General features: G+C 43.1%; 12 protein-coding genes, 1 long non-coding RNA gene and 1 pseudogene across 18 annotated transcripts; 7 read left to right on the plus strand and 7 right to left on the minus strand.

Moving 5' to 3' along the window:
* Positions 1 to 6,861: 6,861 nt before the first annotated feature.
* On the minus strand, positions 6,862 to 32,761 carry LOC118840282 (short transient receptor potential channel 2-like). The gene is made up of 13 exons (XM_036747758.1): positions 32,747 to 32,761; positions 30,622 to 31,347; positions 27,802 to 28,008; positions 23,044 to 23,208; positions 20,619 to 20,793; positions 19,240 to 19,440; positions 17,520 to 17,682; positions 16,272 to 16,364; positions 12,739 to 12,931; positions 10,499 to 10,626; positions 10,216 to 10,288; positions 7,851 to 7,980; positions 6,862 to 7,352 (listed from the first exon to the last, which is right to left on the minus strand). Exons 1-13 carry the CDS (start codon positions 32,759 to 32,761, stop codon positions 6,862 to 6,864), a joined length of 2,760 nt encoding a protein of 919 aa, XP_036603653.1.
* Positions 32,762 to 32,961: 200 nt separating this feature from the next.
* Positions 32,962 to 56,942, minus strand: LOC118840283 (short transient receptor potential channel 2). Its single transcript, XM_036747759.1, has 10 exons — positions 56,869 to 56,942; positions 52,245 to 52,393; positions 50,976 to 51,117; positions 49,907 to 50,062; positions 47,730 to 47,896; positions 45,424 to 45,509; positions 44,286 to 44,458; positions 42,718 to 42,802; positions 41,995 to 42,113; positions 32,962 to 34,732 (listed from the first exon to the last, which is right to left on the minus strand). The coding sequence occupies exons 2-10, from the start codon at positions 52,287 to 52,289 to the stop codon at positions 34,455 to 34,457; spliced, it is 1,251 nt and encodes a 416-aa protein (XP_036603654.1). The 5' UTR covers positions 52,290 to 52,393; positions 56,869 to 56,942; the 3' UTR covers positions 32,962 to 34,454.
* Positions 37,125 to 38,026, plus strand: LOC118840285 (annotated as a pseudogene).
* A 510-nt stretch (positions 56,943 to 57,452) lies between the features above and the next one.
* RNF121 (ring finger protein 121) lies at positions 57,453 to 153,268 on the plus strand. The gene is made up of 9 exons (XM_036747366.1): positions 57,453 to 57,581; positions 90,000 to 90,037; positions 100,777 to 100,918; positions 113,174 to 113,328; positions 117,303 to 117,410; positions 125,057 to 125,177; positions 141,595 to 141,728; positions 147,489 to 147,590; positions 152,899 to 153,268. Exons 1-9 carry the CDS (start codon positions 57,522 to 57,524, stop codon positions 153,017 to 153,019), a joined length of 981 nt encoding a protein of 326 aa, XP_036603261.1. The 5' UTR covers positions 57,453 to 57,521; the 3' UTR covers positions 153,020 to 153,268.
* Positions 153,269 to 164,624: 11,356 nt separating this feature from the next.
* On the plus strand, positions 164,625 to 167,247 carry LOC118835285 (interleukin 18 binding protein). Its single transcript, XM_036742472.1, has 6 exons — positions 164,625 to 164,823; positions 165,069 to 165,149; positions 165,363 to 165,422; positions 166,337 to 166,460; positions 166,558 to 166,705; positions 167,062 to 167,247. The coding sequence occupies exons 1-6, from the start codon at positions 164,796 to 164,798 to the stop codon at positions 167,182 to 167,184; spliced, it is 564 nt and encodes a 187-aa protein (XP_036598367.1). The 5' UTR covers positions 164,625 to 164,795; the 3' UTR covers positions 167,185 to 167,247.
* Positions 167,248 to 167,902: 655 nt separating this feature from the next.
* NUMA1 (nuclear mitotic apparatus protein 1) lies at positions 167,903 to 268,656 on the minus strand. 4 transcript variants are annotated; one of them, XM_036743264.1, is made up of 26 exons: positions 268,588 to 268,656; positions 217,420 to 217,500; positions 200,131 to 200,216; positions 194,802 to 194,881; positions 191,702 to 191,784; positions 190,842 to 190,922; positions 189,573 to 189,660; positions 188,954 to 189,080; positions 188,282 to 188,439; positions 187,655 to 187,772; positions 187,422 to 187,539; positions 186,933 to 187,073; positions 186,255 to 186,377; positions 182,103 to 185,327; positions 181,439 to 181,480; positions 179,457 to 179,501; positions 177,655 to 177,765; positions 177,338 to 177,556; positions 175,436 to 175,614; positions 173,597 to 173,846; positions 172,246 to 172,513; positions 171,095 to 171,231; positions 170,337 to 170,534; positions 169,779 to 169,895; positions 169,438 to 169,629; positions 167,903 to 169,009 (listed from the first exon to the last, which is right to left on the minus strand). In XM_036743264.1, the coding sequence occupies exons 2-26, from the start codon at positions 217,459 to 217,461 to the stop codon at positions 168,998 to 169,000; spliced, it is 6,240 nt and encodes a 2,079-aa protein (XP_036599159.1). In that variant the 5' UTR covers positions 217,462 to 217,500; positions 268,588 to 268,656; the 3' UTR covers positions 167,903 to 168,997. The 4 variants fall into 4 exon arrangements, with proteins under 4 accessions (XP_036599159.1, XP_036599160.1, XP_036599158.1 ...); XM_036743265.1 differs by lacking the exon at positions 268,588 to 268,656 and adding an exon at positions 224,831 to 224,878; XM_036743263.1 differs by lacking the exon at positions 268,588 to 268,656 and adding an exon at positions 223,936 to 224,259.
* Positions 268,657 to 269,037: 381 nt separating this feature from the next.
* On the plus strand, positions 269,038 to 303,497 carry LOC118836659. Its single transcript, XM_036743890.1, is given in 11 exon segments — positions 269,038 to 269,354; positions 274,255 to 274,398; positions 277,565 to 277,770; positions 278,902 to 279,050; positions 279,686 to 279,826; positions 293,076 to 293,307; positions 300,860 to 300,916; positions 301,264 to 301,304; positions 301,306 to 301,622; positions 302,067 to 302,263; positions 302,889 to 303,497. Coding segments are annotated over 10 exon segments (1,746 nt in total). The 5' UTR covers positions 269,038 to 269,354; positions 274,255 to 274,313; the 3' UTR covers positions 303,210 to 303,497.
* LAMTOR1 (late endosomal/lysosomal adaptor, MAPK and MTOR activator 1) lies at positions 280,347 to 293,374 on the minus strand. The gene is made up of 5 exons (XM_036742519.1): positions 293,128 to 293,374; positions 283,242 to 283,387; positions 281,920 to 281,997; positions 281,380 to 281,506; positions 280,347 to 280,935 (listed from the first exon to the last, which is right to left on the minus strand). Exons 1-5 carry the CDS (start codon positions 293,167 to 293,169, stop codon positions 280,843 to 280,845), a joined length of 486 nt encoding a protein of 161 aa, XP_036598414.1. The 5' UTR covers positions 293,170 to 293,374; the 3' UTR covers positions 280,347 to 280,842.
* A 1,681-nt stretch (positions 303,498 to 305,178) lies between the features above and the next one.
* Positions 305,179 to 318,372, minus strand: ANAPC15 (anaphase promoting complex subunit 15). Of its 2 annotated transcripts, XM_036742517.1 has the most exons (5): positions 318,202 to 318,372; positions 311,738 to 311,862; positions 306,919 to 306,978; positions 305,762 to 305,899; positions 305,179 to 305,417 (listed from the first exon to the last, which is right to left on the minus strand). In XM_036742517.1, the coding sequence occupies exons 1-5, from the start codon at positions 318,338 to 318,340 to the stop codon at positions 305,370 to 305,372; spliced, it is 510 nt and encodes a 169-aa protein (XP_036598412.1). In that variant the 5' UTR covers positions 318,341 to 318,372; the 3' UTR covers positions 305,179 to 305,369. The 2 variants fall into 2 exon arrangements, with proteins under 2 accessions (XP_036598412.1, XP_036598413.1); XM_036742518.1 differs by lacking the exon at positions 306,919 to 306,978.
* Positions 318,373 to 345,357: 26,985 nt separating this feature from the next.
* Positions 345,358 to 348,671, plus strand: LOC118838557 (folate receptor alpha-like). 2 transcript variants are annotated; one of them, XM_036745901.1, is made up of 4 exons: positions 345,358 to 345,504; positions 346,902 to 347,090; positions 347,257 to 347,392; positions 348,135 to 348,671. In XM_036745901.1, the coding sequence occupies exons 1-4, from the start codon at positions 345,358 to 345,360 to the stop codon at positions 348,419 to 348,421; spliced, it is 759 nt and encodes a 252-aa protein (XP_036601796.1). In that variant the 3' UTR covers positions 348,422 to 348,671. The 2 variants fall into 2 exon arrangements, with proteins under 2 accessions (XP_036601796.1, XP_036601797.1); XM_036745902.1 differs by having other exon boundaries at positions 345,452 to 345,504; positions 346,907 to 347,090.
* A 16,594-nt stretch (positions 348,672 to 365,265) lies between these two features.
* Positions 365,266 to 373,439, minus strand: LOC118839532. Its single transcript, XR_005009626.1, has 2 exons — positions 373,204 to 373,439; positions 365,266 to 365,485 (listed from the first exon to the last, which is right to left on the minus strand). It is a non-coding gene; the product is annotated as an uncharacterized LOC118839532 (long non-coding RNA).
* Positions 373,440 to 411,938: 38,499 nt separating this feature from the next.
* On the plus strand, positions 411,939 to 415,710 carry LOC118838622 (folate receptor alpha-like). The gene is made up of 4 exons (XM_036745968.1): positions 411,939 to 412,085; positions 414,261 to 414,449; positions 414,591 to 414,726; positions 415,424 to 415,710. The coding sequence occupies exons 1-4, from the start codon at positions 411,939 to 411,941 to the stop codon at positions 415,708 to 415,710; spliced, it is 759 nt and encodes a 252-aa protein (XP_036601863.1).
* A 7,316-nt stretch (positions 415,711 to 423,026) lies between these two features.
* On the plus strand, positions 423,027 to 458,651 carry INPPL1 (inositol polyphosphate phosphatase like 1). The gene is made up of 29 exons (XM_036745395.1): positions 423,027 to 423,125; positions 424,068 to 424,461; positions 428,275 to 428,338; positions 428,678 to 428,822; positions 429,007 to 429,145; positions 429,545 to 429,691; positions 432,388 to 432,481; positions 432,658 to 432,747; positions 432,956 to 433,054; positions 433,252 to 433,402; positions 435,271 to 435,377; positions 437,043 to 437,145; positions 437,641 to 437,837; positions 442,244 to 442,361; positions 444,021 to 444,117; positions 444,277 to 444,415; positions 445,227 to 445,326; positions 445,626 to 445,714; positions 447,267 to 447,348; positions 447,476 to 447,565; positions 450,690 to 450,803; positions 450,923 to 451,011; positions 453,477 to 453,564; positions 453,868 to 454,023; positions 454,207 to 454,285; positions 454,393 to 454,536; positions 456,051 to 456,708; positions 457,546 to 457,679; positions 457,831 to 458,651. Exons 2-29 carry the CDS (start codon positions 424,241 to 424,243, stop codon positions 457,919 to 457,921), a joined length of 3,825 nt encoding a protein of 1,274 aa, XP_036601290.1. The 5' UTR covers positions 423,027 to 423,125; positions 424,068 to 424,240; the 3' UTR covers positions 457,922 to 458,651.
* Positions 458,652 to 461,150: 2,499 nt separating this feature from the next.
* On the minus strand, positions 461,151 to 468,587 carry PHOX2A (paired like homeobox 2A). The gene is made up of 3 exons (XM_036747979.1): positions 468,362 to 468,587; positions 463,139 to 463,326; positions 461,151 to 461,621 (listed from the first exon to the last, which is right to left on the minus strand). Exons 1-3 carry the CDS (start codon positions 468,585 to 468,587, stop codon positions 461,151 to 461,153), a joined length of 885 nt encoding a protein of 294 aa, XP_036603874.1.
* Positions 468,588 to 487,503: the final 18,916 nt, after the last annotated feature.

Below are 487,503 nucleotides of genomic sequence, written 5' to 3' on the forward strand. Positions count from 1 at the left end.
TTTGCATCTGACTATTCAATCAGCTCTGAACCCAGCTAACTACCATTATGCAGACCATGCCTCTCCATCCTGTCCCACAAAACATCATGAAAACATTATCAAATGCTTTGCAAACATCTATATAAACTAAAACTACAGCTTTCCACTGTCAGTCTAGTCACACTGTCAAAAAATGAATGAGTGTGGTTGACTGGATTTTAGTCAATAAGCATTTTATTAAGCAACTTCTGTGTGCCACACTAAGTGCTAAAGATGTAAAGAAAGACAAAAAATAGTCCCTGCTCTCAAGGAGCTCATGGTCTGATTGGGAGACAACATGCAAAGAACTATATAAATATAAGAAGATAAAGGGAAGAGAATAGCCATTTATATAGCTCTTGCTGTTGTGGTTTGAGGTGCTGGGAACCCCAAAATGCAAGGGTACAGGGCAGAGATCTGCCTCGAAAGAATTCAGCCACTCAAGCCTTCTTTCAGTCCAAGTATTGAGCTAATTAAGACACTGGTTGGGTGGCCAAGAGTCCCAGTGAGTCTGTGGAATTTGTGATGCCAATATTAGTGGGCCAGATTTTAAGTATCTGAGCGATTTAATGGGGCCAAGATCAACACTTTTATACAGGAAGACTGTGAGAAGATCTGGATGGGCTCTAGGAGGGGCAGGTAGCCTGGAGTGGGCCAGGTGCAAACAATGAGGGCCACAATGAAAGGGCAGTTAAAAGGATTATTGACTGGGATGGGCCTGGTGCCTCAGGCAAAAGCCAGAGATCTGGGTTCAAGGGCTTTGGGGTCCAAGGCCCAAAGACATAGTCTTTTCCTTTTAGGGGTCTGGCATGAATCCCATCTCCCATCACTACTATGTGCTAAGCTCTGTGCTGTGCAAATGTTATCTCATTTGATCCATAGGATATACATATATAACATGATATAATAAATATAATATATATGTAATTGAATCAGCAGAAGGAAGGCATTAGAATTAAGGGAAATTTGGAAAGGCTCCTGTAGAAGTTAAGGGCAGCAAGGTGGCACAGTGGATAGAGTACTGGGCCTAGAATCAAGAAGACTCATCTTCATGAGTTTAAATCCAGTCTCAGGCACTTACTAGCTGTGTGAACCTTTGGCAAGTCACTTAATGCTGTTTGCCTCAGTTTCCTCAACTGTAAAATAAGTTGGAGAAGGAAATGGCAAACCACTCCAGTATCTTTGCCAAGAAAACCCCAAATGGGGTCACAGAGAGTTGGACACAACTAAAATGACCAAACAACAATAACCTGTAAAAGGTGGGATTTTAGCTGGGTCTTGAAGGAGGCCAGAAAAGCCAGGATATGGAGATAAGAAGGGAGAGAATTCCAGGTATGGAGGACAGTCAATAAAAATGCCTTGAAGTTGTGAGATGAGCATCTTGTTCAAGGAATAGGAAGGGGGTCATTGTCACTGAATTACAGAGTATGTGGGGGCAATGCATAAGTATTAAAAGACCAGAAAGGCAGGGTTAGATTATTAAGGGCTTTTAACAACAGAGGATTTCATATCTTATCCTGCAGGTGATAGTGAGCCACTGGAATTTATTGAGTAGGGGGTGACACAATTTGACATGTACTTTAGCAGATTAATTTGGTAGCTGGGTGAAAGATGGACTAGAATGGGGAGAAACTTGTGGCAGGGAGACCATCCAGCAGGCTATTGCTCTTGATAAACCTGTGCTGTTTCTTTGAGATTACCATCAGCTAGGTGGGACAATGCATAGAGTTCTGGATCTGGATTCAGGAAGACCTATGTTCAAAATGCAGCCTCAGACACCAGTAGTGTGATCTTGGGCAAGTCATTTAACCTTTGCCTCAGTTTCCTCAATTGCAAAGCAGAGAGAATAATAGCACTTACCTCATAAGGTTGTTGGGAGGATCAAATGAAATAATATTTGCAAAAAGTGCTTCAGAAACCTTGAAGCACTATATAAATGCTAGACGTTATTTTCTCCTTTTTTCTAATCATCCCTTTACTGATGCCTTTTAGAATGGTACTTGGGGGCAGCTAGGTGGCACAGTGAGTAGAGGACCGGCCCTAGAGTCAGGAGGACCTAAGTTCAAATCCAACCTCAGACACTTGACACACTCACCAGCTGTGTGATCTTGGGCAAGTCACTTAACTCCAATTGCCCTGCCTTCCCCCCTCCAAAAAAAAATTGGAATCAGGTTTTCTAACTTCATTGTTTGCCTTTCTTTGAAAGCTGGTTTTCTCTGTGTAGAACCTATATCAGACTACAGGCTGTCTTGGGGAGGGGAAGGGGGGAGGAGAGGAAGGGGGAGAAAATTTGGAACTCAAAAACTTGTGGAACTTAGTGTTGTAAACTAAAATTAATTAATTAACTAATTTTAAAAACATGAAACCAAAAGAAACAAAAAAAGCTGGTTTTCTCAATCCTCATCCTTCTTGTTACATAATCACTTTTTGCCACTTTTGATCACACTCATCTCCTTGATATTTCTCTTTTTAGTTTTTTAGAACACTACTCTGTTCTGGTTCTCCTATGCGGTGAACCACTCTTCCTTAGTCTCCCTTACCTGATCTTCATCCACATCATAACCACTGACCCTGAAAACTTGGGTGGTGGATGGTAGTGATCTTGATAATAACAGGAAAGTTCAGAAGAGGGAAGGACTTGGACAAGGAAGACGATGAGTTCAATGTTGGAAATGTTGAGTTTGAGATGACTATAGGATGTCCAGTGTGGAAAATAAAAAAAACAGTTTTTGCTTTTTGTTTTGTTTTTTTAGAAGGATATTAAATTTAATGAAAGGATGTGTTACATAGTCCAAGTACCAGGGGCCTTATGACTCAAAACACTGCCATTATCCCAATATCACATCTTATACAATTAATAGGAATACCAATTAATCCCTGGAAATGGCGAATCAGGTGTACTTTTTAGCTTTTCAACAGCTCCATGAACAAGACATGAAAAGAAATTACAAGCAACAGCATAAGGCTATATTGAAATAGAAAATAATCATGGGCATAAAGCATCTTTTCCCCTATTTCATAAAACTAAAACAGTCAAAATTGAAATTTTTATTGAGTTAAAGACTAAATCTTGCTAGTCTGCATTCCAATAACTCTAAGGCTTTTTTGATTGTATAAATCTGGGCTTACAATAAGCAGTTTTTGATGTGACCCTTAGAGTTGGATAAATAGATCTGGAAATCATTTGCATACAGATGATAATTGAACCCATGGGAGCTGATGAGATCACCAAATGAATTAGGATAGAGAAAGAAGAGAAGAGGACCTGGGAAAGAACTTTGGGAGACATCCAAAGTGGTGTGATATTGATGAACATCTGGCAAAAAACAAAACAGTCAGATAGGTAGGAAAATGAAGAGAAAGCTATCATTAAAACCCAGGGAGGAAAGAGTATCCAGGATGAAGAAGGTGGTCACCAGTGTCACATGCTGCAAAAACATCAAGAAGGATGATGATGGAGAAGAGGACAATAGATCTGGCAATTAAGAGATCATTGATGACCTTGGAGAGAACAGTTTTGGTTGAATGAATAGTTGAGAAGCCAGGTTGCACAGGGTTTAAAAGAGAGTAAGTAGAGAAGAAATTAGAGATATTGATTATAGATGGCTTGTATTGCAGTTTGATTGTAGAAGGGGAAGAGAGATATAGGATGACAGCTGGTGGCCATGGTAGGATTTAATGAATGTTTTTTAAAAGGATGATAGAGGCCTGAGTGTTTTGGTAGTGATGAGGGCACAGTCTCTGGGAACCCCTTGAACCCTTGAACTCTCCTTGAATCTTCCCACTCTACCTGGCCTTGGCCTGAGGCTATAACCATTAAGCCCAAATGCCTACCTTGCCCAGTCCTCTATTGTCCAGCTGTTTCCCACCCTTAATCTTGTCTTCCCAATGACCTCCCGCCCTTAATCCTATTTCCCATCCTTAAACCTGATCAAAATATCTATACCCTAGCTCTGCTACCCCAGCCCTTTATGGGTTGTCATTTCCATATAGCCTTCAGCTATTTCCCCCACCCGGGAGTCTGACCTCATCCCAGTCCTTTCAGGCTCCTCCTTAGACTCCTCCTTAAGTCCTTCCCTAGACCCCTCCTCTGGCCACCCCAGACCACCCCTCAATCCCTCCCACAACCTTTGTATATATAATCTCCATCTTGCCTCCATGAAGGTGGTCAGATCCAATCTAGCTCAGATTGGTCTGGCCCGCTTTCCTTACAGGCGTCGCAAGGGGTGGGATGTCTTGGGGCAGGCCTATTTGGCTAACTCTTAATAAACTTTATCTTTTCCCTTGGCTGAGAAAGCTTGAGTCGAATTCTTTCGGCAGGACCTGGTGTGTGGGTACTTTGGGGTGTCGAGCACCTCTCACCCCAAACCCTCATCAGTAGGAACCAGGAGTTAGTAAGTAGAAACCAAAGATTGGGGGGAGAATGAGGATAGTTTGGGGGGAATTCACTAGAAAAAAAAATTGGAAGGGATTGGATCAAGGGGATATACGTAGAAGGACCGACCTTAGCAAGCAGAAGGGTTATCTCCTTTAGAGACTAGAATGAAGAAGATAGTGGGGGACAGTCAAAGGAATGTAAGATGAAGAGGAGAGAAGAAAGAACTCTTGTCTGATGGTTTCATTTTCTTTGGTGCAGTATGAGATGAAGTTCACAGGGGAGAGGGTGGGAAGAGGAAGTGGTGGAGAAAAGAAAAGATTTTGAATAGTTCCTTTGGTGAATGGGATAAAGAATCAGGATGAAATAATGGGATTGCCTTGCTGGAGTGAGGTCCCAGGTGAGATTAGCTTGCATAAATCTGTAGTGGATCCAATCATCTTGGATGACTTGGGTTCAAGCCCCACCTCTGAAACAAAGTAGATGTGTGACTATTGGGAGTTCACTTAAACTTTGAGTGCCTCCAAGAAACTTTGTAAAGCTAGTAATTGCAGAGTAGTTTCCAGTAGAGTTTCTTCACTAGGAGTTCTCTATACCAGACTTTTACCATCTTCTCTTGCTTCCATCTTGTTTAAGAGAAGGAATAAGGACTGAACTTCAAATCTCATTGGTATAGGAAACTCTCATAAAAGGAAACTCGCTTTACCAATGTAGGGTCTCACCTTTTCTGTAACTGGTAGTCTTAGATAATTGCCTAGAGCACCAAAAGGTTAAGTGATTTGTCCAGAATCAGATAGACAAAGTATATCAAGATGGAATTTGAACTCATCTTCCTGGTTGCAGGTCAGCTTTCTATCAACTACACCATGCTACATCTCTCCATTTTCCATACATGTCTTTAAATTCAAATTGGTTGTGCATTTGCTACATTTCCAGATAATTTCTTTAGGCAAACCTACCTCTTATTGAACAGAATTATTTTTTCTTGTGTCTTCAAAATTTCATTCTCAAGAGCTTCCTATCCCTACTGAGCTCACTTCTCCCATACAATTTTAGTCTGTGGCATCTTATTCTTTCTCTGAACCAATCAATTAATCAACAAATATTTATTAATGTCTACTAAGTTCTCTGCTTTGGGCAAAAAGAACTCTAGGAGATGTTTGGAAAATTGAGATCCCTCATCCCTACTTTATCGTAGATCTGTAATAGGCTTCTGATGATTCCCAAGCTCCTTATCTAGTTTCTTTTTGGTCAGGTGATCTGTAGTACACTCCATAAATAATATTGCTTCTTTTCCTGCCCCCATTGATCTTCACCCAAATGCTCTTTGCCATGCTTCTTCCCTACCCTGCTTCCTGGACTTCCTCACATGAGTACATCCTGTTAATTTCCATTTTACCTATTCTATGTCCTATGATCTTTCTTCCAAAACCAGTCTAGTTATGGATCACATCCCAGCAAGTCTCAGTGATACCCACAAGGTCAGGCCTTTTCTCTCACCTCCATCTCGTTAGAAGGCCAAGGAGAAGCTGCCAGAGTCCCTAGCAACACATTCAAAAGAAAAAGGAGTTGGTTCACATTTCATTTTATAATCCAATGAGTGGGCAGTTCTTCCTGTCCTCTGACACAGTCCTTAGTAACAGGAACTAATAAGGGATTGCTTCAACATTATAAAAGCTGTGAGATTCTAAGAGATCATTGTGAATGGCCCCTCACTCTATTACACTAATAATTGCATTTGTTTTATTTGTGGACTTTGTATTCTCATTTTTTACTTTGGTAATTTGATTTTCTACTCTTTTTTGACTAAATTAATGTTTTATGTTTCACTGGTCTTTTGAAAAAAGAACTCAGATATTAGTTTTATCATGCTAATGATACATTTTCCAATTTTTATCTTTTCTTTGATTTTTCAGGATTTTAATTTTTGTGCTTCTTTTGGGGTTAATCTGTGGATTTTCTAAGGTTTTTTTTTAAAAACTTGAATGTCCAATTCACTATTCATTTATTTCTTTTGTTGATATATAGGTTTAGCACCTGCCACAATTTTTGGTAGGTGTCTTTTTATTATTTTCTTTACTCTGATTTGTTCTTTGATTCAATTTTTTTTTTAGGATTATATTATTCAGTCTCTGAATTCTGACTCCTTTGGTCAAATCTTTCTTATCAATTACAATTTTTATTTGTTTTTTGGTCAGTAAATTATGTATTTAATTTCTGTCCTTCTGCATTTATTTATAAGTTCTTTATGTCCTAGCACATGGTCATTTTTGGTAAGGGTGTTGTATAATAATGAAAAATAAATTCTTTAATATTTCCATTCAGTAATCACCAACAGTCAGTAATATCTAATTTTATTAAGGCAGCAAGGTATTTAGGCTGAGGGAGGAAAGGAAGGAGATTTCATCAGCACTTCTTTCTAGAATTGGTTATATAGGTGGCACAGGTCAGATGCTGCACAGGCTATTTTATTCAGCTCCTGAGGCTGGGGGATCGTGCCTGGCCACTAGACCTTCTTCTGGAGGCACATTCACATCCCCCTCTTCCCTAAACCCCCTGTGAATCTCCACCTGGGCAGCAGAAATTTTGTAGGAGCCCCCAAATGCCTGAGTCCTGGCCCTTTCAACTTCCTGAGTTGCATGTTCTTCAGTATCCTGAGTTCCTAACTCTGGGGCTCTAGACTCCTGGCTCCCCTTCTCTTCAGATGTCTGTGTCTCTAGTTCCTCAGGCACTCTATATCCCATTTCCTCCTCTCCTTCTCTCACTTCAGAGGTCTCAGGGATGGTGGGTCCTAAATTTTGGAAGCTATTTCGGATACGAGTTATATAACGGCTCAGGACACTGACGCCATCAGGGAGCCGGGGAGTTCCACCCTCAGCCAGTGTCTTCCTTACTCCAGCCACCTCACTCTGCAGTCTGGACACTGTCTTGGTCAGCTCTGTGAGTCGGTTGCCAAGGTCTGAAGAAATAGAAAAGAGGTGAGGGAATATGGAGGGGATGTGCTTCCCACTTCTGCGGGTACCTCAGGAAGGCCCAAAGCTGAATGAACTTCCCATGAGTCACCAAGCTCAAGAGAACTCAGAATTCTCAGAACGGGCCTTTTGGAAACACTCTGGCCTATGGGCTGGCACCCATTTGCCCTGAGAGAGTTTCGGGGTTGTGAGAGGAGAGGGGAAATTTAGGACCAATTACAGGATCAATAGTATTTAGAGCTAGAAAGGACCCTAGAGATTATTTCATCCAGACACTTGGGTTGGTGGGCATAGGGCCATCAGAGAGGGTGAGGCCTTGTGAAGAAAGGGTGGGCAGACTAAACTCACATAGAAAACCAAGGGGTCCATAGGACCAGGCCTGGGAGTTTGGGAAAAGAAGGACAGGGTCTGGGGAACACAAAGGCAGGGAGCTGGGAATAGGGATAAGTTTTAGGGAATGAAGTCTCTGGGGTCTGAAGACTGACCTTTCCGACGGCTTTCTTCAAACTCACGCCTGGCAGTCTCAATGTAACGTTGCACCAAGGCCTTGATGACTCGGACTCGGTAGGAGCCACCCTCACCTTCCTCTTTCCCGGCCCCCACCCCAGAGTTTGCCTGGAATACATATTTAGAGAGAAGAGAATATGAACTATTCTCCAGGGTCTGTACTTCCTCCAAATCCTTCCTGCTGGTTCATTGCAATAACTTGTTGGTGTGTCTGTCTGTTTTTCATCACTCCAATCCATCCTCCATTCAGTCACTGAAATGATTTTCCTAAAGCCCAGGTCCAACCATGTCACCTCCTCCTGCTCAATAAACTCCATTGGCTCCCTATTACCTCCAGGAGCAAATGAAAAATGCTCTGTTTGGTGTTCAAAGCCATTCATAACCTAGCCCTCTCTGATCTTCAAAGTCTTCTTACACCTCACCCTATGACATGTACTCTTCAATCCAGTGACACTGGCCTCCTGTCCTACAAACAAGACATTATCTCTTGGTTCAGGGCATTTTCTGTGAGCATTCCCTATGCCTGGAACACTGTCCTTCCTCTGCTCTGACTACTAACCATGGGGCTTCCTCTAATAAAACCCCATCTCCTATACAGGAAGCCTTCCCCAGCCCCTCCTAATTCTAATGCCTTCCCTCTGTTAATTATCTCCTATTTATCCTGTATATAGCTTGCTTTGTATATATTTATTTGCCTGTGGTCTCCTCTATTAGATTGTAAGCTCCTTGAGGGCAAAGACTGTCTTTAGACTCTTTTTGTATCACCAGAGTTTAGTACCATGTAGTAGTAGGTGCTTAATAAGTGTTGATTGATTGATAATTCTCTCCACCCTCAAAACCAAAGCCCAGGGAAAAAGAAGATCAATGAGTAAAATCCCCAATGGGGAGCTCCAGATGCCAAGGTCTCATTCCTGTTCAGAGATGTAGGGGAAATTCCTTTCTACATACAGTAAGGAACTAGGGTCCGGAATAGAGGAGAGGGATTTATTAATCCATCAGTTCATAGATTATAGATTGCTGGAGCTAGAACGAATCTGAGAGATCATCTAGTTCAATCTCATTTTACAAAAAGGAAACTGAGGCCCATAGAGGTAACTATGGGGAGTAATTAAGGGTGACTTAGTTCCTCTTAACTAATGAGTGACTAAGAGAAAATGACTTGTGTATGGCTCTTCCATAATGAGCCAGTGACAGAGCTGGGACTGGAATCCAGTTTTCCCAACTTCTAACCCAAGGGCTCTCTAGGGAGAGGACCAGATTGGACAGATCAGGGAGTCCATGCCCTATCTCACCCTAGACTATTGTTGAGGGGATCTTCCCTGACCACAGCCCCCTCTTTCCTGAAACCCCCATGAATCACCACCTGGGTGATAATTCTGACAAGGCTAGCTCTCCTAGACTGTTGGGTAGGAATCTTGCCTGGGGCTTTGCTTCTCCCCATCCTCACCCCTATCCTGGCTTGGTGAGTTGCAGACAAATCCCATCTCCCCTTAGAGAGGCAGCCTTGCATAAGGGAAACAGCATTGGACTTTGAGTAAGGGGATCTGGAATTGAATCTGGTCTCCCATATTTGCTAGCTATGTTACCTTGAGTAAGTTATCTTACTTTTCTGGGCCCTAGTTCCTCTGTAAAAAATAGTATCTGCACTATTTACCTTTCAGAGATATTGTAAAGAAGTTGCTTAGATTCCACAGAAATTAAGCTATTATCATTATCGTCTTAGCCAGGCAGTTGCTAGTCACTAGTGTTTAGAATCACAGAATGATACCATTTCAGAACTAAGAAATATCTGCTCCATCACTCATGGTAGATCTCTGCTTTGGGATCCCAGTTAATTTCCCCCAAGTCACTTGGTAAAGCTTCTTTGAACAAATGCCAGCCTCATCTGGGCAGCCCTGAAGAGAGAGGGGGAATAATTCATCTCCAGCCAAGCTGGAACAACTAAGGGAGAACATGACCCCTGGCAAGATCTTGGCTGAGAGGGACAGAGACAAAGCAGCAGTAAAGTCTTTGGAGCACAGCTAATTGGAGAGGAGTTCCCCACTGGCTGGAGGGGAGATGGAAAGGGTGGCTCTTAGTTTCTGGTCCCTTCCTGTCTGGCATCTCCCTCACAAGGACAAGCCAACTGGAACAGATTAGGACAGACAGACTCTGACGGACATCAGAAAGACACATAGATAGACGGATAGAGATAGAGTTGAACATCTGACAGATAGATTGTGGGACATAGAGACAGAATGGAGTAGAGATGGAATGGATGAACAGAAAAATTGAGATAGATACAGGACAGGGTAGATAGATTGTAAGATAGACATGGAACAAGCAATCACATGGGACACTCACGAAGGTGGGGATGGGGGGATAGGCAGGCTCCTTGTTCTTGCAGCAGCAGCAACAAAAGAATCGGAAGATCCTCCTAAGAGAATTGGGTAAAGAGTCAGAGGGGGTTGGTATGGGGGCCTAGGGTTAGAGGTCATAGGAAATGGGGGCAGGGTGAGAAAAGGAGGTTGAGGGATGGACTGGGACTTGGGAGTACTAGGGGCTGTGGGGAGTTCTTGGAGGAGACATAGAGTAGGGGGATGAGGGATGGGAGGGATGAGGCTGTGGAGGTTCCCTAAGAATTTACCTGAGCAGATAGAAGAAGGCTTTCGGTGAGGGCAAGATATTGAAGGGAACCGGCAGTGTCAAGCCCTCCCGAAAGAAGGACAGGTAGAGCTTGGAACGGGCAAACTTCCATTCCACGTCAGCGTCATCCTGGGGGTCAGAGATGGGGGAGGGGCTCAGGGACCCCAGCCTCCTTTATGCCTACAGATCCCCTTTCATCCTTCATTCTCTATCGTTCACACTCACTCTCCTCCTCCTCCACCATTCCCCATCTCCCCTTCTCCCTCTGTTTCACTTCCCCTCCCTCTCCTCCTTTCTGCCTCACCATATCCCCACCTCCCTCCCTTGGTCCCATTCTTCTCTGATCCTATCTCTATCCCCATTCTCTTCCTTCTTCCTTTCCCTTTCCGTTCTCTACCTACCCTATCTCCTAGTCTCCTTCCATAATATTTCTTTTATTAATATAATATTCCATTTATTCCTCATTCTTGCCCCAGCTCCTTTTTCATCCCACTCTCCAAGGTGGATTCTCCATCTTGCTCAACCCCAATTATCCTTATATCTCTTTCCAGTCCTCTATGTTAGCCTCTGCTTTTCTGTCCTTCCTCCCTTGGTCCTCCCAATCTCCTGTCCCATCCCCTTCTTATTCTTTGGCCCCATCTTTTCACTCCATCCCTTAATTTAATATTTCTTTCCTCCTTTTCTCATCTGGTGCCTCCCTATCTCCTTTAACAGCAGTCTAATAAAAACAAGTATATATTTCTATTTTGTTGTTGTTCAGTCATATCCAACACTTTGTGACCTCATTTGGGTTTTCTTGGCAAAGATACTATAGTGGTTTGCCCTTTCCTTCTCCAGCTAATTTTTTAGATGAGGAAACTGAGGTAAACAGGGTTGAGTGACTTGCCCAGGGTTACACAGCTAGTAAGTGTCTGAGGTTAGATTTGAACTCAGGGAGATGAGTCTTCCTGACTCCAGGCGAGGCTTGTATTCATTTTGCCACCTAACTGTCCATATATTTCTTTAGCTCTTAATAAATCCCTTCCTGACAACAAGCTGTGAGACCAGCTTACATGATCGTAGATTTGGAGCTGAAAGTAATCATAGATGTCATTTAAACCAACTACTTCATTTTACAGATTCATCAATTCATTCAATAAGCACTTATGTAGCACCTGCAGCCTCAGAGAAGTCACTAAGTCACACAGCCTTTAGGTACTCAACAAGTCAATCAACAAGCTTTTATCAAGACTTTAACTAAGGTCTCCATCCAGTCCTATTGTCTTCAAACCACTCTGCTCCTCTTATCGTTTTCTTCACCTTCCTTCCCTAATTCTACCACAGCCCTGACATTTCCCAATCTTCTCTCCTTCCTCCCCACCCCTTCTTCATCCCCATCTCTTCTCCCTCTTGCCTTCTCCAGGAAATCTCTGATCTTCCCTTTTCGCCCAACCCCAAATAAAGTCCTCCCTTACATGGTGTTTGCTTTATATCTCTATCTCTCTCTAACAGGCAATATTGTGTATTCTAGTCATCTAGTGTGTGTATATATATATATATATATATATATATATACACACACATATATACACATATATATACACATACACACACACACACACACACACACACATATATATATATATATATATATATATATATATATATATATATCTTAGCCTTCTATTAAATGGACTATATTTTTCATTATGGCAAGGACTGGGTGTTTCTCTAAATTTTGTAGCTCCTCCAGTGCTGAATTCAGGGATCTGCACAAACCCAGCATCTTAAAAATGTTTGATGAATTGAAAAGAATCTCCCTTTCTCACATTTTCTCTCACTAAAATGTGAGCTCTGTAGGGCAGAGATTAGGTATTTATGTTACCCCATCCCTCCCACCCTTTACTTCCTCCAATCAACTTCTTCCTCTGCAAAACAAGGGTGTTGGACTAGGTGACCTCTAAGGTTGCTTGCAGCTCCAAATCTATAATAATATACTATTCCTTTGGCTCTTTTCCTTCATTGCTCTGTCCTTCCTTTGATCCAACCTGTGTTCCAGATCCCTGGTTCTCCTCCACCCCCCATCATCCCCTTCATTTCCCTACAGGCCCTTGGTCTTCCTCTGCTCCTCCACCCCCCATCATCCCCTTCATCTCCCACAAGTCCTTGGTCCTCTTGTGCTCCTCTATCCTTTTACATTCCCTTCATCTCCCTACACGTCCTTAGTCATCCTCTGCCACTCTATCCCCACTTCTCTCACACCTCAATCTTCTGAAAAGAGTTCGTGATCATAGCAATGAGCATGTTGAGCAGCACGATGACCATGACGATGGTGAAGATGCCATAAAGAGCACGGCCCACAAACTCAGGCACCAGGAACTGGGGCATGTCCACCACACTGTGTTCTTCCATACCGAACATTGTCCAGAAGAGAAACTGGAATGTCTCATTGAAGCTGAAGGAAAAGATGTGTGTTGTGGAGTAGATAGTAGAGCTGAGCCAGGTCCAGCCTCTGCTATTCCCTTTACATCAATGTCATTGTCTACAGAAAGCTGATCATCTCATTCAGTGATAGAACCACATGGGAGACAGGATGTTGGGGGTACTTCCCTATTAGGGTATTCTGGGACCCAGATAGAATTATCTCCTTATACCAGTTGAAAGGCAGAATGGTGTAAGGGATAGAGTATTGGACTTGGAGTCAGAAAGACCTGAGTGCAAATCTTGATTCAGATATTTACTAGCTGGGTACCCTTGGACAAATCACTTAACCTCTCTCAGCCTCAGTTTCTTTATCTGCAAAATGGGGAAACTAAAGGCAACAAAAGTATTTTTAAGATATACAGGGTTTCCTAAAAGTCTTAGATTAAAACTGCACTAAGACTTTCAGGATACTCTGTTTTGGGAGAAGTATAGGAAGAAAGGAGACATATCATGGCATGGTAGACAAAGAGTTGGCTTCAAACCAGGGAGACCTGAGTTTGGGTCTAGTTTCTGACATATACTGGCTATATGACACTGGGCTCTACGCAACTCTTTAAAACTATAAAATGGAAAGAAGGTGCCATCCCACCTTGGTAGAAGGAGTTTCCTCCCCTAAGAGTCCCCTATGTCAATGAAATCACAGGTCTAGTCCCTATCTTATTGGGAGAAAAAGAAGGACCAAAGAAGGGATAGGACCTTTGTTTGGAGTGGATAGGATGCTGAAAATTGGCACAGAGAAGGCACAGCTGCTCAATTTTTATTTTCCTCCTGTTTTCTCTGTCAAGGAGATTGGTCTTTGCTCTGGAAAGGACAAAACACAAGTGGCTAACAGGGAATTTATATCTAAGATAAGTAGGGAGATAATAAGGGAACATCTAGTCGTCCTGGAAGGATTAAAGTCACAAGGCCCAGAACTACATGCCCTGGTTCTCAAAGACCTGGAAGATGTGATTATTGAGTCACTACTGTTAATATCTGAAAGGTTGCAGAAGACTGGCGGACAATGTCCTCATTTTCAAAATACAAATTATAGACCAGTGATCTTGACTTAAATTTCTGAAACAATTCTAGAACAAATCATTACAGAAACAGTTGGTGAACTTCTAGGAAGGCAAGCAGTAATTACAAAGATCCAGCATGGTTTCAGTGATTGGTCATGTCAGATTTAACTTCATTTCTTTTTTTTTGAAAGGGTTACCAACTGGTAGATAAAAGGAATGCTATGGACTCTACCCCTACCTAAACCATCCTGATTGCCTCCTCTGGAAACTTTCCTACTTATGTCCTTCTTAAACTATGGTCCCTAGAACTGAACATAATACCCCAGATGAGGTCTAACAAGGGTAGAATATGATGACATGGTTGCCTCTTTCTTCCCAGGGATCGTGCCTCTCTTAATGTAGTTTTTAGCTGCCATACCTTGATGCTAACTTATACTGAGCTTCCAGTCCACTAAAATCCTGAGGTCTTTCTCAGAACAACTGCTGTCAAACCATGCCTCCCCTATCTTATACTTATGAATGTGATTTTTTTGGACCCAAGTATAAGACTTTACATTTATCCCCAAGTGCATTTCATTATGCTAGACTCAGTCCAATGCTTTCTATCCTGTCAAAATCCTTTTGGATCCTGACTCTCTATGCAGTGGTGTGCTGGTAAATATTTAACAACCAGCTCTCTGGGGGGAGGAAAAAATCCAACCATTTACCATGATTAACATTTTCTCCCTCACTTTCTTAAGTCTGGACAACCAACAAAACAATAAGTCAAGCCCTGATGTGTGAGGCATTTGCTGATTTCCAAAGTACAAATACTCACACCGAAAATTTAAAAATCAAGTCAGGTTCAGCTGGCTCCAGAACACATAGGATACCTTTATACCTATACCTTTATCCAAGTCATTGATAAAAATGTCAAACTGCACAACCAAGCATGGATTCCTGGGGTATCCAATTATTCAATCAACAAGCATTTATCAAGTACCTACTGTGTGCCAGGTTCTGTGCTAGGTACCAGGGTTATTCCAGTGACGAACTCCTGCCACATTGACATTATCATTAGCAACTATTCTTTGAGTCCAACTATCTAACTGTGTTATCATCTAGTCCATAACTGTCTATTTTCTCCACTAGAACAGTAGGAGATACTTTTCCAAAAAGTTTTATTAAAGTTTACAGCTCAGGGGTGGGGGACAAGGGCAGTGGGTCTAAGTTGAAAAAAGGCAAATCTAAGTTTGACGTCAGGAAAAAAAACAACACCCTAATGATTCAAGCTATCCCTAAGTGGAAGAGGTGGTTGAAGGTCTTCAGGAAGAAGCTAGATGGCCACCAGTAGGGTGTTGTAGTGGGATTCCTTTCACATATGCGTTGGACTAGATGCCTGCTAGGCACCTTCCAACTCAGATTCTGTGATCTCCTAATTGTGATTCTGAATAGGCCCTTTAAAAGTGCACTCACTGTTCAGAGTGGATGGAGACAGGGAAAGAGGGGAGTGGGTATTGGGAAAAGGCACCTAGGAAGCAACGGCATCAGCTGGAGAAGCATGAAGGAATCTGAGGTGGAAGATTTGGTGGCCCAAGGAACAATCAGGCTCCAGTGGATCAGATGGAGGTTTGAGGATTAGGGAAAGTTTAGAAAGTAGCAGAAGGTAAAAATCCTGAGGTCCCTAGGATAACAAGAAGAGAAGCTGGTGCTCCCAGGGAAGATGACATCAGGTCAGTGAGGTCTGAGGTTCAGGGTTTGACCTGAGGTCTGTTCTACCTCCCTTGTGCCCAGGATTCTCCTAGGAGGTTCTGAGAGCCATCCTCTCTCTCCCTGAAGGTGAAAGGATGCATAGGTTCGCTCCCTCAGGGTGTTAGTAGAGAACATGACCCTTGGAGAAAGTCAAGTACCAATAAACAGATGAGAGGGGAATTTAGGCTTGAGCTAGGGGGAATGGGAGCTCTAATCACATTTTCCAGGTAGCTACGGACTTTGCCTGGCCATAAATATCACAAAGATTTAGAGATGGAAGGGATCTTTGAGATGAATAAAGTCCCATTTCTTCATTTTACAAATGAAGAAACTGAGGCACAAAGAGATAAAGTGATTTGACCAAGGTCATGAGCCAGGTCTGCTTGTTGAACTGGTCACATAGGTTCCCCAGCCCTTTCTCTACCTCCTACCTGGCACTTCCCCCTCCTTTGTCCCTGACCTTTCTCCTAGCATGACTCTAGGAGGTCAGCTCCCTTTCTGAGGCTATGCCCTCATCTCTGGACATTTCCTACCCCATTCCCAGATCACACCTCCTTCCCCAACCCCCAGACTACATACTTGCCCAGCCTCTCTGTCTCCTGGTAGGGCACATAGATGTTGTTGAGGCCACAAAGAAAGGCCGTCAGGATGATCATAAGGATGAACATGAACCTGTAGGAAGGGTGAGGAAGGATCAGACTCTAAGAGAAATCAGGCTTTGGTCAAGGAGGCCCTTGGCTCCTTTTTCTTGTCCTCTCCCCTTTTCTCCACCCCCATCCCCCAACATCGACCTGAGTCTCTGGACAAGAGGCATGCCACAAGGGACTGGGGTAGGAAGAATGTTGGTTAAGTAAGAATACTCAATTGCAGATTTAGTTTGGTGTCAGGATAAGTGAGGATGGAATTGGGGTGAAGGGCAAAGTCAGGATTAGGTTCAAGATGATGATTACAAGGGTTAAAGGTTGGGGTCAGGACAGAATTAGGATAAGGCTGAAGACAAGCCATAATGAAGTCAAGGCTTAGGAGGAAATTGGGATGAGGACTCAATTGAAGGTCACTTTGAGGAGGATTGGGTAGGAGTGGATGTGGGTTCAGGTAAGAGTTAGCTTCTGGGTAGGGATGAGGATAGAATTGGGATGCCTCAGGGTCAACATTGGGTATCTCACAGGGGAAGGGTTAAGTTAGAATTAGGAGAGGTCTTCTTAATTTTGTTCATGTCAGGGACCCCTTTGGTAGTCTACTGAAGTCTATGGGCTCCTCAGAATAAGACTTTTAAGTAATTGAAGGAAATATTCAATTTCCATGATTGGAAAATAAAGATGTCATTTTTTCCTACCCTATATCATAGACTCCCTGGAATCCATGGACTGCAGGTTAAGAACCTCTAAATTAGGGTGATAGCATAAGGTCAGGATCAGTGTTAAGGTCATGTAAAGGTTAAGATGGCACAGGAAATTCCAAAGTTCATTTTCCTGCTCAGGTAGGGACAGGACTTAATGCCTTCTGAAGTTCCTCCCAACTCAGAGATTTGGGGATTACATTATTTTTAGGATGAAGTCAAGGTCACTGTTAAGGTCAAGAAATGGATTGAGGCCAGGTTGAACCCTATGGGTTTTTTTTCATTGATTATGGTTTGGGTGAGGGTTAAAACCAGGGTTCTGCTCTTCCATGACGGGAAGAGTTGGTGGGGAGGCAGGTCGAGGCAAATGACCAGGTCTTTCCATGACAAGGCAGTTTGGTGGGAGTCACCAGGAAGAGGTTATTCCACCCCACACCCCAAAAGAAGTCCTGAGGAGACCAGGGCACTGAGTGAGAGGCTGCCCTCACCGGATCATATCGTCAATCATCTTGCCAATGGAGATCTGCAGGGTGCCCAGAGACTCATGGGCAGGCAGGATGTAGGCCAGGCGGGTGAAGCTGAGCATGCTGGTGATGGCAAACAGGACTTCAGCCACAAACTGGGGGTCTTCTGTGCGCCACTTGCTGCGCTCTGCTCAAGGGGAGATGTGGGATGGGTAGCAGGTAAGGATTCCCAAACACCACCCTAGAGACTAAAGTGACATTCTCTGGCTCTTTGAGGGGTGATGGATTAACCCACCTGTTTCACAGGTTGTTTGCTAGGGCCTTCCCTGTAGAACTGTCTGGCAAACTACTTAGGGGTGCTTTGAACTCCAGAATGGTTACCCCCTTCCTCCCTTGTCAGCCATATTCAGTTTCCTTTCCCTTCTCTCTCTACACTCCGTACCTTGTCATGACAATTTGTTTTATTGACCTTATCCTATTTTTATTGACTTTATCTTACTGCCCTCATATAGAGCTTTACACATATTATATCATCTTATTCTCACAACAATCCTGGGAGATAGCTACTATTAGTATCCCCGTCTTACACCTGAAGAAAACAAGGCAGTCAGCTGTTGAGTGACTTATCCAAGGTTACACAGTTAATACGTGTCCGAGGCCAGATTTGAACTCAGGTCTTACCAACTCCAGGTCTTGCTCTCTATCCACTGGGTCACCTAGTTGCTAACATGAGATGATCTTTAAGGTCAGCCCATCAAATTCCACCACTGGATTAGAACTCAGAAAGATGTGAATTCAAATCCTGCCTCATTAGCATTTACTAATTGTGTGACCGTGAGCAAGTAACTTATTTTCCCTGAGCTTTCGTCTCCTCATCTGTAAAACTGTGGACAGTAATAATTTCTAACTCCCAGGATCAAATGAAATAATGGATATAAAGTACTTTAGTCTTAAAGCTATAGAAATGTCAGTTATTGTGATTATTATTTTCTGGCTGGGGAGACTTAGACTTGAGAGGGTAGAGGCATGGAGGGCCAAAGAGGTTTTAAGAGGCTTAAGCATCTGGCAGTGGTGGCACATCATACTGTGAAACTGGGCTGGATTTAGGGGGTAGAGATCACAGGGTGGGGTGTCACTAAGCTAGGGAGACCTAGAGATTACTGGTCAAGGGCATCATGGATCTATGGAGACCTTGGAGGTCTAGAGATCCCCGGGTAGGGGCACTGTGGGCCAGGGGAAGAGTCCGAGCACCACTGTCCGTTAAGAAAATAAAATTCTACAAGGAAATCCAGGAACAAGACGGTGGAGAAGCCTAGTGGAAAGCATCTTAGATATCACCATGATACTTGCTTGATTGTGCATATTTGTTACAAGGGTTTTCTCTTTTCTTTTTTTAATGAAGGGGAAGGTGGGAGGGAGAGAAAATAGATTTTGTTCATTGAGAAAATAAGATAAAATTTTAATCCACAAGGTAGGGGCATAGTAAGACTGCAAGCTTTGGAGGGCATAGAGATCACAGGGTGAAGGAATTGGGGGTCTGGGAAATGACAGGGTGGGAAAATTGTGGGATTGGGAGGATGCTGGAGGGCTGAGAGATTGCAGGGTAGAGGCCTTGTGGGACTGGGAAGGCTCCTGCAAGACTTAATAGTTGCCAAGGAGGGAGCATTTGGGAATTGGGGGCCTGGTAGTCAAGAAGTTGGGTCCTGGAACAAAGGGAGTAACAGTTTCAGGGCAAGGCACTCACCAGCTGTGGTGAAGTAGTGACAGGCAGCACCGTCTGGAGCATCCTGGCAGTGCAGCCAGGCTAACACTGCCAGGAGCACTCGGAGGGCAAAGGAAGCCAGGTACAGGGACAGGATGACCACGTCCAGGAAGTTCCACCAGTCCAGGAAGTAGCTTCGCAGGCCCTCAATCCATACCTCCTTACATTCGAACCACAGGAAGCCTACGGCCAGAGGTCAAGGTAGGGAGAGCTTAGCATTGGGCCTGGGTCTTTCCCCAAGGTGAGTTCACCTCCCAGGGCTGGAATCAGAGATTTTCTGATTTGGAAGAGATCTTAGAGAGTCTTTATTCTGCTCCAACCCCATTTACAGAGAGGGGCACCACAAAAGTCCAGAGATAGAAAGGGACTTGCCTACGGTCACAACTAGCATCTCTAGCTTCTGAAAGAGGCTTTTCCCAGCTCGCCACCGCCCCTGCTAAAGCCTTCCTTCCCTGTGAGATTACCTCCAATTTTCTATATAGATATAGGTATGCTTATATAATCTTGCATTCACATAGTTGTTGGCATTAGAATGTGACATCCTTGAGGGAAGGCACTGTGTTTTTGCCTTTCTTTGTATCCTGAGTGCTTAGTACATGCTTGTTTGACCTCCCATACGAGGCCTTTCTTGATCCTATACCTCTGTAGCTTCTAGATACTCTGAGAATAACTTCGAATTTACTATGTAAATATTTTTATTTAATTATAAGTGTACATGTTGCAACCACCCCCAACATCCACCTCCATGAAACCATAAGTTCTTTAATGGCAGGAATTAATTTCAGTTTTATTTTTGCATCCTGATAGGTGTTTAATAATAAATGTTGGTTGTTTAATAGAAATGTCAGAACCAAAACTCAAATTCAGGATGTTCTTTCCATTCATTACAAAATGCTGCCTCACTTCATCTGCTACCATGAAGGGATTGCCTCTGGCACTGAGAAAGGAGAGTTAGTAGATAGAGCACCAGAGTTGGAAGATCCTGATTTGAATGCCAGCTCTGCTGCTTACTACCTGTATGACCTTGGGCAAGTCACTTCACTTTTCTGGGCCTCAGTTTCCACATCTATAAAATGAGGGAGGTGAACTAGATAAGCTAAATTAAAATTTCCAGGTCTAAATCCTATGAAATTCTTTTAAAGGTATAGGGTAAATGAAATGGATCAAGGGATACTGAGGTTCCCAGGTTGAGTATGCTTGGCCTAGAGAAGAAGACTCAGGGAAACCATGATCACTGTCTTCAGTCTCATCAAGGCTGTCTTGGGACAGAATGAGTGACTTTGTTCTGAGTGATCCACATGGGGTGAGGGATCCCCAGCCAGGGAGGTCATCTGCCCCCCACCCCCAACCAAACCCCATACCTGCAACCCAGATCATGTGCAGCGAGGTTTCCCAGACACTCTGGCTGCGACCCTTGAAGGTGCCCAGCTGAGTCTCCATGACCAGTGACTCTCCCAGCAGAAAGATGAGGAACCATAAATAGGAGGCTGAGTGTAGAAGAAATTTGAGCACTGGGATCTTCAGCAGACGACCCAGCTGCAGGGAGAGGGGTAACTGTGAGGGTTTTGAGCCCAGCAATTGATCTCTGTTGTCTCCTCCAGACTTCTTTCTTTAACTGTACCAGCCAACAGTGATCTCCTATAAACTTAAGAATATGTCACAGAAACCAACCCAGCTCAACCCAAATCAACTCAATCTCACCCAACTCAATCCAATCTAACCTAACTCTACCCAAACCAGTCCAATCCAATCCAACTCAACCCAATTCAACCCCTTCCAACCCAACCCAACTCAATCCATCCTAACTCAATTCATTTCAACCCAATTCAACTCCTCACACTGAGGTAGAGATGACTGACAACAGATTTCAATAAGACCCCTGGGGGGAGGGGATTTGCCTTTTAAGGGGTAGAATTTCCTAGCAGAGACCTTCCACAAGCTGGGACCCAAGTAACACATTTCTACTCATCCCATTCCCCAGGCTGGCCCAGATTATCCCCATCATTCATTTCGGGAATATTTGTTGGGCCTCTACCATGTGCTGGGTGCTCTAGGGAAAATAAAAGGAAGGGAAGGCAGTGGTAAGCATGTTGGATCATGAGTCAAATGAAGGGACTGAACTAGATCTTCTCTAAGGTTCCTTCAGACTATAAATCCTGAGATGCGTTTCCTGCCCTCAGGGAGCTCATAGTCTAATTAAGGAGACAGGACTCCAAAAGGTAAATAACTCCAGGCTACTTGTGCTAAGGGCCCCATGAGTGGCATGAACTGTAAGTGCTATGGGGGATAGTTCAAAAGATTTGGGATGTTCAAAAGAGCCCTCTGATCAGAAGCTGAATGTCTGGGTTGAGGCACATTCTTACTAGCCATTTGAACCTGGGTTAATTCCTTTACCTCTTTAATTCTCAGTTTCACCCTTTGTAAAACAGGAATAATAAGAGAAAAGTACCATATCAGAAGCTGCAAAAGCTTCTGGGAAGGTACAGGAGGCAGCATGTACCAGGCAGGCCAAATTACCACTGACATCCCAAGTACCACCTACTCTCATACTCTGGTGGAGAGACAGCTCAGGAACCAGAGCCCAAGAGCCCTGTTAATTGCTGTGTCCTCAGACCACCAATCCTGCTACCAGCCTGGACCCCACAGCTATTCTCCAGGAGAGCAACCTTATGGAGGCAGGGCCTGCCATCCCTGCAACCACCAACACTTACCACCTGCCAATTGCCACACACAGGCAGGTAAGCCCATTGGTTCCAGGAATAGCAGTACGCACAGTCCCTCATGCCATCAAACCTGCCACCAGCCTGGCTTCTGTATCCATTCTCCAGGAGAGGAGCCCTTGTGGAGATAGCCCCTGTAAATTGATTTTGCACGGTCTGCAGCCCTCGCATCTAGCCTCAGCAGCCATAGCTACTAAAGATCAGAAAAGAAAGGTCTCCCCACCAAGATTCTTGGTATGGTGGAAGGGTTCAACTTCAGAAATGGATATGGTTTTATCAGTGGAAACGGCCTTCAAGAAGATGTATTAGTATAAGTTTTCTCATTGAATCTGACTTGTAGCTAAAGCCTTCTATCTATGCTCTCTCCACCAACTGGAGTGTGAGAGTAAGAACAGTTCTGCTTCTCCATTTGTACTCCCCAGTGCCTCTTACAGTGTTTTCTATATAGCAAGAGTTAATCAATGCTTTTTCATTAATTTCATTCATTGAGATAAATGTGAGTTATCATCAATCAATTAATAAGCACTTACTCTGTGCCTGGCATCATGCCAAGCTCTGGGGATGCAAAGAGAGGCAAAAACACAGTCCTTGCTCTCATTACCCTCCTCATGGAAATTGGTTGTTGGCATTCTGAGGAAACTGATTTGTAAACCTTTGAGTGCTGCAGAAGTAGAAGGTTCTATTTTTAGGTTACAAAGGGAGAGACAGAATGGGCCAGGTAATCAGAGACCGCTTTCTGGATGAGGCGAGACCAGGGCAGCATTCTTTAGAGTCAGAGAGATCATAGTGCTTAGTACCAAGCAGGTTCCTAATGGCCAGTGGAAGGAGTTACGGGACCTGAGTTCAAATCCTAGGTCAGTCACTTAGTGTGACCTTGGCCAAATAAATTAGCCTTTTTAGGCCTTGGTTTCCTCATGTGTAAAATGAGGGGGTTTCACCAGATGACTTCTAAGATCGGTTTCTAGCTTTAGGTGACCCCTTGTTAGACTGACTTTCATGGAACAGCTTCTACCCTGAGAGGGGAGAGAAGGAATGGCGGATAAGGGGTGGGGTAAAGGGCACCTACCCTTGACTTGGGTGCCAGCCAGTAGCCCAGGCAGAGGAAAGGCATGGTGAGGAAGATGATGAAGGAGATAAACAGCTTCCAGATCGTGGTACTGCCCCTCCAGCCAGCTAAGTTTCCGCACCAGATGGAGGAAAGGACCTGCTGGCAGATGGGATGGGCTACAAACTGAGCAGAGATAGGAGAATAAGGACATGGCTAGAGTCATCTCCACTATGACCCTACCCTCTCCTCCATCCTGAGGCTGTCCTCTGACTCCAAATCCCAAGTGGTCTGAAGGGGAGGAGGGGAAGAGGCCAGAGAAGCCTAGGGACTATGGCTTAGGGTGGTGTTAATGGGGTAGAAGGACTTGGGGCAGAGGAAGAAGGCCTGAGGCTGATGAGCTGGTGGGGTCCGAACGTAAGTGGGGTCAGTAACAGCAGAAGGGCTAGGCTGAGACTTGAGGTGCTTAATGTCTTTGGAACTCGGGTTCCTCATCTTCAAAAGGAGGGGCTTAAAACTGTGGCAAGATAAATATGAAGAGTTTAGAAAATTTTGAGAAGATTTACGTGAATTAATGCAGAGTGAAATAAGCAGAATCAGGAAAATAATATACACAATGACTATAACAATGCAAACAGAAGGAACAACAAAACTGAATATTATTTGATGACCAGAAGAAACCCTGAGAAGGTGAGAAAATGCTTCTTCCTCCATTCATCACAGAAGTGGGGGGACTATGGATGTTGAATATTATTTTTACCATCAGATAAAACTGAATGAATTGCTTGATTTTGCTGAACCGATTTTTCTTTCTTTCTTATAAGAGTAGGTAAAAATTAAAATTAAACTAAATTGTATCTATTCTAGCTCCAAATTTTATAATCTTGAGCTTTAGTCAATCAACAAGCATTTATTAAGAGCCTACTATGTGTCAGGCATTGTGCTAAGCACTGAGAATACAAAGAAAGGCAAAAGACAGTTCCTTGTGAGTTTAAAGAGCTCACAGTCTAATGGGAGTGGGAGGGGAGAGAAAAATGCAAAGTATGAACCAAACCAACTATATACAGAATTACTGATAAGTCATCAACAAAAGGAGCACCCTACATTAAAGGGGATCAGGAAAGACTTATTGTAGAAGGTGGGATTTTAGTTAGGACTTGAAGGAAGCCTGGAGGTAGAGAGGAAGAGTGAGAGTGTTTCCAAGTATGGGAGACAACCAATGAAAATGCTTGGACTTGAGAGATGGAGTACCTCGTTCAAGATAAAACAAGGAAGCCAATATGACTATATCACAGAGTACCTGGGGTGAATAAGGTATAAAGGGACTGGAAAGGTGGGAGAATGCCAAGTTATAACAGGCTGTGAATGCCAAATAGAGGATTTTATATTTAATCGTGGAGGTAAAAAGAAGATGCTGGAGTTATTGAATAAGGGGTCACATGGTCAGACTTGTTCTTTAGGAAGATCAGTTTGACAACACAGTGAAGGAAGGACTGGAGTGAGGAGACATTTGAGGCAGGGAGATTGTAATAGAGGCAGGCTATCGTAATAGTTCAGGTGTGTGGTGATGAAGGCCTGCACCAGGGTGGTGGCAGTGTTAGAGGAGAGAATGAGATATACCTGACAGATGTGTCAAGGGTAGAAAGGACAAGACCTGGCAACAAAGTGGATATGGGAGGTCCTTAGATGATACTTAGATTATAAGCCTGAGTGACCGGAAGGATGATGGTATCCTCAATAGTAATAGGGAAGTTCAAAAGAGGGGAGGGTTTGGAGGAAAAGATAAATTTAGCTTTGAACATATTGAATTTTTTTTTGGAGGGAGAAAGGCAGGGCAATTGAGGTTAAGTGACTTGCCCAAGGTCACACAGCTAGTAAGTGTGTCAAGTGTCTGAGGCCAGATTTGAATTCAGGTCCTCCTGACTCCAGGGCCAATGCTCTACTCACTGTGTCACCTAGTTGCCCTGTGAACATGTTGAATTTAAGATTTCAATGGAACATCCTCAGTAGAGAGGTTAGGGCTGGGAATTAGATCTGAGAATCATTTGCATGGAGATGAGACTTGAATCCATTAGAGCTGATGAGACGACCAAGATTAATGGTATAGTGGGAGAAGAAGGCCCAGGACAGAGGCTTGGGAAATACCCAAGATTAGTAGGCACGACCTGGACAGAGATCCAGCAAAGGAGACTGAGAAGGAGCAGTCAGGTAAGTAGGAGGAGAACAAGGAGAGAACACTGTCATGAAAATATAAAGGGAAGAATATAAAGGTAATTAAAGAGATGATCATCAGTGTCAAAGACTAGAGAGAAGTCAAGATAGATGGAGACTGAGAAAAGACCACTAGACTTGTCAATTAAGAGATCGTTAGTAACTTTGGAGGAAACAGTTTTGACTGAATGACAAGATCAGAAGCCATACTATGGAGAATTAAGAAGAGAGTGAGGGTAAAAAGTTGAGGCACCTATTGTAGATGGCCCTCTCTAAGAGTTCAGCCACAAAATGGAAGAAAGAAGTGGGATGATAGCTATCAGGGACAAGTGAGGGTCTTTTGAGGATGGGGTGGGTCACGAGCATGTTTGTAAGAATTAAGAAACCAGACAAAAGAAAGGGAAAGATTGGAGATAAGTGAGAGTGGAAATGATAAAGGGGGGAATCTGCTGGAGAGGACAGAATGGAATGGGATGACTTGTAGACGGTTGGCCTTGGCAAGGAAAAGGGTCACCTCTCCATTTGAGACAGGAATGAAGGAGGAGATAACGGCGGAAAGCATCCAGCTCATGTAAGATGAGGGGGGAAGGAAAAGAGAGGGCTCTCAGGAAATGGTTACAATTTTCTCAGTTAAATATGAAGCAAGGTTCTCAGCTGAGAGTGTGGAGGGAGAGGAAGATATGGGAGATTTGGGGAGAGATGGAAAAGTTTGGGAAAAGGGACTGCGATGAGTGGGATAGTGAGTCAAATAGGGAAGTGTGAGAGAAAGGATTGCCATGTGGCAGTGAGGGCCCAGTTAAGATTATGTAACACAGATTTATAGTGGATCCAATACAGCTTCTTTGTTCTTCCGGATGTTAGTAGAAGCAAAGGCAGCAGACAGTGGTAGTAATCCAAAGCTGAGGCTTGGCAAGGCTAGATAGGTGACAGGACAGGGGGACAACGGACTGAAAAGAAGAGAACAGTGTAGAGTTGAACTGATTCATTAAGGGGTCAAGATGGGGAAGGAAGAAGAATGTAGCCAGTATTGGGAAAAAACTGAGGGCTGGAGGAATTGGTGGTCACACTAAGAATGAAGAACAGGGTTAGGGGTTGTAAGGCAGAGAGAGAGGTGGAAGGATAACAGATTGTGATCTGATAAGAGAATCTCAGAGTTTATAATCCTAGAGGTGGAACACTTGTGAGTGATGGCAAAAACAGGTATGTATGACAACAGGTATGCTGAGGCATGGTGGGGGGGTGGATCATGGGAAATAAGTAAGTAGAGGACTGGTTTGAGGAAGTATCAATACATATGTTGATGTCCCCTAGTATGAGGGCAGGAGTTGAGAAGGAGGGATCATCCAGGCACTGAACTCATTGAGGAAAGAAAGGAGTATCTTAGAAGTCAATAGATAATAGCTAACCAGAATTCTGATTGGGTGATAGATACGGATTGAGTGAATCATAAAAGAAGAGAGGTTGCTTAGTGATGGTGGTAGAGAGAGCTTGGAAGTGGCAATGGGGAGCAAGGAATATTCCAACTCCTTTGGGTAAAGGGTGAAAGTGTAGCCTGTGCTGGAAAGGGTGGCCAGGGAAGCTGTGTCATCAGGAGCCAAAGGATGGAAGGAGTGGAAAAGGAAAATGAAAGCAAGTTTGTCACATATGAAGCAGGCATTCCAGAAGAGCAGAGTGGAAAGGGAAGGTGGCCTCAGAGTGGAACATTGGCATATTTGGGTTGAGGGGGATGGGAATAAGGGATCAGACAGCGGGGGTTGAGGGTGGAGAAATGAATTTGAATAATGACAGGGATTCAGAATCACTGGGATGGGGGAGGGATTGGCTGGTGGAAGTTTGTTAATCATTAAGCAATGCAGGGTGGAATTCTCTCAGGGTTTTAGGCAGTTCAGGTGAGGGGACTGACTTGTGAAGGAGCCAATAGAATGGTGTTCCACAGCTGGGACTAGGACTAGAAATCTGGGGAAAGCATCAGCAGTGAGGACTTGGGAAGGGTGTCTGGGTGATTAAGAGACTAGGTGAAAAAGACAAAGGAAAAAGGACAGGAGATATTGGATGTGGAGGAAAGCTAGTAGGCCCAGGCTGGAAATTCTGGGGGTAGCGGATTCATATAGGGGATCAGGGATAGGGAAGAGAGCAGAGGGAAAGCAGCAATTGGTGTTGAGGAAAAGTGAGGGAGATGGGATCTGGGTCTGGGATTTGGAGCAAGGAAGATTGGTATGGGGCAGGGAACAAGCTAAGCTGAACCTAAGTTCAGGTGTCTTGGGCGCAGGGAGAGGGAACTGGGGCTAAGCAGGGTGAGGGGGAACTAGGTACAGGGAGGGTGAAGGGGAGGCCAAGTCTGAAACTAGAGCAGGGGACCAGAACATGGTTGTGGGTGCCTGTGCTAGGATCTAAGAGTCAGACAGGAGGATGCTAGAGGCTGCTGCTAGGAGGAAGGGGTTAGCATCCCGGCTAGGACCCAAGGCAAGTCTCGATGATGTAAGGGCTAGCCCCAGGCTCAGGCCAGGGTCTCAAGGTGGGTAGGGTGAGGGAGACAGAAGAATGGGGGCAGGGGGAACAGAATCTGACCCTCTTTTGGTTGTAGTTGACAGCTAGGCGAAGGCGAGCCAGGTTGGGGATTCCTTCCTCAAAGGCCTGGCCCAGGCCCTCTGCCTCAGTTTCACTGTCTTCACCCAGGTCGTTGAGTACGGCAGTGACCTCACTCTGATTGCGGCACATTCCAAGCAGCTCAAATCCGTAGTCCTGGCTCAGTTGCTCCAGGGCGATGTACTCGGGCTATGAGATGGGAGAGTGGGCACCATTTCCAGCCTGAGTCCCCCAGGACCACATCAGCCTTAAGTCTGTTCAATTGCTGCACAAACCGTGAAGTGTCCCTGCTTTAACCCCAGGTCACCTTTGTCCCAACCCTATGTCTTCTCTGCCTTAGCCCCTTGATCCCTCTGCCTTCAGCCTGGGTCATCTCTACCTGAACTTTGTACTATCAATAGCCTCACTTTTTCACTCAGGCCCCCAGCCAAGGAGGCAAGATATCTGGGGCAACACTTTTCTCCAAGCACTCTGGGGCCCTGGAGATCTTGCCCTTAATGATCTCCATGGGCAGTATTGGGTAGAAGCAATGGGCATGTTTATGTTGATGACTCAAGCACAACACAACTATTTTCAAATGTCTGAAAAGTTGTCAAGTGGAAGAATCAATCAATGAACATTAAGTGCCTACTATGTGCCAGACACTGTGCTAAGCATTGGAAGAATTAGATGTGTCATGCTTAGCCCCCAAGGAACCAGGAACAATGGGGTGATGTCACCCTCTGGAAGAATTAATCGCCATATAAAGAAAAGCTTCCTCAAACCAACCATCCAAAAACACAATGATCAGGAAAAAGTGATGGGGAACATCACTAGATACCTTTAAAAGTTGGATGGCCACTAGTCAACAACACTGTAGAAGACTCTTCTTCAGGTATGGGTCAGTCTAGAAGCCCCCTAAAGGTCCTTCAAATTCAGAAGGGCATGTCTATCATTTTGTGATGTTGATGATGTAGCAGCATATTCAGGGGGCAGAGGGTTGGGCCTTGGTTCCTTCCTAGAAGAAGGTGAAGCTTCTTTGAAGGAAGAAAACCCCTAAAGACAGCCATGGTCTTGTGTAACCCAAGGCCCTTCTTTCAGATGAGGGGCATGGCTGGGGTTAGTGAACGCTGAGAAGCTAAGTACCTCATCATCCCTCTGATCAGTGGAGAAGAACATCCAGGGTAGGGGCACTGGCTCAGGGCCATGTGAGCTGATGGTGTTTGTGGTGTAGCTCAAAGGGTGTGGACTAATTTTTACTCCAGAGGAATGAGGATGATATATACCTCCCTTTTCTCCTTAGAGAGTCAGAATGCCACAGGTGTGGAGTGAGAAACAGACTGCCAGACATGGTTGATGTGTCAGCTTAATTCTACGTCAGTCTTTCAAGGGAGGGTTCTATTGTCAGGATGGGGCTGGTTATCGGGTAGGGATATCAATGTAAAGAGGAGCATTTTATATATAGGTATCTATGTATCTGAAGGGCTGTCAAATGGAAGAATCAATCAGTCAATAAGCACTTATTAAGCACCTACTATATGTACCAGGCACTATGCTAACCACTGGAAGAACTAGACATGTGTGCATACGTGTGTGTGTGTATGTAGATACAAGTACACATGTGTACTCCCCCATCCTGACAACAGAAGCCTCCCTTGTAAGATATGCAATTAATATTTATATAATATACATACATGTATGCATCTATTATTTCAGGTATTATATATTATAGTATATTATATATACAGAGTATTCTAACAGTTTTAATGCAATTTTATGCTTTAATAATTTAATAAGCCTTAATAGCTTAATCGGGACTCCCTATATGCCTATATACATCTAACATACAGTATGTATATGTAATATGTATGTTATGTGTATGTTACAACATAGAGTACTATACCAGGACTTGAATGTCCCATATCTGGGCCTCAATCATCTCCTCTTCAAAATGGGGATTATCCCCCTAGCCTTGCCTACACAGGGCTGTGGTGAAGACCCGATCAGTTCACTGAACTGCAAAATCTCAGAGCTGGGAGAAATCTCAGAATCCATCTAGTCCATTCTCTACCTGAAAAAGATCCTCCTCTATCTTATGCCTAATGTCTTATGCCTAATCTTAATGCCCAACTTCCACTCAAAGCCTTCCAGTGATGGGAAGCCTACTGCCTCCAGAGGCAGCCTACTTTTTGGGCAACTGTTTTCCTTATGTGGAACCCAGTTCTTCCACCATGAAGCTTCTACTCATTGCTTCCCCTGGGCCAAACAAAGGGAACAAGTCTGCTTTCTCTTCCCGACCACATCCCACCCTTCCTAACCTTTCTCCCAGCCAGGACTAGTTTATCAAAATCCTCCCTCCATTACCATCCCCACCCCCCATTCTGTGGACATTTTGATCTCTGTGCTTTTGGCCTAGAATAACTCTTCCCTCTTCTTATTAGCCAAATTAAAGTTCAAATCTCTTCTTCCATGACGTCTTCTCCAATTACTCCATCCTATGTTGCTCTCTCCCTACTATGAACCCTTAGAGCCTATACCCATTTTGGTCCTTAATTGGTGCTTATGTTGTATATTTCATGACTCTCATCTCCCAAATGATATAAGCTCCCTGATTTGCAGGGCCGTCTTCCTACTCAGACCAGGAGCTACCCCAGGGGAAGGGCTGTGTCCACCTACTCCTATTGAAGACCAGAGAATCTGAGAAAGGGACTCTCTTCCCACCTTGGATCAGATGCTCCTTGAAGGCAGGGGCCAATCCTTTCCCTCCCACCTAGAACACCCAGCTTAAGGTTCTGACTATATATCCTAGGGTATGAGACCAACCTTGAACTCCGGTTCCTTGCGGGCCAGACGCCTGAGCTCTCGACTGAGCTGGAAAGCAGCCAGCATGGCATCCTCGCTGGCCAGGGAGAGGTGGGCACGGCTGGCAATGCCCCGATAGGTGTTAATTCGGGAGAGAGAGAACTTGAGCAGGTCATAGCGGCGGGCGTTGCTACACTCCAAACAAGAACAGGAGATGGGATGGGGACGGGCAATAGTGTGGCCCTGACTCATGAGCAGCTGGGCAATCTCATACAGGTCCTTCTGACAGGCCAGTGTGAGTGGTGTAACACCAGGCGCAAACCGGGACCCATCAATGGACGAATCAAAGAAGGCCAGAGAGAAGGACTTGGTGTCCACCTTGCGGCCTTTCTCACGCTCCAGCCTGGCCAGCAGGCGGCGCACCACTGTGGGCTGGTTTGTATCCACTGCCACCAGGAGAGCCTCGTGGATTTGCCGGAAGTCAAACTTGACCTGGGCCAGCAAAACATCAGTGATGGCTTCGTGGCCCAGCCGGATGGCCAGGTTCAGCGCCTCTCTCCAAGAGCGGTCCTCTGCCTCCTCCAGATGACGTTGTGGCCCCCCGCTTCCCCCACCCCCACTTGCCTCCGTCCCTGCGGATTCTAGCAGCTGCTGCACCAAGCCCAGCTGACCCTCCTGGATAGCACCGAGCAGCGGGGGAGGAAAGCGGAGTTTCCGGTTCACGATCTCTTTCCAGTTGGGCTGGGGCTAGAGGGAAGGAGATGCCAAGAATTCTGACCTGATTCTCCTAACCCCTGTAGCAAGGAGTCCTCAGCCAACTCTTTTCCCTACAATCCCTTAACCTTGGATGCTCTTTTCCACACTAATGATTTTTTCTTTCCTGCCCTTAGTGACTACTCCACTTGTCTCCCACTAGCGACTCAAGTCCACTTTCTACCTCGCCCTCCCAAACTCCTGTCTCTCCAATCCTCCCCCCAGCCATCCTTGCCTTTTCCCATTCACCCTCTAAGCAGTAATACAAGGAGCCACAAATAAGATTTCTTAACTTGTTTTATTTTGTAAAGGGTCTGAGGCCAGTCAGGGGTCAGATCTCTCTATGCACCTTTGGTGGTTTAAAAAAAAAAGTATATTATTAAGAACAGGTCTCCTTATCTTAACTAGGCTGGAAGTGCAGGGGCCATACATGAGCCCCTAATCCCATTCTGATCTACACAGTAGTTTTGACTGCTATTTCTGACCTATACTTGTTCCCTTTCCCTTAGATAACTTGGGCACTCACCATATTAATGCCAGACTGGAGTGGGAGCACCCAATCAGCATAGCCCACCGTAACTCAGAACTCCCAAGCTTGAGATCCACCAGCCTCAAGCTCCTTGGTAACACGGATTACAGGTGTGCACCACCATGTCCAACTCTATGCACCTTTGGACCTCACTCAACTTAACCTAGCTTAGGGCTTCATGCACAGAGGAGATAGGCTAAATTGTAGGATTCTGTGAACAAGGACTGGCAAGACTGCCTACTTCTTCCTTCCCTTGATGGCTACTTGATACAATGGGCTGGAAACCCGGACTCCTGGCTTCCAAGGCTCTGATCTCCATGGTCCCTTCCATTGATAAAATTAAAATCCTGGCACCAGCCCCTGAATGAGCCTAGGCTAGACATGATCTCTGTACCCGAGGCAGATCTAGGCGTAAGCAACTACAGGTTGAAACAGTAGGAACTTTACTCCCTGCCCCCACTTGTTGTTTCTTGCCAGCTGCTACCCCCCCACCCCAATGAATCCCGGGAGCCCTCCTGTCTAGGGCCCCCTCCCTGAAGCTGAAATAAACAGGTAGACAGTAGCCCAGAGCTTCTGGAGACTGCTCCCCTAGGGTTTTTCCCAAACCCTCCAGTAGGGTTTCCCCCCCAGACAGGACCCCAACACTTCCTGGGTCTAGATCCCCTCTTGTCCTTAAGTTCTGTTACTGCCTCCAACCCTAAGTTGAAGATGAAGGGGTCTCTAATCTCCCCCAACCAGACAACTCTCAGTGCTGGCCTTGTAGCTGAACTCAGGTTCTTTGGGGGAGAGCAGGTGCCAGGCTGAGATTTAGTGAGACCTTTGGTGAAGGCAGGGGAGGGGGGTGGTGGTGGTGAAGCTGCTTACCGTGAGAGAATCCATGGCTATGCCCTCCTGGTCTTCTTGTTCTGTTTGCTCCCTTTGGGATGCCCAACTCTTTCTTATGCACCCAGACCCCGCCCTAGGCTGGGCCCTGCCCCCTTCCAGGACCAGCTGCTCCCCATCCTCTGTCCCAGCTTTGCCCCTCAGGGGCCTGGAGAGCAAACACATGCATTAGCACGTTTGGGATGGAGTGGGGGGGCAGGCCCTGTCACCCCAACTGTGGAAGAGCAGCACGATGGGAGAAAGCTTAGCTGGGTCCCCTAAGCACACCCTCTTCTTGTATACTCTCCCTGGCTTAGAATCACATAATTTTAGAACTGAAAGGGACCTCAGGGGTTGTTCAGACCAACTTGTACCCAAATAAGAACCCATTCTACTGAATCCCTCAACAAGTGGTCATTAAACTTCTACGTGAAGAGCTCCAATACTGGGCAATGCAACACCTTCAAAAAGTCCACTTCGTTTTCGGAAAACAATGCCATTTTCAGATGTTTTTCCTTTTATTAAACTGAATTCTCTGCACCTTCCTATCACTGGTCCTAGTTCTGCTTTAACCAGTCCCCATACGATATGGTTCCCAGGCCTCTCTCTATCTTGGTCACTCTCTTCTATACTTGCTTCAGCATGTAGCCATTCCTCCAAGAACGTGCCTTCCTCCTCCAGGCCTTCCTGGATGCTTCAGTGCTGCCCGATGCTCCAGCTGGGGGGAGGGAAGGACCTTTCCCAGGGGAGCAGTCACGCCCCTCCATCTGAGCAGTCTCCCCACTGATTTGGCCCTTGATTCTTACCCTTCTCTCTACTTCTCACAGTTCTTTCTGGCCCACCATCCTCTTCAGCCACTTGTCCCCTTAGGCCTTTGGGGGCGACAGAGAAGCTTTCTCCAAGAAGCCTTCCTCCAATACTTCGTGAAGATTACTGTCTCATTGATTACATTTTAGTTTTTAGATTACGGCGAAACTTTCAGGGTACCTGCAAAAACCCTGAAATCCTGAGGTGTGTAGATAATAATCCCTTAGTTATAAATGAGCAAACTGAGACCCAAGAGATTTCATGACTTACTCAGGGTCACAGTTAGACCATTAATTAAGCGGTATCTCGGATTGTTCTGACTTTGAGCTCACCAGAGCACTTGGAGTTAAACATGAGGTTTTTTACATAAAAAGCATCTTCATTGTTTGCCTCCTTCCTTGCAACACAGGGAACACAGGGTTAATATCCTAGAACAGGTTCTACTGGATTGCAAATCATTCCTGGGTTCCACTGGGCCTTAGTTGCTACTTGAATACATTTGGAACAAGGCTGAGGTCTTTTTCTGCCACCAGGAGGGAGGGGTACCAGGCAGAACACCGTAGCCCAGGTCTTTTTATCCATTAGTCTAAATTGGCTTCCCTAGGAGAGGGGCAGGACTGTTGGCAGGGAGCTGAGGGCCCTAGCAACAGCCGTCATGGCAACCTGGAATAGTAATGAAGCTGAGCCCAATGTTATCAGCAATCCCACAGGCCTGAGTTCTGCCATTTCAAGCTCTTTCAAAAACATCAGAGAAATAAAGGTGGGGGTGGGGAGAGGCCTGGGACCACAAGCTCCAAGGGCTACAAGTCCCCTCTGGCCTTATCTCGTAGCTTGTACCTCCACATTCCTGGAATCTAGCAAGATGGCTGTGCGCAGGAAGTCAAAGCATGTGGGGCATGAAGGTCTAGTCCAGGCCCATCCAGGGGTTCTCAGGGGGTTCCCCACACCTGCTGGCATGCCACACCACCTCCCTTTCTGGGAACTGGCACTGGCAGATGGGGCACTGCACCCAGACAGGGAATGGTGTGCTCTCTGGAGAGGACTCAGAGTGTAATGAGGGTGGAGTCCGTGGTGGGGACAATGAGGAGGAGGAAGAGGACGAGGAGGGTGAGGCTGGGTGAGATGGGGTGCTCTCTCCACAGGTGGCAGCATGGAGGGGAAGGACCTCAAAGCTGAAGGACCCTGGAGAAGAGGAAAGAGAGAGATAGAAGGGTGAAGGAATGAACAAAACTGGCCTGAGTCCTTTTCATGAGACCTGCACTAAGCTAAAGTCCACAAAGTGAGGGAGGAAGAGGCTCCTTAGCAAAAATAGCTGCTTCTGGAAAAAGGTAGCTGCTGGGAATCTGAATCGGACATGCACACCCCATCCTGCCTGGCCTTGCCCTCCAGCTAACACAGCTGTATCATCTCCCCAGGCATGAAGATGAAGCAGGAGCTGCCTCTTTTCCTGGTGCTGACTCACACAACCTGGGCCAACACGGAACTTCACTCACATAAACCAAATGCTCATTGATTATATGCTGACCCACTCTCACAGGTCCTGAAATCCCTTCTCCACTAGGAAGCCTTCCAATACTAAGCCTAGACTCAAAGCACCTTTCCTTTCCAGGATGATCTGAACACTATGAATGTGCACCACACCTTCCTGAACTGGACTGGATTATAGCCATTCACTCGGCATTAGTCAGACCTGCCTCTCCCTTCTACATCCCCCAGCAAAGAGCCTCAGCCACAAAGCAAGCAGACAAAACAAACCTGCCCTCCCTCTTCATCTCTGTACCCCCATGCTTCAGGGCCTACCTAGCTCAAATGCCATCTATGCCACAATGATAACAGCCCACACTTAAAAAGCCCTTCAAGGTTTGTGGAGCATTTTCCGTAATTTATCTCATTTCAGCCTGACAACTGTCTTGTGAGAGATGCTATTACTTATTATTCCCATTTCACCATGGAATTCGCCCATGGCCACCTAGCTAGTAGATACCAAGTCGAAAACAAATATACTCCATTACACCATACTGCCGCTGTGAAGCAGAGATCAGTCAACAAACAGAGCCATCTGCTGGAGGACCCGAACAGCAGAGTTCTAATCCTTTGAGGGAGAAAACTCATAAAGAGGAAACTGCAGTTGTCAATCAATAGACAAACATTTATTAGCAGCCTACTACGTGCCAGGCACTGTGCTAAGTGCTGGGGATACAAATACAAAAACTGAAATAAGTGCATCCCTCAAAGACCTTCCCTTTTGTCAGGGGCGACCACAGGTACATGTGTGAGCACTTGCAGAATAAATACAAAATACAAGGTAGTCAAGTGCCAGGTAATTAGGGAAGGAGAGAACCACCACTTGGCCTAGGGAAGGCTTGGGAAGGCCAGTGCAGCTTGGGAAGAGCCTTCAAGGAAAAGAGGGGCTCTGTAAAGCCGAAGTGAAGAGGGCCACGAAGGGGAGAGCCCATGCAAAGATGGGCTCTGAAGTGCTGAGAGAAAAGAACAAAGAGAAGGCCTTTTGGGTGGACGGTGGAGAGTGAGGAGGGGAGGGATGTATGAAGAAGCCAGAGAGATAGCCTAGGGCCAGCTTGTGAAGAACTTTAAAAGCCACAAGAAGGAGCTGATGGTTTATCCCAGAGGGAACAGGAAGCCCCTGGAGTTTACTGAGGAGTGAAAAATCACTTTGGCAGCAGGGTGAGAAATTGGAGTGGGGAGGATTAAACCAGGGAGGCCATTGCAAGATTCTGGACAAAAGGTGATTACCTGAACTGAGGTGGGGGTGGTCTGAGGGTGTAAGCAGAAAGAAGGGACTGAATGAAAGTGATGTAGCAGGGACAGAATGGCAAGACTAGACATTTGTTTGGAAACTTGGGTTGAGAATAATGCTGAGGGTATAAACAGAAGATACTAAAGAGTGGTGCTATTTTCAACAGCAATATTACAACTTTACAAGAGGGGTGGGTTTGGGGGACATGCTGAGTCAATACATGTTAAGTGTATCAGAGAGGTACAAACTGGTACATGAAACCAACTGAAAGGACGAAGGAAAATTTCAGTGACATTTCCCAAAATCTAAAGAGTTGGCGAGCCCCTTGGAGGCCACACAATCCAATACATGCTTGAATTAGATGTCCTACCTGTCTTCCACAGCTAGCCATCCTGGACCTTTTCTTTTGAAGAGGGGAGGGAGTGGTCCTAAATTCCACTTTGAGACAAGTAAAGAATTTCGAGACTTTGTCAGATGCTTCAGTGAAATCTAGGTAAATTCTACCTAGACATTCCCCTGATCTTGGAGTCACCCTGAATTCCTCACTCTCTGTTGTTAAATCTTGTTCATTCTATTTCCATAATCTCTTTCTCTCGAATCTCCTCAGTTCTGTATATTAACACCACAACTACCCTGGTGTAGGCTCTTATCACTTCTCTTCTACATTATATTTATATAATTTATATCCAAAGTGGTATCAATGCTCCAAGTGTCTCCTCTCTTTAATTTATACCCCATACATGCCAAAGTGGCCATTTCCTTCAGGATACAGCTCAAATCTGATCTTATCATCACTCAAAAAGCTGCAATGGCTTTCCCCTCGCTCAAGATGGCGGACAAAAAGCCTCCAAAGGAACCAAAGGAAAAGAAGGTCAAAAAGGAAAAAAAAGAGAACAAAAAGGAAGATGTGGCTGAAAAGGTGGTGAAAAAGCCTCGAAAGCATTGCAGTCGGAACCCAGTCCTGGCCCGAGGATTGGTAGATACTCCAGGTCTGCAATGTATTCCCGGAGAGCCATGTACAAGCGGAAATATGCTGCACCAAAAACCCGGATTGAAAGGAAAAAGAAAGAGAAGGTGCCTGCTACTATCTCAAAGCCAGTTGGTGGTGATAAGAATGAAGAAACTCGTGTGGTAAAGATTCGCAAAATGCCTCGGTATTACCCTACTGAGGATGTGCCTAGAAAGCTGCTAAGTCATGGCAAAAAGCCCTTCAGCCAGCATGTGAGGAGACTTCGAGCTAGCATCAAGCCAGGCACTGTTCTGATCATGCTCACTGGCCGCCACAGGGGCAAGCGAGTGGTTTTCCTGAAGCAGCTGGCTAGTGGCTTGCTACTGGTGACTGGACCTCTGACCATCAACCGTGTTCCTCTGAGAAGGACCCATCAGAAATTTGTCATTGCCACCTCTACCAGGGTTAACCTTTCAGGTGTAAAAATTCCAAATCATCTTACTGATGCTTACTTCAAGAAGAAGAGGCTCCGTAAACCTAGGCACCAAGAAGGAGAGATTTTTGACACAGAAAAAGAGAAATACGAGATTACAGAGCAGCGCAAGGCTGATCAGAAAACAGTGGACTCTCAGATCCTGCCCCAAATCAAGAAAATTCCTCAGCTCCGTGGCTACCTGCGTTCTGTATTCTCTCTCTCCAATGGAGTTTATCCGCACAAACTGGTGTTTTAAATGCCTTCCAGAGAACTCTTATTAAAATATTTGGAATAGTTAAAAAAAAAAAAGCTGCAATGGCTCCCTATTGCCTCCAGAATAAAAAAACCCACTCTTCTGTTTGCTCTCTAAAATCCTTCACAGTCTGGTTCCTGCATTTCTAGATTTACTTTTCTCTACAAGGATTCTATGGGGTAGTCAAATTGACCCACAGACTCTTCCCTACACACCACACCCTGCTTCCCCACCCAGTGCCTACCCTCAACTGAGCCCCAGGTCTGGGATGCACTCCCTCCTCAGCTTTTTAGAAACCTCATCTTTCCAGGCTCATTTCAAGTGCCACCCTCTCCTACAGGACTTTCCTGATTCACTCTCACCTCCAGTTGTAGAGCCTTGTCTTCCAAATTTACTTTGTATACATTTTATATTTATCCAAACGGACACATTATTCTCCTTTATATTCGTTTTATATTTATCCAGACACATTATTTTCCTTTGTATACATTTTATATTTGTCCAAATGGATATATTATTTCCCTGGATAAAACTGGAGCTCCTTGGGGGTGGGGACTTTTTTGTTTTTGTAACCCCAGTACCTAGTTCATAGCAAGGGCTTAGTAATTAATAAATGCTGTTAAAATGGTAATGAGAGGACTAAGGCACGGTGTGTTCTTGAAGTCATGCTGCATCTTTTGGATTACTGCATCCTTTTCTGGAGGTTCCCAACCCACCAACTTAATGTTTTCTAGAATTTTGTGAGGAACTGAAATCAAGCTCGACAATCTATGTAGGTTCTACTCTCTTCCTGATTTTGAGAATCACGATGTTTGTTCCCCTCCAGTTCTGAAGTACTTCTCCTATGCTCCAGGATCTTCAAAGATCACTGGCAGGAGTTCAACAATCCAATCTGCTTACTCTTTCACTACCCTCGGGCACCGTTCACCTGGGTACCATGGCATGAATTCATCAAGGATGGTCAGTGTTCTCTTAGTATCTTGTTCCTTATCCTGGATATCCACTGGATATCCATTAGTCACATGTGTTCTGTCCTCCAACGTACAAAGATCATTCTTGGAAGGGAAAGGGAAGTCAGAAGCAAATGAGAGTTGGAAAGCTCTGCTCACCTGGCCAGTCATTCACCATCTCACCCACCCTATGCCATGGCCCTGTCCCTTCTCTGAGCCTCTGTTTTCACAATGTTGCTAAAAAATCTCAACCACAAGACCCTCTCATTGTCTTTGGCTTTCTCTACTAGGCTTGGCTCACTTGAGTTTTAGTGCCTCTGACGCTGTCCTTATAGTACTGACTCACACTTGTCACTGGTCCTTGCTTCCATTTTTGGTTTTTTAAACCCCAGTTGTATGGGGACCTCCTTGTGCATCCACATCATTCTTTTTAGACAATTCCTCTTTTCCCTCCTCAGAAATATTTTTCTTTGTGCGAGAACAAAAATGAGATATTTGTAAAGCACCTACCATAATACCTGGCACACAGTAGGTGCTACGTTATTATGTACTTATTTTCATGTTGTCTTCCCTCTTAAAATGTATGACCCTTACGCACAGGGTTTTGCCTTTCTTTGTATTTACAGCGCTATACATTACGCCTATTACTTAATACATGTTGGTTGACTTAAAATGGCATGGGATCCTGCCAATCCTTTTTCTGACCCCTTGGATGGCTGCTCTTCAAGAATCTATGGTACATGTTAAGACTCTGATCAACTTTCTTCTTTTCTATCCCAAACTCTAAATGGAGTGGTCACTTCTTCCTAAGGTGCCTATGACTTCCACCTGAGCAATTACTTCCTCCATGTTGGTAAGAATGCAGAAATTATCTATCTGTAAGTTAAGAAATTCTGAGCTAATTTGCTTTAGACAGAGAGTACTCTAGCTGATGTACTGATAATTGAAGTCTCCCATCCCAGTTCTATCATGCCTCCATATTGGATTTGCGATGTTTCTCAAATTCTTCATCTATTCTCTTTCTAGCCAGGGCATCTTGGTATACTCTGATAACAATATTGCTTCTGTTCCTGTTTTTGCTGAGACAAACGTTCCTCACCCCATGCCACTCATTTGGGTTCTAGATTTCCCCAAGTAAGTTTTAATATACAAATGTTATTCTGCCCACCCCACCCCCAACCTATCTAAACTGGGTTTTAAATGGTTATACCCACTGGTATAGCTCAATTAACTATATGTACTTCTGTTGTTGCATGGTAATTATAGGCTTGAGGAAGTGTCAACAAAGGCATGAAGACAGAAAGGTATAGGCTATATCTGGGGACATAGAGTTAAGTCCAATCTGGCTGGAGCTTAGAGAGGAGTAATACGATCTAAAGTTGAAAGGCCAGGGTGATATCAGTGCGGAAGGCCATGAACGCCAGGTGAACTTTACTCAGTGTGCCATAGGGAACCAGTAAAGACTTTTGAGCAAAAGAATGATGTGCTGTGGTATACGGAAAGATGACTGGAAATAGGGAGCATGGAGCGGGGGAGACACGTAAGGAGACTGTTACAATAGTCCAAAGAGGTGGAAATGAAGATCTGCATTAGGGTGGCTACAGTGAAAATGGAGAGAAGGCAGCAGAGACTGAAGAGATGTTTTGAAGGTACCATCAGCATACTTGGTAACTGGCACTGAGGAATGAGGAAATGACACAAGCCCAAAAACCCCATGGTTTCAAACATGGGAGATGATAAACAATGATCTCTCTTCCTCCTCTGCCTCCTCTACCTCCCAAGCAGTTTGTACACTCTGCACTCACGTGCTACATGACCCTTCTCGGTGCTCTTCCATTACTAAACTGCAAACTCCTTGAGGGCAGTTTTGCCTCTTATGTTTGTATCTCTCAAGCTCACAGTGAAGTTCCTTGTATATAGTAGATGTGTGAAAAATATTTGTTGGATGAATGAAGAAACAAACACAAACTCTCGTTTCCTTAGTGCTCCAAGGCTGACCAAGTGCTTTCCTCATACCCACCCTGGGAAAGAGGCAGTGCAGGTATTCTTGCCATCTTACAGATGAAAAAATGAGGCTCAGAGAGCCGAAGGAAGTCATTTGGTTACTCACATGACTAAGAATTGTTGGAGCTGGGATTTGGACCCAGGTCTTTGGACTTCAACATCAGTGTCCTACTGTGGGACAGAGAAGAGGGGGCTGGACTTGGGGGGAAGGGTCACATATCTTCCTCAACCATCCACTCTCCCCTTCCCCTGCTTCCTGGTCTGGAACATGACCCATGGAACTCATTCTTGCCTCACCCCTTTCCTCCACTTTCAGGGATGGGAGAGGAGGGAGGGTTAATCCTTTCAGATTTGGATCTCTGCCCAAGGGCTAACTGTCCTGACTGATGAATGAATACAAACATACCTGCTGCCACTCCTTGCTTCACATCCCAATCAATTCATCTAATCTGGGCATCTTGCCACGCGCTTTGCAACTCTGTTCACTATCACCCCCCTTTGCTGCGGGAATAGTAAACAAATCGATGCCATCATTGCTCTGAGAAAGGGTGTGACAATCAAGTACCTTATGGCTCCATTCATTGTTCCTGTGACTCTCCAAACCAAAAAGCTCTTTCTTGGCTGCCATTCTCTTACGTGTGCTTTTGAGCTCTCTCCTCTCCCTTCTTGAGGGTAGGGACTATCTCACTTTTGAATCTGTATCTTCAGTACCTAGCATAGTGTCTGACATGTAGTAGGTACTTGAAAATACTTTTACAAAAATCTAAATGCATTTTAATTAATGCATCCAACAACAATATTCCTCCTAGGATCCCTCTCCCACTCTACCATAACTGGATTAGGCTAAAAGGCTACTTGAGGAAGGAGGAGGTAAAATGGGGAAGGGCTGGGGAAGAAGGACAGAGGAAGGAGGGGGAAAAGAGGAACCAGACCACCACTGCTCCACCAAACCCCAAGGGAGTGCTAGCAACAGTGACTCAGCCAGGCTTGGCCTGGGACAGTCCAAAGTTCCTCTGTATAAAAGGAAGGGATAGTGTCACTGTCATGCTTCCCCTCACCTGCACAGATAGGGCACTGCCCACTCTCCTGACTATGGTCACTGCTCGTCTGTGGCTGGGGGGGCTGTCGTCTTGGCCTCACCTTCCTGCGTTGCTGTGGACCTGAGTTGGCTGGAGGTCTGTAGGACAAAAAAATGCAGAGTGGCAGTGTCACTAGCCACAAAGGCCTGGCAACGGGACAGTTACTATACCCAGGACTCTATCCCCAGGACACACCATCAATTCAAGACCAGGACTTTTATTAAGCCTACCTCCTCCAGGCAGCTTTCCATGACTGACCCCACCCTGTCCTCTCAACCTTTCCATTGAAATGCCCTTCAGCTGTGTACACTTTGGTAACACTAGAATAACTGTTGTCAACAGATAACTTGCTACTCAGCCAAAAAAATCCCTCGGGGGCGGGGGGGGGGGGGGGGGGAGTGGGCGTTATGAGGGCTTCCACTCACTGGGCAGGGCTATATATCCCTCTACTGACCAGGGGCTCCCAGCAGGTAGAGAATAAGGTGATCCCAAAGTTCTGTGGACACTGCTCCTGTCCATTCAACTCAGCAGCAGCAGCAGCAGCCCACTGAGACCCTAGGATCTGTTTGCCACAAAGCAATCAGCCATCAGAAGGACATTAGGGAGAGGATCATAGAAGCAGGGGAATTCCTTCCAAAGAGGACATGTTGGGGGCTGAGGAGGATAGTTCTGAGGGGAGGTGGTGTGGGGTTTCTCAGTCACCTTCTCCTTAGGTTTCGTAGCTTCTGTTTCTTTGTCCTACTTGACTCATTCTCCTGTGATGCTGGCTCCTCAGCCTCAGGCACATCTGTTAACCCAAGATCATAGTTGTCATCACCATCATCACCAATGACAACATCCTCCAGTACAGTATTTCAAGTTCAGAATCACAGGCTCTCAGAACTGAATCCTGGTACATCAGAGTCACCTTCACATGGTCACAGGCCTTCAAGCTGGAGTTAGCACAATCAATGAAACCATAGGCCTGGTCCAAAAATACAGTACAACTTTAACTAAGTAGAAATACCGTCCATACAACAGTTCTCATAAACACCATCCCAATTCTACCTAAATATTACCGAAGGATTAGAAACTTCCTTTCTGTTGAGGCTCTCAAGACAGTTGGACTGTTCTTGTCAAACTTGTCAAACTCCAGATCAAATGGCATAATGGATGTGATCTGAGTCTCACAACCAAATTGTTTATTGACTCCATTTTGCAGACGAAGAAAGTGAAGCCTCTAATCAGAATATGGGGGATTGTTTAGTGAGTTAGAGTTACGGTAAAAGAAATTGGATGTCACTTAAGGAGAATTTCAACCAAGTAGTGGTAGCCTGCTGAACTGCCATTCCCTGCCCTGTATAACAGGGCTGGTCACCCAGCAAAGAGCCCACAAAGACACAATGACAAATTCTTTAGTCCTCAATTCTGCCTTTTCAATACTCCTGTTATTTTTAAACAAAAGGACCCATCAGTCAAAATACCATTACCTGAAGTCAGAGTTAACATGATGAGGGGATATCCTGAGCTGACTTTCCCAAGGGAATTAAGAAACCAATGAAATGGATAGAAAGCCTGGAGTTTCCTCATCTTGAGACAATGTGATATAAGGGAGAGTGCTGGACTTGGAGTCAGGAAGACCTGGGCTCAGATCCCACCTCTGACACCTACTAGCTTTATGACTGTAAGCAAATATGGAACCTCCCTGAGCCTGGTTTCCTCATCTTGTTGTGAGGGGCAGGCAAGACCAAGTATGGAAAGTCCTAGAAAAATGAACTATAAACTGCTATTAAAAAGACAGTTATTGCTGCGTGAAGCCTCCGGGCACCCAAAGGCTCACCGTAAGTACTTGTTTTCCTAGAGGGGACTGGATGGGAGGCAAGATGTCACAAATACCCACAATGAGACCACGGGGTGAACTCAGGGTATGCAGGGAAACCATAAAGGACATGAGGAATGAATGTGATACCATCCCTTCCTTTACTTTTCCCTCCAGAATGATAATCCCTTTTCATCTGAAAAAAAAAATGATGCACAAACTATTTTCCTTTCTCATTTCTTCTTGATGAATAAGAATTCACCCCCTTTCAATCTTCCTTCAGTGCAAACAAATACAAACTATCCATTTCTGTGCTTTTACTTTTCCCACCTGAAACCTTGTTTGCAGCCCTAAGCATGGGGGGGGGGGAGCGGGGAGAGGAGGGGGAGGGAAATGGTGTACAAGGACAATAAATACCAAAGAGAGTTGGGGGTTGGGAACCAGGGGTAAAATATGTATGAGGTAGCCTAACCTGAGCTGGCTGTGTGGTTGGGGGATGGTTCCCCTTGGTGGCACCCAAGACTGTTTGAGGTAGATGGAAGGGCCCGGCGGGCAGCAGAAAGCACCATGCGGGCTGAGCGACCTAAAGCCCCAGGCTGTAGCTGCTGGAGACGGCTCCTGAGCTCAGTCACCCGTCCAAGGCTCCTGCAGGGACAGAGAGAGAGACCTTGGCAGCGTGCTCAGCTACAAGCACAAGACCAAGGGCCCTTCTACGGTTACAACTATATATTCTTTCCTTGACTGGGCAAGACATCAGAGTAAACAATGTGACCCTGTTTTTGGAGGCCTCTAATCTGACCAAGTCCTGGGTCTGGACTTTGGAGAAGATCCAGCCTAATACAGGCACCCAGATCCCACTCCCATGGATTTTCTACCTGGCGCAGGTACACAGATCCTGGCCTGAAATGCCACCAGTATCACACACTTAAAAAAAGAGCAAGAATCAGCTACTCTGACACTTACTACTTGTGCGACTTTGAAATGCAACAACCTCCTGGGTCTCTATTTGTTCATTTGTAAAATGGGCTTGGATTAGGTAGCCTCCGAGGTCCCTTCTGCTTCTATATCTAAGACATTTTGTGTCTCTTAGACTAGTGACTTTGAAGGTTGAGTCTATTTCAGATGCGGGAGAGGGGCCAGGAGGTGCAGTTCACATATGTCAAATTGAGGGGCTATGAGGGCATGGGGCTAAGTAATTTTGCCAGATGAAACAGTGCCTTCTGATGGACTGGATCTATCGATCTATAAAGATGTTATGAGTATCAGGAGGGTAAGGAGGCAGCAAAGAAACCTGCCCCACAGTACTAAACTGAAGGATGATGGTCCTCTCTTTCTTTATCACTGTTAGGAAAAATGTCTAGGTCAGCTTTAGGGTTAGGAGGAACTTGGGAGGTCAAGGAAGGGGAAAAAGGAATGGGAACAGGTTCAGGCCCCAGTGCTGCTATTCAGATATCTTTGACCAGCACAGTATGGAAGCTGAGACCTCTTTTGCTCTGATAACATACAGGGTGAGAGACTACCGGAGTAGCCAACTCCACTGGAGACACCACAGTGAAGGCGCCTCCTCTGCTTCCCTCAGTGTGTTCTCCCTTGCCTCTGGATCTACGTACGGCTGTGGATCTGGGAAGAAGGTTCTCCGGATGGCAGGGCTGGCAAGCCAAGGGCTGGCTTGAGACGCTTGTACAGAGGACTCCACCTTTGATAAGGGAGATTAGAACACATGAAATACAAATGTTGACCACCAGGGGGCACCATTGGCAAACATCAGCTCACCAGTCCTCTCTCCACTATGCAGGTGTGTATCTTTTCATCAACATTTGTGATCCAGTTTACAAGTGTCTATGTTTATAGCGGATTTATGATCGATACATTATTTTTATGCACATGGTCTGGAACCTCTTCCCCTGCCCATTTCTGCCGACTGAAATCTTTTTCTTCTTTTTACACCCAGCTCAGGGGTCATCACCTCGACTTGCCCTCTTGAATGTCTCCTACCTATCCCCTTTATATGTTTAATTGATGCTCCTTTCTTTTTCTTTTTTTATATTTTGTCACTTCTTTGTATCTCATTTCCCCCTCCATTAAATCTTCTCTTGTAACAAATATGTAGAATCAAGCAGAACAAAATGGTACAGAGGCCGTGTCTGAAAATGTGAGTTCCACACACGGAGGCAGGCTTCTCCAGAGCACTCTGCATTACTGCGACTCTGTTAAAGTCATGCGCTTTAACGTTGTTTTCTTTTACACTAAGGTGTTTGGGTGAATTATCATCCTGCTTCACTTCACAGAGATCTTTCCAAGTTTCCCTGAGTAGTTCATAATTATCATTTCTTCCAATACAATGATATTACATTACATTTATACTCTATAGTTTGCTTATCCATTCCCCAATTAGTGGCACAGTGGAAAGAGTGCTGGACCTGGAGTGAGGAAGACTCATCTTCCTGAGTTCAAATCTGGCCTCAGACACTTACTATAGCTATGTGATCCTGGGCAAGTCACTTAACCCTCTTTGCCTCAGTTTCCTCACCTGTAAAATGAGCTGGAGAAGGAAATAGCAAACCACTCCAGTATCTCTGACAAGAAAACCCCCAAATGGTGTCTTGGAGAGTCAGACACGACTGACAAAAAAGACTAAACACACAATCAGTGGATGTCTACTTTCTCTTTAGTTCTTTGCTATTACAAAAAGTGATGAAATAATCCTAAATTATTATGAGTGGCTGGACCAAATCATAGGTCCAATAACAGTGCGTTAGTGAGGGCCCTCCAACATTTGTTATTTTGGCTGATCTGAGTTGGGTCATCTCCAGTCATCCTGGTGAATATCAGGCCACTGGACCCAGATGGCTCTGGAGGAGAAAGTGAGGCTGGTGACCTTGCACAGCCCACCCTCGCTCAAATCAAAGTCAAGTCCAAATCATGTCATCATTTCCCTGATATCATAGTCCTCCTCGAGAATGAAGGACAAACACAATCTTGGCTGATATGATGAGTTTGAAGTGAAACTTCAGTTATTTTAATCTGCAGTTCTCTTACTCGATCAGAGAGAACCTGCTGCAAATATTTTTTCTCAATTAACTACTTCTCTAACTCTAGTTTCACTGATTTTGTTCATGTAAAAACAATTTTCAATTTCATGGAATCGAAGTAGATAATTTTATCATTCATGATCACCCCCACCCCTTGCTCAGTTAAGGATTATTCCCCAGCCATAGTTTTATTTCCTTCTCCTCCAATTTCTTAATGATGTGACCTTTTATATTTAGGTTACTCATCCACTTGGGACTTCTTGTGGTCTGTGGTTGGCCTAAATCTAATTTCTGCCAAATGACTCTTCAGTTTCCACTGAAATGCCACAATCCTATTTTCTGCCTATGTGTGTTTGTGCAGTGAGAGCACTTACAATTAGTTGATATATAGGAAGCCCAATGTTAAGAATCTGTGGGGGACATGAATATGACACAGTTCCTTAGTTTAGGCACAATGAAAAGACAGACATAGGAAAAATTGTGTAACTGCACACATGTACCATGACATAGAAGAAATAGTGCTGAACTTAGAATCAAGAGAGCTAGGTTCAAATTCCACCTTAGACAATTATCAGATGTGTGAACGTGGCAAAGCATTTGACCTATGATAGCCTCAATTTCCTAATCTCGAAAACGGGTATAGTGTTACAACTTCCTTATAGGATGTCTGTGCAAGCGTCAAGATAATATGTAAGCAGGACAAACTGGATAAAAGTGTGACGACTGATTCTAATGTGGATTTGTACACATGAACATACAAGTTTACGTATGCATGGTTCTGACTCTGCTCATCCTATGATTTCTGATTGGGTCCCAATAGTGGTACAGGAAGAGGAGGAAGCACAGAGGCTGTTCCCCGAGTACTCGTTTAACTTCTGACACACCTGATTGCGGTCAGGCGCTTGAGAGTTCTCAGGGTCTTCTCCGGGCTCCAACAGAGAACGCACACGAAGGAACATGAGACCAAAGGGCTGCCGATGGTTGAAGGGCTGGCTGCAAGTCACTCGAAGCCTATCCCAGCTCTCACTTGCTGCTGGGGCCAGAAAATCCCCTGAAGAATTGGAAGGAGAAGGGATGAATGTTGTTATAAAGGAACAACAAAGGGAGAGGATGAGAAGGTAGAGGAGGAAGTAAATGATATAAAAGAAGAAGACAGAAGGAAAGGGAAGGAGGACAAAATAAGGTAGGAGGTGGGGGATGGGAGGGAGAAAATGAAAGAAGGTGGTAGGAAAAGAAATAAAGAGAGACATGGGAGCATGAGGAGATTGTGGAAGGGAATAAGACAAAGAAAGAGGAGGAAGGAAATATAATGAAAGGGAAGGGAAAGAAGAAGATACATGGATAGAAGGAAAAGAACAGAAAGGAAAGAAAGAGAGGAGGAAGCAAAGAAGAGCTAGCCTTCTCTTATTCTCCCTCAGGCACTGGTGCAAAGGGTCTGACCAGGGGCAGCTGAGCCTTGCTCTTATGCAGCCATAAGAAAGGCCAGGCCTGGCCTAGCCTCCCTTCCTTACTGCATTTCCCACCACGTGCCAGCAGCAGCCACCTTTCCCAGTATCCCAGAGTCACTTCTGTTTGCTGTGGCTAATGTTCAATACTGCACCAACAGGAGCAGAAGGCTTGGTTTATAGGTAGCATGCAGCAGACGCCAGAAACCCTTTACCATCGACCTCCTGAACTACCTCCTAAATGACACGAGTGAGCTGGTCTTCTCCAACTTAGGTTTACATGGACTATTACTACTCAAACCGATCAAGCATCAAGTGCTTATGAAGTGGCTAGGACATGCCAGCTGTTAGGACAAAAAATGATAACAGTCCCTGAGCCCAAGAAGCTGACACGTCTGTCATATCTGTCCTCTCCTGCCATACACATCCCACATCACCTTCATACATTTATATGTGGACCTTAAAGAGGCCCATTGCCGTCACCTGACATAGACACACTCAATATTATACCTTGCACACACAGATCAGACATCATACCTATCCATCCCCTTTCGCCATCATCCCGATACATAGACCCAACACATTCATGACCTCCTACATTCCCAGTGTCATACCCCCTTACAAACAGAACAAACGTCTCACGTACCCATACTGCCCTCCATATCCCTAATATAAAACCCTTTATTTACATGCAGACCTACACATTCACACACCCAAGATCATACCCCTTATACAAAGAAGACCTATTCTCTCACACATCCTGTACACATGAAATATATATACATGCTCTACATCCAATATCATATACTATACACCTCCTCAAAAGATACACATGTATACTTGTGTTGGCAATCAAAATGGGCTCTTAGCACTGAGTTCAATCAAATACCTTTGAAGAGTTTGGCCTTTGTTTCCTTGATTAGATTGGGAGTCCTTAGTGACCTCCTTGCCTCAGGGGAGGGCCTAGTTTACATGGGTTTGTGACGTCAGAGGCTTTTAGACCATGTGGGTTTAAGTCACCTCTGATTTTAGGTCACGTGGGTGAGTCACATGTGTGACTCACCCTTGACCCTGAAAAACATATAAAACCAAGGGTTGGCTTTCTCTTTTTTGGAGCTCTTACCCACAGCCATGGTGGCATGCGTGACTCTGGGCCAGCCCTTGTTATGAGCTCCTGGGCTGAACTTAGATGTTAGTAACTATGAACTGTATTTGGTCTGTCTGTAGATGTTTGTAATTTGTTTATATTTGCTCTGAAGTTCAGGGTGCTGGCTTTTTCCCCTGAACTAAGTGAATGGTATTTGTATGCTGAATTAAAGTAAACTTGTTAACCCCTTAACATTGCTTTCCTTAGTAAAGCAGATCCAAAGAACCTGGGCTTTGGCAGTGTGCTGGTAGCATGCTTGTTGTTGGGCCTGTGTTGGTCTTTAACCCCCACAACAGCTGCTAGCCAGATTGTTGAAACAATACTTCATATACATTAAAAATATACACAGCTACATACATACACGCACCTATCCCATACACTATCCCGTAGAGCATACAGTTCTTCATACTAAATTATATCACACTTTGCACATACCCACATGGTCTCTCTCTTGCCCTCCCCTCTTTACCGTCTTTAAACATGCGGACCCCTGAGCGGTTCTTTCCCAGTTTGGAGTCAGCTGGTGACATCAGTGTGGCCATGGGAAGCAAGGTCAGAAAAGGCCTGCCTGGAGGCCAGGAGGAACGTCCCACATCCACCTGCAAGAGGGCGCAGCCACAGTTCCCTAGAGAAAAAATGGCAGGGGAACAATAAGCACTTTCTTTTACCTGCAGACAATTGGTTGGGGGATGGAATACAAGCCTATTAGCTTTTGCAAAGAGTACTCTCTTCTTTCCAGAACTTAGGGCTAATCTTGGCTCTCCCTAATGACTATTGGTTGATTCAACATGATCCAAGCCACACCCCTTTGCCCATGCAGAAGTCTCTGCTAATTCCTTGCGAAGCCCCTTCGTTTCAAATTATTCTTATAATAGCCTCCTCAATTTATGCAGGCCCATCTCCTCCAAGAAGCCTCAGCCTTCCCCAAACTCTTCAGTAGCTCATGGCTATAATTTGGCATAGGTGACAACTGTGGCCTAGCTCTTGGATCAGATTGGGGAAAGGGGAATTCCTGAGGGCAGAGATCAAGTCTGTGTTCTCCCCTCTCAGACTAGGGGCTTCCTCAAGGCAGATCCCTGAGGATGGGGACCCTGGCTCCTCAGACTTAGGTTTCTTTGTCCTTGTTTTTCCCTGAGTGTGAAATGACTCTACCCAAGGCAGCTGTTCAGTGTTTACAACCCCTTCTTTGTATATGGGTTATGATCTTGGGTGTATGTTACAGTGTTTCAATGGTTGTCAACGGTTGTACCCCTAGAGGTTTCTGAGACCCTTTCAGGGTGTCTGCAAGGTCAAAAGTATTTTCATAATAATGCTGTTATGTTTTAATTTCTAATGTGGTAAATATGGAGAGATACAACCCACATACATGAAAGCTCTTCAAGGCTTCTCAGTAATTTTTAAGTGTAAAGGGGTCCTGAGACTGAGAAGCTTGAGGACCACTAAACCCCTTTTCAAAGTGGGTCTGGAGTGGATCTTATTGTTCTTGCTGTCCCCCTCCCCAACCGTGTACCACAAGGGTCCTAGCTACATTTCCTTACCCACATCGATGTAACTGATGGGCACAGCCCGTTCTAGCTGCAGCTCCACCTTGAGTTGCCCACTGCGGTCCTGAGGGGAGCCAAGCCAAGGCCTCATTGGTTCATTTGGGTCCAGCAGGTTTTCCACGGGGTACCTGGAGTCCTGGGCCAGAGTCCGCAAAAACAGTGGAGGTCATCAAGGGGAGGCCTTGCTGAGCCAGAAGGAAAGGGGCTCCCTAAAGTGGGGGAACACCCTTGAGAATAAGCCCCAACTTCTCGTGCCAAGGAAAGTTAGTGAGGTTGGTTGGCTTTTATTTTACCCAAGGAGATCATCTGAGAAGGAGCAGCACAGTAGGTGACGATGGAAGAACGGATAACACAATGCCATCAGAACAGGAGCTACCACATGGGCTCAGCTCTGTCATTGCCCTGCCTGCTCTGGCATGAGAAGGAGTCCCAGGGCGGTGGCCCAGGGCCACTGTTGCCATTCATTATCTGACCCCAGACTCAGAGGGCAAGGATGTTCCCCCACATTCTGGTCTGACCTCTGATGTCATCAGTGCAGGGAGGTTCCCGGGGGAACATTCTTTACCCCTGAAGACAGACACCTGCTTCGTAATTTATAGTCTTAAAAGTTATCGGGGGTATTGAGAGGTTAAGTGACTTGCTCAGGATCACACAACTAGTATGTGTCAGGTGGGACTTGAACCCAGGTTTCCTGACTCTGAAGAGACTCTCTATCCACTTGATGTAACACTACTAATCTAAGAAAAAAGACCTGTCTTATGATTAAAAATTCTCTTTTGTATAATAGGTTAAGGTTTAAAAAGTGCTTTTCTCATAATAATCCTGTGAGGTAGGTAGTCCAAGGACTATTATTCTCATTTTAGAGATGAAGAGACTGACCCTCAGAGAGGTCAAGTGACTTTCTCCAGGCTACATGTATCAGGAGCTGATTTTATCCAGCTCTCCTGACTCCAAGTTTAGCACTACTTTCTACTACACCACATGGCCAATCACAAATGCCTGGGGAGGGAAGTGTCACAAAAAGCAACCAAATGAGGAATGAGTTGCAGAATGGATCGTTGGTTGGGAACCATATCTCCCCTAGTAAACTGGCTTTCCAAGAGGAAAGCTGTGTCCTTTCTGCCAGATAAAGGGCTACGTCCCCGCCATCAGACCTGGGGCTCCCCAAGGACGGGACCACGTCTCCTCCTCTGACTCAGAGGTTCCCAGGGTTGCATCTGTTACCCTAGGGAGGATCTTACCTGTCTGAATTTTCAATGTTACCTGAGAGGAGAATGATACCACATGGCTGATCTTCACGGGAGCCATGAGGAGTCACAGAAAGAGGGCAGCCACAAGCCCCCTCTCTCAAGATGCATGGACACCCTGTCACGACATTGGCCCTTTTGGCTTCTTCTTGGTCCCTTCAGTCTCTGGGAGAAAAAAGTACATGAGGATTTTGAGGAGAAAGAAATGGGGAGGGAGTGTGGGGCAGGGCGAAGCAAGAAAAGAGAGAAACTGTGTCCAAAGGAACAGTCTATTTATCTATCAGGAAAGAAGCATTTGTCAAGTGGTCAATTTGTATACAGATAGCCCTTGACCAGGTGCAGCGAAAGGGCATCAGGAAGGAAGGCTTGCTCTGGTCTTTGGGAAACATCTAGTCCCTTCTAGCAGAGCAGCACACCCAAGAAACAAACGGAGAATAAATGCAAAATAACATTAACCATCCCCTCTGCCTGCAGAGTGTTTTCCTCTGATTGACCTTCTAATAGACAACAGCCACACAATTTGAGGAAGTCATTCACGCTCTTTGAACCTGTATTTCCTTAACTATAAAACAGGGCTAATGAAGATTTTCCTACCTCCCCCCAGGACTATTGTGAGAAAGGCACTTTGTGAATCATCAGTAACCATATAGATATGAGCTATTCATAGACGATCATGATTGCTGAACCCTCTCTGAGCCTTGGTTTCCTCACAGGGTCAATGTAAGAAAAACAACTTTGTGAAGCCCAAAGCCCCATCAAAATGAGAGTTATGATTCTGTACATGCCGCCAGATTACTCTTCCTAATGCACATTCTTCTGCTGCTCAAAAATAACTGATGGCTCCCCACCACCTACAGGATAAAACCCTGACTCCTCCACCTCCCATTGCAGAGTCTGTGGGTGCTGCCCCTAGCTTTCTTTTCCAATCACATTTCCCACTGGCCCCCTTCTTAAACCCTGTACTTACACACTCCAGCTGGGCCATCTTTTCACTGACCCTGGAACACCCTTGTGCTTTCCCACATTTATGCCTTTGTCCTCTGCCTGGACTGCCCTACTTCAGTTTCTACTGACTGAATTCGAAGCTATAGTTTAAACCCTATTTCAAATTCTCCCTTCCATGAAGCCTTCAATTATGCCATTTAAAGATCTCTTTCCTTTGCACTTAACACTTATAGTCTGTACCATTTCTATAGTATTTATCATATACTGAGAAGCAGTAGTGTACAATGGAAAGAGGTAGGAGTTGTGGGTTCAAATCCTTGCCATTTATTAGCTATTTAGCTATTATTAGCTATTAGCTATTTGGTCATTTTCCTTCTCTAAAGTTCAGTTTTCTCGTTTGCAAAATAACACTTTATATTACCTTTCTCATAAGGTTATTGTGCAAAAAGGTATTGTACGAACTTTAAAGCACAAGAGAGATGGGAACTATATACTGTCTTGTACAATAGTTGTCTATGAGCTCCTGGAAGGCAGGGACCTGTCTTCTTCTATCTACCCCCACAGCAACCAGAACGTGCCCATGAAGGACAAATTCAACCAAAAACATGCTTAATGTATGAATTGCAGAGAGATCTGTCTGTGGTCTGAGTGTGTACGGAGTAGTGGAGTAGTAGGGGTCTGTAGGAGGTATAGTGGGTTTGGCCACTTGGCTTGGTCAATGGAGCCATGAACAAGACAAGGGTGTGTTGGGTAGAGAGCATAGGTAGAGATTAGTGAGACAGGAATTGTGCAGTATAGAGAGAAGTGTGTTAGGCAAGTCAAGGAATGCATATGGGAGGGTGCTGAGAAAAAGCATGTCAGTGAGTGTAGCTACATGAGGGGTGGCATGCCTCTTTTTAGGCTCTGTCAGGGAATGGTATGTGATGGTATTAGGGGGTGAGGTGAGGAATGAAGTAGAGCATTAGGATGGGCCATATAAGTACAATTTGATTAAGAAAAATTCAGTGTAAGGGGACATAAGGGATGGAGTGGGTATGGAGGATAAGGGTATGTGCATGTGGATAGGAAATTCAGTGGCTGAACAGAGTACTGGGAATGAAGCCAAGGGCGTGTAGGTCCAGTCAGTATGTATGAGAATGTGTGCAGTGGGGAGCATCTGGGGGGCAGTGAGGGTATAGGGGAAAGAGATGGGCTGCATGTATATAGTGGAAGTTTCTGTGTGTAATGTGTACCAAAGATAATATAGGGCATGTGGCAGTGTAGGGAAAAGCAGGTCAGCATGTGTGGGGGCATGTGCAATGTGGAAGATACAGGGGATAAACTGGGGTACATGATGGGGAATGGGTAGTATTATGTAGATATAAGGAACTGTGAATGTTAGGTGGGTTGCTGTGTGTGTGTGTGTGTGTGTGTATATATGTGAAGGGACATGCAATCTGAGGTATCTGAGGTACACACACACACATACACACACACACATACATACACACATACATAATATAGGAAGGGGTAGAGGTGGAGTAGATTCTTGGGTATGTATGTGTCTAGAGAGATCCAGTATGTATGCAGGGGATGTGCCTAATGTGTAGGGACCTAGGGAATGGGGCAAGGTGTATAAGGTCCATTTAAAGATTTGTAAGAATATTCAATGAGGAATAAAGAGGATGGGGTAGGGCAGGTGGGGCTGGTCATGTGTAAGGGGGTATACAATGTAAGAGATGTAAGGAGTGGTTGTAGGGCAGGTCAGTGGGGAAGGGGGTGTTGATTTGTAACACAGAACAAGGAGAGAATATGGGAAATGGGCCAGGGTGTATAGGGCTCGCTGGTGGGGAGAGATGGAGAGATTCACAGTGTAAGCTTGAATGTGAGGGATGGGAGCAAATTGGCCCCTTAAATCACTCCCTACCTCTAATCTTCAATCTCTCTCTCTCTTTTTTTTTTTTGCTTTTTGGTAGGGCAGTTGGGGTTAAGTGACTTGCCCAAGATCACACAGCTAGTACATGTGTCAAGTGTCTGAGGCTGAATTTGAACTCAGGTCCTCCTGCCTCCAGGGCTGCTGCTCTGGTGCTCTACTCACTTCACCACCTAGCTGCCCCATCTTCAATCTCTTCTGAAGAGCTAGTTCCATCCGGACAAAATGGCCCAGATCTTCCCAGCCAGGAAAAATCCCTCACTAGACCCTACTATCCCCTCAGGCTAGCATTCTTTATCTTTCTCTTCCCTTCCCAGAAGGGGCGTGTAGTGTATTTTCCTGGACAACCACTTCCTCACTTCCCACTCCCTCAACCCCCGGCAAAGAGGCTCCAGACCTCGACAGGCCTGCACAACAACTCTGGATGGCCAAAGCTTGTGGCACACCAAAGGATTTCCTCTACATACAAAGGATGTTCTTCTCTACATTTTTCATGGGCCCTGGAGGTTGTACAGTAGCTGTGTACTCTACAGTAACTGTGTTCCCCAAACTTCCAAATGATGTCTATAAATTTCCACCTCACACTGCTGGCCATTCTGCTCCTGGATACTCTCCTTCTTTGTTCCCTTCCTTTCTGTCTGATGGCTCTTTCTCAATCTCCTTTGTGGAATCATTCCCCACATCTTACCCCGACTCCCCCGGCCTCCCCTCCCCACAACTGTGTGTGTTCTCCAAAGTTCAAGTCTTGGGCCCTCTACTCTTTTCTTTCTCTCTCTGAGACTTCATTAGCTCCCTCACGTTTAAATATTAGAATCTCCAGGAAGGTGACTCCTAAAATCTACATCCTTCACACCCTCATATCTACCCCCTTTCTCTCTACTCATACTTCAATTCAGTTCAATAAACATTAAGTGCCTATTCACTGTGCTAAATACTGGGGATAAAAGAAAAGAGTAAGTCCCTGCCCTCAAGGAGCTTCCAGTCTAAAGAAGGGGAAGACAAGACACATAGGGAGGCTGAAAAGTGGTGGAGGTGAGGGACATACTTCTCCTGGATCTCTACTCTGGGCTTTTCCCCCTGGCTGTCCTCGAGTCCTGGAATGCTCTCCCTCCTCAATCTCCGACTCCCCTCTACCCTGGCTTCCTTTAAACCCAATGAAAATTCCATCTTCCACAGAAGCCCTTCAACGCGAGGATCTTCCCGCTGTCAATCATTTCCTATTTATGCTGTTTGCACATAGTTTGTTTGCTTGCTGTCTCCCCCATTAGGATGTGAACTGCCTTTCTTTGCGTCCTCAGCACCTGGAACATTGTAGTTATTGGGTCGTTTCAATTGTATCCCACTCTCCGTGACCCCATTTAGGGTTTTCCAGGCAGAGATGCTGGAGTGGTTTACCATTTCCTTCTCCAGCTCATTTTACAGATGAAGAAACTGAGGCAACCAGGGTTAAGTGACTTGCCCAGGGTCACACAATTAGTAGGCTGTCTATGGCCACATGTGAACTTAAGTCTTGCAGACTCCAAGCCCAAAGCTCAATCCACTGCGCCACCTAACTGTCCCTGCCTGGAACCCAGCAGGCGCTTAATAAGTGCTTGTAGATTTGACTCGCGGGCAGCCTCCTCCCCTCCCGCCGGAGTCGTTGTATGCTGGTCTCCCCGCCCCGGGTCTCTCCCCACTCCCGTCCGTTCTCTATTCGGCTGCCACTGGGATCTTCCTGAAGCTCAGGTCCGCAAAGCGTCTACGTCCGATACTTGGAGCCCTTCGCACGCCGGCACCAACCTACCTGCCCAGCCTTGCTGCACATTCCTCCTCTTCTCGCCTCTTTCACCGCATCGCCCAGATTCCCGCCACAACAGCTCTCTGACCTCCAACCTCCAACCTCCAACCCCTGGCCCCGCCCCCGTTTACTCACTTAGGGAGGGAAGGCGCTACTTGCTATTTCCGTACACCCTCTCCAAGGTAACTTTCCACACCACAAGTTTTCGGTGCACTCTGGGACCTGTAGTCCTCAGAGCCAGGTGTTGCGACGTGGGGGAGGGGGGGAGGGGGAGGGAGGGAGGGCGTTGAGCGCGCGCTAAGGGAGCATCACCAAAGTGCGTCTTCTCCTCAGAACCATACCCGGCCTTAGAGGAGTCGGGAAGAGTTTCAGAGAAAGAGATACAAAACTTTCCTCAACAAGACCTACGCTTACATTGTTCATAGGATTCGGGAATGTTTCCAAAGCTTGGCACTTCCCTCGGGGAGTTACGGAGGTAGTCCGAAGGGAGGAATAGGATGACGCTCCCTCGAACACTGACAGCTACTTTAGGTGTCTTCGAGGCCCCGCCCCTCCCGGACAAAGCTGCGGCCGATAATTGGCTAGGAGATACAGGACGGCGGAAGCAGCTGGCGCTGGGCTGAGGGGGCGGACGCAGGCGCAGAGCGAGAGACTGGAAGATGGCGGCGGTGGTGGAGGTGGAGGTTGGAGGTGCCGCCGGCGAACGGGACCTGGAGGAGGTGAGAGGCCTGGGGAGGGGGGACCCTCAGAGAGCCTGAGGAGCGGTCCCTGGGTGAAGGTCCCCGGGCCACGGATGACAGGCATTGGGGAGGGGCGAGGGCCTGGGGGGGTCACGGAGGGGCGGACCCTTGAAGGCTCCCAGGGACCAGCGAAGGAGCTCCGAAGGCGCAGGGCCTGAGGGAGCCCCTGCAGGACGGGAGCCGGTCCCGAAGAGGGGAGACTGTGCTGGGAGTGAGTGCATCCTGAGAAGAGAAAGGAGGGGAGGGTGGGCCAAGGAGGGACACTGAGAGGAAAGCTTGGGGAGGCACTGGAACAGGGTGGAAGTGACAGTGGTGGTTTTGGAGTAGAGAGGACCTGAGTTCGAATCCTACCTTTGCAACCAGGTACCGATGTGACCTTGGGCAGCCAGTCAGTTAGCAAGCACTTATAATGCTCCTGCTGTTTGCCAGGCGCTGTGATAGACGCTGGGTGTGCATATACAAGTATGAGACTGGTTCTGGCTTCAAGGAATTTTCCTTTTCCTGGACACTTCACTGTTTTGGGTCCTTCTTTCCTTCTCTATAAAATGAGGAGGTTTAACCAGACCTGTCAGGCCCCTTCAGTCTCTAAATCTATGATCCTATAGTCGGATAGAGGAGGAAAGGCTTTGAAGGGTCAAGAAGGGAGGGGAGTGGGTCGAGGGAGAGAAAGGTGCCTTTCCAGCAAAGAGAAAGTACTCTACCTCTCAACATCTGCGGAAGCATGTGGTAGAATGGTGGAGATTTGGTGATTGCTAGGCAGTTAATAAGGGCTCTTCCTGGGACCATAAAAGGGGGAAAGGAGCCTCTGAGCCATTGGGAGCCAAGGGTGTCACAAGTAGGGTCTAGAGGGTAGACGAAAAACAGAGTTTGAGAAATTGATAAGGTTTGAGAAACTTATGTTTTTTGTCCTAGCTGTCCCTGGTCCTGGGCTGGGAATCAGAAGACCCAGGTTCCTGTATTTCTCTGCCTGCTAGTTTTCTCCCTATGAGCTTGGGCCAGTCTCTTCCTCTATCTTGGCCTGTCTTCTCATCTAAGGATTATCTGTCTCTGAAGCAGTCCGACAGAGACTGATTGGCCATCTGTAAAGAATATTTCAACTTGGACTGGATGCCTTCAGAGGTCCCTTCCAGCCCTAGGATTCTGAGATACTAATTATATAATGCATATGAAAGCACTTTGAAAATTAATCATTTGTTGACCATTAAATTATAAGCACCCCTTTGAAGTGACTGTTTTTGCCTTTCTTTGTATTCTCACTGCTTGGCCAGTTACTGGCATAGACACTTAATAAATGCATGTTGACTTGCCAGGTTCTGTGCTAAGGTTTGGGGATACAAAGCCAAAAGTGAAACTGGCCTTGTCCTCAAGAAGTTTAGATTCTAACAGGGGAGACAGCATATATGTATGTAAGTATATACATGATATATACAAGACAAATAGATAATTTCAAGAGGAAGTACATTAGCAGTTTGGGGATCTGGAAGGTTTCATATAGAAGGTGGCGGTTGAGCTGGATCTTGAAGGAATACAGGAATTCCTAGAGGCAGAACAGAGGGGGGAGTGAATTCCAAGCATGGAGGACAAATGCAGAATTGTAAAGATGAGGAGATGGAACAAGAATTCTCCTGTGTGCTAAACTGTGACTAGACTAGTATCTTTGGATCATAAAGTGCACGGAGAGGAGTAATGTGTAGGGAACCTAGAAGGGTTGGAAGGAGCCAGGTTATGAAAAGATATAGGTGCCATTATATTTACAGTGAATTGTAATTTGACCTAGAGTTAACAAGAAGCCACTGGATTTGAATAGGAGTGGAGACAGGGAACATGATCAGACCTTCTGATTAGGAAAATTGCTTGGATAGCTGTATGGAAGATGGTTTGGAATGAGGAAAGGCTTGAAGTAGAGAGACCGATTAGTAGCCTGTTCAGGTGAGAAGCGATGAGGGCTTGAAATAGGGTGGTGGTTGTATGAACATAGAAGAGAAGAGAGGGAGACTGTTTAAAAGATAGGAACAAGATTTAGCAACTGACTGAGGATGTGTAGGGCGAGTAAGAGTGATGAGTCAAGGATGACATCAAAGAAGCTGGGAACCTGGGTGTTTGGAAGGATGTTGTTGCCCTTAACGATTATAGGATAGTTCAGAAAAGGAGTGGGTTTGAGGGAAAAGATGAGTTGTGATTTGGACATCCATATCTAAATGTGATCCGGACATCCATATCTAAATGTGATCCAGGCAGTTGGCAATGCTTGTTGGAAGTTTGGAGCTCAGGAGAATGAGAATATGTGGAAAAAAGAGGAGAGGGCCTAACACAACTTTGGGGGTACACTAACATTTGGTGTAACAAGAATGAAGATCCAGCAAAGGGGACTGAAGAGGAAAACCCAGGAGGGGACAATGTCACAAAAACTCAGAAGAAAATGTGTTCAACAGCGTGTAATGCTATAGGGAGGTAAAGAAAGATGAGGTTTGGGAAGAGACCATTAGATTTAGTAATTAAGAGATCATTGTTAACTTTGGAGAGAGCAGTTTCAGCTGAGCAGTGAAGTTGGAAGTCAAATTTCAGGGGGTTGGGAAGAGGAAGGGAAAAGTATAAAGTGTTCTGTACATGGTTATATAATTTAAGTATCATGGCCTACTGTAGCTAAATAGGAAGGAAGTACAAGCTATATGGGGTTTGTACTGCATTTCTTCTCTTCTAATTTCTGAGAAGACATACTTGTTTCTGAATGGTGTTGTTTCATTATAACTTGAGGGAGTAAAACCTAGCACCTAGCTTCTCGTATAACTGTCTGTCTAGTCCCTTGAGAGGGACCCAACTCACTGGTTTTATGTTGGGGGAAATGATCAAGGCATAATGTATATAAATACAATATGAAATTGTGCTTAAAGCACTTTGAAAACCTTAAACATAAACATAAGCTATTATTATTATAAATCAGTATTTGACTAGAAACACTAGATTGGTAGAAACTCCTACCTTTGGTTTAGGAACTAACTTTAGAGTGAGAATGTAGCCAACATACTATGTTGTAAAAGGACCAGGCATTTGTCGCTCCTGTGGCTCTACCTGAATTTCAGAATCCTTCATCCACAGAGGAGAGCATTTAGTACTCTTTGCCTCTGGCACCAGTATCATAGAACTGTAAAAGTTATTAGATTTGTTCATCTTGGACCTAGAGGGCAGATCTAGGAGCAGAGGGAGGAAGTTGCCAAGAGCCAGAGTTAGGTTTAATGTAAGGAAAATTTCCTGACAAGTAAAGCTGTCAAAAAAATGTGGTGGGTTTTCTCATAAGGTAGTGAGTTGCCCTTCACTGAAGGTTTTTAAGAAGAGGTTAGGTGGCTTTAACATTGGGGATGTTTTGGAGAAGATTCCTGCTTAGGTATGGTTTGAACTAAATGTTCCCAAGTTCCTTCCGACTCTTAGAATCTGTGAACTTTTTAGTGTTTGAAGGGACATCGAAGATCATCTCTGGAAGCCCAGAGATGGGATGTGACTTGCTGAAGGCCAGCGGCAGAGCAGAGACAAAAATCCAGGTTCAGTATTCTCTCCCATTACCTTTGTAAATATAAAGTAATGTGCAATTAAAATGTTAGTTATTATCAAAGAGTCTCAGTTATCCAAAGAAAATGAGCCTGAAAGCTCTTTAGATAATGAATAGCTTGGCTGAGTGGTAGGACTGATGCATTTTCATTTCCTTTGGAAAAATGGCTCCTGCCATGTACAAGAATTGTAGAGGCTGTTATGAAGATCACAGGTTTAAGATGATGTTAACACAGTACAAGCTTCCAAGGGGCAGCTGTTAGTCCATCCATTATGTATGTTCCTTCCTAGTAGCATGTATTATTTTCCTCCTTTGCATAATCCTAAAACTTGGGAAATGGGACTTTATCAACTAAGGCCCTATTATATTGGTAATGTGGTTAGAAGAAAGGGCCGAGTTTTTTAGTCCTAATTAATGATGATACTGTGATCTTAGAAGCCTAGAATATCTGAACTAGGAAAGTCCTTATTAGGATAAAGGGCACAGACTGTTAGAGCTGGAAGGGATCTTAAACCATGTGAATAGCTAATGCTTGCAAAGGCTTTTGCTTGTATTATTTCACATTGGATATTGGTATAAAAAAAGAGCGTTAGAATAGAGCATTAGATTGACTAGTACAGATAATGTCAGAGGCCGAAGGGAGAAACCTTACAGACTATTATCTAGTTCAGTGCCCTCATATTGCAGATGGTGAAACCGAGGAAGATATTTTCATAAAGTCATAGGAGGAGTTCTTGGCCAGAGTTAAGAATAGAACTCAGATCTCCTGACTCGAAAGCCAAGTTCTTTCTATTTCATTATAATACCACTTGGGGAATTTACATTTGTATGGATGGTGGTATTGTTTCCTGAGCTGCTGTTTGTATCAGGGTGAATTGTTAAAAATGTAGACTTTTAGACTGTTTAAATTGTAACAAATTTCCCCAGCCATAAAATGTGCAGATCTATCAGAACTGCTGGCAGCTGAGGGATTTTGGATCTTTGATGTAAAGGAATAAAACTATTAAAAATGCTGAAGTAAAGGATAAATTGGTTTGCTGCTCTGATGTGGAGTTAGATTATTGGTTCTGGGTTCCACATAGTGAGAGCCAGGGATCATACTTAGTAGCTCACATAGGCATTCTGGAGAGAAAACAGAAAACATTCACGTCAACAGGCATTTACCTATGTACAACATACTGAGCTAGGTACTAGGAATACAAAGGAGAATAGAAACAGCATCTGCTTACAAGAAGCTTCCATGGGAAGACCATGTAAACAGATAAGTAAATACAAAATGTACAAAGTAATTTTGAGGAGGGAGGGAGAGCACTAAGAACTGGAGGAGTCAGGAAAGCCTTCTTGTAGGAGGTGGCACGTGAGCTATGAAAACATGCAAAGTAATTTTGAGAAGCCTAGGAGAGTACTAAGAATTGGGGTAGTCAGAACAGGTATCTTATAGCAAGTGCACTTGAGCCAAGCATTGAAAGAGCTAGGGAATTGGAAAGATAAGGTGAGGAGGGAGAGCATTCCAAGCATAGATGACAGTCTGAGCAAAGGCATAGAAACCAGAGAAGACATATCTTATTTGAGGAGCAGCAAAAAGGCCAGTTGGCTGGATTGTAAAGTGTGTTAATGGGAGTATTGTATAATACTGGAAAGGGTAGATGCTTAAAAAAAAGTGGATTGGAGCCAGATTGTGAAGGGCTTCAAATGTCAAATGAAGGAGTTTGTGTTTGATTCTAGAAGCAGTATTAAGCCAGAGGTATTTTTTGAGAGAAGGGGATAGATTTGAGAGGTGTTGTGAAGGTAGAAAATTTAGCAATTGCTTAGATATTGGAGAGAACAAGGAGTTCAGGATGACTCTGATGTCGTGAACTTGGGTGACCGGAAAAATAATGGTGACCCTAATAGAAGAAAGTTAGGAAGTTTTGCAAGAAAAAAAAATGAGTTCTGTTTTGGACATGCTAAGTTGGAGATATCTTTGGGAATCCAAAGGGAAATATCAGATAAGTAGCTCGTGATTCAAAACTTGAACTCTGGAGAAAGACTAAGTCTTAGAGTTATCTGCATAAAGATTAATGGATGAAAAAACATTTTTAAGCTCCTTTGTGCCAAGCACTATTGTTGTTCGTCCTTCATTTGCTACGAGAACCAATCCATCAGGATTGACAGGGTGTCTTGACTTACACGTGAATTGGATTTAGGTGAGGCAGAGCTATGCAAAGTCATTAACCCCACTCTCCTCTCCAGAGTCATTGGAATCCAGTGATGCAAGGGATACAACTATAGATGTGGGACTCTTGCCCTCAAGAAGCTTGTGTTCTAATTGATTGAGACACATATGTAGGAAAGTGGTAGCCAGGGAAGGGAGCTTTGATCTGGGGAATCACAGAGATAGTTAGTGGAGTTAGAGGACCATTGATTGTCATGTCCTTTTCAGAAGCAGCAGTGGTAGTATTGATTTGATTACTTTTCCTGGAGCAAGGGTTAGAAAGGACAGGGAGAAGGTTAGGATGTGCACCCTCCCAGGGCAAGGGGCAAGATGTCTGAGGTGTATGTGAAGCTTGTTAAACACAGTGAATTAATGATTGTGCACTCACTCATGAGAGCTGAGGAGGTCATCAAGATAGAGAATAGAAGGTAGCCTAAGTCAAAGAAAGCCCTGGGATATAACTTGAAAAGGAAGCAGGGCTTGAACAATGATCCTATAAAGGATGCTGAGAAGTATTCCTATAGGTGGGAGAACCTAGAGAGAAGAGATGTCAAGGAAATCCAGCATGTACTGTTTGAGATAACAGTACTGGACTAGAAAGTTCTGCATGGTTTTGGTTTTGGTTTTTTGACTGGGCCTGTGGTATTCAGCTTGTTGCCTGCCTGCCCAAATGCCCATCAACGCTTGCTTTAAAACTTAAAAGTGTTATAGTGATGCCTGGGTTAGCAAATGAGTGAATGAAAATACATTAACATTGTACTAAGTTCTGGCATTTTAAGTACTTATTTTGTGCCAGGCTAACTGCTAGGCATGTAATACAAAGACAAAGGTTGATCACAACCATAGCACCTCTCAAAGACCATCTACTAAGTTGGTCAGCAGGGCTTGATAATTGGATATGAATGCTGAGAGAGGAAAGAGTAAAAGGTTTTGAATGTGGGATATGGTGACTCGTGATTCCAAATATTGTGCCTGTTGAACCATCATGATTTGTGTCACAGATATTCAAGTGCAGCTAGCTGTGGAATATCACCTTGCCTCTGCCAGGGGCAATACAAATTTCCTTTTTACCTCCTAGTGAACTGAAAAAAATTGATCAAGGTTTGGAAAGCATTTTGCATTTTTATACTACACAAAAAATAATAGTCCCTATTTCTGTAGTGCTCACAACAGGCCTTTGAGGTTCTAACCTGAGTATTGTCATTCCCATTTGACAGATGTGGAAGGTAAGGTATAAAATGTGGGGGGAACCTATCAAACAATCACATAGTTAATAAGTAGCAGAACCAGAACTTCAACCCATCCAAGTCTTGCAACTCTAAACCAAATGCTTTTATTAAACGAGTACCTTCTGTATTACATCAACGCATAGAGAAAATGTTAGTTTTGTTTTTAACAATTATGTACAGTTTCACCGTTACCATATAAATTCATAGGATTACGGGATCATCGGGAAGAAATTTTCTTTTTTTCTTTTTGAAGTACAGTTCCTGCTTTGGTCCCACAGCACATTCCTGGAAACTGTTACAACTCATATCATTACAGAGCAAAATGGATTTGTACTTTTGTGCTCATCTACTTTAACCCGTCTAGTGCCATTGGTAGAAATTGTTGGCTGAGAAAAGGCAGTTTAACATTTATGCCTTTCTGGCAGCACTCTTTGAAAGGTTCTTGGGAACCTTAACATGTCCAAGATTGTACCATTAAATAAAAAGACTCTAAACTGGCCAAGGAAGTGGCCCTGTGTTCATCATTGCCTTCCTTGCTCTCTGTGAGGATACTTTGTGTGCTCTTGTGAAAAATGCTTATCTCAGTGCCTGGCACATAGTAGGTATTTAATGAACACTTGCTGACTTGACAAGAAAGAGCCTCGATTTGGAGTCAGAAGACCAAGTTTGAAATCCAGTTTTGTTCTTTGTCAGTTTGTGATTTAATGTGTAGGTCCCTTGATCTGAACCTCAATTTTCTCACCTGTAAAATGGAAATTATAATGTTTGCTCTCTTTGACTCTTAGGAGCATTATGGAAATCAAGATGGGTAATATGTGAAATCACTTTGGAAGCTATAAAGCCCTTTCATCATCAGCTTTGATTTGTTCTCTTTTCCCTTCCTGTGAGAGAATTCATCTCTCACTACTTTCAACCTCTTATAATATTTCTATGTAGGAGAAGGGGGAGAAATACTTCCCAGTTTAAAGATGAGAAAGTAAGGCCTATAATCCTTTGCCTAAAGTTGTTCAGATACTATAAATGTCCAAATGAGGTGTCGAGAGAGCAAAGCTATAACTAAGGAATTGGTGGGGCTTCCTGGAGGATGAGAGACTTGAGTTGGACCTTGAAGAATAGATAAGATTGAATAGACAAAATAGAGTTATGGAGAGTCTTATCTTGGAAGCAAAGGAAAGGAAAGGAAAGGATCGGAAGCAAGAATGAACCTGATTCTCTACTGGAAGAGGGGACTCCAGGAGGGAGTGGTTGCAGTGTCTATCAGAGCCTCTCCTACGTGCACTGGGGCCAGGGGTGGGGAACCTGTGGCCTCTAGGTCACATGTAGCTTTCTAGGTCCTTGGGTGCAGCCTTTTGACTTAGTCCAAATTTTATAGAACAAATCCTTTTATTAAGGGGCTTTGTTCTGTGAAGTTTGGATTCAGTCAAAGGGCTGCACTTGACAACCTAAAAGGCCACAGGTTCCCCATCCCTCCTAGGCCCTTCTTAGATAACCCCAGAATTCTAGACCCTTAGGGATGGAAGAGACATAAAAGACCAAGTAATCCAAACCTCCTCACTTTATAAGAAGTAAGACCCAGGAAAAAGATATGGTTTTATCTAAGGTCACGTTGTGAATCAATGAAAGTCAGGACCAAAACTTATTTTCTGACTTCTAGGCCAGAGCATTCTACAACTTTGTGACAGTCCACTGGAAGGAGTGGAGATGATAACATTAGTTAGAGTAACAGTACCAGATAGGACCTTAGAGATGATTTAGTCCAATTCTCATTGTATAGAGAGGAAATGGAAACCTTGAGAAGGAAAGTGACTTGCATAAGGTCATGGAGCAAATTGGTATCTGGTTGGGGGAGGGGGTACTACTGGAAGAGAAGGAAGAGTTTTAAGATACATGTCTTGAACGGTGAGGAAAATGAGCCGGCTTGACATGGGGAAACTCAATCTTCCGGAAGAATGCCCACTATTCTGGCAGGTGTGAAGACACATGGGAGTATGTGTACTCTACTGGAAATAGCCCTATATAGCCAGCATTGGCTGGCCAGCCTGGTTTGGACATTAGAAAGCTTTTTCTCATCATGGGGAAGAGCCATTTCCCAATGGGGGAATTAAATGAGTGCTACTAACCCTGTGCTAAAGGAAAACCTGCCTAATGCATAGACCAGCTTCAATTCTGCCAACATTTATTAAGGACCTCTTGTATGCAAGGTGCTGTGCTAGGTTCTGGCTTACAAAGACAAAGAGTTCCTCCCCTATGGAACCTTAAATTTTTCTAGGAGTGCAGGCAAGGTGGCAGGTACTACAACTCAAGGGACCTGGGAAGACCTTACCTGGGAGGAGTCAGAGAGCTGAGCCTAGAAAGATGATGATGGTAATAGCTAACATTTATGTAGCACTTACTGTGTGCTAGAAACCTAAGTTCTGTACAATTGTTATCTCATTTGATCCTCACAGCAACCCTGGGAAGAAGATGCTGTTATTATTCTGATTTTACAGTTCAGGAAACTGAGGCAAATAGAGGTGAAGTACCTTGCCCAGAGTCACACACTTAGTGCCTGAGGCCGTATTTGAAGTCTTCCTGATACCAGACCTAAAACTCTACCCATTGTACCCCCTTGATGTTCCATGAGGATTCTAGGAGGTCAGAGTACTCTCAAAACTAAACCTCAAATGCCAAAACAAGTCCCACCTCCATTGTGAAACCTTTCTTGATTCCCCTAGTTGATAATGCTCTTCCTTTCTTAAAATTATCTTGCATTTTCTTATGTGTAAAAAGTGTATGGCTTCCTTCTGTGAGGAAGGATTTTGAAGATTTCTTTGTCTAATGTCCTTAGAGCCTAGCACTGGGGCCTTGGAGGCACTCCCCCAGTCTGGGGTGAACTTCTGACACAGAGCTGGGGATACAAAGAGCAAAACAATTCCCACTCCCTATGACTTTAGGTTGGGGTAGGGGGGAGGCAGTTAATAAGCTCATTTGAATATGAGACCGATTCAGGAAGGAATTCACGCCAAACACTGAAGCTGGCCCATACAAAGGTCCTTTATACTTCCTTCTTTCAGGCAGAGCTCTTGGCCTGCAGTAATGAAGACCTGAGTTCAAATTCTGGGCAAATTACTTTACCTGTTTGCCTCAATTTCCTTCCTCTCAGGGTTGCTGGGAGGATTAAATTAGATACCATTTGTAAAGCATAGTGGCATATTGTAGATGTTTAAGAAATGCTTTTTGCCTTCTGTAATATTAAGTTGGGACTTTTTTTTACTGTTTTAGAATGCTAAATTTATTACACGTCTTTGATTGAGCCTGACTAGGTGCAAAGCCCCAGGCCCAAACCCCTAATTACTAGGGGCTAAGCCTATGTGGGCATGAAGCCCTCAGGGTCCTAAGGGGAGTTGCTAAGACCAAAGCCAATAGTATTCCCCTAAATTCTGGTCACTCAGATGAGGAACAGAGCTGTTTTGCTTGAGGCTCTCACTACTGGAGGAGTGTTGGCATGGGACTCTGGGCAGCCACTCTTAAGAGCCTCGTGGCTTGTCAACCCAGGTGTTGATGGTTTCTTGGTTACTATGAATTGTGATCTAGCCTGTTTATATTGTGTATGTTTGTACCTTGTTCGTATTTGCTCTGAAGTTCAGGGTACTGGCTTTTTCTCCTGAACTAAGTGAGTGATATCTATATGTTGGATTGAAGTAAGATTGTTAACCCCTTAATGTTACTTTCCTTAGTAAAGCAGTTGAAAAGAAACTGTGCTGGCAGAGTTCTTGTTGTTGGGCTTGTGTTGGTCTTTTACCTGCACAACAGCTGCTAGTCGAATTGTTGCAACACTTTCCTCCTTTCCTCCTTTTTTTCTGACACTGCCACCACCCTGGTGCAGGCCCACATTACTTCATGCCTGTACTTTTGCAAAAGTCTACTAGTTTGTCTTCTTGCCACTAGTCTCCTCTCTACTCAGGCAGATTGATCTTAAAACACAAGTCTAGCCATGTCACTCCTGTATCCAATAAACTGCAGTAGCTTCCTATCACCTCCAGGATCAAATATAAAATCCTGTTTATCTTTTAAAGCTTTCCATTATCTGGCAATTTCTTACCTTTTAGTCTTCTTACATCTTATATACACATCTCTGCCTGCCTCACGGACACCCACCTCCCCCCGCCCCCCATACTCTTTGATCCAGTGAAACTGGTCTTCTTGCTGGTCCTTGAAGACTCTCTCCCAATTCTAGGCATTTTCCCAGGCAGTCCTTCATGTCTGGAACTCTCTCCCTCCTCAGCTCCACCTCCTTACCTTTTGTAACCTTCAGGTGACAACTAAAATCCCACCTTCTGCAAGGAGCCTTTCCCAGTCTCCCTTAATGCTAGTGCCTTCCCTGTGTGATTACCTTCAACTTATCCTGTACAGTAAATATCTTGCTTGTACATAGTTGTTTGCATGTTGCCTCCCGCCATTAAAAAGTGAGCTCTTTGAGGGCATTTCTTTGTATCCCCAGTGCTTAGCATGTAATGTCTGGCACATAGCAAGTGATTAATAAATGCTTGTTGATTTGACAAGGAAGCTTCCTATTACTTCTATCTAGAATCATTTGTAAACTCCTCTCTTTAGCTTTTAAACCATATACAGTCTGGCCCCAATCTATCTTTACAGCCCTATTAGATATTATTCAGCAACACCACCACCCGTCTTTGATCCAGTCAAACTTGTCTTCTCTCCGTTCCTTATATAAGTATTTGTTTGCATCTCTCTAATGCACTTTTATTATTGTGTATTGCATTTATCTTTGTACCTGTCATTGAGAGTATAGAATGCAATGAGCTCCTTGGGGAGCTTATCTACACCTGTGTTTGTGCACTGAGCACAAAGCTCTGCACAGAGGCATTTAATAAACGGTTGTTGAATTGTACCTTAGCCATTTTAACAGAGTATTATTACTACTTAACTACAGTATTTCTCATAAATTGGTAGAATGAGCCCTGGGTTTCAGGGATCAAAGCCCAAATTCCAGTCCCAGCTCTGCTGCTGATTTTATTTTTTTCTAGTCTAGATTTGTTACTTCATTGGTAGAGAAAATATCTGCTGAGGAAACTTCCTCCACCAATGCAGATTGCCACCTGCTTTGCAATTCATAGTTTTTTAGAGAGTTGCCTGGGACACTGAAGGATTAATTAACTTTTCCAGGGTCACAACACCAGTATGTGTCAGAAGCAAAATCAGGTCTTCCTGACTTAAGGGCCAGCTATGACACATTGCCTTTCATCTTAGAATCACAAATTTAAAAGGGGCCTTATACAGATCAAGTTCAGCCTTTCCTTTTACAGTGGAGGAAACTGACAGCCTCTGGAAGAGAAAGTGACAAAATGACTTTTGAACTGATAAATGCAGCTGAAGTACCCAGTAGGTAGAGCCACTTCTAGAACTCTTGTCTGTATATCTTTTCAAGCCAACCAGATGGTAATTGTTTCCTGGAGAACAATGAAGACAAGCCTTTTATTTCTTTTCTTTGCCCCCATTCAATGGGGTACCCATCTATCAATAAATACTTGTAAGTGACTGAATGAATACATGTATATTCTATTAAGTAAAATTTCATTTTAAATGTAAAAGCCACTCTTAACTCACATTCTTAGTTGTACAAAATTGCCCAGCCCTTGTGTGTAAAGAATGTGTACTTTTATCCAATCATTTACTAGAATTTATGGGGTACTATTAAAATGCTTAGGCATATGCCCCCACTGAATGGGAGCTAGAGGAAAAATAAAAAGCATGTTTTCACTACCCTCCAGGAAATGATTACCATCTAGTTGGGTTGATAAGATAGACTCACATTCTAAAGTTTAGAGTAAGCTTCCTGTATTGTGTTGAGAGAAGTGAGGCCTAACTGCGGAGTGGGGGGAGCCTTCAAAAGACCCACAGGCAGTTTGTTGTAATGGGAAAAGCACTGAATTTGAAAGCTGAGCATCTGGGTTTCAGTTCTAGATCATCTGCCGACTAACTATGTGACTGTAGGCCTCATGGCCATCTGGAAAATGGAGTTAATAATCCCTGTCTGGCCAGCCTTAAGTGATTGTGAGAAAGTGTTTTATGAACTATGAACATGAATCATCATTATTGTTATTAATACTAGAATGTAGTAAGAAATTGGTACTCTTCCCTCCCCGTCTCTGATATTGTTGTATAATAGTTAACAAGGCAATACCTGGGCCCCATGGGTTCTGCTCATAAGTAAACATAGTTGACTAAATTGCAGATGTTAATGTGTATTTACTACTGTTCAGGTTTTTAGGCAGGGCCAAGACCTGACATTTGTTGACTATAAATCACTTGTAGGCTGTCGTTAATCTCACATTGTCTCTAAGCACTGAGTCTCAGATTGTGTATCTTTCTCTCTTCCTAGCCCATAGTACCCTGGATTGGTGCCCAGAGCAGTGAATGGATAGAAAGCAGGAGCTGAGCCTTGAAAGCACAGACATCCCTAGAGAACGGAGTCCCTTAGGAGACCAAGCTCAATCTGCTTCAGGTTGTGATAACTGAAGTCTGTGCTGGCCTATTTGATACTCACAGTTCATCACAGTTTTATTACAGCAGTCAGAAAAATGCAGACTGATAGACACATGAATTCATTCATACCTGGCTCTCTGGGGCTCTCTTGATTAAATTCAGTTTTTGACCAGTTCTTTGTTCTTAAATCAGTTTTTTTCTGCCTCCTTTGAAGAAAAGCCCTATGTAAATTTGGTTCAATTTGACGGGTACTGAAGCACTTTGCATGTGTAAGACTGTCCTTGGCTTAGGGGATAGAAAGATGGAAAGTATTAGTTTCTGCCTTCAAGAAGTTTGCAGTCTGCTAGGGACATATTCACAAATAAACATCATAGGGGATGTAAAAGGGATGAAGGAGGAATCTAAAGAAATTACTCTAGGAAAATTTGGAAAGGGAGGGGTCACTATCAGCAGAGGGGAATTGGGAACCTGAGTTGACTTCCCTGGCCAGATTTCAGTTCGAAGAGATGTTAGAGAAGTATGTCCCACACTTGGGGGATGGCCGCAGGACATTTTAGAAATGTTAGCTGTTTTTCACATTACCCTTCCATACTCTGACCTAGAGCCTTAAACCAGTGCTGGGCATGTAGTAGGCATTCGTATGCTTTGTGAATTGCTTTCAGTTCCTTTGGGGAAAATACTAAAGCTTCCTTTGCTGAGCACAGGTGTTGAACATGGACCTTTCGAACTCTTAATTCTCACCACTGAAGCTTTCCTTGGCACTTGTGCCAGAGAAATGGGTGCTGCCCATTGTGGCATTTAGAATCTGTGTTAGTAGCCTTTGGGTACAGTGACATTAGATCTTCAACTGCTCGGGTAACTAACTCCCAGGAAAGTCTTTCCTGCAGTACTTTAGTGAGGCCAGCCTGACAGGTTTTCTCCTTTTTTTTCTCTCTGGAAGACACATTCAATCTAGAGCCAGAGCTAAGGCCGTTTCTGGAGGGAGAGGAGGAGAGTATTAATGGAAGTTCTGATATAATTGTTTTCTCATTGAATGGCAAGAAGGGAGACTAAGATTGTTTTCTGTTTCAGGGAAGTTAGTTATAAAGAAATCAAGTCAGCTCTTCATCCTCCAGGCTGCTTTTAGGAAGGAAATGTGGTGGATTCTTCCCATGTCTGCTTAGGTCCAGCCTGCAAGTCCTCTTTTACCCTAGTTTCTCTTCATTCAGAACTGATTACACTTCTCCTGCAAGCCATTGTGGGGCTCTTCTCCGCCCAGAGCGTAGGTTGTGATGGTGTGTGCCTGACTAGAACAAGGCAAATTAAATAGGGAGGTGAATAGCAGCTTTGGGAATGTGCCCATTAACTGCTTCTCTTGAAATGGTGTTACTTACTGCTCTTTGGCTTTTTTCTCATTTTCTTTTTCATCTTCCTTTCTGCAATGTTTTTCATTAAAGACTGCCTTCTTTAATCTTCCCATAGCGATTACTGCTAACTCTTTTTGCAATTAATTCTTAGATAATGAGATATTTATAAAGAATTTAGTACAATGCCTGGCACATAGTAGGCACTTAATAAATACTTGTTCCCTTCCTTCCCAATCTCGACAAGATGCCAGTGAACCGTGTGTAATGGGAGCTTTGGAATTGTATTATGAGTTGTAATCCTTGATTTCTGTCTTCCACCATTTCCTATCTACCAATTTCTTCCTTGTTGGCTGTCATTCTGTATCTCTGTTTTCCATCTTAGTTAAACTCTGTGAAAAAGATACTCAGTAACTCCACTTCTCTATCTTCTAACACCTGTGCAATCTAGCTTTTGACCTAATCACTTAACTGAAACTACTTTATCCAAAGGTACCAGTCAGTTCTTAATTGCAAAATGTAATGGCCTTTCCCCCCCCAAAATCCTCATCTTTCTTTACTTCTGAAGCATTTGACACTGTTGACCATCTTCTCCTGAATACTTGTTCCCCTCTAGGTATTTATGACACTGCACCCTTTTAGTTCTCCTACATATATGACACTCCAGTTTCCTTGGCTGGATCTCCATTTATGTCCTACTCATTCTCTTCCCTTCCCCCCCTGCTCTGGACTGTCTTCTCTTTTCTCTCTACACACTCTCATCAACTTCCATGAGTTCAATTATTTTCAGATCTGTGTATCCAGCCCCAGTCTCTCTCCTGAGTTCCAGACCCTCATCACCAGTTGTCCATTGGACATTTCAAATTATATGTCTCATAGGCATCTCATACTCAACATATGCAAAGCAGAACTTGATGTCTTTCTCCCCCAAGCCTCCCCCCCCCCCAACTCCCTCTGTGTCTGTGGGACATCCAATTTGTAATGTCCCTACTACTATCAAGTATGCCACCAGCTTTACAACTTGTGTAACCCTTAACTCTTTAGTTTCACTTACCCCATGTCCGTTGCCAAATCTTTTTGTTTCTTCCTTCACATATCTCATCTACATCACCTTCTTTCTACTTGTACAATTACCACCCTTATTTGGGCTCTCTAAAATGGCCTGTTGACATAGCCTTCTAGTTGGTCTCTTTGCCTCAAATTTCTCCTCACTCCATTCCATCATCCTTTCACTTTTTGAAAAAAAATTTTTTAAGTTAAAATCTCAGCACGTTACTCCCCTATTCAGTAAACTCTCGTTAGCTCCAGGATCAAATATAAAGTCCTTTATTTGGCATTTAAATATCAACACCCTGGCCCCTTCCTATTTTTCTGGTCGTCTTGTCTTTATTTCCCTCCACTTGCTCTGACATTTAGCCATGCTATTCCATTTCCTGTTTCTTCCAGGTGCCTGACATGAACCCTTCTTTGTGTCTTTGAATGTCTCCTGTGTCTAAAATGTTCTCCCTCTTCACTTCTACCTTTTAAAATCCACTGGCTACAAGTAGGGAGCCTTTTCATTTCTTTTCTAGATTTATCCCAATTCTCTAGCCTGTCAAGATCCCTTTGTTTCCTTACTTTTTCATTCAGTGTGTTAACTATCCCTTCCAGCTGTGAGTCATCTGCATCTATGACTTCATCTAAGTTATTCACAAAAATTTTAAATAGTTCTAGAACAACCACAGAGCCCTGGAGCACTTCATTGGAGACATTGATTCATTAAGTCTGGCCCTTGCACCTGGTCCGAATACATCTAATTGTATTACCACTTAGTCCTTAGTCTTCATATTTTTGCATAAGAAGAATATAAGATACTTTATTAATTGCTTTGCTAAAATGTAAGTAAACTATATCTCTGAAATTCCTCTGATCCACTAACTTAGTAACTTTGTTTAAATGGAAAATAAGTATAGTCTGTCATGATGTGACCCTAATGAAGCTGTGCTTTATAAGCTTTATCACTGATTCCTGGGTTCCCTAATCATCTCTTTAATTACCCATTCTAAAAATTTCCCAGGAATTAAAGTAAAGCCTCTAGTCTATAGACTCTTTCTTATACTTTTTTTTTTAAAGTAGGTTACCATTTGTCCTTCAGGCCTATAGTACCTTTTCTGTTTTTCATGCTCTTTCACATATTATTGGCAGAGGCTCAGTAATCACATTTTTACCAGTTCTTTCACTACCCTACAGTGCTATTCATCTTTTCCAGGTGACTTATATTCATCCAGGGCATAAATAAATAAAAGTGTCCTTTTATTACTCACCTTTGGAATCAACACTTGTTAGCTTTTTTGTTCTATCTTTTGCGTTCCAAAAATCATTCTCTTTAGCAGAGAAAATAGAAGCAAAACAAAAACTAAGCATCTCGGCCTTTTCTGTTTTCGGTTATCATCAGATTCACCCTGAACAGTACTCTAATCTGTTTTGGTTAATATAATTTTATTTTTTAATTTAAAAAAATTTTTTTAAAATTTAGTGTTGTAATTTTTATAAGTTGTCTGAGGGGGGCAGAGCCACAATGGCAGCTGGAAAGCAGGGACTTGCATGAGTTCCCTGCTAGGTCCCTCCAAAAACCTATAAAAAATGTCTCTGAATAAATTCTAGAACTGCAGAACCACAAAATAGCAGAGGGAAGCAGGGATCCAGCACAGGACAGCCTGGATGGTCGCTGGATGAGGTCTGTCTCACATGGAGCTTAGGGGAGAGGAGCTCAGCGTGGGCAGCAACAGGACCAAACAGACCAGGAGCCAGGCAGAACAGGCCCTAGTGCCCTGAATCAGTGAGCTGTGGCAGTTACCAGACTTCCCAACCCACAAACACCAAAGACAACAGAGAAGGTTAATGGGAAAAGCTGCAGGGGACAGAGTTTGCGGTTTGGCCACCGCCCCAGGGGCAGCGGAGGTGGTGCAGCTACTGAACTACAGCTGCAGTTGCTTCTGGCCCCAGGCCCAGGGTGGTGGGAGGAATTAAGTAGCGAATCAGAGCAGGAGTACAGAGCTTGCTTAAGATTTGCATCAGGTCTAGGTTGGCGGTTCTTGGGGAAGGAGGAGTGCTGGTGTGGCAGAGCTGGCTGTATAGAAATAGCTCTGAAATCAACAGTGCGCATCCCCTGAAGCTTGGAACAAAGTACTCTGCTCTACAAGCAGTCATACTCCTACGAAAAACTCAAGGGTCAAGTAAGTTGGCTGGGAACATGGCCAGGCAGCAAAAACGCACTCAGATTCAGTCTCAGACTTTGGAATCTTTCTTTGGTGACAAAGAAGACCAAAACATACAGCCAGAAGAAGTCAGCAAAGTCAAAGAGTCTACATCAAAAGCCTCCAGGAAAAACATGAACTGGTCTCAGGCCATGGAAGAGCTCAAAAAGGAGTTGGAAAAGCAAGTTAGAGAAGTAGAGGAAAAATTGGGAAGAGAAATGAGAATGATGCGAGAAAACCGTGAAAAACAAGTCAATGACTGGCTTTTAGAGGAGACCCTAAAAAGTACTGAAGAAAACAACACCTTAAAAACTAGACTAACTCAAATGACGAAAGACCTCCAAAAAGCCAATGAGGAGAAGAATGTCTTGAAAGGCAGAATTACCCAAATGGAAAAGGAGGTCCAAAAGACCACTGAAGAAAATACTACCTTAAAAATTAGATTGGAGCAAGTGGAAGCTAGTGACTTTATGAGAAATCAAGATACTATAAAACAGAACCAAAGGAATGAAAAAATGGAAGAAAATGTGAAATATCTCATTGGAAAAACCACTGACCCAGCAAATAGATCCAGGAGAGATAATTTAAAAATTATTGGACTACCTGAAAGCCATGATCAACAAAAGAGCCTAGATATTATCTTTCAAGAAATTATCAAGGAGAACTGCCCTGATATTCTAGAGCCAGAGGGTAAAATAGAAATTGAAAGAATCCACAGATCACCTCAAAAAGAAAACTCCTAGGAACATTGGCGCCAAATTCCAGAGCTCCCAGGTCAAGGAGAAAATACTGCAAGCAGCCAGAAAGAAACAATTTGAGTATTGTGGAAAAACAATCAGGATAACACAGGATCTAGCAGCTTGCACATTAAGGGCTTGGGATACGATATTCCGGAGGTCAGTGGAGCTAGGATTAAAACCAAGAATCACCTACCCAGCAAAACTGAGTATCATGCTCCAAGGCAAAATATGGATTTTCAATAAAATAGAGGACTTTCAAGCTTTCTCAGTGACAAGACCAGAGCTGAATAGAAAATTTGACTTTCAAACACAAGAATCAAGAGAAGCATGAAAAGGTAAACAGGAAAGAGAAATCATAAGGGACTTACTAAAGTTGAACTGTTTTGTTTACATTCCTACGTGGTAAGATGATGTGTATGATTCATAAGACCTCAGTATTGTAGTAGCTGAAAGGAACGTGCATATATACATATGTGTATGCATATATATACATATGTGTGTGTCTATGTATATATGTTGGTATAGATATGTATATGTATGTGTGTGTATATATACATGTATATATATAGACAGAGGGCACAGGGTGAGTTGAATATGAAGGGATGATATCTAAAAAAATAAAATCAAATTAAGGGATAAGAGAGGAATATATTGAGAGAGGGAGAAAGGGAGAGATAGAATGGGGTCAATTATCTCGCATAAAACTGGCAAGAAAAAGCAGTTCTGTAGGAAGGGAAGAGGGGGCAGGTGAGGGGGAATGAGTGAATCTTGTTCTCATCAGATTTGACCTGAGGAGGGAATAACATATACACTCCATTGGCTATCTTACCCCACAGGAAAGAAGGAGGAAGAAGATAAAAAGGGGGGAAGATAAAAGGGAGGGCAGACAGGAGGAGGAGGTAATCAAAAACAAACGCTTTCAAAAAGGGACAGGGTCAAGGGAGAAAATTCAATAAAGGGGGATAGGTTAGGAAGGAGCAAAACATAGTTAATCTTTCACAACATGAGTATTGTGGAAGGGTTTTACATAATGATACACATGTGGCCTATGTTGAATTACTTGCCTTCTTAGGGAGGGTGGGTGGGGAGGGAAGAGGGGAGAGAATTTGGAACTCAAAGTTTTAAAAACAGACGTTCAAAAACAACAACAAAAAAAAGTTTTCGCATGAGACTAGGACATAAGATACACGGGCAATGGGGCATAGAAATTTATCTTGCCCTACAAGGGAAGAAGGGAAAGGGGGATGGGAGGGGAATGGGGTGATAGAAGGGAGGGCTGACTGGGGAACGGGGCAGCCAGAATATATGTCATCTTGGAGTGGACAGGAGGGTAGAAATGGGGAGAAAATTTGTAATTCAAACTCTTGTGCAAACCAATGCTGAAAACTAAATATATTAAATAAATATAAAAAATTTTTTATAAGTTTTTATTTGATGCCTTTTCTTTTTCATATTATCATAGTTTTCCCTAGTTTCCCTCTTCTTCCCAGAGAGCCATCCCACATAACAAATAGTATTTTTAAAAGCCCCACTCTCAAAAAAAAGAGGAAAAAATCAGCACAATTAAATAATACAGTGGAAAAAGTCTGAAAACATGTGCAGTGTGTGACAACTGTGGACCTCACCTTCTTGAAGAGGTGAATTGAGGTTGTCCTCTCACATCTCTCCTTTCAAGTCATGCTTGATGTTTATAATTTTGTTACATTCACTTTTGATTTTTGTGTGTGTGGTAGTTCTTTTCATTTATGTTGTTGTTTATTGTATATTGTGTATATTGTTTTCTTTTCTCTGCCTACTTTCTCTGCATCAATTCATATGGATCTTTCTGTGTTTCCTTGTAGTCATCACATACATAATTTTTTGTCGTCACAGAAAGTGTTGCTATAAATGTTTTGGTGTATAAGGGATTTTATTCTTATCAATGGCTGGCTTCCTTGGGGTATAAGCTCAAGATGATTCTAACAGTTCACAGCTCTACCAACAGTGCATTAGTGTTTCTATCATCCCACAACCCCCTCCCCAAATATAACTTAAAATTTTTTTAATTGATGTTAGTTTCTTTCTCCAGTTCTAGCTCAGTCTGAGCTTTAGCATTCCTAACACTCTTAAAGAACTGGATCTTGTATATTCATCGTGTTCCCTGCCCTTGCTTCTATTCAGAAGTATGTATCTTTTTTTTTTTTTTTTACCATAATGAACTCTTGAGACAATGCTTTCCTCTGCCTTGCAATTATTTTCCTTTGTATCTTCAGAATTTCATACTGGATAGTATATCATTCCTCCTGAACTGGCTTTCCTTATTGAATTTTAGTTCAAGGGATGCTATGTAGCCTACTTTTGACCCCTCACAAAATTTCCCAAAATATGGGGTTCAAGTCAGACTCTAAAACTTTCCTCTCCTCTTTTACAAACTCCAGGAGTGGTCACTTTTTTCCCAAAGTTACCATCCTTTTCTTTTTTTGCCATGCCAGTCAGTGATTTGCCTGGGGTCACACAGCTAATAAGTGTCAAGTGTCTGAGGTCATCTGTCTCCAGGGCCAGTGCTCTACCTACCTAGCTAGCCCAGTTACCATTTTTTTCCCCCCAGAAATCTGATCATTCCCATTCCTAGGAATAAAGTCCAGAATAGAATTTTCTATTGTTGATTCCTCCACCTTTTAAAGGATTTAATTGTAATTTTCAGAAACCAAAACCTCTCCCTGGCCACTATATTCCTTTATATAGCTCCCACTATTAGAATATAAACTCCCTTAGAGCAAGGACTGTCTTTGCTTTTTTTTTTTTTCTCCTGCACTTTACATAGTACTTAGCACAGAGTAAACCATAAAAGGTATTTTTTTCATTCCCTCCTTCATTCATGTCTACTTAATTGAAATCCCCCATTACTGTCATGTGCCTCTTTTCCAGACTTTTGATCTCTTCTTGTTTTCTCTTTTTCTTTAGGTAGTCTGTAGGATATATTCTTGATGACAAAACCACTTGTTTCTTTCTCCATTGATCTTCACCCAAATTTTGTTCACCATGCTTTCATCCCTGGTTCCTGGATTTCCTCACAGGAATATATCTTCTTTTGTTGTTGTTTTTTTTTTTTTTTTTGAGGGGAGAAGGCAAGGCACTTGGGGTGACTTGCCCAAGGTCACACATCTAGTGTCAAGTGTCTGAGGCAGGATTTGAACTCAAGTCCTCCTGACTTCAGGCCCAGTGCTCTATTCAGAGCACCACCTAGCTGCCCCAGTATATCTTCTTAAAATACGATGCTGTGCCCTTCCCCATCCCTTAGCCCCCTTTTAACTTGTCCTATTTCTTTCAAATAAAATGTATGCACCAAAATCCATTTTTTAATCATGAGTCTAATGCCTTTATCATTAGATATAGTTTGTTACAGTGATCTGTGAGGTCTTCGGTTGTACCACATACCAGTTCCATGAGAGTAGGAACTCTGTCTAATATAAATTGTGTATCTCTCATAGCACTCAGCACTGTTTTCTGCACAAAATTGCTACTTAATAAATATTTGTTGAGTTGTATTGAGGTATTGATTATCCCATATTATAGGAGGCCCTTGAAAGCCAGAATTAGGAATTTAGACAAAGAAATTAATACTTCTTTGTTGGTGGAAAGCTGTTGAAAAGTTTTGAACACAGGAGAGACTTGTGCCAGGCAGAGTTTTAAGATGAACATAGAGTTATTGTGTAAAATGTATTGAAGAGAGGAGGGAGGGGGAGAATGTGAAACCGAATTTGGAGGCCAAATTCAGGCTAGAGGTGGTGAAGATCTGAATCTAGCTTTAGGTAGTATGAATTACAGAGTAAGACATTTAAGAAACATTATTCTAACTTCCTCCCCACCCCCACCCCTAGGTTTTGTGGGTCTATGTAACAAAGGAAGAGTCACTTAAACTATCCGAACCTCAGGTTTTTCATCTGTAAAATGATGATCGTGTTTGCCTGTCTTATTTTGTAGGATAGTTTTGTAAACCTAAATGTTTTTTAAATAGAAGTGCTTTTCCATCATCCCATTCTCCTCCATCATTTCCATTTTCCAGATTTTGAAATTAAAGCTCAGAGGTTCTGACCAACCCATAGCTAATAGTTAAATCTATATATAGCAATTTAATTTTTCTAGGGCATTTCCTCAAGTACCCTCTGAGGTAGGTAGTACAACTGTTATTTCAAGAACCTGTCATTTCAACAGTATAGTTGCTTCCTTCTTCAGTATAGATTGCAACTCCTCCATCAGTGGAAATTGATGTGACCAAAAGAAAAATGCATCACTTGATGGCTTTGCTCTTGGTGTTGAGCCTATTCTATACTTAACTAGACTGGTGCTCAATGATGTTTATTTTGTTCTTGGATATGCAAGGCATCTTTTCAGCTTGGTGGTCTTTCCAGAGTTCATGTTTCACTGGCATAGCTTTTCAGGACCCAGGGTCACTTCTACACTATAAGGCATCAGAGAAAGACTTTACTGGAAGAATGCCAGTATTATTGTCATTCCATTTTATATATGAGGAAGCTAAAGTAAGAAAGATGGAGGCATGCAATTATTATCATCTCTAATTTAAAGATGTGTGGGATGAAAGGCCCTCACCAATTAAAAAAAATAATTTTTAATAAGGAGCCATCTCAGGGCGGGAACAGAAATAAAATTTTATTCAGTTCTCACGAGAATAGGGCTTCCTCTGGCAGAACAGATCTAGCAAGGGAGGCGCAAGCACAAGGAACAAAGCACCAATATTATACCTAATGCAAGAGAATTCCCATCCACCTCTGACCCTTCTCACCATTGGCTAGGAGGCGGGTTTACACTCTGAGCACAAAAAACTAGACAGGGAACCGGGAAATCAAGACAAAGAAATTCCAGTTCCCACTCCCTTAGTTAATGATTACAAGTGAGGTGACATCTATGAATCTAAAGAAGGAGAATAAGATAAGGGGAGGGGGAGACCCTCTGCATTCTTCTACAGTACTTTACAGTAAAGGAAAGCAGGTCACAGTGACCCTATTCTTACTTAGCAAATCTTTAAACCAGAACCAGAAGAAAGAACAGAAAATTTCAGGGTAAAAACAAAAAAAAACTTTCGCAGAGGCTGAGCAGTCAGGCTCTCATGGCCTCAGAATTTTTCTACTTCCCTATTTCTTGATTTTTAAACATTTCTAAGTATAGATATGAATAGATAGATATATATACATATATACATATGTATATATATATTTTTTTTCCCTGCAAAATCTTCACATTTTATCTTCTCACTACCTCACACAAAGATAAGGAAATAAAGTCTCAGGAAGGTGACTTGCCCAAGGATTGAGCTAGAAGGTGATGGGTCCTGGACTTGAACTCCAGTTCTCCTGACTCTAAGGCACCATGCTGCGTCTCTGGGTTTGGTGCCACTTTTATTTATTGGAACAAAAAGACCTCACGCAGAAGATAGTGCTTGAGTTGAGTCTTGAAGAAAACTAAGAGGAGGGAGTACATTTCAAGGTATGGAGAAAGGAGATGGAGTATTATGTATAAGGAACACAAGAAGGCCAGATTGGCTGGTCTTTAGCGTATATGGAAGGGTGTAATGTGGTAATAAGGCAGGAAAAGTGGGATAAGGCAAAATTAGGAAGAGCATTAAATGCCAAAGGTGTTTATATTTGATCCTAGAGGTATTAAGGAACCACTGGAACTCATTAAGAAGGGAATGAAAGGGTCAGACCTTTAGAAAAATCTCCTTAGCAGCTAAATGAGAGGATAGATTACAATGAGGAGAGAGTTGAGCCAGGGAGCTGTTATTGCAGTAGTCCAGGAAGGAGGTAATAAGAGCCTGAACTGGACTTGTGGCTTGATGAGTGGAGAGAAGGGAACTTCAATGAAGATGTTGTAAAGGCAGAAACAATTTTGTTGTTCAGTTGTTTCAGATGTGTCCAACTGTCATGACACCATTTAGGGTTTTCTTGACAAAGAAACTGGAGTAATTTGCCGTGTCCTTCTCCAGCTTATTTTACAGATGAGGAAACTGAAGAAATAGAGTTAAGTGACTTGCCCAGGGTCATACAGCTAGTAAGTGTCTGAGGCCATATTTGAACTCAGGAAGATGTCTTCCTGACTCCAGTCCTGGTGCTCTATCCACTGCGCCATCTAAGAAATTACATGATTTGGGAACTGATTGGCTATATGGGTAAGTTGGAGTAAAGAGTCATGTTTGACACTGACATTGTAAACCTGTGTGGCTGGAAGGATGGGAAGTTAAGAAGCTGGGAGGGCTTGAAGGGAAGAGAGATATTTGTTTTGAACATGTTGATTTTGAGACATTCAGTTTGAGAAGTCTTAAGAGGCAATTGGAGTCGTATGACTAGCTCAGGAGAGAGGCTAGGGCTGGATGTATAGCACTGGGGATTCTCTTTGTAGCAATAATAATTGAATCCATGGGAGCTGATGAGATCACCAAGTGAGACAGTATAGAGAGAAAAGAGAAAGAGGCAGAACATCCATGGTTAGAAGGTGTGATGTATGAAGAACCAGCAGAGGAGACTAAGAAAGAGCAGTTGGACAGACAGGAGACAAAAAAGAGAACAGAGTCATGAGAACTTTGAAAGGTGACTGAATCCACTACAAATTTATGTTATATAACCTTAACTGGGCATCACTGCTTCAAGGTAATCCTTTTACACCTCCCTAATTAACTTATTATCCCACTCCCCAGAATGGCTCTTCCAGACTTTTTCATCTCTGCCCCTACACTCTCACTAAGAACCTTGTCTCATATTTTTACAGAAAAAAATTGAGGTCATTTGCCCTTTTCCTAATCTTATACGACCTGGATGCTTGCTGCCATTATCTCCTTCTTCATCTTTGTCTCATATAATGAGGTGGTCTTTCTTACCATACACAAGTGATCCCACTCCATTCAGTCTTCTCTTGCAGATTTTGCCCTTGTCATTCCTCGTTTATCTTCAATCTCTCTCTGTCTACCTGCTGCTTTCCTACTGCCTACAAACATGCCAATGTCTTCCACATCCTCAAAAAAGCACCACTAAACCTCACTTGATCCATCCATCCCTGCTAGCTGTTATCCCATATCTCTTCTCCCTTTTGAGATTAAACTCCTTGAAGCCGTCAACAATAGGTGCTCCTACTTTCTTTCCTCTAACTCTCATAACTCTCCGCAGTCTGGTTTCTGACCTCATTCAACAGAAACTGTTCTCTCCAGTTGCTAACACTCTCTTGATTGCCAAACCTGATAGCCTTTTCTCAATATTTATCCATCTTGACTTCTCTGTAGCTTTTGACAGTCGATCACCCTCTCTTTAATATGTTCCTCTCTCTAGGTTTTTGTGACACTACTTTCCTCTTGATTTTCTTCTACCTATTTGACTGCTCCTTCTCAGTATCCTTTGCTGGATCTTCATCGAAGTCACAACCACCAACCAAGGGTGCCCCATAAGGCCCTGTCCTTGTCTCCTCTCTTTTCTATCTATACTATTTCACTTGGCAATCTAATCAGCTCCCATGGATTGAACTATGATCTCTGTGCTGATGATTCTCAAACCTTCTTAGCCAGCCCTATTCTCTCTGCTGACTTCAATTCCATCTCCAGCTGCTTAGAACTTGATGTCTTATAGGCATCTTGACCTCAACATGTCTCAAACTGAGTTCATTATCTTTTACCCTAAACCTTCCCCTCTTCCTAACTTCCCTATTACTGTTGAGAGTACCAACTATCCCCCTAGTCACCCAGGTTTTCAACCTAATTGTCATCCTGTACACCACACTCTCTTACCTTCCCCATATCCAGTCTGTTACCAAGGCTTGTGAATTTTACCTTTGTAATATCTCTCTATATGTCCCTTTCTCTCCCCTGACATTGCCACCACCATCTGCCTTCATTATATCACACCTGCACTATTACATTGGCCTTCTGGTTGGTCTCCTGCCTCAAGTCTTTCCCCATTACATTCCATTTTCCACTCAGCTGCCAGAGTGATATTCCTAAAGTGCAGGTCTAATCATGTCATTCCCCTTTCCAGTAAATTCTAGTGGCTCCTTATCACCTCTAGGATAAAATGTAAAATCCTCTATTTGTCATTCAAAGCCCCTTATAACCTCCCTCCCCTACCCCCTTCAGACTTCTTGCAGACACACCTCCCTCTTCTCCCTACCCCTTACCTACTCAAATCAAGTAACATGAGCCCCCTTGCTGTTCCTTGAACAACACACTCTCATCTCCCAACTTTGTGCATTTTCACTGTCATTCCCCCATGCCTGGAAATCTCTCTCCTCATCTTCTGATTTCCCTGGCTTCCTTCAATTCTCAACTAAAATCCCACCTTCTACTAAAAGCCTTACCTTATCCCTCTTAATAATTTCTATGTTTATACATATACGTGTATATATATATATATATGTATACATACACACACATTAGACTGTGAGCTCCTTGAGAGCAGGGACTGTCTTTTCTCTTTCTTTGTATCCCCAGCACTTAGAATAGTGCCTGGCATGTAGTATATGTTTAATAAATGTTTATTGACTGACTGAGGAGACAGAAACAGGTGATAATGGTGTGAAATGATGCAGAGAAACCAAGGACAATGAGGATTGAGAAAAAACCATTGTTTTGGGCATTGAGATCATCGGTAACTTTGAAGAGGGCAACTTCAGGTAAATGATGAAGTCAGAAGCCAGATTGCAGAGGAATTTTGAAGACAGTGAGAAGAAAGGAAGTAGAGACGCTCACTGATTGTAGATGGTTTTCTCCAGTTTAACTGAGAAAGGGAGAGGAGATAATTGGACAGTAGCTAGCAGGGGTGGATGAGTCAAGTGAGGGTTGTTGTTTTTTGGGTTTGTTTTTTTTTTTTTTTTTGAGAATGTGGAATGATTGTAGGCAGCACAGAAGGAGCCAGTGGTTAGGGAGACATTAAAGGTAAGAGAGTTCCCATTTAATGAGGCCAGTTTGTTGGAGAAGTCAGGAGGAGAAGGGATCAAGGACACATGTAGAAAGGTTTACCTTGGCAAGAAGGGCCATCTCTTCATCTGAGGCTTCCTTCACTAGAAGGAAGAAATAGTGGAGGAATATATTGAAATGATATGAGATGAGCAGGAGGGAGAAAGGAGGGGCTCTGGGAGAAATTTTTTTTTTTTTTTTTTTTTTTTTGGTGAAGAGGTAAACTCAGCTGAGTAGCTGAGAGTTGAGGGTGACATAGAAGGCTTGATGAGAGGAAGTTTGGAACAGCAGCTATGGAACTATAAAGTTATGAGCTATTATGATCTAATCCAATATTGTCTCAAGGACCATGACCCCATGCAGTAAAGTCATACAGATACGCTGAAGGCCTGTGTCTTTTTGCAACAAAATACAGGGCATTAAAAGCATTTTGTTTCTTACATGTATAGACATGGCAAACTCTGGAATTTGTATCCTTTTATATTCAATAGGGTTTACTAGAAGATTTATTGAAAGCCTGAGGGTAAGGGGACCCAAAAAGGTTGGGAAACCCTTGCACCTTGCTCTAAGTCTGCAACTTAGAGAACAGTTGTAGATGTGCTTTGACTGCTTGAATCAGTCAACCAGTGCCTATTTGTGACTGGATATTAGGCTTGCAGATACAAAAAATGAAACAGTCTCTATCCTAAAGAAGCTTACATTCTGTCAGGACAGACAGCAAGCACATCTAAGTCTATGCAAAATAAATATTAAAAGATTAATACACATAAATACAGGGTAATTAAATATGAAGCAGTTGGGGGAGAAGGTACTAGTAAATCATTAATCTGGAGGAAAAAATGGAAGTGGTAATGCTTAAACTACTTATCTTATAGAATTGTTGTCAGGGAATCTTTGCCCTTAAAATGTTGTAGATATGTTGTTTATTAATGTTATATCACTGGGGCAGCTAGATGACGCAGTGAGTAGAGCACCGGCCTTGGAGCCAGGAGGACCTGAGTTCAAATCCGGGCTCAGACACTTGACACATGTACTAGCTGTGTGACCTTGGGCAAGTCACTTAACCCCAATTGCCCTGCCTTCCCCCCCCTCAAAAAAAATAATGTTATATCACTGCAGACTGACTGGAGTGTAGTGCGTAACAGTCATCTGAATTGAATGGGGGTTATACAAGGGAATATCATCACAATTGTCTAGGTCCTAAGCTGGACCAGGGCCATCTAGTCCAACTCTTGAATTTTAGAGGAAAAAGCTGATGTGTGAGGAGCTTAAGTGACTTGACCAAGGTTATACAAGTAATGTCAGAGGCAAGATTTGAGCCCAGGTTCTGACTCCAGAACCAGTGAGTGCTTTTTCCACTGGCCTTGGTCCAGGTGAACTTGCCCATGATCTTTAAAGAAGGGAAGAATATGATTGTTATAGAACAGGGAGTGAGCCTGCTGAGTGAAAACTCAAGCAGGTGAGTAAGTAAGAGCAGGCCTCTTTCTTTGAGTGAGTGGAAAGTCTTTGAGTGTGAAGAGTTCAAGGAAGTACAATGACAAGATTGTGTGGTGGTTTTTGTTTGCTTTTAAAAGCCCTCCACAGTCTATCTGCACCCTACATTTCCAGATTTATTCCACATTATTCCCTTTCACATATTCTACATTCTAGCAAAACTACTCTTTACCTTTCTGATATAAAACATTCCTTTTTTCATTTCTGTGGTTTTACACAGACTATCCCTTATACCTGAAATTGCACTCTCTAATCTTTTAGACTCAGTCTTTTGTGAGTCATAACCTGCCTTACAGTGTTTTGAGGGGAAAAGCCTTGTTAATTTTAAAGCATTACAGAAAAGGCAGGGAGCTAGTAATGGTATTGGTAATGTTGCTCACATGCTTCTTAAGGTCACTTGCAAGCAAAAAAGTGGCAGGAAAGATATTAGGAAACACAGCCCAACGCAGGGCCTGAATTCCAGTCTTTGCTCTGCCACATTTTACCACTATGACTTTGGGAAAGTTGTTGTATAACCTCTCTGGACCTCAATTTCCTTATCTATAAAATGAAGAGATTAAACTAGATGACCTCTAATGTTCCTTCCAGCTCTTGATCTTATGTATTTTATGATACCTATGTTTGGTCATTGTGGAAAAAGACAACTGGTCATGTAACAAGAGCAAGGAGATAAGCAGAGTATTCTGATGGTACACATGAAATGTTAAAAGAACCAAGGAAGGCCTCTAATACTTTGGGTAAATATACTTTGGACAGCTTACTAAAGGTTACAGACAAGGATTTTACAGGATGAAAATCCTGGATCTCAATATCTCCTTGCAGCAGAATACATGGCCTTAACAGTATTACTTGCTGGCTTTCTGGGCTCTGGACTGGGTATCTTACACTACCATGTGTTTGGCTCCATGTGAATGAACGTGACTTTCTAGACTCCCCTACAGGTTAGCTCTAAGTGTGTTTTGTGGATTTCCTTGTTCTTACACTGAATGAGTGGCCACTTTACCCAGAGGAATATTTGGATATCATTTAAATAACCCAACTTGCTGGTCGAGAAGTACTATTGCAGTAGCCTTCTGATGCATCCATCAAGTTTCTCCCTGTTCCAGCACATCTTCCATTTAGTCGTCAAATTGATCTATTTAAAGTGCATATCTAACCATGTCACCCACCTTTCCCCACCCCACCAATTCAATAAATTCTTGTGGCTTTGTGTCACTTCCAGAATCAAAGATAAAATCCTTTCTCTGAAATTCAGAGTCCTTCATAACAGTGCTCCCCACTTCTCCCCACCCTTTCCGGTCTTATTACACCTTACTTCCCTCTATATATTCTGTGATACCTTGCTGTTACTTGAATATAACACTCCATCTTCCAGCTCTTATATTTTCACTGACTCACCCAGAAGTCCCAGCTAAAATCCTGTGTTTTACTAGAAGCCTTTCATGATCCCCTTTACTGCTAGTATCTTCCCTCTGTTGATGAGTTCCAAATTTTCCCGTATGTATCTTGTTTTTACATAGTTGTTTGCATGTCTTAGACTGAGCTCTTTGAGAGTAGGGCCTTTTTTTGTATCCCCAGTGCTTAGTGTGGTACCTGGAACATAGGCAATTAATAAGTGCCTAAAAGACTATCAATTTGTGTTTCCAAGTGCTAACCATATTTGAGGTTTATTATCCCAAATCACAGGATCAGCTTTTACAGTCTTTTGCCTTCTATCTTGCCTTTCTCAAAAGCAGTGAAAGCATATGTGTAGGAGACCAACAGTTTTTCCACTTTCTGACTTGTGCCCATGATAATGATAATAGGTCATACCAGTTTACAAAGTACTTTATATTTCATCATTTTATTTACTCACCATAGCAGCATCTCTGGTGTAGTGAAAAAAGCTCTGGTTTTGGATTGTGTATACTTGGATTCACCTCCCAGCTGACATGAATTCCCAGCTGAATTGTAGTAGAGATGTGAAAATAAGTCACTTTATCTGAGCTTCCATTTTCTCATCTGCGAAATAGGGACAGTACCTGCCCTGACTATCTTACAGAATTATTTAAAGTATCAAATGAGATAATTCATATAAACTGCTTTGCTAACTGTAAAATTATACATATGCATGTAATGTATATACATATACACATATGTCAGTTTTTGTTATGGTCATTATTAACATTGCATTAGAAGAGTCAGAACTTGAACCCAGGTGGCCTGACTCCGTATTCAGTTCTTCAGCACTTAAAGAATCTGTGATTTCACTGATGTTGGTCCTCCTTCCACCAGGTTGCATACCTACTCTAGGCCTTAGTCAAAGGACTTCAGGAGTTTCTAGGGTTAAAAAAAAATCATCATCTAGTAACTAGTCTCCTGGTGGCAACCCTTTTCTAGTTTAACTGGTCTAGTATTTGCATAACAGGCACACAAACCATTTCCAAAGTCACATTGGAATCCTTTCCTGCTTGGTAGTACTTGCCAGAACTTATTCCACTGGGCCTTCACCTCTGTGTTGTGGTAGAGGCATTGGGAGTGGGCCTTAGTGAAGGGGATAATATAAGAAGGTCAGTAATTAAGGACCAAAATGAATGGTGGTACAAATATTCATGGGATCATAGATTAAGAGCTGGAAGGGACCTTGTAATTCCACCCTCTCATTTTACAGATAAGAAAACTGAAGCCCAGAAAGGGTGAGGGATTTAACCAGGTACCTATGTTTAGTAAGTGGCAGGGGTAAGATTTGAACTCCACCACTTGTGACTCAGTGCTTATGCTACTTCATCATGGTATCTCTCTGAGAGTTAAATAGTTGTCTCATTATATAATTAAGGACCAAAGTGAGTGATAGTGTGCTATAGGAGGTAGAGGAGAGAGAGCAGTATGAGATAGAGTAATCAGGGAAGGTTCCTTAGTGGCAACTAGCCTTGTGCTTCTCTTTTTTTTTTTTGAGGGGGGAAGGCAGGACAGTTGGGGTTAAGTGACTTGCCCAGGGTCACACAGCTAGTAAGTGTCTGAGGTAGGATTTGAACTCAGGTCCTCCTGACTCCAGGGCTGGTGCTCTACTCACTGCACCACCTAGCTACCCCTCTTGTTCTTCTCTAGGGACCTTGGTGGCCATTGTTGAAGATGCTCATGGCCATGTCAGTAAAGTGTTTAGAAGGGTTTGTCTTATCACAGTCGTAGTAACTGATTTTCTGGTGGTATTTCTCTCCAGGTTGATCTTTCAGACCTGTCCCCTGAGGAACGATGGAGGTAAGTGCTGTTGCTGGGACTCTTCCAGATGAGGGCCTAGCAACTGATGGACCTGCATGGAGCTGAACAAAGTGAACTGATTGTCCATTGACTTCATTGTGTAGTGTGGCACAGTGGGAAGAGCCCTAGATTTGGAGTTGAGGGTTAAGGTTCTGCACCTTGGGCAAGTTCTTCGTCTTTCAGGATCTTAGTTTTCTCACTTATAAAATGAGTTCTTCACCTTTTATGTGTCTTGGGTCCCTTTGGCAGTTTGCTGAAGGCTATGGACTCCTGAAAATCATGTTTTTTAAATGCAAAAAATACATAGGATTACAAAAGAAACCAATTAAATCAAAAAGTTAACAAAATATTTCTAAAATCACTTTATAAACCCCTGTTCTTAAGGGTCCTCTGATGCCTAACATTCTATATGAAGCTAGACAAGCAGCAAGCCAAAGCTAGAAGTCATTCCTGTCTCTAAAGACCTCAAGAATACTAAAAAGTTTAGGTTTCTGCCCAATACTTGGGTCATTTAGTCTGTAGTGGGTTCTTTCCAGCACCTGAAGAATAGTAGATTTTGGCTTGTTATTGCTTTTTAAAATAAATTTTTATATCTTTTGTTTTTACATCATTTACATTGCCTACTGTGTCCCTCCTCCTAGTTCCCAAAGAGCCATTCCTTATAATAAAGAATTTAAAAAGAGGAAGAAAAAAAAATTCTGCTAGACTAACATGTCAAAAAAGTTCGATGTTATTTAATACAGTGTTCCACACCCAAGGTTCGTCACCTTTGCAATGAAGGATAGGGGAGATGGAAAAAGAGCATGTTAATCCTCTTAACAAACTTTGCTAACATCCTATCCTAGCAATAACCCTGGGAGTCAGAAACTTTGAGTTTGGGAGCAGATTCAGGTTAAATAGGTTAACAATCAGAGTTGTCTCACTAGTGAGCAAGTATTAAATGCCTTTATATGCAGGGCATTACATTAGATGCAGAGATAAAAAATGACAGTCCTTGTCCTCTGGGAGGTGATAGTCTACTACGTTGACCTTTGTCTTCTTGAAAAGAATCATGGTTTCCAGCATGTTGGAAGTATTATTATAGTCCATTGCACTTTGCCCTGCTTAGGCCACAACTTGTCCTAACACATTGTGTTAAACTCTGGGCACCATTTTAAGAAAGGCTTTGTTTAGCTGGGGAGCATCTAAAGTAGGGAAGCTAAGTTGGTGGAGAGTCTCAATATCATGCTGTGAGACAGGAACTGGAAATGTGTATAGGGGACATTTAACCTGGAGAAGAGAATACATAGGGAGAGGATAAAGGGAAGGATAAGATAGGACACAATAGCTGACTTCAAATATTTTAATGGTTGTCATACAGAAGAGCAATTCAGCTTGTGTTGCTTGACCTGAGAGTCTACAACAAGAAATACATACTTCCTTTTCACTTCCACCTCTTAGAATTTCTAATATTTATGGCTTAGTTAAAGTGCTACCTCTTATACAAAATTGTTCCTGATTCATTCAGTTGTTAGTGTCCTTCTCCCATTACATGCCTTCAAAATTACTTCATATATTTTTAAATTGATTTGATTTAGGTACACCCTTGTTTCCTTCTCACTAGAATGTAATCATCTTAAGGCTAGAGAGTATTTTCCTTTTGGCATTTGTCTCTCCAGTGACTGGCACTGTGCGTTGCACACAGTAGGTGATTAATAAATGTTTATTGAAAGAATCAAGTTGCAGAGAGGCAGATTGAGAATTGAAGTAAGGAATAAAAAGGCAGTATGAGCTGCCTCTGTAGATAGTGGCTTGCCCCTCAAAGTATTTAGGTGAAGGCTGATCAACCACTTGTTGGGAAATGTTATAGAAGGGACTTTTTGTTAGCTAAGATTAGGATTGGACATTCTCTGGGAGTTTGAAAAACTGAAGGGATATTCAGATAAATACAATACAAAGTAGAATGCAGTCAGGCAAAGAGTTGCAGTTAAAATGTTGTAGGAAAATTTGAGGAGAGAGAGAATACTTTTATCTGGGAACTTACAAAAGACTTCAGAGGGGAGATAAGAGAAGGATTCTAAAGGGCAGAGATAGGAAAACAGTGCATTCAAGGTATGGGGAACAGCCTGAACTTACATGGAGATAGGGTGCTATTCAAAAAACATATTACATTTGGACAGGTCATCTAAGTTCTCTGAGTCTTAGTTTCCGCTTCTATAAAATGGAACTAACACATATTCTTCCTTTTTGACAAGATTTCTGTGAAGCTCAAATTAGATAATTTGTGGGTGATACAGAGCTAAAAGTTACGGCTCCTATGTTGAATGATGAAATAATGATTAAGAATGGGCTGGACAGATATGATGAAATAAACTGAATGGAATTAAATAGGAATAAAGTCCTGCATTTAGATTAAATAGTTCAAATACACAAGTGTAGAGTTGGGGAGGCATGATTCGAAGAACAACCTGAGGAGCTCAGAATGAGCCATTGGTGTGATACAACTTCTAAAAGAAATTAATGCTGTAGTAATAGGATAGTGTCCAGGTCACCGGCGTTAATAATTCTGTACTCCTCTTTAATACTTACAATACATCTGGGAGAATTGTATTGAGTTCTGCCTTAAGAGAGATATTGACACACTGGGAGGGAGCATGATGCAATTGGAGAATCACTGGAACTGTCCTTATTTGCTGACAGTATGATATACTTAGAAAATCCTAGGGAATCAGCAAAGATACTGAGACAATTGCTTTGGCAAAGTTGTAGGCTACAAAATAAATCCGCAAAAATCAACAGTATTTCAGTATAATAACAAAACCTAAGAAGCAAAAGTAGGAAGGGAAATTCCATTCCAAATAACTACAATGTAGTAACAATATCTGGGGATCAACTTATCAAAGCACCCAAAAGACTTGTATAGATTCAGTTACAAAGTGCTCCTTGCAGAAATAAAGAAGTGTGGGGAGTGAAAGTTAAAATGACTGAGGAAACAAAAGTTCAAGCTTCTAAGCATTTTGATTTATTAAGCAATGCATGCCAATTGGCTAACAAATAAGGATCAGTAGCCTTCCTCAACTTTGGCGATGGACCCCAAATATAGGAAGAGACAGATTTTTATACATTAAAAACAATCAAATAAGGCCAGTTAATTAAAAGGAAGCAACCAGGATACAACATTAGGTAATCTGATTTCTAATTAGAGGAAATATTCGGGACTTTCCAAGTTGGGGCAGGGGGAGGGGGGAGAGAGAGAGAGAGCGCGAGCACAAACAGGTGCATTTCCCTGAAATCATAAAAAGAGGTGTCCCACTCACCCAAGTGTCTGTAAACAACCAAAGGAACATGGAAACTATAACTCATGGGGCCAGTTTTCAGATAGGACATATGGGTTGCTTGAGATTATAATTCTGAGAGAACTCTTTGCATCAGTCTTTGGATCTGACCAGATTTCTGGTCCGCATAACCTTAATCAAGGGTCTCTAAGAGGTGATCCAGCTTCCCAGGTATGCAGGTCTAGGTTCAAACAATGCAACAAGGTTTTCTCTCAATTCCCACAGAACAAATTAAATAGGTGGATGAATATTCAGTGTTTGTACCTAGACTGTGCCAAAATAATAAAAATGAGAATAATAACCATATTTATACTTTTGATTCTATACCAATCAAATCACTAAGGAGATACTATATTGAACTTGACAAAATAATAACAAAATTCATTCAGAAAAACAAAAGGTCTAGAATATTAAAGGAAATGATGAAAAGAAATAGAGATGAAGGGAAGAATAGTACTTCTAAATTTCAGACTGTATTATAAAGCAGCAGTCCTCAAAACCGTCTGGTAGTGGTTACAAAATAGGCCAGTGGAACATACTGAACAAGGGAGAATCAGAAACAATGGAACTCAATAACTGTATTTGATTAAGTACAAAATAAAATTATCTAAGAAAAAACACCTTATTTGATTAAAAACTGGGAAAACTGGAAAGCAGACTGGCAGAAGTTAGATTTAGACCAACACCTTACATCATATTCCATGATATGGTCTCAGTGGATACACGACCTTAATATTAAAGTTCATATTATTTTTAAAAGTTAGACAAGTAGATCATGTACCTCTCACAGATATGGGTAGGAGAGGTATTCTGAACCAAACAAGAAATAGAGGCAATTACAAAAAAATGAACTCAATAACTTTGATTTCACGAAACTAAAAAGCTTCTGCACAGCCAAAATTAATGTACCTAGGATAACAGAAGTGATTGAATTGGGGGGAGGGAGAATTACATCAAGTTTTTCTGATGAGAATTTGTTATTCAAGATATATAAACAACTGATGAATATATATAAGACTAATAGCCATTTCTCATAAAGTCACTAGCTTCCACTTGCTCCATTCTAATTTTTAAGGTAGTATTTTCTTCAGTGGTCTTTTGGACCTCCTTTTCCATTTGGGTAATTCTGCCTTTCAAGACATTCTTCTTCTCATTGGCTTTTTGGAGCTCTTTTGTCATTTAAGTTAGTCTAGTTTTTAAGGTGTTGTTTTCTTCAGTATTTTTTAGGGTCTCCTTTAGCTGGTCATTGACTTGTTTTTCATTATTTTCTCGCATCACTCTCATTTCTCTTCCCAATTTTTCCTCTACTTCTCTAACTTGCTTTTCCAACTCCTTTTTGAGCTCTTCTATGGCCTGAGACCACTTTATATTTTTCTTGGAGGCTTTTGATGTAGACTCTTTGACTTTGTTGACTTTTTCTGACTGTATGTTTTGGTCTTCTTTGTCACCAAAGAGATTCCAAAGTCTGAGTCTGAATCTGAGTCTGTTTTCACTACCTGGCCATGTTCCCAGCCAACTTACTTGAACCCTTGAGTTTTTTGTCAGGGTATGACTGCTTGTAGAGTATAGAGTACTTTGTTCCAAGTTTGAGGGACTGTGCTGCTGTTTCCAGAGCTACACAGCAAGCTCTGCCACACCAGCGCTACTCCTCTCCCAAGAACCGGCCAACCCAGACCAGATTCAGATTTAAGCTGGCTCTGCACTCCCGCACTGATCCGCCACTTAATTCCTCCCACCAGGTGGGCCTGGGGCCAGAAGCAACTGCATCTGTAGTTCTGTAGCTGCACCACCTCCGCTGCCCCTGGGGTGGTGGCTGAACCATGAACTCCTTTCACTCTGTTCCAGCAGCTTTTTTCACTAACCTTCTCTGTTGTCTTTGGTGTTTGTGGGTTGAGAAGTCTGATAACTGCCACAGCTCACTGATTCAGGGCTCTAGGGCCTGTTCCACCCGGCTCCCTGTCTGGTTGGTCCGCATGGCCCACATTGGGCTCTGCTCAGCTCTGCGCCCAGGTCCGTGCAATAGACCTTACCCATGACCATCCAGGCTGTTCTGGGCTGAAGCCGTGCTTCCCTCTGCTTTTTCGTGGGTTCTGCAGTTATAGAATTTGTTCAGAGTCATTTTTTATAGGTTTTTGGAGGGATCTGGGTGGGAGCTCATGCAAGTCCCTGCTTTCCAGCCACCATCTTAGCTCCGCCCCAAAAGGCACTAGGATTAAGGAGGACTGAGAAGAGTTGAGACTTGAAGGAAGACAGCGAAGGCAAGAGACTCCCAGAAATGACGAGGGAGAATTCCAGGAACTGGGGACAGTTGTTGAAAGTGTAAAGGTTGAGAAACAGACTGTCACTTTCAAAAAACAGCAAAGAGGTACAGAGTACATAGAGCAGAAGAAAGTGTGGTAAGACTGGAAAAGTAGGAAAGGGCCAGATTATAAAGGACTTTAAAAGCCAAACTGAAGATTTTATATTTGACTTTGGAGGTGATTAGGAGCCACTGGAATCTATTGAAGTGTGTGTGTGTGTCTGTGTGTGTGTTTGACACATGGTTAGACCTTTTAGGAAATTCAATTTGACAGCTAAGTGGAGGATGGTCTGGAGTGGGAGGACATTTGAAGTAAGAAGACCAACCAATAGATCATTGTAATAGCCCAGGCATGAGGTGATGAGGGCCTTCGCTAAGGTAGTGCCAGAGTTAGAGAAAGGAGGCTTGTAGGAGAGATGCTTTGAAGGTAGCATTGAAAAGATACGGCAGCAGATTGGCTGTGGGTATGAGAAACACTTCAATTTTGAGCCTGGGTGACTGGAAGGATTGTGGTAACATCAACAATAATAGAAGAGGGGAGGGTTTGGGTGAAAAGATGGTAAGTTCAGTTTTAGATTGCTGAGTTTAAGATTTATGTAGGACATCCATTTCTAGATGTCTGATTGGCAGGTATTGTCAAGGGAGAAGTTAGCGTTGGACAAATAGACCAGGATATCATCTGCTTAGAGATATTTGAATCAATGAGAGCTGATGAGGTCACTAAATGAAATATTATAAAGAGAGAACAGAAGGGGACCAGGACAGCCTTGGGAGTGCTGAGGATGTCCTTGGCGTAGTCTTGGGAGACATCCTCTAAGATAAAATGCAAACTCCTTTGTTTGGTATTTAAAGCCCTTCACAATCTGGCTTCTGGCTACATTTTCACACTTATTAGAAATTACTGTTCTCTTCTGCAGCCCCTGTCAAAGTTTATGGAGAGGTTAAGAAGGATAGAAGGATTAGATTTGTCAGTAGGTCATTGGTAACTTTGGTGAAGCCAGACTGCGTAGACTTAAGAAGAGAACGAGAGGAAAGGAAGTGGAGGCACTTATTGTAGGTGGTTTTCTCTGGTAGTTTAACCATAAAAGGAAGAAGAGATACAGGCCTGCTAAGTAGCAGAAATGTGTAGATCAAATGAGGCTTTTTTTTTTTGAGGATGGAGGAGACATGGGTATGTTTATGGGCATTGGAAGCAGGTACTATCTAGGAGAGACTGAAGATAAGTGAGGGTGTGGAGATGATAGAGGAATAATGTGTTGGAGAAGATAAGACAGAATGGGATTACTTGTGCATGTAGAGGAGTATACGTTGGCTATTATGAGAAAATGCTATGTAAATATGGGTTATTAGCAATTAATATCATAAAAACCTGGAGTGCATTCAGAGGAGGGTGACAAGGAATCACAGGATTTATAATATACGACAAATATTTATTATGCCCTTTCTATATACAAAAGACTATTCTAGGCCCTAGGTAAGATACCATATTTTATAAGAAACTGTTTTTATCCTCGAAGAGGACAATAATATATACAGTGAGTGCAGTGAAGTAAATGGACAGAATGACAATAGTAAAACAGTTAAAATTGAGTGCTACGAAATTATCATGACCAGGCTTGGCCTCGTAGAAGAGTTATGAGGAGATGCCTTTCCCCTACACCCCTTCTTTGCAAAGGTGTGGAACTGTGGGTGTAGAACATTTTTCAGTGCATTGGTTATTTTTGTTCACTTAGGGGTTTTTTCCTCTTTTTTTATTCTTTGTAGGTAGTACTGGCCCTCTGGAAGGGGGAGACAATATTGGGAAATGTAGGAGTTATAAAAACAAAAGATGGCAATAAAAATTTATTTTTAAAAAATGTTAATGATAACTCTGAGATCATAACTCTCAGGTTACAACCTGATTGATTAGTAGGATGATATTGCCCTCAGAAGAGAAATAGAAAGTTTGGATAAAAGATGGGTTGGGGAGAAATAGTATTGGGTTTTGTTTTGTTTTTTTTGGAGCTGATATCTCCTCTGATAGCTATCCCTCTTCTTAACTTTACTCTTTCTGTTGAAGTTCCCACCTTCCTTCCAGGTACCCAATTTTATAACCTTGTAGTCATTCTTGACTCTTCATTCTTACACCCCTCTTGCCAGTCAATTACCAAGTCTTATCAGTATCCCTCTACATTTCTCATATCCATCTCCTCTCTACCACTGTTGTTCAAACCCTCATCACCTTTCTCCTAAACTATTGAAATAGCCTCCTAATGAATCTTCCTCCCAGTCTCTCCTCCAGTCCATCTTTCATACAGCTTCTGAAGGGCTACTCTTAAAGCACACATCTGACTGCCACTGCCCTGTTCAGGAATCTCCTGTGACTCCCTGTTGCCTCTAGGATAAAATAAAACTCATCTATGTTTGGTTTGTTAAAGCCCTTTGCATTTGGCTTCAGATTGCCTTTTCAGACTTATTGGAACTTATTCCCCTCTGTTTCAGGCAAACTGGCCTGCTTATTTTACCCCACATGTCATTGCTACCTTTGCACATGCTGCTCCCTACTCACCTCGTACTCTTAGAACCTCTTCAGTCTAAGTGTGACTTCCTACATGAAGCCTTTCTTGATCCACTTCCTTCCCACTAGCAGATAATTAGTGCTCCTACCTTATGTTTACTTTGTATCTACACATGTGTGTTATCTTCTTCAGTAAAACAGAAGCAGGGGACAGTTTAGCTTTTTTGTCTTTGTCCCCAGAACCTAAATAACAGTCACTTAACAAATACTTGAAGATGTGAAAAAGAAAGGAAATCACCAAAGGGGCAAACTCTCAGAGGAAACTTGGGAGATAAGTATTAAAAATTACAAGTATTGGTCTTGGCAATAACAATTTCTTGTCAAAGATTGAAACAGAGAGAGAATGGGAGGGTGATGTAAAAGAAATTCTATCAGGAGAGGAAGAGGAAGTTAATGATAAATGGCTAACATTTTTTCCATAAAGAGGCAAGTTCTGTTGAGACAGAGGGGAAAGTAATGATATGGGTGGTAGTGCTTCTTAAACTGTGGGTCAAGACCCCATATGGGGTTGTGAAAAACTTGGCAATAGTAAAAGGTTTCTGAAAGCTAGTGACCAAAAATTAGTTCAAAATCAAATGCATATGGGGGCAGCTAGGTGGTGCAGTGAGTAGAGCACTGGCCCTGGAGTCAGGAGGACCTGAGTTCAAATGTGGCCTCAGATACTCAACACATTTACTAGCTGTGTGACCTTGGGCAAGTCACTTAACCCCAGTTGCCCTGCCAAAAAAAAAAAACCTAAAATCAAATGCATAATGAATCTGAGGTGTTCCTGACAGTGCTTGCCCCTGTTCCGTTAGGCAACTTCACTGCAGCCTTGGTTCTGAACACAAAGCCTGTGCACTTTGCACTGCACATGATCTCAAGCCATGTGATTCCAACTAACACTGCTGAAACCTGAAAAGGGATCCTGAGTGAAAAAAAATTAAGAAGTCCTGATTTAGAGAAGGTTTGAATAGCTGCTGTGGCAAGTGTGACAGCAGGTCACATGTAGCCATGCAAGCCCAATTGAGATTAGATAACAAATATTTAATGAACCGAGTTAACACAGTGATAAGCCTTTTCCCTTAACAACATTTAGCAGCACTAGAGTAACAGTGAAAATAGGTGGTGGGGTAACCCAATTTTGAAGTGTGTCAGGCAATAAGACAAGGGGTAAATGGTTCAATGTTAGAAGATAATGTATAGTTTAATTGCCCAACCATAGAATCAAGATTGAATGAGAAATAGACTGGAATAGTGGACTGGGAGAACAGGAAGAAATGAAAGGTATAGAGATTGTGGTGAAGACAAAGAATAAATTTAAGAAGAGTGAGGCAGAGGGAGAGATAGGATAGGAATTTATATTTAGAGAAGAATTCGGAGTTCTGGACATGGAGATATTTCTAAGTAATAGTAAGATCAAGGATATGAGCTGTCACTTTGGGTGGTTATAGTGGAATGAAGAAGTTGGTGAAGCTAAAATGTTTGAGGGAACATCAGTGGTTATATTAGAATCCTAGGGACGAGGATTTCAGCTGGAGAGGAGGAATGTGAACTGAATATAGAATTTGAGAAAAGCGAAGCAAAGGTGAGTGAGACAAGGACCTTGGCCTAGAAAATATAACCTGAGAGATTCAGAATTCAGGTAAAACACAGTTCCCCTCCTACTTTGAACTTGAAGTCTAGTCAGAAGTATATGACATACATCCAGAAAACTATAATATAATGAGTTGGAGGAGAACACAATACTTTGTGAGATTGAGGTGTGTCTCGGGACTAAAGGATCCTTATCTAATTGAGAGGTCAGAGAAGTTTCAAAAAAGAAGATGAGGTATCATTTGAGTTGGGGTATAGATTCAGCAAGGAAGTTAGGTGGCAAAGTGGATAGAGTGCTGGGCCTGGAGTCAGGGAGACTCATCTTCTTGAGTTTAAAATCTAGCCTTAGACCAGGCCTTCACAACCTGTGTCCTGTGGTCCGTAAGCAGCCCGTAGACCACTTGCAGCACACCAAAGGATTTTGAGCGGCCCACGAAAAATATAGAGGAAAACCGCTGCAGGTTGTGCAGGCCTGCCCTAGACACTTACTGGCTGTGTGACCCTGGGCAAGTCATTTAACCCCGTTTGCCTCAGCTTCCTCATCTGTAAAATGAGCTGGAGAAGGAAATGGCAAGCCAGTATCTTTGCCAAGAAAACTGCAAATGGGGCTACAAAGAGTGGGACAGATACAACTGAAGCAACTGAACAAAGACAACAACATAGATTGGACAGGCAAAAAGGTGAATGGAACGATTGTCTAGATAGAAGTTACAGTTTGGAGGTTGGACAATAAGGGACTTTATTCTAAGCCATCCAGCAACTAGGCTTCCCTTTGCTTTAGATCACCAGTGCCAGGAATATTGTCTCTTCATTAACAGGTTTTCTCTTAGTTAAAATATGCTTGTTTCAGGTTCTTTCCAGTTCCAACATTCTACATTCTGTGTTCTGGGAGCACTTCCAATTATGATGTACTATAATTCTAAATCTGTAGTGGCAGGGGTGGGATGCTTCTAATTCCCCCACTGCCTGTCTAACACATTTGTTTGACTTTCAGGATCGAGCACGCTCGGATGCACGCCAAGCATCGTGGCCACGAAGCCATGCATGCAGAGATGGTCCTCATCCTCATCGCCACCCTGGTGGTGGCACAGCTGCTCTTGGTGCAGTGGAAGCAGAGGCATCCCCGATCCTATAACGTAAGCCATTTTTCCTCCCCTGCCTCTTATTCCTAGAGAATCCTTACACGCACAGAGCACTGGGCAAGTTCTCTTGAGCTAGTGTGAACTGAACAACCCTGATACGGACAAACAGTTCCACAAAATATTGAAGCAATGCATAGATGGGAAGGTATATCCAGTAATACCCCACCCGTTTTGAATTCAACTTATGATAACCATCCCTATATTGTAATAATTTGATGATAAGATAATTATTTCTCTAGCACATTAAGCTTTATGAAATGCTTTCTTTATAAGTCTTGTGAGATAAGTCTGGCACATACTATTTTCCTTGTTTTACAGAAAAGGAAACTAAGGCTCTTGAGCAGTTAAGTGACTTGTCCAAGGTCACACAGCTAAGGGAGTGGAATAGCTGGGACTTGAACCCAGGTCACTTGACTCCAAATACAGGAAAGACTCTGCTGCGCCAGGCTGTCTATGGCTGAGGTAGAACATTTTTTTTAAAAGGTCTCTAAATAGTGAAAGTAGTTAAGGTGGTTAAAAACTTTTTTATGTAGTGATGAGCCTCTCAGTTCCTACTCATACTGTTAGCTATTATTATATGTGAAATCCAAATATGTGTGGATATCTGGTTTCTAAGTCCACAACAAATTAGGAGTAGAAAATTCAGAGTGTGGGCTGAGGCTACAACTTGGCATAGTAGAGAAAACACTGGTAACCGGGGAAAAATAAAATACTAAATAAAAAAAAGAAATGAAAAAACACTGAACCTAGAATGAGAGAACTTAAATTCACATCTTAGATGTTTGTGACTTATTCCTGTGTAACCTTGGATAAGCTATTCTAGGCCTCATTTTCTTGACCTATAAAATGAAGAACTTGGCCTAGATGATCTCTAACTTTGAACTGTAGATCCTGTGATTTACATGCTAGAAAGAGATACGTTAACAGCAGAAAGACATCACTATTAAAAGTTTGATGGTGAGGGAAGAGACAGAAAATGCATTCTAAAAGCTGACGTTAGAGCTAAAGAAACAGCATTGTGTGAGGAAAAGACCACTGGACTTGGAGTCAGAGGGACTGGGTTCAGGGCCTGCTTCTGTCACTTACTTGGTGTGGCATGTCACTATCTGCTTTTAGTATCTTTTTCCTCAGCTGTAAAATGGGCTAAAATCCCTACCAATCTCAACAGGTTGATTGAGGAAAGCATTTTGTATAACTTAAAGAATAGTAGAAAATGGAGCAGCTTTTCTTATTTCAAAAGTAGTAACTAATATAGTCCAAGATTTAAAGCACTATCTGCTAGGGTTTTTTTTTTTAAGAAAGAAAAAGTATTTTTTAGACCATTAAACTTTATTTAAAGTATTGAATTATTATTTTAAAACCCAGTAGTCTTGTGGCCCCTGAGTACTAGAGAAAATAGCCTGACACATCTCAAAATCCCCTGAGGGCACTGCTATTTTGTAAACTAGTGCAATAATTGGTATTCATAATTATAATCCTGAGTTGACAGAAAAAGAGTAAAATTATGACCTATGTGTTCTGCTTGAGAAGGTAGTGTCATTTTAAAAAAAAAAGAAAAGAAAAAGAAAGGTAGTATCTTTCAAAATAAAATAGGTCTTGAGTGCATTGCAAGCTGACCCCTAGCTCCCCAGAAAACTTGGTCATTCCAACTGCCTTATTTCCTAAGGGTTCCAGGAAGCTGAGGTTTGACTGTAGTCTAGATAAGTGGATTTTTCAAAAAGAGAGAAGACTTATGGGGCTCCATTACCAGAGTGGGCCTTCATGAAATCAGTGTTTTCCAGGAACTCTTTAAATGATTGACAGTAGATGGCATGACTGATGTGTCAGGGAGTAGAGTGTATACAGCATAGCCACTAATAATTCTCAGAGCTAAGTGGAGGACAGTGGGGTAAAAGGGCCTTTGAATAGAGGAAAGAAAGGGGTCCAACAGGGATATATACGGATGAGAGGCTTTTTATTTATCCTCTACTAGGTTCCAACTAGCATTCTAATTCAACTAGCCTGAAAACTGTTCACAAGACTATCATGGTGGGTGACATAATCCTATGAATAGAATGATGCCCACAATTCACTTCAGTAGGCTTTCTCTCAAGGCTCCCCAAGCTAGTACTTCCTCTCTCAGCTCCATTCCTGTTGTGACACATAACCATGGAGAAATCCCTTTCTCTCATTGTGGTTTCTTAGTGCCCTCCTTGGCCAAAGGTGATTGAGACCAAAAGGAATGAGCAAGCTCAGAAATACTGAAGAATTAGATTCCCTTCTAAATGAGCTGATCCTTGGCTTTTAGCATTTGAAAGATCAAATAATAATTAGGTTTGAATAATGAAATCAAGTTCCCCTCTGATGCTTCATCAAAGCAGAGAGGCAGACCTGGGATCTGGCAAGTCCTGCCAAGCTGCCAGGGCTCCAAGCATGGGCCCAGCAATGGATAGCACGTATGTCTGCTGTCTGAAGAGCCATCTAGCTAAGTGTGAAGTCACCTTCTGGTAGTTTCTTTCACTACAGCAGCTTACGAAGACCACAAAGGAGTTAGGCCAACTAGATGGCGCAGTAGGAAGAACTCTGGGTTCCATTCTGGAGTCAGGAAGACCTGAGTTCAAATCCAGCCTCAGACCCTTACTGGCTATGTGACTCTAGGCATAAGTCACTTAACCTTTGCTTGCTCAGTTTCCTCATCTGTAAAATGGGGGAAATAATAGCACCTGCCGCCCAGGGTTGTTGTAAGGATCAAAGTAGATAATAATTGTAAAGCTCTCAGCACGGTTCCTGACACAAAGTAAGTGGTATGTAAATGTCGGTTTTTGTTGATATTATTATCACTAATTAGGGACTAGAAGGTAGAAGGTTCATGAGGTAGATTTGGACCCAGTTCAAGAAATAACTGCTCAGCAATCGAAGCTGTCCAACCTTCAAGTAATTGACTTAGGAGGTAGTGAGGCCCCTTTTGCCGGAAGTGTTAATGCTTTGGCTGGATACCTCTGTTGGGGATTGCAGAGAAGATTCTTGCCTGGAGAAACAATGACAATAAAAGCGTTTATGTAACATTCTAAGGTTTACAGAGCACTGCACAGATCTTATCTCATTTTGTCTTTACTACAACTCTAGGAGGGGTAGGTGATGTTATTAAAACCATTTTACAGAGGAGGAAGCTGAGGCCGACAGAGGTTAAGTGTCACACAGGGTCATATAGCTAGGAAATGGCTGAGACTGGATTTGAACTCGGGTCTTTCTGATCTGATTCTAGTGCTCTCTTGATTGTACCACCTAGCTGACTCTAGGTGGGTAGAAAGTTAGACTAGATTACCTATGGTGTCTTGTTTACATTCAGAGACAGTATGGCCTAGTAGAAAGAGCATCGGCCTTGGAATCCCTACTCCAGCTGCGTTACCTTGAGCAGATCACTTCATTTCACTGAGTTTAACTTCCCAGGTCAAGGCTGTAAAATGAGGAACGGTGGAGATCTAGAAAGACCCTTTTAGCTCAATGATTCTGTTTTCCTAGCTTTGGGACCTTGTGCAAATCACTTTAACCTTTCTACAATTCAGTTTCCTCATCTGTAAAATGAGATAGCAATACCTCACAGGATTGTTGTGAAGAAAACCACTTTGTAATACACCTTCAAGTACTGTAGGAATGGGAGCAGGTATTCTGATTTGCTTCTTGTCACACTTGCAAAGTTAGGATATTGCAAGCTTTGGAACCCAACCCCTACAGTTAGCTCACCAGCCTTCTTTTTGGTGGCTCCGACTTGTAGATTGAAGGAAGGTGATTGTTACCATCTTTGTCAAGACCAAAGTGACCTCAGTGTTAAGATTCAACATGGCCCTAGGAGCGAACATAAGGCTATGTGAGGAGATTCTGGCCTTTGCTGGTGGCCTTTTATCTTTAGACTTACTGAGATAGAGCCTCTCTGCTTGGCTCAGTGATGCCCAGCCTAAACAAATAAACTTGTTAGTTTGCTCAAGTTAGAAAAGATCCATGTGGGTACCACTGACAGTTGTAAGTAAGGGAGACAGTGCTTGCCTCCCACATTCATGCACACTATGTCTAAAGAGTCAGCACAAGGCACAATCACACAGAATTATAGGATCCAGGATATGGCAGTGATAGTGTCAGCTATGCATACATCTGTTTGAGGTTTCTGTTGGCTTAAAAGCAAAGTATCTGATAAAATTGTCAGCAAAGCATGTCAAAAAAAATTTTTTTTAACTGTTCCTATGATTTCACTGGTGTAGAAAATTTCTGGTGAGGAAACTCCCTCTATCAATGCAACTTGGCATCTGCTTGGCAATTGTTACGCTTTTTTGATAGTTGCCTGAGAAAATAAGGTTAAGTAACTTGCCCAGGGTCGAAAAAGCAGAATTTATCAGAACTGAGTCTTGAACCCTGTCTTTCTGACTCCAAAGCGAGCTCTTTATCCACTACACCATACTACCTCTAACAAGCTTATCTTTTGAAAAGTTGAGAAAGCTGTAAGGCTATTGCTGTCATGGACATGATTCTTTTAAGGTCAGTGTGGTAGAAGTGATAGCAATAGTAGGAAGCTGTGACTGTGCTGTCCTGGAGTTTCATACTCTAATTTCATCTCTTATTCATGTTTTCACCAAGTGCTCTTACCACCATGGAATGCTTTCCTTAGTTCCTACCCTATATCACCAAATGCTGGTTTCTTTACCTACCAGACAGTGTGTTGATTAGCTCCCTTCCTATCCATTGAGGTGAAAATGTCAGTGCATTCAGCCAAACAGAAGAAACTAGAATTGGGCCAACAGAAGAAGACTCACAGATAACAGAGGGTATTGAATAGTCTGGGATTGCCCGTGGCTCACAGGCGTCTTTTACCCTCCCAAAGGTGGCCTCTATGGCAGGGATGTCATTACCAAGTTTCATAATGATTTGACTGTCTCACTTATAGATAATTTTCCTGAAGTAATAAAATTAACCAATGGTGGTAGAGTAGAAGTATCTATAAAAGTAAAATCCTAAATATTTAAAGTATTAAAGAAAACTAAAACTAATCCTCTGATATAAAATCCTTTATTTCTTTGTGCCCCAAAGGACCTCTGGCCTACCTGTCTGCCCTTAGTAAGACCTATTCCTAACCTATGCTAGGGTAATTAAAAAAATCCTTAGAATTGTCAGGGGCCTTACAGGTCATCATCTAGTTTAGGTATTTAGCCTGTGCACTCCAGAGGAGGTCATAGTCACTTGTTGAACACTTCCAGTGACAAGGAGCTTCCTGTTTTATAAGCCAGCTATTAGATTGTTGTACACTTTAAAAGTTCTTTATATAGAGCCAAAAATTATCCCTAAAGTGTCTTTCTACTGGCCCTAATTCTGCCCTTTGGGACCATAGACTATAAGTTGGCTCCATTTTCCTTATGATAGCCCTTAAGCTATTTTAAGATACTTATTTTGTCCCCCAAGTCTACTCTTTTCCTGGCTAAATATCCTCAGTTCATTCTGTCTCTCTTTAGTTTGACATGGATCCATTAATTACCACTCTTTGGACCACAGTTTGCCATCTTTGCTACAGAATACTTTAAGCTCTCAGGCGTCAGTTTCCACATCAGCCAAACAAGGTTAATGGTATCTCCTCTCTGCTTCATACTTTACGAAGATATAGAAATGATAAAGTAATAGAAAATCCTGATACACTTGGAAGATAAAAAGTATAAAGTGCTGTGAACCTGAGCAGATGTCTGGGTGGCAGTCTTTGGGGGTAAAAACATCATCCTGTTTTTATCTTCGGATCTTATGAGAGAGATGGTTTTCATTTTTTTTTTCCAATCAACTAACAAGCATTTACTAAGTTCAAACTATAGGGCAGACATTGTGCTGTTGGGGATAATGGCACAACAATGAAACAATCCCTGCCCTTAAGGGCCTTACAATCTGTTCAAGATTATCAGTATTAGAGAAAGCCTTTTCAGTTGGATAAAGAGTTTGGAAGCCAGACTACAAAGGTTTGAGAAGTGAGTGAAAGGAGAGGAGATGGAGGCAAGTAAGAGTAGAGAACATTTTCTACAGACTTAGGAAGAAAGATGGTACATTGTTTGGAACACTTGAAGAGGCAATGGTAAAAAGTGGTCTGGATTTGGGGTTAGAAGGCCTGGGCACAAAGCTCAGTTCTGCCATTCGATATTTCTTCTCTCTTCCCCCCCCCCCCCTCCGCCCCATATTATACATGTGGCAAAAACCAAAACAGTAAAAAGCAAAAAACATAAAGAAAGTGAAAAAAGTATAATTTGCACTCAGAGTTTATCAGTTCTCTCTCTGGATGTGGATAGCATTTTTCATTATGGGTCTTGTCTTGGATCATTGTATTGATCCAGTTAGCCAAATCGTTCACAGTTGATCACTGTTACAATATTGCTGTTACTAACTATGCCTGCCCTGCACTGCATCACAGTGGATAGCATCACAACACTCCATCATTGATTATAGGATTTTGAACTATCACCTCCTCAGCCCTTATTGCAACTTTCTGTTGGGAAATCCTACCAGTCCTCAAGATTTGACTTGCTTCTCTCCTCTTCCAGGAAGTCTTCCTTGAACTTTCAAGTGTACTTTGATCTCTCCAACCAGAGAACTCTGGCAGCACATAGTATTTATATCACTCATTTAGGTACTTACTACCTTGTGTAGTTTCCCTGTCTCTCCAGTACCTAGAAGGGAGAAAACACGCTTAGTCATCTTAGTACCACCACATCCAACCCACTTCTCCACATCTTCCTCCTTCCTCCTGGCTTCCTACCAGCTGAGTACGGTGCTTTGTACAGAGTGCTTTGTAAATATGGAAAATTCTAGGTGAGGAAGGAACCTAGACAGCAGACCATCTAGGTAGAATCTCTTCTACAGTACCCCTAACAAGTGACCATCCAGACCTACATCCACTTAGGATCAATTAACAATCATTAAGTGACTACTGTGTGCTAAATTTAGAGAACTGACCTTAGAGGTGATCTAGTTATTTTACATATGAGGAAACCCAAGGCCCAGTGAAGTTAAGTGATTTGTCCATGGTCACAAATGCACTTGAAGACACCTGTCTAGTGGTAGGGAATTCCTTATCTGCAAAAACAATCTATTCTACTCTCGAATTGCTGTCATTGTTTGCAAGCCCTTCTCTATTTCTAACTGAAATTTTCTTCACTCAGACTTTAATCCTTTGGTCCAAGTTCTGCTCCCCGAGACCAAGCAGAACAAATCTAATCCTTCTCCTATGTGCAGTACATTACAGCCTTTTGACCAACATTGTATCTTCTGGTGGTGAGACAGTCAGCAGGGTGTAATGGAAAGCACACTGTATTTGGAATCAGATTCTGGCCCTTCAACCTATTGGCTGTGTGACCTAAAAATAAGTAAATCCTTTCCTCTTGGATCCTGCTTCTTCATCTGTCAAATAAAAAGAATGATTTAATTTCTCTTCATCTCCCTCACAGGATTTTTGTAAGGCTCAAATGAGATATTGATAAGGAATGTGCTTGTAAATTATAAAGCACTTTATAAATCTAAGCTGCCCTATTCTGCACCTGCATATTCATTTGTTACCACCAGATGTCAGGAGAATCTTTTGGGGTTCTGAGTTTGTTACCAACAATGTTAGCTTATAATAATGCTCTCCAGTAAAGCTTCTAAAATGAGATTATTAAATTAAACGGTGATAACACAGAAGTGAAACTTTCAGAGCAAAGAAAATAGAGAAAATACTCAGATGAGAGATTAATGTGCTCACTTTTCATGTTAAAATGATAGAATCTCAGAGCTGGAATCCAATACAGTCTAAATCATGGAATCCTTCTACATCATTCCAGGCAAGGTTTCCACCCCACCCCCCACCCCCAGTATCAACTTGAAGACCTTGAGTGATGAAGAGTTCAGTAACTATCAGCCAATTACAATTTGGGAGCACTCTCTGTAGGAAGTTTTTCTTTCCAGTTAATCTCAGTCTACTGCCCACTAATTCTCTCTTTCACCCCTTTTTTTTCTAGTTCTCTCTTCAGTGGCTAAGCAGGACAGTTCCTCAACTACAATGATTGTTACCCCACTCCCAACCACATACCGTCTCATCTCCAGATTTAAATAGCTCCAGTTCCTTCACCTCATCATCTTATGTTCTTGTGATCTGGGTTTCAGTCCCTTCCCAGTCCCGGTCACTCTCTGCTGGACATTTTCTGGCTTGGCATAGTCTTCCTAAAGCTTAAGTTCTAGAATTGAACACAGTTCTCTAAATGTATGCTGGCCAAATGTATGCCAACTAAAAGTCCCTGGTAATTCTCTTTTGCCTGTATCTCTACCATTTACCTTAGCCATAGGCAGATCTGAAAGTTGAACTCATCTTTGAGTTTAACTTCATCTCAAACCTTGATATCTATTCTTTTTGCCTTTGCTTTATTCTTTCTTTTTCTTTATGTTTTCTCAGTCATTTTGATGAATTTTATTAAACCCTGCCTATTCACCAGGTCAGAGAGTGTTAATGTTTAAGGTGATGTGAGATCATTAGTTCAGTGAGGAGGAAACTGAAGCTCAAAAAGGAGATGGGAATGCTCAGAGGTACAGAGAGTGTAGGTGGCAGAACCATTGCCAGAACATGGATTTTAGGGTCATGGAGAGAGTTGTAAGAGCTCTTAGCGGCCAGTTAATGTAGCCTGGTTTGATGGAGGAGGGAACCGAGGCCTAAAGAGATGAAGTAATTTGCCCAGGGTCACAAAAGTAGTAAGTATCACAATTAGGATTTAGCCCAGTCTTTTCTCTTACTCCAAGTCTAACATTCTTTCTCTCATACTACTGTGCCTCCCATGACTCAGAGCTCTACAACATGTCATCAGGGCATCTCTGAATTTCTTTGAAAGAATATTTAATTTCAACAAATAGAGATAGTCCCTATTTTTAGGGAGCCTATAATTTAATACTTGTATTGATGATGCTAGGGAGTAACTAGAATGGAAGTTTAACAGCTGTGATTCAAGGGAAAATTAACTGCAAATGTGAGGGCTCTATAAGGTTATTAGAGAAGTTTGGGGAGGAAGAGCTCTTTCACAAGAGGAGTGTGTGAGAGAGAGTATCAGAGAAGGCTTCATGGAGAGAATGCATCTGAAATGGTCTCAAAGGAACAGAGGGAGCGAGAGGGAAACACATCAATAGATGTGAGGGGCCTGAAAGAGGGGAACTTAATTTTAGACGTTGAAAGAGGAGAGAATAAGGTAAGACCATAGACTCAGAGTAGAAGAGATCTGAGAGATCTTTGAGTCCAGCCTTCTCATTTTACAAATAAGGAAACAAAGCACTTAGTGTCTGAGGCATGATTTGAATTCAGGTCTTCTTGACCCCAGGGTAACTATTCGCTATGCCATGCTGCCTCTCCATCTGGGGGCATTTTGGCTGGAGTGTCATGTACGTGAATGGTAGTATGAGAAAGCTGGAAAAATAGTGTGCCCCTAGATTCTGGAACCTTGAGGGTTCTAGTATCAGAGAGTTAGACTCTGAGAGACAATGAGGAACCCCGAGGCAGCTAGGTAGTGCAGTGAATAGTATTAGATTTGGAGTCAGGAAGTCCTGAGTTCAAATTTGGCCTCATACTTTACTAGTTTTGTCACCCTGATCAAGTTATTTATTTAACCTTTCTCAGCCTCAGTTTTTCTTTGTCTATAAAACGGGAGTGATAACATCACCTACCTCACAGGATCGTTGTGAGGATCCAACCTCCTAGTGATATATAAAGCTATCAGCATCACTGAAGGTTTTTTGAATGGAGGAGTGATGATCACAACAGCGTTTGCTGTATAAAAATGGGTTGGAGAATTTCTTGCTTAAAACTCTCGAGGGAATTTGGTTGCTTTTTTAACAGCTTTAAAATTTCAGAGTTGAAAGCTATTCACTGAACAAGAGCACTTAGAACTAGGAAAATCCATTACTTTGTTTCACTTATGTTGTAGGAGAGACCTATTCATAATCATGTCATTGATTCTGGTTGTGAATCGAATCTATCTTTAAGGCCACCAGGGCACGCTCATCTTTTTGCTTTGCTCTCCTTCCTCTTGCATCCTGAGTTTCCATCTTGGAAGCATGTGCTGTGAGCTTGTAGCTTTTGTCTTCAGTGCTGTTTCACCTTCAGGTCCTAAGAACAGGGGAGAACACCATGACTTCTCTGTTACTCTGTTAGTTATATTACTTTGAAAAACTGTCCAGAGGCCAGAAGAACAGAAACATCCTCAAGTAGGACATGCTTTGCTTGGCTATGAACAGTTCTCCCACAATCTGTTGTAGTATGTGTCCTGTTTTAAAAATGCTGTAGTGAGCTTTGAGATCAAGAACCCTAAAGAAGCTTTTAGCTTTTCACTCAGTTGAAGGTGGCTTTGGAGCTGAGCTTTGAAAAAGGAAGCTGTTGAATCTCTTTAACTCTAATCTGCCCTTTTCATAACTCCTTCTATTTTATTTGTGGCTGTTACTTCTTTCTCAGAACTGTGCAATGACTCTTTACTGCCCATTAAATTCAATTTAACAGACATTAAGGCACTCTGCTAGGCACTGGTGATACAAAGACAGAAAATGAAACACTCCTGCCCCAGAGAATAAGTATTATACTGCCTACTTAATAAAGTATAAACTCCTTAGGTCAGCATTCTGGGTATCCTCCACAATCTTCCCTCCTATTAATCTTCCTTAAATACATATCTAATGTCACTCCTTTTTTCACAATGCACCTGTCATTCGAGGTCCTGCACAGTCTGGTGCCTCCCTCCTTGTGCAGCCTCATCTCACACTGCATCCAAGAATCATTCAGCCAGACCAGACCTCACCATTTTTGTGCCTTCAGTTCATATCATTCTCTATACTTGGAATGTTGTAAGTTCGCAGATCTAGAGTTGGAATAGATCACAGAGGTCATTTTGTCATAAGATTATAGATATATAGCTGAACAAAACTTCAGAGCCCATCTACTCCAATCTCCTCATTTTTCTGGGTAAAGAACCATAAGCCCAGGGAGTGACCCCAAGGTCACGCAGGCAGCATGTGACAGTGTTGGGATTCAAACCAAAGTCCTCTGACTCCAAAGCCAACTCTCTTTTGTTAAGGGCTGTTAAGGGGTCCCCTGAACTTGTCTTTTTGAGTTGCCATATTTTCCAAAAATACTGGACCCAGAGCATGCAGGAGGAGGACAAAGGCCCCCTACTCCCTAGCTGACATTATTTGTCATTTGCACCCCAAGCTGGATTCCCTGTGTGTCCTTGGGAGGTAAGACAGGCACCAAGCAGTCTGTGCCAGGCTGGGAAAATGCTTGTGTAGCTGGGGTCCTTTGCAGATAAGCAGACCCTCCTATCTTCATAGTCTAGTGGTTACCAAGGGAAAAGAATACCATCACCTTGCTCCTCCTCTTCAGGAGGGGTTTTGTCCCATCCCCCCATGGCACACCCCTTCATGTTTTCTCTTCCTCCTTTTGTTGTACTGTCATAACTACGCAAACTTCTGTAAGGATTGTGAACTCTTTGGGTTCCACGTGCATATTCATTTCTCTTATAATAAACCTGGTTTTCGTATAAGTCTTGTGATGTTGTGATTGTCTGTTGAAATTCTTACTTTCATAATAATAATATTACACTTGAAGGTTTTCAGAATGCTTTACGTTCATTATTAGATCACTAGATCTTTACGGACTAGTGAGGGGGGTACTATAATCAATCTGTCAATGAACAAGCTTTTATTTTTTTTATTTTAGACTTAAATACTAAAATTTAAATATACAACAAGAAAAAGAAACATAAACTTAAATACAAAAGAAAAAAACATTGCTATGTGCATAGCAGAATGTAAAAAAGGATTCAAAATATACAGCAATAAATTTCCATTTCAAGAAAGAGCCTATAACAATTACAACACATTGTGTTCAGAGCTGTCCATCTTTGCTTTCTTGTCCGTTTTCTTTTGTTCTCTGCGCTTTTCACTTTGTTCTTACTTACTTGCTGTCTCATTGTTTCTCACCTAACACTTTGTCTGCCTTTCCCTTATGTACTTAGCCATTTATCTTTCTGTGTTTATGTATTTTTCATATTAACCCTGCCTGCCTATGAGCTCTATATGTTAGTCAAACTGTACAATTCCCCCAGTACCTAACATAGTGAGTGCACTGCACACAGTTGATGCTTAATAAATATCTGTTGAAGAGAGGTGATAAATGAAGAAGGGCTTTCTAACATGAAGACTTTATACATGTAAGCTTTTGTTATCATCATTGTGTTTGTGTTTCAGATGGTGACCCTCTTTCAGATGTGGGTTGTCCCCCTCTATTTCACAGTGAAGCTACACTGGTGGAGGTTCCTAGTGATCTGGGTCCTGTTCTCTACTGTTACCGCCTTTGTTACTTTCCGAGCCACACGCAAACCTTTGGTGCAGACAACCCCAAGGTAAGAATTATGGCAGGGGAGCAGGGCAATGGGGACACATTGGGTGATAGAATCATAGCATAGTGGAGGCAGCCCTATCTAGAATGCCACCCTACTCTTCACCATTTCCCCATCTTTCATTTACAGAAGAATTACCTAAGTATAATTCACTCCTCTGCCTTATAAGGCCTGGTAGGATACTTAGGTCTCTGATTAGTCATTGCAGCCTGGAGCTTTCAGAGATCATGCTGCCCTACTGGGTATTTTACCATTAGAAGTCCATTTCAAGTTTGTAATTCCTGTGGTCAAGCAAAATGTGGCTAAAAATGACTCATCTTCAAAATGAAAGGGTTTGACTGAATGCCCAAACATGGGATTGGGTTTCCTTGAGGCAGGGGCAAAGTGGACAAGTAGTGAGCTCTCCATCACTGTAGAACTGCAAGATGAGTTTGAGTGATTGCTTGTAAAGTTTGTTGTGAAAGGAACACTTTTTCAGATATGAATTGGTCTAGATGGGCTTCAAAATATACAGGAACCAGAAAGAGAATTCTATTTTACATCTGATTTTCACTTATAGGAAAGAACTGGTTTCTGGGGTAGAAATAATGGATACATTTTGACAATAACTACTCCCTCTTAGTTAAGGTTTATGATGAGGAGAGGCAAAAAAAAAAATGAATGTTAAAAAATAATAATAAAAATAAAACCAGAGGGAGAGAGAGAGAAGCCAGGCTTAGTTTGCCATTCCCCTAGATTTTGGGAAAGCAGATTTCAAAGGTTTGAGAGAAAGGAAAAGTGGATCGAAGGGACTAAAATTCTGTAAGGGAGGTCAGTTCAGGAGACACGGAAAGCCCTCAAGAAGGAAGGTCTGAAGCCACAAAGGGAAACAATTCTGATTTGGAGGAAAAATGGAAGTTGTGGATGAGGATTCATAGAGAATTTATAAGACATGTACAGAAAATTAAATGTATGGCAGGTAGCAGGATAAATGTAAAAATCTGACTTAAGTCTGTAAAAATAGCGTCAGGAATACCTGAGTCAAAGCTCAGATTGAATTGAAATGAACAAGAAAATCTAAGAACAACAAATTTTTTTTAAGCTATGTTAGGAGTATAACTAGCAGTGGTTGGAACACTGATAATCGATGACAGAGGGAAGATAATTTTGCCTAATTCTTGTTTTGCTTCTGTTCACTCCGCCAAAGAGAATGTTAGAGTGGAAAAAACAGTGCGGAAGTGGCTAATGGGGAATTGATAGGAATGAGTAAGGAGATTGTAAGAGAGCATCTTTCATGAGTCCACATCATCTGGCCCAGAAGCCCAGTGTCTTCACACAGTGCTTCTCCAAGGGGATGGGCCAGGGGATTTTCACCAAGGGTTTCATGAAATTTTGCTCTCCACATATCTAAAATTTTGTCATTTATAGACTCCTTACTTTGGCCACTACCAGAAATTCAGCTGCTTTTGAGCTTGCAGTTCATGTGAACCATCAAATTCCAAACAAAACAAAATGGCCTCCCAAACTACAAGCGATTACAGATATTTATTGCTCTTAGAATGTTAACTCACTTCACCCCCGGTATTCCTCGCCACACCCCAGGACTCCTCCGTTCCCCAGTCCCCAGCCTCAACTGCAGTTTGTTGTCTGTCTAATCTAATAAAATTAACCGTGGTCTGTTAATTGCTGAATTAGACTATTTTCAGTGCTCATCCTTGACACTGATACTTTTCTACTTGTTAGACACCTTTTCTTCTCTCAGTTTTCTTAATACTGTTCTCTCATGGCTCTCCTCAGGCATGTCATCAACACCACTGTTTGGATTGTTGATGAGAAAAGTTGTCTGAGACAGATCTCGAGAAGCTGCTGCTTGAGACTTCCCTCCAGGCTGACATCAATTACTCTTTAGGTCCAATTTTTCTATCAGTTACAAGTCCCTCTGATTTTACTATCATCCAGCTCAAATCTCCCCATGTTTTTCACAAGGATATTGTGAGCGATATTGGCCCTTTAATCACAAATATAGCTCTAGTCTTGGTGTAATGGAAAAAGCTTTGGTCTGGGAGCCTAAAGGAAGTGGCTTTCAAGTCCTGGCTGTGCCAGTTATTAGATATGTGACCTTGGGCAAGGTATCTGAATTCCTTGAGTTCTCTCCTGTAAAATGTCAGGTTTAGTTCTGTGTCATGATGTCCCCCTGATCTAGCATTCTTACTACCACTTTGTGAAGTAAATGTCAACTCCTAACATACCACACAGCATTTTAGCATAGTGCCTAGCACACAGTAGATGCACAATAAATGCTGGGGGTGGGGCTAGGGGGTTTAATAAATTAGAAGTTAAATGTCTTTCCATGGGTCAGGTAGCTATTTAATAATAGAGAAGCAGTCTGGGCTCTGGCCTGAGGTATCCACCTTGTCTCTGTTCTCTTCTCACACTTAAATAATATGTGATCCCAGATTTGAAGATTTGATTTTGGGGCCCTAGGATCCCCATGTTTCTGATAAGTGAGCATGGCTTGATCCATTGAGATCCCTCACGTAGGGCCTCCATCCTCTGCATTCCTTGCTAACTCCTTCTTTGTGGGAAGTGGTAAGGTCATTCTGTTCTCCTTTTACTTCTGTCTTTTCCTCTGCCAACCCTTTTTAAAAAAAAAAAAAAAGAGTTGGCCAGCCTCCTTCCTGGGCTGTGACCATAGGGTCACAACTCTGCATCATTCACAGTAGCAGCCTTACCCTTAGACCAGCCAGTTAGGGTGCTGTAAAGTATTTTTCTGCTATGGGGTATAGAGGAATAAACATTATCTATGGGTTGGCAAAATTGCCAGTGTACAGCATGAGGTTATCATGAGACAGATCCCTTGGTCTTGTGTCTTTCTATCCAGCCTTTTGAACCCAGCCTTCTCTCATCACATCTACTTCCTACTTGTCTAAGAAGCCTGTTTTCCTCTTCATTGCACCCTGTTTTTGTTTTGTTTTGTTTTTTTACCCTCCACCCACTCCAGTGACTTCTTGGTCACCAGGGCAATGGATAGCTTTTCTCTTTGGTTCTCCAGGCTTTTCCCTTCCTTAGCTAGAGTGTATGTAAAACTTAAGCTTTGGACAATTATGTGGATGAAAGAGCCATAGGAAACCATTAAGGAAAGCTCAGGATATATGAAGGATATTCCATCCCTGCCCCAGGGTGATAGAAATAATAACACATTTTTTTAGTATGTTAAGGTTTATAGTTCACTTCATAGCAAAACATTGAGGAAGGTTATGCAAGTATTTTGAATTCAGTTTTACAGTTGAGGAAACTCCAAGGTATAGGGCAGGTAGGAGTGACTTGCTCATCTAGTAAGAGTCTCATCTGGACCCATACCCAGGTGGTTTTCTGACTCTAAGGCCAGTATTCTTTCTTTTATATCACACTGCTTTGTACCTGAACTCAAAGTCAGGTCCAAGACAAGTAATCTCACCACTGTACCATTCTGTCTTCCAAAAACATCCAGAACAGTTATGATGGAATTTTTCAAAGTATCTTCATTAAGAAACAGCCCTAGGGATAGGGAGACCTTGAAGCTAACCTCAGGACCCCAACAGAGCAGTATGGCATTGAAATGGTTAGGCCTGTTTCACTATCTTACTAAAGTTCCGGAAGAAAAGAGGATGGTCCTGTGGAGAGGATATGCTACATGGATCGGCCTGAGTACCCAGTAGTTCTTGCTGTTCCAGATGTCAGAGACCTGCCCCATGACATTTAAAAGGGGAAATTATCTCCTCCTACCTCTGGTCCTGGCAAGTCTCAACTAACTTAAGGGAAGTAACCTTCTCTAGAATTCACAGTTCTATTTGTTCAGGACTGAGCAGCCTGCCACTGCCTCAGGATAAACAAACCTATCTAAAGCAGTGGGTCACCTTAGGACTTCTTTTAATGGTGTTTGGCTTTGGGAAGAAAATTGGAAGAGATTTTGATAACTTGGCTGTATTGATTCTCCCTTCCCCATGTTTTCTTTCTAGGCTGGTTTATAAGTGGTTCTTGCTAATATACAAAATCAGCTATGCCACTGGAATCGTTGGCTACATGGCTGTGATGTTCACCCTCTTTGGGATTAACTTGTTATTCAGGTAAGTAAATGCCCAGTGTGTGTTGTGCTTTAGTTCCCAGGTGGGGGGAAGGATGGGTTTGGCCTTGTTTTCTAAGGACTGAAACTTCAATGACTTGCCCAAGTTATTGTCCCAGCTTTCCTAGCTTGTTATTCAGTTCAGTTCAGTGCAGGCGAGTGGGCTGTTTATTGGTTTATTCAGTCAGCAAACATTTATTAAGTGCTAACTCTCTTAAGAGCACGGCAATAGGTGCTTAGCCTCAAGTACTACATGTGGGACCAGTGCCAGAGAGCAGGGGAGGGGTTTGCATTTGAGGCCTCAGGTGAGATAGAAAGAAACCTGCACTAAGAGCAAGGAAAACTGACTCTCTGATCTCAGTCAGTTTACATGATGTCCCTGAGCCTTAGTTCTTTCACCTGTAAAACAGAGAGAATGAAGTTTACCTACCAAATGGAACTGTTATGAAGGTCCAATGATATAATGAAGGTAAGGCCTTATCTAAGTGACAGTTGTTACCATTATCAATAGAACCTATTCTCAGTGCTTTATGGTAATGAGCAGGAAGAGTCTAGATAGCTAAAATTGACTACTAGGCCAAAATAATTTGGGAGGGAAGTAATAGATCTATCCAACTTGAATGTCTCCCAGAGGTATTCATAAAGAGCAGTAGCAATGATTGATTGTAGAAGTTTAAGCTAAAAAGATCCTTGGGGATTGTCAGGTTCAACCTTTTCATTTTCCAGGGAAGGAAACTGAGGCCCAAAAGTGGTTTGAGGCAGAAGAAAGGGACTTGCCTGAAATCATATAGCAAGTCAATGACAGAGTTGGGACTAGAACCCAAGTCCTTGCTCTGAGAGCTGCCTCCCTCCTAGGGCTATTGTGAGAAACAGATGAGAAAATGGGCGTGAACAGTCATTGGAAAAGTCTTTCTACTGAGCAGATACGAGTCCAGGCTACCCAGGTCCTGGTTGTTGGCTGCAGCAGAAGTAGAGGACTAGGCTGGAATCCCCAAGGAGGCCAGTTCTAATGCACTTTCCCAAGCTCAGCTGCAGATAAGAACAAGAACAGTAGCCCACTCTTCTGATGGATTTGACTTTCTCGAGGTGCTGACAGACATCCTCATTGAACCTTCATGTAGCCCTTGGAGGTAGGCAATGTAAATATTACCCCCATTCGACAACTGGGGAGTCTGAAACTTTAATGACTTGCCCAAGTTAAGCCATTTGTCCCAGCTTTCCTAGCTTGTCATTCAGTTCAATTCAATGCAGATTTAGGTTTTCTGCCCTAAAGGAGATTGCCTAGAAGGACTAGTGTGGGCACATGTATGCAAATAAAGAGTGGTCCCAGTAGATAAGGGAGGAATAAGAGGTCATTTTGGGTGGGTGGTCAGGGTAGTCTTTATGGATGAAGTAATGCCCAAGCAGTGCCTCTGAGGAATAGATAATTACAGCAGACAGATGACAAGGGGTACATTTGAGGCTTTGACTAATGCATTTAAGTGGGAGGGGCCAGGATTTGATTAAGTGTTAGCAAGTAGGTCCACCTGGCTAAAACAGAGTATGAAGGGAGAGTAATATGAAATTGAAGCTGGAGGAGATAGATTGGAACCATATTATGGAAGGGCTATAATGATCTAAGGAGTTTCTATTTTATCTTGTAAATACAGAGTTGTGAATGGTGTTTTGAGCAGACAATTGTGCATCATTAAATGTCAGAACTGAAGCTCTAGCCTAGGATTTCTGACTGCAGGCTCAGTACTTTTTCAAATACCACACTGTCTCAGGTAGAACTTTGTTGTGGAAAGATCTAGGTCAGAGGTGAGAAACCTGTGGCCTCAAGGCCATATGTGGCCCTCTAGGTCCTCCAGTTCAGCTCTTTGACTGAATCCAAACTTACTATTTATTTGTTTGTTTGCTTGTTTGTTATTTTATTAAGGGGATTTGTTCTGTGAAGTTTGGATTCAGTCAGAGGGCCACACTTGAGGACCAGGGCCACATGTGGCCTCCAGGCCACAGGTTCCTCACCCCTGACCTAGGCTGTAGAGATCTTGATTGTGTAAATTTACAAAGAGAAAGGAGAGGGTATTCTATGAACTTTTCCCTGCCCCCTTTTGAACTTCTGAAACTTGAAGGAAGAGTTTTAGGACAAGTGAAAAGCAAGTTTGCTTTCTGTTCCTGGATGAAGCTTCCATAATGGGCCATTATCAGTAACAACCACTATTGGGCTAGTACCTTCTGTGTGTAAAACACTGTTCTGGGGACTAGAGAAGTACAAGTTTAGATAAGACAGGCCTTACCCTCTTGGAGCTAGTGGAATCTAGTAGAGGATCTAAGCTACAAACATAACTACTGTACACAACACAATACATGGCAAGGACATCAGAGGGTACAGGAGACTGTGGAAAGCATCTTGCGGTGGCCTCTAGGCCTTGCTTACTGCTATGTTCTTAGGGCATCATATCTTCAGCTCTTCTTTACTAAGCACCTACTCCATGTAGAGCGCTGTATTAGTAGCCAAGGTTACAAAGAACACAAAAGAAACCATGCTTATCCTCAAGGAGCTTAACTTCTACTGTCAACTTCCAGGAGCCAGTACAGGAGACCCCTTGCCCTTTGCCTGAGCCTTTCTTCTCTTATTGCTCTATGTACTTCTTGTCAGTAAATCCCATGTCCTGTATTCTGACCTTACTGGTCCCTGAGCTTGCTTGGCTCCCTTAATTTAGAAACTTGCCTCCCAGGTCTCTAATTGCAAGTTACTTCTATCTCTTGTTGCCTCTTGATGCCCAATTCTGATATTCATTCTCTCTCACCTTTCTTATCATCCCTACACAACTGGACCACAAGAGTTCATTTCTAGAGTTTACTCACAAAGGAAAAGAAAATTGTAGGAAGATTAAGAATAGAGTTCCAGGTGAATAATACTTAAGCCTGCCAACATGATCCTTTTCTAAAATTCCCCAAACCTAATTTGATTTTGGCCCAGAGCCCATAGCGCTATTCCATCTCAACCCCAAAACAAAATATATCTTTCCCACTAGAATGTCACTGCCCTGGGCATCTCTCCCTCGTTCACTCAGTCAGTTGAGCAAGAGATAAAAAAAATGCTATTATATACAACTAATTTTTTTCTCTAGATACCCAGAAAGCTGAATAAGTTAGCCCTACTAACTACTAGTCTCTCCTTCTAGATTATGGATTACAGTTGGGGGTTATGTTTCCCCCTCCTATTGGGGAGCTTTCTGACCCCTTCTTCCTTATTCTCTTATGGCATCTGTGGTATAAATCCTGGAAGTTTACTCTTTTGAGCTTATATGTTGTCAAAAAAAGATCAGACCTTAAAGGGACCTATGTAGTCATCTAGTCCAGGGCTGTCCAACCTTAGGTTTTTATTGAAACAATGGACAGTATATTTTGATTTGCCATTTTAGTGAGCGCTCTGCGATAGCTCGACTTTTACTAAAGCATTTATGTAAATTTCTATACTTGTAGGTGGGCCACGTAAATCACACTGTAGGTCGCATGTGGCCCATGGGCTGCATTATGGACAGCCCTGATCTAGACTAATGTATACCTGAACCTTTCTATAAAAAGCTTGTTATAAAGCCATACAGACTCACTTGAAGACCTCCAGTGATGGGAAAATCACCAGCTCCAGAGGCAGCCCATTCCATTTTTGGACAGCTCTTATTTGCTTGTGCTGAGTCTAACCAACACCATAGCAATCACTGGGCTACTTCTTATGAATCTGAGGCAAAAACAGATCCAGGTTCTCAGTTGTTCCTTGCCTATGTTTTTTTCCTCTCTGCCTCCACTTCTCTGGGATCCGAAAATAGACAGGCATAGCCATCATCATGCCTGGCTTTTCCTGGGTGCCCTGATCTATGTTTCTGTTCAGACTAAGGTGTGAACAATTCCCTTTCCTCTAAGTTTAGCTAAGTACAAGATGAAAGCTTGAGATCCCAGGAAAACCGGTGGAAATAGAGCAGTTCTGGAGAAGAACCAAGGAAGGACTCACCTGGCTAGCTGAAAATGCTCTGTGGGCTTGGTAGTCCCAGAACACATGCCCTTAGTGGTCCCTGTCACTCCCTACCTCAGAATGTAATCCCCTCAGATACACATAGGTACATGATAGCACTGTCTTGTTAAGCAAATTCCAATCTAATGTAATTAGATTGTAATTGCATTCCAGTGTAGTAACATACAGTTAAGTACCTACAATATATGGAGCACCTTGCCAGGTGCTGGAGAAAGTTATTACTAAGACATGGTCCTTGCCTTCATGGCATTTGCAGTCTGGTAGGGAAGAATAGAATACTGATAAAAATAAAAATAACTTACATTTATATGATGTCTTCAGGTTTACTAAACACTTTACATACATAGATACATTTAATATTTGATTTCTGCATTCTTGAAAGACGTTGCCCATGCCTCAAATACATTCCCTCCACATCCATTACCAATTGAAGTCTTTCTATTTCTTCAAGGACCGAGAGTACTTTTTCTGACCATTCCCATTCCCTTCTTGCTTTTCTTCCTTGTATAATATTTATCTGTATGCATGTTATATATCCCTTGGGAGATTGCAAGCTCTTTGAGGGCAGGGATTGTGTTGGTTTTCATCATTTCACTAGTACCCAAGGCACAGAACCTTAGAGTAGGTATTTAATAAATGTTTCTTAAATTGAGCTGAGATAGAGAGGTGCCAATAAAGATCTCTGTAGAAGTTGCTAGGATCTTTCCTGCTGTGTGCAGAGTTTATGCTTCCCCAGTGAAACTTATCTCCCAGAATAACTTTGAGCAACTTAGTCCCCTGCTACAAGCAGTCAGAGCTAGCAGCTTGTTTACAGGTTGGCACAGTAGTCCCTGGCTGCCTCCTGCTGTAGGTCTGCTAAGGATGACAACTCTTACGTGCCTTTCTTCCTTCAGTTTCTAGCAATTGCCCAGCCCCACCTATGACTGCAGTAATCAAGTTATAGCTCTTGAAACATGCCCATGGTAAGTTGTGTCAGAAATAATTGAATAGATGTTCTCTTCCCTTTGTCACTTGATATATTAGGGCATCCCCAGTTTTTTAAAAGATGCATCCTAACCTAAGACAGGCACTGTCATCTCTATCACTTTTCATTTGGGCTATTAAATTAGTATCCTAACCTGCCTTCCCACATCTAGCTTCTTCTAATTCACACAACACATTATAGTCACATTAAATTTCTTAAAGCTTGCCTCCAGCTGTGTCCCTCCCCTCCTCAGAACCTTCAGTGGTGATCTTTTGGCCTCCAGTCCTAGAGGAGAAAGTTCATTTAGGATCACAGAATTGTCGACTTTGAAAGAATCTCAGAGGTCATCTAGAGTCTAGTCTTTACCTAGACAGGCATCTATTCCCCCTATGACATCAGCTGGTCATCCCACTTTTGCTAGAAGACTTATAGAGCTATAGTTGATGGAACACTGGGAGTCGGGAAGACCTGGGTTCTTATCTTACCTTAGACACTTAAAATCTGTGTAACCCTCAACAAATCATTTAACCTTTTTGTATCTCAATTTCCTCATCTGTAAAGTGAGGTTGGACCTAATGGAGGCTGGAACTAAAAGAAGCTCACTCCACCTCTAAATCTATGCTTCCATGATTTCCAGTGAGGGGAAACCCATAACTGCCCAAGTTGGCCCATTCACTTGTAGCATTAATTGTTAGGAAATATTTCCATATATCAAGGCCATAGTTATCTTTCTGCAGCTTTTACACATTGCTCCTAGTTTTGCCCTTTGTACCCGAACAGATTAAGTATATGTTTTCCATATGATGACCCTTCAAATACTTGAAGATCCCTCTCATGTTCTTCTTAAGCCTTTAGGGCCTCCCACTTATAGTACAGCAGTTTTTTAGCCTTATCATTTGTAAGCGACACGGTGGATAAAGGGCCAGGCCTGGAATCAAGAAGACCTGAATGCAAATGTTGCCTCAGACACTAGCTGTGTGATCCTGGGCAAATCACTTAGCCTCTGTTTGCCTCAGTTTCCTCATCTATAAAATAGTGATTATAACAGTACCTATTTCCAAGGTTGTCATGAGAATCAAATGAGGTAATATTTGTAAAGCCCCTAGCACCTAGTAGGTGCTTATTCCCTTCCTTCCCCCTTCCATTTCATACTAGTATTTATCATATTACTTTGTGTTTTGACCAAACTGGAGTAGTGGCTAGGCCCCAAACACGTTCTATTATTTACTACACCAGGAATGCCCTCTTTACCACCATCACCCACTTAGCAAACAGATATCAAACACCAATTATATGTCCAGACATTATGTTCAGCACTGGGGATACGAATGGCACATTATATTCTCTCAAGAGTTTCCCTTCTAAAGTGAGGGGGGATGAGGGGTGAGGCACATGTGCAAATAAATATGTTACAGATTCAATCTAATGGGGACAAATGAGAAACCCAGGTAGAGTGCTGAGGAGGAAGAGGGAATACTTTCAGCTTTGGGAAAAATGGAAAACTTTATAAAGAATGGTGGCACCTGAGCTTTACCTTAAAGAAAGAGAAGATTTTCTCTTTCTTTTAACAGGCTAAGATGTGGAAAGAAATGTGTTATTGCCTGTGCATAGAAGCAGGTAGAATGAAACAGAAAAGGTAAGCCGAGATTAGGAAACAGTTAATGTTCATCTTGGTTGAAAAGGAGAATGCATGAAGTGGAAGTATAATGTGAGATAAAGGGTAGTTTGTAGCCACTTTGGGGAAGTCCTTGAATGCTAGGCAAAGTAATTTGTATTTTAATCCTAAAGACAATAGGAAGCCACTGAAGGTTTTTGGCAGGAGAGTTGATAATGACCAACTGACATCCATGCTTTAAGGCACAACTCATTCTCATTCCTTCAACAACTCATTTATTAAACATCTATTATGTACAAAGTACCTCATCTGGGAAGCTTTCCCTCCTCTCTCCTGCCAATCTCAAAGTCATTTCACCCTCATCTGATCTCATAGAACTTTGTATAACCCTTATCTACTTATTTTCTAATTTACATTTATTTGTGTGTGGGTTCTATTTACCCCTACTAAAATCGATCAGTAAACCTTTATTAAGTGCCTGTTGTATACCAGGCACTATGCTAAACCTTAAGGGCAGAGATGATGTCCAGCACTGAGAATTTAACATAGCTTTTTAATAAGATATCTGTTGAGTAAATGAACTAATAAGACTATGTAACTTGAGGTCCTAGGCATGGGGGTGGCCACTAAAAAAGAGAAAACTAAGAGCAGGCTGTTAGAGATACAGGAATTCACAGCAGAGTAATTTGAAACAGTCTCCCAAATTTATTAGCCTTCCAGCCCATTATTAGTGATGCCATGTACACTTAGAGCTGGAAGGAGTGGCTTTGTGTCTAGTGCGGCATGTTGCTGTCATGGAAACCAGAGTCTTCCTGTCCTCATCATCAGAGGTCATCTGTGAGGCAAAGGCAAGCTTTACTTTCAGGTGGATTTTTAAGTATACTGCCATGCCTCCACCCTCCATCCCTAATGCTGCCCCCTAAAGTTTTGTGCTCTTTTTTCAGTTACAACGTTAGGCTTGTGGCAGGCCCAGAAGGATACCCCAGACAGGGACTAGATGTGGCCATGGGTAATCCTATACTTCCCTGAGTGATCCTCCTGCTTCCCTTACAGAGTCAAACCAGAAGATGCAATGGATTTTGGGATCTCCCTCCTGTTTTATGGCCTTTACTATGGAGTCCTTGAGCGGGACTTTGCGGAAATGTGTGCAGACTACATGGCTTCCACAATAGGAGTAAGTTCATCCAAAAAGACAAAGCTCTCTTTGTTGCTGCCACCAGAGAACCATGGATAATATCTCAGGTGTAGATGTATCAGTGTTGGGCTGGGGGAAATGTGATGGAACGGACTTTGGGTTTAGAGTCAGAAGACATGAAACTGAAAATCCTTTGTCACTTTCTAGTTGTATTAACCTTGAACAAGTCACTTCACCAGTCTAAGCTTCAGTTTCCTCATCTGTACACTGGAAATTGTAATGATAACTGAAATTTATATAAAGCTTTAAGGTTTTAAGGTCTATAAAGTACTACATATACATACTTATGTGTGTTTATGTGTATTCTCTGATTTGAGCCTCATGGTAACTTTAAGTTAGTTACTATAGGTATATAGCCATTTTGTAGATGAAGAATAGCTCCTTTTCATATGTTTATTTTCCTCATAATAATCCTGTGAGGCAGGTAGTATAAATGTTCTTTATCCCCCTTTTATAGATAAGAAAGCTGAGGCTCAGAGAGTGACATTTTCATGGTCAAACAGCCAAGAAGTGTCAGAGCTAGGATATTCACCTAAGTCTTTTTATTCCAATTATATCACCATACTTTTCACTCACCCAGGCTGCTATCCAATAATAGTTTATAGACTGCTTTGCAAACTGTAAAGCGTGACATGATGTCAACCATTGTGAGAATAGGCTATCAAGATAAAGGTGGAGGGGGATACATGGTTGAAGTCTCCAAAATCATTAAGGATGAAAATAAAAGTTAACCTGTACTTGTTGACCAAGTCTCAGAACTCTGCTCTCCAAGGGTCTAGTAGGTCAATAAAGGGAAATAACTCTTTTGCCCATTGAGTATTTAACATGTGAAAATTGTGACACAGGTTGAAAATATAGGGTAGATTAAAGAATGGTTTGAATATCGGGTCACACTTTTGTGGCGCTTTCCAGGGGGAAAGTACTTTATTTAGGAGATCTTGTTTAATATAATGTAGAATTCAGGTAACTTTGGATATTCAGCATCCATCTCTCACTTTCAGAATATTATAGAGTACAGTTTAATTGTTCAACTTTGCACTCCATTTTCCCCCCACATAAGGCATAATTCTGGCCTTGAGATGCCATGGGTGTGACCTTGATGAGTATTATCTCTAATATTATTTGTCCTCTTGGTTCACCGTTGTATCCAACAGGCCAGAGAAGCCAGGCTCAGTATCCCAGAGAGAGGTGGTAAAAAGAGCCCCGAACTTGGAATCTGCTGCTACTTAGCCATATGAATGTAGTTAGTCCACTTAAGCTCTGAGCTTTGGCTTCTTCAGTGATATCATTAGTGCTTCCAAACTCAAAGGGTTTTTGTCAAGTAACTCACAGCTTTGTGACCTGTAAAATGATATGACAATCAGGAGCTATTACCATTAATGTACATGTTCTCTTCTGATGCTTCACTATAGCAAAGGAGTTGTTCTAGTTGGCACTTTCTGCCAGTACCTCACCAGTGAGTTTGGGTTGTTCCAGCTATAGACTGTATGTCTGTTATCCAAGATCATCCTAGCTGATTGTGGACAGGGTCATCACCAAAGCATGGCTGTGGTGGGCGAGGCCCAACAGAATGAGTCACTAGTAAGTCATTCAGCAGGTAACAGAAGAGGGTTTACTTGGCCATCGCTGAGGAAAGACATTCAGCAAAGATATTCAATGAGTATACACATTAATTCAGGTGAGTACCAATTCCTAGCGCTACTCTTGCTGTCATTTCATAGTCACAAGCCACAGGGAGAAAGTTGGAGCTCTTCGTGGCCTTTTGTGTTCAGGCAATCAGGAAGTTCCTTCAGCAGTTTCAGCCAGTTTTTCTTAGCCAATCAAGTTTCAAGAAAAGTTTCAATATTAAAATTCTTAAGGAACAGTATTAGCCTAACCTGTATGGGGCAGAGCCCTAGGAAAAACAAGCCCAGTTTACCAGTCCTAGGAAAGAGATACTACTCCTTTCTAAGTAGGCCTCCAGGTAATGATTTTTTTGGGCCACAACAAAACACATGAAGACCTATTTACAGAGGCATCAAGGGTTTGGAATGAGTATTAGTCAGAGAAGAACTCATACCAATGACTCTTGGTAGCTGAAGTATTTATTTTTAATGAAGAAACAAAATGAAACACCAAGAGATTTTTACCCAATTATTGTCATAGAATGGCAGAGCTAGAAGGGCTCTTGAAAAATCATCTGTCAAATCACTGCCTGTCATATACTTAAAGTCTGTATGGGTAGAGATTCCATAGTCCTCTTCAGTAACCTATTCCAGAGTCACTGAGTCGCCCTCTTAGACTTTCCCTTCTCCAGAATAAGCCATTCTTATTCCTTGGGCTTCTCTTCCTAATACCTACCTTCTGTCCCTCTGCCTATTTTACTTACCCTGCTTTGACCCTCTCCAGTGTTTCTGCATTGGTGTTTTTTGTTTTTGTTTTTTGGGGGTTTTTGTCAAGGAAATTGGGGTTAAGTGACTTGCACAGCTACTAAGTCTACTCAGGTATCTGAGGTGGGGTTTGACCTCAGATCCTCCTGACTCCAGGGCTGAGCTCCATCCACTGCACCATCTAGCTGCCCCCACATTGGTTTTTAAGTATGGTGACTCAACCAAGACACAGGCCTCTTTCCTGGGCCTCTAATGCACAGTATTCAGGACTACTTCCTCAGCAGTAGTCTTATATTTGTACCTCCAAGGATCATGTGACTTTTTTCATATTAGTACTTAAGCAGTCACCACAGTGAAGTCATGAGTATTTTGAGATTTTTTTTTAGTTATTAAAGATGAATGATCTCAGGCAAGTCCCTTCTACTTTTTTTCCCTCACTTTCTTCCTCTGTGGACTGGAGTTGAATTAACCTCAAAATCCCACCAAACTTTCACATTCTGTTCTCTGTGATTCTTCCAGAAGGAGAATTTGGAGCTGTTCTGGTGATAGTTCAATTCAGAATTTAATAAACTTTGCGCAAAGCCCTGTACTTCTAGTTAATGTAGAGTGTTACGGGCTGAGTTAGAGCTGAGCCCTGTCCTCCTCGGACCTCCAGGCCCAGGGGCCCGCTGAGATAAACTCAGGGCTTTGGGATGTGGGTGGAGCCAGGAGGAGGGGTCTCGCCTTTGTTGCCTCCCTGGCAATTCCAGGTCGGACCTGCCTGACCACGTGGAACTTCCGGCTCTCTGGCAGAGCATGTGGAACTTGGACCACGTGGAGTTTCTGGTCTTTGCCTGGACTGCCTGCCCGCAGGGAGCTTTGGGTAGTGTGGGAGGAGAGTAGGCGGAGTCAGGGTGGTCCTAGCACCCAGGTGTATTAGCTTTACCTGTCTATCACCCACGTAACCAAAGAGTGTACCTACCTCACTAAAGGTATAAATGTGCTGCTTGCTGAAATAATAAACGGAGTCATTCACCATCTTGTTCGGCTCCCGCCCCGTACATTGTCCGCGAGATCAGGCCCTTTGCTTAGGCAGAGGCCTGGGGCTTGGGGGGAACCCCGAGCGTAGTCACGAGGCTTCGGAAGCCCGTGACAGTAGAGGATACAGTAATTAATCCAGTCTTTGCCCTCAGGGAGCTTAGAGCTAGAAAGCTGATCTTAGAGATTCTCTGGTCCAGTCCCTTTATTTTACAGATGAGGAACAGGACCAAAGTCACATGGGTATTAAGTGGCTGATGTAGAATTTTAACTCAGATCTTGTGACTTCACTACACTACTTCCTATGGTGTGTACATAAACATGTGCATAGCTATACTAAAATAAAATATAATTAAAATGTACATAACTCACTGTAATAAAAGCTGAAGTATGATGAGTGTATAGAATAGATCCAAAGTACTATGAGATATCTGAGAAAGGAGAGATTACTAGATAATTGAAGGAAAGCTTCTTATAGAAAGGGTGGGTAGTACCTGATATAAACTTTGTTGAGAGAGTATAATTTCAACAGATAGGGACAGGGTGAAAGAGGCTTACATTCAGTAGGTAGGGCAGAAGCATAGAATAGATGGGGAACAGTTTGAGGTGGAGTGGAATTTGACTTTGGGTAGCCTTGGATGATGAGTTCAAACTTTATCCATCTTTTTATGCTCAAAAGGATGAGGGAAGGAGAATACTTCCTGTGTATATCCTTCAAGTAGACACCATAGAGAGTAGTCACAAAAAAAGAATAGCTCTGGGATACCCAGAAATTCACAGGAGACAAAATCCAAGAATAAAATTCAGTAGTAAAATCTATAACATTAGGTATCTCTACACAAATGCCTAAAGTTTATGTAACAGATATGAGAAACTAAAGCTTCTAAGGCTAGAGTTCTTAACCTAAAATCTATGAACTTTTAAAAAATGTTTTGATAATTTTAATATAATTGGCTTCCTTTATAATGTATTTTATGCATTTAAAAACATAATTCCAAAAAGGGGTCCATAGGCTTTACTTCATAGGACTACAAAAAAAGTCCATGACACAAATGGTTAAGAACAGAGGTTCTTATGTCTAATGCAGAGACAAGTTGGGCCTCATATTTATCACTGAGACTTTGTGGTATGAAACCTTTGAATAGCCTGTGGCTCTAGATGGATATACTTTTACTTTAAAAAAAAACTGGTGATGGGAAAGGTGGGATTAGATGTTAAGAAGGCATAGTGATGTGAGGAAACCAGAGTGAGGAAGCAAGTATTTATGTGAACATTAAAGAAGAGAGAAACAAGAAGAGCTTCAGTCATTTGGAGTATTGGGGTAGATCACCTAGCCAGAAAGATGAAATATATGAGTTTGGGAAGCAGCTCACAAGGATGGCACAGAGAGAGGCCTGATAGACTAGAAACAGGGCACTTCCGTGATCCAGACATCTGCAGAAAACTGAGTAATCTTAACTTCCAAATCTTGCCTTAGTGATAATTTCTCAGTCTCCTCTGCTCAAAAAGTGTAGGAATCAACAAAGGGAAATTCTCTTCTGGATTTCATTCTCAAGAGAGTAGCTGGTAGCTGTGGTAGAAATGATGGGGATTTTGAAGGGAGTTGGCCACTTCAGCCTCGACTTGATAATGCAGTGTGATGTGATATACATCCTAGACTTTGGAAAAGCAGATTTCAAAGAGTTCAGAAGAAAGATAATCCCATGGAATAAATGCTTCAGGGAACATCAGCCCACGAGGGATAGGAGATGCTGAAGAATAAAATTCCAAGACACAAAGAAAAACAATTCAAACAAGGAGGAAAAATTGGATTTGTTTGAAGAGATAAATGTGGTTATTAATGTACAAGGGAACTGAGTCATTAAGCAGCTTTGGTTTTAAAAAGACATCTACATAAAATGGATGCAAGGCCAAGTAACATAAGACAGTGAAAGAGCATGGTACAGCCCTGTAAAAATAGTGGGAAGAAGGCCAAAATTCAGATGAACTTAGGCTGACAAGGGACACTAAAGATGACAAAAATGAGTTTGTTCATTTTAAACTAAATTGGGATAAAAAAGAGAAGACAGAGTGAGGAGCTGCCCCTATCTAATGTCAAATCTAATCTTACCTCAGTTCTCATCCTTCTTGACTTTTCTGCAACCTTTGACACTTCATCACCCTCTTTTCCTCAATACTGTATTCTCTGTAGGTTCTTGTGACACTGTTCCCCTGGTTCTTTTCTTACCTATCTGATTATTCCTTCTCAGTCTCCTTCATCCAGGTCATGCCTCCGTACAGGGCTCTGTTCTTTTCTCCCTCTAGACTCACTTACTTGAAATAGCTCCTATGGTTTAATTCTCATCTCTATGCTGATGATTCTCAAGTCTGTTTATCCAGCCCTCACCTCTCTCTTGACCTCCCCATCTCACACCTCCCACTGCCTATTAGACATCTAGAACTCCATCCCATAGACATCTTAAATATAAAATGTTCAACCTGAACACTTTCCTCCCAAACTTTCCCTTTTTTTCCCTAACTTCCTTATTACTGTCAAGTAATATTACCACCTCCCAGTCACCCAGGCTCACAACCCAGGTCTTATCCTTAATTCCTCACTCTCTCCTCTGCCTTAATCTAGTACCAAGATCTGTCAATTTTACCTTTGTAACATCTTTGTGTGCACTTGATTCCCTCCTCTTAACACTGCCACCACCCTGGTACAGCCCTGATCACCTCACACCTGGACTATTCCAGTAGCCTACTGGTGGAGCTCCCTGCCACAAGTCTCTTCCCACTCCAGTCCGTCCTAAAGTGCAAGTCTGACCATGTCAGCTTCCCACCCTGCCCCCCCCATAAACTCCATTGTCTTTCTATTACCTTTGGGATCAAAACCTCCATTTGTTATTCATAGTCCTTAATAACATTTCCTCCTCCATCATTTCCAATCTTTTTATACCTTTCTCCCCCTATATACTCTTTAGTCCAGTAACACTGGCTTCCTTGTTCTTTGAATAAGCCATGTCATCCCCTCATTCCAGGAATTTTCACAGACTGTCCCCAATTCTTGGGACTCTCAAAATCTTTTTCTCCAACCCCTGGCTTCTTTCAAGGCCCAGCTAAAATCCCCCCTTCTACAGGAAGCATTCCCCATTCCCCTGATTCTAGTGTCTTCCCTCTGTGGATTATCTCCAGTCTACATATCTTATATACAGTTTATTGGTGCATCATTGTTAGCATGTTGTCTCCCCCATTAGATTGTAAGTTCATTGAAGGCGAGAGCTGTCTTTTGTCTTTCTTTGTATCCCCATTGCTTAACAAAGTGCCTGGCATATAGTAGGTGCTTAATAAATGTTTCTTGACTGACTGGGAAAGTTCTAGAACAGATTGTCAAAGAGAGAGGCTACAAACATCAAGAAAAGGAAGCAAGAATAGGTGAATGTCAGACTAACCTCGCTTCCTTTTTTGATAGGATTGTTCAACTAGTAGAAGAGAAAGTTGGTCAGTAAACATTTATTAGGCATCTGCTGTGTTCTGGGCACTGTGCTAAATGTTGGAAATACAAAGAAAGGTAAGAGATAGTGCCTTTCCTCGGGAAGCTAACAACTGTATATACAAACAAGCTGAAGACAGTATAAATATCTCCAATGTTATAGTCAGATTTAGAACTGATTGGATGACTAGACTGAAAAGAGCTGTTAATGGAGCATGTCAGCTTAGCCAGGTGTGTCTTATGGAGTATCCCTTGGATCTGTGCTTAGGCCTGTGCTGTATAACATTTTTGTTATTGACTTGTTATTGATGGGGCGCTCATTGGACTTGCAAAGGTGGGAGGGATAGCTAACAGTGAATGAGTGAGTCAGAGTCCAAAGGATCTTGACAGGTTGGTGCATTGGATAAATGTACAACAAATCAACTTCACAAAAATAAGATGGGGAGGTATAGTTAGCAGTTCTGAAAAAAATCAGCCTGATGTGGCAGCCATTGTCAGGGAGGACATGCTGTGGGCAAGGGATTAGATTTCTTTTCTTGGAGAGGGAAGTTCCAAAACAGATTTAAGTTTGACATCGGGAAAAACTTACTAATAAGTAGAATCCAGAAGTGCACTGAGCTACTTCAAAAAGTGCCAGATGACCACTTGTCAGGTATAGTAGGGATTCCTTTCATTTATAGGTTGGACTAGATGACCACTGAGGCCCCTTCAAATTCTCAGAAAGTATTCAACGATTCAGTGAGCCATTGAAGTTTTTTGAGGTAGGAAATAATAGGTGATCAGAGCTCTGTTGTTTTTAGTAGTATATGTAAGATTAATAGACAGGTGATTGGAGAGAATATTGTAATAGTCCATGCAAAAAATGAGAATGATCTGAGAGAGGAGAATAGGAAAGGGCAGTGGAAGTGGAGAAAATGGAGACAAATCAGGAAAAAGTTAATTGCAGCATCATCAAAAACTAGAGTTCACTCCTGTGGAAGGCCTGTTTGGGATCATATTTTGGGGTCATACATAGGATCATAGCTTTAGCACAAGAAGGGACATTAGAGTCAGTCTGGCCCAGCCCCCTCATTTTATAAACGTGGAAACTGAAGCAGGTAGAGGTTAAGTGACTTGTCCAAGGTAGTAAGTTGCAGACTTTGCGATATACCTCTGGCAGTCTTTTTATTCATTCAGCAACCATTTATTATGCACTTAGCAAAAGTTCATGAAATGAATGAAGTATTTGGTAGGTCATGAATGTAAAGGAAAGAGCCTTCTTAAGGGCACAGTAAGTAAGGGTGAGACCCCAAGTTTTGGCAAGTACCCAACCTGCTGAGCTTAGTGACTCAGGAAGTCATAGAAAGAGAGAGCTTGGCCAGCTGTGACTATGTGCATAAACATAATTAGCCCATGAGACACCTGACAACCTAGGCAAAGTGAGTAAAATTGTTCTTCCTCTCTCCGGGGATCACCTCCGCCAATACCCCACCCTTGCCTTTTGGTGATTTCTTTCTCCATTCTGTTCCTTACAAACTGGTCTTATCTGGATTGAGAAGCAATATGGTGCAGTGCGCTTGGGTTCACATCCCACTCTAACTCTTAGCTCTGTCTTAACCTCTGAGTTGGTATAATAATAATATCACTTACCTTGAAGAATTATAGTCATGAAAGTATTTTGTGTGAACCTCAAGATAGTTTAGAAACATGAGCTGTTACTAACCATGTTCTGTTGTAGGAAAGCAGGGTGATTTTTTTCCCCCTGCACCCTGCTTCTTCCCCCTACTATACTTCCGTGAATATCTTGAGCCTTGGCAACCTCTGAGAAGCAGTCATATTAAATATAGTGAAGTAGTTACAGAGTCTCCAATGAGTGCCACAAAAATTGAGAGGACAAGGAAGGGTATTATGGGATCAAAGGAACTAGGTGGATTTGAAGGGCATAGATCTGAGCTTTAGGACAAGCAACTAGCTAGTGACAGGCCTGATCCCACCACTATTCGGCACAAGAACTTTGACCTTCTCTGCTTTCAGCTTTGAGTCATTTATTCCTCCTTAAGCAGCCTGGCAGCCACCCTCCCCTCCCTCTCCACTGGCTAACTATATTAATGCCAAACTTAGTGTGGATGCCTGATCAGCAGAGCTCACTACAGCTTAAGACGTAGGCCAGTCTGAATAGCAGCTAGAATGACAGGGTGGGCTGCCATGTCCAATCAGAAGGCTGAGCACTATGTGATGGCGTAGTAGAGTGCTGGGCCTGGATTCAGGAAGACTTGAGTTTGGATGCGGCCTGAGGCACTTACTCTCTGTGTGACCTTGGGCAGATCACTTCACCTCTGTTTGCTTGTTTTTGCCAACTCTAAAATGAGGATAGTAACAGCACTTCCCTTGGAGAGTTGTGAGGATCGAATGAGATAATATTTGTAAAAGCACTTAGCACAGTACCTGATACTCAGTAGGTGCTATATTAAATAGAGGTTTAATGCTTGGCTGGTATTTGATTTCACTCCCATTATCATCCTGCCTGTCTTGCCAGCGTTCTCTGCAAATGTTTAATGAAGAAGTAAAAAAAATATATTTTTTAAGCTTCCATGTGTCAGCCATTGTAGTAAGCACAGGAACTATAAATACAAAAAGTAAGGCAGCTCCTGTCTTCAAGGAGCTTACATTCCAATGAACTCTAATAAACATTTGCAGGGGTTGGGTAGCCAAGGAAGAGCGTTTTGTTCTGAGGAATTATAGGGATGGTAAGATGATGCATGGGGAAGTCAGTTGACAGGCCCTTTCCAAAAACAATGCCTCCGTTGATTTGACTACTATGTCCAGAGAAAGAGTTGGAAAGAGAGAGACAGGGAGTGGAGCCGAGTGCACATGGCAGCAGAGAGATAGCAAGATGGCCTGGGTAGACTACTGAATGGGATAGAAGGTGCAGTCTGGTCTCATCTAACCTCTCAGGTTACCTGTCCTTTCTTTCCCTCCTTGCCCCTACTGTTTTCTGAAACAAATTGAGCCTTTCTAAACAGCATTACTATCGTGCCAGGGATGCAGATAGGGGTTTGGAATAACAAAGGGGTAAAGTTACAAAAAGCTTAAAAATACTACTTAATAATACTTTTAAAAATGGTTAGTAGCCATGGATTATGGTGAAATGTCAGTGGAGTTCAGCCTAATTTTTCTTTACCTCTTCCCTCTATCACTGATTCATTCCTTTAGTTCTTAACTTATTCTAGTCTAAAACTAACACTACTGGAAGTGTAATGTAGACATTGTAGTATAATAGAACACTGAACCTAGGAAAGACCTAAGTTCTGTTCTGCCACTAACACTAATATGTGATCCATGGGCAAGTCACTTAATCTCTCTGACATTAAGCTACCTCATCTCTGTAATGGAGATAATAATTTATAGCACTCTGAGATTTTATTAATAATATTAATGATTTACATTTATACAAAACTTTAAGGTTTACAGAGTGTTCCTACCTATATCTTACTAAGTTTAGCTCAGTCAGTAAAAATTTATTAAGTGCCTACTGTGTGCCAGGCTCTGTGCTAAGCTGTCAGAGAGCTGATAAGAGTTGTAGAAGGATTGTCTAGCAGCAGTGAGGGCCTAGTTGAAGTTATATAACATAAATTTGTGGTGGACCTGCTCAGAGTGGTTTGTGATTTTCTCTACCTTTGTTTGGCATAGAGTTCCCAGTGAAAGCAGTGCATGTTGGGATTGACCCAGTGCTGGGAGTTGACTAGGCACAATCAGTGATACAGGATAAGGACACAAGGGATTTGAGAAGAGGACAGCATTGAATTGAACTGGTTCACCAAGGGTTTAGTATGGGGGAAAGAGGAATAGCTAGTGCAAGTGTGATGGCCTGGGAGAGAACTGAGAGGTCTAGGGATTGGACATCACAGTGTGGACGAAGAGTGAGATTTGGGTATAAGTGAGCAGAATTACTTGGGATCAAATAAGGGAATTTCAGAATTCTTGAATGTGGAGGTTGTGCATTTATGAGTGATGAAAAAAGGGTATCCATCTTTGTGTATAGCTGAGGTGGGTAGAGGAGTAGGTCATCAGAAGTGAGTAGATTAAGGAGCTGGGACGTTAGAATGTTTGAGGGAGTATCGATATATATATATGTTGAAGTCCCTAGTATGAGGACAAGAATGGGAAGGGAGAAAGATTATGAATATCCTAGAAATCTATAGATAAAAGCTGCCAGGATTTTTATTGGGTGGAAGGTTTTGATTGTATGGACTTCAAAAGAGGAGAGGTTACTGAGTGATGGTGGTAGGAGGAGAACCTGGAAGTGGCAATGCTAAGAGGTATTCCAACTCTCCCACCCCAACCAGTGAACCAAAGGGAATTAGTGCAACTAGTGCTGGAAAGGGTGATCAGGGAGACTGTCATTAGGGGTAAGCCAGATCTCAGAGTCAGAAGATGGGAGAAGTGGTAAAGGGAAAGATCTAAGATGAAAGCAAGTTTGTTGTCTGTGTTGTCTAACAGGCATTCCAGAGGGCACAGTGGAAGCATTTGGTTGAGACTTTGGGGTGGGTGAGTTGAAGGGGATGGGAATTGGGTGATAAGAGATGGAGAGTGGGGTTTGGTTGCTGACCTGCAGGGGTTAGGAATCATTGGTGTCACATAGTAAAAGGGGCACTGGATTTCAAGTCAGAAGACTTGCTACTTACCTTCATGAATTTGCAGGTCATCTCACTTCTCTCATCTGTTAACGAAGGCATAAACGAAATATATCTGTTCAGAAATCTTTGAGGTAGATAGATATGGATTTTTTTTCATTACCTTTGTTAGAAGAGGGTTCTATTGAAGGAGTAGTGAAATTAAATGACCTCTCAGATCGCATCTAGCTCTGAGACTCTGTAATTCCATATCCTAATACTGATGCTTACTAGGAGTATGACTCTGAGCAAACCATTCCCCCTCTCTAGGCCTCCATTTTGTCATCTGTAAAATGAGGGCATTTAAGGAGAAGAGCTGTTTTTAATGTCCATCCAGGACTAAAATTCCATGAAAAGAATTAGGTATTAAAATAGTAATTTTGTGAGATAAAATCTAAAAATAAATATTGACAAATATTTGTTAGATTCTTATTTCTGTTATAGTATTTTAATTCCACTTAATGGTATTTTATTTTTTTCCTAATTACATGCAAAGGTAGTTTTTGACATTCATTTTACAAGATTTTGAGTTCCAATTTTTTTTCTCTCTCCCTCCCTCTTCAAGATGGCAATCACTCTGATATAGGCTATACCTGTACAATCATAGTAAACACATTTCCACATTAGTCATGTTATGAAAGAAGAATCAGAACAAAAGGGAAAAACCATGAGAAAGAAAAAAAACAAACCAAATAAAGAGAGAAAATAGTACGCTTTGATCTGCATTCAGACTCCATAGTTCTTTCTCTGAATGTGGACAACATTTCCCGTCATGAGTCCTTTGGAATTGTCTTTGATCATTGCATTGCTGAGAAGAACTGAGTCTATCAAAGCTGGTCATTGCACAGTGTTGCTGTTACTATTTACAGTGTTCTCCTGGTTCTGCTCACTTCGCTCAGTATTAAAATTTATAATATTAAAGGCCATTTGTACTTCTTCATCTGCAAGTTGAGGGGATTGAATTAAGTAGTCTTTAAGGCCCTTCCTGCTCTAAATCTTCTAATGCCATATTTATCCCTAGAGTTCTTGGATTTCCTCCTTCCTTTAGATAAGGAAACAGAAGGAAAATCTGCTCCTTGTTCTGAACTTGTTCCTGAAAGCTCTTTGTAAAAATAGAAAAGATTTATTGCTGTTCTTTTGTCCCATCTAAGGGCTTAGCTAAGATTCATTCATTTTTTTCACATTAAATTCTATTTCTAAAAATTATTTGTTTTCTCTCCCACCTCCGCTCCTCTCCTTTGCTGGGAAAAGAAACATAGTCGAGCAGAACTGATTTCCTCAGGCCAAAAATGTGTGTCTCATTGTGCATATTTAATCCATCACTTCTCTGTCGAGAGATGGACAACATGCTTCATTTGGCCTTTGTAGTCATGTAGTCATCATAGTGTTGATGTGAGTTTCTAAGTCCTTCAGAGTTGAATCATTTACTTCTCAGAGGGAACTCTATTCTGGCATACCTGCCTCCTTCTGGCCGAAGACCAGTTCTTCATAGTCTCTTCTGTCCATCTTGTTCTTGTGATGGTGAAGTATCGCTGGGCTTTAGAGCTTGAAGGCACCTTAAGGGTCATCTTCATTTTACTGTTGAAGCCAAGGCCCAGAGAGACAAGTGTCATATTGCTAGGACTAGAACTCATCTCATTTCAGCTCATCAGGCATTTCAATGCTTGCTACAGATAGTGTACCCCTCACATGGCACTAGGATGAAAAATTTACAAGTAATAGTTTCTGCCTTTGACAAGTTTGCACTTTAATGAGGAAATCTCTTTGTAGAGAGAGAGTGTTAGAGCATTTTTTTTAAGTGCTGTGAGAAATTTGAGGAGGAAGAAATCAATTTTATCTCAAGGAACCTGGAATATGAAGAAGCTGAATTGGACCTTCGGTAAACCTAGCTCCCAGCCTAGTGCACGATCCAGACTAGTTTTAGATTTGGGGCTGGGAAATAGTAAGGGGTTTTCACTTAGACCTATATCAGTGCCATTTCCCTTTATGCTCTCAGATTGTCCTTCTAAGTCAGTTCCCAGGATTAACACTTCAGTGTCCCAAGAAAGTAACCCCTTATACGGCTTCCATTTCAGTAGAAGTCTTCAGTTGGTACTTGAGCAGGACACATTTCCTTTCTGTGGATTCTTCCTTTGGAATGAGCATTAGTGTCTCACAGTACTCTCTTCCCAGTACCCTATAGGGATGGTTCAGGACAAACTAATCTGAAAGAATCTCATATTTGTAAAGCACAATCTAGTCCAATATATACTTTAAAAAGAATTTCCTCCTCAAAATACCTAATAGGTGGTCATCCAGCTGTCCAATATTTGCATATTATATTCTCATCGCCCCACTCCTCCCACTTAGGCTATAAGAACCTTAAGAGCCCAGGGATATGTCTTTCATCTTTATATTACAGAGCCTTGTACACAGTAGGTACTTTAATAATCAACAAATGTTTTTTGAATCCAGAGTGATCCTTTGAACTTTTTCTTTCATCAGTGATTTGTCTACTTGCTTCCCTGTTCTCCCCTTTAGATTGTAAGCTCCTTGAGAGTAAGACCTGTGTGTGTATGTATATGTGTGTGTGTTGTAAAACAAATCACTGCACATCCTTTATGGGCAATTAAACATTTGCTGAATTGAACTGGTGAGGAAAGTTAGGGGATATTGGGTGGGTATCATTCTCTCTCCTTTACAGATGACTGAATGCATGAGTAGTGGCAGAGCCTAGACTCAATACTATCTTAAAGAATCCAGCCTATGACTCTTTCCTCTCTAAGACACTTTAGTTTTACAGACAAGACTCACTTATCAGGTCTTCTCTCCCTATCCCCAAAAAAGATCTTGTCATGATCCAAACAGATCTTGATAGGATAGAACATTGGACTAAACTCAGTAAGGCTCATTATTGGGTTCCAAAAAAATCAATTTCATGAGTACAAAAGCTATGCAAAACAATATTAGAAGTTTGAGGAGTTCACTTTGATTTGGGAGGAGGGGTGGTATCCAAGGAAGGCTTCATACAGTAAATGGCATCTGATCTGAGTTGTGCCTTAAAGTAAGAGAGGTGGGACTTCAACAGACAGATTAGGTAGAGAAGTCATTCTGTGTATACTAGGCATCATGAACAAAGGCAGAGAAATGAGATCTCTCTCATGAGAAGAGGGTATGAAAATAACCCTATTGGACTAGAATTAGAACGGCTAGAGGGGGTATAATATAAGGCTGGAAAAGTCAGTCAGAACCAGATCATAGAGGACCTTGGATAGGAAAGACAGAGCCACTGAGGATTTTCGGGCAGAGGAGCATGGCTACCACAGTGCATTCGGAAAATAACCAGGGTAGCTATGTGAATTCAAGATAGACAGACCAGTTAGGTCTTAGGATAATCCTGGAAAGGTCCAAACTAATGTATGGCAGTGTAAATGGGTGGGAGATGGGGAGGGAGGTGAAGATATGAGAGAGATCGAGGAGATTCTGTATTAACAGGATTTGGTATCTCATTGTCTGTTCCAGGAAGAGGAAGTTAAAGATTCCTTGGGTTTAGTCTAGAGGCCTGAGACTATAGTGATGCCCTTAGTAAAACTAGGGAGTTGGGAGGCAGGGGGCTAAGTTTGAGAAAGAAGGTAATGAGTTCAATTTGGACATGTTCCATTTGTGGTTGCTGACAGGACATTCAGGTGAAACTATCCACATCACAAAGTTATAGCTGGAAGGGACCTTAGAGATCATCTAATCCAATTACCTCATTTTACAGATGGGGAAAGTGAAGCCTAGAATGGGGAAGTGACTTGCCCAAGATCACACAGCTAGCCAGATAATGAATGCGAAAGTACTTTGTAAATGGTAAGGAGTTATACAGATGTAAAGGGTGGTTGCTGTTGCTTTTATCGGTCTCCTCTTTTTTGAACAGGAGCCCTGGGTCCCTCTTCATAGGTCTATATTGCTGTCTCCTTTATTGTTAAAGAAATACCCAGGGACCAGCAAAACCATAGCCAAGCACACTAGGTAATCTTGGCTGTATTTCAGTCATGATTTCCTTATCTGCTTACACCTCGACCTCACATCCTCCCCTCACTGCAGGGATAGACATAAAACGTCTATTCTATAAAATGAGAACATTTAGTACTGATGCTGAGATAGCATTGTTTTTCCAAGGAGTTCCCAACTTTTCACAAAATGTCCTTCTGCCTTCTCATGAACCCCTGGGAATCAGGAAAGGGAGGAATGTTCCACCTGTTTTAAAGGTCATAGAACCATAGAAGTCAGAGCTGGAAAAAACACTTGGAGATAGTCTAATCTACCCTAGTCTAATCTACCCTGCTGTCTTTATGGAAGAGGAGGTTGAGGCCTAAAGGCACTGAACTCTCCAAAGTCCATTGCTAGCAGAGCCAGTCCTTCGCTCTGCTTTCCTCCCTACTGGCAGCCTACTCAGCAGCCATGATCAGCCCATATTATTGTTTAAAATAATAGGAATTGCTCACATTTTTCTCATACTTTAAGGTTTTCTAAAGCATTTATCTCATAATCTCATTGGGCCTTAGTTTAAGTGACGAAAGAAATAGAAGTAAAGGAGGGAGGTGTAGTAAATGTATTATTTTCCTCTCTTTATAGCTGAGGAAACTGAAGTTTTAGACAGGCAAGTGACTTGCCCATAGCCTCACAGCTGGGAAATATTAGGGCTCAGTTTCCTCATAAATAAAATGAGGGTGTTGAACTAGATGACCTCTAAGGCCCCTTCCAGTCCTCAGTCTATGATTCTATGACTCTGAATATGAACTTAGGTCTCCCAATTCCAGCTCCAGAATTCTTTTCACAAGATAATGGTCATGTTTTGTTCTGCCATAAATGATGGGATTTGACTCATTCTTGCCTTTTTTCTCTTTCTTTCTCACCTCCAGTTCTACAGTGCATCAGGGATGCCTACCAAGCATCTTTCAGACAGTGTCTGTGCAGTGTGTGGGCAGCAGATCTTCGTGGATGTCAATGAAGAGGGAATCATTGAGAACACATACAGACTGTCCTGCAACCATGTGTATCCTGCCTAGAGTCCATACTCCTTTCGCTAGGCTGCCCTTTTGGCCATGGAGGAAGGAAAGGGTGGTATCCGTTTTACCAGGCTAATTGGGGCCTGCATCTATGATCCATGCTAGCCACAGATGGGGGATGGGGAGGGCACCAGCAAGCCAATTAAATTCAGCAAGCATTTATTAAGCACTTACAGTATTTAGAGGCTTGTGCTCAGCACTGAGGGAGATTCAGAGTTTAGATAAGACATTGTCTTTCTTCATATAATTCACACTCTAGGAATAAGCTGTTCCATCCAAGAAAGAATGGAAGAAATCCTTTATGGAGGAGACAAATAAGACAGCAAATGTGACAAGATACAAGAGAATTCTAACCTGGTTGTAGAATAGAAAACTGTCACGGGAGAGGAAAAACCACCAAACATTTGGAGCTAAGCACTAGAGTTAAGATTTTTCCAGTCATGGGTAGAAATAAACCATCTGATATGGATCCAGAGGTGCCATTAACTCTGAGATCATCAGAGGCAAAAAGACAAGCTGTGGTGGTTGGTGACTGCTTGCTGAGAAGTACCAAGGGGGCTGTTTATTGACTTGTGGCACACAGTAACATGATCTGCTGTCTTTCCTGGGCATGAACCTGGGAAGTGTCAGAAGGCTTCTAAGACTTGTCAGACTCAGTAATTACTATACATTTCAGATTATTAGTGTGAAGACAAATGATATATCAATATGATGAGAAAAGGCACCAAAAGGAACCTGGGAAATATTGCTAAGAACTATGAAGTTCTGGACAAAAATAAAATAAAAATGAAGACCTTAGGCTCCTCTCATCACTACTATGAATGGAAGGGAGGAGAGTAAGAAGAGAAAGACAGATTTGGGAAATGACTATCTAGCTAAGAAGGTGGTGTCTGAGAGCAAGAGTTGGAATTCTTAACCACAGTTTAAAATAGAAGAATGATGGATTCTTGATCAGGGATGGTAGATACCTAAGAAAAGCTACTTTTTAAACATTTATGCATATTCTTAAAACTGTGATCTATAGAGTTTTAAACTGAAAAGGGTTGAAGAAGGGAAAAAGTTATCCCATATATATGCAGTAATGGGTACCACTGGAAGAAGGATAACAGAAGAAAGGACCAGTAATTCATAGGAGAGAATGTCCAGGAAGAAAGTTCAAGGCCCATGTCCGCAGCTTTTTATACACAAATGTACAAAGTATGGGTACTAAACCAGTTGAACTAGATAATCTAAACCTAAGGAGGTCAATTTGACCATATGGATTTAGATGGGATATGATAGGATGGAACTCATTACTGAGAAGTGGTTCTAGAACTGCATACCTTCTTCAAAAGAAATATAGATAGAAAAGGTGATGTAGTAGCATTATATATTAAAAAGATATACGCGTAGGTTGAAATCTGGATGCTGAGGAATAAAACACGACAGGAAGCATTTGGATGAGAAGAAATAGTGGGAGGAGCCGTTATAAAATGTTACTGTCATGGAAATGTGCTATGGACTACCCAGAAAAAGGAGAGATTTGATGACATGTTCAGGAAATAAATCACAAACAGAAGCGTGACATTACAGTGATGGGGGCCTTGAACTTTCCAGTAATCTACTTGAAGTCCCTTTCTGCCATAATCAGACCATAACTTAATGATAATTTCGTGTTTCAAAAAGGTAGAAGAAGCAACTGCTATTCTGGAGCCCAATTCAAACAACAAATCAGTAGGAACCGATTACCACAGTACAAGAGCTTTAGAGGAAGTGACTGTTCCATTATAGAGTTAATGCTCAGAATGGAGAACTAAGCTGGGCAGAGTATGCCTTATATTCCAGATTTTAGGAGAGTGGATTTCAAAGCGTTCAGGGAAAGGAAAGATAGGATCCCATGACCTAATATTCAGGAGGGGAAGTTGGCTCAAGAGAGACAGGAACATCTCCATAATGTAATTCTGAAGGGACTAGCATAAATTATTTCCACGAAAAAGAAAAAGGGGAGCTGCCTAAAGAAATTAATGTCGCTGGACAGGAAATTCATCTGACCATCTCAGATTTTGTAAAGACGTACAGAAGACACAACGGCACGTAAGGATTAGTGAAGAAGTGTAGCACAGACCTATAAACGTAATATCAGAAGTGCTAACATCTGGATTGACATGAGGCTGCCGATAAATACTAAGGACGACAGAGGGCGTGGGACCTTTACTTGGAATGGATGGCATGATAACAGGATAAATGATTCAGCTTTTATTTTGCTTTTTTTCTTCCAAGGAGAATGGTCTTTGGTATTGGGAAGAACAAAAATGGTTAGCAAGTTAATAAGGAAAAAGTAAAGCAGCATCTAACTTCATGTCACTAGGGCTGACCAAACTATATCCTAACATACGAAAAGAACTGACAGATATCAGTCAGTCAACTAGTATTTATTAAACCCCTGCTACATGGTAGCTGGCTGGGTGGCAAAGCAGATAGAGCATTGGGCCCAGAGTCAGGAGAACCGGAGTTAAACGTGGGCAAATCACGTGCCGTCTGTGATTCAATCTTCTCAACTATAAAATGGAGATAATCATAGCACCTACTTCACACTTAGCATAGTGCCTAGCACATAGTAGGTGCTTAATAAATGCTTATTTCCTTCCTTACTACTTGTCAGGCACTGTGCTAAGTGCTGCGGATACAAAGAAAGTCAGACCATGCTCTTGAGTGCACAGTCTAACGGGGGAGACAGTGTGCAAACAACTATGTATAAACAAGATAGGTTGGAGACAAATCACAGAGGAAAGGCACTAGAATTAGAGAGAATGGGAAAGGCTTCCTGTAGAATATGGGACTTTAGCTAGGACGGAAGAAAACTTGGGAAGCTAGGAGGTAGAAATGAAAAGGACAGAAATGGGAGAATGGGAGGCAGCCAATGAAAATGCCCAGAGTCAGCAGAGTGCCATGTTTGAGGAACAGCAAGAAGCTGATGCCGATGGGTCAGAGAGTACACAGAGGGGAAGAAGGTAGAGGACTAGAAAGGTAGGAAAAGGCCTAGTTACCGAATGCTTTAAAAGCCAAACAGAGGATTTTGTACGAGATCCTGGAGGTGATAGCCACTGAAGTTGAATGGGAGTGGGGAGGGGAGGTGTGGGTGTTTGTGCGTTATGGTACCATCAGATTTGCGCTTTAGGAACATCAGTTTGACAACTGAGTGAAAGATGGACTGGAATGGAGAGGGCCTTTAAGCAAGATCACCTATCAGCAGGCTATTGTAATAGTTCACATATAAAGTGGTATGATTATTGAGATTCCATCAGTGATCTTTGAAAGGTCTTGAGAGTCATAACAGAATTGATAAGAGACAAGTGTCCTGATGTGCCAAAAAGTGGGGCAGGGTAGTATCCATTATTCCAGTATTCCTGGCATAAGTTTAGAAAACATTAAAGGAATGGCTTGTGAGCATTTAGAAATGGAACCTGGGATCACTGATTGTTCTTTGGCGTCATGAAGGACAAGTCTCATGCCAGATTAAACTTCCTCTTTTTTTTTTTTTTGACAGTTACTAAAGCACAGGAATTCTGAAGACTGGTGTCCTTAGATTTAGCAAAGCATCTTACAGAATTTCTCATTCTGTCCTCGTGGACAAGTTGGAGACCTGAACTAGATAAGTAGTATAGTTACATAAACTGGTTGAAAGACCAGACCCAAACAGTAATCATTAATGGGTTGATAATAACTTGGAGGTTAGTCTCTAGTGGACTGCCTCAAGGATCTGTTCTTATCCCTCTGCTTGTCAGCATTTTATTAGTGACTTAGATATGGGGTATGGATGATATGTTTATCAGGTTTATGGATGGCACAGAGTTGGGAGGAATTTGTATCCAAGATGATCTCTGTCTAGAACAGTGGGCTGAATCAAATATCAAATGGAATAAGTTTACGTATAAAATTCTCCATTTGTTTTCAAGGAAATCACCTTCATAAGTACGGAGGGGGGAAAGATGTGGTTAAACAACAGTCATCATGAACATGTGGAATTTTTTGTGTCCTGCAAGTTTAGTGTGTATGACATGGCAACAACAAAAGCTAATTATCTCCTATGTCACATTGAAAGGCTTAGTGTCCAGAGCGAGAAAGGGGATTGTCATACCCTGGTCAGACCACATCAGCAATATCGTGTTCAGATCTGGGTGCCACATTTTAAGAAGGTCATAGACAAGCTGGAAAGCATCCACAAGAGGGTGACCAAGATGGTAAAAGGAACTGGAAAACCTGGTATATGAGAGAATAGAGGAACTAGGGATGTTCACCCTGGAGAAGAGAAGAGTTAGTGGGGACACAGTAGTCTTTAGATATTTGAAGGATTGTCATGGGAAGAAGAATTCAGTGTGCTCAGTTTGGTCCCAATCCTGAGGGTAGAACCAGGATCACTTCAGAGAGAAGATTTAGGCCAAATGTCAGGAAAAACTTCCAAACAATTAGAGCTGTCTAAAAGAGGAATGGCAGTGCAAACAGGAGGGGCAAAACCTGGTGTTATGTGACTTCAGGCATCTGATCTGAAGTTTTGGAGAGGAAAATGCCTTGACTTGTCTTACATTGAGTAGAGTCTGACTGCTCCCTTGGAACATCAGGTCTTCCTGAGATCAAGTATTAAGAAAGGGAGACTAGGGCTTTAGTGGTGTGGGGAGAGGAGGAGGAGGGAAAATTGTCTCCCAGAAAGCACTGGACAAGGTAAAGAGTGGGGGTCAGTGGCTTGGGAAAAGCTGCCAATTGCTGACCTAGCTATTTATTTCCCACCAAGGGGATGACACCAACCTAGATGACAAGGCAGATCTGGGGAGTGTTTAATTTGAGGAATAAAAGATGTTTGGAGTGGGAGCTTCATTTTAACTGACTCCAGATATTAAAGGGCTATCGCATGGAAGGTGGAGCAATTAGACTAGAATTAGGAGCAGTGGTGGTAATGGAGAGAGGGAAGGTTGCAAAGAGACAGATTTAGGCTTGGCATATTGAAAAACATTTTCTAATAGAGCTGTCCAAACATGGAGTATGCTGCCTTGAGAGATAGTGAGCTCCCCAGTACAGAAGGTCTCAAAGTGGAGTCTGAATAATGGCTGCCTTGGGAGACTACGAAGAGGGGATTCATTGTTTTAGTTCATTTCAGTTTAGTTGAACTAGATGCTCTTTTTCAGTTCTGAATCCTTGATTGAGATCAGTGGCTGTTAGCTCCCTTACCTGGGCTCAGTACCTAAAATTGACTCAGCTCCTGTGGTGACTCATGTGCTGTAAAGCTTTTCAGTATGAGTAACATACCAGTTGTAGGGAGAGGGCAATGACAAGAAACACATTTAAATGCAGGAAAAAACCCAACTTCCTTAGGCTGATTGAGAGTGAACTTGTTCTGCTCTAAAGAGAAGAATGAAGTTGACGTTTTGGGACTTCCGGGAGGATCTCAGATGGTCAGGCCCATGAAGAAAAGATAGCATTCTTCGACTTCTAGGGGATGAAGTGGATCCTAGCACATGTTCCCTCTTTAGTCTGAGATAGAGGAAGACATTCCCAACTTTATCCCTTCCCTTAGAGTGGTTACTGTAACTTTCCAGCCATGCTGTAAGGTCAATCTCATGATGGCCCAGAGCCAGAACCATGGTGGGGGAATGGGATGAACAGGGAAGTGTTTAGCATCTGGAGATAAATTGAGCTGGCCCAAGGCAGGTTTTTTGCCATGGTGAATGAGCTCACTCCTCTACTAGTTTCTCTTAACCACCATATGTCCTCAGATTTCATGAGTTCTGCATCCGTGGATGGTGTATCGTGGGAAAGAAGCAGACGTGTCCCTACTGCAAAGAAAAGGTGGATCTCAAGCGGATGTTCAGTAACCCGTATCCTTTTGAGCCTGGTCTGGATTAATGGGTTCCCTCCCAAGGACCCCTTCTGGGCACCATAGGTGTAGGGTGAGCTTAGAAGGAGCACTACAATGGAGTGGCCTGGTCTGAAGTCAAGATAGCTTCTCTCCAGTGTTCTTTGGCTTCTTGCTAGTGAAAACAGAGCAAGGCCTACACACTGGTCCTCAAAATTATTTTCCTCATTCCTCCCCCTCACTGCATCTGCCCCCTTTTCCTTTCTTAACCTCTTACCCAGACTTATTATAGCAAGCCACCCCCAGCCTTTTAACAGTATTGACTCTTAATTCCCAATGACACCTTCTCAGGAATGGATCTCTCAGGTATGCCATTTGAGAGAGTCTCTGCCACTCAGGCTATAAGGTCTCTATAGCAACATAACACTAACTTGGTATGCACTTTCTTATGCTAGTTTATTGAGATTACCATAATTCTTTCACTGTGGACATAAGGATTCGTAGCCCAGCCCTGAAGGAACCTCTCAGGATGCCTCCCTTCAGCCCCTTCCTAGCTGACAGCTAGCTCTGCCTGGCTGTCCTTCACAGTCTCGAATTTTAGCCTCTCTTAGTTTCTTGTCACTGAAGGAATAATAGCAGTCATACCGGCTGGCAGTGTGTTTGCGTTTTGCCCTTTCCAAAGCCACCTCATAAAATCTCATTTGACCCTCATAACAACCTGGTAAAATAGAGCAGGGGTTATTTTATTTTTTTCCTGTCCCCCTTTATTCAGTTTTCTCCCTTGACCCTGTCCCTTTTCAAAAGTGTTTGTTTTTGATTACCTCCTCCCCCTATCTGCCCTCCCTTCTATCATCCCCCATTTTTTATCCCCTTCCCCCTACTTTCCTGTGGGATAAGATTCCCAATTGAGTGTATATGTTATTCCCTCCTCAGGTTAAATCTGATGAACACAAGATTCACTCATTCCCCTTCACCTGCCCCCCTTCCCTTCCAACAGAACTGTTTTTTTCTTGTCACTTTTATGTGAGATAATTTACCCCATTCTATCTTTCCCTTTGTCCCTCTCTCAATATATTCCTCTCTCATCCCTTAATTTTATTTTATTTTTATTTTTAGATATAATCCCTTCATATTCAACTCACCCTGTGCCCTCTGTGTGTGTGTACATATGTGTGTGTGTGTGTGTGTGTTCCCTTCAATTCCCCTAATACTGAGAAAGGTACACATCATCTTTCCATGTAGGAATGTAAACAAAACAGTTCAACTTTAGTAAGTCCCTTATGATTTCTCTTTCTTGTTTACCTTTTAATACTTCTCTTGATTCTTGTGTTTGAATAGGGGTTATTTTATAGATGAGGAAATTGAGGCAGCCTCAGGTGAAGTGGCTTGCCTAGGGATGCAGCTAGTGAACGGCAGAGCCGAAATTGGGGCTTTGAAGTCCAGGGGACAAACCTGGTTTAAACTTCGTTGTCCCCTTTAACCACACTCTAAAGTGCTCCACTGCTCTGATTTCTCTCTGGAGCTGCTGTCAGTAACCCCATATATATCCATCATTTCTATTTCTGTAACATTTTAAGGTTTACAAAACACGTGAGTCCCAATAATCCTGTGAAGGATGGTGGGTAGTGTAAATGTTGTCTGTATTTTACAGATGAGTAAATGGATTCCTGAAGGCTATTTGCCCAGGATCACCCAGAGTTGTAGCCAGGATTCGAGCTGAGGTCTCCCGATTGCAGGAAAATTCCATGTTCTCTTCGCTATACCATGCTGCCTCTTACAGGCAATTTTCAAAGCGCTTTTCCATCCATTGCCCCAGTAGGATGAGAAAGGAGTGGAGAGGTTTAGTAGCGTCCTCTTCCCAAAGCAGTACTTCTTTGTACAATGTAAAAGTGCTACAAAAATGGAGCCATGTTGATTATTGTAGCCCCTGCTAGCTTCTGCTGCCTAACCAGGCCTGTTTGAGGATGGATAATTGCTCTTAATAGTGATATTCATATCTTATTTTCTCACACTTTAAGATTTTCAAAGTGCTTTACAGACATTTTCTCATTTGAACCTCATAATAACCCTGTGAGGGAGGTACTCCAGGTATTGTTGTTCCCACCTTTTACTCGAGGAAACAGGCTCAGAGAAATTCATTGGCTTGCTTGTGGTCACACAGCTAGTTAGTCTCAGAGGCAGGATTTGAACCCAAGTCTTCCTGACTCCAAGTCCAACACTTTACCTATTATGATAATTCTAGGTATTGAGCTGACTCTCTTTTGGTAACACTCCTCACTTCCCCCCCAGTTACTCTTACTTCTGTCATCTGGAGCTGTCAGGGATGTTCTATTCCCTATTTCATATGACTCCTCAGTATTCAAAGAGATAGATCACTTCAGTTTTTATTACCCGAATAGCCCAGCTTCCCATCCCCTGGCTTTAAAACTCTTCTGGTTTCTCCAAATGCCAAGACTGTTGACTCCAGAGGATTTTTCATCCCCCTTAACTCCCTAAGTCTTCATTTGGATAGACCCCCTTCAGTTAACTCAGCCCAGTCAAGATGAGGGGTTTTCAAAAAGAACCTTACTGGAGAAAGTACTTTGTAAACCTCCAAACCACTATGCAAATGAGATGTTGAAGAAATAGGAAATACAAAATCCACAATCAAGTTTCATGTGCGTATCCCTCTGTCCTCAAAGTAACTGCAGTCTAGCCATGTGTGGATTTGGCTTTTTTCAGAGGGAAATGGACTAGAAAGCTCATTCTTATTCCTTGTTTCAACCATAACAAGATTTTATAACAGAGACATTCAACTCCTTTACCTCATGACCTAGGCTAGCTCCCCACTCTAGCCATTAGCACCCTCCAGAGCTGCATTAGAATAGCTCATGTTTCCTCACAACAGCCTTGTGAAGTAGGCAGCACAAACAATTACTTTGATCTTGCAGAGGAAGAAAGTAAACTTTTAAGTGACTTTGCCACTATCACCCATCTAGGGCATGAACTTGTATTTTTTTCCTAAGACCGAGTCTAGTCTCTTCTCACTACCAAAAACAGATGGCTTCATTTCCTTTCACAAAATCTGTACCCCCTTTGGAGCTCTCTAGCTGAGTTTCTTATTACTTATTCGAGGGTCTCCCCTAATCCTTAGTTCACTAACAGCATTGATGTCTTGAGCCTATGAATAATCACAATATAGGTTACCATACCACTTACCAGCTAATTCTTTCCTTAGTTGTTTTCCCAGGGAAGTGGTCTTTTCCAGAACCCAACTACAGGTTTAAACTAGCAAAACACACCTATGTTATCAACAGTAAGGAAAGGTCTGTTCTTTACAGACACTAGCCCCTCTCCCTCCCACCAAAAAACCCCAAAGTGTCACTTTTTTCAGACTAAACTTCTCCAGTTCCTTCAGGTGATTGTGATTTAACATGTTTTCTAGTTCCCTCTCCATCTTTGCCACTCTTCTCAGAATGTGTTCCAGTTGGTCATCGCCGTTCCTAAAATATGGTACTCAGAGGTGTAAACAATATGCAGCATGTCTGACCATAGTAGAGGGTGAGGGGTGCTCTCATTGCCTTCCTCCTGTATGTAGTGCTTCTTTTCATGCAGCATTAGGTTTTTTGCTTGTTAAGTCATCCTTTTTACCATACTGAACACTAAAACCTTTTTTTTTCACTTGAATTGCCTTCTAGCCACTTCCTCCCCTCCTCTCCTTCTGTCTCCTGTCCCCTTCACCTCTTTACCACTCCTCTTTTCTCCCCTTTACTCCCTTCCCTTTTTTTCTCCCCCTTCTCTCTCCTCCTTCCGCTGTCCTCCCTTCCCTTTCTCTTTATCCCTTCTCTATTGTTCATCCATCCTCATCTTTTCATCCATCTATTCTGTGTCTGTACCACTTGTTGGGAATGTTAACGAAGGGATTCTCCCTCAAGAATGATTGGAATTAGATGTCCTCTTAGGTTTCTACCACCTCTGAAATTGTCATTCCAAGATTCCCAGGTGAGTGTCCATGCTGCCCCCACTGCTTGCATCTCTAATTTCTTACAGGCAGTCACATCAGACACTTACAGTTATAACACAAAGAAGAGAGATTATAGCCTCCTTAACCCAAAGCTAGATGCTCTAGCATTTCCCTCCAATTTTCCTCTGAAAATGAGGGAATTTTTCCTTATATAGCTTTAGCCTCTGACCCTCATGCTGTAGTTGAAGTCAGTATGATTGAGGAGCACAACTGCCCTGTGTTCCTTCGTAGGCTTGAAGACCACAACCTTCCTCCCCCTATTCCCACCTCTTGATTTTCTCTTCAGGTTTAACTAAGCCAGTTCCTTTTCCCATCAGCTTTATTTGCCTTTCCCTCAATCATATTCATGCGTCCTAGTTACTCTCCAGCTTCTCCTCAGCCATATCTAATTGGAAGACTCCAGATAGACTTGAGAGCTTTTAAGCGAGGATGGCCCTTCCCCATTCATCCATACTGTGGGAGCCAGTAGGGTGTGGTTCTTTTGCCTGGCCCAGCTGGAGGATACTTATATACCTGGGGAAGAGACAACAGGTCTACAACTAACCCTGGCTGGCAGGCCAGGAAAGAGAAGGGTGGGAGAAACCTAGATCTAAAGCTAGAAGGTAACTGAAAGTCATCTGGTGCAGCCCCTCAGTTTGTAGAGGAGAAAATGGAAGCCTGGAAAGGGTTAAGTGACTTGTGCAAGGTAAAAAGTGCTGCGACTTACTAGGATTTTAAATTCTCTGATCCAAGGAAAGTGGAAAGCATTCTCTTTCCCTGGTAATCAGCAACTTGGGAGCTCCTCTTCAGATCGTAAAAGTCTGGTCCTGTCTGCCTTAACCCAGTGTTTCTGAGATGGTTTTTCTCTCCTCCCCTCCTCTCCTCCTATCTCCTGTCCCCTTCACCTCTTCTCCACTCCTCTTTTCTCCCCTTTACTCCCTTCCCTTTTTTTCTCCGCCTTCTTCCCTTTCCACTCTCCTGTCTTCTTCCTTTTCTTTTTATCCCTTCTCTATTGTGCATCCATCCTCATCTTTTCATCCAGATTGATTTAAGACCCTTCCAGAGCCAGGGATGGGGAGTTGGGGGTGGAGAATGGTGATGAGCAGCCATTGAGTTTCAGTTCCTCTCTCACACAGCTTCTGTTGGGCATCACAAGCCTTCTCCATGGAAGGCGTCTTATTGTGGGGTTGTCAGGGAAGTTAGGAAGCCTAGTCTAGGCATGTCACTGACCAGGAAGGATAAAGTCATGAATCAGGAATGTCCCCTGCGGTCCTGACAGACCACTAGTCTGACCCGCCTTCTGTTCTCCACCTGTGGCCCCTTTTCTTTAACCCGTCATGCACTGAAGATGGGAGCGGCCTCATGTCATGTACGGACAGCTGCTCGACTGGCTCCGCTACCTCGTGGCCTGGCAGCCGGTCATCATCGGGCTGGTACAGGGAATCAACTACACCCTGGGTCTGGAGTAACCATGGAGCAGAAGGGAAGCCGGGGCACAGGGGTCAGTGGCCAGCAGCTCGAGGCCCCTGGGCCAAACCACCCCCCTCCCCTCAGCACGGCTGGCAGAGACCTCGTCATCCTCTACAACCACATCCGAACACTTGCTCCCTCGGCTCCAAGGGAAGACTCTTGTTTCTGGGGGTGTGGCAGTGAACCAGCCCGTGGGGGCTCCCAGACAGGGAGGTTCTTTTTAAAAGAAAATTATTTTAACGACTATATTTAAAACCCTTTTTTATTGCAACAATGTGAGGCAGTGACAACCACTCTCCCTTCCCCTTCCCCCACTTCCCAGTTCTCCTACCCTTCCTCATCCCTGTCTGCTGGCTTGAGAGCCCAAAACTGAAATGGGAAAATACGTGGCAGCCTGGGTCACAGGCAGAACCATTTCCCCCTTGGAGCTCTTTGTAACTCCCAAAAGAGGGTCTCCCCAGCTCTGGAAAGAGCCCTAGCCCTGCATGATGTGCAGACTTGGAAGGTTTCCCTAACAGCGTCTGTGCCTGGAAATCTGGGCCTACGTGAGGAAGTGTGCCCAAATCCCACTCTGTGGCTAAGCAGTGTTGTCAGTCAGGATCCCTGGGTATTAGCATTCCAGAGAGCCAGCCAGACAATGAGGTCTCTCTGCCTAATGCTTTTTTGCAGAGGCTGGGTCTGCCAGAGCATGAGGAGGCCACACCGCCTTTTGTACACTTAGCTGTAGGATCCCATCTCCTCCTGAGGTGGTCACATACCCAGAGGTGACAGTTGTGCACCTGGGTGGTGCTGGTTCTTCTGAGGCTCAGCTGGCCAGTGACAGCTCCTTGGGTGCCTTCCTTTCTGGCCTTCAGCAGCCTCCATCAGGTTGGGTGGGGCCCTCTTCCAGGGTGAACCATCCTTTCCCTCTGGATCCTGCCCTGTCCCACCAGACATACCCACAGGTACACATCTACATCCATCCTACCTCCTCATCCCCACTTCTTGATGTTTTCAAAGTTGGAAACCCAAGACTCTTCATGTTTTGGAGATCTCAATTGAAAATAGTTGCATTCAGTGGTCCTTCTACTGGCCAGGGGAGCAGCATGAAGAGAGCTGGGCCTGCCCCCTCAGGAAGAGCTGTCATGACCTGACCATGTGAAAAGTTACTCCTTTGGGAGTTTCTCATGGGAGGGGTGGGGTAGGGTGGCAGTCTTTATTTTTATCATCTGACTGTGTAAGCACACTGAAAGAGCCATCACTGCCCCTGAGTGGCTGGAAAGTTGTCATCCAAGGTTTGGAACCAGAGAAACCAAGGCATCAGGGAACTGGGGAGTAAGCCCCCATTGGATCTTGGTCACTTATTTGGGTCAGGGCAGAAAAATTTGAAAGCATGTGTGATGAGGCAGGTTTTCAAAGTGAAATTGGAAGTAGTGACTGTGCCAAAGGTGAGAAGGAAATGGGGATCCTGGAGCTGAAGCTGAGTCATATCCTTCCTCTAGTAATGACTTTCCTAGACTCTTGGATCTGTGCGTATGTTGCTGAAAACAGGCCAACTCAGGGAGGGAATTCTCGATGTAAGGGCGGGGTACATTTGCTGCTTGGCCTAGCTCTTTACTGGGACACTGATGGAGGCTGTGAAGGGAGAGGGAAGTTATTTACATGGGATCTTCAGGGCCCAGGGCCCACATACTAGAAAGCTGGCCAATCAGCAGTTCTGCATATCTGGATATCATCAGCGTTAGGGGTAGAGCCCTCAGTAGGAAAAGCGAGCTCGAACCCCACAAGGCTACAAACACTGGAGTGACAGCTTTAGACAGTGCTTCTTGAGGTCAGGAGTCATTGGACCAGTTTAAGGAGAGGATTAGACCAGGGAAGGAGAAGACATAGAGGACAGCCTCTTTATGGGATTTCAGTTGGGGACTTCTCTCTCCTCTACTCCATTTGAATGATCTCCTGGCCTTGAAGGATCTCTAAGATGCCAGAACCCCTCTTTCCCTTTCCCACATTCAGCTCTCAGGCTAGCTGAGACTGCCACTAGTTTAAGGGAGGAAGGAAGAGGGAACACCACAGGTCTGCCTGGGCTTCTACACTAGAGGCCACATCTTAGGCTGACACCCCCCCCCCCTCCATCCTCAACTTCATAGGGAGGAAGGGAGGGAGGGCCATTATTGGTAGGTTTTTCTTGTTGCAGTTATTGTGGGGATAGGGGTGGGATTCATGGGAGGGCAGAGGCCAGACTGGGAAGAGGGGAGCCCTCAGCTTTTGGGGTCAACTCCAGGGCCTGTCCCCTAAGAAGGCGTTGGGCCCAGACTTTCTCACAACTCCAGTTTTAATAAAACCCAGTGAGCTGAGAGAAATTCCTGAGTTCCTTTTCCTTGGCTTTTCCCATGCCCTCTATTCCAGGAAGAAAGATTGAACCTAGCTGGCACCACTTCTGAAGGTTCAGAACCTTCAGCCTCCTTCCATACCGACAAGGCATGGGTTCACTAGTCCCAGGTTACAACATATTGACCAAACACGGGATCACTGTAGCGACAGGGTCAGCCATCAGTCTCTGCACCAGCCTGTGCCTGCCTACCTATGTCTCTCCCTAAACCTCTGTGCTTCAGGCCAAAAAATCCGCTTATCCTCAATGGGTTTTGTCATCTGTAAAATGAGGGCTTTGGACTAGATGATCTTGAAGTCTGTCATCTATATGTATTATTCAAGTGATAATCCTGCCAAACTGTCCACTCAAAGACCTAGCTAGCTACCCTGTCCTGTGGTTACTCATGTTCTCCCGGTCATTGTTCCTGGAGTGGGCTGAGCTAGGCCCCACTCCCCAAGGACCAGGTCTTTCTTGCTGTCCCCAGCTTACCCCTTCCCTGTGACTAGTCATATTTTGGCTAGGGGATTCACTATGTAGTGCAACTTCTACTTGCAGAGCCCTCTTGTAACTTCATCAGAGGTAATGGGAAGAGCTCATTTGGTGTCAAAAACCATTGATGGAGACTGTGGGACCTGCAGCATCATGAGGAAGCCCCTGATTTGTCTTCCCTGAAGCCAGAGAGAATAGGTTTTGCAATGGAAAGCTCAGAATGATGTCCAAGCATTTGAAAGCTAAGTAAAGATCAGTTGGTAAATATGTATATCAAAAGTGGGACATGGAAGGCTTATTGGAAGGGGGAACACAGGAACTGACCTTCAGATGTGGAGGAGCTGGGTGGGAAAGAGAATGGAAGACATTCCAAGTTGCAAGGCGGAGGTGAAGGGGAGGAAGCAAAGACAGAGAAGTGGAACAAGACTGGTGTCTGAGAAGATACTAACCTGAGGAGGATGTGAAGATAAGCCCAAAAAGGGAGACTGAAACTAGAAAGTAGAGGTCCTTGATCCTGGCTCTCTGAACTTTACCAAAATTGGCAGGAGACTTCTTGTATTCTTGAGTTCCATTTCCCCATCTACTGTACTCGGAGTTCCCTGGGATACCTGTTCCAACCAGGCACAAAGGGTGCTGGGGCTCAGTATCTGGGCACTGTAAGTTTGGAAGAAGAAGGAATGCCCTTACAGTATACTTAAGAAAACACAATTCAAGATGGGTTGGGGTTATCTGGGGCCCAAAATGTCTGGGATTGAGGTAGAAGGATATCTGAGGCTTCTCCACACTGACATCTAGAAGGCTGAGGGAGCTGGCCAGACCAATGTGATGTGAGAGTCTCTTCAATCCCTCCCTCAGCGCTCTTTTTTTCCATGTCCATCTTCCCACCACCACCACCACAGTTGTGACAAGGTTGGTAAGGGATTTGAGAAGATTAAGAACCAGAAACATGGAGAGGGGAACTGGAGTGATCTTTTATATGCCTGGTAGTTACAGGGCAAGTGGGCATGGGGTATGAGCCAGCCATCATCAGGAAGCTCCTAGATCCATGAGGGAAGCAGAACAGAGTGAGAGAGCAAACCTTCAATGTGTGATGAGGCAGCAGTAGAGTTCACCTAGTTGCACAGAGAAGCCCTCTTAGAGGGCAAGACAAACATCTCACCCACAGGAAAGGCTGGATACTGACTAGAAACTCATCCCTGAATAAGGAGGCCAAGGGAGGAAAATATTCCCTCCTTGCACTGCAGTGGGAGACTGGCCTCCTGTAGCCATCCCCCTGCATCAGTATTCCAGGGCTGACATCCATCTGGCCAGTGCTCGAGGCTTTCATATGTGAGAGGAAGCCTCCAACCGCTGGCTGATACCCTTGGGGTGACTAATGGACATCCCAGCTAGAAGACACTGGACTCACCTTCAGATTTGGCTAGACTATACAGGCACCCCCTTGGGATAGAATAATGGGTAGTGTTTATGTGTGTGTATGTGGCGAGTGGAGGGGAGTCTGAGAGTGAAGGTGTGTGTCTGTCATATATTTGTGAAACTAAGTCTGACCACAGGGATCATTGTGTGTGTCCTGGATGAGTTCCCTATTGGTCAGAGTGAAAGTGGAGCTTGAGGACAGAGGTTTCTAAATATTTTTAGGGTTCTCTCTGAGTTTGTACTCAAATTTCCCATTGTTGAGGCGGGGGGTGGGGTGCGGAGGCAGCACTTTAGAGGACTCCAGTCACAGTCCTAATACCTGAGCCCCATCCCAACCATTCCCTGGCCCTCCATCCTTGAGAAATTCCTCTAGTCCTTCATTCCCTGTCCTATCCCCCCCAATCCTAAACCCAGTGAAGATGCGAAGTGCCCTGCCCCTCCCCAACAAGCAGAGGATAAAGCCAAAGAGAATCAATATGGAACTGAGTGGACTTGGGAGAGAGAATTGTGCTTTGCTTTCCTGGAGGACAAGGTGAAGAAGCTGAAGGAGTTCAGTGCCTGAGCTAAGGTCATAGAACATCTAGGCTGGAGAGCTGGAAGGGATGCTAGAGACCATCTATAGGAAAGGCAGCATTTCTAGAATGATCTATTTGTAGGCAGCCAGGAAGATCAGTAGATAAAAGTGGAATTTGAAGTCAGGAAAATTCCAGTTTGAATGCTGCCTCAGACTTTAACTAGTTGTATGACTGAGCAAATCACTCACATCTCTCTGTGCTAAAAATGCCACCTTCCAGGTTTATTGTGAGGTTCAATTGACATCATAATGATAGCTGATGTGTTCATGTACCACCTACTATGTGCCAGGCACCATGCTAAGCACTTTAAATACTCGTTCCTCAACAATCCTGCTTACAGGTACATGCTATTATTAGTACCACTGTACAGTTGGGGAAACTGAGGCCAGCAGAGGTTAAGAGATTTGCCCAAGATGACACAGCTAGGAAGTATCTAAGGTCACATTTGAACTCAGGTCTTCCTGACTCCAGGCTTAGCTTTCTGTCTACTGAGTCACCTAGATGTAAAGGGCTTCTTGAACCTTAAAATGCAATATAGATGCTAGTCATTATTATCAGCTGATGATGGAAGAACATTTAGGCAAATGGCCTAAATGGTTCAGTAACATGAAATGTGAAATTTTCAGAAATATGAAACATGGAAGTGACATTTGACGAGAGGAAGCCAACTCCCTCGTTTGACATCATTTCATGGGATGCTTGGTCATCTCAGATTGCAGCACCCATGAAGAGCTGTGGTGAACAAACCACCATGAAGATCACTGCAGTTTTTGCACTGAATCCTGTTGTAGAACAAGATTCAGAGAATCCCCCCTCTCCAAAGAACCTCACAAGCTCCACCAAACCTCCAAGATAACATAGACCTTGCTGTGTGAAGATGTGATCAGGGAGGAGAATAAGAAGCTGGAAAATGTTATGAGGAAGGCGTGCACGAGGCTACGTACTTGTGGAACGATTACTCAGAAGCTTCCTGCCTGTCAGGAGGCATGAGGTGAGCCATGAAACAACATCCCCCCAAAATGAAAGCGGCTTACATTAGAGAGGAAATTACTTGTTACTGACGTGGGAGGCATTTCAGAATCATGTGCAGTCAAATCTTTTGCTAAAGCAAAGGTCAAAATTAGTACTGAGCTGAATGAGTTGATGCTGGAGGTAATCTCAGGTCCAGTGCAGCCTATTTAAACAAGCCATTGAGTCTGGAAAAGTGGGAAATGGAAACTGATCCTGATTCTCGCTGTTTCTCAAGAAGTTCAGAGGAGGTTTTAAAAAGAAAGTCACCATAAAGAGCCCAGAAAGCCCCTCGGTTAGAGTGGAATGGGATATGAGGCCCAGAGAGATCAAGTGATTTGCCCAAGGCCATGGGCTAGTGAATGCAATGGGTTCCTTTACAAACATGGAGATACAGCAGCCCTGGGCTTCATATATTAAAGTACACGCTCATTTGCAAAACACTGTGAAAGAAAATTGCAGGAGGTTATAAGCCTTTAATCACCTCACAAGTACCTGCAGACAGCAGTAGAAAAGCAAACTAGTTGCAGGAAACAGCCACAAGACTCAGCTAAGTCCCAAGAAGCTTTTATAAACAAAATGGGAAAGAAAACAACAGTCGCAAAATGAAACAGATTTGACAACATTTCTTAAAGCAGTTCTCATCAGTGATGACAAGAGAATCTCTACATGTGGACTCCAAACAGCTCTGTGGCTGAAATACTAGATGAGGAAATGGAGGAGACGCTGGAGCAGAGGAAGATGGGATAAAGCAGCTACACCCCATCGAGCACTCCCAGAAGAAAGCCGTGCAATGGTGATGCTCTCAAGTGATGAATTTTAATATAAGTGAAATAGTAAAAGATTCCAAAGGAATGGGAAAGATCACAGAAGCTATGATCATCTCATCAATCAAAGGAAAAAAAATGGGGCGGGGGGCGGGGACTGGAAAGACAGCAGTAACTACTAAGCTTTATAACCTCTTTACAAAGGCTTTATGAGAGTGATCTGTTTGTTAAATTATAACATGCATTTGGACAGTCAACCCACTTGGATTAATCATTAGGACACATATCTTGTCTAGACTCTACACATAGCTAATGAAATGGGCTCAGATTTCAATAGGATGAAAATAGTGGGTTGGATTGAATTTGGGATGTTGTGTAAGGCTTGCATTTGCTCCCTGATGCAAAACCTCATGTCCTATGGCTCCAGGGGTTCCAAATGGCTCCTACTCTGGACTCATCTAGGACTCAGATTCCTCTTGAGGACAGCCTAAGTCCAAAGAGAAGGCATCAGGCTCCTCTCATCATCATTTCCCCACCCTGGAGAAATATGGGAAAAATCTAAAACAAAGCTTAGGTGTGGCTTTATCTTGTCCCTTATTCTCCCAATTTGCACTTGTATTCAAGGGTTGGGCACCCAGAGGGTGGCTGCTACTCCCCTGGTGCTAGAATAACCTGTGGGCCAGACCTCCCAAAACGATGAGCCTTGACTCCCCCTCCCCAACAAGTCACATTCATTTTAACAGCCAGTAGATACAATTAACTCAAAAATAATGACATTTCCTAAAATGGCATAGTAAGAATAGCCACAAAACAGTCCCTCCAAAAACCTGGGGGTTCACTGTCCCACAAATCCATCTATCTGTCTATCCATCCATCTACCCATCCATCCATAGGAAAAGTGAGCTCAGACTTAGTGACCCACATGTAGGGATCACATACAGCCAAGACAACCCATATCTCAGGTCCTGTAGGACTTCCATATCCTGTAGGACTTCTATATATCTTCTTGTGGAATCCTGCTACATTTCTCTGGCCACAGAGTTTCTGCTAGGCAAGTCAATGAGCTGTGCTCCCAGGAGCTGCTTCCCCATGAAGCTCAATTCTCAATTGCTAGGGCTATTACTCTCTCAAGTCCATAGACAGATCTCATTTACTGTAAGAGGACCCACTCCTCGAAGCTGCTTCCTGCCTCAGGTGACTAAACTCGACCCCCCTCTCTGTGCGTCCTGGGTATCTTTCTGAGAGTGAGGAGGTCTCTGCTCCCCACAGGATGTGCTATCCCCTACTCAAGAAGTAGTGCTACTGCCATGGCCAGTGGGTATGAGAATGGAGATCCTATCTACTTTTCTCATGATGCCCTCTGGTATAGGCATAAGGATGGTTCCATAAAGCTACTCTTGGTTTCCTTGACTCCAGAACTTAGCGAGCTAGCTTTTTAAAGGTGGCTGAGGAAGTGGTCATTTCCCCACCAGCCAACAAAGTAAACTGCTTCTCCAATTCCATCGGGGAGAGCTTCACTCTTCTAAAGAGCTAGCAGAGTTGTCTTCCCCGTTGGACTGTGAGCTCCTTGAGGGCAGAGACTGTCTTTTGCCTCTTTTTGTGTCTTTGGTGCTTAGCACAGTGCCTGTCACATAGTAGGTGCTAAATAAATATTCATTAATTGATTGAGAGTGTTGACACATTGCTAAACACTAAAACTAACCTCATCACCTCGGCTGCTCTTTGCTTGCTTTTGTCGTTTAGTTGGTTTTTTTTCAGCATGTCTGACTCTTCATGACCCCATTTGCGGTATTCTTGGCAAAGGTACTAGGGTTGATTGTTTGCCATTTCCTTCTCTAGCTCATTTACAGACGAGGAACAGAGGGTTCCTCTGTTAAATAGGGTTAAGAGACCTGCCCAGTTTCATACAGCTAGTAAGTGTCTAAGGCTGGATTTGAACTCAGGTCTTCCTGACTCCAGGCCCAGCACTCTTATCCACCACACCGCTTAGCTGTCCCTAGTTGTTGAACTGTGTCAACTCTTCGTGACCCATTTGGGGTTTTCCTGGCAAAGACATTGAAGTGGTCTGCCATTTCCTTCTCCAGCTGATTTTACAGATAAGCAACTGAGGCAAACAGGGTCACACAGTAAGTGTCTGAGAACTGACTGGGACTTGGGAAGTCTTTCTGACTTCAGGCCCAGCACTCTATCCATTGTGCCACCTAGCTGCCGTTTTGCTTTGTTTACCATTTCATTATCTGTGATTATATCCAGGGGTGGAGAAAATTAGTTGGTCAAAGACTAACTCCTCCCATTTCATCTGGAGTCTCCCACAAAGAGATTAATAGGATCCCTTGAAAAGGTGCTCAATATACAAATGAGGTATTAGGTATGACAGCTATTTATTTCCTCTACCACAAAAGAAATGTTTAAAACACAAAACTCATAAACATACATTGACAAATCCCTAAGTATGAAACAATAACCCATTGTTTTGGTTCCACCACCAATGAAGGGCAATTGCTCTGCAATGCATCATTTTTGTCACCTGGGCATGAAGAAGTTAACTTGACTTTTCCAGGGTCACCCAACCAGTATATGTCAGAGGCAGGACTGGAACCCAGGGCTTGAAACTTACTGCTTGGCCACCTTTCTATCTCCTCTGCCATGCTGCCTCTCCATCACTATCATTGTCATCACCCCAAAAGATAAAGGTACTTCGTGGGGCTGCTGAACACATTTCACTTTACCACAGACCTGTACTAGCTGAGTAACCCAGGTCCAGGTGTCCTTTCCAGTTGGAAATGGCTCCTTAGTCTTCACAGGTCAGGATGCTCCTACAGGCAGTCATCTCCAAGAAGCATTATTGTTGCAGGAATTACCTCGCATTAGGTAGTTGGTAAGAACCCAGGAACACTCAACCTTATGAAATAGCCTCTATAGCTAGAAATGTCCATTCCATAGTCCATTCCATCGGTTGCTTATACCCAGGGAAGAAACAGAAGCAGAAGGCAATCAAGGACCCAACAAATGTGTATCCTCAATGCTGTGAGCTCAAGATGTGGCCTTATTGCTACTGGGGAGGAAGGAAAATAAGAAAATAAACCCCTTCCTTCTCTCACCTAAAGTCCAAGGGTGAGTTGGCAGAGCCCCAAAGGAAGCTGCTCAAATAGGGCTAGAGCCTTTCTCCTCAATTGTCCTCCAGGTTACTAAATGGACAGGCTCTTCCTGGCCCACTCATCCATCATCTTCCCACAAATCCCAGTCATGGACACTGAAGGACTATTCATTAGTTGCTAAGTAAGACACATCCGAGGGGCCTCAGCACGTGCCTAGCTCTATGGGAAGTACTCTAAATACCAATCTTCTTGTGATGCTCTGGTTCTGGGAATCATGGAACACCCAGATCTTTAAAGAATCACATTTGAAGGTGATCAAAAGAGCAATGGAGAAATACATGTGAATGAAAATGGACTATATTTATTACCAATGCTTTAAAAGGGGAAAATTATCTCCAGTAACTAAAGAATTAATGGACCATCATTGATCACAGTAATATCAGGAAATGCCCTAGAGGGACCCAAAATCCCCGAACTTCTTGGTTTCCCAATTTCAGCTTACAGACATATTTAAATCTCTCTTCCTTTCCAAATCTCACTGATCCTCTAAGCCTGATCTCCATGTCCTCCAAGAAGTCTCTCCAACCCAGCCACTAAGGATGTCTCTCACTTTTCAGAACTCCTCTGGTCCTTAGAGTCTCTTCCCACTCATGTGGCTTATCTCTTTTTTACTGTCATTGAACTCATTGAAGGAAATCTCATCTCCCCAAATAGATTATGAGAATCTTGGTTGTCATGAAGAAAAGGGGTTAGCTATGTTCTGGTTAGTCACAGGGGCAAAACTAGTCATAATTATTGGAAAGTTGCAAAGGAGCTTTTGGCTAAATAGAACGAGAAAATTTCTGATTAGAACAGTCTCAAAGTAGCATGGATGATGACTTGAGTAAGTAGTAAGTTTCCCATTACTGGAGCTATTCAAGGGAAAGACAGATGACTACTTGTTAGGGATATTGTAGAGGGAATTCTCAGTATGAGTCAGCTGAGATGGTCCCTGAGGCTTCTTCCAGCTCTTTGATTCTGTGATCTTAGAGAAATGGTGCCTAACCCAGTCACTCAACAAGCATGTTAGTGCTAGACATTGCTAGGCTTTGGGGGGGTACAAAGAAAGGCAGATACATAGTCCCTGCCCTCAAAGAGCTCACAATCTCCATGAAACATGAAACCAAGCGCACACACAGCATACCAGATCAATAAAGTGTAAATTGGGATTAGTCTCAGAAGGAAGGAATGGAGGGGGTGGTGGTGGCTTGGGGAGAAGAGGATGGGGGAATGGGAAAGGTCTCCTGAAAAAGGTGGGAGAGCATTCCAGGCTGGGAGACAGAGCCAGTGAAAAAGCACATAATCAAGAGATGTCCCTAGAGTCATGTGCTAGTCAAAGGCTCATAAGAGTTTCAGGAGAGTAAAATATAAGAAGGTTGGAAAGGTTAAGAAAAGCATTGTGTTCACAGGCTTGAGTCACGAAAATATCATAGGATTATGAATTTAAAACCAAAAGAAACCTTAGAAATCATCTGGTTCAGCCTCATTTTATGTGTTTGGAAACTGAGTCCTACAGAGACAAAGTGACACCTAAGGACACATAGCTAGTGAAGAGTGGAAGCTGACACTGTATCACTGCCTCCAGTCTTAGCTTCACTCCTAGGTGACTGGGTGATTCTGGGCAAGTGACCTGCCCTCTCTGATCCTGTTTTCTTACCTATAAAATGGAAGGAAACACATACTCTGCCTTTCAGGGTAGTTGTATGGACTCCATGGACAATGGATGTGAAGATGGTTTATGGCGCTACTGAAGCCTCACAATAGGCAGGCTGAGGCTGATCTCTCTGCCCCCAACACACACACACACACACACACACACACACACACACACACACACGTTTCACTTTCATGGGTCACACTGGTGGTCACTGAGTTGACGTCTCTGCCCCTCCCATCCCACACCAGCCAGGGAAGTGGATGAGTAGGGGAAATGGAACCAGTGTGGGAGGGAAGTGGTGACAATATAAAGTCCAGCTTCAGCTGGACCAGTAACATACAGAGGAAGACAGACCTTTGGACCACTGGGAGAGACCATGAACATTAGGAAGCCCAAGACAAGAGGTGGGTGAATGAAATCTGTGATGAACAGGAGTCAGTGTAGTGGGGGGTGGGGAGGGGGTGGTGTTTGTGAAAAGGTGAATGTGATTGTGTGAGGGAGGCAGTGGAGATGGCATTGCTTGACAATTTAGACATGGGCAGGTGCTATAGTACTCAGCACCTGACTTGGCCCTAATCCTCAGGGTCTAAGAATTTCAGACCCCCTCCCCTTCCACAGCCCCAATCACTCACTGCACTCCCTTCTTTAGGCCTAGAGGTCCGGTCTGGTTCACTCATCTTCCCCATGCTGCTGACACTGATACTAGGCTTGGCTCTGGCCCAGGATGCAGGTGAGGAGAGAACAGGGTCCTTGATCAGGGAGAGGGGCTCCCCCATTTACCAAGTGCCTCCTGTGCCCACCTCTCAGGTTATGCTGTGGTGTAGGGAGATGGGTGGATAAAAGCTTCTTCACCTGGGGTATAATAGGAGGCAGAACCCAGAACCCCTCGCCCCAGGGTATAGCAACCTGCATACCCACCATACCATGTAACTCTTGTCCACAGCGCTGCTGTGCCCAGAGAAGACCCTGGATGTGATGGTGACAGAGTCTGAGACGCCAATGAGTAAGGAGAGAGCATGAGAGAGCTGGGAGATCAGCTGAGATAGGCCAGAAGGCAGGGAGGGAGGGTGACTGGGGCCAAGTGAGAGGACAGTGGACAGAGGTTGGAGGCAGGTGGATTAGGGCACCTGCCCCTATAGAGTAATATCCCTTGGTCTGGGAGAAAGCACATGGCCAGAGGCAAGCTAAGTTCTAGCCGTCACTCTTGCCCACGCTACCATGGGGCAAATCATGCCCTCTGACCCTGAGTTTTCCCATCTATAAATTAGGGCATGGATTAGATTGGGGTGGGGAACCTGGGGCCCTCTCAGTCCTCAAGCGCGGCCCTTTGAGTCCAAGTCTTACAATTTTTTTTTTAATTAAGGGGATTTGTTCTGTGAAGTTTGGATTCAAAGTGCTGCACTTGAGGACCTAGAGGGCCACATGTGGCCTCAAGGTCCAAGGTTCCCCACCCCCAAATTAGATCATCTTTAAAGACCTTTTCAGCTGTGATAATTTAAGAACAAATATTTGACCCATCCTTCTCTTACCCTGAGCCACCTCAGACCACCTTCATTTAGCCACTCATACATTCACTCACTTACCCAAGTTCTAAGAGTTGTGGGCACAGAGGAGACATAGCTGAGGGTGAGGGTGGAGGGTAAAGAAAAGGTAACTTGATAGAGCCAGTGTTCATAATCAGGTAACCGGAGCAAATGGATGGGGATAGAGGCAGGAAGAAACACCTCAGACCTTGGGACACAAAGCCCTGCGAGTACAGACCCTGGGAGATCCAAGAGGGAGGAAAGCAGGTAGAGCCAGTCAAGGAGCAGCTTATTTGGGATTCCATCATTGCCTGTGTACGGGTGGCCACTCTGGGAGCCTCGGGGTGGTTAGGTTGGCCCTAGGACCCAGACCACTTTGTCCCTCCCTCCTCAGATGGGACGCTGATCCTGTCCTGTAAAGGCTGTAGTCAGTTTGCTCACTCCAGCTTCCTGTACTGGCTGGGCAACCGTTCCTTCATAGAACACCTTCCGGGCAAACTACGGGAGGAAAACACTCGGTAACTAGGGGAAGGGGTTTGTGAGGGAGGTGGGGAGGAAAGGCCACCTGAGGCCCGGGGTGCTCTGCTCTCCCTCACCTGCCCACACCCTCCACAGGCGGCAGCAACAGAACGGAGTGACCTGGCTACAGCGAGACCTGGTGCTGAAGGAGCCCAGCCCCACTCTGCAGAGGACCAATTTCTCCTGCGTTCTGGTGGACCCGGCCCAGGTCACTCAGCGCCATGTGCTTCTGGCCCAGCTCTGGGTGAGAATGATGGGAGTGGCCAGATGGACCAAGGGAAGGGGCAGAGCAGGCACACGGATTACATGGGGGTGGAGGCTGAGGAAAGATTGACCTGGAGGCCAACAGAAGGAAGCACTGGCTAGCAAAGTCCGGAGATTCAGCTGCACATCTGGGAACAGAGGCCCAGCTAAAGAAAGGGCCTTGCCCAGGCCATCTATCCAGGATGTTCTCTTAGACTCAACGCAGAACCAATTTTCTAGGCACCTACTAGTTCTGCCTTGTCCTGTGAAGAGCTATCACAGGGCTGAGTGGGGTTCCCTCAGAAGCATTCCCAATCCTAGGACTTTCCTTCACCCCTGACACTTATTTCCCATTAGGAGACTGGTACGAGAACATCCCAAACTCCAGACCTCAGCCACCAGCCGACCACTCCAGTCGCATCCCTGACAACTTCCAGGCCTGGGGAAGAATCCCAGTCGGCCACTCCAACATCTGACTAGGCCTGACCAGTTGAGGCAGCAAAGTTGGGACAAGGATGCCTTTCAATAAAGCGTTCATTTCAGGCCTTGTCTGGTTCTCATCCTTGGACCCGGGTAATCGGATTCCTTAAAAGGGCCCCAGCAGGTGTGGCAAGTGGTTTCTGTTTCTCAGGCCTGAGCTTGATTGCCTACCACCCTGACTTGGCTGACCAGGCATGGTGAGGACAGGGTCTGCACACCATCATAGGATTTCAAGCTGCTCCTTAAGGGAGCATCCATCTCATTGTGCACATGGGGAAAAAGGTGCAGAGAGAAGTGATTTCTCCAAAGTCACTGACAAAAAGGAGTAGTCACAGCTGAATCCCAGGAACTCTACTTTAAAATCCAAAAATCTTTCTACTAAACCCTTTAAAAACCACAGGAAAAGAATCCGGTGGAATTGAGAAAAGAGGGGCAAAGGAAGCCAGGGAGTGGGGAACCAGTCCTCAGAAGAGGATGAGCAGGATCTCAGGGACAGGTGTGGGTGACACCGGGCAAAGAATGAACCTGGAGGTCCTCTTTCACAACTCCTCCTCTGAGGGGGGTAGTGTGGTGGCCTTGCCTGGACTTCGCAAATACCAGAGGGCTAAGCAGGGGTTGGGGGGGGCCCAGCTAGCATAGGGCAAAAGAGGCAATATTGGGAATAAGTAGTCTGAACCTTTCCTCCCACCCCTCTCCTCCCTCAAAGCCAGCCCAGCCCTCAGGGAGAAAAATAAGACTTTATTTACAAGTAATAACATTTAAAAAATTCAAACAGATGACCCCTGACCCTACCCCCTCCCTTCTACTCCAGGTTCCACTACACCCTCCCTATTCCTTTTCTCTTCAAAATCTTCAAGGAGCAGGGAAGCAGTTAGTACCCAGAGGAAGTGTCATGATGGGTCCCTCTGATCGCCCCCTGAACCACAAGGGCAGAAGATGGAAAAGGGGACACAGCCATCCAGTCTGTTTCCCCAGGTTCCCCTTAAACAGGTTCTATCAGCTTGGGGGCAGTGTGGGCTGAGGGCCTCAGGGTAGTTTGTCTGCTGGAAAATGCCTCCTCAGGGCAGCTAAGCACTGAGAGGCAGGAAAGAGGCTTTAGAGGTGGCGGGGCTACAGAAGCTTTAGTCATTAGATGAGGATTGTGATGGAGGCTGGAGGGCCACCTTTGGGGAGAAAGGCAGAAGAGCCCAGACAGCTGGGGTGTGGGTAGCAGAGATTCAGACTCTCTTCCCCAACTAATTCTGGGACTTGGTTCTCCAATCTCAGCTCCTGAAGCAACCACAGCCATCAGAGCAGGAACCATCCCTAGGAATAGAGCTAAAGGGAGGCACAGGGGGACCAGAAGGTAGCCCCCCTTCTATGGCCAATGGGACTTTACAAAACTTGTAGCTGAGAGGCTCAGGAAGGAGGAAAGGGAAGCTGGACACTCTGGTCCCTGGCCACCCAGATGGTCTCAGTTTGACTGGGTCTTCCATTCTCTGCTGGAGAGCTAAGAGGGATTACTGTGCTTCAAGGTAAATGGGGGGGACAGGTACAGGATGATCTGGCTAGGAATCAGCCAGGCTCCAGCTCCCAGGAGGCAGCCTCCAGCTCCCCATCTGCCTCTCTGGGAAGGTGTGCTGTGTGGGACTCCAGGCAGGGGAGTAAGAGGCAGGTAACAGCGTCTCTGGGGAGATGAGAAGTCTCCCTACGCTGGGCACTGAAAGAAGGCACTGGAGAACAGTGGGCTTGAGGCCCAGCATGTGGGCCCCTAGAGAGAACAGGGAGCTGTCATAGAAGATACGGGCAGAATGTGCTCACAGATCCTGGTCCCTCAGTGCTTTGCCTGAAAGAGACAACATAGGCAGGGAGGTGAAGTGCGAACAGGGACAGGACCCTTGAGCAAACAACCCATTCCCTAACCTTGGGGATTAGCATTTCTTTGCTCACAATCCTTTGGATACTTAAAATGCCCTTTAAGCTTCCCCCAGAAGGGTAAGTTAGAAGTCCTGAAATAATATTTTCATGTGTGAATATTGTCCCCAAACCAGACCGAGCTCCCCAAGGTTAGGCAAAGGGTCAGAGCACTTCTGTCCTGGGCCAAAGGTGTCCCCAGACCATCATTATTTGCACAGGATCCTGGGAGCATAGAGAGGCAGTTATGCAGCTCCCTGGTCTGAGGAGGATCGCAGGTAGGTCAGCAGATTTGATGGAGGCACACTGCCCTTGGAACCCTCAGGCCTGGGAAGCCCCATCCCCTCCCAGGCTCCCTACCTTGCCCCTGGCCCGGGGAGAGGTGCTACTGCCAGCTGTGGTGGTGGCAATGCGGGGGGAGCGGCGGGTCCCACTTCGAGTGAGGGGGGAGGCCTTGGCTGCAGCTTTCTTAGCAGCCCCCCGAAGCAGGCTGTTCCCCAGTCTCTTGGGTGTGTTCAGAATGTTGAAGGCCAATGACTGGCGTCTGCTGGTCTGAGAAGGAAGAGGAAGATAAAGCTGCCAGCATGTGGGCAGAGCAGTGCCTATTTCCAGCTCTGTACAAAGGTGAGAATATTCCCCCTCCATAGCCTTACCTTTGAGATGGGTTCTTGTACCCCTTCTCAGGGCCCTCCCCCACTAACCTGCTTATTGGAAGCAGGAGCCCCTTTCTTGTGGCCCTCAGCGGCACTCATCTTCCGACCTTCATATCTATCCCGGGGAGTAAGAGGACGAGGGAAGCAGCTGGTTGGCTTCTTAGCCTGTAGGAGAAGAGGGAGTGTGGAGCACCCAAGCTAGGGCCTCCTGGATTCTCCTGAGGGAGCCTGGGAGGTGGCCTAGGGGCTGACTTGAATCCTGCTCTACACTCAGGATCCGCAAGTGAAGGACAGTGTGAAGCTTGGGAGAGGAGAGCAGTCACACCTAAGGAGGCTCAGGATGGGGAACAGTGTGGATGGTCGAAGATGAACACAAAAAGGAGTCTCTCCTCACAATGTGCCCGAGCAGAAAAAGCTCTGAGCTTCAAGTTGAGAGATGGGAGCCTTAAGCTATGTTCTACTGCCAACCTCCTCTGTGAGTTAAAGCCAGTCACATCATCTCTGAGCAACTGCAAAGAAGTGACAGTAATCTCAACCACTGGCCCCCCCACCCCATCCCACTGTGAAGATCTAACAGTGGCAACTGAGGCACAGGGGACCACATACTTCTGGGGTACCAAGGCCTTGGTCAGGCTCAGTGGAGACACGCTTCCGGTGCTGCCGGGTAGTGACACTTGAGGGGATGCGATGGGTAGCACTGTACTCATTGATCTGGGCTGGCTGCATGCTGGCTCGGCGAAGGGTCTCCTGGGGATCTCCAGTCTTCATCTCCTCATCTGTGATGGTGGTCAGGCTCATGGAAGGCTGAGGGAAGCATGGGACAAAGAGAAAGTGGGTATGAGACAGGCAAGTAGCTTGTAATGGGGTGGGCTGGGGCTTTAGGGGTGGCTCCCAGGGCCCACGTATGACGGCCATACTTGACCTGAAGAACTTAAAATCTTTCCACTCAAGGCCTCCTATCCTGCTTGAAAATGACTACCATAAGGTTAGAAAACTGGCCTGAGAAGCCCATGGACAGAGCAAATATGATTAGCTTCTGCCATGGAAATGATTACCTGCAGACTCAATATAAAGGATAGGTGGGGATAGGTACTCAGAGCAAGGATAAGAGAAGTAGATATCCCACATTTAGACTAAAGCACATCCAGGCATGGGATAGGAGGAGGAAGAGAGGGGAGCTTGAGCCTCTGATCTCTGTATCCACCCTGGGGGGCCCAAAGGGCTCAACAGCAGAGCTGACAAAAATGTGCAAAGCTGGGCTTGTTACTCAAGTGTCCAAGGAGAAGGGAGAAAGGCCAGGCTCTAAAGAGTGGGGGAACAGAAGAGGAGAGGGCTAGGGGCCTGACCACTGCTGCTGGCCTCACCCTGGCCTCCAAGGGATAAGAGGTCTTCAGGTGCGGGAGACAGACTCGGTTACGTTGCTGCAATTCCGCAATTCGGTTCCAGTCGTCCAGCTGCTCTGGCTCATCCTGGCAGGTGCCTGTATAGAAGCTGCTGCGACCTGTGATGGACAGGAGTGGAATAGGAAAAAGAGGCAGGGCTCAGGGGAGGGAAGCTAGCTTTTCTGCACTGAACATTCTGTTTCCCTGATGTGCCCTACATCCATTTACCCCTAGACATGATCAAATCTGGTGAGGAGACCAGGGATTCCTTCTATCCCAAATTCCTTCCCATAAATGCTCAATAGATGCCTTCTTCCTTGGGTGTGGGTGAGAGGCCCAGGAAAACACTGGAGCAGCAGCCCCCTAGTGCCTCCCACTGACCTGGTGAGTGTTAAGACTAACAGACAAATGCCTCGAACTCCCTAGGGCCACACACAGGAATGGGCAATCTAACCTTCCATGGGCCTCTGTCAAGTCTGCTTTTGATTACCTCAGGTTAGGTCCTAAGTCAACGCCAGGGAACAATGCAAATTCACAGTGGAAAGAAACTAGATTTGGAGGTAGGAGACCTGGGTTCAAATCATGACTATGCCACACACCGTCAATCGACATTTATAAAACATCTACAGGTCTGCAGGCACTGTGATAGGTGATGAGAATGCCCTATTCTCAAGAACCTTGGATCCCGTAGGAGCCCTACCCCCTGGGCCACTTCATTTCTCTGGGCCTCAGCCTGCTCACCTCTAGAACAAGAGGGTTGGCCTAACTAGACATCTAGGACCCCAGGATCCGCTGATCCCATGGACAGCAAATAGCCCAAGGGACACATGCTTTGGAGCACCAGGCTGCAGAATGATTTTTTTTCAGCATCCCAATTATGAACCCCATAGACTGATTTTAAATTTAGTTTGCAGGCCCCAAGAGCACACAGTGGCTTGGCTTGAGTATGTCAAAAAGTAACACAAGGCAGCTCAGGATTAAAAATATTCCAAAGTGTTGTGAGTAGATAACTCAGCTTCCCAATGCTAGGACTTTGGCAGCCTAATTGGGTCTGTATGCCTGGTGCCCTTGAGAGAACCCGCTGACTTGTGAGCTCCCTCTGTAGACCATCCCTCTCCCTTGGGGACTCTCACCTGAAGGGGCCCCACTAGATGCTCTGGCCTGGGAGTGCCGGGCCGAGCTGCGTGTGGTGGGCCTGTAGCCAGGAAGGCTGAACAGGGTTGAGTTACCATCCTCTAGGGAACCCAGCCTGGTCCGTGACTCCCGGGATGGGCAGTTAGCCAGGGACTGAGCTGAGGATGCAGAGCGAAGGCCACCACGGAGGCCACGCTGTGGGGCAGGGGCTGACTGTGTGCTGTAGAAGGATGAATTCGAGCTGTCAGGTTCATCTGTATCCAGCTTCTGAAAGAAAAGATGGCTGAGTTACAGTTTGGGGCAGAGGTCAGGTCAGCCCAGGTCTCTATAGAGATCATTTAGCTTCATCTTTTTCGCTCCTGAGTCAACTTACCTTGATTTACCCTGCAGACTTAGAACTTATTTACTGTGGGACCCTCTCGTCTAGCCCTTATGTTTATGTTCCTTTGTAAACATTCTTGTTTTTATCAGTCCTTGCAACATCTGCTAATAAAAATAATCCTTTGCATTTGTAGAGTATTTTACATTTATAACTTCACAGGTTTATATCAGAATAGCTGGGAATATAGGTCAGGTCTCGATTCTCAGTTCTATTCTCTTTCTACTAGCCCTAAATGTGCCTAAGATTAAGCTCCCTGAGATCACTATCTCATTTTTAAATTCTGTACTCAAAAGAGAGTTCTGCACCCAGGAGGCCTTCCCATCCTGTTTCCCTATGTAAGCCAGAGAGAGATGAGCCTCCTCAGAGTCATACCAGATGCTGTAAAAATACAGTCAAGGGCTTTAGGGTGTGCAAGCTCAGGCCACAGTCAGGAGTAACAATTTACTCTGGAGGGGCAATGACATCTCAGCCATAAAGGAGAATCTACAAGGAGCCAGAATCCTTTCATTCATCCCATTCCTCATTAGAGACTGAATGAGGTAAACACAGCACGGCATGCAGTAAAGTCAGGAGACTTGAGCTTTGCCAGTTCTACTGCTAACTCACCATGTAACACCCTCTCTGGGCCTCACTTTCATAATATACCAAATGGGGGTAATGAATTAGCTCTGCCATTGTAAAAAGCTGCAAGGATCTTTTACTTCAGGCTAGACACTCAGGATATAAAGGCAAAAGTGAGAGGAATGAAGAAAGGGAAAGAAAGAACTAAGTATTTATAGAACACCTACTAGGTGCCAGGCATGGTGCTATGTGCTATGCAAATATCATCTCATTTGATCCTAAGGAATTAACATTCTAACAGAAATGATGAGGAAGTCTTCAGATGAGCACCCACTCGAGGCACCTGAATTCAGTCTCCTGGGTCCAAAATCATCCTCACTTGCCCTCCTCCCTGACTTCAGCCTTACCCTGGATAGCATCGTGATATCAATGATCTGTGTGGTCCGCCTTCGGGCTGAGCGGGTCTTGGGACCAGAATCCAACATGATGTCACCCAAGGAGTCCAGGCTGCTTTCTAAGGGGGCCTGTCCTCGGTCAGGGATTGGCGTGAAGTACAGGCTCTCCAGGGACTCCACCTTGGTAGGCAGGCGCTGAGAGATGGGGGAGGCTGGCTCCCCAGGGAGGCTGGTGCCATCGGGCTGGGTTCGGGATGACTTTCTGTGGAGGCAAAACCCATTATTAGATCCTTGGGGCTGCAAGGCATTTTGGAGGTTATTGACTCTACTCTTTGTGTCTGGGCAGCACTGTAACCATTTTCATTCCTGCTGGGTCTACCACGTAAGATATGCAGCACAATTCTGCCGATTTTGGCAACTGGTGGATCTGTGCTATCTTTATGGCAAGTAATGACAGATGCAAATGAACTAAAATTGCATTCTGCTCTCTGTAGACCTTGACTCTTGAAATGATAGGATAAGTTCTGTTAAGGGAGGGACCTACTCTTTCCCCACAATAGGTCTTGTTCTCTCCTGCCTTTGCAAACAATTATTGCTTTTTGGAGAATCTTTCCCCAATGAACAGACTATGTGTCAATACTCCATAGATCCTGCTTACATCCCCAACAAACGCCCTTTTGCTTATATGCTATCCTAGGCCTGGAATGTCATTCTCACCTCTGGCATTTTCACTTGCTGAAATTCTACCCATCACTTAAGATTCAGCTTACAGTGCCACCTTTTTTTACACAAATATTCCTACAAGCAATATTTGCAATAACAAATTACAGGAAAGATTGAACAAATTGTGCTATGTGAATGAATGGACTATTAGTAGGTAATAAGTATGATTTCAAAAAATATGGGAAGTCTTCAATGAAGTGATACAGAAGGAAGAAAAGTGCATCCAAAAGAATGACATACTTCATTTTAACAACTATATAAAGACAACGTAAAATGACAAGAAAACTCAAATCAAGGACTTGAGATGATAAAGTCAACAATAAAGCTTGTATGTGTCCTTTTCTTTAAAGAATTGCAGCCTAAGAAAGCTGTGACCCTCAACTGAAAGAACATATGAAAGCATTTAAAAAACTGGAAAGCACTGTATTCATAACAATCAAAACTGAATGTGTGCCAAAAATCTCCTTCCACTTCTCTTCCTGCCCCATCGACTCCAGCAGTGCGGCTGCTACAGGCTCACAACCCTGAAGTCATCTGGCCGCTCCCCTCTCCCTTCACATACCATCAGGTGGCAGGCAAGTCCTGTCAGTTTGAGCGTCAGAACACTTGTGTCTATGCCCTTTCCATACCCACTGTAAGCCCTTCAGCTGAGATCCAATTTTGTCCTGACTGTTCCCCTGCCTCTTGCCTTTCCACCCCCTCCCATTCTCCCCTACTGCTCCACTGGGATCCTGTAGCTCCCTAGTGCCTACTGAAGTGGAAATTCTTTACTTTGTCATTCCAGGTCCTCCACGACAACTCCAACCTGCACTTCTAGCCGCATTTAATTCCCCTTCACAAACTCTTCATTCAAGTCCAGCAGTCTACATTCCATCCTCTCGCTCTCTTCTCTCCCATCTCAAGGGCCCGTTCATGCGCCATGCCTGGAATGGACTCCATTCCAGCCTGTTGAAGGCTATCCCACAGGCATGATACTGACCTCTACACCTGTGTTCTGCCCTTGGAGTATCTCAGGATGGAGGGATAGGATCCAGCCCTTATCAAATCTCAGGATCTAGCCACAGCTGAGATTTCTCATTCAAAGGTTGGATCGAGGCAAAGATGTACCATGTTGCTAAGGTAACAAACCGGGTGCGGTGAGCTGCCGATCTTGTAGAGGTCAGTGGGGTCCCTTCTTCACTGCTCAGTTCAAGGCTGTCAGTGCTTAGGTCCAATTGGGGCTGTGCCCGGGGTTCTCGGCTCTTCAATGCATCTGTTGCCACCTGAAACTTTCCAAGGTCACGGAGCTGCTGGTCTGCATGGGCAACCTGGCAGGGAGGAGAGGAGAGATAGAGAGATGCTTCTGTTGGTCCTTGGTCAGGAAAGTGAAGAGAAGACCTACTTAGAACTTGTAAAAGCTTGCCTGGAGAGGCAGCATGGGGTAGTGAACAAAGTGTTGGACTTGGAGTCAGAAATACTTGGCTTATAGCTATTAAGTGGTCAAAAGGTACGAACAGGTAATTTTCAAAGATATGCCAATTATCAAAAAGCTTATGGAAGAATCAATGAGCGAATTATCAAAAAGCTTATGGAAGAATCAATGAGCGAATCACTAATATGAAAAACGCAAATCAAATCAACTCTGAGGTTTTGCCTTGTGTTCATCAGTGTGGCAAAGATAATAAAAGAGTGAGGGAGTCTATGCTGCAGGTGCTATGGAAAGGCAAAGAAAGCTGCCAATCTGTCCAACTGCTCTAGAAAATAATTTGGAATTAAAAAAAATCACTAAACTATGCCTAGCCTTGAATGAGGCAATATCACTACCAGGCATATAGCCGTAAGTAAGACGAAGACAGAAGGAAAAGTCCCCCGCGCAGAAAAGCCTTCAGAGCAGGGACTGTAAGGAAAGGGGGTGCCCACAGACTGGGGCTTGGCTGGACAAACTACGACGATTGTATATTGATAACGATTGTAATCGTTACTGTGCTATGACAAGCGTAATTCAGAGATGCTTAGGAAGACTTGAATGATGCAGAGCAAAGTCAGAACATTTACATGCTGACTGTGATAACAAAAGAGAACAACCCCCAAAGGCTCCAACTTCAGCTGATTTCCTGGGAGGTGCCTCTCAGCCCTCACTGGAGAGTGGTGCACAAGGCAGACGCTTCTGGATGTTGCCAATGTGTTCAGCTATTTTGCTTGACTGACCTTAATTGTTTCATTAGACTGGCCTGCAGAGAGGACAGGGACTATCTTTCCTAGTTGTATCTCCAAGTGCTCTGGCCAGGGCCTGGCACATAGTAGGTGCTTAATAAATGTTTACTGATGAACTGAACTGTTACAAGGAAGGGTTCTGTTCACTTTGCATTTGCTGCCCTGCCTGGCTTCCCAACAAGATGCCCCTCCCAGGATAAGCTCCTCACTTCTAAACTCACCACCATGCTGCTAACTCAAGCCTTGATTGGCACTACCTCCCTCGGTTCCTCAGCATCTGCTGCCTTGCCCAGTTTCAACTCCACACTTAAAGTATCTCACAAGCAGAGACCCTGCCCCCTGCCTGGGCTGCTCCACATCCTCCCCACCTTCAGGAGAGTGACATCTCAGCCTTCCAAACTGGCTGATGTCCTCCTCCAAACTTGGGACTCCATTTCCTGCCTCCGTGACTTTGGACTGGCTGTTCTCTGTGCCTAGAGCGGCCTCTGGCTCCTGCCTTGCCCCTCTTTGATTCCAGAGCTTCCTTAGGAGTTCATGCGATATCTCCAAGAGAAGGCTTTCCTGATTTTCTAGTTGTTAGTGGCTTGTTTTGTTCTCAATTAAAGTTACTCCTCTTTTCACTGTTTAGCTTATCCTCGCACATCCAGTGCCTGGTAATACGTCTTGCAGACAGCATTTCTCCTCAGAGTTCTAGCCTAGTGAGGCACCAAACCACCAGGAAAACATAAAATTAAGAGAACCTTCCCTTGCTTGACTTCCCCCAGCTTTTCTCAAGGCTAGGATCGTCTCTTCCTTGCTCTCCCCTGCCCCTGGCCCCCAGGGTCTCTCGTTTCTCACCTGGGCCTCGAGCGTCCGAACCTGGGCAGTGAGATGGCGGCAGGCCTGCTCGGCCTCCTTGGCCTTGAGCCCGGCCTGCTGCAGCTCCCAGCCAAGCCTCTCTGACTCAGCCCGAAGCTCAGTGTTCTCCTTCTGAAGATTCTCCATGCTCTGCAGCCGTTCCTGCAGCTCCTGATTCTGCTGCTTCTTGGCATCATAGTGAGCCTTAGCCTTCTCCATCTGCAGGCGAGGGGGAAGATGACAAAGAGCTCAGGGGACTCCTCCCAGAAGTGGGGCCACAAAGGGTACCCTGATTCTAAGGGGCTGGAGCTCCTCACCTGTCCCTTATAGTGCTCAGCAGCCTGCTCCTTCTGGCTCAGCAGGGCCTGCAGCTCACTTAGCTGGGCCTGGTGAAGATGAACTTCCTGCTGGAGTTCACTTTCATGGGGCTGTGGAAGGAGGAAGGAAGAAGTTAACTATGAAGCCAATCTGAACTCTTCTCAACTCAAGCAGCCCCCACAAATGCCTGGGAGCCCCATATTCTGGGTCTTTTCTTCCAAGAGTCCTGTTTCTTAATGTTTTGGGTAAAGATGTGGCATAGCATAAGAGAGCGCTGGATTTAGAGTCAGCCAGCCTCAGTCTGAATCCCAGCTATGCCAACTGCTAGCATATGGCTGGGAGCACGCTACCTCTCTGGGATGCCACTTCCTTATCAGTGAGATGAAGGTGCTGGACTAGGGAGCCTTGAAGGTCCCTTCTAGCTGTGCTATCATGATACCATTGGAGAATAGAGGACATGGCACACCCAGGGAGGACCTGAGTCTGCCAGGAAGAGGTAGCGTGCTCCCAGCCCCTTGGAAGAAAAGATCCAGAATATGGGGCTCCCAGGGGTCTTCCCTTCCCTCATGGAGCATCTAAATGAGGGAGAAGAAAAACTGAGATGTTATCCTCCTGGAAAGGCAGGATCATCTAACCAGCAGCACTTCTGTCCACCTTTCTTAAGCCCCAAGGTTGTCTCAATATTTGCTTTACCTCCCTCCTTATCCCCTCACATCTGACTATACTTTACCAGTTCCCAAAGTGTTTTCATATATTCATCACATTTGGTCCCCCGCAAAAAGCAATCAGAAAACTGAATCTTAGAGGGATTATATGACTTACCCAAGAGCAGCAATACTACATGACAGTCAGGGCTCAAATCTAAGTCTTGTGACCAAATCTAGTATTATTTCCTCAAATACATATTTCATTAAGTATTTATTACCACTAATTCCTTCTCCCCTATAGCACTTGGCATAGGGCCAGACATAAAAGAGTATGAGTAGGTTTGAAGGTTGAAGTATGTTAGACTAGAGATGTCTGCAGCCTTGGTGTCATCCTCTACTTGTCCCATTCCCTCCCTGCCCCCAATCAGCTGCCAAAATCTTGTCAATTCTATACCCATCTCTTACCATGCCCCCCTCTACTTACACAAGCCTAAGATTTGTATAGGACTTCAACCACTTCCTGCCTGGACTCTTGTGAAAGTTTCTTAATTGGTCTCCACTCTCCAACCCACCTTTCCTACAGTAATTAACAAGACAGCTTTCCTAAAGCACAAGCCTGACCAAACTGTATCACTGCCTTATTTAAACTCAAGAGGTTTCCTTGGCTTGTTATTTCAAGGATTAAACCGACCTCAGCCCTGAAAGCCTTTCATGATCTAGCTCTAGTCCACTTTTCCAGATATTTTACACTAACCATTCCTCTTCACGTACTCCACATTCAATCCAAATTGGTTCACCTGCTGCTGCCAAAACTTTGGGCACCTCTTACCAATGGGTGATAGCTTCTTAGCCTGCTTGGTGGCATCTGATTAGGGTTCAGGCTACAAGGAGGGTAGAAGGAGAAAGGAAAACACCAATCTCTTCCTCAGATCAGTTCCTCCTCTGCACTCAATGACCCCTGAACCAGAGCCAGGTGACCTTTGGAGACGCTGCTCCCAGAGGTAAGGGCACCCATAGTGCCATAACCACTTTTTTTAATTCCCCTCTGACCTTGACACACAGAGTTAAAGAGAGAGAACTTAGCACTGGCTGGAGGCACTATCTTTGTTTCTCCTGGTACAGAGGCAGTACCCCTCTCTGTTCCCACAATTTACCTTCAGATTTTGTTGCTGGGCCAGCTTCTTATTCAGTTCCTCGACCTAGAGAGAAGGAAAGGCAGATAGGAGGAAAAAGAAAGTACTTAGATGAGCATTCTCCACTCGGGTACAGGGACCAGGTTTGAAATGCCTATCTAAGCACATAAACAAGGGCTAAAATCCCCAGACCTGGTCTAAGAGTGAGGTGGTGATGCAACCCAATAGCCTGCTCTGTACCAGTAGCTGCAGGCTTCAGTGTGGATACAAAACGGATCATCTATGTTACTACTGTATTCCTCCTGTACCCTCAACGCACTCCTCTGTCCCCAGACAATCAAGACACAGATCTACCCCCACACCAAAGCTTGCAGAATTATCTTCAAGGAACTGATGTGGAACATAGGCAGATGCAGCTGTTGGATGCTTCATCTTTACCTCAGCCACCTATATTCCCAGATTGTGGTAAGGAAATTACCTCCTCCATCTGCTCTCCACCTATCCTAGGTCAATCAATCTCTAGACCCCACCCCCGCGCTAGAAGGTAGCAAAGCCAAAGCTGAGAGAAGCACCAACCAATTTCTAAGCATCTTCTCCTAACCTAGCTGTTCTTTCTTCACTAGCAGCCAGGCAGGTTGTCAAGGGCATTAGCAGCTCAGGGTGCTGCGGTTAGCATTGGAGGTAGGGGTAGAGGGGGTGCTGGATGGAGGGGTGGGTGAGCATGTAGGAAGCACTACAAGTTAGCAGCATACCCAGATCCCATAAAGACACAGGAAGGGGAACAAAATCACCAACTCAAATAGGATATGTGGTGGGGATAGGGAGGTGACACCATTGTCAACTCTTTGCTGTCGAAAGGATCAACTATCTATGGGGTCCATGGCAGGGGAGAGGGGTAGGCATCCCTGCTATTGGCTTGGGAAGGGCACTGATGGGTTACTACTACCTTCAGCAAGGGTGAGTGGGCTCTTCTCTGAACTGTTTCCAACAGGAAGCAGTCATGTCAGCCTGTGATAAAACTATGCTATCTCTGAGAGAGAGAAAGAGGAAGCCCAGACTGGCCTAGTCATGGGGCCTCTCTGGCTGGTGCTTTTATGGACAACTATGGGCCCAAATTTATCCCCTTATATGTATAAAAACAATGCTTTTAAGGGTTTGAGTTTGATCTCTACACTATTTTCCCATTCAAAGTCTTGTCCCAAGTTATTCCTATCACAATACTCTGGAAAAAGTGGCCATACTCAAAGCGTCTGGGAAGGGGGAGGGCTACAAAGGGTGGGAGGTATTCCTGGCTTAAGTCTCTTTCCTGCTCAATTCTGTTCCTTTGATAGAACTTTGGGAAGAGCAAGTTATGAAGACCTCTCCTCTCCTTCCCACTAGAGGGCAAGGCTTGTGCCTGGAGCTTTGTGGATGGTATCATAATTACTGGAAAGATGGTACCTAAAGGCTAAACCCTAGAACTCCAGTTTTCACTTTAGCAATCAGCTGGCTCAGGGAGTAAAGTCAGAAGGGTTGCAGTAGAGGGCAACATGGGCCAGACTTCATTCAGAAACAAAAGACCCAGGCTGCAGAAGGCAGCTTAAAGGAAGTAAAAGGGTTGTCTCCCTGAAGCACAGCTTGGAGAAAGTACAACCAAAAGGGGCAAAATATGAAGCTAGTGCAGGAAGATGTGTCTCATTTCCCCGCCCCACTAGCCTAATGTGACAGAGTACAGCAGGTAAAGGAGGCCCAGTGAGGAAGTTCAAACCTGCAGAAAGGAATGGAGGATGAGGTCAAGGCATTGGCCCTGTCTCTCTGTGGGGAAGGCCCAGCATAATCCACAACAGCCCAGGACCTGGGCCTCGATTCACTTGCACACCCCCGTCCCCCACCCCAGTGGAGAGAGGGGAGGCCCCACCGCAGTAAACAGCTCGTAGCAGGAGATGATGACGGCAAGCTGCAGCCAGGGTCATGCATTGTCACCGCTTAAGCAGCCAGTGTTTAGTGGGTGCCCCGGGCATTACCTGCTTAGTCTGTTCTCTCTGAAATACCTCTAGTTGCTCCACCTGTGTAAGGGGGAGGGAGCAATGGAAACAGCAAGATTAGGAATAGGGACAGAGGGGGAGGCTGGTCCTGCTGCGAGGCTTACCTCAGCTGGGGTTCAAAGCTGGGGATCTGGGGTGGGCACCCAAGGGTTAGGTAAAGGTAAGGATAGGGAGATCTGCTGATCCTAGGGCACTGGCTTCCTGACGGGGGTGGGAGGAATCCATCTCTTAGGCTCAGCCAAGTGTCTCCCCTCATTTGCTCAGCTAGCATCCAGACCATGCTGTTCACTGACTCAGTACACCTAAAACACAAGCTTGCCCCTGTGGAACAGTCCAATGACTTCACCACAAATCTTCCTCATTGGTCTCAGATCCAATACGGGAAAAAAAGGCTGACAACAACTTAAGACTTGTTAGGAGAAAGAAGAGTCCTGGGGCTAGGACATGCTAAGGCCACCTCCAGGTTCTAGCAGCATTTTCTCTGCTATCCAGGGAATGAGGAGGTAGTTGCCAACTTTCTCGACAGCACAAGACAAGAAACAACAGAGTAAAATTGGGCCTGGGGGGGATCTTACACTGTGGACTCTCAGAGGATGTCGTGGGGTAACTAGGTCCCTCCTCCTCTGCCTGTCGGGCACCTTACCTGGGCAGTAAGTTTCTGCCGCTCTTCTTGGAATCTCTGCCTCTCCTCCAGGATCTTGCCCTTGGCACTCTCATACTTAGCCGTCATGGTCTCCAGCTGCCGGGCTGCGTCCGAAGCCTCCTCTCGGCTCCGGGCTGCCTGGGCTTCTGCCTCAGCCCGTACCACCTCGAGCTCTCGGGCTCTCCTGAGTTCGGCCTCCAGCTGCTGTCGCCCGTGGCTGGCCCGCTCTCCCAGGTCCCGGTTCTCTTTCGTGAGCTGGCCGTGGGCCTGCTGTAGTGCACTCAACTGATCAACGTAGCTGGCATTCTCTGCCCGCAGCTGTTGGGCTGCCCGCTCCTGCTCTGCCACCTTCTGTCGCAGTGCGGTGAGCTCTCCGAGCTCACGGCGGGCCCGGAGAAGTTCTGCCTGCAGCGCTGCTGCGGCCTTCTCACCCTGCTCAAGCTCCTCACGGTGACGGCTCTGCAAGGCACTCTGCTCGGCCTCCAGCTGCTGGCAGAGGTGCTTGACAGGCAGCAGCTCCCCAACCAGGGTCTGGGCAGCAGTGAGCTCACGCTGCATCGAAGACAGAGACTGCTCTTTCTGAGACAGCCTTTCGCGCCACACCTTCAGCTCCTGACTGAGGCCCTCAGCCTGCTCAGCCTGGGAGGCCAGCTCCCGCCGGAGACTATCTGCAGCTGCTCGCTGCTTCTCAGCTTCCTCCTGGAGCGTCTGCACCTCGGAACTCAGGGTCGCACTGTGCTCTGCTGCCTGTGCGCTGGCACTGGCTGTCTCTGCCTGCAGCAGGCGCAAGCGCTCTTCCAGCTTCTGGCTCTTCTCTGACTCGGCCAGCACCAGCCTTTTCAGTTCTTTGCTCTCTCCCTCTTTCTCTAGAACCTGGAGGTTCAGGATGGACACCTCCTCCTCTAGGCTGCCAATAAGACTGTTATTCCTCTCCGCCTCCTGCTGGGTGCGGGCCACTTGGGCTTTCCACTCCTCTTCAGCCTTGCTCCGTTCCTCGGCGGCAGCTCGGAGGGCAGCCAGCTCTTGGGCACTCTCCTCCAACTGGGCCTGAAGAGTGGTGGTGGTGCCTTCCTGACTAGCCTGGGACACCCTAGAAGCCTCAAGGCGGTGCATCAGCTCAGAGGTCTTCTCTTCTTGCTCCCGATACTGCTGCTGCAGCTTGCCCAGCTGAGCCCGCAGAGCCTCCAGCTCCTGCGCGCCTGCCTCCGTGGCCCCAGGGGGCCCTGCCTGGGAAGCAGTATCCTCCGCCTTGGCCAGCTGCTCTCTCAACTCCTTGATGGTTGTCTGCAGCTCTGCCTGTTCTGCCTGCAGGACAGCCTCCTGCTTTTGGAGTTCTCTGAGCTGTCGTTCCTTCCCTTCGGCTCCTTCCAAGGCCTGGGCCAAGGCTTCCTGCAGGGCAGCAAACTCTACCTGCTGCTCACTCAGGGAACTCTGCAGCCTCCTTTCCAGCTCCGCCTTGGCTGCTTTCTCGGCAGCCAAGTCCGCCTTGGCCTGGTCACGCTCCTCTCCTATGTGTGCCACTTCACTCTCCCGCCGGGCACGCTCTTCATCCTGGCACCCCCGGCTCTCAGCCAGAGCTCTACGTGCTTGCTCTAGCTCCCTCGCTAGCTGCTCCGCTTCCTGCTCCTTGGCCTGCAAGGCTGCTCCAGTCCTGCTCAGCTCCTGGCTTTGCCGCTCCTCCAGCTTCCGTGCAGCAGCCTCAAGCTCTCCCCCCCGCCGCTGCTCTTCAGCCAGCCTCCGTAAGGAGGCTTCCTTTTCCTCATCAGCCTTTCTGGATGCAGCCTGGAGCTGGGCCACCTCCTCCTGCAGCCTGGCCAAGCTGTCGGCCAGGTTCTTCACCCGCTCTTCCTTCTCCTGCAGTTGCTGGCGAGCGCCTGACAGGTCAGCTTTGAGCTGGGCATGTTCTTCTTGTTGCTGGGTGTCCCGGCGCTCGCTGAGCGCCTCCAGCGCTGTCACTCTCTCCTGGGCCGCCTGCAGCTGCTGCTGCACTTTCTCACACTCTTTGTTCAGAGCCTTTAGCTGCTCCTTGTGCTGGGCACCACGCTGTGCCTCCCCCTTCTGGCTCTCCTCAAAACGAGCGCGCCAGGAGGCTGCCTCTGCAGCCAGCTGCTTGCATTCGTCCTCCGCCTCTTGCTGGCTAGCTGCCACCTTTTCCAGCTCCTGCTGCAAGGCCTCTACTTTGGCCTGGTACCCCTCCCCAAGCTTCTGGAGCTGAGCCTCCAGACCTTGCCTCTCAGCCTTCACTTCCTCCAGATGTCGCCGATCTTCTTCTTGCTGCTGTGTCAGGCTCTGTGTCTCTGCCTCCAGCTCTGAAATGTGCTGTAGATGCCCCTCCAGGGCCTCTGCAGCCTGTCGCTTCTCATCCTCAAGAATGCCCTTAGTGTTCTGCACTGACTCTTCCAAGGAAAGCAGGCGTTCCTGGAGCTGGGCATTCTCCCGAGCTAGCCCTTCTCTCTCTGCCACTTTCTGCTGCTCGGCCTTTAGTTGGCTCTCCAGTTCTTGGACCTGCATTTGAAGATTTTCTGTTGATTTTGCCTCTGCTTTGTGCTCTTCTTGCCAGGCTGTCAGGTCAACTACACGAGCACCAAGTTCCTCCACCTTCTGCCTCATCACAGTCTTCTCCTGCTCCGCCTCCGTGGCACAAGTCTGGGCACTGGTACAGGCCTCCTTGGCAGCTTGGAGCTGCTGCTGCAGAGCTCCCAATTCAATGGCTTTCTCTTTAGCCAGCTCTTCCAGCTGTTTCAGGGCTGCATCCTTTCCCCGCTGGGCCTCCTTGCACTCCTCCATAGCTGCTGCTAGCTGCTGGTCCTTGGTCTGGCTGGTCACCTCCCAATCCTGGACCAATTCCTGTAGCTTCCCCTCTTCCTGTTTCAGCTTGCTGCTCAGCTGCTCCACCTGGTGCTGGAGGCCTTGGGAAGCCAGCTCTTGCTGCTGAAGGGTCTCAGTCAGTCGTGCTTGCTCCTTTTCAGCCTGTTGCTTCAGGTGAGCCAGATCACAATCCTGCTGCTGAAGGGTGGCATGGAGGGTGGCCACTTGGGCAGTCAGTTGGGCTTCCTGGGCCTGAGCCTTCTGCTCCAGTTGCTGCTTCTCCTCCTTGAAGCGGCCCCGCTCAGCTTGTAGCTCTGCCTCCCACTGATTTCGTTCACTCTCCAGCTGTTTCACTGTGCCCTGAAGCTCAGCCTCCTTTGCAGCAAGGTTGGCCACCTCTTGTTTCAGGGCTTCCAGCTAACAAGAAGAAAAGACACACATTAGGTGCTGCCCACTTCCCTGTAGCCCAGAAGAGTGGAAAGGTAGGTGGTATCTCTCAACAGCTTGTGTTTGTTTGAAAACAAACAAATAAAAAAAATCATGATCTCCCAGATCCTCATCTATGCTGGGAAGTTGCACAGACTATTTGTGAGCATGAGCTCACCCAGACTAGCACAAGGAACTTTGACCTGCTCCATCTCCAGCCTGGCCTGGTTTGCCCCTCCTTTATGCAGACTGGTGTGCCACCGCCCCCAATTCCCCAAATTACAGAAGAACTTGGCACAGACATCTCATGCTGCAGCTCAGAGCTCTCGAACTCAAGGGATCCTCCTACCTCAGCAGGGATTATAGGGGGTGGGTCTTTTTTGGGGCAGGGCAATTGGGGTTAAGTGATTTGCCCAAGGTCACACAGCTAATACACATGTCAAGTGTCCTGACTCCAGGGCCGGTGCTCTATTCACTGCACCACCTAGCTGCCCCAGGAGGTGGGTCTTTTAAAGATGAAAAAAGCAGACTAAAAGAAATGAACCAATTCGCCTAAGATTTCACATCAACTAAACTGCAGATCTAGGATTCCCCTTCATGTGAGTTTCCTGAATCCAAACCCAGCGCTTTTTTCTATACCATGCCATCTCTCCATGTGATCTTTTCAGAACTCCTCTTCTTAGAGGTAGTTTATAGGAACATGTAGAGAGGCAGCCATTAACAGAAGTAGTAACTGCGAGCTTTGAGGGTTCTGAGTATCCATCTCTAGGCTCCCTTTCTGGGCACTAGAGAAACAGACAAATGAATTGCCTCCAGTTCAATCCCAACCACACTGCTAAGACCCCAGAGTCGAAGGCATGAGCCTGGAATACAGGGTCTTATCTTGAAGCCTCATCAGCCACGTCACCATCTCTCTACCTGCAAGATGTCGCCCAACACCTCTCCCTTCTCTTGGGATGGATTCTTCCCAACCTGTGCCAGCTGCTCTTCCAACTGTGAGATTTTTCCCTGGAGGATTTCATTCTTCTCTTCTAGGCATTTCTAGGAAAGAAACAAGATACCAAAATGAGCAAAGAAGTAGCATAGTCAGGTGCCACAGAACAGTCCCTTGAGACTCTCAATTCCCTTAGCCTCATACCTGAATAGTCAAAGATCAATCATGTAAACCTGCTTATACGACAGATGTGGTAACAAATTTCAGCTGGTAAACCTGGGAAGAAACATCCTTAGAGAGCTGGAGCTATGATCAGTCCAGCCAACTCCTGCACTAAGGGCTTTGTTACTCTATAACACTCTATAGCAGAAGCCCTGACCATAGCCTACCCACCTCCTCAGACTGCTCTCCTGGCCACCTACCATTACTTCTGCATGAAAAAAATCTCAATAACCTCAGGTCCTTTATTCTTTATGGATCACACAAAGGAATCATTCTCATCCTTGCATAAAACTAAAATAAAAATTAAAGGCTCAGAAGAGGACAACTGGCAAATTCAACTACAGATGTGCTGGCTTCTCATCAGGTGCCTAGGAAAAGATGTTGAACAAAGTCCTTGGTCTGCACTTCTCTGGGAAATGTTGTGATTTTGGTGATACTACCTTGTCTTGCAGGGTTGTGCTGAGTTCTGTCTCCAAGTGAGCTTGTTTCTCCCTCCATTCCTTTGTGGAGCTGTTGTGTTCTTCGGTCTGATCATTGAGAGCTTCCTGTAGCTGCAGCAGATGGCTGGCAAAATCCCGAAGCTAAGACAGACAGATAAAAAGAATTTTCCAAATCTCCTAGGATCTAGACTAGCCATTTTTTATCCTGGTCCAACATCCCCTACTCCCCTACCCCGCCCAGAACAGAACATTTCCACACTCCAATCACAACCCTAATTCAGTTCCTACATATCAGAATTTGATACTTTCTAGAAGCTAAGGAGCAATGAATCATAGGAGACTGGGGAACAGGCAAGGCCAAAGTATCTCACTGGAGAGATACAGGCTATCTTATGACCCATCTATCCTGTTCTAGAAGCATCACAGCTAGCTGCCTCATGGAAAGTCATGGTACCTCACCAACATGGTACAACGCCCAAAGCCACACACCTTGAAAGAAAGGTCCCCATTCTCCTCAGATAGCTGGTCAATCTTGCGTTCCATCTGGCCCTTCTCAGTCTTCAAGTCCTGACACTGTTTCAAGGATTCGTGTAATCGTATGCTCAAACTGGAAGAAGAGGAGAATAGTGAGAGCGAGCTCATTTCCTACCTCTGACCGCCAGACTGTGGCCCAGAGTAAGCTGGATGTGGCAGGAGGAAGGGGGTCAAGGTATGATAAATACCTTTCATTCTTGCCCCGCAATTCTTCTAGCTCTTTCGACTCCATGGATCCTGTGGCCTGCTTCTCATTCAGGAGAGCTAAGCGATCAATACGCTGCTGCATCATGGAGATCTGTGTGTCTGCCAGGATTGGAGGAGGTAAGAAGAGATGCTCAGAGGCAGGATCCCAAATGAGGTGCTTTTTAATGCAGCACGGGAAGGTGTGTGTTAGGGGATGGGTAGCACTGGGAGTGGCAAGGGGGTATTTAGTCTAAGGTCCAACTGAAGACAGGGAAATGACAGATGAGGAGAAAGGGCAGGAAGAGGGGCCCTCCCAGGAAACCAACCTCACCACTCTCTTAACTGGGCTACTTCCCACAATCTGGTAGAGACTAGAAAGCCAAAGTCACAGGACTGACCTCCAAAAAAGTCAAAGCCCCGTGGCTCACCTGCCCTCTTCTCTGCACGAACCCAGAGAGCTGGGGACAGCCGAGGGGAGGAGATGGCCTGATTGTGGGGAGAGATGAAGAGGACGCTGAGGGGACATTTCCCAGGTAAGCCCAGTACTCCCTCGGGGTAGGGACCCAATATAGCAGCCCTCTGTGAGGGGAGGAGATGGCAGCCTTGTATCTGCTGGCCTAGCTACTCACCCTTCTCAGCCAGAAGCTGACAGCTTTTGGCTAACTCCAGCTCCAACTCATCACGGCTGGCCCGTTCGTCTGCCAGCTGTTTCTTCAACCGTCTCATCTGGAACTGGGGGGTCTGAAGGATATCACCCATTGGAGAAGCAGGAGACCCTGACAAGAAGCTGAGGAAGATGTCCCAGGAACCCCAAATCAGAACATCAGATGTCAAGGCTGGAGGAGCCACCCACATCCCAGGAAAGGCAGAGATCAAGTATATCAAACACCAAGACATGATTTTGGGCACCTAGGTTCTATTCTTAGAACGACTCTGAGGCAAATCTCATTTTCTGGCTTTTATTTTCTTTATAGAATGGGAAAAAGACTCCCACATGTTTTATGAGGAAAAAGAAAACTGCCACAAATCAGTTAAATTTCTAGGAAAGAAGGGTTGATTGACAGTCACTCACTCATACATTCATTTATTTCATTCCTTCAACCATTCAGTTTTGGCCCAACATATCCCTGCACTCACTTCCCTGATTGGAATTGAGTAAGGTAAAGTTATGCTGCCCACTGAGCTGCAGGATGTGGAGAACATAGTCAAAAGAAAAGGGTTCTTGGGTCAGTTAATGGCTCAACTTCTGGGATGCAAAGATGCCAGGGTTAGAAGTGAAAAGAACATGCCCTAGGACTCACTTGTTCAGGCCTGATGAGGAGCCAATCTTCTGCAGTTCCAAGAATCGAACTTCCTTCTTGGCTTGTTGGGGAGGCACTGGAGAAAGCTCATCAGAGCTGGTGCTGGGACTACTGGAAGGGAGAGGAGCTGAGTGGGGAGGAAACACACAAAAGTTAATGACAGGTTAGGTTGGTTCAAAGGAACAACCTATTTGTGACCAAGCAAAAGACAACATTAATCAATTCACCAAACACAAAACACAGAACAACTTGGAGTTTTGCCATCAGAGGGAATAGAATGTTTAAGCCAATTCAAGCATGGTGACTGATCTCAGTTTCTTAGCTAAGATGTAAACTGACTGAAAAGGGACATTAGGGTAACTTCTGGGGCAGGACTGATGGAGGCAATGAACTGGCTATCAGGGACATACTTAAATGGATAAAACAACCAGCTGAAAACTAGCTAAACTGCTGCTGATACAAAGAAGCAAAAGAGCCTTAGGGATTGGGGAGCCATGTGAATCGCATGAATCTCTCTCTAATACTCCGAGAACACAGCCGAAACTCAGACTGAAGAGATCCTTGTTTATGCCCTTGGCAAGCTCTGGACTCTGAAGCGTGTAGATCAAAGCCTGCTCACCTTTCTGTAGGAAACTCTTTATGCCGTCATTCAGACTCAGCCCATCTTCATGATCCAGCACAAATTTAAGGATGGCAGCCAACTCCGCCTGGAAGACAGAGATGGAACAGAAAGAGAATGTATACCCAGGTACGGGGAACACAAATAAGGGCTGTAGCTACCCTAATTATTTTCCTCTCCCCATTTCCCAGCTGAAGACAGTAAAAGGTAGCCTGTGACTCAGTTCACTACAAACTTCAGGCAATCTGCCCTTCCTGACTGGATTCCTCTCCTGTACAATGATTCCAGGAAGTTTCACTCTCAAGCTTGTGCTTTATCTTTCTCCTCCATGGGCCTCCTAGCCAACCTCTGATGTTGAGTACATACCTTTTTCTTCTCTCCCTCTACAGGTAAGGAACCATGAAACACTACACTACGTTACTGTTCTTGGATGGGGTGAGTCAGGTGACTCCTCCAGAGTTCCACTCACCATCTCTGTAACTTTCTAGACCAAAGTGCTCCTTTCTGGCTACCATTTGCCTATGTGTGGCAACACCCCTTAGAATTAAAGCTCTTTCAAGGCAAGGACCATCTTGGCTTTTGTATTTGTATCCCTAGTGTTTCAGCACAGTGCTTAACACATAGTAAGCATTTTTTTGTATTTTTTTTTCATTCCTTCAAAGGAATCCAGGAAAAAAAAATTAAAGTTTCTTTGAACTTCTTTTGCTTTTGAAGGAAGGAAGGAAAGAAGTTCTACGTGAGATTCCAGGGGACAGGTAGCTGACAAGTAGGAGGTGGGGGTGAGAATCAGAAAAGACATTTTAATTGGGATATAAAGGACACACAGGCAGGAATTCAACAGGCAGGGCAGAATAGAGGCCATCTCAGGCACAGGAAAAAATATAAACAATGGCACTGGGGACAGGGAGCACTGTGCATTCAGAGAGATAGAAAGTAGACCAATTCAGCTAAGCAGAAGGTTTGTGGGGGAATAATAGAGAAGTAAGACTAGAAGGTTAACGTGGCACCATGACAGGGCATGTCAGAATCCTGTTCTGGGAACCACGTCCATTCACTCCACCATGAAAGGAGGCCAGAGGGCCAACAGCACACAAGAAAGGAATGGCAACAACAGCCCCAGAGCAACAGAATAGTGGAAGAAAGAGGTCATGGTTTTGTCAGCCCATACTTCTGAAGAGAAGATTCAGATTAAAAAATGGGGAGAGCTAACGATGAAGCCGAGGGCTCCAACATCAGGCCAGCATGGGGTGCGGAGAAACAAGGGCTTACCTGGATTTTGTAGTCAAATTGGTTCCAGTCCCTCAGGCTTTTGGAACTCATGGTGGAGTGGTACAAGAGTAACATGATCACCTAGAATCAGTTATGAAGACAAGCTCTTAGTCACCCTTCCCAGTGCTCCCAACTTGGATCTCTATATCCATTTACACACTTTAGCCACACCAACACCCAGCGGCACTACCTGTGTATCTGCCTGCCTTACTGGAACTAAAGTGAGGGGAAGAGTCTTGTTCTACATTCCCCAGCCAATGAGATGGACCAGCAGGGCACTCGTGAGTCAACAAACACTAAGCATCTGTGATTGGGAGGATCCTACGTCAGCATGCATCACATGTCCAGATAATTTCAGGCCAAAGGCTGTGAGAAAGGGGTCTGAGGCATGCTGCATACCACAATTTAATTAAGCATTGCTGTCCCACCTAGAACACATGCTTATCTTCACCTTCCAGAAGAAAAGCAATAGAAGTTAAGAGCCTAGATGGAGATAAATAGACCTAAATTAAAACTGGAAGGTGACACTGCCCTAATTCTCAAATAAGGTCTACCTGCTGGCTCCTTCCTATTTCCTGTTTCTCAGATGCCTGACACAGGGATAAGTTAATACAATCCCTGAGCAGAAAGGAGTCTTCACGGATTGTGTGTAAAAACAAATGAAGCTGCATCTACTCCAAACTTTCTTTTCCCACCTTCTCCGAGCAGGTGAACATCTAAACCAGCCAAAGCAGGTAGACGTTTACACTTCGCTTATTTTTGAGAACAGAGTGTCCACGACATCTCTGTATGTGGGACTAAAGGCCTAAGAGGTCCAGTCTTACTTCACCCCACACACAAATGTATGTACCACTAGTTACCTTGGCCAACTCCAGCTCCTCCCCATCTTCTAGCTTCTGCACAGACACTAGGTTCTCTGAGGAGGACTGATGTTTGCGGTTCTCTATGATGACAAAAAGCAGGAAAAAGGCATGAATGAGTATACCCTAAATCCTGCCTAAGGAAATGCTAGCTAGATTTAAGATAAACTTCTACACCTTTGGGAGACATGAAAATTTTGCCCCCTGTGTGTTTATGACCTGTCAGAAGCTTCAAGTCATTATTGTAATGCATTTGACATTGAAAAAAAAATCAACATCTCCATGTTACAGAAAGTAAAATTAAAAGTACATGCATTTGTAGTAACAGCTTGCTCCCACATCTTTTGACCCCCAGATCACTGTTCTGTTTTATATTTAATAAAAAGTAATATCCCCAAGTGTTCCTCTCTGTCCTACCCCTGTCCAACATGTGAGTATGTTGTATCTCAAGTAACTACCTACTCTGCCTGACCTCTGTTTTTTATTGATTCATTCACCAGCCAATGCTCATTGGCTGGCAGATTGGCAATCACAGCTGCAGTGACAACACTCATCTTCCCTGCTTAATGTTGCAGGGTTAGCTAGGGAAGATAGCTGACCTGGGGAGGGGAGGAAGAGAAAAGGAAGAGCGGGGTGATAGTGTCTATTTTGGCCTGGAACAGTCCTAATTAGTCATTCCTTGTTTCTATAAAAGCAATCTAAGACTTCTATAAAAGACAGATTATAAAGTTATAACAGAACAGGTTATTTATTCTTATCTGCCCAGAATTCTAGAAAGGCCCTGAGACCTAAATCCTTTATACTACCATCCATCTCTTCCTCCTTTTATTCCATATCCGAGGATAGACAGTCTTTCTTTTTGTTGAGGCTGACCTCTTCTCCCATGCCCTTGATTCCATTTCCTTCTACCTCTCTTCCAGGAGCTTGCTCCACCTATTTCCTCTCTCTCTTTTTATTTTGAACCTTTGTCTATCTAATGGCTCTGTTCATGAAACATATAAACATACAGAAGTCAACCATTCTTTAAAAAATCATTTGAGCCTACTCTGCCCTCTAAAGCTCCAATCCTATATCTCCTTCCCCTTTTACTGCTCAAATCCTTGCAATCAATGTCTACACTCCCTGCCTTCATTTCCATTTCCTTATCAACAGCTAGCATTTGTCTCCCATTCAATTCTCAAGTTACTTGCAGTCTGACTTCTAATTGCACAAATGGGACTGCTTTCTCTTCAAGATTACCAAAAAGCTCTTCATTCAAATGGCTTTTTCTCAATCCCTATCCTATTCGTGACCTCTCTGCAGCTTGACACCATCAACTACCCCTCTCTTCTCCTGTATCCTTTCTTCTCTCTGCTTTTTTTGTGGCAATGTTCTCTCCTAGTTTTTCTCCTACCTTTTGGATTGATTTTTCATGCTCTCTTTCACTGGATCATCCATTTCTCATCATTGTAGAGTAGATGCCTCCTAAGGACCTGGGCATTCTTCCCTTCTGTATTCTCTTCCCAGATTATCATGGTTTAATGACATCTCTAAACAAGTGACTTCTCAATCCACATATCCTGTTTTTAATATTTTCTTAACTTTAGTCTTTAATTTTCAACTGCCAGCCACATAACTCCTAATGGAGAATGCATTAATAGCTGAAACATTAATGTGTCCAAAAAAGACTCTTTCATCATTTCCCCAAACCTGCCTTTTTTTAGAAACAACTGCAATCATTTTTCAATTCTACTGCCTCATCTCTCACATCCACTGCCTTTTCCCTACGGCCATGGCCACCACCCTAGCCAAAGCCATTACTCCCTCTCTTCTGGATTACAATAGCAGATTCCTAATTAGTTTTTCTGCTTAGAGCCTTTGTACTCCAAATGATTCTCGCCACGGCTGACAAATCATCTTCTGAAAATAAAAAGTATGGCCGTGTCGCTCCTCTCCTTTTCAAAAAACTTCAGTGGCTTCTCATCATCACTAGGATAAAATAGCAATGCTTTGCCTTGGCACTGAAGCCCCTCCACAGCCAAGCCTTATTCACACTAGCCACATTCCAGACAAGCAAGAACAGGAGGTGCTCCTGGTGTATGACACTACATATCCTATTCCTCTGCCAAGAAAGCCTTTTGCCCTCCACAGCCTCTGCTTCCTTCCAAGCCCTTCTTGAGGGTTACTTTCTCTGATATCTCCCAGTTGCAAGTGATCATCTCCTCTTCAAATGAATATAGGATGTCTCTCTAGTAGACTGTCCTGAGACACGTGTACTCTGAGGGAGTGCAGGGACTGTTGTGTTCTTGTTTTTCTACCTCCTGGACCCAGCACAGCACCTTAAATATAGTAGGCACCTAATAAATACCTACATTTAGTGTATAAATTCAGTTGTTGAACTGAATTGACTTCAATCAGTAGAAACGGTGTGTTGTAATGGAAAGTGCTTTGGCCCTGGAGTCACAGGTCCTGGATTGGAGTCCTGGCTCTGATATTTATTGGCCTGTAACCCCGGGGCAAGTTAGGTAATATCTCTGAACCTCAATTTCTTTGGCTACAAAATTGGAATTACAATACTTGCACTCCCTACTTAACAGAGTGGTTTTGAAGAACATTGTTTGTACCTTAAAGGTATTACAGAAATAGGAGTTATCTTACTGTTTTTACTTTTTCAAAATCTTCACCTATGCCAGTTCACCATCCCCACAACCTTGTAAGGAAAGGAAAGCAGCTATCCCCCACTTTTTACAGGAGAAGAAAGTGAGGTTCAGGAGGCGAAACAGAAGCAATATGCTAAAGCGTCTGTACAATTTTTATATCCAAGGAAGGAAGGAGAGACATGAGTCTTTAATTCCCCCCCCTCCCTCCTCAGGGCTGAGAAAGAAGGAAAGCCATGCATAGTGTGACATGCTGCCTCAGACAGACTCACGAAACACAAGGTTCTCTTTAGCCATGGTGGCTGTGGGATCATAGTTGGCACTGTCTTACTTATTCCCCTTACAAAAAAGGCCAGGCCTTCTTCTTTCTCCAAGGGCCCCTGTGACCTCACCTTCTGGCTCCCTGGTCCCCAAGGGGTAAGAAAATGAAACTCCTTCCCCAGCAAGATGGGAAAGATGCTTACTCTGCAGAAAGTTGGAGATGAAGTTGAATCTGTCCAGCAGAGGCTGCTGCAGGATCTGTTGCCCTTCTTCAGTGCCATGGCTAGAAAGAGAGGATGTATTAAGACGAGACAAGATAACTGCTCCATTCATCCCCAAACATATCCCCCCAAGTTCTGCCCTGCATGAGGCCTAGAGTCCCACAGGTAGGCCAGACCTGTACTTCTTTCTGGGAAACAGAATAAGAAACAAATGTGCCTACTATTCACAGCCTTCTTACTTTCCTTATCTAGTGTTTGCTTCTGTACAAAGAAGGAAGGATGAGGGATGAAGTAATGAGTTCTCCATCACTGGAGTTCTTCAAGGAAAGGCTGGATGGCCACTCTTTAAGGATGTTAGAGTCAAAGTGCTGTTGGAGCTAAGCGAGATACTCTCTAAGGTCCCTTCCAGATAGAAGTCTTTAAGACATTTAATGATCTGGGGAAGGCCGAGGCCAGATGTAGTCTATCTCCCAATATGGGAAAGCTTAGTGGAATATTAGATCTACTCAAGTCATTTCCCTGCTCAAAAGTCTTCAGTGGCTCACTACTGTCTATCGTAAAAATCTTATGCTTGGTTCTCAGAGACCTCTACAATCTGGTACCATCCTACCTTTCCAGTCTTATCTCATATCGGTCGCTCCAAAATCCAGTCAAAATGTGCAATTCTCTACCTTTTCAAATACCTGCACTTTGATGAGTTTGCATATACTATCGCCTATGCTCCAAATGCCCTATGTCTTGCTCTTTACCTACTAAACTTCCTATACATCTTTTAAACTCCAACTCAAATACCACTTATCCCAGGAAGCTTTTGTCACAAACCTTTGGATCTTTGTTTTCTCATGTACTTAGGGTCACTACTCATGTAATATTATATATTATGACTATCTGTAGTGGCACCTTATTCAGCTACTGGACTCTAACCTCCCTGAGGAGACTGTGCTTCATCAAACCTTACATTTCTCCAAATCCTCAACCTAGGGCTCTATAAATAGTACGCATTTAGTGGTCATGGTTTGTTTGCAATTCTCAGGATTCCAGAGAAACAGAAGAAGCAAGAATGGAAAAGGTGAAAACAGATGAGAGGAGGAGGAATGAGTGGAAATCTGGGCCAATGACTCTTGAAGGGCTACAGAAGAAAGGACAAGATGTTAGAAAGTCCTGGACATAGCTAAGGATAACAATGAATGGGGGCTGTGGAGATACTGAGATGTGACCAACAACTGAAAATGACTATACAGAGAAGAGGAGAAAATCTCTGAAAAGACAGAGCAGAGTTCACCACTGAATAAGGCTGAAGGCAAACAGAATCTGTGAAAAGCCCAAGGACTTACATGTTTTACAAGAACTTGGGTATAAGAACAATTAATCTCTCACTGTCTCTGGTATTTGTTTAACAAGCTGCACAAAACAGGAACAAAGCGAACCACGACAGGGAAGTCAGCAGAGGGAGCTCTCAAATCAAAGTAAAAGTCAACAGCTTTGCAGACCACAACAGATAAAAGGAACAAAAGTTTGGCTTTAAAATTCAACAAAATCCTTCCTGCTAGTTCCTGCCTTAATGACTTTTACACGTTTACCTACCCCAACTTAGAAGGCCTCTTTCCTCCCATCTAAATACTAAATAATCCCATCCTTCAAGGCCAAGCTCAAACCCCAGGAAGCCCCTTCTTTTCTTCTATGACGCCTCCAGGATGCCAGCCCCAGTCCTATTTCCTGGGTCTGAATTACTGCATCATAATCAGTCACAAAGTTTAATATTTAAACATTTTCTAACAGTTTAACGCACTTTAGGCTGTCAGCTTCTGGCAGGCACAGATCATATCTTATGTATCTTTGTATTCCCCACCATGTCTAGCACAGTGCTTACGCAGACATACCTACTGGCTGGCAGACCTGCAATAGTCTACACTATGAACAGAGGGGCAAGAAAATGTGACTAGTTAACTGTCACCACTTGGTCCCCTGGCAGAGCTCATCAGTCAATCTTCACTGCCTTGGCCACAATAAACATCTCAAAGCTGTCTAGTTTGTCACCTCACTGTTTTTAAAATAAAGTTTGAACTTGTCATCCCAAGAAGCAGCAAAGACTGGATTTTAGGTAATGCAGACCCATGTTCATTCCTCCTTAGCTTGTGAGCTTTCACATACTGAATAAGCTTTTTACACCCAGAAACAAGCCCTGCTTTATTCCTACAACTCTTTCTCTTATGACATCTTAATATCTCATAGATGGAAGGGATCCCTGAGGTTATGTAGTCCAACCTGTACCTGAAAAGAAATTCCCTTTACAACACCCCGACTCTGCCTGATGACTTCTTGTGCTGGGAACTCACTACTGCCGCTGGTCCCAGGCCAAGCAGAATAAATTTAATCCCTTTTCCACGTGACAGTCTTGGTTAAAAGATGGCGATCGTGTTCCCCCAAGACTTTTCTTCTTTAAAAACAAAAATTATCTTAATTTCCATTGATGTAAACAAGGGCATGACAAAAGAATGATGAGTTTTCAAAATGAAAAACCAAAACAGAAATTATAAATTATATAGTCTGTAAACTTCTATTTACAGATTAGCTCCACCCACCTCACAGAACCTAGAATGCTCTTGTTTTCTGGATCATTTTTTAGCTTCAAACATGGATTTCTGGCTGGTATTGTTGCCCCTATATACACAGGTAGTCAACCTGTACTTGTTCTTTTGGGTCTACTTTTTTCACACTAAGTCTTTGCTATTTCTTTGGAACAGCCACAGTGGGCCTCTCCTCTGTGCCCTTTTCATTCTTCCTCATGTACACTGGTGGAGTTCTCAGCTTCCTATTCTCAAAAGGACACAGTAGGTACTTTATGTTTTCCTTAATTCTTCATAAGGAAGAGGTTAGAGCAGAACATCCCTAATATTTTTCCTTACATTTCAGTCCCTGCGAAAGGGTTTCCAGTGGGATGCTATGTATATATGTATCAACCTATATACATACATATATAAACTACTGGTTAAAAGACTGTGCTCATGTGGACACCACAATCTGTGCCCTAATTATCTGTTATTTAAATCAGTCTTAAATAATTTCTTTCTCTCGCCTGTGTCTTAAGTAAGCCTTGATCTGGACAAAATAGGATTTGGGGATGAAGGGAGGAAAAAGAGCCCTGGGTGGGTTGGGAAAATTTTTCATATGGAAAATAATATGATGCAAGCAGCACTTAGAAAAGAATAGCCTGACATCAATGTATGGACTGTATTAGAAGACAGAGAGAGGTGGTAGGTGAAAAGATTGCTTAGAAGGCTATTGCAGTAAAGGAGAAACAAAGTGGCAATGCCCTGGGCAGGGATTGTGAGCGGGGAAGACAAACAGGAAGGAGCAAATGAAAGACACTCAAAGAAGAATCAATAGGATTTGACCATTGCATGGCTGGGATTAGGGGTGAGGAGAGAGAGGAAGAAGAAAGAATCAAAAGTGACCGAGGTCTTGGGGAGTACACTGAAGTATCTCTGACCACAAGAACAGGGCCCGGGGCTAAGGCCAGTATACCCTGAAGTTTCACACAACTATAGAATCAGCCCTGAAAATCAGACTCTTATGAGAAGGCATGAGTGCTTAGTAGAAGAAGCCCAGGATTTGGAGTCAAGAATGTCTTTTCAAATCCCATCTCTGCATGTTACCTTAAGCAAGTCACTTAGTCTCTATGTACTTGTTTTTTCATTTGTAAAATAAGTTACACTAGATGACCTCTGTGGTTCCTTCCAATTTTAAATTTATGGTCCTATAAGCTCAGAAGGCATCTAGTCAAACTTATTCCTTCCTCGCTCATTTTCCCTCCTTTGCTCCCAATTCTTCTCTCTGAAGCCAAACAAAATAACTCAAATTCCAGTTCCACATATATGCCCTTCAGAATAGCTGTAGCCAGGAATCAGGATCTCTTAAGTTCTCTTTTCTAAGGTAAATATCTCCAGCTCCTTTAACTGATTCTTGCACAACCTAATGTCCTGTTAATTTCATCATCCTGTTCCCTTCTAAAGAATCTTCAGTTTGCCAACATTCTCTCTAAAAATGGCTCCATAACTGTATATGACTCTCTAGAAATGATATAACCAGGACAGAAGACACATGAGGACTTAGTCTAATTCCCAACTGCTCGCAGAATTGTTGGACCAATTCACAGCTCTTTCCATAGTATATTACTGTTCTTGTCTTTCCATAACCCCTCAAATAGTGACTTCCCATCTTCTGACAAACTTGCCAACTTTCTGGGTGTGAGGTGAAACCTAAAGAGTTGTTCTGATGTGCAGTTCTCTTAAAATCATATAGCTGTTTATATTTTGCAATTCTTTTGAAACTGTTTGTTCATCAATTTTGACCACATTCATTTGGGGATGGCTCTTGGTCATATAATGTGTTAGTTCCCTACATACTCTGGAAATCAGACTTCAAAGATATTTGATACAAAGCTTTTGTTCATGCAAAAGATTTTCCATTTTCATGTAAACAAAATTATCTATTACCTCCCTTTAAGTTTTGTTTGGTTAAGAATTCTCCCTCTAACCAAAGCTGTACCTGATCTGAATTTTTCCTGCTTTAAAAAAAAGTAGATACCTTTAATATTGAGGTTCTATATCTACTTTCAGCTTATTTTGTATGTGGCCTAAGATGTTGCTCTGAGCAAGATTTCTGCCAAACTGCTGGGAAAGAGCATTTGCAAAGTGGAAATCATTGCATACATGTCAGAGAAAGAAGATTCCTGGGATAATCAACCCTACACCAACCAGCCTCTTATGGCATCTCAGTCAAAAAGATCCCTAGATTTGGAATTAGAGGGTCTGGGATTGAATTATTGACTTAGAAAAGTTAGTATTATCTACATTTTAGCCTAAGGGCTGTTTGACACCTCTGGACTCTCTCAGGATCTCTACTCACACACCTCCCCCCCTTCCCCGCATCATCCCACTACAACTACCGAGTTGGGGCATCTAGGGAGCTCTGTAATGATCAAGAATTACCATTTGCATACCTACCCTCAAGGGTCAAGCATTTTAATCCCTCTTCCCCAGGTTTAGACTTTTAGAGATTAGTCAGCTAGTGTCTCCCAACCCTCAAATTTTCTTTTTGATGCTCAGCATCTCAAGATTCCTTTACCTGATCCCTGCACGGACCAATTTACTCTCTTCTAGTCACCCACTTATGGTCAACCAATGTTTGTCACATCTATCCCTTTAGGACACAGGCACTAGGGAAAGAGGGTCTCTTGGGCACTGTGTCCCCAATCCAGGAGTCCCTTTCTTCCCTTAAAGGTTACTGGAAGTGGGAGGTTCCTACTTACATGCGATTTATGATCTGGATGAAGATGTTGCAGTCTTGGAGCTCTAGCACTGATGTCACAGGTTCAGCAACCTGGAGGCTGTTCACCTGCAAGAAAGAGGAAAGCCAGATAAAGCAGCAGTCACTGGCACTTAGCAGAGCAGTCTCAAAGGTCAGACCTTACTTAGGCTTAGGGCTATGTGGAATGAGTGAAGACCTCTCATAAAAGGGGACAAATTAAATAAATAGAAATAAGTAGGATAGTGAGTCCCATTTCTCTACTTAGATATTTTCCTTCCTGTAAAGCCATTTCTCCTTTCTATACACCAAGCTAGTGACCAAAAGGCCCCTGAGGATAAGAATAGGACACCGGATATTCCCATCCTGTGTATTTACCTAAGGGCGAGAGGCCCAAAAGAAAGAAGGATAGAGGTGAATAAGTTAGCAACCATAAAATCCTCTGAGAATGAAGATAGGACACAGGATGCTCACCCCCTGTGTATTGACCCCAGGATAAGGGACCCTCGGCTCAGGAGAAGAATGGATGAAAAGCCTGAAAGCCAGGTGCAATGTAGATGTGCAAGACCAGTTAGGTATAAGAATGATGGGAGACAAAATGTAAGGGTGCTGGGGGATATCCGTCACAGATGTAAGGGTGATGGGAGGCATCGTTGCAGAAGCAAGGGTGGTGGGAAAGGCTAGTCTGCCACAGATGTGAAGATGAGGTAACCAACAACTGGCTTCTGCCTGTCACAGATAACCAAACCATTTGTTCATCGTCATTGTCATTAAGATAGATTTATCACTTCAGATTGATGGGAGAATGGGGATAAGAATGGTGGTAACGTTATGTCCGTCACTTGCTTGTCAAAAATAATTAAAACTTTGTTCTTTCCATTATCCCTGGGATAGATTTATCGCATCCAGATTGTACCCTCAAAGCTTACATCTTCAAGCTGAGAGGAAGGAGGTTGGGAGGGGGAATTGCAGTTAGGGACCTATATAAACACCCCAATTCTCTGTGCCCAGTGAGCTCTGACACTGAGAGGTGCCTGGAGTTGCCCTTTCCCATGGGATTGTAATAAATTTTCCTTTCTACTTTCACCTTGAGACACCTCTGTTTTAATTCTTTGATTCATAAATTTGTATCACACATAGGGCTTAGGTCAATGCTTACACCATTCTACTGACTACTGGGGCTGTGTGAACAGAAAGATGAGGACAGATGTGTGATATTGTGAAGGAAGAATCAAAAAGACTTGGCAAAAAACTGGATATGGGGGGGATGCCATATTTGATAGGCAGAAGGAACTGGTGATGTTTAACTTGCAAAATAGAAGACTAAGGGAAGACATGAAAACTCTCTTCAAGTATTTGAAGATCTATTATAGACATTAGATTTCTTCTGTTTGGCTCTATAGGAAGAACTATAGAAGCAAGGGGGAAAACTCACAGGGAAGTAAATTTAGTCTTCATGTAAAAAACAAAACACCTTAACTCCTAAGAGCTATGCAAAAGTGGAATGGGCTGCCTTGGATAGTGAGTTTCCCCTTCATTTGAAGTCTTCAAACAAAGGCTGAACATTTATTGGGGAATGTTATAGAGGAGATTCCTTCAGGAATAGGTAGAATTCCACAATAAGGAATGACAAGTATTTCTGCATATGTTTAATATATTTAAAGCCATTAGAGGTCATCTAGCCCAAACTCTTATTTGCTTTTATTTTTATAAATTTTATTGACACTGTTGCCATTTTAGTAACCTTCATTTCTGATTATTTCTCTCTCCCTTTCCCCACTTAGACATAACTTGTAACAAAGAACAAAGAGGAAAAAAAAAGTGTTCAGCAAAACCAATCAACTTATCAACTGTGTCTTGCAGTCTAACATTTCCACACCTATTGTCCCCACCTCTGCAAAGATGAGAGGGAAGTATATTTTTTCAACTTTTCACTGATCATAATACAAAGAATTCAGAGTTTAGAAGGATTTTTTTTTTCATTTACACTGTAGTCAGAAAGTTCTGAGTTTAATACTAGCTGTGTAACTTCTGCCAACCTCAGTTTCTTCATCTGTAAAACAGGGATAATAATAGCACCTACCTCCTAGAGTTATTGTAAGAATAAAGTAATAATTATAAAGTGCTTTGACAACTTTAAAGCACTGTGTAACTGAGAGGTATTAATATTATTATTAATCATGATGTATACTGTTTTTCTGCTTCTGCTTATTTCATTGTTTATGAGTTCATATTTTTTCCATGTTTCTGAATTCTTCTGAAAACTCGTAAGTCCCAGCCTCAGACACTTACTGGGCAAGTCACTTAACCTCTATTTCAGTTTTCTCAATTGTAAAATTAGGGATGATAAAAGCACTGCCCTCTCAGGGTTGTTGCGAGGATCAAGTAAGATAATACTTGCAAGGCACTTAGCAGAGTGCCTGGCACACAAGACACTAATGCTTATTTCTTTCCTCTTTCTTTCCCCTTCCTCCTCCATTTCATTCATGTAGCACAATCTGTTTAGCTATCCCTAATCAAAGGTGACTTACTTTGTTTCTAGTTGGTTGGGTTTTGTTTTTTTTTTTTTTTAACAATCATATCATTTTAAAGATGAGGAAACTATGGTCTGAAGAGGGGGAGGTTAGTCAGTCAGTAAACATTTATTAAGCATTTATTATTATCTATGTGTCAGGCACTGTGCTAAGCATTTGGGATACTAAGGTAAAAAACACTCCTTGCCCTCAAGAAGCTCACAGTCTAACTGGGGAGATGACAAACAATTACTTACAAACAAAATGTACTGGAAATAATCAACAGAGATAAGACATTAGAATTAAGAAAGATCGGGTAAGGATTCCTACTGAAGGTAGGGTTTTGGATGAAACTTAAAGGAAGCCAAGTAAGCCAGAAAGAGATAAGGGAGAGAATTCTAGGCATGGAGAGACTGCCAGTGGAGAGACTGGCGTTGAAAGACAGAATGCTTGCAAAGGAGGTCAGTCGCTGGATTGAATAGTATGTTGGAATAAGGGAGAAAAAAGAATAGAGGGAATAAGAAGAATGGAAAAGGAGGGGGGAGGTTATAAAGGGCTTTGAATACCACAGGATTTTATATTTGATCCTGGAGCTGATAAGGAGCCACTGGAATTTATTGAGTAAGGGGGTGACATGGTAAGACCTGCACTTTATAGAAAGATCACTTTGACAGTTGAGTAGAGGATGGACTAGAGTGGGGAAAGACTGGAGGCAGGCAGACTTACCCGTAGGCTACTGCAAAAGCCCAGGCATGAGCTGATGAGGGCCTGGACTAAGGTGGTAGCAGTGTCAGAGGTGAGAAGGGGGTATGTTGGAGAGACATGGTAAAGGTCAGAATGACAGGACTCGGTAAGAGACTAGATATGGAGGCAGGATAGGGGTGGGGCAGGGCAGTGCAAGTAATAAGTTGAAGATGACACCTGTTTTCAGCCTAGGTGACTAGGAAGTTGGTGGAACCCTCAAAAGTTATACCGTAAGTTCAGAAGAGAGAAAGATTTGGTGGGAAAAGTGAGTTCTGTTTTCAGATGTGTTGAATTTAAGATGTCCATGGAACATTTAGTTTAAGATGTCTATGGGACATCCAGTTCAAGATGTCTAATAGACAACTGGAGATGTAAAACTGGGGATCAGCAGAGCTATTAGGGCTGGCTAAGCAGATTTGAGAATCATCAACTTAGAGATGATAATTGTATCCAAGGGAGCTGAAGAGATTAGCCAGTGAAACAGTATAGAAGGGGATAAGAAGAGAGTCCAGGACTCTCTTCTTATGTGGCCCTCTAGGTCCTCAAGCGTGGCCCTCTGAATTTGTTCTGTTAAGTTTGGATTTGGTCAAAGGGCTGCACTTATGGACCCAGAGGGCCACATGTGGCCTCAAGGCTGCAGGTTCCCCATCCCTGTCCTATCAGAATGTAAGATCCTGGAGGAAGAGGGACAGGGGCAGTCATTCTTTTTGCTTGTATTTGCATCTAGCATCTAGAACAGTGCAGAGCACATAATGAACCCTTAATAAGCTTTGTCAACCTTAGTAGAATAGCAAAAATAATAATGATACTCAAGTCATTTCAGCCAAAATCATCAAAATCAATGGTCAAGTCTGCCTGCTGTTCAACTTACTGCTATATTTTGCCTTGTGGTGGATGCCCCCAATTGGCATGCTACTTAAGAACAAAAATAAAATACATATCCAGTTTAGAGTTTTCCCCAATATGCTTTCTTCATGTGACAAAGCAGGAACTTAATAATCACTGGCTAAGGATGCTGAAAAGGCTTTGGTATTGTCATATGGCTGCCTCATGGTGTAATGGAAGGTATAGGGGTCAGAGGAGCTGCCTGTATAACCTTAGTAAGTCACTTCTCCCAGATGTTGCACCAGCCCACTGCCATGCCCCTTGCCCTACGCCACGCACCCCACCTCCCCCCCACCACCATGAGGAGTTGGATTAAACTGCTTTCTAAGATTTCTTCTAGCTCTAAGCTCAGTGAAGTAGGGGAAGGAAGCAAGGCTTTCCTTACTGGATTTTCAGAGCTTTAGGATATTGTTTGTCTCAGGGGACAGAATATTATTCCAGACTATTTTGGACTTGTGGTTCATTGCTTTCTCATTTTGAATTTGCATTCATATAATTTTTTTAAAAAGAGTAAGAATGATAGCTCACATTTATGTAATTGTATATTACGCTAACCCTTAGGTTCCCTTAAGTTCTTCTTTGACCTACAGTTTTCTCATCTGTAAATTAGAGATAATACTACTTTTGTTATGTAACTCATGGGGCTTTTTTAAGGACAGTATTTTTTTAAACTCAAATTATATATTATACACACACACACAATCTCTTACATTATATCACTACCTCATTTGATCTTTTAAAAATTTTTTTCAATCAACAAAAAAAATCTCCTCCCACTCACCCACTAATAAAAAAAAAAAAAAGAAAAACCAGTATAACAAATATGCATAGTCAATCTTCACACCAACCCTATGAAGTAGGCAGGACAGAGATTACAATTTCCAGATGAGGAAACTAAGGCCGAAAGAGATTACAGTCATATGGCTAGTATGTAACAGAGCCAAGACTCAAAGAAACTATAACCTAATAGAATTCATCCCACCAAAAAAATTTATTAAGAACCCACACTCTTCCCCAGTACTGTTGAGGAGACAACCATCCTTCCAGAGACTCAGATTTACACCCTTATTGTCTCTTTGAATTTTCTTATACTTCCCATTCCCAATCAGCTGCTCAGTCCTGTTGATCTTACCTCTCCAAGAAGTCTTGCTTTCACCCACTTCTCCCTACTATGATGATGACAATAAAGCTATCACTGACACACTCATATGGCCATATCCTAGAGTTCAGGGTCTTATGACACCTCTTGCCCAGACCATGACAACAAATCTAAAAATTGAACTTCCTTTTACTCAAGTCCCTCCATACTTCATTTAATACTTCAAATCGTGGCCAAAGTTGTTAAGCACTCTCTGATCAAGTCTCTCTCCAACTCAGTAAGCTCTAGCGGCTCCATTAAGGTAAAATATAAACTGCTTGGTACGTAAAACCCTTAATAAGCAGGCCCATTAAATGTTATTTCCCTTTCTATACAGTCTAGCTGACTTTCTTGCTGGTCCTCACACGTAATATTCCTTCCTTCATGTCTTTGTACTGACTGTCCCCCGTATTTTGAGGGCACTCCCTTCTTCACCTCCCTAGCTTAGGATCCTTTTTCCTTCAAATCTCAGCTCAAGCACATCTTCCCTCTAATTACCAATGCTTCCCCTCAAAAAAAAAAATTACCTTGCACTTATTTTCTATTTATGTATACACACGTAAATGCCATTTGCCTAATATAACACTAGCTCTTTTCATCACAGACTATGTTCTTTTTGTCTTTGTACCCTCGGCACATATAAATATAATCAAGCATTAATAAATGCTTGACTGAGACAGTGTACTACACCATTGTGGTCAAAGTCAAAGGCCATTAAGCCATACATAAAGATCTCTGTACATACTGACTTCAAACACCATACCTTAACTTTACCTATGATTTATTGTATTTTTATACTTATTTTGTTGTTTTATTTGTTTTGCAATTGTCCCAATTACATTTTAATCTGGTTTGGGCCACACTCAAGAGTGATGCACGCCACATGCAGTCCCTGAATACATATTTGGCACCTCTGTACTAGGCAATGTGCTGAAAATATTGGGAGAGAGAAAGCTATATTCAATATATTTTTGTAAACTTTTACAAAATGTTTAATAAGTTCTGTGGCAACTAAGTCTCAATAGGCTATGCATAATCATTAAACTCATTTTTAGCAGCAGTAGACTCAAAACTCAATTGTTACATTTGGAATCAAAGGACCTATATTGGAATTCTTGCTCTATCACTTACCATTTGTGGAACATTATATAGCTACTTAAATTTCCCAGGTCCAACTTTTTTCAGCTCTAAAATGAGAGACCTCTATGGTTTCCTCTAGTTCTAAGGCTATGACCTATGAAACTGGGTCAAAATTTAATTGCTGAAAATGAAGAGTCACCAATGATATAGGCACCTAGCAGTGATGCCACCATAATCCATCTATTTTACAGGGATTTGCTAAGGGCTGAGAAATAAAAATTTATTGATGAGACTGAAATAACAATATAAATGGAATAACTCATATAAACATGGACTTATCAATTAAGCAACTTAAGTGATAATTCAGTTTAATAGTTTAATTTTATTATAAACAATATTAATCATCACTGCAGTTACTTCGGCTTCCTTTATACTTAAATAAATTTCAACACAGAAAGCCCTAATTTTTTAGTTGATTCCCTTAAGTCTCTGGTAAAGTCTTTCTTTGTACGTTCTGGTTTACTTTTCTGTTTATATGGTGGTAGTTAAGACTGTACCCCTTCTTTTGGTTCTGCTTTTTCTTCCCCCATTAAGAATTATTTCAAAAAGTTCCTTCCAGATCGCTTCATGATCCCCATACTGGCTGATCTTAACTGTATTCTCATATTCATTAGGAGACAATTTCACTAACCCACAATTCCCTATCATTGGTTCCTTTCAGGTATATTTGGGCATTTTTTGGTACAAATTTTTCTGAATAACTTAGTTAGCCAAACTAATATTCCCAAGGTATATTCCCAACAATGAAATTATTAGCTAAAAAATTTCTGCTAGTTTACAATTTCATTAACAATAAATAAATGTATCTGATTGTTTCTTACCTATCCCAACAGCAGTGTTTCACTGGGTTTTTTTCCTTTGTCAATTTGGTAGGTATGAGGTAATACTTCTGGGTTATGTTAGTTTGTATCTCTTGGATTATTAGTAAGATTGAATATTTTTTCCAAGTGTTTACCAACAATTTCTGTTTGCTCTTCTCCAAAATGATCACATCCCATGACCATTTATCCATTGGGGTAGGAAATTTTCTTGATAAAGTTACGTAAGTTCCTTACACATTTTATATGCCAGGTTTTTACTATATTTTCCCCATGTTTTCTTTTATTTCAGTACACTGTTCCTATGTTATGATAAATTCTCTTAGACTTTATTCTTTATTCTCTTTCTCTAAACAGTTCTACAGTTCTCATCTTACTTAAGCGGACCTAAAGTGATTTTTATTTAAGGTGAATTTTCCCCTACCCACCCATTTCACTTAGTTTATATAACACAGTCTATTAGCTTACACTTATGAGATGGTTCACTTTTCCCCTGAAGAACACGTTTGCTGCCAGGATCACTATTAACACAGGGAAGCAGTATCACTCACTGTCTGCAGACATGTGGGAACTTACTTAAGACATGCTTCTTAGCTCACAACACCATTTATGATGCCCACATAGTACAGCACCTGCTTTGAAGAATTTTCAAAATAAATTTCTGAAATGCAGATTTCTTTCAGAATAGAATTCTTTACACAAAGCCAAATTTGCATTATGGGAATTTATGTAAAACAAGAATATATGTGGATAGCTACAGGGAAATTGTCTATTTCACGTAACCAATAATTCTTTCTATTTAACAGAAACAAAGTTAACTTTTGATTGTTCTGTCTCGCCATTCTTTCTCAGTCTTTTCTGCTGGACCTATGTCCTATTCTCTTAATTGTGGTATATTCCAAAGCTCTATCCTAGGCCCTCTTCTCTTCTATCTCTAAGTGAACTCATCAGCTTCCATGGATTCAATTACCATTTCTATTCAGATGATTTTCAGATCTGTATGTTCACCTCTACTCTCTCTCATGAACTTGTCTCATGTCGCTAATTGCCTATAAAATATATTTCCAACTGGATGTTGCATAAGGAGCTCAACATAATAGATACATAATTTATAATCTTTCCTTCCAGAACCTTCCAAACCCACCCTTTTCCAAAATTTTCCTGTTTGTGGAGGATACTACCATCCTCCCATTCACTTGGGTTCATAACCCTAATGTCATCTTTAGATGACTCCTCAATTCTCCCTCACCCTACACATCCAACCAGTTGCTAAGTCTTTTTGATGCTACCTCTACATCTCCCATGCATCCCCTTCCTTCACTCACACCAACACCACTCATCCTAGTTCAAAGTCCTCATCAGCTCTTGCTTAGAGCTGCTGTATTAGCTTCCAAATTAGTCTAAATATTCTCTCCGCAATACATTGCTATATCACTAAGTGATGTCCCTAAAACACAGGTCTGACTAGGTCATTCCCTTGAGCAAGAAGTGCTCCAGTGGCAACCTACTGCCTTTTGGATCAATTACAATTTCAACTATTTGTTATTTAAAGCCCTTCCCAACCTGGCTCCAACCTACTACCTTCCCAGGTTTATACCCTATGGTCCAAGCAAGCCAGCCTTCTTTGTTGTTCTTCACATGTGATTTTCCATCTCTCATTTTTTTTTCCCTTTTGCACAGACTTTTTCCTATGCCTGAGATGCCCTTCATTATCACCTCAGCTCTTAAGAATGCTGAACAACCGTTAAAAGTTCAAGTCCAGACGATCTATAGGAGGTTCATCCAGACCCTCCCAGGGGGCCACTGTCTTCCTGCCCATTCCTAAAATGATTCTGTATCTATCTTATGTGTGTATAAATTAGTTTCCCATATTTGATAAGTTCCTTGAGGGTAGGTATTTCACCATTTGCTGTCTCTGTCTCTCCAGCATCTGGCACACAATAGGCAGTTTAAAAATGCTTGTTGTTTCAAATCCGGCCTCAGACACTTAACACATTTACTAGCTGTGTGACCTTGGGCAAGTCACTTAACCCCAATTGCCCTGCCTTCCCCCCTCCAAAAAAAAGAAATAATTAATTCAAAAGTAAGGAATCATTTGGGAATTTAGAAAGTCAGAAAGTGCCTTCAGTCAATGAATAGAAAAAGAAAAAGACAAATCATTGCAAAACCTGGTGTTTTAGGTTTCTTGTACTGCCCTAACTCAAAGTCTACTTTTGTTAAACATAATTAAGCTATACATTTAAAAATGAATCCTCCTATTGGCAAAACACATGTTTATTGCTAAAGAAAAATACCCAGAATGAGCTCCTTTTTTAAATTAAGACAATTTAGATATTTATCGTCTTTATTAACAGGGTTTCCCTCCTAAAACAACATAGCAAACAGCTCTCCAAACATCTGTTTAACTCTCTTCCTGGAACTCGCAAAATATCTGATTCATGTAATAACAACAGTAGCTCACGCTTCCATAAGAGGTTATGGTTTGCAAAGTATTCTCCTCACAATAGCCCTTTGAAGTATGTAGGCTAAATACTATCACCCCTATCAAAAAAAAAAAACAAAAAACGAAACTGAGTCTCAGAAAGGTCAAGAAACTATCCTAAGCTACTATATAATGGAGTTAAGGACTTGAACTCAGGTTTTGGCTGTAAGACCAATTTTCTGTCCACTCTACACAACACATTGCTAATTTTGTGAAATAAAATAATACAAATTTTTAATGGAGTTATAAATTTAATTACAAAACATACTCAAATGAACTGCACTGTGGAAAAAGCAAAGTCCTATTCCAAACCCTGAAGGCAATTTTAGTTCTCAAAAAGGACATAAGAGTAGAATAAAAAGTTGAAAATGTTTGAAAGATTTTGAGTACAGCGTCCATGTCTTCTGAGGACCAGCTAAGTAAGTTTGGAGACAAAAAGTGTGTGTGTATATATGCATGTGTACACACACACACACACACACATGCGCTCTCTCTCTCTCTCTCTCTCCCCCCCTCTCCCTCTAATGAAAAGGCTGTAATCTGTATTGTGGGAAGGTATACCCCCCCCAAAATATCAAAAGCTTTTCAAAGAATGAAGTAAGAACTGGAAGGCCTTTTAGACACCATTTGTTTCAGTCTCATTTGTATTACATATGAGGAAACTGAGGCCAAGAGATGGTCTGTGACTTGGCCCAAGGTCACACATTAAAGTGGCAAGCACAGGCCTATAACCCTGATCTCCCATATCACACATCCAAGTCTTACTCTCTCTGCCACATACCATACCCTTCCAAATTCACTGCAACTAAGACTAAAGAATGGCTTTGTTGTTCTCCCAAATCTCAACCCCCTCTAAGACTGATTACTTCCCATGCCAAATACACAGAATTGAGCAACCTCTGAAACAACTCTGAGTATTACATTTCTCTGAGTGCAAGAGAGAGGCACGAGGACAGAAAATATGAACTTTGACCTAAAACTAACCTGATTAATTCTTTCACTCTCTGAAGAATAAATTCTGTTTTCTTGAGACGACTGAATTAGATGATGATTTAAACCATCATCTAAGATAATCTGATTTATGTAAAATTCTACTACTGAAGAGTAATGAATATGCATTTCTTTCAAATCAAAATTGGCACATCACTATTTCCCTAAGGTCCTTCTCCCTCTATTTGCCGGGATTGGTGAGAGCAAAGGAGAGGGTACTGGACTTGAGAGCCTTGGCTGAGTGTTGTTGGGCAAGTTTAATCTCTCTAAGCCTCAATTTCCTCATTTATAAAATGGGAAAAATGACACATGCACTGGCTTCCACAGAGTTGTTGTGAGGAAAAGTATTTCTAAACCCTTAAAGAGACAAGAGCTTTTCAGTAAATGGCAAGCTCCAAGAAGGCAAGAATGATTCAGTGCCAACCACAGTACTATGAACAAAATGGGTAATCAAAAAAAATGGTTGTTTTGAACCAATTTTTACATATAAGGTCATCCGTTCCTAAGAAATTGTCACAGTATTATTAATAAAACCTTAGAGGTTTTATTACATACCAGTCTTATTTTTATCTGCCAAAACAACCAGCCAAAATCTTGTCCTACAAAAGTAGATGACAGAGAATACTAAGAAAAAGTCAATAGAAAAATTTTGAAGAAATGATGACAGGTGGCTAATTAAGATGACTTTGCTAGAGACACTGTCAGCCTATTTGTTTGAGGAAAATGGCCCCATTTCTGCAGGCCTCCAAAGGCAGATATGACCTCTTCTCCTAGCTCATTCTTCTACCTCCTAGAATGGTATGGGGAAATGATGAGCATCTCATTTACATGTAAATACCATATAGGCTTCTCTGCAGCACAGTTAAGGACTACCTGATTTCTACCCTTCCCATATCATTAAGGGACATGTATGTACCTACCTCATAGAACTGTCTTTGTACTGAAGTGGTAAGCCATGATTTACAAGTCTCACACACCATCTTTGGAAACCAATGATGGAAATATTTGGAAAAGACATCATTAACAGCTACAGTTGCAAATATGACTTCAGTAAACCAATCACAAGGTTGGCATAGAAGCCCTATATAGCAATTATGAGGGACTTCAATTATTTTGGTGCCTGTTACAGTCCTCCTTTTACTAAAAACAGAATAACTAATAATTTCATAGTCTGTCTTAATGATAATTTCACCCTTTAAAAGATGGAGGAATCAACAAGGAAAATTATTATTCTAGACCCAATTCTCACCAAGAAGGAAGAATTGATTCCTTGGGGAAAATTATAGGAATACTGATAATTAAGAAATGACTTTCTGATAAAGAAGGAAATCTGGGGATGGTATGATATGTATCCTAGATTTTTGGATAGCTGACTTCAAAGGATTAGAGAAAGGATAGGTAGAATTCCATTGACTAAAATTCTACAGAAGTCAGGAGGAATAGAAAGCTCTCCAAAATAAGACTGTGAAGCTATAAGAAACAGTCCAATGGAGAGGAAAAAGAAAAAATTATTCAAAGAGATCTATACAAATGTAAAGGGAATCCATCAAATCACTTAGATTTTTAAAAGACAGAAGAGGCAAAGGCAGATTTTAGAGGATAAATAGAAAAGTATGTCATCAACCACAATTCCAAAGGATTCATCATGCTATCCACTTTGAGATAGAAAAATGATAGACTCAGAGTACAGACTGAAGCATTGTGGTTTTTTTGGACATCACTAATGTGGGAATCTGTTTTGCTTGATTATATGTATTTGTAACAGGTAATGTTTTTCTTGCTTTCTCAATGGGTGGGGAAGAGGGCAGTGGGAAGGAGGGAATTAAGAATTGAAAATAAAATTGAATACAAAATTTTTAAAAATCATGATTCCATAAGAACTTTGTCAGGAACACCAAAGCTCAGAATGAATTGTGGCTGAGAAAAGATGAAGAACATCAAAAGAAGGGTACCCCCACCCCTAGAAATATCGGGGAAAAGACTACAAGATATAGGGGCAGCAAGATGGCGCAGTGAGTAGAACACCGGCCATGGAGTCAGGAGGACCTGAGTTCAAATCTGACTTCAGACACTTGACACACTAGCTTTGTGACCTTGGTCAAGTCACTGAACCCCAATTGCCTTGCCTTCCCCCTCCAAAAAAAAAGGGAAGATATGTGGATCCACAATAACAGATACAAGGAAGACACCAAGGCTATACATCTCTTATTCTCTTTCTACCATCATGGCCAAGGGGAATGATCTTTGGACTATAAAGGCCAGAGCAAAAATAGCCAATGGAGAGTTGAAACCCAAGATAAGCAGGGAGATGATAGGAAGAATTATAGCTGCCCTTAATGAATTCAAGTCACCAGGTCCAGATGAACTAGATCCTAGGGTTATGAAAGAATGAGAAGACATGACAGCTTTGCCACTATCAATAACCTCCGAAAAAATCAAAGGGACAGAGAACCATTTTCTAAATGCACATGCAAAAAAAAAAAAGAAAGAAGTTCTGAAGGAAGTACTGACAAGCAGGGCAGTTTTGAAAGTAATATGTGTGTGTATATATATATATATATAAAAACCAAGACATATGAAATGAAGATTTCATTTCATAGATCTTTTTGTGTTTTGCTATGTGCACAGAAATGTCCTTTTTTGGGTAATTTAAGTTTAAATTTTTTTTTTCAAAATTATTATTTTTAGCTGTTTTTTCTTTTAAATTTAAGTTCCAAATTCTTTTCCTCCCTTCCACCCCCTTCCCCATCCATTGGGAAGGCAGGCAATATGATATCAAGTAGACATGTAAAATCATGAAAAACATATTTCCCTATTTTCCTCCAAAGGCAAAAAAAATAAAGAAGATGAGGAAATTATACTTCAACTTGCACTCAGAGTTCATCAGTTCTCTCTCTCTAGAGGTGGACAGCATTTTTTCACCTTGAGTCCTTTGGAATTGTCTTGGATCACTGTACTGATTAGAGTAACCAAGTCTTTCACAGTTGATTGTGATTACATTACTGTTACCGTATAAAATGATCCTCCGGTTCTTCTCAATTTCTGTCAGTTGCCATGTTTTTCTGAAAACACCCCCCTTGTCATTTCTTATAGCAAAATAGTACTCTATCACAATTATCTGTCACAACTCATTCAGCCATTCCCTGATTGATGAGCATTCTCTCAATTTCCAATTCTTTGCCACCACAAAAAAACAGATTTTGTGTGTGTGTCTGTGCGTGTGTGTGTATGTATCTATACATACAGGTCCTTTTCTTTTAATCTTTCTGGGGTACAGACCTAGTGGTAGTATTGCTGGGTCAAAGGGTATGTGATTTTATAGCCCTTTGGGCATAGTTCCAAATTGTTTTCCAGAGTGGCTGGACCAACTCACTACACCAGCAGTTCTTGAGTGTACCTATTTTCCCCTCATACCCTCCAGCATTCATCATTTCTGATAGGTGTGAAGTGGTACCTCAGAGTTGTTTTAATTTGCCTTCCTCTAATCAATAGTGTTTTAGAGCACTTTTTCATATGATTGTAGATAGCTTTAATTTCTTCTTCTGAAAATTGCCTGTTTATATCCTTTGATCACTTATCAATTGGAGAATGACTTATTTTTATAAATCTGACTCAATTTTTTACTCAGTATATATTTGAGAAATGAAGTGTTTATCAAAGAAACTTGGCACAAAAATTTTTGGTATTACTCCACTGTCTATGACACCTTTTAGCACAATGTAGCTTCCCTGGTTATCCATTTAAATTAAGTCTAGTTTTGCTTTTACTCTGACGTCATGATTGCTACCCCTGCTTTTTTTTTTTTTTTTTTAGTTTAGCTGAAGCATATTAGAATCTGCTCCAGCCCTTTATTTTAACTGTGTATAGCTTTCTATTTCAAATGCGTCTCTTGTTGGATTCTGGTTTCTAATCCATTCTGGTATTTGCTTTCATTTTATGAGTGAGTTCATCCCATTCACATTCACAGCTATGATTACTGTATATTTCCCTCCATCCCATTTTCTGTTACTTCTTTTCTTTTTATCCTATCCCTCCCCAAGTCTAGTTTGTTTCTAACCACTGCATCCCTTAATAATTAGTGAACAACTAGAAAAGGAAGATCGCCAAGAACAAGGTTTCATAAAGAACAGGTCTCATCCCAGGCAATACTCGGTTATTATTTTTTGGGAGGCAAGGTTAATAGAATGGTAGAATGGATGACTGCTGTGAACAGTTAACCTAAATTTTAGCAAAGCATTTACCAAATCCTCTCGTGTTCTTCTAGTAGACAAGAGAGGTGGGCTCAAAAGTACTGTTAAGGCAGATTAAGAACTGGTTTCAGGACCTGGTTTGATGACAACTTGGAACATTTCTAGGGGAATATTCCAGGGAACTGCCTGGCCCTGTGCAGCTTGACATTTTTATTAACCACTTGGCCAGAGGTGTGGATAACATGAAATTTGCAAATGGCACAAAACTGGGAGATATGGCTGATCAATCAATCATTCGACAAGCATTTAATAAACACCTACTATTAACTAGCAGCTAGATGGTACAGTGGATAGAGTGCCAGGTCTGCAGACAGGAAGACTCTCTTCCTGGGTTCAAATCTGGCCTCCTGGGCAAGACACTGAACCCTGTTTGTTTCAGCTTCTTCATCTGTAAAATAAGCTGGAGAAGGAAATGGCAGACCACTCTAGTATTTTTGCCAAGAAAACCCCAAATGAAGTCACAAAGAATCAAACACAATTGAAAATGACTGAACGACAGCAACATTAACTATTGAGGATAAAAAGACAAAAGTTAAAATCTCTACCCTCAAAGATTCTACTTTCTAGGAAGGAAAAGGCACTTACACACAAAGTACATGCAAAATGTATATTTTAAATTTGGACCTGTGATTTCCCAGGTGGAGGGAATTCCCATCAAGGAAATTCCTTTTTCCATTACTGACCAGCAAGAACTCAGCAATTTATAGTCACAGAGGGTTGCCTTGGGGCACTGAGAACTTAAGTTATTTGCCCAGGTTCAAATAGCAAGTATGTATTAAGAGGTAATACTTTATCAGGTCTTCCAGACTCAGGTCATTATCTCTATTCACTCTGACACCCTATCTCATGAAAAATACAAGGTAGTTTCATCAAGAAGCTGAAAAGATCAAAAAAGGTTTCAAGGCCTCTGTGGGCGTTGGCTGCATTTGAAGGAAATCTGAGATTCTAAAATGCAAAGGTGAGAAAGAGTACATTCCAGGTACAGCATGAGGGGAACTGGGGACAGCTTGTCAAAGGCATGGAGATAGGAGATGGAATGTTCTACGTGAAGAACAGCAAGGAGGCCATTTTTTCTTCACAAAGAAAGAGTGGGGATGATTATATTAAACATTATTTATCTAAATCGGGGTAAGGGCCCTTATATAAAAACTGTTTTCCAGTATTTGAAAGTTTGTCACATAGAAAGATAAAATAAGTTCTGCCTGGCAAGAGAACAGAATTAGGAACAAAGTCAAAGTTACTAGGGCAGATTCCAGTTCAGTACAAGGGAAAAACTCAAAAAATGAGTAACATTCAAAAGAGAAATGGACTGCTTCTTGCAGTAGTGGGTCCTCCCCTTGCTATAGATCTTTGAGCAAAGGTTGGATGGCTACTTGTAAAGTGTACAGATGAGATTCTTGCTGAGGTACTAGAACCAGAGGTCTGCATTGGCAATGAAGATGGGCTCTTAGCACTTATTCAACCAAGTGCCCTTGAAGAGTTTGGCCTTTGTTTCCTTAATTAAATTAGGAGTCCTTGATGATCTCCTTGCCTCACAGGAAAGCCTAGTTTACATGGGTTTGAGTGACATGTTTGTGACATCAGAGGCTTTTAGACCACGTGGGTTTAAGTCCCATTTTTGTGACACTTTTAGGTCACATGGGTGAGTCGCATGTGTGACTCACCTCTGACTGTGAACAAGATATATAAACCCAGAGGTTGGCTTTCTGTTTTGGAGCTCTGAGTTGTAGCAGGAGTGACACGTGACTCTGGGTCAGCCATTGTTATGAGCTCCCCAGGTTTGGAGAAAACTCAGATGTTGATGCTTCTCTGGTAACTGTATGTCGTGATTTTGTCAGATGGAAATCTGTCTGTTGATTCATGTTTATTTGCTCTTTTGGATGTGCTCTGAAGCTCAGGGTGCTGGCTTTTCCCCCTGAGCTGAGTGATATTTGTATGTTGGATTAGAGTAAGATTGTTAACTCCTTAATGCTACTTTCCTTAGTAAAACAGATCAAAAGAACCTGTGCTTGCAGCATTCTTGTTGTTGGGCTTGTGTTGGTTTTTCACCCCCACAGCAGCTGCTAGCCAAATTGTGGCAATAAGGTCTTAAATAATTCTTATCAGGAAAGGTGAAGACAAGTCAATTCAGTAAGGCTGGAGGTGATTTAGGAGATAGTAGTTAAAGTGAGTTCCTGGTTGAAGGCTATGGAAGAAATTAAATGAACTTTCAATAGTGGTTTCAGTCTACAGCAGATTTAGCAGAACTCAAAAGCCAACGGAACAAAGAAAGGAATCCCTTTGCCCACCAAGAAGAAACACCAGGGAGACAATGGCAAGGAATAATCACCTACCCAAGAGAGGAGTGCAGCTGCCCTGGTCGCATGAAGAGTCATACTGGTGATGTCAGATGGTCAACCCACTGTACCTGGAACCTAAAGAGAAGAAGAGCGGCACTTTAGAGTTTAAAAAGTCAGGTCAACTCACTATGTTACAAAAGGAAAGAAATACTGTTTTTGTTTAGGTCCCCAAGCGATCCAAACTGTACTCATGGCTTAGGCCCAATCATGGCAACAATACTAGGTAATAAGACAATTTTTCCAGAGGCTGGAGAAGTTGCTACTGTTAGCCTAAAGCAGATTATCATTGACAACCTTACAGAGAAGACTACTGGACTAAATTCAACATTCATCCCCTATCCAAGTTCTAAAATACTTTGGAAAAGATAACTTTTTGGGCTGGACCATAGTCATATTCTGTGAAGACCTCTCCCTTAAGCAGAAGATGGCAAGATTCCAAGGCTTCCCTGCAAGATCCTAAAATCCTGCCTGATCCACATAAGCAGGTCTTCTGGGAAGGGTTCCCTTTTCCCATCCCGAGGTTTCAATACTATCAGTTGGGGTGGAAGAACTAAAAGGTCTCCTAAAATCTAAGTTACCTAGGATTTAGAGATAGAAGGGGCTTTATAATCCACCTTCTTCATTTTATATAAAAATGAGAAAACTGAGGCCCAGAGAGAAGTGACCTGTCCATGGTAACATAGGTAAAGAGAGCTATATTTCAAACCCAATTTCTGACTCTAAACCTAAGCAGCATCCTTTTCACTATATCAAGATGCCTCACCTTAGAATTGTTATGTCAAAACCAAGACTCTGTAAGTAAGGATAAACCCAGCCCTTCAAGAGAACATGGGATTCCTTAGGACATTTAGAATTTAACAGACACTTATTCAGTACCTATTAGGTATACGGAGTCCTTTGCTAAGGAGGGGTAAATTTAGATAAGGTTCCTGCCTTCTTAGAGTTAGCAGAGAAATAAGATACCAACAGAGATAGCTATAATACATAATCATAATCCAATCGGCATTTATATGCCAATTATGTGCAAGGTATATTAGGTGCTGAATATTCAAAATCAACCACATATAATCTTAGAGTAGGGCTTTGTCCTGGAATTCTTTGCCCCAACTTCCCTTCTCATGGAGGACTTGCAACCCTAGGAAGCAACCAATCCAGATGCTGGCTTGTCTGAAGAACCTTTGCTATGGAAGTTCACGCTACCATTTACTGACAACTAGGAATGATTAAAAGCAGACCTTTCCCCAGAGTTATTCCGACCTTTTGAAGAGTATATAGAGCAGTAAGGTCAATGTTATTGGCACATTACGTCCATGTGCTTAGCATAGTAGTTTGAGGATTTTCTATCATTCTCAAGTTTCAGCGAATAGAAAGGAGAGGCTGCTGTTTGGTCATGTCCGACTCTCTGTGACATGATTTGGAGTTTTCTTGGCAAAGACACTGGAGTAGTTTGCTATTTCCTTCTCCAGCTCATTTTACAGATGAGGAAACAGGCAATCAGGGTTCAGTGACTTGCCCAGGATCATACAGCTAATAAGTATCTGAGACCACATTTGAATTCAGGTCTTCCTGATTCCATGGCTGGAGCTCTATCATCCACTGCACCACCTAGCTGCCCCTTGTGCCACCCAATCCCTAACCCAGGGGAATTTATAATCTAGTTGAAGAAGGAAGACAAACACACCTGAAAAATACTTACTAATATTAGTGATACATATTTGCTATGTATAATCAATGAAGTGCTTCCTGAGGATGATCACATTTATAGTGCTTTAGTTTATGAGGTCACACACAGCTCCAGCACCTGAATTCGGGCCTCTTGAATCTATTGACTGGTCTACAAAATCCCATCCTGATTCCATGTTATGCCATTGTCATAGTCCTAGGGATAACTAGATTGACTTGAGATTTGAGAACAGAGAATGAAGAAATTAAGGGAGAGCCCAACAAACTGATGCCTGCCTACTCTACAGAATTGCTTTGAGAATCACAGATGTGAAATTATTTTATCAATGTAAGCTGCTATTATTTAATAAGTCCTAACCACATAGCAAAATCTACTCATGATTATTAGGCAGTCCTTAAGTGATGGCTAGCCTGCCCCTGGGGTTAGTAAGATTTTGCTGGTTTACAGATAGCCAGAATCCTGAGGGTGAAATACTCTGGTCAGAGGCCAGACAAAAGCACTCTCTTGGCTCAGCTTGGGTCTCTCCTGCTTTTTGGCAAGGGGAACAAGGCTAATTTCCTTCTCTGCTCATTCCCATCCTGGGGCGAGAGTCCAATCTCAATCCTTCTTGTTGAGACCAAACTCATCCTGGGATTATTCCCATCACTGCTTAGGGATGCCCTTACTCTCCCACCAATCATCTGCCTTTCTGCTGATGAGACCAGTAGCTTAGGACAGAAAATACATTTGTAAACAGATTTCATTTCTATCCCTGACCCAGGAGCAAAAGGTAAAAGTTATATGTCATTAGAACTAATAGGAAACTTAAGAGCTCACCTAATATAGCCACTAGTAACCATTTTATAGTATGAGGAGAAAGGTCTAGATGGCAAATTATTGCCACAGGTCACACACTACTCCACTCCCTATAGAACTATTTCCTACACAAATTTGGCCAAACAAAATATTGAAAGAATCTGTAATACCAGTTCACATTTATATCATACTTTAAAGTTTATAAAGCACTTTTCTCAACACAAACTTGTGGGACACAAGTATCACTACTTCTACTTAACAGATGAAAAAACTGATGTTCAAAGCAGCTTGCTCAGGGTTATACCACTATTAGTGCTGAAGCCTAGACTTAAAATCTAAATCTTTTAACTATCAGGTTAAGTGCTTTTTTTATTCCACTCTGTTGCCTCTCCATATATTGGTCTTGGGATCCTGGGATCCAGAATTACCCAGATTAAAGGGGTGAGGTCAAATGGAGAAATTTTGCACCAAAATATGGAAAATCAAGCCAATTTTCCCAAATTGCTATTTTGATGCATGGTTTTATATTAAATATTTGAGAGAAAAGTAATGCTAGTATTAACATGATCTGGCCAAAACTGGTATTTACATTCCATGAAACAAGAGAATCCCAAAGAACCACTGCGCTAGAAAGAGTGGAAAGCTGAGTGGTAAAGACAGAAATTTGATTATATGGAGTTGAAGAATTGGTGTATGGAGTACCTTCCAAGGTTTCGAATTTGATAATATAAATTGTTTTTTTTTAATTCTATCATTTCAAGTAAGATGCAATTTAATATGAATAAGTCTCACACTTTGCTTCCAAGCATCAACCCCACAAGTATAAGATGGAGGAGGTATGTCTAGACAGTAGATTCACCTGAAAAAGATCTGAATGTTTTAAGGGATTCACTATAGGCCATTAAGCTCAAAATGAGTTAAGAACACAACATGGCATCCAAAGAAGCTAATGTAATTTTTTTTAAGCTAATGTAATCTTAAACTGCACTATGAACAGCATGGTATACAGTGGCAGGACTGTGAAAAGACCTATTATAATCTACACTGGCAAGATCAATAGTATTGTGTTCAATTCTAGCCACCACATTTTAGGAAGGACCGGTGGCTCCCCCACCACAAGTGGCCTTCAGAAACAGTTGGTTGATCACTAGATGGGATTCTTGTTCAGATTATAGGCTTGACTAAATGGTTTCTGAGGTCCTTTCTACTCCAAGAATCTGAGACTTCGGAATCAGAGCAGCTGGTTCAAATTTTGGTTCTGTTACTATTACTACTCCTACTCCTACTAGTACTTTATAATCTTGGTCAAGTCACATCTCTCACTAGATAAATTTCTAAAGTCCTTTCCAGTTCTAAATCCTATAATCCGGTAAAAAAGTGGTTCTACCAACTGACAATCTGGGGTTTGTATAGAAAAAAGCCCTTAAGGAATGAGTAGAGCTTCTCCCCCACCCCACCCCTAGATATCATCTAGTAGCCACTCTTTCCCCTTCAGGGCTGCCCTTGCTGGCAAAACTAATAAGGCTTTTTGTTCTATGTACCACTCTCCCCTTGTTCTGTCTTCCCCTTTCCCCCCAACCCCTGTGTGCTTCAGAGGTTCTACCAGCTGACTTCTAGCTACTTTTCAACTCTTGATCTATGATCCATAAATCTAAGGTGCATACAGCGGCATTCCTCATCTCTTAAGAGTCAGCCATTCTACTGCTTCTTTCTAACTAAGACAGGGTTAATGAATTATCCTAGAATGGCATAGCCGGTCGTTCAGCTCAAGGAGGGTACTATGGCTTTAAAAAGGCATTGGCTAGGAACCCAAGGGATTTCAGCCAGAGCTTCATCCTCTCCTCCCTCCCTCTGAAATCTGAGGAAGGCCCCACCCATAAGACACAGCCATGGAGATGGCGACACAGAAAAACAGGGTGATTCTCCTCACTCACAGAACCTGAGGCCATTTTACCAGTCAGGCCAGGTCCCACCCCACAATTCTGAATGACCTTCAGCATTTCCTACAGCTTTTTAATTCTTCAGGTCCTTGATGCCCAAAGAAGCCTACTAGGGCTCCGGCTCTCTTTGGCCTTTTAACTACTAGTAGCCACTTCACATTTCCAAAGTTGTAATAAAGCAACTGGGCTCCTCCCTAGCAGGACCTACTCCCACATTTTTATATTTAACCCTTTCAGTGCTATGAGAGTCAAGCCCCAGGGAGGGAAGAAGGCTTCTCACCCACCAGTCAGCTGGGCTCCCTGGGCTTAAACCTTCTCTGTGGCTCAACAGGTTAACCAAAGTCAGCTCCATGCCTATGGCTGTAGCTAATGGAAACCACATGCTCAGATGGAGGAAAATGAGACATCAGAAGGATTCATGTTGACCATTGGGAGATCAAGGTCTCTCCACCCAGGTAGCTAACAGCTCCCTTGAAGATTGTTATTAATTTCCTTATGCCTGACTTAAACTACAGGCTTACCTTGAGATAACACCTAAAGCAGTAACGTTATCTTTGACACCACAGAGCAGTTGGCCAAGGTTCCCTGTATACACAGGACTTCTCATTCCTTTACATGTTCCTAATATTCTCCTTCCCTCACCAGGACATAGCTGCCCACTCAAAGAGATCACCTTAAGTTGGCTTCACACCCATCAAAGGGCTTGAGGACAAAGAGATTTCCTAGATAAGTCAAATAAATGCCTCCTCTAGGTTCCTGAAAATCAGGACTGTCAATCACATCACTCAGGTGAGTAATATGCTGTCTGTCTTTAGCTACAAGGGTCCCAGATTCCCTATGTCTCCAAATGGAACACTGAGATTGCCTCTGATGCAATTACACACACCTGCAGAATATGTCCCTTGCTCTCTTGTTCCTCCAGCAACCTCAGAGCAATGTATATGAAGGGTCTCACCTTGTCAGAAACTCCATAGGGTCATAGAGGACAAATCTGTCCAGAATACAGAGAGTAATAAGAATTGTGTGCTTACTTGGTATCTCTGCTAAGGGGGAAGAAAGAAGAAAGAAGATAAACCTGTGTCTCTCTACATTGGAGGTTAGAAGTGCATGAAGGGAAGAGAGACCCAAAAAAGGCAAGAGAAGACAAAATGAGATCCTGATTCTTGGATAGCACCAAGCTGATGGCTCTCTAGTCTGTAGGGTCTTGTTGGACTTTTGGGGTCTGGCAGTCAGGCCAGCTGGCTTCTTGGAAGGGCTCCCTTCCATGTAACCTGGCTTTCTGAAAAGAGCAAACCTGGGCTCAGCACCCCACTTTCACACAGAGCCTAACCTTTACTTTGAAGCTTGAAGTTTGGCCCAGAGCCCAAAGGCCCTGAAGAGCAATGGAGAAGGTTGAATCTCAGCTATTTTCTGTGGTTTATCACTCCATTTTAAAGTGTTTTATCGGCCCAGTCAGGCCTGGAGAGAGCCACAAGACTTGGGGGAAGATAGGAGATGGACAGTCAATACACATCCTCCTTGACCTCTTGCTGGTGACGAATCCTTCAGAAACCCTTCTCCAGAGCTCACTCCCACCTGTCTTCTCTCCGCCCCTCGCTCCGACTCGAGCCAGCCTGCTCCCCACCAATGGAGACCATTTGTTTCAACTACCTCCAGGCCTCCCGAGGGAGAAAGAACCGTCTCCTGGCCTGCTTCGGGGGCTCAACGCGCAGGCCGGGGCGCGCGCGCGCGCACACACACACGCGCACACACACACACAAATACACACAAACACACCCTTCCCCTAAACAAAAACCCGCTGACATTACAAGGGGGCGAAGCAAAAATGCCAACCCTCCACCCACCCTTACTCCACAGGGCGCCAAAGTCCCGGATGTGGCCAAGTCAAGCCAAGCCGCGCTCCGGGGCCTGCTTGTTTACTCGCTCGGCTCCGCACGGCCCCATCCCCTCCCCCTCTCTCCCCGCCTCCCCCTCCTCCCCCCGTCAGCCGGATGGCGCAGCAAGCGCAAGGGGCGCAAAATCCACCCCACCCCCTCCTTCCACGTTTGAACAAAAACCCCAGAGACAAAGTCTTCGGGCGAAGGGCCTTACCCGACTTCTAAAGCCGAAGGCGTCTGGGCCTTTTAATCCGCCATTAGCGTTTAAATCTTGGAAGGCAAAGAAGGACCCGAAAATAGGAGGAGGTGGAAGAGGTGGAAGAGGAGAAGGAGGAGGAGGGGAGGGAAGGGAGAAGGGAGGAGGGAGGAGGGAGGAGGGAGGAAGAAAAGTAGCCCCACGCACAAAAGAAAAGTTGTTGGTTTTCTCCTCGGTGAGCCTGGCAGGAGCGAGGGGGCTGGCGGCGGGCCAGGCGTGCGTCACGGCCCGCAGTCTGCGCTCTTTAAAGGCGCAGCGAGCTCGGCTCCTCTCGCCGCCGCCGGGAGAGCCCTCCGCCCAGGCGCGCTCCTCCCAGGCGGGGGTGGGGGGCGCAGCTGGGGGGGGAGCCCGGATTGCGGGGGCTGTGGGGGGGGGGGGTGGCCTGCCTGAAGGGGAGGAGCTGCGGCCACATCCAGCTCTACCCTAGACACATGAAATGCATTTTCTGAGGCCTGGCTGTCAGACCTGTTGTCCGATCCCAGAAATTCCCTCTCCAAATGTTTCAGGGCAATCTCCCAACCCCCCATCAGCGAGAGCTCAGCGGGCTCCCCAGGGCCGACGGGCTCCCCACAAGAATCAGCTGAGCCTTCAGCAAGTCCATGAAGCCTTCAAGGGCTGGATGGTACATCTTTTGTGTAGCAGGGCACAGAGCCAACGCAGGCTAAAAGGTCTTTTAACTGGTCAGGTTCCTGCTGGTACGAGGCTTCTGCAGAGACACACAGACAGACAGACACACACACACACACACACACACACACACACACACACACACAGAGTTGTGCTGGTGCCACCAACTCTAGGACATGGCTGCCATTCAAATCCATTCCCCAAAAGAATTCCCTCTGCTCCATACCTTCAGCTTGGCAAGGCCAAGTTCCAGGCTGTCTGCTCCTCCCCCTCGGCTACCCGGAACAAAAATGGTTCTGGCTCTCGTGTGCAGGCTGCTACTCTCCCGGACTGGCTACTATGGGCTATTGTCCAGTGTGGAATGGCTGACAAAACCCCAGCAGAGCTGCCAGAACCTAATCCCCTGTTCTGCTGTGCATCTGTGGGGAGGGGCAGGAAGAGCCAGGGAACAGAAATAGGGAGTAGGATGAAAGCTCATTGCTCTCCCCCAAGTCCACAGGTCAATGGTCATCTCAGGTATAGCAGAAATAGAAACAGATCAGAAAGTCCTATACAAAATTCTATGGAGAAGGCTTGCCACCCCCACAGCCAATGCAAAAACCATGGACCAGGGAGTCTTTGCAACTACTTCATCTAATTTTATTTCTGAAACATTATCTCGTACAATCAGTTGTAGAATAATCACTAGACTTAGCAATCAGGAAACCTGGATTTAAATCCAATTCCTATACTTCCTAGCTAGCCTCAGTTTCATCATCTATAAAATGGAGATAGTGACACCTGTACCACCCACCTTACAGAACTGTTAGGAACAAAGTTCTTGGTAAATCCTATAGAACTATAAAAATGTAAATCATTATGTGCTATTACAGAAATGCTAAGTACAACAGAGTGCTCCCAAACAAGCTCTCCTTTAGCCATGTTCCAGAACACACTGAGAGCAACTGGACTGGATATCAGCTTAGGCCTGGCATTCAAGATTTTCTGCATTCTGACTATAATTATCTTTCTCGCCTACAAAACACCTCTGGCTCCAGCCAATCCTGTCTATAAACAGTCTACAACAAAAACCTTGGAGATTCCTGTCTCAGCATACCAGTTCATGCCATTATTACAGTAGGAAAAATGAGTTTGCTATCAGAAGCGGTGTTCAAGTAGAGGTGAGGGAGGCTTATCTATGTAGAAGGTGAACTAAATAACCTTTAAATACCCCGTTAACTCTGAGAAATAACTAAAAGAATGTCCTTCTTCCTCTCCTGTCTATTTGAACCTTAAATTCAAATCCCAGGTGTCTGTATAATCTTGAGCAATTCATTTTGCCTCTCTAAGCCTGTTTCCTCTTTTATATTAAGCTTTAAGACCTACACTGGATTCTAAGTGCCAATATTTCTGTGAAGCTGTCTCTCACTATCCCACTCTGCTATGAACTGTTCTTTCTCTTAACAGTTACTATCTGTATCACTTGTCTGACACATCATCTATTTGCCTGATATTGTCAGTTACTGGATTATATGTGTCTGTCTCCCCAGAAGCTCTCTGAGGGTAGAGATGATGCCTCATACAGGCATGACCTCGATGAGGTCAGCCAGAACAAAACTGTTCTGCACTAATGTTAATATAGTATAACCAAGCCCCATCAGTCTTAGATTCTTGGCTTGATCAGGAATGTTATGAAGTTTACAAGTCACCAAGTATTTATTAAACTACTATGTGCCAGGCACTCATTTAATGAGTAATCGGTCCAGTAGCACAGACCTTAGTCCCTTCACAGCCCACTATCTTGTGTAATTCTCAACTATGTCTTTCCATAAACCCTCCACAACAGAAAAAAATGAACTCTAGAAAATGCAAATTCCCTCTACTCTTTGAGTGATGATCCTCTGAGAGTAGTCTAGAAGCCCTTCAAAAAACAGCCCATCAGAAAACAACTGCTGAGCAAGCTCACAGCAGTGCCTATAAATGTTATGAAATATCCACGTTCCATACTACCTTTAAGACCGAGAAGACTGGAATAACCCCCATCAGCCTCCAATTCCCTATATTACCATAAATTCAAAGGTACCTAAGGGATGGAAGGAGGAAGAAATAAGCATTTATATACTGTCTGCTATGGGTCAGGCACTATGCTAAATGAGCACTTTACAAATATCTCATTTGACCCTCATAACAACCTTGGGAGGTAGGTGCTATTATGATGCCCACTTTATAGGTGAGAAAACTGAGGCAAACAGAGGTTAAGTGTCTTGCCCAGGGACATACAGCTAGCAAGTGTCTCAAGTCCAAATTTAAACTCAGCTCTTTCTCACTCCAGGTCCAGTATTCTCCCTAATGGCAGACCTTCACCTACCCTACCCTGGAGCAGGGAAGGAGGAATTGGCATTTCCATTATAAAATTATCATAGAATGAAGGAGCTGAAAGATCTTAAAGGTCATCTAGTCCAATCCCCTCATTTTTGCAGAAAAGGAAACTGGGATCTAGAGAAGAGAGAAGACTCAGTCACCTGCAAGTAAGGGAGGCAGGACCCAAACCCTGGTCTTTTGACTTGAAAGTCCAGTCTGCTTTCCACTATATCCTCCTCCTTCTGAAAGATGTAAAAACAGAATAGCATGAATTTTAGCCTTGCAGTGACCTGGTTCCTAAAATAAAATGCTCCCTGTAATGCTGATTTTCTAAATTCCTAGAACCAGTAACATTACTGATATACTTGAACATCTTTGTGTTCTTGGACATAATTACATGCACAGTATTTGAATGATTAAGAAGGCTCTAATCAGCTACATTTGGCCCTCAAGATTCCAAATTCCAACTTGCCAAATTCAAACTTAACATATTTCTATGCCACCTGAAGCTGCAAAACATTTTGTTTATGGCAATCCTCTTATTGTAGGTACGACAAGTATCACCATTTTACACATGCAGAAATTATAGCTCAGTGACTTGTAAAGTGTCCAAAGCCCCCTGGACACTACTAAATCAGAAATGGGACTTAATCTCAAGGCTCTCTGACTCCAAGTCCAGTACAGGTTTCCTACTACACTAGACAGGGATGGGGGGTGGGTGCTGAGGCTTAGATGCGTAAAAACCAAGCCAAGAGTTGCAGCAGCAGCATCATGTGAGGGGATCAGAGAGGGCAACCCAACTGAGCCTGAAGGAGGGTGCTGGGGAGGGGGGGGGTCACCCTTGATGCCCTTCAGGACTCACCCAGATGATCTAGCTTAACCTAGTGGGAGCCGGGGAGTGGGGGGACGAAGCCCAATATCTTCTACCTTTCTTCTCTCCCTATATAGAACTCTGGGAAGCTAGGAGGATCCCTGATAATTATATGACCTGGGCATGTGTGCATGGATGCAGGCATGTACACAGACATGCACACTCATATATATGGAGGATGAGGAATAAACAAATCCTTGTGTGAAGGTAGGTTTCCTATACTTCCCACAGTATTCATATTATGTCCCTAGTGGTCCCAGAGTCACCCCCATCTCCCATCTACTCATCCGCTTCTATCGCTGTTTTCTCTGACCCCCTAACTCCAAACCATATGCACTGAATTCAGGATAAAGGATAAGTCCCCATCAGGCTCCCTTCTTTGCTACTTTCCTCCATCAACAAGGAAGCTGTTAAAGCCCATGTCAATGGAGGGAAAAAAGAGAAGTGGATGAGTGGAAAATAACTAAGAGACTCTGACAAGCTAGAATAACAAAATCTGGCACTTTTAAGCACTATTTCTCACTACTAGATTAAAAAAAAGGTACTCCATCTCAGTGAAGTATGGCAGCCCTCCACTGTGCTATACTAAAGCTATGTTCCGTGGCCAATGGCTCAGTCCTCCTCAGAAGTCCCTTTCTGGTTACCAGACCATCAAAATGGACCTCCTCATCAGAGTACCCCAAGGACTACAGCCAGTTTCCCCAGTCTATCTTTGGAATCAGAGAATTTGGAGCTGAAGATCATAGAAGAGAGAATCACAAAAGGCACTGTACTGGGAATTCAGAAGACTGGCCTTTTCTGTCAGATTACATGTTACCTCCACCTTTGTGCTTTATGTTCCAGCCAAAATGAGCTAGTCTGTTACTTGTATTCCTTGCCCTTGGCTGCACAATTCCCTGTCCTTTTTCCTCCCCCACCACATCTCTATATGTTGAATTTGACCCCCACGACCCCAATCAAAGGCTGCCTTTTTCACCCAACAGGCTTTCTGTGATTTTCCTGAGCAGATCTGATTTTTGCCATCTTTAAAGGGCACTTTACTGGAACCTTTTAAATCTCTTAAGACATTTCATACCATCCTGGAGTTATGTGTCCCTGTCTTGTAATCCGGCCTACATTGTGAAGGCTGAGACGCTTATTCACTATAACACTGTATTTGTGGCATATTCATTGGACAGAAGTAGAGTTTGAACCTGGAATTTCATTGTTACATAAAACTCTCTAGCAAATAAACTCCTTCTAACAATGCAGGCCAGAACCTTCTCTGAAAACTTAAAAGTCTTACAAGTGATATGCCCAGGGTCATATAGCCAGTGTCCGAGATGAGACTTGGGTAACTAGGTGGTATAATAGACAGAACGCTGGACCTAGAGTAATGCAGACCCAAGTTCAAATCTGACCTCAGCCTGGTAGCTGTGTGATCTGAGCAAGTCACTTAACCTCAGTTTGCCTCAGTTTCTTCAACTGTACATAGGGATAATAGCATGTACCTCACTGGGTTGTTGTAAGGATCAAATGAGATAATAAAGTGCCTGGCACATAGTAAGCCCTATATTTTGTTGTTGCTCGGTCATTTCTGTAATGGCCAACCCTTTATGACTCCATTGGGGTTTTTTTGCAAAGGTACTAGAGTGGTTTGCTCTTTCTTTCTATAGCTCATCTTACAGATGAGAAACCGAGGTAAATAGGGTTAGAGTGACTTGCCCAGGGTCACAGATAGTGTCTGAGGCCAGATTTGAACTCCCGAAGATGAGTCTTCCTGACATCACCCAGCCACCCACTTTTGCATTTCTCCCTAGACTGCACTAAACTGCATTCCTCCAGACTTCTTCTTTATACCCTAGTGCTGAGCACCTGCTTCCCTGCCTATCCTCCCACTCCTTATTAAGAGTGGTCATTGACTGACCACAGTGCCTGTCATCTTTCATATTGCCATGTGTAAGTTATCTAATATTCCTGAGCCTCAGTTTCTTCCTCTTTAAAGCAATAATGATGATATTTATACTTCCTACATCACAGGTCATTGAAAGAAAAATGTTTTACAAACCTCAGAGCAGTAAAAACATATAAACGGTCTAGTCCAAATTCCGTTTTCATGTATAAGAAAAGTGAGGTACATAGATATGTGACATCTCTGATCAAGTGCCTCTTCACAGCTTTACAGCAGGAAAAAGCCCAATTGGCTTATCTTGGTATTTAAAATCTTTTATGAAAAAACATTTTTAATAAAAACGACCTTTAAAAAAATACTATTGTGGGGGCAACTGGGTGGAGCAGTAGAGGACCAGTCCTGGAGTCAGGAGAATCTGAGTTCAAATCCAGCCTCAGACATTTAGTAGCTGTGTGACCCTCAGCAGGTCACTTAAATGCAACTACCTCTTCAAAAAAATACTATTGTACTGTAAAAAGTGATGAAAGGGATAGTTTCAAAAAAAGCAGAGAAGACTTGCATGAACTGATACAGACTGAAGTGAGCAGAACTAGAATAATTAACAACACTGTAAAGTCAAACAACTTTGAAATAGTTTAGAACCCTGATCAATATAACAACCAACAACCATGATTCCAGAGGACTACTGATGAAATATTCTGCCCACTTCTTGACAGAGAGATAATACTTGAGAGGCAAAAAAATTTAAAAAGTGTGCCTAACCAATGCGGGAATCTGTTTTGTTTGATTACGCTTACTTACAATGGTTGCGTTTTAATTTTTTCAATGTAAGGAGATGGAGGCAAGAAGGACAGAAAATAAATGTTTATTGGAAAAAAAATTAAAAGTAAACAAAACCTTCCACAATCTAGCCCCAATATACTTTTCTAGTCTTACTACTTCCAAATCACTACATCTCCATCCTTCTATGTCTACCCTAATGCCACTCAAAATCTGTCTCATCTTATACATTCCCATTGCCACTATCCTGGCCCAGACCCTCATTACCTCTTACTTATAGATTATTGCAATAGTTTCCAAATTAGTCTCCTTTCTAGTCTCCCCTGTCTCTAATTCATTTTACATATTCCTGCCAAAATAAACAATACATAGGTCTCATATAAAAAGGGGACCAAATAATCCCAGAGCCTCTTCCAGGTGTAATAATCTCTTGTGTCATAATTCAGCTATCTTATTAGTCTTCACTGTTTCTACTACAGAATAAAACTCAGTATTTCAATGCCCACAATATAACATGGCACCAACTTACCTTTTCACTCTTATTTCCCACCATTATCCATGCCCTGTATCCCCCACCCCCAGCTACCCTGTATGCAAGCCAAATTAGATGACTCATTTCCTGGACCTGCCTGGAATGTTTCCACCTCTGGTTTTGCTGGGTTTGTTTCCTATTTCTGGCATGCCTTACCCCTACATTGCTACTTGTCAAAATTCTATCCATTCTTCAAGGCCCTGCTTAATAATGGTATATTATATATGACCGCACAGTTTGATAGTCTCAGAATTGGAAGGGACCTTTACAGGAATCTACTATATAACATGCCTGACAAGTTTTGCTTGAAGACCTCTGATGAGGACAAACCCAACCACTTCTCAAAGCAGCCCATTCCACTTTTGGGTAGATACAGCTGTTAGGAATTGTTTTGTTATCTCAAGCCCAAATTTCCATCTTCTTAGTTTTATCCTGTTGGGCTACACAGAACACATCTATTCTCTGTTCCATGTGATCGCTGAAGATAGCTATCATGAACCCTTAAAGGTTTCACTGCTAAACATTCTCAGTTTTTTCAACCCATTTTCAGAAAGCATGATCACAATGACCTCACGATAATACCAGTTACCCTACCGTTGACATTCTTTACTGTATCAGTATTGACCCAAAAATGTGGTGTCTAGAACTGAACACAATACTTTATGTGTAGTATGATCAGGGCATACTATAGCCAGGCTTTAGCTAGCCTTGTCCCAGAAGCTAGACTTCTCTTAATGAGATTGGATTAGTTTTTGTAATTGTCATATCACACTGCTAATTCACTATAAGCTTGCAAACCACTAAAACATCCAGATCTTTCTTTAGATATATTGCTGTATATACTATACAACTCTCTCATCTTGGAGTTATAAAATTGATAATTGTGAATTTACATTTATCCTCATTAAATTTCACCTTAATTAGATTCAGCCCCATTTTATCCTGTTAAGATAATTTCAAATCCTTTCAATTAGTGTGCTACCCCTTTCCAGCTTTATATTACCTACACATCTGATAAGCATTCCATCTCCACCTTTAGGCAAGTCATTCATAGAATGAGAGAACTTGAGGGGTGGAAAAGACCCCAGTGGCCATGAAGTCTAGCCTAATCATACATGAAAGAGATCTCTATTATAACATGCCTGACAAGTAAGTTGTTCAGTGTCTTCTTGAAGACCTCCAAGGAGGGAGAACCTATCATCTCTTAAGGTAACCTAACCTACTTTTGGACAGTTCTAATGATTGGGAAAATTTCCCCAAAATCAGACCTGAATTTGACTCTTTTCAGCTTCTGCCATTGCTTCTGGTTCTAGAGCCTTCTTCTACGTGACAGCCTTTCAAACACTTAAAGACAGCCATCATGTCTCACATGAGTTTTCTCTAGGCCAAACATGCCCAATACGTTCAACTGATTCTCATATGTCATGGAATCAAGGGCCCTTTACAATTATGGTTGTTCTGCTCTGGGCATTCTCAAGCTTACCTAGGTCTTTCTTAAATTGTAGTGCCCAGAAATGTAATATGATATTACAGATGAAGTCTGACAAGGGTAGAGTATGGGCCAACTATGAATTTCCTATTCCTGGATATCATGCTTTTCTTAATGCAGCTGAAACTTGAATTTGCTTTTTTGGTTGCTACACCACATTGCTGACTCATTGACTTAGCATGCAGGCCACTAAAACACTCAGATTTTTTTTCAGAACAATTGCTGTCTAATCATGTCTCCTCCATCTTGTATTTTCGAAGTTGATTTTTAAAACTTAATTGTACTTCATTTATCCCCTATTAAACTTTATCTCATTAGATTGAGCCAGATGTTCTAGCCTATCAAGATCTTTTTGCATCCTTTCCTTCAGTGTTAGCTCTCTTTCCTACCATTATATCATCTGCAAATTTACTAAGTGTGCCATCTATGCCTTTATCCAAGGCATAAATGTTAAAACTGATAAAATGTTAAACAGCAAGGGTAAAGCAAAAAGATTCATGGGGTACTCCACAGGAGACTTCCTATCATGCAGACACTGAGGCATTAGCAACTGCCTTTTGAGTCTGGCTATTTGATCAGTTCTGAAGCCATCTTACCGTGTTATCATCTATTCCAGAGATCTATTTAGATTTCTCTATGTTCTCCACAAGAATAAAATGAGCTACTTCACTCAAAGTTAAATTGTATCTAAGCATCCTTTCTCATCTATTAGTTTAGTAATCCTGTCAAAACAGGAAATGAGGTTAGTCTGGCGTGACCTTGTCTGATGAAGCCATGCTACCTCTTTGTAATCACTGCTTCTTCTTCTAGATTCTTTAATGAACTAATACAGAATTTTCCCAAGAAGAGAAGTCAAGCTCACTGGCTTATAGTTTGCAGGCTCTGTTCTTTCCCTTTTTTGAAAATCCAGACAATGTTTACCCTTCTCCAACTTTGTGGTAGTTCTCATTTTCCATGATCTTTCAAATGTCACTGGCAGGGCCCAGTAATCACACATCTGCCAATTCTTGCACTAACCAAGGATGTAGTTCATCTGGGTCAGGATGACTTAAATTCATCAGGACAACTAGATACTCTCTTAGTATTCTCTTACTTATCTTGGGTATTAACTAGTCATTTTCCCCCTTTCATTTTCATTGGAAACTTCATTGTCTTTGGCAGAGAAAACAGAAGAAAAATTAAAGTTGAGCAGCTTTTCCTTTGCTCTGTTGTCAGTTATCATTGGATCATCCACCCCAAGTAAGATCCTACCCCTTTTCTGATGCTCCCTTTTCTCTCAATGTAGCTTTAAAAAAACAAAAAACAAAAATAACTAACCCTCTTTTTGTTGTCCTCAGTCTTCCACATCAGCCTCAGCTCTTTATGAGCTTGAACATGGCTGACACTATTTTTACTGGGCCAAGTTACGCTCTTAAATTCATCTTGTTACCTATTTGATCTTCCATTTTTTTGTACATTTCTTTTTAAACTCTAAGTTGTTTGGTAAAGTTCCATTTTTAAAAAATGTCTAACATTACATGGCCAAGTATAGATCCCTAGGACACAGAGCTGAACACCTTGACCCATTAAATGGCAATTCTTTGGATGCAGCCAGTCAACCAATTCTCAAGCCACCAAAAAATACTACTGTCTAGCTCAGTGGTTTCCAAAGTGCTGTGGGCAAAACAAAACACTGGTGGGTGGGGGTGGGGGTGGGGGTGAATATTGGAACTTCTATTTCAAATAAGAAATACATTAAGATTTACTAACATTTAATAAAAGGATACTAGTATTCTCTCCTAGTCCATATGTCAGAGAGCTATATGTCACGTATAAGGGAAGAGAAGTTGCACAATATAGAGGGGTTGGCAATGGTACCCTCACTACTTTGCTCACTTTTAGAATATAGTGACTGACATATTGCAGTTTGTGTTTGCCTGTTAAGTGGATTTATGTTAAGTGGACTGCCTAGTTTGAATTAAATGAACCCACACAAAATGAACAAGTAGTTTTAAAAAGCTTTTTTCAAAGTCACTAAAGATTGAAGATAATACTAATAATGTGAGTGGACATGAGCAGCAAGAAAATGGAATAGCTGACTTTCTTTCTTCTGGCATGAGATCACTGTCAGCCATATTATAAGGTTTAAAACAATGACAGCCCCTAAAACCTGAAATTATTAAGATTATCTGAAATATGGATTTGTAATCACTAAAGAACAACATTACCCAAAAGTACATTGTGCTTTGAGATAATAGCTAACGATAGTATAAAACAATAAGGACTAGTAACATATTTAAAAATTAAGCTCTTATTGCTAGAAAAAAAATAAGTCTATTACCTATCAAAACTCTTAAACCTACATAAAACATGGAAACAGAATTTTTAATCTGTTTAAAATTTTCCAGATGAATAGTTTCAGTTGGTTATGGATTCTTTTGTTAACAATATAAAAATGTGACACCTTCCAATTAGTTTACAAGAACATCTTGAATCAAGAAAGATGGAAGTTTACTAGTCAAATTTCAACAAAAGCCTTTGGTCAAGATTGAAAAAGTAGAATCAACAATACGTTTGCCCCATTTGGAGCTAAGTATGACAATCATTAAAACCACAAATTGAAATAAATTTAATTTAGAATCATATTTTTGAATCACTGTATCACAAAGTGCTAGCCAAGATATTAAAAAATGAAACACATTACTCTAAAGAAAATATTAACATTTATATATGTTAATAATTATTATAGTATTTTAATGAGGAAAAATATTTCAAGTTAGTAGTAAATAAAAATTTTAAAGTATAGTTTATTTTATCTTTAGAAAAATATTCATATATTTGGGCTCAAATATATCCATATTAAAAACTCTACTGATAGGATGAATGATCAAAAAGTTTGGAGAGCAAGGTCTAGCCCACATCTCTTTATCTAGTCTTAACAAAATACCATGAGAGACTTTGCCAAATACTTGGCTAATGATGCTATCAAAAAAGTAAATTGGGTTTGTGTGACATGACCTGTTCTTGCTGTTACTGGCTCTCTATAACGATCACTTTCTTTCTAGACATTTGCTAATGATCTATTTATTTATTCTAGAATCCTGTCAGGAATTAACTCCAAACCACACAATCAGCCGCCAAACTGACTTTCCTAAAACCAGATCTGACCATGTCACCACACTAACTCAATAAGCTCCAAGGGCTCTTGATTACCTCTACGATTAAATATAAAATGCTCTGGCAATTAAAACCATTGACAACCTGGCCCTTTCCTACCCTTCTAGTCTTCTTACACCTTAGTCCTATCAAGATATTAGGAGACACCCTGTTTTCCAGAGCTAAAGCCCAGCAAGCAAGCTGTGCCCTGAGCTTGGCATAACAACAATCTGATGGTCCCTGATGGTCAACTGATGGTCCCTGAGCTCCAGTAAGCACCAACAGGACCAGACATGAAGCCCTGCTATGAAATGGATTTTTTGTTCCAAGACAACTTTATCTCACTGTTGCTACACTACACAGTTTGACTCTTTGTCTAGCCACAAATATATAAAACAAGGTTCAGCCACAGCAAGGCAGGTCTCCTAAACTCAAAATGTCTCTTGATTCTTAGACCACAAAGAGTGGGGCCCCAGCACATGTGTCTTATTTCTTCCTTGCTTGTAAGCCATTTCCCTCATTTTGATCCCACTTCACTGGCTTACTTACACACAGGATACACCATCTCCGGATTTTTCCTACCTGCACTGGCATGCCTCTCCTCACCTCTGCCTCCAAGCTTACCTGTTTTTTTTTTCAAGACTCAGTTCACGTCCCATCTTCTGCAGGAGGCATTTCCTAGTACCTGCACACCCCTCTCCCCCACCCCCCTTCACAGCTGGCTAGTATCATCATTGCTCATCCATTTAAGATTTATATATCTTGCATATACATATTTGTTTGCATGTTATCTCCCCCATTTGACAAGAAGGACTATGTTTTTGCCTTTCTTTGTATCCCCAGCACTTAGTTTAGGGGAAGGTCCCTGAACACAATAAACAATAAAAGTTTGTTAATTGACTGATACTAGTCTTTAGTCTGAAGACTCTATTCTTTTTCCCTTTTGGGGTATATGTTTGTGTAGAATAAGGATATTTTCCTTTCTCCTACTAGTACTTCTTCCACGATCTTTCAAAAATCACTGACAGTGGCTCAGTAATCACACTGGCCAATTCTTTTAGTACCATGGGATTAGGTGGTTTAGGCCCAATCATTTAAAATCATTTAGGGTAATTAGGTGTTCTCTTATTTACCTCGGGTTTTAACTCCCTACAAGATACTTCTGTTCCATCCTTTCCAGTCCAAAACCCATTTCCTTTGACAGAAAGAAGTGAAGCCAAAGGAGCTAGGGAGCTATACCTACTATGTTGTCCCTTATCCCTTCTTTGAGCATCCTCTTTTTCCTAATAAATTCAACAAAGGGGGTACCCTATTACCCAGTGTGCTAGAGGCCTTCCTCACTTTCTTCTGATATCTCCAGGGTTCCAGTGAAGCACTCTGGCTGTCTACCTGTCATGTTCATATTCTTAATTTGTTTTTTTTAAATTTCCTTTTAATTTTTAAAACATTTTCAAGTAATAAGTATTTTTAAATTATTCTGTCCCTTTCCCTGCCACCATTAAACACACAGACAAGTCCAAAAGACAAACCCCTTAATATATATCTACATAGTCTGCCAAAACAAATTGCCACATTAGCCACGTTCAAAAATATGTCTCTTTCTGCACTCTAAGTTCATTATCTACTTCTGTCAGGAGGTGAATGGTGAGTATCATCTTCATTCTTTTTTTTTTAATTTAATTTTATTTTTTTGTTTCTTTTTTTTAATTAATTTTTGTCATCTTCATTCTTTTGAATTTGTAGATCATCATGGTACTGGATCAGGGCTCTAAATAGTCTTTCAAAGTTGTTCTTCCCTATGATGTTATCATTGTATAAATTGTCCAATATTTCTACTCACTTCACTCTGCATCAGTTCATAAGTTTTCTGTTTTCTCTGAAATTATCCATTTAATCATTTTTATGATACTATAACATTCTATCACATTCATATACCACAATTTATGTAGCCATTCCAGTAAGACATTCCCTTAATTTCCAATTTTTGGTTACCATGAAAAGAGCTGCTATAAATATTTTGTACACATAGATCCTTTTTCAATTTCTTTGATTTCTTTGGCATACAGGACTAATAGTGGTATAACTGAGTCAAAAGGTATATACAATTTGGCAATTTTCTAAGCATAGCTCCAAGCTGCTTGCCAGAATGGCTAGACCAAGTGGTATGTTTACCTGTTTTCCCATATTCCCTCTAACATTTGTTGTTTTTGTCAATTTGATGGTTATGAAGTTAAAATGTCAAAATTGCTTTAAATTTTCATTTCTCTAACTATTAGTAACTTAGAGAATATTTTCATATGATTGTTGATAGCTTGGATTTCTTTCTTTTTAAAAAAAATTGTTCATATCCTTTGACTAATTTTTTTTTGGGGGGGGGGGTGCCGAGAATGGCTACCTCCTTCATTTTCAGTTTAAAGTCAGTATTCAAACCCAGGCTTTCTGTCTCTACTTTCAGGGTCCTTCCTATTGCTGTTCAATTTCTGCCTCCTTTTTATCAAGGTTACTTATGCCTTTGTTTAATCTTTTAGGATAGGGATTCTAAGTGCCTAATAAAAGGCCTTATGTATATTAAATAGTCAATTCAACACAATTAGCAGACTCTTTTTCTTGGTCACTATTAAACAGCTGATTTCCAGCCTCTAAAGAGCTTTTCAAAAGATGAAAGGGTTTTAGAAATATAAAAGACTCAACACATTTCTACCCTGCCAAACACCTTTGTGAACTTAAATGTTAAAATACCACTTGACAATAATATTCAGGAAAATAGTCTTGATCATATCCTTGAATGGGTAAATTCTGGATCTCAATTTCTTTTATGTATAAATATCACTACACGTAAAACTTATAAAAGCAAATATTTCCATGCCTCAGTTCTTTACAAAACACTACAATATAGGATGGGAAAGCCTGCCTATCAATAAGCTTTTATTAAATGCCTACTGAGTTCCCAGCATTGGGGATAAAAAAAACACATGAAATAATTTTGTATCTCAGAGAACTAATAATCTATTAGGAAAACAAAAATACATAATAATTCAAAGAATATACAATACAAATATAAAGTAACTTTGGGGTCAGGGGAAGGACCAGAAAAGGTTTTATGGAGGAAGGGGCAAGAGGTGAAGAGAGAATGGATGGATGACAATCTGTACAAAGCCGCACAAACAGGAGATAGAATGGCCTGTCTTAACAGCTGTTGTTCAACTGTTTCAGTTGTGTCTGACTCTTCATAACCCCATTTGGGATTTTCTTGGCAAAGATACTGGAGAGGTTTGCCATTTCCTTCTCCAGCTAATTTTACAGATGAGAAAGCTGAGGCAAACAGGGTGAAATGACCACTTGGGGTCCCACAGCTAGTAAGTGTTTGAGGCTACATTTGAACTTAGGTGTTCCTGACTCCAGATGGGTACTGTGTAGTACCCATTGTGTTGCCTAGCTTCCCCTTGCCTAACAGCAAGATCAATTTGGCCGGATGGCAGAATAGGTGAAAGAGTAATAGATAATAAGACTGGAAAGGCAGGTTGGAACTGGGGTGGAATAGGCTTTAAGTGGGAAGAGATTCTTCTGAGACTAGAAGGAAAAGAGAACTATTGGAGTTTTCTGAGCAGGGAAGTGATATGTTAGACTTTAGGCTTTAGGAATATCTCTTTGGTATCTGCATGAAGTATGGGTTGAAAAGAGGGGACTGAAATCAGGGAGATGAGTTAAGAGGTCATTGCAATAGTATAGGCAATGATGTGCTGAACTAGGATGATAGCCAAGCAAAAAATAAAAACGATGAGAGATGTGAAAAATACTGAGGAAGTCAATTTGATCAGACTTACTGTGAGAGTGAATATGGAAGAAGAGTGAAGAGTCAAAGAGAACTCCAACATTAGAAAACTGAGTAACTATAAGGCCACCAAGAAAAAGTTGGGGAAAAATAAGATGCAATGATTTCCAAAAGCCAAATTCTGCTAGTTAATAAGGCACCGAAAAATGTCAGGAAATTAATTCTTCTTCCAGCTGTGCTATTGACCTTCCCAGAGACTTATTGTCTCCATCTGTAAAATCTCTATAATCCAGAAATAAAAGACTATGAAAAAGGATGGCGATACCCTTGACAATAACAGGGAAGTTCGCAAAAGGGATGGGTTATGGGGAAATGATAGTGAGTTTAATTTTTAACATGTTGAATTTGAGATGCCTGTGAAACATCCAATTCAAAATGTCCAATTTTAGGGACAGCTAGGTGGCGCAGTGAGTAGAGCACTGGCCCTGAAGTCAGGAAGACCTGAGTTCAAATCTGATCTCAGACACTTGACGTATTTCCTAGCTGTGTGACCTTGGACAAGTCACTTAACCCCAATTCCCTTGCCTCTCCCCCTCCAAAAAATAAATAAATAAAATGTCCAATTTTGAATGTTCTAAATCACTATTGATTAGAGAAATGCAAATTAAAACAACTCTAACATAACACATCACACCTATCAGACTGGCTACCATGACAAAAAAAAAAGGAAAGTGATAAATGTTGGTGAAGATGTGGGAAAATTGGAACATTAATGTTGGTGGAGTTGTGAACTGATTCAGTCATTCTGGAGAGCAATTTGGAACTATGTCCAAAGGGCTATAAAACTGTGCACACCTTTGACCCAGCAATACCACTTCTTAGTCTGTATCCCAAAGAGATCATAAAAATGGAAAAAGGACCCACACGTACAAAAATATTTATAGCAGCTCTTTTTGTGGTGGCAAAGAATTGGAAATTGTGAAGGGATGCCCATCAATTGGGGAATGGCTAAACAAGTTGTGATATATGAACGGAATGCTTGTTGTTCTATAAGAAATGATGAGCAGGCAGACTTTAGAAAAACCTGGAAAGACTTACATGAACTGATGTTGAGTTGGGGCAGCTAGGTGGCACAGTGAGTAGAGCACTGGCCCTGGAGTCAGGAGGACCTGAATTCAAATCCGGCCTCAGACACTTGACACACTTACTAGCTGTGTGACCTTGGGCAAGTCACTTAACCCCAATTGCCCTGCCTTTCCCCCTCTAAAAAAGATTTAAAAAAAAATTAAAAAGTGAACTGATGCTAAGTAAAGTAAGCAGAATCAGGAGAACATTGTACACAGTAATAGCAACATTACATGAAGAACAACTTTGAGAGCCTTAACTCTTCTCAGCAATACAAGGATCTAAGAAAATTCCAAAAGACTCAAGATAGGAAGTGCTATCCACATCCAGAGAAAGAGCTATGGAGTCTGAACACAGATTGAAGCATACTTTTTTCTCTCTTTTTCTTTGTTTCTTCTTTCTCATGGTTTTTTCCTTTGATTCTAATCCTTCTTTACAATATGACTAATATGGAAATATGTTTGATTGTACATGTATGGCCTATTCAGATTGCATACCATCTTGGGGAGGGGGGAGTGGAAGGAAGGGGAGAAAACTTAGAATTCAAAATCTTATAGAAGTGAATGTGAAAACTAAAAACAAATAAATTTTTAAAAAAATTTTAATGAGAAAAAGACAAAATGTTTTTTAAAAAAATCCAATTTTGAGGGTTTCTAGGGAAATCTGCTATGGGGCTAAAGACCTCCAACATAAGCCTGACACAATGAGATCCAAAGTATGTTGCAAAAGTGGAGCAGTTCCTAACAGATATCATGTGGAACTCCTTCTGTAACTCTGGAAGCTGTATTCATTCTGGGGCCTTTGATAATATAGTATCTTTCATGATGATGATGGTAAAGTTTTGTTGAGGAAACAGCACTGATTTTATTTATTTAATTTCATTTTATACGTAACTGTATTCTAGTCACTTTTAAGTGAAAGATTATAGCGGGGCAGAGCCAAGATGGAGGATTAGAGGAAGCCACCCAGCTGAACTCTCCAAACATTCCCCTCCAACACCCCTCTGGAGTGACAGAGCCAACAAAAAAATTGAGTTGAGACATTTTTATGGCCTAAGAAAACTTAAGGGATCAACAAGAAGTCTGTAACAGAAAAGTGAAGATCTGTCCAAAGAGCACACATGTAGTGGTACCCAGAGATGGTAAATAGGTTGGACAACTAGTAAAAAGAAGATTACAGGGAACCCTTCACTGGCACTGGGTAATGCTAACACCGATTGGCAACTTTACTGACCATATGCAGTCCTGGGTTGCTGATCTAGGATGAATAGGAAGACTGGTGATCAGTCGCAAGAGAGAAGAGGCCCTGGTCACAGTTCCAAGGCAAAGAAAAGTGCTAGTGTGTAAAGCTCCAAAGGATCAGGGGCCCTTCCTGGGTAAAGTTGTCATTATTCAGTTGTTTAAGTCATGTCTGACTTTTCATGACCCCATCTGGGGTTTTCTTAGCAAAGATACTAAAATAGTTTGCCATTTCCTTCTACAGCTCACTTTACAGAGAAAACTGGGGCAAGTGGGGTTCAGTGACTTGTCCAGGGTCACATGGCTAGTGTGGGGGAGGGGGGGCTGGGGGCTGGATTTGAACTCAGGTCTCCCTAACTCCAGGGCCAGCACTCTATCCACTGTGTCACTTAGCTGCCCTCTCTAGACCAGAGAGCAGACCAGGAGAGAATAGACCATACCTGTAGCAGGATCACACCACCATGGAAGCATCAAAATTTTGCTGAAGTCCCAGAACTACCTCTGAAAACAGCAGCATGAAAAAGCATGAAGCTTGGGACAGTGCCTCACCACCCCCAGGTGAACATAGCCCAACTCTACCATAAAGTTCAAAGTCAAGAAATAGACTGGAAGAATGAGCAAACAACAACAAAAAAATTTTGACCATATAAAGATACTACTATGGCAAGAAAGACCAAGACATAAACTCAGAAGAAGACAACAATGTGAAAACAACTACCAAAAAAGCCTCAAAGAAAAATGCTAATCAGACCCAATCCCAACAAGAATTCCTGGAAGAGTTAAAGTAAGAAATGAATGGTCAAAGAGAAAATACTTCAAGCAGCCAGAAACAATTCAAATATTGTGGAACTACCATCAAGATTACACAACAGTTAGCAGCTTCCACATTAAAGGAGTGGAGGGCTTGGAATATGATATGCAAGGAGCTAGGATTTCAACCAAGAATCATCTACCCAGCAAAACTGAGTGTAACCCTTCTGCGGAAAAAATGGATATTTAAGGAAATAGAGGACTTTCAAGCATTCCTGATGAAAAGGCCAGAACTGAATAGAAAATCTGACACAAAATCAAACACAAGACTTAAGAAAAGCATAAAAAGGTAAACATGAACGAGTAATCATAAAGGGCTCAAAAAAGTTTAAACTGTGTACATTCTTATATGGGAAGATGATATATATAACTCCTAATTACACAAGTTATCATTATTAGGGCAATTAAAAGGAGTTTACATAGACAGAGGGCATGGATGTGAGTCAATTATGCTGGAATGATCTCCAAAAAAAAAAAATGAAGGGGTGACAAAGAGGGATGCATTGGGAAAAGAGAAGGAGGGTAGAATGGGGAAAAATTTCTCACATAAAAGAGAGACACAAGGAAGAGCTTTCACAATGGAGGGGGAAATGGAGGATGGCGGGTGGCAGACAATGCTTGAACCTCACTCTCATTGGAATTGGTTCAAAAATCAGTTGTGTATAGAAATGTATCTTACCCAATAAGGAAATAGGAGGGGAAGTAGATAAGAGAAAGAGGGATGGATGATGAAAGGACAGATTAAGGGAGGCAGTGGTCAGAAACAAAATAAGACTTTTGGAGAGAGACATGATTAAAAAGAGAGAAGAAACAGTAGAAAATGGGATTCAGGGAAATACACAATAATCATAATTGAATGTGAACGGGATTAGCTCACCCATAAAATGGAAGCAGATGGTAGAATGGATTAGAAACCAGAATCCAACAATATGCTGCGTACATGAGACACACTTAAAATAGAAATATACACATAGTTAAAATAACGGGCTGGAGCAGAATCTAATATGCTGAACTTAAAAAAAAAAAGCAGGGTTAGCAATCATGATCTCAGGGCAAAAGCAAAAACACAATTAAAAGGGATAATCAGGGAAACTACATTATGCTAAAAAGTGTCAGACAATGGAGTAATATCAAAAAATTTTGCACAAATTTTCTTTGACAAACACTTCATTTCTCAAATATATGCTAAGTATAAAAAACTAAGTCAAATTTATAAAAATAAGAGTCATTCCCCAGTTGATAAATGGTCAACGGATTTTAACAGGCAGTTTTCAGAAGAAGGAATCAAAGCCATCTTATAGTCATATGAAAAAGTGCTCTAAAACACTATTGATTAGAGAAAGGCAAATTGAAACAACTCTGAGGTACCACCTCACACCTATTAGAAATGGTGAATGTTGGAAAGGATGAAGGGAAAATAGGTAGAGTAAGGAAGTGCTGCTGTAGTGAACTGGTCTAACCATTCTGGAGAACAATTTGGAACTACGGCCAAAGGGCTATAAAAGCACATACCTTTGACCCAGCAATACCACTGCTAAGTCCGTACCCCAAGAAGATCAAAGAAAAAGGAAAAAGACCTATATGTACACACACACACACACACACACACACACACACACACAGATACAGAGAGGGCTGTATCTTTTTGTGGTGGCAAATAGGAGGTGCTCATCAATCACGGAACGGCTGAATGAGTTGTGACAGATGATTGTGACAGAGTACTATTTTGCTGTAAGAGATGACAAGGGGGGTGTTTTCAGAAAAAACATGGCAAGACCTAAATGAACTGATGAGAAATTAAGTAAGAAGAACAGGAAAAGCATTGTGTACGCTAATGGCAATGTTATAATGACAATCAGCTGTGAAAAGCTTGGCTACGTGATCAATACACTGATCTAAGACAATTCCAAAGGACTCCGAGTGAAAACATGCTCTCCGCCTCCAGAAACAGAGGTGGTGAATTCTGAGTGCAAACTAAAGTATAATTTTCTCACTTTCTTTATTTTTCTTGTTTTTGGAGGGAAATAATGAAAATGTTTTCCATGATTTCACATGTGTCGTTGATATCATATTGCTTGCCTTGTCAGTGGGCAGGGGAGTGGGTGCGTGGGAGAGAACTTGGAGCTCAGAATTCAAAAAGAAAAGATTAAAAATAAATAATAATTTTTTAAAAGAAAAATTACACAAGGTTTATTTAGATAAAAATTTCAGTCAACTCAAAAATAAAGTCAATGATCAGATATAGAGAACAGAAACTAGGCATCCATAATTTGATTATAGCTATTATACTAGAACCAGCTGTTTATTTCTCAAATCTATTTTTCTCTTCCAAATGCCCCGCTTTCAATTGTCGACAAGTATGAAAGATAGCACCAATATACGTAAGTTCTTCAGTTTCTTCTCCTGAACTTCAAAACCCTAGCAATGTTTTCTTGTTTCCTTCTGATAGTATCAGCTGTTTCCAGATGAATCATTAAAAGTGGTAATCCAGGAATCACTGAACAAACTGGTATATGAATAATGTGGAACATTATTGTGCAGTAAAAAAAAATTACAAGAAAGGAATTCAAGGAAACATGGGAAGATCTGTATGAAATGATACGTGGTGCAACAAAAACCATTAGAATATAAGTTCTTTGCATTTCTTTACATTTGTATCCCAGCACTTAGCACATGGCAGGCTTTGTTGTTGATTGAAGCACCACAAGAACAACATAAACAATGACTTGAGCAACATAACTGAAAAGTTCACTGAAGGCAGCTGAATCCTAACAGGCCACTCTCTTCTCCAGATAGGGTGGTTGAGAAACTTCTGGACAGAACAGTGGATGCATGACCAGGTGTTGGGGCTTGTTTTTCTTTGTTACAAGAGACTGAGCGTGGGGGTGGGAGGAGAGACACCACAAAGTATTTCCAAAAATGACATGCAAAAAAATGTGTAATCATATAAAAGCATTCTTTCTTTTTTAAAGAAAAGAAATGAGAACTATTACGATTAAGTACTCTCAGACTCAGTTTTCCCAAAGGCTGTCTAACCTATCTTGTCTTCCCCAAAAGGAAGCTCTGAAAAACCTGGAAAGACTTACATGAGCTGATGCAATGTGAAATGTACTGTGTACAAAGTGACAGCAATATTGTAAGATGATCATCTGCGAATGACTTAGCTATTCTCAGCCATGACAACTCTGAAGGCCTTATTGAAGCATACTTTTTTAATTTTATTTTTCTTGAGGTTTTTTTTTGTCTGTTTTCTCTCACAACATGACTATTATGGATATGTTTTGCATGATCACACATGTATAACCTATATTGAATCACTTGTCTTCTCAATGGGTAACAAGGAAGGGAGAAAATTTGGAACTCAAAGTTTTAAAAACAAATGTTAAAATTGTTTTTATATGTAACTGGGGAAAAATAAAATACTAAACAAATTTTTCAAAAAAGGAAGACCTGAGTTAAAACATACCTTGATTCTCTGATATGAGGTATATACTTTGGCCCTAGAAAACCAAGTTACTAGCCAGGTACTATCACTCAAGTCCTGGGTGGCCTCTGGCCTTAGAATCTACACCTCTAGTCAGGTAATTGCCAGTGTTTAAGGCCGTAAAAATGCAAGAAAGTCTGTGAAGTACTGGAACCTGTTTAGTCACTATCTGGACTAAAAAATACCCGTAAACATCACAGATAAGTAACACATAGGCAGAAGAAAAAAAAGGGAAAACAAAGGTAATGAAAAGAAAAAGATATATATGTTGGGAGAAAACAAAGTGCATCAATTATTTCAAAAAGTTATATTGTAAGGTTTAGTTCACAGGGCTATGAAAAATGTCAGCAAAAAGGAATTTTACTTCCAGCCCTGCCACTGACAGGGACCTTCCTTCTGCCTGCTTCACTTTCTCCATCTGTAAAATGGAGATAGGCCATCCTTACAATCAGGACATAAAGGGCTACAGACACTCAAAGTAAAAATCACTCTCAAACACAAAGGTTAAGAGGGAAAAAAACAAAACATCCAAAGCTGGAAAGAGGAACCCTGACTAAGGGGAAACATGAAATCTAGCATCCTGGTGAAAACAGACATTGACCAGCTAACTTTGCCCCATTCTGAGGAGGATCACAATGACACAGACACAGATGCACCTGAAGAGATCGATTCAACAAGAACTTAAAAAGGGACGTGCCCAGAGCTGTAACTCAAGAATTTTAATTTGGGTTAGAACTTTTACTAGAGCTAGTTTAATTACAGAATCCTTGGACATATGAGAAAAAAATGACATAGAGTGAAACAAAATACAGAGTGCTGGATTTGGAGTCAGATGAGGACCTCAGTCAAGTCATTTAATTTTCTGGGCCTCGTGTACCTCTTCCATAAAATAAGGGTATTGGTGAAAAATGGCTGAATAAATTGTTGTATAGGAATGTCACGGAATATTATTGCACCATAAGAAATTATAAATAGAAGAATTCAGAAAATCCTTGGAAGACATGTATGAAGTGATGAAAAGTGAGATGAGCAGAACCAGAAGAACAATTTTATTGAGATGACCACATAATGAAGGAAAATACCTTTGAAAGACTTCAGAATTCTGACCAATGGAAATAACCAATGATGACCTCAAAAGGCTCTTAGCACATAATAAAAGTTTAAAACAAAAACAAAAACCTTTTGAACCAAAGAAGCCAATGCTAGGTACCAAAGACAGAAAGAAAGTTTCCCATATCCAATCTTTTGCCACAACTTGTAGATTTCACCCTTGCAAGGTCTCCCCAATACACCCAATTCTGTCCTCTGATACTGCCACCACTCTCATGCAGTCCCTCTTCACCTCATGCCTGGATTATTGCAATAATCTACTGATGGGTCTGTCTGCCTCTTCTCTCCCTACTGCAACCCATCCTCCATTCAGTCACTAAAGTGCCATGTCACCATCATTCCATCCCACCCCTGACACTCAAACTCCAATGATTCCCCAACACCTCCATGATCAAATACAAAATGTTCTATTTAGCATTCAAAGCCCTTCATAAATTAGCCCCCCTTACCTTTCCCTGGCCTCTTACATCTCACTCCCCAACACATACTCTTAGATCCACTGACATTGGTCTCCTGGTTATTTTTTCAAACAAGACACTCCTTCTCTCAGCTTTGGGCATTTAATCTGGCTGTAATGCTCTTCCTACTGGCTTCCCTGGCTTCTTTTAAGTCCCAATTGAAATCCCATCTTCTACAGGAAGCCTTCTCAATCTCTCTGAATTCTAGTGCCTTACCTCTCTTACTCATTATCCATTTATCTTGTATATAGCTTGCTGACTTGTTGTCTCCCTTTTAGACTGTGAGCCACCTGAGGGCAGGGACTATCTTTTGCCTCTTTTTTTGTATTCCCAGACCTTAGAACAGTGCCTGGCACATAAAAGGTACCTAATAAATGTTTTTATTTATTGATTTTGTTTACTAATTATTTATTTACTGATGTTAACTATATAGCAAAATATTTATAGTAGCACTTTTTGTGGTAGCAAAGAATGTGATACTAAGTAGGTGCCCTTGATTGTGGAATGGCTAAACAAATCAGGATTCGTGACAAATAGGAAGGATTCAGAAGAGAGGAAGACTCATATGAACTAATACAGAGTAAAACAAGCAGAATCAGGAAAATAATATATACCACAATGACTATAACAATGTAAACAGAAAGAAAAAACAAAATCGAATGCCGTATAATAGACCAAGTTCAAAGAAAAGTTTTTAAATGTTCCTTCCTCATTGCAAGAAGTGGAGGGGGGGAGGGGAGAAGGAGAAGATTATGGGTGTGGAATACTGTGTCCTGTATACTATCACGTATGGACAATATACTGCTTAGTTTCCTTTAACTGCTTTTTCTCTTTCTTTTTGTAATCTGTATCATAAGGAGATAGTTCCCTGGTTGAGAACCAAGTGGGGGAAGGGGGTAGGGGGAAGAGGGTGTGTTAAATTCAGACATTTTTTTAAAAAGACTCAATAAAGACCTGATTGCTTCCTCACCTGTTAAACAGGGATGACACAAATTTCTGCCTTATGGCTGCCTCTACCTGAGACAATGACAAGGCTTTTTTTAAAATAAAGGGCTCTATAAATGTCAGCTAGTTTTCTGATTATAAAGAGTTAATCAAGGGACTTTGTATTTATATTTGTACACAAATGTTTATCGATTTGAAAAAATTCAAATGCAAGACATTATTACTCTTAGTCCATTGATTATGGCTGCCTTAATAATTTTTACTCTGGTCATCTCTCACCAAATGCCTTTTGTGTCCTCCTCCCTTCCTAATGAGAGGACCATATCCAGAAGGCCTCTGTCCTTTTACTGGACTCCAAATCTGAGCACAGGTTTCCTCCCACCCCCATCATAACTGCTCATGGACTCATGTGGCACACTGTATAGAGGCAGGGTCTAGCCATGCTTCACTTTACTCCCTTGGCCATCTTTTCTCCTTGCTGCTCTGACTCAGTTTTCTAGTTCTAGAAACAATGAAGTCAATACTATCATTGCTACAGGAAAGGGTGAATCAATCTACTCACCGATATCTCCACTCACCATCCCTGTGGCTTTACAAACCCAAATATTCTTCCTGTGGAAAACAAGTACTTTAAAGTACTGCTGATGGTAATGTAAACTGGTCCACCTATCCTAGAAAGCAATTTGGTAACTATGCTCCAAAAGCTAGGTCTATACCTTAAAGAAATCAAACAAAAAGGACCTAGACAAAAAAATATTTATAGCAGATCTTTTTATGGTAGCAAGGAATTGGAAACTAAGGGGGTGGCTCATTAATTGAGGAGTGGCTGAACAAGTTATGGAATTTAAAGGTGATGAATACTATTGTGCTATAAGGAATTACAAAAGGGATGGTTTCAAAAAAACCTGGGAACATATGAATGAACTGATACTAAGTGAATTGAGCAGAACCAGGAGAACAATTTATACAACAAAAATATCGTAAAGATAAATATCTATGAAAGTCTTAGGAACTGTAATTAATATAAGGACGAACCACAATTTCAAAGGACTCAAGATGAAACATGCTAGCCAGAAGTGACGGGCTTAGGAGTATAGATCAAAGCACATTTCCTTTTCCTTCTTTTTTTCGGTTAATGTGGGAATTTTTTTTTTTTTGCATAACTATACATATGTAACAGGCTCAGTCTTTCTTGCCTTCTCAATGGGTGAGGGAATGGTGAAAGGTAGAATTTACTCTTCAAATACAAACTTCTTGAGGACAAGAATTTATTTTACTATTTGTATCCCCCAGTGCTTGGCACATAGTAAGCACTTAATAAATGGTTTTTCACTGATTCATTTAAATTATATTTATCTAGACCTTTACAATTTACAAAATCCTCTATCTGCGTACATTATCTCATTGAGCCTCCCAACAATTCTTTAAAGTACAATAATAGCCAACAGCATTTATAGTGTGCTTTAAAATTCACAAAGTGCTTTACATGGGTTATCTTAACTTGATTCTCACAACGATCCTGTAAAGTAGGTGTTAATATTATCCCCATCTTACAGCTGAGAAAATCGAGGCACAGAGAGGTTAAATAACTGGCCCACAGTCAAGTCTAAGTATTAAGGAATCCACAAAAAGAGCTGCTATAAATATTACTGGGTCAAATTTTTACAGCAGCTCTTTTTGTGGTGGCCAAGAACTGGAAATCAAGGAGATGTCCATCAATTGGAGAATGGCTGAACAAGTTGAGGTATATGAATGTAATGGAATACCATTGTGCTAGAAGAAATGATGAGCAGGTGGACTTTGGGAAAACATGGAAACTTATATGAACTGATGCTGATTGAAGTGAGCAGAACCAGGAGAACACTGTACACAGTAACAGCCACACTGTGCGAGGACCAATTTTGATAGACTTAGCCCTTCTCAGCAATTCAAGGACCTAAAACTTTTCCAAAAGACTCATGATGGAAAATGCCATCCACACCCAGGGAAAGAACTGTGGAGTCAGAATGCAGAGTGAAGCAGACTTTTTTTTTCTGTTTTGTTTTGTTTTCTTTCTCGTGGATTCTCCCATTCATTACAATTCTTCTATGCAACATGACTAATGTGAAAATGTGTTTAATAGGAATGTATGTGTAGAGCACATATCAGATTGCATGTCGTATTGGGGAGGTAGATGGGAGGGAGGGGGAGAAAATTTAAAACATGAAAATGAATGTTGAAAACTGAAAATAAATAAATATATATTTTTAAAAAGTATTAAGGCAATAGTTGAATTCAAGTTTCTTGACTCTAAGTCCTGCTTTATCCACTGTGCCTACCAAACTACTTACAAGTGCTACTAATCTTTATTTTATAGATTAGATGGACAGAAATGAGGATCACACAGAAAGTGGTGGGGATGGCAATCAAATCTAAGCATTCCGATTCCTGGTCTAGTAATCTTTCTTCCATATCACATTTTGTTCATGTTCAGGTAATATTCCAGAGTTGTATGTAATCATACTTAGTTTTGAGTGGAAAAAGAAACCCATTTTCCAAGATGCATCAAAACAAAGCCAATTATATATGTTCAGTCCCTGGAATCACATGCTTAACTTGGCTGTCTAGATAACCACTGTAAATTATTTACAGGCATTTAGGGGAAAGCATTTCAACCCCATTAAGTTCTATGGAGTGAGGACCTTGATTTCAAGCAACTTAAATTTCTACTCAAATGATGCAGATCAATACAAACATTTTGGAAAGCTATATGGCAAAATGCAATAAAAGTCACAAAATTTAAGCATGATTTTTGGGCTTGATTCCATTGTTAGTACTTTATTCTAAAAAAAAAAACATAAAAAGGGAAAGGATCTATTTGTAAAAGGACATGAATAGCTCAGCCTTATGTGTAATGGTTGAGTGCCATACAAATCGAACTACCAAAAAATTATTTTAGAGAGCTGGATAAAACAATAACAAAATTCATCTGGAAGAACAAAAAGTACAGAATATCAAGGGAATTAATGAAAAGAAATGCTAGGGAAGGTGGCCTAGCCATACCAGTTATCAAACTGTACTATAAAGCAGCAGTCATCAAACTACTCGGTACTAAGAAACAGAGAGGTAGATCAGTGGAATAGATTAGGTACACAAGAGGCAGAAGTCAATGACCATAGCAATCTGCTCTTTGATAAACCCAAAGAATCCAGCTTCTGGGCTAAGAATTGACCATTTCACAAAAACTGCTGGGAAGAGATGGCGGCTGGAAAGCAGGGACTAGTGTGAGCTCCCCGCCGAGTACCTCCAAAAACCTATAAAAATGGCTCTGAACCAATTCTAGAACGGCAGAACCCACAAAATAGCAGAGGGAAGCAGGGCTCCAGCCCAGGACAGCCTGGATGGTCTCTGGGTGAGGTCTATCCCACACGGAGCTGGGAGCTGGGAGCAGAGCCCAGCGTGAGCGGCGCGTACCAACCAGACCAGGAGCCAGGCGAAGCGGGCCCTAGCGCCCTGAATCAGTGAGCAGCGGCAGTTACCAGACTTCTCAACCCACAAACACCAAAGACTGCGGAGAAGATTAGTGGGAAAAGCTGCGGGAGTGGAAAAGCTGCGGGAGTGGAAGGAGTTCGCGGTTCGGCCACCGCCCCCAGGGCAGTGGAGGTGGGGCAGCCACAGCTGCAGTTGCTTCTGGCTCCAGGCCCACCTGGTGGGAGGAATTAAGTGGCAGATCAGAGCAGGAGTGCACAGCCTGCTGAAGATCTAAGCCCAGTCCGGGTTGGGGGTTCTTGGGGAAGGAGCAGTGCTGGTGTGACAGAGCCAGCACCTCCCCCCCAAACGTGGAACATAGAACTCTCTAGTCTACAAGCAGTCATACGCCACTGAAAAACTCAAGGGTCAAGTTAGTTGGCTGGGAATATGGCCAGGCAGCAAAAATGCACCCAGAATCAGTCTCAGGCTTTGGATTCTTTCTTTGGTGACAAAGAAGACCAAAACATACAGCCTAAAGAAGTCAACAAAGTGCAAGAGCCTACACCAAAAGCCTCCAAGAAAAACATGAACTGGTCCCATGCCATGGAAGAGCTCAAAAAGGATTTGGAAAAGCAAGTGAGAGAAGTAGAGGAAAAATTGGGAAGAGAAATGAGAAGGATGCGAGAAAACCATGAAAAACAAGTCAATGACTTGCTAAATACTGAAAAATACACTGAAGAAAACAACACCTTAAAAAATAGACTAACTCAAATGGCAAAAGAGCTCCAAAAAGCCAATGAGGAGAAGAATGCCTTGAAAGGCAGAATTAGCCAAATGGAAAAGGAGGTCCAAAAGACCACTGAAGAAAATACTACTTTAAAAATTAGATTGGAGCAAGTGGAAGCTAGTGACTTGATGAGAAATCAAGATCTTATAAAACAGAACCAAAGGAATGAAAAAATGGAAGACAATGTGAAATATCTCATTGGAAAAACCACTGACCTGGAAAATAGATCCAGGAGAGATAATTTAAAAATTATTGGACTACCTAAAAAGCCATGATCAAAAAAAGAGCCTAGATATCATCTTTCAAGAAATTATCAAGGAGAACTGCCCTGATATTCTAGAGCCACAGGGCAAAATAGAAATTGAAAGAATCCATCGATCGCCTCCTCAAATAGATCCCAAAAAGAAATCTCCTAGGAATATTGTCGCCAAATTCCACAGCTCCCAGATCAAGGAGAAAATACTTTAAGCATCCATAAAGACACAATTTGAGTATTGTGGAAACACAATCAGAATAACCCAAGATCTGGCAGCTTCTACATTAAGAGATCGAAGGGCTTGGAATGCGATATTCCGGAGGTCAATGGAGCTAGGATTAAAACCTAGAATCACCTACCCGGCAAAACTGAGCATCATGTTCCAAGGCAAAATATGGACTTTCAATAAAATAGAGGATTTCAAGCTCTCTCAGTGAAAAGACCAGAGCTGAATAGAAAATTTGACTTTCAAACGCAAGAATCAAGAGAAGCATGAAAAGGTAATCAAGAAAAAGAACAAGAAAAAGAAATTGCAAGGGACTTACTAAAGTTGAACTGTTTTGTTTACATTCCTACATGGAAAGATGACATGTATGATTCATGAGACCTCAGTATTAGGGTAGCTGAAGGGAATATGCATATATATATATATATATATATATGTTTATGTATATGTGTGTGTATATATATAAAGTGAATGTGTATGTATGTATATATGTATGTGTGTGTGTATATATATATACACATATACATATATATATATACACACACACACACACACACACAAAGAGAGAGAGAGAGAGAGAGAGCACGGACACAGGGTGAGTTGAAGATGAAGGGAAGATATCCAAAAGAAATAAAATCAAATTAAGGGATGAGAGAGGAATATATTGAGAGAGGGAGATAGGGAGAGATAGAATGGGGTGGATTATCTTGCATAAAGGTGGCAAGAGGAAGCAGTTCTGGGGGAGGAGGGGAGAGGGCAGGTGAGGGGGGAATGAGTAAATCTTGCTCTCATCAAATTTGGCCGGAGGAGGGAATACCATACATACTCAATTGGGTATCTTACCCCACAGGAAAGAAGAGGGAAGAAGATAAAAAAAAAAGGGGGGGATGATGGAGGGGAGGACAGATGGGGGTGGAGGTAATCAAAAACAAACACTTTCAAAAGGGGACAGGGTCAAGGGAGAAAATTCAATAAAGGGGGATGGGTCGGGAAGGAGCAAAATATAGTTAGTCTTACACAACACGAGTATTGTGGAAGGGTTATACATAATGATACACATGTGGCCTATGTTAAATTGCTTGACTTCTTAGGGAGGGTGGGTGGGAAGGGAAGAGGGGAGAGAATTTGGAACTCAAAGTTTTAAAAACAGATGTTCAAAAACAAAAAAAAAAAGCTTTTGCATGCAACTAGAAAATAAGATACACAGGCAATGGGGCGTAGAAATTAATCTTGCCCTACAAGAAAGGAAGGGAAAAGGGGAGGGGAGTGGGATGACAGAAGGGAGGGCTGACTGGGGAACAGGGCAACCAGAATATACACCATCTTGGAGAGGGGGGAGGGTAGAAATGGGGAAAAAATTTGTAATTCAAACTCTTGTGAAAATCAATGCTGAAAACTAAATATGTTAAATAAATAAATTAAAAATTAAAAAAAAAAGAAATGAAAAAAAAAAGAAAGAATGCTAAATAAAGTTGGAAGAATTCTCACAAAAAAAAACCTCCTGGGAAAATTGGAAAATGGTATGGCAGAAACTGGACACAGACCAATATCTTACACCATATACCAAAATAAAGTCAAAAGGGGTTCATGATTTAGTAATAAAGGCTGATACTATAAGCAATTTGGGAGAGCATGAAATAGTTTACCTATCAGATTTATGGGAAAGGGAAGAATTCATGACCCAACAAAAGACAGAGAGCATTACAAAATGCAGGATGGATAATTTTGATCATGTTAAATTGAAAAGCTTTTGTATAAAAAAAGCCAATGCAACAAAGATAGGAGGGAGCAGAAAATTGGGAGAAAATCTTTACAACCAATGTCTCTGATAAAGGCCTCATCTCTAAAATATACAGGTAACTGAGCCAAATTTATAGGAATGAAAGCCATTCCCCAACTGAGAAATGGTCAAAGGATATGAACAGGCAGAGGAAGAAATTAAAGACATCTGTAGGCATATGAAAAAATGATCTAAATCACTATTATTCAGAGAAATGCAAATCAAAACAACTCTTGGGTACCACATCTCTCCTGTCAGATTGGCTAACATGACAAAACAGGAAAATGATAAATGCTGGAGAGGATATGAGAAAATTGGAACAGTTACATTGCTGGTGGAGTTGTGAACTGATCCAGCCATTCTGGAGAGCAATTTGGAACTATGCCCAAAAGGCTATAAAAATGTTCATACCCTTTGACCCAGCAATACCACTTCTAGGGCTTATTCCAAAGTGATCACACAAATGGGAAAGAGACCCGTATGTATAAAAGTATTTATAGCAGCTCTTTTTGTGGTAGCAAAGAATTGGAAATCAAGGAAATGCCCATCAATTGGGGAATGGCTGAACAAGTTGTGGTATGTGAATATAATGGAATACTACTGTGCTATAAGAAATGGGGAAGATTTGGACTTCATAATAACCTGGAAAGACCTACATGATATGATGCTGAGTGAGAGGAGCAGAACCAGGAAAACACAACCACAGACATATTGATTCTGTGATAACTAACTTTCATAGACTTGGCTCTCCTCAGCAATATAAGGCTCAAAGACAGCTCCAAAGGACTCAAGATGGAGAAAGCTAGCTACATTCAAAGAAAGAACTGCTGAATCTAAATGCAGACTGAAGTTAACTATTTGCACTTTTTTTTTTCCTCTTCTTTTTTGGTTTTGTTTCTTTTCTCTCATGATTCATTCCATTGGTCATAATTCTTCTTTACAACTTGACTATTGTGTAAATAAGCTTAATGCGAAGGTTTATGTAGAATCTATATCGAACTGCATGCCGTTTTGGGGGGGAAGGGAAGAAAATTTGAAACTCAAACACATGTAGAACTAAGTGTTGTAAACTAAAAATAAAAAATCTAATTAAAAAAAAGATCTGTCAGCGGACTTGACCTTTAATTGGTTATAACTCGCAAAAAAAAAAGAAACTACCTATCTAAAAACTGAAGAACGGCTGAGCAAATTATGATATGTGAATGTAATAGAATGTTAGGGTGACAAGTGATACAAGTGACAAAGCAGGATCAGCAAAACCCAAACCATATGGATATTAGTTATTTTAAAAAACAAAACCAAACCCAAAGGCAGTAAAAGCAAATATAAAGTTCTCTGGTATTTGTATTTAAAGTTCTTCATAACCTAGCCCTTTCTTCCAGCTTTTCCTGCCTTGTACTACCTTAACTCCCCTCAACATATTACCAAAAAGCTATACTGACCTACTTGGAACCCCTAGCCTCCAGGCCTTTGATTTGGCTTCCCCTTTACAGCCCCTTTTTCCACTTCCCTGGCCTCAGCTCAAATCTCCCTCTGCAGAAAACCTTTGCTACTACTCCCAAGGAGGACAGTCCCTTGCACCCTGATCTATTTTGTATATATATGCACCTAGTTATTTACATGTAGACTTTGCCATTAGAATGTGAGCTCCATAAAGGCAGGGATCATGTTTTTGCCTTTATCAGATCCCCAGTGCACACACAGTGCCTGAAGATACATAGTAAGCAACTGACTAGATAAAAAGACCCAAATCGTTTGGAGATGAAAGCAAAAGTGATTTCTCCAATGCATTACGGGTTTTTTTTAGGACCTGTGATTTCATCTAGTCCTAAAAATACATTATCATGAGTCTTAGATAATTACTTAAACTCATAGAGGTTAAGGTAACTTGCTCAAGGTGACCAACATGGTGTCAAAGGCTGAATTTTAATCAGATCTTCCTAACTTAACCCCATTGCCTCTTTTAAAGTAGTATCTTATGCTCCTCTGGTCACCTTCCCCCCTCCCCCCAAACTGGATTTCTTCCTATCAGTCTTTTATTCATGTCCCTGGCAAGCAACTAATTTGAAAGAGGCAAATAGCTTGGATCCCTTGTCCTGTGTCCTGTATCATTAGACTCTCACTTGCTACAGATACTAACCCTAACCTGACACCACAATGACACACAACATGAAACCAGACCAAGGTTCCTTCATCTGCTGCTTCTCATACTGTCAGGTCAGGTGGGAATCAATGCGACCAGACAGCAGCTGAACATTTTCAAAACAGATGGCCAACTACCAAAAACCAGAGGCATGTTACTTGGGGTGAAGGAGGCCTGATTACAGATTCTAAGTCATTCTCAAATTCCTAACACTTGCTCTTTTGAAAACTCTAGCTAAGGAATTTGGAAGAAGTCTTGCCAACGTGAAGTCTTATTTGGTTCAATAAAGGAAGCTTCCAGAGGTCACTACAATCTACTTGCCAAGGATGCTGTAGAGGTAGAAGCTAAACTAAATATCCTCTAAGGGACATTTCCAAATCTGAGGATCTTTTTTTTTATTCAAAGTATAAGGAGATGACTCCCATTTCACCCAAACAAAAAATTGGAGAGTTTAACCAATAATAGCAAGAGAAACTAACTTAGCTAGATATAACCCTGATTTGATACAGAAAAAGTTCCTTCTGATTTAGCAAAAAGTCCACCCACTTATAGGATTTTTCCCCTCTCTAATAACTTCCTATTCTCAACTATTTTGGAATTAGCAAGTTTTCATAGTGGAAAGAAGAATCATACAGCCATAATGATTACTCCAAAAACCAGGCTTACCCTTCACAAACCCTAAAAGTCAATTCAAACTTAGAAAAAGGGTGAAATGCAGACATTCTGTTCAACTGAAGCCTTTCAGTTATATAGCCAGTGAAGCAAAGTTTTCAAAAAATACAAGTTTCTTACTACTTGAAGTGCTATACCAATTTTTGAGTGGTCACTTTAACAAACTATCAGTGTATGGGCCTGCCCCTTTAAAAAGACAGTAAGTTGGCTTTGTTTATATAACTTTGCATTTATTTACACAATAGTCAAGTTGTAAAGAAGAATTAAAGTGAAGAGGGAGGAAGATAGGGAGATCAGAGGAGTCGGATTCTTAATATGGAGCCTAATAACAAGGGCTCAGGGCACTGAACATCAAACCACTATCACAGAGCCCATTTTCCTTAGACTCTGCCCACCAAAGTATCTAAATAGCAATTAACCGTTAAAGTAGGAAGACCAGTAAAGCACAATCTCAATCCTAAAGAACTGATAATGAAATACACCTCCCTATTCTCAGTGGCAAAAGAGGTATTATACATGCTTTGTATATATACACTGTCAGATATCTCCAGTTAGACATACGTAAATATTTGTTTTTCTTTCTTACAAAGAAAGCCTGGGGTGGGGGAAAGGGAAATGACTATGGTGTAATAACAAAATACAACAATAAAACTTTTTTTTTAATGCAGTGAGCTACAAGTTTTAAAAACATTGTGTCACTGGTTCCTCTAGCAACTGGCCCCTGCTAATAAGCATTTGTTTCACGTATATCTGTGATTATGTCAGGCTTCTTCTATTAACTAACACCACTATACTGCACATTAAGGAAGGGCTTTAAAATAATGAGTAGATCCAGCCGTTCTGGAGAACAATTTGGCACTATGCCAAAAGGGCTCTAAAAATGGGCATACCCTTCGACCCAGCAATACCACTTCTAGGGCTGTATCTCAAAGAGATCACACAAGTGGGAAAAGGACCCGTGTGTACAAAAGTATTTATAGCGGCTCATTTTGTAGTAGCAAAGAACTGGAAATCAAGGGGATGCCCATCAATTGGGGAATGGCTGAACAAGTTGTGGTATATGAAGGTAATGGAATACTATTGTGCTATAAGAAATGGGGAAGATACAGACTTTACAATAACCTGGAAATAACTACACGATATAATGCTGAGTGAGAGGAGCAGAACCAGAACATTATACACAGCCACAGATATATGGATTCTGTGATGACTAACCCTGATAGACTTTGCTCTTCTCAGCAATACACGGTGCAAAGACAACTCCAAAGGACTCATGATGGAGAAAGCTGGCTACATTCAGAGAAAGAACTATGGAGTCTGAATGCAGATTGAGGCACACTGTTTGCTCTCCTTTTTTTTTTCCCCTATATATTTTTTTTCTCTTTTGTTTTGGTTTGTGTTTTTTGGTTTTGTTTCTTCTTTCTCATGATTCATTCCATTGGTCATAATTCTTCTTTACAACTTGACTATTGTGTAATTAAATGCGAAGTTATATGTAGAAGATATATTGGATTCCATAACGTCTTGGGAAGGGAGGGGGGAGGGGAAGGAAGAAAATCTGGAACTCAAAATTATGGGGAACTGAGTGTTGTAAACTAAAAATAAAAAAAAAATCTTAATTATAAAAAAAGATTATAAATTTACAGCAGATCAGAGAATCTCTAAATCCCCTAAATGGTCAGTATCCCATATTGTTCATCTTGATAGAGACCACTCTCCCCCACCCCAAAGCCTTCAAATGACAGACTCTTGCCTGCTAGAGAACAGCTTTTCAAAGCACGAGCAAGTCCTGTGATTGTTTTTCTGGAGAAAGTCTCCCGGGTCTGCTTATTATATGGCTTCAAATTCAGTCACTTAGCAGCTGAAAGCAGGAGGAAGAAGCATAAGCATTCAAATTACAGGGTTCCCAGAGAAGATGGAGTCAGTTGGTCTTGAGACTCACTACAAAGTTATCAGCCCTTATGTCTTCATGTTGTGTAGGTGGGAGCATGAATATTACAGCAGCAATTCATTATATCAATAGGTCTCAAAATCCCTCCAAACCTCCCGTTTTGGGGTTAAAACTGTTATTTCCCATTCATGTGATCCCATGCTCTTAAAGGCTATGCCTGTAGAACTCAAGCTGTAGCAGCTGTTCCTAAGCTAGAAAGGCTTCCCCTCCACCAAAGAGCAGCACAGCTAAACCTGGAGGGGCTTGAGGCCAGGCTGGGTGCAAGGTGGTGATTCTGGAGCCATAACATCTCTCAGAGCCTTTCTCTAGTAGTGGAGTCTGGAAGACCTAAGCTCAAAGCATCATGGAGGGGATTCTATCTGTGGGGTTAGAAAGGTTTACCTCTGCTGATGTTCCATATTCTTATGTATGAATACGGCTTCAGATATATAGGAAGAACTGAATGTAAAGGTCTCATCACTTATCACTACATACACTTTTGCTCTAGTAATATTAAATAGTAATATTCACTTCCTACTGTAGTAGGAAGTGAAAACTCCATAGTATTTCAAAACCTGAATTCAGTACTTTGTAATACAACATTATCCCTGTCAGCATTAGCGTTCTAGCAGTAATCAAAGTCAAACTGCATTGCAAGGCTATGGGCAGAATAAAGCAGGCCAGTAATTGGAATGATTTAGTTAGTGTTAGGATTTCTTTTTAATAGTCCTTAGAAGGTTTTAAACTTAATACAGATTCCATATCTTGCTGTGAGGACATTATTTCAAATCCTACCTCTCAGAGATTACTACCAGTATGGCCTTTGCTAAGTCATTTAACCTCCCTTGGCCTCAGTTTCCTAATCTGTAAAATGAGGTATCAGGACCCTCTGAGGTCCTTCTCAGGTCTAGATCTATGATCATGTGAACTGAAGGACAGAGAGGAGACTCTGGATAGTAGAAGACATCAGTTATAATTTAAATTTAGATGTAATTTTAAGATTTTACCAAGCATTTTCCTCAAAACAACCCTATGAGTCAGATAATCCAAGTATTATGATCTCCACTTTACAGACAAAGAACCGTTTAGGCCAGAGAACCTAATGATTTAGCTAAGATCCAATACACATTTTGTTTGTACACAGTTGTTTACACATTGTCTCCCCCCATTAGATCCTGAGCTCCTTGATGATAAGAGGCCTGTTTTTGCCCTTTTTTGTGGAGGGGGGAGTAGACCCCTTGCTTAGCATAGTGCCTGGCACATAGTAAGCACTTCATGCACATTCTTTTGATTGTTAACTGACTCCAAATCTTATGCTCTCTTTTTTTGAAAGCTGAATCCTGCAAAAAGTATTATTCCATTGAGGACAAAAACTAATAATAAATAAATGAGTATTCTTTACAACAGGCTACAGCAGGTCTTTGGTTAAAGTAGCAATTAAATGGCTGGGAAATTTCTTGCCCTTGTACAATGGGAAGGTTTAGTGAGTGACTCTTGTTTTAAACACCCAAACTGGGTGTTCTGGCAGAGCAGGAGCACTCCAGTGAACAATAAATACAAATAAAAACAATAAATATCATCTCCTACCAGTAGAACTTTCTCCCATTCTCAATACTCCAATCACATTCATAACTTTAGTTTATAAATATATATATTAAATCACAAATCTATTAACTGTAAGAATACACTTCATGAAAAGGATTGGTCATTTGGGGCAGAAATCAAAATTACATATAATCAAAAGATTTACAGGAACTGTTCTCCTCATTTTAACTTCTCTGACCTAATTTTGTTCTGCTTAAAACTTCTTCCCTGAGCAACGAAGTTATTATAAAAATTTTTATATGTGCCAAATGTTAAAATTGCAAGGTATGCACATAATCAATGGATTAGGCAAATAGGCTTAATAGTAGATAGTGTGTTAAAATTGGAGTCTGGAAGACCTAAGTTCAAATCCTGGTTTAGATACTTAGAAGCTGTGTGACACAGGGAAAGTCATTTTACATCTCTCGGCTTGTTTTCTCATCTGTATAATGGGGATAATAATAGTACCTAAATCCCAAGGTTGTGGTGAGTATCAAATAAGATTTTATATATATTTTATATAGTGCTTTTCAACTCTTAAAGCCACATCTAATTATTATCATGGCTCCACTGATAATATTATGCAGCTAGCCATTACTGAGTCATTAAGCACATGAAATCAAAAGTTCTCTTAGAATTGCAAAGGAATTAAAAGGTACGGAGTGCAGATTTTACAGATACACACATATACATATATACATACATGTATACACATGTACCTACAGGCATACACAAATACATCCACCCCTCAAAAGCCATTGCCTAATAGATAAAGTGGGCAAAGAATATGAATAGTTCTTAAAAGAAGTGCAAAGTATTAATAACCTCTTGAAAGAAAGTTCCAAACCATGAAAATCAAACTACCCTAACGCTTCATACCTTTCATACCTGCAAATTGGGGCAATTGGGGCAAAGATGATGAAAGATGCCAACAGTCAATGTTGGAGGGGTTGTGGGAAGATAGGCACACTGGTATATTCTTTGTGGAACTGTCAATCTGTAAAACCAATTTGGAATTATGTAAATAAAGTGACTAAAATGCCCACATCTCTTGACCCAGAGATTCCATTACTTGGGCCTATGGCCCCAAGAGCCATCAGTAAGAAGAAAGTTCAAAATACAACAAAATATTTATAACAGTACTTTTAGTGACAGCAAGAATGGGAACCAAAGTAGATAGCTATTAATTGGAAAAGATTTTCCTGAACTAAAACAGTGACTTAAGCAGAGCAAAAAATACATATATATACACATACACACACAACTAAAACAATGTAAATGGAAACACACACGCACTCTCTCTCTCTCTCATCAAGAGTGAATGTTGCAAAATTAAAAGCACAAGCATGTCTCAAAAGAAGATATTTGAGAACATGCTCCCCTGTGCAGATGTGGGCAGTCCACAAGTGTTGCCTACTGCACAGATTTTCAAATTTTCCTCTTATTTTTTTCTTGTCTTTAAAAAAAAATACTATTTGTTATATGGGATGGATTTCTGTGAGGGAGGGAGAAAGGAATGCTGGAGAAAACTGATGATGTTTTAAAAAAATCAACAGAAACTTTGTTTTTTTGAAAGGTGGTAACACAGATGAGGGGGGAGGGCTGACACTTGTGATCCATAAAAATGAAATGGCCAATTTCTGTTCTATTGCAGGTCTTCTCCTTACCCTGTTCATGCTCCCAAGTTTTTACTGTCTTCTTTTCCTTTTAATCCCCACTTCATATTACTCTCTCCAACATCTGAGTTTGTTTTATGACTATTTCCTTATTTATTCTACTTTCCTTCTTAAGACTCTCTTTTCCCCTTGCTTGTCCCCGTCCTCTCCTAATTCCCTTTTTAGTTTAATCTGTTTCTAGATGAGATCTTTATTTGTGCGAGTGCCTGATTGTGTTCAATCTTCCTTTATCCTGTTCAGATGCGAATGAGGTTCATGGCATGCCTATTCCCCCCTCCTCCCCTTCCTCCATGATTGCCCCCTTGCTTTTCTGAATTCAGCTGAAACATAGGATTTTGCTTCTGCCTCTCACTTGAACTCTATGTGAATTTTTATGTTGCAAGTGTGTTTCTTCCTTCATCGTATCCACCTTTATTATGTTATAGTGATTTCCTACCCCTTCCTCCTCAGGAAGATCTCACCACTTCCCTCCTCCTCCACAGTGAAAAAGGCTTGTTTTAGACCTCTCCTGACCATTTATTAGCAACAACCTGTACCAACTCAAGCACTGCTTGCTACTGCCATGTGTTTTTAATACTAACACATACACACAAATGACTAAAGTAGTAGGGCCAAGGTGCTGTGGAAAATTAAGACATTCTGTTTCCAGAAAATTCAGGTGCTAAACCATACAAAAGTGTCAGGAGTTAGGTCAAGAGACTTCACTTGCCTCTTTGTATACCAGCAAAGATTAAGCAGGTTCATTAATGGAGACTAAAGCTTGGTATGAATAACCCCCAGCTGCCTTGCTTAGCCACTAACATTAAAAAGGGGCTCAAGTACTTATTAATCCGTTCTACTCACTGTCAATCAACTCAACTTCATATATTAAGGCATTGCTGTCCTCCTCCAGTTGAAGAAGGGAAAAGACACAACCCGAGCCTCCTGGTGAACCAAGAGCAGCTGTCACTACTGGATTGACAGGCTATATACCCTTCTGGAACAACACGGAGAAGGCAGTTCATGCCCAAGTAGGAGATCTAGTCATCCCTTATCTATCCACCTTATTTATAGGTGTCTATATTTATATTAGGTAAATTATGACTACAAAATAATGAAGCTATTTTTTAACAAAACATAATTTGTAATCCAGACGAGCACCCTGGGAAGCTTTCCCAAACTCCACAGCACCTAACCCAAGGCTGTTTGTTTACATGCTCACTAAATATATGATTGTTTGAGGAAGAGGGGCTTTGGGGTTCACCATGGCTATGGACAAAGAGGCCACTGCACCAATGGTTGTGAGATAGTACCTATGGGATAGCGAGAAAGTACATAGTCCTTTAATGGCTTTGTTTTAAATCCTAAGGAAAATCTATCACTCTCCCAGGATGTTCTCCACTTCCCTCTCCTACTTTAAACAGTAGAAAACTCAGTAATAGGAAAGCCAGGGTCAACCCATCATCACCCCATTTCCTGAACATGGGCATAGAGGACAACAAGGAGAGATTTCAACAGTCCCTACTGAAGAGAATAAGCATTTATATAGCAGCACCTACTATGTGCCAGACACTGTGCTAAGCACTTTTAAAAATATTATCTCACATAATCCTCACAAAAAACCTGCAAGGCAGGTGTTATTATTATCCCTATCTTACAGTTGAAGAAACTGTGACTTGCCCAGGGTCATACAGATAGTAAGCATCTGAGGCCAAATTTGAATTCAGGTCTTCTTGTGCTTTTTATAGGCCCCACTTTATCCACTATACCACCAGCTGCATAGTCAAGGTGCAGTTGTAGCTGCTGCCCACTCAAGATAATGTGCCTGCAATCACATTTCAACAATCCTTACAAAGCTGTACATAGAACCCATAAGCCTGGCGGAAAATATAGCATTCCTGCCAGTCAAGTGGAGACAAATACATATGGTCAAAATACATAAAATATGCGTTCTTTTCTTCTCACACACTTGATTTGAGGGAAGCAAGATTCTACAAGGTTGAATTTTACTTACTGGGCATTTCCTGCAACAACTTCAAGAAATAAGCACACCAAAAAAGTCATTGTTAATGGACCAATCTCAACTCATAATGGACTATCTAAGGATCTTCCTGCAGTCCTACATTACTTAACATCTTTTTTTTTTAACCAATGACATGGAAAAGGCAGAGACGGCATGTTTATCACATTTGCAGATGTCAGGAAACTGGAGTGGAATGCTACAACGCTGGATGACAGAGTCAGGATCCAAAAACATTTTGACAGGCAAGAGTGATTGGCCAAATCTAGTAAGATGAAATTTACTTTGATGGCTCTCGTTGATATTCCTTTTAACAGGGAAACAAATTGCAACTTCGTCCATATTTTCTCTCTGCTTGTGTGATTCTTATCTGTATCCTTCCATAAATCCTCTGTAGACAATCTACCCAAAGGCGTTCTTAACCTTTTTTGTGTCATGGACCACTATGATTGGATGGTGAAGCCTAGGACTACTTCTCAGATAATATTTTTAAAATGTACAAAATAAAATATATAGGATTGCAAAGGAAACCAAATACATTGAAATATTTATCAAAATATCTATTAAAAAATAAATCAAGTTCACAGGTTGCAAGTGAAGAACCCCTGCTGAGTATTTTAACATTTCATGGATATAAGTATAACTTGAGCTCTCACTACTTACATGCCCTCCTTTTATAGTTATTCATATCTTATATGATTTATTTTTTTGCCATTTGCACCTACGTCACTGTTGATAATATTTTGCAGAGACATGATCCCTCCCCCCTCAACCGCTTTGTAGAGTTAAGGGGTCCATGGGTGTGGGGCATGGCATGTGTCAGTATTTTCTACAAATTTACTAAGAGCAGCATGGAGTAGCTGCTAAAAAATACTTTATACACAATCTTAGGCAAGCATTCAAGGCAAGGAAGTTTATAATCTAACCAACTCAATCCTAATTTGGCCACATTTGAAATATCTTGTTTATTCCTGGGAACCACAATTTAAGAGTGACACTGAGAAACAGGGTGAGAAGCCCAAGAGTTTATCTTTAAATATTAGAAAGCCTGTCCTAGGAAAAAGGCATCATATTTTTTTCTTCCATATGTTAGGGACAAGTGCGGGGCACAGGTGCTAAGAACTGAACTAAATGTTAATATAAATACAAAAGCAAAGGCAATGCCAGCTAGAGTGACAGCATTCCATCATCCAAAGAGAATGGCAGAATTGATTTGATCATGGTTCCAGAACAAGAAGGTAGTAAGGAAGGAAAGGTCTGTTGGCATCTCAAATTCAGCACATGTAAAAAATATATGTGTGTGTGTATAGATATGGATAGATCTATGTCTATAGATCCTTTCCCACAAACCCACACCTCTTCGAAAATCTGCTGTAGTTCTCAAGGGCCCCATCATTAGGCAGTTAGTTACCATCATACTTGACTCCTCATCTCCTTCACCCCATATGTCCAGTGAGTTGCCAAATCTATTTGTTTCTAAGCAGCTAGGTTGCCAGAGGATAGAGCACTGAGCTTGGAATCAGGAAGACTCATCTTCATGAATTCAAATCTGGCCTCCGATGCTTATTAGCTGTGTGAACCTGGGCAAATACTTAACCCCCTTTGCCTAAGTTCCTCATCTATAAAATGAGCTGGAGAAGGAAATGGCAAATCACACCAGTATCTTTGCCAAGAAAAACCCAAAATGGGTTCCTGAAGAGTCTGACAGGGCTGAACAACAACAAAAATTGTTTCTATCTTCACATCTTTCAAAGAAGTCCTCTTTTCTCAACTCCATCAATCAAACATTCATTAAGCACCTGCTATGTGCCAGACATGGCTACAGGCTGGGGTACAAAAAAGAACCAAAAGACAGCCCTCGTTCTCAAGGACCTTACAATCCAACTCACCACAGTCACTCTAGTTCAAGCCTTCACCACCTCTTGATTGAACTATTAGTCTTTTAATTCAATCAACCAATCAATAAACATTTATTAAGTGCCAGCAGATACTGTGCTAAACCCTGGGGATACCAAAAGAGGCAAACGACAAGTCTGTCTTCAATGATTTTAAAATCTTATGGAGGAGACCACATGCAAACAAATAATGTACAAAGCAAGCTACATACAGGATAAATGGAAATAATTAACAGAGGAAAGGCACTAGAATTAAGAGGGGTTGGGAAAGCCTTCCTATAAAAGATGGGATTTTATGTATAACCTATATGAAATTGCTCACTTTCTCAATGGGGGGTGGGAAGGGAGAAGGGGAGAGTTCGGAACTCAAGGTTTTGAAAACAAATGTTAAAAAATGTTCTTTACATGAAACTGGGGAAAAATTGAATGCTAAATAAATCCCCCCCCCCAAAAAAAGATGGGATTTTAGTTGGGACTTGTAGGAAGCCAGGGAATTGTGGGAAAGCATTCCAGGAATGGGAGGACAGCCAGAGAAAATGGGAGTGTCTCCTTGAAGTGTCCAATTCTCTCTACCTCCTTTCTCAACAAACTCTTATGCTTATCATTTAAAGATCTTTATAACCCTACTCCAACCTATCTTCGCAGGGCTTAGGCACATAGTAGGCCCCTAATAAATGTTTCCTATCTTATCCAGTACTGTTCTTCACATACTCTATGGTCAACCTAAACTGGTCTCCTTGCTGTTGTTCCTCACACACAGCACATCTCCTGTCACTGCGGCTGGTACATGTCTTCTCAGTAGCGTCAGATTCTGTGTCACCCCATTTTGGGGTCTTCCTGGCAGAGATGCTGGAGTGGTTTGACATTTCCTTCTCCAGCTCATTTTACAGATGAGAAAACAAACAGGTTAAGTGACTTGGCCCAGGGTCACACTGCCAGTTAACGTCTGAGGACTGCTTTGAACTACTGAAGATGAGTCTTCATGACTCCAGGCCCAGCACGCTATCCTTTTGCCACCTAGCTGCCCATGCCTGGCACACAGCAGGTGCTTAATAAATGCTTGTTGACTTGATCTAGACTCTCCATGCCTGTAACGCCCCCCTTTCTCCCTTCCACCTCGAAGAATTCTTAGCCTTTAAAGTTCAGGTGCCCTTCCCCAGAAAATGGCCCCACCTTTATTTTGAAAAATCAACTTCCCATGTCCTTCGACCTGTACTTGCAGTGGCTCCCCGTAGAATGCCAGTTTCTTAACGGCAGGGATGTGCTTTTTCTCACCGTCCCTATCGCCCACACCAGCACAGAGCACATAGCAGGCCCCACCACTTCACAGACTCTCTTTCCCTCAAAGCCCCTCCCCCTTCTAGAGGCGGCGTCCACAATCCCCCACACCGCCGAGCTGTCTCCGAGCTGGAGTTCTCCCCTCAGTTCCTCTCTCCCTCGCCGCCCCCTCCCCTCTCGTGCTCTTTTCTCCCTGCCCGCCCCTCCCCCTGTTCGCTGTCCTTCTGGAGACCTCTCACATCGTCCTCCCCTCGCTTCCGCGACGCCTCCCTCCTATTTCCTCACTCCGACACTAGGGTGCACCCTTGACTCCTCTCCTGGCCTTACCTGGTCGCGCACGCGCGCTTCCCTCCTAGGGGCTTGAGCTCCCAGGACCGGCTGAGGGTCTCACTTTCAAGACTCACTGCGTTAGCCACTTCCCCACCCCCATCCCCTCGTAGCTGCCACTGCCGCCGCCGCCGCCGCCGCCGCCGCCGCCGCCGCCGCGGCCACCGCCCAAACCCACAGTTTGAACTGCAGCGCCGCCCCCTCGTGCTGAGTCCTCATTGGTCAAACCAAGGAGGCATCATGGTGCACATGCGCACTCTCGCAGCTCCTGGCAGTGCTGGGGGAAGGTGGGAGGTTGCTTGGAAGAAGGGATCTTGGAGCGGGAGAGGGGTGGAGCACTGAGTCTCTACCGACTCCGGCTGGAAGGAGGCTTGAACTACAAATCCCAGTATTCCTCGCGGTTCCACAAGGGATTGGGCAGGGGCCCGGGCCAGAACGGGGAATGGAGAAGGGGTGGTGAAGATAGAGATCGGGGCGAAGAATTTAGGAGCGACGACTGTAGGGACTGAGGAGCTTTAGAAGGCCAGGCGGTGTTGAAGTCTCGGTTTCCGACCTTGGAAACCTTAAACTACAAGTTCCAGGATTCCGTGCAGCTAAGTAAAACTTTCTTCCTGTCGGCCACGGCAAGGGGCGAGTACTGTAGATCCCGGCATGCCCCGGGGCAGGGCGTACAGAGGTTGGGTGGCTATGATGATGATGGTTACCATGGAGTTTCGCTAAGTGTGCCGCCGTCTACGGAAAGGCAAAGGCGGAAGAAAACGGAGCTGGTGAGCTTGGGCAGCAGCTGGGGAGCCCACTGGGCAAGGATTGAGACGGGTACAGGTGTCATGCCAAACATAAGTAGCCCTATTACAAGGGCAGTGGCAGCTAAGTAAGCTATAAGAACCTGAGACAGTCCGGAAGAAAGTAACATAGGTTGAGAGCCTGAGATAATATGCGCCAGGCACAAGGGTCGGGGGAACCCCATTTATTATTCATTCAGCAAGAATGAAGTGCCTACTGTATTCCAGGCACTGGGCTAAGCAGTTTGTTCAAAGACAAAACGAAAAAGTTCTAGCACTCAGGGAGAATACGTTCTTTTTCGGAGAAACTACAGTAACAGATAAGTAAAATGCAAAATAACTGGGGTGGGGGTATGGCAAGTCAGGAGCAGTAATGTCTACTTGGGAGTGCTCAAGATTGGCCTAGTGAAGAGGTACTTGAATTTTATTTTATATTTTATATTTTGTTTTTTAGGAGGAAAGACTGGGCAATTGGGGTTAAATGGTTTGCCCAAGGTCACACAGCTAGTGTGTAAAGTGTCTGAGGCCGGATTTGAACTCAGGTCCTCCTGACTCCAGGACCGGTGCTCTACTCACTGCGCCACCTAGCTACCCCTTGAATTTTAACCTTGAACTAAGAGATTCTAAAAAGTAAAGGTGAGAACAAAAGTGTACACCAGACTTGGGGGTGAGGTGGAGCAGGGACGGCTTGAACAAAGGCACAAAGGCCGGTTTGTCTGGAGGCTAAGGTGTATGAAGGGAGTAAGTGACAAGCCTGGGAAAGTAGACTGACTGGATTCAGTTTGTGAAGGGCTTTAAATATCAAACAAAAGTTTATATTTTAACTTAGTGACAATTTGGGAGCATCTGGAGCAGAGGAGTGACCTATGCTTTAGGAATATCAGTTTGGCAACTCTGTGGAAGATGGAATGGAGAGGCCAGAGACTGGAGGCAGGGAGGCCAATTAGGGACTTTTGAGGTACTTCTTAGGCATGGCAGAGGGTGGGCAGTCCCTCCCCCATTTCCGTAGCCTAAGAATTTCAAATTACTATATCATTATCATTGGGATGGGGAAGAGACCACCACCAAAATGGGGGAAAGGGTGCTTTCGATATGGCAATAGGGGGGTCCTGACACAGGCAAGCCGGGCAGTCGAGATGGAGGCTATTCCTTGTCTCCCCATCCCCCTTCCAGTAAGACAGCTCAGACATTAATAGCCACTTAAGAAGATCAAGTAACTAGAAATTTTGGAGCCTAAGGCAAGCAGCCTTCTACACCCTCCCCACTTTTCATTTACCCTATGAAAGCCCAATTGAATCATTAACGGTCTTCCCTTTATCCTCTATTTCCTTTAATATTCTATCTTCATATGCCCATGGAAACATGGATGTCTCCAGAAGACATAGAATCACTACTTCTTGAGTGCTGTTTGCTCCTCCTCATTTCTCCTAATAGGGTAGAACAGAAGAAAAAATATATTCCTTGTTCCCCAATGCTGCTTTCAAACTGTCCATCTGCAGTTATTACTCAGCCAACATTCCCTCTTTTTAGGCCCAATACATTCTTCTAAATAGTAGGTAGCTGGCATAGTGGATAGAATGCTAAGCTTGGAGTTAGGAAGACTTGAACTTAAAATCCCATCTCAAAGACAACCTTTGTGACCCTAGGCAAGTCACTGAACATCTTTCAGCATTTGTTTCATCTGCAAAATGGGCATTAGACCTATATCACAGCTGTAGCTTTCATCTTTTGGTATCATGGTCACTCTCCTTTCTCAGGCTCAGTACTTGGCTCAGTCTTTCCCTCCATCCCAAATCCTGCCTGAATACTTGGGGAATTCAGTTTACACATTGAGGTCCCCTCAAACACCCTGGCCTCCCAACCTAGCAACCTTAAGTCACATGACCTAGGTTTTATGCCTAAGCTACCGATAGGGATGGTTGTACCTTAAAATTCACCATTACCTAGAATTGTGCTGTGTGGTCCTGAATCTTTGATCATAACCCATCATCCTTTTGCATTATTCCTAAAACTGTCCTTCATCCTCAGCATAACCTTCAGCCCCTCCATTCTTTCTTGCTCCACCCTTGCATTGGCCCTAGAGTTGACCATTTCAACCACATGCTAATCTGTACCCTTGACTCTTGTGCCCTTCATGATACTGCCAAAGCCCTGAGTTACCCTCACTCTCATCTCCTAATTCTCCTCAAACCGCCAAAAGGACTGCTGACTGGGTCCTCAAAGCTGCATGACATTCTTTTTATTCTTCTGTGATTGATTCTCAAGATTCCTTAAAGGGATTCATCACTGTTCAAATTTCCATATACTACTCCCTTTCCTCCCCTCTCAGAAGACTTAAGTTATCCATCTATATAGTAAGTTCTCCTTTCCATGATATACCTTAAAATTCCTCCATATCATCCTCCATTCTTTCCTTTTACTGCCCTATCTGGAATACACTTCCTTAGAGAAATCAGTTTTAGTTGAGTATTGAATTTGGAGGCCCACTTATTCTTATCAGAACATTATATTATTGTTACTATATTACATTAGAACATTACCATATTCTTTCTCCTTTCAGGAAAAGGTCAGTGCCACTGCCTTACCGCAAACGAGTATTCTTTCTAATTTCAGACTTTCCTACGGCACTAGATCCTGTATTTGCCTTTATTTCATTCTTGTCTTTATTTGTGTTATGTTATCTGAGCCTCCTCAACTTTATTAGACTTTAAGGTCTCTGACAGTAAGCACTATGTATTTAAAAATTTGCATCCCCAGTGCCCAAGTCTCTGATAAACAGGTGGTTCTCCTTTACAAGGCCTATTTGTGTGTCTTCCATCATTTCCTGGCTCATCTTCACTCTCTATCTATTGGCTTTTTCACTGCTGCCTAAGTCACCCATTATGTCATTGGTCCTCTTCAGAAATGGACAAACAACAAATATCACCAAGCCTCCCCTAGCCTTAAAAATCTTTCACTTGCCCATATGTTGTTATTTGTCCTTCTGTTTCTGAAGAGGACCAGTGACATCATGGGCTGTGTCTTGACTTGTGTGTGAAATTGGATTTAAGTGAGGTAGAGTTGCAAAAAGTCATCAGCCTCATACTCTCTTCCTGAGTCATAGAAGTCCAGTGGCAGGGCAAAACTCAAGATGACTGGTGATGGTCCAGGATGTAGTGCATAACTTCGGCATCTTCAATGCCTGACCAAGCTCTAAGTGCTCACAGCACCTGCTTCGTGTGCCTTTGTGGCTGTTGGAACAAATTATTCTCTTCTGCCCATTTTGGCCAGGGAAAGGCTTCACGTGCTTGGAGTAGACAACTCACCAACAGATTTGAGATGTATCAGTTACCCTCAACTTGATTTAGTCTGTCTGCCAAGATGGTTTTACTGGGGTGTGGCCACTGCACATGCTACAGCTTCCTGGAGCCACAGGTCAAAATTGGGTGAATCAAGTGGATACCAAAGGTGGATGAGCAACCCCTGAAAATCAACAAGCCTTCACACCAAAGGTGCTAGTCCTCCTGAACACCCCATATAGTACCTACACACACACACACACACATTACATAAAGCTATCAAGTTAGAGTCCCTATAGAGGGGGACTTCTCTCTTTCAGAACAATCCTATACTTGAGGAATCTACTTCCTCACTTCTCAGGCCACCAGCATTTGTCTTATAATTCCACTATTGATCTAAACCTCTTTTCTTCCAGATGATGCACAATCCTTTAGCTGCTAAATCTGACACCCTTTTCTATGTTCCTACTCTTGACCTTTCTGGAACTTTTCCAACACTATCACTTGCTCCTAGATATTCTCTTTCAGTTTGCATCAGACATTGCTTTCTTCTGGTTCTCCTATCTGATAGCTCCTTCTCTGGTTCTTCTGCCACGTCATTGATTAGCTGAATAAATTTAAGTAGCCACTATTTTCCATTCTATCAGAAGAAGTATGGAAACTTTTGGTGGGAGAGGCTCTAGCAGCTGGAGGCATTAGCAAAATCCTCGTGAAAGAGCATTTGAGATGATCTTTAGAGGAAGCTAGGGATTCTAAGATTAGAGGTGAGCTTGGAGGACAACTTGAACAAAATCACAGAGGCCAAAGGTCAAAGGATCATAGAGCTGGACGTGACTGTAGAAGCTATCTGCTCCAACCCCCTCAATTTATAAATGAGGCTCATATAGGATAACATAACCAATATAGGTCAGAGGCAAGACTCAAACCCAGTGTAGTAATTTACAATAAGCTGGTAAAAGGAGAATGAAGCCAGACTAGGACTTTATGTATCAAACAGAAGTTTGCATATCCTAGAACCAATGACAGCAGCAAGGCATAGTGGCCTCAAAGCCAGGAAAACCTGGGTTGAGTCCAAGCTCCTACCCATATTGGTTTGAACCTGGACAACTCACTTAAACTTTTGGTGCTGTAGGGAGCTAAGACTGTGGGTTACATTGGTAGTGTTTCCTTGAGGAGTTTCCTCTGTCAGTGACATCTTGTGAGTGATATCACAGCTGAATAACCACTCTCCCTCCATGTCTTAGAATCCTTAGATTCCTTCACGTAGGTTCACATCTCCTTAGGGAAGCCCTCCCTGCCACCATTGAGTTGTTACGTTTCTCTCCCTTCTTAAATTACCTTGTACTCACTTATGTTTTCCCATCCTGCCGTGCTTCCCTGCCCACCCCAGGATATTGGTTTCTGTAGGGGGAGACATCCAACTATGCCACTGGCTTGCTGAGCAAATTCCATCTTCTCAATGTTCCATCTCCCCTTCTCCTTTTGTAAAATTAGGGTTATCTGCCCCTGTCCTGTTTGCCAGGGTTGTTGCGAGACTGAAATAGATAGGGAAGCATGTTGCAAGGCAAAAAATACTCTCCAAATGCAGCCCCTCTCTGTCCCCTTAGGCCGAAACTAGCAGCCCAGGGCCCCATGCTTCTCCTACACCCCCCACAATGGCTGAAATATGACTGACAACTGGGATTATGTGAAGACTTTGGCACAGGAGCCACCCCTCGACTTCTCCTTCAAAAATATAAACTTCATCCAAGGTGAGCTCGATGTGCACAGCCTCTTTCCTCTTCTCTCTCCTCCCTCCAACCCTAGGACCCCATTCAGCTTGAGCTATATTCTCCATCTTTGGAGAAACTATTTTTTTCCTTCTCCAAACCTTTGCTCTTTTAAAATGTATTTTAAAAGGTTAAAAAAAAAGTTATGGTCTGGCATTTTTTAAAAGGCCAAGTTGGAAAGAAACTAGGAGACTGATTCACATGGCTAACATAATTATTATGAAAATAATAAAACTAGAGAAGGGGACTTGAAGATTATCCAGTCTAATCTCCAATTTTACTCTCTCAGTGCATAGCACAGTACCTGGCATAAAATGGACACTTAACAAACAGCTTGTTGAATACACACCTGAATTCATCTCACACCCCAGACACTAGCATTGGGACTAAGCCAGCCATCTGTCCTCTCTCAGCCCATTTGTAAAAAGGAGATTCTAGCAGCAAATACTTTTCCAAGACGCTGAGAACCTAACAAGATGTATGGCAAGTACTTTACCAATCTTAAAGCACTATATGTAAATGCTAGCTATTTTTTCACATATGCAAACTGAAGCCTGAACAAGGGACTTGACTTGCTCAAGGTCACAAAACTAGATCTTCTGTCTTTGAAATCATGGCAAAGTCACCCTCAGCCTCTGTTTCCTTATCTTTAAAGTGGGGATAAATACCTGTACCATGTACTTCTCAGAGTTGTTGTAAGGAAAGTACATTGCAAACCTTAGGGCTAGAGACCATCCCTGTGCTTTTATTGGTATAGGGAACTCCCACATGAGAAAACTCTACCACTGCAGATATATGTTTTTCAAGAGTTTCCTCCAACATTGAAATTAAATGACTTGCCCAGGGTTGCAAAGCCAGTTATGTGTCAAGTGGCAGATTTTGAATCAGGTCTTCCTGGTTTCAAAGCTGGGTCTATCCATTAACACTGCCTGCAAACCTAAACACATTGTATAAATAAATGTGAGAATTATTACTGAGTGGCAGTCAGGATTTGAACCCAGGTCCTTTGACCCCAATATCCTTCAAACAACAAATTAGCTCTTCTACCAGCTCTGGTCTTCAAAAGGCAGAGAGCTGGGCTGGAGGAAATCAGGATGAACGACCATTCCTGATGTTAAAGAGCATCGCAGGTATAGGACAAAGCAAAGGCAGTAAGTCGGATAAGCTGTCAGATGTTATCCTCTCTTCTGCTTTTTCTGGGAATCGAATATGCAAAGAAACTGGAAGGGCAAACTGGGCTATTCATCCTTTAATGAAGCTAGAGACTGAACCAGGATAGGTTGAGCAGGTACTAAGCATGCCTGGTAGCTGGAAGAGGCCCCTGGGGTCTCAGCTGCTTATTACCTGTCAGTCACTGAAGCTCCTGATGCCTCGGTTTTTTCATCTATAAAATCAATTAAACCAGGTGACCTGACACCCCTTCCAGCTCCAAATTTATGAACTTATGATCATATTAAAGGCAGGAAGTCAGATGAGAGGCCACAAGTGCCCCAGTTTGCTTCAGGACAGTCTAAAACCATGCCATTCGTTTTGGATTGGTGTGTTCCTCATCTGGCAAACTGTTTCAAACCTCGTGACTTACCTGAGGGTAGAGACTATCTCTAACTGAAATGCTAAACACTGTGACAGAACATATAATGTTGTCACTGAGCAAGGTGACACTTTTTCCTCTCTGTGGGTAGGAAAACAAAAATACACTTTATCTCCTCAGGAAATATTCCAGGGCAATAGGGTTAGATGTGCATGGTCTTAGGCTCAGGCATCTGCCCCCAGGGAGAACCTGGTCTAAGAGGGAAATATCTACTCCCCTCTCCTAGCTATTGAGCACTACATTCTGTCACTGGTTGGCATTGTGATTTTCAGGCAAACTCTTTTTCCTTTCTGTGCCTTGGCTTCCTGCTTTATAAAATAAGGGAGCCATCCTTCTGACATTCTTTCAGTCTGTAGTTTCCACAGTGAAGCCAACTGTCCCTTATATCTTCAGTATTTCTTCTTGAAGGAGGGAGACCAGCCCTTGCCTTCATTAGCCTCTTCCTCCTCCTACCCCAGGAACCTTGTGCCGCGCCAACTCCATTCCCCAGTCTCTCCACTGTGTAATAACTGTCCACTACAGATTCCCCTAATGAGTATTGGGCAGTCTGCACCGCAGGAGGAGAAAATAACTGTGTGGGAGCAGGGAGGAAAGGAACGAACTAAGGTTTTTTTGTAGTATTGTCAGATTTATGCTTAGAAAATACGAGCTTTCAGGCTCTGGTTCCTGGCTCTTCCATGGATTTGTGTGACTTTGAATAAGTCCCTTCCCCTTTCTGGGTCTAAGTTGTTCTCTGTGGGAAAAAAAAATGAGTGGGACAAGATAATCTCTCAAATAAGCCATTATCTGAAAATGAGTTATTGTAACAGGCTACAAATTCAAAGCATTCAAAAGTAGAAGAGACATACACCGACGAGGGAGTTGGACTAGTTAGGGTGTTTTGTGCATCTCATCCACTTGTTTTGTGAATTTAGATGAAATCAGCTTCCTATAGTTTGGCATTACGTTTTTTGGCGTTTTTTAGCTCAAAGAATCTCTAGGTAATCTAGTCTAAACTTTCATTTTAGAGAGGAAGAAACCGAGGCCCAAAAGAGGTAAAGTGGACTTGTTCAAAGTCAGAGAGCTAGCTCTAGCAGGGTTCAGATCCAAATGGGTCCAATTCCAAACTTAATGCCCTTTCTGTTATGCTCCCCACAATGGGTCCAGTTCTGGGCTCACACACATTTAATTCCTCTTTCTGACACAAGAGGGCTACCTGTCCCCCAACCCAATCTTCCCCAGGATAAACTTCCTCACTTACTTTAGTCCTTATCTGGCCCCATTTCCATTCCTTTACTTGTCCATGTTCTTCCTAAGACTGGGTTTCCAGAATTAAATTCCAGGTGAGTCCTGACCAGGGCAGAAAACAATCTATCTCACTCTGGTTGCTGGACTCATGATAACACAGCCTGTGGCAACATAGCTTTGGAAGGAATAGTATACGGCAGCTGATCGTGACCCTGAACAGCAGTTCTGGGTTCTTCCCAGTCCTGGCTGGCCTCAGACTGAGATGGGAAGGAGAGGGCCCTTGCCTGGGAGCTCCAGGCTAATTTCACTCTTCACAATCTGTCCCTGCAGACTTGATAAGTGAGGAGCCCAGGATTGGGCTCCGGCCAGTGAAGCATTCTAAGCAGGGTAAGTCACTGACCCAGGCCGTGCGCATTAACAACAATGTGCTTAATGACCTCGCGGACTTCAGTCAGACTATGTCGCAGCTGCTGGAGCATCCCCAGAACCTGGCTTGGATCGACCTATCCTTCAACGACCTGCCCAACATCGACCCCGTAGGTGCCTAAGTCCCCAGGGGAGGGAAGAGAATGCCAGGTGAAACAGGGGCTGCAGGCGGGGGGAGGAGGACGATCCCAAGAGGAAACATCAATGATGTGCAAGAGAAATGATAGAAGTAGTGAGAACCGTCTCCTTTTGTTCTCCCCCACCCCACACCCCCCAAGTTTCTCAGTGTGGGCCATCATAAACAGTTTAGAAATGGGTACCCAACACTACCACTACTGAGGAAGACTCTAGCACTTACTATAAGGCAAAGATCATACTAGGCACTACACATCGGGAAAAGAGAAAGAAAAAGTAGTGTAAAATGGCCCTTGACTTCAGAATTCATCCTGTGCCTAAGTTTTCTCCTCTGGATATGTCAGAGGAAGAGTAAAAGAATTAGAATTTGGGGGGCTGGGAGAGATCTTAATGAGGCCTAAATCTGAGTCTGATTCCGAAATTCACCCTTCCCTACATATGTGACTGGTGCAAATTACTTGACCTTTCCAAGTCTTATGTTTCTAATGTATTATGTACATAAGTCACTTAATGTTTGTGAAATTAAATCCCTCATCTCTAAAATGGAGAAGGTACTGCTGCACCACCTACCTCACAGGGCCCTTTTGAAGAAAGTGCTTTGTAAACATCAAACCACCAGGGATATGACTTATTTTGTAACAAGGAAACAAAGGTTAAGAGACTTAGCCCTAAGAGGTAGCTGAGGCAGTAGAATGGAGTGGGGAAAACATGGATTGTCATGTCAGGAGACCACACCCTCTGTCGTATGAGTACATGACCACCCTTGATATGAGCCTGTTTCCTGACTTCTAAATGGGGATGGTGTTCTTGCACTACGTCCTCACAAGGTTGTTGTAAGGAAAATAGTGAACACTCAAGTAATGAGAAATGCATGGAGTAGGTGGCAGAAATCTCCTGCCTCCCATCTTTTCTTCACCAGACCATACTGCTTCTTAGTCTCCAGAAGCCTCTACCATAGACGGGGTCAGGTCACCCACACAGTGGATTCTAAGGAAAAGAACACCCCCTGCTTCTCAAGACTAGATCCCCCAAGTCTCCTGCCACCTCCATAAACTGGCCACTGGATCCTACTCAATCTCGTGCTGTGTCCCTTCCTCACCCATCAGGTGCTGACCACTTTCTTCAACTTAAGTGTCCTTTATCTCCATGGCAACTGCATCCTTCACCTGACAGAAGTGGATAAGCTGTCAAGTCTTGCCAAGCTACGGAGCTTGACCCTCCACGGGAACCCGATAGAGGAGGAGAAAGGGTACAGGTAATACCCCTGCCCTGACACCCCCAAGGAAAGGGAACAGAGGGCTCAGGAGCCTCACCCCCTTAAGTACAGACTGAGGGGACAGCACAAGTTGTAGATAGAAAGGGAACCTTACACCCTGTTCTCCAAAGGAGGTAATCTGTGGCCAAATCTGTGGTCACTTGAGGGAAGGGAGTGGAATGGGAAAAAAAAAAAAGGCCCATGTGAAACTCCTTTAAGGCCTAGAATGGAGAGTGACCTTGATTGGGAGTGGGTGGGAAAGATTCCTAAGTGATCACATCTGAGAATGGCAAAAGACTCAGTGAGTGGAATTTATGGGACTGAGAAGTCATTCCAGTGATGTAGCTTCCCACCCCATCACACACTGGCTGCAGATGCTAATTCTCTTAGGTATTTTTGGAGAAGAATGGCAGTAGTCACACCCTACTTCTACCCTGATTGTCTCCAGGGTCACTTTGGTCTTACAACTGAAGAAGCCAATATAGAGAGGAAAATGTTAGTAACTCTTTGGGGTACATGGTTAAGTGGCCCTGGATTCATATCCAACCCCACCTCCCACCCCACCCCCCGCCAATATGACTCTTTCCTCTTTCTATCCACTCTGGGGAGCCCGAAATCCTATATCCTCCCTGCAGGCAATATGTGTTGTCCATCCTACCCCGAATTACTACCTTTGACTTCAGTGGTGTCACCAAGCAAGACCGGATCACAGCCACTGTTTGGAGACGAATGAATGTCAAGCCCAAGAAGGTCCGATTTAAACGGGATAATTTTTGATAACTCTCTATCCATGCTAAGGCCCCAAAGCCCCTAAGACTCTGGTACCCTCTCCCTTGACACTTAGTTTAGCAATAAAGGAAATGAGCTGTTCTAGGGGGCTTGAGTCCCTCAGCTGCGCATTGAGGTGCCCTTCAAAAGGTGGGCAGAGTAGACAGTAACTCAGATAGCACACCACCACCTAGCCCCAAGCATACCTAAGGAGGCAGAATCTGGCCTGTGTCCCACCTTGCTATCTTGAAGCCTGAAATTTGATCAATAGATACCTAGAAACTCTCAAAGGGCATCATCTAACCTGACAGGTGGCCCCCCCCCAATACTTTATGTGATTATACAGAACCAATCTTAATGATGGTGACCATTTCCAAAGGCCAAAGAATGTTAAGACCTCAGTTGGAGCTCATTGTGCCCCTTTGAGCCCCTCTTGCTATTATCCCTGCAATGGCATCTAGTTAACTTTCAAGCTGTACAAGAAGTGGGAAGTTGGCAGAGTAAGGATAAGGACAGAAGGGCTGGAGCCAGGATGGATAGATGTCCTTTATGGAGGGTGGCAAACCAAAACAAATAAAATTAAAGGATCAAACATGTAAAAACTGGGTGTGAGAAATAGAAACAACCAATTTAGTTCTTAGTCCCTTAATATCAGTTCAAGCCCCAACACAGAAGGGTGATCTCAAGGAAGCTAAATCTCTTCCTACCCACCACCCCCAATCATGAAATAATAATTCATATCCAAATCCCTATCTTCCCACTCTTCTAGCTCTGCCTCCCCCCCCCACCCCCCCAAGTGGCAAAACCATCATAGATCCTCCCCACAAAGTATTCAGCCAGGGCCACATGGCACAAAGGCTTCTTGGGAACTTAAATTGTGTGTGAACATGAGGTCCCCAAACACCTCTGGATTCCTGTGGTAATTTCTCGTCTGTGATTAGTAGTAAGTTAGGTTTCTGTACAAGCAGGAAGAAATAAGGGGAAAGGAAGGTGGAAACAAGGGAGAGATCTCCAGAAATTATCCTCACGGGACCCCAAACTGCACGACTAACTCCTCTTTTGCGTCGACTCGGATCTGAGAAAGTGCACTATAGGCATAAGCAGCTATTCTGGAGACCTAAAGTTACAAGAAAAAGGCAGTTACAAAAATTACAAATACTGTCTGGTAGAGTAGTGAATAAAAGAATGTAAGGCACATGAGAAAAATACTGGGGCAGGGGGTGGTTCCAAAATCAAACAAAAAAAATACAAAGGGAGGAGAGGGGCAGGGTATAGTGTATGATATCCCTCTTTCAGCCATTTGTCTTCCCCTCTTTGCTGGTGCTATCTCCTCCTCTTCTCTCCACCCACTTCCCAAAGGCTGCCAAGGAAGAGAACTCCCAAAAGAAGGAAACAACCCCTACCCTAATAACACCTAAACTGTAACCATGTAACCAGGAAGTTGAAACAGCCTGGATAAGCAAGGAGGGAAAAGGGTAATCACCTTGGGTGGAGTTAATGGGAAAGCAAAAATGGAGCTGGCCTAGGTAAGGGAAGAAAAAGGCAAAAGATATGGCCTCACCTGCTGCAAATCTGCAAAGGGGACAGGGTCACTGGCAAGCACTTGGTGGGGCTGGCTGGTGAGTGATGGCAGTGGTGGCAGCTTCTTCCAGTGAGTCAAGCTACTGCTCAGGACAGCCAGGCGGGTACTACAGGGGAGAAGCACAAGAGAAGGCATAGGTCCTCTGTATTCCTCATCACTTTCTTCCACAATCAGGAAATGGGATAAATCTAGCTCCTGCCCTGGAGTTTAGCAGACCAGTCAGTGTTCCATTCTCAGCTCAACTCTATGACCTCATGAAAACCTTAACTTCTTTTGGCCTGTTTCCATTCCCAGGGTGGGGGGATGAACAAATGGGCAATTCGTTTCAAAGACTTAGAAGGGACCTAGCAGAGATCTAGTCTAACCCCCTAATTCTACAGGCAAGGGCTCAGACTAACTGACTCACTCGATTATCTGAAGACTACAGAGCTAATGAGTCAGAGGTTTCAGAGCCTGAGGCAGAGGGGACAGAGAGACTACAAAGGAAGCTACTGTTACCTTGTCCTTAATTCTCCTCACCTGTATTGTCTCGCTCGGTCCATGTACTCATGCTGCTCCATGCCCTGGGAATCTGCTGCCGATACATCAATGATGTTGCTACGGAAAAAGATAACTGAGACTTCAGCAAGGCTGGCTAGAAATGGATGAAAAGATCCTGGAATCTCTATGTGGAATTCAACAATTCACCCCAATTTATTCACGCATCAGTCAAAGCAGGGTGGCAGAGGACTGGAAAGACCTCCATTATGCACACTAGATTCCTCTAGCCTGGGTGGGAGATAGGGACTGGGGCCTCACTTCCTCTCCCACACCTACCCCAGGGGATTCCTTAGGTTCTAGAGCAAGGGTTCTTAACCTGGGCTCCATGGACAGATGTCAGTTGATCTGTGAACTTGGATATTGAAAAAAAAAAGCATCTTTCACTAACCTCTAGCTGTAATTTAACATTTCCTTTAATTATGAATATAGCTTTAAAAATTATTCTGAGATATCTACAGGCTTTACCACCCTGCCAACATGGTCCATAGCACAAAAAACTGGTCAAGAAGCCCTGCTCTACAGAACCAGGGGAATGTTGTACACAGTAACAGCCACACTGTGCGATGACTGACTTTGATAAACTTAGCCCTTCTCAGCAACGCAAGGACTTAAAACTTTTCCAAAGGATTCATAATGGAAAATACCATCCACATCCAGAGAAAGAACTATGGAGTTGGAATGCAGAGCAAAGCAGACTATTTTGTTTTGTTTTCTTTCTCATGGTTTCTCCCATTTGTTATAATTCTTCTATACAACATGACTAATGTGAAAATGTCCAATAGGAACGTATATGTAGAGCCTAAATCAGGTTGTAGCTGTCTTGCAGAGGGAGGGGGAGAAACTTAAAACTTATAAGTGAATGTTGAAAGCTAAAAACAAAATTAATTAAAAAAAAGAAGCCCTGCTCTAGAGCCTCTACCAGGGAAGCCTCTGTCCACAGTCCTTTTTCAAACACTCAAGGGATCAAGGATTTGTTACCCTGTCACTCATTCCCAGCTAAATGACCCTTAACTAAGTACTCAGCTCTGAAGGAAGATGTTTGGAAAAGACCTGCCCAGCATACATATTAGTAAAGGGATAAGAAAACAACTAGAACAAGTATGCTAATATATATACATATATACATACACACACACATACATGTATGTATGTATGCTTTAGGGAGGAGAAAAGTTATAGTTATATATGCAAGGGCGGTGGGGTAAAGAACGGTTCCTCTGAGTTGAACACAGAACCAGGATAGTATTCCTTATCCTACAGGTAAAGGGGACTGGAGCAGACACAGCTCCTTCCACTCTCACCTGGCTGTCTTGGCAAGGATAGAAGACAGCAGGGCCTGCTCATCTGTACGGGCTGCAGGCAGGCTGTGGTAGTTGGGTTCTGCTCCATTTAGGGTCTTGGTTGGGGGACTGCTGGGGTCCAGAAGTAGCTTCCGCTCCTCTCGATCCTAAATGGGAACAGGGGAGGGTCAGTACCAGATTGGACATGAGGTACACAAAATGACTCAACTTCTCCTTACCCCCAAATTCCATTTGGCTGTGATACCGCAATCTGAGCTAGTCCTCTCTAGATCTCCAGGTTGGAAAGTGTCTTGGGGGGAAGCCAATTCAATCTATACCAAAACAGATCCCTCCACAACAGCCCTGATAAGTAATCACCAAGCTTCTACTTCAAAGCCTCCAGGGACTCTTTCCTCAGGCTGCCTATTGGGCCAGTGCTGAGAGGAAGTTAAGAAATCTTCCTCAAACAGCTCCTCCCATGGCTCCGAGACTGGCATGCCCTCTGGAGACAAACAGAAGTCGTCTAATCCCTCTTCTACCTAACAGCCCTTTAGATATTTGAAGACAGCTGTCACAGTCGCCCTACCCCACCCCTCCCCTCACCAAAATTTCTCTCCTGTTTTGTACAACCTAAGAAACATGCAGCTGAGAGTTTTGCATCTCCCTTCCTCGTTATGCCACCTGTATTCCTGGCCCACATCCACTCCCCCATGGGCCTCCTTGGCCCTTCCCGACCCATTGCCACATTCTTACTGCCATTTCCCTTCCCTGTTGTTTTCCCCCATTAGAATGTAAGCTCCTTAAGGTTAGGGACTGTCTTCATTGCAAGTACTTGTATCCCCAGCTCATAACAGTGTCTGGCATAGAGTGGTTAATAAATGCTTTATCTATCTATATATAGTGAAGGACTGCAATAGGAAAGAGGAAGCAAGCTTGTTCCGCTTAGATACAGAAGGCATAACTAGGATTGGTGGGTGGAAATTGCAAAGGCAGACTGGCTTCATATAAGGAAAAGCTTCCTAACAATAAGGGCTGTCCAAAAATAGAATAAGCTGTTTCATAATAAATAATAAAATTGAGTTCATGAGGTTGTGCATTCTCTGTCCCTGGAAAAATGCAAGTAGAACCTAGATGATCACTTGTTGGGGATTCCTATTCAGGTAAAAATTGGAGAAGATGAACTGTAAGGTTCCTTAGAGCTCTGCAATTCTGTGATTCTAACAAGTCTGGTCATCAAACCATGAAAAAGAACATACATACTGGACCCACCCCCTTTGTAGGACACTACAGGACATGAGTTAATCCCTTCCCTCTCACATGACTTTAGTTAAATCCCTTCACTTTATCCGTCTCCTCACCTATAAAATGAGGCAGAACTACAATCCTTTTCAACTCTTAACATAGTCCACTCGGAGCCAAGAGACATGTATTCATCTAATCATAATCTGTTGTCATTCCACCTCTACCTCTGGCTTATAAGCTACAACTCTGTTCTTCATCCTCACTATATAACCTCCAATCCTTCTACCCCTTCTTTCCCAGGCCATCACCCCTGCGCTGGCTACATTCTTCCATTCCATACCTTGACCTCCTAGGTCAACTCTATACTGTCCCTTTACTACCTTACCTATTTATCCTGTCAGTCTTCTTGTCTTGTCAAGCCTTAGCCCTGGATTACTCCTACTATTCACTGCCTTTTTTTCCCATTCACACTACAGAATGAAACTGGAGAAAAATCACAAAACCAGGCTGACTGAGCCCACTGCAAATTCATACTACATAATCTCATTTGGGCCCTCACTGCTGCAAAGCAACCCTTTTACATCTCCCAAATCAATTCACTATCCAATTCACTAGAGTCAGTTTTATCCCATTTCATTAGTTAAAAGTCATTCACCAAGAGCTTCCTCTTCTCCCTTCCACCTTATCTCACATCATTCAGATGCCTTCCCCACACTTATCTCATAAGATGTGGCCACTCTCCCTGCCAAAGCCAACCCCTCTAGACGCACAAGTGATCTTACTCCATCCCACCTTTGGTAAAGTATGACCCCTTCCATGACCCCACTCTCTCACTGATCTTGAATATCTTCTTGTCCACTGACTCCTTCCTTATGGCCTCCTAACATAGCCATGTCTCCCCCCAACCTCAAAAAACTCTCACTTGATCCTGGCCATGGATCATCCCACTGCTTCCCTTTTGTGGATAAACTCCTTGAGAAGGCCATGTACAATGAGTGTCTCCCCTACTTCCTTTTCTCTCACTCTCTTTTTGACTGTAGTCTATATTCCTACTTTGTCATTCAACTGAATCAGTTCTCTCCAAGTCACCAATGATCTTTTAACTGCCAAATCTAATGGCTTTTTCTCAATCCTTATACTTCTTGATCTTTCTGCAACCTTTGACACTGTGGATCACCTTCTCAATACTCCTAATTTTTTTTTGTGATACTGCTCTCTCCTGGTTTTCCTGCTACCTGTCTGATCAATCCTTTTCTGCCTCCTTTGCTGAATATTCATTCAAGTCATACTTGTTAACTATGAGTATCCCCCCAACACTCTGTCCTGGGTCCTTTTCTCCCTCTATACTATGGGTTATCTCATCAGCTCCCATGGATTCAAATATAATCTTCATGTAGATCAGGGTTGTCCAACTTTAGGTTTTTACTGCAACAATGGACAATATATTTTGATTTGCCATTTTAGTGAGAGCTCTGCTGTAGCTCAGCTTCCTTCGTTTACTAAAGCATTTATGTAAATTTCTACATAGGCTGGGGACATAAATCGCACTCAGGCGGACAGCCCAGATGTAGATGATTCTTTAGAACTATGTGTTCAGCACTAATACCTCTCCTGACCTCCAGGCTCACATCTCCAACTGAATATCCTTTAGACACCTTAAACTCAACATATCAAAAACTGAACTCACTTTCTTTCCTCCCAAACTGTCTCCTCTTGCTAACTTTACCCTGTCACTATCAAGGATATCATCATCCTCCCAATCCCCCAAGTTCGAAACCCAAGTATCATCTTTGATTTCTCACTCTCACCCCCATATCCAATCTATTGCCAAAGCCCGTCTACCTTTCTAACACTTTTTGAATACACTCCTTTCTCTCCTCTGACACTGCCACCACTGATGTAGGCCCTTACCTCATGCCAAGACTACTGCAAAGCCTTCTGATGGTCTCCCTGCCTAAAATCTCTCCCCACTCAGTCCATTCTTCACTCTGCTATCAAACTGATCTTCCTAAAGTGCAAGTCTGACCATGTCACTCTCCTATTCAATCAGTTCTAGTGACTCCCTATTACCTCCAGGATCAAATATAAAATCCCTTATCTGACTTTTAAAGCCCTCCATTACCTGGCCCCTTCCTCTCTTTCTCATCCTATACTTTACTCCCTTCCATATATTCTGAGACCCGGTGACACTGGATCCAGCTTTGTACACCATGTATTTTCAGTGGATGTCCCCCCATGTCTCAAATCCTCTCACTCCTCATCACCTCTTGGTTTCCCTGGATCCCTTCAAAAACCTGCTTACAAGAAGCCTTTCCCAATCACCCTTAATACTAGTGCCTTCCCTCTGAGATTATCTCCAATTTACCCTGTAGATGTACATAATTGCACACTGCCTCCCTTGTTAGATTGTGAGCTCGTTGGAAGCAGGCACTCTTTTTTGCCTTTGTGTCTCTAGCACTTAGCACAGTGTCTGTCACGTAGCAGGGACTTAATATGCTATGGACACTTAACACACTTTACTGTATTCTGTGGTAGTAAGGCCTCTCTCCAGGAGTTTGAGTTGGGCCTTAAAGGCGAGAGTAGGATTCAAACAGAGGTGACACTCTCCAGGGTCAGAAGCACACATGGCATAGGCAAATGGCCGAGAGGCAGGGCCACTGACGACATATCTGGATGACCAAGGACAATAGAGATGATCAGGCTGGCTCAAAGCAGTAAGAACTTACTTTGTAATCTCACAGTTCTGCTACTTACTACTGCCTATGGGAACTGAGCCAGTCAATTCACACCTTTTCAGGCCTCCTTAGTTTTCTCATCTAAGAGGTGAGGTTGGATTAGATGACCTTTCAGGACCATTTCAGTTCTAAATCTAAAAGTTGAGGATAGGCTGGAGCTAATTGGAAGATTCCTTGAATTACTGCCTGAGCAGTTTGGATTTCATGAATCAAAGCTCAGCTATACTTCCTTTCTCTGCAACTCAGTTTCCTCACTTATCAAGGGGGTGGGTGTAAACAAAACACATTTCTGGAGCTCTTTAAGTTTTAAAAGTGCTTTCCCCAAAACAACCCTGTGAGGTAGGTAGAGCAGATATTCACCCCCATTTTACTGATGAGGACAAAGAACCAGGATCAGAGAGGCTTGCCTTGTCACATATCAATTAAATGTTAGAATCGGGATATGAACCCAGGTCTCCTGATACCCAGTCCAATATTATTTTTTACTACATATTCCTAATGTTCTTTGCAAATCCAATCTTATGATCCTGTAAGAAGGCACCAAAGGTTTTTAATGCAATGAGACAAATACCCTTAGTAGTTTCTTGTAGCTTATTGTAAGGAAGCTTTTGTAGCCTGTGTGACAGTTGGTCGTTCCCACCCAGCTGTACTTCTCCCAACTTCATCATGCTCTCAGAACCTCCTCACCCAGCAAGATCACATCAAGCCTGGAACTCACTGCTGATCAGGATGAGGAAGCAGAAAATGTCCAAAGGGAGAGATCTTCATTGGATCTCACGGAGCATTCCTGAGCTCACCTATTGTGAATTAGCTGTCTGTATTTGTCTCCCCCCAGCCCCCACTGGACTAACATTCTTCATAAGAATAGGGAATGCTATCTAAACCCTATGGTTCCTCAAGCAAAGCTCTACACAGGGCAAGTAGGCTAATAACTAAGTAAATATTTCTTTGTTTAATTAATGGTGGTAGTAACAATGAAAGGATATCATAAGACTAAAGAGACTAGAAGCTTCAAGATACCAGGACTGGTCAGAGACGTAGAACTTGGAGGACTCAAAGGATCTGGAAATTATTATAGTTCCCTCAGAATCAGACTTAGACAGGATTTCCTTGGTCTGTTTACACTGTCCTAGGTAAAAAGGAAAGAACATTCCTGGGGCTCCAGAAGGCAAATGGGATCAAGAATTGCACAGAGATGCAAAACAAGCAAAAAAAAAATCCTTACAAGATAGGGAGAGACTAAGATTGGCATCAGTTTACATGAAAAAAATTTAGGTGACTACAAACTCATGTCAGGCAGCAAGACCAGCATGACAAAAAATGAACGCTTCCTGCTTGAGCTGCATTCAGAGGATAGGGGAGGTGAGAGTCATGCTGACCTCCACCCTGGTCTCTCTCCATCTAAGAACTATGTTTGGATCTGGGCAAAGACAGTAACAAACTGTCCAAGAGAGTGACAAGGACTGAAAAGGAGCTTTGGGCTATATATTAAGAGTTTGAAGGTTTAGAGATGTTTAGCCAGGACAAGGAAAGACTCAAAGGGCACATAATTACCCTTAGCAGATCTACAGAACTGTCTTAGGAGAGACAGACTTATTCTACATGGCCTCAAAAAGCAGTAGGAGGACCAAATCAAAGGAAGTCACAAAAATGCACATGTTGGTCCAATAAAGAACAGTCTGGTCTTCAATGAAACAGGCTGCCACAGGAAGGGAATCAAATTTCCCATGACTGGCAATGTCCAGGGGAAAAGAGTGATCAAAACCAAGTTACCCTAAGTCTTACTTGAGAGAATGCTCCAGAAATCAACCCCTGAGACAAGTGATGAGCAGGCAAAAATAAAGAGACTCCCAAGGAAGGTCCGAATTTACTCAAGGTCAGGGCTGGTCAGGATCATTAGGAACACTCTGAGGGAAACAAGTCTTGCCTGACTTCAATTTACCCACATAAGATGCTGCCCTTTGTACTTCACATCGGTTGAAGAAAGCAGCATAAAATAATGGAAGAGCACTGGCTCTGGAATCACAGGACACAGGTTCAAAACCTGCCTGGCTCTTAAACCTGTGTAAACCTGGTCAAGTCATTCAACTTCTTTGAGCCTCAGTTTCCTCATCTGCAAAATAAGGGGAGCTTATTTTAATAACAACGGGCAGCTAGGTGGTTCAGTGGATAGAGAGCTGGCCCTGGAGTCAGGAAGGCTCATCTTCCTAAGTTCAAAGCTGTCTTCAGACACTTAGTGGCTGTGTGACCATGGGCAAGTCATTTAACCCTGTTTGCGTCAGTTTCCTCATCTGTAAAACAAGCTGGAGAGGAAAATGGCAAACTAATCCAGCATCTCTGCCAAGAAAACCCCAAATAGGATCATGAAGAGTGGGATATGACTGAAAAACGACTCAACAACAAAATGGACTGGACCATGTTCTTTCCAACTCTAGATCTATGATCCTATGAACACAGAAATGTAATATAACTAGCTATGTGCACTTGGTAAAGTGGAAATCCTCCATACTTTGGCTGGGGAGCTAATTCTTGAAAGGTCAGGGAAAGAAATATCAGAATCCAAGACTTGAGACTTTCTGTTCCATCCAAGCCTCAGCTCTTCAGTTCTTCTCTACCCCCTCTCAAGTCTCAGACCCCACATCTTCCATACCCTGGCCCAGTGTATATTCTTCAAGCCTCCGCTTCCTTTTAGGACTCATCCTCCCAAGTCATAGGCCTCAGCCCCAAGCTATTCTCTCTGTTTTAGTCCTCCAAGACACAGAGCACAAGTCCCAGTATCCCTTGGTCTCCACTCCTCTCCAAATTCCTGTCCCCCCCAAATTCACCTTTTCTGCTCCCACATTCCTTTGCTTTGCTCCTATATCCACTTCTCAACTTCCTATCCCTCAACCTCTATTTTATTCATAAAATTATTTTTATACTTAATCCCCTCCCATGGAGGGGGACATTGAAATAATATTTGAATGCTTTTGTGGGGGATATGAACTGGCCTAGAAATCAGGAGACCTGAATAATAGTTTCGGGTCTGCTACTGAGCAGCTCTATTCATTCAACAAGCATTATTAAGGGTCTTCTATGTGTCAGGTGCTGTGCTAGGTGTTAGGGATACACATTTTAAAATGAAACAGTCCCTTCAGTCAAACTTACATTTGACTGGGAGAAATATGTTATGGTGATTGAAGTATGAATAGAGAGAAAGGAACAAAAGATGCGGAGGTAGAATTAACAAGACTTGGTAATGAACTGGTTATGTGGGGTTAGAGAGAATTAAGGAAGACCTTGAGGTTGCAGCCCTGGGTGATGGGAGGCATTGAGTAAATACTGTGGAAAGAAACAGGAATATTAGGAAGTAGAGGGTTTGGGGGAATGGAGAAGTAAAGACAATGAGTTTTTTCCTGAAAAATGTTGAACTTGAGATGCCTAGGAACATCCAGTTGAAAATGTTTAAATGACAGGGATGAGAAATTGGCCCTGAAAAGAGGGACTAGGCCTGGATATACAGATCTGGAAGTCATCTGAATAGAGATATGCCAGTTAGTTGAACCCATACCTGGGAGCTGATGGGTATGCCTGAGAATATAAGGGGGAGAAAGGCAAAAAACAGAGCTTTCAGTATCACCCACAACATAGAGGTTGGGACATATATGATTCAGCAAAGGCGCTTATGGGTGAGAGGAGAGCATGAGAGACTAGGGTCAGAAAATGCAAGGAAGAAAGAATACTTGGGAGGGAACAATCCAGATGGTTCAAGAAGGATGACCGAGAAAAAGCCATGAGATTTGGCAATTAAGAAATTCTTATAATTGGGAATCTCTGAAAAGTTTTAGTAGAATGATGAGATTGGAAGCCAGGTTAAAGAGAATTGTGAAATGAGAAATCAAGATAACAATTATACATTGCTTTTACTAGAAATTTAGCTGAGGAAGGGAAGAGAATTATACCATGAGATAATGGTAGAGTTGAGTGAAGGTTTTTTAAGGATGTGGGTATGTTTGTAGGCAGCAGGGAAGGAGACAACAAAGGATGAGATTGAGACTTAGAGATGGGTTGATTAAGGGGGCAATCTGTCAGAGGAAAGAGGGATAGGATCAAGGGCACGAGACCAACACTTGACTGAGGAGATTTATTAGAGACAGCAGCAAAGGAGCAAAAAAAAAAAATGAGTGTGTGGGGAAAAGGATAAACAAGGGGTTTTGAAATCCAGAATGGTGAAGAGGGAATTTACAGTGAATTACCTCTGCTTTCTCAGTAGAGTATGATGCAGAGATCCTCTGCTGAGAGGGAGGGAATGGCTTAGGAGGCTTGAAGAGGAAAAAAAAGTCTGAAACAGCTACTGTGGGAAGTGTGAAAAAAAGTCTACTAGGAAAGAGTAAAAGAATTGCTTTGCAGTAATGACAGCCCCAAGTGCAGCTAGGTGGTGAAGTGAACAGAGCACTGCACCTGGAGTCAGGAAGACCTGAGTTCAAATCCAGCCTCAGACACTATCTGTGTGTCCTTGGACAAGTCACTTAACCCTGTTTGCCTCAGTTTCTTCATTTTTCAAATGAACTGGAAAGGGAAATGTCAAACTACTTCAGTATCTTTGCCAAGAAAATTCCAAAAGGGGGTCATGAAGAGTTGGGCAGGATTCAAACACAACTGAACAACGATGACAGCCCAGTTGAGATCAGTTAGTGAGGTTCAGCAGGGGTTCAGTAACAGCAGGGAAGACAGATGGTAAAGACATCCAATGTTAGGGTTTGGCAAAACGCGAGGCTTTGAGGACAAAAGGGCAAGGGATTCAAAGAAAAAGACAAGTGTATTGTTGTACTGGTTAAGTCGTGGAAGTTTGGGAAGACAAGAAAATGAACCCAAAGGAGGGAAGAACCTAGAAAACACTGAGGGAGAGAGGGCCTGTAGATCATAACATACATTTAGAAGTGAGGCAGAGATAAAGAGGAATAGGAGGGTAGGTTTCCTGAGCCACAGTTTACTGGTTTTCCCAATCTCTGTTATCATGATGACAAAACAGGACTATGTAAGTGAAAGACTATCTAAATGGAACTATTATTATTACTACAGAAAAGGTGAAGATTGTAAATGTACTACCTAGAAAGAGTTCAATCCCTTTCCCACACCCATCTTCTCTTGGCTCTCCTGACCTAATAATCCCTTCACCCAGGAGCTCCAATCTCTCACCCCACCACTCCCCAATTTCATTGTTTGCCTCTCTTCCATTTGCTTCCTTTTCTACTTTCAAACATTTCACAATCCATAATTGTGGCATTCCCCTTCTCTTCAGTCCTGGAGTCCCCATCTCTAGCCTCTCTTTCTTCCCCTTCCTCCAGGCCTCCATCTCTTCAAACAAATCCACCCAGGGTCTCCATCTTTATTCTGTCTTCTTTGATTATCCCCGTCCACCTCTCCTAGCCCTTCTAGAACCTTAGTCCACCTCCCCAACTCTCTACTATGCCTCTTCTTCCAAGCCCTCCCCCCCAAACTTCCTTCCAGGACCACAGGGATCCCTTTCAGTTCCCACAGTCGCCCTCCCCAATCCCCTAAATCTTTCCCCACTCCACAATCAGTAACAAGATTTGTAAACCTAAATACACGGTAGTGACTACTCCCTTCTTCCCCGCTTATATCTCTTCTAGGAGATGCACTGCCTCACCTCCTCGGTTCTACATCCCTCCAAACCCTTCAGAAGCCTCTTCCCCCAGACCCTAGTCTCCACTCCCTAAGGCCTTCGCTTTCAGTTCCACACCGCCTTCCCCCCACAACTTCTCAGGACCGTTCCCAGACTTTTCTCTCAGCTGCCCCAGTTCTGCAAGACCCTTGCCAGCTTCGGTCCAGCACCTCACCCTCAAGGCCTCCCATGACCCCGCTCCTCTCCCAATAGCCTCCCCCAGAACCCCTCAGCGACTCCCGGCGTGCCCCCACTGTGGTCGCACCTGGTCCGAGTCCTCGTTGTCACTGCTATAGCAGCACCCCATGGCCGGGGCCGGCTCCGGGAGCTCAGATCTAGAGGATCGGCGTCCAACAGGAGCTCTTTCTCGTCACATGACCCGCGACCGCGGCCCTCAGGCTCCCACCGGCCGCGCTGCAGCCACCGCAGCAGGCAAAATCGGCAGGCAAACTGCTTCCGGTCCCGGAAACTCGCCCAGACCCTCCCCACCGCGCCTCACCCTACCCCCCCACTCTCATGTGACCGCCCTATAGCCATGTGACACCCGAGCAACCAATAGAATGCTTCTATTCCTCGCAGCCCTCCTCTCCTCAGGATCTGTGACCGTCAATAAGCGGCTTTTTCCTCTCTTTCCCTGTGTCTCTGGGAAGCCGATATCAATCCCTACCTAAACTTTGATCACGTGACACACGCAACCAATAACAGGCCTGTGGGCCTCTTGTTGCCACGTGACAACCAGAATCCAATAAGAGGATCCTGTTTCTGCTTTCCTTTTTCCCCATCCCGCTATCCTGCCAGTTGTCCTTAGAGAGCGCTTTGATCCTTCTCTTTCCTCCAGCAGCTGGGTGGTGTAAGCTCTCGTTTCACGTGATGTCAAAGGAGTGGGCGGGAGGATCTGTGGAAGCTGTGAGTGGGAGGGGCGGTGGTGGTGGCCTTTCCCTTTTCGTCCTGCTAGTGGGCGTCTACCTCCCTTCTTCCAGGGCACAATGGCCCAGGGTTTGAGTCCCCATTCCCGGCGGGTTGAGACATAGACCCAGGATGCCCGTCCCTCTAACAGAGCTCCTGCGAAACCACCTCCAGAAAGCCTCCCCCGTTTCCAGGAAACTGTAAACTCTTTGCGAGCAAGGGCAAGAATGGGAGATTCTCTGTGTGTAGATGTGTATGTTTGTGTGTATATACGTGCATATATAATATGTTCCAACGCCTAGCAAGATTCCCTGTACACAGTAGACGCTTAATAATACCCGTTAGATTCCCTCTTCCCGCACCCCTCTCATCGCTGTGCCCCAGGTCATGGTGCTTGGGCGGGCGTAAGATCTTAGTAAACGCCTGTAAACCAAGCTTTGGACCCCGGGAGTTGGCAGGACTTCCCCAGCCGCCTGACCTGAAAACATTCCCCTCTTCAAATCAGCCTCCACTTTGAGCTGCTAAGTCATTACCGATCTAGAGCTGAAAGGGTATCTCTGGGGACCCTGCTCTTCAGTAGCTACTATGCGTATTGCTTATCTCTGTTTTAGGATGGGATACTGCTGCTCATGATCTTCACCATCTCCCATCAGATTGTGGAAAGATTTTATTTTAGAGAGTGTCTACTAGATGGCACTTTGTAAATCTAGTCTTTATGTTTGCTAAGGAAGGTGTTTTTAAAGTTCTTTTGGTGGTAGTTGGTTATACATATAAAATTCTTGTAACCAGTTGATACCCTTTTCATCTCATTTGTCAGAATCAACAGTTTCTTTAAGTAGCTTCAGGTTGGAGTTATTTTGTTTGCCATCTTTCTCTTTTATTGTTCAGTTCTGTTTAACAACTTTAATTGTTGCTCCATGGATTGACATATACTGCCAATTCAGGAATGACTCCCAGATCAGTAACAAGTTGTTTCCAGGGAGGAAAAAAAATTGGTACTCAAAATCTTTCAAAAAATGAACGTTGAAAATGTCTTTATATGTAATTGAAAAAAATATTATTATTTTTTGAAAGTCCCTCCCCCACCGTCCCCCAATTTTCTGACCTCTCTACATGCTCAGAAGACTTCTACATCCTTCCAGATGTACATATTGTTTCCTCTTCTCAACTCAGATGAGAGTTAAGGTTGCAACATTACCAGCCCTCCACCCCCACCTGCTTCCTCTATGTTAGTTCTTCCTTTCATGCCCCATTTTTATAATATAATTGCTCCCTTTTACCTTTTCCTACCCAATTTTGTTTTTTTAGAATCACCCCAACATACACAATTCAGCTCCAACCTTTCTTTCAAATTACCTTAGTAATGATGAGTTTTAAGAATACTGATATTTTCATATATGTAATAATAGCTTGACCTTAATGAGTACCTTATAATTAGTCTTTAAGGTTTTCTTTATATTTCTTCTGGATCTTTTCAATCGAATTTTCCATTGAGTTCTGGTCTTTTTGTTACAAGTACCTGAAAGTCTTTCAGTTCATTAGATGTCCATTTTTTTTTAAATTTAAGATTATACTCAACTTTGCTGAGTAAGTTATTCTTGGATGCAACCCCAGCTCTTTTGCTCTTTGAAATATAATGTTCCAAGACTAATGACCTTTTAGAGTAGAAGCTGCTAGATCTTGTGAAATCCTGACTGTATTTCTGCAGTATTTAAATACTTAAGGGCAATTTTCCTTAATAATTTCTTGTCATGTTGTATACAGATTATTTTTTTGATCATAACTTTCAGGTAGTCCAACAATTCTTATATTGTCTCTCCTCAATCTGTTCTCCTGATCAGTTGTTTTTCTAATGAGATGTTTCAGATTCTCCTCTATTTTTTCTACTTTTATTATTTTTTGGTGTCTTATAATGTCATTCGATTTCCCTTGCTCAATTCTAGTTTTCAAGGAGTTATTTTCTTCCTTAAGATTTTGGACTTCTTTTTCCAGTTGGCTAACATTCTTTTCATAATTTTCTTGAATTGCTTTTAATTTTTTCTCCTATTTTTTCCTTGACCTCTCTTATTTGATTTTTAAATTCCTTTTTAAGTTCTTCCAAGAACTCTTTTTGGGCTTGTGACCATTTGATGTTACTCAGAGTGGCTTTTTTTTTTAACCTCATCATCTTCCTCTGAATATGAACCCAGATCTTTTACAACAAAGTAGCTATCTATGGTTGGGTTCTTTTTCTTTTGCTTACACATTTTTACTTTATTTTTATAATCAAATTCTAAATCCCAAATTGTGTGTAATGTTGCCCTAGGCCTCCGGTCCTCCATACTGTTATTTTCCAAATTCTCTTCAGGGGCTTAACCTCAGGGACGCCTCTCCTCCCCTAAGAAGCAGTTAGGGCCCCCAGCCACCCTGTCCAAAAATTTTTCTTTCTCCCTGCAGTAGGTACTTCACTCACAGGCCTTGTGCTCGGTCCTCCCTTCACTTCTGGTCAGCACTGCTAGGCCTCGATTCCAGGACGGAGGTAATGGGGGTCTTTTCAATGTAGAGTCTTTCAATCTTCCCCCACTCAACGGTCGGTTCTTTGTGAGGTTAAAGTTCCTGAGGCTGTGAAGTGAAAGTTCAGGAGGTAAAATTTCTTGAGGCCTGGTCTGTTATATCTGACAGAGGTGCTCCAGGGCCTGCTGTTTGTTGATTCAGTAGAGTTGGCCCGGAGGTGTCTACACTTCACTGGGGCCAAACCCAGCCCCTGGAGGCCCAGTTATCTTAGGAGGACAGCTGCTTTACCCTTTTATTTTTGCTGCTCTACGTTCCTTTCATGGCAATATTCTGTCTGTTTGTGGAGGAAATCTGGAGAGCCTGGAAGTTTCTGATCTACTCTGCCATCTTCCCAGAATGTCTGTTATCCGATCTAAAGTCCTTCCCACTCCTCACATTGTTTGTTAAGATTCTTTCTAGGTCTGACATTTCATATTGTGTATCCTAAGACTGCTTCCTGCGCTTACATTTATAATTTCTTTAATTCAGCAGCCTGGGCTCTTATTCTGTATCATAACATGGCATATGACTGAATACCCCATGTCATTGATGCCCACAGTCATCTCTTTATTCAATTAAGAAATTTAAGCCACCAGTGTGTTTGAAGCCCAAATCTGTGCTCAGTATGTGGGAGACAGAATAGAAATAGATCTGGGCCCCGCCTTCAGGGGGATAAGAGAAGGGCTTTACATAATCAAGGTGTAAAGAGGAACTGGAGTGGGTCTAGCCTGTCACTAGTTTTGTAGTTTAATTACATATCTTTTGCTTTGAATTAATGTGCCCTCTGGTTAAATAGAAAAAAAAAAAACCAAACCATTTATACTAAAAGAATAGAGACTATTCTTGTGGGCTTCACTGACAGGAAATTCTGGGATGAAAAACAGCCCTCTACCAAAGTAGGTTGGTATCTTCTCTGGAATTTATAGCCTTAGTGAGTTGCCTAAAGGCACTGGGAAGATGTGATCCAGCCAATGTTAGAGGCTAGACTTGAACCAAGATCTTCCTGGCTCCAAGGCCAGCTCTCAATCTACACTAACAGATTCAGTAAAGTACACATACCTTTTTATCCGGTGATAACACCACTAAAGATTTCATGCATATAAAATGTTTACAGCAGTACTTTTCGTAACAGCACTTTGTAACCACAGAAAGTGGGCACCAATCAATAAGGGAATGGTTAAATAAACTACGGCATATCAATCAAGTAGTCATTAAACACTATGTGCCAGGCACTGTACTAGTCATAAGCACATAAATGAAAATGGACAAAAGTCCCTGTCCTCAAAGAGCATACCGTCAAGGATCAAAAAAGGACAAAAGTCCTTACCCTCAGGAGCTTACATTCTAATAGGGGAGAGAAATCTCCAAATGCACCTAACATATAAAGCAGGTACAAAGCAACCTTGAAAAGGAAGGCACAAGCAGCTGTGTGAACCAGGACTTGCTCTGGGCCAAGCCAGAATCAGCCCCGTCCAGTGGTTCAGCCTCAGGATTGGAACAAAATGAGAGACCTGTAGACCATGGTACCTTTAAAATAAGGACATTTACTCCACAATAACATAGAAAGTATATTCAGCAAAGATTCAGTTAGTTGCAACTCCTCTCACTTCCACATTTGCCAGGAATGGTGTGGCCTGTCATTAGAAATGTGTTGACTTAGAAGGCAGTGGGAAGTCAAACAAATCTGAGGAGTATCAGACTATTTGAGGCACTGGGCTTTTATGCCTTAGGTGATCATAAAACTATTATAGAGAATTCAAGCCTTACACCCTGGTCCAGTTCAATTTCAAAGATGATTTTATTGTTCTTGTAGGGAAAAACTAGCCTATGTGGCAGGGTCTTCTTAGGTCAGTGTAATGAATTCTTCGATGCATAATTGGGTCTGATACCACTGGTCCCAACCAGATTAGTAGCAAATACCGCTCCTACCAAAAGCCTAATGCAGAAAGAGGCACTTGAGCTAGAACTTAAAGAAAATCAGATTCAAAGAAACAGATAAAGTTGAAGAGCATTCCAGATAAAGAAGACAGACAATGCAAAAGCATGGAGATAGGAGTGAGTGTTATGTGTGAGTAACAGTAACTAGGCCAATATGTAAGAAGGCTGGAAAGGTTAGATAGGGTTAGAACATGAAGAGCCTTAATTGCCAAACAGAGGTACTTCTATTAGATCTTAGAGTTCATAGGAAACCAATGAAGTTGGTTTGAGTAGGGGGAGTGAAATGGCCAGACCTTCACTTTAAAAGACTCACTTTGGCAGCTGTGTGGAGAGTACATTGGAGTTCGGAGAGGTTTGAGGCAAAGATACCAATTTGGAGGCTATTGAAAAAAGTATATAAATGTAATGAAATATTGTTATAAAAAGGACAAATATAAAGAACTTGGAGAAAATAAGACCTGTGTGAACTGATAGAAAGTTAGTAGGACCAAAAGAATAATTTACATGATGACCATAATAACACACATGAAAACAACACTGTCAAACAAAGTGAATCAATACATTGGCCATGTCAACTTCTGTAGTCCCAACTGGACCTAGTATTGATTTGAATTCAATTTACTACAGAAGACTTGATGGTAAGGCATGCATCCCACCTATACAAAGAGGAAGTGGATAGTAAATGAAGAATGAGGCATATTTTTTGACATGGCCAATATATTGATTTGCTTTGCTTGACTACTTTTACAGGGGAGGTTATATTGGTGGGTATATATGGGGGAACTTGCTGGGAAGTGACAGTAATGTTAAAAAAGCATCAATAAGACATTCTTAAACACATTGATGGGGTTCATGAGTTGCTCAACTCAATTCAGTGAGCGTTTATCAGGAGCCTACTATGTGCTAAGTCTACACCAGGTACTGAGGATATGAAGGAAAAAAATGAAATAGTCTCATTTTTCAAGTAAATACAAAACATAGAATTTCAGAGGTGAAGTAAAATATTAATGAAGCTTTAAGCAGATGCTGATCCATAATGGCTTTCAACTTCAGGCAGTTTTTAGAGGACCAATGAATAAAGTGTGTGAGGATGCAATGCTACATTGTGAGGGGCTTGTCTGGGATCTTTGTTTCCATCCTTTAAAGCTCTAGAATTGCAGTTATCCATTGCAGAGTTCTCCTTTTATTCTATTCCCTATTTTGTGATTAAGCAGCAAGATTTTCTTTCCGATGTGGCTTTTAAAGAGCAGAACAATTGTTTTAAGTTAACCTATATTCTTTGAAGACATCATTGAAATAGAGATTGTTGTTCTTTGTGATTGTCAGATTAAATAGCACCATGGCTGTCCTGGCTTTTGGAAAATTAGTGCATAATTAGGGCTGGATTGGATACTCATTGAGGGCTGTTAGGGGTTTACATGTTTACTAATGTGATGAAGGTATTGAAAGAATTTTATAAAATAATGCTGTGAACAAAATGGGGTCAGTTGAAGTACTGTCCAGGGTTTACAAAGAGGAAGGAAAGGCAATATCTGTGTTAAATAAACTGCCCAATGGTGCATATTCCAGAAACCTAGATTTAATTATAGTGGGGAAGGTTTGGAAACTGATTCTTAAGTCATTTAAGGTGTACAAAGAGATGGTGAAGAGATTTAAAATGGTCCTGGAGAGAGAGATGAACTAAAGATGAAGAGAAGAATGCACGAGTAAGAAGAGAGCATCTTGCAGCTCAACTCAACAGCTATGAGTAATTGTTAGGAATGGAAAACAGGCTATTGGTCTGCCAGGACAAATACAAGGGACCTAATATGCAGTCATGGCCCTTTTCAGAGGGGTTTCACTGACCACCAAATGAAGAACACCTTGAATCCTGGTTAAGAAACAGCACAATGGATGCAGACAACTGCAGATAAATGGAGAAAGCAAATAAGGACCCCCTGGGGAACTTGCAAGAAAGAGCAGAGTTTGAAGTCAGAAGGCCTGTGTTTGGATCCTTGTTCTATCACTTACTACCTACCTGGTGACCAGGGGGAAGTCACTTGACTGTCTAGGCCTGAGTTTCTGTATTTGTAAAATGAGGAGGTCTAGATGACTACTAAGATTTCTTACAGTTCTAAGCCTGTGATCAATTGACCCTGTGATTTAATAGCTTCAGCTCAATGGGGTCTAGACATCACCTAGTTCAACCCCCTCATGAGGAAGAAGAAAAATGAGAAAGAAAAATGATTTGCTCAAAATCACACATCAATTAAGGGGCAGAGTCCAGATCTGAACCCAGGTCCAGCATTACAGCTGCCTCTTTCACATGGAGAATAGAATTGAACATTTGAATCTAGGTTTTGGGAGAGGAACTGTCAGGAAAGGGGGTCTGTGGATTTCAGCAGCCATGATTTAGATCCAACTCTCCATTTTTTAAAAATTAGGATCCAGGAGTTCAGATAGGCCATACCTGAAGTCCTTAGGGGGTAAACCAGGAAGCAGATAGCCTGGGGGTGTGAGGAGAGCAGAGAAACAGTTCTAGCTTCCACCTGGCCTATGGTAACCTGAGCTCCTACTCTCAAGTGACAGTTAATAATTGAAGGTGGGTGGCTGTCTGTGCACTTCATCTCCATTTCCCCCAGCCTGGGGATTCTCCATTCCTGTCCTATTCCCTGTGCCAGGCTGTGCCTCCAGATCAGGTAAGAAGCTCTGGGAAGCCCCCAACCCCAAGGGGAGATAGTGACAGAAGTAGGAATAAGAATCTAGGATTCCTAACTTATTTTTTTTTTCACCCTCTGGGAGTGGAAAATGGTGTTTCTCAAAGTTCCCAAATTTGGGAAGAAGTCACTTATTTAGGAAATCTAGAAATACAATGAAAAGAGTTCTGTGTTAGAAGTCAGTAGTCTTAGATTCCAGGCCTGGCTCAATGTGTAGCCTTGGGGTGAGTCTCTAACCCTAAATCCTAAAAAAAGAATATTCATTGGCAGACAGGTACTTTACTAGGGAGGCTGGCATGGAAGAGATTTCACAAGCTGGACCAGGCTAGAGGAACTCTGAGGTCCTATTATTCTGTGGCTCTAGTTCCCACGGAGTACCCATATCTCTCCTATCCTTTCCCTCCTGCAGGACCCTGGGGGAACAAGAACATGTCTCCTGCCATTGCACTGGCCTTCCTGCCACTGGTAGTGACCCTGCTGGCCCGATACCGCCACTACTTCCGGCTATTGGTCCGGGCTGTGTTACTTCGGGGGATTCGTGACTGCTTGACGGGGCTAAGGCCTGAGGAGCGTGCCTTCAGCTATGTGCTGACCAATGCCCTGCCTGGAGACTCTGGCCACATCCTTGCCACCTTTGATCATTGGAGCAGCCGCTGCGAGTACCTGGCCCACCTGGGGCCTCTCAAAGGTCAGAAGCCCTCCTTAGGAGACAGTTTGATAGAGTTTATAGGCTCAGAAGATTTCAAATTGAAAGAGAGCTTAGAAATCACTGAGTCCAAAAAGAGGAAGGGATTGAGACCCAGAGTTATTTAAGTGTTTGCCCACAGGCAGAAGACCTGGGATCTCAGTCCTCATACTCCAATTCCAGTGTTCTTTTCATGCTGCTATGCTAAAAAAAACCCTGATGTGGAAAATGCCTTGGGCAGGCTATGAAGAGGCCTGGGTTCCAATCCTGGAAATGCCACTAATTTGCTCTGGGATCTCAAGCAGCCAGCTCCTTCTCAGATGCCAGGCTCTTCCAAGATAGGGGTTGTGTGTTCCACCTCAAACCAGGGATTTCCTGAGGATAAGGGACTTGGTCTCCTTCCTCTGTCTCTCCCTAGTTCTAGCCTGTGGCTTGTTCTCTCTTCAGGTCAGATCCTGACCCGCTTAGTAACACAACAGGCTCCAGAGTTCGTGCTAGAGCTTGGTACTCGCTGTGGCTACGCTACCTTGCTCATTGCTCAGAACCTGCCTCCAGGCAGCCGGGTCTTTACTATTGAAATGGACCCTCGGACAGCGACTGTGGCGGAAAAAGTCATCCGGCTGGCAGGCTTTGATGAGTGCAAGGTCAGATTTCTTTCTATCCCTTCAGCTCGCTTTCTTTTGAGAGACTGATCCACAAGTTCTGGTCCCAAGTCATTCCCTGCCTGCCTTAATGTGGGTTCTTCCTCCTTCTCCTGCTTTCCCCGCCTATGCTTCTCCTCCCTACACCTCCCCACGAACCCATACAGTGAGAGCCTCTGCCCTGGGGAGTAAGAGGAACCAGTGAAAGTAAAACAAGAGAATGTTGGAACTGTAAGGGCCCTTAGAACATGGAATAGTGTTAGAACTGGAAGGAAGGAGTCTCAGAATATAGACCAGAATGTTAGAGTTTGAACAAATACCTGCTGCAGAAAGGGCCTTAGAGACCATATTGTTCAATCACCTGATTTTTATATAAGGGAGAACTGAGGCTTAGAGAAGGGAAAAGACTTACTGAAGTTTACAATATAAATGACTAATCAAGCTAGAATAAGGACTTTTATTCTCCTGTTTTCTTCCCTGTCTCCATCGTTTATGAGAGGAGGGATGACTGTATAGGAAGCCCCTGTAGGAAGAGGACTGGCTTTCTTCTTCTGCATTTCTTTTCCCCTTACCCTCCTCATACTCCTCCTCCTGTCTGTCCCTCTTCTCACATGTGCCCATCCGGCAGGTGGAGCTGATTGTGGGGCGCTCTGAGGAGGTGATCCCCCGCCTAAAGGCCCAATACAGACTACCTCAGGCTGGACTGGTGCTACTGGGGCACCGCCCTCGCTGCTACCTGCGAGACCTGCAACTTCTGGAATCTCATGCTCTGCTGCCTACTGGTGCCACTGTGCTGGCAGATCATGTACTCTTCCCTGGGGCACCACGCTTCCTGCAGTACGCCAAGGCCTGTGGGCGATACCACTGTCGCCTCCACCACACTGGACTCCAGTACTTCCCTGCCATCCGTGATGGTCTGGCCCAACTCACTTACTTGGGGCCAGGTTGAGGAAGGTCCATCTTCTTAGGATCATAGGATGTAAAGCTGGAAAGGCCCCCTACAGACCATATAGTTAAAACTCTCATTTACACGCCACAGTCATACATGTAATAAGTAGCAGACTGGGATCTGTACCCATTTTCAGACTCCAAATCCAGCCTGCTGCCTACTCTAGAATGCTACCTTCTGCCACACAGGATAGTAGAAAGAGCATCGTTTCCCACAGGAGACTCTGGGAGAGAGACTGAGGGCCATTGGTAGCAGTTGATAAGGTTCTCTCCCCATTCTCTCTGCTTCTCTTCCTTTGCCCAGTCAGGGTCTCCTCTCCCACAGCTATCTGGCCCCACTAGGGCCTAGGCTTAGCTTTGCCCCATGGCCCTCATGGGGTTGGGAGAGAGGAAGGAGGCCAGGAGGAGGGGAGATCAAAGTAGAAGGCATTAGTGTAGTAGACAGAACACTGGACTTAGAGTTAAGACATCCAGGTTTGAGTCCCAGTTCTAATGCTAGCTGGGTGACATGGACAAGTCACTTCCCTTTCTGAGCCTGTTTACGTATTTGTAAAATAGAATAATACCTCTGCCACAAGGTTGTTGTGAACAAAGTGTTTGTAAACCTTGAAGCACTAAGAAAATGGGAGCTATTATTACTTCCTTCTCCAGAGTCAGTCCCTAGCTCACCTGCCAGGAGACTCCTTGAGGTGCCCTCACTCATATTCCTGCCTCCGTCCCACATAGGCATGGGTAGAAGTTTGGAAAGCCATGTCAGGAAGAGCATGGTATCAGTTTGTAAACCTGTCTACTACACTCATGGACCTACCTGCTCGTTCCTTCCCTTTTCCCACCTCTAAGAATCCTCATTCCCTTTCTCCAACCCTCTAGCCTCCAAGACTTGGACTTGGTCTTGCTTTCTGGCACTTAGAGGGTCTTAGGGAAAGGAGAGAGTGAAGGAAAAGGGGATACAGAGGTGGCAGAATGGAAAGAATGCTGGAGCTGGGAATCATGGGATTGTAGATCATGGAATTGTAGAAAGTTAGAGCTGGGTTTACAGGAAAAAACCCGCATGTCCAAGATTGTAGCTGATTTGTCCAAGGTCACATGGCTAATATGTAGCAGAACCCAGGTCTTCTGATCCATAGTCGTGTCCTTGTGTTATGCCACATGCCATCCCAACAAGCTCCCTCACAAGTTAGAAGACTTTGTCTGAGTTTCACTTATTAGCTGACTGTGGACTTGGACTTCACTTCACTGAGAATATTTCTTCATTTGGAGCACAGAGATAACAATGCTTGCATTAAATGATACTGACTTCGATATTTTTTTACATGTTAAGCCACTACAGAAATGTAAGCTGTCATCAGTTCCTTTTCCCCAATCAGACCCCACCATCAATATCTAAGTCCTTCTACTAGGCAAGAGGCCCTATATTATATAGTACTAAGAGGATACCCCCATCCCTGACTAAAAGCTGGCCCTGAATCCCTAGGAAGGCTAATCCTTTCCTAATTCATATAAGGCCCCAAGACCTGGGACTTTTAGGGCCTAGTGTCAGGCAAGATCTCCATGTTCTCCTTAATAACTCACATTTTTCTAGCACTGTAAGGTTTTTCAAAGCACTTTCCTACACCAGGCTATGAGGTAGGTACTACTATTATCCCCATTTTACAGAAACTAAGGCTCGAGGGGATCAAGTGACTTGACCAAAGCCCATAATCACAAAACTATGAATACTGGAGCCAAGATGCAATTCAGTTCAATTCGCATTAAGCACCTCCTCTGGATCAGGCACTGTGCTGGGTGCTGTGGATACAAGACAGAAGTGAGCCCAGGACTCTGGATGCCAAGTGGAGTGCCCTTTCCACTAGGTCATCCTGTCCAGAAGCATGGCAGCAAGAACAGCACTCCCACATGCAGAGCAGAAAAATGAGGCATCGAGGGGTGAACTGGGATTCTGGAGACATAACAGATGTGGTAAATAAGACTTTGAAAAAGAAACTACCCCATGTCTTTATTAAAGGGGTTAGGAGGTGGGTGGTGGGGAGGGGAGGAAGGCCAGAAACTTGGCTAAGCAGCTCCCTCTGGGCTTCAGTGGGTAACTGCCCTGTACCCAAGAGGCCCAGAGAAAGAAGACAGTTCTGGGGTCCAGTCTGAAGCACTGTCCTGCCAGCCCCAGCTAGATCATCCACTGGTCCTGGTCCTGCTCAGCACCTTCCATATCCACCTGGGGAGGGTACAGGGAGGCAAGCAGAGCTTATAGACTTCAGGTATCCATGGTCACTGATTGGTCAACTGGACCAATTAGCCTTCCTTTTTAAGCACCAGCCCATGGGGAACCCAAAGAATCCCAGAGTTAGGAGGGTGTACTTTCCAGGGGATAGTGGCAGGCCATGGGCCTTGGACCCAACCCCATCTCCTTGAACTCATCAGAGGGTGCAAGGTTGCAGCCCATGGGGGCTTATGGTAGTGAGGAGTTTTGATTCAGACACCCTCTCCCCAAACCCTTACCCAATGGTAATGGGGCCTGTGCCATACGGAGCTCTAGAGGGAGGAAGAACCTCAGCCTACCTCATTGATCTCCCCATCATCGGGGGACTCATTATAATCATTCATCTCATCCATGTCCTGCATGTCCTCATCATCTTCTGAGTCTTCCTCGCTGTCCTCATCATCTTCATCATCCTCTTCTTCCTCATCATCATAATGCTACCAGAGAAAATGGCAGACAGTTTAGGGAAACGATGGGGGTGGGGGGCTGGTCTCCTGCCTGGGAAAGGGAGTTCTTATCCCACACAAATCCCTCAGCTTCCATCTTCCAAACCCCATACGATGAGATCAATTCATTTGTACTTCCAACCTCCAGTAGTGTCCTTTAGTACAACAAGGACATAGGAAAATAGGGGAGGGGAAGGGGGGAGGAATCCTGCTCTTTGGCCACTTTCATGCCTTCTTTTCTCATTCCTGACTGTGATGGGGCCCAGGTTCTGTTTCCTACCTGCTCAAAGGGCAATAAGTACCAGCCTATCAGGCCCCAGTGACAAGTTATAGAAGCTAGGGTTATCTTCTCTCTTGTGGTCTTCACAAGGCAGAGACTGGCTTCAGACCACTTCAGGGATACATCAGGAAACCAATGACAAAGAATTTCTTTGACCCTAGTTGGTGTGTTCCTATTTCGCTCTCAAAGAGCTGAGATTCTCATAGGGATTCTCTATTAAGCAGCTTTTACCTTATTCCAAAAACAAGCTATTAAAAAGGTCTGGTTCAACAAGGAGGCAGCACACTGGAAATGGAGCCCAGAGAGCCCTGGGGTCCACGCCCAGCTGTGGCACTTATGAGCTGTATAAGTGTGAGTATTTGATTTAATTTCTCTGTGAAGTAGAGGAGAAGAGCACTCACAACATTCTGTGACATGAGAAAATTACTTCAAAAACCTTAAAGTACTGTAGAAATGGAGGGACTGATACTCTCCAGGGCTCGGGGGTAACACTGCAGGCGCATTTGAATTTCCCCAGCTCCCCATGGCACTCTATTCTTATGAAGCCTGTTTATTCTTGCCCCAGGGACTCTTCTTCCTGGGTACTTTTTTCCCAGTGTCCAGAGACTCTAATCTGTCCCTCCCCACTACCCAACCTCTAGGGCCTCAGTTCAGCTCTTTATTCCCTCTTGGCCCATGAAGCCCAGAAGCCACAGAGCGTCTCTGTAACCAAGATATTTGCTGGGCTCACCTCTGACGCTGGTTTCCCAATGGGTACTAGGTTGTTGTCTCTCTCGGCAATACTCTGGAGCTGTGGGGGTAATTTTACAACAGAGGAGGAGAGGATGGTTACAGAAATGATAAGGAGTGTTCATCCTGCTCCCAGACCCTCACCCCCAAAAAAGGAGACAATCCCTCTCCCCCTGGAACACACTGCCCCACCCCCATCCATCTGTTCTCTTATGACCTTAGACTTGCTCCTTCCGAGTTAAGAGAGAACATGGTCTGAAGGAAGCGTGACCGAGTGTGAATAGTAGGTATACTCTGAAAAGGGACGTTAAAGAAAGGTCACAGTAGCCAGGTTGTCACTAAGTAATCAGATACTGACACAAATCTCCATTAAAACCGTTACTGATGTCTTGCCTGGCACTAAAGTTAGTAGCCCAGGGATGGGAAGGAAAAGCTGGAGTTGTAGACTCACAGCTCACTAGCACTAGTTTGTCACATCTGTTTTAGGGAAGGTGATCCTAGGTCAGCAATGAGCTTTGGGCCAAGGGTTCATTCGAAAGTACGCAAAAAGTATTCCCATGACCAAGCAATGAGTCTTTTTAGCAATTTTATTGGAGGAAAAAGTGTTTTCTGACCTCAACTGGCTGGCCAGGAGGAAAGAATGAGTAGCAGGGACACCCTTCTCCCATGCTGTCCCTTTCCCTTCTTCTCCACAGTTCCTTCAGGGCCTCTAGGCAGGAATAGTGACATGGCTGTCCGAATCACTTGGATGACACTGGAGTCACCGACTATTAGTCTTGCAGTGAGATGAAAGACCGTCGGATCTTACCAATTTCCCTTGCCACTATATCTCAAGACTACTGGGCATTGCCATCTACACTTAGGACAGCTGGGCCTTGCCATCTGCCCTGAAGCTGAACTCTTTATATATGTGTTTTATCTCCCAATTAGATTGTGAGCTCCATGAAAGCAGGAACTGTCTTGGTTTTCTTTTTTCTTCTCTGTATCTCTAGTGCTTGGCATAGCATTTGGCACATAGTAAGTGCTTAATAAATGCTTTTTCATTCATTCACTCACTCATTCATTTATTTCAATGAGGGAAATGAGAAATCCTGTTGCCCACAATGCCAAATTTCACTTCAAACCCTAATTCCAGAATCTTAGCTCAGAAAACACATTTCCTAAGTAGTGCAGTAAGAGAGAATAAACCCTGAATTTAGCTGAGAGAGGCCTAGACTCAACCCCAGCTCTGTGATGCTGAGCCTACTACCTTCTTTCTCTGGGCATGTTTCTGTCTCTGTAAGGCAGAGTTCATAATACTCAGATTGCCTCTTTCAGAGACTTATTGAGCAGAAAATCCTCTGTTACCTTGAAACACCATAGAAAGGGGAGTTATCACCATGTTGAGAGGAGGTCTCATGCCACTCTGCCCTCTCTTGCAATGATGACACTATGACCCTCAGGCTTGGCCTTTCCTTCTCACCAATAGCACCATACCCCTCCCTCCCTCCCAAGGTAGGTAATTCCCTGCCTGAGACTTTGCTTCATGTGGGAACGCCTTCCCTTTTAGACTCAGCATCTCCAAATCCTTCTGTCCTTCGAGGTCTAGTTCAAGGCCCACCTTATCTAGGAAGCCTTCTGGAGACTATATGATTTGGTAAAGGAGAGCCTCAGTGTATATTCTAGCCCTGCTCCTTATGACCTGTGAGTCTTTGGGCAAGACACAACCTCTATTGGTTTCAGTTCCCTCCTATGTAAAATAAGAGACAGTCAGATTAGCACAAAGATGACAAAAGACAAAAATGGTAAATGTTGGAGCAACTCTATGAAGAGAGGCTTATGAATACACTGTTGCTGGAGCAATAAATTGGTCAGACCCTTTTGAAAAACAATTTGGAATTATATTTTTTCTCATATCCACTGACCCAGAGATTCTACCCCCAAACACAAACCACAAGGAGGTCAAACACAGAGGGAAAGGTCCCACTTATACAAAAATATTTATAGCAACTTTTTTTGTTGCAGCAAAGAATTGGAAGACAAATGGGGACCAGGATGCTATGAGGGAGGTTTCACCCAGAGCATATAGTGAACTGAAACTAGAACTCAGCTCTCATAGGATCACAGGAGCTAGCAGGGATCTTTGAGATTATTTACTTCAGCATCTTTGAGTTGGAAGGGACTTTTGTTTTACAGATCAGGAACCTGAGGCCCAGAGAGATTTAAGTGACTAGCCCAATGTCACAGACGTAGTAAGTAGCAGAAACAAGCCTAGAACCCAAGTTCTCTGATTCTAAGTCCTCTGAACCCAAGTCTTCTGCACATCTCACTATACTGTCCTGCTTCCTCATTCCCACTCCTAGGAATTCTTTTATTACACAAGTGGAGAAACTGAGATCCAGACAATAGAAGGAGGGGCTTGCCCAAAGTCATACAGAAGAAGGAAGAGAAGCTACACAGAGGTGGTAGATGGAGGCCCATCATGGGAGAGAAGTACAACTACAGACATAGGACATCTGAACTGAGAAGGGTCTTAAGTGTAATCTAGATCACAGGTTCCCCAAGCGGCAATACTGCCTCCTGGGGGTGGGGGCACTGAAACTATCGGGGGAGTGGTAGTAGCTTCATGTGCAACTAGGGGGCATTGACTAAAAATAAGGGAGCAGTGGAAGCATAATGAAAGAAGAGAATTTTGAAAAATCGTTCATTCATGTTTCATCTGTTGTATAGTAGAGTTAAAGTCTTGTGATTGCATTATTTTCCAAATAAACATACAAAATGCAAGTTATAACCAATCAGTGGTCAAGTGCACCAATAGGTCTTAACAAGCAAGTGTTGGTGGGCGAGTATGTTGCATATTGTGGGGAAGTCCAGCATGCATCAGCAGGAATATGTGCGTGCAATGACTTGTTTATGATACGATACTATACAGTTACATGACACAATATGGCATCACAAAAATTTCAATGCAGGAAAAAAAACTCACAAATTTACAATAAATTATTAAATTTAAGATATCATTTTTAAAAAATTATATATTTTTGAAGTGATGCAAGTTTCAAAATAAGGATTGAAGGATTAAAGAAAGAATATTTACAAGGAAGGGCTGAGTAATGTTTTTTTTTTGAAAAGGGGGCAGTAAGCCAAATAAGTTTGGGAACCTCTGATCTAGACAATTCTTTCATTTTCTTTTTTTTATTATTATTTAATATTTTTTAGTTTTGAGCATTGATTTCCAAAAGATTTTGAGTTACAAATTTTCTCCCCATTTCTACCCTCCCCCCCACTCCTACCCTCCCCCCCACTCCAAGATGGCATATATTCTGCCTGCCCCATTCCCAAGTCAGCTCTCTCTTCTGTCATCCCACCCCCCCATCCCCTTTCCCCTTACTTTCTTATAGGGCAAGATAGATTTCTATGCCCCATTGCCTGTATATCTTATTTCCCAGTTGCATATAAAACCAACTTTTTTTTTGAGCATCTGTGTTTAAAAGTTTGAGTTCCAAATTCTCTCCCCTCTTCCCTTCCCACCCACCCTCCCTAAGAAGGCAAGCAGTTCAGCATAGGCCACACATGTATCATTATGCAAAACACTTCTATAATAGTCATGTTGTAAAAGACTAACTATATTTCCCTCCATCCTATCCCATCCCCCTTTATTCAATTTTCTCCCTTGACCCTGTCCCTTTTCAAAAGTGTTTGCTTTTGATTACCTCTTCCCCCTATGTGCCCTCTCTTCTATCATCCCCACTTTTTTATCCCCTTCCCCCTACTTTCCTGTGGGGTAAGATACCCAACTGAGTATGTATGGTATTCCCTCCTCAGGTCAAATCTGATGAGAGCAAGATTCACTCATTCCCCCTCACCTGCCTTCTCTTCTCTTCCAGTAGAACTGCTATTTCTTGCCACTTTTATGTGAGATAATTTACCCCATTCTTTCTCTCCCCTTCTCCCTCTCTCAATATATTCCTCTCCTACCCCTTAATTTGATTTTATTTTTTAGATATCATCCCTTCATATTCAACTCACCCTGTGCCCCCTGTCTATATATATGTATATTCCCTTCAACTACCCTAATGCTGAGAAGGGTCATCTTTCCATGCAGAAATGTAAACAAAACAGTTCAACTTTAGTAAGCCCCTTCTGATGTCTGTTTCTTGTTTACCTTTTCATGCTTCTCTTGATTCTTGTATTTGAAAGTCAGATTTTCTATTCAGCTCTGGTCTTTTCAATTATCTCATTTTCAACAAAGAAAACTGAGTCTCAGAAAAGTGATACGAATTACCTCAGGTTGCAGAGGAAGTGTTCTAGTCAAGATATAAGCCCAGGAGGGCAGCTAGGTGGTGCAGTGAGTAGAGCAGGAGGACCTGAGTTCAAATCTGGCCTCAGACACTTGACACACTAGCTGTGTGACCTTGGGCAAGTCACTTAACTCCAACTGCCCTGCCTTCCCCCTCCAAAAAAAAATAAACAACCAAAAAAAGAAGATATGAGCCCAGGTTCTCAAATTCAGTGTTCTTTCAACAATCATCCAGCTTAATCCCTTCTTTTTATAGAGGAGGAAACTGAAGCCAAGAGAAAGGGAGGGACTTGCCCAGGCTCACGTGTTATCAGTGGGGGAATTAGGATTTGAAGCAGGTCTCCTGATGTCTAGCCCAGGCCCGTTTCCATATGTCATGCTGTTACCTTTCTTAACAGGGATAAGACACAGATGACATGGTGAGTTTCAGTATGAATGAAGAGGGCAGCTGGCATTAGAGCCAGACTCCAAGGCCCCCTCTCTTGGTCTGAGCCTCCCCTTTCTTAAGGAAAGGAATGTGTACTGGGGCCCAACTCCTCACCCAGGCCTGATGCTGCTGTTCTTGCTGCTGAAGCTCGTTTTCATCCACACAGGGTCGATCCAGGTTAAACCACAAGGACTCAGTGACACGTGGAAGTAGTGAGGGGAACAGAGTAGACATGGCTCCTGCAGAAAACAAAGGACCCAGAGGGGTACGGGAAGTCAGGCTGGAACCTTGTGGAATAAAAGGGGATGGGGAACAGGGAACCTTTTGGTCATCAGGAAAAGGGATTGAAGTTATTTTTTTCATGGCAAAGAACTGGAAACTAAGAAGCTGTCCATCAATTAGAGCAGGGCTGTCCAACCTTAGGTTATCTTAGGGCTGCATTAAAATAAAATAATTATTCGAGGGCTGCACCCAGAATAAAAAATATAGTACACTAATAGAAAGTGGGGGAACGCACATCATCAATACCACAGGTGAAGGCACAAAGCACAAAAGCAAACACAAAACAACAAAGTGATAACTCAACAGTATAAACGTAGGTGCATACTGACTAGTCTGCCTTGTACAGACGGAACGCATCCCACAGATCGACTGAAAATTCCATGTGATATGTTCGTCTGTAATACTGCTTAAAAACATCAATGAGATTATTTATTAGTGATGGAATTTAAAAATCTAATACACATTCCATGCAAATTATTTTATTTTTTCACTTGTGAAAATTAAAACCCACAGGCAAGCTGCATAAAATTGCATTGCAGTCCGCGGGTTGTATTTTGGACAGCCCTGAATTAGAGAAAAACTAAACTAATTATGGTATATGAATATAGTGGAATATTCTTATACTCTTAAGAAATTGTGAAAAGGACAGCTTTAGAGAAACCTGGAAAGATTTATATGAACTAATGCAGCATGAAGTAAGAAGAAACAGGAGATTAATTTATCTTACTCAATATTTTGTTTTTCCCCAATTACATGTCAAAAAATTTTAGCATTCTTTTTTTTCCAAATTTTGAGGTGCAAATTCTCTCCCTCCCTCCCCTTCTGCCTACTGAGAAGGCAAGCAATTTGACATAGGTTATACATATGTAGTCACGCAAAACACATTTTGATACGAGTCATTCTGAGAAAGAAAACACAGACAAGAAAAAAACAAGACTGGAAAGACCTATATGATCTGATGCCGAGTGAGGGGAGCAGAACCAGGAGAACATTATACATGATTACAGACACATGGTATCTGTGATGACTAACTTTGATGGACTTGGTTCTTCTCAGCAATACAAGGTTCAAAGACAGCTCCAAAAGACTCATGATGAAAAAAGCTATGCTCATCCAGAGAAAGAATTACGGAGTCTGAATGCAGATTGAGGCAAACTATTTGCTCTCTTTTTTGGTTTTGTTTCTTCTTCCTCATGGTTCATTCCATTGGTTATAATTCTTCTTTACAACCTGACTATTGCGTAAATAAGTTTAATGCGAAAGTATATGTAGAACCTGTATCAGATTGCATGCCGTCTTAGGCGGGAAGGGGGAGGAGAGAAAGGGGGAGAAAATTTGGGACTCAAAAACTTGTGGAACTGAGTGTTGTAAACCAAAAACAAAAAAAAAATTAAAAAAAAAAAGAAAAAGAAAGGAAGTAAAGAAAAAGTATCTTTGATCTACATTCAGGCTCTACCAGTTCTTTCTCTGGAGATAGACAGTGCCTTTCATCATAAGTCTTACAGAACTGTCTTAGATTATCGTATTGCTGAGAATAGCTAAGTTATTCGTAGTAGATCATCATACAATATTGCTGTTACTGTGTACAACGTTCCAGGAGATTATTTTTTACAATAAACTACAACATTGTAAACACAAACAAATTTGAAGGACTAAAGAACTCTGGTTAATGCAATGACTAACCATGATACCAGAAGACCAATGATGAAGTGAGCTGCCTACCTCATGAGAGGCAGGTAATAAGACTCAAAACACAGAATAAGACATACATTTTTAGATATGGCCAATGCAGATTTTTTTTTTGCTTCTCTGTGCATATTTGCTACAAGGTTTTTCTTCTTTTTTGTCAATTAAAAGGTTCAGTGGAAGGATTAGAAAATAAATGCATGTTTATTTTGAAAAAGAAAGGGAGCTGAGGTCAGGGAAAGAGGCAAAAAGACCAAAGGGAAGCAAAAAGGGGCTTGGGACCAGGGCCACAATATGAAGAGGATTAGAATCACAGAACAATAGAACTTTATAGCCCTGGAAGGGATCTTTCCTTCCTTAGAACTTCTGCTTTGTTCCAGTTTTTCTTATGGCCTTTATCAAATCCCACCTGATGTTAAAGTGAGCCCTACACTGGGAAGAAAAATACATAGGTTCCAGTTCTGGCTCTATCACTGGCTATATCACCTTGGAAATTCTTTTCCCTTCTTGGAACTTGTTTTCCCCACTTCCCAATTCCTTAAAATGCCTTCTAATGAGTCTATGGTATCTGAAATGTGAAATTCTTTCTTATGATGTAGATTCCAATCCATCCATGACTGTCGATCATCCCATGCTACTCTCATCTATGTCCTCCCGGAAGTGTTCACAAGATTGACAATGGGTATTCTTCATCCACTTGATTTCTGCTGTGTGGATAGTTGGGGCAAATACTGTTGATTACAAATCTCATTAGGAAGCCCAGGCATATTCTGGGGCTTGATGTAACTGGCACAATGTCATCTGCAAAAAAGGAGCATTTGGAAGACCTCCCTATCTATAGAAAATCTCTCTTCAATTTGAATTTTGCTAGATCTTTCCTATGACAGTGTCAAACAACTTGTGCAAATATGCAGCTTGTTCTATGTCTTACTTGATATTAAAGATCATAGGGTAAGCCAAAGTTATCTCTGTTGCCATATCTTTCAGGGAATGTTATATATTTTTGACACGTGCATGGGCAATAATACCTGATTGAAGGGAAGTCTTTAAGGCATTATTTTGGCCTACTATATCAAATGCATTTTTATAATAATGAATAAGTATTCTCTTTATCTTTCAGTTAATTGTGTGATGGTAAAGATGTGCTTTACTGTTGAAGAAATTAAAGCTATCTATAGTCACATGAAAAAATGCTCTAAATCACTATTGATTAGAGAAGTGCAAATTAAAACAACTATGAGATTCCACATCACACCTATCAGATTGGCTAATATGACAAAACAGGAAAATTATAAATGCTGGAGAAGATGTGGGAAAATTGGAACACTCATGCATTATTGGTGGAGTTGTGAACTGATCCAACCATTCTGGAGAGCAATTTAGAACTATGCCCAAAAGGCTAAAAACTGTGCATAGCCTTTGATCCAGCAATACTACTACTAGGTCTGTATCCCAAAGAGATCATAAAAATGGGAAAAGAACCCACATGTACAAAATTATTTATAGCAACTCTTTGTGTGGTGGTAAAGAATTGGAAATTGAGAAGACACCGATCAATTGGGGAATGGCTGAACAAGTTGTGGTATATGAATGTAATGGAATACTATTGTGCTATAACAAATGATAAGCAGGCAGCTTTTAGAAAAAACTGAACTGGAAAGACTTACATGAACTGGTGCCGAGTGAAGTAAGCAGAACAAGAACATTGTACACAGTCACAGCAACATTGCGTGATGACCAACTTTGATAGACTTAGCTCTTCTCTACAACACAATGATCTAAGACTAAGTCTAAAAGAATCGAACAATGGAGAATGCTATCTTCATCCAGAGAAAGAACTGTGAAGTTTGAATACAGATTGAGGCGCACTACATGCTCGCCTTTTTTCTTCTCTTTTGTTTCTGTTTTTGGGTTTTTGGTTTTTGGGTTCTGTTTCTTCTTTCTCATGATTCATTCCATTGGTCATAATTCTTCTCCACAACTTGACTAGTGTATAAATTAATTCAATGCGAAGTTACACATGGTAGTTATATGAGATTCCATGCCGTCTTGGGGAGGGAGGGGAGAAAATCTGGAACTCAAAATTATGTAGAACCATGTGTGGTAAACTAAAAATAAATAAATTTAAAAAAGAAAAAAGAATCATGATGGAAAATGCTATCTACATTCAGAGAAAAAACTATGGAGTATGAATGCGATTGAAGTATACTATTTTCTTTCTTTTTCTTTCTCATGGTTTTTGCCTTTTGTTCTGATTCTTCTTTCACGATATCACTAATGTGGAAATATGTTTAATATATTTGTACATGTATAGCCTATATCAGATTGCATGACAACTTGGAGAGGGAGGGGGGAAATTTAGAACTCAAAACCTTATAAAAGCAGATGCCGAAAATTAAAAATTTTAATTTAATTTTTAAAAAAAGATGTGGTTTACTGTGGAAAATCACTTGAGAAAATCTTGTTCCCTTCTGATATGATATCTTTATATAAAAGATGCTCTACATAGAAGAGGTTATTTTCATAAAAATTAAAAATATTATATATGGGGAAAACAGATATGTCAGTTACTGTGGTTTTTCAGATGCCTTTATTTTTTCAGTAATCATGAAGCCTGAGATTTTTTCAATATCTTTGCTATCTTCTCCTTCAGTGCCCTCAAAATTGTTATCTCCATCACTGATCCCCTCTGTATATACTTGGTCTGGTCCAGATGCTTTTCCCATCTTGTTTTCTTAAGTGCCATTTTTACTTCTCATCTATTACTGTGAGATTAGACTCCAAATGTGGTGATTCCATTGTCCTTGATATTGAAAAGTTGATCACAAAAATATTGGAAGCTTTATTTAAATAGTATATGCTGTCCTGTTTTTGAATGTTCATGATGCTGCTTGTAATCTTTCACAATCTTTCTTTGAAAGATTTTAAAGATGAGATTATATCATAAACCAGTGTTGTTGCCCCTGATTTCTACATTTCTCTACTTGGCAAAGCAATCCACTATTTGTTAACTGAGATCATTTTAGAGCTCTTTTGGCTTTCTTGTTATGGCACCTGACTTGCATTAGTCAAACTTCTGAATGAAACTGATATACTTGATATCATATCCCTTCCTCTGGTGCAGGTAGGTGGTGTAGCAGATAGAATGGTGGGACTGGAATCAGGAAGATTCATGTTCCTGTGTTCAAATCAGGCCTCAGACACTTACTAGCTGTGTGATCCTGGGCAAGTCACTTAACCTTCAGTTTACTCATCCGTAAAATGAGTTGGAGAAGGAAATGGCAAACCACACCAGTCTCTTTTTCAAGAAAACCCCAAATGGGGTCACAAAGAGGTGTACGCTACTGAAAAACCACTGAATAAAAAGTGTCTTAACACAGAAAAAGTCCCATCCACTCTCCACCTCTCCAAGGACAGATAATTGAATTTAATTGCATTTAGACTTGCTTTTTGTGAATAGATAAACAATTAAAGGAGTCTGGCAGAAAAATGATTTAATTTTTTGCTATAGCAGTTTGAATCTGTATATCAAAAGGGGTAGGAGCTCTCTAATCCTACCCCCTCATTTGTAGATGAGGTCTTGTTTTCATTCAGTCGTGTCTGGCTCTTCCTGGCCCCATTTGGGGTTTCTTGGCAAAGATACTGGAATACTTTACCATTTTCTTCTCCAGCTCTTTTTACTGATGAGGAAACCGAGGTAAAAAGAAGTTAAGTAACTTGTCCAGGGTCACACTGCTAGAAATTGTCTGGGACCACATCTAAACTCGGGAAAAAGAGTCTTCTGACTCCGGTCTATCCACTTGCCCATCGACATGTCCTGATGAGGCCTGGAGAAGTTAAACGTTCAAAGTCATGCTACTAAGTAATAGAACCTGGATATGAATCCAGCTCTTCTAATTCCAAATCCCATGCTAAATCATCTACCCCAACGCGACTTGAACTCAAGTCTCAAGACTCCCAAGCCAATGCTCTTTAAACCAAATCAAACAGAGTCCAATTTTTCTCATTGCGGAGCTCATACAGGAAACCAGGCCACGTTAATGGAGGCTATGTGGGTTAATGGAGGCTATGTGGGCACACAAGGGCAGTGCTGCCCAGGGACCATCCTAAAAATGATGGGCAGCGTCGAGGATTAAGGGGAAGAAAGGCGGAGCGGCGTGGAGTGGGAGAGGGCGTGGTCATTGTAGAGCCAATGGAGAAGAGGAAAGAGGCGGCTCCCAGGAAAGGGACTGAACCAATGAGAGGAAGTAAAGGGAGAGTAGCACTTGGATTGGGGACGTACCTACGCGAGGAAGGCGGGGCCTTGGATAAGAGCGTGCCCTACCAGCAAGGAGAAAGAACAGGGGGCGGGGCCTAGGACAAAGGGACAGGGTCAAAGCCCTGGAAAGCAGCGTTTGTTTCCAGATGACGGAGAGCAAGGCCAATGAACGGAGAGCTTGAAGAAAGGGGCGTGGTTTCGGGAATGGGGATATGGCCAATAGGTGGGCCCAACCAGGGCACGACATTGTAGCAGAAAGGATCACTCTCGGGACCGGAGATGGGGCTGGGAAGATGGGGCTCCTCTTGAGGAATCCCATAACTCAACCCATGGACCCGCTGCTCTTACTCACCGCTCCAGGAAGTGGTAGCTGGTGGCGACCCGGAAGTACTTCCGTCTCCCTCAGTAGAACGTTGCGCCAGTACCTGACAAAGATTCGCTCTTTGCTCAAGCGTATCACCGCCACAATCGCCTTCTCTAGGGACGCGCATGCGCGAACCGAGGGCTTCCTCGCTACGCCTCCTCTTCGGTTTCGAGCGTGATGTCGTCTCTCACAAGGGGGTTAGTGGTTGGCCTAGCGCGCCAGCCCCGCCCCTTTCCCCCTGGTCCAATTGTCAATGCTCATCCCGCCTAAGCCTGTGAGCCTCCGCCTGCGTCCTTGGGCTTTAATCGCGGCTCTTCCCAGTCTCCATGACGTCTGGTTCTTGGGCACTCGGGTTGTTCTATTTCTCTGTGCCTCTAATGCTCCCCAAGAAGGGGAAAGCGACTTCTGAGAGTTCGAAAAATACCTCCTCCCTCATTGCACAAATATTAGAACCAAGACCCTGGGAGTCAGGCGGGCCTTGGTGTGAGGAACCCTGCTTCCAGTATGAATTAAATTAGAACAAGCATTTATGAAGTGTCTACTGCGTACCAAATAACTAGGAAGGCCTGAGAAATAGCCAGACAAAACAAAACTGCACCCGCCCTAGGGCATATACAAAATAAATAAGCCTGGAAGACACTAACTTCTGATAGGAGCGGGAAAGGCCTCCGGTCTGGTTGAGAAGCAACTAGCATTTACTAAACGCTTTGTGCCAGTGGCTGCAAATGCTGGGAATGCAAATATGCAAGCAGAAAGAAAAGCCTTGCCCTCCAAGATCTTAATTTCTAATCCTGGAATGCTATGCATAAAAGGAAGCTGATGGAGTGGAGGAAGACGAAGCTTGTGCCCTGGAGGATTTGGCTGAAGAAACTGTAGAAAGTCAGGCAGGAACAAGTAAAACGAATTAAGTTATGGTTGTCCTATGCACTTTTCTTAAAATTGTGAAAAGAGCCTACTGGGAGGAAGGGGCATAGAGGTAGAGTGAACTTGCAGGGTGGGAAGACCAGGAGATGACTGAATTTACAGGATAAGGAGGCCATTTCCTAGGTCTGAGCTGAGGGAAATCTGTAGGAAACCAGTTATCCTAAAAAGCAGAAAGGAGGGAGTGGACAAGTGACTGTCATGCAAGTTGCCTCTGGAGTGGTGTCTAGAATAACCCACTCTTGCTTAATTAAATCTATTATCTATTATCCTTTGTGAGCCACAACAACCCTCCTTATGAACTAAAAAAGTATACCTGAGGAGGAATGACTTACCTTCCTCACTCACCCAGACCCAAGAGATCTGTTTAGCCTTGTATTGACGCTTCCACTTCTTCACCACAAATTCATACACAGTAAATAGTTGATTCAAAATAATAGCATTAAGAGATACAATTATGAGTTTCCAAATGATCCCAAATGACAGCCACTTGTTATCTAAAAGTCTCATTTCTCCACTTTGTGTGAGAGAGGCCCTAGCTCTTCTAAAAGCAGTGCTACACAGTTTCACAATACCCTGTCAGCAGGGCACATCCCAAGGAACCTCACAGACAAAACTCCTAAGAGGATTTTACCATGGTTTTCTCCCAACAGTAAGCCATCTATTATTAGTAGTACTATTTTCTAGTTTTTTTAAAGGAAAATATACTCTAATAATCGTATATGACATATAATTATAACAGTATTCAGATTGAAAAGAATAAACTTGTTTTTAACAGCTTCTCTTAGCCTTGTAGTTAAAACATCACCAATCAGGTGATAATAATTTAAATACCTTTCAAACTTATCCCTTCATAGTAGGTCATTTATCTTATTTTCCCTGGCATTTTCATACTAATTATAATTTATGTAGTGCCTACCACATGTCAAGCTTTTTCTATGTCTTGAAAGTTGCTTAAGCCTGTTTTTAGTAATACTATAAAATGTTTAGTGTATAATTTCTCAATTTCTTAACATTCCATGCCAATTAGAAAAAGTGCCTGTAAATAGTGTGGAAAATATTATACTATTTTATATCATTTCTAATTTCAACCAGACCCAGAGCCTGAATTAATGAGTAACTGGATGAAGATCCAGGACCTGGGCTTCTTTGTCTTCTCTAAAAGTTTGCTCAGGAAATACCCTTACCTCTGTCAACAAGGCCAGATAAGACTGACCTAAGGACATTCTTACCCCTGATGGTCATTGAAGGATGACACCCTAACCCTAAGAGAGATTACCTTGCTTAATATTCTATGGATATATACTATGTTATGGAATGTAATGAGACACAGAGACGCTGGGCTGTAGTTTCAACTGACTTTTGTCAACATTCTTTACAACCCTATTCATTAAGGGAAATCCTCTTCTTGTATCATGGTTAAACATACATGGGGGTCATAAAAACATGAGGTAATACAGGCTTGCTAGGTCTGCTAAAATAACATATATAAGTTTTCTCATTGCTTTGTTCAGACAGCCAGAGCTTATGCTCTGACTCCTTGTACGTACAAGTAAGCTAGCTTAGCTATGCTTTAAGGGAAAATAATAAACAACATGGATTTTTCTATCACCTAGCTCTGTTGTTTCCTTCAACCAAATTTTCAGGTTTAACAATAGGATAGCATTTTGTTCAACTGCGTTCCTACAGGGTTTTATCACTACAGTGTTCATCCTTTACGTAAGCCAGGTACTGTGTAAAGCACTTCACAATTATGTGTTGCTCTCAACAATCTTGGGAGATAGGTGTAAATGTTTATTATCCCCTTCATACATACAAGGACTGATTAGATTCTTTAATTTACTACCATTACAATATTTTCAACCCAATCACTTTTGATTATAATGATTAGTGGCAATAACTAAATTTCATTTTGCACAAGATTCCATTATTTTTAGTTGGCTTACATTCAAAAAGAATTAATGTTGATACTCCCAACTCCCAACTCTCATTACTGCCTCTTTGTGTTACCCAAAAAGCCAAACCAATTCCCTTAAATTGTCTAAATTATTAATCCTTTAGCATGACTATTTAAGGCAGAGCAGAGAGATAATCTTTTCTCTATCAATCAATTGATTAACATGCATTTTATGAAACTTATTTTGTAGTCATATTGATTGGAGAAGGAAGATATGCAGCAACTATCAAAAGGCATTGCTTTAAAAAAAAAATTCCTAAATCTCTTTTATTTTAATGGGTTTAAGACCTCTCTGAAATCTCCTTTTCAAAATTCCAAAACCCTTTACTTTCAAATTCTGAATTTATGCTGTCAGTGCAAATTGACTCCAACTTTCTTTATTCTTCTACTCATTCTTAATTTTCTAATTTCTTTATGTGACACTACTGTTTCTTTCTTCTCCTTACTTAATTCCTATAATAAATCCCTTTTTGGTTCTTTAGTAATTATAAATGCACAGTTCATACGAATTTTTTTTTTTTTAATTTTTAAAAATTTTTATTTATTTATTTTTAGTTTACAACATTCAGTTCCTCAGGTTTTTGAGTTTTAAATTTTCTCCCCCTCCTTCTCCTCCCTCTTCACCACCCAAGATGGCATGCAATCTGATATAGGTTCTACATATACCTTCACACTAAACATATTTTCACAATAGTCAAGTTGTAAAGAAGAATTATAATCAATGGAATGAGCCATGAGAAAGAAGAAACAAAACAGAATCAAAAACAGAAAAAAAAAAAGGGAATAATTTGCTTCAATTTGCATTCAGACTCCATGATTCTTTCTCTGGATGTGGATAGCTTTTTCCTTCATGAGTCTTTTGGAGTTGTCTTAGAACCTTGCATTTCTGAGAAGAGCCAAGTCTATCAAAGTTAGTCATCACAGATACCATGTGTCTGTAATCATGTATAATGTTCTCCTGGTTCTGCTCCCCTCACTTATCATCAGATCACAAGTCTTTTCAGGTTATTATGAAGACTGCCTGTTCCTCATTTCTTATAACACAATAGTATTACATTACATTATATACCACAATTTGTTTAGCCATTCCCCAATTGATGGGCATCCCTTTGATTTCCAATTGTTTGCCACCACAAAAAGAGCTGCTATAAATATCTTTGAACATACGGGACCTTTTCCCACTTGTATTATTTCTTTGAGATATAGCCCTAGAAGTGGTATTGCTGGGCCAAAGAGTATGCACATTTTGATAGCCCTTTGGGAAAAGTTCTAAATTACTCTCCAGAATGGCTGGATCAGTTCACAACTCCACCAACAATGCATTAGCGTTCCAATTTGCCCACATCCTCTCCAACATTTATCATTTTCCTGTTTTGTCGTGTTAGCCAATGTGACAGGTGAGATGTGGTACCTAAGAGTTGTTTTGATTTGCATTTCTCTAATCAATAGTGATTTAAAGCATTTTTTCATATGCCTATAGATATCTTTAATTTCTTCCTCTGAAAACTGCCTGTTCATATCCTTTGACCATTTATCAATTGGGAAATGACTTGTATTCTTATAAATGTGACTCAGTTCTCTGTATATTTTAGAAATGAGGCCTTTATCAGAGATATTGGTTGTAAGAATTCTTTCCCAATTTTCTGCTTCCTTCATAATCTTGGTAGCATTGGCTTTATTTGTACAAAACTTTTCAATTTAGTGTAATCAAAATTATCCATTTTGCATTTCGTAACACTCTCTATCTCATTTGGTCATAAATTCTTCCCTTCTCCATAAATCTGAGAGGTAAACTATTCCTTGCTCTCCCCAATTGCTTATAGTATCAGCCTGTGTATCTAAATCGTGAACCCATTTTGACTTTATTTTGACATATGGTGTAAGACCAATAGGTCTAGGCCCAGTTTCTACCATACTATTTTCCAGTTTTCCCAGCAGTTTTTGTCAAATAGTGAGTTCTTATCCCAGAAGCTGGAGTCTTTGGGTTTATCAAGCAGTAGATTACTATAGTCATTGACTACTGAGTCTTTTGTACTTAACCTATTCCACTGATCCACCACTCTGTTTCTTAGCCAGTACCAGGTAGTTTTAATTGTAATACAAGGAAAATTAGGAACCCCTTTACTGACAAGCCCCCCCAGAAAGAATGGATTCAGATATCTTTGGTATTTAGCAAACCCCCTGGGACTCCATGGCTCCTTCCTGAAATGTCAATAGATAGGACCATCCCACTGAGAGATAACCTGGCAGATCCTGTCTAGCAGATATCCCTGAGACTCCTGGGTTCCTTCCTGGAATGTCAATAGATAGGACCATCCCACTGAGAGATAACTTGATAGACCCTTCCTGGGAGATATCCCTGGGACTCTGTGACTCCACCAAGGAATGTAAATGAGATTATCCCACTAGTACGATAACCTGACTGAATCTTTTGATCAGCCAGGACCTTTGTTCCTTTTCCCCCTACTCTGTACCCCCATATCCTATATAAGCCAAGCCATCACCCCAACACATTTGCCATTGATTTGTGGTGCCGTACCCCGATGGCCGCCGGCTAATAAATTCTCCACTTAAAACTTATACTCTGTGGTGTGTCTCGCTCGCTTCTGGTACAACATTTTGGAGGCCCCAGCGAGATGTGGCGATATTTCCTGTTACCGCCCTGGAGACACACACAGAATTCCGGACCTCAACAGGGAGTCTCTGCCCCCGATCCACCTTCTCTCACTTCAGAGGGCCGGCTCCTGGGGATTTCTTTTCCTAGGACTCTGATGTGGAGTGATGGTCTCGGAGAATGGACTCTTTGCTGACCTGTCCCTTTTCGGCCTACGGAGAATTCTGGTTTTGTAGACCTCTAGAGGTAAGGTTTTCTGGTTTGGTTTCTGGTTTGGGGCTAGCCATTTGGGTCTCTGATACCATGCTAAACCCTGACGAGGCTGTGGTACAGAGCTAGGAGGGCTGGGACGCCACCCTTCCTATTGGGGTGTGGGAAGATTGGGGTGTTTTCCTTGAAGAGGGAAACTGGTTTATTTTCTTTCCTCTGAGGGGACCTGCTTAGCCCCAGTTAACTCATGCCATTGGTTATGTGTTTTGTGTTGGGTGTGGGAAGATTGGGGTGTTTTCCTTGAAGAGGAAACCTGGTTTATTTTCTTTCCTCTGAGGGGACCTGCTTAGCCCCAATTAACTCATGCTATTGGTTATCTGTTTTGTGTTGGGGTATGGGAAGATTGGGGTGTTTTCCTTGAAGAGGGAACCTGGTTTATCTTCTTTCCTCTGAGGGGACCTGTTTAGCCTCCAATTAGCCCATGCTGTTGGTCTCTGTTTTGTGTTGGAGGTGTGAGAGAGATTGGGGGTCGTATCTTTGAGGAGGAAATCTTTCCTCTGAGGGGACCTGCTTAGCCTTCAATTCGATCCACACCGTGAATTTTGTTGTGTTTTGAGTTCGTCTCTGTTCGCGTGTCTGTGTCAATTGTGAAATGTCTATGTTTTGTTAAAAAAATCTGAAACATAGGCAGCCAGAGATATCAGGCTGCCACTAGGGAAACAGACTCCCTTCCTTGTGGCTCCCGTTTGGCCAGCGTGGAACCACGGGGAATGGGCTAAAATTTGGCAAATTCTGGGTTTTAAATTGTTAAAAGTTTGGAAATTGGTTAGTTGAATTTGGGAAGAAAGAACTCCTGAAATTGTAAATCCATTCCAGGAGCTCACTCTTGCGAAAACATCTCCTCCCAATGAATGCCTTCTGGCTAAACCTCCGTTAAAGTCTTCAGCGGGACTCTTGAATTTGTCTTAGTCCCGGATTCCCTTAGATTCAAGTACAAAAGAGGTTTTTGGGAGTGAGCAAGGGGGTGAAGTTTACCTGAATTACAATCATTGAGATCTTTTCACTAGGGCTGCAGTAAAAGTTAGAGCAGTTAAATCAAACTCCTCTCCTCCCGGATCAGATTAGAAGAGAATGCAGGAGAACTGTAGGGAAAAACTTAAATCGCCCTCCCCACCGGGCCAAAGGAGGAAAGGATAGAAATTCACAGACTGACAGTCAGTCCTGTGCCCCTGAGTACCTTTGTAGCCCGTCCTTGTGGTAAAGTTTAAAAGGTGAATTTGTGAAAGAGAGAGATAGAAAACCTGTATAAGTAATTTAGGGGGTTGTAGAATAGCAGCTTGAGATTACCTGTCTAGTCAGGAGTCCATGTGCTCCTCTTGGCTGCCATGTGCTGCTCCTGGTCTCACCCTTCCCCCACCCTCCACATTGAAAGGTTATCAGAGCTGAAGCTAAAGGAAACTTGTAAAGAAACAGGGCTGGTTAGTTAGTGCTTGGGAGGGTAGGCTCCTTGCCCTCAAGGGGCTGCCAGGCCCCACCTAGGGAGAAGCCCTTTAGAAAACTAAAAGGGATTTTTTCCTGCTCTTATCTTCCTTGGGAGTCCGAAAAAAAATCTTTTTAGGCATTCTTGTATAAGATGAAGCTTGGAAAAAGTGGGTGCAAAATTAAGTTTCTCTTTCTTTCATAAGTTCATTCATGGCCAGGCAAAAGTTCCTATACCTGGGCCAGAGGTAGTGGTGCTGAAGAATATACAGCTAAATAAAGTGTATTTGGGATGTTAATGTATTAATATATGTGATACATGTATTTATATATTAATACATTAATATATAATACCAAAAGTAATAAGCTGAATAATTTCTATATGTGGAAGTCTGGAAATGCAATAGATGTCATCTGAAAATTATTGTTTCTGTATTTCTAAACTTGCATTGTGTTCCCAAAAATTCTCTTAGATTGTGAAATTTGAGAAGACCATTGTGTGGTAAGAAATGATATTATAGCAATTTTAATCTGATTTTGATATATGTGAATTGGGTTTTTAAAGGGATGTGATAAAATTTGGAACTGTTTACTGGTTATAACAAGTAAATAATTAATAATACTGATATTTAACCATGAGAACAGACTTTCTGTGTGAAAAAGTTTTCTATTATGAGAATATATCTGGTGATTTAAAGTTATAGTTTCAAATAATGATATGAAAGATTCTCTGTGCAAGGAGATTTAGAAATGTGATCACCTAAATTGATAAAAGGGTTGTTTCAAGTTTTAAAATGCATAATTATGTTTAGGGCACTGGTACATTTCTAAATTGTGTAATTTGACAAACAGATGTATCAGCAATATTGAAAAATGTGGTAATCTTTTACAATGCAGAGAATATTGGGCCTTAGAAATTAAAATGTTACCACTAGTGGTTATGAATCATTTGATTTGCTTATCCAACTCAGTTATGATCACTAGATTGGTAATTAATTGGAATCTGTTTCAAGTCTTAGATACATGATAATTGCTTGTGGTGTACTTATTTCTAAGTTAGTTATTATATACAAATTGGTTAACATCGCATTACCTGTGCTGTTAGAGAATAATTCTCTTATAATCTGGATGTTGTTAGATTGAGAAACGTAGTTAATTAAGAAATTGAGGTTATTAACTGAAACAAGAACTTTTGAAACCATCTAGTCATGAATTCTTATCAATCTTGTGTGGTTTTCTGTGTAGAGGAATTCTTATGAAAAAAAAAAAGCTTTTTTAAGTCCTGGTAAACCTTATTATTGTGATAAGGCTAATTAATTGAGTACGTAATTTATAGAAATTAAGTGTCCTCCCATTATAACACTTTTTGATTAAGGAACTTTGTAATGTCTAGGAATTCTGTGCAATATTTGAGAGTGAGGACATTTGGCACCAACTTAGTTAATGAATTCCAGCATTTAAGGGTTAATTTGCTTTAAGGAAAAAGATGTCTATCATTTTAAAACCTTCTAAATAATTGTGTTCAGGAAAGTTTAGCGAGCATGCCTTTTAACATCTGGATAAAAAAATAATCCTTATTAGAATTATTAGAATTGATGCTTATTTATAGAAGCGCCCATTCAATGTCTTATTCAAGTTTTTTTTGAGTAAGGAGGTTCCAAATGACAGTCTGAATTCCTTACTGCTCCCCGCCCTTAGTTTAGATAAGAAAAGAATTTCACCTTCGCCCACCTGTCAGAAGGGAAGGAAAGGAGAGGGGCAGCAATAAGAGGATGGTAGGGGCCAAGAAGCCTCCAACCTGGCTTCTTTAAAAAAACTGATAAGATTAGACTAAGACTTGAGATGGGTTTGGCCTAGTAGTTTAATTAGTGAAGTCTGCCAAATGATGGAGAAGAACCCACCTTCAGGGGGAGATGAGATGGCAGATCTTTTTAATAAGTGTTCCTTCTTTTAGAATGAGTTATCACGAAAAACAAATCCCCTTTTTTTTCTTTGTGGTTTAAGAAGCTGGAATGGTATTCCAGCATACACAGTTATGACAATGAAAGTACTAACTTATGAGTTGTTTTGTCTTATGGTTGAAATGTAAAGAAGACTTAGTACTAGGTTTGAAAGATTTGGAAAGGTGAATTAAGGTTGAGGGAAAATAGGAAAGGCAGATAAGAAAGTTTGGGGACAAATGGGAGTTAGCTAAGCCTCTCCTGTCCCGAGAATGATAGTTTCAGATGGTCAAAGTAAGTTGGAGATGAGTGTGAGGAAGTATTTAGAAGATGGAAAAGTTATGTAGCTTTGAAGAGGTTTTAGGTTGAGGGGTGATCGACACCCCGAAATATTGACACACCGGGTCCTGCCGAAAGAATTCGACTCAAGCCTTCTCAGCCAAGGGAAAAGACAAAGTTTATTAGGGATTCACCACAATGGGCTGTCTTAAGAAATCCCCCCCTTTGTGATGCCTGTTTCCACAAGCGGGCCAGATTCAACCTCCTGAATTAGATTGAATCTGAGCACCTTCATGGAGGCAAGATGGAGATTATATACACAAAGATTGTAGGAGGGATTGAGGGGTGGTCTGGGGTGACTAGAGGAGGGGTTTAGGAAGGGTCTTGAGGGGAAGTCCAAGGAGGGCAAGGTGAGGTATTGGGATTAAGGGTGGGAAGTATCTGCACAACAAAGGGCAACAAAGGGCGAGGCTAGGTAGAGATTTGGGCCTAATGATAATGTGAGGCTTGTGGCCTTAGGGGAAGGCCAAATCCAGTTGGAAGATTCAAGGACAGTTCAAGGGGGCTCCCAGAGACTGTATTCCAGGTTCAAGGGGGTTCCCAGAGACTGTGCCCTCATCATTTCCCCCCTCAAACAAATAGGACCCAAATTCTTTTGGGGTCAGGGACGAAGATCTCAGCTTCTGAAACTGCTTCCTGCTGGCAAGGGGTGTAGATCTGTTCCCGGCTTGATGGGTCCAGTTCAAGGGGTCTCGATGAGTCCAGTTCAAGGGGTACACAGTCATCTGGAAGTTGATGGCTTGGAGTCTGGAGGAGACAAACTTGGCAAAGTGGTTAAGCAAACAAGCAGCAAACAGGCAATATAGGAGTATAGAGAGAAGACCCTGGTGGGAATTAAAGATGACTATTTCATACCTAGCTCCCCTAATCACCTGTTCTGTGTGCCACACTGCTTCGGGGTTCATGAGTGTGTAGCACATCCAAATTAGGTCGGGGGTATCTAAGAGCAAGGTTTGATATGTGGTGAGCCTGTGGTTAGCCAGCCACTGGTGGCCATCTGCTTCCAGGGTGCTCTGGCAAGTCAGAGCTTCTAGGGGCTGGTCTGCTAGAGGTTTAGAAGCTTCCTCAATTGGAATGGCTGTAGCTGCCAGAGAATCTAATTGTTTTGAAAAACAGGGCTTTCGGTCAGGTCTTAAGGACTGGGTTAGGATTTCCAAAGCCTGTCCTCTCCTTTCATCAGCAGAGTGAGTGAAAGGTTTTTCTAGATTAGGTAAAGCTAATGCTGGAGTGGCGGTCAGTTTAGTTTTCAAAGTCCCAGAAGCTTGTGCTGGGTAGGGGCCCCACTCTAGAGGGAGTGAGTCGGGGCCTTGAGTGCCAATTAATGGTTGCAGTCCCTCCCAAGCCTTGGGCTTAATTGGATATTGAAGGCTATGGAGGGGAACTATGGCTGGGGTGGCAAAAGTAGCTTGCCTAGAATTCCCTCATCCCAAATAATTGGCTCAACCTTCTCCCACACCTCTGAGGGAACATGGGGAGGTCTGGTAAATAGAGGGAAAAGGGAGTTATGAGGTTTAACTAGAGAAAATTGGCTTCCCAATTTCACCATCAGGTCCCTTCCCAAGGGGGCAGGGCCAGAGGAGGAGTGTTCAGACAACAGATCCTTGATGCCCATGACCTGATGGGTCGAGGGGCATGTGGGGACAGAGCAATTAGTTAAAACAAGAGAACATAGCCGTGATAAAGTGGGTAACCTTACCTTCTGCCTTGATTTTGCCCAGGGCTCCGCGAGAGAGGTGGAGAAAGTGGGAGCACAGCCAAGCCCCAGGCTTTCCCCTCCTTCCAAGTCTTGAGAAGACTGGAGGACAGGGTACTGGGAGGAGGCTCTACCACTTTTCCAGCCTCGGGGACACCTCCAATGTCCCTCCTGGTTAGATGCTGGGCACGGTCCTAGAGGCCTGGATCCTGGAGGCTTCTTCCAGGGGGGCGCCCTAGAGGGGCACTCCTTAGACCAGTGACCCTTCTTGTGGCATCGAAAGCAGCTTTCCCCACTGCCCAAGCCAATGGGCTTCCAAGGGGGCTCCCTGGAGGGGCGCTCCTTGGGTCTTTTCCTGGCCATGGCAACAGCCAAGAATTGAGCGTGTTTTCTGTCTCTAGCTCTTTCCCTGCGTTTCCTTTCCTCTGCTGCAACCAGGTCTCTGTTGTTGAAGACTCCAAAGGCCGTCTCCAGCAATTGGACCTGAGGTGTTTGGAGTCCCATGGCCAATTTCTGCAGTTTCCTCCTAATATCTGGGGCAGACTGATTAATGAAATACATGTTAAGTATTGCCGCCCCTTCAATAGAATCAGGATCCAAATTTGTATACTTCTTAATAGCTTCTACTAGCCGGGCCTGGAAAAGAGCAGGGTTTTCCTTTTCTCCCTGAGTAACTTCCCTGATTTTTTGAAAATTTATTTGCTTTTGAAATGCAGTTCTTAGGCCTTCTAACAGGCAAATTACCATATGGTCTCCCTTTTCTCTATCCTCACTCCTTTGATAATTCCATCCTGGGTCACTAGTGGGAACAGCGGCTGTACCTGGGGGATATTTTATGGGGTTATTGCTAGCCAAACTATCCCCAAATTTTTGGGCATGTTCCCAGATTCTCCTCTTCTCCTCAGTAGTACAACAGGTAGAGAAAAGGATATGCAAATCACACCAAGAAAGTTCAAATTGTAGGGACAGATCCCTAAAACCCTCAGTAAACTTAGTGGGATCTTCTGAGTATCTCCCCAGTTTTTCTTTAATTTGGATGAGATCTGAAATGGAGAATGGAACATGCACTCTCCTTGTCCCAGCAGGGAAGGCAGGCATTTCTCTCAGGGGAAAAAGCCTTGAAGGCGTTGTGGGACCTGGAGCTTGCGGAGCGATATAAGAAGTCCCGCTTCTGGTGAGGGAGGGGTTGGGAGCTGCCGGCTGAGGTAGATTAGACTGCAAGGCCAGGGCATCTGCCTGGCAAGGGAGATCAGCTAGTACCTGAGGAGGGGTAGGGGTCAGAGAGGGAGATACCAAAGAGACCTGAGTGGGAGCCACCTCAGAGAGAGGGGCCAGGGGAGAACGTACTGCCTTGGGGGCAGGGCCCGAGACTGTAATCTGAGTAGGGGTTGCCTCAGGGGTAGGGCCCATGGTGGTAGATACTGCAGGGCCTGAAATAGGGGCAGGCCGTGAGGCCAGAACCTGAGTAGGGGTCCCTTCGGGGGAAGGGGCCACAGAGGGAGGCACCGCAACAAGACCCTTGGCTGGGACCTGAGCGGGGGTCACCAAGGGGGTAGGGGCCATGGGAGGAGATGCAGGGTAGGAGACTTGAACCGTGGAAGAGGCAGGATAAGAGGAGGGTTGCACTACAGGAAACCAAGAGAAAGAGGGGATGGCTACGGAAGGGGGAGCACAGGGAACAAGGGTGCTCCGGGGAGGTTGGGGAGCAGGAGGAGGGGCTGGAGCTGAAGCCCTGGGGGCCATTAGGAAGGGGTTATCCAAAATGTCCTGTTGACCTTCATTGCCCCTTTGTGGGGGAGCTCTAGCTATGAGCATCTTACAATCTTTTGTGAGAACAGGGTTCCGAGAGAGCTCCACGAAGGTCATTATGTAAGGAATTTCTGTCCATTTTCTTTCTCGCTGACAATATAAATTTAACTGTAAAAGAGTATTATATTGTAAAGTCCCAAAATAAGGCCACTCTTCATGGTCTTCTAGGCAGTATTGTGGCCAAGCAGTATTGCAAAGGTATACCAGCTTTTTCTTTTTAAGTTCTTTAGAGAATTTAAATTTTTTCCAATTTTGTAAAAGACAACCTAAGGGTGAATTTTTGGGGATTGAGGAGGTTTGACCCATTGTGAGCCCAGGGGGCTGGAAGTCCCTTCCTCTGCAAGGAGGATCTGGGAGTAAGCCTCAAAAAGGAACAAAGCAAGACAGGAAAAAACAAACACAAAAAGGTACCTGAGATTTTCCCATTCCCTAGCACTGAGAGAATTGGGAAAATTGGTGCGCATTTCTGGATAGGGTGTCCGTCCTTGTCCTCTATGCTTCAGAAGGTGTGCCCAGGTCCATGGCCTTGAACATAAACCACTGGACCGAACTGAGAGCGTCAGGCTGAGTCCAAGACAGCGAGCAGCTGTCTGACCTACTGGGGACCTGGGAAGTCAGGCCCGAAAAGCACTTCCAAAATGCTTTGAGAGCAAGAAAGGGTTTGGGTTAGGGAGAGGCTTACCTTCCAGTCCTGGCTGGAGAAGAACGTGAGATTAGCAGTCGTTCCCGGCCAACGCACCATAAAAATGAAGAGGTTTTAGGTTGAGGGGTGATCGACACCCCGAAATATTGACACACCGGGTCCTGCCGAAAGAATTCGACTCAAGCCTTCTCAGCCAAGGGAAAAGACAAAGTTTATTAGGGATTCACCACAATGGGCTGTCTTAAGAAATCCCCCCTTCCCCCCTTGTGACGCCTGTTTCCACAAGCGGGCCAGATTCAACCTACTGAATTAGATTGAATCTGAGCACTTTCATGGAGGCAAGATGGAGATTATATACACAAAGATTGTAGGAGGGATTGAGGGGTGGTCTGGGGTGACTAGAGGAGGGGTTTAGGAAGGGTCTTGAGGGGAAGTCCAAGGAGGGCAAGGTGAGGTAATGGGATTAAGGGTGGGAAGTATCTGCACAACAAAGGGCAACAAAGGGCGAGGCTAGGTAGAGATTTGGGCCTAATGATAATGTGAGGCTTGTGGCCTTAGGGGAAGGCCAAATCCAGTTGGAAGATTCAAGGACAGTTCAAGGGGGCTCCCAGAGACTGTATTCCAGGTTCAAGGGGGTTCCCAGAGACTGTGCCCTCATCAGCTTGATTTGATAATTGTTAGCTCAATAAAATTTGGGCAGTCTTATCTGAAGGATATTTATTTGCTATTTAAAATTTTATGGGACTACAATTTAATATTGTCTTAAGCCCTGATTACAGGACTAGGTCACATGAAGCCGGTAATGGCACACCAGGCGTTACAAGCTGAGAATTTTTTAGGTGGGTCTGCCTGGGAGCAGTCGTGAAGACGACCTTGGACACAGCCTAGGTAGGATCTTCCTGACTTTATTTCCCAACTCTGCTATTTCCTTTCTGAAAAGGAAAGTCCCCACCTGGTTACACCTAAGCCCTGCTTTCAGCACCTGGTGACTATAAGATTGGCTATCAGATATGACTCGTGCCTGGAATCAAACAGAGCTAAGGAAGTAAGTTCTTTCCTTCTGTTAAGATATATGACATAGTCCCTCATTTCTTTCGTAGCAAATTTAAATTATCAAGAAGTTTTGTAAGCACTATGCTAAATCTGTTAGGTAATAGATAGATGAATACTGAAATATCTCTGAGTTATTATAATAGGATACAGGTATGAATAGCTTACAATTTTAACTTAGGTTCATGACCAATAAGACATTGAAATAATATAGGGATAACATCCTCCAAAAGGGGAAAATGATTAGGCAAAGCAAATAAGGCAAAGATGTAATGTGATAAATGTCTAATAAAAGGAAGGGGTAGTGAATTTTGAAAAAAGGCAATTGATTGATTCCCCTAAGAATTATGTACAGATGTGTATGATTGGCTCTAAAAATTTATCAATTCTGGAAATTCGAGCTGTTAAGTGTGTTTTGGTAATAAGATCTTAAATTTGGATGCTAATACAAGAAAATTGTATAAGATAGTGGTACAGGTGAAAATATATCCCCTTTGTAAAGTATCTGTAAGTTATAGTAAGTTAAAATTGTCTGAGAATTTCTAGATCTGAACCAGAGAGGCAGAACTTAGCCCTGCGTGGCTGGGACCTTAATCATCAAATTACATGTGTTCTGGGAACCCCGTGTGAGGAGTGGACATCTGGGCCTATAGAAGACCTCGCCCTGCGGTTCCAAGAGCCTGAGAAGGACAGCACCGGACGCCGACAGCTTTCTCACGGGATCCGGAACCAGAACCTGAGCAAAGATCTGCTTTTTTCCCTTCTGCGTCCTTGTGTTCCCAAGACTGTTTTTCCTGAACTTTTATTATGTTCCCTCTACTTACTTACAGTTAGTTTACAATCTCTGCCCATCCCTGGTGATGTCCCAATACAGAAAAGGGAAAACCTGACTCCACCTAGATAGGGATTTTAAAACTTCACCCTGTGGGAAATAGAGTTTTTTTTTTTCCATACCTTTAATTGGTCTTTAGGCAAAACTTTCAGTTTGCCTTTGACCAAAAAAAAAAAAAAAAAAAAAAAAGGGGGAAATGTGGGATGTTTTGAGAAATGTGGGATGTTTTATACCATTTTTTAAAATTTCTGGAGTGTAGTACCTGGGGAGGCTCCTTGGACCCTCCTTGAGTCCTCCAACTAGGTCTGGCCTTCCCCTGGGGCCAACGACCTAGCGTTTCTTTTATTGTCACCCCTGCTTAGCGTTTTGGTTGGCCTCCTAATTTTATCGCTATGCCCCATCAGGTTGTTCCTTTTTTCAAGGATTTGAAATTCCCATGAAGAAAAAAAGTGGGGAATGTAATACAAGGAAAATTAGGAACCCCTTTACTGACAAGCCCCCCCAGAAAGAATGGATTCAGATATCTTTGGTATTTAGCAAACCCCCTGGGACTCCATGGCTCCTTCCTGAAATGTCAATAGATAGGACCATCCCACTGAGAGATAACCTGGCAGATCCTGTCTAGCAGATATCCCTGAGACTCCTTGGTTCCTTCCTGGAATGTCAATAGATAGGACCATCCCACTGAGAGATAACTTGATAGACCCTTCCTGGGAGATATCCCTGGGACTCTGTGACTCCACCAAGGAATGTAAATGAGATTATCCCACTAGTACGATAACCTGACTGAATCTTTTGATCAGCCAGGACCTTTGTTCCTTTTCCCCCCTACTCTGTACCCCCATATCCTATATAAGCCAAGCCATCACCCCAACACATTTGCCATTGATTTGTGGTGCCGTACCCCGATGGCCGCCGGCTAATAAATTCTCCACTTAAAACTTATACTCTGTGGTGTGTCTCGCTCGCTTCTGGTACAACATAATGACTCCTGCTTTATAATACAGTTTAAGATCTGTCATACCAATTTCTTTAAGGGTTTTTTTAAGCAGTTAGAATGAGTTACAATCAAATAGTTCTTTGTAAGTGATGGGCAGACAGACTCAAAAATAACTAACTCAGCACAAGTTCCTCATTGTAGGGTGTCACCCATTTCAATGAGCAAGATGACTTTGAAGAAGAAAGCACCTATCTCCTCAAAGTTATACTCTTTTATGCTGGCAATGCCCAAAGGGATTGGCCAAAGCCCTGTTATAGCACAGGAATGTCATAGATATTGGTATCCTTTTTTAAATTTTTTTTTTGCTGGGGGAGGGGCAGGGAAGGCAGGGCAATTGGGGTTAAGTGACTATCCAGGGTCACACAGCTAGAGTGTCAAGTGTCTGAGGCCGCATTTGAACTCAGGTCCTCCTGACTCCGGGGCTGGTGCTCTACTCATTGGGCCACCTAGTTGCCCCTAAGTCCATTTTTTTAAGCTAACCTATTGTAAGGTACCATTTAGTAGAAATTCCAAATCACTGTTTCATGACTTTGCAAGCTTCCAAGGAATAAGAATTTCTTTCATATTGTAAGTTTTCTTATTTTATCCTATAAAAATGTTTATTTGTCCTGAAATAATTTGCAAATTCTGCTTTTCCCTCTCAAAATTTCAGTATTTTATACTTTTGTAAGCCAAATACTCATTTTAATTTGATCTTTTGTATTCTGAGCACCCTTGATCATTTATGGCTTTTCATGCCTTCAGACAGACAGACATGAAAAGCAAGCCTTTCAAAGCTGCCATCGCTTTGATCTGCTCAAAACCGCCTTAGTGTGGCTGTAATCAGCACTAATAGCATGAAAGCTACCAAGGACCTTTCTCTCCTTTCAAAGGGTTACAGGGCTCCACCACCAGCCCCTACTCTCTGCAACTGTAATCATAGTGCCCTGCTCCTCCAGTTATAGGTGTGGCTGCCAGCAGTGTTGCCCTTTCCCCTTCTCCCCTTTTATGTAAAACTAAACTATTCCCTATATTTTTAGGGTTTGGGAAATAGGGGTTCCTGTCCTGAAAAGTCTCATGAGTTCATCCTTCAGCCTGACAGGCTTCTGGAGATCTAGTCTCAGACTTGGTGTTCAGGCTGGTAAGGCCTAAGGGATCCCCAAGGATGCCCTAACTGGTGGAACCCTCTATTAGGTGTGCATGCAGTTAATTTATTCCTATATCTATCTTTTTTTTATATTCTGGTTTAATTCTATCTTCAATAATTCTTTCTCTAATTTGCTATAGCCATATTTATACAATTTGAGCTTATTTTCACTAACCAATTGATTTCAACACAAGTTTTACTGTGTTTTAATTTCCTTGAACAATTGATTTAAACTGCAGTAGTATTATTAAACTTAATTTATCTTCAGTTGCTTTCTGATTTCAAAACAAGTTTTCTTTTTCTGGGAGCACTTCGGGGATCATCTTCAATCTGGAGTCCCAGTCAGGACTTGATTGGTGCCCTCAGAATGATTGTTTAAAAGCAGTAAACAAAAGGGTAAATGAACTCCAATTTTACACACTTTTATTTTTTTTTCTGAAGATTGTCTAAGATTTCCTTGTTCTGCCTTCTAATAATAAAAATTCCTTTCTATGATAAACTTATTCTAACTCTAAGAATAATTTTTAAGTATGCCTTTGTCCTACACAAAAATTAAAGTCAATTTCACAGATGGATACCCCAAAACTTCAGACTTAGAGATTGGCTAGCTGAAACTTCTCAGGCTTAGCAAATGAAATTATGTCAGCTCACAAGAGTTTTATTCTAAATTCACCTATGCTATTCCTTAAGTTTTTATTATTCAAACACTTCCCTGAATTCTTGTTTCACTGAATCTCTCCTGAACATATCTCATGACTAAAAAAACAGTTCTAAAAATGCAAACTTCAGCTTTAAATCAATCCCTAGTCATTTTAAGGGTTCCATTAAAGAATAACTGATCTATACATTTTTGTTTGTTTGTTTTCATTAAACTGTATAGAGTTTGGTAGCACCACTATAAGCTCATCAAAATATTTTGTAAAACATACAAATTATAATTTAGAAATAAAAGAAATTTGATCATTCCTTTTTCACAAATTTGGTTTCCAATCATTTTTTGTATCTTAGTTTTCAATTAATCTCTGTTATCTGTCTTTCATCTCAACAATCTCCAACATGACCAGTGTTGGAAATAGAGAAAAAAGAGAGAGTTGTCCTATTTTAAGGCTTTTTTGAAAGTTTATTTTTTTAAGCCTGCTTCTGTTGGTTGATCATGCCAAAAGAAAAGGCATAAGTAAAACACCTGTTTGCTGTGGGTTAGCGCAAAGCACAAATAGCATAGACAAAACAGACACTTATTTCCCATTCTCTTAAAAATTTTCCTAATTGTATAAGGTCCCTTTCTATCTGAAATAAGGAACCCACTATTCTTAAACTTAGTTTCATCATTTGTAAAGCAGACATACACAGAACATATAACAAGACACAACATTAAATCAGGCGTGAACTTCTTGGAAGTTTTTCTCTAGGAGATTTTGAAGTCAAGATCTTACCTGTCTTTTCTATTAAGTATAGAACTTATGACCATGTTGTGGCTGGGGTCCTGCTGTCAGTCTAAGATAATCATTCTATTTCCTAATTATGTTAATGTTTTTAGAATCTTATCCCCAAAAATATAATTTAATAATAATATAGAATTACTTTAGTCTAATTTGCCAATTGAGTTTACTCATTTAAAGTGCACTTTATATTTAGAACAAATCCCTAATAGACAGAAGAGGTAGTTAAAATTCCATTCCTCTAGATTTTTTGCCAAAGTTCGTTTGCTCTAAGCTGATTTGGGGGATTATTCAGTAACATTTTTTAACTTTCTAAGTAATCGAAAATTCCAAGCTATGGCCAAAATAATTCCTTAAACTCTTTGTATTCTCAAACCAAACTTAATAGCTCTTTCTTTAGTCATCCCCAGATAGGGGGTCTACTCTTGTCCCAATGGGGATCCTATAGGATGCATTTATGCTCTTATGCCTGACCCCATCTTTCCCGAGGCCCTCCCTAACCAGGAGTGGCACTCCCCAGAGGAACTGCTCCTGAGAGAATGGGAGGTAACCACCTTTTGGCTTATTCTATTTGAGAAGCTTCCACTGAAGATGCTAGAGATGGCCCCTTTTTGATTATGAATCCAGGGAGACAATCTTCTATCCACCTGAGTTCCACCTATATGGAAGTTCTTTTCCTATAGCTAGCACTGTAATATTCAAGGACTCCTTTTAGCAATTTCTACAATACTTGTAATTCTTAATTTCTAGGCTTAATCGCTAGGGTCTTAAGACTGGTCAACCGGGGCACAAAGGCCCTTTATAAGTGAATATTCAGCAAAATTTATACCTACTTTCCTTTAAAACTTCCTGAAAATTTAGCTCTAATTGTCAGTGACTAACCTATTCCTAAACGAATATAAGGGATAATAACCTTACTCACTAAGTGAAAGGGTGCCTTTTCCTTTCCTCATCTCCATAAAACTAAAATGAATATTCTCAGGTCAGAAAAGGTTGGGATTGTTTCCAGGGTGGTCATATACCTGGACAGTTTGCCCTTGAGGTGGAGAATCTCTCCCCTAAGGCTATCAGATCTGGCCAGAATTATTGCTCTCTCTAAGTGGAGTCCCCCCACTCCTGAGGAATCACTCCCCCAAGCCCTACCCATCCAGGAACTGATTATGAGGTCCTCTAGATGGGTTTCATGACTGTTTTGAGCAACTGAAAGGTCCCCCTCAACCAATTTGAGGGATTTCTCTACTAATAACAAAAATCATTTAATAACTCCTTGATAAAAGAATTTAAAGACAATAAATCTCTTTTAGCCTTGCCAACAGGAAGTTTGAAAATTAGCTAGCTGGCTAGCTGGCTGAAAACAAGGAACTCGCAATTCCACGGCTGAATCTCCCTAGTCTTAACAAAATGAAAGTAAAGAAAACTGAGCAGGAAAAACAGTAGTATGTGTACAAAAAGTTAAAATTATGGTCATATAATTTTTATTAAAATAGAATTCGAGTGCTCCAGAGCTTATAAATTCAGGTTAGTCACAAATTCAGATAGTCCCTCTTAGCCTAATGAGGGCCCTTCTTAAAGAAAATGAATTTAGGGTAAATCAAGGTAGATTTACCAATCTTGAAGAGACTTACCTCAGTCTCAGAGAATTTGTGTGCAGACATTGAGGGGAGTTCAACCTTTCAGGGCTAGTGTCTGTGGGGTGCCATCAGCAAAAATTCAACCTAGGGTGCACTTTCTTGCAGGGACCAGCCTAAATAGCTTGAGGTCCACAAATAACAATCCCATCTCGGGGTGCCATTAATGTAAGGATTAAAATTGTCCAACCTACAATAAAAGAGACTGAGGCAGAACTTTGAGCCAGTGGCACTTTATTAAACAGTTCATGGTCCCCTTTAATGAAGTGGACCTCAGGTCTTCCTCATGATCTGAGATGCCCCCTTCTGGGACTTTGTTTGGTACTCACATATATAAAAGAGGCATGGTAAAATACAGAATCTCATTGGTTGATAGACCTTGCTCTTGAGGACCAAAAATGACCTATCAGCGGGTGTGAGGGGTGGGGACTGAGGGTCATAGGTTGGGTGAAGTATGTGGTATTTCTACTAAGTGGCCATAAGATGGACACCTGCTCATGTTGGACAAGAGAGAATGGAGGTACAAAAAATAAGTTGGGAGACTTTCCAAAGCATCAATAGGTCTCCCACCCATGCTGGGTTGGACATGGAATTTGAGTAAAACTGAATGGAAATATCTGTCAGCATTCTTGTCATTGGGCAAGTGAGCCTAATAATTTGGTAAACAAGTAGTGAAAGTTACATTAAAGTTTGAGGCCTACTATAAGAATCCATCTATCCCTAGATGATTTATGTAGACTATCAAAATGATTAATATTGATTGCAATAGAGTAGTGGTCCAAATGAATTATTTCTTACATTCATATATTCATAAATATTCATCCATTTAAGTCACATTATGAGTTTGGTTGGCATGTTACTAGGCAAAATTATTTCTAATAAATTCTTCATTTTTTGGTGAATTTTCCCTTTTCATTTATGATTTGGGGTTTCCTCTATTAAAAATTAGATAAGCTAATGGTTTACTTTTTTAAGTTACTACTTTTATTTATCAATTCAATGGGTCTTTTGCTTTCACTTTTGTTAATTTCTTTGATTTTCTGAATTTTTACGTTGGAATTTTAAATGTTGGGGTTTCTTATTTGTTGCTTTTCCTGTTGTTTGGGTTATTTTTAAACTTGCATGCCTAATTCATTGATCTGTTCTTAGTCAAAAAAAGACTAAGATTGATAAAAGTGATAACCATTATATAGATAAAATTTTCTCCTCAGGACTTTGAGGATGCTTTGAGGCCATCCACAGATTAGAGGTATGTTCAGTCTGGTTGGCCAATGCAAATTACTGCTGAACACTGAGGAATGGAGGGGTGGGTGGAGCTATGGGACAGGAACAATAGATTTCTGGTCAGTAGTGGATTTTGGATCAAAAATGACTGTTGGCCCTTGAGTGCCTCCCTTACCTGGGGGTGTGATTGCGGTTTGGGGCAAGGTTTCTCTTCCCACCCCTCAAGCCACCAAAGTCTTTGAAATCCAGGGCTAGGGTTCATATTTAAATTAGTGCTGGCTTTATAAAAGGAAACTTCCCTCCTAAAAGTCTTTGCTATTGTTTTGGGCTCCAGGCTTTCTTAGAATCTCTGGGAACCTAGAAGAGACAGGTAAGAGACACTTACGGCTAAGGGTATTGGAGAGTCTGGGGACAGGTAGAACAGATGGGTCAGGCTCTCTCTCCCCTCTCTATGTTTCTTTCTTGGGCAATCTCATTTCCCTCCACTCTCATGATTCTTAAACCTCTCTCTCTATGTCTGAGCTCTTCCCCTGAACCCTGTAACTCTGGGGACCTTTCATTCCTGTCTTCCTGCTTGGCTCTCCTACTCTTCCCCTAAACCCTAGCCTTCTTGTCTCTTCTCTCCCTACCCACCACCTCAGGCTCCTTTCAGTTTAAATCAGCTCCTCAAATAATTCTGTTCCACAGACATTTGAAGGCTGCCTTGATTCCTTGCTCAAAAAGATTAATTTTGGTGGCTTTCTCCTGTTTATAGGGCATTATAAAAATTCCTTTGCCTGGAACTCGAGGCTCTCCAATAATCTGGCTGTAGTTAACATTTTTCGGTCTCTTTCAGGCTTTCTGTTATTCAGTTTTGTCCAACTCTGTGACTCCATTTGGGGTTTTCTTGGCAATGATACTAGAAGGGTTTTCGATTTCCTTCTCCAGCGCATTTTACAGATGAGGAACTTAGGAAAACAGGGTTAATTGACTTGCCTAGGGTCATTGCACTGTCTGAGGTCAGATTTGAACTCTGGAAGATGAGCCTACTTCACTTAAAGCCCAGCACCCTATCCACTGAGCCACCCAGCTGCCTTCCCTTTTCCTTACCCAACTTTCCCTCACCCTAAAATCCTTATCTTCCTTATAGGTTTGCCTCTGATGTCCTTCCTTCACCCTATCACCTTGTGAGAAATGTGGTTTTGGGGATCACTGGACTTCCCCAAATTGTGAGAAAACATGGCTTTGGGGAATCACTGGACTTCCTAGGCAGGGCCAAAGTCCTGAGGAAGAACCCTGTGATAATCCCTAGGGAAGGCTGTACAGACCACAGAACTCTGAGAGGAAGACCAAGTGTTAGCTCTCCCTTAATCTGGGGATCACATGGCCTCCTAGGAGTCAGACCCTAAGGAGAACTCAAGTGATGGCCTCTTTAGAACAGCAGTAAAATCACAAGGTTCCCAAGACAGGGCCGGAATTGCCAAGTGATATCCACTTAAGAAAGCTGTGCAGACCACAGGGTTCCCTAAGGGAATTAGGAATAGTAACCATCTTAACACTATAGTGGGGATCACAGAACACCCCAAAGCAAAATCCAGGAGTAAGGCCAGGACAAGCTTCCCCTGCCTATTGCTTCCTTTCACTTGACCTTAAGAGATTCCATGTGATTTGCCCATTCTCACCCAAATAAGTCAAGACTAGAGCAGACAGAGAAAGGGATTTTATCACATTCCTTGAGAGAACAGGTATGCTGTTCACTGGAACACTCATACTAATATAGCTGCAGGAGCAGGGGTAACCATTCCCTCCACTCCTGCTAGAGTTATGGTTACTTTACAATCTTTATTTTTTACATAGTTTTCCTAGATTATACAGTTTATATAGATAGGATAATAAGGATACAGAAGCAAAAGTAAAGTTAATTAGATTTTCCTTGTCTTAGTTTAGGATTAAACTATATTCTTTTACTTCTCCCACTTTTCCCTCTTTAACATATGCAAATTATGCAAATCAGTAGGCCTGGATTCTTGAGCAAGACCAGACCCTAGATAAGCTTGAACTGGTTCAAGTGGGTTTGGCCTCTCTAATTCCCCAGACTGCCTTCTCAAAAAGCATGCACATGTATACAAGCCTCTGACATCTCACCTGATCGACCTTGAGGACTGGTTTCTGCTAAAGCTGGGGTGGGGGAGGGGAGGGAAGTACACCTTTAGTTCTGTGGAAACAAAACTCCTCCTCCCATTTCTTACAACCATTCCTCCCAGCCTTCCCCAAGGCCTAGCTGCTAAAATCCTTATCCTATGTTTGCCTTTGGTGTTAGCTTCCCAAGAATTGAAAGTGATCTCTTGATTTCTCTTATACCTAAAAAGACTTTGCTTGGGATTCTTCTTTGCTGTTATTTAACTCTCTCTTGCAATAAAATGATTTGTGTACTTTTATCTAGTTCATTAATAATTATAATAGCCAGCCTTTATGTTTCACTTTAGGGGACTCATTTGATGCCCACTCATATCAGTCCTGTGGGATAGGTGCTATTATTATCCCCATTTTACATATGAGGATATCTGTTAAGAAAGGTTAAATGATTTGCTAGTATTAAGTGTATGAGGCTGGATTTGCAGGCGGATCTATCCCTGTAATACTTAGCTACTTCTATTAGGCTAAGCTGCTTGAGGGCAAAGATTATAGTTTTTCAGCTTTACATCCCCAGCTGGAAGCACAGTGTCCTCCAAACAGCATGTATTTAATAAACGATTTTGGAATTAAATTTAATCCCTAATCTCGTCACCCTATCAGCTTCCGCTCCCTTTGACCTGAGAAGAGAATAAGAATGTTCCAGACACTTTACAAATGTCTCATTTGATCCTTACAACAACCTTCGTAGCTGGTTGTTATCAGGCACTATATTTCCCCATTTTACAGTTGAGGAAACAGAGGCAGAAAGAGGTTTGGATCGCATGACTAGTAATAGTCTGAGAGTCTTCCTGATTAAAGGCCCAGAGAGCTATCGAGGGTACCACTCGACTGTTTCATAGGCTATCAAAGCTTAGGACATAAAATATAGAATGTAAGAGCAGGACAGAGCCTTGGAGCAGAGAGTATGAAATTCTAGAGTTAAAAAGAGATATGAGAGACTATAAGAAATGGGAGGAGGAGTTTTGTTTCCACAGAACTGAAGGTGTACTGTCCCCCCTCCCCCACTCCAGCTTTAGCAGAAAGCAGGCCTCAGGTCGATCGGGTGAAAGGTCAGAGGCTTGTACCCATGCTTAAACAAGTCGTTTGAGGAGAGCATGACATAGGCAGTCAGGGGGTTGTATCTGGCCAATGAAGAGCCTGGTGGGAGATTCAAGGTGAGAGTCTATTAAAGGACTGGCATCCATCTGAGTCCTTTGTACTTTCTCCTGTACTCTGTTCAAGGGAGGTATCTATTTATTCAGGGGAAATAAATGTAAATCGTAATTAAAACGTTCCTGACTTCCCAACGAGTCTTGCTTATTCCTAGGCAATGTGAGTATGTGTCTAACAGAGACCATCCAGGCCAGTACTTCCCCCCTTCCATCTTACAGAGGAGGAAACTGAGGCCCAGAAAGGTTAAAAGACTAAGAAGTCAAAGAAGTGATTGCCAGTGGCATGAGGCTTCTGGCCTAGGTTCTAAGATTTGAAATTCAATGATTTTTCAAATAAACATCTGCATGGAGACTCAACCTACAGTAATCTGGTACAAGTAGATAAGCCCTGGCCTAGCTTGGCTTTGACAATGCTGTCTTCTTTCCTTCCTGGGGAGGGCTATACATCCTAATCTCTAGTTGCCTTATCCCCTGGCTCCCTACCACAGATTGTTAGAAGCCTGTGCAGTGATCAAGGAGGGGCTCCAGGGAATGCTTGGGTTGAAGGGGGCAGGGGTGGGGTGGTGGATTTGAGGAAAAAACTCCAGGAAGGGAAGAAGGCTTTGGGGAATGAAATGGGGGAGACCCTGCTGGGGGAAGGAGCTCCCTTTCTGATCCTCAATCTATCTTTTCCCTGGGGATTACTAGCCATAAGCCTTTATCCCTTTTCTGGACCAGACCTCCATGCCAATTTGGAACAGGGAAATTGAAGCCTTTAGAACCGGGGGTGGGGATAAGGAGGAAAAGCTCAAATCATACCTTTCCCAAGGAAGGCAGGGACATGCAGAGGAGGAGAAAAAAACTGTCTCAGTTGGTTCAGGTTGTATTTCCATTTTTGACTTGCTTAGTGACCTTGGGGAAATCCTTTCCCCTCTTTGGACTTCAGTTTCTTTCACTGTAGAATAAATGGGTTGAACAAAATAATCTCTAAGGACCTGTCTAGCTCTAAAATTTTATGTTCTTCAAGCCTCTCCTGCTCTTACATTAAACATTCTGAGGTCCCTCTCAGGTCTGAAACAGAGTGATGGCTGTGTATTCAACCAGAGTTCATCCTACAGATGGAGTTAGAACCTAGGATAGAGGATTTCTAGCCCTGGGGTATACCCTCTATCCCAGAGGGCAATTAGGTATCTGTCTTGAAATTGGGTCCAAATTTCTGGTCTAAATAATGGTTGGGGCTGAGGCAGGGCAGAATCCCTCTTGCTTGGGAGGGAGGGAGAGAGAGAGAGATAGCAAGATTTTCCTCTTTTTTTCTCCTTCCTCTCACTGGCACTAGATCTTTTCCCCTTGAAAAGGTGTTCAGAGGAGCAGAAAGCTTTGGTCAAAGGTCAGAGATTCTCCTTTCAGGAAGGTTCCAGTATCTGGGCTTTCTGCCCCAGCCCACCCCAGATTCTGCTTTTCTAGTACTCCATCTCCTCCCTACACCCTCCCATTCCCCCTTTTCCCCCTTAACTTAATGCCCTCCCCTTCCCATCCCAATCGCCTGGAACTCCTTCCCAAAACAGGAGTTTTTAACCCGAGATCTATGGACTTAAAAAATTTTGATAACTATTTCGAAATAACTGATTTCCTTTGTAATCCTATGTATTTGGGTTTATCCTTTGAAAGGCATTATTCTGAGGAGTCCATAAGCTTCACTAGACTACCAAAAAGGTCTATGACTCTAAGGTTTAGACCTTAACCTTAGAGAGATTCTAGACCCTCCCCACCCCCACCCCTAGAACCACTACCCATCATTGTGGGTACCTTGAGCCATGACGTCCTCTCCTCTTCCTTCCATCCCCCTCCCCTCTTGCTCCCCTCCCCCTGCTTCCTGGTCCCATCCTCCCTCAGCCTCTGACTTTCCCTTTCCTTGGGTTCCAGGCTCAAGAGATCATGACTCAACCAGGATGGGGGTTGCTGTTCCTAGGCCTCTTGGCCATGGCTCATGGACTTCGGAAGGGTAATGATCTGCTCAATGTCTGCATGGATGCTAAACACCACAAGTCAGAGCCTGGTCCAGAAGATGACCTTCATCACCAGGTAACAGGCAGGGAGCAAACATCCTGGGCCTAGGGGGACCACAGTACGGAATTCTGAATGGAAGACCAGGCTAAGGGGTGGGCAAGAGGGGAGAGGTAGCACTGCACATACCTGATTTAGGAATAGGAGTGTTCCTACTGTCAATTTGACAGTTAACAAAGTTTCATCACAACAACAATAACCACCCAAGGAGGGAAGATAGTACATTTTACAGATGAGTAAACTGAGACTCAAGGGAGATGAAATGATAGGTTCAGAGTCAGATGGCTGGTAAGTGGTCAGGCTGGGACTAATCTACATCTGAGACAAACATTTCAGGCTCAGGGAAGCTTCATAGACTCCTAGAGTGTCAGAAGTAGGAGGGACCTTCAAACTATTGCATTCAACAAATAGTATGAAGGTCTATGAGCTTGGCACTGGGCATACTGGGGGAAGATTTGACATATAGTCTGTTCAGAGCTTACTATCAAATGGAGAGAAAAGAGATGTACAAATGAATAAGTTATAAAGGGAAGGCAGATAAGGGCAGAGGGGAAGTTCAGAGAAAGTGGTATGAGAAATTTGAGGAGAAAGATAATTTAAATTTTTTTCTACCTGACAATTTTAAAATTAATTTCATTAAAAAGTAAACAAAAGCATGTTTTATCTCCACAATCTTGCCATTGGAAAAACAACAAAAAGCCTCAAGCTCTTATAAGAAATATGGGTAATCAAGCAAAATATTCCTATATCGCCCTTGTCTAGAAAAATATGTTTCATTCTGCGTCCTTAGTCCTTCATTAGTCCTCTAGAATTTGTGTTTGCTAAGTTCTGGGTGCCTGCTCTCAAGCCTTATGTGGATTGGTTGGTTGGTTGTTCTTAGTGCATGAAGAAGACCAAAAGCACAACACTATGTTGGGGTCAAGGTACAGTTTGTCAGCCTGTGGCTGGTCAGACCAAGAGGAACTCAGAAGGCTCTACCACAGGTCAGGCACAGATAGTCCTTGTATTCCATGCAAGACACAAGAAGCATGTGTTCAGATAGCAGCAGCAGCAACAACAATTAAGGGAAATTTGAAGAGGGAAAGAACACAGCAATGTCCAGGATAGGATGACTACCCACTGGCTTGAATTTCTCAGGCCAACTTGGGTCAGAGTAGGTGATGTCTAATGGCTCTGCCTTTGGGAGAGGCAATGTGATGTAATGGATGGGGTCCTGGACTCATAGTCCTAAGAATTGTATTTGCATTCTGGTAGTGACCTTATATGTGGAAGGTTGGGCCAGTCATTGGCCTCTGGAGGTCCCCATCGTTGTGTGGAAAGCATTTGGCAAACCTTAAAGTGCTTTAGAAATGAGAGTTTCTGGCTAGCTCCTCAGCCCTCTGTGCCTTCCCTTCCCCCAACTCCCTCCCCTCCAGTGTAGCCCATGGAAGAAAAAAGCCTGCTGCACAGCAAACACAAGCCGTGCTGCCCATGAAGACACCTCCCACCTGTACCAGTTCGACTATAACCACTGTGGAAAGATGACTCCAGCCTGCATGCGCCACTTTATCCAGGACAATTGTCTCTATGAATGCTCCCCTAACTTAGGACCCTGGATCCAGCCGGTAGGTAACTGAGGAGGAAACAAGACTTCTGCCCTTACCTATTAACACGCAACACCCCTCCCCCACCCCCTTGGCCCTGTATTAAGGAGAAAGCACAGCTTCCACCCTCAGGGAGATGTGCCAGTGTTAAGAGGTCGAAAATTGATGTTCCCTCTCCCTGACCAAGGTGTCCTCAAGCTGGAGGAGGGAACGGATGCTCAATGTTCCCCTGTGCAAGGAGGACTGTGACCAGTGGTGGGAGGACTGCCAAACCTCATATACCTGCAAAGAGAACTGGAACAAAGGCTGGAATTGGACTTCAGGTGAGGCTCAGACTTCCCCTGTGGCTAGAGGGAGAGGGACAGGGGCAGAGGGGAGTGAGGGAGGGAGCCAAGAGTAAGAGTAGAGATTGCACCTCCGTGTCTTTGCAGAGGGGAAGAGAGGGGGGAGGGCTATTGCTGTGGCACACTGTACATAAAGTCTTTTTGATGGGGTGGTTAGTTCTGCCGAATTTTTGCCACACACACCACCACCACCACCATCCCCTTCAATTTTTTTCTTATAATCTATAGCTCTAGATGAGGGAGGAGCTTAAGAGATTTGGGGAAATGTGGTTGATATAAAAAAAGATAGAGTAGAGGGTAAGGGTTTGGGTATGCAAAGTGGGGGCTAAAGGAACCTGGAGGAAAGCCTGAGCCTCAGGTTAGGGGCTGGGATTTGAAATTAAGTATAGGAACTTCACATGGTTTTGAGTAGAGAGGTAGATAAGTAGGGACCTGGGGGAAGGACCAGAGAGTAGAGAGAGGGCTGACTGCAATTTGGGTTTGGACATCTGGGTCAGGGGCTGAGGGCATGGGATGTGACAGCTGGGGTGGGAGAGGCTCTAGACATTTAAGAGCTAGGGATTTGGGGCTTAGGATGAAGGCTGGGATCCAGAGTTGGTCATGTGGAGAAGAGTGCAGGGGAAGCCTGGAAGTTGGGGTGGAAGGCTGGTGGGGAGGTGGATCCAAGGTTATGGGGGAGCCAAAAGGAGTCAGGCTGATATTCTTCATTTCCATTCCATAGGGATTAACCAGTGTCCAGTTAAGGCTGCCTGCCACCCTTTCACATTTTACTTCCCAACACCAGCCTCCCTATGTGAGAACGTTTGGGGTCACTCTTACATCGTAAGCTCTTTTGGCCGAGGCAGTGGCAAATGTATCCACATGTGGTTTGACCCAGCCCAGGGAAACCCGAATGAAGCTGTGGCTAAATATTATGCCTTTGCCTTTGCCTCTGCCCCAGGCATCTTCAGTTGGGGGGCCAGTTTCCCCTTCTTGACTTTGATACTCCTGTTGCTTTTCTGCGGTTAACCCTCATCAGGAATAAAATCTAACCAATCTACATGCAAAACCATAGCCGAGATTTACTCCCAGTCTGAGATCCCTGGACCTCAGCTTCCTGCCTGACACAGCCTGGCTCTCCTGAAACCCTGGCTTCCCAATCTGGAGTCTTTCCCCTCAAACCTGAGCTTTCTTCTGGGAAGCCTACACCCCCACACACTTTGGATTTCACATCCCCCACCCCACTACTGAGGGGGTGAGGGAGAGAGTGCCTCCTTTTCTCCCCACTTTTAAGTAGCTCCAGCTCCAGTCTCCTACCTCTTCCTCTGCATAGCCAAGTCCACCCACTGCTCTTCTCTTCTTTAGGGGAAATTGGATATCATGTCTATCCTCCCTAAAGTAAAACCCTCCTTACCCCCTTCAAGTAAGGATCATTTCATTGATTATATTTGTATCCCTAGTACCTGGTCCATATATATAAGTAGGTGCTTAATAAATGTTGATTGACCCCCCAAAAAATCTCTTATCTTTCACAGTTCTTCCCCATGCAATAGAAATTTTCCTTTAGCACTCTGTTGTTTAGGCATTTCAGTTGTGTCTGACTCTTCATGACCCCATTTGGCAATTTCTTGGCAAAGATACTGGAGTAGTTTTCCTTTTCCTTTTCTGGCTCATTTTTCAGTTGAAGAAACTTGAGACAATCAGGGTTAAGTGACTTGGACAGGCTCACAGAGTGAGTGTCTGAAGCCATATTTGAATTCAGGTCTTCCTGACTCCAAGCCCAATGCTCTACCTACTGAGCCACCTGGCTGCCCCTTTAGTACTCTACCCTAATATGTTTTGCCTGAAATTCTACCCCTGAAAGGTCTATTCTTTTAACAAGGCCTTGATGATCCCTTGGCAACTTTGCAATTACCCTTGGGAGGTGGGGTATATTCAATGATTATCGACTCTGCTCATCACCAGCAGTTAATAAAGAAGAATAAAGAAGTAGGGGTGAGAATAACAGAAGGATCTTGACTTCTAAGCCCCCATCCCCCTCAAATGAGCTACTAGGCAGTGTGTGGGGGGTGGGGGGAGGCAGTGACTGGGGCAAGCCAAAGCTAGGGTTTACTAAAGCTACCTTGAAGTGATCTGTCTCTCTTCTGTTTCTTTGCACTCTGGGTTCCTAGCAAATGATAAAGTATGCACTCTACTGAAGGAAAAGACCCATCTTATAGATGCAGAGTGGTATGAGGGGAAAGAACAATGGATTTGGGGACAGAGTTCTCCCTCAGTTTTCACATCAGTATGAAGAAAGGATTGGAATAGATGGCTTCCAAGTTCCCTTTCAATTCTAAATCAATGATCCCTTGGGAAAGATGGCAGCAGAGAAGTGGAGATGAGACGTACAGGTCTCTAGGACCTGTAGGACCCTAATCCAGAAGTGTCTGGCACTCTGGGGCACATGCCTGAACCAGATCAAAATGTAATTTGGAAGTATTTAACAAAATAAATAAAAATGTAATAACACATCACATTTTAAAACTTAAATGTGCCCTTCATGGATGCTTATATACAGATTAGGAACCTATTTTTACTTCAGTTTGACACCATTGCCCTATTCTACCTCAATTTAAAGCTCATAATTGTATCTTGTTCTTCACATGTTCCCCTCACTTTAGGGATGATCAAAGTAACAGGTTCAATAAATTTGGAATGAGGAAAAGGAATTCTGGGGCCTATAAAAGAAGAGGGGCTTTTCAAAGGCAACATTCAGATAATGGGATTTTAGAGCCAAATGAAACTTTTTTCCTTGGTCAGCATTTATGATTTCATTGGTACTGGAAACTAGCAGGTGTGTAATTCCTTTTACTCAATCAGCTCTACAATTGTACTTTGTCAGGGGGAGTGAGAACTTAAGCGACTTGTTCACTTGGGTCCCATAGCATGTAGGGACTTTATACCAACTGCCAACTCTGAAAAATAAAATAAACCCAAAGCACTCACTGAGGTTACAAGAAAAAAAGCTTTCTTTATTCTGTTGGGAGGAGGAAACTAGACAGGGGTGCCAGTGTCTGCTCTAGAACCAAGGAGCCCCAAGGCAGCAAGGCCAAACCTTGACACATAGAGTTGTGATGAGACAAAGAACCAAGCAGTGAGGTGTAGCTATCAGTCAGGGGTAACACCAGCAATGAGGCAAGTTTGTGTAATGAAAAAAAGCTATTCATAGCAAGGCTTCATGACTTGAACATGGTTCCTGCAGGTGCTTTGTCTGAGCTCATTGACCACCTGGGACTGGCTTGAGCCAATTCTGTGATTTAGCTGCAGCAGAGTTCATCTAGAGGGTGAGGGCAAAGGATTGTTGTTTTGCTCAGGGTTCAGCTTGTTTGCTGGGCCTTAACTCTGGGAAATACGGTATCTTCTAACAGTAAAAAGAGAGGGGTGTTATTGGCATAGGGATCCTGATATTTCCCCCTTTTGGCCAAAGTGGGGGGGGGGAGGGGAGGAACTGTCTAAAAGAGACTCTCCCACTCTGGCCAACATAGGAGAGGCAAGTATGAGCCAAGATGCCATGAGAAGCTAGTTGGGCCAGGAGGAGATGTTGAATTGAGGGATAGCTTCGGGTTTAGGTTGGTGAGCTTGGGAGTTAAGGTGGCAAATCAATCAATTTGTTAGCTCCTCCCCCTTGGCAATGATGGAGGATAGATAATGAACGGCATTTCTATCCCAGGAGGTTAGTTCCTTGAGGGAACCTATCAGGGAAGTGCATACTAGACTAGGTGTCTTTGAGAAACTCTCAACAGGACACAGAGCATAAACAGATAAAGTGTTGTACCAGAAGCGAGCGAGACACACCACAGAGTATAAGTTTTAAGTGGAGAATTTATTAGCTGGCGGCCATTGGGGTACGGCACCACAAGTCAATGGCAATGTGTTGAAGCAAAAGGGTAGTTTATATAGAGAATTTACGTGCCAAGTCACAGGGTGGTCTGGGGGTACAGGAACAAAGGTCCTGGCTGATCAAAGATTCAGTCAGGTTATCTTACTAGTGGGATAAACTCATTTACATTCCTTGGTGGAGTCACAGAGCCCCAGGGATATCTGCTGGAAAGGGTCTGCCAGGTTATCCTTCAGTGGATGGTCCTATCTATTGACATTCCTTGGTGGAGTCATGGAGTACCAGGGGGTTTGCTAAATGCCAAAGATATCTGAGTCCATTCTTTCTGGGAGTGCTTGTCAGTAGCTAGGGGTTGCCATTGTCTATTGCAAGCAGAAAAAAGGAGGGGGAAACCAAGAATGTAAAAGGGAGAAAAGGTCAACACACGCTTACATCAAGGCTTTGGTAGCTGGAGACAAAAAACAGAACAGGAAAAAACTAGGACTCAGTCCCTGTTGCAATCTTGGGACAGCTGTCTCATCTGGATGTCTGTAACCAGAGGAGCCTTGAGATCCCTGAACACTTCTGCCATCCACTCAAGAGTGGAGGCTTTCTTCAGATGATCCAGGAGTCCAGATGCACAGATCTGGCAGCTGTGGGAGTAGTCAGAAGAACTTGGTAGCGGCCCTTAGATTGAGGGGGTGGATTGAACAGGTGCAATTTCCTGAATTCAGAAAAGGAGGTGTAACACTCCCAAATATCTGTAACATGGAAACAACGACTGATCAGTACAGGTCTAAGTTTTCAGATAAGACATATGGGTTGCTTACGATGTACAGTTGTGAGGAAGTCCCTTGCATTAATATGTGGATCTAAGTTTCGGGTTAGCATAACCTAGGTCCTTCGTTAAGGGTCTTCAAACAAAAAGTGGAGTCTAGTTACAGATCAGCCTCCATAGAAGGCTCAAAAAGTAGCACCTCGGTGCCTGGTTCTTCATCTAGACACAACTAAATGTATTAAGGCATAGCTTCAATGCCTTGAGTTTCCTTCCTAGAGCAGACACCTGCACTTGTGTCTAGTTTCCCTCCTCCAACGGAATAAAGCAAGATTTTTGAGTTCTATGAGCTCTTTGGTTTTATTGTATTTTATTTTTCAGAGTTGACAGTTGGTATAAAGGTTTTGCAATAACTTCTGTGGCTCTTTGGTAATTTATTTTCAGTTTGACTGGTAATATCTTGATATTTATGATATTAGAAATTAAAACATACATTTAAAAATGTTCACTAATTTAGTTAAAAGTCACATCCATTAGGTGTTAACACAAATAGTATTTTAATGAAAAATGTTTTCCAAAAATTAGAAAAGTTATTGTTTTACATATTTTTGCTAATCTTTTAAGGTCTGTCTTAATAGGAGACAGCTGGATTTTCATCTTGTACCATCAATTTGTCGAAGTATGTGAAGAAAATTCGGTCTCAGGCAGACAATGTATCTGGAAAAGGGAGGAATATTTTAGTAGTAGTATCTCTGTATTATGAAAATAGTTCTGACAAGGACTCCTTGAAAGGGTTTCAGGGCTCTCTAACCAGGCTTAGAAAAACACTGATTTAGTCCAATCCCATTATTCAATATATGAGGAAACTAAGAGGGAGGAAGTCATACAAATAGTAAGAAGTAGAGCTTTGGGTATGAACCTGGAAACCAGGTTTCCTGCCTTCCTAAGCGTTTCCCCCTTCCCCAACTGAGGATTGATAGTCTGGGTCCTGCTGTACAGCCCTAATGCCTAGTCTCCTGATTTCCAAGTGAAAATTCTTTGAGAACAGAGTGGTTGTAGTGGGGGGAAGGGGGAGGGGGGGGCCGTCAGTTTAAAAATAGGACAGATTTTAATAAGTTATGCGGCTTTCTGTTTCTTCTTGCCCTAGGGGTGGGGAGGAGATCGGGGGTGGCTCCACAACTCCCCGCTTTTATCCAGCCTTTGGAGAAGTCCTGGGGGCCGGGCCAGGAAGTTACCACCCCATTGATTGGGCCTCAGGCAGTACATTTTTGGCCGAGATCTGCCCGCAACTGCTCTGGCCCAGTGTCTTGGATCCAGAAAACAGACTTGAACGGATTGGGGCTGTGGGGGTTGGGGACAAAGGAAGCGAAGATGGAGAGGATGGGATGGGAGCGATGGGGAGGGGTAAAGAAGGTAGGAGGGAGACAAGGAGCGATGGAGGGATCTAGGGAAGGATGGGACGAGTGAGATGGAAGAAAAGGGGTGAGCAGAGATGGGGAAGTGGGGAGGGATGGAGTAAGAAGGGGAATATGGAGGAGGTCGGATAGGTCGTAGGAGAAAGCTTGATTTCCCGGGCTCTGGGCTGAATCTACAAGGAGGCGGGAGGGAAGCAGGAGGCGGGGAGAGGCAGAGCAGAGGGGCGGGTCGGAAGGCTGCGGGTCTGGGACCTGGGGCGGAGGAGGGCTGACTGACGGGGCTGAGGGGTGGCTGACCATCTTAAGTCGACTGGCAGCCTGGCCTGGCCCGGCCCAACGTTCCCGGGGGAAGAGGGTGTGTGAGTGTATTCCCAGGTGGGCTAAGCGCTCCTTGAGCCCAGGCAGGCCCTCCTAGGGAGAGCGGGGTTGGCTTTGTGAGACTTTCGCCTTTTTCGGGAAGAGGAAGGAGTTTCCCTTAACTGTATCTGCGAGACTGGGGCCCCTTTCCCAGGCCCGGGAGAGGCCTCGGGGGCTGCGGGTGGCGGCGGAAGAGAACTGGGAAAGTGCGGGGGGGAGGGGAGATTCCGCTCTCTGGAGGGCTCGGGGGATCCCGAGAGGAAGCTGCGCTGGCAGGGCTTATTGGGAGTGTTGTGCTTCTCGGGGGAGTGTTTGGGGGGTTCGGGGCAGTATCCCCAGGGATGTCAGGGGCTGGTGGCAAGGACTCCTGTGTTTGGGTTAACGCTGAAGGGTGTTTGGTGCTCGAGTGATTTTGGAGGGTTTTGGGGTGTAGCGGAGGCTCGCAGGTGTGTTGGGAAAGTCTATGAACAATGTTTAGGGGTTCTTTTGAGGCAGAAAATTGGGAGAGGATTTGGGGGCTGAGAGGCACAGCGGGAGTGTAGGTTTTGGGGGTGATTCGTGGCGGCTTTGGAGAACTCCGAATGGTAGTCGCGGGGACTGGGGAGGGGTGTATCACTGGGAATGTGTGTTTTAGAGGGCCCATTAAGTAGAATTTGGGCATCCTAGGGTGTTTCTGGATAGTATTGGGGACCTTCAGGATGTCTTTTGTGGGTCGCTGAACAGTATTTGGGAGTCTTGGGGCAGCGCTCCTTGGATCTGGGGTGGCGTCTAGGGATCTGAGGTGGGAGGTGCTGGGGGGGCGGTGAGTGTATTTCGGGGGAGCCCCAGGGGTTCTTTGGTTGCGGGCGGCGAGGGTACCCACAGCTCCTACCTCCAGTCGGGTCCAGTCCTGCCTATCTCGCGGCTCCTCGTTCCCCTCCCCCCTTGGCTCTGAACAAACTTCTTTCTCTTTCAAGTAGCATACTAAAGCCGAGAGGAAGGAGCAGAGAGGGAGCCTCCCGGGCTGCCGCCAGTCCCTATGTGGATTTGGCATGTGCTTAAGTAAAGCAAGGACTTATCATACTAAAAAAAATCATGAAAACAATCTTTTACTACTAAGACAGTTGGACTAATCTGAAATCGAAGAACACATTATGTCATTGACTTCTTTCTTTACAATGCAGAATATGAAAATATGTTTTGTATTACATGAGTAGCGTGTGCATTACTTGCATTTAGCAGTTTACGTAGTAAAGAGATACTGTTACATTAAAATTAGCACGCGTAACTCCATTTTGCCTTTCATCCACCATTTTGTGAAATTAAGTTTCAACTCCAAGTCACAAGTCTGCTCCCCTTCCCCAGTCACCCCATTTAAAGAATGTAACAAAACCCTTCTTTCTCTCACCTCAGTGTCTTCAGATACTTTCTTACCAATGAGAAACAAATGTCTCAATCCCTGTAATCCTGTTTTTTACTCCCTTCAAATGGTATGTTAATAATGTAGAAACCAAGCTTTGGGGTTCGTGTCTTTTGAGAGCCCTGGTCCCAGTTTGTATTACAACTGCATGCATTGCTTAATAAATTGTTGCCTGGATGGAATTACACGGTTTCTTTTTATTTCCGCTATAATACTACCCAATAAAATCATATGTGAATACTCCTCTGTGTGTGTATCTATATGTATATGTATAATGTTTGGATGACTTATGAAGAAATGTGAAACATACGTCATGTATATGTGTACATATATACGTAGACACGCACCTTGTAAGGCAAAAAATAAAATGTAGATATGAAAAGTGAAAGAAAAAACGATGAGAATTATTTCAGAGAAAGCAGGGAAGACTTGAATGAACTGATTCACCCAGTGAGGTGAGTAGAACAATTCATACAAATAATAATATTGTAAAGACAATAACCAAGAACACAATAACCAACTAAAATTCCAGAGGACCCATGATGAAACACAGTATCCATTTCCACAATGAAAGGTGATATATGCAGAGTGCAGATTGAGTCATATGTTTTTTTTGGGCATGACCATGGTGAGAATTTGTTTTCCTTGACTACATGATAGTAACTGGTAGGTGTTAGCTCCCCCACCCCCTTTCTTAAAGAGAGGTGGGGGAGCAAAGGGGATGTGAAAAGGAGAGTGCAGACCTGAAAAAAAATTGAATTAAAAAATATTAAAGAGACAGGGAAAAGGCTTCTTTCAGGAGATGAGTTTTTGTCTGAGACCTAAAGGAAGCCAAAGAAGCCAACAGATAAGGAGGGAAAGAGGGCAGCCAGTAGCTGTTCAAGGAGTCAGGAGATAAGAGTTTCTTGTACAAGGAACAGTAAGGAGCCTACTGTGACTGGATTATAGAGTGTGTGCAGGGGAAATTAAGGTGCAAGAAGATTGGAAAGGTAAGAAGCCAGGTTATGATGGGCCCTAAAAGTCAAATGTTTGTTTTTTAGTCATTTTTCAGTCATGTCTGACCCTTCTTTGTGACCCCTTTTGGGGTTTTCCTGGCAAAGATACTGGAATGGTTTGCCATTTCCTTTTCCAGCTCATTTTATAGACAAGAGCAAGCTATTGACATATTCCAGGAATGAGATGTTCTTCATCATTGTGGTGCCAGATTTTGTGAATGTAGAATGGATAGTACTTGGCAGCTGATTGACTGAGTGAGGAGTCAAGGCTGACACCTAGGTTGTAAGCCTAGGTGAGTGGGGAGATGGCGATGCCCTTAACAGTAATCGAAAAGTTAGGAAGAAGAATTTTAGAGAGGAAAGATGAGTTCAATTTTGGACATGTTGAGTTTAAGATGTCTATGGAACATCCAATTTGAGATGTCCACTAAACAGTTGGAGACTATGTGATGGTCAGGAATGAGATTAGGACTGGGAAAATGGATATGAGAATCACCTTCGTGGAAATGATAATTGAATCCATGGCTGCTGATGAGATACACTAAGCCAAATAGGATAGAGGGAGAAGCAAAGAAGATCCAGAACACCCACAGTTATCAGGCACAATCTGGGTGAAGATCCAGCAAAGGAGAGCCAGAAACCAAGTAGTGAGGGGCTTTAAATGTCAAGCAGAAGAGCCTGTATTTTATTCAGCAAGTAATAGGGAGCCATTGTAACTACTTGAATAAAGAAATGACATGTTAGACCTCTGCTTTAGGATTCTCACTTTGGCAACTGTATGGGAAGATAAATTGGAGAGGGAAGGGACTTGATTCAGAGAGACCTAGAAGAAAGGTAATGATATAAATGTTTATCCAAATGCAGAATGGAAAGTTTTATCTTTCACAACTGTAGATAAAGGATAAAATTAGAAACAACCATGACTTAAAGAAAATTGCAAAGACAAAATGGATTAATTGAACTAGATAAAAATGAAAGATTATGCACAAAATGCAGCTAGAATCAAAAGGAAAAATACAGACTAGAAAAATCTTTCATTAAATATCTGACAGATAATAGCAACAACTTTCTTTTAATAGAATGTTATAAGGTTTACAACAACACTACAAGGTGGTTAGTACAAATATTACCTCCATTTTATGGATGGGAAAACAGATTCTGAGAGATTAAGAGACTTATCTATAACATGCAAGCATGTTTCTCCATTGCCTTCAGCATAATATTTATTTTTAGTTCTTTAGAGGCAGTTGTGCCCCATGTCTCACTGCTGTACAACCATGTTGGTAAAATGTTAGTATTGAAAGGATGGGTCTTTGCTTTTGTAGGAAGCTTGGGATCAATAAATGAGCTTTGCAATTTCCTAAAAGCAATCAAATCATCTCTCTTCCTTCTGTTCAATCTGGGCCCAGTTCATTGTCCATTTAAACTCTAAGATACAGTACTGTTGGAGAAACTGTCACAGAAGCTGTTAATTTGGATCTGTTTCTTTTGCAAACCTCTCAAAATCCTACAGAAAAGGTTGAGAATCCCTCCTCTATAGTGTACTCTTTCAAACACATGTTGAAATCTGGGCCATAGACATTCTTCATCTACTTGATTGTTCCTCTGTGGATGGTCAGGCCAAGATCTTTTGAGTGGTTACAGGTCTTTCCCAGGAGGCTCAGCAACGTAACCAGCCCAAGCATTATTCACAAACTCAACAAGAGGGGCATTGAACAGGGTTATTTTTGTTGTTACATATTCCAGGGAATCTTGAATGATCTCGATGGTAGACTCTTTGTTGTTAAATCACCCTAAGACAGTAGTTTCTTCCACCAATTCAAGTGCTTTCCTTAACAAACAAAAAGTATGGCGCATTAGAAAATAATGCATATGAAAACCTACTTGTTTCCTACATTTCCCACACACATGTCAAGGATGCCCTTGATTCATGTGTACATGACTCTCATGAAGATTTTATATAGATGAGAGAGTAGGCATATAGATAAGTTGTAACTAATGTCTTCTTAATCAATTTTTTTCAGAGTCCATTAGGTCTAAGATCCCCACACACACACCCACACCTTTGGTACTTTTTCTTTACTTCAGATGACTTACATATTACTCCCTCATAATTTATCACATCTAGCACAGATTTCTTCTTTATATGCTTGGCCTAATTTAGTTACTTTCCCCATCTCGGCTCTGTTTAGTGACATTTCTGTCTCCTCTATAAGCGCGTTTAGAAATTTAATGTGAAGATCTAAGTGTAGTGATTTCACTTTCCTTGATAGAAAAAGCAGTTTTTAATTTTTTTAAAGCAAATATCCTTAATTTATCTTCTTTTTGTAATCCTTCCTTATTTATCCTTGAATTCACATGGAAAAACTGCTCGGTTGGATATCTTGCCAAGCCTTCTTTAAACTGGTTTTATCCTCCACAGCTTCTCTCTGCTTTATGAGACAATTCTGTTTATAATCATCCATCACTCTTCATTATGAGATTTTCCAAATAAGTTTATATTTTAGCCCAATGTTGCCATAGGTAACTCTCTCCATTTGGAAAGTTGATCAGGTATTTGTTGATTAAGGTACTTTTTGGGTTCTTTCAGTCTCCTTTTAGCAATTAATATACATTGACTAAATTTCTGAATGAAATTATTATAGTGGCTATTATTTTTGTTCATTTCCCACTTTTGGTTCTTTAATTCCCTGTGTAAATAGTTAAATTACCTATTTAAATAAGTTGTTTCAATTGCCCACCATATGTTTTTTTCATTATTTTTTTTCTTTCTCCTAGAACAAGGCTGGCTACATTTTTTCCTCAGAGGTTTCTAGAGGTACCCCTGAGCAGTTTGAGAAGTCTTTTTAGTGCCATCAGCTTGAGTAATCATTGTGGTGTATTCCCCTACAGTCAGCCACCAGTGGTTAGTGCCCTAGGTTAATTTAACCAATTAACATCAATTAGCTTTTGCAAAAAGATATTTAGTGCAAATGTAGAACAAAAAGAGGAGAACAAATATTTATCCCCCAACTCATTCCTATACCACCTCAGTCCCTAGGGAGAATGGACTCAAACCTAATGCATTTTCTACATAGCATTTGTTCCAGTTAGTTCACTTCCAAATGTAGCATTGTCACTGGATGAATGAATCCTTCTCTGCTTGTATGGTTGTGTGTGTTGTGGTTTGTCCTTCATTCTTGAAGAGGACCATGACATCAGGAAGATGATGCTATGACTTGCAAGTGAATTGGATTTTAGTGAGGGAGGACTGTGCAAAGTCACCAGCCTCACTTTCTCCATCAGAACCATCTGGGTCCAGTGGTCAGATATAGATCAGGATGACTGAAGATGGCCCAGGATGCTCCTCTGCTACTGCTGGAATGGACCTGGCAAGTTGCTGGGTTCTTTGCTCCTCACCATCTTTCTTCTAGAGGACCCTGTCATGGACTCCACTCCTGGACTTCTGGTGGCTCTCTTCCCTGACTATTTTGAATAGCACATGATTATAGCCATTTCCAGTCTCTTTCACCTAAAACGAGAAAGAACTTATTCGAACATGCAGAGAACAAAGACGTATATTTATGGGTTACATGTTGGCTTTAGCTGGGTAGGCCTCTCACTTTACATCATTTTCTCTCACCTGAATAGTAAGTAGGCAAGGAAGACACCAGCCAAGAACCAAGCAAGGGCCAGATTCTTTCTGACTAATGCCATGTTCTTCTTTGCAACCAATAAAAAAGGCTTCTTTTCATCACATGGCTAATGAACCAAAGCTAATTACTGAATGTCTGCTCATGCTCAAGTCAGCATGGGGTTTCCATTAGCAGAACATATTGTGCTTGCTTGTAAGGACTGATCTCATTGGCCAGTTCTGCATTATATGTATATAACAGATTTCATATTTTAATATCTTGAGGCTTATTCCATTTCCTCTCCTGGACTAAATTGAACTGGTCCCGTGAGAGGTTAACACAAAATCCGCTTCAGAGCCCAAAACTTCTTGGCAGTCACTATATTGGAGAGAGTAACCTAGGTGTTTGTAGACTTTGGTGCCCTCTGGTGGCCAGAAAAAAATACTACAGCTATAAGCTGTATAATAAAGTGACTGTTTCTTCAGTCCTGTGCCAGCAAGTGACTAAAGAGGTCAAGGCCAGTAGTTAAGTAGTATATCACGTCAGCTCTAGTATTCTATTCCTTTTTTTAAAGTTCCTTGCTGGATAATTAGTACAGAGACATCCTATCTTCTTATATATTTAAGGAAAGCAGAACTGAGCTACAAAAATAATGTTACAAAAATGGTTATGAAAATAATATGTACGATTCAGCAGTACCAGACCTTAAACTATGTTATAAGGTGAGAGCATTGTTGAAGTGTAAAATGGATAATTTTGATTATTTTAAATTAAAAATTTCTAGTATTAAAAACCGTGTAGCCAAGAAAAGAAGGAAAACAGAAAATTGGGGAAAAAAAACTTTCATAAAAGATCTTTCAGATAGGATATAATTGTGTTGGAATACTGCCATGACATGAAAAATGAGCTGATTGAATTAGAAAAACATGGAAAGATTTGGACTTGCAAAGGAAAATGCTATCGACCTCCAGAAAAAGAAATGACAAATAGAAATCTGCCTAGTATGCTCTTATATAAATATATATGTGTGCATATATATCTTTATAGATACTATGTATAGTTGTGTATGTGTATGTATATCTGCGTTTAACTGTAGCATTGTCTGGTGGGAGAGTGAGAGAGAAAAAAAAGGAAAAATGCACAGCAGAGAACAAAAGAAAACCTAGAAGGAAGTAGAGAAAAAACTGGGCAATTTTGAGAACAATGTGTAGTATTTGTTACATTGGCTTTTCTTGAAATGGAAATGTATCGTTTTATATTGAATTCTCTCTTATGTTCTGTTGTGTACATGGAAATACTCTTTCTTTTTTTTTTTTTTCTAATTTTGTGTTGAAGTTTAAAATAAAAAAAAATATATGACCCAGCAATGCCACTGTTGGGTCTGTATCCCAAAGAGATCAAAGGAAAAGGAAATAGACTATCTGTACAAAAATATTTTATAGCAGCTCTTTTTGTGATGGCAAAGAATTGGAAATTGAGGAGATACCTATCATTTGGGGAGTGGTGAACAAGTTGTGATATATTGATGGAATGTTATTGTGCTATAATAAATGATGAGCAGGATGGTTTCAGAAAAACCTGGGAAGACATAAGAACTGATGCAACATAAAGTGAGCAGAATCTGGAGAACCTTGTACATAGTAACAGCAATATTGTAACAATGATAAACTGTGAAAGATTTGGCTACTGTGATCAGGAAAATGATCCATTTCTGAAGGACTCATGATAAAAAATGCTATCTACTTCCAGAGAGAGAACCGATGAAGTCTGATTGCAGATTCAAGTATATTTTTTTTCACTTTATTTTTCTTGTTTTCATTTATTTATTTTTGGCAACACGGGTAATATGGAAATAGAGAAGCTAGATGGCACAGTGGATAGAGCATCAGGCCTTGAGTCAGGAAGACTTGAGTTTAAATCCAGCCTCAAATACTTACTAGCTGTCCTGGGCAAGTCAGTTAACTCTGTTTGGCTCAGTTTCCTCATCTATAAAATGAATAGGAGAAGGACATGGCAAACCACACCAGCATCTTTGCCAAGAAATAGGGTCACAAAGAGTTGGTCATAACTGAAACAACCAAACAACACCAACAAATATGGAAATATGTTTTGCATGATTTCACATGTATAATTGCTATCATATTACTTGCCTTTTCAATGTATAGGGGAGGAACTGGAGGGAGGGAGAAAATTTGGAGCTCAAAATTTATTAAAAAAAAAAGGAATGTCAAAGGTAAATAAATAATAATTTTTAAAAAAGAAAATAATATGCAGATTCATTAAAAGTATCCTTGATGACAGTGTTAGTAGTGACCAGGCAGACTTTCTCAAGTGACATTTCATAGTAAGTGACATTTTTTACCATCACACAATTGACTGAAGAATACTGTATAATTAAAATGACTAAGCCTGGCCCCAAAGAAGAGCTGAGAAAATGTATCTCTCTCACTTCTTTGCAAATATTGAGGACTATGGGTGTGGAATATATTGCATATGCTGTCAGATGTGGTCTGATGATTTATATATTGGTTAGTATTATTTAACTTTTTTTCTCTACTTCTTTTTATTCTTTGTTATAAGGAATGGCTCACTGCTTAGGAGAGAATGGAGGAATATATTTGGAAATGAACTTGATATAAAAATAAAAGATATAAATAAAAATTAAACACAAAAGAAAGATACAAATAATATAAGATCCTCTTGTGCTTATTAAATAATGCCACTTTTAAAAATATATGTATGTATGTATGTATTTATTTATTTTAGAGTTTTCATTTTTAGTTTGCAACACTCAGTTCTACATAATTTTGAGTTCCAGGTTTTCTTCCCCACCTCTGCACCTCCCTCCCCAAGACAGCATGGAATCCGATATATCTTCTATGTATAACACACTAATCAAGTTGTGGAGAAGAATTATGACCAATGGAATGAATCCTGAGAAAGAGGAAACAGAACCAAAAAAAAAAAAACAACCCCAAAAACAAAAACAAAAGAGAAAAAAGGGGAAAAAAAAGTGAGCATAAAGTGTGCCTCCATCTGCATTCATACTTCATAGTTCTTTCTCCGGATGTAGATAGCATTCTTCATCGTGAGTCCTTTGGAGTTGTCTTTGCACCTTGTGTTGCTGAGACAAGCAAAGTCTGTCAGGGTTGGTCGTCACAGAATCCATATATCTGTGGTTGTATATAATGCTCTCCTTGCTCTGCTCCGCTCACTCGGCATTATATCGTGTAGGTTTTTCCAGGTTGTTATGAAGTCCGTGTCATCCCCATTTCTTATAGCACAATAGTATTCCGTTACCTTCATATACCACAACTTGTTCAGCCATTCCCCAATTGATGGGCATCCCCTTGATTTTCGAATTCTTTGCTACTACAAAAAGAGCCGCTATGAATATTTTTGTACACGTGGGTCCTTTTCCCGCTTGTGTGATCTCTTTGGGATACAACCCTAGAAGTGGTATTGCTGGGTCAAAGGGTATGAACATTTTTATAGCCCTTTGGCCATAGCTCCAAATTGCTCTCCAGAATGACTGGATCAGTTCACAACTCCACCAGCGATGTAACAATGTTCCAATTTTCCCACATTCTCTCCAGCATTTATCATTTTCCTGTTTTGTCATTTAGCCAATCTGACAGGAGAGATGTGGTACCTAAGAGTTGTTTTGATTTGCATTTCTCTAATCGGTAGTGATTTAGAGCATTTTTTCATATGCCTATAGATATCTTTAAAATTTCTTCCTCTGAAAACTGCCTGTTCATATCCTTTGACCATTTTTCAGTTGGGGAATGACTTGTATTCCTATAAATTTGGCTCAGTTCCCTGTATATTTTAGAAATGAGGCCTTTATCAGAGACACTGGTTGTAAAGATTTTCTCCCAATTTTCTGCTTCCCTTCTAATCTTTGTTGCATTTGCTTTTTTTATACAAAAACACTTCAATTTAACATAATCAAAATTATCCATTTTGCAATGCTCTCTGTCTCTTGTTATGTCATGAATTCTTTTCTTTTCCATAAATCTGATAGCTAAACTATTCCTTGCTCTCCCAAATTGCTTATAGTATCATCCTTTATTCCTAAATCATGAACCCATTTTGACTTTATTTTGGTATATGGTGTAAGGTATTGGTCTATGCCCAGTTTCCATTACCATTTTCCAATTTTCCCAAAAGTTTTTGTGAAATAGTGAATTCTTAGCCCAGAAGCTGGATTCTTTGGGTTTATCAAAGAGTAGATTGCTATAGTCATTGACTACTCCATCTTGTGTACCTATCCTATTCCACTGATCCACAACTCTGTTTCTTAGCCAGTACCAGGTAGTTTTGATGACTGCTGCTTTATAGTACAGTTTAATATCTGGTATGGCTAGGCTACCTTCCCTAGCATTTCTTTTTATTAATACCCTAGATATTCTTGACCTCTTATTCTTCCAGATAAATTTTATTATTATTTGATCCAGCTCTGTAAAATAATTTTTTGGTAGTTTGATTGGTATGGCCCTAGATAAATTTAGGTAAAATTGTCATTTTTATCATGTTAGCTCAGCCTAACCATGAGCAACTAATATTTTTCCATTTATTTAGGTCTGACTTTATTCGTGTGAAAAGTATTTCATAATTGTGTTCATATAGGCCCTGGGTTTTTCTTGGCAGATAGACTCCCAAATATTTTATAATGTCTACAGTAATTCTGAATGGAATTTCTCTTTCTATCTGTTGCTGATGGGCTTTGTTAGTAATGTATAGGAATGCCTAGGATTTATGTGGGTTTATTTTATATCCTGCAACTTTGCTAAAGTTGTTTATTATTTCAAGTAGTTTTTTATTTCATTCTCTAGGATTTTCTAAGTAAATCATCATATCATCTGCAAAATACGATAATTTAGTTTCTTCTTTGCCTATTTTAATTCCTTCAATTTCTTTTTCCTCTCTTATTGTTACAACTAATGTTTCTAGTACCAAATTGAATAGTAGGGGTGATAACGGACATCCTTGTTTCACCCCTGATCTTATTGGGAATGCATCTAACTTATCCCCATTACAAATAACGCTTGTTGGTGGTTTTAGGTAGATGTTATTTATAATTTTAAGGAAGGCTCCATTTATTCCTATGTTTTCTAGTGTTTTTAATAGGAATGGGTGTTGTATTTTGTCAAAGGCTTTTTCTGCATCTATTGAGATGATCATATGGTTTCTGCTAGTTTTGTTGCTGATATGATCAATTATACTGATAGTTTTCCTAATATTGAACCAGCCTTGCATTCCTGGAGTAAATCCTGGATAATAAAACCTGGTCATAGCGTATTATTCTCATGATAAGTTGCTGCAATCTTTTTGCTAATATTTTTAAAAAGCTTTTGATGTAGTAGAGCAAAATGCCACTTTAAAGGCTCTCTTACACCAAGGTGTCTGTCATGCATACCTCAAAATTCCTTGAAAGATATAACAATGGAGAAAACTTGGTTTGACTATATTATAATCATGAATGGCAGATGAAGGATAAAACAGGGAGACAGGCTTTTCAAAGCGTGTTTCCTGCTGTCATGGAAGAGATCCAGTGCAGAATCCAAGTCAAGAATACAAGAAGGATTCTTCATAGATGATAAAGTCCTCCAGAGTCTCATGTTCACAGATGACATCATACTGGTTGCATCAAGTCCTAGAACACTGCAGGGTCACCTGGGTGAAATTCAAAACAGTTTGGTATAACCACCCACACAGGAAAAACCAAATGAATGTGCAGTTAGATGAACAATGTAGACAGCTCATCCACCAGGATAGATACCTTGAAAAGATACTGAAAACAGACATAGAATTTAACCCAGTTGTACAGGAGGAGGGAAAAAAGGCTGCATTGCCTAAAGGCAATTATAGAGCTCCTTTAATTACCCCAAACTTCTCTCTAAAAGGAAGTCCCATCTTTTTAATACCAATATTATACCATTGTTGTTGTATGGCTGTGAGTCACAGAATACTGCATTTTCTGAAGAATTAAAATTAATTAACACTCAGAAGATAATGTAGAGGGGCATGGTGGGTGGTAGCAGGCTGTAATACATTAAAAAAAGGAACCACAAAGAATACTGGAGCTAAGGATGTCAATGAGGAAATGTATGAGTGAAGAAGTTGAACTGGTGATATGGTGAGAATAAAAGTAGTTGGACATTTCAAGTACCCTCTTGATTTCCTATTAATGGCAATAAAAAGTGAGGAATCTCCTTCCCTCTGTTTCTCTCTCTCTCTCTCTCTCTCTCTCTCACACACACACACACACACACACACACACATACACACCCACACACCTCCCAATATGAGAGAACATGGACAAGAATTGTACAAGATTTGCAGATATAGCTAGGTTTGTGACATCCATCATTGGAGGTAGCAACCACATTGTTGAGGCCACAGATCCATTCATGTATGTCTTACTATTATTGTTGTATTTAATTAAAAAGTAGTAGTATGTAAGCTACCAAATACTTAGAAATATAACAAACTGTATTATTGAAAAAGATAATCGAGAGAATAGCAATATGAATTAACTTGTTTACCTTTCTCCTCTTTAGAGCATATTTATGAAAATTATCTTCACATGGATCAGGTGTATCCTTGATGGAGGTATAAGAAGGGAACAGGCAGTTTTCACAAACAGTACTTTATAAGCAGGCTACATTTTCACAGTCACATAATTGACTGAAAGGTGCAGAGAATACAGTGTATGTTTGGTGTGGTAGAGTAAAAGACAACCCGAAAGATGCTCCTCCAACAAGATATCTCTCATGTATATGTAAATGTAGTGGGGATGATCCTGTGGAATATGTGCACTGGCTTTGTAGGGAAGGACTTGGGCATTGGATTTTTGCTGAGGGCAAGGTACTTTTAATCTGCTGCTGTGATGCAGCAACTCTTGATTGTTCCCTGTGTGTCCCCACAACTGGGGGGCAGAGGACAGGTGTCTGTCAAATAGTATTGATCATTGGGTGTCATGGAGGATAGACTCTTTTGGAGAAACCTTTTTCATTAGGCTACAAGAATTTCTTTTTAGGGCTGCCCTGGGACAGCCAGTACTAGCTTTGTCTTAGACTTCCAAAAAGAAAAAAAAAAGGGGGCGATTTCTCTCTCTTCTTCCCCACCTCTACCCACCAGCAGCAGTTAACAGCTGCAACTTAGGCACATAGCAATAAAAACATGTTGCCTAGATGAGACTGATCTTCAATTTCTTTCCTTTAGTGTGGAAGCCCTGTGAAATGAGAAACTTTTTCAGCCTTGGTGGCTACCAAGTTTGAGTTCTTGTGTTCTAGGATTGCTGCTAACTGCCCAGCAGGAGAAGCTTCCCCTACCTATACCAATTCTTTTTTAATGTATTTATTTTTAGTTTTCAATATTCACTTCCATAAGATTTTGAGTTCCAAATTTTCTCCCTATCTCTCCCCTATCCCTACCCCTACTCCAAGATGGCATGTACTTTGATATAGGCTCTACATATACATTTATATTGAACCTATTTTCACATTAGTCATGTTGTAAAGAAGAAATTAGAACCAATAGGAGAAACTAGGAGAAAGAAGATACAAACAAGAAAAGAAAAAAAAGAGAGAGAGCAAATAACATGCTTCAATCTGCATTCATATGCAATTCTCTGGATGTAGACAGCATTTTCCATCATGAGTCCTTTGGATCCTTGCATTGATAAGAAGAGATAAGTCTATTCAAAGTTAGTCATCAGACATTATGGCTGTTACTGTGTACAATGTTCTCCTGGTTCTGCTCACTGCTTCACTCAGCATCAGTTCATTCAAGTCTTTCTAGGTTTTTCTGAAGTCCGTATACTACTTATTAAAAGAGAAGATGACCACTGACAAAATCATGTTGCATCTGAAGGAACTAGGGATCCAGGCCTGGCCAACCAGAACTAGAATTTGTGAGTTGTTTGGGCATTGCAGATCTGAGGTGAATGTGAACTCTCTCATCAGCATTCCTACAAAGCTGTTTTTGCCTCCTGTGAAAGCCTCATAGGTGTGATGGCTTGTTTTATGTTTTAGGTATTTGTTAAGTGTACTTATGAGTCTTTCGTGTTGTATGGATTTCTTTTATAGTGGACGAAATAAATAGCTGTCCTATGTCTGATATCTACTTATATATTGAGTACCTTTTCTAGGAGGGACACTGTTAATAACTTTTGGGGGAGACCCTAAACATGACCATACCTAAATTTTATTATCGAGATTTTCCCCAGATCTCCAGAGTAAGGGTATAATAAGTCAGAGAGTAAGAAAACCTGAACTTCAGGGCAGCTAGGTGGTGCAGTGAGTAGAGCACCAGCCCTGGAGTCAGGAGGACCTGAGTTCAAATCCGGCCTCAGACACTTCACAGACACCCTTACTAGCTGTGTGACCTTGGGCAAGTCACTTAACCCCAATTGCCTTGCCTTCCCCCCCTCCAAAAAACAAACAAAAACAAAAGAAAACCTGAACTTCTCTCTTTATATCAGAGCAGATATGGCACCTGATAGAAGGTTCTCTTTCTCCCCAACCTATACCCTACTCCCTTGCGCCCCAGCCCTGAGCCATAGGTGACATAAAAATCATGTGATCCTTCAAAAGATATAACAATAGAGATAACTTTCAACAATCTCTGATTAATAAATAACAAGGAAGAAGTATATACCACAACAGCCTGGTCCAAGAACACCACCATCAAGACACAAGCAGTGAAGTAGATACATCTTCTGTTACATTTTACAGATTAGATGCCCATATATATGTTAGATTTCCTCATGAAGAGAATGTAACTTTGGTCCTGCAGAAGTTAAAATCTACCAAACCAACTTTAGGAAAAGAAGATGGGACCAGGGAAAGTTTCCCCAGACCTCTAAAACAATAAGCATGGCCTCTTTATTAGTAGCTTAGAGGTCCATTCTTTCTGGATTCATAGGACCATGCAATGAGATGATGATGAAGATTGAGAATGTGGAATTCCCTGCTGTCCTGAATGTGGATCTCAAGCTGCAATCATATTTTATTCATTTTTACCAGAAATAGGTAAGGAAAAATAGCCTTAGAATCTATGAAAATGTTGGGACTTGGTGGAATGAGTGACCTCTTGGATGCAATGTCTGTCTCTTACCAGTTAAGTGGTTCTGCTTCCAAATGACCTAGTCTGTGATAGGGTGAGTGGGTGGGGGAATAATAACTCTATCCCCTTGAAGAGCAGTCCCCACCTAAGGTCCTGGGGATCAGTTTCTTTGGACACTCTTTTTTCTCCCCATTCCCCCTCCTTAGTCTTCAGGTACCTTTAGGTGCACCCTCTCAGGCCCAACCAGAAATTTCTTCCCTTAGGGAAGCTACTGATAGAAAGATGAAAAGTGACACACTCCCTGCCCTGAAGTAAGGGAGAAAGGATATGAATCTTCTCTCAACTTGGTTCATGTAGTAACAATATTTAGTCACAGATGGCTAGGTTTCAGTGTGTTAATAAGGTATTAAGCTAAGTGTAAAGTAACAACTACACATTTAAAAGGTATGAACAAGTCCTTTGAATGAATCAGAAGAGGCAATGTGATTGGCTGAGTAGAAAACAGACCATGGCCATTATTTAGGCAGTTCTAAGCTGAGAGCCAAAAGCAGTCACGTCAGGATAGGGAGCGTATCACTCTTCATCTTTCTATATGCATCTATGATGAAGCTGTCATTGATCCCTAAAGGAAGGAATTTCTAGTTGGGTCTGAGAGGGTGTGGCTGTAGGTATCTGAAGTCCAAGGAGGGGTTATGGGGGAAAGAAAAGGAACCCTAAGAAACTGACCCCCAGGACCTTGGGTGGGGATGGCAGAAGGCCTTTTGTTTTGTCTTGATCTATTCCACTATGTCAACATAGATTTACAGAGGAAAGAGGAGTCAGGTTTTATACCCTGGAACTGAGAGAGGAAAGTGACTTCAAGGAATAAGGGAAATTTAGTTAACAGCTGGTGAAGTGAGGGCTGTGGGAATATGAAATAATAGTCATTGGGTTTCAGAGATAAAGTTTCCTTCCTGATCTCAAGAAATCACAGAATTTTAGAATTGGAAAATGCCTCAAAGACCATTTGTCTAAAACTCTATCTTAATGTTAATCCTTTCTCCAATATCACCTACACATGATCATCTGGCTTCCACTTGAAAAGTTTTAGTGAGGGAGAATTGTTATTTCTTGAGGTAAGCCATTTCATTTTTGGATAGCACTAATTCTTAGGAAGTTTTTCCTTACATTGAGTTAAAATCTGCCTCTCTGAAGAAAATAATAGTCACAGTTAACATTTATATAGCACCTGCTACGTACCAGATACTGTGCTAAGTGCTTTATAAATATCTCATTTGATCCTTACAGCCACTCTGGAAGGTAGGTGTCATTATTATCCCCATTTTATGGTTGAGTTAACTGAGGCAAACAGAGATTAAGTAACTTGGTCATGATGTTGGTGAATATCTGAGGCCAGATTTGAATTTGGGTCTTCCTGACTCCAGGCCCAGTGCTCTATCCACTGCACCTTCCAGCTGCCTCTAACATCTGAAACATCCCCCTGTTGCTCCTGGTTCTGCCTTCTGATTCAAAGCAGAATAATTGCAATCCCTCCTCCAAGAGACAACACTTCAGATACTTGAAGACATCTATTGTGCCTCATCCCACCTCTAGTTTGTTCTTCTCCAAACTAAATAGTCCCAGTTTCTTCCCTTGATTCTCCTCTGGCAGGGCTTCCAGGCCTTTGACCATGTGGTTTACCTTACTCTGGAAATATTCCAGCTTATCAATATCCCTACTAACATGTTGAGTTCAAAACTGTAAGAAATGGGAGGAGGAGTTTTGTTTCCACAGAACTGAAGATGTACTTCCCTCCCTCCCCCACCCCAGCTTTAGCAGAAAGCAGGCCTCAGGTCGGTCAGGTGAAAGGTCAGAGGCTTGTACCCATGCTTAAACGAGCCATTTGAGGAGGGCATGACATAGGCAGTCAGGGGGTTGTATCTGGCCAATAAAGAGCCTGGCGGGAGATTCAAGGTGAGGGTCTATTAAAGGACTGGTGTCCACCTGAGTTCTTTGTACTTTCTCCTGTACTCTATTCAGGGGAGGTACCCATTTATTCAGGGGGAATAAATGTAAATTATAATTAAAATGTTCCTGACTTCTGAAGGAGTCTTGCTTATTCCTAGACAATGTGAGTATGTTTCTAACAATAACCGAACACAATATACCAGAAAATTGTACAGCGGGATTATCACCTCTCTCATTCTGGACCCTCTGCCTTTCTCAATTTCTCAAAGATTGCTTTAACTCTTCATCTGCCATGTCATCCTGCTGATTTACATTGAGTTTTCAGCCCACTAGAACTTCCAGACTTTTTTATACAAACTCTTATCTTGCCATCTCTTTATCTTGTGTTTGAGAGAGAAAAAACATATCTAGAGAAAGGAAATGACTCAGAATCATGGCATGTCACCACCGGAAGGGATCTTAAATTTTAGCTTGCTCAATTCACTTATTTTTCCAGATAAGGAAAGTGAAATCAGAGAGGTAATGTGAGAGAGAATCTTACCCAAGGACTAGATACAAGATCCCCTATAAGTCCAGAATTCTTTCACCTTTCTCAAGCTGCCTTGTGGTAGCCTCTATACCAGCTAAAGTAGAGCTTTGCTGACCTCACTGAAAACATGTGATGTCAGGGAGGTTTTCCTTGATTCTTCCCTTGGCCCCATTTGTGGTACTCTACCCCCCATTGCTCCCGTGTCTCCCTCTTCTTAGGTCATTACTTCATGCTCTAGTTCTCTTTCTTGCCTCATCAGAACTAGCTCCCGGTCGTCTCTTCATGCTTTGATACTTCCTTGCTGTGTCACCTCACTACTCTGAGCCTCAATTTCTTTCTCTGAATAGAATCACAGAACTTCAAAGCCAGAAAAGAACCTCAGAAGGCACGTGGTCCAACATTCCAGGGCAAAGAATGCCATTTGCATCCTCCCTGACTGGGGAGGGGGAGGGGTAATGGGGGAATGGTGTTATCCAACATCTGCTTGGGTAACTCCAGTAAAACAGGGATCTCATTTCCTTCTGAAGCAATTCATTACATTATGGGATGGGTCTGATTGTTATAAAGATTGTTATAAAATTCTGATTTGTCATTTATTATAAAATTGATTTATAAATTCTTGTAATTATTTCATTATTGAATGTTATAAAATTTTTCTTTTTATTGAACCAAATCTGTAGGGCTAAGCAGGACTGGTCTGCTTCTGTCCCCTTAATATAGCAGAGTAAGAGAGCTAAGCCTCTTAAAGAACCACTTAATCTAACCCTCCTCAAAATTGAGGCTGGGAGAGGAGGGGGCTATTTGCCCAGGTTCATAGACTCATGGGATCACAGAATCTCAGAACTGCTTGCATACTTCCAATAACAAAACTGCTTGGATACTTCCAATAACAGAATTCTCTATTTCTTGAGGCAGGTCCTACTGGGACTGTTTGGCTATTCCTGAATTCGTCCTCATATTGAACAATCAATCCATAGTAGAGCTAAAAGTGAACCCTGAGCTCTTGTTCCTCAGTCCAGCTTGTCTGCACTCTGATCTGACATTTACCATGCATGGTTTATATTACCTTTGAGCTCCTGTCTAATTTCTTAATAATATGTATTGACTGGTTGTCAGGGAAAGCCGGATTGGGGGTGAGGGGAGGTGCAAATGGAAAAAAGTGAATGGGACAACCCTGCCTAGGTCAGATCAGCCCCCAGGGAGAGGGGAAGATCCTGTCTAGGCAGGCTAGATCTTTGTTTTCTGGGGTTAGAAAGTTCCCTGTTTTTTCTTTCTCTTTGCCCAGTGTTGTAGAAGCCAGGGGCCTGGGTGAGGCCAGGGATGGGCTTTCTCAAAAATGTGTAAACAACTTATGAGCAGCAGGGAAGTGACCTGCCCTTTGCCTTTCCCCCAACATGCTTGCCTTGCCTCCCCTATTCACTTTCATTATCTTTTCCCCCAAATCTTCCCTTCTTTCTAGCTTCCCTATAACTGTGGAAGGTGCTATCATTCTCCCAATCGCTCAGGTTCCTAACCTAGGTGTCACCCTTGAGCCCTCACTCCCTCTTACCTCCCATATCCAATCAGTTGCCAGCACCTGTCACATCTACTTTCATAACATCTCTCATATATGCCCCCATTTCTTTAACATTGCCACAACCCTGATGTAGGCCTTATCACCTCAAGTCTAGACTATTGCAACAGCCGGCTGGTTGGTCTCCCTGTCTTAAGTCTCCTCCTAAAATGTAAGACTGACTATGTCACCCTCCTATTCAATAAACATCTTTGGCTTCCCATCACCATCAGGTTCAAATATAAGATCTTCTGTTTGTATCCTAAAGCTCTTCATAACCGAGTCCCCTCCTACCTTTACAATTCTCTTAGATCTTATTCTCCATCAAGCACTCTCAGTGATATCGGTCTTCCTGTTGCTCCTCACATAAGACACTCCATCTTTTTGGACTATGCCATACATTAAAAAAGAAGAAGCTCAGACTCTTTCACACAGCTTCCTTTTAAGCTCCCCAAGGTCCCCTGGCTACCACATGAAGCTCCTTTCCTGTGTCATTCTCCTCCATGTTGACCGGCCTTCCTTTTCCCTAATTCACGTTAATGCCTTTCCAAAGGCCAAATCTAGCTCCACCTCTTCAAATATTTACTGAGTAGTTCCCCCCTCCTGATAATCCCTTTGCTCAGCAACACTGAGGTGGGAGGGGTGGGAGGGAGCTGAGAAGAGGTTCTAACCTTTGAGAGTTGATATCTGGCTAGAGACAGGAAATACCCACATTTAGAACAATAACAGTGTTCAGGACCAATAAGGAATTAAAACTCTAAGGCTCTTCAGAGTTGTGAGGAGAGATAAGGATGGGTTGGGAGGACTTTCTGGAGGAGGTGGAGATGAGTCTAAAGGACAAGTAAGATTTAAAGAGGAAAAGAAGAAAAGGTGGAGAGAGTCATAAATATTCCAGATAGGGAGAACAGCCAAAGTAAAGGTTGGGAAGAGGGAATTATACCAGTGTTGGAGGAGGGTAAAGGATCCAAGAAGCAGGGAAAGATCTTAAAGTGTTGAGACCAAACCATGGAGACCTCAAACGTCAGATTGATGTGTTCTCTTTCAGTGTCCTATTTCTTCCCTACCAGTGTCAGCTACTTCAATCATCTTCCATTTGCCTAGAGCCCTAGTTCTTAAATCTTAGATCTGCAGGATCTTGAACATTTGCCTTATGTTTTACATAAATTTTACATAATGTGGCTCCAGCTGAGGCCTTTTGATTCTAATAGATGTGGAATATATCAGGAAGGAACTCCCACAGCCAAAATTGAATTTTTAACCTTAGAATAATACTGGACACAAAGACAAGTGAATTTTCGGGGGTTCATTCCAGCAGTGAAGCCAGGTGTGACTGAGGGACAAAGCTACTGGGAATAGGGAAGAAATAACGAGAGGCCTCTTTAGGCAGAGGGTGAGTGACCTAGAATGGAGGAGAAAGAAAAATGTACACTCACTTAATTCAATTCCACAAGCATTTATTATTCATTCAATGATGCTATCACTGTTTCATTCATTAAGTCACTCATTCAATTACTCAGTGACTTATTCCATCACTCATCAAATCACTATTTTTTCATTCACTTATTCACTCTGTTTGTTCACCATTATTTCACGCATCTATTTTCACAGATCTGTGATCTCATCAATATGAGTATATATCACAGCCTACTTGTAACTCCTTATCATATGTAATTCCACCTTCCTTCCATGTCCTTCCATTAATCTTCCCAAAAAGCATACATTCTATGTACTGGAGCTCTTCCTTTGGGTCTTTTAATAATTTTGTGGTTAACAATGTTGCCCTGAGTCATCCATCTCTTACTGTTGTTACATAGTCAATTCACTTTCTTTTCCAGACATACAAGTCATCGATGATGTCTTTTGTACTACCCCTTGTGCCCAAGTCATTGTGGGTACTATGATATAGCCTACGTATGCCTAATGTGGCCCTTTGTGTCACCTCCAATTTACATTCCTCTGAGATTGAGGAATTCCTTGTCTATCTGGTGCCTGCCACAGATCTCATCTCTTTGGAAAGCTGAGTAGAACCCTGGAAGTTCTGAGAGAAGGGAATAGATTAGTAAGACACTCGTAAGAGACTTTTTTTCAGAAGAAATGTTTTTAGAGTTGTGAAGAGCTTCACAATCTGTCTCCAGACTACTTTTCCTCTGGTTTCCTTCACACATTTTACCTTCCAGCCAAACTAAGTTTTCTGCTCCCCCTACACAACATTCCGTTTCTCATCTCTATGACTTTGCATAGATAACTCACTTCTGGAAGCAACTCCTCCCCACCTCTTCCTTCCCTTCATAGAATCCCTGCCTTCCATAAAAGCTCAGCTAAAAGGCTACCTCCTACCAGAAGTCTAGTGCTTCTTCCCCCAAATGTCCTTGTTTTTGCCTAATATTTGTATAAATTTTGCATTTATTTACATGTGAATGTAAAGGAGCAGGTCTTTTCACAGACCTAATCACAGAAAAGGGGCCAGATAAAGAAGTGGTTAACTGTAAAATGCATTAATGCCGAGCCATCCCTTTAGAATGAGTTCTTTGAGTGAATTTTTAAAAAGAGGCAGGGTAATAGATTGAAATACAATAGGCAAGGCATCAGAGGACTTTTAAAAGTAAGTTGATTGAGTCTAGGAGACAGAATGGAAGAGGAATCCAGCTCCTGATCAGGTGAGCAGAAGAAGCTGGAGTGGGAGAAAGTGTGGTTTGTAAGAAGGGGGAGCTTTAGGAAGTCCTATGCTACTGGAGAAAGGAAAGCTCCAAGCATCCATGTAGAGGTGAGAGAGCAGAAACATCGGGCAGAGGTAAATGCCACAAGGAAAGAGATCAGGATTCTGGGAGTGGGGCTGCTTGGGCTGATCTGTGTTTGGACAGAAGCTGTGTTGCTGATCCTTCTCTGTCTACATCCTGTCCCAACCACTCCCCTGCCCCCAACTGTAGAACCCTAGCTATAAGTAGCTTCATGGAAGCATGAAGCCTTTTTTTCTTTCAGAGCATGAGGGAAAGGGATTTGTTTACCTTTCTTTGTTTAAATGTTTACTCTGTCTTTATTAACACTAGTAGTTTCCAGTATGGGTGATATTTAGTGGGAATTACATTGGGAGAAAACAATTAAGTTGGGAGGCAGGGGAGGAATATACCATAGAGATAGTTCTAAGATTCAAGTATTTTACCAGAAGCACTATCTCTGACTGGTGGCTTGGAGCTAATGAAAAGATAAAGAGAATTACACTTTTTAAATGCTATTTCCCAAAGAGGAAAATAACCATTTATGTTGGAAAAATCCATTTGGGCAAGAACTAAGTAGTAGAGTGAGGAAAACACCAGTTGCACTAGGTGTTTCTCCCCAAAGAATGTAAGCTTCTTATTTTGTTTTTGTCTGTATAATCCCAGTGCTTAGAAGAGTCCCTGACTGACATATAAAAGGAGCTTGATAAATGCTTGTTGGCAAATAAAGGGGGCAGACAGTGGAGAGATGTTGCAGGTGAACTGAAATTGTCTGCCAGTTGACTGAGCTTGTCTCTTGGAATCACCCACCCACTTAGATTCCTAGGGGTAGCTAGGTGTCACAGTGGATAAAGTACTGGACCTGGAATCAGGAAGACTCATTTTTTTGAGTTCAAATCTGGCCTCAGACACTTACTAGCTGTATGAACCTGGGCAAGTCACTTAATCCTATTTGCCTTAGTTCCTCATCTGAAAAATGAGCTGGAGAAGGAAATTGGAAAGCACTCTTTGCTAAGAAAACCCCTAATGAGGTCACAAAGAGTCAGATATGACTGAAAATAATTTAACAATGACAACTTGGATTTCCATACAACAACAAAGATGCCATTTTTCAAGGCACAGGAAGCGGAGAGAAATGTAGCAATGAGACTCATTGTCGTGTGGGCAAATAAGAGCATACATTGAAGACTGGCCCCCTTTGTTGCTAGCCACTATGACTAACATCTCTATTTACTGTGACCAAGACTGGCAATGGGAGAGGTAAGAATATTTTAGTAGAATAAAATGTTCTTGAGGAGGTACTGCTCAAATCTGGAAGCCAGAAGAAGCAGCTCTTCTCATACAGGCTCCTGCCAACTCTGCCCCTCATACAGGCACAGTGTGTTGAGTAATTATTCCTTCCACCAATAAGAGGGGTTTATGCAAACCCTACATTTCATTCCTCCCTTGGACCAAAACCTTTTTCAATCCCTTGAAAAAAGTCACCTAAGGCAAACTTGAAATTTCTAACAATGCAGCTTAAACACAAACTTCAGGGCTTTAAATCAAGAAGGGTGATTTTCCTGGTGTCCTATATAACCAACAAATGATACGTTTGAAAACAAAATACACATGCTATTAATATACATCAACAGTCCTTGCAACAGAAGTGGCACTCTACAAAGTATCACCAGGCAGTGTACTACAGCAACAGTATGCCTGAGGATATACAGTACATAACATATGCACAGACAGGAGTACCTGCATAGCTAGAGTACACAGCACAATCAACAAAGTAAGACATGGCTAAATAATAAGGCAAAGCTAGCTAGTTGTACCAGTAACACTATTAGTAAGCCTATGTAAAAAAAAAAAAAGAAAAGAAAATGAAAAATACAGCCTAAATATAAATAAGCATTAGTATATATGCAAAACAATTAACAGATATCACTATAGCATGAACGGAACAGCAAAATAAGAACAAATATATTCAAACATACAATAATTAATATGGCAATAAGTCAACTAGCATTTATTATGCTCCTGGTATGTGTCAGGTACTGTGGCAAGCTCTAAGGGTTAAAAAAAGAAGGTAAAAGGAGTGCCTGCTTTCTAAGAGTTCACACTCTAGTGGGAGAGATAGCATGCAAACAAGCATGTATAAAATTGGAACACTAATGCATTGTTGGTGGAGTTGTGAACTGATCCAACCATTCTGGAAAGCAATTTGGAGCTATGCCCAAAAGGCTATAAAACTGTATACCCTTTGACCCAGAAATGCCACTTCCGGGCCTATATGCCAAAGAGATCACAAAAATGGGAAAAAGACCCACATGTACAAAAATAGTTATAGCAGGTCTTTTTGTGGTGGCCCAGAATTTGAAATGGAGGGGATTCCCATCAACTAGGGAATGTCTGAACAAATTATGGTATAGGAATGTAATGGAATACTATTGTTCTATAAGATATGATGAGCAGGTGGATTTCAGAAAAACCTGGAAAGACTTACATGAACTGATGTTGAGTGAAGTGAGCAGAACCAGGAGAACATCATACACAGTAACAGCAACATTGTGTGATAACCCACTTTGATAGACTTAACTCTTCTCAGCGATACAAGGATCTGAGACAATTCCAAAAGACTCATGATGAAAAATGCTATCCACATCCAGAGAAAGAACTATGGAGCTTGAATGCAGATCGAAGTATACTATTTTATTTCTTTTTTCATTTTTTCTTTTTCATGGTTTTTCCCTTTTGTTCTGATTCTTCTTTTACAACATGACTAATGTGGAAATATGTTTAATATGATTGTACATGTATAGCCTATATCAGACTGCATGCCATCTTGGGAGAAGAAGGGGGAAAATTTAAAACTCAAAATCTTAAAAAAGTGAATGCTGAAAACTAAAAATAAATAAAGACAAGTATGTATAAGCAAGACACACACATGTATTTGTACGTATGTATGCATGTATGTATAATAAACTGGGGGTAATCTCAGAGAGAAAGCATAAAGATTAAGGACTTGGAAAGCCTTGGGACTTTAGCTGAGACTTGAAAGGAAGGGAATAAGCATTTATTAAGCACCTACTACGTACCAGTGCTAAGTGCTTTACAAATGTTATGTCATTTGATCCTCGCTACAACCCTGGGAGGTAGGTATGATTATTATCAGTATTTTACACTTGAGGAAACTGAAGCAGAGGTTAAATGATTTGCCTAGGGTCATATAGTCTGTAGGTATCTGCAGCTCTTTTTGAACTTGGATCTTCATGTCTCTATGAAGTCCAAGGACTTGAAAAAAGCCAGAGAACCTAGGAGGTGGAGATGAGGAGGAAGCTCTTTCTAGGCACGAGGGACAGCCAGTTAAAAAGCCCAGAGTCTAGAGATGGAGTGTCTTGTGTGAGAAACAGCAAAGAGGCCAGTGTCAGGATTATAGAGTATGTGGGGAGCAGTAAGGTATAAGAAGACTGGAGAGGTAGGAAGGGGCCAGGTTATGAATGATTTTGAAAGCCAATCATGATTTATTTTTGATTCCAGAGGTAATAGGGAGTCACTGGAGTTTATTAAATATTTATTAGGGTGGGGTGAGCTAGGATGGGGAGGGATGATTTTGCCATACCTGTGTTTTAAGAAGATCAATTTGATCCCTGAGCAGAGGAGGAATTGGGGGAGAGACTTGCGGCAGAGAGACCACATAGTGGGCTATTTCAATAGTCCAGTTGTGAAGTGATGAGGGCCTGTACCAAAGTGGTGGCAGTGTCAAAGGAAAGAAGGGAGAGTATATGAGAGATGTTACAAAGGTAGAAATGAGAGAACTTGGATATTGGGAGTGAGTGAGAATGAGTAGAGGTTGACAACTAGGTTGCCAACCTAGGTGAGCTGGAGGATTTGTTTTATTGTTCTGATTTTTCACATCTGACTTGTGGTAGAGTCTTATTTTGAAGTTCTTCTAATTAGCAGAGATTGACTCTGTTGATATATATTCAGTGTGCTTGGTTGTTTATGTTTATGTCTTTTTTGTAGTTTTTCCTGAATGATAGAATCTGACTTGAAAGTGGTAGAGCAGACAGAGCGAGCTCTCATACTACTGGGAGAATCTTTGTTATGCACAGAGCAACTTCTCTCACAGACTGGGGAACAGAACTTAGTCCCAACCCCTCACCCTCACCCACCCTTTAAGGAAAAAGGTCCTTTTTGTGGGTAAAACAATCTCTCCTATAGATAGGAAAATTCCCGAAGTGCCTAGACAAGAAACTTAACAACCAGGCACGGAATCTGATCTTTGATTCTTTGGCCTGTGCATATCAACTCTGATTGGCAACAAATAGGAAAAACTCTATGGTGAAAAGATAGGTCTAAGTTTTGGAAAATAAGGCTTGCTACTAAAGCAATAGGTAAATTGCAAAATTGTGGGAAATATTAACAGCATCCTTACTGGAACTCCTCAGAAATCATGAGATCATGAGTCCAAGGGAATCTTTTAGTTCAAACAGGAGTGACAAAGAAGCATGCCTTGAAATTGTATGAAATTTGGTTTCAAACTGCAAGAAATTTGTTGATAAGCTAGACTGGCCTTGATATGGCATTTTGATCATTGTATGATAAAGCAATTGAGAGCAGCTATTGAAGTGACCTACCCAGGCCAAATAGATTATTGGTTCTGCTGGACCAATATGTCAAATGGTTTATGCTCATTACTTCAAAAAGAGCCCTCCTGTCCTTATCCTCTTCCTTCTAACTATTCCAACAATGAGGAACCTGCTACCAATGTCTTTCCCTTCCAGGAAAAGCAGGTACATGATGGCCTGGTACCTTTAAGAACTCATCAGTCCTTTAGTCCCTCTGATATTTCTGTGTGGATGAAGGACACCCTCAAATTCAGTGAGGAGCTTGCTGCTGTCATTATTCAATTTCAAGCCATATTTAGGGGCTATAACTCCACTTGGGGAGATGTTACTGATTTAATGGAAACTCTTCTCTCTCCCCTGGAGAAAGGAATACTACTATAGAGGAGACCAATAAACAACCCCCAGTTGGAGGAGCAGCTCCTGTGGGTCTAGGGGCTCTTCCTAATTGGCCATTGTAACCCCAAACTTCTGTAGACTATACCAAGTTCCTTACAGGCCAGATATGCACTACTTAAAGGAATGGAAGTCTGTGTCATACATCCTGATAACTGGAGTTAATTCCAAGAAATCTTGAAAGGAGAGAATTAAACTCCTTCCTGGAGTTTATGCTGGATTTGACCCAATTAATCCAAGAGATGCTAGAATTCTTAACTGTGGCTTTTTCAACCAATCCCTGTGAGTCAGTTGTCTTGGATGGCATAAAAAAACCACCAGTGAACTTAAAGGCATTCCCCTATATGTTTAGGAAGGAAGGGAAAAATTGAAAGAAAGTAGGAAAGTTAAGCCTAAGTCAGAAACTCAAGCTTTTCTGACTATGAGCCAGACCTGCTCCAGTTCCTTTCTAAGATAAGTCTCAAAGAGACTGAGAGCCCTCTTTTACTGCCATTAAAAGGGCCATGTGGCTAGACGGTACATAAAGAAACAGTTGGACTTACAGAGTAAGGGAAGAAGTAATCCCAAGAAGGCCCATAAGAAGTCTGTAGCATGAAGGTATGGAGGGGGTGTGGTGGGAAGGGAAAGGTAGAGTCTGATGGGGATCTTTTTGTGTTTTCTGCTGTCTTAGCCCCTGCTGTTCCAGTCTTTGTCTCCTCCTGTACTGATGAACCCTATGTTACTGTTAGAATTGGAAATACATTTTTAATTATTTATTGGACTCTGGAGCCACTAGCTCTATTCTAACTAAGCTGCTAGATTCTGATTGTTCTTCTGTTGGATTTCAAAGAGTCATGGGAATCCTTGGCAAACCTGGTTTTTTCAATTTTGTCTTCTTGAGTAGTCACCATTGGTCCACTTTCAGTTGAACATTCCTTCCTTTTTATGTTTCAATCATCAGTTAATATAAATTTTAGGTAGCCATCTTTTGTGCAAATTTCTGCCTCTCCCTGAGAACTCCCTGAACAGAGTTTTTGGTTAGAGCAGTTAAAAGCTTACTGATCTTGAAGCGGGCTTGCAGGGAAAGCAACTGTCAGCAAAAGCAACAAGCCCTCCAGCAACAGATAGCTCCAAAGACTAAAAAAAAAAAAAAAAAAAAAAAAACAACAACAAAAAACCAGCTTCCTGCCATTTTGGATGTAGCCAGATACTGAAAACAGTGGATTCCATTTTTTGGTGAGATCACTAAGCTTTTACCTGCTCTAACCAAAGACTCTTCCAGAGCCCTTATAGTTTGAACCTGAATATATGACTGCCCTCGCCACCCTCAAGAAGGCTTTACTATCAGCTCTGGCTAGGACTCCCAGATTACAGTAAATCCTTTTCTCTTTTTGTCCATGGGCAAAAGGGAGTAGCTACTGGAGTGCTTGCCCAGTCTTCACCCTGTGGCATATTACTCCACTCAGCTAGATTCAGTAGCTACAGGTTCTCCATCCTACTAGAGAGCTGTAGTGGCAACCATCCTTTTGGTACAAAAACCTTATGATTTGGTTTTAGGGGTCCCACTTGTAGTATAATGCCCCCATAAAGTTGAGGCTCTTTTGTTGAAACACCACATTCAAGCTTTTTCTGAGCAGAAACTGGCTAGGTATGAAGTGACTTTGTTGTACAAACAAAATGTGACTCTAAAGCAGTGTTCCATCTTAAATCCAGCCACTTTGCTCCCAAATTTACCTACTTCAGGTGAGCCACTCCATGACTGTGCCACCATTGCAGACATGGCTGAGAAACCCTGAAACGACCTCTCTGAAACCTTATAGAATCCTGCCCAAGTCTTATACACTGATGATTCCTTTTATGAGAAACAATGTCTGGCACACGGGCACTGCTGTGATTTCTGCCAGTGAACTGTGTGGTCAACTTCTCTGCCCTCTAACCTCAGTGTCCTGGCTGCTGAATTAATAAGTGTTTACACAGGTCTGCCATCTCTTTGAGGGACAGAGTACTAACATCTACACTGACTGTCAGTGTGTTTTTGGTGTGTGTCAGATGGTCAGAATGCTGTAGTTACAAAGAGGTTTTCTTACTTCTACTGGAAAGATCATTGCTATGAATACATCAAGGAAGTTTTATCTGCCCTACACCTTCCCAGCACCTTGGCAGTGGTGTACTGCTCTGCCCACAAAAATGACACAGATCTGAGATGTGTAGATTTAGAGACATCTCCACTCCAAATGCTCATGCACACTATTTGTGCCTGATCTGTGGTAGAGCCTTCTAAGCTCACCCACAGTTGGACACACTGTACCTTGACTCGAACACAGAGATGTCATTTTGACCCTCTTTGAGAACCAAAGACCACAATCAATCAACCAACCAACCAACATACAAGAATTGCAAAACTGACCAAAAGAGTTCAGTGACATAGGAGCAGTGGTACAGATTAACCAGGGGTGAGGAACCTGTGGCCTCAAGGCTACATGTGGCCCTCTAGGTCCTCAAATGTGTCCCTTTGATTGAATCTAAACTTTACAGAACAAATCCCCTTAATAAAAGGCCTCAAGGCTGCAAGTTTCCCACCCCTGGATTAGGCCTTTGCACTTCTCACTCCATAACTTTCAAATGAGTGATAAAGTATATATCTAAAACTTCTAATGAACCAGTGGAAGCCAGCCGGCTTGGAAAGGCCCGTTCTAGGTACAGCGAACCACCCCAACCACTGTCAGACTTGTAGAAGAGGACTCCTAGATTCACTGCTCACACGTGAAACCTGCCCCTTGCAATGATACATAATATTTACTATACTCTTCCTAATCCTATTTTCAGTGCATGAGGTCTTTTTTCTCACTAACTCTCCTAGTGAGGGGAAAAGAATTCAGATACCTGCTTATGAGTGGATTTTATTTTCCTTACCATTTGCATTGGGCCTAGTAATCTTTTGTATTATTATGTCTGGAATAAGGAGAGCAGGACCAGGACCCATACTGCCACTTCTTCCCCTATTAACGATTCTATTACCTGTGACTGTTTCTGGAAAGCCCTCTTTTTTTAATAACTGGGAAAATATAAATCTCATAACTAAACTTCATGGTGAAGTAGGTCTGGTTCTACACAACCTCAATGTAATAAGGCACCATGGATGCTGGGTATACCTTCATATGCATCAAGGAATTCCCAACTCCATCCTCACTACTATGAATGAAACAATTCTTTAACTGGTCCACTCAACCCAGGGGAACATCATAAATGGCATGAATTTCATTGACCCTCTCAGCCTTGATGAACCCTACTGTCTTTTTGCTCTTGCTGAATGCTATCTTACTACCATTTCACTAAACTGATCGGTGACACAGAATATCACATTTACTCACTACAGTTCTGAGGGCATCTATGGAAAAACAAAGGAGAACATTTTTCTCAATAAGCCTAAAAGTCTGGCCCCACCAATTTTACTACTTTTACCCCAGTTTATTTCATTAACCAGTCAAAGGGACCCGAGACTAACTATCATTTAGGAAGGGCATGGAATTGCACTGAAACCATCTCATTTCCTACCATCACTTGCTAGTGACTCCTTTGTATGTCCCCTTGCAGTCCAGTACAACAGCTCTGAATAGATTCAACTATTTCTTGGGGATTAGTCACTCTAAGACAATTCTTTTTATATGGTAACAAGTATCCCAGAACTTATTCTATCCCCTTTTGCAACTGGTATGGGACATGTGGGATTGGCTATCTTCTTCTTCCAGTTGAAGTTTTCAATAACTGTGCAAATTTGGTTGGAAGTTCTATTAGGAATTTAGGAGCGTAGGGGCTTAGCCATCAAAGAACAAATGTTTTGTAACACAGAAAGAGAGTAGCAGTGGTATGAGATTTCTTTGGTTCCTTTTTCCTTCTGTAGGAGTTGCAGCAGTTGGGGAAGCAACTAAAAACCTTTCCCTTGAAATTGGAAAGTTGTCCCAGAATGCTTGTGATGTCACTGAGATCCTCTGTGATTTAGCTAAGTCATCAAAGGCCCTCCAGATTGATGTTAACTCACTTGCCCAGGTGGCTATGCAAAATCACATAGTTTTATCAGGGGTGGGGAACCTGCAGCCCATGGCCATATTTGGCCTTCTAGGACCTTTCGACTGAGTCCAAGTTTTGCAGAACAGATCCTTTTATTAAGAGTTTTTTAAAAAATTTATTTATTTATTTTTAGTTTACCACATTCAGTTCCACAAGCCTTTGAGTTTCAAATTTTCTCCTCCCTCCCTCCCTTTCCCTGTCCCCAAGACAGCAAGCAATCTGATATAATATTAAGGGGATTTGTTCTGTGAAGTTTGGATTCAGCCAACTGGCCACACTTGAGGACCTAGAATACTGCATATGGCCTGGAGGCTGCAGGTTCCCCACCCTTCTTTTAGATCTTATTGCCTAACAAGGAGGTACATGTACTCTTATCAACCAATCTTGTTGCTCCTATATCAACCAATCTGGAGCGATTTTGTCCAGTATTCACAACATCCAAGAAAATATAGATAGGACTCAGGCACTACTTAATACCTCTGAATATGTACATCATGAAAGTACTTCATAGTGGGACCCCTCTTCCTGGTTCTTGGTTGATGTACTGGCCCTGTAGCATTGGTCTTCTTGCCGTATTGTTTAAATGCAGCCTCTCATTATCCTATGCCTTATGACTGCAATCCCTTACTTTATTAACTGCTGTGATGGATTATGCTCAAACATGGGATCTAACTTAGTCCCCAAAAGAATTACGTTGGCCCAAAAAAGTAATAATCAGGAGCATGAATATACGTAGTTGGATTACAGAAGAATAATTTATTTTTAACCTTGTCTGTCTCTGTTCATTCTTGTTAGTTTGTCACCTGCTTTCTAAGCCTCTGCCTCTTAAGGATTGCTATGAGAATGTCTCTGAAAATGCACCCAGAAACTTTCTGATTCCCAAATCTTCTCCAGACTCCCACCTGGCCACCATCCCTAGTTACATACCACCTCCTCCCCTATTCCTATGCTTCATCACTTGGAATTCTACAGTTGGACTATCAAACAATCAAGCCTTGTTATACCCTGAATTGCCAAATCTGTGGAGATGTTGCTTGTGGTTATCATTATGGAGTCATTTCCTGTGAAAGTTGTAAAAAAATATTAGGAGAACTGTCATTAAGGGTCACCATCTGCTTGTGTGTTGTACTGGGAGAAATGATTGTTTAACTGATAAATTTCATGGAAGGATCTGCCTGGCAGGTCACCTAAGGAAGTGCTGCCAGGTTGGCATGGTCCTTTGAAGATAGAATTATAAAAAGATTGTTATGTTCAAAGCATTAGATGCTATTTTAAGTAAGAGACAATTCCCTGATCAGGTAGTGGTGGAGTCTTTGCTCTAATTCAGGCTCCCGAAGATCTTTCCTTAGAAATAGGAAAATCAACTCTGATTATCAGTGATTCAATCACTTCCTTTCAGAGCCATGCAAATTCATTGGTGTTGTTGGTTAACCAACCATAGAACAATGGAAGGAATTTGATGAATTGATGAATGATCCATGAAGGACAAAGTCTTTTAAGGATCAAAGTGGGGGAATTGAAAAATGTTATTTTGGAATAAGTTTTAAGTGTGAGTTTTTAAAATCAACACTTAAGAACAGCTCTGATTTGAGGTTTTTATAGATCATCAGGCTCCCTCAGACTACCTTCTGCTGGTAAAGGCTGTAAGCCTAGGTTCTCTGTTTTGCTAACCTCAAAAATTCTTGATTTTGTAATATTCTCCATGTTACTCAAGGTTTTGTAATTTTGATTCCCTTTTTGTATTCCCCTTTACTGACAATAAAAGAGCTCTGTAAAGCCCTCTGGGCACCCTTGGTTTCTGAGGAGTCTTAGATCCCATGTATTGGCATTTATTAACTTGATTGTTCTCAGTATTCAGAATCTTTTCATCTCAGATTTCAATTGCTACACATCATAGATAAAGGAATCCTCTGAGACTTTTCTCTGAATGGTTTAAAATTAATGAATAAGAACTTCTGGTGTCAGGATGGTGGAGTGAGGAAGGAAATTACTGAAGTCCTCCCAAATTTCCCTTAAAACAACCTTGAAAAATGCCTCAGAACCAATTTAGGAGCAGGGAAGCAACTTATCAGCCCAGCAAGAAAAGTCTGTCTCGCTGGGGTGGAAAGGGAGCTCAGATGGAGAAAAGCAGGAATACTCCAACCCGAGGCGGTTTGCGGTGAGGCTCCAAGCCCCAGGACAATCCACCAGCAGACTTGCCCATGCTATCAGCAGTCCCAGACCAGCAGCATAGCAAGGTGCTACCCCCACTGCAGGCCACCAATATGGTCCTGACAAATTGCTGACCAGCAGCAAGACTTCAGCCTTGGGGTTGGCCAACAGCAAGACTCTGTCCCTGGGGGCTAGCCAGCAGCAGCAAGACCTTGCCCCTGCACAGGCTGATAGGGAGACAATACCACCTCCATCTAGTGCAAGCCAGCAGGTAGGCCCCAAGCCCAGTACAAGTAGCTTGGGACAGTGCAGGAGCAGAGCCCAACTCTTACATGAAAGTACAAAGTCACAAAATAGGCAGAAAATGGGCAAAAAAAAAAAAACCCCACAGAACTCAACTATAAAAAAATGCAATGGTGACAGGGAATATCGAGGCACAAATTTATAAGATGACAACAGTGTCAAAGTGTCTACACATAAAGCCTCAAAGAAAAGTGTGAATTGGTCCCAGGCCAAGAAAGAACTCCTAGAAGAGTTTTAAAAGGCTTTTTGAAGCAAATGAGAAAAGTAGAAGAAAAATTGGGAAAAGTACTAAGAGTAATGCAAGAAAATAATGAAAAAAGTGTCAGCAGCTCATTAAAAGAAATACCAAAAAATGGGGAAAAATACAAAAATTCAGCAAAGAAAATAACTCCTTAAAAATAGAATTGGCCAAATGGAAAAGGAGAGACAAAAGCTCACTGAAGAAAATAAGTCCTTAAAAATTAGAATTGGGCAATTGGAAGCTAATGACTCTGTGAGACATCAAGAAATGATAAAACAAAACCAAAAGTTGTTTTTTTTTAAAAGAAGAAAATGTGAAATTTTTCATTGGAAAAACAACTGACCTGGAAATTAGGTCCAAAAGAGATAATTTAAGAATTATTGGACTACCTGAAAATCAGGATCAAAAAATGAACCTAGACATAAGCTTTCAAAAAATTATCGATGAAAACTGCCCTGATATCCCAGAACCAGAGGGCAAAATAGAAACATAAAGAATCCATCAATCACCACCTAAAAGAGATCCCAAAATGAAAACTCCCAGGAATATCATAACAAAATTCCAGAGCACTCAGGTCAAGGAGAAAATACTGCAAACAACCAGAAAGAAACAATTCAAATATTGTGGAACCACAGTCAGGGTTACACGGTATTGAGCAGTTTCTATATTAAAGAATCAGAGGGCTTGGAATATATTCTGGAAGGCAGAGGAGTCAGGATTATAATCAAGAATCACCTACCCAGTAAAACTGAATATAATCCTTTGAGGAGGGCAGGGGAGGAAGAAAATGAATTTTTAATGAAATAGAGGACTTTCAAGTATCCCTAATTAAAAGATCAGAGCTGAATAAAAAATTTGATCTTAAAATACGAAACTCAAGAGAAGTATAAAAAGGCAAAAAATAAACAAGAAAGAAAACATAGGAGATTCAATAAGGTTAAACCATTTATATTTCAACATGGCAAGATGATATTTGTAGTTCTTAAAAACTTCACTACAAGGGAAATCAGAAGGAGTATACACAGACAGAGGGTGCAGGTATAAGATGACTATGATAGAATGATATCTAAAAAAATAAAATTAAAAGATGAGAAACAAGATTGCCCTGGGAGAAGGGGGAAGGGTAAAATAGAATGGGATAAATTATCTCACATAAAAGAGGTGTGAAAGAGCTATTACAGTGGAGGGGAAGTTGGGGGGTGGGACATGGCAGGCAATGCTTGAACCTTACACTCATCAGAATTGACCGATAGAAGAGGGAATGACACACACTCAGTTGGAAGTAGTAATCTATCTTAGCCTATGAGGAGATAAAATGGGGCAGAACTTCTGTATTCTGTGCAACAAATCTAAGTCTCTGTCTCTGAGTTCAAAAGTTTCTCTCTCTCTCTCATCTCTGATTTCTGTCTCTGTCTCTGTCTCTCTCTGTCTCTCTATCTCTCTCTGTCTCTCTGTCTCTCTCTCTCTCTGTCTCTCTCTCTCTCTCTCTCTCTCTCTCTCTCTCTCTCTCTCTCTGTCTCTCTCTATCTCTCTGTCTCTCTCTCTAACCCCCCTTCAGAGTTAGATGCCAAAAGTTTAGTTTCCCCTATCAGTCACATTTAGTTAAAGAAAAACTCTGAGCTAAAGTTTAGGTAAATACTCTGATGAAACATTCCAGTTCTAAGGAAGTTGTTATCTCAGCACCACCTGCAAATCACTTTGTGCCAAGGAAGCTTGTTATCCCTCCATATCTGTGTGCTATCCTTGAAGGCAGATAAACTTTGTCCCATCTTAGCTTCATCCTTACCAACTGAAGGTGGTTTTATCTCATTCCCAGGCACCTGTGAGTCTACTGCTCCTCTCCAGTATCAATGACCCGGGATGCAGCTGGGTCTCATGTATTCATAAAACATTCCTTTAATAGAAATGTGGTCTTTAGCCCCTGTGTGTCTGTATGCCCACTTTCTTTAATGTAACCAATCATGATCCATCACCCCCATAAGGTTGCCAACCTCATAACCAATGTTATGATAACTTCACCTACTCTGTCCTGTTCTTTGTTCTATGCCTATAAAAAAGAGTTGCATCTCTAATTCTAGGTTTTTGGCCAAAGGCAGTGCCATTGACCTATCCTTTATTAATACGCTCAACAGCCTATTATATGGCTCAGAGAAAATTACCACAGTCTACCTTTGTGGATGTTTTTACTCCCAATGGTCCCAGACCTCCCAATACTCTTTGGAATGGCAGCACTAAAGGGAGCTTATTCTAGTCTTTTCAAAATTCTAGCAGAAAGTAATAAGCAACAAGCTGGGACCCACTACCTGCACACTTTGGCAATCCATGAAGACTAGGCAAAGGCTTACAAGAAGATAGAGATAAGAGGTTCTAGTGAACATTCCAGGAACTCTAATTATTAAACCCTTAAAGTTTACATCCTGAAGTGTTTAACTTTAGGGACTCCCCAATACCAAGAGTAGAAGGGTAGGTTGAAGCTAGTGGTGCTCAGCAAGAGGACAGACCTGTTTTCATTGTATGAGTCAGACATAGGATGTGTTTGAGGTGCAACCCATAGAATCCTTCTCATCAATTTTATTTTTTTAATTAAATAATATTTCCCCCAGTTACATGTAAAAACATTCCTTGTTTTTTTTTAAAGTTTTGAGTTCCAAATTCTATCCTTCTCTCCCTCCTTTCCCCCCTCCCTGAGATGGTAAGCAATCTGATATAGGTTATACATGTGCAATCATGTAAAACATTTCCATATTAGTCATTTTGTGCAAGAAGACTTGATCAAAAAGAGAGACAGAAACAGAGAAAGAGAAAAAGAAAAAGAAAGAAAGAAGAGAAGAAAGAAAAATGAAAATAGTATGCTACAGTCTGTATTTAGACAATATCAGTTCTTTCTCTGGAGGTGGATAGCATTTTTCATCATGAGTCCTTTAGGATTGACTTGGATCATTTTATTATTAAAAATAGCTAAGTCAGCACAATAATATTCCATTACAAGCATATACCTGTAATGGCAAACAGAGTGGGACTTTTCGCTGTTTTTTTTTGTTTTGGAGTGCTTCTTAGCATTAAGGCAATCAAGTGCCTTTGAGTCTTGCCTTTGTTTCAATCAAGAGTCTTTGATTGAATCAAGAGTCTTTGATGACCTGCTTACATCACAAGAAAGCCTAAGTCACATGAATTTGAGTGACATAGTTGTGATGCCCTCTGAACCTAAAGAAGCTGTATATATACTTGGAGGTTAGCATTTTGCTTTGGGGGCTCACTCATAGGAAGAGTGTTTGTGCAATTTGGCCAATTGAGACTCTGGGTAGCTGTCAAGGAGGCCCCCCACTCCCAGCTTTGAAAACCCAGATGTTGACGCTTCTCTCTTTGGTAACTATGTATGTATTGTTATGGACAGACAGTTAAAAGCCCTGTATGCTGATTTGTGTTATTTGCTCTGTTTATATAATTTCTGCTTGTAATTTCTGTTTGCGTTTTCTCTGAAGTTAAGACTGCTAACTTTTTCCCCTGAACTAAGTGAATGATATATGTATGTTTAATTAAAGTGAGATCGTAAGCCCCTTAAAGTTGCTTTCCCTAGAAAAGCAGATGAAAGAATCTGTGCTAGCAGCCCTCTTGTGTGCTGGTATTATTGGCCTTACACCTCCACAGCAGCTGCAAGCAGCATTGTTGTTACAATACCACATTGTTTAGCCATTTCCCAGTTTTTGGGCATCCTTCTACTTCCAATTCTTAGCCACCACAAATGGAGCTGCTATAAATATTTTTGTACAAATATGTTCTTTTTTTTCTTTTTAAAAAATCACTTTGGCATACAAAGATAGCAGTCATATTGCTGGATCAAAGAGTATGCACATTTTATAGTCCTTTGGGCATAGTTCCAAATTGATCTTCAGAATGGTTGCATCAGTTCGCAACTCCACCAACAATGTATTAATGTCACAGTTTTCTCATATTCCCTCCATTTATCATTTTCCTCTTTTTTGTCATAGTAGCCAATCTGATAGGTATGATGTGGTACTTCAGTGTTGTTTTAATTTGCATTTCTCTAATCAATATAGATTTAGAGCATTTTTATATGATTATAGATAGTTTTGATTTCTTCATCTGAAAACTGCCTGTTCATATCCTTTGACCATTTGTCAATTGTGGAATGACTTGTATTTTTATAAATTTGACTCAGTTCTCTACATATTTGAGAAATAAGGCCTTTATCAGAGATACTTGGTGAAAAAAATTCCCCACCCACAGTTTTCTGCCTTTTTTCTAATTTTGGTTGCATTGGTTTTGTTTGTGAAAAACTTTGATTTTATGTAATTAAAATTATCCATTTTACATTGTGTAATGCTCTCTATACCTTGTTTGGTCCTAAATTCTTCCCTCTCTACAAATCTGACAGGTAAACTATTCCATGCTCTTCTAATTTGCTTATGGTATCACCCTTTATGTCTAAATCATGTATCCATTTTGACCTTATCTTAGTATATGGTGTGAAATGTTAGTCTATACCTAATTTCTGCCATACTATTTTCCAGTTTTCCCAGCAGTTTTTGTCAAATAATGAGTCTTTGTCCCAAAAGCTTGGATCTTTGGGTTTATCAAACGCTAGATTACTATGGCCATTTACTACTGTGTGTTGAGTACCTAGTCCAACACTGATCCAACACTCTATTTCTTAGACAGTACCAGATTGTTTAGATAATTACCACTTTATAATACAGTTTGAGATCTGGTAGTACAATTTGAGATCCAGGCCACCTTTACATTTTTTTTTGCATTGATTCTCTTAATATTTTTGACCTTTTGTTCCTCCAGATGAATTTTGTTATTAATTTTTCTAGCTCTATAAAATAATTTTTTGGTAGATTGATATGGCACTGAATAAATAGGTTAATTTAGGTAGAATTGTCATTTTTATTATATTGGTTTAGCCTAACCATGAGCAATTAATATTTTCCAATTGTTTAGACCTGACTTTATTTATGTGAAAAGTGTTTTATAAGTGTGTTCATATAGTTTCTGGGTTTGTCTTGCCAAGTAAACTCCCAAGTATTTTATATTTGTCTATAGTTACTTTAAATGGAATTTCTCTTTCTATTTGTTGCTGCTGAACTTTGTTGGTAATATATTGAAATGCTGATGATTTGTGTGGATTTATTTTGTATTCTGCTACTTTGCTAAAGTTGTTAATTTTTTTTTTTGCTCATGGACTTAAAGTGTTTTTTAAAAAAATATATTCATTTATTTTTAGTTTTCAATTTCAACCAATTTTTAAGGTGATTCTCTAGGATTCTTTAGGTATACTATCATGTCCTCTGCAGAGAGTGACAGTTTTGTTTCCTCACTACCTATTATAATTCCTTCAATTTCTTTTTCTTCTCATTGATATAGCTAACATTTCTAGTACAATATTGAATAATAGTGGTGATAATGGGCATCCTTGTTTCACCCTTGATTTTATTGGGAAGGTTTCTAGTTAATTCCCATGACAAATAATGTTTGCTGATGGTTTTTGATAACTGTTACTTCTCATTTTAAGGTAAGCTTACACTATTCCACATTTTTCCCTTTTCTGCTCAGTATCCTTAAAAATGTATTCTTAAGGCATGGGTGTACTCCTAATATTAAGAAACCTTTATGCTTCTCAACTGCAAATGCAAGATGATTGCCTTAGTTCCCATCTTTTCTAGACTTTGATTTGTTTTCCCAAATTAATATACAAATATTAATGCAAATAATTAAAGTGCATGCAACAATATAATAGCACAGCAACAGACATTGTTTCAAATTGTGAAAACTGGACCACAACAACCTTTTCATGCATCAACATATAGCAATTATGCATACAGTAGCACTCAGACTTTTAAGAGATACATCATATGAATAAATCCAGCAACTGAATAACAGCATTTTCAAGCTAACCTCAGGTTAGGATGAAACCAAGTTAGTTTGGATAAGCTCATTACACCCCAAGCCATCCTCCCACCTTTGAAAACAATTTCAAGATACAACCAGGAGGAAACAAAATTGTCTGTGCCTCTAAGTGTTGCTACATCTTTGCCATATATCCATGTTGCATATCTTTGCTGTGTTGAGGCAAAGTAAAGGGCCTGCTTTGTTAAATGTTCAGTGACTCAAACGTGCCTCATTTCATCAGAACATTGAATTGTTGACTGGAGGATCATGGCTTTAGAGGCAGGTCTACAACAAGTGGTATTGTTGAGTTAAATAGTATGCATTGTTTAGTGATTTTCGGAGCATGATTTCAAACCAGTTACCAGAATGGCTGAACCAATTTGCAGGTCAACCAATACTGCTCTTTTCCTATGGTCCCTCTGAAAATTGTCATTTCCTTTTTTTTTTTTTGGTCAACTTTGCCAATCTGATGAGGGTGAAGTGGAACCTCAGTGTTGCTTTAATTTGCATTTCTCTAATTATTTGTGATTTGGAGCATTTTTTCACACATATGCTGATATTTCATTTCCTTTGACTGTTCCTGAACTGGAGATGCACCATAGAGTTTGTGATGAGAGTTATATGAACTAAGACTGGATGGAATTTGATGAGAGGATATGAGGTAGAGGGTGGTCATCATTATTGGGATTATTTTTACTGCTTCAATGGTTGTAAGGCCAGAATCTCTCTGAGTGACCCAACTTCTCTCTCAAAATGAAGAGAGTCACATACAAGGAAAGAAGTTAATGGCTCCATAGCAGGATGGAGTCTGGGACTTAAATCTCTAGAGCCCTAAGCCTTGAGCTTAGAATAGAATAGTAAAGAAGCTGGTTGTTTTAAATGAGGAAAGTGGAAATCTCACTCTTCTCTGCTCCGAAACAGAACACATTTGGAATATTGGGTTCCTTTTCCCCATGCCTGGAATGTTCTCCCTCCTCATGTCTTGCTACTGGCTTCTCTGGCTTCAAACCCATCTATAATCCCGTCTTCTACAGGAAGCCTTTCTTGCCCCCCTGGTGGCCTCCCATTTAATTCTAGTGCCTTCTCTCTGCTGATTATTCCTAATTTATCACATGGATATGTACATATGTATATATGTTTGTGTGTATTTGTATATGTATATATCTTTCTTTCTTTCTTATTTGTGCATAACTGTTTGCCTGTTGTCTCTCCCATTAGGCTGTGAGCTGCTCAAAGGCAGGGGTTGTTTTTGCCTTTCTTTGTATCCCCAAATGTTTATTAACTGGCTGACTCTTTGTACACTGTCTTTCAAGAAGGGCATTGGAGATGCATCCAGAGGAGGACGGCTGGGAGGGTTAGGGAACCACAAACTATGCTATGGTAAAATTATCATTGCATATTTAAAAGGTTGTCATGGGAAGTTGTAGTAGACAAGTAGGAATTCTCTCTGTGGGCAGAACTGTAATAATAATTACAATGATAACTGACTTTTTACATTACACTTTTAAGGTTTAAAAAAAAATCTCAATTGATCATATGCTCTCATTTGATCTTCATAACAACTGTGTGGCAGGCCCTAAAGATATATTCCTCACTTTACAAATGAGGAAACAAAGGCCCAGAAAAGTTTAGTTGCTTCCTGTGGTCTGATCACACAGTTATTAAGTGTCAGAGGCAGGATTTGAGCTCAAGTGTCTTGTGACTTCTTGTCCTTTCCATTACAGCACCAAGTTGAGAAAAAGTAAACTGGCTTGATATAAGAACCTTGATCTCAGAGCTGTCTCAAAATGGAATGAACTATGGTGGCAGGTAGTAAGCTCCCCATCTATGGGTAATTTTCAGGCAGGGATAACTAACCATTTATCAGAAATGCTGTAGGTGGAATTCCTGATCAGGTGTGGGTTAGACTAGGTGTCCTCTAAGGTCCTTTCCAACTCCAAGGGTCTATTGTTCTGTGGTTCTAATGATCGGTGAGGAGAAAGAGCCTTGATGTGATAAGAAGAATATTGAATTTGGAGGCAGAAGACCTGGGTAAGAGGCCCAGCTGGGACACTTACTGTATTTTACGGCATAATTGTTGCCACCCCATAATGGTAGCACCCTATTTTTTTCAGTACAAAAATTGGTTTAAAGCCTTTCCTTGCATAATTGCCACATGGTATAGTTCTGTTTACCATGCCACTTAAGAGGTAAACAGAACAGCAATGTATTCACCAGTGGCATATGGATACGCATTTATGTCTCATCCATCGCAAGCTGTGAGTCTAGAATTCTCAGTGCACTTGCATTGTCAATATATTTCCGAAAGCCAATTTGTGTGGTTTGTTTAGAGCACTGCAGTACCAGTGGTATTGTCGCTCAATCCAGTGAAGAGCCATAGGTGCAAGGGGAGCAGGTGGGCAGGTGAAGCTGCCATGAGTAAGTCACATGATATAGTTAGGACTTACATCTTCCCAATTTTCAGATATATTCATGAGTATCCCATGCATCCTAATCTTGTACCAACACCGGTTTAGTAATAAATGATTTTTAGGTAATACCAGAACAATTTGTCACACCCCACTTTTTTGCCAAAAAAAAATTGGCATAAAAATCTGAGATGATTATGTGGGGAAACACAATACAAGTTATGTGAGCCTCAGGTTCTGCATCTGAAAAACAGGAATAATAATGTTTGTACCACCCATCTCATGGAGTTGTGAGAAAAAGTGCCTTATAAACCTTAAAACAATATAGAAATATGAACTGTTAAGATTATTATAATTATGAAAGATTATGAAAGACTCTGGGCACTTTCACTGGCTGTTTCCCATGCCTGGAATACTCTACTTCCTCATCTCTCCCTCTTGGCTTTGCTGGTTTCCTTCAAGTCTCAAATAAAATCTCATCTTTCAGGAGATGCTTTTTTTTTATTCCTCTTATTCTAGTCCCTTCCCTCTCTTGATTATTCCAGATTTATCTCATGTATAGCCTGTTCGTTTGTAGTTGGTTGTGGGTTGTCGTTTTCTTTGTATGCCCAGCACGTAACACAGCACCTGGCACATAGTAGGCCCTTAAGAAATGCTCATTGACCGACTGATCGAGAAGTGCAATGAAATTAATAATATATACATGCTTAATGTTTATGTTACAGTCTTTTATAAACTCATTTTTTCTGGCTTAAAATAAGATTGCTTTTAAATCTGAAATTCAGAAGTGTTCAAGCCTCAGAATCAGAATCATAGACCCTGCTGTCATAGTCCCATTATTTATAGCCAACATTAATATAAGAGGATAGTAGTTGCTAAAATAGAGACTAAATCCTCTAGCAGAACCATGAGATCGACCAATCAGAGGATAGGAAGGTGGTTCAAATCCCACTCTCCCTGTGATAGTTAATCCTGGGGCTTGTCTCCACATTTACTTTTATCTCCCCATTGGTCTCCTCCCTCCACTATACAGCTTTCTAACCTCCCTGCTCCTACACTGGTCCTCTTTCTTCCAGAACATTTATAACTCAGTTATACCCTAACCCCTATCTAGGCACCCCAAACCACAGGTCATGGAAGTCCCACAAAATTGACCAAATCCCTGTCCCACTTGTTTATTTTGGGTGAGAAAATGAAGCAAAGGAAGAGTTACAAGATGCCTCAAAGATCTTATTACATTGTCCTTCCCCACCAAAACTTACTTATCTTCCAAACTTCCCTCTTTGTTAAGGTCACTACTATTCTTCCCAACCTCAGTGTCATATTCCACTTCCCCCTCATTCCACACATCCCATAAGTTACCGAGTCTTCTCAGTTCTATTTCTAAAACATCTCTCTTACATCTGTCTCCTTCTGGTACAAGTCTAATTCTGCTTCCCAGATTTGTTAAATGTTCAAACATTTCCCCAAAATGTGAAAGAGCTCTAGCTGGAGCCAGGAAACCTGGGTTCTAGTCCCAGCTCAGTCTTGTGACCAGGGTTCAACCTTACTGTAAGGATATGCTGGAACCAGTTCAAAAATTTTTAAATTTTCACTGTGAGCATTTCCCCTTCAGAATTGGCAAAGGCTACAGATCAGGGCTCAAATTCTTGTTTTGATGACTGTCAGGATTTAAGAAATTGATGGAGAAAAATGTCAATATTGCAGATTAAGCCTAAAAGTGTGTTGTGTCCTTTTTTTTTTGAGAACTAGTTAAACATTTACTAGCATACTCCTGTATTTAAGCCTCTTTGATCATAAGTTTTCCCATTTATAGGATAAACTAATTAGCCTAAATGATCTCTAGGATCTCTGGAAGCTCTTAAATTTGATGAGTCTAGAAGTCAGTAGTTAACTTTCTAGAACTGACTTAAATGTACCCTACCACTTGAGAACAAATGATTATCAATCCACAAAAGCAAAAGTATTTTGCAGGTTTTTTGTTCTAGGAACTTGGTACAGTCGATCAAGTGAATAATTGTTAGTTTTTTGGTCAAATTAACATTGACCAAATATAATCTTGTACAACTTCTTTCTCTAAAACAAGTAAGTCACAAATCCCAAGCAGCTAGGTCTGGTTTACTGGATTGAAAATCTCACAGTTATCTTGACTTCACCAATTAGAAAAATGATAACACTTAGAATTGATTTGAGAAAGAGTCTCTATTAGAGTATACACTAAGAGATAGAATCTATGATGTCCTTTATCATAAAAGGATATGACTGAAAATGGTAACCTTTAACCCAGAAATTCACTGCTAAGTATATATCCAAACTAGTCTATAATGAAACTGAAGGCCCCCCATGCACCAAAATATTTGCAGGAACAAAGAATTGGAAACAAAATAGATGCATAGTTATTGGGGAAAATTGATGTTTTGACACATGAATATAAAGGAATATTATTGTGCTATAACATACAATATGACAAATACAGAGAAGCATGAGAAGACATACATGAACTGATGCAAAATGAAGTAAGCAGAGCCAGAAAAACAATATATGCAATGATTACAACAGTGTAAATGGGGAAAAAAAACCCTGAAATAATACTGAGAAATTATAATGGCACAGCTTGGCCCCAAAGAAGAGAAATTTCTTTACAGAGGCTGGCAGATCACGCATTAGAAAGATTGCTTTTGTCAGACATTTTCCAATATGGTTGGTTAGTTTTACTAAACTATTTTTTCCCTTTTTTTGCTATCCCCTTGTTAATAGTTATATATTCATGTATAAGATTAAGTCTTTAAAGATATCTCATTGGTTCAAGATGATACGAGGATAACATATATCCTCAAAAAGGGGGGTGAGTGAAGATGTAAAAGTTTTGAATTTTAGTAGAGTAGTAAACTTCACTTTGAGATAGCAACAAGATTAGACCATTTGTCTAAGAAACAGGCTACATATATACATACATACATACATACATATATATATACATAAATACATACATATATATTTCCCTACCCCCCAAATGTTTCTAATGGGATACATAGGCTTTGAGTGTCTTTTAGTAATAAGTTCTCCAAATGAAATTAAGGATTTTACACATAAAATTTCATTCCCCCTGTTTTAAAATCTCTGTCTAATTATATTAAGAGACAGAAGTGCTCATTTTACAAGTCAGGCCCTAATGGGTCCTTTAAGAGTCTTCCTTCAGCCTCTAGATGGCATTGTCCATATCAGGTAGAGAGATTGTTGAAGTAAAAATAGATCAAGTGGTATATAAAAACTGAAATTCTCTGAACATTCAAGGGAATTATGGGTTCCTAATTTGGTGGTCTTCTTATACCTCTGTTGTTATAAAATTAGTTCCATAAGGTTTGAGCTGGTTTTTATTACATAAACTAGTTATTGGAACACCAGATTTGGGAAATTGTACTAAATTGTGTTGAGTCTTATCACTGGTGTATTTTAACAACATTAAATAGGGAATCTCTGCAAGTGACTTAGAACCAGAGAAGTGGATCTGCTAGGAGGAGGACACCTCCAGAGATGCTCTGAGAATGAGGCCTATTCCAGAGTTTCCAAGGACTCAAGATGATATGTGCTGATTAAATGGACATTGGGAGCGCGTTTCTAGGAAGGAGATTTGTTGTTATTTAATATTGATGATCATTGTTGTATTACTTTGGCTTTTAGTTTTCATGTTTTTTTTTTATGTTTGCCTGCAAGAAGGGTATGCCCAAATTCCTTTTATTTGTTATTTAGGGGTTAGGGCCATTCCTTCTACAACTTTTTGGTTATTTGAAAGCCTGTCTTGTGTTTATATAATGATGTTAACTGTTCCTCATTCCTCAAGTAGAAGCCAAATGAAAGTTTGAGTTTTCTAGAGTGGTTTAGTTATTTGCTAGTTTCCCAAGCTAACCGTGTAAGGAAGATTTGCATGAGTTTTCATGGTTACCTTGGCAACATGTAAATTTCCCCCTTCAGTCTATTGTGAATCCTCTAAATGTAAATAACCTGTAACCTGACTTAGTTTACCCATACAGTCGTTTAAAAAGGTTTGTCTCCTTAAGTGATGCTATGAGATTATAACTTTGCTTAACTGAGTTTGTCCAGGTTTTATGACATTGCAGGCAGCATGGGATTATGATTTTTGTGATGATTATGGCCATAGTGTATTTGTTTCTTGGTATAAGCTTAAGTCCCCTGATTTACAGCCCCTGATATTTACTCAGATTGATCTCTCTGACTATGAGACATTGGGAAAGTTTGTTGCCAATCTAACCCCTATTCCTCTTTAAAGGACTTATACAAAGCTCTAGATGAGATACGTAGTGAGGAGGATGCCACTTGGTTTGGTTACTTTTGAAACCATAACTCAGTTTTCTTTTTTTGTAATTATGCTCTCTACTTTTGAGAAGGTTAGGTTTTAATAAGCCCAAATGAGAGAACTGCAGGGAAATATTTTATTATGTTGTTCAGGAACCCTTATTTATTAGTATTGTTTGAACCTAGCTTGATTTTACCTTACCTAAAAGCTTACTATAGATGTCAGAGATTTCCTGGGAAAGCTGGATACTTCAAGGAATGCTTAATTGTGAACTAAACTAAATGTGAATTGTTCTAACCATTACGGAGAACAATTTGGAACAATGCTAAAGGGCTATCAAATTGTGCATACCCTTTCATCCAGCAATGGCACTGCTAAGTCTGTATCCCAAAGACATTAAAAAGGGCCGGGGTGGGGGGGGGCAGGGAGGACCTATTTGTACAAAAATATTTTTAGCAGCTCTTTTTGTGGCGGCTAAGAATTGGAAATCAAAGGGATGCCCATCAGTTGGGGAATGACTAAACAAGCTGTGGTTGTAATGAAATAGCATTGTGCTATAAGAAATGACAAGCAGGATGATTTCAGAAAAACCTGGAAAGACTTAACATGAACTGATGCATATGAAGTGACCAGAACCAGAACATCATACACACTAACAGCAATATTGTTAGATGAAAAATTGTCAATGACTTGGCTAATCTCAGCAATACAATGATCCAAGCCAATCCCAAAGGACTAATGATGAAGTATACTATCTACTTCCAGAGAAAGAACCAATATTGCTTAAATACAGAATGAAGCATGCTATTTTTCATTTTCTTTCTTTCATTTTCTCCTTTATTCAAGTCTTCTTGTACAAAATAACTAATATGGAGATGTTTTACATAATTGGACATGTATAACCTATAACCTATGATTGCTTTGCCATCTCAGGGAGTGGGGAATGGGAGGCAGGGAGAGGCGGGGTAGAACTTGGAACGCAAAACTTTAAAGAAAGTTTTTTTAAAAAATGGAAAAAAAAAAGATTGCAACAAGGTCTAGTCTTGGATCCACCTGTCAGGATCCCCATGCCAAGATCACCTCTCTCTTTTTACTATTAGGACATACCCTGTTTTCCAGAGCTAAGGCCCAGCAAGCAAGCTGTGCCCTGAACTTGGCATAACATCAATTCTTTGTGCTCACCCTTCAGATGAACTCAGATAAAGCAAAGTCCCAGAATTGTTTCGCACCAACACCAGGTGGTCCCTCCCTGAGCTTGGACAAGCACCTGCAGTAGCCATGTTCTGACTATGAAGTCCTGCTATGAATCAAACTTGTCTCGTTGTTCCCATTGTTACTGTTACCTCTCATTGTCAGGGCTACAACTCACTGCATAGCCACTCGTACATGTATTGAGATTTGCCCACACTAAAGTGGGTCTCCTACTGGGGAGGCCCCTACACATGTGTCTAGTTTCCTTCCTCCAACAGGATAAAGAACGCTTTTTGCTTATGAGCACTGTTAGCTCTTTGGTTTTATTTTGTTTTAATTTTATTTTATTTTTCAAAGTTAACTATGGTTGTGACAACCTGTGTGAGCTCCTTGGCATTTTCAGAGTTGATAGAGGTTTCATAACTCCTGCAACTCTGTGGTCGTTTGTTTTTAGAGTTGACAATGCTTGTGTTTTGGGTTCCCCAAACTTGAATGTTGGTGCTTATTGATAGACTTGTTTTTGGACTTGTGCCTCGGAACTGCCCTCCCTACAAAATAGCTTAACTGCTAAGTGCTGTTCCAGCTAGTACTCTTCCCTGAAACCCTGAAATAATGGCAATCTCTCAGAGACTGAGTGGGGAGGCTTCTGGCTTTTCTCCTCTATAAAGTAACCTAATAAATGTCTTTCTAAAACTATTTCAAATAATGAGGTTCATTCTTTTTTTTTCTTGGAGTGGGGAAAGCAGGGCAATTGAGGAAGTGACTTGCCCAAGGTCACACAGCTAGTAAGTGTGTCAAGTATCTGAGGCTGAGTGGGGTTCATTCTCATAACTAATACTATCATAATTAAATCTCTTGGTTGGTTTGACAAGTAATAAAAGCAATACAGCTGGATACAAAGAAAAGCAAAAGACAATTTCTGCTCTTGAGGGAATCACTCTCTAACTGAGGAGTCTGTATGCAAATAACAATGTACAAAGAAGTTGGATACAGGATAAATTGGACTTCTTTGTTGGACAATCTTTAGCTTCCCTGTTTTGCAGATGAAGAAACTGAGTCTGAGAGAGGTTAAGTGACTTGCCCAAGGTCACATAGCTATTAAGTGTCTGAGGTCATATTAGAACTCGGGTCTTCCTGAGATCAGGCCCAGTTCTCTACCCACTGTGCCTCCTGGCTGTCGAGAATAGAATACCAACAGTAACAATATGACATATATTTTAGCTAAGAATTCTACTTTATTGAGCCTGCATTGTATAGTGGCACTAAAAATTCTTCTCACACCGTGGTTGTTTGTCTGAATAGAATAGAGGATGAATTAGGACCCTTTCTTCTACCTCTCCCTTTACAAAAATAAACACCCCTGCCCCATAATAACCTGACCAAAGTTTTATTTAATTTCTTTTAATTCCAATTCATTTAATTCCAAGGTATTTCTAGCTTAGAGAGAGAGAGATGTCCAAATTGGCATAGTTCCCCATAGCTTCTGACATGACTGCTCCAGAACAATTTCAGGTAGCCTTTATAGGAAACTTGAACAAGAAAAAATTACCTTAAAATACAGTCTGAGTTAACATTCCAGAATTGAGCTACCAAGGCATTATCTCATTCCTCCTAGACTACTCCCCTCACCCTTGAATTAAACAAAGAGATCTCTTTCTAGGGGTGTTCTGGAAAGCAGTTTGTTAAATTTTCAGGGTGAGGATTCATACTTTGCAAATTGGCAAACACTACAAATCATAGTTTGATTATTTCGATGATTGCCTAGACTTAAGAAAGTGATTGATAAAATGTTAATAATGCACATTAAACTCTGTCTAGAGACAGAGTAATCCTTATCTTGTTCACATTGCCTTCCTACTCTCCAGAAGTGATTGGTCCTAGAAATCACATTATTCTTCTCAGTCCAAGAAAAATTTAAGTCATCAGTGTAAGGAAGGAGGTAGCAGTGTGCTAGTAAATAGTAATGTCTCCCACTGCATCCAGGGCTATTGCCAGTCATCCTGACCTATGTCTTGCCACTGGACTCCAGTGTCTCTGGTGGGTATGTTTGTTTGGCTAGCTCATTGTTGTTCATCATTCATTCTTGAAGAGAACCAATGATATCAGGAGGGCGATGGTCTTGATTCACAAGTGAATTTGATTTAAGTGAGGCAGAGCTGTTCAAAGTTGTCAGCCTCACTCTCTCCTCCAGAGTCATGGGAGTCTAGTGGCAAAATATAGGTCAGGATGATTGGTGATGGTCCAGGATGCAATGGGAGACCTTGGGCTTTTTAAGTTAAGGTCTTTCCCAGGTCTCAGTCTGTCTGAGACAACAATCATTCAACGATTAAGGGCTAGGTAAGAATTGAGGCAAAAGATGGCCTGGTTTGCCTTCACAAAAGAATAAATCCAGGAGGGGAAGACCCTCAGAGTTTCTAGCCAAGCAATTGCTTCTAGAAGCAATTGTTACTTACACTCACTCTAAACCATCAAATCCAAACAATAAACAAGTGAGGTTTGGTCTGGGATCTATTACTGGCCAATAAGTGAGAGCCAGAGTGATTTGGGTTTAAAGTTATAGTGAGGTAGCTCCCTTTGAGGTGGCTGCTTATCCCAATGGGCTTTATTAAAGCCTAGTTTTTCAGAGTTGTATTTCAAGAAATCATAAAGGAAAACTTTATGAGACAAAAGAGTTAATTGTCTCCGTTTTTAAAAAGCAACAAGAACAATGATAGAATAAATAAGTAGGGAAGAAAAGAAATCTAGCCCCCAAATACTAAATTATCTTGTGAAGTATGAGTGATCAAAATGTATATTCCTTTGGACTGAGCTCCCATATGTAAGGTTAAGACACCCCATATGAACAGAGGGAGAAGAGGAGGAGGAGGAGAAAGAAGAGAAGAAAAGAAGGAAGGAAGGAAGGAAGGAAATAGAAGCATTGCCCAACTGGAACTGGCCAGTTAGGTGCCCGGGGTGGGGGGGCAGCTGCTACTACTCATAGATTGTTGTACGTCCTTCATTTCTGAAGAGAACCAATGACATCAGGAGGGTGAGGTCTTGACTTGCAAGTGAATTGGATTTAAGTGAGGCCAGGCTTGTGCAGTTATCATCCTCACTCTCTCCTCCAGAGACATTGGAGTCCAGTGGCAAGACATAGGTCAGGATGACTGGCAATGGCCCTGGATGCAGTGGGAGACCTTAATATTTACTAGCACACTGCTACCTCCTTCCTTTCACTGATGACTTAAATTTTTCTTGGACTGAGAAGAATAATGTGATTCCTAGGACCAATCACTTCTGGAGAGTAGGAAGGCAATGTGAACAAGATAAGGATTACTCTGTCTCTAGGCAGCTGGGTGGATAGATCTCTGGACTAGGATTCTGTGTGACACAATCGGCCTTGGGCAAGTCATTTAACCTCTGTCTGTCAGTTTCTTAATATATAAAATGAAGATAATAATAGCTCTTCCCTTCTTGGATTGTTGGGAGGGTAAAATGAGATATTCCATAAAGAGCTTGGCAAACCTGAAAGGACTATAGAATGCTTACTGTTGTTCAGTTGTGTCTGACTAGACTCTTTGTGACACCATCTGGGATTTTCTTGGCAAAGATACTTAAATGGTTTGCCATTTTCTTTTCCAGCTCATTTTACAGATGAGGAAACCGAGGCAAACAGGGTTAAGTGACTTGCCCAGGGTCACACAGCCTGGCACTCTATCCACTGTACCATCTAGCTGCCTTGATGATAGAATGCTAGTTATTGTTAATTGTCTTGAGGCTCCATTCTCAATTCATTTCCCTAAGAAAGTCTTTCTGAATGCACCTTCCAAGCAGATTTTCTCACAAGTTGGGAAATGGTTTCAGAAAAAAAAATAGTACTTCTTAATATTTTCAGTTTCACTGCAAATGAGATTTTTAATATGCTTTCCCAGTGATTCCAATGGCCACCTGAGCTGCTCTCTCAGAAATGACTTTATGATACTTAGAGGAAACATTGTGAACAGCCTCTGCACAGTAAAATTTGTTAATATCAGGAACACCTGTAGCTCTTTGACACTGGATACCAAATCTTTACTTGAAGCCCCTGGGGAGATTGTGCAAGTCTCTCTATTGCTTCCATAGCTAAGACTGGTTGTCAAGATCTGGGCTAGGAATGGTCTTGGAGCCCCCTTGTCAATGTCTCCTGGTTTATGCCACTTTTACTTAATCTTCACATACTGATCTCTGGTGAACTTTTTGGTTCTCTTCTTGACTGTTGTAAGCTTCACTTGGTGTCTGAGAGTTGGCATGTTGACAACGAAGAGATGGCAGCTCTCACCTTGGGCAGTGCCAAGGGGATGTTTAAGAGGTGACAGAGACATACATAGACAGATCGAAACAGTCACAGAAAGACAGAGACAGAAAGACAAGAGAGACAGAAAAGCAGAGACAGAGAAAAACACTGTTTTTTTTCTACTAGTTTTCTAACCATTCCTTTAAGGATATATTATATTTTGCCAAGAATCAAAGTCAAGCTGATTGGTCTATAGTTTTTAGACAGATCTATCTTTTACACCCCCCCCTTTTTTTTTCTTTTGGAAAATGAGGACATTTGCCCCTTTTTTCCTCTACAGAAGACGGGCCATTTCCAGTGACCTTGATCTATGTCTTGCCACTGGATCCAGATGGCTCCAGAGGAAAGAGTGAGGCTGGTGACTTTGCATAGCTCTGCCTCACTTAAATCTAATTCACTTCCAAGTCAAGATGTCACCTTCCCAATATCATTGGTTCTCTTCCAGAACAAAGAACAAACAACAATCTGTGAACAGTAGCAGCTGCCCACTGGGAACCAAATGGCCAGTCATAGTTGGGCAACACAACTCCTACCTTCCTTCCTTCCTTCCTTCCTTCCTTCCTTCCTTCCTCTTCTCTCCCTCCTCTTCCTCTGTCCATATAGGGAATCATACCCTTATCCGTGGGTGCTCTGTCCAAAGGAATATAAATTTTGATCACTGAAACCTTGCAAGATATCTTGGGGTTTAAGGGCTAGATTCCTTTTTTTCCCTCTTCTCTACTTATTTATTCTACCATTTAAAAAACTGGGACAATTAACTCTTTCACCCCGTGAAGTTTCATTTATGATTTCTTGAATTGCAGCATTGGAAAACCAGGTTTTAATAAAGCTCTTTGGGATTCAAATCCAGCTATATGACCATGCCTTAAACCCAAGTCACCCTGGCTCTCACTGATTGGTCTGCAATAGGTCCCAGGTCAGTCTCATTTGGTCATTGTTTGAGCTTTGATGGCTCACAGAGAGTGTAAATAGCAATTGTTTGTTTTGGACCTAAATCTTGAGGGTCTTCCTCTCCCTGACTGATTTTTTTTAATAGGTGAAAGAGGCCATTTTTGACTCATTTCTTACCTAACCTTAATCATTGAATGGGCAGTACCTTAGATAAACTGAGACCTGGGAAAGACCTTAGCTTAAAAAGGCTAAGGTCTCCCATGGTATCCTGGGCCATCTCCAGTTGTCCGGATCTTGCCTGATCTTGCCGCCTGACACAGATACTCTGGAAAAGAGAGTGAGGCTGGTGACTTTGCACAGCCCTGCCTCCCTTAAATCTAATTCACTTGCAGGTGAAGACCTCACCTTCCTGATGTCATTGGTCCCCTTCAAGAATGAAGGACAAACAACAACAATATTTTTCCAAAGAATCAAAGTCAAGATGATTGGTCTGTAGTTGGTGGACACTTGTCTCTTATCACCACCCCCTCCCCTTTTTGAAACTGAGGACATTTACCCCTTTTTTTCCTCTACAGAAGACCTTTCAAAAATCGTTGTGAAGTGGCTTAGAAATCACACATGCCAGGTCTCAGTGCCTAGAGATGTAGTTTGTGTGGGTCTGGTGACTTGAAGTTTCCCCCTTTTAAGTATGCAAAGAGGGCATACTTAAGAGTTGTCTTACTTGGTTCAGGTGGGCCACTTGGAAACCAGGTAGGGCATCTCAGAGTATGGTCCTACCACCAGCACAGAGTCCCTTAAGTCTTTAAAACTGCACCTAGCATTTTGGAATACCTAGTACTAGAAAAGCACTTTCTTCTTTGGGGCTCCAACTCCCAATTTTCCCTTTTGTCCAGACCTTTAAGGCAAATTACTGCTAAGCACTGAAGACTGGAGAGGTGTGTGGAGCTATGGAAAAGGAACAATAGACTTTTGGTCATTAGTAGATTGTGGAATCTAGATAACTTTTGGCCCTGGAGTGCCTCACATGGGGGTGTGGTCAGGGTTTGGGGCAAGGTTTCTCTTCCCACCCCTCAAGCCACCAAAGCCCAGTTAAATCCTGAGCCAGGGTTGGTATTTAAATTAGTGCTGGCTTTATAACAGAAGGAAATTTCCCTCCTAAGGGTCTTTGCTATTATTTTGGGCTCCAGGCTTCCTTAGAATCACTGGGAACCTAGAGGAGACAGGTAAGGTGACACTTGTGGCTAAGGGTATTGGAGAGGCTGAGGACAGGTAGAACAGATGGGACAGGCTCTCTCTCCCCTCTCTATGTTTCTTTCTTGGGCAATCTCATTTCCCTCCACTCTCATGATTCTTAAACCTGTCTCCCTATGTCTGAGCTCTTCGCCTATCCCCTACAACTCTGGGGACCTTTCATTCCTGTCTTCCTGCTTGGCACACCTACTCTTCCTCCAAACCCTAGCCTTCTTGTCTCTTCTCTCCCTATCCACCACCTCAGGCTCCTTTCATTTTAAATCAGCTCCTCAGATAATTCTGTTCCACAGACTTTTGAAGGCTGCCTTGATTCCTTGCTCAAAAAGATTAATTTTGGTGGCTTTCTCCTGTTTATAGGGCATGATACAAATTCCTTTGCTTGGAACTCGAGGCTCTCCAGCAATCTGGCTCTAGCTACCATTTCCCCAGCCATATTTGACTGCTCTCTCCCTCCTGACTTCTTTAACCTGAGGGATTATTCCCTAATCTCCCTTCCCATATCTTCAGGTCTTCCTTTTAGGCTTTGTTGTTACTCAGTTATATCTGACTCTTTGTGACCCAATTTGGGGTTTTCTTGGCAATGATAGTAGAATGGTTTGCCATTTCCTTCTCCAGCTCACTTTACAGATGAGGAACTGAGGCAAACAGGATTAATTGACTTACCTGGGGTCACACTGTCTGAGGTCAGATTTGAACTCTGGAAGATGAGTCTTCTTGACTTAAGCCCTGAACTGTATCCATTGTGCCACCTTGCTGCTCTCCCTCTCCCTTTAGCCTTCGTTCACCTTTCCCCCACCCTATCACTTTCCCTCCCACCCCTTCCCAAGGCCCAACTGCTAAAATCCTTATCTTCCTTCTAGGCTTGCCTCAGGTACCAGCTCCCCAAAGAGCTTTGCTTCATTCTCATTTGAAAGTGATCTCTTGATTCCTCCAGTTGCTGAATGTAACTATTTGAATAGAATTGGTTTTCTTTGTAATCCTATTTGATTTTTTGCATTTAAAAACATTCTGATAAAGTCTCCCCCAATTCTCAAAGGGGTCCAAGACACACAAAAAAGATCTATAACAGAGATGGGGAAGCTGCATCCTTGAGGCCACATGTGGCCCTCTAGATTCTCAAGTGCGGCCCTTTTACTGAACCTAAACTTCCCAGAACAAATCTCCTTGGTCACACTTAAGTATCTAGAGGGCCACGTGTGGCCTCGAGGATGCAGCTTCCCCATACCTGATCCAGAACCTCTGGACTAGATAAGCTTAAAAATGTTTTTGATTATTATTTTTTCAATTAATAAGCATTTTTTCTCCTTTTTCTCACCCTCCGATGGGGGAAGAGAACTCCTTATAACAAATATGCAAGCAAATTCCCACATTGTCCACTTTGGACAAGACTGTCTTTAAGATTCCTTTTATCCCTAAATCTTATGATCAAATGCGTTTATGTGTGTAAAGCATTTTGAAATTTACGTCACTATGGCAGCGAATAGCAGTTATCATTGGACGTTGGTTTCCCATCTCCGAAAATAAAAATCAATCTTTAAGTTCCAAGTCATGATTCAGGTATTGTAAGAACATAGAATTCCGATTCTCTAATTTGAATATTACACAATTCTAAGTTTCTCACATGGGATTCTATTTGACCTGAATGTAGGGGCTGGGCCCTAGGGAAGGAGGGTGAAGGGGAGGGGACATGTTTTGGGGGAAAGGAAAATCCGGAGGAGTGGCACCTCTTCCCAGAACCTTGACTCTCACTTTTTCAGTTCAATTTCTTTCTTCTTAGCCAGTCTGCATTCCATGAGGCCTGAAGGCAAAAATTAATGCTGTTGGGGAGGGGGTGGGCAAAGGAATTGCCCTTCAAACTTTGCCCCCTGAGATTGCTAGCTAACTCCCTTGGTTGAATGGCTCCTCCTTGGCTGGGCAAGCCTTTTACCTGTCAATCCCTGGTCTCCTTGGTCACTAAACCTTCAGCTCCCCACTGGGGTGAAGTGGGAGGGACAGGCGCTCAGAACTGTAGCCAGAGCTGGATCCTAAACAGGGCCTCTGAAGGTCTTCCGGACTTTTTTTTTCTGGAGGTAGGATATCTTCCAATCTGTTTCCCTCTGTCTCATTAGGGGTTCTGTCTAACTCCCTCATTTCATAGTTGGGGAAGCTAAGGCCCAGAAATCGGGAAGGATTTGCTCAAGATTACACAGCCAGTCAGTAGCAGATGCAAGATTGGAACCCTGTCTTCCTTCCTTCCTGGCGAGGGCTGTACATCCTAATCTCTAGTTGCCTTATCCCCCTAGTTCCCTACCACAGGTTACTAGAAGCAGGAGGGGTTCCAGGGAATGCTTGGGGTGAAGGGGGCAGGGGTGGGGTTGTGGATCTGAGGAAAAATCTCTGGGAAGGGAGGAAGGCTCTAGGGATGAAATGGGGGAGCCCCTGCTGGGGGAAGGAGCTCCCTTTCTGATCCTCAATCTATCTTTTCCCTGGGGATTACTAGCCATAAGCCTCTCACTCTTTTCTGGAATTTGGAACAGTTTCCCTCAGGGAAATTGAAGCCTTTAGAGCTGGGGGTGGGGATAAGGAGGAAAAGCTCAAATCATACTTTTCCCAAGGAAGGCCGTGACATGCAGAGGGGGAGAAAAAAACTGACTCAGTTGGTTCAGGTTGTGTTCCCATTTTTGACTTGCTGTGTGACCTTGGGGAAATCCTTTCCTCTCTTTGAACTTCAGTTTCTTTAACTGTAGAAGCTCATAGATTGAACCACAATAGGTCCCTTGTTCCACTTAATGGCCGAATTTTGGGCCCTCCTGGCTTAGAGTGAATGTCAAAGGTAACTGTTTCTCTTTGGAATAGCGATCCTGAGGATCTTCCCCTCCCAGCTTGATTTTTTTTCTTTTTCTAATTAAAAGAGCCATCCCTAGACTCATTTCTTAAAAGAGGCCTATTCACAGAATGGGCCTTGCCTCCCTCTAAGTGAGCACATGAAAAGGCCTTAGCTTAAAAGGGCTAGGGTCTCCCATTACATCCTGGGCCATCTCCAGTCATCCTGATGAGTATTTGTTCACTGGATCCAGATAGCTCTGGAGGAGAAAGTGAGGCTGGTGACCTTGCACAGCCTTCTCTCACTCAAATCAAAGTCAACCTTAAGTCATGTCCTCACTTCCCTGATCGATCCTCTTCTGAAAACTAAGGACCACACAACAACAACAAATGGGTTGAATAAGATAATCTCAAAGGACCTGTCTAGCTCTAATACTATATGTTCTTCAAGCCTCTCCTGCTCCATTCTGAGGTCCCTCTCAGTTCTGAAACAGTGGAGTTAATACTATCTGCCCTCCTTGGCTGGTTATTGTTGTTGTGATGAAACTTGTTAACTGTCAAATTGACAGTTGGAACACTTCTACCCCTAAATCAGGGATGTGCAGTGCTACCTCTCCCCTCTTGCCCACCCCTTAGTCTGGTCTCCCATTCAGAATTCCATACTGTGGAGTTAGAACATAGGACAGAGGATTTCTAGCCCTGGGATTTACCCTCCATCCCAGAGGGCAATCTTATTACGTGTCTGTTGAAATGGGGTCCAAATTTCTGGTCTAAGTAATGGTTGGGGCTGAGGATAAGGGCAGGGCAGAATCCCTCTTGCTTGGAAGGAAGAGAGAGAGAGAGAAAGAAAGATGAAGATTTTCCTCTTCTTTCATCCCTCCTCATAGGTGAAGGGCACTAGATCATTTCCCTTTGATATGGTGTCCAGAGGAGCAGAAAGCTTTGGTCAAAGGTGAGAGATTCCCCTTTCAGGAAGATTCAAGTATCTAGGCTTCCTGCCCCACACCACCCCAGATTCTGCCTTCCCTGGGCTCTATCTCCTCCCTAACCTTTCCCATTCCCCCTTTTCCCCCTTAACTTAATGCCTTCCCCTCCCCATCCCAATCACCTGAGACTTCTTCCCAAACTAGGAGTTTTTAACCTGGTATCTATGGACTTAGAAAATGTTGATAACTATTTCAAAATAACTGATTTCTTTTGTAATCTTACGTATTTGAGTTTGTGCATTGACAGGCATTATTCTGAGGAGGAGTCCATAAGCTTCACTAGACTACCAGAAAGGTCTATGACTTCAAGGTTTAGACTTTAACCTTAGAGAGATCCTAGATCCTCCCCACCCCCATCCATAGAACCACTACCCATCATTGTGGGTACCTTTAGCCATGACTTCCTCTCCTCTTCCTTCCATCCCGCCCGCTCTGCTTCCTGGTCTCATCCTCCCTCAGCCTCTGACTTTCCCTTCTCTTGGGTTCCAGGCCCCAGAGATGACTCAACCAGGATGGGGGTTGCTGTTCCTAGGCCTCTTGGCCATGGCTCATGGACTTCGGAAGGGTAATGATCTGCTCAATGTCTGCATGGATGCTAAACACCACAAGTCAGAGCCTGGTCCAGAAGATGACCTTCATCACCAGGTAACAGGCAGGGAGCAAACATCCTGGGCCTAGGGGGACCATAGTATGGAATTCTGAATGAGGGATCAGACTAAGGGGTGGGCAAGAGGGGAGAGGTAGCACTGCACATCCCTGATTTAGGGATAGGAGTGTTCCTACTGTCAGTTTGACAGTTAACAAAGTTTCATCACAACAACAATAACCACCCAAGGAGGGAAGATAGTACATTTTGCAGATGAGTAAACTGAGGCTCAAAGGAGATGAAATGATAGGTTCAGAGTCAGAGGGGCAGCTAGGTGGTATAGTGAATAGAATACCAGCCCTGGAGTCAGGAGGACCTGAGTTCAAATCCAGCCTCAGACATTTGACACACTTACTAGCTGTGTGACCTTGGACAAGTCACTTAGCCCCAATTGCCCTGCCCCCCAAAAAAACCAAAAACCAAAACAGAGTCAGATGGCTGGTAAATGGTCAGGCTGGGACTAATCTACATCTGAGGCAAACATTTCAGGCTCAGGGAAGCTTCATAGAATCCTAGAGTATCAGAAGTAGGAGGGACCTTCAAACCATTGCATTCAACAAATAGTGTGAAGGTCCATGAGCTTGGCACTGGGAATACTGGGGGAATATTTGACATATAGCCTGTTCAGAGCTTACTATCAAATGGAGAGAAAAGAGATGTACAAATGAATAAGTTATAAAGGGAAGGAAGATAAGGGCAGAGGGGAAGTTCAGGGAAAGTGGTATGAGAAATTTGAGGAGAAAGATGATTTTAATTTCTTTTTACCTGACACTTTTTAAAATTAAATTTCATTAAAAAATAAACAAAAGTATGTTTTATCTCCACAATCCTGCCATTGGAAAAACAACAAAAAGTCCAAAGTTCTTATAATATGGGTAATTAAACAAATTAATTAAAATTTAAAAATTAAACAAAATATTCCTATATTGGCCTTGTCTAGAAAAATGTTTTATTCTGCATCCTTAGTCCTTCAATAGTCCTCTAGAATTTGTGTTTGCTAGGTTCTGGGTGCCTGCTCTCAAGACTTATGTGGATTGGTTGGTTGGTTGTTCTTAGTGCATAGTGCATGAAGAAGACCAAAAGGACCACACTATGTTGGGGTCAAGGTACAGTTTGTCAGCCTGTGGCTGGTCAGACCAAGAAGAACTCAGGAGACTTTACCACAGGTCAGGCACAGATAGTCCTTGTATTCTATGCAAGACACAAGAAGCATGTGTTCAGATAGCAGCAGCAGCAACAACAATTAAGGGAAATTTGAAGAGGGAAAGAACACAGCAATGTCCAGGATAGGATGACTACCCACTGGCTTGAATTTCTCAGGCCAACTTGGGTCAGAGTAGGTGGGTGATGTCTAATGGCTCTGCCTTTGGGAGAGGCAATGTGATATAATGGATGGGGTCCTGGACTCATAGTCCTAAGAATTGTATTTGCCTTCTGGTAGTGACCTTATAGGTGGAAGGTTGGGCCAGTCATTGGCCTCTGTAGATCCCATTGTTGTGTGGAACGCATTTGGCAAACCTTAAAGTGCTTTAGAAATCAGAGTTTCTGGCTAGCTCCTGTAATGTTAATGGAATATAAGATCTTCCTTGTCCATTAATAGGCCTCATTTGGAGCCCATTGGGGGAGGAACTTGCTTGTAGGAAGGCTTTCACACCTTTTTGTACTAAGCTAATTAGGCACTGAGTCAGGAGGGTTGTGATGTTTCTGACTCTGAGCCTGTTAGCTGAAAGTGTACATATTCTGAGAGGTGAGCTTTTGCTCACTTAGGAGAAGGACGTTTTGATTTCTCAGTTGAGAATCTTGAGTAGCCGTTTGTTCAGAGCCCTCCAACTACTCAGATGTAAAGGCTCTCTCTATCCAGTAATATATGTAAAATGTATAGCAACATTGCTTTGATCAGGCAGTTAGAGCCCTGTCTGTTGGTCTTTGTGCTAATTTCTCTGCTTGTATTTTTCTCTGCTTGTATTTTCCCTGATGTTCAGGGTTCTGACCTTTCCTCTGAACTAGTGAATGTAATTAAAAGTAGAATTGTTAACACATTTTTGAGCAGTCTTTCCTAGAAAAGCAGATCAACGAACCTGTGCTAGCAGGCCACATTGGGTATGCTAGGGTGCTTGCTGTTACAGCTCTTCAGCCCTCTGTGCCTTCTCTTCCCACAACTCCCTCCCCTCCAGTGCAGCCCATGGAAGAAAAAGGCCTGCTGTACCGCAAACACAAGCATTGAAGCCCACAAAGATACCTCCTACCTGTACCACTTCAACTATGACCACTGTGGAAAGATGACCCCAGCCTGCAAACGCCACTTTATCCAGGATACTTGTCTCTATGAATGTTCCCCTAACCTAGGACCCTGGATCCAGCCGGTAGGTAACTGAGGGGGAAACAAGACTTCTGCCCTTTTCTATTAAGCCCTTCAGTATTAAGGGGAAATGACAACCTCTGCTCTCAGGGAGATGTGCCAGTGTTAAGAGTTTAAGAACTGATGTTTCCCCTCCCCAACCAAGGTGTCCTCAAGCTGGAGGAGGGAACGGATCCTGAATGTTCCCCTGTGCAAGGAGGACTGCAACCAGTGGTGGGAGGATTGCCGAACCTCATATACCTGCAAAGAGAACTGGCACAAAGGCTGGAACTGGACTTCAGGTGAGGCTCAGACTCCCCATGTGCCTAAGGGGAGAGAGGGCCAGGACAAAGGGGAATGGGGGAGGGAGCCAAGGGTAAGAGAGTGGAAACTGTACCTCCCTGCCTTTGCAGAGAAGAAGGGATCAGTGTGGGCTATGGCTGTGAAGTCTTTTAGATGGGTTGGTTAGTTCTGCTGAACTTTGGCCACCACTCCCCCCCCCTTCAATTTTTTTTCTTATAATCTATGGCTCTAGATGAGGGAGGAGCTTAAGAGATTGGGGAAATGTGGTTGATATAAAAAAAGATAGAGTAGAGGGTAAGGGTTTGGGTATGCAAAGTGGGGGCTAAAGGAACCTGGGGGAAAGCCTGAGCCTCTGGTTAGGGGCTGGAATTTGACATTAAGTATAGGAACTTCACATAGTTTTGAGTAGAGATTTAGGTAAGTGGGGACCTGGGGGAAGGACCAGAGAGAGGGCTGACTGCAATTTGGGTTTGGGCACCTGGATTCAGGGGCTGAGGGCATAGGATGTGACAGCTGGGGTGGGAGAGGCTCTAAGAGCTAGGGATTTGGGGCTCAGGATGAGGGCTGGGATCCAGAGTTGGTCATGTGGAGAAGGGAAGCCTGGAAGTTGGGGTGGAAGGCTGGTGGGGAGGTAGATCCAGGGTTATGGGGGAGCCAAAAGGAGTCAGGCTGATATTCTTCATTTCTATTCCACAGGGATTAACCAGTGTCCAGTTAAGGCTGCCTGCCATCCTTTCACATTTTATTTCCCAACACCAGCCTCCCTATGTGAGAACATTTGGAGTCACTCTTATAACGTAAGCTCTTTTGGCCGAGGCAGTGGCAAATGTATCCACATGTGGTTTGACCCAGCCCAGGGAAACCCGAATGAAGCTGTGGCTAAATATTATGCCTTTGCCTTTGCCTCTGCCCCAGGCATCTTCAGTTGGGGGGCCAGTTTCCCCTTCTTGACTTTGACACTCCTGTTGCTTCTCTGGGGTTAACCCTCATCAGGAATAAAATCTAACCAATCTACATGCAAAACCATAGCCAAGATTTACTCCCAGTCTGAGATCCCTGGACCTCAGCTTCCTGCCTGACACAGCCTGGCTCTCCTGAAACCCTGGCTTCCCAATCTGGATTCTTTCCCCTCAAACCTGAGCTTTCTTCTGGGAAGCCTACACCCCCACACACTTTGGATTTCACATCCCCCACCCCACTACTGAGGGGGTGAGGGAGAGAGTGCCTTCCTTTCTCCCCACTTTTGAGTAGCTCCAACTCCAGTCTCCTACCTCTTCCTCTGCATAGCAAAGTCCACCCACTGCCCTTCTCTTCTTTGGGGGAAATTGGATATCATTTCTACCCTCTCTAAAGTAAAACCCTCCTTACTCCCTTCAAGTAAGGATCATTTCATTGATTATATTTGTATCCTTAGTAACTGGTCCATGTACAAGTTGGTGCTTAATAAATGTTGTTTGACCCCCCCTCCCCCAAATCTCTTCTCTTATCCTTCACAGTTCTTCCCCATGCAATAGAAATTTTCTTTTAGCACTCTGTTGTTCAGTTGTGTCTGACTTCATGACCCCATTTGGGGATTTCTTGGCAAAGATACTGGAGTTGTTTTCCTTTTCCTTCTCTGCGTCATTTTATCAGTTGAAGAAACTGCGGCAATTGGAGTTAAGTGACTTGACCAGACCTGCATAGTAAGTTTCTGAGGCTGCATTTGAACCAAGCGGTGAGGTGTAGCCATATCTGTGAGGGGTAAGAGCAACAAGGGGGCAAATTTGGGTAGTGAAGAAAAGTCATAGCAGGGCTTCATGACTTGAATGTGGTTCCTGCAGGTGCTTTGTCTGAGCTCATTGACCACCTAGGGCTGCCTTGAGCCAATTCCATGATTTAGCTGCAGTAGAGTTCATCTAGAGGGTGAGGGCAAAGGATTGTTATGCTCAGGGTTCGGCTTACTTGCTGGCCCTTAGCTCCGGGAAACAGGGTGTCTTCTAATAGTAAGAAGAGAGGGGTGCACTTTTTGCATGAGTGTATAGTCCCGAGATCAGTATTATACTTAACAGGAAAAGCTATTGAAGATGATGATTATGAAGAAGGTGAAGAGGCTGATGATGAGGAAGGGGAAGAAGAAGCTGATGAGGAAAATAATACAGAATATGATCAGAAGAAAGATCCAAACCCAGTCCAGTGCAAGCGGCAGTGAGAAACGTGTGCTGTGGCCTTGAGAATTACTGCACTATCCCAGCCTAAACACAACTAGAAGTTACTCACAGCCTTATATATTTGTAGGATCAAGTAAACAATTTTTCTTAAAAAAGGAAAAGAAAAATGAACATTTAAGAACCAGTTCAAATTATATAGGTTCATTCTACCTAGCATTTCAATAGGATAATTTCTGCCGGATATGTAGAATGCAGTGAATCACCTAATGCATGTCCATTTCTACATAGTTTGGGTCCTGTAAAGTCTTTTGTCATGTAGCTATTGGACTTCAGCTGCCAAAATTATTAAAACTGTTATTTGACAGAAATATTGGTTTAGGAAAAAGAAATCCTTCTGAAGAACCAACCAAAGTACTTTTTCAGCCCAGTAGTTGAATGGGTTTAAGTTGGCTTGCACTAGCTGTGCCCTCATTACTTTGTTAGAGAAATGCAGTGACTTGTACTAACTAGGAGACAAAGCATTTTGAAATTTGATTTGAGAAGAGACTAGTATATGATTAACAAATTTCCAGTAAGACTACATCTAATATTTGTTAACTGCTTGTTCATGGATTTTTGTATTTTAGTGTTGACATAGTGATCTACAAAGACATTTAGTCATCCCATTAAGGCTATTGTTTACCACTGGGGTATGAATAAAACCTAGTATTTTCAGAAAAAAAAGAGAGGTTGGCATAGGGATCTTGACATTTCTCCCTTTTGGCCAAAGGGAGGAGGGTCTAAAACTCCCATTCTGGTCAAGAAAAGAAGGGCAGGCATGAGCCAAGATGCAATAAGAGGCCAGCTGGGCCAGGAGGAGATGTTGAATTGAGGGATGACTGTGGGTTTAGGTTGGTGAGCTTGTGAATTAAGGTGGCAAATCCATCAATCCCCCTTAGCAATGATTGAGGATAGAGAAAGAATGGCATTTCTATCCCAGGAAGTTAGTTCCTTGAGGGAACCTATCAGGGAAGTGCATACTAGACTAGGTGTCTTTGAGAAACTCCCAACAGGGCAAAGAGCATAAATAGATAAAGCAATAGGTCTTGTTTTGCCATTATTACAAGCAAAAAAAGGAGGTGGAAGCCAAGGATGTAGAGGGAGAAAATCCCAACACATGCTTATATCAAGGCCTTGGTGGTTGGGCACATAAGAAAAGGAAACAGGAAAAAACTAGGACTCAGCCCTTGTTGGAATCTTGGGACAGCTGTCTTATCTGTTTCTTTCTTTCTTTTTTTTTTTTAGTTCCTTTGCTTGCTTTATTTATTTATATTTAATTTTTTTAGTTTTCAGCATTGATTTCCACAAGATTTTGAATTACAAATTTTCTCCCCATTTCTACCCTCCCTCTCACTCCAAGATGGCATATATTCTGATTGCCCTGTTCCTCAGTTGGCCCTCCCTTCTGTAACCCTACTCCTCCCATCCCCTTTTCCCTTATTTTCTTGTAGGACAAGATAGATTTCTATGCCCCATTACCTGTATATCTTATTTGCCAGCTGCATGCAAAAACAACTTTCTTTTTGAACATCTGCTTTTAAAACTTTGAGTTTGAAATTCTCTCCCCTCTTCCCTCCCCACCCACCCTCCTTAAGAAGGCAAGCAATTCAACATAGGTCACACATGTATCATTATATAAAACCCTTCCACAATACTCATGTTGTGAAAGACTGACTATATTTTGCTCCCTCCTCTCCTGTCCCCCTTTATTCAGTTTTCTCCCTTGACCTTGTCCCTTTTTGAAAGTGTTTGCTTTTGATTACCTCCTCCCTCATCTGCCCTTCCTTCTATTGTTCCCCCTTTTTAATCTCCTTTCCCTTACCTTCCTGTGGGGTAAGATACCCAAATGAATGTGTGTGTTATTCCCTCCTCAAGTCAAATCTGATGAGAGCAAGATTCACTCCTTCCTCCTCACCTGTCCCCTCTTCCCTTCCAACAGAATTGCTTTTTCTTGCCACTTTTATGTGAGATAATTTACCCCATTCTATTTCTCCCTTTCTCCCTCTCTCATCCCTTAATTTGACTTTATTGTTTTAGATATCATCCCTTTGTATTCAGCTCACCCTGTGACCTCTGTCTATATATATATATATATATGTATATATATGTATATTCCCTTCAGCTCCCCTAATACTGAGAAAGGTCTCATGAATTACATACATCATCTTTCCGTGTAGGAATGTAAACAAAGCAGTTCAACTTTAGTAAGTCCCTTGCGATTTCTCTTTCTTGTTTACCTTTTCATGCTTCTTGATTCTTGTGTTTGAAAGTCAAATTTTCTATTCAGCTCTGGTCTTTTCACTGAGAAAGCTTGAAAGTCCTATTGAAAGTCCATATTTTGCCCTGGAGCATTATACTCAGTTTAGCTGGGTAGGTGATTCTTGGTTTTAATCCTAGCTCCATTGACCTCTGGAATATATTCCAAGCCCTTCAATCCCTTAATGTTTGAGCTTCTAGATCTTGTGTTATCCTGATTGTGTTTCCACAATACTCAAATTGTTTCTTTCTGGCTGCTTGCAATATTTTCTCCTTGATCTGGGAACTCTGGAATTTGGTGACAATATTCCTAGGAGTTTTCTTTCTGGGATCTTTTTGAGGAGGTGATTGGTGGGTTCTTTCAATTTCTATTTTACCCTCTGGCTCTAGAATATGAGGGCAGTTCTCCTTGATAATTTCTTGAAAGATGATGCTCTTTTTGTGATCATGGCTTTCAGGTAGTCCAATAATTTTTAAATTGTCTCTCCTGGATCTATTTTCCAGGTCAGTAGTATTTCCAATGAGATATTTCACATTGTCTTCCATTTTTTCATTCCTTTGGTTCTGTTTTATAGTATCTTGATTTCTTATAAAGTCACTAGCTTCCACTTGCTCCAATCTAATTTTTAAGGTAGTATTTTTTTCAGTGGTCTTTTGTACCTACTTTTCCATTTGGCTAATTCTGTCTTTCAAGGTATTCTTCTCTTCATTGGCTTTTGGAGCTCTTTTGCCATTTGAGTTAGTCTATTTTTTAAGGTGTTATTTTCTTCAGTATTTTTTTGGGTCTCCTTTAGCAAGTCATTGACTTGTTTTTCATGGTTTTCTTGCATCACTCTCATTTCTCTTCCTAGTTTTTCCTCTACTTCTCTTACTTGCTTTTCAAAATCCTTTTTGAGCTCTTCCATGGCCTGAGACCAGTTCATGTTTTTCTTGGAGGCTTTTGATGTAGGCTCTTTGACTTTGTTAACTTCTTCTGGCTGTATGTTTTGATCTTTTTTGTCACCAAAGAAAGATTCCAAAGTCTGAGTCTGAATCTGAGTCTGTTTTCACTGCCTGTTCATGTTCCCAGACAACTACTTGACCCTTGAGTTTTTTTGGGGGTATGACTGCTTGTAGAATAGAGAGTACTTTGTCCCAAGCTTGAGGGGCTGTACTGTTGTTTTCAGAGCTATTTCTACACAGCAAGCTGTGCCACAACAGTGCTCCTCCTCTCCCAAGAACCACCAACACAGACTGTGACTCAGATCCAAGGAGGCTCTGCACTCCTGCTCTGATCCGCCCCTTAATTCCTTCCATCCTGTGGGCCTGGGGCCAGATGCAACTGTAGCTGTAGCTTTGGAAGCAGCCTCAGAGCTGCACCCCCTCTGCTGCCCCTGGGGCAGTAGCCAACTGTGCAGTCCTTTCACTCTGTCCCAGCATTTTTTTCCCACTAACCTTCTCTGTTGTCTTCGGCGTTTGTGGGTTGAGAAGTCTGGTAAGTGCCACAACTCACTGATTCAGGGCACAATGTCCTGTTCCGCCTGGCTCCTGGTCTGGTTGGTCCAGGTGCGGCCTACACTGGGCTCTGCTCTGCTCCGCTCCCAGCTCCGTGTGATTGACCTTACCCGGGGACCCTCCAGTCTGTCCTGGGCTACAGACCTGCTCCCCTCTGCTATTTCGTGGGTTCTGTAGTTCTAGAATTTGTTCAGAGCTATTTTTTATAGGTGGGGACCTGGGGGAGAACTTTAAGCATGTCCCTGCTTTCCAGCCACCATCTTGGCTCTGCCCACAGCTGTCTTATCTGAATGTCTGTACCAGAGGAGCCTTGAGATCCCTGGACAGTTCTGCCATCCACTCAAGAATGGAGGCTTTCTTCAGATGATCCAGGAGTCCACATGTATAGATCTGGCAGCTGTGGGAGTAGTCAGAAGGACTTAGTAGGGGCCTTTAGATAGAGGGGGTAGATTGAACAGGTGCAATTTCCTGAATTCAGAAAAGGAGGTGTAACACTCCCAAATATCTGTAACATGGAAACAATGACTGATTGATCAGTACAGTCCTAGTTTTCAGATAAGACATATGGGTTGCTCGAGATGTACAATTGTGAGGAAACTCCTTGCATCGATCTGTGGATCAGAGTTTCTGATCAGCATAATCTAGGTCCTTGGTTAAGGGTCTTCAAACTAAAAGTAGAGTCTAGTTACAGATCAAACTCCTTAGAGTACTCACAAAGCTACACCTCAGTGCCTGGTTCTTTGTCTAGACACAACTAAATGTATCAAGGCTTAGCTTCCATGCCTCGGGTCTCTTCTGTCCTGAAGCAGAATAAAGCAAGCTTTTTGCTTATAACCTATGTGAGTTCTTTGGTTTTGTTTTGTTTTATTTTTCAGAGTTGACAGTTGGTATAAAGCTTTTGCTATAACTTCTGTGGCTCTTTGGTCAGAGTTGACAGTTGGTGTAATAACCTCTGTGGCTCTTTGGTTTATTTTATTTTTCAGAGTTAACAGTTGGTGTACAACCTCTCTGTGCTCTTCGGTATTTTCAGAGGTAACAGTTGGTGCATAATCTCTGTGGCTCTTTGGCAATTTATTTTCAGAATTTGACAGGTTATTTCTTGATTTTTATTATTTGAAATTAAAACATGTTTAAAATGTTTACTAATTTAGTTAAAAGTCACATCCATTAGGTGTTAAATAATATTTTAATGAAAAATAAGTTTTCCAAAAAATTAGAAGAGTTGCTGTTTTACATATTTTTGCAAATCTCTTTTAAGGTCTGGCTTAATAGGAGACAGCTGGATTTTCATCTTGTACAATCAAATTGTTGAAGTATGTGAAGAAAACTCGGTCTCAGGCAGACAATGTAGTTGGAAAAGGGAGGAATATTTTAGTAGTAGTATCTCAGTATTATGAAAATAGTTTTGACCTCAAGGACTCCTTGAAAGGGTCTAAGAGTTCTCTGACCAGGCTGATTTAGTCCAATCCCTTCACTTACACTGAGGAAACCAAGAGGGAGGAAGTCATACAAGAAGTAAGAAGCAGCGCCCAGGATTTGAACCTAGGAAACTAGATCTCCTGCCTTCCTAAGCATCTCAGGCTCCTAAACCCTCACCCATTTGAGAATCGATAGTCTGAGTCCTGTGGTGCGGCCCTAATGACCACTTTCTTAATTTCCAAGTGAAAATCCTTTGAAAACAAAGTGGTTGTGGTGGGAGGTGAGGTGGGGGCGGGGGGGAGGCGGGTAAGTGGGAAGCCGTCAGTTTAAAAGTAGGACAGATTTTAAGTAAGTTATGCAGCTTTTGGTCCCTTCTAACCTTAGGGCACACAAAGGTGTGTCCGGGAGGGGTGGGGAGGAGATGGGGGTGGCTCCACAACTCCGCTTTTATCCAGCCTTTGGAGAAGTCCTGGGGGCCGGGCCAGGAAGTTACCACCCCATTGATTGGGCCTCAGGCAGTACATTTTTGGCCGAGATCTGCCCGCAACTGCTCTGGCCCAGTGTCTTGGATCCAGAAAACAGACTTGAACGGATTGGGGCTGTGGGGGTTGGGGACAAAGGAAGCGAAGATGGAGAGGACGGGATGGGAGCGATGGGGAGGGGTAAAGAAGGTAGGAGGGAGACAAGGAGCGATGGAGGGATCTAGGGAAGGATGGGACGAGTGAGATGGAAGAAAAGGGGTGAGCAGAGATGGGGAAGTGGGGAGGGATGGAGTAAGAAGGGGAATATGGAGGAGGTCGGATAGGTCGTAGGAGAAAGCTTGATTTCCCGGGCTCTGGGCTGAATCTACAAGGAGGCGGGAGGGAAGCAGGAGGCGGGGAGAGGCAGAGCAGAGGGGCGGGTCGGAAGGCTGCGGGTCTGGGACCTGGGGCGGAGGAGGGCTGACTGACGGGGCTGAGGGGTGGCTGACCATCTTAAGTCGACTGGCAGCCTGGCCTGGCCCAACGTTCCCGGGGGAAGAGGGTGTCTGAGTGTATTCCCAGGTGGGCTAAGCGCTCCTTGAGCCCAGGCAGGCCCTCCTAGGGAGAGCGGGGTTGGCTTTGTGAGACTTTCGCCTTTTTCGGGAAGAGGAAGGAGTTTCCCTTAACTGTATCTGCTAGACTGGGGCCCCTTTCCCAGGCCCGGGAGAGGCCTCGGGGGCTGCGGGTGGCGGCGGAAGAGAACTGGGAAAGTGCGGGGGGGAGGGGAGATTCCGCTCTCTGGAGGGCTCGGGGGATCCCGAGAGGAAGCTGCGCTGGCAGGGCTTATTGGGAGTGCTGTGCTTCTCGGGGGAGTGTTTGGGGGGTTCGGGGCAGTATCCCCAGGGATGTCAGGGGCTGGTGGCAAGGACTCCTGTGTTTGGGTTAACGCTGAAGGGTGTTTGGTGCTCGAGTGATTTTGGAGGGTTTTGGGGTGTAGCGGAGGCTCGCAGGTGTGTTGGGAAAGTCTATGAACAATGTTTAGGGGTTCCCCACAGCGTTGAGGGGTTCTTTTGAGGCACAAAATTGGGAGAGGGTTTGGGGGAACTTCAGGGTTGTGTTTAGGGGTGATTCGAGGGGGCTTTGGAGAGCTTCGAATGGTAATCGCGGGAACTGTGGTGTGTGTGTATCCCCGGGAATGTTTGTTTTAGGGGGCCCATTGGGCAGAATTTGGGGACCTGGGGGGTATCTGGAGAGTTTCGGGGATCCCCGAGGGTCTTTTGTGGGTCTCTGAACAGTATTTGGGAGTCATGGGGCAGTGCTCCATGGATCTTGCGGGGGAAGCTTCTCGCGATCTGAGGTTCGGGGACTGAGAGTGTATTTGGGGAGAACCCCCGGGTTCTTTGGGAGAAGGAGGCGGGGACACCCGCAGCTCCTCCTTCCCGTCCCGTCCAGTCCCCTCCTCCTCGCGGCTCCTCGCTCCCCTCCCCCCTCGGCCTCTGAACAAACTTTTCTTTCTCCTCCAAGTTGCAGACTAACGCCGGGGAGAGGAAGGAGCCGAGCGGGAGCCTCCCGAGCCGCCGCCAGCCCCGACGCGGAGCCGAGTCCCGGCTCCCCTTCCTCCGCCCCAGGCCCGGGCCATGGCGCCTCCTATCCGGCCTCGGTGACCGCCCTGCCCGGCCCGGCCGGCCGCGGGGCCCATGGCGTGCGGGGGCCCGAGCCCCGGGGGGCCCGGTGGGGGCGGGGGCGGCGGGGCGGGGCTGGGGCCCGGAGCCGCCCTGGGCAGCCCGGCCCCTGCCTGGTACCACCGCGACCTAAGCCGCGCCGCGGCCGAGGAGCTCCTGGCCCGGGCGGGCCGGGACGGCAGCTTCCTGGTGCGAGACAGCGAGAGTGTGCCCGGAGCCTTCGCCCTCTGCGTGCTGTGAGTCGGGGCCGGCGCCCGGGGGAAGGGGTCGAGGGAGGGGACCTGTCCGACCCCTGGAAGGGTGGGGGAGTCCCAAGTGGACGGCCTGGGACTGTGGAAGTTGGGGAGGGGAGCAGGACCTCAGGGAGTCGGAGTTGTGAGGCGAGCATTAAGGGGAGGGTCAGTGAGTGTGTTGGCAGTCGAGGGAGTCCGAGGCATTCTGTGCTTTGATCTGTAGAGGTGAGGGCAGCAGCACCTGGGTATGAAGAAGGCCAGGGATGTGGGATACGTGGGATCTAGTTGCTGTGGAGTGTTTGAGTGCCCTGGAGGGGGTAGACTTAGGATGTGATGGCACTGTGGGACAGCCCCGAGATTCTCTATGTTTTTGGGGTCGGGTGGATGCTCAGACCCGTAGAAAGGCAGGCAGGTAGGTGCAGAGTGTGATCCTTTGGGCGTTCAGTGTGTTTATGTTTTTATGGAGACTCAGAGAGGGTATGTGTGTTCTACACACTGGGGGCTCAGTATGCCAGTATCACAAGTGTGAGAGGGGCACCGGGAGCAAATTTGTGCCTGTTGGTTAGGGAGATAATGACATATGTATGGTCCTGGTATCTGGAATGCCTCTAGGTCCATTAATTCTGTCCATGTTAGTAATTTCATATTCTTCTGGGTTCACTGAGCTGGGTCTGACCCCAGGGTGTCCCTCCCTTTCTTCTTGTAGAAGGACCCAGCAGCTGCTTGGACACAATCCCAGCCCCCCAAGTTCCTGGTGAAGCCATACTCCCTTTGCCCTTCCTCCTCCTTCCTCTTCCCTCTGTGTGGGGTGTAAGGCAGCAGTGGATAGAATTTGCCTTAAAATGGGGAGAGAGCATTGTGAGAATGTGAAAGTCATAAGATCTCAGAATTGGAGGGTATTTGAGCTTGTGTGTTTGTATATTTGTACAGGACTGGTACCTGTATATAATTCGAGTTAAGATCTAAGAATGAATTCCTGTGTGTATACTTTCTGTGTGAGTGGATGAGAGTATGTATACCATAGGATGTGGGAGAATGTTTATGTTCTTGAGCATGAATTTTCATATGCTTGTGTGCTTGTATGTGAGGGAGATATTGGGGGGCCCACCAAGGCCAACAGATGGGACAGATGTGAGTGAGAAGAACCAAACAAAAAGTGTTTTCTTTCCATTGAAGTCTTGGCTTTTGGGGAAAGGAGTGCCTCCATCTACCTCTTTTGTTGTCTCTGGCTCCCGTCTTTGTTGCTTCTCCCCTAGGGCCTGTTATATTTAGGATGATGGTCAGGCTCTGAATCCCAGGCTTGGTGGGGCCCCTTGGTCTTTGGATTTAGGATTTTGGGTTTCTGGGCTGGGCTTTGGGTTAATGTGGGCACCATTCTGTAGATCTAATGCTGTTACCCTTGGGTTTGACTCTGAGCATGTCTGCAACAAATAGTTTGGGGAATCTGAGGAAGCTGGCTGAGTCCTTCCCCACTCCCTCCCCCCAGCCTCAGCTTTAATCTCTGAGGAGCCTCCCTAAAGGCCTGAAAGGCCTGGTCTCAGCTATGTTTCCCTTCATTCCTATGCTTTGAATGTTAGTCTTGAACTGAGTACTTTCCTTGGGTCTCTATTGTGAACTCTCTCTATTTTTTTAAACCTTGTCTTACATCTGCTTCTGTGTCTGATTCTCTGTCTCCTTCCCTCTCCTCCCCCTACACTGTCCCATCTATTCCCTAGTTTATTTTCTCATCTGTTTCTCTTTTCCTTATTCTCCCATCCTTATTTCTTTTCCTCTTTCTCTCCCTTATATGCACATATACGCACTGTCCTCACTGTCCTCTTGTTCATCTTCCTACTTCATTCTTTTATCTCTTCCGTCTTCCCTGTAAACTCTTAATCATTCTGTGTCTCCCCCTCATCATTTCCCCCTTCTTCTGTTGCCTGTTACCTTCTGCTGATGAGGGTGGGGTTGGGCTCAGTCTGGTCAAGAGAACCTGGGACCTTACTGGATCAGCTGTCTAAATAGCATGGATCCTGTGAAGGAAGTGCATTAACTCTCTACCTTTTTCACACCCTCCCCAATATGCAGTTAGGGAGTAGGGATGGAGACCCCCTCTTGAGGATGTCCCCTCCTCTGCAGAGATCCCTGATTGTTGGGGCTTAGGCATTGACTGGTCAGCTGCTGATGGGGAGTGGGGGACAGCTGTGATTGGGGGTGGGTAGGACTAGACCTGTTGTCAGCTAGGACCAAGGAGCCACAGGGGCCCTAAGACTGCTTCAGGCCCTGAGACTGCTCTGTCTGCATGGAGACTTTAGTCTCCTTTGTTCTATCCTGGAATGGAGCCTGAGATGTCTGGGATTATCTGCTCTGCCTGTGTCCTGAGCTGGGAAGTGTTGTGGGAAAAAAGTGGACCAGAAAAAAACATGGCCTAACCGATTGCTCTCTAACCTGACATAGACACCTTCAGCCTTGCTGTGGTAGGGAGGTCAGTGGACTGGGAATTCAGAAACCTTAGTGTGGGGCTTTCCACATGTCCTTGGGTCAATCCCCAAACCTCTCTGAGTCTTAATTTCCTCATCTGTAAAATGGGAATAATTGCACTAGATGCCCTCGAAGAGTTTTGGTGAGGAAAGCACTTCGTAAACTCTGAAAACTATCTGTAAGTGTCATAGGAATGAGAACTTTTATGTTTATTTTGACATGTGAGTTTCCAGACCCACTTTCACACATACAGCCACCCCAACAGACACACAATTCACATATACATGGCAATAAGAGGACATATAGACCCACATGCAGGCAGGCAGCGTAGACTTGATCGGTCATTCATGTACATCATTGTACCCAGGCATATTGACACGTGTACACACATACACAAACACACACACACACACACACACACACACACACACACACACACACATACAGCCAGATGTCTGGCAAACGAGGTTGTCAGTGCCCTTTCCCCACAAATATACAAACCCTCAGGTGATTGGGGCGGGGGCTCTGAGTCAGGGGGGGCGAGTTCTAATCCCAGCTCTGCTGCTCTGTTTGTGACCCTACTGGTCACATCTACTTTCCGGGTCTCGTTTTCTTGACTGGTAAGATAAAGAGGTTGGGCAAATTGGTCCCTTCTAACTTGGAATCCTGTGATCTGTGGCAGAGGAACTACTTACTTCCCCCCTCCCCCTCTTCACCCTCCCCCCCTCCATAGTCATTGAGTCCAGATCTGACTCTTGATGCTGCCAGCCAGAGCCACTGAGGTGACAGCTGTCCTTTCCTTCTGCTCAGCTGTTGTTCTGTGTCTGTCAGTGCCCACCCAGCACCTTCTGCCCCTGTCAGTCCCACCTCCCCAGCCCCAACTAGCCCATACCCTTAAAGACAAATGTCTCTCTCCACCTTACCCTTACCCTCCTGTCTGGGCAAGGTTAAATGAACATACCTACCTCTGCCACGTAGACACAGACATATGCAAAGATAGTATGCATATGTTTATGTATGTATATACACATGTACACACGGTGCCCTTTCCTGGACTGTTCTGAAGCTTACCTGGTTGGGGGTGGGGAGTTGGGGAGGGTAAGGTGATGGTAGCAGAGTGTTTAGACAGCTGGGAAGCTGACAAAGGCCGTGCTTGTTGCCTGGGGCAGCACAAACAGGGCATGCTGCCTGCACCTAGCCTGGACTCCTCCCTGCTCTGCCAACATCTAAGGGGCTGAGTCGGAAGTTTACTCTGGTTTTTCTGTTTTTATTTGGGGGGGCGGGGGTTGGCAGCTGGGGATTGGATGTACAGTGCAGGCTGGAGGCCTAATCCTGTACCCTGTTCATCCCCCACAGGTACCAGAAACATGTTCATACCTACCGAATCCTACCAGATGGAGAGGACTTCCTGGCAGTGCAGGTGGGAGATTCCAGCCAATTTTTTCCTTTACCAGTCAAGTAACTGGTTTACATCTGCCTCAGACAAAGCTGTGTTGCTTTGTGGGAATCATTTAACCGCTCTGGGCCTCTGTTTCCTCATCTATAAAGTGAGGGGGTTGGACTCATGATGTCTGAGGTCCATTCTGTGATCTAGATGTCCTCTGTGGTTTCTTCTAGCTCAGAGATGCTCTAATAATTTCTTCAAAAAGTATTTATTAAGAGCCTGCTATATGCTAGGCACATAGAGCCCTTTCTTTTCACCTTCCTACCCTCTTTTCTAGGACTGATTTCTCTCTCTTACCCTTTGGTTTTCCCACAGTCATCCCAGGGCATTCCTGTACGCCGGTTTCAGACACTGGGTGAGCTTATCGACCTATATGCACAACCCAACCAGGGTCTGGTTTGTGCCCTCTTGCTGCCTGTGGAGAGGGAGGCTGAGGTCCCCGATGAGCGAGACTACTCAGGTAGGTGTTGGCCCCTAAACTCATCCCTATGGTCTCTGTTTGAGTTACCACTCCCCTTTACACCTTCCCACCTGACACAGTCCACCTTTTAGGGTAATAGCCTAGGGAGAGAGGCTACAGGGGCTGGATTAGAGTTGAGAATTAGGCCAGTGTCTCTACAGATAGCTCTGTTGGCTTTTTTCAGATGGGGAAGATGAGAAGCCCCCACTGCCTCCTCGATCAGGCTCTACCAGCTTCTCTGCCGGCAGTAGCATTAGCAGTGTGGCTAGGCCCAGCAGTCCCCCACCAAGCCTGGAGTCCCCCACAACTCCTGCCACAGAGAGGTAAGCCCCATCTATCTCCATAAAAAAACTACCTCCCTTTACAGAGAAGTAAACTCTTCCCACCCCACTCTAAACACATACAGATATGAGCTTGCCCCAGTTTATGGAAATATCAGCTTCCCTTACCACTCACAGAAAGATACCTCCCTATCTCTAGCCCTGGAGATGTGAGACCTGTCCCCCTTCCCACCTGCTCCCCTACACAGAGGTGAGACTTCCCCAGGAGGCCTGGCCTGAACTTGCCTCAACCCTACTGCTCCAAGCCATTGACCTAAGCACTCCCCACCTTTGCCATCAGGGACTCCAGGGGCAGAAGGACAGCTGGGGGTGGGGGGGGGGTGGGGTCATAGCTGAGGATGTATTGGGCCTCCCTGAACTTACTTCTTCTGCCCTCTGCAGTGCTCCCAATGGGTTGAGTACTGTCACAGTCTCCCACGAGTACCTGAAGGGCAGCTATGGGCTGGACCTGGAGGCTGTTCGGGGAGGGGCCAGCAGCCTTCCCCACCTAACCAGAACCCTGGTCACTTCCTGCCGAAGGCTACACAGGTAATCCCTCACCTCTGACCTCCCAAGCCTACGTGGTCTCTAGTAACTATTTCCTCATCTGTACTGTAATATGCCATGGGCTGATGGGTAGTTAGAATAGCTGTCCTGGGGACCAGAGATTGGGCTAATTCTGCTGGGTGTGAGACAGCAGGACAAGGAGGAGCAATGGATGAGTGTCAAAGGCAGATTCAAGCTTAACCTTAGCCCTGCCTCCCAGACATCTGTTTTTGAATCCAGCAAACCTTTATTAAGCACTTCTTACTTTCAAAGCCAGTTCTATGATATAAAGACAAAAGGGAAACTGACTTTCCCCTCATGGAGCACAAAGTCCACTGTGGGGAATACAATCTCTACACAAGAAAGTAAATGCAAAGTGTAGACAGAGTAATTTTTGAGGGCAAGGGGGCAAGAGTACAGATAATGGGGCCGTGTTGATAAATATTGGCTGGGGGGTGCGATGTACATATAACACAAGTTTAATCTGCATTACTAACATTTCTTGACAATCTACAGAAGATAAATTAAGCTCCAGTTTCTGGAGGTGCAAATGTTCACACTGAAAATTTAACCATTGGCTCTCCAGCGCACCCCCAAGGAATGTTTCAGAAAGGTTTCTCAGAGGAGTTGTCACATGAACTGTGCTCTGAAGGAAGAAGCTAAGGATTCTCTTATTCCCATTAGATTGTGAATTCCTTGAGGGCAGAGGCTGTCTTTTGCCTCTTTTTGTATCCCCAGCACTTAGCATGGTGCCTGGCATATAGTGAACACTTAATACATGTTTTTGTTTTTGTTTTCTTTGAGGAGGAAGGGAGAAGAGAAAACATTCTAGACAAACCTCTCAAGCATCTTCAATTAGATGTCCAAGTAGAACTTCTTATATTTTCCTTCAGGCTCGTCTCTCCTTCAAACTTCCTGATTTCTGTTGAGGTCATTATCATTGTCCTTCTTATCACTCATGTTCACAAGCCCCAAAGTCATCTATGACTCTTCCCACTCCCTCCCCTCCCCCTCCCCATATCTAATTAGTTGCCAGATCTTGTGGATTCTACTCCTCCAACACCTCGAATCATACCTATCCCCTTTTCTCCATGTACACATGCACATAGCCTCAAACCTAGTTGAAACCCTTATCACCCATCACCTGGGCTATTTCAATAACCTTCTAATGGATCTCTTGCTCCCATTTTTTCCGCCTCCAATTCATCCTCCGCCCAAATGACAAATTGATAGCCCTGAAAAACATAGGTCTGACCTTGTGACTCCCCAGTTTGGCATCTTCAGTAGCTTTTTATTGCCTCCAGAATAAAATACAAAATTCTCAGCCTGACATTTAGAACCCTCCATAATCTGGCTCCTACCCACTTTTCTAGTCTTATTTCATGTTCTCCTTCTCTGTTCTAATCAAAGTAGCCTCCTGGCTGTTAGCTATTCCTGACATTCCATCATTTTCTGCCTTCCACAAATGGTCCCTCACATCTGGAATGCCTTCCTTCCTTACCTGTACCTCTTGGAGCCCCTAACTCTTTTCAAGGCTTATTTTAAGGGACACCTCTTTTCCATAAGCCTCTAGTGACTCCCATTTACTAGTGCTTCACCCCTAATTATTTTGTATATATTTTATTGGTTTCTTGTATCTAATTATCTGTGAACATGTATTCCCCCTTCTCCCTCACCCCCCAGTAAAATGTAAGGTCCTTGAGGGTACAGTCTAATTCATTTTTGTTTTTTCATTTTGTTTTGATCTTGATTTCCTGCCCACCCCCATTTAATAGTATTTTATTTTTTTCAATTACATGTAAAGTTAGTTTTCAACATTGACTTTTATATTTTTGTATATTCATATATTATATATGACCATTTGTTTATATATTACATTTTAAAAATATATTTACATTTTGAGTTCCAATTCTTTTCTCTCTCCTTCTCCCCTCCCCAAGACAGCAAGAAATCTGATATAGGCTATACATGTACAATCATATTAAACATATTTCCACATAAGTCATGTCGTGAAAGAAGAACCACAGGAGAGAAAAAGCAACAAAAAAGAGAAAATAGTATGCTTCGATCTGCATTCAGACTCTGTAGTTCTTTCTTTGGATGTGGACAGTATTTTCCATCATGAGTCTTTTGGAATTGTCTTAGTCGATCTTGATTTCTACCACCTAGCAGAGGACTTGGGACACAATAGGTGCTTCACAAAAGCTTGTTGAATGTCAGGCAAGACTTCCTACCAATTAGAATTCTCTTTAAGCGGAATGAGCTACTTTAGGCGGTAGTGAGTTCCTCCTTATGGGAGGTCTTCAAGCCAAGATTGGATAGCTACTTGTCAGGGATGTCATAGAGGGGGCTTTCTGTTCAGGTGTGTGGTGGACTGTTTCTATTGCAGGGATTTCTCTTCAAGCAGTAAGGCTAGAATTGGAGTCAAGAAGACCTGGGTTCAAATCCTGCCGTAAATGCTAACTAGCTGTGTGACCCTGGGCAAATGAGCTAACCTCGTTGGGCCTTGGCTTTCATTCTCTGTAAAACGAAGGAGTTGAACTTGGTGACCTCTCTGGTCCCCTCCATTTTTAAATCCATGCTTTTATAGTTAGATACCCTTTGCAGGCCCTTCTGGTTCAGAGAGTCTATGACTATTATCTTAATTCTTTCAATAAACTTTTTTCTCCTCTCTTCCTACCTCTTGCCCTTGGGCCCAGTGAGGTGGACAAAGTACTGTCCGGCCTTGAGATTCTTTCTAAGGTGTTTGACCAGCAGAGCTCACCAATGGTGACCCGGCTTCTTCAGCAACAGGTGGGTCTGGGGCTGGGGAGGGGGAGCTCTCTTTATTCCTGGAGGAAGGGTGCTAGTGTTAGACCTGGAGGCCTATGTTGGGGTAAGGAAGGTATGAGGCCTGGAACTTCCTCTGCTTGGGACCTGGGGAGGTGAGGATGGGTCTGGACTTTCATTAGTTTCACTTCCACCTGCAGAGCTCTGCACAGACTGGAGAGCAAGAGCTGGAGAGTCTGGTCCTCAAGCTGTCGGTGCTAAAGGACTTCCTGTCTGGCATCCAGAGGAAGGTGATCTGGCTTCCTTGCTCTTAGCTTGACCTTTAACCTAACCTCTGACCTCAAATCTTAATCCCATATGTGACCAGTAACCTGATCCAATAGTCAGACCCTTGTTCCAGGTTTATAACCTATCCCTTACAGCTGACTTCAGAACTACAACTTTGACCCTGACTCCAGCCTTGATCCTGACCTTGACCCACAGGCTCTTTTTCCACAGGCCTTGAAAGCCCTGCAAGATATGAGCTCTACAGCACCCCCAACTCCACTCCAACCATCCACTCGTAAAGCTAAGAGCATTCCTGTGCAAGCCTTTGAGGTGGGGATCAAGGCAAAGGGAAGGATTGGGAGGTGGTCCTGGCCTCCTTGGGGTGGTCTTGGGGGCTCCTGAGTCTATTAGGGTGTTAGAGGTCCTGGTCATGTTGGTACCTGTGCACGGGAAGGGTGTCTCTCAATATGGGAAGCCTTCAATCTAGGTACACAGCATACCTTCAGCCTTGACCTGACTGGTTGCAGGTGAAACTGGATGTGACTCTGAGTGACCTTACCAAGATTGGGAAGTCTCAGAAGTTCACGCTGAGTGTAGATGTGGAGGGTGGACGGCTTGTGTTGCTCCGAAGGCAGAGGGACTCCCAGGAGGACTGGACCACATTCACACATGACCGAAGTGAGTTCTAGGGCGAGGGGGAAAGGGTAGAAAGAGGCAGGGGAATCGCAGCAAGGCTTGGCCAGTTCGATTCAGCCTACCTGGACCAGCTGGAAACAAAGCATTCTGCTAGGGAAGGACAAAGTCTAGTCAGAAGGATAAGAATCAAATAAAATCTGTTATATTCAATATAACTGACCTCTCTGGCTTCCAACTAAATTTAGTTCCAACTAAAATTTTATACTTTACAGAAAGCCTTTCCTAACTCCTCTTAATTCTAGTGCCTTCCCTTTGTTAAATATTTTCTGTTTACCCTGGATATAGCTAGTTTTAATATATTTGTTTGCATGTTGTCTCCCCCATTAAATTGTGAGCTCCTTGAGGACAGGGACCGTCTTTTGCTTCTTTTTGTATCCCCAGTGCTTAGCACAATGCCTGATGTATAGTAGGTTGATAAATGTTTATTGTTGCTTAGCAAATTAAGTCGCTTAATAAATATTTATTGGTTGATTGATATTACATGATAAATGTACCAGGGGAGTACAGGCAAAGCATTAGAACTTGGCTTTAAAGTTTGGGTAAGAATTCAGCTTGTGAAGAAGAAGAGGGAGACTATTCTTAGCACAGAGACAGTGAAGAAAGGTATAGATATGAGGTGAGCACCAGGGGAGGTCTTTGGGCAAAGTCAAGTCTAGTTTGGCTGGAGTAATATGAAATGAGGTTGAAAAAGATTGTTGAAGGCATCAAATACCCCACCGGGAAGTTCAAATTTTGCTGAAGTATTTTGAGTGGAAGACTGAAATGAGTAGATAGTTTTGGATAAAAAGGATTATTCTAGTAGTCTGGGAAAGATTCTTATAGAGACAGCCTAGGGCTTAGAGTCTAGGTTCAGATCCCATCTCTGACACTGACTAGCTTAGTGGTTCCAGGCAAACCATTTAACCTCCATATGGCTCACGATTTAATCTATTAGCTCACAGAAGGGTTTCATAGGATCATTGGTCTAGAGACTTCAGAGAACTTCTAATCCAATCCTTGCTTTTACAGATGGAGAATCTGGGGCCTGAGGAGATTAAATGACTTGGTGGTAGTAAGGATTTATATTAAGGCAGAAAAGAGGAGAGGAGTAGTTGAAGACCCATTTCAGAAATGGAATCCATAGGATTTTATAGGTTAAGTGGTTGGATGTGAGAGGGTAAGGAGGAGATGGAGATCCCGGTAACCCAAGATTATGAACAGAGGACACCAGCTGAACAGTAGGGTATAGTGAAGTCAAAAGCAGAAGCAAGTTTAAAGGGAAACATGATTATAAGTTTTGTTTTGGATACAGTGAGTTTGAAGTATTAGTGGGACAGCCTAGCTCAGGGGTCAGCAAACTATGGCATGAGGGCGAAATCTAGCTTGCTACCTCTTTTTATACAGTTCCTCAGGGTGTAGCTTGTCAACTCTTGGTCTAGTTGATGGTTTGAGGCACAGGAGAGAAGTCAAGGCTAGAGATAAAGTACTGGGAGACAACTCCCTAGGGTGGGAGTTACAGCCAGGGCATAGACTGAGATTGACAAGGAGGATAATCTTATTTACCCCATGCCTGCAGCGAAGTGAATGGATGACTATGAGGCTGGAGAATCCCGGGGTGCCTATTTGTGAACCTGGGGGTGGGACCAGGGCAAGGAACATAGAATAGTCACAGAATGGGGGACCATGTTCTCCCATGTCCAACAGTGAGCCTGAGAGGAGATGACACGGACTGGGGCAAGCGTTTGGGGGTGGGACTGTGTGTGTGTGGGTAAACAGTAGAGGTTGTTGTGCCTGGCAAACAGGGCACAGTAGTCTTTGGGTATATGTGTGTGACTTAGCCTTTTCTCCTGGGGTCTCCTCCCCACTCTCAGTCCGACAACTGATCAAGTCCCAGAGGGTCCAGAATAAGTTGGGCATTGTATTTGAGAAGGAGAAAGAGAGGACCCAGCGGAAGGACTTTATCTTTGTCAGTGCCCGGGTAAGCTATAGGGGATTGGAGGGGTTGGGGGTTTAGTGATAAGGTACACCCTGCCCAGAATGTGAAACAGGGAGGAAAGTGATGATGGGACCAAGAGAAGTTGGGTTGTGTGGGGCTAGGGCTTGAGACCCAGCTTGGCTGGTATTATTTTGGCGTCTGCTACGAAGGTGTAGAAAAAGCCAGGGGGAAAAAAAAGAAAAGAAAAAGCTAGAAAATCTCCTGAGACCCAAAGATCATTTAGTCCAACCCCCTAATTTTATAGAGGATGAAACTAGGACTCAGGGGGAAGTGAACTCAAGTCTTCAGGCTTTTTCTTCTCTACACAAAACTCGTTTCTTAGACCAAAAAGATCAGGCAGGACCCTTAGGTTTAAGGAGACAAGAGGTCAAGTACAGGGAAGTTAGCTAAGGCAGGAAGAACCAGATGGGATTCATAAGTTGCTATGACTTAAAAAAAAAAATCCATCCCTTGGTGGCCAATCTTCAGGCAATGAGCCTTTCTCCTCTTAAGAAGCAGTTGGTAGTGTAATGGATAGACTGCTGAGCTTGGAGTCAGGAAGACCTGAGTTCAAATCCAGCCTTAGATGCTTACTAATTGTGTGACCATGGGCAAGTCACATCACCCTTGCCTTCCTCAGTTCCCTCAACTGTAAAATGGGGATAATGAAAGCACATACCTATTAGGGTTGTTGTGAGGAACAAATGAAACAATATTTGTAAAGTGCCTGGCACTTAGTAGGTGCTTAATAAATGCTTGTTCCCCTCCTACCCCTCATTCCATTACATAAAATTTAAAAATCACTTTCACAGACCCCCTAGAATTGAGGATGACCTCAGAGGTCTAATCTCAACTATATCCAAACAGTGTCCCTCTATCTTTCTATGAGATCTTAGGATTTTAAGCTTACTCATGAGCGTTTATTCAGCCTTTGCCTTAAGCTTTTCAATGAGGAAAAAATCATGACTTCTATAGATAGCCAGCCCGTTCATTCGACTTTTGAACAGCTGATATCGTTGGGGAGTTTTTCCTTGGGTGAAGCTCATCTCTGCCCCTCTGAAGCTTCTGCCCACTGCCCCTAGCTCTGCCCTTCTGGGCCAGGCAGATCAAGACTACATGAAGACATGAATACACGTGTTCCCTTCAGACTTCTTGTTTTTAAACTAAACATCCCCTAGTTCTTTCAGCTGATCCTTAGAGGATTGGGAAACTAAGTGTTATTGTCCTTATTTTTTGTATATAAGGAAACAATCTTAGTGGGGGGAAGGAATTGCCCCTGAGTCACTTAGCTAGTAAGTTCTAGAATTTGTATTGGAGCCTGTCTTTTGATTCTAAGCCCAGGGATCTCACCACAACATCTCTTTGTCTCCTAAGGTAGTGAGGAACAGATAGACTCTGGTCTGGCAGTTCACTTGGCCAGTAAGAGTAGCATTGGTGGGCCTGATCCCAAGGTAGAAGATGCTGGCTCCCCGTGTAGTTCTTACTCCTTGCTGAGTATGTGAGGGACAGACAGCCTTTTGGGTAGATGGATGGGATTGTGGGGCCAGCTCCTATTTAAGGCCAGAGCCAAAGGAGGCTGGGGAGACAGAGTACCATGTTGCCCAGAGGTTAGGTGGGAAGGTCAGCAGCCTCTCCTTGGCTCACTGGTCCCCTTTTTTTCTTCCTCAGAAGAGGGAGGCATTCTGCCAGCTGCTGCAACTGATGAAAAATAAACACTCCAATCAGGATGAGCCAGATATGATCTCCATCTTCATTGGCACTTGGAATATGGGTCTGTCTTTCTTGGGGACTTGCAGAGGGTGTGTTACAGTGAGACTCCCAGTAGTCAGCGGAGGAGGGAGGGCTAGGAGGTAGGGGGAGCCTTGAGGGTGATGCAGATGGAGGTAAGCTGGGAGACTAAGGATGAGGGTGGACTGGATACTGGGGGCCAGAGTTGGGAAGGCCTGGGATCTTCAGAGAAAAGGCTAGTGTGGCAAAATGAAAAGATTGCTAGAGTTGAGTCAGGACAGGCCTGGGTTTGAATCTTGGCTCTGTCACAGAAGCTATAGAATCCAAGACCCTTAGCCTCCGTGTTCCCATCCACAAACCAGAGATAATTAAGATTTTACTACTGATGTCACAGAGTTGTAAGAAAAGTGATTTTTAAGTCTGCTAAGGTCGTTGGAGCTGTCATTATTCTTGTCTGCATTGCTGTTGTTATTCTAGGGGTCCATGGGCTAAGGCCTGGTTGCCCTCCTCTGACGCCCTGTCCCTTGTCCTCCCCTAGGCAGCGTGCCACCCCCCAAAAACATAACCTCATGGTTCACCTCGAAAGGCCTGGGGAAGACTCTGGATGAAGTCACTGTCACCATCCCCCATGACATCTATGTATTTGGGACCCAGGAGAACTCGGTGGGTGACCGGGAGTGGCTGGACCTACTTCGAGGTGGCCTCAAGGATCTCACCGACCTTGACTACCGCCCGGTGAGGAAGTTGGAGGGGTTCACAGCAAGGGCAGGGGCATCATGGGAGGATGAGGTCTTTCCTGTTCTGTTTAACTGCCTCGGGGCCCTTTATCTCAGTCTGGCTCTTTTTTTTTTTCTTCTTTTATGGGCCCAAAGGCTCCTTTCATTCAGCCAGTGCTTAAGACATGAAGCACAGTCCTTGGTGTTAGGGGAGATACAGAACTGAGAGAAGCCACAGTTCCTGACCTCTGAGAGCTTCCAGTTTAGCAGGCTTGACTACTTGCTGGAGTCTGAGGCTCCTAGATCTTCCCTTTGACTCAGCTTCCCCTGGGGCCCCTGAAGAAGGAGGGATGGAGGGCAACCTCATGACTCCTCCCCTCTACTACAAGCACAGAAGGCTGAGCCTGGCCCAGCCTTGGAGCTTCTGAGGGATTTTGCTGAGAGGACAGGGAACTGACAGTGACTCTGCTACATGAATAACTCTGGACATTGGTGTCCAGAGCAGGGGACCAACCCTAATGCCCTCAGGTCCCAGCTCAAGTGTTTTGTTTTTCATTCTGCAGCTGCATTTTAGGGAGGATTTCGGCAGACTCGTGTTCATCCAGAGCAGAGCAGCCAGCATGGGGAGAGGTCTAGGGATAAGGAGAAGGATCAGTTGAAGAAACTGGAATTGTTTCGCCTAGAGAAGAGAATGGGAGTGGGGAGGAAGCAGGCTAGCTTGAGGAAGAGGGATCATGTTTATTCAGCTTGATCATAGGGTTTAGAGCTTTGGAGGACCTCAGAGAACTCGTCCAGCCTTCTCATTTTACAGATAAAGAGAGATCATGAGACCCACCTCAGGGAAACGGTTTGCCCAAAGACATATGGTTATTAGTGACAGTCAGGAGTTGAACACAGAGCTCCTGAATCCAAATCCAGTGAGTTTTCTCTTACACCATGGCACCCAGAGGCCAGAACTAATACTAATAGGCAGTTAGGTTGGGCCTGGAGTTAGGAAGACCTGAGTGAAAATCTTGCCTGAAGACACTGTGTGACCCTGGGTAAGTCCCTTACCTGCTGTCTGCCTTACTTTCCTCAACCGTGAAATGGAGGTATTAACAGCATTTACCTCCCAGGATTATTGTGAGGATCAAATGCGATAATATTTGTAAAGTACCTGGTGTATAGTAGGTGTGTAATAAATTCTAATTTCTTTCCTTTCTTCCTAATAGGTCACATCTATATAGGCTTTATGGTTATAGAGCACTTAAAAATGCATTCTTTAGTAAGCCTTCACAACAGCCCTGTGGGACTGGATGAATTTTCCCCATTGAAGTGATTTGCTTACAGTAACATAGCTAGAAAGCATCAGACCTGCTTCCAAGTCCAGGATTTGTTTTATTCCTTCCCACCACACACACACACACACACACACACACGCACGCACGCACGCACGCACGCACGCATGCATAGGTGGGGTAGCAGTTAACAGAGAAGCAAATTTCAAGTCAATATAAAGAATTTTCGGTCACGGAGTTTTTCCACAATTCAGTGGTGCTCCCTTGTTAGAATCAGCTTCCTATCACTTGAGGTATCCCAGGAAAAGCTGAATGATTTCCTGGCAGGGGTGCTGACTGGGTGGAAGGTTAGATAGGCTGTTGGATAAGATTCTCTGGCCTAATGAAAAATAATAAGGGACAGTTGAAAGTTTTAAGAACTGGTTTGAGTCCTGTCTCAAGCCCTTACTGTGTATTCTTGGGCAAATCACTAAACCTATGCATTATCCTTAAAATAAGGGTAGTAACTGCAGTCTCCACCCCTACAGGGTTGTTGGGAGGAAACTTTTATCATCAGCCCTGTTTTCCATTTAAAATATCATTAAGTTAGGCCTCTTTTCCTTCATTCTCACAGGAGGTGACCCCTCTTCCTTGCTCAAGGCTAATGTGACGTCTCATGGCCTTGACTTGGTTCCTTCTGTCTCCTCTGGGACCTTGCTGCCTTGATCATTCCCTCTCTTGAGTCCCCGTTGGCTTCTTTCCTTCAGTCTTCAAACATGCACTAGTCTCTCAAGTTGTTTGTCTTACCATCCTGTAGAGTTATTGTTATCCTAGCTGACTCTTCCCTAGGACTCCAAACACTGCCTTCAGCCCTTCACTGCACGCTGTGGTCTATGGTGATCCGACTTCCACTCATATTGCCCACTCTCTCCGAGGTTTCCAGTGATGTCCTGATTACCAAATCCAGTGGCCTCTCCTCAGGATTTAGAGGTGGAAAAGAGATCCTCTTAACCCCTTCATTTTATAGAAGTAGAAACCAAAGCCTAGAGAAAGCCCAGGGTCATATTTTCAGTTTTTATCTTCACTTTCCTGTAGCTTCTGACACTTGGCTACCTTGACCAGTTGGGATGCTCTGCTCTCCCTGCATCTCAGAAACTTAGAGATGCTTTCAAAGACCAGCCTTTGATTAGAATTAGACGTATTCAAAGTTATTGCCCCTTGAATTCTGTGGGCATCCTCCCCTTCCCCTAACCTTTTATCAGGAGGCATAAAGAAGGAAGAAAGGAAGGAAGGAAACAAGCATTTATTAAGCACCTGCTAGGTGTCAGCAATTATACTAAACATTTTACAATTATTTCAATTGATCCTCAAAAACAACCCAGGGAGGCAGGTGCTTTTATTTATTATCTCTGTTTTATAGATGAAAAAACTTGAATCAGGCTAATTGGCTTGCCCAGGGTCACACAGTGAGTAAGAGTCTGAGACAGCATTTGAACTTAGGTTTTCCTGACTCTAGGTCCAGTGCTCTGTCCACTGTACCATCCTTTCTCCCAGTCCACTTTCTTCAACTAAGATGGAGACAGTATGTGCTAAATGAGTCTCATTGAACTCAGAAGTTCTAGGAAAGCTCATTGGAGGCAGCTGTGGTTCATACTTAATAACTAGGTGACCCTGGGCAAGTCATATAACCTCTCTGAGACTCAGTTTCTTTACCTGTAAAATGGGGAGAAATAATAATGCTTACCTACCAGCGTTTTTGTGAGGATCAGAAGATTTAAGGTCCTTTGCACTTAAAGCACTATGTAAATGTTAGCTCTTATTTTTGTCATTGTGAAATGTAGCTCAAAGAAAGCTACAGGAGGGAACCATAGGACCATTGAATATTGGAGCCAAGAGATCATCAAGTCTAACTCTGCTGAGTTTAACTGAGGAAGAAGCTAAGGAAGAAGCTTTCCCCCAAAAGAGGAAAGGACTTCCCAATGTCTCACAGATCTTAGAAGAGTTAGGTCTGTGATAGCTGGGCTTTGGGATTCCCACTTCTCCATATAGCCCTGGCTTGGTGAGCAGAGTCCATAATCCCAGGAGTCTGGGCCAGTGGGGAAGAGCAGGCCAATTCCCCGGGTCCAGAGTCTGACCCTTCATGCCAAACACAGGGAGAAGGAACCAAAGCCCCGCCCATTAGGATGAAGAATGATCTAAGTTCAGAGCCATAGTAACAGGGTTGCAAGAAGGGTCCCGAGCTGGGAGCCGGGAAACCTGTGTGCCAGCTCTGGCTCTGCCATTGATTCTGCAACCATGAGCAAGTCTCTCCCTTCCCTGGACCTCAGTTTAAGACTTGGACTTAGATGGTCTCTAAGGCCCCTCCCAGCTCTGAGTTTGTATGTTTTATGCTTTAGATTGCCTCCAATTCTGAGAGTCGATGTTCTAAGATTCCCCCCACCCCACCCCAGTTCTGACATTTTGTGTCCTAAGTTCCTTACCAGCTCTAATATTCTATGTTTAGGACTCCTTCTAGTTCTGATGTTTTGTGTTCCAAAGTCCCTTTCAGCTTTCAACATTTGATGTCCTATGTTTTAAAGTCCTTCCCAGCTTTGCCCTTGACTCTCAAGTGTTGTGTTGTATGGTAGAAAACTTAGGTCTTAGAGTTGGGCATGAGGTCAGGGAAAGTTTCCTAGAAAGTGCTGGGACTCAAATTGAGTCTTCAAGGGTGGGGGAGTTTCATCTAGGTGGGCAGGGGAAAAAAAGAGTATAAGCCAAGAATGGAACAACCCTGATATGAATGTGCATTATGGGGTGGGGGATATAACGAAGGTCAGGAGATTAGAGGTGACTGGAAAAGAACATTTGGGAAAGAATTGGCCCCGGGGGAGGCAGGCAGGGAATTGGACTTGGTGAAGTAGCTATGTCCCTAGCTACTTCCTGGCTTTCTGCCTTTTAAAATGAAGATGTACAGAAGGGTTGGGGTAAGGTCATAAGAGAATGTTGCCACAATTTTTTATGCTCCTGCCCTCAGTCTACACAGTAAAAGAGGGCTAAGCTATCTCCCATGAGCTTATGGGACCCTGACCCTAGGCTCTCCCAGACTTTACTTCCCTAAGAGTGGGAAGGATGGAGGAGGCCCCAGGTTCAGGGCTGCCTAGTGACTCCTGCTTGTCTTCCATGTCCCCAGATCGCCATGCAGTCTCTGTGGAACATCAAGGTGGCTGTGCTTGTGAAGCCAGAACACGAGAACCGCATTAGCCACGTCAGCACATCCAGTGTGAAGACAGGCATCGCCAACACCCTGGGTAAGGGACTGGGCTGAGACTAGGGACAAATGTCCTGAATTTAGAGTTAGGACCTGGGTTGGGGCTCTGACTTTGCTCTTTTTTGCTGAGTGATCTTGAGCAGGTGACTTCTCTTTGGGGTTCCACCTCCTTATCTGGGAAAGGAGGGAGGGCCCTTTGAACTCCAAAGCAAAGATCCTGAGAGCTCCCCCTAAGGCCTGTGCGAACATGGCAACCCTAGCAAGGGTGGACCTTCAGATCTCCTACCTCATCCATTCCAATCCACTCCAAGACTCCCTACCTGTGGCTTCCCCAACAGGGCCCAGCCCACTGAACTTTTTGTCTGTCTTCCTCCTTCTGTCCCAGCAGTGCCCAGGAATCAAAAGTGATTTGGGGAGGGGAGGGGGACCAGAGCTTGACTTGAATATTAGAAGCTAGTGATGGAGAAAAAGATGGGCATATCTCACCTTTGGGGATACCTGTGCCCTTCTGTATTCCTGAATTTACTGGGATGATCCAGCAGGGGTGAGGAGGGAGCCTGGCTCATTCTCTTCCTGTTGCCAGGCAAGTATAGCAGACACAATCCTGGACTGGGTGTCATTGCACCTAGATTCTCGTTACTGGCAGAGGCAGGATTTGCTGTGTGACCTTAGCTGGTTCACTGTCCCTCTCTGGGCTTCTGGTTCCTCTTTTATATAACAAAGGAATGGAGAGAGGACAGTCTATTATGGTTTTTTTAGCTCTCAAATTCTAGGTCAGAGAACCATAGGCTTAGAGCTGGAAGGGACCTCAAAATCATCTGTTCCAGGGTCTGTTAACTTTTTATGTGTCCTTGTCTCTTTTTCCAGTCTGACGAAGCCTATGAATCCATGCTCAGAGTATTTTTTAAAAATTTGTAATGGAAGGAAATGCTACATTTCAGTTAGAGATAAGGGAAAATAAATATAAATTTTTTTTTTCATATTTGGTTCATACTCCTAGGTTAAGAACCCCTGATCTAGGTCAACCCCTTCATTTCATGGAGGAGGAAACAGCTCTAGAGAGGCTGAATGACTTGAACAAGCTAGTAAATAGCAGAGTCAGGATTTGAACTCAGGCCCTCTAACTTAAAATCCAGTGTCATTTTTTCTTTCTTTCTTCCTATACCCTGTTGCTAGTCTTTTACCAATTTGTTTGATCCACAGGAGTCTCTCCTAGTTTTGATGGTTGAGATCCTGGACTCCTAGTCAGAGAAAAACCCTGGCAAGCACTGGTCACAGGGAGCTAGAGTTCTAATGGACTTCTGACCATGTATCCTGATCAGCCTAGGCACAGGGGGAAGTGTGGTGTTGGTGGGCCAGGGTGGCCGCCGGCACATTTTTTACCTGCCCACTTGTGAAGTTTCATCTGGCTGCCCTAGGTTGGGGATCTCTCTTCCTAATTTGATCCTTTTCTATAAAAGGAGTGGGTTAGACAAAGTTATCTCTAAGGTCCTAAAATTCCATTTCCATTCTGTCTGTTACCTGGTAGAGCGAGTAGATTCGTCCTATTTCCTTCTTGAGGGGGAAGGGGTGGGGGAGTGGGGTCAGGGAATGCAGAGTGGGTTTGGGAGAGGGACAACTCTTGGAACCTCATGGGGTTTCCTTGTCCTAATATGACCCTGCCATGTTTTCATTCTGGGTCCTTGATCTTCCCCCACAGGTAACAAGGGGGCAGTTGGTGTCTCTTTTATGTTCAATGGCACCTCATTTGGCTTTGTCAATTGTCACCTCACCTCTGGCAATGAGAAGACCGCCCGGTAAGGAACTAGGGATAGGGATGAGGCCCTGTCAGAGATCATTGTCCTCCCCTGGATCACCTGTTATCTGTCTCTGAGTGAACCCTCAGCCACTCCTGTCTTCTAGAAACTCCCTAGCCTCCCTGGATGACCCTCTTCTTCCATTCACTCTCTCTGCAGGAGGAATCAGAATTACTTGGATATCCTTCGGCTGCTGTCCCTGGGTGACCGACAACTCAGTGCATTTGACATGTCTCTGCGATTCACCCATCTCTTCTGGTTTGGGGACCTCAACTACCGACTGGACATGGATATTCAGGTTTGGGGAGGAGGTGGATATAGGCAGGGAGGAACAATCTGTTTAATTATGTACATTCCGTGTTTATTAAAAGTACCTGCTTTTAATGACTCTGGAATAGGTAGATGTGAATGACCAGGATAGGGGATAGAGAGAGCTATAGATATCGTCATAGATGTTGAAGCTGGAAGAGGACTTAGTATACAGACCATGGAATGTCATAGCTGTGAACATAGAATGGCAGAACTGGCAGAGACCTTGGAACATAGAACGGCAGAGCTAGAAAGAATGTTAGAATGGAGAATGTCAGAGCCAGGAGAGACTTGAGAACCCTAGAACATAGAACTCTAAAGTTTGAAGGGACCTTAGGACAGAACATCAGATCTGGGAAGTACCTCACCTCTATCTCCTGGCTTCTTTCAAGACTCCGTTCCAATTCTCCCTCCTTCAGGAGATCTTTCTAGATCCTCCTCGTTGTTAGTACCTTCCCTCTGAGATCACCTTCCATTTACATTCTATGTATCTTGCATGTTGTCTCCCCCATCAGAATCCCCAACAAGGACGTTTTTGCCTTACTCAGCACAGTGGCTAGCCTAGAATAAGCATTTCTTAAGTGCTTGCTGACAGATCAGAGAATGTTGGATCTGGGTGTGACCTTAGGACTTAGAAAGGAGGGGAAAATGGATGTGAACAGCTGTATATTGGGATTGGGGGAACTGGACAAAAATGTGAAGGTTTGGGGTAGATTCAAATAGGGTTACTTCTTGGGAGAGGAAAGGTAGATGGAGAAATTCGCACCTGACTCTTACCTCCCTCCTCCCTTTCATCTTAGGAAATTCTCAATTACATCAGCCGAAAGGAGTTTGAGCCCCTTCTTCGGGTGGACCAGCTCAACCTGGAGCGTGAAAAGCACAAGGTTTTCCTGAGATTCAGTGAGTGTGTGTGTGTGTGTGTGTGTGTGTGTGCATGCATGCATTCATTGAGCACACACACCACATGTGCAGAGGTAGATTGGGGCAAGGGGAGAGAGACAATGAAGAGGGACACTCTTGTCTTCTGGGAGGTGTTGAATTAATGAGGGAGAGTCAAGACTAAAAGACCCCGGAGTTAGGGTCAAGGAGATCTCCTGAGGGTTTTTCTGGTCTTGTTTTTGGTTTGTGGGGGGGTCTTTTGGGTTCCAGTTCCATGAGAGCTTGTTTTGGGGTCCCTTACATCCTGTCCTCCATGCCAGGTGAGGAGGAGATCTCTTTCCCCCCCACATACCGCTATGAGCGAGGCTCCCGGGACACCTATGCCTGGCACAAACAGAAACCAACTGGGGTGAGTAGGGAGGAATTGGAGGGTGGTGGGGTAGGGCAGTGGCTGATTCTGCTCCGTGATCTTGAAGAAGCCTTAGAGCAATAAAATCTCGGGTCATAGAACATAGAATCCCAGAACTTTGCAATTTAGAGGCTCAGCATCTTAAAGTACTTAGTATTTTGGATGGGTTGTCCTGAGATCATCAGAGCTGATAAAGGCCTTAGAAAATTTCCCTGGGGTTGCTCCTTAGTCTATCCTAGACTTTTAAAAAGCCTTTACAACCTCCTTGATACAGGAGTGTAGACCTTGCTTAGAGAGAGGCCATTTGAACCATCTGTCAGATGGTACAAACACCCCCTGCTTTGCCAGCCTCGGAATGCATTGAGTGAGTAGGTACAAAAGGTCTCACTGTACACATATGAGGAATTGTTAGTGTTATAAGAACCCCCCAGGGGATGAGTTGTCATAGAACTAGTTGCCACCTTCAGCCTGGGACTGAATCCAACTTCCCAGATACTGTCCTGGGGATTGTCGCCTCATTGATGGCCTGAGATCTTCAGAATGCCAGCAAGGGGATTTAACCCCTCCACCCATTAACCTTCCCTCCTTCCCCAGGCTGTTGGGGCTCAGTCCTGTCAATGCACTCCCTCCAGCCCCAGCTCCTTCCATGTGGCACAGCCGTCACTTTGAGTAAGGGCTAGTTTTAGCAAGAGTTTACTAGCAATGAGGGAATAGAGTGAAATTATCCAGAATATGTAATTTAGAGGGAGTTATGGAAATATTGAGCCTGGGGCCAGAGAATCTTGTCAAAGGCCTTTTTTGGTTGGATCACACTGTCCAGTCCAAGCTTAGGTGGCTAAAAAAAACCAAACCAACCCCACCCCATTCTCCAGCCAGGGTTCTGGGCTTCCCTCCATGTGGAGTTGGCCACCTTGCTTTCCCAGGGTGACCCACCAAGTATGCTTCCTCTCGCTCAGCTCTGGCCTAGCTGGCAGTGAATTGGCAACAGGAAGACCAGGAGGGTTCATATTCCAACTCAGTCAGTGACTCATTGTGTGATCATGGGCAACTTCTTTTCCTTTATCTCTAAAATGAGGGGTTTGGACCATGTGACCTCTCAACTCCTTGTCAGCTTTAACTGGCTGTGGTTTTGAGACTAGATAATCTTTGAAGCTCCATTCTTTTGCCGGTCTGACCCCGCTATTCCAACATTCTGTGTTCTAAGGCATTTTTACATTCTATATTACTTTATATTTAATTAGAGGAAGTGTTGAGTAATGGATAGAGGGCACAGCGCTTGGGACGTAGAAAAGGTTTAATAAGCGTTTGATGACTGACTGGCTATCTAGTCTAGTTCCACACAACCCTGTTCTCTCATGTGTTCCTATATGCCTGGACAAAGCAGTCAGTTCTCTGTACAAATGTGTAATGACAGACACACACACAGTTCTTGTCAGCAGTTAAATGAGAGGGTCATTCCTATGCCTGGATTCCTTCTTTCCTCGCCTGTGTCAGCTCCCGCCGCTCACCCCCTTCTCCAGGCACCACCTTCTAATTCTCATTCCATGTGTAGGTCCGGACCAATGTACCCTCTTGGTGTGATCGCATCCTCTGGAAATCTTATCCTGAGACCCATATCAATTGCAATTCTTATGGTAAGAGCTAGGGTTCCATGATGGAGGTGACTGGTGGGGAGCATCCTAATATTGGGGAGGGGGTAGAAGGAGAAGGGGACAAGGCTTTTGTCTCCTTAGTCCTCTTGCCGCTTGCTAATCCCCATAGGTTGCACAGATGACATCGTCACTAGTGATCACTCCCCAGTGTTTGGAGCCTTTGAAGTTGGGGTTACCTCCCAGTTTGTCTCCAAGAAAGGTGAGAGTGAATGATTCTGTGTGTGTGTGTCTGTGTGTACATACATATACACACCCCTTGGGGCTTCATGGGAATCCTTGGCCTCTTCCCTGAATGTATCTCTTTTAGACTCTATTCTCTTTCTTAGGACCCAAGTTCTAGTTTCTCTTATTTTGAGACTTTAGTTCTAGGTCCTCTCTTGCTCTGGTCCGGCGTTTTTGTTCGTGCTCTATTGGAGTATTTGGGGTGGGGGTTAGGGGGTGGAGGGGAGGGGGAAGGTGATGTGCCAGGTCCTTATCTCTCAGAACCACTTGTTACCCTTGGGTTCTAGACTCTCCTTCCAGGGATTTAAATTCTAGCTTCTCTATCTTTTTTTAAGTCTCAGTTTTTAAATTATTTGAGTTATTCTCTAATCTTGGTTTCTAAGCTTTCCTCCCAAGGATCTAAATTCTAGGTTCTGCCTTTCTATTTTAGGTACTAGACATATATCTCAAGGATTTACCTTCTCAGTTTTCTCCTCTACCAGGATCCAGGTTCTAGTGGTTCTAGACGCATTTCTTTAAGAAGTAATTTACCTCACAGGGTTGTTGTGAGGCTTAAATAAGATAATGTCTGTAAAGCATCAGGCCAGTTTTAAAGAGCTGGATACGTTATGTGGTAATCAGAGTAATTTTGGCTTTTCCTTTCCTTGGTCCCATGTTCTTGATTCTCTCCCTTGGAGTTTATATTCCAGGTTTCCCTTGGTCCCCTGCTCCAGGTTCTAGATTTTACCTTTGGACTTTAAAAACCTAGCTTGTATGTTTCTGTGGCCTCAAGTTCTAGGTTCTTCCCTGTGGGAACTTTGGTTCTAGACTGTCCCCTACCTTTTCGCCCCATTTCTACCTTCCCCCCCACTCCAAGATGGCATATATTCTGATTGTCCCATTCCCCAGTCAGCCCTCCCTTCTGTCACCCCACTCCCCCCCCCATCCCCTTTTCCCTTACTTACTTGTAGGGCAAGTTAGATTTCTGTGCCCCATTGCCTGTATATCTTATTTCCTATCCCTGATTCTTAAGTTCTTGATGTTTCCCGCTCTGGATTTCTTGCCCTTGTCCTGGTTCTGGTATGAGACTCTATATCTGTTCTTCCCCCTATCCCATCTTATCCCACCTGCGTTTTTTTGTAAAGAAATGACTTTCTTTAAATTAAAAGAATACAAGAGTTGTGATAAGTAGCTCTGGGTTTCACTCCCTAGGTGTGTGACCCTGGGCAAGTCATTTCCATCAGTAAGCAACATTGAGTAAGCACCTACTATGTGCCAGTCACTGTGCTAAGCACTGGAGATACTAAAAAAAATTATGGATGATGCCTGCCCTCAGGGAGCTCACTCTTTAAGGGGGCGGCGGGGTGGGGGGGTGGGGAGACAACGTTCAAACAACTCTGTCCAAAAAAGCTATAGACAAGGTAAATAGGAAATAATCAACAGAAGAAGGTGCTAGAATTGAGGGGGATGGGGAAAGACTTCTTGCAGGGAGTGGGATTTCATTGGGGACTTGCAGGAGTCTGGGGAACCCTGGAGGCAGAGATGGGGAGGGAGAACATGTCAGGTGTGGAATGGAGGCAGAGAATTCCAGGGAAGATGCTCGGAGGCCAGAGATGCAGCGTCTTGTGGGAGGCGCAGTGTTACTGGATCACAGAGGACTTGGATGAGAGTCAAGCGTAAGAAGGCACCAGGTTATGAAGGGTTGTAAAAGCCTGAGGATTTTATATTTGACCCTGGAGCTGATAAGGAGCCACTGGAGTTTATTGAGGAGGGAGGTGACATGGAGACCTGCACTTTAGAAAGATCAATCTGATAGCATCATGGAGTGTGGACTTCTGAGTCACTGTTTTTTCATTTGCAAAATGGAGATAATACTTTCAGGCAATTACAGGGCAAAGTAGATAGAGTGCTGAGGTCAGGAATACCTAACTGAGTTCAAATCCAGCATCAGGCACTTACTAGATGTGTGATCCTGTGCAGGTCACTTAACTGTTGTCTGCCTCAGTTTCCTCAACTGTTCAGTGAGGGTCACAAGAGTATCTACCTTCACCTGGCATGTTTTTGTATTGTTCAGTCGTTTTCAGTCGTGTCTGACTCTTCATGACCCTATTTGGGGTTTTCTTGGCAAAGATTTTGGAGTGGTTTTGCCATTTCCTTCTCCAGGTCATTTTACAGATGAGGAAACTGAGGCAAACAGGGTTAAGTGACTTGCCCAGGGTCACACAGCTAATGAGTGTCTAAGGCTGTATTTGAACTCAGGTCTTCTTGACTCCAGGCCTAGTACTCTACCCACTGCATCACCTAGCTGCCCACCTGCCACATAGTAGGTGTTATATTTTTAGCTATTATAATTATAATTATTACTATTATATCTGTAGGAACAAGTTGCTGTTGTTATTTTTTATTATTATTAGCTGTGCGACCATAGGCAAGTCATATAATGACTTTGACTTCCCTCCTGGGAGAGGAGAGCTGGACAAATGTCCACCCCAGGGCTCAGGGATGAATTGGGGTCAGTAAAGACCAAAGGACTGTCTTTCTCATCGGGTTGGGTCTGGGGGATGGTTTCTGGAGAGAACAAATAAAAACTAGGAGAAGAGGGATCATCAGGCATACCTGTCAAGGACTGATGATGGAACCAGTGTCTTCTCTTGGTAGAGAGGTGGTTGGCTACAGGGTCTGAACAAGGCTCATCCATTCAGATATAGTCAGTGTACCAGTTTGTTTTATAACAACAAGGAGGTCTCTGTGGGGTTGGGGAATGAAAGCAATGGTCAAAAAAAGTATCGATAAAACATTTTTTGAAAAGAAAGAGGAGAGATTAGAGATTTATTCTACTTGGCCCTAGAGAAAACTAAGAACACTGAGGGGATGCTTTGGGGCCCATTGTAATAAGAAAGTTTCTGACAGAGCTAAGAGTTAATTGGGGTACCTCTGGGGGTAGTGAGGTCCTCATCACTGGAGGTCATCAAGTGAAGGCTGGACTGCTTGTCCAGGAAGCTTTAGAGACAATTCTGGTTCAGGCATTGGTTGGATGAGATTCCTCCTGAGGACTTCTCTAGCTCCGAGGCTGGGGCTCTGATGCTGGCCCTTGTCTCTTCCCCCTCCTCCCTCTGTTGTAGGGCTCTCCAAGCCATCGGATCAGGCTTACATCGAATTTGAGAGCGTGGAAGCCATAGTCAAAACTGCCAGCCGCACCAAGTTCTTCATTGAATTTTACTCCACTTGCCTAGAAGGTCAGAGCAGGGAAAAGAGGGATGATGGGAAGGGGCAGTGCCAGGGGTCTGGCTTGGGGGAGATACGGGCAGGAGATGATGGCGGGGCATTTAGTGAGATGCTCTTCTCCCTTGTCCAGAGTACAAAAAGAGCTTTGAGAATGATGCCCAGAGCAGCGATAACATCAACTTCCTCAAAGTTCAGTGGTCCTCAAGGCAGCTGCCCACGGTGAGGCTCCAGGTTGGGGAGGGCAGGAAGGGAAGTGGGATGTGGAACTGATCTAGGAGAAGGAGATGTGTCTGGGCATAATAACAGCCAGCACTTATATGGTGCTTTAAGGTTTGCAAAGCACTTGACAAATATTCTCCCATTCGATCTTCATAAACAACCGTGGGACGTATGCTATTATCACCATTTTACAGATGTGGAAACTGAGGCAGAGTCTAAGGGGCTTGCCCAAAACTCACAGCTAGTAAGTGTCTGAGGCTAGATTTGAACTCAGATCTTATTGCGTCATCTGGGGTGTGTGTATATTTGGTTGGGAGTGTTGTGTGATTGAGTTTAGGGGGTGAGGATAAGAAAAATAGTGGAGGAAAAAGGCACCATAGTGTTGAAGATGGGTAAATGTTGCCTTAATTCTCAAAAAAGAGGAAGAAAGTATTTTTAATTTTTAAACCACAGGCTGATGAACTGACTTTGATTTCCTGACAAAAGTTCTAGAACTGGAAAGCCAAAACATTTTCACACTGGCTGTAGTGCCTGAATAAGATGAGATGTCACAGGGTGTAAAAGTACAAGTTGAAGTTGAGTTCAAGGCATCACCTAGCTGCACGGAGCGAGAGAGGTGTGGCTAACCCTCCTAGCTCAGTAGGAGTCAGCAGGGTGACTTGGCAGCTAAAATAGCTAAGTCCATTTTAGGCTTCATTAGTAGAGAGAGAATGCTGCTCAGAATAAGGGAGTGACATTTACTAGCTGTGTAAATCACTTTACTTTTAAGTGCCTCAGTTTTCCCATCTGTAAAATGAGGGAGTTGGGCTTGATGGCCTTCGAGGTCCCTTCTGGCTCTAAATCTAAGAGCATATGGAAGTTCTATTCTACTCTGTCCCAATCAGTTAATAAGCATAAAGTACCTACTATGTGCCAGGTACTGTGCTGAGTGCTGAGGTTACAGAAAGAGGCAAAAGACAGCCCCTGCCCTCAAGGAGCCCACAATTTAGTGGGAGGAAACAGCAAGCAAACAGATATGTATGAACATGCTATATGTAGGAGAGAGAGGAAATAATTAAAAAGGAAAAGCCCTGGGATCAGGAGGGGTCAAGAAAGACTTCCTATACAAGATGGGATTTTTGTTGGGACTTGGAGGAGGCCAGGAAAGCCAGGAGGCAGAGATAAGAAGGAGAGCCTTCCAGGCATAGGGGACAGCCAGGGTCAATGCCCAGAGCCAAGAGATGGAGGGTCTTGTGAGAGGAACAGCGGCGAGGCCAGTGTCACTGGATGCAAGAGTACACAGTAGGGAGGTGACTAAGTTAAAAGACTGAAAAGGCACGAGGGGCCAGAGAGTTTTGTATTTGATCCTAGAGGTGATAGGAAGCTACTGGAATTTACTGAGTAGTGGGTGGTATGATCAGATCTGCATTTTAAGAAATTCACTTTAATGTCTGGAAATGGAAAATGGATTGAAATGGGGGAGGCTCATGGCAGGCAGACCCAGGACTGGAGTGGGGAGGCTCGAGGCAGGCAGACCTGGGATTGGAGGCAGGAGGAGGCTCCAAGGCAGGCAGATCTGGGATTGGAGGAGGGGAGGCTCTAGGCAGGCAGACCCAGGACTGGAGGGGGGAGGCTTGAGGTAGGCAGACCTACATTGGGCTCTTACTATTGTCAGAGGGTGGCCAGCCAGGGCACATCTGGTGCATTGTATTCCACTCTGGGGGACATGGTTTTAGGGAGGACACTGACACAGTGATGGGTGGTCAAGATAGGGCAGTCAGGGTGGTGAGGGCACGGATTGGTGGAAGGAAATGAGAATGTTTGGCTTAGAGAGGCTAGACTTGGGGGCACTTTATAACCATTCTGAGGTACTTGAAGGGTGGCAATATGGAGCAGGATTCACTTTGTTCTACTTGATCTAACTGCACCAGCCAGTTATAGACTGTGGGGGAGAATCCAGGTGAGGGACTGAGATGAGCTCACCGTCTGATACTTGTGATTGTGCCCTAGTGAGAGGCTAGGAAGGTCTGTTTTGGAGAGTGTACTGATGTCAGTGTAGGCCCTATGTGACCCTAGGTTTGTCTGGAGTCAGGAAGGTGGTGCAATGGATAGAACGCTGGGCTTCTACTGAGTCAGGAAGACCTCAGGTCAAATGTGGCCTTTGGGCAAGTCATTTAATCTCTGCCTCATCGTTTCCAACTATAAAATGGGATGCTGTTGTTAGCATCTACTTTCCAGGGTTGTTGTGAGGGTCAAAGGAGATAATGGTATTTGTAAAGCACTTAGCACAGAGCCTGGCACCTAGTGGGCACTTAATGAATGTTTATTCCCTTCCCTTTTGGGCACGTGAGTACCTCTGTAGGTCTGTTTGGTCTCACTGCACGTGAAAGAGGTTGTTAGGTAGCTGTTGGTGTGTTGGAGGGGCAGGAGTGTGTTTGGGGCTGTGTGTGAGGAGGCACTGTCCATAGTATGTCTGTTTCCCCCAGCTGAAGCCAATCCTGTCAGAGATTGAATACTTGCAGGACCAGCACCTGCTGCTGACTGTTAAGTCCCTGGATGGATATGAGTCTTATGGTAAGGGCCAGGGGACATGGTGTGGCATGTTGGGGAGCAGAGAGGGAGGGGATCTCTAAGGAAGTTGGAAAAAGGGGTGAGGAGGGCCGTCTGGCAGAAGGGATAGAGGGTCGTCTCTGGAAGAAAGGAGAAGAGTGTTAGAAGGCTGAGTTCTCTGGGCAAAGGTTTGTGGGATGAGTGGGTCTTTGTGGGGAGGGAGGAGGGTGTGCTTTCTAGGACAGGTTACGGACTGGGTTAAGTCTGAGGATGGGGGTGGGGTTGGGGAAAAGGTAGAGAATCTAAGTCTCTTTGTCCACCTCCTAGGCGAGTGTGTGATTGCACTCAAGTCCATGATTGGCAGCACAGCTCAACAGTTCTTGACTTTCCTATCCCACCGTGGTGAAGAAACAGGGAACATCAGAGGCTCCATGAAGGTGCGGGTGCCAGCTGAACGGCTAGGCACCCGAGAGCGGCTCTATGGTGGGGGCACCACCAGGGATGGGGATGGGAGGCTCTGACTGGAGATAAACCTTAGTCCTGGGAGGGTGGAGCAACCCTGGGCCTCAGGAGTCTGAGGTAGACCCTCAGTGGCAGCTAGGCTTTTGGGGTCCTGGCCTGGGGTGGGGGGAACCGTACTCATGAGCTCCTCCTGTTACCCCCTAGAGTGGATAAGTGTTGACAAGGACGAAGCAGGAGCAAAGGGGAAACCACCATCTGTCTCCCGAGGGAGCCAGGACTACAGGTAAGCGGTGGGGCAGGGGACTGGAAAGATTGAGGAGTCCGATGGAAGGTTTCTTGTCTAGCCCTCCTCTCGTCCCTCGCTCCTGGATCTGCCCCCCTGCCTTTCAGGTCTTGGAGCCGAAAGCCGGGTCCTACCGAGGTCTCCTGCCCTCTGTCCAAGCTATTTGATGAGCCTGAGAAGCCGCCTCCAACAGGAAGGCCTCCAGCACCACCTCGTGGAGCACCTCGTGAGGATCCACCCCCTGCTCCCAGGTGAGGATCCCCCCCCCTTCAATGGTAAGTGTTTCCCCCCCCCTTCCAGGTGAGGACCCCCCCAGGTGAGGATTACCCCTCCTCGCTCCCAGGTGAGGTCCCCCCAGGTGAAGACCCTCCCTTCCCAAGTGAGGAAACCCCTCCCCCCAGGTGAAGATTCTCCCCATCACAGAGTATGGCAAAAAGAATGTTGGATTTGGAGTCAAAATTCTGGGACTGGACCCGTAATTTGCTTCTCCTCGCTAGACTTTCTAGCTTCCTGCTCTCTAAAATGGAAGGAGTAGATTAAATGATCTCCGAGTTCCCTCCCAGCTTTATTGTGTGATCCACCCCTCCCAGCTGTTCCTCTGTTCTTCCTGTCACCTATGCCCCCAGTTTTGTTTGCCGTCATTCTGTAGTTTGGTGTTTGTTGGGACAACCCTCCAGACACAGGGGTGGGGAACCTGCTCCAGAAATTTTAAATTTTACGCCTCTTTTTTTCCTATGTTTCCACTGGGTGGATGGTGGTGCCTCGACTCTGAATGGGCCTTTGTGGTTTACAGAACCAGGATTCCCCTGGTTGTGGTTAAGGGGACAGTGGAGACAGTGTTGTATAGTGGACCAAACATTGGAGTTGGGAGTCAGGAGAGCCGAATTCCAACTTCAACTCTGACATTCACTCGCTATTTGACCTTGGGCCCTTTCACCCCAATTACATGGGAATAATCCTTGTACTACCTGCCTGTTTCACAGTGGTACTTAGGAAGCTAAGATGCTTTGTAAATATGAGCTTTTATTTGCCACTCAGTTTTGCCTTTTAAAATAAAAACGGAATTCTAGATCGGAATGGCTAGGTGTAAATATTCTTTGTGTTAGTGCTAATTAAATTGAAATAGGATGCAGAGTTTACCAACTTGCTCTTTATATATGCATTACTTTGCCCATGTACAATCCTAGGTACAATCTGAGACTTTTCTTACTACTCTTAATTGTTATCAATCACTGCTTGTTCTAATCCTGGTTCTTTTCCTGACTTGAGTAGAAATAACTCACTGGGAATCTTTTTTGGAGTCAGATGCCTTCTTGGAAAGGCAACAGAAGTCTTCAGGCTGCTTTCTTCAGCAGTCTCTTACTTACCATAATTAAAGGGCTCATGTTTCCATTCCTTTTGGCTCCTACTGTCCCCTACGTAAATTTGGCTCAGATTTCACTTGAAGTTAAAGGCCCTCCCCATGCAACTTCCTCTACAGCTGTGGGTTGTCTTAGAATAGAATCCTAGCTGGAACAAACTTCAGAGACCATTAGCACAGCTCCCTATTTTATACAGGAGCAAAGAGAAGTGAAGGGTCTTCCCCAATTCAATTCAGTTCAGTAAACATTTATTAAGCACGTACTATGTGCTGGGCACTAAGCAAAGTCACACATTGAATCAGTGTCAGTTGGAACTAGAATCCAGGGCTCCTAACTTTCTTCCCTCTACCTGCCTTCACCCACCCTCAGTCCAGAGTCTACTGAGCCATTCCTTCCATCCCCAGGTCAAAGCCAGAAGGGGCTCCAGAACCAGAGGGGATGACAGCCCCCCCGATGAAGAATAGCTTCAATAACCCAGCCTACTATGTCCTGGAAGGGGTCCCACACCAGCTGTTGCCCCTGGACCCCCCGGCCCCCACCCCTCCTGCCAAGGTTCCCACTCCGGCTACAAAGAACAAGGTGGCTATAACAGTGCCCCCCCTGCAACCGGGCCGACGACGGCCCCCTCGAGCAGGAGAAGGGAGCTCATCAGATGAAGAGGGCGGCACCTTGCCCCCACCTGACTTCCCTCCACCACCACTGCCTGACTCAGCTAGCCTGGATCTGCCTGTGGTGGGCCCTGGGGGCCGGGGCCGGGGAGGGGTTGAAATTCGGGGGCCATTGAATCCTAAGACCCACCCCCGGCCCCCACTGCCTCCAAGTTCCTCACCAGCCAGTGCCTTCCTAGGGGAGGTGAGCAGTGGGGATGACCGATCCTGCTCCGTGCTACAGATGGCCAAGACGCTGAGTGAGGCTGATTATGCTGCTGGTCCGGCCAGAGGGGGCCTGATTGGGGGCCCCCTAGACCTGCCTCCCCGGGGTCTTCCCCCAGACTATGGCCGTCCCCTTGGCTTTCCCCCTCCTCGAATCCGCGAGAGCATCCAGGAGGACCTGGCTGAGGAGGTTTGTGTGTGTGTAATTATGGGGTTAGGGCAGTGGGGATGGGTGTATGTGTGTGCGGCTGTGTCTGTGTCTGTTGGCTGTAGGGTTCCTGGCTAGCCATATTGTTTGTGGCATATGTCTCTGCTACCCAACTAGCTTTGCTTTTTTGGGTCTTCTGTTGTTTCAGAAAACATATGACTCCCTGCTGCCTACAAGATAAATTTCTATCATTCAAGGCCCTCCACAGACTGGCTCCAGTCGTATTTCCCATCATTCTGTTAAGCAGAATACCAATTTCCGCCCAAATTGGACTTCTTGATTTCATCTTGTTATATCCCACCTCTGTGCTTTTGTCCAGGCCACCCTCCATAGCCAAAATACCGTCTCCTCTCCTCTGGGCCCAATGAAGTTTATCTGTTATTTTAAGGATCAGCTCAGGTGCCACTTCCTCCTTGAAGCTTTTACTGATACCGCAAGCCAGGAGGAATTCTACTTGCCCAGTCTTTCCTGTCTCTGTTGACTTCTCAGACTCCCTTGAATTATAGTTATTTATGAACATATTCTACTTCCCCACGGTCTACTAAATTCCTTGGGCAAGGAATGTCTTTTTTCATTTTTTGTTTCCCCAAATAAATGGGGCACTGCACATAGTAGGTGCTTAATAAGTATTTGCTTGGATTGAATGACTGACCAGGAGAATCCCTCATCTCTGATGTTTCCTTTTCCCCCATCTGTCTCATTCCATCCCCTTCCCCTTTTCCCCCCTTCTGTGTATCTCTGTCTAAATGGGGAGGAAGAGGGTGAGGAAGGGAATGTGGGCAAGCCAGGACCCTGAGAGTGCTTGGTGTGTGCCTGCAGGCTCCATGCCCACAGACCGGGCGGGCAGGCAGCCTGGGCGAGGGGAGCATGGGTGCCTGGCTTCGGGCCCTCGGCATGGAGTGCTATGAGGAGGGGCTGATACACAACGGATGGGATGACCTGGAGTTCCTCAGGTGAGCAGCAGGGAGGAGCCCAGAGCTGGGGGTGGGGGTGGGAGGTTGGGGTTGCATGGATGACAGAGGTCTTGGGGCCAGGGAGGAGCCCATGGCTGGGGTGGTTGGTGGGTTATGAGGCTGCCCAGTGACTGAGTCGGGGTCCCTGCAGTGACATCACTGAGGAGGACTTGGAGGAGGCTGGAGTCCAGGACCCAGCTCACAAGCGCCTCCTGCTGGACTCACTGCAGCACAGCAAGTGACCTTCAGGATTGATTCTGCCCCAGCCTGACCGGCCGTGGTCCATCAGGGCCCCGTCCAGACTGTGAGGGCCCCGACCGCCCATTGTGTCCTCTCTGACCCCCTCCCCTCCAAGTTTGGAGGGATTGTCCCTCCAGATCCCCATCATGAAGGAACTTGTCCATTCTGCCTTACCCAGTGCTGAGGATGGTTGCCATAGTTACTAGTGTCTCCCTCTGCCTATTTATTGGGGGGACTCCCGCCTCAGGGGAGGAGAATTCCCCAGGCCACTCTTCTCCTTACCCAATTGGGCACTTCTTGCTCCATCCTTGTTGGCCAATCAGTGTCTCTCTACATCTATATTGGTTCGCTCCCCTCTCCATTAGGGTTTGAGGTTGGTTGCCTAATTTAAGAAGCTCTTCTGCTTACTCCAGGGATGGCATTGGTCCAAGGTTTTGTCCCCCCAAATCTCCTCCCCATTGGGGTTGCTGGAGGGGTACTGATTTCTGCTCAGGGCCTCGTCCCCAGCGGAGAAAGGGCGCCAGTACAAGGGGGGTCCTTGTTACATTTCACACTTTTTCCCTCCTCATCTTGGGGACCCCCTGAGCCACAGGGAGCACTCAGTCAGGTCCCCACCCAGACTGGCATCCCATCCGGAAATGAAGGAGCAGTCCCCTTCCTCCCGTTTGGCTGGGCTGGGGTCCCCACTGCCATGGGGGGAAGGGTAGGGAGGGTTCTGTGTTAATTTAATTGTCTGGGTGGGGGGAGGGAGGGAGGGAGAGAGGGAGGGATGTGTGTGGTCACATTAATGTTATTTTATGAGGGAGAGGAGTTAGGGCATGTTTTGAGTCCCAGTCCTAACTCCCTCAGCAATAAAGGACCCGTTTGCTTATCCACTGCAGCCCACTCACTTCGTCTGTGATGCCTACCAAAAGCAGGCAAATGTGGAGCCTCAGGTTCCCCTTCTGCAAAATGAGAGCATGGTTTCTAAACTCCAGCAAGCTCTAAAATTCTTTGTTCTAGGCCTAGGAGTCTGAATAGGGGAGGGGGACACACTGAAATGGGAGCGGGGTGGTCCTGAGGTATGGGCAGCTTAAGAACTCAGAAAAAGGGGAGGGCAGAGGAGGCCATAGGAGCCATCTCTATGCAGATGGAGGAGGGGTGAACCAGACCTCAGTGTCAACTGTCTCTTCTCACCAGTCTCTACTCTTTGATGACCAGGACTCGTCTAGCTTCTGCTCCAAGACCATAGTGAGAGGGGTCCCACTGCCTGCCCAGACTGTACCTCTTTGGGGCAGCTCCAAGTTTGGGGGTTTTCTCCTTGTGTCAGAAATTTGCCTTTTCCCATCCTACTCCCTACTCTGCTAGACAGTCCTTTGTATTCTGGAAGACAGCTAACACATGTTCCCTTCTTCAGGCCAAGTAGCCCCAATTTCATCCTTATAGGTTTTGACCTCCAGATTCCTTCCCCATCCTGGCCACCCTCTGATCGACAAACGAGTTTGTCCTAAATTTGGGGGCTGCCAGGACCATATACAGTGTTCCATCTGTGGTCTGATTGTCAGCAGATTTGGGGAGTACTGCCTCCCTGCTTCTGGAGGCTGTGTCTCATTGCAGCCTCAGTTCCATTTGGCTTGTTTTGCTGGCATGTCTGACATGAACTGTGGGAGAATCAACCCACCTAATCTGGATCTAACCCTGGGACAAGTATGGGGCTATCATACCTTTCTGATAAAGCCCTTCAGGCTAAGGGATTGGGTTGGTCTGTCGCTATGGCAAGACTGTCTTTTTAATAGCCTGGAGAGGCCAATGATCTATCCAAAGACACTGGCTTGAATAAAGGGCCAGCTGATTGACTGGTGTGGGGAGGGGGCTTCTGGTGCTCCCCACAGGTGGTGCAGGCAGCCTACTAGTTTCCCTGTGGGTAGGGCTCAAAGCTTACCCTTGCACCTAAGTCTCCCCTCCCAGCTCTCTTAGGGCCTCCTGAATGGCTTCAATAAATTAATTTTATTTGGATTGAGCAGAATTTGATCTCAATAAATTACAGATGAGTTTTAGAATGGAAAACAAAAGTTGGAAGAAAAAAAAGAGGAAATAATTATGCCCTTGCCTGGCCTTTAGGGATCCTGATCTGGGGTAACAGTCACCCCTCCTCCCTGCCCTCGGCCCGACCCATGAATGGCCCTGCGAAGTGAGAGCAAAGAGCCTAGGCAGCTCTGCTCCTTACTGGCTGTGTGACCATGGGTAACTCCCTTCCCCTCTCTAGCCTCAGTTTACCCCTCTGTAAAATGAGCTAGGATGTACCACATGGTTTCTAAAGTCCTCAGCTCTAGGCCCAGTTGTCAAGAGTCAGGTCCCAGCTGGGTGGTTCTGGCTGTGGGGGTGGATGAGCCACTGACTCCATCTTGCCAGCTGCAGAGCCCAGGAAAGGGGCCAGCTGTGGTCAAGGGCTCCTTCCCACGGTGCCTCCTCATACACCATACCTCAGTTGATCTCCTTTTCCCAACTTTATGAGGGGCTGGGCTGGTTTAAGGAATTTCCCAAGGGACTTGTGGAGGGGGTGGAGAAGGGGAATCAGAGGAGGGAACAATGAACATTGAGGGAGGAGTCCCCAGAAGTGGGGCAGTCGCCTGTTTCTCCAGGGAAGGGCATGTCCAGGCATAGTGGATCCTTGGGATGGGGAGTCAAAGGAAAGTGTCTGTCACTCTGGCTGTCACTGATAACCCAGGGTCCTGATGGTGGGCCTCAGTCACCCAGAGAGAAACATCTTTGGCCGCGATAGTGCCTCCAGCCACAGAGCATCCCTGCTTGGGATGTGGTCTTGGAAGAGTGGGAAGGAAGGGGCATTTCTGGGGATTGGCACATTGAGAGAAGGGTCATCTCTGGCTATGGCAAGATCATTCTCACAAGGTCAGGTCGTGGTGGGGGGGAGGAGTGGGTGTCTCAGTGAGACAGGATTCTCAGAGAAAAGGGTACATTTGTCAGGGCAGGGTAAGGGGAGTGGGCTATCTCTCCAAGAGAAGTTCAGGAAGGAAATGCTTGGGGGAGGTAGAGATGGGGTCTCCCGCAGTGACGGGGCTCAGAAGGGAGGAAAGGAACATCTTGGTGGAGTGAAGGTCAATGTCTCTGGCCATGGCAGGATCCCCAGAAGGGAAGGCAATGCCTGCCTGCCCCTGTCTGAGAGGGAGAGGAAGCAGGAGCATCTCAACTGTGCAGCTCCCAGGAGGCTGGGGCAGGGGGCGAGGGGCACAGTTAGAAGAGGTTGGCTTTGAGGGCAGCAGTGGCTGAGGCCGAGGTTGGGGCTTTTCGGTGGAAGGAGGAGAGGACGCCAGAGAAGGGGCCAGGCCCTGGTTCTGCAGGCTGCCAGGCCTTGAGCAGCTCAGCAGGGCTAGGTGCCCCAGGCCCACCTCCTCCTCCCCCTGGCCCACCAGCCCACAGAGGCCCTTTGAGAGGGGCAGGGGCTGGGGCTGGGGGCAGGCCAGGGCTGGGGCTGAGGCTGAGGTTGAGGCTAGGGCTTGGACTGGCTAGGCCACCAGGGCCGGGCAGGGAGGCCGTGCTGTCTGGTGTTGGGCTGCAGTTGGACTCCTTGGACTCATCGTCCTCAGAGGAGGATCGGGTCTCCCCCTTCTTGGTGCCTGGAGGACCTGCCCCTCCCCCAGCACCCTTGGCACTGGCTGCCCGCTCCTGTTTCCGAAACTTAGCCCGGCGATTCTGGAACCAGACCTGGAGAGGAGAGAGGACATGAATGGAGGATGGATTAAAGAATTTCCATCTGGCCAGTGGGGGCTGCTAGGCAGGGGTCTGAACGGTCATCTTGTACTGGAGACATTTTGGGGCAGGGGCGAGGAGGAGTCTGATTCTGCTGAATCAAAGCCAGAAGGATGCATGGGATGAACCTTTTGGACCATCCCATCTCTCTGTCTATCACTCCATCTTGTCTACCATTTACTTCTGTCTCCTTTTCCTTGTTATCCCCTGGCAAGGCTAGACTGGGTGCTGTAGTGTCCAGGAAAGGGGAAGGCAGTAAGCAGTTATTAAGTACCTACTATGTGATTTCTGTGCTAAGTGATTTACAAATAATACCTCATTTGTAATATGTATTTAGTGGCTAGAGAAAACATTTAGCCAGAGAATCAGGATAGAGCTGGGTTTCAGCCAGTCTCTCCCTCTGTCCCTAAATGTGGAGAAACTAAAGAAGAAACTGAGTCCCAGAAGGAGCTTCTCTCTGCTTCCTTTTCCATCTCTCCTTCTCTAATCCCTAAGGCTACCTCATTTTCCCCATCCCCTTTACCTGCTCTGTCCCTCTCCTCATCTCCTTGTTCTAGTCCTTCTCAGCCCTTAGAATTTTCTCTCTTCCTTCATACTGGGAGTATCAGTAAACACTGAATTTGGAAATACATACACACATACATTTATGTATGTATGTAAAATATATTCTCCCTCTTTCTGCCTGTTTTCTGTTTCCTCCTATTTATGCCTTACCCTCTGTTTCTTTCTCTCATTGAGACCCCTTTATCTTTTTTCTCTATTTCTTTTCTCATCCTCTCTCTCCATTGTCTCCCCCCCCATTCTCCCATCCTTTCCCTACCTCTACCACCCATCCTCCTATCCTCATCCCTCTACTTCTCTCTCTCTCCATCTTTCTCTTCCATTTCTCCAGTCTCTTTTTTCATCCTCTTACCTAGGTTTCTCTGTCCCTCTCTTTTTTCCCCATATCTCCCTTCTCTTGCCTCCTCTCTGTCTCTCTGTCTTCTTTCTTGCTCTGTTCCTCTCTTGTTCCCATTCTTTGCCAGTTTTCCTAGCTATTTCTCCCTTGTCTCTATCCTCCTCTGTCTCTTCACTGCCCCCCCCCCCAAGTCCTCACTTTCACCTTCCTCACTCTCCCTTCTTTGTCCCTTTCCCATCCCCTTGGTGGAGCCCTTTAGCTCAGTGCACCTCTTCCCCCAGGCACAGTTCAGGCATAGAGAAGTGTCTCCCGGTTCCTTTCAGGATGCTGGACCCTGACTGCTATCTAACCTGTCTTCATGTTGGGGGGCAGAGGTCTGAGTTTCGCTTATGGCACTGTGCTAGCCCGGGAGGGGCAGGGAGGGAGTGGGTACTGATGGGGAGTCACTCACCTTAGAAGGGTGCCAGAGGTGCTGGGGACCCTCCCAGTCTCCTTCCAGTCCCTGCCCCGCCACCCAGCCCCTGCTCCCTGGACTCCGCCCCCCCCCCCCATTTGGTCGGTCAGTTTCACGCACTTGCACTCGAGCCTCGGTGAGGTCGATCTTCAGTGCCAGCTCCTCGCGTGTATAGATATCCGGATAGTGGGTCTCTGCAAACACTCGCTCCAGTTCCTTGAGCTGGGAGCTTGTGAAGGTCGTGCGGATCCGACGCTGCTTGCGTTTCTCGCTTAGTCCCGACGGGTCGGAGAAAAACTTGTATGGCACTGGAGGGGAGACACAGGGAAGGAGAGACACAGACAGATGAGAGATACGGAGAGAGGAGAGACACGGAGAGACGAGCTACACGTAGAGAAGGAGACATGGAGGGACAGGAGAGATACAGATTGGGAGAGACATGGGGTTGAGGAGAGACTCAGAGACAGGGAACGCCAGAGAAAAACAGGGAGGGAGGAAAGACACAGTTGGGACCAAGGAAAAATACAGGGGAGAGATGGGGAGACAGGAGGGCAACAAATATATAGAGAAGGGACAAACATGAGGAGGTAGAGACAGGCGACATGGGAAGAGATACCCAGGGAGAGAAGAGACAAGGAGAGATGATTCAGAGGAGAATAATGAGAAGATGTGAGTCACGGTGAAAGAGAAGAGAAGGAGGGGAACGGGAGATACAGAGACATGAGATGGAACATGGAGAGATTAGGTGGAGGGCAGATGTGAGGTGAGACACACCGTGATAAGATTGAGTAGAGCTATGGAGAGAAAGAAAGGGAGAGATACAAAGGGAATCAGAGAGAGGAGAGACAGAAAAAAAGACATGGGGAAATGTTGAGAAAAGAGATATGGAGAGGATGAGAAGAGGGGAAGGGATAAATAGAAAAAGGAGAGAAAGAAACGGACAGAATAAAGACATGGGGAAAGGTAAGAGACAGTGACAGAGTGAGAAGAGAGACATAAAGATGGGGACAGGAAAGATGGAAAGAGACATTTATGGAGAGAAAAGACGTGAGATGGGGCAGAAGAGAGACAGATGAGGTGAGACAGCGATGAGGAGAGGAGAGATATGGAGAGATAAAGGGGAGAGACATGAAAAAACGGAAGAGACAGGTGGGGAAGGAGAAAAGAAATGTGGGGGATAGGGAGGAAGGAAGAGAGAGAGATGGGGGAAATAGAGAGAAAAGACAGGGAGAAACATGTCAGAGGATTGTTATAAAAATACACAAGGCACGGGGAATGAGGGAGAGCAGAGAGACAGAGATGGGAACAAGAGAGATGAAGTGAGACACAGATAAGGCATGAGACACAAAGATGAGGAAAGACATCCAGTGGTGGAAAGAGAGGAGAAATAGAGAGAGGGGAGAGACAAGAGGAGACAGAGAAAAGAGACATTTACATGGAGAGAGAAAAGAAACAGAAGGGTGGGGAGAGGAGAGACACGCAATAGAGACAGAAGAAAAAGGCACAGAAAGACATGGAGGAGAGAGGAGAGATAGAGAAATGGAGAGATGAGGGACATGAAGAAATGTAGATGGAAAGGAAAGAGATATGGGAATGGGGAAAGAAGAGAGACACAGATGAGAGAAGAGAGATACATGGAGAGATGGCAAGTGAGGGGGAGAATATGGAGAGAGACATGGAGAAATGTGGAGATAGAATGACAGAGAAGAGAAAGAGAGACAGACAAATTCAAGATAGAGATTTGGAAATTGGAGAGAGACATAGAGAAACGGACAGAAGAGGAAGACACAGAGAGATGGAATTGAGGAGACAGACACAGAGAAAAGGGGAAATAGGAAACAGGCAGATGAAGAGGATCAGGAGAAAGACAGAAAATTGAGGAGAGAGATATGTATAGATGGGGACAGAGATGAAGTGATGTAGAGACAGAGGAGAGAGACAAGGTTATTTGAGGCCAGAGGAGAGAGATGGGGAGATGGGGATTGAGGCAAGAGAAGGAGATAGATACAAAGAGATAAAGAGAGAAACACAGGAAAGAAATGGACAGATGGGACCAGAGAAGAGACAAGGAGAGAGAGAGGAGAGACGAGAGAAGAGACATGAGGAAACAAAGAGACACAGAAAGGTGGAGAGAGAGGAGAGACAAGGAGATTAGTGATGAGGAGAGAAGATAGACAGAGATAATAAGGGGTGGAGGAAAGGAGAGAAGGGGACAGGAGACAGAGAGAAGGAAAATGATTGGGAGGGAAAAGTTGCGGAGACACATACAGCAGGGGAGAGAGAGAGAGAGCAGAGATACAGGGCGATAATGAAAGAGAAGAAATATGGGGAGATGAGAGACAATGAAGAGAGACATAGAGAAAAGGGAGAGACATTGAAAATGAGACAGGAAAAAGAGAAACACAGGGAGACAAATGAGGAGGAAAGAAAAATGGAAAGATGAGAGGAACAGATGATGGAAAGAGGAATTGGGCAAAGAGTCACAAAGAGATATGGAGAGATGAGTTCAAAAGGAATGAGTGATATGGAGAAATGGAGGAGGGGAAAATTAGAAACAGAAAAGAGGGTAGGTATGAGAAACATTAAGAAATAAGGAAAAGTGAGAATCTGGGGTAGGGAAAGGTGTGGGGAGAGTGAGGAGGTGGGGGAGCTGGGAGATGGGACAGGCTAAATTCCTGGCTCTTCATCTCCCCAGCTCTCTCCTGTATGCAGCTCCACCTGTCTCTCTTCTCAACTTTCTCCTCTTTTCTCCCTACCTTTAATTTCCCTTTTCTCTCCATCCTTTTTTCCTTTCCCCTTTCTCTCTATGTTTCCTCATCTTTTCCCTTTCTGCCTTTCTCTGGTCATAGATGTAGGACCTGGGGTGTGTATGTGGGGGTGTGAGGGGTGTGTGTGGGATGTGTGTGTATATGTGTGTCTGTGTGTGTATGTGTGTGTGTGACCACGGCAATGGCAGAAGCTGCTCCCATCAGAACTAGGGTGCAGGGTGCAGGTTAGGATCTTTCCTCTACCTTTCTCCCTTCTCACAATTCCTCCATCATAGGATCTTTTCCCATTCCCCTCCCTCAACCTGCCAGCTGGGATCTATCCCTCAGATCTGGCCTGCTCTGACTTGGTCTATCTTCATCTTGACTGCTGCTGAAGCTCTGCTGCCTCCCCTTTTTGTCTGTCATTTTCATTTAGGTCTGACCCTGGCTGCTTCCATCCCCCCTACTCCTGGCAGTTCACGCTGTCCTGCTCCCCATCTTTCCCATCCAGATCACTTTGCAGCCTCATCCCACTATGGCCTCTCTTGGACTGATTCCAGTGGCAACAAGAGCCTGGAACTTTGAGGCAGGCGATAGGTTCTAGCTTTTGTTTCTAACTTACTGTGTGACTTTGGGAAATCCCTTCCCTTCTCTAGGTCTTAGTTTCTGCCCCCTGAAAAAATGGGGATTAAATTTAATGTCCTCTGACATTTTGTTTCTGGGATGAGATCTGGTCTCTTACACGTCATCTCTCAATTGTGCTTTTCCAACTACTCCCTCTTTGTCCCCTCCCCTCTCCTTTTCCCCAAGAAGGTTTCTCTTCCCCACCTTGCCCCCAGATACCTTGGCATCTCCTCAATTCTTCTGCCCCCTGTTCCTGTCTCAGCATTAGCCTGTTCTCCTGTCCTGTGGTCCCTGTCACCTCTGCTCCTTGTCCCCATGACTCCATTTTCCTTTGCTTCCATCCTCTCCCGATTCTCCTTTTTCCACCTGTTTCTTCTGGTCCCTATCACCTCATCCCCCATTTTCCCATCCCTTTGACTCCATCTCTCCAGCCCTGTTGTCTTCTCTGTCCTCCTCCATCTCTACTTTCTGGTCTCCCTCCTTCCATCCCTCTTTTCCTTCTTGCTCCTACCCCACCCCCCAGAGCCCTCACTCCACCCTACCTCTAGTTCCTGCAGCTTTCTCCATCTATGGTCCCACATCTAGCCCTCTATTCCTTCTCAGCCCTTTCATCCCGAATCTTCCCCTCTCCAGGCCTCAGGTTTCCTCTCAATTTCTTTAATCATATCTCCAGTACCCCTTTCACTCGAATGTACCCACTATCTTCGGGTCTTCCCATCCTTGTACCAATGAGCCAATCTCCTACCTCCATCCTGTTCTTCCCCAGAGTCTCAGATACTCCGGTATCCAGTCCAGCCTTGACGAGTCTGTTTCCCCATAGCGTCATCATTTCTTCTGATCTAGGACCACCTCCAGATCTCCTCTCTTTAATTTCTATTTCCCCCTCCTCACTTTCATGGTCCCCACATCTCTTCCTTCCCCGGTCCCTCTATCTATCTCCATTTCTCCTTTCTTGTCCCCAGGTCTTCATATCCTCATGATCTCTCCCCAGTCCTCACCTGTGTGCCCATCTCTCTCCTGGTATCCCCATTTTCTCTCTCAGCACCATCCTGATCTTTCCCTAATTCCTATATCCTTATTTGTTCCTAGCTGCTTCTGGATCCTCATATTCCTTCCCAGTGCCCTACATCTTACTCTTCCTGGTCCCCACACTACTCCATTCCCTAATCCTCCCTCTCCTAATAATACTATCACCTCTGGACATCCCCTAATTTCCTGGTCCCCAAGTCTTCCTGTTCCCACATCCTCACCTTCCCTCCTGGTGGCCCTATCTCCCCAAATCCCTCCCTGTGTATTGATCTTCTGGTATCACAGTCCCCTGCACAGTAAGCGATTCGTATGTCAGTCTCCCATCCATATCTCCCATTTGTTCTCATCCTTATTTTCACATGCATTCTAGCCATCTGGTCTGGTACCCACATCTTCTCCCATGTTCTCCCATCCTCATCTACCGTTACTGGTCTTCATCTCTTCATCTGCCCATCTCTTCATCCTGGCTTCACATCCTTACATCCACATCTCTGATCGGTTTGATCTGGTTTCCATGTCTTCTGGTGGGGGCACCCTCCTTATCCTTTCTCCCCCCCTCCAAACATCTACATCCCTTCTCCCTGATATCTAGATTTCCACCTCTTCCTGGTTACCACGTCTCTATTTTCTGTTCCCACCTTTACATCCTCTATCTCCTCTGGTCATTCCCGTGTTTGTTTTCCTCTTTTTGTCCCACTTCCATCTCCTTTCGCTGACCCCTGGTCTCATGGTATCTAAGACCCCTCTCTGGTCCTTATGTCTCCATCTATGCACTTCAGGCCTCTTCTGTCCCCATCCTCACTCCCTGGTCCCCGCCTCTGTCCCCAGTGTCCTCCTAGACCACTCTGAGGGTCTTGGCCAAGCCCTGGGCCAGGGTCGCTAGCCCCAGCAATGTTCCCTTTCCTTAGATCTCTCCCATCCCGGCCCCGGGACAGCTGCTCACCTGTAGAGTAGGGCGCGGGCTGGTGGTCCCGCAAGGCGCCCAGGCCGCAGGGAGGTGAGGCAAGGCCAGGGCAGGCGGGCCCAGCTGCGGCTGCTGCGCTGAAGGCAGGCCGCCCCAAGGGGCTGTACTGGAAGGCGCCCGCCTGGCCGCAGGGGCTGAAGTCGCCGTAGGCGGACTCCATGGCGGCCACACAGGAGTCGTATGAGTTGAGGTAGGAGTAATCCATGGGCGCGCGGCGCGGGCAGGTGGGCTGCCTGGAGGAAGGGGCGCCGGTCAGGAGAGACGGAGGGGAAGCCGGGCAAAGAGACTTGTGGAGAGAGGGACACCGGCCGGCAGGCAAAGGGACAGAGGGAGGAGTCGGAGAACTGGGCTGCCCAGTCCCGTCCCGTCCCGTCTAGCCCAGTCCCACCCGCCTAGTCTTGGCCCCACTGTCCCGCCAGAGCGCAGCGGCCGCACCTTATAACGGGATGGACGGGGCGGGGGCAGGGGCGGGACGGAGGCAGGGGGAGGGACCGGGAGCCGCCCCCAGACCCCCGCCTTCCAGTCCCCCTCCCGGGTCGGGGGCGGGGCCGCCTCTCTTCCCTTCCCCCGCTGCCTCCTGTCCTACTGCGGGGTCTGTTTGTACGTGTACCTCCAGGGAGATCCCAAAGCTCCCAGCCTTTCTCCCTTTCCCTTCTTCAGTCCCCTCCTCGATACCCATTGCCGTCGGGGCTGCTGGGTGGCCAGAGCCTTGCCCGCATTCCCACATTCTCCGTGAGAAAGTACAAGATTAGCTCAGGGTTGGATGGAGAGGGACCAGGAAGAGCGGGGGAGGGGGTGGTGGTGACAAGGTGTATGCCTGGAAGGGGCGTCGTGACTGGAGACAGACGACAGTCCCCTCTCCCAGCCTCTTTTCTCCGGGTCATCTTCCCCCCATCAACCCCCACATACAGCAGCGGGAAGAGAGAGACTGTGGGGATGTGAAGAGAGGGTTTCTGAAAAGGGTGGGTGGGGGTTACCCTCTTTAAGTATTTTTGGGGTGGAGGAAAGCTTGGGAGAGGGGAGGCGTGTGTGTGTGTGTGTGTGTGTGTGTGTGTGTGTGTGTGGAGTGAGGGGGATAGAATGGGAGAGTTGAAGAGGGGGGCCCTCTGGGCCGCTCAGTCCGGGTTGTGAAGAAGTTAATTCGATTCCAGGCCCTGATAACCGAGTTACTGCATCTGCTGCCCCGCCCCCAACCTCCTCCCCCACCAAGTCCAGGCCTGAGCCAGGGATGAGTGACAGAGACAAAGGGAGAGTGACCCAGAGACAAGAGACAAAGGGATGCCAGAGACAGAGAGACAGAGCATGGAGGGGGAGGGGGGGGGGCAGAGAGAGAGAGAGAGAGGGAGAGAGAGAGAGAATGACAGAAACATAGAGACAGAAGAGGAGTACATCAAGCTACAGAGGCACAGAGATATTGACAGAGATCAAGAGAGATAAAGAAAGATACAGAGAGATAGGCTGGGACAGAGACAAGAGATTTAACAGCCAAAGAAATGCATAGAGACACTGAGTCTGAGAATTAGAAGGGGACAAAGACAGAAACAGACCTAAAGAGTCTCAGAAAGAATGCAAGGGACAGAGACCAAGGTGGAAATCCCGAGAAGCCCAGACAGAAGCAGAGATACCAAGACCCAGAAACAAAAATATGTGTATGTACAGAGATAGAGATCAGACCAAGCTGAAGGGAGACAGACCCACACAGGAAGAATGGAGACACGGATCTCTCTCTGGAGAGAACGGCAGAGAGAGTCCAGAGAGATGGCAGGGAGAGAAATAATGAATATCGAAGCAAGATAAGAGGTCTTGAGGAAGGGAGGTTTCTCTCCCACACACAAAGGGCTACCTGAGGAGAGACCCCTAAACCCTAATCCTGACTCCAGCTCAGCTCCTTCACTGTGTGCCTTCCCAGGAATCCCAAAGCTCCAAGAGTATCCTGGAGTGGCCCTCCTCCTACCCCAATACAGGGATCCCCATTATAAGCAAACAACGTATCTAAACATTAGCCTTCACCCACGAGATATATCAGAGGCTTTCATCACAGAATGACAAGTGCTTAGAAAGAGAAAAAACCTTGGGACATAGAACGTAGCCTGTTAGAGCTGAAACGCACCTTAGAGACCAAAGAATTTGACCCCTATCTAGTCGTTTTAAAGATGGGAAAACAGAAGTTTAGAGTGGAACATGGACTTGCCTGGGGACACAAGTGAGATGAACTGTTGAAGGACCTGGGGAAGAGCAGACTGGGGGATGGGAGTAGGGCAGGATAACACCGACTCAAGTATTAAAGGGCTGTTCGCTTAAAAGAGGAATTAGGTTTATTCAGCCTGGCCCTGAAGGGTGGAACTAGGAGTAGAGGTCTACCTCGATTTAAGGGGAAAATTTCCTAACAGAGCTGTTCAAAAGAGGGAAGGCGCTGCCTCTTCAGGCAGCAAGCCTTCAAGCAGAATCTAGGTGAGACGAGACCAAGGAGTTGTTGCACCAGTTCAGAGTTAATGATCTCCGAGAGCCTTTTAAAATCTGGAGATACTGGGCCTAAGATGTCATTGGTAGGTGAGGGCTCCACTTTCTCTGCAATTTAGAGTAGCTCAGAGCATTGAAAAGTGAAGTGACTGACCCACGATCACACCCAGCCAGCTTGAGTCACAGACAATACTCGAACCCTGGTCCTCTTGGCTTCAAGGTCAGTTCTCTATCCACCACACTGGGATTCTATGGCAAGGATTCTTAACCTAGAGTCTAGGCTAAGAATACATTTCAAGGGGTCCCTGAACTTGGATGGGAGAAATTAAATATTTCTTTTCACTTTAAGTGAAATCTAACATTCCTTCGTTATGAATTAAAAAAAAATTCCAAGAAAGGGACTATAGATTCACCAAACTGACAAATAGATTCATGACATATGAAAAAAGGTTAAGAAATCCTGGCTTCCTTCACATTCCAGCCTAAAATCCTTCCTTAAATCCCCTTTGATGCTAATGCTTTCCCTCTGTCAATTATTTCCAATCATATGTGTGTGTGGATGCATTCTGTACATGGTTGTTTGCATGTTGTCTTCTCATTAATTGTGAGCTCCTTGAGAGCAGGGACTGTCTTTTGCCTTTCTTTGTATCCCTAGTGCTTAGCCCAGTGCCTGGCAATATGGTAGGTGCTCCATAAAAGTTTACTGACTGAATGTTTCATGGGATTCTGTGATTTGGTCAAAGTCCATCTCGTAGTTCCCCTCTCCCTCCCCACCCCAGGCCCTAACCCCCAAAATGTGCCAAGTCCCATTCTAGAGAGCTTTGCAGCTCACAGAGGGGCATTGTGGTATCATGGATATGGGGCTGGATTTTTTGAATTGGGAAGACCCAGGTTCGAATTCCATCCATCTCTGATATTAGCTGTGTGACTATAGGCAAGTTCCTTCCTCTATGCAATGTTAATGATAATATCTGCAGCATCTACTTTGTTGTAAGGCTGAAGTGTGATAATTCGTATAAAGCATAGTGTGAGTGTCAGTTATCATCACAAAGACGAACTCTTCACAATAAATCTCGTGAGAAAGTCAAGGAGGGGATTATTATCCCCATTTTGCAGAGAAAGAAACTGAGGAACAGAGAAGAGAAATGGCTGGCCCAAGGTTACGAGTGGAGTCAGTGGCAGAGGCAACACTAGAAATCATTTATCATCGATTAATCTCAGTCATCTCCAGGTTATTGTCCTAATTCTCTCTTCTTTTCCCAACCAAATTCCTAGGAAAAGCAGTCTCTACTCAATGCTTCTACACCTCTCCTCTCACTTGCTTCTCGGCTGGCTTCCAGCCCCATCTCTCAAGGGAAACTGCTCTTTCCAGAATTCTCCTGGATCTCCATGGCCAGATCTGATGGCCTTTCTTCATCCTGTTTAGCCCCCACCCTTCTTGGTATCTCCATGCCCATGACCGTACTCTCTTCTCTGGGTTTCCAGGACCTTGCTTTCTTGGTTCTCCTCCTATCTCTCTGACCTCTCCTCGGTCTCCTTTGCTGGATCATCATTCATGTTCTGCCCCCTAACTGTGGGTGCACCCCAGGGCTCTGTCATGAGCCCTCTTCTCTTTTCTTTCTACACCTTCTCATTTGGTAACCTCATTAGCCCCTGTGGTTCGATTATCATTACAATGTTGATAACTCCCAATCCCGTCATCATCCTCAACTCCTCAGCCTTCCTCACCCTACATATCCAATTAGTTACCAAGTCTCACCAATTCTATCACCACAAAGTCTCGAATCTCTTCCAGAACAGAGAGGCTGCTAGCAGGCAAGCATTGCCAGAAACAAACTGGATTCATTACGTGTTTGATTTTGAATTAATTTTTGGTTGCGGCACATTCAGAAACCTTTTGCTGTTGCCAATTTTTTTGCGACTCCATATGGGGTTGAGACCCACAGTTTAAGAAGCACTGATCTAGTCCAGTCCTCTTATTTTACAGATGAGGAAACCGAGGCCCAGAGAGACTAAGCGACCTGCTCAGAGTTAGCCAGTCAGTGGGAGATGTGGGATCTGAAGTCAGGTGCCTGGACTCCACATCCTGCCTTCAATCCACCGTACTATAACCCCCTGCACTCACTCTGTGGTCCAGTCAAACTGACTTTGGTGTTCCTCACATACCGCTAATGTTACATCTCTCACCTCTGCTCTTTTTTTCAAGGCTGTCCTCCCTCCTTACATCTGGGTCTGGGAATTCCTCCTTGGGATTCAGCTCAGGTGCCACCTTGTACAAGAAGCCTTTCCAGATTGACCAGCTTCTGGCACTTCTCCTTCTCTCCACCTGTTCCTTCCCCCCTCCCCATTACTTTGTATTATATACATACATATATATATATATATACATATATATATATATGTATATACACACACACATATCTGTTCACATGTGTCCTGGCAGGCAGGGCTAACTTACATTTTTACCTTTTAATTCCCAGCACCTAGAACAGTGACTGGCATATAGTTGCTACTTAATAAATTCTTGTTGACTGTTTAATCATAATTATCATCAAAATTCACATTTATATAGCAATTTAATGTCCTAGCTTGAAGTTCTTTTCCTTGTACAGGGAATCCAGCTTGTCTACACTGTGGGGGAGAGAGGAGGAAGAGGAGGAGGAGGAGAAGGAAGAGGAGGAAGAGAAGGAAGAGGAGGAGACACAGCCCTGGGTCCCCCAGGGAGATCAGTGGGATTGAGAAAAGTCAGTGAATGAGAGAGAGCAGAATTGAGTGCCAATGATGACTCTCAATCAAGGCATAGAAACGTAAAGCACGGAAGGGAGGTCAGAGTGTGGAGGGACCTTCTAGGAAAGGCTAGGATGGGATTTTAGAGCTACAAAGAGACTTTAGAGATCACTGAGTTCAACCTCTTCTTTTTACAGATGAGGAAAATGAGAGAGGGAGTGAATTGAAGAAGGTCACAAGTAGCAGAATTAATGTCCAAACCTAGATCCTCTTACTCTGAATCCAGTTCTTATGGAATCAACCATGGTCCCAGAGTACTCACGATGAGCCACGCTCTCCACCTCCAGCTAGAGAGCTCATGGACTCAGTGTGTAGAGTGAAGGGTAGGTATTTTGGACATATTTATAATCGGTTTGGTTTTTCTTGCTTTCTACATGAGTGGGGAAAGGGAAGATGGGAGAGAGAGAGAATTCAGAACTGAAAATAAAATGAAGTTGAACCAAAAAAAAAATCTAATATTTTTTCTACCATACCATGCGGCCTCCAAGTACATAGATCATAGAATGTCAGAGCCTAAAGGAGCCTTAGAACACAGAATGACAGAACTGGGAGGGGCCTTAGAACACAGACTGTCAGAGCTGGGAGGGCCTTAGGAGACAGAAGGTCAGAGCTTTAGAACACACAATGATAGAAATGGGAGAGGCCTTAGAACACAGAATGATAGAGCTGGGAGGGGCCTTAGAACACAAAGGGTCAGGGCTGGGAGAGGCCTTAGAACCCAGACTGTCAGAGCTGGGAGGGGCCTTATAAGGAACACAGAATGATAGAGATGGGAGGGGCCTTAGAACAGAGACTGTCCGAGCTGGGAGTGGCCTTAGAACACAGATGTCAGAGTTGGGAGGGGCCTTACAACACAGAATGATAGAGATGGGAGGGGCCTTAGAACACAGACTGTCAGAGCTAGGAGGGGCCTTAGAACACTGACTGTCGGAGCTGGGAGGGGCCTTAGGAGACAGAATGACAGAGCTGGGAGGGGTCTTAGAACATAGAGTGGCAGAGGTAGGAGGGGCCTTAGAACACAGACTGTCAGAGCTGGGAGGGGCTTTAGAACACAGAATATAAAATGTGAGGAGGAAGGGATTATCTTATCCAGATACCTCATTATATACAAAAGAGGAAACTGAGTCCCTGTAAGAAGGAAGGTCTTGCTCAAGCTCAAGAGGTGAGTCATTTGCAGGGCTCACTTAGAATAAAATGAAGCTATATGGGCAAAAATTAGAAAGAGGAAGTAGAAGGTTGTTCAGGAAAGAGATTCCAAACCTGGCCCAAAGACATGATATAGAAGTGATGAGGGTAGTCCATTCATAGTGACAGGACCTCGCGCTGGAAGGGATTTTAAAAGTCATAGAACACAACCCACTCATTCTTCACTTAACCTGGTTTTCCTGCCAAGCACCCTTCGAATCGTTAGAGAGAACAATGACACAACGCTTCGTGCCTGCCTGAGAGTTGGAGTTGGTAGGAGAGTTTGAGCCATTCATTCATTTCTTCTTGGGAGAGATACTGTCTTGGGCTGCAGAGCATCTGCAACCACAGGTGCATCTCAATTTGATTAAAGTTCCAGGCTTGGCTGGAGACCTGGGTTCCATACAGATGAGGAAATGGAGGCTGGGAGAGGTGAAGGGACGCGCCGTAGGTCATAGAAGCGGCAAGCGTCAGGGATAGGCCTGGTACCAAAAGTCCTCTGACTTAAGACTCAAGGGCTCCTTCTTCTGCACTATGCTTCCACTGTAGAGCTCTGGAGATAATCTGTTGGGACTCTCTCTCCCAAAAGTAGAGAAGCTAATAGTGTCTTAACTAGTCTTAATGATAATTTTATCCTTCAAAAAAGTAAAGAAACAAACAAGAGGGAATTCTTGATCTGATTCTCATCAACAAAGAAGAATTGGTTGCTTGGGTGGATGTGATGGGAAAATTTGGAGGAAGTGACCATTCCATATTAAAATTTGTGGCAGAGGAGAAGAAAGCTGGGGATTGTCCAACATGTATCCTAGATTTTGGAAGAGCAGATTTCAAAGGGTTCAGAGGAGAAATAGGGAGGATCCTATGGCCAAAAACTCTATAGGGAAAGTTAGTCCAGGAGGGATGGCTAGTTCTCACAAATGAAATTCTGAAGACACAAAGAGAAATAATTCTGATGAAGGGGAAAAAGAGGAGTTTCACAGATGTGAATGCACAAGGAACTCACCAATCAACTTACATTTTTAAAAGATACATACAGAACATGGAACTTAATGAGTATGAATACAAAAATTGACACAGTACTGTAAAAATGGTGTCAGGAGTGCTAAAGCTCAGAATGAGCTGAGAGCAGAGAGGAAAGGTAAGCATCCAAAAGAGAATTTCTTTTGAAAGTTGTTTTGGTCTCAAAGGAAGAAATCCAAGCTATCAACAATCATATGCAAAAAAATGCTTCAGATTGCTAATAATGAGAGAAATGCAAATTTAAACAACTATTAGTTTCTACATCCCATCCACAGACTGGCAAAAAAAATGATAAAAAAGAAAACTAGGAAAATAACAATTGTTGGTGAGGCTTTGAGAAAACAGGTACATTAATACACTATTGGTGAAGCTGTGAATTGGATCAGCCATTATGGAAAGCAATTTGGAACTATACGCAGCAAGTAACTTGTATACCCTTTGATCCAGCAATACAAAGAGATCAAAATAGAGGACAACACACACACATACATACACACATATGCGCGCATACACGCACACAAAAGTGTGTATAGTAGCTTTTTTATAGTGGCAAAGAATTAGAAACTAAACAGGTACCCATTGAAAAGGAATGAAAGTAATAAAAGAGAAAGTTTTAGACAAATTCTAGGAAGACATATGAATGGATAACAGAGTAAAAGTAAGCAAAACCAGAAAGAGAATTTATACAATAATGAGAATGTTGTAAAGCAAAACAACTTGGGAAGACTTAAGAACTCTTATTAATGTGATGGCAAACTATAGCTCCAAAAGACTGATGATGAAATGCTGCCCATCTCCTAATAGAGGTGGTAGACTCAGGCGCAGCATGAGACACACACTTTTAGACGTATACAATGTGGGAATTGGTTTTGTTTGCCTCTGCATAACTAATATTTTTCTTTCAGTTGGAGTGGAGAAAGAGTTTGGGATGGAATGGAGGCTAGTGATGAGGTTATCAAAATGGAAAAAGTTGGAAAAGAAGGCCATTGTAACATTTTAAAAAAGCATGAAAGAGAACAGAATGAAGGTCAGTAAGAAACACAGACAAGCTGGACAACTGTGGAGATAGCAGTGAATGTATTATATATTTTAAAAGAAAAGCAGGTTATGTATAATAGAGATTTTTGGTTTTAAGTACAGTCCTCTCTGTCCTATTTTGTGTGTGGTAATGCTCATTTAATTTGGTGTTATTTAAATTTAGAATAAAAAATGAAAAAAAAAAGCAATATTGGGAAGACAGGAAGATTAAAGAAGAGACAGAACTATTAAAGATGGAAAGATAACAGATGATGAAGGGAAGGTAGCCCTCTCCAACTATTTTGCTTCTGTTTATTTTCTACTGCGGAGAATAATCTTAAGACCGAACAAAGTAGCTAATAGGGACTTGATACCCAAGATAAGTAGGGCAGGGAGACAGATTGTCAGAAAGTACCCGAGATGTCCTTTCATATCATCTGGTGGCATAGCCAGAACTAGCAATTTTGGCACTCAGTGTAAGCAGCACAGAGCTACCTGGGGGCAAACAGCAGGAAAATCACTGTCAAGCCACATCCACCCCTACCCGCCCCACCCCCACACCCAGTCCCAATCCTTGTAAAACTGATTTTTTTTTTGAATTCAAGTATGACTACTTTCATCTCTATCAAATTTCATCTGATTAGATTTGGCTGGAGCCTTCTTTCCAAGTTGACATAAAACAATTAATGACCGCTCTTTGGGTCTAGCCCTTTATACAGTTCTGAATCCAACCAATTGGACTGATGTCCAGCTCCCATCTCTCCCCATCCATTCCATAAGCTGGATAGGTTCTCTCTACCGCTTTGCTCAAATGGAGGTAAACTGTATCTACACTCTTGCCTGATCTATGAGTCTAGTAACCTTATCAAAAAGGAAATGAGGTTAGCCTGATCCAGCCTATTCTTGCTGAAGCCATGATGTCTTTTTGTGATCACTGCTTCCTCGTCTACATGTTCACTCACCATTACTGTAATGACATATTCTAGAATTTTGCCATGAATCTGCCAAGTCAGGCCACTGGCTTATAGTTTACCAACTCCCTTTTCTTTTCTTTCAAAAAAATAAAAATCAGGACATTTTCCTTCTTCCTTCCGTTCTATGGCATTCCTCCCCGTCTCTACAATCTTTCAAAGAATCACTGACCATAGCTCGTAAATCACCTTTGCTAGTTCTGGAGTTGAGTTTCGACATTGTACCTCTTATACAATTATACAATTCATCTGGACTAGGAAGAGCTAAAACAAGGGTGAGAAAACTGGGGCTTTGTTCCAGGGCACTAAAATTTAGAGGGTCCAAACTTGCATTTTTTCAGCAAGAGAGAGGCCACTATAGTAGCTAATTCTCCCTCCTGCTCAACAGTATTTGTCTTATATTCTTTTCTTTTTTTTGTAAATGTTTTATTCATTTTAAACTTAAATACAGAATAAGAAAAGAAAAAATAAAGAGCACATTCATGTACACGGCAGAACATAAGAGAGGATTCAATACAAAACAATAAAATTCATTTCAAGAAAACCTATATAATAAATACTACACATTGTTTTCAAAGCTACCCAGCTTTTCTTTACTTCCTTGTAGGTTTTCTTTTGTTCTCTGTTGTGTACTTTTCACTTTTTTTTCCTCTCCTTCTCCCCACTCTTTGCCCTAAAGAAGGCTACAGTTAAACTCAAGGATATGGATATAATATAAATATAATTAATTATTATTTAATTAATATAATATTTACATATTATTATTGACAATCATTATTTTATTATTATATATTATATGCAATATAATTAATATAATATCAAAGTAAAATATCTATAAATATGTATAGATACACATACAAATACACACCCATGTATATCTCTGAGTATATGTATATATACACAGATACACATATATATACATAGATATCTATAAACGTACAAGTATATACACATATATGCTCATGCACATGTATGTAAGACCTGCTATGCAAATTTCCACCTTCTCTGGAGGCAGATAGCATCTTTCTTCATACGTCCAAGTCTTTCCATATGTTCCTCAATCAATCAACTATTGTCTTATATTATTTTCACACTGTATTTACATAGATTTTAAGGTTGACAAAGCACTTTATGTAACAATACTAGCTAGCATCCATATAGCCTTTAAAGTCTGTAAAGGGCTGTCTAGATATCATTACAACAACCTTGGGAGGCGGGTGCTTTTATAATCCCCGTGTTACAGATGATGAAGCTGAAGCAGATAGAGGTTAAGTGACTCGCTCAGGGTCACACATTCATAAGTGTCTGAAGATGGATTGGAACTCAGGCTTTTCTGACTCCAGGCCCAGCTTCGTCACCTACCTGCCTACGTATGTCATCTCTGCAAAGTAGGCATTAACTTCACCCCTCCCCCCACCCACCCAATTTGTGGATAAGGAGACTGAGACGAGTTAGTACGTCTCTAAAGTAATATTTGAACCAGGATTATCATGATTTCAAAGCCAGCTCACAATCTACTGCCCCACAATGACTTGTTATAGATGGGATGAGGGAATTAGCACATTCCAACTAACCCATCAGGTGGATCTCAAATTGGCAGGGGATGGGGGTGGGGTTGTTCTGAGGATGTCCCGCCAGAGTGGTACAGTTGAAAGAGCACTGGGTTTGGAGTTAGAAGACATGAGTTCAAATCCTGCCTCTTCCGCTTGGTATCTGTGTGACCTTGGGCAGATGACTTTACTTCTATGGCCTTCAGTCTATCCACCTATACAATGGAGGGCAGGGTGTTAGATGTAAGTGATCTGTCAGGTCTCTTTCCAGCTCTAAATCTATTCTTCAATGGTCCTCTGGCCCAAATGGAGCTTATCCTTCCTGCTAACCCTGTTCCTAGGCATTAATATTTAATACTGGGTTGATTGATTGTGGCCTTACTCGTAATAACGGTGCCCATTTAAAAATGCTTGACTGCTTGCAAAGGTCCCCTTGTGAGGGTTAGGTGGCATAGGGATCTTGAGCTCCATTTAGAAGACAAGGGGACTGAGGCTCAGAGGGAGAATGACTTTCCACATGATGAGCTGTGGACTTTGAGCTCTGTGTTTTTACCACAACACCATAATAAAAACTAATATGTATATGGTATTTTAAAGTTTATAAAGCACTTTACATACGAAAGGTAGGTGCTATTTTATGACTCTTATTTTTTTTTTGAGGGGGGAAGGCAGGGTAATTGGGGTTAAGTGACTTGCCCAAGGTCACACAGCCAGTGTGTCAAGTGTCTGAGGCCGGATTTGAACTCAGGTCCTCCTGACTCCAGGGCCGGTGCTCTACTCACCGCGCCACCTACCTGCCCCTATGAGTCTTCTTTTACAGGTAGGGAAACTGAGGCAGAGGGCAGTTAAGCGACTTGCCAAGGGCCACAGCCTGAAGCAGGATTTAAACTGAGGGCTTCCTGACAGCAATGCCAACACTCTAACCATTGTACCAGTTTAGTATGAGGCTGCATCACTATATCTGGTAGCTGCTCATCACCCATTCTCCTCTGTTAGGAACTTTGGGGTTCTCTTGAACTCTTCCTTCTCCCTCACCTCTCATATACAGTGGTAGGCAGCCATCTCCATGGTATTTCTCACAGCTTTCCCCTCCTCTCCTACTGCCACCATGGTGATAGGGGTCTGCATTTTCTCCCTACCTTATCCCCTAACAACGTCTTTACAGGTTTACCTCCTCTTGATGTCCTCTCCAATCCAACCTTCTTCATACAATGACCAGAAAAATCAATCTTGTGCATAGAGCCACTCATGTCACATGCTCACTAAAACATCTTCAATAGCTTCCTATTGACCCCTGAGTAGACCTTGGACTCTTCTGCCTGGCATTCAGTGTCTTTTACACAATGGCTTGAAGCAGGGTGAAGAGGTAGAAAGAACTCTAGACTTGGATTCTGAAGATGTGGGTTCAAATTCCAGCTCTGCCATGTATCAGCGGTATGACCTTGGGTCAGTCCTTTGACCCTCTCAGTTTTGTTATTATTTAGGTCATTAGTCATGTCCAACTCCTTATGACCCTATTTTTTGGGGGGATTTTCTTGGCCAAGTGACTGGAGTGGTTTGCAGTTTCCTTCTCCAGCTCATTTTACAAATGAGGAAACTGAGGCAAACAGGTTTAAGTGACTTGCCCAGGGTCACACATTTAGTAAGTGTCTGAGGCTAGATTTGAGCGTAGGTCCTTGCGACTCCAGGGCTGGTGCTGTATCCACTGCGCCACCTAGCTGCCCCAAATGGGATTAGTAAGACCTACATTCTTGACTTTGAAGTAGCGTTAGGAGGATGCGATGCAATGAAAGAATGAACCTTAAGTGTAACATTAATATTGGCAGTTTTTGTTATTAGCATCTCCCCATACCAGAAGTTAAGACTGCAGCACAAAGACCATGAGCTAAAATTTTGGCATCATCATTATTATCGACATCACTTTATGATTTACAAAGTGCTTTCCATCTCATTAGAGCTATTATCTCTCATTAGGTTCAATGAGTAAAGGACCACATGGCAGTCAAAAAATTTTTAAAGAGGCCAGTCTTCGGTGCATTGAGAAGCATGGCGTCCAGGACGAGGGAGGCGACTGTCTTGTTGTACTTGGCCCTGGATAACGTCGATGACACCAGTATAGCAATGTAAGGTTTGCAAAACACTTTGCACACATTCTCCCGTTGGGACTCTCAAAACGACTGTGAGGTAGGTACTATTATTACCTTCCTTTTACAGATGGGGGAACTGAGGCTTGGAGACATTAACTTGCTCATAGTCATACAAGAGGTTAAGCGGCACCATTTGAACAGGGTCATGGGTTCGGTGAAGTGTTTGAAGGAGGATTTTAACCCGGGTTTTCCTGACCTCAAGTCTAGGGCTCTCTATCCACTCTGACACAATGGATTGGAGGCTAGCCTGTAAAAGGATCCGGTCACAGGAATTGGGGATGTCTGGCCAGGAGAAGAGAAGGCTTAGGAGGGACTGACAAACTGTCTTTGTTTCTGAAGGCACTTGGCCCAGTGCCTGCATCTAGTAGGCACTTAATAAATGTTTATTAACTGATTGAAACACTGATGGGCCAAAGCAGCAAACATTTTCTGCAGGGTGTGAGGGCAGAACTAGGATCTTTTTGGGGGTGGTGGCAAATCACAGTGAAGCAGATTTTAACTCACTGTGAGGAGAAACTTCTGAACAACTAGAATTATCGGAGTAGTGCAGCAGAAATTGTGGGATTTGGAGTCAGAGGATGTGGGTTCCAATCCTAGCCCTGCCACTTACTACCTGAGTGACCTTGGGCAAGTCACCTAACCTTTGTAGACCTCTGTTTTCCTAATCTGTCAAATGAGGGAGTTGGAATAGATGTTGTTGGAGCATTTAAGTGCTCAGTCTGTGACTGCATGAGCCTAGCTGGAATGAGCTCCCTTGGCTGGACCACTCCCACCACTCATACCTCGTGATATCACCTCATGATAGCTTTTAAAGTAGGAGCTGGGGTTATGTTGAAAAGAAACTTTATTTCTCACTCCATTTAAACATTCTGAACTTAAGCATCCAATAGAAAGGGCATTTCCATTTATACTGAAGAGGGTTGAAGAGTATGTGAAACTGCAAATTTCTATTATGTACTTTTCTTTTTATGTATGTAACTTTCAAAGCTGTCTTGCTTGTCTGTGCTTCCTTATGTTCTTTTCTGTGTACTTCAAAAACATATTTTACAGACGGGGTGCCCATCAACTGACGAATGGTCAAACAAGTTATGGCACATGAATGTGATGGAATACTATTGCAATGTAAGAAGTGATGAAGCGGATGGTTTCTGAGAAACCTGGGAAAGACTTGTATGAACTGATGCAGAATGAGGCAAGTAGAACCAGGACAGGAGTTTATACAATAACACCAATATTGTAAAGACAAATAACTTTAAAAGACTTAGGAGCTGTGATCAAAACAATTACCAACAAGATAAAGTATGCTGCCCACCTCCAGATAGAAAGCCAATGGCCATGGAATGCATACATATATATATATATATGTATATATGCACACATATATATATGTATATATGCACATATATATATGTGTGTGTGTGAATGTGTGTGTGTATGTGTGTGTAGACATGGCTAATGTGAAAATTTGTTTCACCTGACTATACTTGTTAATAACAGGGGTTTTGTTTTTCTTGCTTTCTCAATGGGAAGGGGGGAGGTAGAAGGGAGAAAATGCAGATCTGAAAATCAAATTTAATTGAACCCCTAAACATGTTTCAATGGCCTTCCTTCCTTCCTTCTTCCTTCCTTTCTTCCCTTCTTCCCTCTCTCCTTCCTTCCTTCCTGGTAACCCTATCCCTAGCTTCCCTTTCCCTCCTACCTCCTAACCCCCGAAATTGAGAAAAAAAAGAGAAATAAAACCTTGGGAATAGTTATTCATAGTCAAGCAAAATAAATCCCCACATTGTCCATGCTCAAAAGTGTATATTCCATTCTTCAGCTTGAGCCTATCATCTCTCGGGAGAAAGAGCCTTACAGATCTAAGCAAGTGGGTATTGCAGATTATCGTTGATCCTCTGCAATCACGGCTAGTTATTGCATTGATCAAAGTCGAGTCTTTCGATGTTTATCTTACAATGACGTTGTTAATATATAAATTGTTCTCCTGGTTCTGCTCTTCATTTTGCATCATTTCATATAAGTCTTCCCAGGTTTCACTGAGTCCATCTCTTTTGCCATGTCTTATAGCACAGTAATATTCCATTACATTCTTATACTATAATTTGCTTAGTCATTCCTCAGTAGATGGGTACCCCCTTAGTTTCCAGTTCTTTGCCACCACAAAAAGAGTTGCCATAAATATTTTTTACATATAGGTCCTTTTCCTCTTTTTTGATCTCTTTAGAGACATAGGCCAAGTGTGAGTCTTTTTTAGGCCCCCCTTTTTGGGTGGGGGGCCCTGATTGGGTTGGGACTTCTAAGTGGAACTGTGAAATTCTGCTTGACGTCAGGCAGCTTCCTGATTGACTTATTCTGGAAGCCCCAAGTGAGTGGAAGGAGGATGGTGGAGTTAGCCAGGGTTGGAATTTGATGTGGTATGAGCAGTGATAAGAAAAGGGGACAAGGGATTAAAGGACCAGGATATGATCAGGGCCAAGGTATACATCTTCCCTGCTAGATTCCCCTCATTCTCTTTAAAAATTTTATTAATGCTTTTTATTTTAAAAACCTACTTTTTATCGATGCCTTTTATTTTATTTCTGAATATAGTTCTCCTTTTCCTCCTACCCATTATTCCATCTCTTATAATAAGGACTAAAAAAGAAGGGGAAAAAAGGCGACTTGGCAAATCCAACACATCAACTATGTCTGACAGTATATATACAGCATTCCACACTCTGCCTATGCAGAGGAGAAAGATACATAGGGAAAATGACATTTATGATGAACAAAGTTTCATTTTTTCTTCTCTCTTCTCTGGAGCCAACCTCATTCCTTTTTATTACACAGCATCTAGTTTCTAGTTATTTTGGTCTTTTTATAGTCATTATGTATATTGTTTTCCTGCTTCTGTTTACTTCACTCTGCATCAGTTCATGTAAATCTTCTCATGTGTCTCTGAATTCTCTAGAAGTGTCATTTCTTATTGTGCAGTTAGTCCATTACATTCGTATGCTGGAGTTTGTTTAGCCAATTAAGGTGAATCTACTTTGCTTCTAGTTCTGTGCTGTCAAAAAAAGTGATGCCTTCTGTCTTTATCCCACATCGTTTCCCAATATATCCCAAACACCATGTCTTTCCCCTCACTTGAGCCTTAAACTTGTGACAAAGCAAACCAACATATAATATTTCTTACCTCTTCAAGGAGAGTTCATTTCCTTATCTCTCCTCTGGGGCCTAAATTGGCCATTATAATTGCATGGCATTCAGCTCAGTTTTGGTGTTTTCATTTGATTTTTTGGCAATCATTGTGTATAGTGTTTTATAGTGTTATGTAGTTTTATAGTGTTAGGTTCAGTTTTCTTTGGTTTGCATCAGTTCATATCAATCTTCCAATTTTTCTTTGAGTTGCTCACATGTGCTCTTTATTTCGGTGTAATAACATTCCATTGTTATTCCCATTTTATACTGGTTTGCTGGTTGGCAGTGAGAGCTGGAGCACTACTGTCTCTGAAGAACTGAAGAAAAGCATCCCTCCTACAGCAGATTGGGTGTGAGCAGGCTGCAAAACATAACCAACAAAGAACCCTGAAGAACAGTAGTTACTGATGGCATCAAGGAATTTGCAAGACAGAAGAAGGTAAACTGTTCCCATGACAAGAGCTGGGTATAACAGATGGACACACTGCCGGTGGGAGGAACCAAGGACTCCAGCATATTGAGTTGGACTCTCTTGCAGCAAATTTTTGAGATGACATGGAGAGTTGCACAGGAAGGACATGAATGGATGAATTGCAAACTGCATCACTTGAGGGAGCTCCCAAGAGTGAGATGCATTTGAGTACTTCAGTACCACTTGATAATTCACGTGACAAGCCGTCCAACTATTCTTCAGTTGATGAGATTCCACTCTTTTCATCTTTTTATTTTTGCAGCTACAGAAAGGTGCTGCTATGAATATTTTGGCATATGAGGAATCTTTCTGTATGATCCCCTTGGAGTACACGCCCAGCAGTGAGTTGAAGGGTATGACCAGCTTAGTCACTTCTGTTGTGTAATAAATTGGATATTAATTGACTGAATCAACAATATATTGGTGAGCTTGTCTTTCTGCAGTCCTTTCAACACAGACTACTTCTGTTTATTGTCATCTCTGCATCATTATTGTTAATTTTTGTGGCTTAATTTTCATTTCTCTTATCACCTTCAATGATCTTGAACTCTATGAGTCGTGACTTCATTAAAATAATAGAATCAAAGGAAAATGGATTTAGAGCTAGAAAGCTATCTTAGGGTCCAACTTGTATTCCATTTTACAGATGAAGAGATGGAAGCCTAAAGTGGTTAAAGGATTCACCCATAGTCACAACCGGTGGTAAATAGTGCCAAGGCTTGCAACTAGATAATAGGACCTTAGATTTGGAAAGGATTTTTAGATGCCATGTAGTCTAGCCTTTTACAGATGAGAAAATGGAGATCAGCAGTGGCTAAATGACTTGTCCAGAGTCACACAGCTAGTAAGTGGACTTTTCTTTGAAAGAGAACCTCGGGTTCTCCATGACACACTAGTGGAGGGGGGTAAGGAGAGCTGGCATTGAGAGATGGTGGTGGTGGTAGGGGCATGGGTGTAATGAGGAGTCAAGGATGGCAACTTCTGGAAACTTGGGAGCTAAGTAGGCTCAAGTGCCAAGATCTAAGGCTTGGGGCCTTGGGCCGGGGTCAGAAGCCATCACTGAGGTTTTGATTAGAACGAGGAATTCTGTGGGCCGTGGGTTGCTTTTTCAGCTCTAAGACTTTAGAACCAATTTTACTGTTTTTCTTCATCCATTTTATGCCACTTTTTTTTTTTACATTGGCCATTTAGTACTTGACACTCTCCCCGGACAGCAGCAGGCTGATTGATGACCACACTGGGATCCATTTTCCTCCTGCCCCTTTGTCTGGCCAGGTCCTATGGGTTCTGGACACTTCTTGAGATCTTGGGCAAGTATCTCTCCTTCTCTGAGTCCATTTCCTCATTTGCAAAATTAGTGTTCAATCTGACAGCCCCTGAAAAGTACCTTGGAACTAAAAATTCCATGATTTTTGAGAAACTGAGGTGTTGAGCAGAGTCGTAATCCAGCACACCCTTATAGCTACCCATCCTGTCTTCAAGAGCAAATATCCACTTAACCAGAACACAGATCTGTCTATTGCTGCCTCTTCCTGTCACCCCTACAGGGGAGTCACACACTGTGGTCTTAGCATGCATTGAATGACTGGGAATATAAATTGTAGAATGCCTCCCACCTCTTTCCTTGGGGGGCAGGGTAATAGGGGCAAATGGCTGCTGCAAATTAAAAAAAAAAGTTCTTTTCTATTCTGGTGGCAGAACAATTTACATTTCTAAGACTGATTTTGAAGTACATGTCTGTAGACTATTCAGTATATTTTTGGGTCTCCTTTAGCGAGTCATTGACTTGTTTTTCATGATTTTCTTGCACGACTCTCATTTCTCTTCCCAGTTTTTCCTCTACTTCTCTTACTTGCTTTTCCTAATCCTTTTTGAGCTTTTCCATGGCCTGAGACCAATTCATGTTTTTCTTGGAGGCTTTTGATGTAGGCCCTTTGACCTTGTTGACTTCTCCTGGCTGTATGTTTTGGTCTTCTTTGTCACAAAAAAAGGATTCCAAAGTCTGAGTCTGAATCTAGGTCCGTTTTCGCTGCCTGGCCATGTTCCCAGCCAACTACTTGACCCTTGAGCTTTTTGTAAAGGTATAACTGCTTGTAGAATAGAGAGTACTTTGTCCCAAGCTTTAGGGCCTTGTGCTGCTGTTTTCAGAGAGACTTCTACACAGCAAGCTCTGCTACACCAGCGCTCCTCCTCCCCCAAGAACCGCCAACCCAGACTGCGACTTAGATCCAAGCAGGCTCTGCACTCCCGCTCTGATCTGCTGCTTAATTCCTTCCACCTGGTAGGCCTGGGGCCAACTGCACACTCCTTTCTAGCTGTTCTACCCACCAAC

The sequence above is a fragment of the Trichosurus vulpecula genome, chromosome 2 (genome assembly GCF_011100635.1).
Source record: "Trichosurus vulpecula isolate mTriVul1 chromosome 2, mTriVul1.pri, whole genome shotgun sequence".
Classification (NCBI taxonomy): domain Eukaryota; kingdom Metazoa; phylum Chordata; class Mammalia; order Diprotodontia; family Phalangeridae; genus Trichosurus; species Trichosurus vulpecula.

Coding starts and splice junctions, on each gene's coding strand:
- LOC118840282 (XM_036747758.1), bottom strand. Junction 19,441..20,618: donor GCACATGATCTGGGTTGCAG/GTATGGGGTTTG, acceptor CTCTGGCCGTAG/GCTTCCTGTGGTTCGAATGT. Junction 7,353..7,850: donor TGAAGAAAGCCGTCGGAAAG/GTCAGTCTTCAG, acceptor CTATTTCTTCAG/ACCTTGGCAACCGACTCACA.
- LOC118840283 (XM_036747759.1), bottom strand. CDS start 52,289: ATGGCTCCCGTGAAGATCAGCCATGTGGTATCATTCTCCTCTCAG. Junction 47,897..49,906: donor GGTCCGCATGTTTAAAGACG/GTAAAGAGGGGA, acceptor CCAATTCTTCAG/GGGATTTTCTGGCCCCAGCA. Junction 45,510..47,729: donor AAGCGCCTGACCGCAATCAG/GTGTGTCAGAAG, acceptor CCCTTATCAAAG/GTGGAGTCCTCTGTACAAGC.
- RNF121 (XM_036747366.1), top strand. CDS start 57,522: ATGGCGGCGGTGGTGGAGGTGGAGGTTGGAGGTGCCGCCGGCGAACGG. Junction 113,329..117,302: donor TTGGTGCAGACAACCCCAAG/GTAAGAATTATG, acceptor TTTTCTTTCTAG/GCTGGTTTATAAGTGGTTCT. Junction 125,178..141,594: donor ACATGGCTTCCACAATAGGA/GTAAGTTCATCC, acceptor TCTCACCTCCAG/TTCTACAGTGCATCAGGGAT.
- LOC118835285 (XM_036742472.1), top strand. CDS start 164,796: ATGAACATTAGGAAGCCCAAGACAAGAG. Junction 164,824..165,068: donor TAGGAAGCCCAAGACAAGAG/GTGGGTGAATGA, acceptor TCCCTTCTTTAG/GCCTAGAGGTCCGGTCTGGT. Junction 166,706..167,061: donor TGCTTCTGGCCCAGCTCTGG/GTGAGAATGATG, acceptor ATTTCCCATTAG/GAGACTGGTACGAGAACATC.
- NUMA1 (XM_036743264.1), bottom strand. CDS start 217,461: ATGACTCTTCATGCGACCAGGGCAGCTGCACTCCTCTCTTGG. Junction 179,502..181,438: donor AGAGAGAACAGACTAAGCAG/GTAATGCCCGGG, acceptor CCTTCTCTCTAG/GTCGAGGAACTGAATAAGAA. Junction 177,557..177,654: donor CTGAGCACTATAAGGGACAG/GTGAGGAGCTCC, acceptor CCTCGCCTGCAG/ATGGAGAAGGCTAAGGCTCA.
- LAMTOR1 (XM_036742519.1), bottom strand. CDS start 293,169: ATGGGGTGCTGCTATAGCAGTGACAACGAGGACTCGGACCAG. Junction 283,388..293,127: donor ACAACGAGGACTCGGACCAG/GTGCGACCACAG, acceptor GTTCCCATTTAG/GATCGAGAGGAGCGGAAGCT. Junction 281,507..281,919: donor GACCGAGCGAGACAATACAG/GTGAGGAGAATT, acceptor TCTCCCCTGTAG/TACCCGCCTGGCTGTCCTGA.
- ANAPC15 (XM_036742517.1), bottom strand. CDS start 318,340: ATGCGCGTCCCTAGAGAAGGCGATTGTGGCGGTGATACGCTTGAGCAA. Junction 311,863..318,201: donor AGCTACCACTTCCTGGAGCG/GTGAGTAAGAGC, acceptor TGTTTTCTGCAG/GAGCCATGTCTACTCTGTTC. Junction 305,900..306,918: donor TTGGGAAACCAGCGTCAGAG/GTGAGCCCAGCA, acceptor TTTCTCTGGTAG/CATTATGATGATGAGGAAGA.
- LOC118838557 (XM_036745901.1), top strand. CDS start 345,358: ATGACTCAACCAGGATGGGGGTTGCTGTTCCTAGGCCTCTTGGCCATG. Junction 347,091..347,256: donor TAGGACCCTGGATCCAGCCG/GTAGGTAACTGA, acceptor TCCCTGACCAAG/GTGTCCTCAAGCTGGAGGAG. Junction 347,393..348,134: donor AGGCTGGAATTGGACTTCAG/GTGAGGCTCAGA, acceptor TCCATTCCATAG/GGATTAACCAGTGTCCAGTT.
- LOC118838622 (XM_036745968.1), top strand. CDS start 411,939: ATGACTCAACCAGGATGGGGGTTGCTGTTCCTAGGCCTCTTGGCCATG. Junction 412,086..414,260: donor AAGATGACCTTCATCACCAG/GTAACAGGCAGG, acceptor CCTCCCCTCCAG/TGCAGCCCATGGAAGAAAAA. Junction 414,727..415,423: donor AGGCTGGAACTGGACTTCAG/GTGAGGCTCAGA, acceptor TCTATTCCACAG/GGATTAACCAGTGTCCAGTT.
- INPPL1 (XM_036745395.1), top strand. CDS start 424,241: ATGGCGTGCGGGGGCCCGAGCCCCGGGGGGCCCGGTGGGGGCGGGGGC. Junction 429,692..432,387: donor TCCTGCCGAAGGCTACACAG/GTAATCCCTCAC, acceptor CCTTGGGCCCAG/TGAGGTGGACAAAGTACTGT. Junction 451,012..453,476: donor CCTCAAGGCAGCTGCCCACG/GTGAGGCTCCAG, acceptor TGTTTCCCCCAG/CTGAAGCCAATCCTGTCAGA.
- PHOX2A (XM_036747979.1), bottom strand. CDS start 468,587: ATGGATTACTCCTACCTCAACTCATACGACTCCTGTGTGGCCGCCATG. Junction 463,327..468,361: donor GCCCGCGCCCTACTCTACAG/GTGAGCAGCTGT, acceptor TCTCCCCTCCAG/TGCCATACAAGTTTTTCTCC. Junction 461,622..463,138: donor TCACCGAGGCTCGAGTGCAA/GTGCGTGAAACT, acceptor TCTCCTCTCCAG/GTCTGGTTCCAGAATCGCCG.